The 520,720-nt window shown below is 42.7% G+C and overlaps 33 protein-coding genes and 1 non-coding gene across 61 annotated transcripts; 17 read left to right on the forward strand and 17 right to left on the reverse strand.

Annotated features, from left to right (window-relative positions):
* Positions 1–4,391: 4,391 nt before the first annotated feature.
* Positions 4,392–6,454, reverse strand: r3hdml (R3H domain containing-like). The gene is made up of 5 exons (XM_030054800.1): positions 6,194–6,454; positions 5,439–5,557; positions 5,210–5,312; positions 4,705–4,820; positions 4,392–4,533 (listed from the first exon to the last, which is right to left on the reverse strand). The coding sequence occupies exons 1-5, from the start codon at positions 6,452–6,454 to the stop codon at positions 4,392–4,394; spliced, it is 741 nt and encodes a 246-aa protein (XP_029910660.1).
* Positions 6,455–19,619: 13,165 nt separating this feature from the next.
* Positions 19,620–22,767, forward strand: fitm2 (fat storage inducing transmembrane protein 2). Its single transcript, XM_030056119.1, has 2 exons — positions 19,620–19,833; positions 20,169–22,767. The coding sequence occupies exons 1-2, from the start codon at positions 19,661–19,663 to the stop codon at positions 20,776–20,778; spliced, it is 783 nt and encodes a 260-aa protein (XP_029911979.1). The 5' UTR covers positions 19,620–19,660; the 3' UTR covers positions 20,779–22,767.
* A 9-nt stretch (positions 22,768–22,776) lies between these two features.
* gdap1l1 (ganglioside induced differentiation associated protein 1-like 1) lies at positions 22,777–38,886 on the reverse strand. Its single transcript, XM_030056118.1, has 6 exons — positions 38,612–38,886; positions 34,789–34,981; positions 30,534–30,707; positions 27,921–28,015; positions 25,863–25,977; positions 22,777–25,719 (listed from the first exon to the last, which is right to left on the reverse strand). The coding sequence occupies exons 1-6, from the start codon at positions 38,789–38,791 to the stop codon at positions 25,376–25,378; spliced, it is 1,101 nt and encodes a 366-aa protein (XP_029911978.1). The 5' UTR covers positions 38,792–38,886; the 3' UTR covers positions 22,777–25,375.
* A 2,052-nt stretch (positions 38,887–40,938) lies between these two features.
* Positions 40,939–56,076, forward strand: jph2 (junctophilin 2). Its single transcript, XM_030055948.1, has 6 exons — positions 40,939–41,339; positions 42,630–43,443; positions 51,848–51,966; positions 53,822–54,756; positions 55,469–55,569; positions 55,767–56,076. Exons 1-5 carry the CDS (start codon positions 40,961–40,963, stop codon positions 55,547–55,549), a joined length of 2,328 nt encoding a protein of 775 aa, XP_029911808.1. The 5' UTR covers positions 40,939–40,960; the 3' UTR covers positions 55,550–55,569; positions 55,767–56,076.
* A 2,777-nt stretch (positions 56,077–58,853) lies between these two features.
* LOC115362314 (tubulin alpha-1B chain) lies at positions 58,854–65,956 on the reverse strand. 4 transcript variants are annotated; one of them, XM_030056188.1, is made up of 6 exons: positions 65,824–65,940; positions 64,947–64,949; positions 64,630–64,852; positions 64,390–64,538; positions 63,355–64,281; positions 58,854–58,999 (listed from the first exon to the last, which is right to left on the reverse strand). In XM_030056188.1, the coding sequence occupies exons 1-6, from the start codon at positions 65,824–65,826 to the stop codon at positions 58,949–58,951; spliced, it is 1,356 nt and encodes a 451-aa protein (XP_029912048.1). In that variant the 5' UTR covers positions 65,827–65,940; the 3' UTR covers positions 58,854–58,948. The 4 variants fall into 4 exon arrangements, with proteins under 4 accessions (XP_029912048.1, XP_029912049.1, XP_029912046.1 ...); XM_030056186.1 differs by lacking the exon at positions 58,854–58,999 and having other exon boundaries at positions 63,092–64,281; positions 65,824–65,939; XM_030056189.1 differs by lacking the exons at positions 63,355–64,281; positions 64,390–64,538; positions 64,630–64,852; positions 64,947–64,949; positions 65,824–65,940 and adding exons at positions 60,035–60,183; positions 60,275–60,497; positions 61,503–61,633 and having other exon boundaries at positions 58,854–59,926.
* Positions 65,957–68,343: 2,387 nt separating this feature from the next.
* On the reverse strand, positions 68,344–71,028 carry LOC115361934 (tubulin alpha-1A chain-like). Its single transcript, XM_030055653.1, is given in 5 exon segments — positions 68,344–69,031; positions 69,034–69,460; positions 69,569–69,717; positions 69,809–70,031; positions 70,912–71,028. Coding segments are annotated over 5 exon segments (1,353 nt in total). The 5' UTR covers positions 70,915–71,028; the 3' UTR covers positions 68,344–68,480.
* A 3,535-nt stretch (positions 71,029–74,563) lies between these two features.
* On the forward strand, positions 74,564–77,643 carry LOC115361935 (tubulin alpha-1B chain-like). Its single transcript, XM_030055654.1, has 4 exons — positions 74,564–74,699; positions 76,004–76,226; positions 76,318–76,466; positions 76,575–77,643. Exons 1-4 carry the CDS (start codon positions 74,697–74,699, stop codon positions 77,553–77,555), a joined length of 1,356 nt encoding a protein of 451 aa, XP_029911514.1. The 5' UTR covers positions 74,564–74,696; the 3' UTR covers positions 77,556–77,643.
* Positions 77,644–77,906: 263 nt separating this feature from the next.
* Positions 77,907–84,372, reverse strand: pmelb (premelanosome protein b). Of its 3 annotated transcripts, none has more exons than XM_030055652.1 (12): positions 84,274–84,372; positions 82,391–82,486; positions 81,979–82,125; positions 81,647–81,775; positions 80,763–80,924; positions 80,311–80,637; positions 79,869–80,060; positions 79,345–79,482; positions 79,119–79,221; positions 78,740–78,945; positions 78,519–78,609; positions 77,907–78,381 (listed from the first exon to the last, which is right to left on the reverse strand). In XM_030055652.1, the coding sequence occupies exons 1-12, from the start codon at positions 84,329–84,331 to the stop codon at positions 78,222–78,224; spliced, it is 1,809 nt and encodes a 602-aa protein (XP_029911512.1). In that variant the 5' UTR covers positions 84,332–84,372; the 3' UTR covers positions 77,907–78,221. The 3 variants fall into 3 exon arrangements, with proteins under 3 accessions (XP_029911512.1, XP_029911511.1, XP_029911510.1); XM_030055651.1 differs by having other exon boundaries at positions 79,869–80,150; XM_030055650.1 differs by having other exon boundaries at positions 79,869–80,153.
* A 12,405-nt stretch (positions 84,373–96,777) lies between these two features.
* sarnp (SAP domain containing ribonucleoprotein) lies at positions 96,778–100,654 on the forward strand. Of its 4 annotated transcripts, none has more exons than XM_030056834.1 (12): positions 96,814–96,879; positions 97,221–97,241; positions 97,442–97,541; positions 98,345–98,394; positions 98,511–98,569; positions 98,726–98,777; positions 99,134–99,207; positions 99,316–99,350; positions 99,563–99,588; positions 99,702–99,773; positions 99,949–100,035; positions 100,478–100,654. In XM_030056834.1, exons 1-12 carry the CDS (start codon positions 96,847–96,849, stop codon positions 100,517–100,519), a joined length of 651 nt encoding a protein of 216 aa, XP_029912694.1. In that variant the 5' UTR covers positions 96,814–96,846; the 3' UTR covers positions 100,520–100,654. The 4 variants fall into 4 exon arrangements, with proteins under 4 accessions (XP_029912696.1, XP_029912697.1, XP_029912694.1 ...); XM_030056835.1 differs by having other exon boundaries at positions 96,815–96,879; positions 99,705–99,773; XM_030056836.1 differs by lacking the exon at positions 97,221–97,241 and having other exon boundaries at positions 96,778–96,879.
* Positions 100,655–101,651: 997 nt separating this feature from the next.
* Positions 101,652–104,935, forward strand: LOC115361817 (cyclin-T1-like). The gene is made up of 6 exons (XM_030055470.1): positions 101,652–101,844; positions 102,601–102,682; positions 103,171–103,299; positions 103,824–103,884; positions 104,685–104,747; positions 104,886–104,935. The coding sequence occupies exons 1-6, from the start codon at positions 101,672–101,674 to the stop codon at positions 104,933–104,935; spliced, it is 558 nt and encodes a 185-aa protein (XP_029911330.1). The 5' UTR covers positions 101,652–101,671.
* A 128-nt stretch (positions 104,936–105,063) lies between these two features.
* On the forward strand, positions 105,064–109,647 carry LOC115361816 (cyclin-T1-like). Its single transcript, XM_030055469.1, has 3 exons — positions 105,064–105,300; positions 105,479–105,549; positions 105,662–109,647. The coding sequence occupies exon 3, from the start codon at positions 105,725–105,727 to the stop codon at positions 106,988–106,990; it is 1,266 nt and encodes a 421-aa protein (XP_029911329.1). The 5' UTR covers positions 105,064–105,300; positions 105,479–105,549; positions 105,662–105,724; the 3' UTR covers positions 106,991–109,647.
* Positions 109,648–109,797: 150 nt separating this feature from the next.
* kansl2 (KAT8 regulatory NSL complex subunit 2) lies at positions 109,798–116,560 on the forward strand. Of its 4 annotated transcripts, none has more exons than XM_030056292.1 (10): positions 109,798–109,916; positions 110,890–111,147; positions 111,333–111,505; positions 111,995–112,109; positions 112,495–112,658; positions 112,835–112,998; positions 113,523–113,619; positions 114,579–114,832; positions 115,615–115,821; positions 116,105–116,560. In XM_030056292.1, the coding sequence occupies exons 1-10, from the start codon at positions 109,849–109,851 to the stop codon at positions 116,192–116,194; spliced, it is 1,590 nt and encodes a 529-aa protein (XP_029912152.1). In that variant the 5' UTR covers positions 109,798–109,848; the 3' UTR covers positions 116,195–116,560. The 4 variants fall into 4 exon arrangements, with proteins under 4 accessions (XP_029912152.1, XP_029912153.1, XP_029912154.1 ...); XM_030056293.1 differs by lacking the exon at positions 109,798–109,916 and adding an exon at positions 109,960–110,298; XM_030056294.1 differs by lacking the exon at positions 109,798–109,916 and adding an exon at positions 110,365–110,612.
* LOC115362832 (small nucleolar RNA SNORA2/SNORA34 family) lies at positions 113,884–114,017 on the forward strand. The gene has a single exon (XR_003928561.1). It is a non-coding gene; the product is annotated as a small nucleolar RNA SNORA2/SNORA34 family (small nucleolar RNA).
* A 242-nt stretch (positions 116,561–116,802) lies between the features above and the next one.
* On the forward strand, positions 116,803–140,693 carry nckap5l (NCK-associated protein 5-like). 2 transcript variants are annotated; one of them, XM_030055137.1, is made up of 13 exons: positions 116,803–116,955; positions 128,242–128,324; positions 132,619–132,759; positions 133,094–133,162; positions 133,329–133,367; positions 133,479–133,598; positions 133,897–133,989; positions 134,300–137,250; positions 137,345–137,474; positions 137,741–137,813; positions 137,935–138,213; positions 138,770–138,921; positions 139,357–140,693. In XM_030055137.1, exons 3-13 carry the CDS (start codon positions 132,619–132,621, stop codon positions 139,615–139,617), a joined length of 4,308 nt encoding a protein of 1,435 aa, XP_029910997.1. In that variant the 5' UTR covers positions 116,803–116,955; positions 128,242–128,324; the 3' UTR covers positions 139,618–140,693. The 2 variants fall into 2 exon arrangements, with proteins under 2 accessions (XP_029910997.1, XP_029910998.1); XM_030055138.1 differs by lacking the exon at positions 116,803–116,955 and adding an exon at positions 117,452–117,472.
* Positions 140,694–140,800: 107 nt separating this feature from the next.
* tegt (testis enhanced gene transcript (BAX inhibitor 1)) lies at positions 140,801–148,480 on the reverse strand. Of its 2 annotated transcripts, none has more exons than XM_030055139.1 (10): positions 148,128–148,475; positions 147,205–147,314; positions 146,985–147,093; positions 145,865–145,985; positions 145,366–145,414; positions 142,856–142,953; positions 142,575–142,654; positions 142,363–142,463; positions 141,941–142,016; positions 140,801–141,791 (listed from the first exon to the last, which is right to left on the reverse strand). In XM_030055139.1, exons 2-10 carry the CDS (start codon positions 147,258–147,260, stop codon positions 141,768–141,770), a joined length of 714 nt encoding a protein of 237 aa, XP_029910999.1. In that variant the 5' UTR covers positions 147,261–147,314; positions 148,128–148,475; the 3' UTR covers positions 140,801–141,767. The 2 variants fall into 2 exon arrangements, with proteins under 2 accessions (XP_029910999.1, XP_029911000.1); XM_030055140.1 differs by having other exon boundaries at positions 141,768–141,791; positions 148,142–148,480.
* A 1,237-nt stretch (positions 148,481–149,717) lies between these two features.
* On the reverse strand, positions 149,718–159,121 carry ctdsp2 (CTD (carboxy-terminal domain, RNA polymerase II, polypeptide A) small phosphatase 2). Its single transcript, XM_030055629.1, has 7 exons — positions 158,448–159,121; positions 155,431–155,594; positions 153,935–154,036; positions 153,347–153,403; positions 152,546–152,638; positions 151,978–152,163; positions 149,718–151,503 (listed from the first exon to the last, which is right to left on the reverse strand). The coding sequence occupies exons 1-7, from the start codon at positions 158,506–158,508 to the stop codon at positions 151,378–151,380; spliced, it is 789 nt and encodes a 262-aa protein (XP_029911489.1). The 5' UTR covers positions 158,509–159,121; the 3' UTR covers positions 149,718–151,377.
* Positions 159,122–161,694: 2,573 nt separating this feature from the next.
* On the reverse strand, positions 161,695–174,684 carry LOC115362584 (natural resistance-associated macrophage protein 2-like). 2 transcript variants are annotated; one of them, XM_030056556.1, is made up of 16 exons: positions 174,262–174,684; positions 173,643–173,732; positions 173,089–173,240; positions 172,756–172,878; positions 171,139–171,258; positions 169,033–169,139; positions 168,830–168,900; positions 168,633–168,700; positions 167,596–167,751; positions 167,304–167,462; positions 167,079–167,165; positions 165,403–165,522; positions 164,955–165,104; positions 164,487–164,560; positions 164,228–164,381; positions 161,695–163,656 (listed from the first exon to the last, which is right to left on the reverse strand). In XM_030056556.1, the coding sequence occupies exons 1-16, from the start codon at positions 174,281–174,283 to the stop codon at positions 163,549–163,551; spliced, it is 1,761 nt and encodes a 586-aa protein (XP_029912416.1). In that variant the 5' UTR covers positions 174,284–174,684; the 3' UTR covers positions 161,695–163,548. The 2 variants fall into 2 exon arrangements, with proteins under 2 accessions (XP_029912416.1, XP_029912417.1); XM_030056557.1 differs by lacking the exons at positions 161,695–163,656; positions 164,487–164,560 and having other exon boundaries at positions 164,252–164,381.
* Positions 174,685–176,700: 2,016 nt separating this feature from the next.
* marchf9 (membrane-associated ring finger (C3HC4) 9) lies at positions 176,701–187,488 on the reverse strand. The gene is given in 5 exon segments (XM_030055797.1): positions 176,701–177,727; positions 178,574–178,766; positions 179,614–179,769; positions 185,854–185,889; positions 185,891–187,488. Coding segments are annotated over 5 exon segments (1,014 nt in total). The 5' UTR covers positions 186,188–187,488; the 3' UTR covers positions 176,701–177,395.
* Positions 187,489–191,596: 4,108 nt separating this feature from the next.
* Positions 191,597–198,809, reverse strand: tspan31 (tetraspanin 31). The gene is made up of 6 exons (XM_030055687.1): positions 198,636–198,809; positions 196,923–197,090; positions 196,602–196,682; positions 195,834–195,974; positions 195,364–195,474; positions 191,597–194,683 (listed from the first exon to the last, which is right to left on the reverse strand). Exons 1-6 carry the CDS (start codon positions 198,696–198,698, stop codon positions 194,609–194,611), a joined length of 639 nt encoding a protein of 212 aa, XP_029911547.1. The 5' UTR covers positions 198,699–198,809; the 3' UTR covers positions 191,597–194,608.
* A 1,777-nt stretch (positions 198,810–200,586) lies between these two features.
* On the forward strand, positions 200,587–225,379 carry agap2 (ArfGAP with GTPase domain, ankyrin repeat and PH domain 2). 2 transcript variants are annotated; one of them, XM_030056300.1, is made up of 19 exons: positions 204,633–206,742; positions 209,491–209,549; positions 210,017–210,104; positions 210,528–210,613; positions 210,848–210,983; positions 211,724–211,858; positions 212,044–212,165; positions 215,619–215,777; positions 215,930–216,004; positions 216,441–216,545; positions 218,212–218,404; positions 219,796–219,921; positions 220,042–220,176; positions 220,955–221,014; positions 221,309–221,460; positions 221,565–221,655; positions 221,755–221,977; positions 222,578–222,869; positions 223,990–225,379. In XM_030056300.1, exons 1-19 carry the CDS (start codon positions 205,578–205,580, stop codon positions 224,194–224,196), a joined length of 3,609 nt encoding a protein of 1,202 aa, XP_029912160.1. In that variant the 5' UTR covers positions 204,633–205,577; the 3' UTR covers positions 224,197–225,379. The 2 variants fall into 2 exon arrangements, with proteins under 2 accessions (XP_029912161.1, XP_029912160.1); XM_030056301.1 differs by lacking the exons at positions 204,633–206,742; positions 220,955–221,014 and adding an exon at positions 200,587–200,919.
* A 167-nt stretch (positions 225,380–225,546) lies between these two features.
* On the forward strand, positions 225,547–231,956 carry zbtb39 (zinc finger and BTB domain containing 39). 2 transcript variants are annotated; one of them, XM_030056492.1, is made up of 4 exons: positions 225,547–225,649; positions 227,078–228,377; positions 228,638–228,997; positions 229,956–231,956. In XM_030056492.1, the coding sequence occupies exons 2-4, from the start codon at positions 227,118–227,120 to the stop codon at positions 230,937–230,939; spliced, it is 2,604 nt and encodes an 867-aa protein (XP_029912352.1). In that variant the 5' UTR covers positions 225,547–225,649; positions 227,078–227,117; the 3' UTR covers positions 230,940–231,956. The 2 variants fall into 2 exon arrangements, with proteins under 2 accessions (XP_029912352.1, XP_029912353.1); XM_030056493.1 differs by lacking the exon at positions 225,547–225,649 and adding an exon at positions 225,662–225,930.
* Positions 231,957–232,961: 1,005 nt separating this feature from the next.
* Positions 232,962–235,376, reverse strand: ackr5 (atypical chemokine receptor 5). Its single transcript, XM_030054867.1, has 2 exons — positions 235,251–235,376; positions 232,962–234,763 (listed from the first exon to the last, which is right to left on the reverse strand). Exon 2 carries the CDS (start codon positions 234,758–234,760, stop codon positions 233,657–233,659), a length of 1,104 nt encoding a protein of 367 aa, XP_029910727.1. The 5' UTR covers positions 234,761–234,763; positions 235,251–235,376; the 3' UTR covers positions 232,962–233,656.
* Positions 235,377–237,896: 2,520 nt separating this feature from the next.
* On the reverse strand, positions 237,897–247,159 carry pip4k2ca (phosphatidylinositol-5-phosphate 4-kinase, type II, gamma a). Its single transcript, XM_030056256.1, has 10 exons — positions 246,722–247,159; positions 246,307–246,404; positions 245,872–245,968; positions 245,396–245,545; positions 242,733–242,879; positions 242,159–242,197; positions 241,927–242,040; positions 240,580–240,847; positions 239,545–239,648; positions 237,897–239,347 (listed from the first exon to the last, which is right to left on the reverse strand). The coding sequence occupies exons 1-10, from the start codon at positions 246,878–246,880 to the stop codon at positions 239,267–239,269; spliced, it is 1,257 nt and encodes a 418-aa protein (XP_029912116.1). The 5' UTR covers positions 246,881–247,159; the 3' UTR covers positions 237,897–239,266.
* Positions 247,160–249,352: 2,193 nt separating this feature from the next.
* Positions 249,353–257,395, reverse strand: igfbp6b (insulin-like growth factor binding protein 6b). Of its 3 annotated transcripts, none has more exons than XM_030056260.1 (6): positions 257,307–257,395; positions 256,044–256,234; positions 253,208–253,718; positions 252,242–252,276; positions 251,329–251,448; positions 249,353–250,931 (listed from the first exon to the last, which is right to left on the reverse strand). In XM_030056260.1, exons 3-6 carry the CDS (start codon positions 253,542–253,544, stop codon positions 250,818–250,820), a joined length of 606 nt encoding a protein of 201 aa, XP_029912120.1. In that variant the 5' UTR covers positions 253,545–253,718; positions 256,044–256,234; positions 257,307–257,395; the 3' UTR covers positions 249,353–250,817. The 3 variants fall into 3 exon arrangements, with proteins under 3 accessions (XP_029912120.1, XP_029912119.1, XP_029912121.1); XM_030056259.1 differs by lacking the exon at positions 257,307–257,395 and adding an exon at positions 256,650–256,864 and having other exon boundaries at positions 256,044–256,217; XM_030056261.1 differs by lacking the exon at positions 256,044–256,234 and having other exon boundaries at positions 257,307–257,377.
* spryd3 (SPRY domain containing 3) lies at positions 256,940–320,757 on the forward strand. 3 transcript variants are annotated; one of them, XR_003928490.1, is made up of 12 exons: positions 256,940–257,050; positions 260,597–260,718; positions 262,083–262,158; positions 264,907–265,031; positions 265,803–265,935; positions 266,132–266,320; positions 284,064–284,213; positions 292,728–292,785; positions 298,463–298,582; positions 299,496–299,635; positions 303,207–304,962; positions 320,731–320,757. XR_003928490.1 is itself a non-coding variant. In XM_030056258.1 (11 exons), exons 2-11 carry the CDS (start codon positions 260,597–260,599, stop codon positions 310,131–310,133), a joined length of 1,155 nt encoding a protein of 384 aa, XP_029912118.1. In that variant the 5' UTR covers positions 256,940–257,050; the 3' UTR covers positions 310,134–310,207. The 3 variants fall into 3 exon arrangements, 2 of the variants coding, with proteins under 2 accessions (XP_029912118.1, XP_029912117.1); XM_030056258.1 differs by lacking the exons at positions 303,207–304,962; positions 320,731–320,757 and adding an exon at positions 310,092–310,207; XM_030056257.1 differs by lacking the exon at positions 320,731–320,757 and having other exon boundaries at positions 303,207–306,041.
* Positions 306,447–327,128, reverse strand: lima1a (LIM domain and actin binding 1a). Of its 2 annotated transcripts, none has more exons than XM_030056254.1 (12): positions 326,868–327,128; positions 324,271–324,527; positions 322,318–322,494; positions 320,872–320,917; positions 317,858–318,313; positions 312,207–312,261; positions 310,241–310,335; positions 309,607–309,672; positions 309,306–309,357; positions 308,868–308,932; positions 308,597–308,730; positions 306,447–308,397 (listed from the first exon to the last, which is right to left on the reverse strand). In XM_030056254.1, exons 3-12 carry the CDS (start codon positions 322,440–322,442, stop codon positions 307,284–307,286), a joined length of 2,208 nt encoding a protein of 735 aa, XP_029912114.1. In that variant the 5' UTR covers positions 322,443–322,494; positions 324,271–324,527; positions 326,868–327,128; the 3' UTR covers positions 306,447–307,283. The 2 variants fall into 2 exon arrangements, with proteins under 2 accessions (XP_029912114.1, XP_029912115.1); XM_030056255.1 differs by having other exon boundaries at positions 324,271–324,541.
* A 7,885-nt stretch (positions 327,129–335,013) lies between these two features.
* Positions 335,014–360,144, forward strand: LOC115362227 (monocarboxylate transporter 1-like). The gene is made up of 5 exons (XM_030056078.1): positions 335,014–335,139; positions 347,073–347,404; positions 354,683–354,826; positions 355,071–355,889; positions 356,693–360,144. The coding sequence occupies exons 2-5, from the start codon at positions 347,188–347,190 to the stop codon at positions 356,980–356,982; spliced, it is 1,470 nt and encodes a 489-aa protein (XP_029911938.1). The 5' UTR covers positions 335,014–335,139; positions 347,073–347,187; the 3' UTR covers positions 356,983–360,144.
* Positions 360,145–360,533: 389 nt separating this feature from the next.
* LOC115361432 (vasopressin V2 receptor-like) lies at positions 360,534–371,520 on the reverse strand (the record flags this gene model as incomplete). Its single annotated transcript, XM_030054801.1, has 9 exons — positions 371,511–371,520; positions 370,095–370,154; positions 367,255–367,529; positions 366,316–366,561; positions 365,990–366,136; positions 364,778–365,083; positions 364,564–364,592; positions 363,777–363,937; positions 360,534–360,712 (listed from the first exon to the last, which is right to left on the reverse strand). Coding segments are annotated over exons 1-9 (1,413 nt in total), but the record flags the coding sequence as incomplete, so codon positions are not given.
* Positions 371,521–372,663: 1,143 nt separating this feature from the next.
* On the reverse strand, positions 372,664–380,650 carry LOC115362383 (isocitrate dehydrogenase [NAD] subunit gamma, mitochondrial-like). The gene is made up of 12 exons (XM_030056286.1): positions 380,502–380,650; positions 379,218–379,265; positions 378,859–378,864; positions 378,512–378,609; positions 378,301–378,416; positions 378,088–378,148; positions 377,799–377,931; positions 377,534–377,667; positions 377,290–377,392; positions 375,124–375,270; positions 374,338–374,493; positions 372,664–373,392 (listed from the first exon to the last, which is right to left on the reverse strand). The coding sequence occupies exons 1-12, from the start codon at positions 380,583–380,585 to the stop codon at positions 373,291–373,293; spliced, it is 1,188 nt and encodes a 395-aa protein (XP_029912146.1). The 5' UTR covers positions 380,586–380,650; the 3' UTR covers positions 372,664–373,290.
* A 1,199-nt stretch (positions 380,651–381,849) lies between these two features.
* fam120c (family with sequence similarity 120 member C) lies at positions 381,850–408,713 on the forward strand. Of its 2 annotated transcripts, none has more exons than XM_030054847.1 (17): positions 381,850–383,409; positions 385,300–385,546; positions 385,761–385,843; positions 389,687–389,815; positions 390,280–390,382; positions 390,533–390,606; positions 391,070–391,263; positions 394,209–394,371; positions 394,554–394,637; positions 395,025–395,196; positions 397,003–397,252; positions 399,067–399,181; positions 400,428–400,637; positions 401,237–401,477; positions 401,656–401,791; positions 402,248–402,311; positions 402,532–408,713. In XM_030054847.1, the coding sequence occupies exons 1-17, from the start codon at positions 382,894–382,896 to the stop codon at positions 402,787–402,789; spliced, it is 3,039 nt and encodes a 1,012-aa protein (XP_029910707.1). In that variant the 5' UTR covers positions 381,850–382,893; the 3' UTR covers positions 402,790–408,713. The 2 variants fall into 2 exon arrangements, with proteins under 2 accessions (XP_029910707.1, XP_029910706.1); XM_030054846.1 differs by having other exon boundaries at positions 382,894–383,409; positions 390,989–391,263.
* A 5,211-nt stretch (positions 408,714–413,924) lies between these two features.
* hsd17b10 (hydroxysteroid (17-beta) dehydrogenase 10) lies at positions 413,925–418,806 on the forward strand. The gene is made up of 6 exons (XM_030056798.1): positions 413,925–414,080; positions 414,697–414,861; positions 415,555–415,719; positions 415,883–416,011; positions 416,743–416,851; positions 418,201–418,806. The coding sequence occupies exons 1-6, from the start codon at positions 414,057–414,059 to the stop codon at positions 418,389–418,391; spliced, it is 783 nt and encodes a 260-aa protein (XP_029912658.1). The 5' UTR covers positions 413,925–414,056; the 3' UTR covers positions 418,392–418,806.
* Positions 418,807–428,125: 9,319 nt separating this feature from the next.
* Positions 428,126–472,060, forward strand: LOC115362627 (neural cell adhesion molecule L1.1-like). 3 transcript variants are annotated; one of them, XM_030056621.1, is made up of 29 exons: positions 428,126–428,158; positions 443,986–444,389; positions 446,150–446,164; positions 447,822–447,924; positions 448,750–448,919; positions 450,553–450,675; positions 451,263–451,433; positions 451,665–451,779; positions 456,378–456,562; positions 457,478–457,609; positions 459,032–459,175; positions 460,087–460,198; positions 462,615–462,775; positions 463,606–463,765; positions 463,928–464,055; positions 464,181–464,282; positions 464,941–465,147; positions 465,274–465,344; positions 465,430–465,655; positions 466,643–466,749; positions 467,022–467,295; positions 468,198–468,320; positions 468,612–468,782; positions 469,016–469,168; positions 469,276–469,419; positions 469,941–470,072; positions 470,202–470,274; positions 470,577–470,588; positions 471,229–472,060. In XM_030056621.1, exons 2-29 carry the CDS (start codon positions 444,248–444,250, stop codon positions 471,485–471,487), a joined length of 3,915 nt encoding a protein of 1,304 aa, XP_029912481.1. In that variant the 5' UTR covers positions 428,126–428,158; positions 443,986–444,247; the 3' UTR covers positions 471,488–472,060. The 3 variants fall into 3 exon arrangements, with proteins under 3 accessions (XP_029912481.1, XP_029912482.1, XP_029912483.1); XM_030056622.1 differs by lacking the exon at positions 470,577–470,588; XM_030056623.1 differs by lacking the exon at positions 446,150–446,164.
* Positions 472,061–475,548: 3,488 nt separating this feature from the next.
* LOC115362253 (6-phosphofructo-2-kinase/fructose-2,6-bisphosphatase-like) lies at positions 475,549–513,291 on the forward strand. 3 transcript variants are annotated; one of them, XM_030056107.1, is made up of 14 exons: positions 475,549–475,652; positions 478,428–478,553; positions 478,863–478,959; positions 479,581–479,647; positions 479,882–479,956; positions 505,555–505,611; positions 506,173–506,294; positions 507,221–507,428; positions 507,623–507,769; positions 507,993–508,097; positions 509,641–509,770; positions 510,083–510,145; positions 510,346–510,410; positions 511,374–513,291. In XM_030056107.1, the coding sequence occupies exons 1-14, from the start codon at positions 475,571–475,573 to the stop codon at positions 511,431–511,433; spliced, it is 1,404 nt and encodes a 467-aa protein (XP_029911967.1). In that variant the 5' UTR covers positions 475,549–475,570; the 3' UTR covers positions 511,434–513,291. The 3 variants fall into 3 exon arrangements, with proteins under 3 accessions (XP_029911967.1, XP_029911969.1, XP_029911968.1); XM_030056109.1 differs by lacking the exons at positions 475,549–475,652; positions 478,428–478,553; positions 478,863–478,959; positions 479,581–479,647; positions 479,882–479,956 and adding exons at positions 499,734–500,131; positions 503,934–504,059; positions 504,364–504,460; positions 505,075–505,141; positions 505,384–505,458; XM_030056108.1 differs by lacking the exons at positions 475,549–475,652; positions 478,428–478,553; positions 478,863–478,959; positions 479,581–479,647; positions 479,882–479,956 and adding exons at positions 502,688–502,947; positions 503,934–504,059; positions 504,364–504,460; positions 505,075–505,141; positions 505,384–505,458.
* On the reverse strand, positions 513,276–518,720 carry ndnl2 (necdin-like 2). 2 transcript variants are annotated; one of them, XM_030056114.1, is made up of 11 exons: positions 518,605–518,720; positions 518,228–518,291; positions 517,045–517,161; positions 516,852–516,915; positions 516,662–516,741; positions 516,403–516,497; positions 515,908–515,984; positions 515,730–515,772; positions 515,572–515,634; positions 514,425–514,539; positions 513,276–514,146 (listed from the first exon to the last, which is right to left on the reverse strand). In XM_030056114.1, exons 2-11 carry the CDS (start codon positions 518,276–518,278, stop codon positions 514,051–514,053), a joined length of 801 nt encoding a protein of 266 aa, XP_029911974.1. In that variant the 5' UTR covers positions 518,279–518,291; positions 518,605–518,720; the 3' UTR covers positions 513,276–514,050. The 2 variants fall into 2 exon arrangements, with proteins under 2 accessions (XP_029911974.1, XP_029911975.1); XM_030056115.1 differs by having other exon boundaries at positions 518,626–518,714.
* Between the last annotated feature and the right edge of the window lie 2,000 nt (positions 518,721–520,720).

Consider the following 520,720-nt stretch of genomic DNA (forward strand, 5'->3'; position numbering starts at 1 on the left):
TATGGTCTGTGTTTTGAAGCCAAGCCTCCCGGTGCCCCAATGTCAAGTCATTCAGATTCCTAGGCAAACAGATAGATTCGCTGAGGGGCTGGTGAATGGCTGTTGTTGTGTTTACATTCACCAACTGATTCTGCAAACAGCCGAGCTTGGGAGTTGGTCCAGGTTGTGACCGTTTAGCAATTAATCCCATGTGTCTGACATGAAGAAATGTGAATAGTATCAGCCACAGGTTTCCTTGTAAAGGCTGTTGTTTTGCTGTCTAAGCACAGTAGTTGTGTGTGTCTAGTGGAGTAATTACAGTTAAAAGGCATCAAGTTTGTGGCATTACTAGCTGGATAATTAGAAGTGCCCCTGACACACTTATAATTTCTCAATTCATCACTTTCAGTTATCTTCTGCAGGTGGATTCTTGTAATTATCTGCCACTGCTTCATGTCTGTATTACATCACATTACATTGTTTACTAAATAATACAAGTCATCTTCAGAGTCACACTGTGTGCAGCACAATCACTTCATTATTGTTAAACCGGATGCTTTTTGGAAACATTGCTGTATGTCAGCACATTTTCAGAGAAGGAGCAACCTGAGCAGTGATTTGCATTTCTGTTTGTTTGCACAAAGAAACATAGTATAACCGGATCTAGGCCAAAAAGAAGCTTAGAAAAGGCAGCTGCCAAAGAAATGCATTTGTAACATAAATGTCCTCATTTTGGACGATTTGTCAAGCATATAGTGGCTAAGCAAATCCTGTCAGAAAATGTCGCTATTGTGCCTAATTAATAACAGTGTGGCTCAGAAATCCAACTAGAGGTGATATAATCTTTCTGGATTCATAAATTAATGTTTATAGTGAGGTAATTAACATAACTAGTATTTGTGACCATGTTGCAAATGGTTTTGGATATCAAACAGCAAAAACAACCAAACCGGCCCATGAAAATACACAGAATAATCAAATAACATAAGTGCAACATCTTGTATTAGTGAGTGGGGGATTATTATTATTATCAGTAGTATATTGTTTTTGTTGTTGTTGTTGTTGTTATGAACAGCATTCTCATGAGTGGTTGGATTGATTCCAGTCAAAGAAATGGGTCAGGAGGTAGAGGATAGACCTACATGCAGATGGAAAGTGTCAGAAACATCTAATGTGTTGAAGTTTGAGCCAGGATTCAGAAGAGATGGTTATTTGAATGGGGTCCTCCATCTAGGGGTCTTCAAAACCTCCTTGCATAGTCAAAAAGACTGACAGAGTAGCACCACATTTTCAGGGACACATCATCTTATTAGCTGTATTAGGCCTTTAATTCATTTTTCTCACTTGCAAGAGCTTTGTAAAAACGGATTTGCATCTCCACATCCCACTGTGACATGCAAATCATTCAATGAATGATCAGTGGCATAAAAACAAGACTCACACATCCACTGTATGTGTGTACTCTGATGTATGAAGCGGTACAGTGTGCCAGGTGCCTCAAAGAGACCAAAGAACCAAAACTGGAAGTGTTTGTCATCTGTTACAGGACAATGAGTGTATATAGATGAAGAATGGAAATGAGTATTTCTATGATTTTTACAGGGTTCACAGACTAAGAGCTAACAAAACAAAACAAAACAAAACACAAAGCCCAGGTAACAAGAATGAAAACAGTCTTTATCCAGTACAGTCTTTATACAGTCTTTATACTTTGCTGTCTCAGAGGACTCAGTTGTAGCTGTTATGGTGCCAGAATCAGTGCCAAATTTCTCAAATCATCCTCTGAGTCCCTTCAGTCTCAATGTACTGCATCATATCTGCCATCTCAGACCCACTGTATCATCATCTCCATCAGGCCCAGCTTTCAGGGTCTTTTTAACAACCTCTATATCTCTGACACACCTCCTGGATTGCAGCCGTGTGGAAAGCCAAGACAGAAATGGCGATGATATTTCCTCCTTGTGATCCAGCAGCACTCTGAAGCCGGTGGCTATGTAAACCACCGTAAAGAAAGCAAGCAGCTGCCACGCTCAATCTTTTTCACCGAAACCACTGAGGCAAAGTGATAAAAACAGAAGTGTGTACTCACCAAATGGAAGTTCCATACTTGAACTGACTTGTGTGTTTACATTGACCATGTCTTCCTCCTTGTCTCCTTTTTCAAAGCATGTGTTTTAGATCCTTGTTTTTCACCCCGGTTGTCTCAAACCATAAGGTGTAAAATATGGAAGTTTGGCGCAGCGTGCTTTAGTGTGAGAAGGGTGTTGTTGGTGCAAGGTAAGGCCGGCGTTGCCGCTGTTATCTTATTGATTTTCCTAATCTGGGCAAATGTGGGTGGAGAGGTTAAACAGTAACCAGGCTCGTATGGACACCAATCTATATAGCAGCTGTAACTATAGCAACAAGATGATAGAAACTCAAATAGACATAAAGTTATTATGTGTTTTACCCTGTTTCCCATCACCAAAAAAAGCTTTCAGAATGTGGATTATGAGTGAATAAGAAAGAAAGAAGTTTATACAAAAAGAGAGAGAATGGCAGAAGGTAGGGACCATAAAAGAGAAAGAGGAGTGGAGAATGTACTGAGGGTGGCAGCTAAGAGGCTGTGTATGTGTGGATGTGTATATATTTGTGTGCACGTATGATGTAATGGGATTTGTTTTGGTAGAGAAAAAAGTTATTTTCTGCTTTGCTGTCTAATATAATAGAAACATTTGTCTGGAAACACCCACGGATGGCAGGGCACCCTCTGAATTTGATTTAAAAGGAGGTGTTATTTCCATAGTTTAGTTGGCTAGAAACCCTACACTGAGCTATTTCCATCAGCCCCCCCATCCATATTATGGCTAGCGAGGGCAATTTTGTCCCATTGCTGCCTGAAAAACGTAAGCCACAGACAAACAGACTTGTCAAATATTCCTCCCTGTATTCTGCAGAGGTACATTTTTCATTTTTGTATTGCAATAAAAAATATGACGTGTTAGGACAAGCCAGAAAGGATTTTGTCTAAAGGCTCATTTTCTGATTTATCACACACTGTGCTGAGAGTTTGGCATTTTTATGTGATTTAGGTCCTATTGGGAAGCTGTTCAAGCATAAAATGGGGATCACAATAAACATTAATTACCTGTTAATTATAAATTTATATGTATAAAGTGGTGAAAACATGGAGTGTGAAGAGCTGTACAAAAACAGGGTGTAAGCAGGATTTTTTAGGCCTTACAGAAAGTGCTGATCCAGGTTGTTCTTCACAAAAGCTTGTAGGAAACTTTCACTTTTTGTTTGCCGGGAAAAGGGTTTTCCATCTCAGATATGTAATGTGCTCAGTGAGAGGGACAGTGATATCCTTAGTGTCTCTATCTGTCCGTGAACTGGTTGAGAGGCACGGCTGATCTCCTCATATTTATGACCATAAAAGCTGCATTAGACTCCTGTTTTATGGCAGAGAAAAAGTCTCAGCGAGCACATGGAGAGATGTAATGAGGTGAAATACAAGCCAAAATATTTCCTGCAGCAGTAAGTGAATAAACACAAGTAGTGCACAGCGCAGCAGGGCTGTCTGTGGAGAGATACAGGGTCATCAGTTATTTATAACTTAACCAATGTTCAATCCAGTTTCCAGATATCTGTGAATTAAATACATTTATGGTTTATTCAAGGAGTGTATTGACGGTTTTTCTAGTCAAAACATTCAACAGGAAAACAATGTACTCAACAGGATACTACAAGTGAATCAATGACACATCCAAGGATACAGTAAATATCATCTGTACAATTAAGAAAAAACAATCGAAAGTGCTTAGTTTTTGAGAATACTTCACAATAATCACTCAAACCAATAAACAGTGCAAAAAATGTCTGCAGATGTGTTTGCACAAGTATAAAAATAGTCATTTTCTTTAACCAGATAATCTGATGACAAGAGAGACTGTTTTAATAAAATGTGTCCTCAGGGTTACATAATAGTCTCTCAATTTACAAGTACAAGTTACAAGTTCTTTACAAGTAATTTTGTCTCATATTAAATGTTAAGATCTTGTTTTTTGTTAAAATTGGGGGGAAAAAACCTGCCAGTGGGATGAGATAATCCCACTGGTTTTCCAAAGGTTTTCCATCGGTGACCTTTCCATGGTAGTGGCAGGCTAATCTGCCTGATTCTTTCAACATATTTTTTTTGCATTTGAAAAAAAAAAAAAAAAACACTGATTATCAGACTAATCAGACCAAATGGCTTGTCACTATGGAGCTTTTTGCAGTTAACAGCAAATTTAGCTGATTAGCTGAAAGATCAACATTAATGCCACTAGTTTATTTTGATTGTGTGTTAAAAAATCATTAATAAAGACTTAGACTGTGAATGGGAATTTGCTCTGTCCTCCAGTAAAATATGACACAATGTGATTAGAGATGCTCTATTGTTTGTAGTATCTTTTATGTCTGTTGGATTTGGATTCCCCTGAACACTGGTTTCTCCAGCAGCTGCCGCCGTAGCTCGATGGACAGGCGGAGCAGGGCTTCCCCACCTTATAGGGAGCCTCCCCCACCCAGTTCCCTCTGAAACAATAATAAACAACATCCTGTTACTTATAAGATTTTTGCATGCATTTTTATTTCTGTACATTGTGTGTAAAATTATTAAATGCAGCTCTGGATAAGCTGGGACTATATCAGGACTGATTTCATGTGTGTCTTGTTATGAGAAAAAGTTTACATTATACATCTTACTTTATAGAATAGTTGCAGACTAGAAGTGTTGCCTCCCTCCAGGTGCTACCAAACACATACATGTTTGAACATTTCTTTATGGCACATCCCACTCTGCTGGTGCTGGCCCACACCATCTGCAACACACCACCAAACACAGAGAGGCTGATTTTTCCACATTGAGATCCTGTACATGAATGCAACATTCAGCATAAAATGCCTCTGTACTTTATTCCAAGAGAAATCACAATAGTTTGTCATTATATTTGGTCAGTGAGAAATTTAAAACATTCAAGGCATTGCATTTGTCCACACCGACTCCCCATCATCATTTGGGAAAGCAACAGACCATGAAGTATACGATCAACCCAGCATGATGGCCAACCAAAACCACAACTCCAGCCATGTTCAGTCTGGAAAGGACGTTTTTTCCTGGGTCTGTGGGGTCATGTGGGGTAAATGAAAGTACCGAATGAGCAAATCCCACCATACAGTTTCTTCAGTCCTAAATAGGAGAGCAGCATACCTGTGTGTAGTGAGAGCACACAGATCCACTGCATCTGTTTGGGTAGGAGAAGTGATGCCTCTCGTCGTACCATGACCTCACCAGATCAACGATAGACTGGTACCTAACATATCAAATACGAATCATTCATTCATGCATCTGCAGTTGCACGGGACATTTCTCTGTCCAGCTCCATCTTGTTTACATCTCATTTCATATTGCATGCTCTCATAACAGAGCTCGACAGTACCTTCCAGAATTGACTGACAGGTTTTGGCCCATATATCTCATGGCTTGTGTTGGACCATGATTCCATATGCAGCGTGAAGCCCAAGAGTCCGCTGACTTGGCTAATCCCTCATCCCAGACCTGCAGCAGAGACGGAGAGAGAGAGAGAGAGAGAGAGAGAGAGAGAGAGAGAGAGAGAGAGAGAAGGTGTTCAGTAACTCACTGAGACCAGAGGACAACACAGAGGACAATACATGCCAGTAAATTAGACTACAGCAGCTCCACACTCTCTCAGGCAGTGGTTAGCTGCTTTTCAAGATTTTAGTGCCTATAAGTAAGAAAATAAGCATTGTTTTGCATCAGGCTCACATTTGCGCTATTCACAAAAGAAGAATAAAGTAAGATCATCAATCAAAAGCTTGGTTGGATGCAGGATTAACTGTAAACATTTGAGAGATGAGATATATGAGCAGTAGCCTAACAGCATATGTTTTTGGTTTTCCACATGTTTGTTTGCTCAGTTTTTGATTGTCATTACATTTTTGTGATTTCACTCCATCTATTGTATTTGTCATGTTGGTTTATTTATTCATTTATTGATTTATTTTCGGGTGAGATGTCTTTGTAAGCACTTTTTAAAACATAAATCTCATCCACACTCTGTCAGTGTATTCTTTTGTGTCAACACATTAAAACAAGAACAAAAGCCTGCATTAAAAGCTGTGTCCCTGGTCTGATTCAGTGCACAGTGGTCCTCGCTGACAGCCGGATCCTCACCATGTATTCCATGTTGGCAGCCGGGGGGAAAACCTGAGAGCGAACTCGGTTGTGGTAATCCAGCAAGGCGTTCATGTCCCTGGACGAAATGGCTCGCTTGCGCCTGCTGCGAGGCACATAGACGCTGCCGGTCAGATTCCTGAAGCCTGACTCTGTGTCAGATCCAGCCCTGGTGATGCTGAGCAGCTCCGTGGGGCTCGACAGGACAGGCACCGTCCACAGGGTGGCAGCCAACAGGAGCTGAACACAAGCAGCACCCATGTGTGCTCTGTGGAGGAGGCTGGAGCAGCACCAGCACCCTGCAAACCTCTGAGGAGGAACGAGGTTTAGAGTGCACTCAGAATAAATAAAAAAAAGTCTCACATTTTACCCAAAAGGCTGTGGACTGGAAACAATGAAATGTATTCTGTGTTTTGACTTGTGAATGGACAATGTCAAATCCAGGATAATGCGCTCATTAGTTTGGTATAATTCAAAAAATGGAAACAATGTATTTTGAAATGCATGACTGCCTGGACTCATTACATTTCACCTGCAAATTTTCAACAACACAGTCAAAATGACACTGGTGTGGTAACATGATTATGAAAAAAAAAAATCATGAAAATTATATTGGTTCACTTTTGTTTTCAGAGCAATCTCTTTTCCACATTTGTCCTGTTAACTGGCCTGATGACAAAAAGCAAACAGCAAACAGAAAAGTGACAGTAATACAATGAAAAAAATAATAATAAAATGGGATCTTTCATTTAAGTATTCATACCACAGCACGCCTGACCACAAGTATGCTCAAGTATATTCAAACATCACAGTCAAAAAAAAGAAAAGAAAAAGAACTAAAACAAATATTTAAAGTAATATTGACAGAGGTAGTGCTGCTAAACTGAAATGATGTGAAGGAAAGGACAACAGAGATGAATCTGTCCAGTCACCCTTTGAACAAAACATCAAATAATCTGTTGAATTGCTTCATAAACAAAAGATCAACATGATCCCCACTGTCTTCAAAAAACAAAGTTCATCAAATAAAATGAGGAGAAAGTACAGCCAAGCTCCTAAAAGCTGAGCCTCATACCTTCATGAGTGGATCCTTCCAGAGCAGCAGAGCAGTAAGAGGCAGCCAAGGAGCTGAGAAGCTGTGGAGATCCTCACTTAAACACAAGCCTTTGCAAACAAGCCCGTTTGACATATGTGGCAGGGAATTTTAACTGGGTCAAGTCTCTGTGAGGGTATCTGACGCACAAAACCCTCCTGTATGACTCTTCCTCCCATTGGGATGTTCACCCAGGGCTCAGGAAACTGTTTGATAGGTGATTTAGTTTTCTCTGCATGAGCTTAATGTAAACTTGGAGTCCTTCTCCTCTCTCTCTGTGTGCTGCCGTGAAAATCATAAACACAGGAAATTGCCTTTCAGGACAGAAATCACAGTGATAAAACATTTTACTGGCTGCCTCTGTGTTAATAAATTGAAAATCATCTCTGATTTGTTTTATGAGAGAAAAGGATTGATTCTGTCATTAAGATGAGCTGTAAAATATTGAATTCAAAGAGCTATTATTTGGACTCACAACAGTCTTGCCACATCAAACGACATGACAGACAGTATTTGAGTCATTTTGTTTTATTGGAAAGCTTGAGGTTGTCTTGTAAGAGGGTGTTAGTACTAGAATGCATGTTTTGGCTCCTCCCTGACCTCCCTGAGTTGTTTCAATAAAACACAATAAAATGTTTAAATAAGCATGCCTCAGGGAAGGTCTGAGCAGCACGCTGAAGAATGCATATTAAACAAAAAAGAGGGGGAAAGGTCCAGTTTTGAAGTGGCTGCACTGTTAGCATTCATCTCCAGCTGTTGTTGGTTCCAGGAAGGGCCCCAGATCCTCTGCCATGTGTAATATACTATACCAAGAGACTGAGGACACTGCCAAGGTACACTGCACCAACTGGCTCCACAGCTCGTGGGGTCAAAGGGATCACCGAGACCACGACTGCACACAAGAACAGTTATATAATGAAAGTAAAGCTACAGGACCAGCTGGAAAACTCGGAGTCAACCCCTGGCTGTGCAGCTTGGAGAACCCAAGTGTTGGGATGCATGCACGTTTGTCCCAGAGCAGCGGAGGCATGTTAATGTGCTGCCACTGAGAAATTATTATTTACCTCTCAGTGTCATGCACCTTGCACATTCATTAATGCACATGCCACTGCCAATTTTAACTTTTTATTTTCATTGCCCACCGTTATCTTGACAATTCTCTGTGAAAGGAGCAAAGTGCTGGAACTCATTATCCGATCACTTGAAATTTTCTGTAAACTTTAATCTCTTATTTTCACAAAAGCCTTTCCGTGGACAGTTATTGCAAATTAGCCTCCCCTACAAATACTGTGATACTTGAATTGGACAGCTGTTTTCAGTTTGTCTTATCTACACTGTATCGATCCCTATCAAATAAACCATACATAAATAAATAAATCAACTTTGCTGTTACAGAAGGAATGCCACAGACTCATTAGTATGTTTCCATACCAGATTATAAAGCTTGAGTCAAGAGGGGGGAAAATAAAGAACAAAAAAAAAATAATAATAAAGTATACATACAATAATATAGAATACAAACTCATGATTTATTAATAGGGATTTGCTGTTGGTAGAAGTAGGCCATAATGTGCGGTGTAGGCAGTATAGGAGCAGCAGGTAAAACACTATGGTCATCAAAATATATTTTTAAAAATCAGATAAAAAAATTAACACCCTAAGTAGCATCGTAGCTCTTAGCAGCACAGAAACACAGGTGTTAACTCTCATCTGCAAAGCTTGTATCCTCTGGATTACAAACCCTGCAAAAAAGGTTTGGCCCCATAAACCAGATCAAGGTGATGTTTGAGATACTTGAGGTTACTGTCTGAAGAACTCACCACAACTCAGCTGTCACACATTATTGGTGTGGGCTTGGTTTCAATGTGCAAAACTATGCCTTTAAGTTGCACAATATGGGAACATACTGTAATAATTATATAGCCTTGGATACAAGAGATAATAGCATTTATTGTCCCGAGGGAATTCAAATCGCACAGCCAATCCAGAGACTAGTGCATATTGTACACAACAGCAGACAGTTCATATTTAATGTACATGAGTATTAACCCACAGTCAGCTTCATGCTGTTTCTCCTCCATCAGAGCGAGCTAGTCTTTAGTTTAAGGTAAGCTCAGGTAAGCTCTCTGAAGCTGACTCTTCAAAGCCCTGCAGCATAGTTCAACATGCTTGGTTGAGTGTTGTCAGACTTCGTGACTGGGTGTGTAAAATGCACAGAGGGCTTCATCAAAGAGCAGATGTGGGTCTTTGGCGTACAAAAGGTCAACAGTGCGCCAAGTTCACTTTAAACGCCGGGGTCGCATCTTGTTGTTGGCCTTTGAGCTTGACCAGTTTACTTTTCCACTGGTCTGTACTAGTTTCCATGTCCACAGCCATAAATATAAACCACCTCTTGAATCCTCTTTGTTCATTTTGTTCATAACCTTTTATTATAAAGCGACCGCCATCTATTATTTTACACTGCTGAGAGGGAGGGCAAACTTGTTGGGAAGTGGAAAACAAACACTTGGTTCGCAAATTAATTTGGGTAAATAGCCTGTATCGGCAGCCAGGGCCCTTAGTTTATTCTGCTGAGATGCCACTGTGATAAAACTGCTCCAAAAATTCACTTTATGGATTTTCCCCAGCCTGATAAAATCAAACTTTTATCTCAAGAGTTACATCACTGGAATGGTTTGGTGCTGGTTTGATGGATGAGTATGAAGGAAGCCTGCTCTGCTCACAACGAAGCCTTTTAAGCCCCAGCATTTAAATTTAGCCCCGGGCACATCCATGTCAGTTCTGTCACATAGTTAATAATTCTATCATCGCACATCAAAGTGGGGAGAAATGCTGAGCAGCAATATAAAACAGATCCATCACAGCTGAAAGTGTGTGGACAGACTGACAGTCAATGGAGCAAGAGCAGTATGTTTGAATGAGGACAACTGGTCAGTGTTAAGAACAAGCACCTCGTCACGACTCATAAAACCTTTACTCTCCTGTTTTTCTCCATTTTGTCAAACTGCTTATGCTGATGCTTTTAAAATCTGAACGAATAGACGGTCAAGAGGTGCACAGCGGTGCAGCCTCCCCGTCAAAAATAATAATAAATCCCAGAACCGTAACATCTATCTCTGTGTGAAACACGTCATTTTGCATAAATCCCAGGGTCCCACCTCTGGCGCTGTCATGTATCAAGCCACTCCTCATGTCAGCGTGGTCCAACCTTTGTTTTGGCAGCCTCAAAACAAATTTACTCAGTGATGTAGTCCCTTCCTGGTGCCGTGAAGAGGGAGCAGCAATGTGCCTGAATTTACTGGACGCAAAGAAGTGAAAAGTGCACTCTGGCATAAACTTTCAACCAAGCATTCATCCACTCAGAGCACGGTATGTCTGCTTTAGCTTGTGGGCCATCTGGTCTCATGAGCTTCTGGTTTTGAGTGAAAGCCAGTACAAGTTGTCATCACAAGTCGCCATCATGACATGCATGTCTGATCAAGTTCTTTGTTATGCAACCTGTCCAGGGCGATTCCCTGCCTCCCACCCTGTGCATGCTGGGAACGGCGCCAGTCCTCTGTGAGCCTGCTTAGAAATAATCATTTATGAAAAATGAATGAATTAATGAATTCACCAATGTAGCTCTTTCCTCCAAACACACACCACCAGAAACGCTGCCATCATTTCAGTTACCGTTCTCTGTAGCAGCTGGAAACACTACAATCTATAGAGCAGAACAGTGCACCAGATTATTTTTCTTTGGTTAGGCAGGCAATCAGTCTGAATCACATGGTGTAATTCCAAGCAGAAATGGTGGTGATTTATGTTGGAGGTCTGCAGGGGTATGATTTATCCATCGAGTAAATTGGAGCAGAAAAACACTCTTCAGGAAAGTCTGAAATGATTCAAACCTGGGAGAAGATGAACCTCAGACCAGACAGAGCAGACGATTTTCCCAGAGACCGTCCCACACCCTCTTTTGCATGACATCATCTGTCTGGTTTGAGGCGCTGGCCTGCTGGGTCCATGCATACAAAAGGGCACTGTGACCTTGTGGTGTCTGAAAGGTAAGGAGGAGAGACGAACACACGAACGGGACCCCTGCACACTCGGTGCCCCCCCCATATTTACCCGAGTGGGAACATAAAATAAACCTTGTACCAACTGTATTTGAAGTCCCCAAGCCACAGCTTTTCAGTTGTCAGACAGGTCTTTCAGCCCAGGTTGACTAACGGCTACGCAGCTGGTGCCTCACAGAGGAAAAACTGTGGGCCCTTCCAATATAATCCAATACAAACCTCCACTCCTTTTACACCAGCACTCTCAAGTGAATTATAGCTCCTTGAATCAAGTGTTAATGACTTTGCAAGTGCTCAGTTTTTAGCAAACTCTATAAGCTGATGTGACTAAAAGAAACTGTGTTTCTCAGGAATCAGGAGATTGGTCCAATTTTAATGAAAAAGCAGGTAAAAATAGTTTTCAGTCTCATAAATCTATTACTAAGAAGGTGAATTAATTTAGTAATTTGTGCCCCCTATTCATTCCCCTCAAATCATCCCTCAGGAAGTATGATCTTTTATAATAGGGAATTACGCAATCAGCAGTGACATATGAGTGATATAGGCATGACACCTCATGTGAATCTGATCTTCTGCCCAGTTAATCATTAAAGGAAAAGGGGAAACAACACAATAAGCATTTCTCTGTACAGTGTAATAACAGCGTGCAGGTGGACAGTAAAACCGCACGGTCAAGAAGCAGTATCTCCCGAGAGCTGTGATGGTTCCAGGGCAAAGTCAGCAGAGTTTGTTTTAATAATTCACATCTACATTTTCCACCCTGGGAAAGCCTAGACCTCTTGATCAAGCAGCCAGCGTGTCTGCAGGAAAGCCTCTAATGTTTCATCCTCTCCCTCATATTTGCTTGAGATTTTCATACTGCAGAAACCCAAAGACAGCCCCTCCAATAGATTTGTTTGCATTAGCATGTTCATACTATCCTGACTGGTCCTACTGAGTGCCTCTATGCTATATTTTCTGCAGCCATACATTTGCTGGATGTGAAGCTATCCTAGTGTTTTAACATGTAATGCATTAAATGTCTTTATTTTATATAAATACTACTGGGGTGTTTTTTCAACCTTTAGCTGAAAGTTCAAAAAAAATTTTTTTAGTCAATTCCTTGAGTAAGATTTCCAAACCGTAATTTGTAACTATACAATTTGAATGTATTTTGCCTCCTGCCAGAGTGAGTAGTCTGGCATCAGTGCTTCAGATGGCAATTTCAAAAACAATCAGCCAAACACCAGATGAGGTTGGAAAATTGGATTTCTAGGAGAGGCTTGCTTGCCAAGTCAGAGTGCATCAAGTGCAAACCTTAAGCTCTGCATGAGAAAAGTTCAATTCAGATGCAAAGGGGAGATTTCTCTGTTGTGCACATTATCCTCAGTGTTGCAAAGAAGTAGGAATAAACATGTAAGATAATTAATCAGCAGCCGGACTCAGTGCTGTCATTGCTATTATTCTCATCACCACCAACTTTGTCATCATCACCAGCATACAGTATTTTCAACATTTTGTTTCTGGCAGTGAGTGAGCTCAAATGAAACCTGACACCTCAGCCCCCTTTCTTAAATCCAAATGCCGCACTACAAGGCTCCGTCTGAGCACACATGACCCGGAGCAAGGAAGGAAGGAATCTCAGGTCACAAAAGAGGAAGGCAAACCCAATGGTGTGTGTGTGTGTGTGTGTGGGGGCTCCTTTATACATCAGCCCATTCACGCAACAATTCACACCCAACTACAAACCAGAAATCAGACACACCAATGTTCACCTTTCATATATGGGATCACACACACGAGGAACCACCTTGGCTCTCAGAGGGAGGCCAAGCACGACTGGCACAACACAGGAACTGAGCCGACAGCCTTTGAAGTGGATCTCCTCCATGAGAAAGAGTATCTTAGCCAAGACAAAGAGCTTTTCCGCTGAGACAAAGAGCTTTTTCGCTGAAAGAAAGAGCTTCTAAACTGAGAGAAATAGCATTTCCACCGACAGACACGGTGGATATGCTACTGAGAGGTTGAGACTATCCACATATAGAGAGAGCCTGTCCGCTTAGAAAAGCATGCTTTCAGTCGCACGATAGAAGATCTTTGCAGAGAGAAAGAGGCTATCAACCTATAGAAAGAGGCTGTCCAACACCAGATGAGGTTGGGAAGAGGCTGTACACTTAAAAAAACAGGCTTTAAGTCACAAGATAGAAAATCTCTGCCAAGAGAAAGAGGCTCTTCACCTAGACAAAAAGGCTTTCAAACACCAGAAGAGGTTGGAAAGAGGCTGTACACTTAGAAAAACGGGATTTAAGTTGCAAGATAGAAAATGTCCGCCAAGAGAAAGAGGCTCTCCACCTAGAGAAAGAGGAAGTCAAACACCAGACGAGGTTGGAAAGACGCTGTACGCTCAGAAAAACACACTTTGAGTCACAAGATAGAAAATCTCCACCCAGAAAAACAGGCGTTCTGGTGCAAGAGAGGTTCTCCACCTAGAGAAACAGACTGTCAAACACCAGATGATGTTGGAAAGAGGCTGTATGCTTAGATAAACAGGCTGTACGTCGCAAGATGGAGAATCTTCACCAGGAGAAAGAGGATTTCCTCAAACAGAAAGAGGCTCTTTTCAAGGGAGTGATGCTGAGATAAACAGGCTACTGAGAGAAAGAGGCTCTTGTCCATGAGAAAATATCCTGTACACCTTCATACCTGCGCTCAAACACATACACACCCCACATGTTGCAGTATATGTGTAAAACATGTAAACACTCTCCAAGGAACCCCAAGTGCTGCAATATTCATTTCACCTAATCCAGAGGTGAATACCCTCCACACACACATAAGTTAGTCCTCCACCCAATAACCCAACACCCATCCACAGCACTCCCCGGTCTTATATCAATAAATCTCTCAATATCTCATTAATAATTACTGTGTCTAACTTTCTGTAGAGAATTGTGAGGTTTTATAGAGTACACTCTCAGAAAAAAAAAGTCAAAATGGAAAAAAAAATCACAATATAGCTGTGATGTTATTAATAATATTAGTTATTAATAATAACTGCTGGTTGTTGCCTATTTCCAGCAGTAGGGAAATGGTGGCATGCCTCATTGAAACAGTTTAATTTAGTTTAGTTTTGTTTTGTTTTGTTTTGTTTTGTTTTGTTTTGTTTTGTTCAGCAAGCGCCTACAAGACACCAGCAAATGTGTGACCATGACAGACTGACTGAACTACAACAGGCACATATTTATGTCATGCATTCGGGTCTTCAAGGGACTCAACAGAAAGAAAGATTATTGATCTTAGAAGGAAGACAGGGAGTAAACAGTGAATCAATGTTTTGCGTGCAGACGTTTTAAGGTAACGTCAGGGCAGCACGAACTACGTTATTCAATAAATTAACCACAGTTCAATTTAAACGTTTTTTTTCCCCTATAAAGGAGGATTCAATAGAAATTCAGCCTGGTGGGGAGGAATGTGGGAAAGGATGGTGAGGTCTGTCAAGTTGTGTTGAAAGAAAACTCAACCCCAGACCACTCACTTATTTGGAATTGCATGTAAATCTAGTTCCTGTTACACCAGCTCATTTTCGTACAGTAGAGAGACTGATCGTGTTCACTCCATGGACAACAAGAAACGCGAATATCCTCATGGGAAATGCAAATAAACAGACTCCTTAATCGGTTATGGAGGCGATGGGGAGATACGTAATTGTTGCGATCTGCTCACGTTTCTGTCTCCAAAACATCCCTGATCTGGTTCCTCTGTACTCAGCCAAACAAACATTGTGTGTGTGTGTGTGTGTGTGTGTGTGTGTGTGTGTGTGTGTGTGTGTGTGTGTGTGTGTGTGCGTGTGTGCGTGCGTGCGTGCGTGCGTGCGTGCGTGTGTGTGCGACAGAATCATGGGGTGGGGGGCGGGGGTGTTTTTAACATGTAAAGCACTTTGTGCTACATTTCATGTATGAAAAGTGCTCTATAAATAAAGTTTTGATTTTGATTGATTGGTTGATGACCATGTTCTCCCAAGGCAGCCCTGGAGAATGGGTCGACAACATGAAATCTTCACGGGACGAGACGAGAAGGTTCGCTCCTTTTCCGTTCAGTTGGCGAGCGAGATCTTAGTGAGAAGACCTATGCAACTATTATATAATCTCTAAGTGAGCTGAATATGAGTAAGCCTTATGAACAGGTCATATTCATCGGGTCTGAGTTTGTTGTTACTCATCTCTGTTGAGTGCCATCAGGTGATTCCAGCACTACGGACAGCGCCTGCACGCCGCGCCGCGCCCTCTTGGTGTGTTTGTGGATGGGATGCAAGGTTACCAGAGCGTCCGGAAGGAACATCTGAGGACTGGTGATCCACGGTCAGACGCACGTCTAACATGTATTAGTGCTGTCCCAATTCTTCAGACATAAATGTAAATTATTGTAAATAAATTATTTTTGAAAAGCAAGAGACGAGCCTCTTCAATTGTGAGAAATCCACATTAATTTTAACATACTAAAATATAAATCAGATGCCAACGTCTTGAAACTACCAGGTCGCGTTGCGCACAGCAGAAAGCACCATATCCAAAAACACACATTTTAACATGCCCAGAAGCGCATTGCTCACATTTAAACACGCGCACGGTATTTTAACAGGGCCACTACTGCCACTATAATTGCCCTCTCTCGGCTCGCTGCCAGTGTCACACTCGATCGATCAAACCCTCTCCTCCGCTCCGCTGACATCAAATCAACAGCAGCACAAAACTCATGTCGCCAAATCACCCTTGTGCGCCACTGCATGTGGTTCCATGGGTTCTGCTCACTCTCTGGTGGTTTCTGTGATTTTTCAGGCCAATTTGTGAGGTACACAGTTCATCGTAGTGGACCATCTCCACAATTTCATCATCTATGTGCCGCTATATGTTCTTTGAGCTCATTTGCGCATTCAAGCGCGCCGAGGGCACTTGCTCAGGAGCTCTGCAGGCTCCTGGCCACTGCCTCGCAGGGCATCATCTCGCCAACAGGGGGTGCTGTATCACCTGCAGTACCCTTTGAATCAACTGGCCTTTGTCACTGATGGAAGTTAATTAAATTGATTAAACTGATAAAACGAAATACATAAACAACCGGCGTTATCAATTGTTATCGTTATCAATTACATATTTTTCAAATCTATTCTAAATAAAATATATGATTATTTTTTATAAGCCTATATATGTATAAAGCTAATGTTTGTGTATGATGGCTTTATGGCAATAGATTTAAAAAGAGATCCAGAGATTATTTGGACTTGTCACCTCTGATCTGTTCTAATATGTACCAGAAAGCTAACACTTCAGGTGTTCAGATGTGCGTTTTTCCTCTTTTCTTCATCTCTGATCCATATCCTGGTGTCAGGTGCAGTCAGGAGACCAGTAACAGTCTCAGGGTTTCAGGCTCTGCAGGCGTATGTTGACTGAAATGAGGATCAAGTGCAGCTGGATCACCAGTACAGTCCATCTCTGGGGTGGGCGTTATGTTCTCCTCCAGGCTGGCCTCCTCGGTCAAACCTCCATCATGGCTGGGGGAGCTCACAGCTTCATCCACATCTGGCTTACATTGCAACTCTCTATTTCATGTGAGATTGTCCTTTTAAGGGTCAGCACCTCAAGCATTTCTGCATGGTTTTGGGGCTCAAACATGGCTAAAATTTCCCCCACTGTGGTGTCCACTCTGTGGCTCTGCAGTTTTATTGCAAACTAGTTCCTCCCCCAAAGCATCCAGCATGTATTTCTCCCTGACCTTGTTCAGGATAGAGAGAGCCTTAGAGTCCCTGGTGGAGCAGTTCAAGGCGACCTGAAGCCCCATGGTTGTCAGAGAGGAGAGCTGATCCAGAGGGGCCTTGGTGACTTCCACAGACAGTGATAGAGGGGTGGCTCAGTGGATGGAGCCAGAAATCCTGCACCATTTTGGGCATGACCACCAGCACCACCTCCTGGGCTGAGGAGGTTGGAGCTGCTGCTTCTCCACCAGCCTCCTGATGGCTTCCTCAGCCAGCCACACCATCTGAGGCTCTCTGCAGAATCCAGCCATCAGAGTTAGTTGAAATGCACTTCAGTGCATAGCCCAATCCGTATCAGATAAATGTGACTCACTGTAAACAAAGGCTTTCGGCCTCTGGCATATTGAGCTCCATTAGGGCTTCAAACTCGATATCCCTCATTTTCATGCTGATAGTCACCTGACAAGAAATGAAATGGATCGCTCAGATTTCATATATTTAGAGCTTAAATCTAGTGTCATGCAATCATTTACTCAGGCCAAGTACATACACAAGCAGTGTTTTGAAGCTATGGAGATGGGTACTATTGCTAAGGATGAGATTGGAATATGAGGGTGGGGGGTGGGCAGTTTATAAATCACATTATGATTATGAGGAACAGGAATCCAATGAAAAATACTCTAAAAATAATAAGTAACCTTGCTAATTGTCATTGCCTAAACATGCTGCCCTTATATCAAGGCCAATATTCTTCTCTCTAACACATTAAAATTGAACTGGGCAGATGTGTTTTTGTGCACACCTACTTTTAAATGAATAAATTCAAGCTGTCATGGATTCATGGATTGAAGCTCACAGAGAGGTGCCTGTGGTATAAGAAGAAAGTTATAAGAAGAAAGCATGGGAAAGGTAAAGAACCACTGAACTATAAAACCTGTGTTGTAACTTGATGGTTATCATGAGGTCAAAAGAAGAAGTTTCTAAGTTATTAACAGCTGTCTGTCAGTCTGACACATAAAATGGTTCCTCTGTTCTCCACCTTGACCAGGCACAGAGTCAGTGTCTGTCTCTCTGACTTGCCAATTCTCTCTCACTCATTATCTGTCTCTTTGAAAAAATATTTCAGACAATGGCGCTGCTGAAAAACCTTATCCTCAGACACCAGTAATTTTGGTAATCTTTATACAAGGCATAAAGCTATAATCCATCATACCACCTATAATAAGGTAGTCATTAAATTACAAATCTGATTTAGTATCAGAACAACCTAATTACAAAGATAATGGTCCAGTGTAAGGGCATGTGACTGTGTGATTATGCATGCAAACATCCTCGCTCATCTTGACATAATCATCATCATCATTCATCATCACTGAATTTTCATATTAAGCAGCATTTTGGCTGTTTTTTTTTTTTTTTGTTTGTTTTTTTTGTTTTTTTTTTGTAGTCTACGTTGAATGATGGACACCTGTTTGACAACAATACCATCCATCACTCTTCTAGAAATGCAGCCTCAGTCACGTTGTCTGTAGATCTGCACCAGGCCTACTTACTGTATGTGCACATTTTGTTCTGTTCATGCTGAGAATAGCCTTCCCCCTGGGGAGAGCAGGAGCTTCTTCTGACATTTGCATGGTAATATTTTTTTACCTGGTTGTACTTGCTTGGTTACCTGTCATTATATTGAAAATGGATGGAAATTACACATGCACAAAGCAGAAACAGCAGGGAAAACACAATTCACAGAAGGGCAGAAGAACTGAAATTAATCTGTCCCACCATATGAAGGGAATTCAAACCAAATATCAAATGCATCAGTGTGACACCATGAAGCCTTTCCGGTAAATTCATGATTAATGCTTGTATTAATAAAAAACAATACCATTGTCTGTTCTCATGTTCTACAATTGTCTTCATTTTCCTATACATATGTAACCCAGCGAGACGATGGCTGGGTTACATATGTATATAGATAGATAGATAGATGCATACATACATACACAGGTTCCAAAGGTTTTTTTTTTTTTTTTTTTTTTTTTTAACACTTTTTTTCTTAATTCTTCAGAAGTGTTAAGAAAAAAGAAAAACTTTTGGAATACTCTATAAGAGTAATATAAATACTCAAATATACTAAAATATATCTATAGCATATCTGTAGATCTTTCTTATTTAAGCCTTTGCACAGACTGCATGTACAATGAAATATATCTGCAAAATATCTATAGAATAGATTAAAAATAGAGTTATAAATAGAGTTATACTCCCAATTATAATTTTAAGTATAGTTTCCATGTGGCAGTCCCCTGGTGCCCTGTACTGGGTGGCAGAGGCTGTCGGACTTGGTTCAGCCTCATGGAAAACATTTATGAAAAACATTTATGAAAAACACTATGGCATGAACTATCACTAACCATTTAATCATTTTACATTGAAAATCACACCATTATCGTTTCTGATCTATTCTATTCTATTCTATTCTATTCTATTCTATTCATTGGCGGCGCAAACACCGGCGAAAGCGCTGATTGGCGGAGCCGCGGTGACGTCAGCGCCGCTCCGCCGCCCCTGCAGCGGCCGGCCGCACTGTCAACATGGCTGCAGTGGATGTCATTGTGGGCAAGTTTGTGGCGTTTTGGAAGCTGCCCGATGTCCGACTGAAATTCCCTCTCCTGTTTCTGGTGATTTCAGTCGCGGGCTCAGTCCTCAAACAGCTGGACGTCGTCCCGCAGACATACTTCAGCAGCAGCAAAAATGTCCTAAACGTGTAAGTGAAGTGTGCTGGTGAGTTAGGCTAAGGTTAGTCTTGCTAGCGCTAGTTTAGGATAGCGTCAGTATGGCGAGCTAACCTGGCTCTAACTTCATGGCACCTGTGATTCTCTGAAACGACTTTAAGGATTTCCTGACTGGGCTTTAATGTATTTAGTAAGGTTTTTCGTTTTAAGTTAAATGGGTCAAAGGTAAGCCAGTAATCTAGCATTACTTTGTTAAACAAGCTGCTTGTTGTCAGCTTCGTTCATAACGTTACTTATAGACATTGGATACTCTCTAAATAAATAAAAGTAGCTGTTTGTATATCTGTAACCCTTGTTCCTCCCTCAGGTATTTTGTCAAGTTGTCCTGGGGCTGGACCCTGTTGCTGTTGACTCCCTTCCTCCTCCTGTCCAACTCCTCCTTCAGCAGGAGTGTGTCCTTCCTCTGCCGCCGGCTGCTCTCCCTGCTGGTGGCCACAGCCGTGTGGTACGTGTGCACCGAGACCTTCTTGTACATAGAAGATGTCACAGGTACGTGTGTTGACAGAGACGCCCTGGAGGCGGTCAGCGAGCAGTACACATCCAAGGCCAGCTGCAGGAGGGCCGGCTTCGACTGGCACGGCTTCGACATCTCGGGACACTCCTTCATCCTGGCCTACTCTGCTCTCTTCATCATGGAGGAGACGGCTCCCATGGCCTTCCTGCAGACAGCCAGTCTGTCCACGCTGCCCAGAATCGTGCTCAGTTGGCTGTACGTGGCTCTGAACGTGATCGTGATCATTTGGATATGGATGTTCGCCTGCACTTCAGTTTACTTCCATGACCTGTTTGACAAGCTGCTGGGGACCTTGTGTGGGCTGCTGGGCTGGTATCTGACATATCGGGTTTGGTATCTAAACCCATTGTCTCCTGGACTCCCTCCCCAGCAGCAGCCAAAAGAGCAGAAACAGCGTGCCTAAGTTGAAAACCTACTCACACAACATTATTTCCATCCTCAAAACAGCAACAAAACAATAAGTAGTGATGCTGCTATAAAAGGTGTCATAATCTTTAAAAAAAAAAATCAACACATCATCACGCTTAAGTTATATATTTCCATTTCTATGTCGACCACGCTATTTAAAGTTTTTCCTTCCTTACTGAAAGGTCATTTTGTACAGCGGGATTGGCTTGCAGTCCCTCCATGGTGGTTGGCAGCTGCTGTTCCCAAAATGACTCTGTGTAATCTGAGATAAAAGCAAAGCAATGCACTGCCGCTCAGCTTCAACCTCTCACCTTCGGCCAACCAGCTTCTCATGCTGCGGTGTCGTCTGCTCAATTGTTTTCTGCCTTACAATGTTTGATTTATGAAGTCCTGTAAATGGTGGGAGATTAAGTCATCCCTGTCTTTAGATGTCTGAATGGGAACACCTGAGAATGTTTACACTTTCCGGTTGTATGGCACTGATGGCGTGTGTTGTGTTAACCTGTTTTGCCAGACCAGTGTAGTTCAATATTTTATCGGAAAGATATTTTCACAACAAAGTCTGGTGTTGTAGCTGCACCAGAGCGACATTTAACGCAGGTTTTGCAGTCCTGTATCCAGGACTTTAAGGATCAGTTCATTTCCACTTGTACCTCATTTTGATTCTGATCCATATTCCACTGAATCTGTGTGGAGTTAAAGGAGCAGTTCGCCCAAAACCAAAAATAAAATATTTTCCTGTTTAGTGTGAGTGCAGTCTGTCCATCCAGGCAGTTTCCAGAGGTTTCCAGTCTGTTCCCTGGGGATGGGTGTTCTTCTTCTGTGGAGCTCAAACTGCCAAAAATGTGAAAAGCACACCAGCAACAGCTCTTTCCAAAAACTATGACACAGATACCTGGCATCATTCAAAACCCTCAGGGGCCAAGAGTTTCTCTGGGAACTGTTTTCCTACCAAAGGATATCAGAAAACTGTATCTATCTGCCCTTCATTTGTCCTCCATGGAAGAGCTGCAACAATTAGTCAAATAATCAATTAGCTGTAATTCACTGATTTTCAGAACTGGTTAATCAAATCGAGTCATTTTCAAGCAGAAAATGTCCAAATTCACTGATTCCAACTTCTCCGATGTGAATATTTTCAGGTTTCTTTAGTCCCCTATGACAGTAAACTAAATAGCTTTCTTTGGCTTGTGGACTGTTGATGGGAACAAAACAAAACATTTAAGAACGTTTGTGGGAATTTGTGATCAACATTTTTCACTATTTTCTGACATTTTATGGACCAAACAACTAATCGATTAATCAATAATGAAATTAATCATTAGTTGCAACTCCTCTCTCCGGGGCCAGATAGATAAAGTAAATTTTTGTTCATTTGAGCTCCACAAAACAAAATGCATCCCGTCCCAGTGCTTCTGTGTGAGGGGAGACCCGGAATCCTGCCTCCATCCAAACCCTACAGAAACTTTCTGGATGGATAGATCGCACTCACAGTAAATGAAATATGTTCAGATGGATAGATTGTATTTTGGGCAAACAGTTTCTTTCTGTTTCTTTTAAGCTAACATAGTTTATATCTTCTTATATCATAGTTTTTATCAGGAATTCAACACTACCTGTCACGTGTGTTCACAGGACAATGAGCCTGGTAAAAACTTGCAGATATTAAAAGTTATTTTAATGTGCCATAGATTATTACTCTGATAGTGGGCCGGCTCTACACGGTCGTGCATTGGACTATGTCTTGTTTTCTCTTTGATGCAAGAGAATAATCCAGTTAAAATTATTTTGATCAGAAATGGTTGATTTTTTTTCTTAGACTGTTAAAACTTGAACTAAGAGAATACACGATGAAAAGAATATTAGTAGCAATGTTGGGATATGAGCTTACTGAAACCTTTTAAGCTTTTGTTTGCTGACATTGATTCATGTGTATTTTCGTTTATAAGTGTGTCTTGGCAAAATAAAAACTGTAAGATCTCAATGTTCCATTTTCATCATTTATTTGTCATTGATGGCAACTGAATAAATTAAGGCTTATGAACAAACATCATAAAAAGCACCATAAATAAATGCATATATATAAATATAAAAAATAAAAAGTAAAAAATAAAAAAATACTATTGTGAAATATAATGGCCACAAATAACAACTAGGATTCCTCCGCTTGAATTCTTAGTGTGATCCAATGACTTTGAGATCCGCTCCTCGGGTATGATGTCTACGTCAGAAGAAGCAGTGGATTCGTTGTAGCGAGGGCGCTTGCAACAGACAAAAATGTACAAGCTTTCACAATGATAGGCTGGTCATGAAGTGAGATTCTGTCATTCGTCCCTTGACATTTGTCCTCGTCATCGTCTGCTGTTTGTCAGTTTACAAAATAAGTGAGAGTTTCACAATCTGAAAGTCAACAGAAGGAAAAGGACTGAGAAAAATGTCGACACACACTTCGGCTAATCGTAATCCTAAATCCTAACAGGAAATAGTACTGTACACTTACGTTTTCGCTTGCTTACTTCCAATCTTGAGAAATTAAGATATTTAAAGTCTTCTTATTTGTCGCCATATGCGCTCACAGCACTGCTGCTCTCATGCAAGAATAGTTTTGGAATCAAATTATTTCCCATATTGTGTCTTTTGCAGGCATATTGTGTCGTAGTGAAGAATTATTCCCAGCTGTCAGACCTATATGGCTCTACTGCACTTTCAATATTCACAAAACTGGATTATCTACACCTTCTAAACGTCTAGAGGAGATTTCACAGATTTATCAGATATTACACAGCTAAGAGACGCTGCTGCTAATGGAGCATTGGTCATTGTCTTTGGTTGAACCTTCTCTGCCTCACCAGCAGCCGCTGACTAAACTGCCTGCCTGTGTTTGGTCACAGAATGTAAATGCTTGGGCTGTGCATGTGCAGACAGAAAGAAACACCATACTGTACGTCCTTCAAGCTGAACGGCTTGAGTCAGATCCCCATAAGAGGTTTAGTTTCTTTACAGTGTGCAGTAATAATTATGTCTGTACAGCCAGTCGTAAAACCGGGGACAAATGAAGCTTACGGCTCCAACCAATACATCACATCATGAATTAAAACCTGCCTCTGGAGCTGAATTAACAAAGTTGAACTCTGGTAGTGCGACCGAGAAAAGCAGAATGGCTCCAGAGGAGGATAAATAGAGTGTGGAGCAAGAAAAAGTACAGTACACTACATCAACAAACAACAAGAGTGAGCTAGTCAACTGGCAAGCTTAGCCGGGGGGGGAGAGGCCTTTTTTTTCCTCCTCGTCATGCTCCTTCTAGCCTTCCGACGAGTCAGCTTTTTCTGCCATCATTTCACTTTGAAGCTCATTAAAAAAAAAAAAAAAAAAAACAGAGTGCAGTAAGGTAAATCATACAACATGTAATTATAAATATCTTCTGTAAAAACAATCTTGCATCTGTCAGGAGTTCGGTGACAAACAGCAGTCCACAGTCCAGTGATTTCCTTGTTCGGTATTGCTGAGGGATGAGCTACTCTACCCCCGACCATCTCCAACAGACCATACAGTGCAGGTGCTTCAAAGGTTACATGTAGAAACGTCAGCATTTACAGGTTGGTGGTTTAATGTTCAGTAGTGAACTCGATTTCGTCATAAATTCTGCCTCTGGGTCACACAAAATCCTCAGTGTCCGTTGGTCAAAACGCTTACGCAATAAGAAAAAACAAAACAAACAAAAAAAAAAAAACATGCAATGAAATACATCGTGGACCTATTACACCACTATTGTGCCATAGATGCAGAATTTAGAGTATTACTACCAGTTCTGGCCAAGTGTAACGTTTCAAACACCTCAAATATCATCTGAAAATCCTGGTCAGCGACGGATAGAGTGACAATGAATCCACAGAGCACTGTGCGCTGTGCTATGTAATTAATTTACAGTGCTCTAAATGAACTGTCACCGTGAGAGTGCATGTGTGTGCGTGTGTTACTGTGTGTTTGGGTGCACAGATAGTGGATGTTTGCCCCCGTCCTACATCTCATCTGGCAGTTTCTGGCAGCACGGCAATTATCATAAAGTATTTTTGTCATGTAAAATCTCCCGGGGGTTTTACTGGGCAAACCCCAGGCCAATGAAAGGAGTGAAGAGCAATAGGTGAATGCCAATAGTATGAATAATGGCTATAATTCAACTGTATAGTGACATGCTGAGGTCAGTTAACCCCTGTTGGTGTTACTGTGCACGGTGCAACCTCATAACATTTTGTCGGGGTCTTTTACATTATGTGTGAAGACCTTTAGGTTGGCGTTTTCAATATAACTGGACCTGATGCATGCCTTCAACAAAAGCTAAATGAGGCCTTACAGGCCGTCGACGTGACGCCTGCAAGCTGCCAGAAATCAAACTAAATGAAGGCATTGATTACCAGAAAATGTGCTGTCAAAAATTCCTTTGTATGGAATGTTCTTAATATTTTTTGTTCACCCAGGTAAGTAATAGTGTTCTCTATATAGATTCATATGTTTTCCTGCAGTCATAAAACATTACAGAAAAGTTGAAACATCACACAAATACACAGACATTGAACACAACAAGAGGGCATTCACTACATGTATTTCTTTTTTAAAAACCAATAGGCAAAGTACCCCATCCCTCCGAGGGAGCCCATGAGAAAAGAAGCCCCGAAGAAGGACGGCGGCTTCTTTTTTACCATCCGGAACGCGTTGGGTAGAACTGCTGACAGGAGGGTCGTGTGGATGTCGCCCAACACCTTGCGGAAAGCGTAGCGTTTTTGCACACGCACAAAAAAGGACTGCAGGTTGGGCCGGCTGCCGTCCTCCCAGTATTTCTTAGAAAGTCCCAAGAACTTGAGCCTGTGCAACAAGGCTCCGAGGCAGATATCAGCTAGTGTAAATTCAGGTCCACATAACCACAACTCACATTTCTGACCTGGCGAGAGAAAAAGACAAACAGCACACCGTAACATGGCTGTGCGAAATGCTTTAAACAGGTTGCCAGGGTGGCACCACAATGATTGTGAAAAGAAAAAGAAAACAAAAGTAAAAGCAAAGCATAAGACCTCGTGCGCATACCTTGATACTCCAGTTTCCTCTTCTCCAGTTCGGCCTCCACTTGATCTAGAACCATGGCTAACTCTCCCAGAATTTTCTTCAGGTAGTTCACATTATCATGGTCCAAGATTTTTGCCTGCCGACAAAATAAAAAACACTGGATCTCGAGGACGAAAACCAACATTCACGTGTAGTTTATTTTTACATATCACTTTCATAACATTCTACCATAAAATTACGTTGTTAAAGTCAAAGTACATTTGCGTCAAGCGTCTGGCCAACCAAAACTGCTGCGAGGAAACAGTGACGTTGGTTCACTCACTGTAGAAAAGGCAGCTGATGTGCCGCTTCACTGATATGTCAGTCAATACAAAACACTCATGTCCTCCAGCCACGTGAAGCACTTACATAATCCATATTATATTGGAATAAAACATGGTTTAAAAAATGTCTGAGTTGCAGAGTAGTATCATAATATGCAGCGAGGTGCAGCCAAGCGGAGAAAAAAAAAATGCAGTGCACAGGGGGGTTCATGGATTCCTATGAGTAGAGAGTAGAGAGATCATTATATTTTACAGGGCTATATCACATAAAAATATTTTCTCTTTACTTTTTATTCCACTTATACGTTTGTTTGTCTATTGATGTTGCCCTCTACTTGTTTATCCACTGATGTTGCCCTTGTGCTTTAGTATTTATGCTGGCCCACTATTTGTGTGTTTTTGATGTAGGCTTTCTGATCTCCTATATGAACTATTTCCTTGGGCATATTGATTTAACTAACATATGGATTGTATGGTGTGCATCATTATAAAACACTGATAGTCTCATTTATTTAATTTTGTTGTTGTCCTATATTAGAGCACTTTATTTATCTATCCGTATAGGTTCTCTCGATATATATGTTAACGGCATTGTCTTCCGTGTAGATGAATGTTTTTCAATATTAGCTCACCCTTTACTATAACATCTTATAAGTAATCCTGTCGCCTTAAGCAGCTAGGGGTGCATCTGACTGAATGACTGGGTATAGAGGCAGTGCACCGTCTCATTACACAGTGTGATACCTGTCACCACCTGACGACAATTGAAGGTTATATATATATATATATATATATATATATATATATATATATATGGAGGCTTAACAGACTTGTGTTACTGTTGCCTGATGAAGAAAACAGCATCTCTGCTATTAAATTATTAAGTAATCTGTTTTGAGTGTGCAGATTTCACTTTTTCTTCACATGGATTCCCATCTGAATTCCACATTTTGAAATCATTACTGAGCCAGAACTGTGTATGTAATTGTATTTTTTCCGCCTGTCCACGTCGTGTTTCCATGTTCCAACACTTTTGCTGTGTCCGCTGTTAACTAACTGTAAATTGGCAACCCATTAATCGCTCTCTAACAAACCTAAAGGCAGATTGGTGGCACCTCTAGCCAATTAGCTTTACCCCAGAAGTGCCCTTTTTGTCTAGTGATTACCTATAGCCATAGCAACACAGTGTTTTCATTATAAAGCAGCCGCATAATTACAAGGTGTTGTTAGGCTGCTCTTATTCATTCCAAGCACTATCTGTTCGATATCCTGTTACACATCTTTTAATTCTTGCGAAGTAAAGCTCATTTAGTGGTATAACAATATGCATTAGCACAGTTCGATTTTTACCCCAGTGAATATGAGCCGTATTAGGACAAAGGTACAGTGCAGTCATTTATGCACAGTGTAGCAGACTACTTTCCTTTTTCAGCTTTTCACAGGTGCTACGTGGGGGAGATGCTGCAGCCTTTTGAGGATGGGATTTCCCTTTAGCAACAGAAACTTTAGCGGTTTGAAAAATGATCGAGTCTGATGCAGAGTCAATGTTTAGAGAAAAGTTTGACTCATGCAATATATTCAGCTTCAGGCAGGAAATAAGCCAATTGAGCGTTCAGAACAATTACTGCTTTGTTACATGCCGCCGCTCCAGCAAAGTGTTGTATCTCACATAATTAGAATATCATATGAATCATAATCTAAATTAATCATCATGTGTAAAGCTGTGTTGTTGTTTTTTTTCAGTTTCCCTCCTCACCATGAGCTTCTTCTGCTTGGAGAGGTATGGTTCTGTCAGCTGGGGCTCCTCGTGGTCCAACTTCATCAGCTCCGACGCAGCGTTGGCCAGGTGTCCTGAAGACACACACACGCACACACGCACACACACACACACACTTAACTTCAATGTCTTAATCTAGTGTTAACTGGAGAAACGCTGCCATGACTCTAATGAGTAAGGACAAGTTAAAGTACTATTTGCTCTAGACATGAGACACTTAATGGCTTTCCAAGTATAGTGTCCCTGTCACATTTTTCACAGGGCAGGCACCCAAGGGACCAGTGTGTATAATCCACCAGGGAGAGGTAGACAACTGATTATTCAGAGTTTATTCTTATCTATACTCCCTACACACCCCCTGCAGGGCGAGAGGGTAGACACTCATTTTATCAGCTATAGCAGCCAAAGTTACAGTATCAAGCCAATATCCTTAAAGGACTTTTTAAAAAAAAAAGTCTCTTATACTGTTATACATCATCAGTTTCTGAGGTTCAATACTAGTAATTTTATGGTTAAGTGTTCTCATTTACTTTTTTGGGTGAAACCATTTTCCCTCAGTGTAGCAGCAACAAGTTTTTGCTGGCAAGAATAAGTGTGTTACTCAATGTAACATGTCTTATGGCTGCGTTGTATTCAGTTTTTTTTTTTTTTTTTTTTAGACTACAGACACTGGCATCTCTGCCTCTGTGTGGCTGTTGAATGCTGGTGCATAATGGTGAGCCTTTAAGGAAACCTTTGCTCCTTCATTCTAAGAGACTGACTGTAAAACTTGGCGTTTTTCCTTGACGTTTTAAATAGAAGATTATTTTTTTTCTGCCAACAAATTCCACTGTAGCTGCACAGAAAAATATATCTTGACATGACATGAAGTTGTTACCTTTAGCCAGATACTCACAGGAATAAGAAAGATACCAAACCACAAAATGAACCTAGAGATGCAAGGTACAACCGCAGTAAATGTTCCTTTGACTATGTTCTGATGTTTCGGAGTAGATTTTCAACAACAGCAATAAGATGGTCGGAACCATAAGTTCAATTTGATCAAAAGTCAGAGCAGAGGGTTCTTACAAATACTCTAAAAAATGATTTTACATTTAAAAAAAAGCATGAGTGAATCTCTCCCATTAAATAAGCCATCAGGGTGATTTAATAGATATTACTCAGGGTGACCATGGGTTCTCTGGGTCATTAAGTTTGCTGCAGAATTTTGGCTCGTCAAGCCTTTGCTTTGATTTACAGGGCAGGCCCATTTCCTGATAGACAGAGCAATGCAGCTCAGACTGAGAGGCTCAATATCTGCCACCGGGCCATGGGACAGTTAGGCCAGTGCTGTATATGTTAATCAGGTTGTGTACATATAAATAGGGATTTTTTGCCGTTGATATAGGAAATACTGTAAGATGAATTCATGTAGTCATTATGCCTGTCTGACCTCTGCCCAAGGTCACAGCAGGAAGTTACAGCCCTATTTGTGACAAGCCACACCCCCTTTCAGCAATGCTGTTGGCGTTGCTGAAAGACGACACCCATTTTGGGTCAGTAATCATGGGCAGGTGGTCACATGTGATATGATTTCTAAACTACAATTAGGAATTTAGAAACTGTGGCTCTGCTCCACCCATTGCCACACTCCCTTGGTGCTGATTGGCCTGAAGATGTAGTCAATACTTTGCTGTCCCGGAACCAGCTTGATGCATTTTGGCCCAGGAACCAGCTTGATGCATTTCGAAACCACAGTCTTGTTTCTGCTAAGCCCCGCCCACTGCCACACTCGCTTGAATCCTATTGGCCCAAGAAGTTGATCAGTTCCTCACTTGTCTAGGTGCAGACCTAGACAAATCAGTCCAGCACTCTTTTAGTCATCATGCTAACAGATGGACCGGGGTGATCACATAAACCCCTGCAAGAGCTTTCACTTCCTTGGCGGAGGTAATTACCTGGACTATATATTCACAATATTAAACAGACATGCACTGCACACCAATTTTGAAATGTCCAGACTACACTGTCACACCAAATAAATGTTTGCATTGTTAGACCCCACCAGAACAGCGTGGGAATCTTTCACACTGCTCTACTCCATGAAACTCTTGAGGATGTGCTGGGATCTCACACTTATAGTGTTATAATGCACATGTCATACCAAAAACTTATGTTAAGAGGCACAGATATCTCTATATACAGTATTTGCACAGCTACTTGCACTCTCAGCTACTTGGAGATTTAGGTAATTTTTGACAGTTTTGTTCTGAGCAGCCAGAGAAATAATGCATGTGATTTAACTATTTTATAGGTTTTATTAGGTGCAACAGATCAGACAGGGCAAACTCCTATGGCTACAGCAAGATTTTATACCATTTAAAGACAGAGATGTTCTAATTGTTTAGAGAAATACTGCGCTTGGTAAAAATAATCTCACATATATTTGGTATCCCTAAACAGAACTCCACAGAGACCAATATCAACTTGAATAATGAGGCAAATTGTAATTTCAAAGTCACAGAACATCCACACTGCATGTTGTCTTGATGCAATTCATGTAGAATTATGAATAATCATCCCCACACAAAACAGTGAACTGGCTTCACTTACTACGTATTTCTGCGGTGGCGTACTTTGGGATCATGGAGTCAGTGGTGAGCTCTGGATGCAGGATACAGCCGTGCGTGTAAGCATCCATGGGCAGGCCGTCCAGTAGCTGGCGGTACTGCTGCACACGCTCGTGGAGAGGCGAGCCCGCATCGGGAATCAGCTGGGCCACCGTTTCTGAAGACAAGACACCCGCACAAAAGCCGATGAGAAAGCCATTAATAGCATTTTCTGAAGACAAATGCAGACAAAAATAATTTGGATTAAAGAACGTGTAAACAAAGAAGAAATGTTTAAAAGAAAATGTAGACCCTTGTAGCACACTGGTATTCTTAGTATATTCCTGTAAGGGCTTCATAACCTGAGGTTTCTAAGCAACCCTCTCTAAGCTTGATCTTACACAACCCCAAAAATAACATAACGCTCCCTGCTTAAGCCAGCACATACTGTAGGCTCACAACATGGTAACTTGGTAACAGATCACATACACACACACACACACACACCGCCCCGCCTCTCTGTAACACACCAGTGATCACATATCACACAGCCTGACATCTCAAGAAAACACTGAGGCAAGGAAACTCCCAAACCAACAAGCTACTGACAGTTTGTATCAAGTGGTGAAGAGGTGAAGGATAAATAAACCTCTATCATCTAAAGAGAGGAAATTTCCTGTATTAAAAAAGACATGAACAAGCACACAGTCTACACAGTGATATAAGACAATCATTTCATAATATGAATGAGTTAGTTAGGCCGATTGCACTAAACCCCTCTGGACTCCTCTGTTCTCCTCTGTGGCCCGAGTTGAGAAGTGTTATTACTGAGGGAACAAACAAGCTTGTTGCCCTAATTCTCGTCGTGTGTTGCAGCTCAACAAGCTGGCTAGGTTAAAACATGCTGCATGGCTTACAGCAACTCTAAAAGGGAAGGGCAATGCTTGCTGTGATGACCTGCTGCTGAGCTTCACTATTTAGAAGAGACAGGATAGAGGCGAACACAACAAAGAGGGCTTTTATCTTCATACTGAGCCCAGTGGGCAGGGTCACAGCCAGCCAAGAACAGGGGCAACATCGCTGACAGCACCGCAATAGTCAGTTGGCTGCTTGAGGATGCTCAATCAATGGGCGATGTTGAGGTTTGTGGAGGGTGGAGCCGCGCCTGGCGGAGCTCCAGGGAGCTGACTAATCAGTCCCAGGACCAGCAGGCCGACCTGGGCATGCCAGGCCAGGCACCAGTCCACTAGGTGGTCTGCTGCGGCACTGAGGTGGAGGTATTGGATCACAACCTCAGCACCTTAGAGATCAGTCCATCCGGTTCTCTGCAGAGAACAAAGCAACACTGTGGTGAATGTGGCACAAACAAGAGTGATGGAGCCACTGTTTGATTTGTCTCTCCCGGCTGTAGCATATCCAGGTGCAACCATTAAACTCTAATTGAGGAAGAATTAACAAATTACATGAAGCAAAAGTTGTCTGGCTTTCCATCAGAGTTGATAGCTTTCAGACACTCCTCCACTACATCTCCAGAGCAGCGTGAGGTGGTGGGTGGGTGAGCCTGACCTGGGACCGGCCTCCTCTGCACTGTTTGCTGAGACATCTGCACTTTCCAGGCCAGCTGCAGCCACACTGCCAGGATTCATTAGGGATTTAAGCACAGAGAGAAAGCATGTCTGCAAGTCTTATCCCCCAGATTGACTTCTGGTTAAAAGCATGTCATGGCTTGAGGTCTTGTTTTAAAAGCAGCATATGGTGGATTCATGGATCATGTAACAATAAACAGAGAAAGCATGCCTACCTATTGAATCAGTGTTTGTAGAGTAGTGTTGTGTACTAAGGTCTGGATCTGAATGCAGCTCCATGCTACTTTGTTCCACAACAAAATAAAGCAATTGCCTGTATACGGTGCAATTTCAGCTACAATGAATGGATTTGAGTGAGAAATAGTCTATTTTCAGCATTGTATCTTTTAACTACCGAGCAACCAGTGGACCATTTCTTCTGCTACTACAACAGCGACTGGAGAAAGCATCGAGCATTTCTGTTTCAGACGAGTGAGCACTAACTAATCTACAAGGAGGAAGTTCCCCCTCTATTGGCCTATTCTCAGTATCCCTCGGGCCTTTCCTGGATCCAGGCTCCCAGGACATTACATAACGGCTTAATGTCTCCGCTAATGATTCCATAGGACACACCACCCACAGATACAGTACAATACATAGAGCTCACAAGATCAGGATTCAGTCACGCCAGCAAGACACAGTGCAGCACACAGGCATCTTAGCATGTTTGCTTATTTTTAGTTCTGCAAAAGCACAGCAAGACATTTCTGGCCGCTCACCCAGAATCCAAATCGCTTTACTGGCTCACAATGCACATTTTCTCAAGTATTTGTGCATATGTTGTTCCATCTGTACACCTGATAAAGGGAATGGCCGGTGGCTCATGGGCTACACATCCGCTTCTAATCTTTAAATCTGTCAAATAAGGCCTGAAGCACGCTCACACATCTGCATCCAAACTATAAACCAGTCAACAAAGATGTTATAGCATTCCTTATTTATGCATTTATTTATTTATTTTGCATGATCATCAATATCTTCTGATAATGAGGGGTTTGGAAACAAAGCAAAGCCGCACAGTCAAACTCCTTTACTTAGGTTTGCTCAGATGTTTGTTTTCTTTTTTTTTTTCTTTTCTTTTTGTGTTAAAAATATCTCGATCTCTGAAACTGTAAGATCTACAGCAAACAAACATTGTAGCTTGGCTGAAAATCTACCCCATGACTCAAGCTACAAAAATTATACCATTTTGCTCAATGGTGGTGCAATAATAATCTTATTGTGCCAGAATTTTAATTGCTGTGAATATTTGAGGTTTAAACTACTGAGCTGCCACCCCAAACCTGATGGCATTTGGCCAATAGGGGGTGCTGTAGTAACCCATTAACATCAAATAGCCATCCACAGCCATTCTATGCCTGGCTCAGTGTGCAAATGCAGGCTCCTTTCCAGTTTGAAAACATACTGAATGTCACACTGATTAGCCATATAAGCTCACGCTGACGTGTGCTTTGTGACTCATGAGAACAACTGAGGTGTTTGGAGCCTCATTCACTTCCACTGTACTGATAACTTGATCTTGATCATTACATACAGAGCAATCACCAAGCTGACAATAATGCCCGAGCTTGGTTCATGTCATTTTATTGTCTCAAACTGCAGGAAGATTTTTTAAGAGGCTGCGCTGGCTTAGTGGATTACTCAGCTCTCACAGGGTCACAGGTCAAACCTCATCATATCCCATTATCCAAAAGCTTCAGACATGACATCCTCTTTTGACCAGTGGCCTCCTCTGACATCATTAGTAGACTATCTTCATCGAGGTCCCACCTAAAGCAACACAGTCACTCTTAAGATACTATAGATGTCAACTGGTGTTCAGACCGAGGTTATTAACATTAACAAAACTAGGTGTGGAAAAAACACGGTAAGATTTTTTGTTGAGTTTCTATTATGCAATAGTTTTTCTGACTTTTTGGAAGCTCACCCCTGACAAATCACCCATTACAAAAACACTAAAACTAGCACTGACACTAATAAAAACTATGCATTTCCAAATAAAAACTACAAAATAAAACCTGCTTTAAAAACTCATTAAAACTAATTGAAAAAAGGAAATTGAAAACAAATGGTCAAAATGAAATAAAAATAAAAACTAATGAAAAATGCAAAATTACAATCACCTGAGTTCAGACAGCCAGAGAGGAGCAGCGTGTCTTCAGTGGGATAGTTACATGTCTCTGCACCACAAAGTTGATTTAAATCTCACCCTCTCCCATTTTTAAACTACATTAGAGTTCCTATGCTGATCAATGGCCTCATCTGACTTTATTATAATTCTGCAGTATTTTCATGTTTTGGTAGATAATGTCCGCTTATCCTTCGTTAATTGGCTCATGCCATGAATACACACAAGCTTGTCTTGGTGACACTGGTGCACATTTACATGAACATCTTACAGAGTTTCACAGCACAGCGCACACTGAAGCACGCTTTACAAGGACAACAGATGGCCTCCAGTAGTTTAGACAACCAAGTGTTTGTGCATTTCATTCCTGTGCACATGAAGAACGCAGCAGGATTCGCTCTCGAGCTGTCTAGTCCACCTATCCTTTTACTCCCACCTTGGCAGCCAGCAGATACACTGACGAGAAAAGACAGAGGAGTCAGAGGAGAATAGTGTTGTTACTGTACCTCCCACAAAGTTTTTCTCTAGGTATTCTATGATCTGGTTGTAGTCGCTGACGATTGTGTCTCCGTGGATGAAGACGGGCACCTCCTCCCCCAGGTTCAACCGCATGAACCAGGGCTCCTTGTGCTCCTGCAGCGGCAAGCTCACGTCCCTCTCCTCGCAGATTAGGCCCTTCTCGTTAATGACTAGGCGTACCTGGAATGAAATTATAAACAAGGAGACGCTTAGCCTAATTTCTGAGGGGGTGGATTACACTGCATGTTGAAACTGTCAAGCAAAACCCTCCCGGCTAGAGCTTTTCACAGTAGCAATGACAGCCTCCTCTAGCTGAAGATCAGATAAGATGAGACAGAAGAAGCCGTGTAATGGGCATTGTAGCATCCTCCTATTTGTTCCAGGGAATGAAGCCTTGAAAGTCAAACTCGTAAAAAGAGAGAGAGAAAAAGGTTTATGTATGTCACGTGTGCACCTACACCATTATTTTAATATTATGGATGTTTGAGAAGATGTAAGAAATGTAAAGAAAAAAATGAAGAGGTGAGCAGTGGGACATTTTATCCTGTAGCAGTAAAAACATCATGCACAGTAGAACTGAGACCTGTGAGGAGATGATCAGGGTTTACTTGAAGTAAAATAGGACCATAAAACAACAAAATCCACAAAGAGCTATTACAGTGTTACCAAAGCAGAGAAAGATGATTAATAGAGTCATGTTGAACAGTACAAACAAGAGGATGAGACAGGTTTAGATAAACTAAAGCCTTTACTCTATTAAAGATAAGTGCAATTGTGTTTGCACTGCAGAGCATACAGACGGAGCAGAATTATTTGTGTGGTTTAACAACATAATGAGATATTTTACAGCGTGTTAAAGTTTGGGAAAACTGAGCAGGACACTCTGGATCCATTACGAGTGGTGTAAAAGACAAGCCAAAGTCTATGGAGACCTATTAGCGGGAATAAGATTAATGAAAGAAGATGACATTCAGGGTGAAAAGTTCTGTGGCCACCGGGGAGAAAAGGGAAAAACGGGAGTTTTGCTTCACATGGCCAGACATGGTGTAATGAAATAAAACAAATGTGAAGGCACAGATTTAGCAGCTCCATAATTACAGCATGACCACTTTTTTAGACAGTGGAGAGAGATTTAAAGCTCTGCAGAAATGTGTTTTTAAAAAGTACACTTGCAATATCAAAGAAGGGAAAAGCTTTTGAAATCTGCATTAAAGTGGGGCTGTTATAAATTAAGCCAGTGCCTCCATATAAGAAATTTCTCGTTCCAGTCTGCACTGCACACTGGGCTTGCCTCAGTCATGCCCTTAACAATACTGTCAGTATAACAAGCATTTGTTACATAATGATTTCAGTCACTACTTAGTAAAAATAAAAATGCCATGTAGCTCAGCTGCTTTAGATGACATTTTCTCAGGAGGAAGCGCAAATCAATTCTGCTTATCTAGCACTTACTGGAAGTGTATATTGTTACTGTTTGTCATCAATAAGTGATTATAAAAGATTTCACAAAATACACAGTGGAGCTGTATTGTTTGTTCCTGATCTCAGGTAGGTAGCTAGTAATGTGTCTTGTATTTTATCAAATTTGATATGACTGGCTCGATAATTATTGGGAAGCTGGTGTGCTGTAATCTGTTTAAAAATAGCAGAAAGTTTCAAGCTGTACAGGAACAAGAGTTGAAGGTGTAAATCTCCAACCTGCAGCCCTTCAGAGTGTGACTACTGTATCGATTGGTGAGGTTGGCCTCTAACTGTGCTGTATTTCTGGGGCATCAACCTCCATCTGTCTCTATCTGTGTCTTATCTGTTGTGTTCACATTGCATCATTCATGTCTGTCATGCCCGTCAGATGGATGTTCACCCTGCTCCACAACATGGCATGGGTTGGTTATGAAGTGTTACAATAATAGCAAGCGCAAAATTCAACAGTACAGCTTTGCTCTTTCCTCGGGAAGCGGCTGAAGCGTACACAGACTTGTAAATAATTCCCTAAATAGCTGACGATGACAGTCTCCCCTCACAAAGATAAATGTCATCATTCTGTTGGGAGAAAATAATATCGCTTACATCAATATTACACTTGCTGAAGGTCTCACGGATGATTTAAGTATTAGTATGATAGAAGTATTTATTTTAGTATTCTTTTTTTAATGAAAAGGAGTGTGTTCTGCTGGTCACAAAACATAAAAACATAAAACAACAACCCTGGAATGTTGTAGGGACATATTTTTTCTTTCTTTCTTTCTTTTTTTTTTTTTTTTTTTACAAATAATGTTAAAAGCCTTTGTATCATATTAAGGTACACACATTTAGCAAAATTCTGCGGAGTGCATGAACTCTTAATCTTATGAAAGCCGTGCCCACAATGCCATTCAGAGCGTGCATCAACTTGCATAACAACAACGTCCTAGAGCATTTTGGGAAATAAATGTAGTAATAGCTGTACAGATGAAGCTGTACTTCATGCATATCTTTCAAATCTACAGATGGATACCCAATTTTCTCCTCATTCACAGAACAGTGTCATATAATAGTAAAATCAAATCTGGGACAAGAGTGATAATGATGATAGTGAGCCTTGTGTTTACCCCTCTGCTGAGTGACAACAGGCCCTATCAGCCACTCACTTGGAGTGGCTCTGAGCCAGCAGCTAGCTGTGCGGCTGTCAGACAGGCCAAAGCCCAACCTTCCTCACATGGGAAGAGGAGACGGAGCACCAAGTCAAGGTTGGTGCTCTGCGAAGGAAAGGAGTTTAACACCATCTCTCTATTTAGAAACACAGGTTTATATCCATGATATTTAAAGCACAGGGCTGCAGCCAGTTTGATTACATGCTGAGCAATATGCAAGAAATCTGTTTCATAACAGTGTTGCATAGATTGAGCCACTTTGCGGTTGCACAAGAATATTTCACCAATTCTGTGCTTTTGTGTGAAATAAAAGAACGAAGCTCAGATAGAATGAAATTCCCAAGTGCAAACTATGCTACGTCAAGAGAGTATAGCCCATGTGTTCACACAAGATAAAGATGGAGGTCAATCAGCACGAGAGCAGCTGAAGAGGCACTAAGTATCATCTCACATGAGGTTCAGGTTTTTTTTTTTTGCTCACTAGGTGTTAGTGAAGTGAAGCCTTGCTGTTTATGCATACACCTAAAAAAGGTGTTTCTGCTTCATGCTGCACATTAGAAGGTGGATTCATCCCAGGTCTAGGAGTTTTAGTCAGCCAGTAGTCAACGTTTTACTAATCTTCCACCCAAGCCCATTTAAAGGGGAGGGTATGCTGTCTGCCAAGGTAATCATAGGTAATTTTTAAAAGATGAAAAACCCCATAAAGAATGGGGGAAAACAGGCTATAGCTCAGCAAGGAAAGGAGGAAGCTGCCCTTTGGTTTGTTTTGCACAGAGATACCTCATTTCAATCAATTATTTAGGTTGTCATGTGTCAGACCACATAAGGTGTAACCTCATTCAGCAGCTATAAAGGGACAAAACAGGCCCACCACGTCAATAAAAGGTAACGGCTTATGAGATATGCAAGGTGATCTATCCATTGGTTCATGGGAGACAATGGCATATTGATCACCAATTCAGCTACATATCGAGGAAATGTGCCCCATGCTGCAGCGGTTTTCCAAATGTCTCAACTGGGAGACCTGCCCAGCTGCAGGATCATATTCATATTCAGGGGGGCAGTGTCATAACCGTGCACAAAACATGCTTTGATCATAACAAACACAGGGAGCTCCATGCTGTAGCATGACATGCAGGAGACGTGGTACACCTCCATTTTCAGCCTATGTGTTTTTTACCTTTTGGGAGCTGAAAGACTGCGTCCAGTGGTACAAAACGAGCCTGTCTTTTGAGAAAGGTTTGGGCTCTGCCGTCGGTTCTTCGCTTTCCTCCCCGTCTGTGATTTTGCCGTCTTCATCCATGGCTGAGATGGGCCACCAGCTACAGTTGGTGGGGGTAACATTGTTGGAAGACGCCATGACAGAGCGTTTTGTGCGTGTGAGAGGACCAGGGAGGGAGAGAGAGATGGAGAGAGGGAGGGACTGAGAGAGAGAGAGAGAGAGAGAGAGAGAGAGAGAGAGAGAGAGAGAGAGAGAGAGAGAGAGAGAGAGAGAATTTCAGCACCACGAACTGAGCATCATCGATTCACCGCGGCAGCAGCATCAGTTTCGGACAGCTCCAGTGCTGATCGGCGCCACTCAGGCTGCAAAAAATAAAAGAGAAAGGGAAAAGGAAGAAAAGGAAAGCCCTGACAGTTTCAATCCATATGCAAATAGCCAGTTACTCGAGCATGCTGGGGCACTTACAATTAAATCAATGTGTAACCGTATTACATCACATGATAAGCTACGCACAATCATGCGCCGTGGATGGAAACCCCGACATGCGAGCAGGGAGGCTGCGCTTCAGTGGAAGGTCAAGCTGCTCCGTGTAAGGACAGCCGGCTCTGCTGACTGCCATAGATTTGGGGAGGCATCCGGATTACATAGAGCCACAGCAGGCCAATGTGTGGCACTAATCAGTAAGGTTAAAAAATAAATAAATAAATAAAAATCATTTGTTTAAGTGGTAAAAACATAAGGTATATATCCCCTAGCTAATGTACTGTTCCAATAATATTCCTATTGTGTTGCGGATTTAAGATTCATACTGGGAATAAATTTAAAAAAAAAAAAAAAAAAAAAAAAAAAACAGCAATGAGTTATAGTAGGATTTGGTCACTATAATTTACACAAACACACATTTTTTGTAAGCCCAGCCTAAGGCAGTATCCTGTCTGCTATTTGCAAAAGAGTGAGAGCAATTTTTTTTTTTTTTTTTTTGGTCCCTTAGGGCTGTATTGCAATTGCTGATATTAACCAGCAGAGGGCGCAACATGAGAATGAAGTGCAGTGCAATATTTACGGTCTCACATCTACATCCACCGACGAAGAAATAAATATTCATTTCGACTGTTTGTAAACCAAATATGAAAAAAAAAAAAAAGTGAAATAAAAACAGCATTATGAGCAGGTAAATTGGCTGGGACGGGGGCTTTTTTTAATTTATAACTGATTCTGTAAATAATCATGATAAACCTACAGCCTAAAGATCTAACATACAAATATTATAGAAAAAGTATAAGTAAAAGTAAAAGTACGCTTAAAAGTATTGTAAGAATATCATGGTATTACAACAGGAGATCAAAAAAAAATACCATGAAGCTTGATAAATTCACTATAAACTCACCAAGCTCCCTAACAGGAATATTATAGTAATATTATCACAGGGAAATAAAAAATATATATACCACAACATCACCATAAAGACACTAAGTATCACAGACACTGCAAGGCCATGTCGGACTATAAAGGGATATTGCAGTGATTTGTCTTTGCAGTCCTCATGCCATTGTTTATGCGTATAGCCTATTTGGAGAATAATTGTGTCCAACTTTATTTAACATGGTGCAGGATAAAAGGATAAACCTATAGGCAGCAGTCCCAAATGGCATGCACACTGAGTCCCGAAGTGGCAAGAGTCTGGCATGGCTCCTTGCAGGCAGCAGAGTAAGGATTGGGTTGTATTTTTGGAAGGGTGTGTTTGCGGATTGGTCGCCTTGTTAGGTCTGCTGAAATACTTCCACCAGCAGCGGCTGTCAGGAGATAGCTGGGTGGCAGGGACAGGGGGAGAGGGGCTTTTCTCTGTGGCCACCTTGGAAGCCATGTAAGATCCCTGGCTTGTCAAGACAAAATACAGAATAACCCATCCAGTTCAATGACGGGTAATTGGTTCCATTTTTATTTTATTTTTTTTAATTAAAATCTGACCTAACTTACAAATCAAGACATCTATAGAAAGTCCATGACTCTAATCGAGGATCTCAACACAGACACTGGAGTAATCTAAAGAAAAGACAAGGGTGGGAAAAAAGGATATTCAAGTTTCTGCAAAGTGAAGTGCGCCCCGGAGCTACATGGAAACGCTCAGAAATCCCCACAGCAACTCGAAAAGAAGAAATCCACACAAGTGCAGTGCCAAGGATATCTCAAATAATCTTTGATGTCAGGTAAAGGTGAGCTCAGACTGACAGAGGTTTTATCTTTAGCGAGGTAATTTTAAAAAATTGATTTACTTTCGGATCGGTGCGCTATTGGCTGCAGGAAGGTATGAGTGGAGGTCGCTTTGAGTTTGACGACGGCGGAGCTTATTGTGGAGGCTGGGAGGGGGGCAAAGCCCACGGCCATGGCATCTGCACCGGACCCAAAGGCCAGGGCGAGTTCTCCGGCTCCTGGAATTACGGCTTTGAGGTGGTGGGAGTGTACACCTGGCCCAGTGGAAACACCTACGAGGGATACTGGTCGCAGGGGAAGCGTCATGGTCTGGGAGTTGAAACCAAGGGACATTGGATTTACAAGGGGGAATGGACTCATGGCTTCAAAGGGAGGTACGGCACCCGTCTCAGTGTTGGCAGTGGAGCAAAGTATGAAGGAACGTGGAATAATGGACTTCAGGATGGATATGGCACAGAAACATATGCTGATGGAGGTGAGGTGTCAAATTGAAACTCTTCTTTTGATCACCTTTGATTAGGGAAAAAAAAAACATGATGTTAAAATGAAAATATTACTTTTCATCATGTGAATGTGTAGCTGCAGATGGTATTTCATCCGAATGGTTGTGGTTCACTCAAGCATGCAACACTGAAACCATTGAACCCAAGTGTTACCATATGGTCCACTGCACCATGCCCATTGCAGCCAGGGGACCAAGTGACAGATCAGTGTGGCAAATGGAGACAAGCCCTTGGATACTGTCATCATCATCATCATGTATTATATTATACTATTGGAGGTCCATTGATTTTAAGGTCTATGATGCCAGTGTAACTAGAGGAAAATGTCAGTCTGCTGCTGTCAATCAAATGTCCTATTTGAAATGTAACCCCCTGAGGCTGTTTTAAGCAAAACTATGCTCCAATTGTACCATGATTAAGGATCTGTTATTTACAGACCTGCTAGGTGATTTAAAAAAAAGGCAGACCAAAGCAAAAAAAAATCCATGCCATATTCATTTAGGTGCAACATTATGAGATATTTTTTTCATGCCAGGGTTCAAAGGATCCTATAAAATCATAACATTTTTAGGGAAGTTGGTCATTATGAAATTTTCTCTTGAAGCTTGTTCAGCAGTGTCTGCATATTTCAGCACAATGGAGATGATTCCCCTCCTTAACAGCTGACTCATCAGCTCTGGGCCCAGTCAGTCGAAGTTGTATTGAGGAGGAGGGTGGTGGTGGTGGGGCTGTGACCGTACCAGATGTCAGGATGTAATAATAGCCCACCAGCCTCCTGCCCTCCTGGCCTCACGGGCTCAGGCCCGTCACTGGAATCCAGACACATGTCTGTTTTAGCATGAGAATGGACCCCAAAATAAGTTAGCGGTGAAGCTATAAATGAATGGGTTTGATATTCAAGCTTTTCCAATAGTATTGAGATTTATGAAAGTCCAACAGAGATAACCAAAGTAATACTACTTATCCATGAGAGGCTTTCTGGCTCGAACTAAAATGCTTTTATCTGTGGTATAGAGAGAAAAGAAAAGAACAGAAAAGAATAGAAAAGGGGGCATCCTGATGGCTCACTGTGTGGAGCATGTACTACGTAATACTAAGGCAAAGTTGCAGCGGCCTGGGTTTGAATCTGGCCCATACACTTTACTGCATGTCATCCTTTGTCTCCACCATGACTGTCAAATCAAAAAAAGAAAGAAAGAAAGAATAAGTTAATGTACTGTCCCTTTTTCACTTGTCCATCTTGAAATCCTATGTGTCCTCAGGCACTTTCCAGGGCCAGTTTACCGGTGGGATGCGGCACGGCTATGGGGTTCGTCAGAGTGTGCCCTATGGCATGGCAGCAGTGGTCCGCTCCCCTCTTCGTACCTCCTTGACCTCCCTTCGCAGTGAACATAGCAACGGCACCATCCTGCAGCAGGACATCCCCATTATCACCACCACCAACGCCTCGGGTGAGGAGACACCTGTTACCACACCCACCCATTTAGGACCATCCCGTGGGGGCTTTGCCCTCACCCTCCAGGTGGACCCGGAGGCCATCAAACCCAAGAAGAAGGGCCTGTTCCGCAGGGGCTCCCTGCTGGGTAAGTTGAAAAAATCGGACTCACGCACCTCACTGTCCAGCCAGAAGAGCAAGATCAGCTTCTTGAGGACCGAATCTGCTCTCAGCTCCAACGCCAGCGACGCCAACTCCACCATCAGTGGAGACGAGAGCCTGGCTGGAGTCGATGATTTCCCCCCTGTGGAAGCCGACATCGACGCCACCACCACAGAGGTCTACATGGGCGAGTGGAAGAACGACAAGCGATCAGGATATGGAATAAGTGAACGGTCCAGCGGGCTGAAGTACGAGGGTGAGTGGCTAGACAACCAGCGACACGGGTACGGCTGCACTACCTTCGCTGAGGGAGGGAAGGAGGAGGGCAAGTACATGAACAACATGCTGGTGAAGGCCATGAAGAAGAGGGTGATCCAGCTGAAGGGAACTAAGATCAAGCAGAAGGTGGAGCGAGCAGTGGAGGGAGCCCAAAGGGCCGCAGCCATCGCCAAGCAGAAGGCCGAGATCGCCGCCTCCAGGTACAACACACTAGTGCAGGGTTGACTGGAACTATGTCTGTCTAGAATCCAAAAAAACATATTTCCCCACTTGTCTCTAGTGCAATCTATCTATCCAGATAGTTTCTGTCTTATTTGGTGAGGTTTCCAGTCTGTTGTGATCCATCCTGTCTCCCAGCATCCCAGTACAATGGAACTGAATAGGTATTGTTTTGTGGCACTAAAACCATCAGAAATTTACAATTGAAAAACTCAACAACCAAACCAAAAACAAAACAAAGTGTATTTATCCACCTCAATGAGTATGAAATCAGGGCAGACATATATTTTTAAGTGTGTTTTGGAAAAACTGAACAAGGAAGACTGCAGCAGACTCGAAACCCCGCCAAATCACACAGAGACTATGTGAATGGTTAGATTGCATTGATTGATAATAGCTCTGTAATTAATACATCAGTAGAGTTTAATTCAGAAATAAAGTACTACCACTCAGTTGCCTCTTTAAACTTCAACTGCTAAATCCCAGTAGGCTATTTATAATAAAGAAGAAATTGTCTCAAGATCAGTTGTTTCCTTTTCAAAGTTTTCTCAAAGCTCAGTTTCTACAGGGCCTCTGCACATGCTGCTCTGAACCACAAGGCCAGTGTATGAAAATAAATGAAGGCGATTGTTCAGAGGGTGACCACTCAGTTACATTAAGAAGATAATAGTAATAAAAAGAAATGGTTCAGTCAGTCACAATAGCCTGATTCCCTCCACTGACTCCCACTGCTGGTCGCCATATTTTCCATATTAAAGAATACAGCCAAAGAAAGTCATTAGCTCTACACAGTACTCTCACAGTTAAGAAATAATTGGACTAGTGGCTGAAGTAGCTGGCCAGTGTTTCTGTGTTAAAACACAGTATTTTAATGATGCTCAGGATGTCCCCACTTCTGAAACCTTTCTGGTTCATTACCAACGTGGCTTAAATCACACCACCACAAAACCTCTCAGTGACTATTATATTCTAGTGTTGTAGCTCAACAGTGAATTAATTTTCTCTCCTCAGACTCCACTCGCACTTCAAAAAGTTCTTGGATTTAAACTAAGTCTCAGACACTGATGACTGTGACTCTACATTTTGCATGCTATGACTTTGTAATGACGGTGGAGTGCTAAAAGCCTTTTTCAGCCTTTTCCTTTTGAATTAAATTAAATTTCCTTGAGCAAAATGAAGCAACTAGTTGAATGTTGTCAGCACAACGAACAGACTAACTTGGACTAACTTTTAAAAGTGCATGAGGCCTCTTTGCCCTCAGGTGGTCAGCTGTAGCAGTGTCAGATAACTTCTTGAATTTCTGGAAGTTTAAAGGACTGCACCAGCCAGAAGTCATGTAAAGTGACATCAGTAATCCACAGGAAGCTAAATTTCCTTTTCTTAGTGGTTTAAGGGGTTGGAAGTGGAGAGAAAAAGCTTTTGGCAGCAGGTTCCTCTCTGGCCAGAGTGCTCACTCACTGCTGTTGAGGAGCAAGTTTTGAATGCTGCTCTTAAAGTTTCCATCCAGTAAGATTTTCCATCAGGTGCTGCGCTTGACACCTGGAATTAATCTCTGCAGTCAGGCTGAATTTATGGTGGCATAGTTAGTGGGCACTGGATGCTTCTCTCTGCTGTAGCCGCAGTTTATGACTTAGGTTTACAAAACAGTTGTATTTTTATATAAAAATCTCGCCTAGTTCAAGTTTAAAGGACTCAGGCTCTAGCTCTGAAGACTTGGGAACCAATTTTGGCCTAGTGTTACATTATTTAGGACATCACTGGAGGTGAATGTTACAGTAATTTATTCACAATTTTTCAATAATTAAAACTTTCTTCATTTGGTGGTGCTTTCAGTCCCTACTGTTACAACATTCCGAAATGTTGGACCATCTTAGGAAAAGCACAGCCAGCCGTGTCAAGCTGAAATTACACTCAAGTTCAAAGGAGCAAGCAATGCAATGTTATCAGTTTACAGTTTACCCCTTGGCCTGATGACACAGAAAAAAGAGTCTTGTTGGCTTTCTCAGTGTCCTTACAGTACCGCTCCACTTGATATGGACCAAGAAAATGTTCAACAGAGATCTGGCCCTGTAGAGTGTGTCAGCTCAGGGAAATGTTTAAATTGCTGAGTGAAGACATTTAGACTTAACTCACAGAAAAAAAAACATGATATAAGCATGAAATTTGATGGCCGAGTCTACACTGTTCTCATTGTCACCCCTCATAAATTACATGCTTCTTTTTGTTCATTTCGAGTCTTCACTTAAACTAAGCCTTGGAAATTTTGCAAAGTGTCAAATTTCTCAGTTAGTGTAGAGATAAAAAAAAAAAAAAAAGCTTTTCTGTGAGTGAGTGTAGTGCCAGTCTCCTCTTCATCAGTGAAGTCGTTATCTTGAAATTCTAAGATTCATTCTACATTTATAATTTGCATTGATGGTTTCACATCCTATAAAGCAAATCTACCCTACTTATGACTGATTTTTGGAAACTTAAATAAACACTTTCACAAGTCTAACTTTGGAAAATACCTGTTGGCACTGCATATTGCCTACATAGCTTTTTTTGCCCCAGTATGCCAAGCAGAACCTCATCATTAAAGGTTATGAAGAAGTCAGTGAGCCATGGCATTTGTGTAGAATATGCATATTAAAGATTGATTTTTATCCACAGGGAAATCAAATAAATGCCATTTTTTTTTCTTTATAGCCGTGCATTAGTTAGTGCTCAGAGGTAAAGACTGTGTTAATGCAGTAACAAATACCTTTGGCTGCCACAGAGAATTCAACACAACTGGAGGATATTAGTACCAAATTAATAGGTTTATCTAACTTAACATACCGAGGGCAACGCAGGCTTCTGTATTTGATTTGTAACATGCCACAGTTCAGTTTTAATGTGAATAGGAGCAGAGTAAGACCATGATAGATCATGATTAATCACTGCCTTTAGAGACTGAGGTGAGAATTGTTTGATCGCACGACCGTCACCTGTGGCAAGTCTCTTCACACCAACTGAGCAATTTGTTGGAACAAATGTTTTTCTGAAGTAAGTTTGTATTATGTGCACAAGTCAGCCTCAGGTTGGTTTATAACCTTACAAGGCGGTAGTGCTTTGTCCAGAGTCATGCTCGGCACCTGAAGTAAGCCCAGTGTTTACAGCACTGAGGCTTGCACTGATGGACTGCAGACCCCTTCCCAGGCCAGATGGAAATCTAAATATTTTAACGCAAGGATAAGCAGTATTGTGAGAGTTATGGACCAGTCTTTCTTCTGTGATTGCTTTTAGCTCACCTACTTCATATCCTGGCCTTCTGCCTTCCATGAATAGGCATGAGGTAAATCCAGACGGCTGAGCGGAGCTGAGAATGGAAGCACCCTGGTGTTTATGTCAAGACAACTTTCAGCAGCACCTTGGAGACCTTTACCTCATCTAAAACAAATGTGTCTCTGTTTTAATGCATGGAACATCTGCACCAAATTCTTTAATGTATAAATCTCCCAACTGCTGTACACCTAGCTAAATAACGTGTGTTTATGAAACTTCTGCTCCTTTCTTATGTAAGAGGAGGGATGACAGCCAGGATTTTGCACTTTTTCCTGACACAAACCAAAGAGATATGACAGTTCTGTTCTTGACAGTGGTTTGCTCTCCCTTAATGATCATTTACAGATGAAGTCAGGGGTTATAAATACACAGGCAACCTGTACACTGGGGTGCCAGATCCAGTCTCCCCAAGTCAGGTTAGCTAAGAGTTCCCTGGCATCCAGTCAGTCTGCCAACGTTGTTCTGTTGCGTGGGCTGTCAGTCGGGCTTCTGGAGGACCTGGGTGGCCGGGACAGGGTGCAAATGACGCACAGACAGGGGCCCTGTAGTCACAGAGGAGCCCTGACTAAATATGGGCAGGCACACTCTTGCTGTATCACAATCACTAGGGAATGCAACAGCTGATTATCCCCCCCTCGCCTCCCGACGCTGCCTTTCCTGCCTAGTCACAGGCAGACACTCAGACTGTTTTCTTATGCTGAATTACAATGGCTCAACCCCTTTTTTTGTACTTTTTTTTTTTTTTTTTTTTTTTTTTTGCATAACCAAGGCCATTACTCACTGTTACACTGGTACAGCAAATCAAATCCTTGTTGAATCAGGACATAATTACACCTCAAAGGTCTGCTTGCCATTTTGCCTCAGAGAACTTTTTCTTTGAAGCAAGACCACCAAGCGCTGCAGGCTTTAACACCATCGCAAGTTAGGGTTCACAGACACCAGTCAGTCTTGCGTCAGTAGGGGTGTCAGATTGTTCCGTGGATATAAATATGACACAGCTCATAAGCATGTACTTGGGTATAAGGGGTTAGCGTATATATGTACCACACCTACCTTTAGTTGTGTGGCTAGGCTTACATGCTGTACTGCTGATATTTGCATTTTGTGTTCAGTCCCAGGTAATTGCATAATTTGTAAACAATTTCCAGTTCAGTTTTTACTTCAAGTGATGGCTGTGTGTAAGATCAGTTTATTAATGTCTTCCTCTCCTGATGAGAAACAGTCAGAGTTGGGAAAAAACTCAAAAGTGATGAAGGAAATTGATGAGATACGCTTTTATCTCTGACTATTTCTTATGTGACCTCTTAGCAATGTTGCAATTAGGGGATGCAATTAGCACATAGTATAAGTGTATTTTAGCAAAGTGATTTAATTATGCTGTGAAATATTGAGTCATCTTTTTATAGAAACTCAGTCACTCTAGTGCTCTCTCTCACTCTCTCTCTCTCTCTCTCTCTCTCTCTAACACACACACACACACAGACATGCACACACTTGCTATAGTTGAATAAGACCCTCCACAGAGATCCAGTGCCACATGCCAGAATGACAGAATATCTCTTGCCATCAGAAGGCTCCAGGACAACTGCAGCGTGACAAAAAACAGATGCTTGCAACAACAACCAGACGGTCAGAGGTGCACCGTATTGGAGGAAGAATCGTCTTTTACATGCAAATAGCATACATGCTGCAGTGAGATCCATGCTGTACATTCTGCTATGGTTACTTGCCTCTGACATCTCATAGCTACAGGTGTCGAAGACAGTTCTTTGACAACTGAGTCTCTTCCTACAGCTGACGTTTCATCACCCCTCAGAATACAACAGCGAGCGTCTCCTTAGGGGAGCCCTAAAAGCATATAGGGTATTTAGGTCACAGTTTCAAGTATCACACTCAGTTGCAGAGGTTTAAAGAGAGACGCTGGAGGGTAAACACAGACTGCGGTGTAGATGTACAGCTAAACCTCTGGAGAAGAATGGGAGCACAGGAGAGGTCCCCCATCTAATCTAATCTGCTCCTTCATTTGTTACATCTCAATGGCAGCGTTCATCACCACCAAGATGTGATTTCCACTTATTATCTGCTAAGGTAGCCTAAGTCTACTTTATGCAGATAACATTCCCGGATAATTAGTAGTTAAATCTTCTGCTGTTACACCAAAATCATTCCTTTAAATGAAAGCATGTGAGATGCAGGCGTCTACGTCAGTCTACAAGATGTGGTGGTTTTCACGTTGCTCAAGTTTGGGGTTTGTTTACAGCGTCTGTTGTTTTGCATGCTGCATATTTATAGTGTGTTCATGCAGAGCTGTGCTGGTGGAGCTGTATCCAACCATGAGGCTCTGATATTGTGTTTCTGTACCGACCGATACACTCAGCGGGCTGTGAGTGTTGCTGTAGCAGCTAGTCAGTTTGCAGGAACAAGCCATCTGGCAGCTACTTTTCTTCTCCTCGCTGATAAGGCGAAGTGTTTGATTCTGCTATTGTCATCCCAGCACATTCTAAACAGCATTCAGATGGGGCTGTACAATAAATATATATATATATATTTTTTTTTTTTTTTTTTTTTTTGCTGGTGTAGCAACAGAGGAGGCTATTGTGGTAGAAGTAAGCTTTGGGGTGGCAGGTATAGCCACTATGGAGGAATAAGCCATCTGTCGCCGTCCTTTCTCCTCCACCCACCAACTGGCTACATACCCAGCAGCACTGACTGGCTGCCATCTTATTAACTACTCAGCACACCATTAGGTTTTGGGTCCATCATGAACCTTTCTTCACTAATTTACACAAAATGAATGTGTTTTTGCCCATCTGTGTGTTGTAATTGATGCAATATAGTTAAATTGAACTAGTGAGAACCCTTGTTTGTGTGATCAATCTGTGTGTGTATAAACTAGCAGCTCAGGGGAAAAAAAGGTCTTTATTGCTGCATTATCCTCAGTGTAGGTTTTCCACATAACTCCATCCATCTGTTTTCAATTCCTGTGTATAAATATTCAGGGTCCTGGGCTGGGGGGTGAGGTTGTTGGGGGGGTGGGAGCCTATCCCAGCATGCACTGTGCGGAGGGCATGGAAATAGCCTGGGCACGTCCGCTCCACAAAATGACCACATTATGAAACACTGCAAATATGTCTAATAAATACACAAATCAAGTGGCATTTCTGTAATAACATACAGTGTGTGCTTCTTAAAGGAATACTCTAGCGTTTTGGACAAAATACCCTTTTTCAGACTTACCCAGACTGAGACAAGATGTTTGAATTTTTTTTTTTTTTTTTTTTTTTGAAGTAGAAGCACATAATCTATCAGTGAGTTGGGCCAATGATGAGAGCCACGTAGACTCAGTCATCACTTTATGCACTTAATCCTCACCTAAAGGGTTCTCGCTTAAATCAGCCATCCACAGTTTTTCCATAGTGCACCTTTAAGACCCACGTGAAACGTAAATTATTCTGTGTTCACGCAGTCATAAAGTCAGTCATCACTCAATAAGTGGTTGACTGGTTACTCATTTCCAAAATGATGTGTAAACTGATCCATCATGTTTAGCCATCCTTTAGTGGTCCTCTTTTAAGTGTGTGTGTGTGCATATGTGTGTGTGTAGGGGTCGTATTTATGGGTTATGGTTTAGTGGATGTAAACTGCACGGCTGCCAGTGGCCTTGCAGTTGTAAATAACAGCTGCTGATTAGAACGGACTCTGTTATTCTAGTCTACATTTTTATCAACCTTTTCAATCTAGTTACCCGCATGTGAGCGTGGGAGAGCCGGGGCAGGAGCCCCTGGAAGAGGAGGTGTTGACTGTGTGTGGACAGGTGGAGCTCCTCTATATCAAGCAGGGAACCTCAAGTGTCTCTAATTGTTCCAGGGGGAAGTGTCTACCCCACCGAGTCTTCAAGTGCACAGGGGGCTATTTTCAGCCAGTGTAGCATTACAGTATGTCAAGTATTCACAGAGTAATCACAATCAGTAATACTCCCAGTTAACGTGCAACAGATATATGTGGCATTGAACATTCAGCTTTTAGCCACAGGGTTTTTGTAAACACCTGAGGCAGGATGCAAACGGCCTTAAAAAAATATATATATATAGAACAAAGTTTGTGTTCTTGCACTGCATCTGAATCTGCCAGTCTGAAACTATTTATCCACACACTCTGAGACAGTGAGGCACAAAAGTGCACAAAAAGTGTTGAATACTGACAGCAAGTGTATGCCTTACTGCTGTGCTGTTTTGGTTACAACTCTTTCTCTCTTTGTCTGCCTCTCACTCTGTTTCTCCCCGCCCTCTCACACACACAGGCACATGATTACGAGGCACACTGCAACTCCCCAGCAATAACTCATTGTCTTGGTGGGGGGTGTTAAAAGCATAATTTATTTCTGTCCCAGTCTGGCCAACAGGAGAAAAGGACACCCTCCCTCTATAGCTAATAATAATAATAACTAATGAGCCATATGACTAGCTACGCACCCCTGGCCTTCATTTGAACATGATTGAATATTGTAAACAAGCACCTCAATGTGGAATTTTAGTCAGTCTTAAACTGGTTGTTGCTTTTTAAACCATCTTAAGTCTTCTTTGCTTTGTTTTATCAGCAGTCTTATGCCAGTTTGGTTGTGTGGGTGTAGTCTATAGTAAGAGGTGGGGACTTTCTCATTACTTTTTATAGTCTAGAAGTGCCAAAGTGTCTTTCTAAATAAAGAGGAGTGGAGTTCAGATGCAAGTGACAATCACTCATCTGTAAAAGTGTGACACTGTAATCATCCAGATCCAGTTCATTCCTAAAGGTTCACAGCACTGGCCTTTGGAAAAATTATATTTTCCTTTACAACTTGTATTTTTTTTTTTTTTTTTTTTTGGCTGGTTAACTCACACAGTCTGCTTTAATACATACTGCTAACTTCAATATCACAATACACCAAAACAATACACAAGGCTTGAAGGAACTGCCCACATATCAATGTGAATTCATCTAGATTATGTTTCTGTCTGTCTGCTAGCACATTAGGATGCAAAGATTGCACAAGAGTAAACAAGGCTGATAATAATGTGTATATGGTGCTGTTTCTGTCCCCTGCAGGACATCTCATTCAAAGGCCAAGGGAGAGGCAGCAGAGCAGGCCTCTCAGGCATCCAACAGTGAGTCCAGCATTGCAAGATTGGTGGCCAAAGAACTTTCTCCTTCCTTCTACCAGCCAGGTCAGTCACCTTTCCCCATCAAAACATGTAGGAATACACAAAACGCCCTTGCCAGAAATGTGCATAGTCATGGTAACACTCGAGTCATGTCATTAAGAAACACCAGAATGAATGACATGACATCTCAGAGCATTCAAACCCACCTGAGGCCACCACTTTAACTGAAGGTTTCTGTACACTTTGGTTGCTTGTGGTGATAGTTTTCTCCATTTTTTCACCCTCAACATAATATGTGCTCAGAGAGTGATACTTTGGGTTTTTGTATCTGTGGAATCCAAGAGCTATTATCACAAAATGCCTGATAATATGAAAACCATTCTTTAAAAAAAATCAAAATGGCTTTATCTTTCCTAGATGTCAGATATTTCTTTGCTGGTGATTTAAGACTTTAGTAAATGAGGTTCCAGCAACAAGTTGTCTTTATCTCCTTAATGCTAATGGTGTCAAAATTTTTCTAGTCAGAAGTTACACTATCTTTTCCATGAGACATAAATGCAACATTAAACCCTACAAATGTAGCATGCACTAAGAGGCAAATTGCTCTCACATCTAAATTTGATTTAGATGTGAAGTTATTAATGCACTTTATTATTAGATCAAAAACAAACACAAATCTCTCACCACGTATCTAGCTTTATGCTGTACTGAGTGACCCTGTATGGAGTATCTATGGCTTTAGCAAGTAGATCCCTGGCTGAGGCTCACCACAAGTGTAGTCACCTTCGAATGTCTATAAAAGGAACATCTTATTGGGTCGAAGGGATCGTATCAGTTTCCTTGTGAGTCTTAGGACACAGACAGTAACACGTTCACACACAAAAGCAGCGGAGCCTTGTATGAGGCTCTTGCGTTTTTCTTCCCTGCCTTCCCCGTCAGCAAAGGGCCTAGAAGAATTAAACTCATGCTGATAAAAAAGTAGCCAGCGCTGAGTAGCTGCCTGAGATGTCTGCGGCCAATGCTCCAAATGGACACAGGCACAGCCAGGCTGAGCTCTGCTATGCATTCTTCCATGAAAGATCTCTCACCAAGGAGATAACAGCAAAGACACAGAGCGTCAGAGTGCACCCTCTGGGTTATTTTCAGAGGGGAAAAACAGCACGCCACTGTTAAGCTATCAGATTTAATGCTCTGAAATTTTACTTTTGCTCCAAGGTGACTTTAATGCAAACTTTTACACTGTTGTTGCTGTGTTTATCTTATACACACAGCTATGTGATAGAGATTGGGATAAAAACCATTTGGACTAAAAATGATTTGTCGCTGACGCTGGGTATCATAGGCAAATGCTGCTAACATTACCCTTGGATGTAATTTTTGCATTTTTTCACTTCGATTATTTGTACTGTCCTAAGTACAAGCGCAGTATTCCAAGCTACCAAAATATGCCTTTAAGATGTAGTACATCTCTTTACCTTAGAAAAGGGCAAATGCATCCATTTAGTACATAAAGTCACAACTGACTCAAAAAAAGAAGAGAAAAACAAAGCAATTATCATGGTTGAATTCATCATTATCAGTGTAGTAAACATTTTGTGGTCATCAGCTATATCACTATTATTTCTCCTCCTTGTTACAATTAGTGGGCTATTGTGTTTCAAATCAACACCATCTCACATCCACTAGAATCTGTACTTCCTAAAAATGTAAATTTGCTTCATTAATATTCATCTACTGTTTATATGATCTCATATTTCATCAGAGAGCAAAAGTGATGATTATGGTTCTGGAGATTGTAATCTTGAAACAGTTATTGCCATAATTAAGGAGCTTTATATTGGAAAAACTCTGGTGTACTGTATCACACTGAGCCATTGCACAGTGCACACCATATTTATTTTTATCTCCTGTGACACAGGCCCCGAGTATCTGAAGAAGAGAGCCTTACAGGAGGTGGTGGAGGGCAGTGAGAACACAGACACTGTCATGCATGAGCCGCTGCTCGCCGAAGAGGAGCCCCTGCCCACGCCACCTGAGAGCCCACTGATGAATGAACTGGACAGTCTCATGCCTGGCTCGACCCCGGCCCGCACCCCGTCCCCCAGCCCGGGCATCACCAACAAGGAGGACCCCAACTTCCTCAGTCCAAGAAGCTGGAACGGAGACAAATCAAGTAGAGGTGTTGGCAGTAGAGGTGGTAGTAAACCCAACAGCAGGCCCAATAGTCGCCCCACATCCCCGTCAACTGCCGTTGCTGCTCCTGCCCCGGCAGCCCCTGAGGGCGGCCCCGCCCCCAGCAGCCGTGGCCCCTCTCGCACCCCCAGCCGACAGAGCAACAAGGCCGAGCAGGGCTCTGACATGGAGATCAAGCCCCTGCAGAAGTTTGACTCCGAGGCAAAAGCTTCAGACGCCGCTCCTGCTGCTTCTGCCTCTGTAAGGAATAGCCTCATCTCCCCGGATGAAGAAGAAGCACCGCGCCCCGCCTCCAAAGTGGCCTCCAAAGCCGTCGCCCCTGAGCCTAAAAAAGCTGAGCTCAAACCTGAGCGAGCACCATCCGTCCACGAACGAGCGCCATCCGTCTCTGAGAGCAAAGCTGAATCCAGAGAGGCGAGCAGGCCTGCCAGCAGAGTTGAGACAAAGCCATCACCAAAACGGGAGCCCAGCCCTGCTCCATCTCCAAAACCAGCACCTAGACTTGAACCTAAGCCGGTGGCCAAACCGGCGGAAGCAAAAGCCATTGTTGCCAAGCCAGTTCCCAAACCAGCCCTGAAGGTGGATCCCAAAGCTGAAGCCAGACTGAAGAGCATGACGAGCTCAATTAATGAGGTGACTGCAGAGTCCTTGGAGTTGGAGGTGAGATGATAAATTTTCAAACTGTCTCAAAATTGGTTAATTTGTTTCATCAGAAATTCCTCGGGTCTTGAGTGAAAAACATAAGTTGACATGACAAGTATGGAATTAGTCTGGACATCACCCAAAGTCATACCGCTCTAAGCTACAAGATCTCATCTACGGCCCTTTAATTTCATTTCTGTCTCCTTTGATCGAGTGCAGGTTAATTGCTGCATTTCTAAGGTGTCATATGGGATTTCGAGCAATGCGCGCTTTGAAATAAGCTCAGTAAAGACACGTTTCTCATTCTGATCAGTTCAAATTTATTGTTACAGGTGTTGTGCAGAGTGAAGAAAATAATGCAGTATAATCTTTTGGCAAGCTGTTTGAAGCTTAACAGGTGCCTAGGGAAGCGCAGTGTGTTTATTGTCAGCTGTTATTGTTACAAGGCACTCAGTGTTACATTGCTATCTGGAGCATGGTCTCTGTATTTGGGGAAGAGAGAACTGTAACTATCAATCAGTTCTATCATTAATTAAGTTTACAGCACATAAACAACTCTCTATTTTGAGGGTTTTATCCACTCAAAATTTTAAGAATCTTGTTTAGAGAGAATTAAGTATGGTGATTTTGATGCAGTACTGTTCAATAGATGTGAAAACCAATATGCACTTATTATGTTCATTTTGACTGAATTTACTGCTCATACTGTGAATATTCCTTTTTGCTCAAGGGGCCAAACACCATCATGATCTGCATGGTCATCCTTCTGAACATCGGTTTGGCCATTCTCTTCGTACACATTTTGTCATGAGACACCGCCAACCAACTCAGGTAATAAATAGCATTTTATTGCAGAAAGTGATACAGTGAAAATCCACAAGCATTATATGACCTTTGAGATATGCCCAGCCCTGCGTCTCATGCAATGAATGCATACTGATGCTTGCTGCAGAAACCATATAATGCACTGTATGTGGATGGATTTTTCAGTGTTTTCCTATCTAGTTTGCTCTGTTGGTTGCTTCCAGGTCACCAGCAGCGTTGGAGAGAGATGGCCTGCCTTTTCAGCATGGACCAGATCAAAGAGACTGCTGAGAAAAACAAAAGCCTTATAAGGATGCTCACAGCTCTTCCAAAGGTTTTTGTTGATGTGACTGCATGAGGCTCTGATGAAGCCCCTCACTTTTCAGAGTTTTGAGAAATATCTGGCATGCAGCTGAAGGACATTGAACGACTGAAGTGATCCAGTGCATCTGAATAAGATGACGTAGAAGGACTCGGGGCGCTGTGTTTGTATGTGAAAGGGGGAGCTGGATGGTACAGTATGTCTCAGTGCTTATACTGGAGAAGCAGGGTAGCACGCACTCAAGAAGTCTTGGATAACAGATGATTCATCTGAGTCACAGTGTGTCAGTGTGTGTCAACATTTTGCAGAAGGCTTTTAACTAAATCCTTTACTGGCACACAACACAGAATGATAGATTAAAGAAACTCAGTGGATAACTATGTATTGTAACAACATGCGCCATAGTGAACGATAGCTGCAGTTTGTCACTAATTATGTAATTGCTGGCTGGAGGAATGTGGACAATATATACAGACTGATTATTCTCTCCTATTTGCCTTGAGCTTGATAGTTTAGACACGACAGCACCAGCAGACATGCGTGAATGTTTGAAAAGCAACTTTTTCTATCTCATTGCTTTATTTATCTGCAGCGTCCAATGCCTAGGAAAAAGGGTTCAATATGCAAAAGTCTGTTTTCTCAATGTGTAACATGTCTTTCTGTGTTTATCATTATCATGAACCACTCAAGTAGATATTGCTGAATGTTAAAGGATATTGAAACTGTAGCAAACTGGTTGCTGCTGTAAAGCCAAGTCAATTATTATTTTTATCTTGATGCTCCTCACACTCCTTAGAAAGATGCCAACACATTATATTTCAGCTACTGTGCCTCCAACATCTGCATTTCAGACTGTGGCGTGCTGCGCTGTGCAGTTAATATTTCATTGAGATTTTTAATGAGTGCTTTATCAACTTCATTTGGAAAACACACCATGACATTATGTTACATTGGTTTTGGAAATGATGAACAAAATAGAAGAGGACAATAGAAAGATAATAATGAGTGTGATGGAATGCTACTGAATCCCTGTTGTTCTTCTGTGTATGTAAAGTATGTTTTTTTTTTTTTTTTTTTTTTTTTTTTGGTGTTTGTCATGCGATGCTGTTGGGCACCCAGTGGTTAAGGGTTTAACAAACGTATGTGTTTTGCTGTAGGATAAGCACGCAGAAAATGGGTGATCTAGCATAGACGATAGGAGTGAGCTGGGAATCTGTGAGCAAGTAAAACTATTTATTTAAAGCATTCACTGTATGTTGCAGTGGGTACACTAAATGTATGGATTTATATAGTAGCTGTAGAAAGTGGGGTTGGGATGCATTAACCTGTGAGCTATTGTGGCTTTCGTGGTTTCATGTACGTGTCAGAGTAGAAAACACATTTCACGTTGTTGCATTGCGTCGTATTCAGGGCCTATTGTGCTTTAAAGCCAAATATGTGTTTCTCAAATTTTGTACACATGAGGGCACTTTGTGTGTGCGCGTGTATGTATGTGTCTGTATTTTTGTACCTTTTTGAAGTGCACATCTTTTCAGGACTTTGTAAACAAAACATGCAATCCCAAATATTAATTTATTTGTTTCCCTATGGCATCAATGAGATTACCTCAAGATTGTGAGATGGAGAAAATGTAAAATGATTAACTCCATGTCTTACATTAAGTAGAGCACTCTGCAGATGTGCTGTGATTGTTGAATATTTTATTTCTCCATTGCTGTTACCCACAAATGGTCCTAATGAGTGATTTTCAAAGCAAAAAAAAATATTTCAGGTATTTTAGGTAAAATTGCTTTTCCAGTGGCTGAGGTTGCAAATGAAAAAAGCACAAATCAAACCACCGGCTGTGCATCATGTTAATGCAAAAAATCCACCAGTTCTTGATTTAAAAGCTATGCTTTAGTCACGACTCCCTGTTTTTACATTTGGAATAGATTTGTGCCAGATATTGTCTCTTATGTCTACTAATACAAAATGTATGAACTATAATGAATGCCAAGAATGGGTGGATGAACTTTCTGGTAAGTGCAATGACAGTAATCATATAGCATAGTGAAGTATAGTGGCCATTTTGTTTTGTCTGTGTTCTTAGTGCATTTAATGAAATATCATTGCTGAATTTCAACAGATGCATTTGTTTAGCCAAACCTGGTCAACATTATAAAACTGAAAATAAACTATTTTACAGCACTTGTGAATGTGTCATATGGTGAGCTCAGACGAGAAGGGAAAACTATTCTCGTGCTAATCTACATCAAGAAGTTGTATTCATATTCAGATTCTGCAGTTTTCCATAAAGTTCCAGTTTTGGCTTAGAATTCCTGGTGAGATTATTCTGGAGATTTAAAATACAATATTATCAAGTATCCAGCAGAAATTTGGTAGTGACTGAGGGAGCAAAGTATTTTTAAACACCACCTGTCTGCCTGTCTGAGACACCCCCTCCCATGGCCCTTCAGTGAATACCACGCCTTATTTTAGACCAGCACTGTGGACTAGGTCCTTCTGCTGTTCAGATGTGTAGGAGAGGGGGAAAAAACTCAAAAATTAAACAGTGGACAAAAGTAAACCAAGTTGTAAATCTGTTTCAGTTGTGAGAAGGAAGCTACCTGCCATTAGACACTTTGGACACTGCATTTGTTGTGAATGAACCAGCTTGCAGGTTAAATAGGTTGTACAACACTGCCCCCTAGCAACAAAAAACGATACTGTAGAATCAAGTTCTGCTGCATAGCCATGCCAAAAACGAGATCTTGCCAGTGTGGAGTCAATTTTATTTGCTCTGGACTCTTGTTAATTTGATAGTTGTGCCAAAAGATTTTAGGAGGGCAAGGTGTGGCACCAACACTTGCAATGTAAAAGTCAATCATGTACAAGCCACTGCCAGAGAAAGTTAATACTTTAACTAGTAGATGACCCATTACACAGGAATGACACAAGCCAGACATGGAGTGTAGTGTATTAAGATTGTTAAAAATTAGAACAAAGCATGTGCAGTAAGTTGACAAATTTCTCATTTATTCAAATGAAAATGAAACACAGAAAGGAACATTAGATTGTAGACTTTAGAAAATAAATCAGGGATATCTAATACTCCTCTCCTTCATCTTCCTCTGCCTCATTGGAATCAGCACCAACCTCCTCATAATCTTTCTCCAGGGCTGCCATGTCCTCTCTGGCCTCAGAGAACTCACCCTCCTCCATACCCTCACCAACATACCAGTGCACAAAGGCACGCTTAGCATACATCAGATCAAACTTGTGGTCAAGCCGAGCCCAGGCCTCAGCAATAGCAGTGGTGTTGCTCAGCATGCACACAGCCCTCTGGACCTTGGCCAGATCTCCACCAGGGACTACAGTGGGGGGCTGGTAGTTGATGCCAACCTTGAAACCAGTGGGGCACCAGTCCACAAACTGGATGGTGCGCTTGGTTTTGATGGTGGCAATGGCAGCGTTCACATCTTTGGGCACCACATCACCACGGTACAAAAGGCAGCAAGCCATGTATTTGCCGTGGCGAGGGTCGCATTTCACCATCTGATTGGCTGGCTCGAAGCAGGCGTTGGTGATCTCAGCCACTGAGAGTTGCTCATGGTAAGCCTTCTCAGCAGAGATAACAGGGGCATAGGTGGCCAGGGGGAAGTGGATACGGGGGTATGGCACCAAGTTGGTCTGGAACTCTGTCAGATCAACATTGAGGGCGCCATCAAAACGAAGGGAGGCGGTGATGGAGGAAACGATCTGGCTGATGAGCCTGTTGAGGTTTGTGTAGGTGGGACGCTCAATATCGAGGTTTCTACGGCAGATATCATAGATGGCCTCGTTGTCCACCATGAAAGCACAGTCAGAATGCTCCAGGGTGGTGTGGGTGGTCAAGATGGAGTTGTAGGGCTCCACCACAGCGGTGGACACCTGGGGAGCTGGGTAGATGGAGAACTCCAGCTTGGACTTCTTGCCGTAGTCCACAGACAGACGCTCCATCAGCAGGGAGGTGAAACCGGAGCCGGTGCCACCTCCGAAGCTGTGGAAGACCAGGAAGCCCTGAAGACCAGTGCACTGGTCAGCCTGAGGGGAAGAGGAACACACAAAATGTTCAGCTGGAAGAAACAGCAGCATCATTTACATTAAGAATCTGAAGCTCTACTGGAATCAGCTCCTCCTCAAGTCACCCACCAGTTTGCGGATCCTGTCCAGCACCAGATCGATGATCTCTTTGCCAATGGTGTAGTGCCCACGGGCGTAGTTGTTGGCTGCATCCTCCTTGCCAGTGATCAGCTGCTCAGGGTGGAACAGCTGGCGGTACGTCCCAGTGCGAACCTCATCTGAGGAGACAGGCCACATTCAAGTCATTTCAGGGTTTTACAAACTGAAATCAAGTGACAATGATTGGATCTATATATTCTGAGAGTTTACCGATGACAGTGGGCTCCAGGTCCACAAAAACGGCCCTGGGGACGTGCTTTCCAGCTCCAGTCTCATTGAAGAAGGTGTTGAAAGAATCGTCTCCTCCTCCAATTGTCTTGTCACTGGGCATCTGTCCGTCTGGCTGGATCCCATGTTCCAGACAGTAAAGCTCCCAGCAGGCATTGCCAATCTGGACACCAGCCTGGCCCACGTGAACTGAGATGCACTCACGCTAGAAAAAGATACAAAGTCACTTTTAAGAAAAACTCCACGTACAAAGTTTGAATAACTAAACAGAATGACTTCTCAGCCAGCTGAAACGGACGGACACTATCTAGCAGAGCTTAGGTGTCATTAAGAACCACAAATCACATAGCAGAGAGATAAAGCAACGCCTTAAGGACTCCTGAGGAGATGGTGGCTGAACAGAGAGGATAAAGGCTCTCTTGTAAAGCCATCAGGACATCATGACCAAGTCACCTGACAAGCTTCAAACTCAATTCACCCCACTAGACAGAGAGCCATTTATTCCCACGGGAAAAAAAATAAGACGATAACGGCCTGGCTGATTTCTCACTTACACATCTATTACCTATGGGAGAGTGGAATATGTAGCACCAAGAATAAATTCATATTAAGATCAGAGAGAATAGAAGGCAAAAAATTTAACACAACTACTGGCCTGTACAAATGCAGCTGTACTGCAGAGTTTAGAGGCAAAATGATGAGACAGTACAGCTACATGAGAACAAAGACAGAACACAAAGCCTCAAAAGAGTGTGGTCAGTAGATTTGGTTTGAATAGAGTCCTGTGGGCTTCACATGCCTTTCATGAGGCCTACAGCCACTTCAAACAGGCGGCAAAAGCAGAGGAATGTGGCAGGCACACTGACCTTCGCCAACTGGGTCAATGTGCAGGCAAGAAAAACTGGAACCAGGCAGCCTCAACTTGGCCTACTTGACTCTGATAAGCTCAAGTTTGGCATTTTAGAATAATAATCACAGAAATGTCACTTAATTAGATATGGAGTATTATAGTCTTCCCAATAACACGTGAAACCAGTACAAATCAATGAAAACTTCTTTTCTTGGAGAAAAAAAATGATAAGTGAGCAGTTTATGCTGATTCATTAATTAGTAACTAGGGCTGCCACGAGTTTCCATTCAGAACAGTCAAGCCTGAACCTGAAGCTCATCAGAAATTCATAACCAAAGCTGTTCCTGTTTTCATACTCACCATTTTTCTTCAAGGTTTAAAGCAGAGTCGAGATGAAAAGAAAAAGAGGAAGGTGCTGAGTCAACTCTTACAGGTAGGCCTTTATGAGTCCTGTGTAAGAAGTTATTACCCTGAATTCGGCTGGGTGGGGCTTTTTATACTCTCCGACCCGGAAAAAATGGGTCGCTGAATCAGATTGGATGAGCGTCACACCGGCTCGTTTCCTATTGGATAAACCAAAACAGTGAGGTTCCGCATGGGCACGGCACGAGGGACCGGTCTTTTCAGCAAAGTTGGGGGAAATAGCTGGAGGGTGGCAGGGGTTGACATTTGGCCAAAGATTGGTTTATGAGGTGAATAGCTCCCACGGGAATCCGGATTAGTTGCTGTTTTGTACTGCTTGTTTTCACATTCCTGTATTGGCAATATCTGGAGGGACTAGATTTACTGATTTGAGGCATTTCTTCTGTATTCATTTAAACCAGCTGCTGCTTATATATGCTGATTACGCTGTTGTCACATGTAACTTTTGGTTTAAGCATGAGTGTCTTGCATACACACTCTTTTCAGTGCAATATAAATCCTGTTTGACTTACAGTTTGAACCGCTGGTGGCCTGTATGTAGAGACATGTGGTCTGACACGCTAGTTGTGAGAGCACATGACCACAAAATTACCTCGCCCCCCTCCATCCTCCCCTGTCCGTCTCCATGTCTGCCACCAGGGGCCCGTCTACAGGAGGAGTGTGATTCCAGTTTCAGTCGCTAGATGGCAGCACGATGAGAATGTGCAGGGAAGACTCTTTCAGTCATAGGTGTGTCTCTCTCTTTCCACCTACACAGCAGTCAGCCATATCACTCTGAACCAAGTCAGATGCATCACTAAACATTTTCACAGAGGGTGCTATCATTATTATTTTTTAATCAGATCACAGACCAAATGGCATTCCCAGGTCTGATGTATATGTATTTTGACATCCTTGGAATGCACAGATTTGGGAGCCACTGGATTAGGCAGAACAGGAGCGGGTATTATCCACTGGCAGAACATTCTGTAAGGAATTCTAATCACTATGTTTTATGAATAAATACTGAATTAGTTTAAGAGTCATCCTGCCTTCAGCAAAAGCAAAACCTTTAAACAAAAGACAAGGCTTTTGGTCAAAATTCAAACCTCTAAATACAGACTAGCACAGTGGTTTATTTATAAAAATATTTTCTGGATTTATCTGTGATTTTACTGATAGTTTGGAAGAAAAAACAAGTTAAGATTATATGTATGTGAGTTATACCTGGAGAAATGATATTTATTTGTGCTTGTAAATATTCTATAAGCAAGATCTATGTGTGGGATTGTGTATAGTCTTTCATATTGCCATCAGCTATTTGTCTGTCTATAGTAGTAACAGCTGGCGTCTGAATGAGTATTGTGGTATCATAAATATGTCACAGGGGAGGGGTAGGCTATAGCAACGGATGAAAGAGGGAAAACAAGCAAAGATGGAAAATACAGAGGAACAAAATAGACTTCAAATGGAAAAGGCAAGCTCCAACAGGTGTGTCAGATGATAGGTTCTCACAGGGTCTCAGTGAAGTACACGATAAACAGCAACATTTTGTTGTTCAGAAATTTATTAGTAGACCAGAAATAATAAATAGTTTCTTTGCTTTCACTCATCAGCTAAAGACATAATTTATACTGCAAAGCAAATGATATATTAAGACATTACATTGTCAAATAAGATTGCATTGCTTTTAAAAATTGTGCTTTTGTAAGATTATTTAGGTATGTATGAGTGCAAAGATTTCACATCAAATTACTTAGTACTCCTCTCCTTCCTCCTCTCCCTCACCCTCAATGGAGTCGACTCCAACCTCCTCATAATCTTTCTCCAGGGCTGCCATGTCCTCTCTGGCCTCAGAGAACTCACCCTCCTCCATACCCTCACCAACATACCAGTGCACAAAGGCACGCTTAGCGTACATCAGATCAAACTTGTGGTCAAGCCGAGCCCAGGCCTCAGCAATAGCAGTGGTGTTGCTCAGCATGCACACAGCCCTCTGGACCTTGGCCAGGTCTCCACCAGGGACTACAGTGGGGGGCTGGTAGTTGATGCCAACCTTGAAACCAGTGGGGCACCAGTCCACAAACTGGATGGAGCGCTTGGTTTTGATGGTGGCAATGGCAGCGTTCACATCTTTAGGCACCACGTCGCCACGGTACAAAAGGCAGCAAGCCATGTATTTGCCGTGGCGAGGGTCACATTTCACCATCTGATTGGCCGGCTCGAAGCAGGCGTTGGTGATCTCAGCCACTGAGAGCTGCTCATGGTAAGCCTTCTCAGCAGAGATAACAGGGGCATAGGTGGCCAGGGGGAAGTGGATACGGGGGTATGGCACCAAGTTGGTCTGGAACTCTGTCAGATCAACATTGAGGGCGCCATCAAAACGAAGGGAGGCGGTGATGGAGGAAACGATCTGGCTGATGAGCCTGTTGAGGTTTGTGTAGGTGGGACGCTCGATATCGAGGTTTCTACGGCAGATATCATAGATGGCCTCGTTGTCCACCATGAAAGCACAGTCAGAGTGCTCCAGGGTGGTGTGGGTGGTCAAGATGGAGTTGTAGGGCTCCACCACAGCGGTGGACACCTGGGGAGCTGGGTAGATGGAGAACTCCAGCTTGGACTTCTTGCCGTAGTCCACAGACAGACGCTCCATCAGCAGGGAGGTGAAACCGGAGCCGGTGCCACCTCCGAAGCTGTGGAAGACCAGGAAGCCCTGAAGACCAGTGCACTGGTCAGCCTGAGAGGAAGAGGGACACACAAAATGTTCAGCTGAAAGAAACAGCAACATCATTTACACTGACAATCTGAAGCTCAACTGGAATCAGCTCCTCCTCAAGTCACCCACCAGTTTGCGGATCCTGTCCAGCACCAGATCGATGATCTCTTTGCCAATGGTGTAGTGCCCACGGGCGTAGTTGTTGGCTGCATCCTCCTTGCCAGTGATCAGCTGCTCAGGGTGGAACAGCTGGCGGTACGTCCCAGTGCGAACCTCATCTGAGGAGACAGGCAACATTCAAGTCATTTCAGGGTTTTACAAACTGAAATCAAGTGACAATGATTGGATCTATATATTCTGAGAGTTTACCGATGACAGTGGGCTCCAGGTCCACAAAAACGGCCCTGGGGACGTGCTTTCCAGCTCCAGTCTCACTGAAGAAGGTGTTGAAAGAGTCGTCTCCTCCTCCAATGGCTTTATCACTGGGCATCTGTCCGTCCGGCTGGATCCCATGTTCCAGACAGTAAAGCTCCCAGCAGGCATTGCCAATCTGGACACCAGCCTGGCCCACGTGGATGGAGATACACTCACGCTAGGGGGCAGAGAAGGAGAAGATTTAGGATTAAAGATTTGGTTAAATCTTAAATCTTGTACTTCTGCCCACTGAAACAATATGAGTTCTGTACCCCCTGAAAGAGAAACAAAGTTTCCACAGTCATCATTCTTGAATTTTTGCATTCATGATTAAAATGCAGGACCTAAAAACATGAATTCAACATGACCCAACCTCTAACAAACCTTTTCATGCCAAGGGCACAGAAACTAAAAACACTTTATTCGATAATCTTTGATTAACAAAACTATGAGGAACCACAGATCCTACAAATTATTTGGTATTTGTGAAACCAATGCTGTTTGTGAAAAGCTTTCTACTATTAGGTAGGCTGGTTTGCATTATAACAAGCCTATAATCTGTTTTGTAGCAATCTTCCCATACATTTTCTGCTGATCTCTGCTGTGACATAAGACTATGCATACTGCGCACATAGGCTGCTTACTGGGCTAGAGGATTATCTAGGTCACACATGTTGTAGGAGACTGTCTCTAAAATATAAGACTCCAGCTTCCATTATTCTCAACTGGCACTATGTGCCCTTGAATTTTTACATTCTTTTCCGATATAAATAGAAAACAGGCTGACAAACTGGCAACATATTTAGTAGCAGCCAGTGGTAAACAAACGGTGTCTAATCTGATTTGAAGAGCTATGTGGGAGGAGGATTAAGTCTTTCAGTGGAGGTACATGCCATTGATTAAATATACGAAAATCAAATGAATTTCCATTCACTTAAAAATAGGTAGACTGAAAATCAGTTATGCGGAGCCATTTATAAATAAGATACAATTTATAACGAGGCTGTAATGTTATAACAGGTGAAAATGGATTTAAAAAAATGTCAAAAGAACGTCACTCCCTTTTCCTAAACTCTTAATACAAATTACATTTTCAAGGTAACAAATCTGGGGAAGCGTTCATGAATTGAGTAAATAAATTGTGCTTACCATGCTTGCTTGTCGGGATTATTCAATGTAATGAGACAAGACGCAGGAGTGTCTGCTGCTGAGGTGCGCGGTGACTGGAGCTGACCTGCTGACGCACCGCGCTCTGCCTGCTGAGGAGGGCAAGGTGAAGTGCGCAAAACTCCCCATCTGTCGCAATAAGCCGCCTCCTAACTTCATTAAGGACCCCCGGGGAAACTGTGTCCCCCCCAAATCCCCTGCTGAAAAGATTTGATATGATGCGGTGCAGAGTTAAATACATAATGCAGGTAAGAGCAATGGGGTATGAGAACTGTTTCCTTTTATGGTGACAGTTTTGAGTCCTAATTTCTAGATAGTGACATAACACTGAAATAAAACTGTATGTAGCGCATTTTAATAGGAATCCTATGGGACCACCACGAGTTGGGAGGATCATAATGTTGTGAAACACTGCCCTCCTCGGTTGAATTTTTGATGTGCTTTTGAAGCCGGCTATGAATGCCATGTTGTTGGCTGTCTTCTTAACCACAGCTGAACCACCTCTCAGTGAATTTGATCTGAAAAGCCTCTGGAGAAAGACTTCTAGCCTCCTGTTAACATGAGTAGCCTATATTATGTCAGTGCAGTGGTTTTCAAAGTGGAGTCCGGGGACTCCCAGGGGTCCTTAAGAGGCCTCTGTGTGGCCCTCAGCAAAATCAGTAATAGTTTGATAACACCATAATTTAATTCACTAAAAACTGATACAACATACAAAAACGTGAGAGATTGTTGTAAAATCAAGTTTTAATCTCACTGCTTTGAATCTATGTGTCAGTGTTATGGCATCTATACATTTTAATACTTACCACAAGCCAAATTATCAAGGTTCAGTGGGGCAAAACCATTTCAAAAGGGGGTCCATGGCTTAATGAAAGTCAATTAGGGGGTCCAGAACCTTAAAAGTTTGAAACCCCCATGGCTTAGTGAAGTGTTTAATTGATCAACAGGTAGGTCTAGTTCAAGCTGCTCCTGGTGTTTTTTGCTGAGCTGGATGACAAAATAATATCATTGGGTTAATCTGCAAAGTTATGGTGAGGACCAGTGAAAAAGGCAAGGAGCAGAAGCATCTTTAAAAATTCAGTGCCAGACAAAGTAATTGGTGGTCTGAGCTGGGGGTTTTTCTGTTGCTGGCCGCAGCCAGGCAGAGATGGTCTGATGTTGGTGGCTCTATGGGAAAACTGATGCTCGTAGACCAGCTAATATCAAAGTGCCCAAAATATGATGAAGCTGGCCTCCTGCTAAACCAGCATATTTATTTATTTAGTAATTTATTCATTAATTTCAGTCAGAGCATGGCCTGCATTAGGTTGGCTGGTCCAGGCTATTTTTTAAGCAGTGGAGGTTATGTAATGTTATGAAGATTAGCTGTAAAAACAAAAACAAAAAGTCATTGCTATTGATATTTTTCTGGATATTTTGATAGGGTCTCTTCTTTGCCATTCAAGTTTGCCAGTGCTCTGGAGAAAAATAATACAGAAAAACATGTTTCTTTGAATGTTCAGATTTGAGCTAGACTGACCCACCTGAGCCCAGCTGCCCTGTTATTTCATTTGGGAAACAGTTCACCCATTTCCACAAGCTGAAACCACACACTTTTATCATGTAAATTCATAGAACACTATATTGTAGATTGGGGCAAAGTGATGGATGTAGGTTACATAAAAACTTTCTATAATGATACTCATTTTTTATACCTGTCGCTCTTCTCTTTACAGTGATGACCAGCTCATAGTAATGCCATTTTAAAATCTCACCTTTCATTTTAGATGACAAGATTCGATTTTTTTTTTCTTTGATGCCCAATGTTTCTATGATGAGATCACAGCCCTAATGTTAGTAAAGCCTGATCAGTCCATAAACCATGACTCTAGCCTGTACACACAAACCAGACAGATCCTGAGGATACGCTCACCTTTTAGTGCTGTACTAAAAAAAAAAAAAAAAAATTAAGAGCACTGACCACCATTCTTGTTTAAAGAAATTAAAATGGGGCATGAGGCGTGTGTGCCCATTTTAGTTTTGAGTTTCTGGTTCAGCTGCAGCCGTTGTTTACACTCTGAGCTGACAGCCATCCAGAGCAACTTACACTGCACATTTATTTTCTCAAGCGTACTTTGAGAGAACATTGCTGAAAGGCACACTGGCTGTTTGATGGATGAAACCTATCATCTGGGAAGTGTTTTGCCATTAGGTCACCATGCTGCCTCCTCTTTATGTAATTCTGTTCTTGACAAACACAAATGATGCAAGACTGGTCATACTTGCTTGTTTTGCAAGGAATGTAGTCTGAATAGAAACCTTACTGTGCACTGTGCATTGTAATGTGCTTTCTGTATAGCCAGTTCTCTCACACATATATGTGCAAAACTGTAATTAGGTCTAGATAAAACTGCTATTGTTCTTGTAGTTCATAGGTCAGAATTTTGTCTCATCAGAATTACATTTTATTCTTTACCACTTAGTAAAAATTATTTTTACTACTGAAAGACAAAGACGAAACCATTTTGTCACACAGGAACTTTATTCAGTACATATCCAGACTGACATTTGGTGGACTGACATTTGTCTTGTTGGAATGCATAAAGAATAACACTGGAATCAATTCTGTTTCCTGTTCAAATAGCGCCTTAATTTTCCTTTTAATACTCCTCTCCTTCCTCCTCTCCCTCACCCTCAATGGAGTCGACTCCGACCTCCTCATAATCTTTCTCCAGGGCTGCCATGTCCTCTCTGGCCTCAGAGAACTCACCCTCCTCCATACCCTCACCAACATACCAGTGCACAAAGGCACGCTTAGCGTACATCAGATCAAACTTGTGGTCAAGCCGAGCCCAGGCCTCAGCAATAGCAGTGGTGTTGCTCAGCATGCACACAGCCCTCTGGACCTTGGCCAGATCTCCACCAGGGACTACAGTGGGGGGCTGGTAGTTGATGCCAACCTTGAAACCAGTGGGGCACCAGTCCACAAACTGGATGGTGCGCTTGGTTTTGATGGTGGCAATGGCAGCGTTAACATCTTTGGGCACCACATCACCACGGTACAAAAGGCAGCAAGCCATGTATTTGCCGTGGCGAGGGTCGCATTTCACCATCTGATTGGCCGGCTCGAAGCAGGCGTTGGTGATCTCAGCCACTGAGAGCTGCTCATGGTAAGCCTTCTCAGCAGAGATAACAGGGGCATAGGTGGCCAGGGGAAGTGGATACGGGGGTATGGCACCAAGTTGGTCTGGAACTCTGTCAGATCAACATTGAGGGCGCCATCGAAACGAAGGGAGGCAGTGATGGAGGAAACGATCTGACCGATAAGCCTGTTGAGGTTTGTGTAGGTGGGACGCTCAATATCGAGGTTTCTACGGCAGATATCATAGATGGCCTCGTTGTCCACCATGAAAGCACAGTCAGAGTGCTCCAGGGTGGTGTGGGTGGTCAGGATGGAGTTGTAGGGCTCCACCACAGCGGTGGACACCTGGGGAGCTGGGTAGATGGAGAACTCCAGCTTGGACTTCTTGCCGTAGTCCACAGACAGACGCTCCATCAGCAGGGAGGTGAAACCGGAGCCGGTGCCACCTCCGAAGCTGTGGAAGACCAGGAAGCCCTGAAGACCAGTGCACTGGTCAGCCTGAGGGGAAGAGGGACACACAAAATGTTCAGCTGAAAGAAACAGCAACATCATTTACACTGACAATCTGAAGCTCAACTGGAATCAGCTCCTCCTCAAGTCACCCACCAGTTTGCGGATCCTGTCCAGCACCAGATCGATGATCTCTTTGCCAATGGTGTAGTGCCCACGGGCGTAGTTGTTGGCTGCATCCTCCTTGCCAGTGATCAGCTGCTCAGGGTGGAACAGCTGGCGGTACGTCCCAGTGCGAACCTCATCTGAGGAGACAGGTCACATTCAAGTCATTTCAGGGTTTTACAAACTGAAATCAAGTGACAATGATTGGATCTATATATTCTGAGAGTTTACCGATGACAGTGGGCTCCAGGTCCACAAAAACGGCCCTGGGGACGTGCTTTCCAGCTCCAGTCTCACTGAAGAAGGTGTTGAAAGAGTCGTCTCCTCCTCCAATTGTCTTGTCACTGGGCATCTGTCCGTCTGGCTGGATCCCATGTTCCAGACAGTAAAGCTCCCAGCAGGCATTGCCAATCTGGACACCAGCCTGACCCACGTGGATGGAGATGCACTCACGCTGGAAATGAGAAAATATTTTTTAAAAACTGAAAAATAATTATTTTATAAGGTTAGACCTCTAATTTCATTATGATGAACATTCAGTATCTTATGTTATAGATTTATATACAGCATATCATAGTATATAATTGTATAATCAGTTTATATCTTATTCAAAGTATGGTGGATGAGGTAAAAAGGAAGTTGCACCACATTGCAACAAATTATCAGTCAGATCACAGAGTAAAATAACAGTCTGACAGCAGAGGATATTGCTCCCCCTCTTCACTGCGGACCTGGGCTACTTTAGAGCGACTCAGTAGTGTCCATTACCAGTATGAATTTTTAATGGCTTGCTGGTAGCCATGCTGACAGAGCATTTCATCCATTTTGCCCACGGATAGGGTTTCTTTGGGTGTGGGCCATTTTATGAAGAGTGCAGCCTCTGCGCATCCTCCGGCTTCATTGAATTACAGCCTGATGCTGTCACAAGCAGCGAGGACCGGGCTTAGTCAGACCGGGAGAGAATAGAAAAAATACCGCAGAGTCGGAGGTTGGACGCAAGCCTACATTATTCATTCTGTCCACATTGCAATCCGTTCAAAACCTCTTTTGTTCAGAGCCGGCCCGCCACGTACCCATCCAAAGCGCGCCAGAGCCTCTCCCCGTACCACACTTAAACAATACCCCGACTCAGGATACATTTTTCTTTACATAATAAAGGCACTGCGATATAAAATAACGGTTTCAGATTACGTTTCATTTCATTTTTCAACTTTTTCGGTAAGTTTACACCTCCCTCATTAATCACATATCCAGTATCAAACTACATCCTTGCTGTAAAATTGAAAGTAAACGAACAGTCTGGCTATTTTATGAGTATTAGAATAAGATCTTACCATTTTGTTATGTTTTAGTAGCGCTTGACGGTTGCAGATGCTCCTCGAAAGGGCGTCTTACAATTCGACAGTTATGGGGTCGATGTAAGAGGAAATGTAGCACATGGGGATGGACCGCTCTTTTTATGCAAGCGCAGCCCCGGCCGCTGCGCCCGCTCCCCTCTTATTGGTCAAGTCCCAGTCAATCTGCCTCTTCAAAGCTGCCTGCTGCTTTCTATTGGATAAACGGAGCCATCATGCGTGAAGCCCACTTCCCAGACCCCACCCGACATCTTCCCGGTTATTGTGCAGCAAATATGGCGCCTCTTATTGTGTGAAAATGGTGCGTAATTTTGAGCATGCTGTAACCAGACAGGCTCAGTCTGGCACTGGCCGAAAAGTTTGTATGCACTTTCACAGCCAAACCTCTGAAACTAAATAGAATGTTGTATTATAAGACAAAATAGGCCAACCACGATATTAAATATATTAGAATAGAATAGAATAGAATAGAATATTTTAATTTAGACATCAGTCAGTAATAGCTGCTTTGTGTTCAGCTTATAAATCTCATGTGTAATGCATGTGATTGATGTATGAACACCTGCCACAATAGTAATCAATTAGTTGATTAGCCCTTAAAATGTAACATTTGTCTAAATATCAGACACAGGGGAAACCTTTCCATACTGTATTAGGAAAAGATTACAAATCATCCTTGCAAGATGAGGAGAAACTGGTCTCTGTCTCCTAATGTCTTATTTTGGACTTATGGTAATATAAAAATATATGTATAATACCTATAATAAGGGGCTACAACATGAGCTGATCTGATTCCAGGTTTAGAGTTAAATATGTTATACAAAAGCTGGTTATAAGCCAGTCATAGTGGTACTATTTGTGATATTAGTGATGCTCTTTTGCTCAGGCAGGAACTAGGTGTGGCAGCCCCCCCCCCCCCCCCCCCCCCCCCCCCCCCCATTCCCTCTCCCTCCCATTTATCTCTTAACACAACTGCCCACTTTCCTATCATTGTCATATCTATTATATTTATATCTTAAGCAATATGCATGCTGCTGAACATTAGAAATATATTCATATTTTTTCTGGCTGATTCTTCTATTGTATTGTGTAGATAATGGGAGTCAAACTGCCCAGTCATAGATGAGGGAGATATAGGCCAGAGAGCCAACAGACACCCAACCCCCAACCCTCCTCCCAAGATCCAACCGTTGCTAGGAAATGAATAACGGAGTTGCCTGGATACAGCCTAGTATCCACATAAACCGCCTTTATCTGGTAGTCACATGACCCAGCTTAAATAGCAGCACTAATGGGCAGCACTGCAGCTGCCCCAGTGGGGGGATGTGAGATGCCCCTGCCCGCTTTACTGTCAAAATCTTTCTGCCTACTTGTCCTGTGTCCAAGGAGACAAGTGGCCTACTTGCTCATCTACAAGCACAAGTGACCTTCTCTTTTCAGACTGATGACAAAAAACAATTGTGATGGGCAGGGCTGATGGGAGTGCTGTCTCTGTGAGACACGGTGCATGACAGTTAATGTGAGTCAGCTCTTTTATTCCCGCATTCCTCAATGTGGTTGGTTGTACACTCCACACGTTATCTTTTCACTTTAATCCCTACCTTCATGCTTTATTTGGACAGCAATAGCCTGACAATCACGTTGCTGGCCATGCACACCAGCTCTGTTGATGTATGTCTTAAACATTCAGCTGTAAGGACCATAAATGTGTCCTTCAGTAGGTCTTACAGAGTAGTCCTGCAAACGAACTGACATTTTTAAGCCCCTTGGTTGCTAACAACAAAAGAAACTCTATGATAACAGACTGTTTTACTGTTTTCCCTGGGGGTAGAAATAATACCTCTTTGTACTCAGCGCTGCTTTAGTTTTTATTGAGGGGACTAAAGAAACATACATTTGTTGACCCAGATTTGGTGATGAAACTTGAGAAGAGTTGATGTCATATAGTCATGATTGCTCTGCTTTTGTGAATATCAGTTTCCAGCATATTTGCAGCTACAAGTGCATTAAGGCTCACAACAAAAGAAAAAGCAAAAATTAGATTGTTGTCATGTCCTGCCTTGTGATTATTGCGTCAAAAGCATGGCTTTTTCAATTTGCAATCAAAACTACGACATAAAAATCATCCTGTGACATTTTGAGAGTATGCTTTGTACATTGCTGGGTATCATATTCCCTGAGCAGGATGTAGTGCGGTCTCTTTCATTGCATGGAGGACCACTCCCATCTCAAGCGTTCCCATCCTCCCTCTCTCCTCTTGGTGAGCAGCAGCTGCTCAGACCCTCCCTGTCTCACAGCTGCTGGGAGGGGCGGCCAGGCGGGTGGGTGCTGGGGGCCAGAGAATGTTCTCTCAAGAAAACTCGGCATGGAGCCATGACTGCTTCCTGTCCCACTCTTTCATCCCCTGCAGTTCATATTGAGTACCTCACTCACAAATGGCCGGTTGTAAATCATATTTCTTCCGTTCCCTGTTGAATAAATTATGATAACTCAAAGGAAACAGAACGTGTTTGGTTTAGGCTGCAGTGAGGATCTTATCCAGGCCAACATTAGACTCAAAGGCACCAATCATGACACTTGCGTCAGAAAGCCTCCTCAAATGGCTCTCGGTTCCTCCGGGATTGAGGACAGCTTAAGAAAGAGCAGGCTATTCAAACATCTCATGTTGTGACCCCAGAGACCAAGCAGTGAAAACAGGATCTTGTTTGCTGACCTACAGTTGTGTCACACCGACTGCATATCACTCTGCAGTCGCCGCTGTGCGAAACAGTTTCATCAGGCACTTTCAGTTCCTCAGATAAGACACAAACAGGCAAACAGAGGAAGAACACCCAGCATAACGAAACAGCAAGGAAGGCACACAGAGGGAGATGGACAGCCCACGTGATCAGCCCACTGAATGACATCATTGCAGAGAATCTAGGACAAAGAGGGAGGAGAGCTGGAGAGAGCTGGCATGCCGGGCGGACACCATGGCAAGCCCTCAGCAACATGGATGCCTGGCTGATATCAGCCACACTGAGATGGAAGCATCTTGTGCAGCGGAAGCATTCAGCCATTTTGCATCACTTATCGTATATCCAGTGCAGTGTGTACATGCACAAACAAATCACGGCTCCTCACAGCCTATGCAGCGGGCTTACACTGGTATATTTACCACTTCCCAAATATGGTCATTTCCTATTGATTTTGAGTCTGCCTGCCTAAATAATAGATGTTTGTAATCTTTGTTTGCTTATTCCTTTGCATGCATAATATATTAGCTTTGTTTGAAATATTCCTTTATCGAAAGGGCATGACACCAGGTGGATCTATAATGTATGCCATATTTTGATCAAAAAATAAAATCTAAATATGAAAAATGATATTGAAAGTAGTCAGCAAAATAAAAAATCTAATTAGATGATATTTTCTCAAACATGAGTAAAATTCTTATCCTGTGATCTATAACAGGAGTACAGTCAGTCAATATAATCTTTTGATAATGCATGTTGCAGGTTTGTAATGATCATTTTGTTCAGGTATGATTGCATGAAATATATTTGGGGGGCATTACCAAATGGTGGAAGTCATTTTTTTTCCTGCACAGGAGCGAATCCCCTGCCCTGCATGTATAAATCTGGTAGCGCCGCCCTCCCATTCAGCAGTTGTTGCATCGACCCCGTTGGGTAGAACACGCAACGCAATACACACACAGATTTTAAAAAGGATCTTTCTTCGCATTTTCTTGTCTCTCCCTTGCTATCTGAACCTCTTAAGAAAACATGGTAAGTCACATAGTCTTTTTTCAGCCATTTGTGTCTGAAAGGATTAGGGTGATGTTTTCTGAGGAGGAATGTAAGGAGTGCAGCACCGGCCGGCGTCTCGCTCGTTGTAAGGCTCCGTTGTCCTCCACGTCGATTCGTCTCCAATTCACCATCCAGCCATTTGGATGCGGTGTAGATTTTCCTTTTAGGAATTTATCACTGACTAAAAAAAAAAAAAAGGAAAAAAAAAAAAAAAAAAAAAGAATGAAACTGAGCAACCTGATTTTGCTGTTCCAACACATCGGGGCTGCAGTGGCACGATTTGATTTGCATTGTGTTGAGATTAGAACAATGCACTGACTCCCGCTGTATTCAGGCTACAGGAGCCTGTAATCTGAGACAAGACAATAAAGCGGCGCTCCTCAAGGAATAGTAATTGCTTTATTGGACACATTTTTGATATTGATAATCTTAAAATGTGAATATGGGAAAATCGGACGTCTTGCACATGCCTTACCCTCTGTTTTAAGGCAGGGAGGGGCAGAGTGGGTGGGGATAGAAGAAGACAACAGATTGCAACTGTCCATTATTTTAATTCATAGAGCAATACAGATTTTTCTATTTAACAACTGGTTTCCCTTGGGGTGCAAAATCACATCTTGCTCCGCTTTAAATGTGGTTATTGAGATGCCCAGGACAAATAAAGGTTTAAAAATAATTAAATAACCACGCTGGCACTTAATTGATTTTCACCTCCGCTGCTAATTTAATTTAGTCTACACGCAGCCTGCCCCACTATCATTTTTTTCTCTTAAGGATAATAAGGCAGGAGAGCAGACTTTCCCCCAGCATCCGCTGTGATAGCGCATCCTTAAGGAATCCGAGCAAGTGCGTGAATGTTCTAGAACGATAATGTGGACGCGCTCGTGCACGTGCACATGAATATGCATGCATTGTCTACCCTAGAGAAAGAGAGAGAGAGAGGACATAATAAAAGACAAGGGGACAAAAAGATTGGGAGAAAGACGACAGCAGCCCCCGCGATGCAGCCCCCTGCATTCGCAGCGCTGCTGTCAGGCATTTGTGTCCCCTGTAGATTGCAGTGCAGGGTGGTGCCTCTGGTGTGCAGTACCAGCCAGTCTCAGACAGGGGGAGCAACAGAATAATCCAATTTTCCAGTAATGCATGATGCTTTACAAATGTGCTACTTATCAATCCTTATGCTATTTTAAATGTAAAAGCCATCTGTGACCCAGCTGAACAAATGTGTGTAACTAAAACTATACCAGTGCCAATAAACTTTGCTTTTCTTTTTCCTTCTGTAGCGTGAGTGCATCTCCATCCACGTTGGCCAGGCTGGTGTCCAGATTGGCAATGCCTGCTGGGAGCTTTACTGTCTGGAACATGGGATCCAGCCGGACGGACAGATGCCCAGTGACAAGACTCTTGGAGGAGGAGACGACTCTTTCAACACCTTCTTCAGTGAGACTGGAGCTGGAAAGCACGTCCCCAGGGCCGTTTTTGTGGACCTGGAGCCCACTGTCATCGGTAAACTCTCAGAATATATAGATCCAATCATTTTCACTTGATTTCAGTTTGTAAAACCCTGAAATGACTTGAATGTGGCCTGTCTCCTCAGATGAGGTTCGCACTGGGACGTACCGCCAGCTGTTCCACCCTGAGCAGCTGATCACTGGCAAGGAGGATGCAGCCAACAACTACGCCCGTGGGCACTACACCATTGGCAAAGAGATCATCGATCTGGTGCTGGACAGGATCCGCAAACTGGTGGGTGACTTGAGGAGGAGCTGATTCCAGTTGAGCTTCAGATTGTCAGTGTAAATGATGTTGCTGTTTCTTTCAGCTGAACATTTTGTGTGTCCCTCTTCCCCTCAGGCTGACCAGTGCACTGGTCTTCAGGGCTTCCTGGTCTTCCACAGCTTCGGAGGTGGCACCGGCTCCGGTTTCACTTCCCTGCTGATGGAGCGTCTGTCTGTGGACTACGGCAAGAAGTCCAAGCTGGAGTTCTCCATCTACCCAGCTCCCCAGGTGTCCACCGCTGTGGTGGAGCCCTACAACTCCATCCTGACCACCCACACCACCCTGGAGCACTCTGACTGTGCTTTCATGGTGGACAATGAGGCCATCTATGATATCTGCCGTAGAAACCTCGATATTGAGCGTCCCACCTACACAAACCTCAACAGGCTCATCAGCCAGATCGTTTCCTCCATCACCGCCTCCCTTCGTTTTGATGGCGCCCTCAATGTTGATCTGACAGAGTTCCAGACCAACTTGGTGCCATACCCCCGTATCCACTTCCCCCTGGCCACCTATGCCCCTGTTATCTCTGCTGAGAAGGCTTACCATGAGCAGCTCTCTGTGGCTGAGATCACCAACGCCTGCTTCGAGCCGGCCAATCAGATGGTGAAATGCGACCCTCGCCACGGCAAATACATGGCTTGCTGCCTTCTGTTCCGTGGTGATGTAGTGCCCAAAGATGTGAACGCTGCCATTGCCACCATCAAAACCAAGCGCACCATCCAGTTTGTGGACTGGTGTCCCACTGGTTTCAAGGTTGGCATCAACTACCAGCCCCCCACTGTAGTCCCTGGTGGAGACCTGGCCAAGGTCCAGAGGGCTGTGTGCATGCTGAGCAACACCACTGCTATTGCTGAGGCCTGGGCTCGGCTTGACCACAAGTTTGATCTGATGTACGCTAAGCGTGCCTTTGTGCACTGGTATGTTGGTGAGGGTATGGAGGAGGGTGAGTTCTCTGAGGCCAGAGAGGACATGGCAGCCCTGGAGAAAGATTATGAGGAGGTCGGAGTCGACTCCATTGAGGGTGAGGGAGAGGAGGAAGGAGAGGAGTATTAGAAAGACATGGCAAGTCGTCATTAAAAGAGTACAATGCTGCATGCTCTTCTGATAATTCATACCTAATAAAGATCGATCTTAATTGGCATTTTGTGTACTTGTGTGTTTCTTGGATTATTGACTAAAGTGGTTGAATAGGGGTTTCACAGTTCTTGGGTGGGTCTACTCATGTTAAAAGAACTTTGTTTTTCAGAGGCCTGTCAATACATGGCTGCAAAATCCTAAATCAACAGATTAGTCTGGGGGAAGGAGGGAGTCTGTTGAAATTAGATAATTTATGAAAAAGCTCATGAACACCATCACTGTTGCTGTTCTTAAATTATAAATGAATAAATGTAAGACAACATCATGTAACAGTTTTGAACAAGGTTTATTGGAAAAAGAAACATTTAAATTCAGTTCGGTCCAAGTTAAAACATACACTGTTACCACCCAACTTGCTTCAGGTGGGTACCAAAAGAATCATGTTTGTCTAAAATATTATTAAGCAAATTATCACTTGATTTAAAGTTTAGGAAAAGCAAAATCTTACACATTCATGAATTTTTGCAGTAGAAAACATGTATAAAAATGTATAAAAAGACAGTCCAGGTTACTATGATGTGCAAATCAGATGTTGCCTGGTTGTGTATGTAGTAGACGGTGCTGGCTTGGTGTTCTGCTCAGTCACACCAGCCTGTCCTGCAGCAGCGGGCAGTTGTCCACCGCTCCACGTCGGTTCAAAGGGTTCCAGGACATCACCACTCTGGAGCAGGTGTGAGCCTGGCTGACCTGGGGGCCTGCAGGCACAACATCCTCCTTCAGGGGATGGTAGGACTTGAAGCGCCTATAGAGAGAAGAAAGACATCCAGATGAGTTCTTTCATTTATATTTGGTTCACAGTGCATAAATGAGTTACCAAATGTGTCATGCTTGATTACTTTCTATATGACTTAAATAACCATAAGACAAGTTAGTTCTTACTTGTAAGAATATGCTACTGTTCCTACTGCTAGAGCAACTACCAGGACTCCCAGCACCATAGCTATGGTGCCAGATGAGGATAGACCAGAGCCTGAAACAAGAATAAGCCCAACAATAAGGCCATCGATAAGCACAACACAGAAGGAATTAAAAATATAAACAAATTTGCAGAAAAAAAAAACAATGTGCAAAATTATTGTATGGCAGGTTGTGTTGCATACCCATGCTGACATTGACTTTAGCACTGGTGGCAGCTAAGCTGACATCATTAGCCATGGACACATTGATGCAGTAAACACCGGAGTCATTGAAAAAGTGACGCAACATGAGCTGACACTCCTTAGATGGCTCCACCATGTTGCACACTGTGTGAATTGGCTTCAAGCACTCTGCATCCAGGATCACACTGCACACCTCTTTTGGAAAGCTGGTGAAAGAATACATCCAGTTCATTACTGCACTTCTGTTATACATTACCTGAAAATAGCGAATGGCCATTTTTGCAGTGTTAGTGTTAGTGACCTATATATTGTCACATGGTTTGTATGAGGTTGGGTATCATTTGAGAGGGTTCCAGTGTGTACAGTATAGTGCACTCACCTTCCCTGGCAGGTTACAGTGAGATCCAACACATTTTTCTCAGCTTCGGGTGTTGTCATCACAGCATTTTCCATTTGCACTATCTCAACTTTCTCAATACCCTCTGCATACAAAGACATGGATGAAGGATTGTAAGTGATAATAATTTCAATACTATTAGATATCCATCAGACATTTTTCTCTAATATCCATTCACATAGTATAAGCCTAATTAAAAGCAACTCACCAACTACTTCAATGCCAGTGCAGAATGAGCCATAACGGTATATCACGCAATCATCATCTGAGGGTTTATCATCAGCATCTCTCTTAGCAAATACAACCACTGTGGCTTGGCCTGTCAGTGTCACTGTCCCCTTGGCACCTTGTGAGGAAAAACATTACTAAGATATGACATTTATACTATAAAGTATTTGAATTTGCTGCTATCAGTCAACCTATGTGCAGCTCACAATGAAACCACAATAGAACACAAAGCACAATAGAGCAATTCATTTTGGAATGTCCACATGCCCCATATGTGTCCCTGCTTCCTTAAAAGATTTACATCTCATTTACATTTTGGGCATTCACTGAGTGCTCCGATAAGCGGTTTACTTCAACAGGAAACATGGCTGTTGATGAACACACTGTCCTTTGTCTTTTGTCAGGACTGGATCTGTGACCTTGTGGTAACAGGACGTACCCTGCTGCTGAAAAATATCAAGAACTAACTAGCCTTAACATCACACTTTGTTCTTCTCAGTTTACCTGCAGCAAGCCCAGTCACTGCGTCATCCTTTGTCCTCTGGGTCACAGCCGTAGGTATCATGGAGGTTGCTGTGGCTGAGTCAGCTGCCTTGTCAGGGTTGATGGGGGAGGGAGTCTTGTCCACAGCAGCAGTTTCCTGGGCTGGTTGTGCAGTTGAGGCAGTGGAGGCTTCTTCTTCAGTGTTGTCCTCTTCTGTGTCAGATGGGCCAATGTTCACATTTAGACCAGTTGCCTTGGTGGACACCAGCAATGGCACAGCAGACACCAGTGCAGGTGCCTTCACTGCTGACAGGCAGATGTAGTTTATATATGTGAGCCAGTAAAAACATGTCAAACTGTTTATGAGACTTATTTCACTGATGCTAAGCTCATCATAGCAACTGAGAGCAGTCCCTTCATTAGTTTTTTAGGTTGTCACACATCATCAATAGTTGTTCTTTACCTGTAGTGCCTGATCCAGCAGGTGGGGGATGAGTAGGGATACCAACTGGGGGGTCACAGGCCTTATCAGGGATGACTGCCTGAATGACCACCTGGGGCTTGTAGGAACCCGAGTTAATGTAGGTGTGGGTGACAGTCAGCTCTCTGGATATGAGCGCTCCACTTTCATCACCAAAGTCCCAGTTGAAGGTGATGTCTGCGTTGCTGAGATACTCACTGGGGTCGTGGAGGGTGATGGTGAAGGCGATTGCCCGGTTCTGGATGAAGCGCATGTCCCCTGCCACAATGTCATTCACTTGGTCCAAAGAGACAGCGAAGGGAATTTGATCTATGGAGTATAACACCGATGGACAATAAATCTACAGGAAACCACTCATTCATGCCAAAAGAGTTGGAACTGGAGCTTGCAGTACAACAGTTAAAACATTATTAAAAGAGCTGTATAAATCTGACCAGTGATGGAGAACTGAGTGGAAGCATATCCCAGAGGAATGAACTTCTCCTTGCTGCGGTAGTGGTAGATGACAATGTCCATGGTGTAGGAGCCCAGGGGGACATCATCTGTCCCGATGGTCAGGGAGGAGGAGGGGCCATCTGATACCTGCCAGTACTGACCTGCCAAAGAGCACACAGTGCAGAGGTTCATGGCCCTATTTGGTGTACTTTGAAATTCACTTTGATTCCCAATCTTTTTTCCTCTGGTCTGCCCTAAGTTGCCAAACAAAACTGTAGTGACTTTAAATAAAACGAACAATAGGCCACTGAGAGGCGAACGGGTGAACTTGTTCTGACACATGTTCTGGGGCTAAAAATAAACCAATGTCCACAACCACAGAGACGGTCAAGAAACTGTTTGCCTCTCGTCTCACACACCTGACTGTCATCATCCCAAGCTTAACTATATGCACTTCCTTAATTAATTCTCCCCCCTTGCGTTCAATGTAATAACTGCATGTACACACATATAGTCAGTGTTTCAGATGGATAAAGAAAGATAAAATAAGACAAAAACAAAAAAAAGACAAACAAAAAACTACATTATGGCTCCAACAAAAACCTTTATCACTGTTTCAGTAGATGGAAGAAATACTGTTTCCACTTTGCCAAGAGTAAAATTTTGAGGGATACACTTAATTTTCATGTCTAGCCAAGGGCAAGTCAAGTTAATGAGAGGGTCAGATCATATGACCATAATTTAAGGTTCTTATACAAAATCCACCCTGGGTCAAATTTCAAAGCATGTCATGTGAGCAAGAAACTCCCTGAACCTGAACCATAGAAATCAACATCCTTAAGAGGCTGTATAGGTTGTTACATGAAAGGAAAGCTCCACCTACCCCATGTCTTCCAGACAAACACATAACTAGGCTTTTTGTCCTTCTTGAAGGGAGTCCCGTCGGGGAAAACGCCTTCCCATTCTGTGCTCTGTGTTGGGTATACTGGCTCAGATTCACGGTATTTAGTTCCTGTAACACAAACAAGAGCGATGTGACTGCTGTGACTGGAAATTAATAGATGAAAACAGAAATTACATTAAGACCCAAATTGCAAAGAGAACACTTAAATTTCTCACAACTACTATATTCATTCATATTCATATTCATATTCATTCAACTACTATATTCATTCATACTATATGATGAGGTAAGAAGTGTGTGTGATGTGTTACCATTGCCTATGCAGTCCTCAGCCCAAACAACCTCTCCATTTGGTTGCACCTTCTGGTTGTGTGGAAACTCCAGGTCAATGGTGAAGGTAACCTTGGCTCCAGTTAGAGTTGGTGCATCATTCCCAACATTAAAAGACACCCTTCCACCTGCAAGGCAGCAGACATGAAAGAATTCATCACATGCAAAAACAACAGAATTAAATCAATGGAATGGTTTGGGATTAAATCAAACCTGTCCATAATGCAAAATAAATTGTTAAAGCTACCTAGACATCAGTGAGAGAATTGGCCATTTTACACAGATCTGGCAAGATTACTTTTTAAAGATGCAACAGTGTTGAAGTATATTGAGTTTGCAGGCAGCTGAAAGTGAATTTGTATGATTATGAAAACAATATTGAAACATGCATACCCTTCCAGGAGTCTTTGTACCGTGGGTCTCCATCTTTCCAGACAGGGTACATCTTAGTATTCCATGATGGATATCGAGTGAAGCGGTTTTTGGCCTCTGAAATATCACAAGAAATATACATTTGAAAACAGAACTTGAATAATTTAATACTGTACATATATTGCTCCTCGTGCAAGAAAAGGTGCAGCACATATCTCTTATTCAACCACACATTGGCTGTCCCTCTGCACTCTTCAAAGAATTTCTTTTACAATTTTTGTTTGTCTTATAGTCACCCTGCATTGCATTTTTGTACATTGAAATCACGATTACTCTATTATAGATTTATTAAAGAACATTTCACCACTACACGCTACTTCTGATGTGATACGAGTTAACAGTGTGAAGCGAAGGTGACGACTAGCGACCAAAGGAGGGTGTTGGTGCTGTAGGTGCTGTTTGATTATCAACATAATTCTGTGATCCCCCAATCCCTCTCATGTGACAGTCAGATGAAAGTGTGAGAGCGTGTGTGCATGTGTATGCGCATGCATGTCTTTTTTCTTTTTTTTTTATAACAGATTAAGAACGTCGCAGGGATGAATTTGGATTAAACATAAATAGGGCAGTTATTAAAACTAACCCACTGCCCCAAAATTAATTATAAAACTCCCAAAGCAAGAGCTAAATCAGACTTTTGATTGTGTTTAATTGTGAAATCCGCTTAGATTATTATGGGATAATTACAGCCATTTCCCTCTCCACTCTCTCTCTAAATGGCTTGGCTTCAGTGTTTTCTTGGCTGAACTTGATGCCAACTGTTGAGTGGTGTAAATAAGTTATAAAATCGTAATGAATGTAATTGATTGTTATAGGGATGAGAGGAAGAATGAACTGTTCCTCTGATTAGACAGCTTTACTTGAAACAACATTAGTTCATTTCATAAACTAAATTTTTGGAGTTATTAACTGAAACTGATCATATCTTTAAATTATCTTTCTGTGAATGAGTGCCTTTTGTTTATATTTTTATTTTTTCTACACATTCCCCATAACATGGACTTAGGATAACAAGATAATCATACTTATCACTTTGCCTTATAAAGGTCAAATTCTTTGCATGCCATTTGCATTCAAGCTTGACTGGGTATAGATGTCATGGGAATGACTTGAAACTACACAAACAGATCTTGAACTAGCTACTGATTATGTACACCAAGTCTGGTGTTGTGATGAGAAGGCACTGAGTCTCAGAGCACCTTTTGACCTCTGAAAGGCCCAAGCAGGGCTGTAGTCCTGCTAAAACCAAACTGAAACACTAAGCACTTTTTTTTCTTCAAACTGACTGACAGAGCTCCAGATAAAATAAATAAGCATATGCATAATCTGCACTAATTGTTATGTATATTGAAGCTGCTTGAGGTTTTTCTTTCCTTTTTATTTCTTTGTGTGCACTGGTCTAAAATGGAACTTATGATGGTGTGAGAAACTTCCAAAAAAGTGTGTGATTTGCTCTGATTTGACATTAATATGTACATTAAGACTGCAGTCCATACATAGAATCTGTGTCTCTGTTTCTGGCATGATTTTAGTCCACTTATATTCTTGATAGCAAGTTCATAGCAAGTCTCAGTTACAGTTTTGGAATCTCAGATAAATGCTTGAAAGAAATCATGTGGTTAAAACCTCATGCTTTGTCATTCTAGGAAACAAAGATCACTCTGAACTGCAGAATACCTGAAGGTGTCTGAACTTGAACTATGCCAGAAACCTTAGCCACTTCGGTACCAAGTCACAGAACCATCTGGCATATCATGATTTAATGTCTGTATTTTCATTACTGCATGCATGTCCTAAAAATATTTGCTGATACTCAGATTAATTAAAGTAATATTTGCACTTACTTGCCACAGCGTATGAAGCCACTGACAGCAGCACCAACAGTACCAGAGCCGTCCGCATTGTCAGCACACCTTGTCTATGAAATATCCCTTTTCTGAGCAGCTGGCCAGAGCAAATTGGCTTTATAGTCCATCATGTCTGACCTCACACAGAGTAGAAGAAGAAACCCCTCCTCCTCTAGGAGGCTCTGTGGACCCTCCTCCCATAAGATTTAGGGGTACCTGAAGTGTACTGATTATACTGTGTTTACAGTACAAGTATGTGTCAGGGATTATATAGGTCACATACAGTAAAGCAAGCCTGGCATAATCACATACATTTTTCATGCATTTCTACATGGAAAAAGATTGCATCACAAAATTGCTAGAATGCACAATTTAATCAAGATCATTTTAAGATAAACAATTTGGATTCATTTTTTCCATCATCAGCTGAGAATGGGTTGTATCTGGAACAACAGAGTGGATATTTTGTGTGCTATGTGTAACCAGCCTAGTAACATGTTGACATGGCCATATTGCAAATTAAAAAAGAATGAGACTTTTCTATGATTTTGTTACAATATCCCCAAACTTGACAGAATGACTCAAATGAAGTGGTAAAGGATCAATAAAAAATACATTGGAATATTGAGATCATACATTTTATGGTATTATCTTTTTATCTGGACAGAAGATTGTGCATGTTACCAGTTGCACGTGAAAGCATACCCCGTACACTTCCGAGTATGAATAGCCATCTAAATCTCTTAAAATCACCTGACACATTTTGGAATGCCTTTCCAATAAGTCCTAATTATTTGGGGATTTACAGTGAAATTCGTGTTGCTACTTTCAACTGATGATTATCTGTCATGAATTAAGGTCATGGAAATGTCTAAGAAAAGGTGCAGGTAAAATGGGTCAAAACTTTTGTGCTGCTACATTCACAATATGGGATACATTGTACTACGTGAAATATAAATGTGTCTAAGTGAGGACTGGTCATAAGAACAATAGGCCACACAATACAGCTAAAAGAGACTGCGCTTACAGAAAAAATGGAAGGAATGCAATGTTAATGAGGATTACTGAAGCACTTGTGACTCCCTAAACTCATCCAGCTTTGTCCTACAACCCAGAGAACTATAAAGTCACTTTGTTGAAAGTTTTTTTTGTCTTAGTATCATATGCCAAACTGTGACACTGTTTAAAGTTCTGCACAATGTCAGCATTCATTGCAAATCCTATTGAAGTGTGCCTTATCTTTTTCTATTAATGCTGACCATGAACCCTGTAACTCCCTGAATGTCCCATAGTCCTATAATGTAAAAATTAAAATACAATCAAGAATGTTGCAAAAACATTTTTTGTTTAAAATACATTGCAGCAGACAGTGTAATACAACTTAAACCTGGCTCTGGCTTCAAGTCAAGACGCTGGAGGCTGAGGTTTACTCAGGAGATGCCAACTAACTCTGAGCTGCATCAGCTGCTGTGGGTCCCTGCTGCTCAGATGCAGTGGGTGAAGTGAGGGATCTTCACTTTGTGGCTGGCTGGTTGTCATCTGTACTAAAGAGATACTCATTTACTGACGGAGGTGTTGCTGGATCCACTGTGTATTCTGTTTCCTCACCCAAGCCACTGCCTCTTGCCTCTGTGGTCAAATTTGAGAGAGTTTTCTGGGCCTGAACAGGAAATTCAGATGCTTCACTTACAGAGGCTTCAGCTGATCCCACTGAGAGGCATTTGGGAAGACTGTGAGGTGTGCTGCTAACAGACAACAGACATTTTGTGGAACTTTCCTCCTGGGCAGCTGGGTCACGATTTCCTTTGTAAACCTCAGAAAGCATGTTGAACTCCTGTAAGGAGCTTGTAGGAATTTCTGGTGTTGTTCCAACACCCTCATATTGCAGGACCTCAAACACTGTCTCCACAAGGTCTGTGGTGATGCACTCCAACTTTGATGATGACATCAAGGTCCTAAGTTGCCCATACAGAGTAGGTTTCCCTGTTCTCATATTCAAGGCATTGAGAGAGTTAAAGCCAGACTGAACTTTACTAGCAGTAGTGATGACCTGAATGCTACTTTGAATCACTGAAGTTTCCATACTTGCTATGATGTTGCAAACAGCATCAATAGCCAGATGCTTGGCCCTAGGTGAAACCATTAGCTCTTGAGAAACTCCTTTTATTTTATCTATCACTCCTGTTTTGACTTCTTCTAGAATGGTCACCATCTGTTTTTTGACAACATCCTCCATTGGGCCCAGTGAGACCTTGACTGCAGTATCTGACAGGGAAACATCACTGGCTGTATCAGTCAGAGATTCAGATGTCTGTGTCCACTGATGACACGACTGCTCATCACAACTGACTGTGAGCTGGCTGAGTTTGGCTTCTACAGACTTCAGCATCTCCACAGTCATATCTCTCTCTAACTGCTCAGAATCCTGAGGGCTCGCCATCCTGTGATTGATGCTCTTCCTCAGACATTCTCCGATCTGGTCTTTGAAGTGATCAGTGCCAATGTGATCCAAAACTCCATTCACAACAGTGTCAACCACACTGGAGAAAGCAGTGCTTTCAGCTGTATTATCAACTGTCAGCAGAGGAGAATCTCTCCCCGAGTCTAAAGTAGAGAACAGTGTAATATGTTTTTCATCATCAACTGAACTTCCACCTGAATCAGTTTGTGGCATTAGTTGGAGAGAGACCTCACTGAATGTCCTTTCAGTGGTCTCATTTTCCGTAATCTGCCCCTTGTTTTCACTCGGTAGTGGTGTAACCAATCCACAGCTCCTGGATACAGTTTGTTTCTCTAAGGAATTAGGTACTTCCACTGTTTTGGTAGATCTTATTTGATCATCTTGATATTCCTCTGATGTATCAGGTGGCATCACATCCAAATTAAAAAATGAATTGGACGTACACTTGTCAACCTTGCTTGTCATTACATCAAATAGACAAAGTGAAGTGGATCTGGACTTGTCAGCCTTAGTCAACGAATCAGCCTCCATAGTGTCAAACAGACAAAGTGAAGGAGATTTTAAGGCCTTGGTCATTAAATTGTCTTCAGTGACATCCAGCACACATGGTAAAGTGAATGTAGACACTGTTGGGGAAATGGATGTAGATTTCTCTTCAAACAGAAATGGTGAAGTGGATGTAAACATCTCATCCAACACTGTGGGTGAAATGGATGTAGACTTCTCATCCAACGTTGATGGTGAAATGGATGTAGACTTCTCATCTAATAGACATGGTGAAATGGATGTAGATCTCTCATCCAACACTGATGGTGAAATGGATGTAGACTTCTCATCCAGCACTGATGGTGAAATGGATGTAGACTTCTCATCCAACACTGTGGGTGAAATGGATGTAGATCTCTCATCCAGCACTGATGGTGAAGTGGATGGAGATTTCTCATCCAGCACTGTTGGGAAAATGGATGTAGACTTCTCATCCAACACTGATGGTGAAGTGGATCTATACTTCTCATCCAACACTGTGGGTGAAATGGACGTAGATTTCTCATCCAACACTGATGGTGAAATGGACGTAGACTTCTCATCCAGCACTGATGGTGAAATGGATGTAGACTTCTCATTCAACACTGTGGGTGAAATGGATGTAGATTTCTCATTCAACACTGATGGTGAAATGGACGTAGACTTCTCCTTGGCATCAAACAGACATGGTGAAGTGGATGTAAACTTCTCATCCAACACTGATGGTGAAATGGATGTAGACTTCTCCTTGGCATCAAACATACATGGTGAAGTGGATGTAAACTTCTCATCCAACACTGATGGTGAAAGAGATGTAGACTTCTCATCCAACACTGTTGGGGAAATGGATGTAGACTTCTCATCCAACACTGATGGTGAAAGGGATGTAGATTTTTCATCCAACACTGTGGGTGAAGTGGATGTAGAATTTTCATCCAACACTGTGGGTGAAATGGATGTAGATTTCTCATTCAACACTGTGGGTGAAGTGGATGTAGAGTTTTCATCCAACACTGTGGGTGAAGTGGATGTAAACTTCTCATCCAACACTGATGGTGAAATGGATGTAGACTTCTCCTTGGCATAAAACATACATGGTGAAATGGATGAAGACTTCTCACCCAACACTGTTGGGGAAATGGATGTAGACTTCTCATCCAACACTGTTGGGGAAATGGATGTAGACTTCTCATCTAACACTGATGGTGAAATGGATGTAGATTTTTCATTCAACACTGTGGGTGAAGTGGATGTAGAGTTTTCATCCAACACTGTGGGTGAAATGGATGTAGACTTCTCATTCAACACTGTGGGTGAAATGGATGTAGACTTCTCATTCAACACTGTGGGTGAAATGGATGTAGACCTCTCATTCAACACTGTGGGTGAAATGGATGTAGATCTCTCCTCCAGCACTGATGGTGAAATGGATGTAGACTTCTCATCCAGCACTGATGGTGAAATGGATGTAGACTTCTCATTCAACACTGTGGGTGAAATGGATGTAGATTTCTCATTCAACACTGATGGTGAAATGGATGTAGACTTCTCATTCAACACTGTGGGTGAAATGGATGTAGACCTCTCATTCAACACTGTGGGTGAAATGGATGTAGATCTCTCCTCCAGCACTGATGGTGAAATGGATGTAGACTTCTCATCCAGCACTGATGGTGAAATGGATGTAGACTTCTCATTCAACACTGTGGGTGAAATGGATGTAGATTTCTCATTCAACACTGTGGGTGAAGTGGATGTAGAGTTTTCATCCAACACTGTGGGTGAAATGGATGTAGACCTTTCATTCAACACTGTGGGTGAAATGGATGTAGACTTCTCATCCAACACTGTGGGTGAAATGGATGTAGACCTCTCATCCAACACTGTGGGTGAAATGGATGTAGATCTCTCATCCAACACTGCGGGTGAAATGGATGTAGATTTCTCATCAAACAGACGTGGTGAAATTGATGTAGACTTCTCCTTGGCATCAAACAGACATGGTGATGTGGATGTAGATTTCTCATCCAACGCTGATGGTGAAATGGATGTAGATTTCTCATCAAACAGACATGGTGAAATTGATGTAGACTTCTCCTTGGCATCAAACAGACATGGTGATGTGGATGTAGATTTCTCATCCAACACTGATGGTGAAATGGATGTAGATTTCTCATCAAACAGACATGGTGAAATTGATGTAGACTTCTCCTTGGCATCAAACAGACGTGGTGAAGTGGATGTAAATTTCTCATCCAACACTGATGGTGAAATGGATGTAGATTTCTCATCCGAAAGAGATGGTAAAATGGAAGTAGATCTCTCATCCAACACTATGGGTGAAATGGATGTAGATTTCTCATTCAACACTGTGGGTGAAATACATGTAGACCTCTCATTCAACACTGTGGGTGAAATGGATGTAGATTTCTCATTCAACACTGTGGGTGAAATGGATGTAGATTTCTCATGAAACAGACGTGGTGAAATTGATGTAGACTTCTCCTTGGCATAAAACAGACATGGTGAAGTGGATGTAGATTTCTCACCCAACACTGATGGTGAAATGGATGTAGATTTCTCATCCGAAAGAGATGGTAAAATGGATGTAGATCTCTCATCCAACACTGTGGGTGAAATGGATGTAGATTTCTCATCCAACACTGTGGGTGAAATGGATGTAGACTTGTCATCAAACAGACGTGGTGAAATTGATGTAGACTTCTCCTTGGCATCAAACAGACATGGTGAAGTGGATGTAGATTTCTCATCCAACACTGATGGTGAAATGGATGTAGATTTCTCATCCGAAAGAGATGGTAAAATGGATGTAGATCTCTCATCCAACACTGTGGGTGAAATGGATGTAGATTTCTCATCCAACGCGGATGGTGAAATGGATGTAGACTTCTCATCCAATAGATAGGGTGAAATGGATGTAGACTTGTCATCCAACACTGCGGGTGAAATGGATGTAGATTTCTCATCAAACAGACGTGGTGAAATTGATGTGGACTTCTCCTTGGCATCAAACAGACATGGTGAAGTGGATGTAGATTTCAGATCCAACACTGATGGTGAAATGGATGTAGATTTCTCATCAAACAGAGATGGTGAAATGGATGTAGATCTCTCATCCAACACTGTGGGTGAAATAGATGTAAACATTTCATCCAACACTGATGGTGAAATGGATGTAAATTTCTCATCCAACATTGATGGTGAAATGGATGTAGACTTTTCATCGAATAGACATGGTGAAATGGATGTAAACTTCTCATCCAACACTGTGGGTGAAATGGATGTAGACTTCTCATCCAACACTGTTGGTGAAATGGATGTAGATTTTTCTTCTAATGCTGTGGGTGAAATGGATGTAGACTTTTCATCCAACACTGTGGGTGAAATGGATGTAGATTTCTCATCCAACGCTGATGGTGAAATGGATGTAGACTTGTCATCCAACACTGTGGGCGAAATGGATGTAGACTTCTCATCCAACACTGTGGGTGAAATGGATGTAGACTTCTCATTAAACACTGTGGGTGAAATGGATGTAGACTTCTCATCCAACAATGTGGGTGAAATGGATGTAGACTTCTCATTCAACACTGTGGGTGAAATGGATGTAGACTTCACATCCTTGCCATCAAAGAGACATGGTGAAATGGATGTAGATTTCTCATCCAACACTGTGGGTGAAATGGATATAGACTTCTCCTCCTTGACATCCCACAGACATGGTGAAGTGGCTGTAGACCTTTTGGCCATAGTCAACAAATTGGCCCCCACAGCATCAAACAAACAAGGAGAAGTAAACTTGTCATCTGTGGCGTCAAAGACATGAGGTGAAGTGCATGTAGACTTTATAGTCTTACTCATCAAATTGTCTTTGATGGCAGCAAACAGATGTGGAGAAGTGGATGTAGACTTTACAACCCTGGTCGCCAAACTGTGCTTCATGACATCAAACACATCACACATATGAGCGCTTTGATTGATTAAAGGTGACACCCCTTGTCTGTACATGGATTCCTCTGGTTCACTCATGATTAGGTGATTTTCTGAAACACCTGAAGCCTCAAGTGAGTCCACTGCATCACTAGTCAAGAGTTTAAACAGTGATAATTCAGATGGTTGTGGGGAAAATATATTCAGATTCAGGTCTGGTGGTAGGGCAAGTGTATCTGGGATTGATGCTTGTGGAGAGAACTGGTCATCAGCTCCATCTGGACTTAAAATATCCCTCATGTCTTTGGTTACCTCTTGTTTGTATGAGAAGTCGTCATATGCTGTGTTGATGAGTTCAGGTGCAATATCATCCAATCTCGAGTAAGGCTCTTGGATCAGTGTGTGTGCTATCTCATTTGTTTCATACATTTCAATGCCACTGTCACATGTTGGGTGTTCAGGATCCAATTGACTGAGGCACTCCTTCATTAACATGGACACTTCTTTGCCTCTTCTGTAACTGCTCCTGGCCATATCCAGCCCTGTTTGGCTCCCCCTCTGGAGAGGCAGCTTTGACCAGCAGGCTTGTTCTGTCTGTTCAAACACTTGCTCCTTTTCTATTTCATTGTCTACAGTTTTTGTGATTCTCTGCAAAAAAGATAAGACACAGTATCATGTATGTACTTTTACAAAAAATAAAAATAAAATTAAAATAAAAAAAAACTCCTAACTGTAGGTTTTACAATACAGCTAGTCAATACAGTTTTACTTTCTATGTCAATTTCATGTGCTAATAACCACAGAATTGGTTTTGCTACAGAAACTTAAACTTTTACTTTGTACTTCTCATATGACACACATTTTATATAAAGCAATTTTACCTGTGTTTTGATATCCTCCACCGCAGTTCTTTTGTCACTGCTGCTCCTCTTTGGAAAGTGTGGCAGAGGTTTCAGTCTTCTTGGAGGCAAACGCCTTGTCGGGGATGGATCTGGCACAAATACCACATGTACCAGGCTGACTTAATATCTGACACCGTTCATTCAAGAGCAGATGTGCAGTAACCTGATTCAGACTGAAAACAATGTGAAGTAACCTCACCTTGCAGTGTGACATGGCTTCCATAGGACAGTGGAGCCACTTGATCACAGGAATGAGCTTTGATTGAAACAAAAGCCAGAAAGAACTGATGACTGACTTGTGACCTTTCAAAACATAACACTGATAAGAGAATACAAACAGTTCAACATAATTCAATCTAAACGCAGGTTAAGTCTCTTACACGGATCCGTGGATCTCTCATACTGCAGGTTTTTCGGTGTCTTGTCGGCCTTCCACTGGATGGCAAGTTTTTGCTCCATCATGGCCTTTTTCTGTTCAAGAATGCAAAGCAGAGATTCAACCAAAGTTGCTCTTTTAACAGAAGCTTGATAGATAGATAGATAGATGGATAAATAGACAGACAGATATAAACTACACTGCAAAAAGTCAAAATCTTACCAAGATTATTTGTCTTATTTCAAGTAAAAATTTCTTATTTCTAGTCAAAATATCTCATTACACTTTAAATAAGACATGATCAGCTCAGAAATTACTAGTCAATTTTCACTTGTTTCAACTTGTTTCAAGTAGATTTTCACTTGAAACAAGTGAAAATTGTCTAAAGACAAGTTATTTCTGAGCTGATCATGTCTTATTTTAAGTGTAATGAGATATTTTGACAAGACATAAGACATTTTTACTTGAAATAAGGCAAATAATCTTGGTAAGATTTTGACTTTTTGCAGTGTACTGTGTGCTGTCAAGCTTGGTAAGTGAAGAAGATGAATTTCACCTTGTTATCACGCTTTTGCTTGGCTTCCTTCAGGTATCTGGCCTTGTTGACATCTGCCTTCATTTCCTTTTCAATGATCATCAGCTGGGATCGTGCCTTTGACATCCAGCTGTTTTTATACTATGGACAAATCAGAACATGGTGCCTTTCATAATGTATGTATGTATGTATGTCACTGATTCTTGGGAATTTGGATAAAACAGGTTTTAATTTTGAGAAAAAAAAGTGAGTTAAATTACAAAATCTGAAGGTATATCATTATAGGCCAAGGTCTTGGCTGTTCAGCAATGTACCGGTGCAACCTCCTCATTTTGCATTTTTTTCATAAAATAGGTGTTTTTCCAGTTATTAGGCTACTTTGTTTTTGTCAACACCGTCACTGTAATGCTTTTTTTAATTTGAAAAACATATTTTTGTATTAAAAGAGACTAATACTTTAATAATTCAACAGCACCAAAGATACATATTGTAAGCATATTCATTTAAAACAAATATAACTGCCTCTGACGGTGGTGACACTAATCTGACGGTGGTGACAGTTGCCTCATTAAAACATACATTTCCAAAATTTATACCACTCAAGTCAATGGCTTCTTGCTTAACAACCTTATTTAACTATTTGGTACAAAAAATAACAATCCTGAGCGCTGTTATAAGCATTTTTCAGACTTCAGTCATCACCGTCAGACAGAAAACCTGACGGTGGTGACGTTTGACGGTGGTGACAAAAACCTACTCTTTCACATAATAAGGATAATAATACATCAGACCTCTTCTTAAAAAGTATACATTTATTCCATAATCTAATCTAATATTTTTTATACAAAAGTGACGGTGTTGACATGTTATGGTTGTGACAGTAGCAGTGTCCATTTTTCTTAGTGGGACATGATTTATCCAAATTCCCAAGAATCAGTGATGTATGAGAGCAACATTATGACTTATTTTAATCAGAATAGTTGTGTGTACTACACAGTGTCTGGACCGCCTCCTACCAGTTGCTTATACAGAATGGTCTCTCTCTTTGTGCAGCATCCAGCCTCCAGTGCCTTTTTTATTCGGATGCCCCTAGGATTTCCAACATTAATGTTTTTATTAAGATTTGCAAAGACTTTAAATGCATTTAAGACCTTAAACAAGGATCATTATATAACTTTTTAATGAAAAGAAACACCTTTGGATATTACTACTACTACAGCAGTTTTTTTTTTGTTTTGTTTTGTTTTGTTTTGTTTTTTGGTTACCAGGGGGCGTTGCTCAGCTGCAGAAGGCTTTGGTTTTGAGTATCCATCCTCAGTAAATACTCCCTCATCTCACCAAGTGTGACATACGGTGGAATATAGCCATTCTCTTGCAGTTTCAAAAGCATCTGCATCTTTTCCCTCTAAAAATGAAATAATGAACAGCTTGATTGTACGTGCGTACGGATACATGGCGTATTAATCATTTGCTGCTGGTAATAAAAGGGGTTAATATACCATCTTTTTTGAGTAGGTCTTGTCAAGATCCCCTTTAACAGTCTCCAAATATTGGCTGTATTCCCTGTATTCTGTTAAAGACCACACAACCTTTGGGGGAAATGCAGGCAGGCATATTTTCACATTAATATTTGTTTTTTTCTACTATCAGACTTTATACTTTCCACGTAGTATGGGCACTCATAGTCACCCACTCTGTCATCTTCAGTGATGAAGTTCTCCCTAATCAGCCTTTCATGCATCCTCCTCTGATGGTAGTACCTATTGAGGCAGGGATCATGCAGGCTGTTGTAGCTCCGGATCATAGTGCGGCAATTTGGGTCGCTGAGGCTGAAATCGGCTGAGGCCACGTACAGCTGGGACAATGCAGATTGGTTACTGACAGTTAGAGCTCAGTGGGTGGCACTGTGCATATCTCCACCACAGAGTGAACACATTATGTCCCCAGTGTCGATTTTTAAGGAGGTAAGAAAAACAGCTTTATTTTCACATCGTCTATCATGAATTTTCAGTTTATCCAGCTCGTTTTGAAAGGATTTTTAAAAGGTCAAGGGGTTTTACAGCTTTCTCAACCCCATACAGAAACATCTAATCCTTCAATTAGAGTTAATGCGCAAAATTCACTAAAGCTGGCGTTGTAAAGTTCTCAGACAACAACGGTAACATGCTGTACTACACAGTCTGAAGCAAACACAGTGTCTTGCCTAATTTTTTAATTGCAGTAGTGATGACAGAATTCAAATTGGGGTTTTCGTCCTAGTTTCGGTGCAGGCTGTGGCTCTAAAATATGTTAGGTTGCACTGATGAGGATTAATCGATTAATTGAATTTGTTCCAATCAGAGTGTAGAGAAAAAAGATTTAAAATGAGTAAATCCTGATTCTGGTGCACAATTAAAAACTAAACCTGGTTTAGTAAATCCAAATTTTGTGATTTGAACCAAAATTAAATCCAGTTATCAAAGGTGTTCGTGCTTGCTCACTTGCCTGCTAGCTAGCTAAAAAGTAGAACAAATTGAATTTTCCACTCATGTTTTTGCTGCTCACTGTCATGTCCTGTGACTACACTGTGTGTATCCCTTTATCCATCTAACATTACTGACTACCTTTTGGCCCAGTCGCGGCCTGGTCAGCACGTCAGGGCCGCCCGGGTTCATGTCAGGGAGCCTGGGCCATGCTGTTGGTGTGTTTTCCTCAGGTGGTGGTCTGGGCCCAGGCTGCCCATGTGGAGCATCAAACCACTCAGGCTGTACACACTGGGAGGCCCTCCTCCTCTTCTTCTTCCTCTTTGCCTTCTGCAAGAACACAACAGCAAACTGACCCCAAACCGCTATGCTAACCCCGTGTAGCCACTGGCGGGTTTTAGGACAACCTTGAGTTTGAGCTTCCTAAAAGCAACCAAAACTATCGTGATTTACAGAGCTGTGTGTGAGACAGCGACATGAAGAGGAAAGCAGCACCTTTTTCCGTGTAGACACACCCTCGTCCATCGCTCAGGACTGCAAAATGATGCGCGGCGAGTCAGGTTTGGGAGCTGGTTGCTAGGCAACAGCAACCCGGAGCAGCCGGCCGTCTGTCTTCTCCCTTCATGAGAGACAAAGGAGAACTACTGAGCATTACTACACATATAACAATGATGATACCACTACTAATAGAAATAATAATTTCATAACTACGAAAATGTTAAATCGGTAGTTGGAAAGTTGTCTCTAATCGTATCATTTAATTGTAGAACTGTGTTTTGTTCATTAGCCCGTCTTTTTCTTTCAACATCCTTCTGTTTTTCTCTGTAATGTGTTGTACATCTTTTATTTTCCTCTTTTTACCATCTTTTGATTTTACCTTTTTTTTTTTTTTTTAATCTTTTTTGTATCACTTTTGTTTGGCCTCTCTGTGCAGCTTTCTGTTGTTATTTTGCTTTCTGATTATTCTGCTTTGCTGTCTGTCAAAGCACATTGTAAACTCTGTTTTTAAAGATGCTATATAAATAAATCTTATTATGAAATTATTTAAAAAAAAAAAGATATGTGATATGATATGTTTTTACTACTCATATGCGTTTATGAATTGTGTGTAACTCATTGGAAACAATATTGCAGTAGGCGGTAAATGGCAATGATGGTGTTAATATTAAGATAATATTAACAGCACGTTTGAAATTGTCCCACGATTATGAGTCATAATCCATGTTTTGCAGTGGATTACGGCAGTTTGCCCGTCAGACCAGTGGGCGGCGCTGTGGGGAGGAGAGCTACAGCGCGAGCTTACAGAAGTAGAGGAGCTCCATCTTGATTGGAGGAAGTAATTCCAACAACAAAGAAAGATGGCTGAAGTAATAGAGCTCCAGAAGCTGAAGGTTGGTAATAATATACGTGTTTATTTAAATACTGGTATTGGGTCAGGTTAAAGGTGAAGAATGTGTTGTATTTTTTGCCACTCGCTGTATGAGACTGGTAGAAGTGGGCAGTGCAGCCGGCGAGCGATGGATTTACGAGGCTAACTTGTCAGACCGGCGTGTGTTCACGTTGTTCATTTAGCTAGCGCTGCTGAGCTAGCTAAAGACTGGTGGCCGAGTTGAACTGTGGACGGAGAGTTACTGAGAAACTGTGAAGGAGTTACGTTTGTGGTCTTAGCAGACACAGTGATACATTTAATAAACATGGTCTGTTTTGCTCCTTTGGTTACACACGGATAAAGCATTCCGCAAAATCTCGCCCGGTGAGTTGGTCCAGCAGCTCCTTTAGACTGCGTTATCTGTCTCCTAGAATGCTTAGCTGCATTATAAGATAACATAGTGCATAGTGTCAGTGACAGCGGGGGTGGGAACTCACTAGAAGATGGTTAAATGCTTGTAGTTGTTTTAAATGTGTTGTGCCCCCGTCCTGCTCAGGAGCCTAACCACCTCTCTCCTGTTGTAGCTCGCTGAGTTGAGGCAGGAATGCGAGGCCAGAGGTCTGGAGACCAAAGGAAACAAGGGCGAGCTCATCGCCCGGCTGCAGGCTTACCTGGATGAGCATGGTGAGGCTGAATTCCTCCACAAAGCAGCTAAAATGACCCCTTCCCCCCAATTATATCTGCATCACCATGCACCAGAAATCCAGGTGTATATGCACCAGGGCTGGGACCATATGCATATCACCTGATTTGATACTATCATGATACATAGGTGCGGATTCCACATGTATTGTGAGTCCACAAGTGTTGCCTAGACTGTTTAGGCCCCAGTCTGCACAAATACACCATTTTACAATAAGTCAAAATAATACATTTGTACTGCATGCAAAAAATTGCATTATTTGTGCTCCAAACTGCATGGGATTATCATAAGATGTGCATGTCTGCCAAGAGCAGACCTGTGGGTGCCCAGAGAACCCATTTATTAGGATATCTTGAGGTCAGAAGTCAAGTAACCCCTTTGAAAATGACAAATGAAAGTTTTGTCTCACCAAAAGTTAGCCAAACTTTGGAGCAATATTTAAAAAATAAATAAGTAAATAAACTAAATCGATGATAGCCAGTTTAGTTAGAAGTATGTTTGTCAAAAACATAGTGAATTTGTTTAATGTCAGTTTTAAATGATATAGATGCTGCAAGCGGTTGTGACTGCACAGCTCTGCATTTCAAAGAAAGGAAAATCTAATACTGGATGGAGATACTTTTTAAAATAAGAAGTCCAGATTGGAGAAGCATCTTAACCGTGGCTGTAAGGTGGGGCCGGTGTGTCCTGGTCTTTCCCAGGCTTATTGCACTCCATCCTGATGAAAGCCATAATTGTTCTGTCCTTGTCTTTCTCACTTTCTCTTTCATGATCAAAATGACAGAGGAAGATCCGGATGTGAACATAGATGATGTTTTGGCAGAGGATGCAGAGGTAACATGAATTAAGATTAATCTGAACAAGTCTAAAACTGATGAGATGAAGTTTTCACTGCATGTGTGCCCTCAGTTTTGCAGAATACTGGTTAATATTTCAGTTTTTGACTGTAGGAAGTTGAGGGGGCCCCCATGAAGACCATCAAGGATCCTCCATCTGCTGAGTGTGAGCCGTGAGTTTCTGATCATTTCCTCTACCCAAATGTCTCATTTCTTTTTTTTTTTTTTTTTTTTTTTTATAAAATAAAAAATTACCTTTTTTAAACAAAGCTTGTATTAGTTACCTCGCTAAAAAGTCTCGTTTTTGTCTGTGGTGTTTTGTGTCCCAGAGCTGCTGCAAAGAAAGTGGTGAAGATATCCCCTCCATCATCTGCCAGCGAAGTATGTCTAATTTATTTGCTTGCAGTAGCAGTAACCTTTAATTACCAAGTAGAAGTGAAAACCAGTGTAATGTTATAGGAAGTGTGCGCTCTTCTCCCCACAAAGACATTTAAAACTAATGAGTGAAACTACTCTGGTAAGATCAGCCTCATGTCTAAGCATGTGGAGGGATGTAAACCCCTCATAAATTAGGCGAGACAAGTTTCAGGAATGTTCATTGATCTCCACAAACATATGACACCCAAGAGCACATACTTGAAATATAAGAAATCTACCTTTGAATGGTTTATCAGTGGAACCATGGAACTCTACGCCTATGTTTCTGCACCTACTGATTTATAAACTTCTGTCATCAGAAACTACAGAAGAGAGCTGAGCGTTTCAATTTGCCTGCATCAGCTGAAAGCAAGAAGGCCATGCGCGCTGCAAGGTCAGATTCTCACCAATACGTGGAAGCACAGTCCCTGTCTCAGTGTTTAGTGCTCAAATCTGAATGTGCATATCTGTGTTGAAACAAATATGCTTTCCCCCTCTCCAGGTTTGGCTTACCCACTGCTTCAAGTCCCTCTCCAGGTGAATCAATTGTGTCTTTACCTAACTTATTTCAATCTATGCCCTTTATTTCTTAGCCATTTTATTTGCACCCAATATTTCAAGATATTTAGATAGTTAAGTGTGTTTAGATAGTAAGTGTGGATTGAGTGTGATGTTGAACTGACATGTTGATCGTAATGATTTTTCTTTTCCCTATGCCTGTTGCTCACCCATCTTTACCTCCCTCACAGGCCTTGTTGCAAACAGCAAAGCTTCAGTAAGTGTTACATCATTTCTATCTCTGTTATTTAGCTGCTTCTTTTTCTTATTCCACTCATTTTGTAAATAGTCAGTGTACTGAGGTGTTGTCTCTCTGTGTCAAAACAAACGAAGGTGGATATCGACCAGTTGAAGAAGCGAGCTGAAAGATTCGGCATGAACGTTTCATCCATTTCGCTAAAGGTGAGAAAAATAAGTCACTCAAATGTGATTGATCCCTCAAGATATTGTTCTTATTATTGTTATTATTCTTGTACATGCTTAAAATATCTTGGGTGGACATTTGGACATGGACGTTTGTTTTTTTTTTTTTTTTTGGCTACTGAATTCACTTCATTAGGACTGCTGTGTTTTCCAGGTCGAAGAGGATGAAAAGCTGAAGAAAAGGAAGGAGAGGTTTGGAATCCTAACAAGTTCCGCTTCAGCCGGTTCAGGCGATATCGAGGTAGGTTTTTTTTGTTTTTTTTTCCCAGATTGTGATATTTTTCAATGTTGTTCTGCAGTCTGATTAATTCAGAATATTAGTTGGGTATATTTTATTAACAGACAAGTGGTTCTTAAACCTGTTGTCACGTTCCACCTGTCCTGCAAGTTTTTGTTGCTGCACCACTCCTGCACTTCTGATCTGGTTAAGAGCTTCTGATTGGTTGAAGCAAATGTGCCTGAACAGGGTGTGTATTAGAGTGTGTGCAAGAGCAGAGCTGGAACAAAAACCTGCTGGATGGGTGGCCGTTGATTGGGTTGAGAACCACCAGAGACAATGCATGGGTTTAGTGAATATATAGCACAAGACTGACACAATGTATTATCTATGTTTAACAATGTGCATGGTCATTTACAAGTAAAATAAATAAATGTATTTTCTCTTTTTATATTTTTGTCTACAGGCAAAGAAAATGAAGCGAGCTGAACGATTTGGAAAAGTGTAAATAATTAATGTTGGTTTTAATGCTAAGGTTTTTTTTTTTTTTCTAAAACATTTTCATTACTGTACACTGCTTCATTTCTCTGTCCATTTTGTAACATTTTGTGATTTAAAATAAATCGTTTTCAATTTTTTGATATCTGCTTGCCTGGCTTGGTGTTTTAATAACGACTGATCTGTATACTATTATAATGTACCCACTTGGAGCAAATCACTGCACGTGAACAGAATCAGAGATGACAAGATTGATCCATTTTATTTGTAACCTGAGAGAGTAACAAGTCTACTGATAAGTCCCTTATATATCGAAGGTTATATGCTTTCTCTTCATGTTTTCAAGTTGCTCAAACTATTGGTCAAACATGTAAAATAGAAAAGGGTCATTCGATAGTGACTAAAGGGTAGCACAAAAAGGATTTGGGTTTGGCTTGAGAGCAGGAACTCGCTACATGTGCAACTTGAGATTTTATAAAGGCTGTTGGAACATCATGAGGGCAGTACTGCCTGACAAAACATGACACCACCTGCTACAAAGGTCAGATTCATAATTGGTGTTGGTGCATAATTTGCATTCCTGGTGAAGAGGGTCTGAGTCTAATGTGGATTTCTGGTGTGTTTTTTCCTTAATTAAATTCAACTCAAATTCATGATGTATACATGTTATATATATTTTTCATGAGAGAAGTTGTTGCAAATATACAAATAAACAACATGTAGGGAAAAGGAAGTAAGAAAGAAACAAAAAATAATAAAATTTAAAAAAAAAAAGTCTTCAGGGTTTGCTAAGCAATTGGGGTCAACTTTAAATGTCTAAGTAATTACTAGTTTTTGGCCACTGATTTCTGAGTTTTAAATTTTCAGTAGTGGTCAAATATGTTTTACAACTGGAATCATTAAAATGTAAAAGAATGGTAATTTTTAAGCCATATCACTTCATGGATACAATATTTATCCAAAATAATACTGAAATTAGATTCATCTGCTGAAAAATTGGGCTTGTTAACATGTCACATGTCAGTGTGATGTGATTAGTATGGAATCCCTGGTGGTCGGGTGCCCCCTGCTGGTCACCATGGGAACGACAGCAACTTTTTCCTCTCGGATGACGCAAGTTCCTGTGACGCACAGAAATTTTAAACTATCGTCCTTCTCAGTAATGGCGGCTTCGTTTCCTTCTCTCCCTGCAAGCAACAATAACAAATGGTATTTCACACGACAGCAGATCGAGAACAGCCCATCTCGGCGCGCTGGACTTGATCCTGACAAGGAATTGTCTTACCGACAACAGGCAGCGAACCTGCTGCAGGACATGGGACAGCGACTCAATGTGTATCTTTTGTCGAGGGACGACTTGCGTCTCACCTAGCTAACACTAGCCTGCTAGCCCAGTGAAGTTCAGCCTGTCGTGAAGCCGGTTCAGCGGCATGCATAGCTGACTGTCTGGCAGTGCGGTTTCGTTTGATTGCAGTTAAATCGAGGGGATAATGCCTCCCTGTTGAAGCACAGGTTAGGTGACTTGGCTGCCTACATGACGGCTCTCTTCCGCGGTGCTTCACGTTAGCCTGCTAGCGGTGAGCGGCCCGGTTACGGCAGACAGGAGGCACGAAGGCCTCTGTGCTAGGCGGGCCTTCAGGACGTTAGCATTAGCTTTCGGTTTCACTGGAGAACAAAAGCTAGACATGGGATCAAATTCTTATGTTTACAGACACAATATGCTGTCAGTCTTTTGGCGAATGTGTGCCACATGATTTGCTCTCGGACGTCTAACTTAACATGTAATGTGATTTTAATGGCCGTTGCTTCCGGCTAACCTCCACTTTGGTAACTTAGCGATACACTACAACTTTGGTGCTGTGCCTCTGCTGTGGTAGCTACAGCCGCTGATTGCTGTGCTATTCAAGACTGCAATTTATCTTTGTATTTTTGGACGATATAACTTAATGTTTTAGCTAATTACAGTTGTGCCGCTTTAACTATTTTATACAACATCTGCCCACCACACTACATTACTTACAGTCACTGTAGATGTTTTGAATTGCCCTCTCTATGTTTTGTGTGTTGTTGTCCTTAACCATTGTTTACTAGATCCCAGCTTACTATAAATACTGCCATTGTCTACATGCACCGATTCTACATGGTCCAGTCATTCACCAGATTTCACAGAAATGTAAGTACTGTTTATTATATGCGCCTTTTGCCTGTTGTTTATACTTGGTACAACTAAACAACCGACTGTGTTTGTGTGCATGGTTACAGTAAGCCTGGGCTGGGCAAAATTTGTATTCACACGTGTTATGTGGTTAGATTTTGCCAGGAATTTGGATATTGTGATGTAGCATGTGCAAGTGTTGTGCTTTCCTGGTTTGAAAGGCTGCATTACAGTGGAGGGATGCAATGTGTCAAACTTAATAGACTGTTTTAGCTGTTCAGCGATTATTTGCCTCAATCTGCCCTGATTGTGTAAATATGTCACGGAAGCACCAACAGCTTTCCCTACAGTATGGTCAGAATATCACCATCAGGGTATTGGGTCAGAGATGTGATATTCGATTGTGACCATATCGCCCAGCTGTAGTTTACAGCTAAGCTACTTAGTAAGTATTCATATTAGTATTCATAATGTTGATCTGCTTTTTTTCCCTCAACCATTCCCAGGTTATTGCTCCTGCCACACTCTTCCTGGCTGCAAAGGTTGAGGAGCAGCCCCGAAAGCTGGAGCATGTTATCAAGGTGACCCATGCATGCTTGAATCCTCAGGACCCTTCTCCAGATGTACGCAGTGATGTAAGTATTCATCCCTCCCGTGTGTAGTCAGTGTCCATAGCATTTTCATCCTTTACCTACACAGGAATGTTTTATCTGATATGACAGTCTGGCAGTAAATCTTCCTTTGCAGCAGCACTTCCAATTTGGGCTCCCAAAAGTGTCGGTTTCATTTTAAGCTACTGACTTTGCTGTAACTCAAATGAGCGACTCTCTTCACCATTTTCTTCTCCAAGAATGAATGATTTGCTATAGCACTATCCACTTTTGCTGCTTCTATCTGTATCTTGATATAAAGCTCTCAGCTATTTGGATTTTCCTGTTTTTCACTCTTGTCTTTAATGCTGGGTATAAACCAGTGTTGTATGTTGTATTGAGATGTCTTACTGTGAGCTAGGGGAGAGAGAGAATGAGCCTAGCTCAGGCTGTCGCTACCTCAGGCTGTTTGAAGGTGCAGAGTGATACAGGGGGTGAGAGAGAGAAAAAGAGCGAACAAGAGAGAAAATGCCTCCCAGTGAGTAACCTGCCTGTCCTCTCAACCTCAGGCTTACCTGCAACAAGCCCAAGACCTGGTCATTCTTGAGAGCATAATACTCCAGACCCTGGGTAAGTTGGGATGGAAGAACTGGCTCCCTTGATTCCCTCCAAAACAGTGATGTGATTAAGAAGACAGCATTAAACCCTTTTACTCTTGTCCACAGAAAGTCATTTGCAGTCACCAGCACTGGATAATCACACTCATGTTTTCATATGAGCAGTACATATCCACTCTGTTATATATTACTTTTCGTTTCCCCTGTTTTGTCTCTTTCATGTTCTCAACTTTATAGTGCTGCCATTTCTTTTCACATTTCCCTCTTTATTTTCCAGACATTTTTAAGCTGTTTGTTTGAGAAACTATTTTTCACGCAGTGTGTGATTATTTATTGCATTATTGTGAATTTTGTTTGTTGTTACATTTAATGTAATGTGTTTCTAATCATTCCCTATGCTTTGAGGCTGGGAATTAGACATTTGTAAAAAAAATTAACATTTGGGCTTAATAAAATTGTGCTTTCAGTTTTGAACAGGATTGACTGTCAACAATGGAAGGGTCAACAAAAGGCTCAAAAGTTTGAATGACAAACCGCTTGATGCTATTCACATTTCACATTCTTATCCAGGATGTTATTGGGAGACCTCATGCAAAGTGATATTCTATATCATTTTATTTTTGTCACACACAGGTTGGTTCAATTTGTGCACAAAAGTAACTTTCTGGTTTTCAGGGTCATTTGTTCATGTTGACTGCAGTCACCTGTGGTGGAAATCAAATTCTATGAAATAAGTGTAGAGTGGGTTAGCTCATTTAGTGCGCGTTGTTGATTTTTAAAACCATTTCTTTTTTGTGTCCGCTTTAATTGCAGCTTTTGAAATCACCATTGACCACCCACACACTCATGTTGTCAAGTGCACTCAGCTTGTTAGAGGTAAGCATCAGCATGCACCATTGACTTTAAGTCCTGCTTGTGAAACCCTTACCCATTTGAATATTTTAGCATGACTGTAGGTTTGCATATTAACGTTCTAGATTTTGAACAAATATCTTTGTTCGATTTCTGTTCCAGCAAGTAAGGATCTTGCCCAAACATCCTACTTTATGGCCACCAACAGGTAGAGTCTCTGTTCTGTGTAAAAACAAGCTACTTGTGTTTGATTGACAAAAAGTGCAGTTAATATTTCTGTATTTCAAATTGTGTTGTTTGTTACTAGAACAGTGTACATGTACAGTATTCTGAAACTGAATACATCTTTCTGCTCTCTCTTCTATTTTCTCTCTGTATGTTTGTGGTTACCTGCGCCCTGACGTGCCACGTAGTCTGCACTTGACCACGTTCTGCTTGCAGTACAGTCCGCCCATTGTTGCCTGTGTGTGCATCCATCTGGCGTGCAAATGGTCAAACTGGGAGATCCCTGTATCCACAGACAGCAAGCACTGGTGGGAGTATGTGGACTCCACAGTCACTCTCGAGCTACTGGATGGTATGTGCTTTAAATGACCATCCAATACAATCCATGCCAGCTACAAGCAGGGAAAGAATGTTTCACAGAGACCTGCAGGTCATATTTTTAAAAAATGAAGCTGATAAGTGCTGTACTGAGAGTTCACACATCGTATAAATATTTACAGTTGCTTTCAAAAGTTAATATCTTCCTACAGAGCTCACACATGAGTTCCTGCAGATCCTGGAGAAAACACCTAGCCGGTTAAAACGGATCCGCAACTGGAAGGTAAAACATTTTTCCCATTTTCTCCTGTATGCTCCACAAAGCACCGCATAGACCTCATTCAGTGCATGGAAGCTTGCTGACTCACCGTTATTCCCTGGCTCCTGCTTTTCAGGCTGCTGGTCAGACGGCAAAAGGCAAGACCAAAGTCCAGGAGGAGGGCGACCAGACAGACACCATGATGAGCATGATCTCCATGGCCTCATCAGAAAGCACTCTGGCAGGTTTGATGAGCCTCTCGGCCCCCCCTTCCTCTTCGTCTTCCTCATCTGTGGGTGACAAGGACAGGGGTGCATCTGGCAGCACCCAGCACTGGCATGCGGGTGGGAAAGGTCATGGTGGCTCTGAGCAGCAGCCGCAGCAGCAGCCCAACCACGAGGTACACGCTCCAGCTAAGGTATCGCTGAGCGAGTACCGTGCTAAGAATGCTGATGTCCTTGCCGCCCAGAAGAGGAAACTGGAGAACATGGAGGCCAGCGTAAAGAGGGACTATGCCAATGCTGCCCAGGCTCTGATTGGTCAACAGCAGAGGAAAGAGAAACAGCAGCATCATCACCAGCAGTCTGGCTCTCACTCACACTCCAGCTCCTCATCCTCATCCGACATGACCAACCCGTCGCCTATCATTCTCAAAATCCCCCTGGAGAAGGAGAGGCACGACCGCAGCTCTCTGAAGATGAGGTTTCCTCTGCCAGGGGGAGGAGGGAGTGGGCACAGTGGCAGCAGCAGCAGAGGTCAGGATCAGGACATTAAAGTGAGAATACGGATGCCTGATAAGCAAAGGGGAAGTTCAGGAGAGGAGGGCAAGAGCAGGGACAAGCACAGGGAACGTTCTAACCACCACCATCACCACCACCACCATCACTCCTCCTCCTCTAGCGGTGCTTCACTTTCCTCTTCACATAAACATTCATCCAGCTCCAGCGGAGCGTTGGGCAGCAGCAAAAAAGTCCCGGGCGAGTCCTCTCGAATGAGCTCTTCGTCCTCTTCTTCCTCCTCAGCCTCCCGAAAGAGGACACACACACAAGATCCCACAGTGGGCTCTCACCCTCCCTCGAAAGTAAGCAAGTCTTCTAGGAATGCCTACCAGCTGCCGTCCTTGTCTTCTTCCTCTGGGCATTCTCTGGGGCATGCTCCTGATATTCTTCCTGCTCTGGGCCTTCCCCACCACCAAGGGAGCTACTCGCACTCCAAAGGGGACAAGACAGACACTAACGGACACAATGCGACAGGTGGAGGCCAGTCAAATGAGTACCAGGACACTTTTGACATGCTAAACTCACTGCTAAGTGCCCAGGGGGTCCAGCCGTCCCAGCCACCCATGTTTGACTACAGATCCCAATATGGGGACTACCGGTATGGTGGTGGCACCAGGGGAAGCAACCCCAGGCCCCCGCCCCTGCCGTCGGAACCACCTCCCCCGTTGCCGCCGTTACCCAAATGAGTTCCTCATCAGGAGATGCGTTATGTACATTGTATTTGCCATCACAAGCATCACAGTTGTTACATACAGCATTGCATAATGATTTTAGGACTCCCTTTTCAGTGTTTGTGATCATGTGTTGTGGGTTTCAGCTTGACAGCAGAGAAATGTACTTCTGACATAATTTGAATTTTCTTTTAAACTTCTTTTTACAGATTTGTTTGTGGGGCAATAATGAGAGGCTTGAAAAGCTCGCAAAATAGGGTAAAAAATATTTACAAGAAAAATTGTAAATAATATTTTTGATGTTATCAGTTTTGTATTGTCAGCTCATGAAATGTGATGACGGGACCTGGCATTTTTGCCGTCACTGTTTAGGAAGAAGTCAGACGTTGAAATCATGAGGAAACCGAAAGTTATTTGCATCACATATCACTTGTTAAGTCTTGCTAGCGATTGTCTTTTTATAATGTTTTTATAGTGTATTATTTATTAATTGAATGCTTTTGAGGAGCACAGTCCCCTTTTTAAGAAAAAAAAAGGTCTCCCCTCTATGCTGTGTCCTTTTCAGGCAGAGGGATATTTTTCCTCAATACTGTATAGGCTAGTTTGAGAATGCATGTCTCCAAAGCCATGTTTGAGATATTGTTTTTGTTTTTTAAACTACCGTAACCTCAGAAAAATAGGTGACGACCCCCTCCCTCCCCAACCTTTTGTCAATACTTTTTTTTAATTATCTGCATTGTTTCGTAAACTGTTGTACAAATATTGTAAAATGTTTAAAACAAAATATTTTTACATTTTGTTATAAAAATTACAAAAAAATGGTGTAAATTAAGGACGCTTGTACTTTTGTTTTATAGATTTTGAGCATTGCAGTCATTGTTTTAAATGGTTGTAAAATATTGTCAATACTCAAATAATTACACTAATGGACAAAGTTCATACCAAGGATTTATGTTTCATAAAACATATCTAGAGGGTATTGCTGCAATGAAGAAACAGCCAGCATAAAATTCCCTCTACGGTGAAAGTTTGAGGTGCTTTTCCTGGATGGAGTTTGTCCTATAAATTTACACTATGACTACGACATCCTGATAGGCGACTTCAGCCCAGGATTCACCTCTTTCAGTCTCCGACGGTGGTCACAACAGTTACGGGAGAATAAAACTGGCAGCCTGGATAAGTGCACAAAATCATTAAGTTTGACGTTTGGCATTGACATCGCTGGCTGTGAGTTGGGTTGCCCACACCCATACTGTAATTTAAAGGAAAAAAAAAAAGCACACCATCCCACAGCCAGAGGGAAATCTTTATGCTGGTGTTATCTTTTCATTGGCCATACCCAACACATGGTATTCTAAAAAAGTATTCACCATACATTTTCTCAAAGAATAATAAGAAGTCAGTGTGTCTTTGGTTGTTCTGAACCAGTCATACTGTGTGATTTTTTTTTTCTTTGATGTCTGTTCCTATGGTAGTCTTTCATTTATGCATTATTACATTGCATTATGCATTTCATGTTATTATTCCCTCTTTAGGGAAGATTTTAAGATCTGTTCCACCTATGTACACCTGTTTCTTCATGCCGGTTTGATTTAATCATGTTAAAACTGTCTTATTTCTCCATACTGATTGCGCCTGCAAACTAACCTGATGGATTTCCAGCTAAATTTTTTTCCCCAGTGAATTAATCCATCCATAAGCCAGTATCCATCAAAAATGTTTGCTTGTGCCCTTTAGTTGTGGAAACCACACGTGGTAAACAGTTTATCAGTGTACCTCCACTGCAGGGTAATGGACATGAAAAGTAAAATACTGCCTAACTCACTTGAAAAATGTTTGAAAAGTATTTGAGCTAAATTGTGGAAGAGGTTAAATCGGGTATTGTATGTACATTTGATTCATGTAAAGCTTTATATGGATTTGATTGTATGATATTACTGCTCTTTATCTGCTATGGATTGTGATTTTTTTTAACCCCTCCCCCTCAGTTTTTAAAATCCAAAATTCATTGCTTTAGGGGCAGTTCACAGTAATGCATTACATCAAATCAGCAAAACCATGTAATATATTTTTGATGTTCCCTTGATACAGTATATAAAATATTCGTTCAGATTACAGCTCTTCTTTCCTCTGGCAGCAGAGTTTCAGAGATATGAGCTGATCTATCAAGTCTTAGTTATCACTGAGAAACATAAAAGTGCACTGAATATTTATCCCTGTAAGATTGTCTAAAAAGCAACTGACTCAAAGTGTTACATTTATGATTCTTTAACTAGAAGAATAGCTGAACACTGTCATGATTGAAAATGGTTTCTATATTTGGTTTGGACAAATCTTCCATTTTAAGAATTGCTTCACTATAAATATGCTGTGAGATTAAGGAAGTTCTAAAGCTTTTCATGTCTGGAAATGTATTGAAGTAAACATAGGGGTGAGGAAAATGGAAGACACTCATGCAACCTAACAATGCAAAATCACATAGCTACAGCTCTTATCAGCATCCAAGTTTCATATATTTATCACATCTTGATGTTTAGTGTTGTTAGTGACACTCAGGTCTGGAATTGAATCATTTTGAAATCTTGTTTCAGTTAAGGTTTTTTGTGAACACTGTTCTTTTTGATATAATGTGGTCGCTTTAATCCCATGTCAATAAATATTTTAAGAAAGTGCCCATTTCTTCACACTGGTTTCTTCCATAAGCTGTGCTGGAGAAGTAAATGACATGGGAAACAAATAGAGCTATACAAAGGCTTGCCGCTACGCTGATTGACAACCAGATTGGGCACTGAGGTGTCTCGAACCCTGGCGTTTCAGCCAATCACAGCAAGTGGGCGGGCTCAGGCTATCTCTGCAGTGGCAGTGCTTGGGGAATGCGGGAGAAACGACGCATTGCCAGAGTGCTTCAGGAGGCAGGCTTGGTTGGGCGGCAGGGAAGAAGGTAAGCAGTAATTAGCGGGAAATCATGAGTTCTGTTCGTCTTCTGAGACTGACACATTTCGGCACCATCGAGAAAAGCGGCAGCGTATCGTCCCCAGTCAATAAACAACTCTTCGTAGCTGGAATTTATGAAGTTTTGCTGTTAGCTACTGTTAGCAACTGCTAAGCAAAGATGGCGACCACACAACCAACCGAGTAAACTGCCATGACGCAGTACGAAGAGGCGGGTTCAGCGCAGTGTGGCGCCCGATAGGATTTAGCCTGAGCTGCAAGATACAAACCAACTACCAATAAATCAATACAAGTAGCGTTTGGTGGTTTAATCTAGATGAAACAACTATGTTTACAATTATCTGTGGCTGTGCGCACATCAGCTTCAGTCGGTAAGGAGTCTGAGTGCTGAATAAATAATGAGAAAATACTGCGTTACCTGACCAGTAACGTTAACGTTATGTCACCCACCGTCTGTTACGGTCTGCCTCTGTTGATCTTAACGTGCGGTGATCGGTGGTTTATGCTTCACTTCTATACGTTACACGTCTTTGCTTAGCTTAACTTAGCTTAGCTTTTATCCTGCCTATATGAAACAGGGACGCATCTGACCTTTGGAGCCACACAACTTGAACTGTTGTGTGTTTACTGGGTTAACTAAGCCACGTGGCTTTCTGAAAGGGGGGCAGGTTTCTGTCATTATAAGGTAATTATCTGCAGTTTTTTGCCCTTGACATATGACATATTTTACATGTAAACTATACTCACCATATCTTAAGTCTATGGATTTACCTAGCCCTTGGGTGCTGAAAATTACTCTGAAATACCCTTTCCTACTACCCTTGGTTGTAAGACCAACACTTCTAGTCTTTCTGCTTAAAGTGGGGAAACAGGCAGGAATAACATGAATCCTGGACAGCTGTTTGTTCCATCACTTGAGTGTTTAACTCTACCTTTGCTACCTTCACACCTTTACTTTCCAGATTTGCAATGAACAGAATACGGATCCATGTTCTGCCGTCAAGTCGGGGCAGAGTGACCCAAACAGCTCGTCCCCAGGAGCCTCAGGCCTGCGCCTTCACCCAGCGACCATGCTCTCAGCCTCGCTTGGATGGCCTGGAGTTCTGCATCAAACACATCCTGGAGGACAAGAATGCCCCCTACAAGCAGTGCAGCTATGTATCCACAAAGAACGGCAAGCGCTGCCCCAATGCGGCACCAAAAGTGGAGAAAAAAGATGGGTGCGTGGAATGTCAGAATTTCATCTCCGTTTGTAATGCGTAGAAACAGGTACATTTTGAGATCTTAAATAATGTTTTGTTTTAGTAAATATGTAATTGACAAGCACACAGAGGGTAGGTAGCACACACTCTGGAAAGCTGTTCTGACATGTCTCTGTCTTCTGTCTAATGACTTTGATTACCAGAGTGACGTTCTGTGCAGAGCATGCTCGAAGAAATGCCATGGCACTAAGAGCTCAGATGAGAAAGGCAGCCTCTGGTCCATCACCAGAGGGACTTCTGTCTCAGCTAAGCGGATACAGTCGTGCAGAAACGCATGGCCTTGAGGGAGGCCGCTCTGAAGCTAGCCGCATTCTAGGTAAGTAGTCTTGTTCAGCCTGTGAAATAAATTGTGGAAAGACACATCAGTTAGGATACTTTCTTGCACAAGGAAGCAGTGTAAATATTTTGTCCCAATCTTTGTGTGTGTTTACTTGGAGTTTGTCTGTAGCCATGTTCTCTTCTTGGTGCAAGAGAGGACATGTGTGGGTGCCCCAGTGGCTCACCCACTGGAGCACATACCACTTATCAAGGCTGAGTTCCTTACTACAGTGACTGGGGTTCGAACCCAGGCCAGGTTCAAAACCTGCTGCATGTCTTTCCCTTCCCCTCCCCTGCCTTTCCTGTGTCTCTCCACTGTCACTATCAAATAAAGCGGAAATGCCAAAAAAAAATCTTAAAAAAAAAAAAAGAGAGAGAGAAGGGGTATATGTATTTTGTGGCATGGCAGTTTCATGGGCTGCTGTCCTCTTTGTGATTTATATATGATGAATATGCTTTAAATGTGATACTGCATTTTCTTGGGCAGATGAGGACAGTTGGAGTGAGGAGGAACAGGGTCCCCTGGTGTTAGACCAGACATGGAGAGGAGACCCTGACAGTGAAGCTGACAGCATCGACAGTGATCATGAGGACCCCCTAAAGTATGTTCTCTTACTTGACCTGCACATATTTATTTTAGATAATGAAATGTTTCAAAGAAAACTTGGGTCAGCTTTATTCTTGTATTAGTGGATCTGGGTTGTAGTGCCTCCTGTTCCTCCAGCTGAACTTCAGTCTTTATGGCATAACTAAGACATCTGTTATTGCCCCAGGGCATTTGCTAAATTTTAGATGTACCAGATTTCATTATCTCAGATTTCATAGATGCACTTTTTGAATACAGATTCAAAGCTGTATTTATTGCATGAAGCAAGCTCTGTATTGGGTTCAATGCAAGCTTCTGCAGTTGGACTACTTGGAGCCCAACTAAAAAGTTGGTTTGAACTGTTACACGATCAGTTTTGCTAATAGTTTATGGTATTTCAGACATGCAGGAGTGTATACAGCAGAAGAGGTGGCGCTGATCACTCGAGAGAAACTGATTAGGCTCCAGTCTCTGTACATTGACCAGTTCAAGCGCCTGCAGCACCTTCTCAAGGAGAAGAAGCGTCGATACCTGCATAACCGCAAGGTGGAGCACGAGACTCTAGGTAAGGACACACATTATTAGTTACTATATGTTTACATATTCTGCAGTGTGTACTTAGCTGATAGCAGCTTCCCTTTTGGGATTCTGTCCCACTCCCTTTTCCAAAGCCATGGCCCCCGATAACTCTACCCTAACCCTAATCCTAATGGCCTCTGTCTGTTGGTTTGTTAATGACAGGGAGCAGTCTGCTGACAGGGCCTGAGGGACTGTCCTTGAAGGAGAGGGAGAACCTGAAGAAGCTGAAGGCTCTGCGCCGTTACCGTCGTCGGTACGGTGTGGAAGCCCTGCTGCACAAGCAGCTCAGGGAGAGGAGGCAGGCCGTCACAGAAGGAGCTCCTCAGGTGTGTACCAGTGTGATGAGTCACTGAAATACTCAGTCCCTTAATGTTTCACTGGTCAGCTTTTCCAAACTGTGGTGTCTGCAGTAGAGTCTCTCTGTATACTGAGTATAAAATAGATAATGAGCAAATTATTCTCTATCATGAGTGCAGTGTAAACACCAGGATGTTTTTCAAATTTGCCATGGTGAAATTAATAAATCGCTCAACATGTCATATTAGACACATTATTATGTGGACCTAAGTTTGCTATGATTTTAGAACATTGATCTTGTCATCAAGTAGGAAAGGATTTGACCTAATTTTCCTGTTTTTTTCCTCTGATCATTTTCTGGTATATTAAGAAGTGCAGTCTTGAGAGTCCTCACATGTGTAGTAAATTGTAGTTCTTTAGGATGATCAAAGTGATAAATCAATATCCTTTTTGAAGCTTCAGTCAGGGTTATTTCATGGTTAACTGTGATGAAATTTCTTGGCTTCATCTAGTATTTTGACCTCACTTAACACATTTTTTTCCTTTGTTGTAGCCATACACAAGAACAATATATGAGAAATGCATCTCCTTTGTGGAGGGCATCCGGTGCACAAATCCCTGCCTGCCAATGACGCGACACTGCATCACACGTATCCTCATTGATGTGTTGAACATGAGTTTGGTTGAATAAGCCTACAAGATTATGGTCCATTTTCTTCCAAGAAATCACAAATGTGTTTTTTTTTATCAGGAATGAACAACCAATAGAGGATGTTTTCTTTTTGTGCTGCAAATTGAATCATCTATGGTTGTAACCGTCTTTCACAGTTCAATTTCAAGCTATACTTGACACTAGGGTTATTAAGACTTCATTTGAACTCTCCTTCACCTCTCTGCCTTGAACCATATTCAACTTGGCCCTGATCAAGATTGGCAGCTTGCAGTAGCTGTTGGTTTCAAACAGAGCCGACATGAAGTTCTTCCTGTGGTCTGTTGGTTTCCCAGAGAGTTACAACAGGGATAATCAATTCAGTTGGAAGGAACAAAATCTTTTCCTGTCTTCATTCAAACCCCAAATCATTTAGCACACACAGCCCCAGTCTCATGCTTTCCATACACTTTCTTAAAAGTTTTTACACTGTCCTCTCTCTACTTACAAAACGGCTGGTATTACAAGTATTTTTTGTATTACTGTAACTGCCAAGTTAGTTGGAAACTGATTAAACAGCGTTCAGAAAACAGTGTTACATTGTGAACGAGCCATACAAACCCTGCTAAATCGTTGTGCTCAAACAAGAAGCACAAATTCATTGTATAAAACCACTCAGCCTTACCATTTATACAGTCAAGCTCTTTGCAACCAAACAATAAGAAGCCTTATGTTGAGCAGTAATTACAGTAAGCTTATTTGGATGGCAATAATTGTAGTACTTGTAATAATAGTGGTTTTTGTGCAACTAGTAAATGTTTTCTTTGAACCACAATATCTCCTGCTGAGCATTCTATTATGCTTTTAGATGGAATTTCTTTTGCTAATTGCTTATTTTTCAGTGTTGCTGCTTTCTGCATCACCACATCTTGTCATCATCCTTGACAATAAGCCACACAGACATCTACCAAGACAGTAATCAGGTTCTTTTCAAGATGTGTCCGGGCCTGAAAGACGTCCCATGTGACCGCACCGTGCATATGGGCCAGTCTGAAGAGCCTCGCTGCCCTCTGCACCTTACTCTGCCTCCTCCCATGTACCAGCCTGAGCAGGAACCCCCGGCCCAGGAGCAGCTCACTCCTGCAGCCAAAGAAATGTACCTGAGCGCAGCTGAGCTTCAGCCCACAGAGAACCTGCCACTGGAGTTTAGTGATGTATGTTGGAGTGTTTTTAGCCCCCTGTCTCGCCACTGTATTGGCATGTCATTTCACTGTGATATACATAAACCCTCAAATACTGCTTAAAGGTTTAGAAATCTTCATTCAACTCTTGAAGTTTGATCTTCAGACTAAATTTTAGCACTGTAGCGAAAATTTTGTTGTCTTGTGTTTATACATTCAAGTCCTATAGTTACCCTGACTTCATGTCACATGACACAAATGATGAACAATATGGGTATAGCAACTCATTCGTGGATTATAATTTTTGCTTATTCAGCTGCATCATTCCACTAAAATAAAAAATAGAATGAATCATTCTCACTTTAGCTGAAACTGTCATCGACTTTGGACTTTTTTTTTTTTTTTAGTCAGTCCATTTTTAAAATATTTAAGAAGCTCAGCTTTTTTTTTTTTTTTTTTTTTTTTTTTTACATCTCAGAAGAAAATAGCAGGCTTTACAGCATTGTTCGATTTCATTAGTGTATATAAAATTTTGGCTCAAAGTACTTGTGGTTTACAAACTCAAATCAGATTACGTCATTTAAAAACGATTTTTAAATTAAATCGCCAATTACTGAATTAAAATGAATGTTTTATTTAAGCCCCTAGCGGACATGCATACCTCATGGATTGACATACTAGCCTCACTCACTTCTACATGTACAACTGTGATTAAATATGAAAAAAAAAAAAAAAAAAACCTTTGCCATTCCCATTAGAAGTGAAGTGGAGTTGTTTGTCTTACCATCCTGATGTAGATTTTCCTTGTGCTGTAGGATTTGGATGTGGAGGGGGACGGTATGCAGGGTCCCCCATCCCCTCTACAGTTTGACACGGCCCTGGCCCTGGAGGACCAGACCATCAGAGCCATCGCTGAAGCTCCCATGGACATTCTGACCGGAGAGGACCCCGACCAGGTTGACCTGGACGCCTCGGCACAGGAGCTGTCAGAAAGAGATGTGGACGCCATCATGGATGACCAGGTAAACTCCCCAACTGTCTTCCACATCTAGGATCTTTATGTTGGCCAAAGCAGGATGTACAGTTTGCCCTCCAGCACAAGTCAGAGAAACAAGTTGTCATAGGAAACAATTACTTGAGTGTGTTTACACATTCTTATAAGATGGGTGATGTGTTTGGGAACAGGCAGTACCAAATGTGAAGCATTCCTTTGGCTGACAGTGGTAGGTTGAGACAAAGTGATGATGGGTGTCAACCTGTAGTAAAATAGCTACTATGTGTAAACTCCCTGTTTTTCCTGTCTAGGTCGTGTCAGAGGTGGTAGGAGGGGAGGAGGACGCCACTGAGAATTCACTTCAAGACGTCGACACAGCTGCAGTTCAAGCTCCTAGATGAGGCTTAAACTTGCGCTCCCTTTTTCTAAAGAACAAGAGGTTTAATTTCCACATGGACCGATGTTGGCCCTACAGTCAAGCTTGATCTACAGTGTAGATCACCTTCAGAGGGATGTCCATTTCCAATCCAAGCCTTTCAGACCACTGCCAGTAGACTGTTAGAGCATCCATGCATTGGTTGTTGTTCTGTTTATCGTCTGGAATATATTTATGTCTTGCCTTACAATTTATGGTTTCTCAGTCTTACATCGTTTTGTCCACAGATATGCTCAGTAAATTGTCTGTCAATAAACAATGGTGCACTCCTCATCTCTTTTGTGTGAATGTTCACAAGCCATCCATGAATAAACTTATTTTTTGAAACATTTGTTCACCTCCTTTTTTTTTTCTTTGTAATGATATCCTGCTGACGAGATTTATGGTGCAAGCAGAATTATTTTCAGCGTGCAGAGAATATTTAGCATTCACAAAACCACATATACTGGCAAGTTTTTCTAAGTATATGGTGAAGTTATGTTTGGCAGCATGGGACACAGCCTCCCTGAAAAAAAAATTTGGGGCGGGTAAAGCAATTTCATGCAATGACATCACTTTTCCTCAACCCAAACACCAAGCGCTGAGGGAGAGAAAGAAAGCGGCTGCTGCAGAGGAGAGGACACCGCTACAAAATGAATTCAACTTATTAACAAAAAACTAGCGTAATTTCATTTTTAGGCGTCATGGCTCACAAAGGTCGTCCTCGACAATTTCCAACCAAATGAGGTGAGTTTTAATACAGGGGAAAAATGCCATTTCATGTCCTGTAACGCTAGCCTGGTCGGTGCTGTAGATGGGAGAGATTTGCTGGAATACCGACAGTGAACCTAGCATGCTTTTCCTTTTTCACACCAGCTGAATTGGAAAGGTCCACCTATGCTAATGCTGCTTCACATGCGTACGGTTTTAGCGTGTTATGAACATTAAAATGCCTTCATGTTTCCCATTTTCTTGCCTGGTTGTGAGTCAAGGGCGTAACAGTATTGCTCATGTTGGAGGGGACCAAATTTCGGTGGGTTAGGAGGGCCTGCCTTGTCCCCAAGAAGAAGAAGAAAAATCACATTTTCCTCAGCACACGTCCTCCACTTGAATGCAGTGTATATATGGGTTGCTGAAGTGTGTTAAACGCTAGCTAAAATTGTTGTGCCGCAGTCCAGCCTCGTCTTTAAAGGCTCAAATCCGAAAAGGGAACATGGAAAAGGAACTGTCAACTCTGCCGTGCAGGTCTGTGACTGTGCTAACGGTACGTTTTCAGGTTTCACTTCACATAGATGCAGACTGTCAGCTTTTTCCTTTTGTTTTTCTATCTTTTTTTTTTTTATTGGAAATAATGTGCCTCAGAGTGCAGTCTCCAGCAATACCAGGCAGGAGCTGGAGGCAAAGTTAAAGTGATATTCCACCATTTTAAGTCAAAAATTAGGATTGCATTAGTGTGTTGCTGAGTAAGCTTTGGATGTGTCTGCAGCGGGGATGTAATGGAGGGTGAACACATGGAAAACCTGTTTCTCCACCTTTTATTTGCAGAATAGTTTTCTCACAGTTGTTGCCAAACATAGACTAAATCTTTAACACAACATCATTTCCATCAGTGATACAAGTTAGCCTATTTGAAGAGCATTAGGCCATCAAATTAGCCTGGAAGGTTTCTGAAAATCTACTTTTGTTAATATTGGTGGTTGTTTACCCTGCATGATCCCTGCCTGGAGGTCATAGTTTGCCCTCATTTATCACTACGTCACTAGCTGCAGCAATGTTGTCTGCAGTTTTACCATTTCCCTCACATTTATTGTGCTCGGTAACAAGACTAAGAAACTGTCATGATGACCAGAGGCGCAAACTCTGTGAGCTCCATGTTCACAATGCGATTCTTTAACACGTATCCAGAGGGGAAGTGAGCAGCATGAAGTGAGAGCAAAACAAAATGAAGGTGGTCATTGTGAATATACCGGGAGGATGTGGTGAGTGGTGTGATTTCAGTAAATGGGCAGAATTCATTATTTTATTTGCAGCCTGAAATTGATCAGAATACCACTGATGATACATTGTCAGTGTCACTGACCATCGACGGGAAAAAAAATGAAACAGGACAAAATATGCACCTGTACAGTTGTATAGTTATTGGATATCAAGCAGATACCAAAATATGGGATCAGTATTAGTCCATTTCTCCAATACAACAATTCATTGTCAAGAAATATTTGTAGCACAAGAATTTTCCTGAAAGTGAGGATATATGGTGCTCGTTTCACACAAAGGAAGGCAGATGTGTCTAATGGAGGAAAATGGTTTCCAGCATGAAGTATTTTGTCTAATAATTCCAAGCCAATGTTTAAGTGTCGTCTGCATTATTCAGTATAAGTAGTGGAATGGATTGGCACTCCTATAGGACTCTGGATCAGTATGGGCAGTGAAAATGTGTTATTGAAACAGCCTGAAACAATACAGCTTTTCAGCGAACGTGTTGACCTCTAGATTTTCTGAATGACAGTCTGATCATGAGGAGTGGGTTGTTACTTTTTCACATAAAGAGGGATTTTATTTGCAATAAAACATGTTTACCACTAACCTCGGCAATTTGTAAACCTATACTCACAGATTGAGAGGAAGTTTCTCAGCGGACGTTTCCTAGCTGTTACAGAGTCTTTTTGCAGCGTGCATGCCTGATGATTTGTGCCTGTTGGGTTTAGGCCAGGCAAAACCTCATTGATTGTCTCATCATTTCTGTACAAAGACCAAGTTTTAGGCTGGTAAAAATAAAGAGGGATTTTATCCTTCCTCCGGAATTACAGGTTTTCATAAATAAATTTGGGCTAAAATATTTAAGTTTAACTGGAGATCTCATGAAATGTTTTATGAATATTTGTCAGCTGTATTTTCGTTATGTTGCTTAGAAGAAAAATGACGTAGCCCTCATACCCTTCCAAATTGTCTGTTGATGTAATGCTGCTGTTTCCCATTTTTGGAAATTCCACATAAAAAGATTCCCTCAGAGATTATATGGCACAGAGGCCTATCTAAACTGTGACTTGATTAGTAAACTGCACCATTAGGCAAACAAGAGGGTTAGAGGACCAAGAAAGGATAGTGATCTAAATATATATCTGAACCAACAGGGAACTGAACTCCACAGCAGTGTCATTTGTATTATTACCATAACAGAAGTCATTTGTTTACAGGTGAATTCTGTTTATTCAAACCTCCAAATGTCCAAACTGGGCAGTCTACCAAGAGAGCAGAAAAAATGCAGCAATATAGAATTATAGCCTGCTCTGTTGTTTGTATGGAATTTTTGGAATTTTTCAGATGATGTGTGTAGCTGAAAACATTTGAACATGAGATCTGCAGGCACAGAGCAGTCCAGAATGTATAGCATGTGTGTTTCACGTTTGAGTAAAGCCTGGTTATGAACATCAGGGTGTATTGGTGCCATGAACATATATGAATAACCTCATTGCTGCCGAGGAGATTGGATAAATGTGGTTCTGCTTTTTCTACTCTGCAGATTACATCTATGGTGTGTGTCAGTGTGCAAGCGCTGTGTGCATGTCTCCAGCTTGATTGAAGTTTTGTGAAAGCGCTGTCCCAGTGCAACTTTGAGATTGCATATCCAAGCTGTGCCGCATTACATCATGAAAAGCAGAGCCAGTGACTTATTCAAGTGTAATGGGCAGTATAAGTGCTCGCTCACCCTGTTCGCCTTTAATTGCTCACAGATGTTCTGTGTGCTTTTGTGTCCCACATCTTGTTGCAGCAGGCTCATATAGACGCCACATACGGTCTAAAGACTTTATTATAAGAGGGGAAACACAGCAGGGAGTAAGTGTTTACAATCCAGCTGTTGGTTCTGTTAACAAAATCAGTTTGGGTTTTTAAGCGCTCCCACTGGAGACGGCACCAAGTCCCCACAACACATAGCTGTATCTGTTGAGACAATAACACAGGCTGCTTGAGATAATGTTGTGGGCAAATTGTGGGTTATATGGAGCAAAAGACCTTCGGCATAACTGCCGACAGACGTTCAAGGTCAGTCTCCTTGTGAAATTATCACTTTATTAGGTCATAGTTGACTGCTTTTACAAGGAGGAAAGAGCAACTGGACAATAATTCAGTCAGTTTGATGTGTCGTAGGGGTGCGCAGACAGGTCAGAGCCTCCTGCAGCCGAGGCCTATCTCTCTGGTATCCACCCTGTGGCTTGGCCTTCCCTCTGCATAAATGGCCACGCTTTGAAGATAGGCTTGGCTGGGGCTGGGACCCCTCCTTATCAGTTATCAGTTCAGCCCTTCATCGCCCTGCTTTTCTGATGCATGCAGGTACTGTAGTTACCATGGTTATACAGCAAAGGCACTTCTGGAGCTCACATTAGCATCTAGAAATATTCATCAATTACCCCAAGGAGTTGGTGCAATCCGACAGAACTCACAGCAGGAGGCAAGGCTGGCTGAGATCTCCCCAAGACATCATCATGTTCATTGCTGTTTTCATACACACACACACACACGCACACACAATGCAGATATTTAGATGAAAGGAATTATCGCCGCCTGCATTGTTTCCCCTCACAGCCTTTTGTTTTCTTCCTTTTGAACCGAAGCCACCTCACCTCAAAGCAGTTGGCGCTTATTTGTATGCATGTCAACTGGAATCCTAGCTAAAGAAGTTACTAAGAACAACTTAAACCCTTGGCCCTGTGTGTGTGTGTGTGTGTGTGTGTGTGTGTTTCTCTTTACACAAACTGTCTTGGAGCCTGCTGTGTAAGAATATGGCCTCTGAAATATGTATGATTGAATATGCTTCAGGAATTCTAATAGTGTGTGAGCACAGAGCTACCACCAAATGCAGAGGACTCAGGGAGGACTCTGTAGGGTGGATTCAAAATCCACCCTACAGAGGAATCCGTGGTCACACAAACATTGAAGTTGGCAAAACACTGCTTTAGCTGCAGCTGTAACAAATATTCAATTCATCAGTCTGGCCAGAGAAAATATGGCTTGGAATGTAGCTTTAATCAATTCAAGCAAGCCAGGTCACTACCTCATCCTGTTTGGCCAAAAAGGGAGTAAATGGCCATAATTTTGTTCTCTTATACGCAAGCACAATCTATCGTGAACTCAAATTTTCATTGCAGTGCAATCTGTAATAACCTGGGTAAAGAATAACACCCACAGAGCTTTGTCTATATATAGGCTGTCTTGTATCCTCTGCATTGAACAGTGTTCCTTTGTGCACCCTGCAGTTTATTTTCATTTGTCTTAAAATAAGTTGTTATTGAGGTGCTGTTTGCACCCCCACCATCCATCCCCCAATCCATAAACCCACTCCCACAAGGTGCTCAAGTGAGCTCTGGATCTGCCAGTGCTTGAATGTTTTGAAATTCTCACAAGCTTCCTGTTTCAGACCCTCACCATGAACACAGTCTGTATGCCTTCAGTATACAGTGAGCTACTCTTTTCCCATGGAAACTGCCGCTGACCATTTACTATTGTTGTAATAGAGAGAGAGGATCATCTGGAGTGCTCTGCATCGCCTCTAATAAGGATTTCCATATATACCCTTCTTTTCAATGGACTCTCCATATCTTTTATTCTGTACCATAAATAGGTCTTCCTCTTGGCCCAACCTTGGGAAAAGGATGTGGATGATGAGGAGGAGAGCATGCTTGGCTCAGCTGAGATAGTGCTATATGGGCTTCTGGTCGAGTCTGAGCCACTGCGCCTGGTGGCCAGATGTGGAGAGACTGCCCATTGCCAAACCGCTCACGCGCCTCTTCACCCTCCTCTGTTCTGGTGTCATTGTTCTCTACATGCCTGGTCTTGCCTTTCCTTTAGACCGCGACCATACTGCTATAGCAACTCTACGGACTAGCCTGTGACCTAGATTAACTTGTCTGGCCATCGTGTGTCTTGTTCAACACAATCACATTTTTTCCAGGCATGTCAGGGTTCAGCAGTTTGATGTTAATATGACTCACTGAGGATCAGGTAGTAAAGACATTTGCTGACACACATGGAAATCTTGTGTGGAACTGGACAAAATTCAATTGTTCCTCTAGCAGTCTGGTTGCACAGCTCGTAGTCTGGTTGGCAAGGGGACACCACCTCTCCCCAGAGCATTTACAGTGGTATGAAACCTGTCTTTATAGGGGCCATGACAAATGGTTTTCATTACTGGGCTTTTATGATTACAGAAATGAACTGAAGGGCATACTTTGAATCTTTTCGCTTGTTAGGGATTTATTAAGATCACCGTGGCTACAGAATGAGATTGTGATTAAAAAAAGTTTCCTCCAAAGTTTAGTACATGTGAAGGTAATTTCTTTTGGCTGTGCATAGATTGTACAAATAGCTAAGATCAGCAGCCCAGACTACTGCTGATGATGGCTCACTAGCTACGACTCCTGACTTCATAATGAGGTTCAACCAAGCCAAGACTACATGCAAATTAACACAAGAGGCCTCCTCTGACACCACTGGGTTTTTTACAGCCCCAGCTGTAGACCCTGCCCATCTCCCAGCCGAGGAGTGAGTGTCACATTTCTTGTAGGTGGATTAGCCCTCCACCTCACATGGAGCTGTGCACATTACTGCCCATTAAACTGTCTGCCCCTCAATGGGGGTTTGTACCCCATGAGCCTGATTTACAACTCTAATTCTGAGTTCCCCTGACAGCTCCCTTCACACTGGCTGCCCGCTGCCCTGAAATGAGAGCGGTCAAGACAGACCATCTGCCAATGGACCATTGCATTTCCTTATCTTTGCACATTTTTAAGTTACAATACTCTTCTTTGTTGAGGAGGGTGAATGATTTTTTTGTGGCATCTTATGTAATCAGGGCACCTTGAGCTGGTCCCCCCTCCATACACCTTGTGTATGGAAACTGCTTGTTTGAAAACTCAAAGACAAGTGTCTGTGTGATGACACCGGCTTGCTTTACATGTTGTTTGCATTGAATTCCAAGTCAGTCAAATTTCCTCATCCTGTGCTCACTTCCTGTAACCTTGTTTGAGTAGTTCTTCTCAACAAGTTTGTAAGCATGTTTTCTTGTACCATGACCCCTGTATTAACACTCCTTGACTTTCTTATGTGTAGCTCTCATCTGTGTTAACATCGCCACTGAGTACTTGAATAGTTTGTGAAGATCCTCACTTGGGTAAAGTGGATCTCAGAGGGGGTGACAATAGGCCTTTTATGTTGAGAGTTATTCTCCTTCCCCTGTGTTAGCTCCAGGGGACCATGTGACTGCCTCTCATTCAGGTCATGTCAGCCTGCTCAGCCTTTGACCCTCTTAAAGGGGCATCTAGTCCCTCAATTTCCCATTCATGGTATACAGATGTCTGTGTGCATTAATGTCTGGCATAGCAGAGTTATGCCAATCCCCCACAGTCCTTCATTCACTTTGTCAGTTGATATGTGTAGTCCTCCATCATGTATATTGTACCAGTATCTGAGTCACTGACATGTCTCTGCACCGGCATGACAAACTCCTCTGGGTGTGTTGTGCTTGTGATTAAAAAAAAAAAAATACTTTCATTCATAGGCAGAAGCAGTGATGGTCAGCCCTGTAGTTGTCCTGCTGGTTCTCCTTTTTGACCACTAGGTGGACTCAGATTAGAGGCTGGTGGAGGGACTTAGTGCCGCTGCCATATGTGTTAGTAATAAGAGGATAAAATCCTCACTGAACACAAGGTCTTTTGATCCTGGTGATTTTTGATGTGAAGCCCAGTGTCAGTGCGTTGTTTCTAGGTTGTGTTTGCTTCTTGATGCCCTGTTTATCTTGCCTGGCGGGCAGTTTCCTTATATTGTTATCTCAGGCAACATTTTTTTGTCTATGTTGTATGAGATTTTCCATATTGAATTTGTTGGCTTTCTGTTTGTTTGACATTTATCTTGAAGTAATGTCCTGGCTTTGCTCAGTTCAGAGTTTTTGGTATACATATAAAATGATAATTGAAAATCTGGGTATCTGGGGCAAGTCCTTATTCGCCAAACTGGCGACACTGTCCTGGTCAAATGTATTTTACGATGGCCTGAAACAACTGACATTCATGAGAGCACCCCGGGGCACTTGATTTTGACCAGATGAGGTCTGGTCTGGTCCGAAGTCGATTCAGGTCAGGTCTCTTGTCTACTCAATTAGGGTCAAATGAGGAATAGAATAGCCCAACTTTCAAATGTCAGCCAAAGTATATGTATATATATGTTGTTTACATTTTTGCTGTTGAATAATTGCAGAGGCAGCAGCAGGGATGTGTTTACCCAGCATTTCTACTTGATTGTGTTAGCTTCCCACAATGCAGTCATGAAACCCGTGTTTTCCTCCCCTTGTTGGTGCTGCCTTGCCGTCCATCAGTCATTTTGTCATCAGACTGGGTAAGTGTGTCTGGTATGTCTGGAGGTATGGGGGATGATGTGGCTTCATTAAACCACAGATGAGTCACGCAGGGTGAAAACCTGGAGAGCCAAGCTTTTACAATAGCTTTACACTGCTGACCAGCATACTACAGGCAAGACACAGACACGTATGAGACGTAGAAAGCCAAATGTAGTCCCACTGCCAGTTAATGCCACAGCACTCATTTGCTAAGATGAGCATGAGAGATACAACATAACCCTTTAGCATAAATTTGAAAGTATTCTAATATTAGATGTTAGATGACTTAGTATATGCATATGTATACACACACACACACACACACACACACACGCGCACATAAATATATATAAATTACTATTATTCTCCTCAGCATAGTCACGCGGGACTGAGTCCAACACTTATTACCAATGTGATTGAGAAAGAAAATCCTCTTAGTACAGAGCCTGTGTTCTTTCTAGGGCACTGAATGGCTCTGTGTGGAACTCTATCAGTCTGTCGCGGCTGCTGGATATCCTCTCTCTGTGCGTTTCTTTGTCCGCTACATGCTAGGGTCTCTTTTGAAATATAACCCCCCTCCTCTCCTCTTTATGGCCCGAGCCAGCAGCTGTAGGGTTAATGTTTAGCAGCAGCAGCATAGGCAGAGGGGAAGGAGTTGTAGGAGGAGGGGAGAGGGAGAGGGAGAGCACAGGAGAGGTGGGGGCTGGTCCACAGCTGTTGTAGTAGGCAGGGTCTACTGGGGTAGGAAGCCTGCCTCACTCGCCCTGGAACAATGGGAGACATGGCAGCCTCTGCCGACAGCACAGACATACACACAATGCACATGCCCAAGGACAGGCCTTTTCTAGCTGTAGCGTAGAGGAAACCGGCTTCCTTGACACAGAGGGTGACGGCAGTCTTCACGGGGGGCGGGAATATCCCCCGCTCAGTCGGAAAACCCAAATGTAAGGTTGTGGCCTCCTTGTGTTGTTTTTTTATTTTTTATTTTTGGAGGGGGGTGCTTTACATTTCAATCTGTGAGGAGATCTCGGATGCGCTGACTGGATGACAGAGAAGACAGCAGCAGCAAGGTGAGCTGACCCAAAATTTGTAGATGTGAGGGGAATAAAAACTGTAAATATTGATGCGGTCGTTAGCTGACACTGTATTTTCTGTGCCTCTCGCTCTCTCTGCTTGTCGCACAGTGTTTCTGTGTGAAGCGGATGTAGTCTGAACAATGATTTTGTATGTGAAGTAAGTGATGTGACACAGGAAGAACACATGATATGGTAGTTTTATAGAGTTGACCAGCAGATGGACATGAATGGACGTGAGTTGACGCCTCAGGGCAGGACTGCTGTGCTCTGTGTGTGTGTGTGTGTTTGTGTGTGTTTAGGTTAGTGTGAGGATCCTGGCATCCGTGGGCTAGCCTACATTTTGGGACAACAGCGAACCATGCACACACTGTGTTGTTTCATCTTTACTGAAACAACACGGGAGCATGCAGAGATTGTTTTGGTGACAGATAACAATGTGTCATAAATCTGCCAATCGGATATGGTGGTGAGAGATGCACCACACAAAGCCTAAATGTTGCCTGTCGTTGAATATGTGAAAAAAGAAAAAAAACACAGTTTCTGCTGTATTAAAGATGGTGGGCCTGTAGTGCAGTTGTTTTTGGGGATGGCTGTGTGCAGAGGTTGCCTGGCAGAGATTTAGAAGGATCTTAGCAAGGGCCACCGTTCTGTTTGATTACTCTCAGACATACATGGCGCTGATCCAACCTTTCAGGCCTTTTGGGAAGGGAGCTCCCCTCCTACAGCCCCTCCCCCACCCCATCTTCACTGCCTCCCCCTCTCATCCCAAATATTGCTTGTGTACGATTTGTCTCGGTTCATATTGCCAAACATCAGACGGGAAGGAGCAGCGAGGGACCCCGCCAGCCTGATTCTGTCTACGCTCTTTGCCCGTACCCCTCCTGTTTAATATTTATCTGAAATTTCATCTAGCCTATATTATTGATGCAGACAATGGTGTGCTAATGGTGTGTGTAAAAAAGCCACTTTGGCCTACATTTTTGGGGAAGGATTCAGCCTTCTCAATTCTTGTTTAATTCCTCCGTCTGAGGATTTAGTTTTTTTGTCACATTGTTTACATCTCCCGCCTACACACTTTGCCTACACAGCGAGAACTTCAATCTGTGCCTTTCCAGATTGGCAGATGGAAAGGGTGGTGTTTGACATATCCTGAGACGGCCTTGCCTATGCCAAATCCCCAAGTGTGTGACTGACATGATTTAAGAAGCTTTTGTGCATTTCTCCTCTCTGCTTCGGCTCAGTCGCCTTTGAAATTTTTTCAGCCTTGCCCTCATTCCATGAATATCGTCTGCTCATCCTCATCTGCAGCATCTCCCCAAACCTCAGCACCTCTAAAAACCCGAGCGTCATTCACAGGGCTTTCACTCAGCATCACCTCTCTTCTCTTTAGTGTCCTGCCACCAGAAAGTAAATCCACCTTGGGAAAATAAATGTACCAAAAAAGTCATGTCAATCTTTGTGTATTTTGCGATGTTTTTTTCCCCCCCTCCTGTTTTTTGTGCATGTCTCTGTGATGTGCTGTTGTGTCTGCACATAACAGGGATCACAGATCACAGGCATCACAGGACCAGGTGGACCAAGGAGGACAGAGCCAGACCATATTTAGATTGCCCGCTCTGGCTTTATTAAAACCCAGATTGAGAAGGCAGATGCTCAACACCTCTAATCCCATTTCAGTTTGACAAGATCTAAAAGGATCAGGCCCTATTTCCCAATAGACTGCTCTGGAAATGAAGAGTTAATGTCGTAGCTCGGTGCCTAAAGATATCCAGAGTGATGAGATACTACACTGGCACACTCGACTGAAGCCGTGCTGCGGCAGACAGCCCTGCCTCATCTAGGATATAAATGAAAGCTTTGTTGAAACCGAACATAATTAACACTTAATGGGGAATCCCACATTAGACTGGAAACTAGGATTTAAAAAAAAAAAAATCATTGTATTGTGCACAGTGACTACAGTCTATGTGTCCTGTGTTATCAGAAGGACATAAAAGGGGAGTTCTTAAACGCTGTGTCTGCTGAATTATTCATCTATCTTTCTTTCATTACACTTTACAATGACTCAGAGATGAAAGGAAAGATGAGAGGGGGAGAGATTGAGGAAGAGAGAGGGAGGGAGAGAGGGAGAGAGTGAGATAGAGAGCAGTGGGGGCTTGTGGTCTTGGCATGGCTGGCGTCTGCTATGCGCTGGTATCTCCCCTGGGCAATGGAGATTCTTCCTCTCCTCCTGGTTTCCTGTTCAGTCGGAGAGCGAGGGAAGGCCGCGGCATCAGCCTGCCACAGCCCAGCACAGAGGTGACATTGGTCTAAGGCCCCCCGCCGCAACCCGCTCCCAAGCCCCTGTCATCAAATGACAACTTCTCAAGGACTTATTAGGAGCCACAGACGAGCAGTTCTGTCATGGAGGATTCAGGAAGAGACACAAATAGGATTGGCAGAGATGTCAAGAGGGTTCTCGTCCCAAACTCCGGTGGAGGAGCGTGGAGGGAGTGAGCAAAAGAATGAGAGAAAAGAGCTTTTGCAGGTTAAAAAAAAATATACGCTTTTGTTTTCTCTCTCCCACAGCTCCTTGGTTTTGTTGGGAGACAGAGGCACCTGACAGGAGATTGACTCCTCTTCAAGGATATTAAAGGGAGCTGATATCACAGGTGAGTGTGTGTGCGTGTGTGTATATGTCGCATACAAATAGAATAATGGTTTGCCACTTCTATATTTAGTCAAAAAGCAAATTAACTTTTCTGTGCAGTATTTGGAATGAGTCCATGAGCCTTTTCATGTATGAATTCACCATTTCGTGTGCCGGTAGTGTTTTTGTAGGCCTCTGTTGAACATCTGCTTGCTGAATTTAGCTGAAGTGGAAATGATCTTTGCCTTGGCTCCAGAAGCTCCTGTCCCATTTCATTCTCTTTGTGTTTCTGTCTATTTGTCATCAGGGTCATTGGCTTATAGTTTTTGTTTACTGCAGATAAAAAAGTGCATTCTATTACAGTGGTATCCACCCATGAAAACTGACCTCGCTACCTATTGCTGCTGGGCACTTCTTTAAAAAAGATGCCATGGCTATTTGTTTACAATAGACGACACATCAGTTTGCTTCTGGTATAGAGTTACACATTTTTTGTTCCCCAGCAGATGCATACAAATGTCCCTGGAGCATACATTTTTTTTTATATGCAGGTATCCATTTTACAGCCATTTTAGGAAGAACAAAAACACTACATGCTCGCTTGGCTCTGAGGCTAACACATGATCCTGCTTGTTTTGTTCAACGATTGGAGCTTTAATCTGCGAGCGCTGCGCCTCGCTGCACTTTGTTTACACTTGCAGTGTCTGATTTAGTGGCTGTGTTTTGGGAAGGGTTGGTTTTCAAAAACAAGACAAAGCCATATGATGACTTTGGCCCTCTCATCTGTCAGTTTGTTGCCTACCTCCTTTTCCCTTTTTAATTATCAATTACTAGCATCCACACTTGTGTAATTTGTCCTAGCTCTTCATTTTGACAAAGAAAACTTTATTCCTCCTACAATGCATATTTCATTTTTACTCCTAAGCTTTTGCTGCTTTAGACCAATGCAGATGTAAATATCATGTTTTGTGTATGTGTATTGATTTAAGCATGCAGTTTTCTGTTCCATTGATTGATTTGATTGCATGTTCAATAGGCAGGTTTGATTTGACCAGGTCACCAGCAGTCCCCAGTAGTGGCTAATTATGTTTTGACAGTGGAATCATGGTTTTGCCAGATGTAAAGAATTATTCTACGCCCAGTTAAGTGGTAATACAGACACAGCGGTGAAAAAATTATATTTCATCTTAAATGTGATTAAGCCTGATTTGTCTGTGAAGTCCCTGTTTCTGCAGAGTCGACAGCTTAAGCTTGTTGCTGGCCATGCATAAAGGTTACACTCGTTATCACACTCTCCCTTCCCTTATGGTTTTATTTCATAAGGCCATTTTTAATGAAATTTATTTCCTGTACTTGTCCTACTGATTTTGTTCCTTTATGTTGTTTCTTATCCAATTAATTTGTGCTTTTGCTCGTCATCTGGTATTTTGTTTTGTTTTGAGGTGAGATGTTTTTTTCAAAACCCCTTTAGGCGTGCTACCTCACCTGTATAGACTTGTAATGGTTTTCTCCATTAAGAACACAGTGTTTTAATATTGTGTATTATCAGAGGATTATATCAAATTAACTTTATTAAAAATGGGTATATTGTATGCTTAATGGCTTTGATAATCTGGACAGTAAGATGTAACTAAATGCACAGCCTCTGTCCTCCTTATCACACTTCGAGTGTGAGAGTGAGATTCATACATTACAGGCTCTGAGCCTATCAGAATGCACACACTGAAACAGGATATATCTTAAATTCTCCACAGGACATATTTTAATGATGAATTGCTTTCAGTGACAAATACAGATGTCCTTCGAATATTGCATCGTTCCAGACTCGGGTGATAAAAAAGCTAGGCAGGCAGCAAGGCCACACGGCAGCAGAGTCTGCAGAGCAGCAGCAACATTAGCTTGCTTTGCATTCCCCTCGGGGCTTCTCTCTATCGGGCGCTGACAGTACCAACGGCTGTAAGTCTGCCAGCCGAGCTCTGTGGAAGGAGCTCCCTGGCACTGCAATCCCACTGGGACACACTGAGCCTCTCCTTCGCTCTGTCAATGGGCCTCTGTGTGGAGAGTTTCAGGCTGGTCACGGGCTCCTAAACCACCACCATGACAATACTGCAGTTCACAAAGCAGCCAGCAGTGCTCCCTCTCCTCCCTCTCTCTCTCTCTCTTCCTTCTCTCTCCTCCCCTCTCTTTCTTTCCAGAGGATGTGAAGTCAGCCATTAACAGAGGCTGAATCACTTGGCGTTCTTTGATCTTTGGATTGTTCCTTTGATTGGGCATCGATACGGCTTACATCGAGCTGTCGTTTCAGACGTGAAGGGCCTGTTGGGTTCTAGTTAAATGGGGACACAAGTAGTTCCAGTGGTGCTTCTTTCTAGTGGTGTTTGCAGCAGAGCCAGCAATGTTAACTCAGCACATGAAAAGAAGCCACAGTGGCAGCAGCGCATTTTCATGTTATATTTAGCATCACTTTTGTTGTCTTTTGGTACACGCTGTAATTTCCATGTGAATGTTCATAAACACACAGAGATGTGTGCATGTTATTTCCCCCTCCTGCCTGGAGCTTTAATGTGCATTAGTGAAGAGAAAAGATGGTATTTATAACCACTCAATAACGTTCCTGTGTCCAAGGTTAAACGGATGGCTAATACCTGCTTCCGTTCTTAGATGGACTGCATTGATCAGCCTTCCATTATATGTGCAGTTTTGGCTGTGTTCAGTCAATTGCAGCTCAATAAGAAGCCTACGATCTGGATGGTGCTGCTCAGGTTTGTTTGTGGGGGTCACAATCCACAAGCCAATGCTGTTCAATAATCTTCCTGTAAACGCTTCCCAAATAGCCACAGTTACATAAGGCCTGGGAGATCTGTACCAGTTGGATTGTTGATTTCTTAGGAAACCGTTGCAAGCTATTGGACGCTTCCCAGTGGTGTTTTTTACTGAGTTTGTGTGGGTTTGTGCTGTTTGTGTGTATCTCTGTATTTATGTGTCCATGTACACACTGTGTTTGTGTTTGTGTGTAGCACTCGTCCAAGTCTGGTCCAGCACTATTTGAAACTGTGCCAATTGCTGACTGGGCCGGCCTCCAGCCAGAGAATTAGGCTTGTCTTATCCCTTCTAATGACTCTTTAAGATGTGAATGTAGGATCTAGGTCTACATTGCCACACCTGCTTCTCCTTCCGGCCCTTCCCATCTTCGCTCTCACACACTCAGCAAGGACACACACACACAGAAACGCACGCACACACCTGGAAGCTTGCCTGCTAGACTGGTCCTCGGCCATATACCCTGCAGTGTATCATGCTCATGGACTTAGGCAGCCAGCGTGCTCTGCGTGGTGCTGGAGTTCAATCCATGAATTTGTTAAAACTGCAGACCAAGAGAGGAAGATGGATACACGGGCTTATCTTCCTGTACAATTCGAGGATCTGTAGCAATGCAGGAAGGATGGCTTATCGGCGTGTTGCGTTCGCTCGGTAATCCTCCCTATAGGTAGTGTGGAATCAACAATCAGATCTACAGCATAGATAACACACAGTCTCAGCAGTGTAGTTATGGTAACTGTGTTGTTCATTCTTGTGCTGTGTGTCACAAATCCTGCAAGGGGACTAAATCAAAAATAGTGTTGAAATCAAGTGTTGTGGCTGTCATGTAAACAGAGGATAAACAGAGTGTAATGGTGGTAACAATGTTAACGTCATCCCTGCAGATGCGAATAATGGCTGATGTAAACCAGACCTGGGCTAAATGGTATCATTACTTAGCGTTAGTTTTGGCCCGTTTGGAGCACCAGATGGGTTGGGTTCACTGCATCAGGACAGTTCTTTGTCAGCGAAGGAAAAGTCAACTAAATAGACTTCAAAATGCTTTTCTGGTATCGTCTGAACTTTCTGGCATTCACTGCATCTTTCAATATGTGCCCACACATGTGGTACTTTGAGAAAGTTTGAGCAAATACAGAAATTATTTACAGTTACTGCTTGACTCAGATCTTATGTTTACAAGTGTAATGATGATTAACATGTTAGCCTCTCTTTTGCAAATGCGAACATCTGGTTTTAGTTGAATGTGATGGTATCTACAGTGTTAAATTCTCTCAGACAATGCAGGAAAATGTTGAATTTTGTCACAGTGACAAGAGGACAAATGGCTTCCAAATTTATGTTACCGGCCAAACATAGCTTTTAGGAAAGAATAGATGTTTGGATGGAGGCTGGTTACCTGCCAAAGTGGCTGATGTTTCCCACCATGTTTGCAGATGAGAACATTGACTTTAAAGAGTGTGATGGCGGTGTTTACAAGGCCAACTTCTCTCCCGCAGATGAGAACAATGTCTGATGAGACAGAACAGAGAATGTGTGATGAGGACTTTGGTTCGGATGAGGAGGGGGAGGAGGCAGATGTGGAGTCCTACCTGGAGGACAACAGTAGTGAGCTCATGGACAGATTGAGAGAGCTGGAGGTGAGTGAATGAGAAACACTCTACATCACAAACTAAATTTGAATTAACATGCTAATGAACAATCCAACTAATTGAGTGTGTCTCAGTGGCTGAGACACAGTTGTGCTATTATGAGCTGAAGTCTGGCTCATGGCATTTCCCCCACCCCCTCTTCTCTTTCCATCTTCTCTTTCACTTCCACATTAAACACTTTAGGGAAGCCCATAAATAAAAACAAGAAAACAATCTTTAAGTAGTTAACTGAAAATGTTAAGTCCAATATTTTCAGCTGCTGTATTTCACTCTTCAAGTTTTTTTTTTAATTAAGTTGTGTTGTTTTACTTTGTCCTCACAGGCAGAGAACTCAGCTCTGATGTTGGCAAATGAGAGTCAGAGAGAGGCTTATGAAAGATGCCTGGATGAGGTGAATTCTTACTCCAACTTTGTCCTGAAAGATAGTTTAAATGTTGCATGCAATGTATGGTGCACAAAATAAGAATAATTTCATGAGGAATTAATGCCGTAATTTATGTTCATTGTAAAGTCTGGATATATCAACAGAATATAAATATTTTCTTCACTATTATTAGGTGGCCAACCATGTAGTCCAAGCTCTGCTAAACCAAAAGGTAACATACCATAAAACTAAATTTCTTGGTCTGTTTTTCCTTTCATTTACATAGTACAGATAGTGATTGAGGTCCACCCATTATATACCTGCTTTGCATATCTTTAAACAGGATCTCAGAGAGGAATGCATTAAGCTGAAGATGTTAGTGTTTGACCTGGAGAGACAGAACCGGGCACTCTGTGAGCTTTTTCAGCAGAAACTGCCCAATAACCCCACTGCTCACTACCAGGTAAATGAACAACAAACCATCCTGTATAATCACTCAGAAAATACTGTGTTGCATTCATTTGACATCTTTTGTACCCTTTATAACTGTGGTTCTCGAGACCAGAGAGCCACCGATTTCCACTTAACTTGGGCCTCATACTTTCACACTTGTGTGCTTGTAATGGATCTCACTGACTTTGCCTGTGCTCTATATTGTTCCAACAGGCATCAGGACAATGTAGCTCTTAGTTATATGTGTATACAATAGCCCATAGTGTATACAGTGTCATCATAATTGCCTCATGAATCTCTCGTTACAGGTTCAGCCAGGACCCCTCCCAGACTACAATGCACAGCTGCACAATGACTCTGCCAAGCAGGTGGAGCCTGCACAGACTGAAGCACAAGCCAAGGTGATTATTGCAAAGCCCACGCAGCAAAACTTTACTAGATATCAAGTGAAGAGTGAAGCAGAGGGAGTAACTCACATAAATGACAGACCAGGGACCCCACCTATGTGTGACGTAATAGCTGGTGATGCTCTGACATTTACTCCATTTTCCACTATTGTGCTTGAAAGACCTCAATAGCTAATCTCCCTTGCACTCGTTTCCTTTACGTATGCATGCAAAGGTCTTGGGTTTTGATGAATTACGTTGTTTGGCTCACTCTGAAGTGTCAGCAGTGAATAGTGTGTTGATAGAGATCTCCTTCTATCCAAAGGGAAATGGCTACCGCACACAACATGCCTCCCCAGGCCCTCGCGGCTCGGCTGCCTCCATGGAGGCTCTGTCTCCCTTCTTCAAGAAGAAAGCACATATCCTGGAGGTCCTTCGCAAGATGGAGGAGACAGACCCTCTCAAATTCCACCCTTCCACCACTAGCCTGTCTTTCTGCGACTATAGCCAGGTGCTCATGTCCACAGAGACTGTTCTGGCCACTGCGGACCCCCTCCCACTACAATGCAAAGCCCACCACACACACTGCCGCTGCTCCTGTTCCGACAGTGACACACACCAGCATGTCAATGGTGAAGGGGCAGTGAAGTGTGAGGGAGGTAACACCTGCTGTTTACACTGCAAGAGGAGCCCAGACGGTCCTCCCAAGCCATGCAACCATGTCTGTAGTCCTCCAAAAGCCAACTCAACCACCCAGAGCCATGTTGTTCCCACAGCTGCTATGAGCGAATGTCACAGTAAGAGCACAACGGTGGAGTCTGTTCCCCCGTCAAAACAAAGCATCAAGAATGACAACCACCAGCAAACAGCAGGTGCTGCCCCCCACTCATCAATCACAGAAACAGCCAATCAGAGCTCAGAGGTGCTCGGAGCGGAGCAGGAGGAGGCTGCTGCAGAGAGCTGTCCAAAAGCTAGTGCCTCTGAAGAGCTCACTGGTTTCTATCCAGCCTCCCACCTGCCCATTCTTATGAAGGACAGCACTCTTGCCCACTGTGACATGGAAACTAGAGAAGCCATTCACAATGGGTTGATGCTCTCGTCCCTCAACAGCTCCGTGTCCGCCGACCCCTCGGCTGTCCCAGAGAAAGACGACACAGACCAAGAGGCTTCCTGTGTGAGAGCCAATGCCTCCCTCAGCCCCAGCCCCTCCTGCCTCAGCGATGTCAAAGCTGCTGCCATCAATTCCCCGTCCAAATTGCTTAAGTTCCTGAAGATCCCCTCCATAGGAGAGAAATCTCAGGCTTCAACCAGTCCCGTCCGTTTGAGTCCCCAGCTCACCCGTAACTCTAGGATCCCCTGTCGCACCAACAACTACGAGGTGTACCATTCTCCTGTCCCCACACGCAGAGCTACCACTACAGAAAGATGCAGGCAGCCCCCTCCACCACCCTCCAGGTCTGAGTCCTACCCAGCCACACATTCAGCTCCAACGTCCCCACCCCAGCCTGAGGATGTGTGCTCCCCCCCAGCTAAGGAAATAAGCTACAGCAGCCTCTCAGCACCTAAAGCCACTGCTGGCCCTAAGCTGGGCCCTGCCACTTCCTCCTCCTCCTCACCCAAAGTATCCCAGAGGGTTCCTCATTATGAAAACGTCTCTGATATGTCTACCAACTCCAGAGAAGAAGAAGAACCACCCCAGGGCCTTGAAAAAAGAACCACACTTCCTTCCCATACAAAGGTGAGTGGTGGTGAAAGGAAGCTAGTTAAGTCACTTCCAGAGAGCGTCCTCAACCCCCCTCCTCAACGCAAGCAATCCTCGTCCTCCACTTCAGAATCCACATCAGATGAGGAAGAAGATACAGAGAGCCCAGTGTGGGTTAACCACCACAGCCTGCCCAACTCGTCTGCCCTCAGCAAAGTTCAGGGCAGAGCTAACTACGCACGAACCAAACAGGAGACAGATGCAAGGGAGACTGCCATGCAGAGTTCTGAGGTCGCCCAGGCTGCCCCTCCTCCTTTAGCTAAGAGGAGCGATCCCTCATCCATCCCCAAGAGGCCGGGGACCGGGCCAGGGAGGTCCCCAGCTGATTCCAGTCACCATGCCTTCAAAGACAGGCTGGCTGCTCTGGGCAAGCTGAGGAGCTCTGAGGATCTACAAGTGAGTCTAAGGCCAGTCGACGCGGCAAATACAAACACACAGTGCAACGAGAGCAATATCACCTATAGCGATGAAAGGAGTAAGACAGCAGAGAGGTCCACTGAGCACCATAAAGAGGAGCAAAGACATTCAAAATACACCGACTCTTTGGATGGCAAACCTAAAAGTAGCAGCGGTGGTTTGAAGTACCCCGGGTCATCTCAGTTGTATGAACCAGGGTTGAAATCTCTGCCCTCTGGTCCTGCAGTGGTCAAACCAGAACTGTGTGTGACCAAAACAGAGAGCCCCAAAAGTAAAATAGGTCTGCCTTCCCCCAACGCAGATGCTCCCCAGGTGCTACGCAACAACATGAAATGTCCTGGCTCCCTGAATCTGGCCTACAGCGCTAAACCTGGCCTTGGCCCGCACAGCAGCAACAGCCCCAACAGGGTGCCCCCTAAATCGCCTTCCAAACCTTGCCAGCCCCCCTCCATCCACAAAGGGGGTAAACCTGATGCCCCTCGCTACTCCTCTAAATCAGAGGAAAGGTCAAAGATCAGTGGGAAAGGGAAAAAGAACCCGATGTATGGAGACAGTCTCCCTCCTCCTCCTCCAAGACCTCCAACATCGGACAGCCAAGAGGATAAAGTGCCGCACGTGGTCCCCGTCCCGCAGTCGGCCATCGAGCAGAAGGTGATGAAGGGCATCGAGGAGAATGTGCTGAAGCTTCAGGAGCAGGACAGAGGAGGGCAGGGCGCCGAGGTCAAGCAGAAAGCCTCCAATGGCATTGCAAGCTGGTTCGGCCTGAAGAAAAGCAAGCTCCCAGCACTAAGCCGCAAGACAGACGCAACCAAAGCCAAGGACGAGAAGAGGGAGTGGAAGATTAACATTCCGTCAGTGGGGAAAGACTCTGTGAAGATGGCCACCAGATGTAAGGAAGGGGTGGAGGGTCTGAACATCTCGACTCTGATGGAGAAGGCAGAGGGACTGAGGAGAGCCCTGGAGGAGGAGAGGGCATACGTAGAGAGGTCAGGCAGGGGTCACTCCTGTGAGGTGGTGATGGACCAGGCTCAGGGCCAGCTGGCCGTCATGTACAGAGGAGCACGCTCTGACAACTTCATGCAGCAGCTACTAAACAGGTGAGGGCAGGATTCTTAGCCTGGCTGAAGATACAAATTACAACTTTAGGTATGGCTTAAAGCTCTTAACTCAGTGTTTGTGTTTTAACTGCAGAGTGGATGGAAAAGACATGATCAGTGTGCCCCAGCGCCGGCTCTCCTTTGACTGTAAGACCTCCAGGCCGGTGTTCAGTCAGCAGAGTGATGTCATCAGTCACACCACCAGCCGAGACGATATGGAAAAGGTATTTTGGTCACACAGCTTTTCAACATTTCTTTGTTTTCTCTATCTCTGTAGATTTTACATGCATTATAACAGTGAAAATTATTTGACAAAAAAGTAGGAATGCAGTGAAACAAGTTATAAACAGATTCTACACGCTAACTTTCTAAGAAGCCAAAATTATCATCCTACTCTTTAGCAAACTATATTTTGTTGAATTTCCTGAGGTTTTAAGGAACTGAATTTCAGTTTATTCAGTGTGCAATCTGCGGGGTTTTTTTAATGCAGGGATCAGACAGAATCAGCAACGTCACATCAGACGAGAACCTGGCAGATTCAGTTCACTCTCAGCACTTCGCAGGTAAGACGAATCTGCTGAGAACTTTTCTTTTGAGAGGAAACAAGTTAGCATATGTTCTGAGGTGGCTTGTCAGCATCGTCACCCTGTGGAGTTACAGGTTCTCCTTGCCTCTTCTCTCCAGGATCTGGTGCTTCCACCTACACCCTGGACAGTGGCATTGGTACTTTTCCCCTGCCCGACTGCAGCAGTGGTGCAACGGGAAGGAGCCTTTCCAAGACAAGGGCTGGGGCAGATCACCATGCCTCTGGCTCCCCAGGGAAGGCTGGGCGACGGGCCCGCACCCTGGACAGGGAGATCACTTCACAAGAGGAGTGCTATGCACCGCACAGACAGCTGATTCCCACCATTCAGTACGGCTCCATGCTGGAGGGAAGGAGCACAACCGGTGTAATCCGTGAAGGTGACAATAATCAGTTTGAACCACACCTAGTCATACAAACACCGTCAATTAAAAGTTTATTACTGTACCACAGACATCGCCTTCAAACTCTACACTGCACTCAGTGATAAAGAGAGCATAAATTCCAGTGCTACCTAACAGGGAAATATGGATAACATAGGGCTTATGATATCCTAATTTTCAATGCAAAGACCCAAGGATAACACGATTGTGAATATATCCTTCATTATAGACATGCCATAGCCCAAATTAATATATGCATGGCATAGAAAAGGGGCACAGATAGAGTTGCTTATTGCCTTTGAGGGAGAATGTGAGGGAACGTTATCGTTTGAACCGTTTAATTACCCTTTTCACCTTGAAATGTGAATTAAGACGAGTGTTCATGGTTGAGTGTCTGATAAAAAGAAATTGTTGTTGGAGGCCATTAAGCAGTGTTTGTTTTTCTGATAATCCAAAGTGTAACCGATGACAGTTTGATGTTTGGGGAAAACTCCCAACCTGTTTGTGGTGCAAGAAAGCTTGTCTTGAATCAATCCATTTTTAATATCTGCAGACAAAGAGGCCCATGGGGCGAACATGTTCTCCCCCCGCTCCAAAACATGGACCTTCCCCAACCTGAAGACCCCAGCAGGACCCGCAGAGGTGTACCTGGCAGTGGAGGAGGAGGAGGAGGAGGCAGTGTCCTACGGCTCACCCTTCAGAGGGGTACAGTGAATGTGGTTAATAGTTGATTTTCATTGACATCCAAACTTTTCTGCTTTGCATGATTGTCTTCCAGTATAGCCACATTGATCTCAGTTAGTACTATGCTGTTTGACCATATACTATTTGTAGCTTTTCAGACAATGCCAAGCAGCAGTATGCAAAAAGGAATTATGTAGGCCATCACCACACTGGAAACACTTTGAAGTCAGTAGAAAAGCATTTAAAGTAGGGATACATTTTTAAATCTGCACTCACATCTTGCATAATGTAAAAACACAGCAGCACACTCCCTTCAAAAATGAATTATTAATCCCCTTAATATTAAAGATTCACAATTGGATGATTTCTCTAACCTCTTTTTTTCTTTAAACTGAAATGTGTTACATAAAACGCCACGTGACCTAAAACGTTTTCCGTCCCTCTGCGCCCCTCCAGAGTGTGAAGGCCGGTGGTCCCTCTTCCAGCCGCGTGGTTGACCCAGGCAGCCTGCCCGTCCCTGCTCAGTCGGGGATGAGCCGCAGAGGGAAGACTCGCACTCCCAGCGTCCCAGAGATGAGTCGGGAGGCCGGGCTTGAGCTGCTCAGGGAGCGGCCAGAGGAAGCTCTCTCCCCTAGCCGCCCTCAGGTCCTAGAGACCCCTGAGTCGCTCAGCGATTCTCTGTATGACAGTCTGTCGTCCTGCGGCAGCCAAGGATGATACGGCCGGGGAAGGGGGAGGACCGGATGGACTGGAGAGGCGAATGCTCACTAGTCTGGAGACTCGGAGACACACATTAAGCCCTAGCAATGTTTGTAACATGTCTCCTGATTGCTGGCTGTGCTGTGATGCTGCTGACCCCGCCACCTTTGAGGAACATAGAAAAGAAACTGTGCTTTGTTGATGCCTGCCGGACACTCTGCTGATGATGCCGTCTCATCATCTGTGACTCTGTTGCAACTGGAAAGATGGATTGATGGACTTCTCCTCAGGATTTCTAATCAACATGAAACCAAAAGCCACCCAAATAATATAGGTCGTTCACCTTCACTTTTTCACAATGAAATCGACTGTGGACACTTATTCATGTATACAGGACTACAAAAAAAGCATGGGCAAGCTAATGATTATCACACAAATTGTCACTCCTGATATGAGTACTTTTTTCAGCTGAATTTTGCCTCATTCCTATCTTGTTTTGCACCCTGGTAGAGGGTTCTTTATTATGTACTTCATGGAAGCGCTGTAGCGCTGACCAGTCAAATAACCGACATACTGTACCAATACATCCATTCTGTTCTTGACATCAGTTCACAACATAATGTACTGAAAAATGGTATTTCCTCATTGAGCTCCTAAAAAAAAAAAAAAGAATGTTCATGTCTGATTCAATTGCTAAACTCATGTATCACAATTTTAATGTAAAAAATTTTATTGATCATGTTGAGATTATTTCTCTTTTGCAACCAAGGGAGGTTGTCAGAATATGTCTGTGTTTTAAAATCATAATACGTTTAAAGGTAATATATACCAGCAATAATATCATAGAAAAGAGAAATGGCTACACTATTCAATGAATAAGTATTTCTATTATTTATTTATTTTAAGTGAAATGTACATCATTTGCAGTCATCTTTTTTTGTAATCTTTCTGTGAAAATTGCAGTCTCCTTGCTTAGTAGGTTATGTTCATATCTCGTATGTCAACATCTCTGTTGCCGTCTGTTCTCTAGCTAATAGAGGTCATATGTACCTACTGCCATTTTTTCAACTTTCTAATTAAAATGTTTTGATTTACTTCATGTGTTCATTTATTATAAAAGCATAGCATATGCCATTTACTCAGACACCAAATATCCGCATGCTATTTCTGCATTTGCTGCGAGGACAGCAGACAAGATCAGTTTGGTTGATCACGTTCAACGAATTTATTTGAGCAAATGTATCAAATTATTAGATTTTCAGTCATACATCAATAAAATAAGTTCTTCACAGTATACACTTTCAAAAAAATTTAAGGTTAACATCACATGATTTGGCAAACTAATTTCTAGAATACCAATATTTTAGACCGTTTTCTGAATTTACAATGGGAGCAATCTGAATGCTTGCTTGTCTTGGCTATCCAGGCTGAAAATGTGGACAGATGGCAATAACTCTTCCTCCGACACCAGCCAAAGCCCAATATCCTGACCACCGAGTGGCTTTTAAGTCCGTCTGAATGAGTTAGCGAAGCTCATCACATGGGTCTCATTAGCATTCGTGGTTTGGCTTCACCATTCCTGCCCCCGAAACGTTGGTCAACAACATAATTATATAGGAATAAATAATTACAAGGGGAATCTCTCAAAGGGGATGTGTTGCCAGTATCATGGGACCCCATATCTTGTGACACTGCACTTAAGAGATTTGAGGAGAACTGTATAAATAGGCAAATCAATGGATCAGGTTACATAACTTCAAATTAAAACAACAATCAGTCTCAGAAGCTCACAAGACCTGCTAAAGGAGCCTATTATGTAATTATTTTATGGCACTAAATAACAATAATATGAAAACCCTGGTAAATGCTGCTCAGCTTCTGGGGGCCTTTATAGGACAACGCTCCCCTCTATTGGCCAAGCACGATCACTGCAGCATTAGTCTATTTTCCATTCACAGCCAAAATAGGACTAGCATTAGTTTACCATAAACTTACATTCAACCCTTATTGTAAGTTAAAAATCAAAGAAACTTCAATAATATAAGACCACATAGGAGTTAATTCAAGAAATGAAGACAGAAAGTGAAAATACCAACAGCGCTGCAAATTGTGCCTTGCCTCACAGATTGTTTTTAATTTTCAGACAACTTATTAAAATGTTCTTCCTCTTACTTCTTTTCTTTCTTCTTGTCCTGAAAGCAGATCATATGATGATTAGTTTCTCAGTGTAAGAAAATCTGTTATTCCTCTTTGAGAAAAAAAAATCAAAATCAGTCTAAAATCTGTCATTAAAGTAAAATAAACAGCATACAAGATATGGATTATGGAATAAACATGGTACCTTCTCATTCATGGCAAGGATGACCATCAGTTTCCTGAAGATGGTGACAAAATCAAGGAAGAGGTCCACGCAATGCCTTGAATAAATGAAACACACAAACACATGAGGATTTTATTTCTAGTCACCTGAGGATCATTCAATAACCCAAAAATATAGAGCTTTTAGGCTATAACACTGACCCATCTGTTAATCAAGAATAATCTATGCAGCATGTCTTACAATGATCACAATTTGTTTAACTAAGTTATTTTTGTAAAACACTGTACAGTTGGTGCTCCACATGGATGGCAGGTGTCACTTTGTAATGAAACACTTGATATCTCTTCTCCACTGTTTTGCATATTTGGTAAAAAAGAGGGCGTGAGCAGACAGATAAAGGTTCACGTGGAGTGCGCCTGGCCTCTCATGATCCAAATCCTCACCAGATATAGTCCTTGTCTCCGTTCTCTGCTTTCTCAATGATGAGCTGGGTGTCAAACAGGACGAACCCGCACATGATGATCAGCCCAAGGTACATGTGTGCCTGATCAAAAGAAAAGACAAAAAAAGGTTATTTATAAGACAACATGTTCAACAGTCCCAGAACTGATAAATGCCAGTGAGGGAGGAAGCAGGTGGAGCTTGGCACAGCTACCTTGAACAGCATCACAGATCCAAAGAACATGTTCATCACAGACATCAGGAACAGGATGGACAGACCAGACATCAGAGTGCCTGAGGACAAAAAATATTAACAACAAAATACCACAGTGAGACCTCTGTGTAACACAACACCAGTGTGAGTGACATAAATGAGTTAAATAAATCTAAATCTTTTGTGTTTGTGCTGTTATTTTATGAAATGCTTCAGAAAACAACACAGCAGAATAGACTGATGTGCTTCAGTATGTGCAGACACACGTTAAATGCCTGTACCTCCCAGGAAGAGGTAGCTCCTGCGTTTGGCATAGAGAGCGCTGAGTGTGAAGCAGATGAAAATCATGGAGGTTCCCAAGAAAGCTGTGACAATGATGCTGTGGAAAACAAAAAAGACAAGAGGCCAAAAGTCAGGACTGACAGTAATCATACACAGAGGCCTAATTACATGTGCACTGACCTAATGTTGGACGACTGGCAGCTCTCCGAGAGTTCGCTCCTAATTCACAGTTTTACTGTTACAGCCGCCCCTTCCTTCATTCCTATTGAATTCTGTGCCAAATGTACATCACAAGCTAGACGATGAGACAAGTAAACCTACTGGGTTGTGAGAAAAAATAATAAACTAATGTAACATGGGTAAAAATAGACACCGATGCAAGTCACACAGCGAAAAAATTAATTAATAAATAAAATACTTCCACAACTAGGCCTAAAGTAAAATGTCACTGGTAACCAGCAAAACTGTAGGCTTTTTTCATTTCTCTATTGTGTGCCTCCTTGTCTTCTCGTCTCCTCTCTCTTCTGTCCTTCTGCCTTGACCTGGAAATCGATCTTAGCGTGCCATTTTTCAAGATGTCTCAATTCCTAAAACGCATGTGGAGAAGCTCTGAGTGAGGAGAGGGGAGGCTTGCTGGAGGAGCTCTGAGTGAGGAGGCACAGATGTATCTTCTGCAGAAAGCTTAGCATTTTTTCTTCCATGAGTGAATGACGCAGGCTGTAAATTCTCCACCTACTTTTTCTGGCATTCAGAATTATAGAGGGGTCATTTATTACATGTTAGTGCAGGCATTATTTTTTTTTAATTTATATATTTATTTAGATGATTCTGGGGCTGACTATTTGCTTTTTTTTCTCTACTGTTGTTTTTTTATTGTTTGTTTTTTGCAAAGATCAAGGTGTTATTGTTCCAAGAATTTTACAGGCTTACACATCAAAGCCATACCCATCCAGAACCAGCTCTGGTCCAGCCAAACAACCCCTGCTTTAATCCCGACACAGCACTGTCCGGGCCTGTCAGTTTTCCAAAAGAAAAAATCTCCTGCTGATTCTGCCGATCACAGCTGACCTGTCAGAGCTGATGGACCGAGTGCAAACTGACCCGCAAGTATTGAGGAGCCGATTAGCGGATCAAAACAGAGACTGTCTACCTGATGCTTCTTTCAACCACCTGTGGGTTTAGGTTTTTTTTTTTTTTTTTTTTACCTTGTCTGTAATTTCTGACACACATCAGAGCCACGACAGTGGAAGAGTCCCCGCCCACCTGCACATTCAACCATTCAAGTTCAACTTCAGGTTCAAGTTCATTTGATCCAACCCGACTCTCTCAAGCCTGCTGCGGTAATTTAATAATATGAGCCTGAACTGACGTGATCGGGCCGAGCCTGACAGGTTGAGAATTACAAATTCCAGTGTTCAGACATTTGCATTTTCCCACAAAATGACTCTAAATGAGTTTCAACTTGCCAGTGTATTTTGAGCACAAAATGGAAAAAAAAAAAAAAAAAAAAGAAACAGACAGCAAAGAATTGGAGCCTGACGTTCTTAATTCACTCAGTTAATCCTCAGAGTGAGCCTGTCTCATTTTGTTCAAGCCTCAACTCCTTTCTCCTTGAATTTCTACCTCGCCTCAGTGAGGAGAGGACTCGAGGATATACCACTGAGAAACGAGAAAGACCTTATGCAAGTGAATTCACATTTTATAGCCCACACGTGTGTGTGTGTGTGTGTGTGTGTGTGTGTGTGTGTGTGTGTGTGAGAGGACAAGCATGGGTTTTGCCAGTGGTGCCTCAGGGGTGTGATGATAATGGGGAAAGACAGGTTTTGAGAGAAAGAGTCTGTACATTTGGTTGAGGGTGCTGACAGAAGAAATGACAAGGGGGGACAACAACAAAAAAAAGGGGGAGAATGTCAGGATTAGTCTTTGTGGGAGCACTGGTGTCATGGACTCTCTAAAATCGATAGAGTTCATTCTCTGGGAAGCATATGTCCACTCAGCAAACTGCATGGCAATATCTCCACTACACTCAAAGATATGTTGAAGCGAGTCAAATGTTTGGCCTGAGAGTGGCGTCAACTGGGAAGTTGACAGGCTTCATCCTCTGAGGAGCATCAGTGAGTTGGAATTTCTTGACAGTCCATCCAACAGATACCAAGATGTCTTGGAGTAAAGCACAGATCAGACAGAGGGACGGACAGACAGTCCAACACAGCTGCTGTGTGTTGCTTCAGATAATAACTGCTCCTGTGCATCATCACCCCGGTCCCCACCCCCACCCCCTTTTCTCCACCCCCCATAGATTTGATTCATACTGAGGTTGTTTATCTTACTCCAACTGTAGCTCCTTCACACACACACACACACACACACACACACACAGAAATTTCATAACAGACTGCCCCACCCCTGTGCAAATACCTAAAATATTTTACTTGTCCTATTGCATACATACACAATGCTTGTCTGTGTCAACCCTGTCATGTTTCCTAACTGAGTGACTTTCCCATACCTTGGATTGATGGCAATGACAAAGTCCATCGCGGGGCCGAGGCCAACACCTGGAGAGAGGAGGGGAATACTCTTTAGACTCTTATGTAATCTAATTTTAACAATTACTGGCTACTTTGACATGCTAACCAACAGTGCTTTTTTTAACCTTATTAGGAGCTGACACATGTAAGTGGCTTATTTGTTCAGTAATAAGCCAAATAAATTCTGATACAGACTGAAAAATCTTGAATATCATAGCTGGGATATACCAATATACCAATGGATAATGAGGCAAGTAAACATCTTATAATCTTTGCTGTTAGTTTGTATTCAATCCCAGCTTGGTCTCCACAGCAAAACTCTAAATATTAATGTGCACATGGATATCTGGGATCAGGAAGATGAAGATGCATTTGAAAATCTAATTCTAAGTAAGACGTTAAACAGGATATAAGGGCTTATCCAGAATCCTGTGAGCATGACAGCAGTCGATGGTTTGATCTGTTACATCAGGATACCTGTGAAGAAGGCAAATCCAGCGAGGATAGCCAGTCTCTTCTTCTCTGTGTCAGAGTTGTGTGGAGTCATGGCCAACCAGAACATCATCCCCAGGGAACCCAGCAAAGAGAGCACGCCTCCCTGACAAGGGTACAGCAGAGTTAGGGCTAACATCTTCAGCCCATTTTTGTGCAAAATATTCCAATCAAGATTATCTATCCAAATTTGTGAGGAAAAAATTAATTCCACTTTTTTTGCACAAGAAATTAAGATAACGATCACGTCCCAACTTTTCATCCATTCACTCTGTCTAAAATGGAGCAGTATCAATTCTCTGTAGCAGGTGGGTCTCTGAATCAACATGTTACTGTGATTCTTACTCACATATACATGATGATCTAATTTTGTTTTCTTTCTTTTTTATCCCTTTAATTCTTATTCAGCATTTTTAGTGATTACAAAATCTTCTGCAGATATTTGTGTCGCAGCAGATCAGAGGAGATTTTGTCATGGTTCTTGAATTGATCATATTACAGTGAGGAGTAGCAAAAAAAAACAAAGGCAAAGTTTGTACAGTTTTGTAATAGTGTGACGTCACCTGTGTCGAGAACAAAATATTTTTAAAGAACAATTCCACTTTTGCTGCGTACTTCTGCATTCTTACGCTGATATGAGATTTTTATCATCAGTTTCTTTTATCTGTGAAGCACACCTGCTAAAAACACCTTCTGCTATAGACATGCATGTAAATGAGGATATGAATGTGGGCAAACAACCTGCACAGCATGTGCTAAATGGCTGAAAACTGGTCACAGCACACACTGCAAATAACCAAGGAATGTAAAAACTAGAGTTTGAAAAGAAATATCTTTAAAACATTCTGCAGAATTATACTATTGCAACTTCCTGAGTGAAATACTAAAATACCCAATCGACTGTTCACCCTTTGGTAAAGCGAACCTGAACTGCAAGGAGTTAAATTCTGATTGCAAAAAACATGAGTGTCAGAGAGTCTGATCCTATCAAAGAGGCATTCTGCATTACAGTAGCCATCTTTGTAGTCTGCTGAAGCACCGCAAATATGTTGTTGTAAATAATAAACATAGGCAAGTTAAGATTCTCTCATGCTGATCATGTTACCTGGAAGAGCCGAGTGACAACATGGACGTATGCGCCAGCTGCGGCCACAAACATACACACTGCCAAGCTGGAGTAAACATTCTTCAAGTGCACCTGGGTGGAATGGGGGCTGGGAAAAAAAAAATTACAATAAATACCTCTGCGGAAATGGAAACTCTTTTCAATTGGATAAAGAACACGGTCAACATTTAGCACATTATAAGAAGGCTTGCTCACGTACATCTGGGAGAACTTGAAGAGAGCATCAAAATTGATGTTGCGGTCAAACACGTTCATGTTGGAGCCCAGGACTGATCTGTGCAGAGCTCTTCTGGGATATTAAGGTTATTCCTATGAAAAAGATACCAAGAACATGACAGGATTACTATCAGCTGACAAACAAAACTATTATGAAATGGGACTAAGTGACATATCATTATATTGTTTTCTAGATGTGAGCTTAATTTTCACTACTGTCCCACTTAAAATGTCTAAAAAGTGTGAACTCATAGTTATATCGTATATCGCAATCAGGATATTTGGTATAAATATCAAGCTGTGAAATGTTGTCCATATCGTGCAGCCCTTTAAAGCCAGTCTACGCACACTCAGCTCACACTTGTTAACGGAGCAGCAATCATTAATTATGACACTAGGCAACAGTGAATCTCCACTAATGGATAACACAGGCAGGTCACAGATCAGAACAGGCAGGGGTACAAGTGCGTAGTTGTTGCTGGATGAGCGTTTGTAATGTTATACAACAGGCTAAAATATCGTTGAGTGCCTAAACCCTGAACACCATCATGGCTAACTGCTACCAAGCTAACAGGCTTGCTTAATCTACTATATCGAATATAACCATAACGAAATCATAGCTAATACATTTTGACTCAGTACTTGTCTAGAGATAGGTATATGTAATCAATCAAATGCTTTGACAATTGACAGAGACTGGCGACAAACTGTAACTGACGCATGAGATCGCCTGATAGCTAATGCTAAGTTAGCTAAGGTGGCTAACTCGCTAGCTAGACGGCGTTTTGCTAATCTGTCAACACAGTCCGTTGTTTCTTTCACTCGTCGACGGACCCAACTGGCTCACAGCTACCACGAAATGCAGCACAGGGAGGTTATACTACACAAGTTGCTAACATAACTTACGCAGCGGCACTCGCCTCCCCTCTCCACTCAGGTTGCGTTTTGACCCGCTTTCTTCTTCCTGCTTTACACTTAGTTTTGCTGTACTGTTGTTTTTTCTAACGCCGTACGTGTCAGTCAGCGCCTAGTATTGTGGTGACGTCACCAGGGCAACGCCCATCCCAGTGTAACGATCCCGTCCAATCGAGAGGCTAATGCTAGGTGCTGTGATACTGCTGGACGGCCTAACCGTGGAAGTTGTCTAGCTCTGGTTATTTTTAGCCAGTTTTATTATTATTCGTTGCAAGCAGGGATCTTTGAGAGAACATGAAAATAAACAGGAGTAGAATGCACTTCCTGTTGTGTTACAGTAGCACTCTCTCCGGTACACCTAAAATGGCCGCCGCGGATATGTCGATGTTACGTTTATCTGATGTGTTTTGTTTCATGAAGGTGTGCGGAGGGATACATTCCTGGGGCGTTGAATGGAATCACGTTTTTTTCAGGCGTTAGACCGCCGGACAGAACAATGCCGTGGTTCGCTCGCTAATTAGTGGCTTCGTGTTTCAAAATTATGGCTGCGATGCGGGAAAAACTCGCGCCGTGATATATGTCTGTAATAAAAAATGGAAATGATTGCGGGGTGATGTAAATTGATCCGCTGGAGTGCAAATGAGCGCGTTAAAATGTCAGGCAGAATGATGTTGCGTTCAGGTGCAGGTGGAGCGTGTTGGCCTCAGTGTGTTTAAAGATAGTTTAACAGCTCAGCGGGTAACGTTAACTTAATTTAACTGTCGGCTAAATCATGACTGCACGGAAAAATACACTTTATGTCATGGCAATATTTTCAACAGTAACGGAGGGAAATGTTTCTGTCACGTAATGTTGCACAGGAAATTTTTACTCAATTTTGTATGCTGTTTATCTATATTTTGAAACATAATTTTAATATTCCTCTGTTTATGTCGTTTTCAGACCTAAACTGTCTGTTTAGCTAGCCTACATTAATTCCACCTATTAGGCTTACAGCTACATTGAAATTCATCATTTCGCACGTCATGTTAGGTATTCACTTACATATTATTTAAAATCGATAAACTGTGTATTACTCACACTATGACAGCATGGTGAGCAAACCCCTACATGTAAACAGAGGGCTACCTCTTTTTTGCCCGCTGGTAATGAATTACCAGCGCTGCCTCCAAACTGTGCCGAGTTCATTTCACTGTTTAAGAGTTTTGATTTATTTTACTGCAGCAAAAAGTTACTGCCTACTGAGTGGAAAGTGAGGAGAACAAACGTTTTCCCCACCACAAATATTTATGGTCTCTATCAGCCTGGAGTATGAAACCTAGAGAGCTGATTTAATATCATAGTAAAAAGGCAGCGATTAGCTACAAATTTGACCGGTGGCTGTTAAATATTTCACTATTATTATGAACCAAGACAACATTATGGAGCTACAGCACAAAGTACCTTTTCTATACCTCCAGGTTGTGTGATGAGACATTTTCAGTAGTCTTCTCTAAGGGAAAAGACACAATGACAGTAAAATATAATCAATTTTTATTTTAGCACCTTGATATTTAGGATTTTGGTCTGATTGGATAGACATTTTTTTATTTATTCTGAGAGACAAAAGCAGACAAAATCATCACTGTCTTTAACAAACACTTTTGGTCATTCATAACTGGTACATTTTCATAGTTTAGTGGTCTCAACATGCAGGCAATCATTGCATCAAACATTAACATCGTAGTAATAATCTTGATATTACTCAAGAGCCAACCTAGCCCACCAAATCTCTGTCCTTATAAAATTCTGATGAAAACACAGATGATTTTATGGTGTGTTTTTTCATGACTGAATGCATCTTGGATTTAGGTCTATTTGTTTCTGTAATTTTAAAAAAAATTGTCTGAACTTTGACAGCATTCTTAACAGCTGGTATCATCATTTAACATAAATTACTGGAAGGCACAACAAAACTAGATGGTTAGTTCAACACCAGACCAGCAACAAGGTAGGCAAATAGATTACAATCCAAAATGTTCAGCAGTAAGAGGTACTGGACAATACAGGTATTGGCCAATAAATACAGACAAAACACTCAAAACAGTACAAAATATTCATCAAAACCGATGACATTTTCAAGTGTTGCACTGCATGTACCACAGCCACATGGCATTACACTTGATGTTGACAGTGTTTTCTCACGCTCAGCATGACACATCAGAGTGTGTAGGCCTCGGCTACAAAACTCTGTGCAGACAGAGCACTGCTCTCTGTCCGAAAAAATTTCAAGGCACAGTTGTCACCTCTAGCACTGTCAATATAAAACAAGTGCAAGTTTTGTCATTTAGTGATGAAAGAGAAACATAAGGACAAATGAGTTATTAGACTTAACCTGGACTGAAAAAAAAAAAGTGGCATTCACGGCCATCCTATGTGCCACGCAGGTTTTCCAGTGTGTCTGCTTTCAAATGACCAGAAGAATTTAATCCCGTTTGCTTCACCCCAGGCCAATGTGGTCAAATCCCAATCCCACCAGTACTGCATGTTGCATGTTTTATAGAAAAGATTATCTTTACAGTACAGTACAAAGAAGTAAGATACACTTTGTTTTGCTGCTCGTTTACATTTAAATAAGGCTGATGCTTAGATCTGTTGAATGCAATTACTGGCTAAATAAGAGGTATTGTCCATGTCATTACGGAACTGGGTTGCATAGAAGAACCATGTTTACCGTTTAAAAATAGATTTCAATAAAAAAGAAACTAGAAAAATGAAAGACAAAAAATTTATAAAAACCTGTTGGAATTTTTTTTTTTTTTTTAAAATGAGCTGATGTTTTTTGTTGTTCCTTAAAGGCACAATAATACAACAATGTCCCAAAGTCAAGTCAGGGTAGGCAGGCTTCTGCTTTGGCAAAAGAACCATTTTAATATTCACTGGAGTGATTGTTTCTGGACTGCTTTGGTTGTTGCTTCCCACTCTTTCTGATAGTGTTTTCAATCAGTGGTTTCAATACCAGTCAGCACTGAGGGTCAGATGAAAAGCCTCAGACTGCAGTCAAACCAAAGACACTATGTTAAGTTTTCCAGACACAGAATTTCCATAACCCTATACTAATACAATTTTCTGAGCAGAATATTTGCGTGGTCTGGAAAATCAACCAGAGTATCTATCCTGTACTTGTGGGACTGTTGCAGATCAGGAGGTGTCCGGCTGTAGCTTCAAAAGGAGTTGAGCAGGTTCCTCCTGAATTTCTGAGCTAAGGTCCTCGTAGCTGGTCCAGCCGAGTGTAAACATTGTCAGCTTGACTAAGGTCCTCAAACACAGGCAGAAGGTTGAGCAGCTCAGCATCGTCCACGTCATCAAACCACGACACCACAGGAACCTGACGACAACAAACACTCACTTAGAGATGGACTGTTCCCCCTCTGAAACTGGGATTCAACAAAACCCACGCTGCATCTGGTTTTAGACACCTTCACACACAGAGGCGACTGCAACCACAACAGAGCAGAATCTAAATTTAACAACCTTAGAAATCTGGATGAAATGGAGTATGTTTCAAAAACACATTGCATCCATTTTGGGACTAAAAAATTTATTAACTGCTCTGAAATGTACTTATTAATTCCAACTCTCTCTAAAATATCAGGGACCAGGCTGTAAAACTTATTAATTTATGAACAAACTACCTCTAAAAAGCATCCGGATGTTTCAATTTTTTGTTATCAATCATTTTGTCACCTTTTCCCAAATAGCTGCTCCTTTATTTTGTAATCAAATCATCCAAATCACCAGTCATTTTCCGGCCTGATTAAGGAGATGTTTGGCAGTGAACATAAAAAAGAATGAAACTCACAGCATTTTCAGGATGAAAGATATAAGAGGCAGGAGAGTTATCCAGGATGAGGGTTTTGTGGAGGTCTCTGCCCAGCCTGCTCAAGTCTTTGACATAGCAGCCCTGGTGGAAGACGCAAGATTCCCGGAATAACCGAGCCCTGAACACACCACACTGGTCCAGCAGGTCCGTCACGGGGTCTGCATACTGACAGAGGCCAGGGGAGAGGCAGGGAGCAAATGGGGCAAAAAGCAGGAGGAAGGGAAGGGAAAGAGGAGTGATGTGTAAGGTCAGGGCTACGCAAGCATGTTCTAGATATGATGTATGCAAAAAGGATAAGATGGAAATTGCCCGATACATCCAAAATCTCATCGGATGAGCACAGAAACAAACTAAGGCTTTAATTAAACGTTACAGGGAGACTACTGTGGTGACTAACAGCATGTTAAGCGGCTTCTATCTCAGCAAGGGGGGCGTCTAATAGTAAAGAGGAATAAAGAAGAACATCTCAGACATAAAATCAAACAATAAATCAAAGATATCTGATGTAAAGAAAATCCAAAAAAAAAAAAATTCACAGTCTCAGTACCTTGGCAAGACTAGCCGTGAACAGAACACATTCAAACAACTCTCCCATTCTCTGCAGGAACTCGTCCACATATGGCCTCTTCAGTACATACACCTGCAATGGAATAGGTGCAGTTACAGCAATCAAGCAAAACATCAATAAACCGTTCAACCCTGAATACTATAATTAACACACATTTCAAACATCTTATCTACACATTTGCACAATGAACCTCTTACAGCGTCTGTCCATCCGCCACTCAGTTGCAAGCAGCCAGTTCCTGAAACAAGTAATCAAGAATAGGCCGTGCCGGTGTTAACCAGCCTATCCTGGATTACTTGAACCAGGCAGAGGCCCACAAAGAGGAATCCTTACCAGCACAGGGGGTCCCGGGAATCACATTACTGGGTTAAGTACATTTCCACATGTCGAACACTGAGGAGCTCTATGCCAAAGTTCAACCAGATGGTCCAGTGCACTCTGCTAGTTAGGTATTTATTGTCTACATCTTCTCTGCATTGGTAGATGCATTACATAATTCATTAATGTGATATAATAATTAGATGAACTGGGCTGAAATGACTCATTTTCTTGCCGATGCACCGACTTCCATTTGCTTTCCCTGATCAAGTCAACATCTGGCCAGTAGAGGGCTCCTAGCACCCATAATAGCAAACCTGGCCGATCAGTTACAAGACCCATCCCTTTTCAGCTCAGCAACCGCTGCAAACACATCAACATACATACACAAACACAACCCCCTCCCTTCTACAGCAAACGCACAAACACACACACACACACACACACACACACGTTCTTTACCTGGTGTGTGGTCCCCTCTATCTCCACAGGCACGATGAAGTCTGCATTACTAATAGGCTGGAGAGAGAACACAGAGGGAGATGGTTGGCATGCTCATTCACATGAGCCGCGCTGTGTACATTTACATGGTATTACATAACAAGTGAACAGTGAACACTTAGAACCAGACTCCACTCTGCTGCCATAAATCAAAGTGCGTAGCTGACATAAACAGAATACAATTCAACTTGATGTTCCCCAAACATATTTTGACGTTTTTAGTGAACTACAAAAAAACTCTTAAAACAGATTGGCACACAATTGGAGCAGAACCAGGCTAATGCACCACTGCCACGGGCTGCTTTTACATACACACTAAAAATAAACAGAATATAATTCACTTGATGCTGCCCGAACATGTTTGTCATTTTTAGTGAATCAGAAGAAGGTCTCATGCTGACTGAAAATAGCATCAGTGCATTCAAATTGAGTTGGAGGAACATTTAACACGTCAAGTTGAAGACAAACACCCACACTGACATAAGGATAAAAATAACAGGAGACAAAAAAAGGCCTGGTTGGTGATTAGACACTTTAAGGATTTGGTACCTTGAATGAGCTGTGCACCAGGGTCTCATCCAGGTCTATGACCACACATATCTTCCCTTGGTCCTGGGCCTTCACCTCTGGCAACAGGCTGGGCTCAGATTGCTGAGGAGACGCAGGAAGACTCTTTCAGAACAGAATTGTCCCCCACACAACTGCATTTCAATCATATGTAGGGTTTTAAATCTCAATGGTCCAGTGACACATGTGGACATAACAGCGTGACAACATCCTTAACATCTTCTTTTACCTCTAGGCAACAAAACAATACTGAGTTTTAGAAAGGCTTGGCACTGGATCACAGCTACTGTGTGATGAACATTGATGAGGGAATAAACTTAAGACTGTCTATAAAGGCAATATAATCTTATACACTACACACCCTTGGAATTAACATATTTATGTTCAGCATTTTAGTTGCAGACTTCTCAAAAGCATCTGCACTTACATTAAATCCCACACTCAGTTACCTGCAGAGAGAGTATATTAACTTTACATAATCTAATTTCCAGCTATCCAATTTTTATGAGCTTATTCTGAGCTCTCTGTTAGCATAATCAAACTGAAATTAGGCATAATTATTATATTGTGTTGCATAAACAGCTCATCCATTAAGGAAGGCGCATTATGTTTGAGAACAAAAACAAACATAGGCAACAACAATCCTCTTTCACACCAACAGAAGAGGGGACAGAATACAACATAGCCCCATAGGCACCAATGTTTAATTCAGTTTCATTTCAGTGGGAGCTAGCCAGACAATAACCAGGGCGTACAGATGCTGCTTCCTGTTTGCTCCTGTTGCTGGAGGACACTCCTCAATGTGAACAAACATGGCATCTCATTAAAATGCCCCTTACACGGCGCTGGAGCCCAAACCAAGCTGACAGGCTCAACAGCATGGCTTGCCGCTGGTAACACCTCTCAAAGCTTTATTTTCTATCTACCTCAGCAATTACTGGGCGCACGACACACCATTCACTGTAGTCTCTCTCTCTCTCTCTCTCTCTCTCTCTCTCTCTCTCTCTCTCTCAGTCTCTCTCTCTCTCTCCCTCTATCTCTCTTTCTCTCTCTCTCTCCTTTAAGGATTGATAGTCACTCTGTTGTTCTTATCTTCCCTGGGGGATCAAATGTGAACATCAAAGTGATTCCATATCCGCAGACAGTTGTGGTTAGTGTTTAAGATGTTCACAACAGGTGCACTAGTGGTTTTATTATGCAGTTATAAAAAAAAAAAAACTGCTGCAAGACAATAAACACATTCTCACAATGACATGTTTAGTTTATTCTTACAGATGGACAAGCTATCCAAACACTATCTTTTTTTACAGCAAGTAATGTGTGTGGGTAGGATGAGGAAGTGAAAGAAAGAAAGAAAGAAAGAAAGAAAGAAAGAAAGAAAGAAAGAAAGAAAGAAAGAAAGAAAAGACTGAACCGAAGTGAGCGTTTCAAATTGTTTTCAGGGGTGCAAATTATTGCTGGAATAAGAATAGTGTTACCTTGACAACCTCCCCATTTTCCTGTGACTCCAGCAAGGCATGCTGGGAAGGTGGTGGTGGTGGTGGTGGTGGTTTGGGGCCATCCTGAGCTTGGAGGCAACAGAAGAGTGCTTTGAAGATGTTACAACTCCGAGGCTGTTTCAGGGAGGACCGGCTCACCTGGCCTGTTAAGTGTGGAGAAAGAGAGACTTTCATGAGAAAACTAACTAAAAACTGCATGTATTCGACATAGGAATGCTAAGTGGGGCCTCTAATTGCCTCCCGAGAACCCAGTTCACCTACACGCAATTTAACTCCTTCCTTTTCTACATGAAACAAAACATGATGAAATACAGAACAGTGAACAGATGAAAGGCATATTCCCTCAAAAATCAATCACAAATATCAATTCTTTGAAGAAAATGGGGCATAGTTGGGTATCAGTTGCTTGCAGCACATATGTAGAATGAACTTCCCCTCTCCTAAAGGCATTATCCATCCGTCTACAGGGATGGCACAGTCTGCACATGAAATCTGTTTTTAATGAGCCTGCCTCTGCTGCTGCTGTTGCTGCTGCTGCTGGAAACGGCTGGTACATGTTATATAATCACAGAGGGCGGGAAAACCCACACTTTTCAGCAGTACCTTCAACAGAAAACACAGACAGAAAACATTCCAACCATTTTAAACTCCAGGACCTTTCAGGGTGAAGCTAGCCAGAGCAGCCAGTCAGTCAGCCAGCCAGCCAGGCAGGCAGGCAGGCAGGCAGTGCAGTGAGACAGGCAGGCAGTCACACCTCAGTGCTCTGTGCAGGTCTTTGATCAGTCACTGTTAAGATGGGTGTCCCAGCCCTATACAAATCTTATGCCACGGTGAAAGAAAAAAGGGGAAAAACAGTCTTGACTGGGCTCAGCTCTGCAAGTCACCTCTAGCAGGGATTACATGTGAGGACTTGCAAATAGAGGCAGAATTCAAACTGATTGATATGCTGTCATCATAGATCGTAAACTGAACTAGGCCCTGCAAGAAAGAGGAACTGTTGATAAACAAGTCAGTCAAACATATGCTTATAGCTTTCCGCATTGATTTTCTATCTGCTCTGTCCACGCTGACCCCAGCCTCACTGATCTAAAGCCAGAATGCAGCCACAATGCTCATGTTACACAACTCCTTGTATAGGAGACAAAGGACACTGGACCTTGATGTGGTCACTCAGCAAATAAATGCAAAGAATAGTCTTTCTGAGAGCACCACCATTTCTAATAATAAGTGACTGTATCAAAAGGTTCAAAATCTTGTATTCAGCGCAGTCCTCATGATTTGTACCCCATGGATGTGCCTTCTTATTGCTAGTCAGTGTACTGTAGTCTATTGATTTCCCACAAGAAAACAGTGCTGAGCATGTATGACACAGCTTATATCTAGGCCTCTTGGAAAAAACAGGATAGTAATACTAATAGCACAGGAATCTGGTGCTGATTTTAAAAGCAAAAGCCTGGGAAATCTAAAATGCACACAAAATCAAGCATTACAATAAAATAAAATAAAATAAAAAGGAAAAAAAGAGGCAATACAAAAAAATGCATTAGGATTTCTCCAGTCCAAAAAAAAAAAAAAAACGACTTCAGGGAAATCAAGCAGCATAACAGTACCTGCAATCATACAATATGCACATTAACAAGCACTGGAGTGAGGCATAATCAATGAGCAAAGCCTTTTCAAGCCAGAGGAAAAGCGTGCAAACAACGAAATCTTTGAAACGGCGCTACAATGGGCGTGTGCAGAGAGGGGTGTGTTTGTGCATTCCACTGTCAATACCGCGGCACCTGGTATTTCTAACACGGCACTTCATCTCTCCCTCTTTAATCCACAGCCACTCCAGGCCTCTCTCCGCTTATGCATCTATTATGTTTCGTCGTTTTTATTTATTTATTAAAATAGAGAACCAGTCCTGCTTTGCCGATCTAAAATACAAACAAACATGGGCACAGTGCAGTAGCCTTCCCTTGCCACTGACGCGCTCTGATCTGTGCTGCCCCCCCTTCCTCCCCTCCCCTCCCCTCGCCTCGCCAGCCCCCCTCCCACCTCCCACCTCCCCTCCCCTCCTCCAAAAGCCTGTGAACAAAACAGCATAGTTTACACTGTACTGTAGGGCTGCCTGTGGTGACAGACGTGCTCATACTGTACCTAGTAGTGTATGGGATGGTGCCACAACAAGCTGGAACCTGATAGACACAAATAAACGGCAGCTTCCATTTGGAGAGGTGGTCATGATCACCATCAAATCACTGGGAACTCAGTGATAATCACATCGCCACATGTTAAGAAGCGACAGAGATTTGCATAACAAGAAGACCCAATTCAGGAAAAAAAAAAAAAAAAAAAAAAAAAACAGGATCAACAATGGCCAAGCTGTGGATGGCAAAACGAGTGCGTAATGGCAGACTAGGAACTTATTTGAGCCTGTACCCAATTCGATAAGAATAATAATTTATCCATGGCAAAACTGGAGTGAGCAAGGCTGTAAACCGTCTGTACATGCAATAAGCCGTGTGTTATATCTTTTAGTCGTTCAAAAAAGGCAATCAATATATTTATTTCAACAGCTGCATAGATCTATGCAGGTGATCAGTACACCGAGGAAAAGAGGAAAAAAAAAAACTCCACAGCTTCTCAGCCAAGGATAAATTCGGAAATGAGCATATAATCAATTTTGATCAATATGTATCGATGTGTATTATCTGATTTTTTTTTTTTTTTTTTTACAGTGATCAGACATGAATATTACAGATCTGATGGTTGAGTGTTAAAAAAAAAAAAAAAAAAAAAAAAAAAAAAAAAAAGGCAATGCGCTTCAGATCGCGCTCAACCCAACGTCCGCAGCGCTCAACTGTCAAATGGGCGCACCAGGCTTTTTTAATCATTGAATACATTCACTTCATTATTTGAGGAAATAAAGAATCAAATAGTTCAACGTTAAAGGAGGCGTGTATTCGAGATATATTGGAAGCAAAGACCAAAAAACAAGCTCGTCTCACCTGTTTTCGGTGACACTTGAACGTCTTCTTTCTGCACTTGGGTGATAATAGAACTTTCCATCTGACAATCACAGAGCCCTCAAAATCCTCAAATCCTTTCCCCGAGCAAGGATGGGCAGCCTTCATTAGGTTTTATTGACAAGTTAACTAAATTATTCGCCGAGGTAACTTGTCATCCGTAGGCGCGCCTTTACAATCCTGGATGCGAGTAGGATTTATCTTGTTCCAGTGTTTCTTTATTCCCCTCGCTTCTTGTCTCGGTCCGCCTGGGGAGGGGGCAAGGCACTTGGAAATGTTTTAGAAGGCTATTTGCGATTCTGTCAGCTCTGTCGTCTCGGGTTTACCATTACTATTACTGGTAATATCGCTGAGCAGCCCCCCTCTCCTGTCGCTGCGAAGTCCTCACTTTTGCACCAACAACATGGAGAATCCAGGCGAGAGAAGGAAAACAACCGAGGAAATGGGGCAAGGGAGGGCGGTTTCAAGTCACCCCTTACTACAGATAAACAACCTCGCCGAAAAGGCCTCGGAGAGTGACGAAAAACACCGCGGATAGCTCGGTCGAAGAGGTTTCGCTTCGTCAAAATGGATTCCCGGGCATATTTAGCTGTAAAATATTAGTTTTGTTGTTATCCGAGGCTTTGTTTTTCTCCGGTTGGGACTCCGCGGGCGCCTTGAAACGGTCCGCGGTCCGGATTGGTCGCCTGGGAAAGTGGGCGTGGCAAAGGCATTCCTCTCTGTCCTGCACGCTCCGCACTGAACACATTCCAGCGCTGCCGCCGCTCTCTTGTGAGATCACATTGTTTTTAATATGTAGATATTTACTTTAACATACATGTTACGAGGTAAAAGTGGCGTAAATTATCAAAATCAACACATACATATGATTTAACCCGTCCGCGTGTTTGTTTTTTATTATGATGTCTATTTGTTTATTTATCTTTTCAATTCTACATGCCGATCAAATGTGTTGTGTGTGTACTACTTGTGTTTTGCGACAGCTATTTGATTGCGGTGAAATAAATAAATTAAATTAATAAAATTCTATATTTTTGCCACACGGTAAACGGGCGGAGTTTTTTTTTTTTTTTTTTTTTTTTACTTCAAAAAATATAGGGTATGGATTACTTATTACTCAACGCAAAAGTACTGTAGCCTAGTTACTTTGATCACCAGGTCGTTACACTCCTCGTTACATTCCTCCTCCGTTACACTCAGCTAATTCAGGGTTGCACCCTGTCACTTAACCTCCTGAAATCGCAGTATGGAGGCTTGGATGGCGCTGGAGGAGCCAAAAAGCGTTTTTACGGTCTGTATCCAATCCATTCTCCTGTCATCTCTTGGCACTTGTCATAAGAGTAGTAAGGATATTTCCACTAAGATCAAGTAAACACTCTGCCGTTTCCCATCTAAAATAGCTGCAGGTGAAAGGGCGACGACTAATAATTCTGGGATATATTTTTAGACAAGTGTGATTGAAGACCTGAAGTCTAATTTTTCATTTTTTTCTGTTTGAGTAAAAAACAAATACAAATTGAAACACAGTCGCTGCACTATGCATTACAGAGAAACAAACGTTTTATTTAGCCTATTTATTCTTATCATCCGCTCATCTAAAGCCACCCCCTACCATACACACATACACACACACGCACGCACCCTCCTCCCTCCTGGCCTCACCCTCTCCCTCAGAAAGATTTTAAACTTTTTATGATTAGTTAGAATTGCCTGCATAATTACACGACTCTCAAACTGTCAGTGCTGTAGGTGTGGAGGTGAATGAAATCATAATAAAATTAAACTCTAACTCATTGTGCCTAAATCTCCCTAGGGGACCTCTGCTGGTCCCCTGAGCCCCCTTTGGGAACCACTTTATTATGGCAATGGCCAAGTACGCTAAACTTTGCAATAATAATACATACTCTGATACAATTACATTACCAAAGACAGTTGGAGGCTGTGAGCTTATTTAAGGAAACAGACAGTAATGGCAATATTTAGTCAGACCAATTAAGACTAAAACCAGTAATTATCTGGCTTTAAATCTACTGATTAAACACAATTGCTGTTAGTTTTTTTTGTTTTTTTTTTTAAAACTAGGCCTATGTATTTTCCAATTCTCTCTAGATTGTGTACATTGATTCTGTTTGAGTAACTGGAATTTAAAGAGATTTGTTTAATGCTTTTCAAACAAATAAAATCACCTTTGACATCATGCACGGTGATGCAGTTAACCAGGGGGCAACCTAGATATTTATAGCATGGGCAATCTGAGGTTCTGCATCTTTTGTTTTCTTTTTGCAATTTTGGAAAAGGCTGAGTTGATCATAAAGATCAGTGGAGTGCACGGAGTGAGCAACAATGGCTGTTAAGTAATAGCAGACATAAGACTTTTTTTTTTTTTCAGCACACCTACACACAGAGCACACACATTCAGAAAACTCCACACACTCATATACCAAAAAGAAACAATTCAAAACCTGTCAATGAGCAGAGAGCTGAGATAGTCCAATCATTCCAAACACATATGGGCCCATTACACCACAAGCCCCAGCCAGTGCCCACAGTGACCACAATGCAAGACATAAACAAGAACGGCCCGGCTGTTTGCATTCCTGGTGTAGGACATTTTAAGGCAACACTGACAGATCCGTGTAAAAATATATACAAAATAAGTATGAACCGCACAGCTGGAAAATGTCTTAAAGCTGATGCCACTGATCACAAAATCAACTTGAAATTCACTTTTTTTGCCTGTTTCCTGGTACGTCTTGCTCTCCTCTCCTGGTAATGTTGCATGTGCATTCCTCGGAGTAAAAACAGAGATAGATGGATAGATAGAGCAACAGGGTCAACTGCTTTTGAGGCCCTAGGCTGAGAATAAGGGTATAGCAGGAGTACCCACTGTCTAATGGTGGAAAAAATGTCCAAACACACGTGACTTCAAACATCAGTTACTGGTTAAAGCTATATCCACCCTTCATCAGGCACAGGAATCAAGAGTTAAAGCCATTTCTGTGCATGTATAAGTATGTAATAACTACACAGTGCGAAAGGAGAAGTGAATCACAAGAGCATTTCAAACATGAGAGCTGCCATTCATCACTGCTGAACCAGTGAGAGCGAAAGGAAAAGCCAAGGAAGCAGGACGTAATTGAAATGAATGTGATCATTTTAAAATAATCCTGGAACACAGTGCTTGTTAATACCATTACAATTATTTTATTGTGTTTGTTTTGTGTGTGTGTTTTTTTACAGTTCAGTTACACATTTAATGGTTTTCATGATTGCAGTCGTTTATTTTAAGCCACAGCTTGTTTTCCCCACATCATTAGCCGTATGGGGCATGTTTCTCTCTTACAGAAATCAACACACATCATAAGAATCTCGATTACAGTAAATTAATAAATCTATCAGGAATATGTATTGGAAAAATAAGTCAGCAACTAAGTATGTCATCAATTACAACTTGTTATATCACATTATACGTTACATATATATATAAAAAATGCATATATATCTTTTTCTTCTCTCTCACAAATGCACAAATGTTAGTGTTCATTAAAATACAATCATAACCATAGCTCAAACAATCAGAACTTAACTGTAAATCTACTGAAGGCACAAAGGCCAACTAAACTTCCCAAAGGGGAGATTATATATCTTAATTCCATTGAATTAACTACTAAAAAAAATGTAACACAAAATGATTCATTTCAATATTTCGGGGACTAGTGTGCATGATAAAAATAAAATAAAAAAAAATAAAAATCTGTGCTGATGTTGACATCTGAATACCCAAAACAAACTCCCATTTTTCCTCACACACACACACACACACACACACACACACACACACACACACACACAGAAACACACACAAACAACATCCATCAGGCGTTGTGGTTCTATTTCTAAATTTCACACCTGCGAACACACAGCGTGTACTTACAGCCCCATGCACTCTGCCATGCATTAGCTACATCCAATCATGCAGATGACAAACTAGCTGTTGAAATTTGCCCGCAGCATCTGAGCCTCATGTAGGGCTGGGACTGTAGGGTCTATAATCATGTGATTTGCTGGAAGAGCCCCCCCCCCACTCCTCCTCCTCCTCCCCACCCCTCCCACCTCCCGGGCCTGCCCCTGAGTGGCCTCTGCTAGGCTATGTTTCCAGGAAAGGGGCCTACTGGACAGGCTGTGAGGCCTAGGCAGGGAGACATTGGCTCATTGAGAAAAACAAAAACAGAGAGGGGAGGTGGGAAGACTCTCCCCTCTTACATAACTCTGCCTTCATGACAGGGAAAAAAAAAAAAAGAAAGAAAAAAGTTCCCCGCCACAATGCAAAGAAAAACCTGTCCGTCCGCCTCTCCTCGGCTTGCAAAGGCTGAAGACTGGAATTCAAGCAACCCTGAGACCAGCGGTGCCTGCCTGCAGTTACACAATAGTTGCAACTCCACAGGCATACCAGCACCACAGGCATGTCAGACGCCAGCCAAATCCAAATGTACACACTGAAATTTCACCAATATTATGGTCAACCCTATCACAGCAAGTGTTTTCAACTCGGTTTGCCTGCTACAATGTATCTATTACAAAGCACATTCCTGTGCAACCTTAACAGCACGTAAAACATGATGTAACACATCATGTCATCTTATGTGTGTGGCATTCACTGCACTGTGCAGCTCTGGTGGTGAGACAATCTATTTGAACAGTCCTGGCTAATTTCTCTTCTGGCCTACACTGCCTCCCTGTGGCAGAGAGAGGTACAGTATGGAGGTAGATCGTCATGTTTGGAGTTAGACAACATATGCAACCTGTAAACATGTCAATTTTGCAAAACTGACCTGCTCTTTTCTGTGTGATCTGTATTGGCTTTGGAGCTACACATAAAGACGGTGGGCTGAGCTTCCTGATGGCCAACGGAGACAAATTGTCTGAAATAACATAGGAGATTTAATCCAAAACATCAAGTATCAATAAATTAGCAAACAAAATATGTGGTTATACTGGCACACTGCACATCACTGCAGCTTCAGTCCACTGAAAACAATGGCCACTCAAACACAGTGAAAGAAGCATGAGGAGCTTTGCACGGTCAGGAGTCAAACTCAGGCTGCTGCTCGATCAGGATGGTTGTGTCATTCCTGCTCCTGGTGGACGGGTCCAGACAGGACACTCCCAGAGCTATTAGACATAACCATGCCTGTAGGAGAGAGAGAGAGAGGGAGAGACAGAGAGAGAGAGAGAGAGAGAATTAGTGAGAGAGATTAAAAATTAATCAGTTGATTGCTATAACAGATCAAGGTCACACGTTCAATATAAGATATATCATTATAACACTGAATTATGCTGTTGCATAATAATACCATATCTGCAGTTGAGAAAATATCCTTCTTTGGTATTTTTACAGAAACAAGGGCCAAAGAGTTCACTGAGCAGAAGTCAAAACCAGACATGGTTGACTTGAAAATTCTACAAAACCACTGAGAGACAGAGTTTGGATGGTTAACTAATGAGCAGTTGAAGATTAAATTCCTCTAACCTCTGGCAAAACATTGTATTTCTTTCCATCCAGTTATGGTTACAGTGCAGGTTGCCAATTTACTTTGCAACAGCACAAAGGTCAACTCCAAGTACAGTTTAGCACAGTAAAATGTGTGCTAGTATGTCCCTCTAAGTGTTACCTCTTGGCACTAATTCACCATATATCATGTGTGTGTTTCTGCCACTCTAAAACGTCCTGGCATGATTTAAAAGATGAAACTGTTGCTTACCAAATAACCCACAAATGTCAGGTATGCTATGCAGAGGAAGGCTGCCAGTACATACAGCCACACACTGTTGAGTGTGGTGACGTAGATGATGACGAAGTACATGTTGATGGAACATACCATCAAGATCACCAGGCCTCCACCTATCTTAAACACTCTGTGGAAACAACAAGGGCATCACAATGAGTGCGTCCAAAGGAGACATGGAGACACCAGTGGAGTGTCAGGTGTGTTTTGTGCCTTATGATCACAATAAACTTACAGTCCATTGACAAACTCATTCATAAGGGACGGCAAACTGGTGAAAGTGAGGATGGGAATGAGGGCGAATGGCAACTGTGTGAGGAAAGAGAAGAACAATGATGAAAATGTGATGTATTATAATGTATTATAATGTAATTACACCACTGTGGTGTAGTTATACCATAGTTATATCACTCTGTAGGAGATCAGCATATATTAATTTATACCAAAACAAATGTTAAATGGTTTTGTATCATACTTTACTATTTTAATATGGATTGTTTTTTCTCCTTTCGTGCTCCTACTGTCCATATCAGTAGTGTTTATATCCGCTTTTTGTAAAGCATGGTGTATGAAAGTATTTAAAATATGCTTATCTCCAACAGTGCTATAAGAGAAAAGTGTGTTCAAAAGTGAGACAAGAAGAGGAAATGGTGGTGCATGCTTGGATGGCGCTGACAGTGATCCAGTATTGGTGGCCTCTGACCTGCAAACTCTGCAGGACATTGAGGAAGTCGTTCATGCCCGTCAGGTGCTGCACGTCCTGGAAGATGGCCACCAGCAGGGTGGGGGTGATGGCGATGGAACGGGTCAGCAACACGCGGGCGAAACGCGACCAGCGCAAGTTCAAGAAACCCTGAGGGCAAGGAGGATAGCGTCTCTGTGACATTTGCGAGGAAATTGCATCCGGTTGCTGCTTTTCACTGGAGCAAAATTATTATCACACTTCAGTAAATAGAGCCACATTTCACGCAAGAGCTCCAGATGTAAAAGTAGGAAGAGGAGCGGTAAAATTTCAATAAATCTAACTGATCTCAGTGAAAACATTTCACAGTGAAGGCAAATAACCAGGGGATTGGAGGAGTTGACATTTCTACTGTCTGTAGGGTGTGTGTGTGCGTGTGTGTGTCAGCGTGTGTGTGTCTTTCACTGACCTCCATGACAAACTGGCCAGAGTAAGTCCCAGTCATGGTGGAGCTCTGTCCAGCTGCGAGGATCCCCACAGCCCAGATGTAGAGAGCCGCCGGGCCAAAGAAGCAGCCCAGCACCACTCCCTGCAGCAGACACGCAAACAGAGAGGACAGTCATCCAAAACAACTGCAGCAGTGTTAACCACACCAGAAAATAATGCAGTCCTATGGTGCGTCAACAGAATAAAAAAAAAAAAAAAACTCCCTATGAACACCAGCTTTATAGGGTGTTGGAGCCCTAACATTACTGCTCAGATGATTGATACTTTCTTTCCATTATTCTCTGCTAAAAGTGTCTGGATCTCCAAAACTGTATGACCTACAGTGATCAAACTTTGCAGCTTGGCTGGAAATCTAACCTACTACTCAGGCTACAAAAATTATACCAATTGGCCCAATGGTGGTGCTATAATAATGTATTTACATTTTGGTCCATAACTCCTCAACTGTAAATGGTAGTGACAAAATTCTTTTTTTCCTAGGTTTCCTGGGTCCAGACACATCCATCCATGTAAGCCTCACCCACTGAGCACCTGGAACAGCTTTGTGCTTTTTGCATTTTGTCCAAAATACATTTTTGCGTCCTCTACAACATTTTTTTCCAAATTGACACCAAATTTGTCTCACTTACAATAGTAATCTTCCTGATTCTGGCTATGACATTTCCTGTTGATATTTCATACGATTTCCCCACAATTGGTTTGCAAAGCTGAGGTGAAATGCGAGTTTTCACAAAAACAGCTGTAACCCATCAACTGTTTGATGCAAAACTGTAATATATTTCCCTGTGTATGGTCTTAACGGATGTCTACAAGTGCTCCCTTGTCCAACAGTAGGTGGTGTTATAACAGTGTAAAGTTCATATCTTATAATCAGCAGCAAGAATTTATGTGAAACATGTCATGTCCAAATCATTGTATAAAATTTGGCAAAAAGGGGGTGTGGTTTACAAGCTTACACACACATTTTTATCAAAATTGCAGTCAAAATTACACTACAGGTCCTTGAAAGATGATTTTTTTTTCAGCACATCCACTGATATGTGACAACAGTTTGCCTCACTGCAACCTATGGTCAATTCAGAAGTCTGTCACTCTATATTTTGTAAAATATGCAAAATCAATTAATCTCTGTATCTCCACAAGTCTTAAATGCCACCAAAACTGACTCAGAGATTCTTCTTAGGCCCTTGATATATTCAAATGGTGTTCAGATATGTTACCTATAGACAGTGGTCTATATACAACATGATTTATAATGTTTGCTTGTCCTTTTATCCAAAAAATGAGATAAAACGTCTGATTCCTCTCCTGTAACTCACTGTCAGCTGACTTATGCAGATGGTGTTGGATCCCTACAGCTATATTGCATGTTTTCTGTCTCCTCTTAATGGATATCTCATTAGCTTGCCGGTCTTCCCCATTTCACATATCTTGTGGCAGTTTTGGAGAAACAAATGCATAACCACTGAAACTGAACCACCATTTAGTGAAGTGGATTTCAATGAATTGCCTCCATGTTAGAGCTCCACACTGTTTACATGTGGTGATGACAGACGGCTCTTCCTGAAAATGATAAACTTGTCTTCAATTTTCACAATCATACAGCATGGTGCGTGTCACGTTTTACTGTCTGCTTACCCCTTTGTAGATGTCCACCTGCAGAGTTTCATTATCCAGTGGGAACAGATTTGAATGAGGACTGCCTGTTTCATTGCAGACATTGTACTGGAATTATAGTAAAAAAACACACACACAATCAGGAGGAGGACGGTATATAAAACTCAGGTGGCACAGCAGCTAAGGAAAACTATACATTTTTCAAATTCCAAATGTTGAAATTCCTCGAGATGCGAAGGTACTCACCACCTCGATGTTCGTGCGTCCATAGAAAGCCTCTGCGAAAACCGCCACCACAAACACATTGATGATGAAGGAGACAAACAGCGCTACGGTGGACTCAATGAAGAAGTATTTGTTGGCCTCTTTCACTTCCCTCTTGCTCGACCGATCCACTTCTCGAGACTGCAGAGACATTTCGGACGCTCAGTGATTAGCAAATTGGCTCATGCACACCATCATGAACTGCATACAGACACCACATTTCACTCAGCCGCTTAAATTGTGAATTCCACATCCACCTGGCTGTTTGTCCCACCTTGACGAGGGCAGAGTGCAGGTAAATGTTGTGAGGCATGATGACAGCTCCCACGATGCCCACCGCCTGCTCCAGCTGAACCGGGCCGCAGCCCTCGCAGTAAGGCACGAACATCCCCTTCAGCAGCTGGCCTTGGTCTGGCCTCACTGTCACATACTGCCAGAGGGGAAGGGAGAATGATCAACCAGCATTTTGACACTGGATACACACAGGTACACAAGCATGTGTAAAAAGGCTATATATTTTAGAGGTGGAATGATATGTTTTTTTTTGTTTTGTTTTTTTTGAGGTTGATACTGAGATGTGATATTGTCCCACCCATAATGACCGATACCAATACAAATTTGTGTAAGAATCAAAATACAAATACAGGTGCCCAACAGGTTGTGCTTCTCTGACAGGCCTGTCTTATGGTAATTAGGTGTTTTGTAAACAAAAGATCATGTTAGTTTTGCTCTTTTGTTACTTTGACAGTTGTATTCAATAAGCCATCCACTCTGTTTCATGGCCGATTCTGATACCTTGGCTTTGGGTATCGGCTGATAGCAAGTACCGATCCAATACCATAGTTATTAAGTTCTTACTAAAAGAGCAAAACTATACAAAAATGCATTCAATTTAAACATATTCCTAAGCAATTTATACAAACAGCATCAATATCCGATTCATTAACTACATCTGGATTGGCACCGATACTGATACCAATATGTATCAGGGCATTCATAGTATTAATGTCATACTCATTTAAAAAAAAAAAAAAAAAAAAAGTCTCAAAAATGTAAAATTCCACAATCGGCCAACTATTGACAGTAAAAATACTTTTGAGACCGATGCTTGGGTTGTTCTTTAAGGTTAATATCGGCCAGTACTGAGAGTCAGCCGATATATCATCCAACCCCAACATATTCACATAGATAACCTGTTCATCCATACTTTCACACACACACACACACTGACAGAGAAACAAATTCATAGGGATGCAAGAGATGACAAAGACACCCAATTCAACTCAATTTTCCATGTCTATAACTTAGTACCTCGTATCCAAAGGTAATGGCCATGATAGTAATGAGCAAGCCAAAAAAGGCCTCCAGCTTCCTCAGACCTGAACGGGGAGGAAAGAGCAATGTTTTATTTATAATCCATCGTGAGGAATTTCAATGCGCTTTGAAAACAATGTTCATAAATCAGTGAGAGCATGCAGAGGTGCAGCAGATCACCAGCCACAACGTACCGTACTTGTCCAGGAACAGGAAGACAAACGTGTCAACGATGGTGATGAGGACACCGCCCCACAAGGGAATCCTGCGAGTGAACCCAAACAAACAGGCACAACGGAAATAATTAAGGAAGTAATAAACCATTTCAAAGCGCTCATCGCACTGTGATCCCATCTTAACGGCCATAAAATCCAACTTGTTCCCGTGTCTTGGCTACCTTCCAGAGGAGAGGAGGTTGAAAGCGATGGCACAGCCGATGACCTCCTGCATGTCAGAGCCAATGATGGCCAGCTCCACCATCAGCCACAGCAAAATACGAGGCACCTGGACAGGCACACGTTTAATGTAATGTGATATCACAGACAGCGGTGCAGTCAGATTATTTTTTCTAACGCAATCTAGGTTAACTGCAGACTGGCTGTGAATGAAAAGAACACAGTTACACATGGTCGATCATGGTTTTAATCCCATAAGCATTTGCAGACCAAAAAATATATTCCTACATTTACACCTGACCAAAGACTTTATTCATTAAAAAAAAAAAAACATGGACAGCCTGCAGTTCATGAAAACACCTCTTTTTTCTTTTATCCTTTTCACCAAAGCAACTAAAGATGTTATTGTCCTGTTGTTATTATTTGACCTATTGATATATTATTGCTGTCTAGGGAACAGAATGCAATATTATTTCGCTGGGTTTTAAGCCCTCGTTACACTTTTTTGTTTAAACATTGTGGGAAAGCAACGTGAGCTGATGCACTTTTCAACTGGCGAAATGGCGTTATGGGTTTAGATAACTTGCAGACCGTTTTATGCAGGAGTAAAGTGCTTTTGGTGAAGGCTCATTCATATGCAAAATAGGTTACAAATTGGCGGAGTGCAACCAATCACCACAAAGTATCTCTTGCATGCGGCCGGTCAGTGGTGTGGTGCCAACTTTTTAGCGGGACACCCGGGAGTATAATTGACAAAAAAAGACCTGCAAGATTCTATTCGGCCGAAGGCAACATCATTACATTTCAGCAGTTAAACGTGTTACTGCCATGCCGTGGGAAAGTTCAGGCTGTATTTGTGAACCTTCCCTGCGGCAACCCTCCCCGCTGTCCATCCCCACAGAGAGTGAAATAGAAATGATGGAAAAGGTAACTGTATCCAGCATGATTTTCTGGGGATACAGATCCACTTTCTAGGTCTGAACTTACAGCACTGCCATTACATAAAGCTCATCTCAGACGTGACACTTCAGACAGGCACTGAATGACGCAGTTCCCAGCTTTGCGTCACTATGACTAATTAGAGTGATGGTTCTTTGATTTACGGTTTGAGGGCAGAGCGTTTGATGGGCATAAACACTGACTGGACCGGCCAACGCAGCCCCAGAAGAACACAAGATCTAAGCGGGATCCTCCTTAAAGGCTGCAACAGCCACTTTCAGCAAAAGAAATGTCAACAATCTCAGAGGAGCTAAAGGATACAAACTCAAGCCATTGTTCCAATTAAGTAGGTCACTCCGTGTTTTTTTTTTTAACACCTACTTCAGCCGCTCAAAATGTGTCCAACAGAGGCGCAATTGGCCTGTTTGTGCTGGAGGAAAGGGAACAGTGGGAGCAGTCACATGATTCTCAGACATGTGGTACTCAGTTGCTTTCCTTTTTCAAGAATTGGGGAAGCAGATACTATTTTTACATCAACTGGACTTCCAAATATGCCTATAAATAATTCATGAAGTCTCTGTAGATTTATTTTTTCTTAAAGATTATTTTTTGGGCACTTCTGCTTTATTTGACAGTCACAGTAGAGAGACACTGGAAAGGCAGGGGAGAGAGAGGGGGGACGACATGCAGCAAATGGCCTAAGGTCAGATTCAAACCCAGGACGCTGAGATTAGGACTCAGACTTAACATGTGGTATGCGCTCTTATCTGGTGAGCTGCTAGGGTGCCCCTGTCTCTGCAGATTTAACTATAAATGGAATTAGATTCTATCACTTTTCCCACCTTTTTAAATAAATATCACTGTCTCATAGCTCTTACTTTTATTTTTGTAGTCTGATTATATAATCCAGTGATTACAGTTACAGTAACTACAGCGCTCAACGCTGGTTATGCAATGAAGGAGTCGCAGTTCAGCTAAAAGCATCTCAGTAAGATCACTTCTCCACTCTGCAGAAATGATCCCACAATAGTAACCCAATGCATTTTGGGAACATGTGCCGCAGTGTTTAAAGAACACACAGAATTGGGGCTTCATGCAAAAGCTCCTACAGTGAGTCCACAGTGCTGATGGAGATTAATGACGTGCTGTAGAGAGAGAAGCGGGCTCACAGTGTGGTACTGGCGATTGCAGACTTCAGCCAGGTGCATCCCAGTGACCACGCCCAGCCGGGCTGCCAGCCTCTGCAGCAGCAGACCGATGATGGTGGCTCCCAGCAGCACCCACAGGAGCTGACAGGAGGAGAACCAGGAGGAGAACAGAGGGCTCGTCTGTTAATCAGCCCTACAGATCAGCTTTCCTTTCCCTGTTTGTAACATAGTTCAGCAGTTCTGTGTTGAAAATCTGAAAATGGTGACGATTACTATTACTGATAAACCACTAATACATTACTATTATTTATTACTGATACTACTTCTACACCACTATTAAATCCATCATGACCTCTAAGGTTGAGGTTATGTTTTTTTTCCACTTGTGAATTTGTTTGTCTGTCCCAAGACTACCTTAAAAATTGATGCTCGGTTTCCATGAATTTTGTATGGACAGAATGGCCTTGGGCCAAAGAGCAATTGATTAGATTTTGGTGGTGATCCAGATCTGGGATATCTGACTTCCATTTTAAAATTATGAAACTGATGGATATAGAGACTTGACTCCAAAGCCTACAGGTATGTGTGCAGGGTCAAGTCGAAAATCAATTTCACTTAAAATTTAAGTGACAGGAACGATGCAGAGGATGTTGGAGAGTTTCTCAGCGCTGGTGGAGGTTTGCACTCACAGAGTGTTTTCTACTTATCAGAGTTGTTGAAGTTGGTAGTTATAGTAGCAGCAGTAATAGTAATAGCAGCAGTGGTAAGTAATAGTAGTAATGGTGCTAAAGGTAGTAATAACAATAGTAACTGTAGCAGTAGTAATAGTAGAAGTAGTAGTAACACTAATGGTATTGATAATTATGGTGATAATAGTAGTAGTAGCAGTAGTAGCACTTAACAGTAGTAGTGGTAAATAATAGTAGTAACAATTGTAGTAGTCCTTACTATACTAGTAATTGTTATAGAAATAGCTAATAGTAATGTTTGATATGGATAGGCATGGGTTACATGATTAATCTATTCATAACAACTGGAATCTGAGCAATATATCTGCAACACAATAATATCTGCATATATTGGCTAAACACCCACATATTGGTATTTTGCGTATGTAGGCCAATATGCAAAAAAACAAAACAAAACAAAACAAAACAGAAAACAAAAGCAGACAGCACATATTGCAGTAAAAATCATTTGAGACAATTTAAAAACAGTATCATTATCAAACAGTTTGTCCAACAGACTCTATTGTTCACTTTGTGCAGCAGTGAGTTGGCAGAGCAGCGAGACACACAGCTGAGCAGATGGAAGTGCCGATTGTGTTCGAAAGTTAAGAAGTTTACTGTTCAACAGAACAATCTCACGCCTCCAGTACATATCTTTATCACACCTACTTGATTACCAAATTTGATTACTCTGTGCTACAAATCTGTGTTTTTATCAAATCCAAAAAATTCTGCATTAGTCAGCCTCTATTAACAATGCAGCTTTGTCCACAAACAGACTCCTCAACAAACTCATGTACTGTACAAACACAAGAACTTTTTCTCCAACTTTGCCACACAGAAATCATGAAATTTTGCGAAGCATAAAATTGACAGCTATTGACATCAGAAGTCGTAGTATTTCAAATACCTTAAAGCCAGCTTTGGCCCCAGACTGCAGGTCAGACTCGATGTTGCCCGGGTCCAGGTAGGCGATGCTCATGAGAAAGCCTGGCCCGGTGAAGGCCCACAGCTTACGGAAACTAAACCCCATCTAGTGGACAGAGGCAAAGGACTTAGAGCATTCCTGAAATGAAGCTTGATTCACTGTATGATGAGGATGACACTGCCAAATCCTCTCAATTAGACAAAAACAAATATTGGTGTATCCTGTTTTATTAGCTCCATCAAAACAGGTTAGCTGTATTTATTATGAACAATGCCCAGGGGAGGTGGGGGAGGGGGTTGTCCAAGTATCAGGTACCTTGCTGTCGTCCTCTGGCACAGGGACCCTCTGGTCAAAATAAGTACTCGACACAGTTTCACCGTGGGCCTGCAGGAACACAGAGGGGGAGGAGGCAACTTGGTGTGTGTGTGTGGTCTGGATTACTTCTTTCTCTCTCGCCATGTCATCCCCTGAAATACGACACAGGCACGCTGAGCGCAGGAGAAACACAAAAACCTGAACTCTGGCAAAGAAAGGCACGCAGTTTTATATCCCACACAATCCCAGCTTGAGTTTTTACGGCACACAACCTCACAGCACGCATAAAACGTCACCGGAGATTATGCAGTTCCTGACGCTCTGCTGACAGGTATAATTTTGAACTGTCATCATTATATTTATACAACACTTTGTTGTTTTGATTTGATGACTCTGCACATGCACTTGTCTGTTCCCATGCAAACCTCATAGAGAGTGAGTTATGACTGGTAGCTCCTATGGGCTACGACATTGACAGGTTAAAGAGAGACATATAATTCGTGAAACCTTGTAGAGCCATAACAAAAATGTGTCAACAAAATAAATAAACATACCCTCTCCTTCAGTTTGTCCCGGCTCATGATCCGTGGGAATGCTGGGAGGGAGAGAGGAGATGTGGATGCTCTCAGGAGGGGGGCTTCTGTCTGGAAACACAGAGGTAATTATATAGTGGGATTACAGTAAATTGCATGATGGCAGTGCACACAAATAAATCCATAAGAAAAAGTGCATAAATAAGCATTAGGTTATAATTGTAGTCTTGGAGCCATGCAAAAGGACTGTAGTGATGCCATAATGAATTTGTACAAAGATCCTATTCAACTAGTACTGTAAAATGAGTCCCTTATTGAAAACATACAGGAGATAAGGAATGCAGTCAAGCCTGATAACCACACCGTGAACTATAGCACACCATAAATCCCTGCTGAAATGAAACTTCAGATATTTGAGAGCCTAAAGAGTTAATACTCCAAAAGTCCTTTGCAATAAGATAAATAAGAAGAGGACAAAAACAAAAACAGATTTAAAAATGTCATGCAAATGCTTTACATTTCCAGTCAGACTGAATCAAAAGGATAACTTTCATTATTGTGAGCCATCATGAGGAATGTATTTACTCAGTGTCATGTCTTTGCTGGCCTCAGTGACCCCTGCTGACAGAAAAACTCTCACCTGAGCTCAGGAAGGAGAACATTTTCTCGGGGTAGATCTCTCGTCAGGTCCTCTGTCCTCCTCAAGCTCTGTCAAACTTCTCCGCACCTGGCGACAGGCGGCGGGACTCTACATGCGGTATTCCGCTCAACAATAAAATAAAATAAATAATTAAATAAATAGTGAATTTTCTTCACTTCCTTCCCTGTTGCGTCGCGGGACAGTTTATTCATAGGCCTCGTCGGCAGGCCGGACATCCCTCTGCGGAGGTGTGGACTCTCCGCGCAGGTGAGGCGGGGGGACAAAGTCAACAATGTTTGACAAAGAGAGCTTGCCCTGTTTCTCCTGTTTGGACCACGTGACCTGGTTAGACTCTGGCACTGACTGAAGTCTGTCCGGAGGAATGAAGCCAGCCGCACTCACTAACCAACACAAACACAGCCATACAAACCGAGCCGGCGTCCGTGTTCACTCCGCCCCGCTGCTGCTCACACTCTGCCCGGACCCGGCGAGGACGTTTCATTTAATTTAGTTTAACCGAAGCAGAATAAAGATTGTACTTCCGGTTAATTACTTTCAAAATATAAGTCTGACGGGACCAACGTGAGCTGTTTCCAGTAAAAACACTTTTCAAAGCGACACCGCCACTGAAGGCACATGCTGCTGGTTTTCAGTAATGCAAAGTGAAAATGAAGAAGGACATATATTTGGATTTCTATCTAGCTATCTAGCTATCTATTTAGAGAGTTAGAGATAGATGCGGATGGATATAGATACAGCCCTGATGTAGATATAGACATACAGATGTAGATTATATAGATATATCACCTCTCTCGAGATTGGAGATAGATTGAAAATAGATAGATCTATAGGTACATCACTATAGTTGCATCTACCTATATCTGCAGTATCTCTCTCTCTAGAGATAGATAGATAGATAGATAGATAGATAGATAGATAGATAGATAGATAGATAGATAGATAGATAGATAGATAGAAAATCTATAGATCCTATTTCTATGTATTGAGAGTTATGTACTGTAGATTGTATAGAAGCTGTATCTAGATAATCCAGTCTATCTATAATCTAAATCTATCTCTCCAGATAGAGAGATAGATAGATGATTATGTATCTATATGTACATCTATCTATATGTATCTATCCATGTAGATAGATAGATAGATAGATAGATAGATAGATAGATAGATAGTATTTGGACGCCCTCCAGCAGCAGAGAAGGGTGTAGTCCTAAACTAGTCCAGATCAGTCAGTGACACCAGCAGGCAGCAGCCACAGGGTGGCGACAAATGTCGTCTGAATTCAGACCCAAGAGCAGCTTTTGCACAGTCACACTGGCATGACATTACTGCCAGGCTTTGAAATCTGCCCAAACCACCAACCAAATGCTGGGCCCTTAATTATCGATTCCTCTGCCCGCATTGACAGGTATTCATCCTGAGCTCAAGCTTTCTGCTCCAAGCCTGGTGGGGGAAAAAAATCATCATAATGTTACTATAATAGCTCCGTGGGGATTTTTGTGTGTCTGTGATATTCAGTAATTTGTGTGGCCTTACCGTACTCAATAGTATTATTTATCATCTATGTAATCACTACAGTATTCCTGCAATAACCGTTAAACATTCCCATAATATTCCTACAGAGAGTTATTATGTGTCGATGAAGCTCAACAGTGAGTTTAAAGAAACCTTGCTGTACTTAACGGTATTATTTATGTCTTATGTCATCACCATGGTATTGCTGTAATATTCCTGCAATATTCCTGGAGTGAGTTATAATGTGCCTGTAGTGCTCAATCTATCGTGACCTTATTGTAGGCCTAATTGATGGTATTTTTAAACTGATTTGTTTTTTTTCTATGGGCATTTCAACTATGCAATATTTATATAGTATTCTTCTAGAAGGTATTGTAGGATTATGATTCCTGCATTGCAAATTGTCTGCCACAATACATTTCTTGCCCCAAAAAACAGAAGGATATGAGGATAAAAGGTTGTGTCAATGTCTCCTCACAACACAAAGGCTAATTGTGTTACCCCAAAAACAATGCAACACCCGTCCAGGTCATGTTTGCTATCACTACAGGCTGCAAGTGGGCTAAAGAAGAGACAGGGTTGAGACTTAATAGTAAGAGATCATTTGATCCCCATTTTTAATCCAATAGTTTACTTGTTATCAAATCTGAATCAGCATACAGCAGCAACAATCTGTATTTTAGCTGAAATAGCTGTAACACACTGCCATTTGTCATGTTGACAAAAAGTTGGTGCAATGAAATCAGATGTTTTTAAGTGTTTATTTTGGCAAGCACCATTCGAAATAGAGCAAATTTGTCATGTGCTTATGTTATGTGATGAAGGATAAAATTATATACCCATGCAAAATTCCCTGTGAAATGTACATACGTATCTTTATTGCAGAAAGATTAAGTGTCACTGAAATCTTCTTGATTTCTTCTTTTCTTTTTTTTTTTTTTACTTTCTAACTTGTAATGACTTATTGTTTTGTAGTCACGTCTGTGTTTCATGTTTGTATGTGGTGTGTTGTTTTTCAGTTTTCGGTCTATTGATCAGCATCAGTTACCTTGTAGAAACTTTAAGATCATTATACATAGCTGATTGGAAATGCTTGGCATGTATGGAGTTACATGATTTCCTCTAAAATCATACATCCGTACAAAATCAAAGTGAGTAAAAAAAACAACAAAAAGAATAGATACAAATCAAAACGAGAGGATCAAACAAAACAAACCAAAAAATGTCTCTGTGCATCCTGATATTGAACTGGAAAAAACTTGTCATCACCTTGGATTAGGTTATAAAGCCTGTTTACACTCCCCGATCCCCACCCTCACATTTCACGTTTGATGTCTTTAATACTTTTTCATCATTATCGTCGTCAGTTTCTTTAATTATTGAAAAGGAGCATCTGGCTTCCTCTGTGATACGAAACAAGAGGAGAAATCCTCATGTGTGCGCTGTCTGTTGATGCTCCGGGCATCTCTCAGCTCGTCCTCACAGGGCTCCTCTTGCCTACATGAGTCTTTAGTACTTGATATTAGGTCCTTAAGTCCCTCCACTCATTTACATTGGGACACACAGGCTCGGTATATCCCCTCGCACATGCCTAGTTGCACTCATACGGTGGTGACCCTCATCACCACCTCCCGGTTGGCCGCGGCGCTGATCCGAGGGTCGTTGGGCCGCAGCTGACTCAGGATGTGCAAGATGGTGTATCCACAGTGGTGGTTCAGAATAGTTCTTAGCCTCCTGCTCTGTCGCCCTCCGCTGCTGCTGCCCAGGCCGTGGGGGTTACTGCGAGAGCCGCGGCCCCCCGTCTTGCTGCTGGAGCTGAGCGGGTCCCCCAAGTCCTTTGATTTCTCATAGTTCAGTACTTTCCACTGCTGATTGACAGCTTGCCATCGTTTGAAGATTCGGTACACTGATGAGCCTTCATGAATGATAAGGCCTGGGCAGAGAGGAGGGATGGGAGAGAGAAAGGGCGTGGGTGCAGGGTGAAGGACAGTGCGTGCAAAAGCAATGAATTCCAACTGCCTTACATCAAATATTATGCTAAACGGGCTCGCGAGCAAGTACATGCTGTATATCACAACGAGTATCACACGGAGGAACTTTCCACGGCGCTTGTAGATTAGAATAGACAGTTGGCAATAACCACAGTGCAGATATCTGATGCCATCTGTTCTCAGTGTTGTCTTACACAGGCAATTCACCGTTCCACAAGAACAGTCTACCAGGTTTCACTGTACGCACTTTGAAGCTGCTTTTGGATTGGATTGCCCCTGGAAAACAGAATCTCTTGTACTCTGCAACATATTCAGGGTTTCTGTTTGTTTTTGTTTTTTTTTTTCCTGTGGGTGTGGAGGGGGGGCGGCAGGCATCATCATTTCCTGCTTGTGTCCCCTATACCCATTTTGTTTTTTATGCAATTTTATGTGTCCTCACCAGCCCTCCCAAATGTGGACTGAATCCATGTTTGCAGGGTGAAGCCATTTCTTTTCAATTTAGTTTTAGCTCTGATTATGATTGTTTTCCATTGTTTCAGAGTACATCCTGTTTTCACTGCTATTCTCATCCTCGCACAATGCAATCCTTCTGTGCTCTGCGGCAGCCTGAGAACATCTTTTCATGTAATGTTCTCATAGAATTGTGTGTCATCCATAACACCTGTACAGCCTGTGCTTGTGCTTTTTTACATCACTGTGTTATTATGCGCCATTTACTGACTCACGCAGCTGTTTTAGATTTGTTTTGTGTGCTTTTGCGTCTCCTCCTCCTCCCCCCCGTCACTTACCTATGCAGACGATATCCATGAAACCGTACATGCCGTAGCAGATTTGGAAGAGCAGGTCCTGGCGTTGCCACTTGGCAGAGGGGCTGAGGGAGGACCAGATGAGCCAGGAGATGCTGGCGATGAGGAACAGGGAACCCAGAATGATGGCAGCAATCTGCACCTTCTCTATCACTGTCAGAGAAATGGCCTGCCACTGGTGGGAGAAAAACATCCATATCACATACGACCGGAGACAGAGAGATCTACAAGTATGGGTACATGAGGTATACACATGCAGGTTTACACATTAACAAACCCACATGCCACCCAATACACAAACAGCATCTTCTCAACAGCTTTTAGAGGCATTGGCTGCCTCTGAACAGGAGGGCAGAAGGATGGTGACGCAAAGGGGGAAAATGTGTCAGCACAATATGGCAAACAGTCCTCACACCACAGCGACTGCCCAAGATTTGTTCTATCAAAGACTGTTGAGTCCGACGCCCGAATGCAGCACCGCAGAGCGCTCATCCTGCCTCTCCTATGTGTTGCATAGGTTATAAATTGTCTGTGTCAGCAGAAACTTTTTTTTCCCCCCATGCGATAAGATCTCCCTGCCTGATTCATTCATGAATTTTAAAAATAACACCCAACAGTGCATAACGGCATACAAATTTACATGCATGTTGAGAGGTACTTTACATATTCACATATTGTCATCATTTTGTTTATCTGCTTGTTTATGCAATTTCCCTCCGAGTCACAAAGCTGGTGGGTTTGTTTTTTTAAGGAGATTGATGAGGACACTTTTTTCACACCACTTAACCAAACCAAACTGAGCTGAACCATGCTGTGCCGGCATGTTTGCTAATTTACTGTAGTTACCCATTAGCAATATGAGCCGGATTCATATGGACTGGCACAGCATCAGCGCTGCAGTGGCTGAATGGTACAAACCCTGCAAGAGCAACAATGGGGGAGGGAAGCCCCGTTCTCCCTTAATTGTTTTCCCTTTTTGCCTACTTTCTGGGTTGTGTGTTGCCATTTGCCCACTGTGTTACCTGCAGTGGGTTCTTGGTGCTGATAGCCAGGACCTGGTACTTGAAGTAGCAGAGCTCACAGCTCCAGGAGCCTCTCTCGCTGATCCAGCGGATGAGGCAGGGCTGATGGGTGCAACGCACGGAGCCGTCACAGCGACAGGGGCTCAACAGCTCACCCTACAGGACAGGCAAGGAAAACACAGTGAGGCGAATTAGAGGAAACTCAGTATAACATCTGTGTCTTGGCTGCAGCTGTAGTTTTTGTTTTGACTTTTTTTTAACATGTTGTTTTCACTATCCTAATTTATCCTCCCTCCTGGAGACAAATGGATCGTATTTAGACGGCAGCGGAACACACTGCAGTTAGAGATTGTGTCCCTGATGCTGCTTTAAATTCATGGCTAAGAAGATTGTGTTTGTCCTCCGAGGCAGGTTGGTGTGGCTTTTGGAGCTCGTCCAGTGTCTGTCTGGCCAGTGCCACACGAGGCACCTGAAACCTGCTGGCACATTCAGATGAATGAGGATGACCACATTCAGGTTGTCACCTCCATTCAACCTCACACATCCAGTTTATCGGAGGAGCTAAAAATGTGCTGGTGCTTTCGCAGCTAGCCACAGCAGATATCTCGTACAGTCTTCATTGGACTGGATGAAAAGAGAGGGCAGAAATCTATATTGCCAAGTTTGTACTTCAGAACGTAAAACAAGGAGAATATGTGTGAATCATCATTAAATCAATGAATGAGCACAGCTTGATGTCGAAGGCCTGTTGGCGAAGGGGTCTGTTAGCACTCGACAGCACCAGCAGGGTGCGGGGAGGATTCAAGGACAGGTAGCTGAAAGAGAGGTGAGCCGCTCAACCCCAAATCTTCACACAGACTCTAAGTGAATCACTCAATAGCAGCCGCATAACAAACAACACCTTATTTCCCAAAAAGAAAAAGAAAAAAAAAACAACAGCACCAAAGCGATGACATTTTAATGGTTGACTTCAGACACCTTACTGAAGGCGAGGTAGGTGCACAAGTTCACCTGAGGGGAGTTCAGTTCAAAGAATCATGTTTTTAAAGAGCAGAAATCATTTGTACACTGGACCAAAGCATAAAATGTAGACCACACGTCTGCATGAAAGAGCCCTTGTGTGGATTTTTTTCTTTGTAATGACTGCAAAAAAAAAAAAAAAAAAAAAAGATGTGGACATCAAAATAAAAAGCAGATATTTTGATAAGCATTTATTCATGTGCTTGGCTGTGTGGGCTATAAACAAACCTTGCATGCAAGTTTCCAAATTAACCAACATCAATGCTGAAATAATTGGATTTCTAAATCGTTCATTTACAAACAGTGACTCAGAAATATGCTCCGGTATCTGTTCAAATTGCCTGAGAGTGACCTGTGTAGCGCATGAAAGCCTCGCTACAGTGTTGTTGTGCCCAGAGAACTGCAGCTCTGACACAAATAATGCATAATATTTGTTCTGTTCTTCTGCACTTGGTGTTTCCCCCCCCCCATCTGTCTCATTTAACCTCACCGCTTATAATAAAAGACTTCAAGTGTCCAACCACACAGAGATGTGGTTTGGCAGATGAGCCGCTTGCCACTCATAAACTTTAAAATAACTCGCCTGCTGACATTATAAAGATGACACAGAGAAGGTCATAAATATATGAGGGACTAAATAAAAACAATATGAAAGCAAACATTTTCAAAATGTCACGCTGTGGTTGAGCAGTGTGTCTGTGTGTGTGTGTGTGTGTGTGTGTGTGTGTGTGTGTGTGTGTGTGTCCCTGTGTCCGTGTGTCCCTGCCTGCATGCAACACTGTCAGGCTGGGATGCAAATGTTAGTGTTTTGATCAACTGGAACTAGACTTTGAAAAGCGGTGATTATGATTTTCAACCATTATCTGTGACAGTGTTTATTTAGGAAACATATGTACGATGCAATTGAGCGCAAACTGGTGTGTATTACAAATCTCTTCCAAAGCCAAAGAGAAGAGAACCAAGACTCAGGAGCATTTTTCCAGAGCTCCTCCACTGGTGATGAATTGAAGGCTAACACTGCAAACACAGTGATGGTACCCAGTGGCTTTTGTCATGCATATGTCGCGGTTTTCTCGCTCATAAATTTCGTCACAACAAAGAAATGGACTGCATTTGTTTGTAACGGCTCCAAGAAACATTATATGAGCGCACAAATTTCTCTTCCCGTTCCCCGTCAGTTCACTGTCAGAATCTCTTCATTACGTCTTAGACCAAGAGCCTTGGTCCTCTCCAACCTTTAAAAGACAGTCACTCATATTCACAAATATATTGACATATATTGACTATAGTCGGATTGCAAAAAATTGGAAATTGTATTAACTGAGGAGCCAGTGACATTTTCAATGAATTAATCGATTAATCTACTTAAAAAAAATGAATATAATTTTACTATGAGTGCAAAGACCAAATGTGTTTTTTTCCCCACATATTTGGGATATAGGCATTTACAACATAGAGTAGACATATTAAAACAATATCTTGTTATCAAAGCTCCAATAACATTTTTAATCTGAGGGAGGGAGGCAGTTGTGGCAATTGCGCTTGTTCACTGTATCTTAGCTGATAATGAATCAATGCAACCATTGAGTTAACGCTGTGTTACTGGAAAGTAGAAAATACAAAGACTACCCCACATCCATAAATCAACCGCTGATTAAATGATTATTGTTAACATTAATCAGTCGATGCTTAATCCTGAACATCCCCGGACTATACAGCTCAAGTCTACAGGACTGACACACGAGTGTTGTTTTGGGAACCCACATGAAGGGACAGGATTTGTTTCTGATGTGCCGATGCTGATGTAGAGAGCTCTTGATTCAAGGACTAAAAATATAGTCACTGCTGGCTGAAAACACGACAGTGACTCCAAAATGTCAACTTTTCAGTTACTAAGGAAAGCAGCCTTGTTTTTAGCTCAGTGACAATGCATTTTTGACATGATTCCAGTGTAGGTTCTGAAAGGTTTCGCGAGGCCAAGAGGTTGCAGAATTTTATCATTCAGTAGAGGAGCATTAATCCTTGATACTGAAGAAAGAATCAACAATACAGTAATCTAATTCATGAATATATGCTTCAGAGAATGTTATATGTTACATATATAATCATACATTAACTAAACATACATACCGCCTCTGGATATGGTGATATATGACTGTCCTCCTATTGTCCTTACATGATATTATTGGAGAGGACACGCATATTTGAAATATATCTTAAACATACAGTATATGTCCATACATGAAAATATATCAGTTTCAAGCACATTTCATATATGGGCATTTAATATGGACATATATGCTATATATAGATATCTTCTATATGTACATGTGTATGTGTATGGGCATGAAAACAGACACATTGGGGCTATAAGGTTTTCACACAAGAACAGTTATATGTGACAGACAGAGAGAAGTATTTATGTATTTTTGTAAAGCATTAAACACTTTCTTTCCAAAGACATAACCCTGAGGGTAAACACAGTAAAAAGAAATTGAGTCAAATTGAATTGAATTGAATTGAATTGAACTGAACTGAAGCAAACTCAACTGAATTGCATCAAATTGAACTGAACTAAATTCAATCGACAGGAAAATGCAAGTAATTTTTTTTCTTTCTTTCTTTCTTTCTTTCTTTCTTTCTTTCTTTCTTTCTTTCTTTCTTTCTTTCTTTCTTTCTTTCTTTCTATCTTTATCTTTTTTTGTTTTGTTTTGTTTTGTTTTTTTGTTTGTGTGAAAGGCTTCTTTTCCACTTGCAGGTCACCCCCTTTAAGAGTCCATCTGTATATCCCAAAGCAACACTGGGGAAAACACAGGTCTAGACATAAAAGGTCACATTTGGACTAGCGGGATGTACTCATGCCCAAATGAAGCCCCTGTGGTAATATATGTGAGTGAACAATGAAGTCCACTGTAGAGTGACAGTAAGCTTAAAGACCACCCAGCTCCCAAATATTAAAGGCACCCTTCAATTTCCAAACAACTCTGGCCTAGTCGCTGCCGACACCCATCCTTGCCAGGGTTTGTCCGTCAAGGCCGTTTCCCAGAGCATGAAGGTGTTAATTTAGTGTGTCACGTCTGCGGGGAACAAATGGTAGCCCCGCTCGTCTGTAACCTTTAGACAAAATTACAGAGTGAATGCGCCCCCTTAGCTCCAGACTGTGTGTCCCTACGGAAATGGGCACTTGGGCGCTGCATGTGAAAAGGTCAGGGGTGATCACCCTCCCTGCACCCCCGTGTGGCCCTCCTCACTCCATTAATGCCAGTGTATCAGTGCGTGCACCAGTGTCTTTGTTCATGTGTGTGTACACATTTGCAAATCTTAACACTTAACAAACCCCGTCCCTCCAGCAGGCACTGGCACCGCTTTTGTGGCTCTAGACAGTGTTAAGTGGAATCAATGGCACAGCTATTGTACCATGGCACACACTGACAGCTTTGACAGGCAGCTAATAAGGATTCATATTCAATTCAGCCCACAGAGCAAGGTGATTATATCTGTAGGTAATTGGCCCGCTGACAGCGACATGATCCCGTCCCCTGTTGTGACCTGCTTGAATAATGAAATAACAATAAAATGGCAAATATGTGCCCCCCCCCACCATCCCCCACCCGAGGTGATATGGCACTTTCCCCTTTACACAGGCAAGAAATTGAGTTGAGCCCTGTTGGGGCAGTGCAAGAAAAAGAAGCTAATATCAGTGTCAGCCTGAGAAACCAATGTGGTAGAGCTGAAGTCTTAGGGTTTCCCCTCGATGCTTTGTTTGCTTGCTCTCTTTGTCTGTAGCTAAAAGAGGCAGCTAGGAGCCACGTTGCACGATGAGTCACCTTGCCGGAGAGCCCAAAGCACAAACATCTGCCTATTATTAAAGGAAAATGTTAGGGTGGGCAAGACAACGTCCCAGGTTTGATCCCTGTCTGTGACATCGAAAAGGCACCGCATCCAAAAAAGCACCCAGTGATTTATGCCCCATGTCCGTCCTGCGTGGCTCTCCACTTTAACTAAGCCCTCACAATAGAAACTCCAAGGCAGATGTCATAAATTAGCACATGGGCTGTAATAACACTATAAGCCTATCTTGGGGAAGTGACTAAGTAGTAATATCCATCTGTGCTCCTACAGGATTTACAGTGTTTCTAATTATCCCAGGCTTCAGGTCTACCTGCTGAGCCAGGCGGCGCAGGTTTCAGCACATCTGGTGAGACCAACATTTGGCCACAGACCAAAGAGCTGCACTGCTTATTGTATTGTTTTGGCTCTGGAAATTGCTGGAGTCTAAACATTTGAGTGAAAATGATTAGAAAACCTGATGATGGATTAATTTACTTGGCATTTATTATCACAGTCAGCACCATTGTTTAGCTGGCAACACAGATGATCAAATGGTCAATAACTGATCATCCCATTCTATGGAACAGGAGGATCGGGGACAGTTGATTTACATTTACAAAATGATTGTGACTCATGCATATTCAGTCCCTCTCACTCTATTTGTCATCCTGCAGACCTAATTGGCTAACTTTCTTTGTTGCTATGCTGGCCAGATTTCAGATGTGTGGGAACTGCTGCCTTTCTACCACTGATTATCTTAGTTATAAAAACAGTGTTACTTAGATAACCTATCAGTAAGCAATGATCTTTCTCAGAAAATTACAGAAAAATATCCACATGATTGTCAGAAGCCCAGGCCTCATCTGACATCTTTTTTTTTTTTTTTTTTTTTTTGGGGGGGGGGGGGGGGGGGGGGGGGGGTTAAAAGGAGGCAGGAAGGTGGGTGGGTAGGAGGGAGAGAGAGAGAGAGAGAGAGAGAGAGAGAGAGAGAGGAGAAGAATGTGGGACAGGATGGTTGTAGTAGCCCATATCTCACACAGAAAAAGAAGGGTTATTCAATTGTTATGTGGTGTGGGTAGTGGACCACGATGACTCAAAGAGCCCTTATGATTTGCTAAAACAAACACAAACACAAATGGCAGGTCAGCATAATGAAGCACCTATAATAGGCTTATTGTGAAAAAGAAGTTTGTTTCATGCTCGGTTAAACGGCTCCTTTCAGCGCCATAAAGGCTCCATGTAGCACCACTTGGTGCTGCAAAGAAAAGGCAACAAACAGGGTGTCCGCCTATGGCACAAGTATTAGGAACCATTCCGTGGTGCTACATGGAGCCCCCTCCCCCCTTTTTATTTTTTTATTTATTTATTTTCTTAGCAGAGAGTGTATACCTGCTCTGGGCCTTGGAAACAGATCCGACATTGGGGGGGTCCGCAGGCTGCTGGCGGTGCTGGCCAGAGACACGGCGTCCAGGCCCACTTGCAGCTTGGGCTCCTTGTCCTCAAAAGCCAGGCTCCGGGGCCGCGGGTCGCTGCCGTAGTACTCCTCCTCATCATCCCGGGAATGGCAGTCGACGAAGGGCGGCCAGCCGCAGCCGCCCATCCCCAGACCTCGCATGGTGGTGGACCGTCTATCTACGTCTGAGCCGGACTGTCTCGAATCGGATCGCATAAAAACCAGGACTTTCAGTTCATTAAAAAACATGCGTATCCGATACTTGAACATGTTTGGCTACATAAAGAATCAGTCAAAATGAAATAAATGCCGTAGGGGAAATGTTTGTTTTTGTCTTTCTCTTCTATTATTATTATTATTATTATTATTATTATTATTATTATTATTATTATTACAACAGGTCAGATGATTTTATTTTCATTGTAGCTGTCGAATACCATCACTGTTACTGTTAATTGGAGAGCCAAAGCTAAGAAATAAAGGAGCTCGTTTTGGTTGTTGCCCCACTGATGGCATGTGTGTCTAAGCCAATGCGGATGAAAGATTTTCCCTTTCGGCTGGCCGACACGCTCTTTCAATATTCATTACTCAAACAACTCAGCAAATACTGTCTTGTATCTTCCACCGCACCCCAGAAAACCGTATAACTTATTATACGGCTTGGTTTCGACAGTCCATTTTCTTCACTGTTGATCTGAACGACACATCATCAGTAGCTCTGGGCTTGCAGCAAAAAATAGCCTACATGTTTTGCTACCCAAAGCAGAAGACTGCGAGAGAGTGGACGAGTGGAGGAGAGAGCAACACAGAGCCAGGGAATATAAGATGGGATCTAAAATACAACGACATGCCATCCATACAGTCACATCTGGGACTCTTGTCAAGAATCATAATCCAAAAAAAGGGATGCGGAAGATGAAATGGAAGTTTGATTTAGACGTGATTTTATATCATGTATTTTTTTTTCTTATTGTCCCTCACTATAGCATCCCAAGCGTCAGATCATGGTCCCTTTTTCTATTTCATCTCCTTTCTGCAACGCTTCTGGTTGATCCACGAAGAATCCGTCCCATTCCTCCCGACAATCCACGTCGAGATCAAAAACACAATCCTTTTCATTTGCATTTTCAGGAGCCTAGCTGGAAATATGGCAACAAAAAAACACCCGAAAGCCCCGTGTTTCCCATCTTCACTCGATGTCCATCAGCATTTCATGGCAAGCCAAAGAATATGGTAGGCAACAGCGAATGTCAATGAGAGTCAGAATAATACAGGCACCCTGCGATTTTTCTAATTAGAGAGAGAGAGGGGGGAGACGCATGAAGATGTCTTCGCATCCGAGAGCAATTATACAGCAGTAATGGCATTGATTATTGGATCAGATAGATGGTGGTGATGATGATACTGCTGGCGCTGATTTTCCTCCTCGAAATGGTCGGCTTTGAGATTGAACCAACGCAGCACCTACTTCCGGAATGGAGAAAAAACATGACCTGCTCTCCTGTAAACAACTCGCTATTTTTCCTCTTGTCATCCATCCGTCTCCGATGGGTGATGTGCCTCTCCCTCTGGATCCCAGTAGTTGGGCAGGGAAGGAGCTTTGGCTGCCTTATTATTGACCAGGCGCCGCTGTCCAAGGTGCTGATCTGCCTCTGGTGACGTTTACGCAGCAGCCACATGCACTGGGTGCCCGGGAAATATAAACAAGGGCCTGGCTCCAACAGTAAAACTCTGTGGTGTGTGTGTGTGTGTGTCTATCCCTGTATGTGTGTGGAAATTGGTGGTTAGGAAGTGAGGGTGAGGATCAACTGGATAATAATAATGTGACATTTTATTGATCCTCATAATGAAATTCTCTTTTCTCCCTCTCCACAGAGGATCACAGACCAGTCATCCAGTCCCTTGCTTAAAATGACACTTCAACACGGTGGATGACTGCTAACTTGGAGGTTTTGATCCCAGATGCTCCAGTTCAAGCGCTATCAGAGCAATGCTTTACTGTTTCTCTGATCTCTACACCACGGTTAACACTTGATCCATCATTTTGGTCCAGGGTTTGGTTTGTTTTGGCTCAGAGCAGACAAACCCTATTCTCTCCACCTAATGATTTTACTATAGGTCCCAACATCTGCTCTACAAGATTCATCACATTGTGTTTTGATGCGGGACCGCTGCATAATAAACAGCAGAACGGGGTGGGGGCCAAGCTGTCTCTGCGCCGTTTATCAGGGTGGCGAGACAAGGTAATTAGAAAAGCATCAGAGGCCCAGATCCAGAGGTGACTTTAATCTGCAGTTTATAGAGACGTCGCCTCATTGGCTTCTCTCTGACCACCAGCCTCAAGCTCAGCATTCTCCACCATGGCAACACTTCCCACAGAATCCCCTGTCACATTGATCTCCATTGATTTTTCACACTCTGGCCCGTAACAGATATGGATTTTTTTAGACATAAAGCTTGATTTGAGATGCAGTGCCTGGGCTGAGCTATCATGCCATCATTCCCCTTGCAGATGAGATGTGCGCATGCAGGGCTGCGCTGCAATTTTACTGAGTGTTAAGAGGTGGAGGCCTCTAATCGTTCACCCTGTGCTGACCAGCTAATTCTGCTCCTGCAAAGCCCTGACACTAACAATGACACAAAACCACAAACACAGTCAATTAATTTGTTTTTCTTTCCAGTCAAATGAACATGATATTGCCACTGAGTTGCAATGGATTAGTAGTCTGTACACACCACAGAAGGAAGCTGTTCTGCATGTCTACGTAATGGATACATCTAATTTATGATTACAGGATGGTACATTGTGTGGGTGGGTTATTTTATGATGTGATTGTGTGTGTGGGGGGGTGGTGTGGTGGTGGTGGTAAATGCTAATGATTTAATCACTCTAAAGTGTCTCTTTCTGCTCTTGTGTCCATATCTAAGATATGGCACATGCACAACTCCCAGATTTATGTGCTGATGATTTGGTGTCCAATCATCAGTATTTCATGCACTGTGAAAAGAGCTTTACCTTGTCTTGCCCCCCTCTCTTCCCTGCCTTTTCCTCCATTTGCTCAAATTCCCCGCCATTCTCTGCTCTATTTCTCCTCACCTGCAGGTCAATTGCCCCTCTACTCCCTCCATCCAATATGTGAATCCACATAATAATATGGAGAAAAATCCCTGAGCGGTATGAAAACCTGAGTTAAAGTGATATTTTACTTTGCTTTTTTCACGATACACAATTCTGTAGAAGTTCAAGAGCAGTCAGACTGCAGTATTAGACGCCCTGTCGATCTGCTGTCTTCACTGCTGCAATTTTTCCCCCAGGTCTCAATATCAATAATTGCAATCAGGAAAAAAAAATACCTAACAAAAAGGACACAAGTTTGTAAATGCATGTGAAATGCTGTATAACTTTTAGACTAGCATTTCAAAACTCAGGTAAGAGAGTGATGCTATCTCTCCACAGCAGGTAATTTTTGGTGATCAATGATTCATGTAGCAGTATGTGAAGTTAAAAAAAAAAAAAAAAACCTTGCCAAAAGTAAAATACTAGTTCAAAAGACTTGAATGCTTTGAATTACTATACCACCTGTACTGTCATTCCATTTGTAAGAGAACTAACAACACGCATGCCTGCTCTGTTTCATTATTGATAGGCCATATTGACCTGTTTGTCTCCCCTCACTGATGAGAATGATTTCCCTTCCTGTTTGTCCTAGCAGCGCTGTGAGAAGAATCTAGATCCAGACACAGAGCCATTAGGAACGCATGAGTTTATCCTCCCCAGTCCTGCTTCACTCATGAGGGGAAAATCACACTATTGATGCAGAATTGAGAATTGATAATGACAGTTTTCTGCCATTGCTCTAGCACCACAAGAACAACAACAGTAAGGATAAGGGAGTGTATGCGCAGCTACAAAAGCACTTAGTAATAACAATGGTAACAGGGCTCCACCCACTTGCCCCTACTAATCTCAATGATGCTTTATCTATGCGTAATGCTAAACAGCCATGCATAGATTAGCTGTGCACATAGTACAAGCCCACATAAAAGTCATGCACCATAGCACTATGATATAATGGACCAAATGTTTTATGATCCTGCCTTCATGTACTTGCAGAGCCCATGCTATATCTGTAAGAGGACAGATGGCCATCCCTGTTGGTGTGATTCTCCACAGCTACTCCAAGTTAATACACCCGGCATATGGACATGCATCACAGGGTGGGGACTGGCATGGGGCCCTCAGGAGAACACGCTGACAGGATAGGGGATGCGATTTGTGGTAATTTTTTTCCAAATTGCCGGTCCCCAGCCACCGGAAAGTCTCAGGACCCAAAGCCCTTAGCAGGCACATTTCACTTACATAAATGTCCCTGCGTCTCAGGAGAATGAACCTGCAGGTGCGCCCTGCCAGGAAGTATCAAACGCCAGTGATTAGGTCATGCCATTCGTCGGGGGTGGGGGTGGGGGTGGGGGTGGGTGGGGGGGGACACTTGTGGTAGTGACAGTCTGCCATGAGCCATTAGGATAAGGGCACAGATGCAGTTGAGCTTGTCCTTCATTTAGGACAGGCTTGCTTGAAAGGTATCCGGATAATTTCCCTCCTTGTGTGTCATCCTTATTCCACTGTCAGAGCGTACTTGAGCTCTCCTTCTGCTTTCTGCCACCAACCTTCACTGCCCTCCCCTCTGCTGCTGGACCCTTCCCAGCTGAGGGGATTAATGGCCTTGTGAATGAATATCATAGAGAATCAAATCCTACTACTTGTGTAAATTAATTTTACAGCTGCCATGTTGATGCTATCCACCTTCAGCTAAATAGTTGGATCAGGTTAATGTGTGTAATAATAGTCATTACAGAAAGCCACCTCAGCATGGAAATTCCTTGCTTGTCTCAAAGTATTTAACCATGTCAGAGCGAGGCTGAAACTCAGATGAATGTGACTCAGACCAGTGATGTACAAAACACAAATGGCAGCTGTACAAGCTGACAAGACTCTGCAACACTGATACAGGCGTTATACTGCCACCATGTGGTGAAGCCGAGTACTTACGCTGTAAATATAAATCATATCAAAGGTTTTACTACAAGCACTGTCCTCCACCCTAGAACATTTTATATTTTGTAACTTTGTAGTCTTGCTTCAGACAGAGCCCAGGATTAATATTTATTCCCCCTGTGCTAACTAATGCATTTAAGAATGCACATTGGTTAATAGTAATGTACCAATAAAGGTATAAAAAGGACAGATTTTATATATTAGCGAGTCAAAATAAAACATTTTTCATTTCAAGATTTTTTTTATTTGGAAAATTAAGTCTCAAAAATTCAAGAGGGTACATTTGAATAACAAGTGCACACAAATTCAAAGTGAGGTGTACTATATGGCATAATAATGCTCAAAATCTGTCGAACTGCTTGTTTACACCAGCAATAACGCCACACCAGCAGCAAGAAATCCATATAAGCATAATTGACAAGTTCAAGTAACACATTACAGTTCATGTTAGTCCTTAAGTTAAATTAAAGCAATTAAAGAGGAACGGTTGGAGAAGCCATAAAAACATCTTAACAAGATGCAATAAGCGAGCAGTTATTTTTCAAATGGAAACTTAAAACTGTCTGATACCTATTGAAGCACCAAAATGAGCTAATATAACCAAATGAAAAAGATCATTTTTGCCTAATGTGCATTATCAGCACTTAAATAGATTCAGAAAATATATAACAAAGATTTACAAAGCATTTAACACTGTTGAACAGAAAGAAGTGATGGCAACAGAGAACATAACCGCTAACAAAATAACACAAAATTATTTTCACAATATTAAAAACAAGAAGAAAAAAGGATTGCAACTGATAAACTCCAAAACAAAGTGAGGAGCAAGTTTTGACAATTAACACTATAAAAAGGAAACAAATATTGGGTTTGCAATTAGCAGTTTCCACCGAACTACCCAATTACCAAAAGCACTTGCAAAGTTTTTGAATTTCTTGGTAATTTCTTCCAGTTTACATAGTTTGTCATGATACGTACCTGAACTGACTTTGCTACTATCAAACTCTATACTAACCAACATCACTGTGTGACACAAAGGAACATATTAAATACAGGATGGGTGGATTATTCTGGCCTTTTAAAACCGCAGGTATGCAGGCAACCCTCCTACTAGTAGGGGTAACTACAGGGCAAACCCACCTTGCACAATTCTGTCAACTATTTAAAAATTATGTACAACATGAAGGCTGCAGTCCATTGGCATTCTGATCTGTGACTGTTAAGGTTAGTTGGCTCAGTTACAGAAGTTCATAAATATTGGAACCTGACTGACTAACAACTATGTTACCTAAAATCTATAGCTAGTTTCTAAGCTTGTAAAATCACCGCATTTCTGGCATTAACTCATCAAAAAACATAAAAACAAAAAGAGTGCACTCAGTAGAGTGCAGATCTCCGCCAGGCGTTATCTCTCCTTCTCCAGTAGAATTTAAGCCAAGATTATATTTTCACATCCAGGAGTCTTTTGTCCCTAACCCAAATCCAAAGAGGTTTAATTTTTTCCCCAAGGATGGCGAAATCATGACTTAGCTGACTTAAATTAATTCTCTAAAGCCTTTCCCTTACCTTAGCCATAACTGATTTATGCCTAAACCTAACCTTAACCTTAACCAATAAGCTAAAATGACCACTCAAATGACTTCACCATCCTTGGGGGGGGGGAAATGTGGCCAGCGGCCCAGATCTTCTGACGGCCACTACACTACAAGGGAACCTACCACGCATGCACCAAGTACCACAGAAAAAGCAGCTTGTTTTTTTCTTCCATGTATGTTGCCATTTTGATTTTGCCAATTGATTCAGGGTGCGCATGTGTGGAATACATCAGACGCTGATCTACTGCATATGTGGAACAAATCCTCCAAGTGAACTCGAGAAAGTACTATAAACATGACCACTACAGGTCCATGGTGTCCGCAGCTGTCCGTGTATGCGGCCGCTGGCCAGTATATTCATGCCTATAAGGCCAAATTATACTTTCTGCGTCCGTGAGTGTTCATGTGATATGGACATCTAAAATTTATGAGTGGAGCAAGCCTGCCTACTGTGCGTGCTCCTCTCCCCTGGCTTGATGTCTCCAGATGGGGTTGTATTGTCTGTGTACTTGGCAGGGATGCATGTTGTGGTTGCTGAATTTGCTGCATCGGTACATCAGGAAGTTTTGTAAACCAACAGAAGCGTTCTTTGGGATGCGCCCAAAACACCCTTCTTGATTTTTGTGGCCTTTGGCAAACAACGATATGGCCACCAACTGGAATGGATTGTAGATTGGGACATGCGCATGTGTGAAATGCCAGACTAACGCAAAGCCTCAACTGCAGTAGTGAGTGGAACCATGTGTGCATCCGCACGACCGGTAAAAGTCCACAGCTGTCCGCGCCACTGAAAATATGCCCAAGCCATTACCAGGAGAAGGGAAAATACGGAGATACTGCCTGCATATCTCTCCTTCTTTGATGCTCGGAAAACCAGCTGAGGAGTAAGCACTCGACTGCAGTTAAAAATATTAGGGTGACAGTAGTATGCAAGACTAGCTGTGGACAGATACACGCACACGCGGACAGGAAAAACACCCTTTCTCGCCAACCAGAAGGTGAGAAGGAAAAACACCGAGACGACTGCGTATTTCCCCTTCTCCGCTGCTCGTTTTTCCAAAGGTTTTGAATAACCACAACTACGAAAGGTCTTTGATCATATAGTCGCAATTGTGGACAAAAAAATTTAGGCTGATAGGCCCAGTAGTATGTGAGATTAGCTGTGGACAGATACACACAGGGACAGACACATACGACCAAAAGCAATATAACCTCCAGGCTACCGCCTAGCAGAGAGAAAAAAACTAATAAAAAAAATAAACAAACAACCAAAAAAAAAAAAAAAAAAAAAAAAAAAAAACTATACATTTTAAAAACTACTTTACACCACATGTCCAATGCATACCTCCCACCCCCTCAAGCTCAGCCAACTCAGAGATCAAACACAGTGTGTCTCATTTCATTTGACATATATGGGTACACAGGTCTACACATCACTGCTAGCACTGACCAAAGGACCATATTTGTCTTAAGTGGTGACACTAGGTTAGAAACGGGGGGAAGTTTTAACAGGAAGGTGCACACAAGTTGGTTTTCGGATGCTGCACAGTCATTTGGTATGTGGAATGGAATCGACAAAGAGGCTGTTTGTCCGTGCAGCAGCAGGACACATGCAGAGGAGATGCCTATTTGTTACACACTGTTGGGAAATAGTGAGCCGTAATCAGGAATCTGGTACTCAAAATCAAGGCTGGGTCGCCATACCAACAAGCTGCACCTCTTGGTATTACAAGTCATCCTTTCATGCATAAGTATCCAGGTCTTCCGGCTTGGGCTCTGGCAAAATTCTGAACTTGTTGACAAGGGGTGTGGCACAAGGAAGGTTACTGTAGTTTAAAATGTGCTTCAGGTCCATGTAGGGGTGTGTGTGTTTCCCAGTGCTCATCAGGTGCCGCGTGCGCTCGTCCATTCTGTGTGATTGTGGTTTGTGTTGCTCTGTACTGTATGGCTGAGTGTCTGCCTCTAGGTGTGCATGGTTCTATTATGTACCAGTGTGTCTGAAACTGCATCAGCAGTGCTGCATTGTGGGTGTGGAACAAACTATAGGAAAGCACTTGGGTTTGCTCGGGGATCCTTCTGGTTCCTGTAGCGCACAGCCAGCCACACTCCGAGTATCTGTGAGCAAAAAGTTGTACAAATCAGATTGAGAAATTTTATGTGCCAACAGATTTGATATTACCAGAACACAAATTTGAACCCATTTGGATATCGTTCACTGCTTTTCCATCTACTCTTATATGCACATTTTACAGCACTGAAAAAAATTGCTTGCTGGAGATAGCTATTGTCAAATAAAATCTCAAAGATGCTATTAAAAGTTTACATGACCACTTGAGTCAGAAAAACTTATCTGATGAAAAGAAATGCAATAATTTATGATGTAAACACATCTGCAAAATAAAAACAGGGCATACGATTTAATCATAGGAGTAGCTACTCTTTGACCTCTGACCTCAAACACACAGAGCTGACTGTCATGGCAGATGGCGGTGACATTAGCAGGTACATGTGCACAAAAGAAGAATCAAGACATTCCTTTAACTCATTTAGGCAAAGTATGGGATGGCAAAACTAGACAGGAAACAGTATTCTGTCCATCTTTGCAAAACTAGGCACAGTAATGAAGCTAGGAGAGAAACTGGTCGCTGTAGCAACGGTCAGATAATGCTGATGATGTAGTAGGATACATCATCATTTGGCACCCACGGGAGGCTATGCTTTAGGACAAAATGATTGAGTGAATGATCAGTCGGTGTACGATTACACTGATGGAGGTTGGGAGGCGAGACACTCACCTCTGTGAAGCTAAAGAAGAGCCCGACCCCCCCAAGGATCTTCAGGGCCTCTGTGGCATGATGCAGCATCAGTTCCCCGCAGGTTACACACTTCCTGATCTTTTTGCATGACTGGAGTCAAAGACACATGAAAAAAAAGAACAAAACGGCTTTAGTCTTCAGTGGTATTCGAGTCAACGGTCTGTCAGCTAAGCCAGTATTAGCTACCAAAATCTATTCTGAGAACTACACAAAGTGGCCTACTTTTGACTTGCTCTGCTTAAATGAGAAGCTTATGACTTTTATTCAGCTGCACATCTTATGGACCTATAAATGCACTGTGAAATCACATTATTTTTCTACAACCCCAGTGAGCAGTTGGCATTTATTATTTACTGTCTAGTAGATATAATCTATATGAAACAGAAACAGAATACAGTTGGGAAAGTAGTATTTGTTTAAGGGACATAACAATTGATGACATAACTTACAGCAGGGCAGCTTAGCAAATCCTTATTAAACTGGGTCTGGCTGTCTGTGTTGTTGAGCAGCCCGCAGCAGTCCAGCTGAGTCTCCAGGTTTTCTTTGGTGTTGTTCTCCAACATTCCCCAAGTCGAGTTCAGCAGAGCCACCTCGTAAAACAAATACAGTGACGACAGGTGAGCCAGGAAGACAAATACAAACAATCAAAATATTTAAGCAAACCTCTTCTGATTTTATTATCTAACATATTATGAACCACATAATGTGGTGTATTAGAGCTGGGCGATATATACTGATATATGGATATTGTGATAGGAGTAGATATTGTCTGGGATTTTGGATATTGTAATATCATGATATGGCATAGGTCTTGTCTTTTCCTGGTTTAAAGGCTGCATTACAGTAAAAGGAGGCAATTTTCTCATTATAACTGAAGATTATAACTTATTAGACAGTTGCAGCTGCTGTATTATTTGCCTCTATAACTGCTTGGTCATCATATCCACATTACTGATTGTAAAAATATCATTGCGTAAATATCTTATGAAAGCACTTAACAGTCATCTCTACAATTGTGTTGCAATAATGGTAGAGTTACAGGGTCAAATATGCTATGATACTGGATTTTGCCTATATCACCCAGCCCTACAGTATATTATTCAATTACACAATATAAAATCATATTTCTAAATTCGAGCAACATAAAAGTAATTACAAAATGTTTAGGTTAACAGGAACACAGTGCAACAGAAACAGTCCAAACTGAGTTTGCTCACCTGCTGCCCACGGTTCATTGCCAAGCAGGAGCAGGAAACCCCAAATTGGAACAGGAAAACAATAAAAAGAATCACCATATACTGGAAATGTGAAGTCAAGGAAACAACAGAGAAAACTTCCCGGACGGAGGGGCGGGCTAGCAGCTCTTTGTGACACATTTACAACACATCCACACTTTAAAATCAGTTTGATCTGCCTGGTAACAATTTAGCATAAATAAGAAAAAAGCAAAACCAGTAAAGCAACTGATGCAATAATAAAGATCAACTGTGACACATCCCTTTGGCGTTCAGCCAACATCAGAGGAGGAAAAAGGATACAAAGAAGAGCATGACTTGGTGATGGTGGATGGCTCCGATGAGTCCCACTATGGCAATGAGCAGCAGGAAGACGCCTACTGCGATGACTCCTCCGATGATATGGATACTAGACACCAGGCCGAACCCCTTCCCCCATGCTGCTACCCCTATCAGCAGCAGGCCCACCAGCTGAAGGGAGCAGAGAGCACAAATTTAACATGAGCCTGTTAAGACAGCATTTATGTCCTGGGATAGAGTGTGTGGTAGGGGGGGTCTGATTAGCAAAAGGCCATCACTTGTTATATCCCCTTGGAATGATTTGGGTTAAAGTCTCAGCCAAATAAATGCTGTAGCAGAAGCATAGCAACAGTCACAGAAAGGGAAATAGGCTGACTAAATATACTTCAAGATGTAATGAACTGATATCTAAGCTGTTCTGTGAAGCTGGCGGAGAAGAACCAAAATAGTCCAATTCTGTGACATACTGAAAAATAACAGCTACTTCAAACGAACACTACATCCAGGACAACTGTGCACAATTTACAAAGGGATTTCTAATTGCTATGGCAATCTGGCAAGACAAAAACAAAGAAATGTGCACAGAATGACGTTCACAGCGCAACAGGGCTTGCAGTCAACAGTGAAAAAATGCCTCTTCAACAAGCACAGCACAGACAAGGATTTGTCAAAATTCCTGGGATTCGTGGCACTAACTTCATCAAGGGAACACAACGTGACATATTAAACACAGGATGGCTGGATTATTCCGGCCTTCAAAAACATACACACACAGGACCTACTAGAGGGTCGTCTACATGGCAAACCCACCTAACTATATGCTAAACTACACAATGCAACCAGGCAGATGCACTGAGGAATTTGTTCCAGGTACCCTCAACATTTAAACAAGTGTTTTGTGTCCTTTGGCGATGTTTGTCTTGTCTGTCAACACAGCTGTATGGGGTGTAGATCCTTCAAAAGATCTGAGTTTAACAGATGGATCAGCAAAATCTCTGAGCCTGACAGAGAACTACAGTCGCACCATCAAAACAGCCTCACAGGACTTTAAGGTGACTGATTTATTAATGCTCTGTTGCTGACACTCAACACCTGGCACAGGAGGAGTGAGCTAAGGTGCGAGCTGTTATTTGCCTACACGATGGTGATTATGAATGCCAGTTAAATTATGTTTGAGTCTTAATTAATTGAGCTCCAACGTGTTAGGTAGCGCTGCAAATTACCCCGGCGACATTAGCTGATTACAGCTTGTTTAGACAGGCACGGTTGACGTGGCAGTGATAACAGAGAGGCTGAAGATTACAAAACAGCTCCAAACTAATCAACATCCCATACAGTCAACCAGCAGCCAGGCTCACGGCAGCTCGCACATCATGGCGATAGCTTACCAACTAACTAACGTTAGCCAAAAGCTAACAGCAGCGGCAGCACACTTTCTGCGTTACTGCCTTGCTAGCTAGCACAGACAGATGACTAAAGGACTTTTTTGCTGTGTGACTAACAGGGGAAAATGCACCCAATACATACCACCAATCACCGGCGAGCTGAAAATGGAAGCGTGTGAAGTAAAAGGCAGAATTAAGAGTCATTTTCTCTCTGCTGTAGCCTCATTGTCCTGCGTTGTTAAGATCCGCTAGCTAGTCCATTCAGTAACGTTAGTTAGCCCAAATGCGGCTAGCTAAAACTTAGCATGATGATGGTCCATTTTGTACTCACCATGTAAACCACATTCAAAGAGCACAGCGCGTTTTTAGAGCAGGTGAATCCGCCGCAGACCATATTCGAACAACTCGTGCCGGCTAAAGCGATAAATAGGATTTTAAAAAAGGACGTCTGGTGTCTTGTTTTTCAGGGAGCGCTGCCTGGACAGAAATGTTTTTGGTCCGCGGAGAGGGCGTAGTGGATGACGTCAGCGCAGCACGGGACGTCAGCGAGCCGGCGCAGCGTCACGGTGTGTGTGTGTGTGTGTGTGAGGCGTATGACGGTCCTCTGCACTAACTCCCTTTTTACCAAACATAGAGTGACGGGAAACTAAAGGTATGCATGAGAAAACCAAGTTCACAAAGTCTGCATTAATGCCACAGATATGCACAGAGGAACACAGCAGCTATTCCAGCATGTTCCATGGCACTTACACTGAGGACACTTACACAAGGGTTACACAATAGGCTTGATATAAGAGAGAGAGAGAGAGAGAGAGAGAGAGAGAGAGAGGTTCTTATTGTACATACATACAGGACAAATATCTTCAGATGCATTCATTTAAAAAAAGGTTGCAGTATACCTGTGTTTATATACTGCAAGTCTACATTTTTACATTTTTTATAGTATTTCTATCTATAATTCTAACAGCAGGTCCTCTGTATAACATACACTTTTTGTTGTTTTCATTTCACACTTGCTTTGGCAATGTAAGCGTCTGTTTCCCATGCCAATAAAGCTCCTTTGAATGGATTTCAATAGAGAGAGAGAGAATGTGAGTAATGAGAGTAATTCTCTATAATTCATTCACCCATACGTTTATTGAGATCTCCCAGTTGCAGTCATCACTTAACAAATCTAGCACCAATAGGTCTACCATTAAGTTTAAATGTGCATCTATTTTTCCCCCCTGTTGGTCCTTATTTCAGGGGCAGTCTCTGCTCATTTGTCAAAATCGACGGTTTCTCTTCTTCTTCTTCTTCTTCTTCAAGGTTAGAGATGAGAAAGGCAAAGCTCTAATCCTTTACATCCTATGGCTGTAGCATGGAGCTGCTTAATTTACAGTGATTGGGAGAGTGACCTTATGGACTCATAAACACGGCCTTCTTCACACTGCTTAAGCCCCAGGCTATATCAAACAGGCACTCATTAACCCTGGGCTATGTGTTAGCATGGATTAACAAAGCAGAGTTGTACCCTGAAGCCCTGGGCTAACATCTGTTCCACAAACACAACCAATCAGTGTTTCGGAAAATTCTGGGGATATCCTTAAAAGGTCTGTGCCTAATGACTACCTGACATTTGCCAAAAGCAAAGAGAAGCACTTTCTATGTTACTTCTTGGCTACATGATTAACAGGTGTATATCCAGTACATCGTGAAACACTCGCCCAGGGCTAAGGTCCACTTTAAAATGTGTGAGTGTTAGCACTTTCTTAGCCCCGGGCTGAAGAAGCCTGCGTGAATGAAGAGCCATATTTTTTGTTTCTCTGAATTTTGCATTTGACTATCATAGTACTGAGGCATCATGATCTAAAGAAAAGTATCTTAAATAAACAGCCACCAAGTACACTCTGAAAACTACTGCTTTCACCTATTGCATTTCAATGACAGATATTAGAGGGTGGGACAGGTTTCTGTCATGTTGCTGGTATCAGAGACAAGGATGGATGTTCACTCATATAGGCTAACCTGTCAGCATGAGAACACCTTTCAAAGGTTAAAAAACCTCAGTGGTATTCTTTGAATTGAAGCAAGCACTTCACCTGTCATTATGGAGGTATATAGGTTAGAATAGTTTCTTAATGTGTGTAAGTAAAGCATGCTGTGTGTTTTTATGAGCAGCCTGTGAAGCCATTTCAGTGGCGTGATCAGTGGAGCAGTCAGAGCTATACAGAATATGGTTTGAAATGAGGAAGTGAGTTCAGTTCAAAACCTACAGAGGAAACTGAGACACACGTTGCTCTGCGCTGAGTTCTGTGGTCTAGAGAGAGAGAGAGAGACGCCAAGCTACCGTTTTTTCTTGCGCCGCGTCTTTGTCGTGAGTTCGTGTTCATTTTGTGGAACAAAAAGCCAGGAGTTCAAATGGGCTGAAGCAAGCACTTTGCTTCAGTTTACTACAAATCCATATGTCAGGATGAACAGCAACAGTAAATCAGTGAACTCCATTGCAATAAAAGCGGAGGTTAAGAGGCATGAATCTGTCCAGAGTGCAATCAACAGGCTTTTCAAGCAGTTTGAAAGGGTTGGAGATCAACAACTGCGTTCCGGCCTCAAGGTTTACCTTCACAGCATTCAAGGTGAGCTTATCTTTCTTTGAGTGCATGGCAGTGGTGCTTAAATTTTGTTTGTTTTATACCAGACAGAAAATACACAGGACGAAAATCAGGATATATTGATCAGAAAATTGGGCTGCATGGCCTGGCTTGCAGGACACTCATGTAAAGTAATAAAAAGTTTGTTTGGGTTTTTTTTTTATAGCAAGTACAATTTTCACATTTCAGTCATTCATCCTTGTAAACGCGCAATGCTGTCTTTGTATTACAGTGAGTTTTACTCTTTGCTTGTTCCCATAATATCAGAGGTGTACTGAGGAAACATGATACGTGTTTCTCGATAATATCTTCCTTCCTGTCTCAGCGCGTGTCTCTTCGGGGAAGAGCCCTTCAGTCGATGATCATTTACACTTCATCTCATTCTGAGGGTAAAATTCACATCACAGTGTCTGGTTTGTAGCGGTATGTATTTATCAGTCAGCCTCAGGACACAGGCAACCAATGGCAGCATCCCTCAGCTGCCATCGCCATGGCAGCAGGATGAAACCTGCTGTGTGGCCTACTTCCTGTCTGCCAATCTGCAACTGCCCTCAAAGCCACTTCCTTTTAGACAAACAGGGCCTTTACATGCGAAGTTTGTCACTTTACATCATTTCCTCCAGTCTCTCCCACCCTTTTCCTTCTTACTACATAATGCCACAGTGTGTTACAGAGAAATCCTCTTCATTTTTTAGTTTTACTGTTTTGAGTAGTTGTTTAGATAGACGCTGCTGTGGAGATGCGGTCCATACGAGGGCAAAGATGGGATGGAATACAAACCTCAGAGATTAATTGGCTTACCTCTTGATTTCAACAATTTATTCATTAGCCTGTCACACTCATTACACCATCTGACTGTGAGTTGAAGGTCATTTAAACCCCTAATGACTTATAGGGACTCTGTGATGCCAGCTCCAAAAAGCTTTGAGGTCTTTTCAGGATCTGCCAGATCTTGACATGTTCTGAGAGGCATTCCCTGTGCTTAAAACCATTCAATTGAATTTGTGCATAATTAGGTTTGAGTGTCAATGCTCCACTGAGGATCAAAGCCGCTGTTCCCTCCATGGGGCCTGGATCTGTGAGCGTGGAGTTCACTGGCGTTAGAAAGAGAGCCACCTCTCTGTTGGACTTAATAAGCGAGTGGGATGTGGTCGACTGACTGTGTGCCAAGGAAAAGGTGGAGAAAAAAAGAGAGGGAGAAAAGGGTGAGATGCTCCAGGGAGCAAAATGAAGACATTTAAATGTGAATCTGACTCATAGCGGCCGGCAGTGCTCACTGCAGCATGGCAGGAGCGAGAGAGAGAGAGAGATTGAGAAGGGAAGATAGATTCAAGAGGGGTGAGGGAGGATGGCTCACAGTGAAGGAGAAATGAAAAATCACCCAGCATGACCACTGCCCTTGGCCACTGTCCATCTGACAGCATCCGCCCATGGGTGTCAGAGTGGGTTTATGTCTATGTGAGCCTCTCTGTCTATTGTCCTGTCCAAAAAGATAGACAGGAAACAGAGAGAGAGAGAGGTGAGAGAGCGAGAGGAGGGGGGGCACTCTAAAAAATCTCTGCCTTAAGGCATCCTGATTTCTCCTTTTGCATATGTGGGTGTCTATATCATAATGATTTGATTCACCATGCAGTACAGCCAGCTGCACCAACTTCATATGCACGGAGCCGTGCGTGCCCCCCACACATGATCATCTCCTCACACTTGTTAAGAAATTGGATTTTGCACACACATAATTTTAGCCATCATGTTGATCCTCTGACATGATTTTCCCTGATGATTTTTTAAAACATTTTTTTTTAATCTTAAATGCAGCCCATTCATTCTGAGGCACTACAGAGGGCTTTATCAGTGACTCTTCTTCTGTGTTTGAGGCAGCGATTGCGGTCGCTCTAAGGTTGTGCGTTTCCCCTTGAGCCAAAGGCGGCTGTCAGAGGTCTTTTGTATTCAGAGTGAGTAGTTATTGCCCTCTCACTGACTGTGGAAGGGAGGGGGGAAGCGGGGTGAGCAGGTGGACAGTCAGATCGTGTATTATGGGATGTTAGTGGGAGGTTGAGAGAGGTGCACTGTGGGGAAAGGCACCCACTGATATCACATCAAGGAGTTTCTTAATCAGAGAGTAATTAACATGAAATTACACCCGGTAATAATCCAAGTGATGAATGTGTAATCTTGTTTGCTGCCGTGTTTTTGTTGTAGCGCGTGGTGTAATTGCAGTGTTTCCTTTTGTACTTTTTGCACAAAAAAAATATTGTTATTAGAATTTTATTGCTTGCATATTTCATGTAATTCATAGCACAAATAGGTTATAAGCATGGGCATGTATGCTGTACTGAGTATGTGCATCCTACGTATGTGCAAAAAATGAAAACATTTTTACATATATTGCACGATCTAATGATGCAATGGGGAAATTAGTTTGCATATTTGGAAGGAATTTTCTGTATTGACACAAAATTAGAGGTGATAGAGATGTATAAATCTTTATTTTTTTCACTGTGTAGTCCAACTATTGATGTCCAATATGTCCTCCTCCCCTCACCCTATTGCTTGGTTCGTGCTGTGATCCCAGAGCTTACCCACTTCTGCTAATGAACACATGCTGTAGTAGGCAATAGCCTACAGATCAATACATTTACAGGAAATCTCTTTCTCCCCCTCACATGTGCTGCACACACATGCACACACACATCATTTCGATACAGAGATCCAGGCAGCGATACAGAGTGTACTGAAGGAGGAGGAGGAAGGAAGGACATGGAGGAGATGATTGTGCCACCAGAGCCAGGAAGATTGTAACACCTTAGCAACAAACAAGCCAAGCCTCCTACTGAGGAGGAGCCACAATGAAACACACACGCACACAGGCACTGACACACACACACACACTTGCTCACACAAGCACAGAGTGTTGAAGACAGATGGATGATGTTGATAATACGATTCTGGCAGCTGTATAAATGAGACAGGGAATAGACACTTAGAAAAGAAAAACCCTGCCCTCTTCTCTTCCTCTCCTCCACAAACATGCACATCCATCTATTTTACTGTCACTCTTGACCAGCCCTGCTCACCTCTCACTTTTTCTTTTCCCCTCTTTCGGCCACTGATGTGTTCGCCTGCGGTCTCCCCTCATTTAGCAGGTCTAGTTTGTGTATGCTGCTGCTTTACCACCAGCCTTAACCCACCAGCGCTCTGCTGCCTCCCCCTCCTCTCCAGCACACAGGGAGAAAAATGGAGGGGAGGGGATCGGGATGGGAGGAATAAGCAATAAAGAGCAGGGACCCTGCACAGTATGCCTTCTGAGAGAGGCAGCAGGAGAGAGAGAGAGAGAGGGAGAGGGAGAGAAAAAATAGAGGGAGAGGAACAGAAGAGAAGCAGGGTCCTCCTGCATCGTATGGATTGCCTTTTGCAACAAGGAGGGGCATGCAGAGGGAGGGACACTGGAGATTCCTATCAGTATGTTTGTGAGAGAAAAAGAGAGAGACAGAGTGAGAGAGAGGGAGAGATGAACTGTGCATGTGTGTGTGTGTGAGAGAGAGAGAGTGCGCGTGCGATCTGCTGTGGACTCGTTGAACCTGTGCGACGGTGTCTCTATCGGAAGGCTTCAGAGCCAGGGAGCTGTTGAGCAGTGACTCGCCTCAGCGCCTCCTCTGTGCCGGCGCACTGTTGTCATGCTCAACGCCTGATGTGCTCAGAGGACACAGCCAGCCGGGGAGACAGCGCGAGGGGTGTGATGGCCGGACGCACCCTGACTCGGTCATGCATCTCCAGATATCCGCCGGGGCTTCTGCTGGCTTTTCCTCCTGATCCCCTTCAGCCCTCATCAATGTCCTCCCTGTGTGTCTCCGCGAGACTGCCTGCCTCCCTGCCACCGCGCTCTCTGAATGGATGCTGCTGTCAAAACACATGTGTGGCTTGGAATGAGATCCCATGATCTGGACTGGACTGCACACAGCTTTGGGTGCACTGTACCATGCAGCTTTAGGTTGATGCTAAGGATTTTTCAAAGACTTTTCTTCCTTCACTTTGCAGCTGCTGGTTATTACATTCTTGGTGACGTATGACGCGGGGCAATTGTTTTTCTGACTGAATCATGATTTTTGCTCGGGCACAATATGAATGAGGAGGTTGAGCTGAACAGCATAGAAGATGGGGGAGCTGCACATAAAAATAAGGTCAAGTAAATAATTACCAGCAGGGATGAGGCAACAGACACTATAATGAAGATTTATTTGCCTCAATAGCTGCATACATATGCATTGGATAGATATAAAATGGATGTTTTCTAGGAACAAAAGAGCTGCTTGAAGGTGTGTTGAAGGTTGTGAGGAAGAGAGGCGTTTTTTTTTTCTTCTTAATTCCAGAGAAATGGAAAGCACAGTGAGTGAAGCAGTCCGTGACTGAAATTAAAATCTGAAACAGAGGTATAGGGAGTGGGGGGATGGATGAAACCAGTAGCATCTCTGCTGCCGTATCTTCTGAGGGAAAACTTAATCTCCCTCCCTGTAAGTTTTTAGTCTGTGTCTTGCTGTCAAGTCCTTTGGAGGAGTCACATCTCAACGCCCTGGTGAACTGTCAGTTGTCCATGTCGCTCTGTTTGGCTTCATTCATCTCCTGTGTGTCCACTGAAGCCTGACCACATGAGCGGAGGCGGCACCCTGCAGCAACGCACCACCTACCTCATCTCCCTCACCCTGGTCAAGGTAGAGGCTGTGGAGGAGAATGGAGGGGAGGCCAAAAAGAGCGCCCAGGGGAAAGGGGCCCCTGCTGGGCCGGGGACCGAGTCAAGGGAAAGGGGTGGCGAAGAGGCCGGGGCAAGAGCAGAGGCTGAGGGTGGAGCTCTGCCAAGGGCCGAGAACGGAGCTGGAGTTGTTCAGGGACAACCCCAAAGTGCTGATGATGCTGCTATTTCGAAGGGGGGCAAAGTTACTGAACTCAAAGAGGAAGAAAGAAAAGCCCTCAGCCCATTGAAAGACAAGGTACCCTCCATTGTTGATGTTCCAACTAAAGCAAGTGAAAAGCCACCAAGCAATCTCTCGATCCCCTTACCTGCCGAGAGAGCGGCAACTCAGAAACCGAAGTCTGCGGAAACAGACACAAGAGTAGAGAAGACACTTTCCACCTCAGAAGCCAAGCAATGCAGATCTCCATCACTGAGCAGCGCATCACCAACAGAGCCAGTCGAGCCCTGCCGCACCCCGACCAGGAGCAGCCTCGCTATCCGTCCAGTCGGACAGCGGCCCATGAGTCTGCTGAAGTCCCACAGCAGTGTGGCCACCCGTGGCCGGGACTCCAGGGAGGGAAGGGAGCGCAGCCCCACCTCGGCCCAGAGTCTGGACCGGAAGGACTGCCGGATGCCGACGCGTTCGCCGGGCCCCTGCAGGGCCTCGTGGGCCGAGGCCAGCCGGGCCGAAGGATGGAGGGACGAGGCCGAGCTCGCCCAAGCCAGAATGCCACTGGAGATTGGAGGAGGGGTGGCCGTCATGGTGCGAGACATCCCAAGGAAGGAAAGGCTGAAGACAGGTTCGGCCTCTTTGCCCGCTCCTGCTAGCCAGGTCCCCAAACCACCACGGAAGGGTAAAAGCCGCACCCTGGATAACAGCGACCTGAACAGCCTTTCTGAAGACCTGGGGCTGGCCAGGGAGGCCCAGGCACAGCACGGCCAGGGCCAGCGAGGCTCCGCCAAGGATCGGAAGATGCTCAAGTTCATCAGCGGGATTTTCACCAAGAGCAGTTCTGGGGCTGCGGGGTCGGCGTCCACGGCACCTCCTGTCTATATACAGAGAGATTCCAGTGAGGAGGAAGGTAGGAGGTCACACACTGGCAAGAACAAGCAGGAACACACACACACACAACCTCACTGTCACCTCTTCAACTCTGTTTCTCCCTTCATGTTGGCTTACGCTCATGACAGCATTACGTGTGGCACAGACACCCTTTTGTTCATTTCCATGCCAAACACTTATCAGTCATAACCACTTCAACCGTGCAGAGGCATCCATTTAAACTGAGGCGGGGTTGGGTGAGGCGGGGTGGGGTGATCTTTTCAAAGAAACCCACACAGAAAACATTAACAGGCTATAATAGTGTCACTTGCCGAGGAAGATTTTCCTGAAGCGATGTGTGACTGTAAGTTGACGACAGATGAAGTTCTTTGATCTGGGAACTGACAATGGAATCATCTTGGACAGTCTTAATCTAATTCCCCTCAGAACGCGGCCCGATTTCACACCGCTGGAGGCATAATCTCCACACTCCACACACATGCAAACGTATGCACGTGCACACACACACACACACACACACACACACACACACACACACACACTTATAGACACACACTTACAGACACGCACTCAGCATGCACAGCATGAGTTTAAATCTCATAATGAAGCTAATGGGGAGAGGAGCTGGTTGGACGAGCTGGTGGCATGATCACAGACGGATTGCACTGCTCTTGATTTATTTTTTTCCCTGGCTTTATTTCCATGAAACTGAAATGGTTGGAATGGGAAAGACATGAGGCAATATGTTTTCACCCACGTCAAAAGGAAGTGTGGTCCCACAGCCAATAAAGAACATTTCTAATCCCATCTTTGATATTCCACCCACTGCATGTTCTGACACTATATGGGGCTTGTTTTTGGTTTTCCCTCCCTCTCTCTCTCTCTCTCTCTCTCTCTCTCTCTCTCTCTGTCTGTCTCTCTCTCTCTCTCTCTCTCTGGCATTCACATCAAATTTCATCATGTCAAAAAGCATTCATGTGGCATTTTAAGATTTAGGATCTACACTGGTTGGCTGTGAGTTGCCGTTGCTGCTTTTTGTCTACACTGTGTGTGTGTGTTGGCGACTGTATCACACAACAGTGTTTTTCTTTCACAAACATGTTTGCTCAAAGAGCGAGTGTAAGCCTGGAGTGAGACTGTGTGCTTGTATTCATTCATTCATTGTGTATTCATGCTGTTAGGCATGCACTGTGGATCCACTCATGTAGTGAGTCTAGCCCTGCCGACTACACACACACACACACACACACACACACTCGCGCACACGCACACCCCCACACACACATACACACACATACTCACGCGCTCTCTGGGCAGGAGGAAGTGTTGCCATGGCAACCGGCAGGACTGCTGCTTCTGCCGCTGCTTCTACAGAGAGGCAGAGCCTGATGAAACAGAGGGGTGGAGGAGGAGAAGTGGAGTGTGTATATGCGTGTGTGTGTTTGTGAGCGTGTGTGTGTGTGTGTGTGCATGGCTGTGCTTTTGCATACATTAACACAAAGAGGGAGGATTCTGAAAACATTCCAAAAAGAATTAAGTTAGGAAATTGGCTCCTTGAACGTGAGTTACAGGCGATGTGGGGGTTGCGGTGGATGGCATGTGATTGGTTTGGAGACAGCGTGGATAATCGGCTTTCCATAGAATCTGTGTCTCGAAGCAGAAGAAGGATCACGCTGTCTGATCACCTTGGCAAGAACTCTCGCCTTATGTGATCCACCCATAAAGAGACCTTTGACTCATGATCAGATAGAGAAAGTCTCTGTGTGTGTGTTTGTGTGTTAGGAGTTGCCTTTTTTTCCCCAGGAAGCTGTCTACAGTGGCAGTTTGTGCCCAAGTGCCTTTGCCTTTCATCTAAAGCACATCATCGCCGGCTGCATCTGTGAGTTATCGGCCTGGACAGTCCGTAGCCGCGATTTAGAACTGGGCTCGAGTTTAATCATCATCCATCTTTGAAAGACAGATCACACGCTCACATCGCGCGTAGTGGGCACTATATCAGTCTGACTTTCTCTGCAGTCTGCCAAGAACACATTTTCCTTGTCCCCCTCTGTTGCCTTTCACTCCCGTTTTCATTCTCTGCACCCCCTCATGCTGTATTTTCTGTGAATCAATTTCTCTTCCTCTCAGTCTCTCCCAAGCCCCCACCCCACTTCTCTCGCCTCCCCCTGAAGCTGCAGCTGGGTGTCTGGGTGTGATCGTCACAACACATTGGGGGCATGCCACCTATAGTGCCCACCAGGGACGCTGGCACAGCTGCATGTGAACCCTACCCCTCTTGGCCATTGTATATGTGTGTGTGTGTTTGTGCGCATGCTCATGTGATCTATCCCATACGGGGGAGATAATATTGGCGACTGCACAGCCAGGTAGCCTGTCCACTGCTTCCCAGTTTGGCCTCAGTTCATTTTAGTTCAAAGAGGAAAAGCCATTCAAATCCGCGGAGGCGCAGCGGCCTTTGAATGGCAGCTTGTAAAGGCCATTGTAACCCATCACATAACTGCCCATCATTTACTCCACATGGGGTGCAAAGTGGATAACCAGTGATGTCGCTGCACCTTGTCGAAACCCTGCCGTGACTGAAAGGTTACATTCATTAAGACGACCTGCGAGCCCACACTTGTGTTTATAGCCACCAGTCACCCAGCAGCTGTGTGATTTATTGCTCTCCTACTGGCCATTATGACGATTGCCTGTTTTACTGTACATGATCAAAATGATGAATCTCTCTGCCCCACTGACTGTCTGTCTCTTTTCCATCTCTCTCCAGTAAATATCGCCAACAGCCAGGAGTGGACCCTCAGTCGATCTATCTCAGAGCTGCGACTGGTAAGGCGGGATGCACCTGTATTAGAAACAAAGCATAACATCAATTTGTAAATGTGTCATTTCATACCAGCTGTCAAAAGAAAAGACCTCCGCCAGCTTTGCACAATTCTCCAACTTGCTGTTACACCCAACAACTTCATTCCTATGATTTGAATTTTTAGTCAAACTGATTCTTTAACTCTGCAAACTCCTCTTTAGTGTGTGAAATGAAGTCTCTCTCTCTTAGTTTCACAATAATGATATAAGTGGGGGGGGAAGTCCCAAATCACCACCAAAATCTACTGACAGACAGAAACTGACAGGTCCACAAACACAACTTCCTTGGCGGGGGTGATGAAAGTTAATTTGCAGAATGCGTCAGTCAGGAGGTTAAGTGTGAAATAGGTTCCCGTGGCCATGCCTGCACAACGGGCCCGTGTGAGCTCATCTTCATGTCGCTGTATTTCCCTCTTTGCTTCCTTTCTCAGGGTATTCTGGGAAGTCTTAAAAGTGGCAAGTCAGCGCTGGTGAACAAATACATTACAGGCAGTTATGTGGCGCTGGAGAAGCCTGATGGTAAGAAACATAAAAAAAAGTCTGCGCAGCTGTGTCTTGATCGCAACTCCTTCATCAAACAGGGAGAAAAAAAATGGCTGAGTTGAAAAAAAAAAGAAAAGAAAAAAGGGCTGCAGCTTTTGCTTACAAATCACAAATATTATAAGAGCTAATTTTAGTTTGTGTGTTTGCTGAGTCCTTATGTTTTTTTTTTTTCTGTTCATGTCTCTTTGTAATTTCAAATATATGAAAATTTCAACTTTGTCTTGAATTTTCGCTTTCTAGCTGGTTTAAGTGCCTTGCATGTTGAAGAGATTGCCGTGTTAGTTTTGCCCAGCCTGGCCTGTGAGACGGCTTCATTCTCTCTAAAAAGCAACTCTGTCATGCTGCCACCGGCTGTGTGCTGCTGAATGACTTGTCTGTCATTGTCATTGTCCTTGTCAGGCGGCAGGTATAAAAAGGAAGTGCTGGTGGATGGACAGAGTCATTTATTACTGATCCGGGAGGAAGCTGGACCACCTGATGCACAGGTGGGGCTCTGTGTGTTTGTGTGTGTGTGTGTGTGTGTGTGTGTGTGAGAGAGAGAGAGAGAGAGAGAGACAGAGAGAGAGAGCAGTGAGAGCGGTGAGCATACATTAATTCTAATACCTGCAGACTTCATCATCTATCATGCCCACGTCAGGCCAGCTAACGCTCCCCCTCCTCCTCCTCCTCCTCCTCCTCCTCCTCCTCCTCCTCCGCTTGTCCTTTCTTCCCCCCTGCAGTTCAGCAGCTGGGTGGATGCAGTGATCATGGTCTTCAGTCTGGAGAATGAGGCCAGCTTCCAGGAGCTCTACCAGCTCTACAGCCAGCTCAGTGCACACCGCTCCGACATCCCAGTCATCGTGGTCGGCACCCAAGGTCAGCACAGGAGTCACGTGAATCACAGCCAAGTAGATTTACATGTTACAGGACTTTGTAGGCTTCCCCCTGGCCCTGAACCACTTTTCAGCAGACTAACAGCCACAGGGCCACATCCACTCACCAAATATAATCCAGTAATATCATTGTAAATGAAATCATGCAAAGTGACCCCTGGACTAAATGTTTTATCAAAGAAAAAAAAGGTATTTATGTAGTATTTTTTCCTCAGGGAATCAGTCATGTATCATTTATTTACTAATTAAAGAGGCACTATGCAAACCCAAAAACATTGAATAAGCACATAATTTGATGGCTGAATCAGCATGGTTCTCATTATGGTAAATTTTGATAAGCATCATTGATGAAGGCGTGAGCCTGAAATGTTGGGCACCTGTTTGCAAATAAAAGAAAAATAAAAAGACCAGAAATGGCAAGTCTGTATGCAGTCCTCTACCATATGGTTTGTAAAATTTTGTGTTTATTACATATTTTTTGTCAGTTGAGTCTGAGCGGCTTCATTTAAATCAGCCCTCAGCGATATTTCATTGTGCACCTTTAACTAGATTAACAGCTAAACCAACTAAAACTGACTGGGAATGAACAGCGTTGCTTGTTGTTTAATTTTCCTGATAGATGATTGTAAACTGAGTATATTCAAAAATAAGTAGCCCAGGCTGTATTTGCATTGTACCTGGTGTTTTATAGACTTTGTTGCTACTTGTTCCCTTTTACTTCAGACAAAATCAGTAGCACAAACCCTCGTGTGATTGAGGATCAGAGAGCCAGGCAGCTGTGCCTCGACGTGCGCCACTCGCTGTTCTACGAGACCTGCGCCACCTATGGGTTCAATGTTGACCGGGTGTTTTCTGAGGGTGAGTCGAGTTTAAGTTTTCATCGCTGAGCCCAAGATGCTGTTTACCCTTACGAAAGGTGTTTGGAGGAATTGCCTGATTCACCAGGGTGAAAAACCTGCATTAATTCTTTGCTGACACACACGGTTCAGCGGTTGGTTCAGTGAAACAATGTGATGATTGCTGTCTTTTCCTTTTCCTCTCAGCTGCCCAGAAGATTGTGGCTCAGAAGAAGCAGGCAGCCCTGCTGGCCTCCTGCAAGTCTCTCCCTAACTCCCCCAGTCACTCTGGAGGCTCTACACCTGGGTCAGCCACTTTCCCCGGCCAGGTAACACACCTAAATCACGTTGATCGGAAATTCTCCACTGCCGTTTAAATGAGTCCTGTGAACCTGTGGGACATGAGACTCACTCGGCACAATCAGGGGCTGTAATACGGTTTCAGATTAAAGGAAAGCAAAAGCATTAAAACTGCAGTCATTAAGCAACACATGCAACAATAACGGTACAATCATGCTAAACAAACCTCTGCACCCTTTTTTTCTTAGTTTTTCTGTGTTGGTCAGTGCCAGGGCTGGCTCATAAAACCATGTGGCCCTGGGGCACAAACCTGCCCACCCCCTCTATTATGTTCCCGCTGATTTAATGATGAATATGTACACAAACAAAACTACACAGACTCTGTATATTCGTCAGTAACTCAAAAAAAAAAAAAAATTACCTGGAAGAAATGGAAATGAGACCTTTTCTTTCTGTTCTCTCTTCCTACAATGTATGGGAAAAATGAACAACTAACAATTTGTGATGGAGCAGACCTTTAGCAACTCTTTTTTGGCTACAATCTTTAAATTCCTCCCAACTGACTACTATATTGTCTCCACATATCCATGCAAATATTTCCACTCCTTAGTATAAGATAAAGTATGACTAGTTAGGGCAGTTGTTAGCCCAGCTTTATCCAAGTAATTAAAATGTCCATGTCTGTGATGAGACAATATTTTCCTTTGCTTTTCCCAGTTGGTGTCTAGCTCTATTATATAGTAGCAGTAGACCTACATATGGTCCACATACTAATAGGATGACCCAATTTTAAAAAGAATGGTGATGAAACACACTGTGTCTGGGGATCCCATGCCATCACAAAGAACATTTGTCTGGGTCTGTATTTTTTTATTTTTTTATTTTTTTTTAAATAAGTCTACTTTGTAGTTAAGATTGATACATAACCACAAAATGGCAGGCAATAAACGACTGGGGCCTCTGGTGATCAGGATTCCTCCGGCTGTGTCCCATGTGCTCGGACAGTAATCCTGCCCAGGTCAGCACGATGTGTTTCCATTTTAGCCCCGACAGTACCTGGAGTCAATAGGATGATTTAAGTGATATTTGACTAATTTCAGAGAAGATTCAAGGTCATTCAGTATATCTGTTTTGTGTCCACAAATTTTATTTCCTCTAGTTTGTGATTTTTTTTTTTTTTTGTAATTTTTAAAAAATCTATTTTATAAGGCCATGTGATAAGGTCAAGATAAGATAAGATAAGGTCAAAATTACAACAAGGCTAGCTCGCCAACAACCATAGTGGGAAACAAAACCTTTTGGGACTAAATACATCAAACATGACTTTATGTTTGAATTTTTTTCGCTGTGGTCCACTGAGGTTTTGTCAGATCAAATTTCTTGCCATTCATAGAAAACTATATCGTGCTGACATTTTGAAACATCACAACTCAGCTAATTCCTGTTATATCTAGAATCCTGATTTACCCGACTCGATTGTATGACTTGGTGTACTGTTGTAAGGCATTCATGTGCACTTCCTGCTGGGAAACTGGAATTATACAATAAATCCTGCCCCACATGAATGGGGCCACCTAAGGTGCTCCTCCTGAAGCCTCATCAGTTAAATAGGAATAAAATGTGGGGTTGGAGTTTTGTGATTGGTTTATACATCTGATGCAGCTGAGCACATCGTCAGTGATGTAACCTGGGGTCACCAGTCTTTCATCATGGTGGTTCTTAGTGCTTCTTTCTCGATAACAGTTAAAAATGATAAAAAAAAAAAAAAAATACCCTTGACCTCAACCTTATCCATCCAAAAGCTATCAGAAATGAGCCAAGTATCACCTAAATCGGCCTATTTGTTCAAGAAATATGTAATTCTAAGTTTTCGGCCAGTTAGCAACTAATTATGCATGCTCATTATAAGTTAATTAGGTCAAGGTATAGGTGCTTGCCCTATATCAGGACTGGGAGAGGACTCCTTAATGGTCGTCTGGGCCAAAACTTCTGCCTTCTGCCAAAAGCACAGACAAAAGTGCATACTCCTACAGCCCAGACTTTTAGGGCCAGGGGAAAATAGTACATAGATTGTGATCTGCTCGCTCTGATGGTCTTCAGCTCAAAATGATAGCAATATTTCACTCTGGTTGGACAATTTCACTTTTTGTTTCATCGCATCAGAGGTTCAGGAGCATCTTTCCCTCCAACATTATTGTCCCTAGGATCTGGTCTTATAAGGCTATTTATGTTTTCAGGCTTTTTTCTGTGTATATTGCATTGATAAATTGAAACAGGCAAAATTACCCCTTTATGAGGCAGTTAAAAGGAAATAGTATTACCTCAAGGACACTTTGTTATTTGTCCTTATTTATGTATATGTTAACAGTACATTTTTAGGATACATTTTGAGGGTGAAATTAAGAATATTTTGTAGGGTTACGGGTCCTGCAAATGGATAGTTTTGGTGATCAAGTACTCATCGGAGGATGATGTGTCTGCAGTGTGAAGTTAAAGCGATACAATGCAGGGTTGGCACAGTCGCTTGCTGGCCTTGAAGCAGTACTTCCTCTTTGCTTTCAATCAGCTTTCAAAACATTTCCCATGAACCTCCTTCCTCTGTTGAATCTGTGACGTAAGCCGCCTACCAAAAGCACAAGAAACCACAAAATGTCAACACAAGTCTTTACCAGTGACAGCAGCACTTACAGTATGTTGACGAGCTAATTAAATTAAAAATCTATCTGCATGCTTCATTATGAATATTCACATTACTAATAGGGAAAGCGGATTTGTCTATGTAAAATAATAAGCATTTTACCTGTTCAACAAAAAATGAACCATCTGACTCTTTGGTGCTTCATTACTTGTCTCCATAAATTGAATGCAGTCCCAGTTGTAGCTCCTTCTTTGCTGTGACATCTATCACTTTCCTTTTCTGCTTGCAGACTTTCTGAAAAGTGAATTCTTGCAGGATTGGTAGACAGTAAATTCATGTTCTTGCTATCGGCTAAGAAACACACCATGGAGCAGTCTAGTCTCGTGATGCATGTCTGGTCTTGTGAGAAAACTGAAAGATGGCTGGGTGGACCAAAACGTTTGAGGCTCTAGCAGCAAAAGGACTCGGTGTAGTGAAGCGCCAGCGGGTGCAATTTGTTCCGTGCAAGCTCATGAACTTAATAAGCTCATAGAAAAAAAATGCCACTTTAAAGTCATCCAGCAAAGTGAAATTTCATCTGCGGTACAGTCCATCACTTTCTCTGCATCCGTCTCATCTTCATAAGTATCACATTACCCTTACACATACCAATCAACGACTGAGAAATACAAACTGTCGATCATCACTTCCACTTTCTGCACATTTGTTTGACCTATTTTTTCCATGTCATCTCATAATATCAATTTCATCCCATTGTCTCTCTCCATCTCTCCTCCCCTCACACTCCTACTCCCATCTCTCTCTCCTGACCTCCCGACCTTCCTCCCTCCCCTCTCTCTCTCAGGCCAGTAATGGTCAGAGTGCCGACTACTCCTACTCTCTTCCCTCCACCCCTGTGGTTGGCCACAGAGAGCTGCGGGTTGTACCGGGGGGAGAGGGGGGAGGTAGTGTCAACTCACGTTCCCTGAAGAACATCCCTCATAGAAGGCCCTCCCTCTTCAAGGTCAGTTGTTGCCAACTGTCTCGGTATCACACCTTCTCATCTCCTGTCATCTCACGCTGTCTGCTTTGTTCCCGGTTCACCTCCCGCTCTGACTCTCTCGGCTGAAATTTTCCGCTCTCTTAAACACAGTCTTGTCACTGGGTTTCTTTCAGAACCGCGAGTCAGAAAAAAAGACGGCTGATCCTAAAGGCGACCTGGGCAGTGGACGGGCCATTCCTATCAAACAGGTTTGTTTGACATCACAGTGCCAGAGCAAAAGCCACAATAAAAAAAAAAAAACCCAACAGATTCTGCAGTGAAGCAGGGATTTATTTATCAGCTTCAGTATTCTTGCTGCTCAATATGTGCCAATTCCCTCTTCAGCAACAAGGGGGGACCAAACAAAGTAAAAATACAGTTGTCTATTTATTTCATCTTACATAAGCGGCACAAAAAAAAAAAAAATCTGTTTCATCTTTTCAACCTTTCTCAAGGGTGTTTCTAATAATAATGCACAAGTGCTTTCAGCTATTGTTGTTGGCTTTGTCGGACCACATTTTCTGTTATCCTGCTTCACTTTGAATAGACTGTCTCTGTGGTGCTGGCTCTAAATCAGGCGGTTTGGTGCAGATGCAGAGCGTTGTTTATGGTGAGTGCAGTGACCTTGGTCCTTGTTTTTGACAGAGCATCCTGTGGAAGAGAAGTGGGAGCTCTCTGAATAAGGAGTGGAAGAAGAAATACGTCACCCTGTCCAACAATGGCACCCTGTCTTACCACTCCAGCTCCAGCGTAAGAGAACACCACAAGGCAGATCAATACAATGGTGAAGCACAGTGAAAAAAACATCAGCTAATGGCTGGGAGAGTTTTCACTGCAGAGAGAATGACAGCAGCTTTCTGGTGTTTAGCTACAGCGGTCTGGGACGGCATGGAATTTCACCTTCAGCTAAAGCGGGGATCAGATCGGGTCATTTTTAGGGGCTCAAAATAATGTCAGAGTTGCTTTGAAACTTTTGCTTAAGGATGGTGTCAGGATTGTTCAGCTCAGGCCGTATTAAAATTTTGATGGCCATCAACACAATCCAATGTAGCACTAGTTTTCAGTCTCAAAAATGATTATAAATTTGTCCTTTTTTTTTTTTTTTTTTTTTCTTGCAAATGGTACTTTCTAACAAGTTTTATTTTTTACATTTTTATTGAAGCATTTAGTTATTTCCATAAGTACATATCAAGCCAAAACAAGAAATATAGAAAAGAATGGAAAAAAACAAAATGGGAAATGGACCCCAAACCACCTTCCACCCATCACACATATAAGAAAGTAGTAAAAGTAAAATATGTAGCTGTGTGCATGTAAGTAATTTCAATATGCATACATGTACGTACATATATCTGCATGTAACTGTATCAATCCAGTGAGGCATGAGGTCTTAATGTATGTTAAAAGGATGAGTGCTACAAACTGTGAGCACATGACAAATGACAAATTTCATAGTAATTCTCTGCTTAAGAAGATGTAGAGATGCAACTAATGCCAGAAAAAATCCCCATATTTTTTCCTTGTTTTTTTCCTCACATTGTACAAGATCTTTTCGGGTGTATTATAAGATGGCAAGTCATTCATCTCTGTGATGGAGGGGATTCGAATCTCCAGTTTTGCAAATACATAACAAGTTTTATTTAGCATTTATCATAACACGTCTGGTATGCATCTGAACTGTTCTACTGCAGCTGATGCTGTGTTCACCTGAAATCAGACCGTAGGATTTCTGTCCTGCAAATGTCCGACCTGCACCAACATGGCATTCATGGTGTCAGTGCGGGACAAATGAATGCTCACAAGAAGAAGAAAATCTGAATTTTCCTCCATTGGGAATACCAGAAAAAAAAAGAGCATTCACTTTTGCTGAGTTGAAACTGTGAACATCATCATGAAATTTCTGTGACATGTGACAACTTACAATATTTCCCCCACAAAGACTGCATTTGCCATCATCAGCATAGCGAGCAGTAGAGACTGAAGTGTAAAATGCTGATGATGAAGACAATTAGTGCGCAGATGAGCCATGTCACCTCTGAAAGTACTAACACATTTTGAGTTAAACCATAGCCAGTGTGGAGAAAAAGTATGGTATGTTGCTGTTCAACATAAACATCATCTATGGCCTATGGACATGGTCTACTTTTAAAGGGCCGTCACTCTCAGTGAATTTGGGGCCAGTACTCTGAGTTAACCCCTTCATGACGGCTTCTTTACAACACCAGTCACTAAAGTAGACAGTGACAATTTGGGCAGTGGCATTTTACATTGTCATGTTACATTGTCAACTAACATCCTGGAACAGAGCTAAAACTTTTTCATCTCACGTGGCCTACAGCAAAGGTTCTTGTCTTTCCTCTGGGTCCAAAATGTCCTGGAGGAAAGTTTCTGATGAGTGGTGTTTTGTTGGTTGCAGGACTACATGCAGAATGTCCACGGGAAGGAGATCGACCTGCTGCGTGTGACAGTGAAGGTTCCTGGGAAACATCCTCCAAGAGCTGTAGCTCCTGCCGGGCCCTCCACCGGCCCCTCCCCCGTCCCCAGCGGCCCAGTGGCGGGAGTCAACGGGCTGAGCAAGGAGCTGGCAGCCCCTGACAGCTCCAGCACAGGTACTGCGTGTGCTGTGTTTGTGTGAACAGGACATGTGAACTTCAAAGACACTTTATTTGACCCAAAGCTGTGGGTCTGGTAGTGCCATGGATGCCAGTTTTCATCTTGTGTTTTTCAGCGTTGTGCACAGATGACTAAGTCACAGAGTAGTCACCTGTGCTCAAAACTCAAAGATTTTTGTTGCTGTTTTGTGTTGTTCCAGGGAGCAATTAGTGTGTGACACCGACTGCTAGGAAGCAGGCGAGAGCTGAATGTAATGTGCTCGGTGATTTAATAATGAACCACACAAGGAGGCAAATTCAAGTGCTTTAACCGTTCGTTCTGTATAGTTTAGGAAGAACAAAACAGAATGAAATGGACCCAAAAGGCAAAAGGAGTTAAGAGTCTGCACTCACAAAAAAAACAAAACAAAACAAAACAGCTGTTTGTATTTAATAAGTCATTCAGGGGAAGGAGAAGAGACAACATTTCAGTGCTAAGCATTCATCAATTTTCAGTTTTCAATTTCGGCACAAAGGCTCATAGTTAAACAGAGGAAGCATTACAGAGGAAGCTAATTACAGGCAGGTGTTACCCGATTCATCACAGAGGACAGAGGACAGAGGACAAACACTTCCAGAAAATCCTGTTGAAATATATACACAGTGATGTACAGTATATACAGATATACAGTAGAAAAACTTTCAGTTTGCTTCACAAACTCATCTATGAGCAATTAGCACATCCATAAATGTACATGATCAGAAGCTATTATGTGTTACCTTCAAAGTTCAAAGCTTTCAGTAACATTCATGAAATAAATGAAAAGCTTCAAACCTTTGTGCACAACTCATAAATAAATTCATAGAAATTGATGCATGTTACCACAAAATTAGACCAATGAACCTAAACCAGATCCTTCAGTCATGCCATAATGAGCATAATGTGAAAAAAGTTTTTGACAGTTTTTTCTATACCAATACATGCAGATCAGCAACATTGTGGCCCGTCTCTATGATGTGTCAGGCCGGAAGAGAAGGAATGCACTGTTGTTTATTATTATTGCAAAGCTTATTCAACCTAGTTTCTAATTTGCAAGTTGTCTGGAAATGTTGCTTTTTTTTTCAAGGACATAAGTTCTAGAAAAATAAGAACACAAAACAGTAAAATTATTTAAAAAAAAACAAACAAAACAAAACAGTAAAGTACAATTTTTCCAATATGGTAAAACGTAACATTATATTATGGAATGATATTGTGTTGTATTACGTGATGTAATATTTGCATAAACAAATATCTGCCTCATTTAAACCGTGATTGCTGCCCTCACCTTATCTACATCATGTGAGCTGCTCAAAACAAGAAACATTTTTATATCAGCGCCCCCTCTGTCTCTGCTGTGCTCCCTCAGGTCCTCAGTTGTGTCCAGCCAACCTGTCAGTAGCCGACGACAGGTCCGGTGGTCTGTCCCCTCAAGGCGGGGAGAGAGGACTTCAGCGCTGTCCCTCCTCACTGTCCACCAAGGCACAAAGCGTCGGTATGTACTGTGGGAAATAAAACGTTTCAATCAGAGCAACCAGTCAGGAAAAATACTTTGACTGCGAGACTGTGCATAATGTTGCCTCAGCTCAGTCTTGATCTCACACCTGTGCATTAGATGCCCTTGAGGGAACGGCCAATCCCTTTGCGGGAAAAGACCCGGGCCAATCATCTCCCATGAGCGACAGGAAGAAGAACAGGAGGAAGAAGAGCATGAATCAGAAAGGAGATGCGGCTGTGGGTCAAGCTGAAGGTAAATGAAAACAGACTGCCACTTGTGTAATAATATATTTGATTGTATGGGGTATATTACAGGGTCTACCCAGGTACTATAACCAGTAAAAGCTAAATAAATAATTACAATATATGTGACATCTGTTATAATTGTGTTGGGTGTAAAGCTAAAATATCTGCCTTTTGATGTGTGATCCCAAATCCTTATGGAAAATTAGAATAGGATTAGATCGACTTAACGTCACCTTTGTGGTCCTTTGTGTATTTTATATTGACTGCTGCTGGTGAAATGCTAACTGTTTAGGAAAGGAGACTACAGCAGCCATTCACCTGTCGCTGGCAACAACTGGATAACAATAACTATATATTGTTAATAACAATATAATAACTATTTAATATGATAATTATGAGATAAAAAGTGATGCAACACGACAACTTCCACCTACAGTCTCTACAAATAGATCAGATAGAGAAAGTTTGCAGGGCTGTTGTTTTTAGGGCTTTTTGAAGAAAGTGAGTGAGTGATTTTTGCAGTCACTCCTTTTGACTCTCATCTGGGAAATGATATTATAAATAACTTTAAAAAAAAAATCAAGTGACAGTGTTTGACTGCATATCGCCAGAGTTTTCTTTACACCTCTGTCCTCTACTTCTGTCTTTTTCCTTTGTGATAATTATGCTTAGAGAAGTAACTTGTTTTCTGCTGAAAATTTCTTAATGGTCTATTCTCAACTCTTGCGTTTGTCTTCTCTCTGTTTCTCTTCTTCCTTTTCCTGTGCTCGTCTCTCGCTCCGCAGCCAAACGCAAAATGTGGAAATTAAAGAGCTTTGGTAGCTTGAGAAACATTAATAAGACAGGTAACCAGCGGTGATGGGCGCTGAATAGTTTGTGTGTCTTTTTTGTGTCGTTCTGTGTGTCTTAAATATCTTTCAGTGTGTGTGTCTGGCACAGCTGCATCATAAATATAAGTCGTTTATTTTCTTTTTCCCCCCATACTAATTATCCCAAGATTTTTCTTTTTCCCATTCCCAGCAAGCTGTTTTGTGTTTTTGCATGTGATTCATAATCCTCATTATAATAATCTAGATTAATTTGTTTGTTTACTCATAGCATTCTCACTTGTGTTTGTGTTGCTTGCCTTGTCCCTGCAGAGGAGGAGAATGCATACTTTATTATAGTGTCGTTTACTGGGCAGACGTGGCACTTTGAGGCCCAGAGCCTGGAGGAGAGGGACGCCTGGGTGGCGGCCATAGAGAGCCAGATCCTGGCGAGCCTGCAGTCCTGCGAGAGCGGCAGAAACAAGGTGAGGAAATGCACACACTATTCACAACAGTGGATGATCCAGAATTATATGGCTATATCCGGATGATTTACATCTTAATATGTATGTGTGGTGAACATCTCCAGGCACGGAGGAGCAGCCAGAGTGAGGCAGTAGCCTTGCAGGCCATCCGTAACGCCAAGGGCAACAGTCTGTGTGTGGACTGCGAAGCACCAAGTGAGTTCCTCAGCTTCACTTCACCCTCTTTCCTCTGCATCTGTCCCCGTGGTGACAGAAGTGATCTGCAGTTGTTATAATCAGTCTGCCCTCTCCCAGATCCCACGTGGGCCAGCCTGAACCTGGGTGCGCTCATCTGCATCGAGTGCTCAGGGATCCACCGGAACCTGGGGACCCACCTGTCTCGGGTGCGCTCGCTGGACCTGGACGACTGGCCGGGGGAGCTCACACAAGTCCTGGCTGCCATCGGAAACCACATGGCCAACAGCATCTGGGAGAGCTGCACGCAGGGCCGAACTAAACCCACGCCCAACGCAACACGGTGGGTACAAGTGGCGAGTTCAGACAATAATTGCAGATGGCGTTTTAGGTGAAGCATTTCCCTCCTCTTCATACTTCTTCTTTGATGTGTTTTCTTTGCCAAAGTTGGATGGACGTTATGTTTTCATCTGTCTGTATATTAACGAGACGTCTCAGAGGGTTCTGAGCAGATTATGATCAAATTTAACCGACAGTTAACCCTTAGTCCACGGATCAGTTGATTAGATTTTGGTGGTGATCAGGATTTGGGATATTAGGTCATTTTTATGTTTTAGTCATGATTACTATGCTGCGTTGATGTAGTAATAGGAAAAATCAAACCCAGAAGACAAACGGTAAACAAACATAAACTGTTACAGGGCTTTGTAAAGGTTTGCGCTCTAACAAGTGCCCTCTGCTTTAAATCTAAATCACATAGGAACATGTAGCATAATGACACTGGATTTGCATTCATGTTGATTGCGAAACATCTGGCAGCAAGACATCCATCCATGCAGAAGTGCCATGGCACATGCTTGGGTCATTTACACTTTGATGTTTTGATGTGTGTGTGTGTGTATACATATGCATGACCAGGTCTTCTGTGTGCTGTTTTTCCCAGTGAGGAGAGAGAGACGTGGATCCGTGCCAAGTATGAGCAGCGGGTGTTTGTGGCGCCTCTTGTGTCAGTCTCGGGTCTCCAGCACACGGAGGACGGCGGCTCCAACAGCATGTCGGGGTGGCTGCTGTCTGCGGTGACTGAGCGAGATCTGCCCAGGCTGCTGCTGCTCCTGGCCCACAGCACCAAGGAGCAGATCAACGCCCATCCGGCCGGGTCGCCCTCGCTGCCTCGCACGGCCCTGCACGCTGCCTGTCAGCTGGGAGATGTAGTCATGACCCAGCTGCTCGTCTGGGTGGGTCCCTCTTTTCTGTTCTGCTCACAGTTCACCCCCTGAATTAACACATTTCACAATATGGCAGGAGCTGGGATTCAAACCCACGCAGTCACAGCAGGTGGTTTTGCAGGAAAGGATGCTCACCTGCCCCATCACCTGGCTGCTCTGTAATCCACTCATATTTCCACTCAGATTTAGCAACATAGTATATTGCATTGTATAGTGTTGAGTTGCAGTGATGCATAGCAACCATAGTTAACTAAAGCTAAACTAAAAACTAAAACTGGGTGTGAAAAAACATTTTAGTTAACTGAAATAAAAATAAAGACTAAACTTTAGAAAAAAATATAAACTAACTGAAACGATATTGTGTACTCACAAATTAACTAAAATTAATGTGTGTGTGTGTGTGTGTGTGTGTGTGTGTGTGTGTGTGTGTGTGTGTGTGTGTGTGTGTGTATTTGTGTGAGTGTGTGTGTGCACAGAAAATGTCTTTAGTCAGTTCGGTCAAATTTATCAACACAGCTAGCATGAGGAGGCGTTGGTGCTGGTGTTTATTGAGACTGGGACGTCGACATGAGTGGGAGTCAAGTCTCCTCACTAAGGCACCCAGACAAAAACAAAGTAAAACTAATACTGAAACTAATAAAAAATTAAAGCAAAACATTTTTAAACAATGAAAACTAAACTGAAACAAGAACACTCACTCTGAAAACAAATTGAAACAAAACTGAACTGAAAACAAACAAACAAACAAAAAAACAAAGTTAAAATAAAAACTAATGAAACATGCAAAACCATAATAAGCCTGATAGCAACCAATATCAAACATATTAGACTGTTGTTTGTGGAGCTAAAAATAAATGCAAATGGGGGACTCCTGATTCCGCCATGCCTGAGTAAGACACTCTTTCTATGTCCTACATTTGGTAAACCCTTTTCAATAAAACATACTTGACCAAAAAAAAAAAAAAATTATAAATAAATGCAAATGATGCTGTGTAGGTTGACGTCACACTGTCTCATCCTGGGAGCACCATGTTTGTGGTTAGTTTTGCAGTGAGCATGCTGAGGTGTTGTCATTAGAAACAACAGCAGAGTGATCTGACAGTTTTGAATCTCTGCCCCCCCTCCACAGTACGGAAGTGACGTGAAGGCAAAGGACAACCAGGGTCAGACGGCCCTGATGATGGCCAGGAAAACAGGGAGCAAAGGGTGTGTTGATATCCTCCTCCAGCACGGCTGCCCCAACGAGACGTCCCCCACCACTGCCACCCCTGTCCTGTCCCGCCGGTCCAGCACCGCCAGCCTGGGCCGCACCAACTCCAGGAAACGGGTGTCGTAGCTCGGCCTGAGGATGCTCCCGGTGCAGCATGCAGACGCGCGCCACACACGCACACACACACACACACACGCACACGCACACACACACACAACCTTACATGGATACAGGCAGAGCGGACACTTTGGGCAGGGCTAGAGGACTTGCTATATAATAACTAAGGAGAAACCCTTCTTCTTGTTTCTGAAGACTGAACAACATATCAAACAACTGAAAAAGCAATATCCACTCAATTCGCCGACGATAGATAACATTGCTGAAATGTGTGTTGCTGTTGACCTCATTTCCCAATGACTCAAGTAGAACTTTGTAGCCGTCTTTAGTAAATTTTAGAGCAGACACTGTTACTGCTTCAGTTTCACTTCCTCTGACAGAAGTGCAATAATCCAGCCATCATGATGGGCGGACGACGAGTTGTTTGAGACTGAAAGTGGATAGAGCAAAATGTGTCGGCTGGCTGTCGTGAGAGAATACGGTTGAGGAGGCGATGCTTTCTCCAAATTTGTTGTGACTGGACCAAAACAGCTATTTTTCTTTGGCTTTACAAATAAAGTATAAACATACAGTATGTCATGTTGTTAGTTATGTGTGCCTGTTGCAACAGTACAATGGTCGATTCGGCCGATATAAATTGTTTTCCAGTGATGAACCAATTGAAATAATTATGGCATTCTACTTAGACTAGAAAACTGAATGGTTTTGAAATATGAAATATGTCAGTGTTACTCTCACAGGTTAAAGATATGATGTTTTACTATGCTGTAAATGTACCTACTACATACTGTACTTAATGTTGAACTCTGTAACAAACATACAACTTAAAAAGTCGGAAAGAATAAGACCCAATTTTGTAAATGGTTTCTTACTAGTAGTTTTGAAAATATATGATTGTCAAGTTTGTTTATTCATTGTCTTTTATAATTTCTTATTCTCATGTCATAACAGCATAAAACAGTATTCGGATGCTTTTACATGTACGAACATGGCTATTTGTTGAACGTTTTATTTGGGACAGCCAAGTTTATGACATTAGATAATGCAGGAACATAATCACGAATATCATTGTTTTATAGGTCTATGCCATGAATTTCCATTGCGCTATGATGAGTTTACATAGCAAAACGGGGCATCATTATTACTTTTGACACTGTGGGTCATGTGATTCCGTCATGAGCTAAAAGAAATGGTGAGCTAAATAAAATAAACTTTTTTTTATTAGCATTATTATCATCATTTGTGCTTGGCTTTGTCTTTTGCCGGTATTTTCCAACTTCTCTGTTTACTTACATGACATCTTATATGCTATTCGCTGCAATGAGACATCTCAGACTCTGGGGGGCGCACTTTACTACGCTTTTGTTGACATACGTCACCAATGTGCGACGGCAACCGGAATCCGTTTGAAAAAGGAATAAAAAGAGAAGAGTATTTACAACATACGCACTTCCTTCTATGGGTAAGCGACGTTTCCAACATATCGCAAACGAGCTACATGATCAGAAAGTTGATTTCAGTATCGAAATAAGTGTGCTCAATCGGTGTCATTTATTTAGCTGCCAGAGTTGCCATGATGTGGTTGTAATAAGCGTCTAAGCTAGCCGAGCCAGCGTCTCTCTTTGCTCCTTGTTTGGCTGCTGAGGGATGGAGAGGAGGCTGGGATCCACCTGTGGGGACTTTCTCCTCTCATTTGTAGTCTGGCGTACGTCCCCATGATGTAAATTCAGAGGATAACTCATAGTAAGTGGCGCCAAATTGGTGGTTTTCTGGGAATAGCAGATTTTTGTTTACCTTGGTTGTGATTTTTGTTTATATTGATGAGCTGGAGGTCATAGTTTACCCGCATCTTTGTTGAGCCCTACGTCACCATCAGCCTCTCTGTTCAAGGTAGACATTTGACCGAGTGATACTCCGTAGGTTTTCTAAGGAAGCACAATAAATCATTTTCATATTAAAATGACAAGTAGGGTCTTTATTGTTGTTTTTAAAGGTGTAAAAATATAATATGACAGCTGGCCAGTGTAGCTTGCCCTGCGAAATGGCAGGGCTGCCTGTAATTACAGGGATCTTCCTGTTTGTGAGCTGCACCAGTCACCTGCTCTGACTCATGTGCACGATCCATATTCAGGTGTACTCAGACCTGTCGAAAACACCTTTCTCCCAGCGTTACACATCATAAAATGCATCAGAGAACAGGGAGGAACAAGAATATAATGTGTGTGTATGTGCGTGTCTTGAACACTGGATGCCAGTTAACAGGAGAACTAAATGACAGACGGCAGTAAGCGTTTGAAACATAGTGGCTGGTGAGGTGTGAATGGAGGCAGACTAAGATGGATAAAGGGGTGTGAGGTGTGGACTTAAATAGTTTTGCATTATTTGATTCTGTCGCTGCAGTCTTAACACTGAGTGCTGCCTCAAGCTGTTTCCCCTGAAAGCAGGAAATGAAAGGCAGGCTTAGGGGGAGTAGGTAAATCAGTTATATATTATGCCTCAAGGCTATGTAATGTTTAGTCAGAAGCTGGACTTGATCATGAATGCGTGGATTTGCAGGAAGCCAGTGAAAACACTCTAAATCTGGGGAAATGTGATCATATTTTCTCCTTTGCATCAATGTTCTGGCTGTGTTATAAATAAGATATTCCTGATGTAACTGCTGGAGTGAATTGCAATTGACAATCAGAATCAGAATCACTTTATTTCGCTCTGTACAACATGTACACAAGGAATTTGACCTGGTTAACAGGTGCTGACGCAGGCAAGACATCCTGTGTGACTGCACATTAAACATAAACACAAAACAAGTATTCATCACTCCACCAGGGGAAGTAGCACCGGCCTCATTATGTAAGAGACAAAAGTTGTGTTGTCTTGTCTGTTCTCCCAGTTGGACTGTAGCCAGCGCACCAGGAGCTGCAGCAGCAGGGATGAGGATCCGGCTGCAGGGTCCCGGCCACGCTGCCAGCCTCCTCTCCGAGCTCAACCTCTGCCGCCAATCCCGCAGGTACTGTGATGTGTTCCTGCAGGTGGGCAACCGCACATTTGCAGCACACCGTGCTGTGCTGGCCTGTGCCGGGACATATTTCCGTAACCTCTTCACCCGGGCTCCAGCCTCTTCCACCGCTGCCTTGTCTCTGGAGTTTATCTCCCCAGCCAACTTTGAGAAGGTGCTGACTTTCATCTACACAGGGGAGATCTTGACTGATCTGATAGATGTAGGGGTGCTGTATGAGCTGGCTGAGAGGCTGGGTGTTAGTGAACTGGTGAGGGCCTGCCATGCTACCTTCCCTGACCTGCAGGCCTCTGTGACCGCAAACTGTAAAGCAAACAGTCCCAGGGACCTGGGCCTGGAGTCCAGCATCGTTGCTGCCGCTGCAGCGGCGACTGTCACCGCAGTTTCTGTGTCTGCGTCATCTGTGTGTTCCTCCGCAGCCTCTTGCTCTTCTCTGTCTTCGTCAGCCGGTCCCTCTGCCGCCCCAACTCCTGCTGCCGCCGCTTCACCTCTTTTTCAGGGTAGGACGCCCAGGGGCAGCCATGAGGCCCACACCGAACCGCTGTCTCTGGACGTCAAGGCAGAGGACGTCCAGTCTCACATGGGCTATGGGCAGATGGCAGCAGATAATCAGCTGTCGGGAGGACTTGGTCTTTTAACCAGCAGTCAGAGTGACAGCGAGCTGCCTCCAGGCCCCGTGCTGCAGCTGAAGACGGAGCAGGGTGTAGGGGAACAAGAGGCAGGAGGCAGGGGCAGCTGTGAGGATGGGGATGGACCAATGGTTTGCGGGAACACAGCTCTACCCCAGAGCAGTGCCCCAGTCCAGACTGACAGTTGCTCCTTCCCCGACTCTTCAGCTCAACTGGGAATGGAGACGTGTGTCCCCACCTCGTCCTCAGGAGACCCTGTAGGCAGCCTGCAGGTGGGCGCAGTGGAGGGCGGAGTGGTGGACGTGAGCCAGGACAGCAGGCTGATGTTTGGGGAGGCAGAGGAAGGAGAGAACGAGGAGGAGAGGGATCCTCTGCAGGGGAACGGTGCCATGGAGGGAACGGAGGAGGAGCAGTGGAGGCAGCTAGCGGGGGAGATCATCGAGCTGAGCGATGATGAGAACTACATGGAGGAGGAGGAGGAAGAGGATGACGAAGATGACCTTGTATGTGTGGAAAACGGAGCTGGAGGGAACTCCAGCAGCCAGGTAATTTTTTAAAGATTATTTTTTAATAAGCTTTCTTTTACACTAATGACTGGCCTTTTGAGCACCTATGAGTTTTTAACCTCTTCACTTTGCTTTTGTGTCTTCACACTTTTTCTATGTAGTGCTTTCTTTCATGCTTTCTACTCATTCTCAACGTGTACATTTAGCTGACCCGTTCTTCTGTTTTTCAGCACTGAAGCTCTTCAAATAAAAGCCATTGCCACAGCACAGACATGACAGTGTTTTCTGCACTCTTGCAGGTGTCAGGGAACATGGTGTCATGTAAATCCTGTGCAGTGCCTCTTCCAGCAGATGCCGATGCTCTCAGACGACATGCTGAGACCCATCTGACAGAGCTCGGGGTGTGCAGGGTGTGTGGGGCCTCATTCCCGGACCGCGCTGCCGGCACCACACACGCCCTCTCCCACGTCGGGGTCCAGCTCTTCTCCTGCGACATGTGCCACTTACAGTTCTGTAGCCAAAACAAACTGCTGCGTCACCGCCGCCAGGCAGCCTCCAGCTATACGATACCACAGGGGGCACTTGCTGGTGGCACCCAGAGCCTGGGCTCTGAGCTGCAGTGTGCTGTGTGCACCAAAACCCTTACCAAGGACTTCCAGGTTGGTAAATTGACATGGTTGGAAATTTGCTTTGGGAGTTTTTGTCAACATGAAATAGCTTTTTTAACTGTTTCAGGCTGATTTGATAGATTAACCTGGCAGGAAATGCAGGATAATGTGTTGCACTGAGGCTGCTACAAAATGTTCAACTATACATTTATGCACATAGGTTAAAGTCACTATGAAACAGCATTTTTAGAGCCTCTTGCTTCCTTAATTAGATGTACTTCTTGTCGAACATGCTGTTGAGGTGGGGCTTAAAGCAAAGAGAGATTTTTCAACAGTGTGAACCAGGGAGGGTGCAGTTAGGGTGAGCTTGGATGGAATGAGTGTTTGTTCACCAGAACTGAACATACTGTTTTCCATGATGTGGAAGTGCTGTGATTTTACTGTAAAATAATAATAACAACAACAACAACAACAACAACAACAACAACAACAATAATAATAGTAATAATAATAATCTAAGTTTAGTAAATGCTTTGGCATTTATTGTTAAATAGGTGAATCCTCTGGCATGGAAAATGAGTTGGGAAGTTGAAATTGTCATTTTTATTTAATTGTGACTTTAATACATTTACAGGTTTCCTCTTATTTACCTTGGCATGCATTAAGTTCATTACCACAAGTCCAGGATAATTCCTATTTGTGACATTCAGATGATTCTTTACCCTCAGAACCAGGTGAAACTGGATTCTGTGTGGCCTGGCTCTCCTTTAACAGCCATATCAACATGAACAAAATTTATGTCCTAGTGTAAATCTCACCAAGTGTCAGGCATATGTTCAGGCGTTTGCTGTTTGTATGACTAACACTAGATTTCTCTCGGCCAAAAAATCATCTGATTTTTCACATGGGGAAAAAAATGAAAATATGGACTTATTCTTTAACCAACTGCTTTACCCGCTGCTCGTTGGAGATTCTCACATTTGCTTTTGTGTCTCTTGCTGCCTCCCAGACTGTCAGAGACCACCTGCTGAGCCATGTGTGTCCCCAGAGCCTGAGTTGTGGTGTGTGTCACCTCCCCCAGCTCTCCCTGTGTTCCCTGCTGTGGCACGCCCTCACCCACCTCTCTTTGCCCGTTTACACCTGCCCACACTGTGCCCACAGCTTCCTAGAGCGCCCCCTGCTGGACAGACATATGACTGCACACGCCGAGGAGGCAGCAGCGAAAGAAAGAGAGCGCTCCGCGCTGCGGGCACTCAGAGTCGGGACAGATGGAGTCGGAGGAGGGATCGGGGGGGTGGAGGAGCTGCACTGCTTCCTGTGCCCACAGACGTTCCGCTCCACCTCTGCCTTTCAGTACCACCTCAGCCTGCACACCACTGAGTCCCTGGGGAGCGGCGGCAGTGCCGGGGGCCAGGGATGGCTGGGCAAACGCAAAGCTGACCAGTCTCTGGAGTGCCCCCCTTCCTCCTGCTCTTCTTCCTCTCCACGGGAAGTCGGCAGCCTCGTTAAAATGAGCAACCTAGGTTTGGGCCTGGGAATGGGCTTCAACCTGTCAGATAAGTTTTTACAAGGACCAATATCCAACTTCCCCCCTGGGGTCATGACCAATGGGTGTGCTGGGATGGACGGGGCAGCAGCTGCAGCGGCGGGTGTTCGCGGGAAATGGTACCGGTGTCGCTATTGTGGGAAGCGCTTCGCCCACTCAGGGGAGTTCACCTACCACCTCCGTATCCACACTGGGGAGAAGCCTTACCAGTGCAAGGTGTGTTTACGCTTCTTCCGGGGCCGCTCCACCATGATCTGCCACCTGAAGACACACGCGGGTGCGCTGATGTACCGCTGCACCGTCTGCGGCCTCTACTTCTCCACACTGAAGCTGGTGTCGTCACACATGGAGCTCCACAAGGACCATCTGCCCCCGGATTTCAACATCGAGCAGACCTTCATGTACAACGACCACTCGAAAGAGCCGCTGCCCACCATGGATGCCTGATCTCTTCTGCTGTCTGCCTGGTCTTTGTTTATCTGGTGTCTGTCGCTCCCTGTCTCTTTTTGTCTGACTCCTCCTCAATGTCTGGTTGCTGTGGACCATATATATAATAGACCTAGACTTTTAGAATGTAACAAACATTTCTGTTTTACACGTAGGGTACTGTTGTTCAGTGAACCTCGTTTGAGGTGTAGTCTCTTTGAACAAAGCTAAAGAGAAGCCACATGGTGGCACTGTCTGTTATGTTTTGTGTCTGTGAAAGAGGGAAAGTTGGTGGACTGTCGACTGTCATGCAGTGCTCTGCCTGCAGTATCTATCCAGAACAAGTCTGTAACTTGATAACTAGCATTTCAGGTTAGGTTTTTATCGATCATTACGCTGTAATGAAAGTAGCACCTCATTGTAGCACAGAAAATAATTATTTTATTATATTTGCAGTCACTGTGGAGTGTCATATTGCATATTTTCACAAACTCCAACATTTTCTATATCTCTTCAAATGTTACTACATTTTCCACACCAGGCTTTAATTCTACAACGTAACTAGCCACGTAATGAAGCCTTATCAGTAAATAGAAATTTCGGAATTATTTAGTCTTCCTTAAAGCATTTTTGTTGTATTTTTTACTTTTCATAGCAACATAAAAACATGCTTTTTGAAGATACAGTGAGTTTTGTTGTATCAGCAATGGAGTGGCATCTTTATAAATGCTTTTAGAATATCCTATTTAGTTACACCCTATGATCACTTGATATATCCCACATGCAGTCTTTTTATAAGATGTGAAGTATGAGTATTGTGCTGTAGAAACATGGTACTGAAGTGCCCATCTACAAATTCACATCTGTGATATAGTTGTGTCTTACCTCATATCTATATCTGATGACAATGTAACTATTTATTCTATTTATGCCTTTTTCAATTTCATTTTCAGTGTTTCTAATGTAAGACCTATGACCGTTGGATTTTTTTAAAAAACATTGTTTCTAGTTATTGAAAAGGATTAAATAAATGCCTACAAAAAATATCTTTTTACAGTGTTTTGTCCCTCAAAACCCATTCATCATCAAAATTTCAATGATGAATCTGCAGAAATGCGTTGTATTATGAAGCTGTTGCTTCCAGAGGCTTGTGGCCTTTGCCCTCTCAAACCCCTGGTCTCTTCCTGCTATTGTGCCATCTGTGGCCTGAAACCTAACCCCCTTTTCCCCTTTTCTCCTGGCTTCTTATCACCAAGTCAACAGTGTTAAATGCGGGACATTCCCACTGGTGGCTGGAATGGAAGTAAATGTAATAACCAAAGTCTAACAGCAAGAACCGAGAGCCAATGCAGCTACAGCAAGAAAAAATCAGGTTTCCCTCACATCATGGAAAACCTGGAAATATATTGACTAGATTGCCAGTCATGGAAAACACCTGGAAAATTTGAAAACTTAAAATTCCTCAAAATATTATATTATTAGTGAGCTCCGGAAAATTATAATGTTCAGCTGAGACTGCAAATTCCAGTGTTGTCCTCAGCTCATACTGAACATTTTTAGCCACTGATGCCATGTGTCAGCACTCATGCAGACCAAGCTGTCGTGTTATGGTGTGTTGCTGTGTCACATTTGTGAGGAAGACCACTGATTCATTCATTTTCCAAGCCGTCCATCACAGTAGGGAAGACCAAACAGGTCAAAAACACATAAAACCAACATTTTGATCTACGTGGTGTTTGTGTGGTTGTTGATTTAAAAAAAAAACAAACAAAAAAAACATAATGCACAAACAACATGTAATTTAAGGCTAATTTCACACAGTTTTGAGCTATTTGGCCAATTAGTTCATTTTGAACTATTCTAATCAGACCTGTGAGCTGCAGCTAACATGTACAATAAATGTCAGTGAATATATCCTTGGAACCTGGAAAAAAAAAAAAAAAAGATTCCCTTCAAATAGTGAGAACCAGGCATTTGCATTTGCACATTGCACATTTCTACTCCCTTTTTATATCTATAAATGTTAACACTTGACTCAAGTTGTCCAGATGCAAACAGGGTTGGAGGAAGTTTTATTGCATGTTACAGGAAACCATGTTACAGCACATGTAAACTACAGCAGCATTCGGATAAATAAGCATTTAATAATGTGAGCTACAGTTGATCTGTTCAGTGGTTGTTGGTTATGTGACAAAAGACAATGTTCAAAATCAATTCATTTACATTTCCAGATTTGCACATTGTTTATACGAAGCGGATATAAGGTCCTATCTTGCATTGGACAGACAGAGAGATTTGTTTGCATGCATTCCTGCTTTGTCGCTGGTATTCCTTCCGCCATGAGACCCTAAATGTTTCCATGAGTTCCTGTGGGAGTTTAACAGCTTTGAGGGGGGGAAAAAAATCTTCAAACATTTCCTGTCTTCCTCTGTTTACAACTGTGATATGCCGAATGAAAAAAACAGGAAGTGGATGATGAGAGGAAGGTGTTGGTGAGCCCATCTCTGTTACATGGCAAATGCCACAGAGTCATGGGCAGAAGCAAGGACCAGAGCGAGGTGATAACATCGTACAATCTATGCCTCTGGATTATTCTGAGGCATCAAGAAAAGCTTCAGATTGCCGTTCTATCAACTCTTCCTTCATTTCCATTGTCCCTCATCGCTTACAAAATGTGTCACGCCTGTGTTTGCATACATCTGACAGAAGCCTAACTTATACTTATGCTGGCTGCTTTCTTATGATCCAACATCTGAGTGGCTGGTGCTAACGTCACTCAGCCTGCGCTGCTTCCCCAGCTCTGCCCCGCCTCCGTTGGCAGCGTTGGGCTCGGTCCCTGCTCCTCCCTGGGCCCTGGTCTCTGCAGGGATCTCTCTGGGTATGTAGTTCACCACAGTGTTGAGCAGGTTGTTACGGAAGCTCTTGCTCAGGAAGTTATAGAGAATGGGGTTGGCGATGCAGTGGAAAAGAGAGAAGCATTGCACCAAACTGAATGAGAAGTAGAGGACTTCCACCGTGTTGCAGCTGAAGACAAAGGGATCCAGGTCGTCGATCATCATCAGGAACATCACCAGGTGATAGGGCAGCCAGCACATCAGAAACACCAGCGAGTACACGTGCACCAGCCACACGTCCCGCCGGCCCTGCACATCTGGCGCCGTGCGGACCGCACGGGCAATCAGCACATTGCAGGTGATGATGACTGAGGCGGGCACCAGGAACTGGAAGAGCAGGCAGAGGAACGCCACGGACACAAACCACTCTGTGAAGCTGTACTCAGGCATCATGTAACAGCCCGGCTCGTCCCACTCCAGAAGGTCCACGTGAACGTTCTCTAACAGAGCCAGGAAAAAGGAGAGGAGCCACAGGCCTCCGCAGAGGAGCCAGCGCCGCCGGCCCGCCACAGGAAAGCAGCCCGGAGAGGAGGGCCTGGTCAGGGACAGGTAGCGCTCCAGGGTCATGAAGGCCAGGAAGAAGGAGCTACTGTAGAAGTTGACCACGTAGATAAGGTTTGTGACCTTGCAGAGAAAACGGCCCCACAGCCAAACCCTCTCTATGGTCACCTCCATCATGAAGAAGGGCAGGATCAGAATGACCATCAGGTCCGACAGGCTCACATTAATGATGCAGAATAAGACCCCGCTGGCTGAGTGGCGTCGACGCCAGTTGACCCAGACGACCAGCACGTTCTCCAGCAGACCCACCACGAAGATGAAAAGGTAGAGGAGGAAGAGGGCCATGCGGCGGTAATCTGTGTTGAACTGGATGGTGCACTCGTAGATGAACCACGGCGTGCCATTGTAGAAATCTAATGAGTGGTTGCCGTGCTCTTCTATTGTCATGTTCTGGGGCGAAAAGCAGACGGGAAATGTTTCAGATGTGGATTGAGAGGTTAGATTTACTTGGACGTTAATCTGATTAAGTTTTTCAGACGTTGCATAACCAAAGCACAGGAGGAGGAGGGTGGCAGACATGCTGGGCTGAAATGAAATGTTTCTCAAACATTGTGAGTGGTTTATACCAGAGTCACAGCATGCAATTAGAACGCCATTTCACAGCCTGGAACATGCAAAGAACAGAATATAAATGTCCCACTTGGACGTGCTGTGAGTGCAAGCTTGAAATTTATTCTTGAATAAAGTCATAATTGCTCTACTTGGTCACCATAATTTACAGCAACGCTCTTTGCCATCTCCACCCATCAGCTTAAGGGCCATTAGTAATATGAATCACTTCTGCTTTACAAAATGAAAACTGCTCACAGAATACCATTTGGCAAGATGTAATCATTTGAAACAAATACCAATATTACCAATATTATTATTTTCGTACCTTAATGTTGTGGTCCGTCAAGTGGAAATGATGGCTGATGAAGAGGCAGGGTCCCTCCTGAGGTCTTATTGTCTCCTGGAGCAAGTGGAAAGCTTTCTATCTGTAGCCTGCAGACTCAAGACGATCCTACCAGCTCTGCTGTTTAGAGCTATCTGAGCCATCAGGCAGCCTGGACAGGGAAGAAACTCCCCTCCCTTTTCTCATTAACACACACACAAGCATCAGCGTGCACACACACACACATACAAACACATGCTCCAACAGGACATCCTCACTGAGTAGTGGGGAATGATGCAGGGGAGCAGGAAAGCCCACACAGCTAAACGGGTCTAGGTTTAAAGGACAGACACCCGGGTCTCTCATCACTGTGAGTGAATTACAGCTCTGACGAAAATGTATGCAAACAGCATTGTTTCCCTTGTTTTCCATTTCAGTACTCCTGGGGTGGGGGGGCTTTGTTTAAATGTCAATACTCAAAAAACCACCAAATCTTTCCAACCTTTTCACAATGACTTCAAACCAGATGTTGCAAAGTGAAAATCTGTTTCCCTTCCACTGGTCTTTGCACCTGGAATCCACACTCTATAACACATTCATCCTACCTGTTTAGACAGGTAACTTGCATACATCAGCAAGTGTGTATAAGTGCCATGCAGGCCAGATCATTTGCATCCTCTGAGTGGTGGTGAGTTTCAACAATGAATTACCATTCAGGATCCTGTCAAAGCACTGCATAAATAAAGGCTTGTTGGCACAGCGCAGAAACAGTGAAAACAGCCACTACATTGTAGAGAACAATGCCAGGAAGCCCCTGTGCTGTGTGGCATGGTAATTGACAGGCAGCGCAAAGTGGAGGTAGGAAGTCTGGGGCATGTCAGCCCCACTAAGGAAGGGGCTCTCTTACCCCACAGATACACATCCTCAATCTTACATTTCAACACTATGAGCTGCAGTTTGGCTCACTTTATGCAGTGCAGGTGGTGATAGGACAGACACAGCTTTAATGAACATAAACAATCTGCCTGTTTTTCACTTCAATTTTTGGTTAAAAACAAAATATCTCAAACACATTATCCTGAAATGAGCTGTCCAGCTCACTCAGATCAGGCCCTGCCTTCCTCAGTATAGGGCTTCTACAAACAATCACAATTTGTTTATTTATTCATGCCTTTATCATGATTTATTTATCTGAAATCTCATTTAACTGCTAGTGAAAGCAGTTAATTGACCAATTAATTTTGACATCAATATTTACAACATCACATCACTGATATGGTATTTTAAATATACCATAGCTACAGATATAGTTTTTGTCGATTTTCTGTTCATTTCTAACCAAAATAATAATAATAATAATAATAATAATAATAATAATAATAATAATAATAATAATGATAATAATAAACTTTCAGTACTTCTCTGGTTATTTTCTTAATTTTTTGGTGCTGATTTTTTAGCAATGTTCTGGTATTTCTTCTTTGCTAATTTGCTCAGCACTGTTCACTTGAAACAACGGGGAACACGGGATAAAAGTTAGGGTTAACGTTAGCTAGGTTGGGTCAGTGCAACATTTCGGTGGAGTGTGAGCTCCTAGCACTCGTCATTCAGGTGTGCATAAGAACAATTTGTGATTCAGAAAATTTGCATAAATAAGGAAAAGTAAAAAAAAAAAAAAAAAAAAAAGATGAGAATGTTCATCTTTTGGGCCTACAATGACCTTTTCACAGTACAGTGCTAGGCTCCCCCGGACATTATGGCCTGCAAATGCTGAGGAACATCACTGGTGCTGACAAGAGGAGTCCAATCTCCTGCTATCACCTCTTCTACTTTTGTGAAATCAGGAACCACTTTCTGATGACTTGGCCCAACTCGTCCTCACTGGAGTGACGTTAAGATCATGACCTGGGGCAGCATGACAGAGAGAGAGCGTGCAAGAACATTTGTGTTGGCTGTGATTTACACTGAGTGCAGATTAACGGGTTCTGCCCTGTGCTCTGGACGCCGTGTTCCTACTCCCTCTCTGGATGGTCAGCACTTTATAGCTTATGGACCCCCACTCCTCCCTCTTTCTCTTTCCTTGTCCATCCTGCTTGATTCCCATTGTCTGAGGGCAACACAGGGCAGTGTCAAGTCTCTCTTTTCTGATAGCGACGAGAAGGAGACAGTCAGCAGAATTACAACTTCTCGGAAGGGTGAGACAAAAACCAGGCCCTGACCCACGTGCTCTTATCTGGAACTGGAGTGAAGCCCGAGTAACTATCAGCCATAACTCAGCCTCTACCATTTAGCTACCACATACCACAGCCCACAAAATATCTGATAGCTACCACATAACTAACCCTGCCGACTGCCATTTAGCTATAAGCAAGCAGAGACATCCACAATTCGGTGAAGTATCTGGTATTGACCAAGCAGCAGGATTTTCATCCATCAATGAATGAGTCATTTCAAAGGAAGTCAGTAAATGTAAAAAATAACCATTTGTTCCATACATTACCAAGAAGTGCATGGTTTTTCTTTTGAAATCTATTACTTCCTAATAAGTTCTTCCTTTTTACACAGTTGTTTTCTCTTTTGAAATCTCACTCACACGCACGCACACACTCACCCACATCTTCAAAGGAAAAAAAAGACATGACAAATGCGTCTCAGAAAATCTTTGTAAAATATATTTTGGTCCAAAAGCTGATTTGCAAAAATACAAGATGTGCAATCATAAAGTTCATGAGGCATCATACAGAGTACAGCTATTCTGCCCGATCCAGTGTATTGGAAAGATCTATCATAACCCATCGTTTTTTGTTAAGGCTAACTGTATAAAGCTACTGAAATGTAGTGTTATTTTCTAAAATTTATAACAACCAGGTTATCACTATAGAGTTTTCTCAAATGGCATTACAATAAACAATGGACAGCTGATCTATGCTCTACTTCTATTGCTATATTTTTTTCAATATCTTAATCCATAACAATGATTCATATAGCACACGTTAGTCACCCTGATGCACAAAACACTACAAGCATTCCAAATGTTCAAGAGGAGTCAGTCCTGAATAACAACGGCTGGGCCCATATTCAGGAGGTGCTTTGATGGGAGCTTACAAATAAAATTCCCCCAATAACACATCACTTACTTCATCAAAAAAACACAACTGATAAAATGAGGATCACTGTCCTGTCACTTCATTAATGCAGGCTGAGCTCTCTGGTCCCACTTGGGTCAATGGAATGCTCTCGGGCCGGCCACCACACTTTCCTTTTTTAGGTGGTGGCAGCTCACATATACAGCGCTGGCTACAATGTTCACAGGCCCAGATTTGATACTCAGATTTTTGACCTTCATTTAAATTCCACACCATTTCATCTGACCGTAACTTTACTTACAATACCTTGGTGGAAACACTCTGCTCAAACACTTAATTGCTGTTTAACTGAATTGGTCTGTCACAACAATACAATTTAATTGTATTCAAAAGTGCAAACTGCACTAAAGTAAAGCTTTGATCCCACACATTTGGCACTCTAAACACTCAAATGGCCCGTTTCACATATATAAATGAGCTTATTTCTCAAGGCTATTGCTTAGACTAACAGGATTTTGCAGTGCCCATCTTGTTTAAAGATTATTCTGGGATGTAGTTTAGTTCATACATGTGGAACAAGAGAGTAGTGACTAAAAGAAGCCAAAAACTAATTATATTTGACCTAACGCTGATCACAGACACAACATGGATCAGCAACCATCTCTTTCCAAGTACCCTTTTGTTCCAAAGTTAGTCAGTTAGAGTGCTTACTATCTACAAGAAATACATCTTAAGTCTTAAAAATAAATATATGCATCAGTAGTAGTTCATAGTATTGCAACGATGGAAGTAGTCGTTTCAGAATAAAGATCTGCATGTGCATACGTTTTGTGGTCAGTTAACTTTCATAGAACAAGAGCAGAAAAGGAAGAAAGCCTCTTGAAATTTCAGTTGGATGATGTACCGACTCATAGAAGGGGTCTTAACTTAGTGTTACGCAAAAATATTTGAGATGAAATCACGAAATCGTTTGGCATACTGCTCGGGATGGACTGTGGAGATTTCAGCACCAGCCTGGAGAGACACAGACAAAGAGGAAATGGAGACAAAGAGCAGCAGATTAAAAAAAAAAAAGGAGACTGTGCACCATACATTTCATGAAATGACATGGGAGAAAACATCAAAGGCTTGCCCTCCATGCAGGTACTACTGAATGTTTCAAGCATTTGACGGCAATGCCTTTTCTTCCTCCTGCCTTTCCTGTTACTCACCCCGTGTTTGACAGTTTTTGCTGCATGAGCGGCTTTCTTCTTTGTGTCATACTGAGTGAGTACGTCAATCAGGCCCATGAAGTAGACCTCCCTCTGAGGGGCTCCTGAGATGAAAGTTGGAGAATAATTCCAGTCATTTTATTAGGCTTATATGACAGCAGCACTAACTAACTTCATACAACAATCAAACCAAACGTTCCTGCTCATTAAATGAATACCAGAAGTAGTACAACTGCTAACATCCTCTTCCAAACAAGCAGCGTGATCATACTGGAGTTGGAATGAGGACACAAGGATATGCATAACAAATCTGGATTTAGTATCAACATGGCTTTTAAGAGAAACCAGTGCTGTCTTCACCCCTTTTGATAATGTCTACAAAGCGGGAAACTACACTGTTAAAAAAAGGTTGTATTTGCAATTTCTCTTCTGTGGTGTGTGTATACAGTATACTGTGTTATCTGCACAATATTTTCACAGCACGGCATTTTGTTTGGAAGCTGCACCACGTCTGAAACAAACACAATTTAAACCCAAGATAAAATACTGGGCACCAAGTATGGACCAATCCCATCAGCCTAGAGCTCTGAACCACCACTCACTTTAAGACCTTTTTCACAGCAGCCATTTAGACATGAAATAGCAGGTTAACAAAGGTGTTACTAGTGATGTTACACTTCTGGCTCACTGGAGACACTTCTCTACACATAAATGGACCAGAACCCTAATTAATATCATTAGAAACACCTGTGTTTAACCTGCTATTTCATGTCAAAATGGCTGCTGTGAAAAAGGTCTGTTGACGTCTCCTGTGTGGGAGTGCCACGGCTTGAAGAGAAATACGAGGAATGTGGGACAGGGACAGCGCACTGTGGCAACACATTACCTTGAGGACAACACCAATTGTTGCTACTCTATTTCCTAAAATAATAATTAGCTTAATATTTGCTTATGTTACCTTTTCATACCTATGTTTCCTTAACATCATATTTGAGTCTAAATGACATTTTTGCATGACTGGAGGCAAATATGCACCTGGGATGCTTGCAACTGCATACACGTCCACATAGGGGTCGAACTCTCCGGGACCCAGGGGTTTGCAGGAGGACATGTAACCAGCGATGCCCTCGGGAGACGTGCCATAGGAGCCCACTGTAGCAGCCGGTGCCAGGCCGTTCTCTGCCTCTGCGTCTTCCTCATTGGGAGGCTCGTCGCCCTGCTCCTCCTCCTCCCGTTCAGCTCGGCCCACGTCGTGGATACCAAGCAGCAGGCTGTAGTCCATGATCTTCAGCTTCACCAGGAACTGAGGACAAACAGGAGACACCGTGGCTATGAGACATGTACAGGGTGCATACATTTATTTATTTATTTTAAATTGGTGGTTTTCATTTACTTCATTTCCATGATCAAAAGAAAAGTTAATGAGGACAACAACACAATCATTATGAAGTTACAATTCAACCATTTAATGATAAATAATTCAATGATAAATCATCCAAAGGAAGTATTTAGTTTCGTTTTTTAAGTTTTTCTGCTTTTTTAAATTCTATTTATTATTCATTTTTATGTTGTGATAGACTGCATATATTTTAAATACTGCCTGGGTCTCTCTAGAACAAATGAGTAACAGACATACAACTACGGTTTTTTTGTTTGTTTGTTTTTTTAAATTCCAGTCCAAACTGAAACACAATTTGCAAATGGACTCACCAAAAATGTGGACTGTATTTATTCGCACAGGTAAAATAAATTAATATAAACTGTCCTCACCAGGTTGAGATAAATTTATGCATGAGCACACACACAACAGATCAATCATTTAACTGATCAGTCAGTCTTTAACAGAGCTGATGCTGTTTTAGTCAGATTGCTACAACTTTCCATAAACCCTTACCAAATTATATTTTTCCATAACTTCTTCAGTGGCTGGAAATTGTATTTTCAAATATACCAAGTTTTTCCATAACCATATGAACCCTGCTTTTAAAACTAAGTTAATCCAGAATACAAGCACATGGGAAGAGGGAGACAGATAATTAACAAAAAAACAAACAAAGAAACAAACAAACCCAAAAGCTGTTAAAAACAAGTTGAAGATGGAAACTGCTGACTAAGCGGTGAGGATTCGTTATCTGGATGTGCAGTGATTAATATGTCCTGTGTGTGCTAGTGTTTCAACTTATTTGTTTCAGTGACATTTTATGGGGGAATGATGCAACGCTCAACACAAAACATATTTGAGCTTTCACCTGATGACAACATGGCAACATGTGAGTGCTGCATTACAGACATTGAGGATGTTGATGCTGCCACCGTGTGGTGGAGGCTTGTAACAGCAGAGGGATGTTAACGTTCAGACAATCACTCAAAGATGTCGCCTACCTCCACATCTTTGTTGAGCTTCTCCATGAATTTCTCCTTCTGCTCCTCGCTCACATACACCTTCTGCATGTTGTTCCTGAAGTCCATGTCCTTGAAGGTAGGAAGCTCTTTCCCCTGCAGAGTAAAAAAAAAAAAATCTTTAGGAACTGGTTTGGGTTTAGGAGTAGAAAGCCAATCAAATACTGATGCGATCAAATGCCCTAAAATGGATATTAGCTGGCAAGACTTTTACCCTTTCTTTGTCACTTGCTTCACGGGACACCAGAGAGCCCTGCAAGAACAAACACTCATAGTAACTCATAGTTAGCACAGAGTATTAACTGAACCCCCTGACATCTTTGAAGGTGTTATGACACTGATGCCTGCTGGGATGTCAGGATGACATTCAGACATGCAGTTAACAATAATAATTTTATTTTTATGACACTTTTCTAAAACCAAGTTAGAAAGTGCCTTACAATATAAAATTAGAAAACAATAGACCTTCTTCAAAGTAGCCATTTTGACATGAACTGTGGGGTAAAGGCAAAGGCTCTGCTGCACTTAAATGAAACAGAACCTTCATTAATATCATTAGTAACACCTGTGTTTACCTGCTATTTAATGTCAAAATACCTGTGGTGCAAAAGGCCTCAACCACAAGCAACAACTAAATCAAACACACAATCAGGAATATGTAATGTAATGTATGTATGTAATGTACATGGAAAAATACGCAAAATGCATTTAGATAAGGTTGTGAATGTAAAAAAGAATAAGAGGAAGAACAGGATTTAAGCAGCTTTCAACACGCAGTTCCTCCTCACCTTCAGGTCGTACTTCCTGTGCACCACCAGTCTGTGGCTGAACATGTTCCTCATGACGATCAGGTAGGTCTCCTCGCTCTCCACACTCACCCGGTACATCCCGAGGAACTGTGGCAGCAGGGTGCTGCCGTGACACTTCACTATGTGCTGCAGGGACAAATCAACATCCAATATTCACACAGTTCAGGGCAGCTGATTGTTTTGAGACAAAGCCTACAAATGCAAATAAAATAAGATATTAAAGAGAAAGTCCTATTTGCCCATGTAAACCAATGCATTAACTTTTTCAAACTTGCACTGGACCACATTTAAATGCCTCTTTGTCCTTTGTTTGAAGAATACTTAAAAACCAAGAACCAATTACTGTGTCTATCCAGGTTAGGCAGTGAGGCCTGCTCAACACTCACTGTAGCAGTCTATTAAAATAGACTCTCACTTCAGGCTGACCTCATTCAGTGTGCCCTGAAACACACTGGACAGGATGTTTAAAGACATAATGCTTTGTATAAAAGGAGCTTTGTTTTGTACTAGGGCTGGGTAATATGCACAAAATCAAATATCACTACATGTTTGACCTAATAACTTGACACTGATATTGTGACGATACTGTAGGGATGACTACTGCTGCTTTCATAAGATATTTACACACAAGATTTTTGATAAACAACCATTAATAATGTGGATTTGATGACCAAGCAGGTAGAGGCAAGTAAGAGAACACAAGAACAATCTAGTAAGTCCAGAAAATTACATCTCTTTACTGTGATGGAAATAAGGAAAAGACAATACTTATGCCATATCATGATATCATGATATTCAAAATCCAAGATGATATCTAGTCTCATATCACAATATCAATATATCTCTTGACCCATACTGTATACATTTACTTTTAATTTAAACTCCTTCTCCATTTGTATTTTGTTGACAATGACATGGTCAGTTTGAAAACAATGGCAGTCTGAAAAAAAGATGGGAAACAAACAAGGTAGTAAATGATGCCCTCAAGCTATTAGCCCTAAAGGCTGTCACACAATCATGACAATGTGAATAAATGGAGCACAAAATATAAGTAATACAAGAAATTGCAGACAATTTCAGTTTTCCAAACAAAATGCAAACTGTAAAGGATCTCTAGAGGAACTGTGCAGTGTCAACCCGAGAGCTCTGATAACAAAGTTCTCATTCAGTGCCAGGTCAGTCAACAAACGCTCTCAAACAGAGCTGCCCTTTTTCTCATCTCCCTCGCACTTTTATGTAGGCTACAGAACCGCAGGCTGCACATTCCAGCCGGAGCTCAAGGCAGCCATATGCCTGACAGAAGTGAGGACAACTTCTCGGGGTCTCCACGCAGCTCGGCTATGTTAAGTACAGCGAAAATTTCCAGGCACTGCAGCATGAGAGGGCCAACGCCTGACCCACTGGGTTAATTGAGATGAAATTTTAAATTTAGATTGTAGGAATAAATAAATTGGATGAATTGAATGACTATTTCAGCTCACTCTCACCACACATGGAAACTTAAAGCCACCAAGAAAGAATGAAAACAACACTCCTATTCACATGAGCCTAGATGTGCTGATATGAAAATTTGAATACCTTTGTCAAACCACCAGTGACATTAACAGAATAGCTGCTCTGTCACCTGCACTGTGGCTGTGCTATAACAGAGGAAAGAGAAGATGTGATAACCTAGACCAAGGACAGTGTAATTTCCCATTATCATCTAAACACACTCTGAGCCTTGTTAATGTGATATGGTTTTGATCCCTGGGGGGAAATGCTCTTTTTGCTCAGGCTCCTCTACAGGAAGGTCAGAGGCTCAAGGTCGGCTTACAGAGCAGCTCTCCTACAGCTGGTAGTGACTCAAGGTCTTGCTCAAGGACACTTCAACAGGACAGATGCTTGCTCTCCTCTGATGGAATAGCCGCTTTCCTACTGACTATGCCCCCCCGCTGCCCCCAGCTAGAAACTGAATCTAAAAATACTCTTATTTGGGTCGGTTCCCCTCACCTGGCTCAAAGAAAGGTTTATCCCCTTGGGAAGTGTTCATATTAAAATTTCAACAACAAAGGCTTGCACGTGCTTTTGCTACCAAAGTCCAAGCAAAGGTTACAGGGAAAAGAACAACTGCTCATTTTAGATGCCCAGAATAACAGCCCAAGTTCCACCACTGACCTTATGCACCCGCCCATTCTCCCTGTTGTCTATATATTTCCAGTTGCTTGACTTCAAAGATACTAGTTACTGAGGATAAACCCAAACCAAAATTAACAATACATAAATGGAGAAAACTGAGTACCTTGCTCATTGTCCTTGCAATAAAACTAACTATAAAAAGAGAAAAGCACAAGTGGTTTGCCTTTTTTCATTCAGAACTGACGGACACGAGAAGCTCACAGACCCCTTGCAAGATGGTGGTAAACATGTTGCCTCGATTTATGCACTTTATGCATTTCTGTTATTTTATGTCACTCAATAAAATTTTTGTAACGCTTTCTCAAGTTTGTTTTCAAATGAATTGCTGCTTCAAATAAAGCTTCAAATAGCTGATTAATCATACAAACATATTCCACATATTCGCACTGAGTCAGTGCGATCCTATTGCACCATTTAAATCCTGCTTATGTATGAATTTTAAATGTTAACTGTCCAGGTCCTACCTGGTGATACTCAGACAGGATGCTGTGCATGTCTGCCACATCCTCGCTGGAGATCTGCTTGATGACCAGCGTGCGGTCATACGAGTTGAGGAGCAGACCTTCCCCCTGGGCTTCTGAGCTCCTCACCGGGGGGCTGCGGGTCAGCGACACCTGTAGAGCAGGAGACACACAGGATAAGGCTGAGTCATTAACTTTTATATTCTCATTGACTTCAACATGTCAAATCCAAAAGCATTCGCAATTCAACTGTCCCTTTGTAATCACTAATAAATTAATTGCACGTTCAATTAACATTTGAATTAAATCAACTATATATGAATTAAACACGAGAAGGTTGAGTTGAGCTTTACAAGATGCAGGTCTTTGCCTTTACAACACAGGGTAAGCAGACACAGTTGCAGAAGAGAGGAAGAGCTCAACATTAAACATAATGATGTCTGCATGCTGAACTGTATATTAGCACATCGCATACACACCTGGTAGTCCAGATCCTCAATACCAAACCGCTCCCTTAGATTTCTGAAGACCTGAGGACAGTATTCTTTGAACTTAAAATGTCCTGGAAGATTTTCTCTGCAAAAGAAGGAGATGGAGGAGAGCAGGATGGGATATGAAAAAGCGTTGGCAGATAGTTACATCTGTTATGAATAAGCTTACATACCTCTGTCTCTCACATATACACTTCAAGACCCTGAACATCTGTGAGGCTCTACAATCTAACACAAATCTTGCAGATTTGTTCTCCCTTTTTACCATTAGGAAAATAGACATGAGAAGGAATGTAGATTAATCTAGCTTTCCCAAGTGTCTAAAGCCACTAAGGTAATAGCTGTTCCATTTTACACTGCTTTTGGGTTATTCAGTCTTACATCAATGCCAGTTCAACCAAAAAGCTTATTTTTTAGCCTTACTTGTTGAAAAGGTGGTTGTTGACTTTGATCTTGGTGTTGGCTTTGAAGTCGTCAGGCAGCAGCATGACAGGGACAGGCACCTGGTTGAGATCATTGATCTGCCAAAACCATGTTACAAGGCAGAGAATTAATCACAAATCCCCCACTTTGCACAGTCAGCTGTTTGTATTTATAAATGTATTTATGAAGTCATTTCTTTTGACACCGCATGCACGCTTCTTCCGCGTTCTTGTGCAACACATTTAGTCAAATGAAACGTCGGTGATAGGCTGAAGAGTGCAGTTTAACAGGTTACCGTGCCGTATCTCTCTGGAGGAGACACCTGGTAAGCAGGCTGTGTGTCTTGCTAACTTTGCTAGCTTGTCTTATCGTTAGCATTAACGGTCAGGTTAGCTCGCCGCATCCAGTGACTCACCGAGTGATTCACGCCCCACATAAACACACTCTGGACAGGGTCGCTGGCACGAAACACTTTCACCTTCTGCTGCACAAAATGTTTCTTCTTGGTTTTGGTCTTGGGAGCCAGTATTACCATTGGGCTGGAGGTGGCCCCCGAGTTACCGAGGGAAGCCATGGCAAGTCGGGCTTTCGGTCGCGGCGCTGGACGTCCCTGATGGCTTCCGTCACCGAGCTGAACTAGCTGTCCACTTCCCCGAGTCTGTCCTTCTCACAGAAACGACAACCAAGAGGTCGCCGGTCGTGCTCCGAGTGTGTTATGTTTGCCCTACTTTTCTAAGGCACATTTTAACGTGAGTACGCTTGATAAATCACTAGTTAATCTAAGCCTTGCCCGACTACACACCGACGAACGTCCCGTCCGAGCTGAAAGTCCTCCTCTGCCCTCTCCAGCCCACCTGCCTTATTGGTTACCGTCAACAACGTGGTGAGTTTATGATTGACAGGAGGCAGGGCCAAACACGGCAGAGACTGCTGCGTCAGGTGACCTCAAGTGGGCGGGTGCTTTTTGCCGTTATGTTGCGTTCAAGTTCCTGCCGGAGGTCAAAACTCCCAGCTTTTATAAGAGACGAAATTGTACACTCCAATGTTTATGAACTATTGGAGATTTATGTTTTTGTGATTGGAAACAGTGTAAAAGAAATTGTTTTAACGATAAGAAGCAAAGATTCCGTTAAGAGAGTATGCCGCCGGGTTGAGCTGACATCACAGCGTCACTGCAACCTCAACAAATCTTGTCCGACTTCTCTACCATGTCATTGCATTATTCCTAATGGGAACACTGGATTGTCACTTTTCCGAAAAATTTGAACGCAGCATGGCATTAGTTCCCATCGTTCAACATGTAACAGTTCCTAAAAATGTTAAAATGTTTCTCTTTTCTAAAATTGCAATGAATGGCAACAACGTCTCAGCCAATATATTATGTCACTTAAAAAGCATGATAACTTTGCTGTTGGTTATGTTTTAAAACCCATTGTTATTTTGAGCAAGTTATATATGCACTAAAATACATTTTAAAAAGTCATACCTACTGTTACAGTTTCCCAAAAGCATTATCCATATCTAATGAGGATTATTGGAAACAAGAAAAATGACATAACGTTAACACATTATGATAATGTGTTTTTAATGAAAGATTGTCTTGATTACAGCTCAACTGTGCATTTTCCTAAACATTTGTTTGATTTATTCACTTTTTATGACATTTTTTCATGTTAATGAAGCTTTGCAATGATGCAGTGATTATATGACTCATTCTGTATTGTTATGTCGACAGTGACTGCAATGTTGCACATATGCGTGGTTCAGGGAAAAAAATCCTGTTGCAGTGTATTCATAACTAAAACAAAGCCTTCTTGCAAAATGCTCTACTAGGAGCACCTCTTACGAAGTCAAAATGGGTGCAAGATCTTCTCTGCTACATGTGCAGTTTCCAGAAACCCAGTGCCGTCTGTGTCAGAAGAGTATTCATGAATATGATTTCCCTATGCAAAATCACTGTACTGTTGTCTTGTCAGTTAATTTAGAACAGCTTCAATATCTGGACCGTTTCTAAACTTTGATCCAGGAAATCTGAATCACTCCAGTCTATCTGTATCCATAACCTTGATTTAATGAACATTTCATTTTGCAAAGAAAGATTGTCTGCCTTTCCCTGCATCATGATTGTAATTGCACAGCCTTAATTGGGTAATTGCATGTTGGGAGATGTATTGTGCTGGGGAGGCCGTATCACACAGAACAGAATCTCCAAGAATAGCAAATGCAACCACCCTAGATAGAGAAGTAGGACATGTGTGGTGGTGTGATTCTACAAAGGATCATGCTTCCTCCTTCATTTTCTGCAAGACCTTCATTTCAAATTTCTTATGCATGAGCAAATTAGATATTCTATGCTGTTACCTTGGAAACAGGCATGTATTGGGTTCCTGTGTGGAGAGACTGGAGAAAATGATCCTTTATGCCCCTAGTAATGGCAGAAAAGCAGCATGACACTAATGTGCCTATTAATTTTTGTCTCTCTGCTGGCAACCGGTTGATGTTACTGCAGAAGGGATTCTTCTAGACACAGAAAATGGATATGAGCATCAAGTATCCAACCGAGACTATACTAATCAGTGCTACACAGTACCTGTTCATCTGCTAGGAGGCCAATAGGGGATGATGCAGGATAGGATACATACTTTATTTTGCTAAAGAGCAACACAGCACCCACGGTTAGAGAATGACTGTGCGGGAATGTTTTTTTTAGTTGTAGCTATAGGGCTTGAGACACACTCCTATGTAAAAAGGAAAAACAAACAAACAAAAAAAAACATCATCAGTGCTCATTTTCCAAAGCAAATTGTATCTCCACAAGTAATTTTGGCATCTCATTTCATCATCTTTATTGGCACGGTCACCATCATCATCATTCTCATCCTCCACCTCCTTCTATGCCATCAACAGGTGCAGCATCATTATCATCTAATGGTGGTGCATCATCATAATTCATCATTATCCTAATTCTAATTACAGTCATCTCAAAATGTGAACATTTGGTGCACAAGGAAATGACAGAGAGAAATTTCCTCCCGTGAGAAGAGAATACTCAACGCCTGCTGTTATATTAATATATGTGTTTTTATTATTCTCCACTTTTATTATCATTATGTTTTATTTTAATATTTGCAAATCTTACAGGTCCTTTGTGCATGGACCTATCATCACGGCACACACATTGGCACAACAAGATTGGTCAGAAATAGATAAATTCTAATCACACTTTTTTAGCACACAATTTTTATGACTTTTGCAAGGACTTGGGAAAGACGGACTCTAACAATAACAAATTGAATCATTTTTTCCCCCGTTGAAATCAGAATTTGAGTATGATGTGCCAAAATAAAACATAATAGTAACATGGACATTCTGAATCCTCAAATAAACAAAGCATAAATAAGAAGGAAATAAAAACATGAGTTGTAACCGTAAGATGTACAGCAGTTGAATAGCACTGATGAATGTGATGAGTTTTGCCATAAACGTGCCTTTAAAGCACAACACTTCCCCTAACATGAAATAAAATAATCTCTGTCTTTAAATAAGAAACTGCTGACAATATAAAAATACATGGCATTGTACTGTAGTTCATTAAATAAACCAACAATTCATATATAAAATATTATATTGACGTGTATAAAAATATGCCTTACAACTTCTTGAAAAGGGTAACAGCCATAAGCTTTTTGTCTGCCACTTCAGAATACACACAGTCAACCACAAAATTCCAACATATGTACAAACAATCAACTAATAAGCAGTCAGAATGCCATTTTGACAAATAAAATGAACTGATGCACCCAAGATTGTATTCATATGACAATTTTTTTTCTGACTTGATATATGTATAGGATACTGTAAAGACGTAGAATTCAAGCAGTACTTTATGGAAATACATACTCCAAAATAAATTAATAGAAAAGAAATATTCTATCAATTCAGTATAGTGATATCAGTGTATCTTTGGAGAGAGGGAGAGAGGACGGTGAGGGAGACACATTTTTCAAACATTTGTGTCGTATCACCAGCGTAACAGTATTTCAGCCCACTGAGATCAGAACAAACACAGGCAGTGTCAGCTATCCTAAAATAAAAAGTAAATTAAAATCTACCACAAAGCCAGGACAAGAGCCAGGGAATATAGAGATCATTCGGAGCAATACCGCTTGGATCACCGAGGCAGTTCACAGAGCGTTAATGTGAGCATACAGCATGTCACCGGACGATGCAGAGGACGTTGCTGCAACTGTTGAACATTCAGGCAGATATTTTTGTTGCTACTGTACTGTGTGTGAGTGTGTGTGTGTGTTGGTTCTAATAAGGACATTAACATGAATTGTGGTGTAATTTCCATAGGAAGTGGTTAATCCCTGCTACCTCCTGTCCAGGCAGTGTCTAGCACAAGCTAAAGCCACCCCCTCCCCCTGTGCTCCTGCTCCTCCACCTCCTCCTCCTCTTCCTCCGCCTCCTCCTCTTCCTCTGGGCTCAGAGCAACGGGACAGAGTCATCCCTCACTCCCCGTCGCATGGTAAAGTACCGTCTTCGCTGGCGTGTGAGGGCACGGCGGTGCCAAGCTCGTCCACACACCAACAATGGCCACGCTGCATCCCCTTGGAGGAGCGACACTGGGTAAGATTAAAGGACAGAGAGAGATTTAGAAGGAGAGGAAGAGAGAGGGAATGAGTGAGTGGGAGAGTGAGGAAGGCAGAGAGCGAGAGAGAGAGAGAGAGAAAGTGATATGTCATCATAGCGCAGTACTGATTCTCTGAGCCCACAGCTGAGAGGCTCACAGAGAGAGAGAGGTGTCAGGTATTCTCAGCCCTCTGGTCACAAATCTCTGGATGCACTGAATGGAAAGCTGCAGTGGAATGCAGCTCTCACACTCTCTGACAGAAACACACATTTTCACCTTGCGTCCCTTCTTACCAGACGACAAAGTTCTTTTATTGTATTTATGATCTATATGCGTTCACTGACGAGAGGCCTTCCATTTCCTTCAGGTGGCCGTAACAAGCGTCCTACCTGCTTTTTCCTGTAGAATCCACGAGTGTCACAGTTGGGTATATAGATGTCACGGTCAGACTGGAAGATTGTCAGCTCAAGACCCCTCAGGACACTATTGAGCAGCTTACGGCATGGCGCCTGCAAACGACAACTCAGAGTGTGACTTCAAACAACACCAGAGGCAAAGACAGAAGACCCATCTTAATCAGTTGCAGCAGCAAGCTGCTATCCCCCCCCCCGCCTCAGGTGATCATGTTGGCAGAAATCCTCTTAGATCACAACACGTGTTGATGTAAATCACAAAGGATTACTGACAGTGATGCAGCATCAGAGCCAGCAGCAGAGAATATATATACATCAGATGTCACATATTATAATGACATTATATAACCATATTGTTACACAAGGCTTTGGCTTTTCAGGTCACTGAGTGGTTTGAAGCGACTGACTGTGCTTTTTTGTGTCATATCTTGAAATTAAACTCGATGATCACTTAGCCACATCACAGTGATTATTGCTGTTCTTCTAATCACATACATTAGTGAAGCTGGAGCAGCTCAAATGCCGCAGATCACCAGGCTCACAAAGTGAAAAATCTGAGGTGGCTGTGGCCGACTTGAAACTTTCCTGATTCACATCATGCTCAATTAGTTCTGCCGCATAGCAGCACACACATCATGCACCATAATGCATGGCTTCAGAGGAGTATATGTTCATGCCGCTGCAACACCCCAGACAACAGAGGAGCTACAGTAATAACTCTCTATAATGCGGCTGCATACATACAGCCCTTTCCATCACAGGGGATCTGCATGTATATGGTTTCATTATATAAGATGCTCTCTACATCTGCTGAAAATTTGCATCTTTTTGGGTAAGTATCCATTAGATCCATTCATTAAAGAGTGCAATATAAAGGGGATAAACTTACTTTTTCTATTTCACCACTGTGCGAGGGATGGGGACCTGAGAGGAAATGACACATTGACAAGAGAATGTTACATTAAAGCATTATATCCATTATCATCAGACCATATGCAATATCACATGCAGATGCTACATATGTCATTTTACAGTTAGTTATGTCCCTTTTCACAAGACATTACTGAGTGATCATCCATTGCAGCTCTAATTGAGATTGGTCATTCAATGAGAGACCTAATTTCCATCAGTATATTTCCTGTTCAGATAGGGAATCGCAGTATCTCAGTTTGAACAGTAGATGGAGACCATTGCAATAAAAAGCAGCTTGATCAGCATGTAGGTGACACCGTGACAGTTTCACATTCATTCTAAATTCTCCCAAGAAATGCTCACTTATAGGATCTATCACAGCCACGCACCCTGTTGTGAAATGGATGAATACACAACACTGTACGCACCATATGAATGCGAGTACAGTACATACACCTTTACTTATACACTGCCACAAAGACCCATGAAGGCTGCGTGAACACATTTCAGAAATAATCCAACTGTGTTACGTTATATGACTTTATTTCTCATTTAAAAAATCATAGCCCTTTACAAGAGACCCTGAAATGACATTTTTATCACAATGACACCAGAGGCACTGCAGCGCAGTATTGGATGCTAGAGGTTTGCAAATTCATCTCTGGTGCACAAAATGCATCCAGTCTTGAATGTCACACACTAAATGTACAGTAGCCATTCTTTTTGTTTGTTGCTGCTTGAAACACCATCATATACTGTTGTCACGGCTGTAGAGGAGGGAGTGTGTACATACTAGCAGCTATCCACGGTTCACTGTACATGTCAAGCCTACCTGTAGTGTCTATGCGTGTGTCTGTGTGCGCCTGTGCGTGCATGCATGTGTGTGCGTACGTGCGTACATGCACGTGTGTGTGTGTGTCTGTGTGTGTGTGTATCTCCTTACCTGTGGGGTGGGGCCTCTCAGTGGGACTAGTCCTGCTGTGCTTGGCGCAAATGCCCCTTCCCTGCAACAGAGCCTGGAGGGGGCTGTGCTCCCTTGGTGGAGGAACACAGCGGAGCCCCTTGGCACAGCTCAGTGTATACACACCACAGGGCTCTCCCTGGGCCAACACTGACGTGCTGCCGGCAACATTATGGTCCCTGGGGGGCCGACCTGCCCCCAGTGGATCCCTGCAGGAGGGACAGACCTTGAAGGGGCCCAAGCGGTTTGCCCCAGTCCACGATCCGCAGTGGGCAATCAGCAACAAAACAACGGTTGTTAAGTTAGAAAGGAGAGGCATTTTCTGTCCAGGTCTCAGGTTCTCCACACTCTCTCTGTCAGTTAAATGTGGCTGATGCTATTTCTGGATGTATATTTCTCTCTCTCTCACTCTCTCTCTCTCCCTTCCTCTCCCCTCTTCTCAGTCTTCTTCCCGTTTCTATAGCTTTCCTTGGTGCTTTGCCGGTTGAGTCCCCTGCAGTGCCAGAGGAGACAAATGGAGATCGAGAGAGACACAGCAAAGCACCAGCTTTTAAAGATCTGAAAGGCGGTGATAGAGAGTGAGTGAGTGAGTGAGTGAGTGAGTGAGTGAGAGAGAGAGAGAGAGAGAGAGAGAGAGAGAGAGAGAGAGAGAGAGAGAGAGGGAGAGAGGGAGAGAGAGAGAGAGAGAGAGAGGGAGAGAGAGAGAGCACACAGTTATGACACCTTCAGGGGCTGGGACTCAGAGAGAGAGAGAGGGAGAGAGGGAGGTGGCTGGGAGGGAGAGAGCAAGTGGGGGGTGGATTATGTTCCTTTTAGAAATTATCAAAATCTCCCCACCCCTTCCTGTCATATACCAACACATACATCTAGCCCTCCTTCCACTTATGTTCACCATTACACATGCATAAAGAGTAAGCATGTACAGCTATTTACACTTTCTCTCCGTTGTGCACATATGTCAGACCTTTCTGGAATATTTGCCATGGTAACAATTACGAATGTATATGTGCCTCCATCAGCGTTGCATGCTATGCCATTTGCTACAACAAGTGCACAGCCCTGTGATTTCTCTGGCTTTAATTCCAAACGAGGTTGTGTAATCTGAATTAACTTTTAGATGAATTTATTGTCTTGGAAAAAGATGTGATCCCGGAGCTGGGCTAAAATGAGATCCACGCCTGACATACTCAAACATTTTGTCAAAATACAAGACTGCTTCATCCATTTGCAATTAGAAACCACAAATCGCTGAACTTGAAAGCATCTATCAAGGCATACACAGTGATTGTAGTAATAATCCGAATGTGTCTCAGAAGTTGGATTATTTTACCACAACAACAGTATATCAAATGCAACACATTCATGTGAGATATCAGCAGTTAATCTACCACGTGTTCTGAAACTTTTTGGAGAAAACTATAACCCATGGGAGCTTTACAGGGCCTTTTTTCACATCAAACAAGCACTGAATGTGTCATTTATTGTATTGCCTCCACAAACAGGCTAATCCAGCCTTAGCTAAACTAGCCAACATATGCACAGAGACTGAGATTGGACTGGGACAAGCTGTGTTGCAACATTAAAAAAAAAAAAACAAAAAAAAAAACATCTAACACATTGGCAGCCACACAAAAGGTTGCCACTGTCTTGATTTCATTGCAGTAGCCAGCTATCAACTATAAATCAAACAGAGAATATATGGGCCATTTTGCAATTTGAAATATGAGGGTAGTGGAGGCTATTGCTGGCTAGTTGTTTGAATTGGAAGAGGGATCAACTGGATAATTAGGAGGACTCGCTTTCGCTGGAATGTACGTCAGACCGCCAGAGCCAAACTGCTAATAATGCAATCCATCTCTCCATTCAACCGGTTAGGATTTTCTACACGGGTGCCATCTTCAAAAGATCACTGAGCCCTTCACCCTTCTACACAAACTCGCAGCCGGCAGCCCGCCATCCTGCCTGCTCGACACAGAATAAGTCAGTTTAATCTCACCTCTGTTCAGATGAAGGCAGCAGCTATGACTGAATAAGATGAATAATGTCAGGTATGGTGCCTAATATCTGCAGCAGATTGCATAAACCTACATGTTGGAGTACTCCAAAGTTTGTAGTCTTACATCTAGCACAGTAAGTTTTGCTACTAGTAAAATTTTTAGTGACTCCACTTGTACTTGAAACAATTTTCTCCAAGTATTTTTACTCGTGACTTCAGTAAAATCTGATTGAAGTAGCAGCCATTCTACTTGACGGAAACATGTCAGCTCCTGTTGTGCTTCTACCATTAAACAACAATATGCTACAACCCATGCAGCACGGTGTGATTTCACTTTTCACATCATAGTAAATGTTCAGATTGATTCACACCATGCACATAGTTGTAAAAAAGAGGAATTAAATGTGAGGTGACTGGTCTACTCATGAGGACCATCAGTAGAGGTCAGCGAAGGGTAAACTGCAGAGGAATTCCACCCTTATCTCCAGCCCCTCTGTCTCCTATGTTATCTGCTGTTGCCTTGCTGCCTCGGGTGCTTTGAGGACACAGCAAAATGTACATTTGCTTTTGTCCTGATATGATACGAACATTATGACACCAAAGACAAATGAGAGTTTCAACAAGCATAAAACAGATTTGGATGTTGATGTTGCAATGCTGACCTGCTGACTGGGCACCTTGCCACCTTTATGATAACTTTCCCGGGCCATTAACCGTGTACAAACACAGACACAAAATAATGAGCACTCGTGCGCAATGTACATGTGCTTGTGTGTGTGTGTGTGTGTGTGGGTTTGTATAGTTTGTGCAGCACTGGGTTACCTGTTAGCACTGAACAGATGTGATGCTGGAGCGCACACATGCACCGCGAGGCCAAAATGTGTCCAGCCATCAGCAGCCTGGTGTTCTGATTAAGGGTGATTAATCTTGGCAAGGAGAGGAGAAGTCACCTGCCGTCTTGTGTTCCCATCAGCCTGCGAGCCACAGCAGCCTAGTCTGTTTCCACACATGTCCTGTCAGGAGAATGTTCCAAGAAACACGCCAGACCAACGGGGGCTCTCTTTTTCCACACGCTCCCCTGGATTATTCATTTTTCCTTCTCCAGTCCACACCATTTCTTCCTCCACCCCACCTCCCCGTCCCCTCCTCTCTGCCTCCCCCAGCTCAGGTCTATCCCATCTGGCTCAGACTCTATCTATGCTGTCCTCGCCTCTTTTTTTTACAGAGTCCACACAAGCCCCATGCTGAGAGCGCTGCTGGGCTTGTTGGGTAGTATTCCCTCCACCTCTGTTTAGCTGACCACCTGCCTTCTCTCCTGCACAAATTTTGGGAGCAGCTCAAGAGTCTCATAGTCAAATTATGGTCCAATATTATAAAACACAGCTGTCGGCTAATGGGAAACCAATATAGCCCAACTATGATACTCACCAGACAGTGTTTCTTGAACTCTAAATTGGTCCCCAGGGTGGCTGGTGGGCTTGTACAGTGTTCACCATGACCAGACCCCCAGTTCATATTACATTTGTAGGGTCAACAGAAGACACGAGATGTTTTAATGTGAGTAAAGTTGGACTGAAAGACGGATCACACACACACACACACACACACACACACACACACACACACACACACACACACACACACACACACACACACACACACACACACACACGCTACTTCTCAAGGCTACGTTTGATTGGCTACTTAAGTCACCGGGGGTCTGATGTCACTAGGAAGCGCCGAACTCTAGTTTCCAAAGTTTTGTGAGGAGCTATGGACAGCTGATGAACAAAAGTTAATTACTGTCCTATCAACCGGCTATATAACAGGTAAGCGTTCAAATGATGGATTATGATAGCTATAGTCAGTCAGTCTTTTGCTCTCCGTTGTCAGTAGCAACCTCGAGTCTCGCTGTAGCTAACCACTGAGCCCCAGCTGTGGCCAGACAGGCTATTTAGCCGCTAACGCTGCTAACCTGTGTGTAGCTACTCGACTAAATGAGCCTGTTCACACCAACCAGGTAACTCGTGAGCAGATAAATTCAGTGTGGAGACATTATCTATCTTCAAGTGGTTTAGCATTTACCTCGTCGACGGGCGGCGGTTGGCTATGTAGCAAGTCATGCTAGCTAAACTTAGCTAGCATAATTGGCTTTGCCACTAGCACAGGGGGGCTGCTGCCAGTTGCTAGCCAACGTTAGCTCGCGCTCCCTTGACTTTGATCAATGTAAACACCGGCACGCCCACCTCGCCCTGTGGCGGAGGAGCACTTTCGCTTTCTCTACACCAGCCTGTACGCCCCCGCGACGAGTAACATCAAATTAGAGACAGATCGACATGCATTTATAAATAGAGAAAAATCATACGCAATTTCATTGCCATGCGATGACGCGTTTCAGGTTAACACTAAATCTAACGTGAGCCCAAACTCGATGCAGACGGTGATTACAGCCAAATGTGTGGAATATTTATAAATTATGAAAGCTATATGGAAGAGATTAGATTAAATGGCGACGTTGGGTCCTTTCAGCAGCAAATACTTAGAATAGAATAGAATAGAATAGTTGTCTAGTAGACTAAATGATTTAAAAGTAGGATAGAAGGCATTGATTAGAGTATGATGGGTGTCTGCATGAATACAGAATATTACTGTAGGATTACTGGAGGTAATTTGACATAGATGAGGGGTTGTAGCATGGCTGCCTGTCACTGGAGGTGAGTAGAAAATGATGTTGTCCATGCATATTTGGCAGTGGTTTTGTTTACCAAAACAACAGTCAAAACTGAGGGGAGAAACAGAAGTCCTGACAAAATTAACAAAAAACAAACAAAATGAAAACAACTGCAGTACACAGCCTCACAGCAAGCTTCTATCAGCAACAACAAACAAACAAAAAAACTTTATATACACCTTCTGCGCCCACCCTGATTGGACTACACCATTACTTAGGGAATAGGTAAGCAAGAGAGGGCATTGGAAATGTTTAAATACCAACATTATTTTAATGGGAGCAATCTTAACTCTTCTCCTTTTGATGAATTTAGGCTCCCCCGCCCTTAATTAGTCAACAGTGTCTGGTCACACAAAGAGAAACTACTGGGCCTTTCCCCTCACTTTGGCAAAGTCTGCCCCTGACCACAATTACACTAGTAGGAACAAGGGAAAATCTAAATTAGCAAACATCACGAATGTTAAGACACACTGCACACACAAGCACATAGACTTGGTTAAGGAAAACCTGTTTCATTTCTTATCGCTTAAATGAGCAAGAAACCAACTAATTAATGGCTCCACCCTGTACCCAGATTAGCGCAGGTGGCCCAATGACAGTGATTGCTTTCAGAAATGTGGGGATTCTGGGGGTATGAAGAGATGTGGAGGGAACTCTTTCACAATTACAATATGAAAATGTATCAAGGGTATTAAATTCATAGTGTGAAATAGTGAAGGAAAATACAAATGTATGTGGAAAACATGGCCTAACACATGAAACCATGAGAAAAGGTAGAATATATAGAATATTGTGCAGATATGCATGTTGTATTCATATTAACTGAAACTGGTGTTACAAACATGCATTGCAGAAGACTGCTTGTCTTATCAATGTAATGAATTCATAGATGTAGATAATATACAGTGGAGTCCAAAAATCTTGGTCCATTTCCAAAGACTGTTTGTGGTCATTACTTTTCACTTGGTTGCATTATTTTATACATTACAACATAGGCCTAATCATATTTTTGTGTTTTATCTTGGAGAAATCTGTATTTGAAGATATATCGTAATGATATTATGAATTGCCTTTATGCATTATTATCACTGCTTCTCATGCTTTGTTATTGAACTATTGCTATTGAACAATAATTTCCAGTTGTTAGTAACGGTGTCAAAAAAGCCATATTGTTACTCTGAGTGTTGAAAAACACGCTGGAAGCAATTTCATAAAGCAAGTCATTTTAATCCAAAGCAAGAGCAGGAAGGCCTAAAATGACCACACCATCTAACGACCAGTTAACATCTTTATGAGACAGAGCAGCGTCTGCAGCCAAGATACAAAGCCAACTGGACAAGAACCTCCTCCTACTCCAGTTAGTAAAAACACAGTCAAAAGACAACTGGCAAACAGCAGCCTAAATAGAAGAGTAGCACTTTCCAAACCACTTTTTTGATGACAAAATAAGTTCAAACATGTGGGCCAAACAGGACCAAAATGTCACTGAGGACTGGAGGAAAGTCTTGGTTACAGAGGAATCAGAGTTTGAACTTTACATTTGCAGTTGGACAGTGTAACGTGAGGAGATGGCTGCATGAGAGGCTGATGCAACAGTACATAAAACATACAGTCAAACATGTTGGAAGTGTTAGGTGTGCGGATGTTTCACCTGTTTCATGACAGAGCAATGGCTGCTGACTTCCACAGCTTTCCCCCTACAGATATCAAGCCTTAATGAACATCTTTGGGAACATTTGCAAAGGGAAAACCTGGCAAAATATGCTGCAAGTCACGCTTTGGGGATGATCTAAAAGTGCTAGAATAATATAGATAGATAATCTCTTTATTGTCCACAGATGTAGAAATTTGCCTTCAGCTTCTCAAGTTGGTGAAAAACACATCATAGTGAATCACAAAAATTTCTAAATAATAAAAACACAACATGCAGAATACAAACAACAATAACAGAAACAGTTCCAGTGTGAATGGTGTTTACGAGTTCAGCAGAGTTATTGCATGGACTGTCAAATTCTGCAAAAACTTGTAGAATTGATGCCAGACAGAGTGCCAGCTGGGATTAAGCCTAAGGCAAATAGTGGGCAAACTAAATATTGCGAAATGTTGACTTTCAATGAATACTAACAAACTTATTTGATTTATATTAGTGAGAAAATATGCGGCTTGATTGAAAAATATTATTTGACAAAAAATGTTTTGGTTCTTTGAGAAATGGTTTACTTGGTTCTTGGGGAGTTCTTGGTAGTGGACCCAGACTTTTGGGCCCCAATGCGTGTCAATTTAGGACATTTCATGGGTGGAGGTACCATGTGTACAGAATGACCAAAGTGCAGGTATGTTGTTGTCTTGTTTCAGTATCCCTGACATGCTCACAACAGGAATGGAGGTAGTGTATATGTGCCAACTCTTGTGTAGGGAATGTATAGAGATATGAACACATTTGAAACTGAGTAGGTTAATGTATAGAAAACTCGGGAGCACAGGGTTATTAAAAGTATTAAACTAGGATATTTCATACATTCAGTGCTTCAGCTTCCTCAAGGTTAGCCAGGGCTTTGTCTGTTTGAGCAGAAAGCATTGCTCAGTCTGCTGAACGATCGTGTAAAAAGTGTCTGTCTCTGCGCTGTACGTTTTCTTCATTTAGATGGATGACATTAACCTACACCACAGGTACCTGAATTGGAGGCGTCGAATCCGGGAGATGGGGGAAGCACGCCCAGCGCAGGAGCGATGCATGAGGTTGCTGAAGGATGGAGACATTCTCAGGTGAGCCTGATCTTAAACATGGCAGTGTGGCGACAACTGAAGTCACTGCATCATTCTTTTAACGTTTTCTCCATCACAGGTTTATTGTATTTGCCAGATTGATTGAACAAGAGTAGCACATATCAGTAACACTTCTTGTGTATATTGGTTCCTAAGCCTGGGCTTCAAAGAGACCTTCAAAATGATAGATGTACCCACATTCATAATGTAGGCTATTCTTGATTTTTTTTTTTTTGGCTTGCAGTTTAGCTATTCCCTGCTATATATCTGGAGGGAATACTGTTTTATGGGCCATGTGTTTCTTTGCATTCATGACAAGAAAAGGTCACTGAGGTTAATGCTGCAGAGAATATCCTGAAGGGTTAGCAGTGGTATCAGCATGCTGCCTCAGCACTAATCAGGTGGTCTTTGCCTGATGAGGATAATGTACTGGTTTGTAGCTCTTGTCTGCACTCTGTTTCCTCTGTGCTTTTCCAAAACTCCCCAACTTTTGTATTTGGGGGCCAGCGTGCCTTGCCATTGACAGGGAGCAGACTCGTGACATTGAGGTAGAAGAACGCAGACAGGCGGCTAGAGGGGAAGGATATGTGCGTGCATTTGTGCTGCCATCCCCCCACTAATAAACCCAAACAGCCTCGCAACTGTCCTCAGACCCACTGATTGAAACAATTAAAATTTCAAGGATTGTCAATGGAGGCTTGTTTCTCAGTCAGCAAAAGATGAAAAGCACCCAAAAATCTAGTCTACCCGTACTGGAAAATAAGCTCCTCTGTAATTAAGTTTTTTTCTTACTGTTGAAAACCTCAGAGGCCTATCCTATGCATTTTTGTTGTATAGTGATTACACTCTTGCTGGAGATGCTGGTACTTCATTTAGCTGCTACCGAAGCTACCGTTACTCAATACTGCCCTAAGCTTTCAGCACACCTACAGTGCTGATAAAATGTCTCAAAAACTCCAATGACCCCCTGAACTCACAAGAAAATCCACAGTTTTTCTTATTTTTCCTTAACTTTCAGTTTCATAACAACAAATATGCCTCCAGTAGCTTCACAGAACTGTGGGACAGCATAAGTATAGAAAGAGTAATGGCAACATTACTTACTTGGTCCGTCACTGTTTGACTCCAAAGTTTATCTAAATCTGTTTAATTTTCTTATGGTTCTTTACAGTGGCCACATATTTTCACCACTGCTAAGCATGCATTCATATTTTTAATTATCTTGACTTGATTTTGATAAAAAGATGGTGTTTTTTTTTTTTTTTTTCTTTTCTCTAAGCTTCAGGATGTGTTTCTGATTGTGAACACAGCAGTCAGGCTCATTAGAGGTCGCCTATTCTTAACCTGTGATTTCTTCATTTTAGTTACCAAGGGAACTCTGACGAAGTGGGTTGCTATGTGGCTCCCCATCCTTTATCAAAGGGAAATTGCTACTTTGAGGTAAGGTGCATTTGATAGTGATGCTTATTTTGATGTCACTCTAAGTCAGTAATCTGACCTGATGAGTTTCTCTTTCAGTCTTGACAACAAGCCTTCCACATTTTTTTTGTGCCTCATTAGTGTACTTTATGACTTGAAAATATTGTGTCTGCCCTAATAGTGTTCATTTCCCCTTTTCTGTTTACCATACCATACCCTCCCAAAAGAATAAACTGTATTTTGAAAATAAAAGGACTGTTGGACCTTGGACTATCAGTCATTTTGAAATGTTGAAGGGGGGGATTACGCTCAGTATGATAGGCTACCCACATACCATCATCTCTGGTTATGCCCAAGATTGCTTTTCCATCCATCCAGCAATTGTATCCCCTGGAATCCCATTGCTGACAATTTTCTAAACTTCATATTACATTCCGAGAGCCCCCCGCAGTCCTAGTTCACCAGCGCAAAACCACTACCTCAAAAATGTCCTCGCTGGCTGGGAATGAGGGATATGGTGTGGGTTAGGTGGTATCTCAGAGCACAAAGATTAATCTAGCACACAGTGTTTTTCGGCAGACAGACAGACTGGCAGCAGCAGAAAGAGTATTGGACATTTATTTAGCCGGGGCCGATGCATCCCCATGTATCAGGCCTGTCCAGGAGTCCTCTGCAGTCAGTGGAGTTTGAAGAAAAAAAAAAAAGCTTCTTGGTGATTTAGCGCAGGAAAGCCTGCGAGAGTCCAGTCATAAATTAGGGGCTGAGCGGAGGGTTGCGGTGGGTTATTTATGAGGCAGGGGTAGAGCGGCTTGTTTGTGGATAGTGTGAGTCGAGGCAGGCCCAGTTGCATGTGGTCAAGTGGTGGCAAGTGAGGCGGGCTTGATGGACTTCCTCTCCCGGGTTTTCTAGGCTTTGGGAAGAAACATTAGGCCTATACATTATCCAGTGCATCTGACCTCATCCTGCTGCGCCGTTTGGAGAGCAGGACAGATTCATGCAGCATGCCAAACGTTTGAATAAATGATATACTTCATCCATTATCCCATATTTGTTGTGCATCTTGATTAACATAATATGGCCATTTTTTAAATTTAGAGATGCTATGTAGGCCAAAAGTTCTCTTCAGTATCATGCATTGCAGCTGTGAGGCGTCCCTGATTTGTGCCAGATGCGACACTTCTTTTAAATTTGATGTCAAAACTCTGTTCTGACCCCCGGTGATTTGTATCTCTTTCCCTCTCTCTCTCTCTCTCCTCTCTCTCTCTCTTTCTTCGTTGGCCTCGCTCTGCATCCTCCCTCCATAGTGAGAAAATCTGAGTGACAAAAATTTATATTTAACTGAGGATCCCATTGGAAACTCAGTTCTGAAATTTACAAGAAAGGAGTTTAGGATGATGGTTAGTTATAATTTTACACAACATTTTTCCCCCCTCTGTGACGCACACGCTGTCAGTTTCGCAGATATCTCGAAAATTTGGGTGCTTTTATTATTCCGATAAAGGTCAAGCTCTTGTCAGAGTATGCGTCAGCGCTATCCTCGTGTTCCCTCATTACGCTTTCACAAGGAATCCATTTCACCTCCGTCAGTGCTGCTGCACTTCCTTCACAGGCGCTTTTCGTCATCTGTCTCCCTCGAGCCCAGCTGAACATCTGTAGCATTCCACTTGTTCCAGCAGATTTATTTGAAAAATCCGTTCATTAGTCGGCATTCCGTAACGGCTCATCAGCGGGCGCATTCTTGCTCTGTCCTAATCTAACTCATCACATATGGGTTTTTTTGTGAGTTTTATTTGGACGTTTATACAGGCATTTATGTCGAGCAGTATTTTACTGTCACTGACCGCGTCAAGTGCTGAAGGCGTATCCTGCCAAAGCGAAGGAGTTAGTTCTTTAACAGAGCAGGGCACAGAGCATTGTCCTCAAAAGAGTGCCAAGCTGGAGCCGTGAAGTAGGCCAGGGTTTTTACTCGGGGAAACCCAAGAAGTTTGGTTTCAGATGTGCTGATAGCCGTCATGCGGGAGCAGCCTTTTGGGTGTCTGCACTCAAAGGAGAGATGGAGAATGAGGGAGGCAGGTAAGGTGAGAAGGGAAAGAGATAGAAAGAAAGCAAAGGACAGATACAGAGGGAGAACATTTGAAGAGGAGTGAGGGATGAGTTGGAGGGGTCACCGACAAGGGAAGGCAACAAACACAGACACACTCTTAATCCACACCGGATGGGGCTCTGCTCCTGTATTTGCCTCCATCACCTTTCACCTAATTCGACTTGGCGGCGTGCGTCATTTTGTCCTGATTGGGCCTGGCTGGGTTGGCTGGGTGGGTGTCTGAGGGAGGGGGGTTATTGTGGAGGTTTTCCTCTGGACAGCTGTGCACCCACGGAGGGAGTCAGACTCTGGGCATCTAGGAGAGAGACCCACACCAGTCAGACAGACTTCAGGCAAGGAAAGGCAGAGATTTACAAGCGACCTTCCCTCCCTGACTAGAGTTTTCCATTGAAAGTGTGACTCAGTGAAGTTTCTCACAGTAAAATCTATGACTCGTGTTTTGATTTGGGTTCTCCGTTACCTTGGCTTTTTTGAACTGATAAATACTCTGTTTTCAAGTAATTTTTCATTTTGCCCACACAAGTGAGAAAAAGTTTTAATAGCCTATTTGAAGTATGGTAGTAGGCTAAACTAGCTGTAAGTGATACCACAGTAGTTACAGTGTTTTCTCTGTGTGTGTGTGTGTGTGTGTGTGTGTGTGTGTGTGTGTGTGTGTGTGTTTATAGGTGACAATAGTGGACACAGGGGTGAGGGGGACCATTGCTGTGGGACTGGTCCCTAAATTCTACAGGCTGGACCACCAGCCTGGCTGGTTACCGTTCTCTGTAGCTTACCACGCTGACAACGGAAAGTAAGTCACGGTAAAACTGTCTGCGGAGTGTGGACTACTGCAGGCTCCTCACTATCATGTGAAATAATCTTTTCTCCTTAGCTGTTTTTTTAAAATATTTTTTAGCTTCTCTTAGTCTTTTTTCTTACATGACAACTTCATGGTTGCTGGAAGAAGATGGCCTGATTGTCTAACTATTGGTTAAAATGTTTGTGATCTATGAATTGAGGCTTATTTTATTGTTGCTGCCATAAGGCAGCAGATGTATTTTTTCTTTTCCTTACACTTTCATCCGCGATCACGTTGACATGAAATTATTAATTCTCCAATGACCATGTAGAACAAAAAGGTTTTATTCTCCTGAGCATGGTACAGAGTTTTATTGTGTTTATCATGTCAGCTTTCTTATCTGCTCTCCTTTTCAAGCACATGCAAACATGGAAGAAGCCGTTCAGAAATCAGAATAAGTTTTACATGGCCCAATAATTAGGTTTTTCCAACAGAAATCTTGCATCCTTTACACTTATTATGGAAATCAGCTTTCTTGTTTACATGGCTTTTGAGAAAACGGATAACTGCCCATATGTGGTAAGCAGCCAGATTACCTAAGTACATATAAATGCAGTTCTTTCAGCTTTTAAGTTTATGAAAGATATGGTAATCACTCATTTTTGTTCCCATAACATCATTGGATTATAAACAGATAGTGATTATTGTGAATGCATACTAGCTGAAACTAGCTTAGAGCTAGTGTTTTTGTTTTAAAATTTCTGTCTTCTCCTGTCCATCTAGGTTATACAATGGCAACCCTGTTGGGCAGCAGTTTGGACCTAAATGTGCTCGAGGTGACCGCATAGGCTGTGGAATACACTCAGAAAATATTGAAGGCTTTACAACAGTCTTTTTCACCAAAAATGGCAAAGAGGTAGATTTCTGTCTTTAACACATTTAGCAATGATATTTTTTCAAACAAAATATGGCTTTGAAAGTTAACTCACATAGTCAAGAAAAGTCTGTGTATTTGTTGTTGTTTATTTGCACTGTGTGTATGTGTGTGTACGCTGTATGTGTTTGTGTATTCTCATCCCTTGTCTGTCTCCATGTCTCTGTCTTCTGTCCAGGTGGGTTCAGTGGAGGTGCCCATGGCGGCGGAGGGCCTGTTCCCAGCTGTAGGGATGCACTCCCTGGGGGAGGAAGTGAGGGTGGACCTGCAGGCTGAGTGGTTCCTGGAGGAGGACGACAGTATGATGATGGTGGACAGCCACGAAGATGACTGGGGACGGCTCTACGATGTCAGGGTCAGCGGCACGGTAAGACCTAGAAAACAAATGCCCTGAATCTTTTTTTCCCCTCATGGCTCGTTCAGAGTTTCCTTTGCATGAACCTCTGTCACAAACTATGTCCACACCACAAAGCAGCCACATCACAGTGCTACTGTTATATTACTAATGCGAGTGCTAGCCGTAGTGCCAAAGATATTAAACAACTAGATAGATCATATTAGTGTGAGATTGCTGCTATGCCATGCTACTTACAATGGACGGAGTTTCGGTAAGTGGTTTCTTTGGCTGTTTGTGTTGTGAAGACACGGTTAGGCAGTTCACCTAAGTGAAAACATGAATTGGACCACATGTTTGGTATCTTTTTCTTGCATGTGGCTTTTGAAATGAGTGCCTTTTCTATAGTTAGTGCTTCTGTGTGGTTGCCAGTCGCCTGGTGTTTGTTTTGCACACTTATGGGATTCTTCAGCTGTCTATTCTTGGGCAAATCCCACTTTGTTGACAACATTACTACCTAAATCTCTCTAAAGCCAAGGAAAGCCCAAGACACAATTACTTAGTTGAATTATTTAGCATCTGTCACTTTATGATCTTGCCGTGACTGGATTTGAGTCTCCTCTGGGGTGTTTTTGGAGATTGCTTCATGACATCAGCATAGGGATTTTCCTTTAAGTTCTGTCGACATCAAGTTCAGTCACAAAATAAACAAGAGACTCACAGCGAACAGGTTGGGTCTGTTTCTCTCGTATTTTTTTTTGTGAGATCAGAGTCATGGATTAGTTTGGCAAATCTGGCTATTAAAGATCCGGCACACTAGCACAGAACCAAACCAGCTTTTTTGTCTACAGGATCAGTCCCGAATATCTGTAGCTGTCTTCACTGTGTTAGTAAGAAAAAGGGCTGCAACAGTCATTTTTATAATCGATGAATTAAATTATTACAATGTGATTACACTAATTAATGGTTAACTTTGTGTTAATTACAATCCTGTGGTTTGAGAGGGCTGTAAAATCTTTTCATAGTACAATGTAATGCAAGGGCAAAATTAACTTTGTAAAGGTATTTGACTGGTTTGCCTTTCAAAAACCGGTCAAAAATAATAAACACAGTGTTAGACTGACTGATCACACTTTAATATGTTTAATTTCTATCCATTTACAGTTGCAAATTTTTATTTTTACAGTAGTAAAACACACTGTTTTAATATAGTTCACTACATACACTACATAGACGTTACTTTACACTCCTGTTTTTGCACCACTGTAATACAATTATCAATATTGCTTGTTGCGGAAAAAAAACAGTCTCCAAATGAACTATGCTTGCACTGAACTCTGATTGGTCCACTGAGCCACTTTACTTTTTATCTGAGTTTAGTCAACATGGAAGTAATAAAAACTTGACACTCCCATCTAACATTTTGGCAGTCTTCATGCGGAACCACTATTGCAGCACTATAAAAAAATGCTCACACAGTTGTTGTGTGCAAACTACTGCATCACCTGAACGCAAAACTATATTTTAGCCTCAAACCTAAATATCTCTTGCTGTGCATTCAGACTGTAATGTTTCTTTTCATGTCATAATAAAAATATTGCATGTAGTTATCTCTCACTATGAGCAAGACTACTAATATCATGATAGCATAAAGTTAATGTAACACTTACACTTACTGTGCTAATGCCCTGGAGCTTCCTCTGCACAAGACTCCAACAGTTCAACATGCATGTTGTACTGTTGTGAGAGAAAGCTTTGTCTTGCACAGTGTGCAAGTTACAACACTATCAGATTTTTTTTTCCCCACACATTGCTGGGCCTTGATGGCTTTTTGAACTTCTTACCTGCAGACTCACCTTCACAAAGTGTGTGCATTGGCTTCAGTAGTTTGCATGACAAATCCACAGTGGAAATGCTGTGTGAGGGGTTGGTAGCCAGTTCAGTGGTCTGTCCACTGACCATGGCCACTAATACGGACTACCGGGTACCACCACTAGGTGCACTGAAGGAAGATGGTAAATGTCAGAATGTCATAATCCTTTGTCTATTAAATATACTTTATTATCAGTTATGCCTATATTGTTATTGTTGCGCTGTATATTGCATTTTGTTTTAATAAATGTATGTATCTATCAATGGGCCTGACCAGTTGCTCAGTACAAGGACCAGAGGACAGACCACTGAACAACTGGTCCAGACAGCAACAGCTATAAGAAACAAGACAAACGTGTGTTTTATATGCCAGAACACAATGCTGTCACGATGCTGTGCTCAGGGGTTGGTGGTAACACATTACAAGTAATGCAATGAGTAATTGAGTACAATTTTTGAGGAACGAGTAGTCTTCATGTTATTTTCTGTGGGCTGTACTCAAGTATTTTTTTTTACACTGGTAATTTACTCTTTTCCTCATTTGACCAAATAGTTTGCGTTACAGTTTCTCCCTTCATGATGGTTTTAAAGAAAGCTGATGATTTTCATACAATAAGCTGACAGCCACACATTGCTTTGCAGTCAGCACTGCACAGCAAGCGTGTAAAGAAGAAGTCAGCTAGCGAGCAGCAATGGTAGGTCAAATGACAGAAATTAAAGGCTGCAGGGGAGCAACCCGTGGCTGCAAGTAGATCTACTTTTTAAATGATTTGAAAAAAGGGAATCTGTTAGATTATGAAGTGCTGCCTGTATCTGCCCAAAACCACTGAAAGTTCAGTGTTTATAAACGGTAAATTTTTCATTGCAAAAATTAGCTAAAGGTAAAACCTAACGATAGTGTTGTTCAAAATCAAACCGTTACAACGACAGGTCAAAATGATTTTTGGGAAATGTATTTTATCTTGTGTATAACTACCTTGATTTCATGATGCTCTGTTTTAAAGAAGAAAAAATGTATAAATTGCAGTAGCCATAAATTCTGACTGATGGCGTGAACATAGACCAAACTAAAATTGTACCTGGTACCCACTACCCAAAAGTATTTTTTTTTCTGAATACTCTTTCTGAATACTCTTTTACTCTTACTTGTTGTTTTTGTACAGCGATATCTTTAGTCATACTAAAGTAATTTTTAGATGAGTATCTGTACTCCTACTTAAGTACTGAGCCGCCATTCTGTGCTCTACCCGCCCCGGGCTCTGCTCTTAGTCGTAACAAGTCGAGAGAGAGGGAGAAACCAGTAGCATTGCTTGACTAACAGTAAGGCTGTGGGAAGCTACTCACAGTAGATGTTGCTGACTTAAACAACAAATGTAAAAACCATTCATTATTTTCATGGATGTGGTTAGTCCACCGCAACATTATTCCCCGTGTTGTAAAAAGTATCCAAAAGTCATACTCGAGTAAAAGTAAAGATATCTTGCTAAAATATTACTTTGGTAAAAATGAAGACTTGAGTAAAAGTCTTGAGTACCAGATGCTTTAAGTATCAAAAGTACCAATAAAAGTACCTTTTGTCTATCAAAAATTTTGTGGGTGATTATTGGTGCTTTCACAAAATGTTTACACAAGAGATTTTTGATAAACAATCATTAGTCATGTGAATATGATGACCAAACAGGTAGAGGCAAATACCAGAGTTAGAGCAGTCTAATAAGTTTAGAAAATTGCATCCCTTTACTGTTATGAAGCCGTTAAAACCAGGAAATGACAACACATATGCCATATCACCATGATATGATATCCAAAATCCCAAATGTCACAGTAACAATACAGTATTGATTTCATCCAGCCCCACTACCTGTTTCTCTCTCTCTTTCTCTTTCTCTCAACTAATTTCCCCATAAAAAAATATTCCAAGCTTTACTTGGCACTGCAACCTCCATTATGCTGCAAATCAGGATAGACTTCCAAATTGAATACGCAAAAATGCATAATTATTTTTCTCAGGTTATCTCGTAAAATGTAAAAAGTGTAGAAATCTGATCAAGATGGTCTGCATCCCTTCATCACACTTTGCTTTATGCATCTTTTAACAAATAAGCATATCAAATGCCACCATCAAAAGCCACTTAATTAATATTTTGTTAACAAATGCTTATTAATAATTGTCTTTCCTTCCCTCCCTTTATTCTTTCTTTCCTTGTCCCTACATTTCAAGTCTCTAATGTTTGGCCCAAAATGGGCAATTGGTATTACAGCATGGCACCGAAACAATTAAATACAATAAGAACAGCAACAATCCTCTCTTTCACCACAGTGCACACTGAACACCAATCAAAAAGCAACAATTGCTGTTTTTCAGTTCATTTGGACCGTGTAGCGCTCCTGTGCCAGGCTTGTGAGACCAGAGCGGCGGTGTGAGCGGGTGTCCCTCCTGTCCTCGTCCCCTGTTTCAATCAGTTCCAGTCTCTACATTTCTTTCCCTTCATTGCTGCTGGGAGGGATGGCTGCTGCCTGCACCTCACTATCCCGGCTCAGTTATTGCTTTTGAGAGTTACTCAGCAGCACTGTTGTGTAAAATCCGAGACGCTGGCAGGACCCTTCAGCCGCCCAAACAACAGCTTGTTTACCAAATGCATCAATGTGCCTCTTGTTTACAACATTTTAGTTTGGAGCGAGTATATACATATCAGAGTAAAAGTACACATTTTATTCTGAAAATCTAGTGTAGTAAAAGTGAAAGTTATCAGAAATTTTAAGTACAAAAACACTCTAGTTTTGAAAGTTATAAATCTTTACAACCATCACACTTGACTACTACTGATCAACCACACTCATATACCCCTGCTGCTGCGTAATGTTCACATGAGCAAGTAAATGATTACACATCATACCTTTTTTAAAGTGCGATGCAGTGGTAAATACTGACTGACATGTTGCCTTAGTGGTAGCAAAATTTATCCTTTTTCCCAGACACAGATTAAGCAGTGATTCAGTCAGTTAGTATCATCATTTGAAAGGAATTCGATGAATGTCTTTTTCAACAAAGCTGAATGAGTGCAGCGATCACATCACAGGTGTCGTGGTGCCGGATTCCCACTGTTCTGCAGGACAGTGAACTGTAACCCCTTTGTTCTGTGTTACGGTGTGAAGAGACTTTTCTCACTGGCACAGGAGAGATAGAGGTAGGGCTGTGTGTGGGTCCCGTACGTGGTTTTGTGATAGACCTGTGGCACACAAATACCCAACACATGCACTCACACACACACACACACACACACACACACACACACACACACACACACACACACACACACACACACACACACACACACACACACACACACACACAAGCCCATGTTTCTGAAGGCAGACAGAGGTCATAGAAAGAGGGTATTGTGGGTGAGGAGGATGATTCAACCGGTATGCACACTCTGTATCTCCCTCTTTCTCTCTCACTCTTTCTCTCTCTCTCTCTCTCTCTCTCTCTCTCTCTCTCTCTCTCTCTTTCTCTGTTTTTCTGGACCGAGGGCTGGCAATGGCACAGACGCGTTGGTGGAGCCAAGTGCCTGGCAGTCCACCAGGTTGTAAAAATTCAATAAGGGGAGTAACGGGACTCTAAGGAATCTTTTACTCCTTCTCATGTGGTTGGAGGTTTTCACAGCTGGGGTGCCCGGCTGCGTGGCCCGTTCAGCAGTGGAGCAGCAGCGATTTCTTTTCTTGTTTTGTAGTCTCTTTTTCTCTCTTCATCTCTATCTTTCTGTCTTCCTTTCTGTGTCATGAGTAAGCTACCATCAGCCCTCAGCTGCATGGTGCGGTTGCCGGTGTAAGGGCTTAAGCGGGTGATGATGCTTAGCCCGATAACGCTGTCGAGTTTTGACAAGTACAAGGGTTTAGTATGGGCTGTGAAGACAGGGGACTTTATGGAACGAAGTGGTAACAGTAGCTGCTCCCAACAATGGCTAGAATAAGGAGAGTGCATGTGTGGTTTGGAAAGGAAAGGAAACAAAAAGAGAGAGTAGGAGAGTAAAACATTAAGCAAGGGGAAAAAGTAAAGAGAGGAAAGAGATGAAGAGGAAAGGAAACAAAGGGAAAGGAGGAAAGGAGAGGAGGTGAAGAGGTTTGTTTTGAAGGTTACAAAACTTGGAGTATTAGGATTAGTATGATGTAGGATTGCGCTTTAATGACAGAAGATTATGTGAGCCGATCTTGCGGCTCCCATAATCTTTATTGGTTTTGACTTCTAATTCGCTTCATTGTGTGGTTTAAAACCAATACTGAAATTGTTCCACTTTGCCCAAGTGTCTTATTTTAGATCTTCTCTTCTCTTCTCTTCTCTTCTCTTCTCTTCTCTTCTCTTCTCTTCTCTTCTCTTCTCTTCTCTTCTCTTCTCTTCTCTTCTCTTCTCTTCTCTTCTCTTCTCTTCTCTTCTCTATAGGGTTTTAGCTCATGTCCATAGATTTGATGTATAGTTTAAACGTTATGGAAATATTTTTCTTCTTTCACATATGTGTAGCTATGCAACAGAGATTTCCAGTGTTGGTTTCCAATGACTTACGGCTCTATCGCTTGGTTACCATAGCTGTATTGCACCTCTCGGGCTCCATGCAATTTGTTTTCCCCTGCCAGTACCTCGCTAACGTTTGGTCAAAACATAGGAATAGTTTTTATGTGTTGCTATTTGATAAGTGTGGATAATGACTGTTCCGGATGATAGCTGTCTTTACTGATGGTTAAGAGGGGGGAAAAAATAGGGAGAGGGAAAAGATTGCCGCAAGATAAATTACTTTTCTGACTGGTATGCTTTTATGAGGCGGAATTGAGAAGTGCAAAGCCGCAGAATGCACGGAGTACAATGGTGATGGCAGTGACTTGTCTGCAGCTGAGTCTTTGCCTTTGTGAACTGTTTACATTGCAGTCGGCAGGATGGCCGCTCCTGTTTAGATAAGTGGGTATCAGATCCCAGCTTTCTGCCAACTGTCATCATGCCTACCTAGCCAAATATTCCCCCTCTCGCACTAATCTGTCCAAGCCCACGTTTCTCTGTTTTATAATTCTCTTTATCTCTCTCTCTGTTTTCCTCTGTTCCCACTCCATCATCAATAAATATTGCCTTTGCACCGCTCATCTAAGTTATCCTTGAAAGAGGCTCTGATAAAGTTGTTATAAAAGAAAAAGTTTGAGGGGTTTATTTCTTTCACTCTGGCCTCCCTCACCTTTTCATTAAAAGGTCTCTATTTTCTGTGCTTTTTTTCCATTCAACTTTTTATCACTCATCTGAAGGCCATTTGTTCAGGGTAATGAATACTGTTCCCCCATGCACATATTTGAGTGGAAAACTGAAGTAAATGGAGTGAATTTTAATTCAATGGCTGTGCCCTTGGTGGCTCTGTTTTGCTCATAAAGAGTTTCGCTGGCAGTTCGATATGCAGTGAAAGCAAGTGCGTCATTATGCAAAATGTAAACAAAAACTGGTGACGCTCGCCAAAGCAGCAGACATCCTTAACTTTTTTATTTATTTATCTCCCACATAGCCATATCACATGAAAAGACACAAAACCTCTCTCTTCAGTGTGATGACAACAACACAATGATGTATCTCAGTTGCCTCTATCCCTGTCAATAAAATATGCCTATTTTAAGTAAGAAAAACAAATAATATTTGATACGACATTAACACAGAGAAACTCAGCACGTCATGTCCCCAGTGATGACAGGTGTCTTCAAAATGTGTTAGAAAATATGTGGTAGACTTGTTGACTGTGGAGCACCGAGCAGCTGCTTGGAGTTTGAGCTGCTCTGATAAATCAAGCCTCTCTCACACTGTTTAGAAAGATTTGATTAATCTGTTTGCTTTAGGCAAGGCTTTCTTTTAACACCAATAAATCTAATGTGCTTTCACAGGTGATCGGACTTGTTAGACTGCATAAGATTTCACAGCATGATTACTTCATGGTACATATATACATTAGCTGAGACTCATTCTCTTTGCCTTTGTCATGACTGTCAGTGGCAGGTGTCTTAGGAAAACACGACATGTTTGATAATCCATAGCAATGACATCAGATTAATAAGAAGTGTAACTGAAACTCATTGAGTGATCTCTGGGTTTGAGGGGTTTTTTCATGGTGTTTGCTACCATTCTCCCGTTCTTTTCTGTTTTCCTTGCGAGAAGGCATTTGGCTGGCCCTCCACTGCGTACGTGCGGCTCAGTGCGAACACGAGCCGCCAATCCTTTCCCTCCTGTTGCCACAGCAGTTGCTGTGCCCACCAACTTAATCCCCTCAGCTGCGGATGAGCGGGCGAGCAAGTAAGTGGACAGCACCTGAGTCTGCAGTTATCAGTTTTCCCAAGCGTACTCCCGCTCCCTCGCTGCCTATATCTCATGCCTCCTCCCTCCCCGCGCTCTCTCCAGTGCTCCGTTCCAAGCAGAGATACAAGCTCCTCAGGATGTATCCACCCTCCTCACCCACGTGACTTTGTGAGCAACAAAATGATTTTAAAATGCATTTTGCTTGGGTGTTCTTTTATTTTATTTATTTATTTTTTTTACACAAAGTAACCCTGAGGGTTGCTTTCACTCACACCATTTTGTATCATATATACCGTGTTGCACATGGGGAGTTTTCATTATTTTTGGTGATTTCATCTGATCAGCTGTCATCTGAAAAACACAACTGTGACATTTAAGTGAGATCACATTGTCTGGAATTAATTTAGGTAACTTATTTTCCAGGGCTTCTAATACATCCACTGTCTAATAAGCCATTTTGGAGACAGTCATTTATTATTATTGTTGAGACAATGGCTTGTTATTAGCTGGTAATGTTGGTGACCCTGCCCTCCTCCTTGGTATTAACATTGGGTGCGCTCCAAAACTCGACCAGTACAAGGCAGGTTTGTGCCAAATGGGTGTGATTTCCACTCCATTTGAATCCTGCACACAAACTGGCATGACCTGGCATGACCTGACCTGACGGCAAAAGAAGTGCACACCAAACATAAGGAAAAACACCATGTGCTAAAGGATAGCCAACAAAGGAGACTGGAATTTTTTGGTCATCCACACTGCTAAATCATGGTGAAACTGTCATCAGATTACCATTACAATGCTTGTGGGAGCACAAAGATGATTTTTAAGCTTAGCTTTGTTGAATAGTTACCAATGATTAATTTATTGTTTGTTGTCACAACTACAGTTACACAACTTGTTTAACAACCAGATATATATCATTATCAAGATATAAAATGAGACTTATCATGATTGATTTTGTCCTTATCACACAACCCTATCCCAGATTGTAACATCTATGCTGAAATAGGAAAAACGTGTTCTCTGCAATTCCACCTTTTTGTTCCAAATAGGCTTTGCTACACATTTCAGTGTGCAGAGACCTTTTACTCTTTTCACCCCCTTCAAGCTCATGTGAGGTGAGGCTAGCATGAACAACACCAGTCACTGTCAAGGATCATGGTGGTTCCACTCCACATCGTACCATTTCCAAATGCCAGAGCCAGCTGCAGCACCAACGCCCCTCTAAGGTTGCCTGCCTGCTTCCTTCCTTCCTTTCTCCGGGAACAATAGTCATGAATCCCACCATGACACTGCTGTTTCATCAGATGGATGAAAGTTAACAACTTTCCCATCAAGCTGTTTTGTTTGCCACCAGCCAGGGCCAGCAATGGCACCATCACTCTTGCCTCCAGCTGTAGGAACTGAACAGCGTGAGAAAAGAGGAAGCCGGGACTGACTTGATCCAAGGAAGGTCGACAGACTGACTGGAGGGTGACTGGCTGGCAGGGTCAGATTGGACGTGCTTATAGACAAGACGCCTGCGTAAAATCTCTGCTGTGTCTACATCATTTGACAGCCACTCCTACATGGTAATGAGTGATATCTCATTTTATTTATGGAATCAAGTTGATTGAGTTGTTGTGATAGCTTGTTAAACAACTGCGTGACTTGGGGAAGTGGATTAAACAACAGGAAGGCTCCTGCAGATTGTATTTTGCTTGACATACAATGGCCTAGTTGTCTGATGTCCTCGCCAGAAGATATGACTCTGCTCTCCTACTTCATCTACATGTTTCAGTTTCACATTTCCTCTTTCTGCGAGACCTCCCCTGCATGTCACTGCACAAAAAATATGGCTCTGCTCTCCTGCTATATCTGCCCACTTTCAATTTCTGCTTCTCTTGCTTGGTTTCACATTTCTCTCTTTGGGAGGTTCCCCATAACTCCTGATTCTTCTTGCAGAGGCAATAACGCTCTGTCAGATGACAGATTTGTGTGCGCGGGCCCCCCCAGGCCTACAGTATCATGCAGCTCATTTGTTTTCAGCTATCATCACATAAAACTGATTGTGAGTTGCGCCTCCCTGGAGGTAAGCAGAGATTAGCAATGTTTGGGGGAGGGCAGGACGGGGACGGAGCTTCTGCTGCAAGCAATTATGCTCTTAATATCGCATTGTGGGGAGGAGAGCAGGGGAATTATATCTAGGTCACTCATGGCCCCAGCTGGGGGATTTTAGAGAGGAGAAAAGTTTATTTTATTTTCTGTCTTTCATTGGCTCATCACAGTGCTGATTATTCACTATCTTTAAAATGGTCTCTGTTATGTCAGAGTGTGTAATAATGTGTAATACTCTCACCTTTATGTAACAGCTGCTTTTCCATCTGAAGAAAAGTTGTCAGCAGTGTTTACTTCTCATGTGTCTCTGTGAAACAGATAAGTTGGAGGCAGGACAGAGGGTTTCCAGAGGGTTGAATTTGTTGAAAGGAACATCTGAGGCTTTAATAGTACTTTTTCCGACAGGCAAAATTCAGCACTTTTATCTACTTGTAACCTATTTCTGATAACATTTCTCAAACTTACCCCTCCAAAATGCTATGGGATATTTTCCCCAAATTGGCTAGCAACTATCCAACACTTTTATGTTACACAGATGTCTGGGCTGGATGCTCTCTGCAAGATTTTGGTGACATTATTACTTTTTTGTAACATGCATTTGGGATATAATGATTAAAATCCTGCATCACTGCATCATTTTGGAGAACCCAGATCTTACAACTAAGGTGGAAGCTGTTTGCAGTTATTTCAAGGTGTAGGCTCTTGACAATGGTATTGACTTGGACGTTCCTGGAAACTTGGATTTTTGTAAAAACCTAACACCTTCTTCATGCCGCTGAATAGTGCACTTGTTTCAGCAGGCACTAACATACTGCACTTTGGCACCATGAAGCCCACTAAGCTGTGATTTCTTTATTGATATACCTACATACATTGCCACCTTTTCATGGCATTCCCTCTCCAGTACCATTGAGGTCTTACCCAAGAATAAATTTAGGGCTTTTTCCAGCAAGTGACAACCTCTCCGTAAAACTCGAACTTTTTACGACTTTGTAACCCATCCAAAGAAATCAGTGGTGGTGGCAGTATGTGCTGGCATTGGAGCCACGATTTAAGTTGGGCAACATCCTCCCAGCAGTGGTAATGGTGATAATAAAACAGAGTGTATTAAAAGGTGATGAAAAGCTCCACATGGCCAGTGAGTGATGAGGTGTCAGTGGAGGGCAACAATGTGGGCTCCTGGCTCTTCCAGGTTTCAAAGGAAAGCTTGGGAGGAAGATTGACTGATTAAAGCTGCAAAGTGACTGCTTACGTCCATTGTTTGTCGGGCATTGTTTTGTGAAATAACTCTTGGGTGTTGCAGCGTATTCAGAAGTTACCGCCAGTGTGTAATGTTGCATGTGATTACAGTCAAAACAAGAAAAAAAAAAAGGTAGTCCTTCGTGTTCCCGCAGCATTTTAAACACAGTGCTGCTTGGGGTGGGGAAGTTGCCTCCAGCCATGCTGCACGCATCCAGGCTAATATCAGCTTGTCTCCTAACTGTAAATATTCGCTCACCTAACTTCACCCCACTTACTAGTTGTGTGAGTGCCGTGGTAATGACAGGTTGTGTTTTGGTTTTGCACATTGGTGAGGTGTTTAGTGCGTCTTTGAACTCTTGGAACTAGCCCAGTTCAAACAAGATGAGTCCCCCAACAAGAGCTTGTCATATCATATGCTGCGTTACATGCCTACACCAGGCAGATGTTGCAGCTTTGCCGTGAGTGATTGATTTGTTTGGGTGTAGTTCTTGACAATCGCGTAAACATCAGCTCGCACAAAAGAGTGACAGTTTGTGAATATATGGTGTTTGAGGTGTAGCTTAACATCCTGGAGTTTGAGCTCTAAACATGTTTTGCATATCTACAAACGTATAATGAATAGGTTGTCGCGGTTTTGTTCAAGGTAATTTATGGCTTAGAAGAAAGAGCCAGTGTAGTGTTGTTTGATGTAATGTAAACAAAGTCATGAAGTGGTTTAGGTAGGGTAATTTTAACACCGTTCAGCACTAGCGGATGCATTCAGCACAAACATCACCTATTTGTACAAAAGCAGCAGTGTCACAGTGTCTGTAACCAGCTGTGGCATTATGACATGGATTTTGTTTCACTCCATCAAGATATTCAATTTGGTTGCCTGCTGTGTAAAAGAGTGACTGATGGACAAGTCAGTTTTAGCTACTGGAGGGCATCCAACTCAACGGAGAGATGAATTATAGCAGAGCATCAGAGCCTCTGTCCCAAGGCCAAGGCCAGCTAATGCCTTTTTCCAAATTATACTGCTGCCTTTGGCCAAGATCATTGTGATTGTTTTTATTTCCAGATATAATTTATCAGCAGATAAATATACCGGTTAAAAGTAGAAATGTGAAGAAAGAGAAGAAATGTGCAGGAGATAGGGCTGCACGATAATGGAAAAACTGACATTGTGATATCTTTTTTTCCTGCGATAAATTGTGAAATGAAAAAATACAGGAGATTTCCCCAAATACATGCAGTGTGTGCAGTATTCATGTTCAGATATACAGTCAGTAATCATCATTTTCATCATTTGGGTTGTCCTCAAACAGCACAACCTCCCACCACTCCTACTTCTGCCACACTTGGTTCAGCCCTGTGCCACCCCTCCAGAAATCATCTTGGACTCCTGCAATTTTCGTTTCACTTATGTGACTCTTACACTGAAATGTAAAAGTGGAGAGACAGCAGGTGGAGAGGTATTTGGGGGAAAAACATTTGTTTCTTAATAAACTTTACAAATACAAGTAGGCGTCGCAGCTGTGTTATTTTCATGTAATCTACCATTTCTGACGATGAATGCCTAATCTGCATGGTGGAAGATAAACACGTATTGTGCTCTCCAAACACCGGTAGTCCTCCCTGTGTGACTGAGGATGGTAAACCTGTCAAACTCAAACAACAAACACATTTATCTGTATGCCTACAAGATGTAAGTACAGATAGATACTATGATACTGGATACTGCAAAGTTTGTGTGTGTGCTAACTGTTTCATAAATTAGGGCACGGACTAGTCCCATGACAGTTAGTTTACCTTTTAACCAGCACTGAGACTAGGTGCTACTGATCGTGGGAATACACTCAGTCAAAAGCTGCCTTGTGTCACTGAATTCCTGCCTCTAGCATCCAGCTGATATTATCTGTGACAGTCATTCTTGATCGCTTTATCAATCAGCCAAAATAGGAAGCGCTCATGGTCGGGTTGTGGTGGATGACTAGTGGGGCTTTAGATTATTTGATAAACTGATTAAGTTCACCCCTTCACCAGAGCACATAGCGAATTGATCGCTGTGCATGCAGAACCTGCATGTCACTGGCAAAAAAAACACCTTGTATCTAAGAACGCTCAAATTGGACTAAATTTTATAATATCAGATGATTTTTTTTGTGGATTAGTCATGGAAAATGAGAACCTTGCGAGTTTTCCTTTTGTATCAAACAGCAAAAAAGACCTGTGATTATTGCACATGCACACATCGCGATGTCTATAATGAAATGATATATCGTGCAGCCCTAGCAGGAGATGTGCAAAGAAAAACAAATAACAATAACTTAAGAAACCCTTTTACAAAGACCTGCTCTGGACACCACAGACAAGACGAAGAGGAAGAATACAAGGCCATGAAAAAAAAGAAAAATACAATAACAAAAAGTAGATGCATAAATGCAATAAATACAAGAATGAGTCACTGAATTGGAAGGACTCCATTGTGCTCTCTACAGTAGCACTATTCCAGTAACTATTATGGGATGTCTAACCAGGTCAGGGCTTGGTTGAGAAGTGTGAGCCACATAAAAGAAGAGCCTCCTTCATTTCTGTTTCACCTTTCCTTAAGTTCGCCCATTAGGTGTGACAGGAAACTGGAAGGACCACTCTCTGGGCGTTACATCTGTTTCCCAGGCAGCAGCTCAACAAAACACGGCCTTGCACACCACCACCACCACTCTCACCACTCAGAATGACAGGAGAGAGAGAGAGACAGAGAGAGGTGTCTGTCTGTCAGCAGTCTCAGTGAAGCATGCTCTGCTCAAGGCTACGTCTCTCTTTCTCTGTCTTCCTGTCTCTCTCCCCCTCCATTACTCAGCACGCAGCACGGAGGCAAAAAGGTGTGACTGAATGCTCATCACACTCAGCTGCCTCCTCCTCCTCTTTCAAAAGAGCAGCAACTGTCCAGGCATGAAAGTTGCAGAGGTTGAGGAGACAAGAGACGACACAAGAAAGCACATAACAAACAAGGCGGAGGCTAATGAGTTGAAATACAAAAGTTTAAGTTCCAGTTGATTTACCACTGTACAGATTGAAAAATGAGGAGATTTGTCTTGTGTCAAAGTCCTAACCTTTATCCATTACAGTGAATAACCTGATAAATTAAGGACAAAAACCCAACTGTGGGCTGGAACGCACATGTGAAAAGTATGTTAATCAGCAATTAAACTGATGGATGTGTCAAAAGATTATTTGTTTTCACTGCAGGAGATATTTATTTTTGCCTAAAATAAGTGGAGAAGTAGCATTATCCACACTCCATTCACAAGGGGTACAGACAAGCACAAACACAAACACAGCCGAATATGTGTATAAGTGACAGTTTTGGTTCTTACCCATATAGTGGTATTTGCTACTAAATGTGAGTGTAATAGATCCTCAGAGTTTGACCCGGCGCTCCTTCCATGTCCCGAGAATGAGTGCTGCATCTGGACTGTTTTCCAAAATGAATGATACTGATCTTATCCGGCAAACAACACGATTTCAAGCTGCAACCCCAAGCTGAAAAAATGTTTTGAAGGATGCACAACACATGGTTGTTTGGGATTTGTTGACGCTCTTTTCAGCCCCCTTATTTCCAAACTGGCTGAACTACTTTCTTTCCCTAGAACTCCCACTGTATCACTACGCAACCATGCTACATCCCATATTCGTTCATCGAACTGGTACAAACTTGTGTTGTTGAGCATCCTTAAAAACATTTGTTCAGCTTCAGTTTTTCTTCTGGGCCAGATCAGTATCATTCATCATGGAGAAGAGGATCTATTGAGGATCTATTGCACAGAACCCAAACTATCACTGTAACAGAAACTCTACACCTTTTTGTAGGTGAATTCTCAATTCACTATATCCACATTATATTTTAAGTTCTATTTAGGTTGTTTTGAAAAACTTAAAGTGCTAAATTGAAAGTGCTAAATCACAACACTGTACTGAAAATATACCTAACTATATCTCCAAATTTGAAGTTTCTACTGAAATGTGGGTTCTGAAAGCCATTCCACTGCTGCTATATTTTCTACTGTCCTTAAACAAACCACCAGGTCGTTGTCGTTATATTTAGCCCCTATGTGCAGACTTAACTTGAGAATGCTTCGTCAAGGACAGACTGTATATATTCCTACTTCTGTAAGTTTTTTATGGCCTACCCGGCTCTTTTCCTTTCCTCTATTCCTATCCTCTCCTCTCATGTCACCGCACAGCCCGAGCCACATCAACTTAGAGACAAACAACACCGTATAGCTCTGCATGCTTGCGGTTACGTACCATATAAGAAATTTCCACTGCATAAAGCAGATAGTGGTTTTGATCAAGAGAATACGGAAATTGTAGGGTTCAGGATCACTTTTGTGGTGTGCTTGATATATGTGTGGTTGTATGTGTATGTGTGTCTGTGTGTGTGTGTGTGTGTGTGTGTGTGTGTGTGTGTGTGTGTGTGTCGCTTGCCATACCGGCTTTGTTTAGGTGATAACTTTTTAATTTTTCAGAGAGGAAAACACATTCCAGACGTTATTGTTAATCTGAACCACACATAAATAGATCTGTTGATGTGTTTGTTACTCAACAATTATTTGAAATTTATTGGATCTTTAAAATTTGCAGTATATTCATTAACAAAGAATTTGACCTGGATGTGCTGCTTAAAACTTAGAACCTCAGACTCATCACAACTCATAACATTATTAAATTTTCACACACTTGAAATGTAACTAAAACTTGTGCAGCTACTAAACAGGTCTAAAAGTCGTAGTGAATCTAATAGATCAGTATAGAAATAAAGCCAGTTGTTGTGTAACAGTCCATCAGTTGGGGCTATCACACAGCAGTTGCAGATTGTACTTTTTTAATAATGTAAATTGCTCATTTAAAAGTTGGAAAAAAATATCTAAAAAATGTGCATGGCAATGATTCAACAGAACTTACTGTAAGAGCATAAAAAATGGCTTGAACCACAGCCAGAGGTTGTAAGATGCAGAACTGCGGTGCTTGCCAAACACAAGATCTGAACCTATTTATAACACAAGTCCCATTTGTTGGTTGTAGTTTCCTTGGTGTGGGCAGGGTTTGACAGCATTTATCTACCACCTCTTGTGTGTTTGATCTCCTCAAATTAACCTAAGCTGGTATTTAACGTAATTTGGTTTAATATATTGCTACACAAGTACTGTTTTCAGCAGCCGGTATGACTGCAATGAAACTTTGAGGCGGCCTCGGCTGCATTTCCATTTTGATGAATCACCAAGCAACAGGCAGCAACAAAAAGGGAAAATGAAAATGGTAATAACCTAATGGACACCCGTGCTTTTTCTTTTGACGTAGATGTTGAATAGCTGCTCCCATCAGGTGTGCCCTTCATGTGCCTAGCTGGTGGAACATAGCACACCCAGGTGGTGTTGCGCACAGAAACTTACACATGCAAACACTCACGTGCACACAGGCTTAATGCACAAGTCATTTTGTCCACCCCCACCTTGTCTGTCATCTTAGCCTTTCAAAACTGGGGGCGTATTCTCCGTTACACACATGTTCTCACACACACGCACACACACGCACACACACACACACTCTCACATGGCACGGAAACACTGCTGAGCCCAGAGGCTTTGCGGTTGCCTAGCTGCCCACCTACTCACCCGAACCCGCCCATCCTCACCTGTTTGGATGCCTAAGACCAACCTAGACCTTAAAATGATGCCATCATCCTTATGTGTGCAATCAAGTGGCTGTTTGTACTTGTAGGATAGTCACCATGGGCGGTTCAGAGCAGTTTCGACTGGGGTTTGGAAGTGCCAGTATATCATTGCGCCCACTTGCTAAGGACACACTTCCATGTGGGTGGTTAAGTCCCTTATCTGTGTAATTACATCTGACCTAGGGTTGAATCCTACCAGAGCTTTATCTGCTGTTTCCTTGTTTCTGTCTCCATCTTCTACTTCCTCACTGTAGTAGAACAAAAATACTAAAAACTCAGTGAACTAGTCACTCAACTTTGATAAAACCTGGTTGTTGCATTCCAAGTTAACTCTAAAACAAATAAATAATCGGATAATATCTTAGGGTGTAATGTGAGTTTGCATCTCACTCATCTTTTTTGTGTTTAATTTGGCTTCTGTTTTACAGTGTTTCTTCTTAAACATTTTAGCCAGTGCCATCAGCTTATTTCATTTTTTAACCCCCTCATCTGTCTCTTTCTTCCTCCCTCCTCCCCTCCCTTTCCGTCCTCAGCTCCTGGAGTATGTTGGCAAGGGGAAGAGCATCATGGACGTGGGTTTGGCCCAGGCCCGCCAGCCTCTCACTACCCGCTGCCACTACTATGAAGTGGAGATTGTTGATGCCGGGGAGAAGTGCTACATTGCCCTGGGCCTGGCAAGGAGGGTGAGCTAATCCTCCACTTATCCTTACTGTCATATTATAGACATTCTTTTTACGTAACATACACACAGGCGCAGAGAGACTAAATTCACAGCTCATAGCATGCATTTTCAGTACGGGGTTTTATATTATTTTTTGAGATGGAGAAAGGCCAGTAATAGTAGTAGCAGAAGTGCTCGCTGTAAAAGTAGCAGTACAGTCATAAGCTTTACTTTTCATTCCCATTATCCAGCGGCTGAGCCATGCTCTTTGAATCTAATGGCCTACTTTGGGAAGATGAAACACCACCAAGAGGAAAAAACAATTAGAGAAATTTTAACACCTCTCATTTGAGCCCTCATCTCTTTTTCCAAAGAATGCACATGCGGTTCCCATTTCGACATTAGCTCTGCATCTCTGCAAGCTACTATTACTGTAATAACCTGCTATGAGAGTGAAACAGAGACAAACTATAGCTGTTTGGGGACAGAGCTTTTTAAGTAGTTTCTGAAGAAAAAAATATAGATGTAATGAAAGCTGTTGTCAAGGATCCTGCCACTGCTTACACCGAATAACAAAAAGTTGTTTTCAAACCTCGTTAACACATTTTACAGCACCAAAGGACAAGTCTAAACACTTTGACAGATACTTGATGATAGATTAATTCTCAAGTAGCCTCTTTGCATGTTTTTACCCAGTTATATTCTATGGTCTAACTCAGGAAGTATTTTTTCAGACTCTATAGGGTAATGATTTTTTTTTTTCTCTAAGCACACTGTAGGTTTAGCCTTGAAAGCATATGAATGTGAAAGAAATATTAGTGACTGCCGAAGCCAAGGCCTGTGGAGAGCAGCCAGCACTATCTCTCCCAGGGTCAAAGCTCTGCCCCTTTTTAATAACAAAAATAAAATATGAAACTTGTACAGTGCCTCTCAAGGACTCCGAGGTTTTCTGCAGAACAGGGACAGAGAGATGCACAGCTTGATTAATGATACATTACACAAAGAGAGCTATAGATGCATATGGGGAGGAGGGGGTGAGAGGGAAAAAGCACTTGCACACCACATTTTTGCCCTTCTCATAGATTTCCATCCATGGTACTTCAGAACATAGTGAAATGTCTTTTTTGTATTTTTGTTAGCCTCTAATGATTGGTATATTAACTATTACATATTGGTCTCTCTCAGTAGACTGTAAAATGGCAAGAATCATTCAATGTGTTATTAGATGACAGGTAATGGTGTATTTGCGAAGGCCAGTCAAGGAAAGACGTTACACATATACAGTGACCCAAACCTCCATGCTGAAGACGATATTGTCCAACAGTGTAAATCATTTGCTCGTAAATCACATTATGTGCTCAGCAGCCACCAGTTTGATGTGGACTTTTATTCTGTAAACACACAGACAAAACCACTAGAATATCCTGATGGTGCTGAGCAAGGCTGCACGTGCGCACACACGCGCGCACACACACACACACACACACACACACACACACACACACACAGACAGCTCCCAGACAGTGAGGAAGAAGCTGAGTGGTGATAACTGGAGTCCTGTTACCTCCCCCTCAGCCAGAATTCTCCTCTCTTTTCGCTCCCCTCCTCCTCTCCCTGCATCTGGGTTTCATTATAAAGACATTAAGCTAAAGGCCAGGAGAGGTGATAAAGCAGCAAATTGAAGGCCTTGGGTAATGACTGTTTACTCCACAGCAGTCGCAGCTTTGCATGTTGCTCCTTTTCGCATAGCATCCTGTGGTCAGAAACTAGGCCTAAAGACAAACACAAATCAACTCATTAATGCCCTGCAGTTCCCTGCAGTGTGCACAAGTCTCTCTGCCTCTGTTCGTCTATTTCTGTTTGTCCTTGGTTGCTGACTGAAGGCTCAACTGTGTGCTCAATTTTCTTCACTATAACCCCCCCTCACCTACCCCCACCCTCCATCCCTCCATCCCTCCCCCGGGCTCTCTGTGTCTTTCCCCTCTGCCTGTCTCTCTCTCTGCATTAAATAGTAACTACTGGGTGCAGCCACCCAGGTGTACACTGCACCCAGAGTTGAGTCACACTCAGCTGCTGTGTGTTATTCACCACTGGTAGTAACATCCTTACTGGCCAATCATGTCTTAACCAACATGACACAATTTACGTTGGATGTTGGGATCTTCAAGATATATATATATATATATATATATATATATATATATATATATATATATATATATATTTTTTTTTTTTTTTTTCTTTTATAGTCAGAGTTCTAGTGTTTTCAATGTTCACAACACATTCTGACATTACTACAATATTCATATGGGTAACTTGAAAAAAAGACGAATTAGCAAAAGTACACTTTTCGATTTGTTTTATTAAAAAAAAAAAACTATTTGATTCATCAATACAATGCTGTACCTGTAATGACACTTCTAATGCACTAATCTGATCCCAGCAAACACCTATGTAAAGTAGCTCATGATCTGGTGCAGCAACCAAGAGTAGCACCAACCACTAGATACCTGCTTGTATATTTTGGTCTAAGATTATACATTTTGGTGTAAGATAATCAGCTTGGTCAGCCACTGTAGATGGAAACTGAATATTTACTGTTTAGCAATTTTCTCAAAATCAATATGGCAGGTATGCCCCCCCATCCTCCCCTGACCCACACACACACACACACAGACACAAGCGCCTGCAGCCAATTTCCTGTCCTGAAGGGAGGTCAGAGGAATTTGTGCTATGTAGTTTGTATGCTTCTTTATGTAAGGTAAATGAGTTTCTTTGTTTCCATAATGTTAGATTTTGTTATGACCCCACTGCAGTTCTTAGACCCGCCGTGACCTCTTGCCTGCTTTCTCTTTCCTCTGAAGATAAGAGTCTTGATGAACGTACAGCATGCATACGCATGGTAGCAGGGCTGTTTTGCATCCGGTATACACAGTGGTTGCTAGGGTGTGGGACAAAGAGAGATCTAGGCCTAGTTATGGGGTGAAAAAGTGGAGGGGGTAGAGAGGGTGGGTAGCAGGGCTCTAGAGGTGGGGTAGCAAGGGAGATGTGGAGGCCTAGAGGTAGAGAGGAGAAATCAAGGCAAGTGATCTGGTATACCAAAACATAGGGAAAAAAGCAGGAAAACCCCTCATCGCCCAATATAAATAAATGTGAGTTGTAAAGATATCCAGCACAAATCTTTAAAAAAGCCCCAAAAGATCACACCCCACAGAAACAGCAGTACGATGGGGAGGTGGAGGGGCAGATGGCAGAGCAGGCTTTCATATGGAAAAATGAAGTAATAAAAAAGTTTAGATGGATAAGTTAAGCAGCTGATATGTGGGTCAGCTGCTGTCACAGTGTCTGAATGAACAGCGACGGGTTAGAAGTTTATTGTTTCACCTTCAGTGTTGACCTTCTCTCTATCTGATGGTTGGCTCTCTCTCCCCCGTTCATATTGATAGACTCAGACATACAGACTCTCACACAGGCACATAAAAAACACCCACTGGAGACTGGAATGGCAGCATTTCCTCTGTCCTGGTATGCCCCGGGACCGGGTCCTGGGAACGGCTCTCTTCCTCTTCCTCCCATGATGCAGCAGGCCTACTAACCATTCTGACGGCTGCTCCTGTGAACATGTTTGTTCTACCAAAGTCCTTTTAGGACAGAACAAAGGGGCCGTCTCTGTGCCAAGGCCTCTGATTTGTCAGCTGCAGAACACACATACCTGTCTACACACACACACACACACACACATGCATACACATACATACAATGCAAACAGTAATTTAGGAGGCATTCTGTGGTATAACATAAGATGATATAGTGAAACTTTAATGATCCCCATGGGGAAAGTAATGGGATACGGCAAAGACAAATAGAACTAAGAACATAGTGAATTTAGGGTTACGTCAACATGCCACAGAAATGCGTGAATGTAATTATGAAAAGGTATCAATTATAGCAATTAGGAGGGTGTACAGAATAGTTTAGTAGTAGAAGGGCTTACTGAGGCAAAGAAGAGAAAAATATGTTTTGGAAAGAATTAAGTGATGATGTTTGAAAAGCAGGCAATATGGTGAATGATGTGCTCGTCACTACCAAGTTTATCCCCTCCCTTGATTTAAAAAAAAAAAAAAAAAAAAAGCTCATAATTTAGCTGTAACTGGTGTCAAGAAAGCTCTTATGTGTCCACTTATGAGAGAATAGGTTTAAACATATGCATAAACAGATAGGCAGCTTTTCCGTTCACTCCCATCATCAACGGCCAATCTGTGACGGTTTGCCATTCCGTGTTGGCAGCTCGTGGTTTAACCTGATGACAAGAGGTTAAACAAACAGACCTGCATTAGTTGCTAACAGTCCCTACCCAACCCGTATTAGTGAGGCTGCGTGGGCACGTACACACACACACACACACACACACACACACACACTCGCTCACCAAACTTTCCCTCGCTTGTTCGCCTTGCACATACCCGCACACACACCCATACACTCATACTATGTGGTAATCCACGGTTTTAGTGTTATTTTTAGACAGCAGCGATATGCCAGGCAGATAGCTGCAGTAGGTGATGGGTATCTGCTCCTACAGATTTCTCCTCTGTGCCCGCACCGTTCTGCCCTCACTCCTTCGGGCTTGTTGTTGACTCTGCCACAGTGTGGAAATGCAGGCTACTCCGATGACACCGATGTAGCAGCTGGGGATCTGATATGTAGGCCTTTCCTCCGTTAGGCTGTGGACACAACGCCAATGTTTGTTGTTCTTGGAAGCCGTGTGCATTTCACTGATGGCTTCTGCAGGCCGGGGGTGGGAGGGGTTGGGGGGCAGTGACCGTGGTTAGAAAGTTTATGTGTTAAGTGGACGAGCGGGTTAACATGGTGCACAGACTCTGTGTTAAAGTGTGCTCCACAATATGTTGCGGAGCGCACAGATGAGTGTGGGTGTCATTCAGAGCTGCAGCACTGCTTGCAAAAAACATTTATAGAAAATGCTCTCTCTGTGCATCACAGTTAATATCACAATAAAATCAGTGCATTTTCTGTTAGTGTTAGACTGGTCTGGACTGACTGCTATTCAAGAGCAGCATTGCTTTTTGTACCAATACTAATTGTAAGGCATGTAAAGAATTCAAAAATGAATGGCAAACTTGTTCAATATATATGCCAAAAGCCATATATATTGAACACCATCTGATTTTTTTTTTTTTTTTTTAATTTTATGAAAAGCAAATGTAGACAGAAAATAATAGCTTACTGTCTTGCTCATTGAAATGTAGGCTAATTTACAGTCCTCACAGGTATCAAACAAATATTTTTTCTAACCAATATTGGTACTGGAAAAACTCCAAGAACAACAACGCTATCGTAAAGTTCGTATCTCAGTGTTTACAGTAGGGATTTGAATGCTGCTCGGCTTTTTCTCGCTTGCACTCCATATTTGGTTGACGGATAGAGTGCGCTGTGTAGACGTGTTGAATTAGAGATGACGGACATAACAATTACCAAGAAGACAGCTATAAAAACAAAGGCATTAAACATTGTGATCCATATATCAGACACAAGTCTGCGGTTTACATGGAAGCACAACCATTCCAGCCTGATTTGTTTATCCATTCTTTTTTTTTGGAACGCTATCATGAGCACATGGTTGACTTAACATTGTACATTACATGCCACCAGTATGATATTTCTTCTCTTTTAGACAATAAACCTAAATTACTATTATATACTCAGGGTTTTTTTTTTTTCATACTTTCATTGCAAGAAATTCACGATTCACTACAACCGCAAAAAGTCAAAAAGTCCAATATATTTTCATGTCTTTGCAATTGTTATTTCTTTATATTTTATACACACAGCAACAGACAGACGAAAAAAAAAAGAAATAAGGGCATAACTACATATTGATCCATATATACACAAACCTACATGTATACACATTAATGCACACAAATATTTTTATGTACATATATACATTCATGCGTGCATACAGGTATGCTTACATATACATACGAATTAAATAAAAGAGGTCATAATTGTGCTAATTAAAGAGAACTGAAGCAAACAGATGAGAAAAGGAAATAGATGTGCGTGTCATCTCCTCTTTGTGCTCTGACTGTATCTATATGTTTATGTTTATATATGCACCTGCTATGACTGAATGACAAAATTATTTGAACACAGTAAAGACAAAGAAAATGTGCGAGCGGTTTGCCTCTGTCTCTCCACATTCTCTCCAGTCATCCAGTTTCACGAATGTGTTAATTTTAGAATGTACAGTTGGAGTAATAATTAAATCTTGTGTATAATTCCCATATGTTTATCCAATTTTATATGTTGCGTCACTGCATTGTGTGTCACTAAATCTCTGATCAAATCACTGTCTGGGAACTATCAATCAGGAAGCAAAACCCCAAACTTTCCTCTGCTCATGCTGGAGATGCGGCCTGCATGCCAGTCAGCCGGAGGAATCCTCTGGCTTGTGGTTGAGACGAGGGGGGAAAGAGGAGCAGACTTGGCAAATCGTGGGGTTTGGGGGCTTGGAGCGGTAGCTGCATTCCTCGCTGTCTCTCTGTCTTCCTCTGCTGGTGTCTCGCTCGCTCCCTTTCCCCCATCCATCTCCATTTCCTGTTCCTCGAGCCCCAGTGGGGTTGTCAGACAGGATCGCGGCTGTTTCCCCAATGTCCTGGCTTCAGATGCTGCCTGTCCCGACCTCACCATCTGTCTCCTGTGTCCCGCTCTATCACTCACTGCGTTTTTCCACACAGGTGCTAATGGTAATAATTCCATTGGCCTTGTTTCCTTTTCAGCAAAGTTTTGTCTCTCTAATCTCAAAGTCACTCATCACCGTCTGTTCTTTTGTTTGGCTAAAGACCCGTATTTTTCTTCACCGCGACTCGCTGTAGCACTCTTCTTTTCCATGTGAAGGCTTGCCCATTACCTTTTCTTACGTTATCGCCCTTGTTTTATTTTGGGCGTCTTTGATGGACTCTGAATAGTCGACCGAGTTGACAAAAGATGATAAAGACACATTGAACACTCTGGGGGGGTTATGTCAGCGTGTGGTCGAGGAGATCGAGCGACAGCAATGGGAAGATGCAGCCTGTAGAGTGAGATGAAAGAGGAACGTAGTGTCATTGCCCTTCTCCTTCTCCTCTTCTCTGGTCATGTGTGTCTGCACTAATGGAGGTGCAGCCTAGACGACAGATACACATCTCTGGTAATTACCTATGAGTCACACTGATCTTATCCAAATGTTGGCCCACTAGTTATTTCTGTTGGCATGGTTGAACCTGGAGAGAGATAGACAGATAGATAGACACGTCCTGGGAGAAGCAGCAAGGCCGCAGACACTGACAGATATCCAAGGAGAGACGGGGAAACCAGAAGGAATCCTCTGGCTCTGACACACAGCCTCCTCCTCTCAAACTGTATTGGTCAAAATGCATTACCCATACAAAATTGCTCTTCTGGCTATTCCCACATAATGATTTACTGGATTGGCAATATTTGCTTTAAAATTGTTAAAATGTTAAGATTTATGCTGCATACTAACAATCAGTCTCCATTTGTCCACTTGTTTTATTTTTCCAGCTGTACAAGGCTTTATTAAAAATCCATTCACACATAACCATTGCTGTCAGCACTCACATTTTTCCCCCCATTAACATTTTATTAATTTTCCCCAAAAATACAGCGAAGAGAACAAAGAAAACAAAGACAGGACAAACGAAACAAATCATTGTAAGCCCTTTTACCCACAGTGTAACAAACACACGCAAGATTGTACAAGTAGTGCGCTTGTTTTCTTATTTGTTTCTTTTATCACCCATTCATTCACTGATTAAATGAAGCTGACCTACTCGTTATTGATTTCCATGTCACAACCGGTTGACCTTTACCGTCACTGATTTGCCCCGAGGGCCGCTGCATCATTCCTGAGGGATTTGTACTGTTCCCTTGTTTTAACCTAATTTGATTTCTCAAATAAAGCCACACCAGGTGCCGCAGAGGCCTGAGAATCTGTAGGCTTTCATTCCAATCAAAGACTCATTTCTCTGCAGCATCGTGTTCTTGTCTTTGTCCATCTTACTGTTTGTCCTGGCACCTTCTGAACACTCAGCCGTCCTGGTGTGGGATCAGTTTTGTGTTTAGTTTTTCCTTGTCTGCTGTACAGCGTCTAGGCCTCGGGGTGCCAGGTAGGATTGGTAGACCCGCTGTGTCCCAGTTGTCCTATGCCGTGTTTGTTTCTGTTTTCCCCTGTCTTTGTTTCGTCTGACTTGTTGACCAGTTAATTTTAGGGAGGCTCCATTTGTTTGTGAGGAAGAGCTACATAAATGAATTTGAACTTGACCACAACAGGTTATGCCACTGATCAGCTCCTGCTCTCTGGTTGAACGTGTGTTAATCGCATGGTGCGGTTGTGATTAGAATGAAAACCTGCAGACTCTCGATGCTCCGTGGCACGTGGTTGACTTCACGGATATAAATGAAATATGTTATGGAGCTGTATTTGTGGCCTGAGTACCTCATTATCTGCTTGCAGGACTACCCCAAAAACAGGCATCCGGGTTGGAGCCGAGGATCAGTGGCCTACCATGCAGGTGAGCACCTCCCAGCTTAATATTTCCATCTGTTCACAAAAGCACACTTAATCATGTGAAGGCTTTTGGCATCTGTCTTTGTCTCTTTGTCTCATTCTCTCTAATATCCCCCCCAGCCTCCTTTGCTGTATTTGTCTGCTCCCCTCTTGGTATTTCCTCCCTTGTCTGTTTCTTTCTTTGAGCATGTGGAATTCCTCCTGTAGTTTACTCATGTCGGAATGAAATAAACGAATCCGACATACTTCCTGCATAATGTCTATCTGCTGCTTTTAGACTCCAACATCTTAGGGCACCATCTCAGCTGGATGTTGAGGTGCCCAGTGCAGACAGATATTGAGGAGGATCGCAAGGCTGATAAAACGGACAACGACGGCATTGGAGCAGGGAGCGGGATCATAACTTTATCTCTCTCTGTGGGATTTCGGTCATCTAAACTTCTCTCAAACTGACGTGCCAAAAAACCAAATACAAAGAAAAAAGGCACAAAGAGTTTAGTCAAAGTTATCTTCCTATGCTTCCACACACGTTCAGTCTTGGTTGTTTGTGACAACAGGCCTGTGAACATTATCTCTACAGGCATCTGCACAAAACCCCCACAGCTGCCATTCCAGGCTTCAGCACCCTGCCGCTATCAGTGCTAAGAGATTAGCTATCAAATGCTGCTGCCCTGATACGCAGATAGCACGAGCTAGGTAGGTGGTTGTTATGACATTGTACAAGCTACAGTAGGTAGCCGGCTCTTTATCTGACAATCTGCTGTGCTCCTGTCACCGTTAGGATCTTGCTAGTCCTTATCGGACTGAAGCAGTTAGGAGCTAGCTGGCTGTTATCAGCTGTATTTTGGTCTGAAGCATCCCGTTGTTAATCTCCCTTACGGGGAATTTCAGCTGTTCATACCTTGAATGTTTCACACGCCACAAATTTCACATTCTGTGTGTAGGACTTTTGTTATTCTATTAGGAAATGTGTAGGCTTTTAGTTTTTGAGGAAAATCTATATGCTCTCTTCCAGTTGACCTCCTAATCAGCTACCAAAATGTATTGTTTTACACCCTGTGCGCATTCCACTCATGTTTCAAGGCAATGTTTATACTCTTAAATCCCCATATCCCAGTACAGATTCCATTTATACTTAGGATACATTAATACTAATAGCAGTTGATGCTGTGCGTCCTACTGGGGTCTGTGGATGATGCCTCAGTGCTGAGTGACAGACGAGGCTAGTCATTCAGAAAGGCTCACCATGCCAGTCCCAGAGGTCTAACGCTGTGGTCTGCCTGGTTTGGCTGCTGTTTGCTGGACACCACAGAAATGTGCACGCCCCAGCACAGCTCCCATTAATCTTATTTGTTAGAGACTAAAATGATATATGTGGTTTTCCACGCTGCGCGTATGAGGTTTGCCTTCCCATGCTTGGGTTGAGGTGCAGGCTCCAGTCCAGCTACTTAAAATCAACAGCCAGGGCCTCTTCTTCAAGACTCTCTGCGCTACTCCACACATCCTAGATTTTCACAGAATGGCTCAGGAACTTCAAGAATTGCACACAGGCATTCTTTGGCAGGTTGACAAAAACCTAATGTATATACACAGTATTATATACAGTAGGTCATATAACCACAGCCAGAATTGTTTTACGAAAGAATGGCTTCAGCTTTGTTACCTTAGCTCTATTGCTTAGTGCAAGCCAAGAATGCTGTGAAAATGTGTTTCTATGCAGTTTGTACCTCTGTCATCAATTTTTATGGTTGGTTTTTGTGTTTGACCTCAGTATCCAGAAGGGCAAATGCCTGCCAGGATATCCCTGGCAGTCTTTATGGAGGTAACAGCTATTGAAAGCTCAATGGCATAGTTTTGTCCCAGCTCATGCTGTCCCTGAGGGATTTTTTTTGTTTAGTTATTAATGGCTTTAAAGAAAACAATGACTGCAGATATTTATTGGCTTTATATCACATGGCCAGGAGAGCAAATACATTACCTTCCAGTGTATCATTGCTACTTTTCTAGTTTATAGTTCACATGTACAGCTTGATTATTAGGCACTTTTTGTGTTACCCAAATTTATGGGGGTCCGTATTGGGCACACGAACAGCGTTGACCTTGATCATGTGTGGTGTGTATTATTGGCTTTTAAGGTTGTTATTTTACTGCAAACATATTCCAGTTATATACACAAATGTCTGCCAAGCATACCCCTGCTCCTCTTATATAGCTTGTATAGTTTTAGAGTTCCTTGGCCTGCTTTTGTGCTACCCCATGCTCATATTGTACCTGAGGGCCACTGAGTGTTTGTACTGGGAACAAGCCCAGTGTGGACCTCTGTCCTGTGTGCTGGGGTGGATTGGTTCTGCAGGTCAATGGGCTGTGGGGCCCTGTGGGCTCCTGTGGGCCCTATCAGAAGCAACCAGCCATCCAGGCAGTGAGTGCTCCACAGCAAGCCTCATTAACCCTACCACCCTCCTGACACAGGGCCCTTTCTGATCCCCCATCAATGAGTCACACGTGCTATGACTCAACACCCGCAGCTGAGGGCTGCTCCTAAAGCCACCACCACAATCCAGCCCGCACTACCAAGCCGGACCTGGGATACTAGGGCTCAGTCTAACCTCTGTTCAATGACATGGTCTGTCCTGTTCCCAGAAGACGTCCTGTAAAAACAGTGCTTCAGTAGACTTGGGTTGTGTAGGTGTATGTGGTTAATATTACCTTCTTGGCTGATGGGCCAAAATGAATGTGAATAGTTGTTGTTAATAACTTTGTGATGCCAACATGCATAAAGAGACTAATAGAAACAGTAGGCAGTCAGCTGCAGCCTGCAGTGCACATACCCAGACTGTGTATCTATAGACAAACGGCATACTTCACTGTGTATGAATATCTCCACACAGCCTAGTGAAGATATTGCTCAGTCTAACGCCGTCATTTGTGACCCGCTGAGCATAACTCACATTCTGTCAAGTCCATCTCTAGCCAAGGCACCATGCTGTACATGTGGTGTGTTTGCATTGCTGCAAAACCAAATGTGTGTAACTAAAGCAGCATGATTTAGTTTTCAACCTGCCTGGTGAGGCTTGGCTTTACTTTTATACTTCATAAACTAACAACCAAGACGATGTTTTATGTTGCGTCAGTGACACCATACAGCCTACCTGGGATGTGGTCTGCTCTAACCAGCAACTAGAGAAGACATTATCCTAACCACTACAATAATATAAGTGCTGTTGAGGCTGCCTTTACTGCATCATGGCCCTGCTACACCAATGCACCAACTTATGTACTTTCTTTTTCAGCAGGTTTAAGCAGAGAGTATAGAAACTTTGATTATTTATCAGTAACACAACTCTTTGTGATTAACATGTGGCAGCTGCATATGGAATTTATAGTAAACTCTGAGGAACATGTGCACTGTGTGGAATCATGGAATAATATGTTTTTATTTTTTTCATTTTTCATGTTTTAGGAGTCTGTGAAGTCAATGTTCCCTGGGCAGGGAAGCCCTGTCTTTTCCAGGCAAACTCTCATGTTACAAAAGCCTGTGCTGTTTTCCCATTCCCAGTGTGTCTCACTCCTCCGCCAGGTTCTCTTAGCTGCTCAGGAGCCAGAGAGGCTGCCCTCTCCCCCCCTGGGCCCAGATCCAAACCCTGGGCCTAGCTCCAATTTTAGCCCTCATGCTGCTCCTAGGATCAACCTTAGACCTAGTGCAAGTCACACAGGCCGGCGTCAGCGTCATGTCAAGCCCTCAGCCCTGCCAACAAACACTTAGTCAATGACCTCAACTTTAGTACCAACATCACCACAACTATTCTCCCGCATACTCTCATCCTAGTCCAAGAGCCAAACCTTGGTCATCACCTCCGCGCTGATTTCCAACTCTTTAGTCCCCAACACAAATTCCAACACTTCCCTCTGCAACCTGGCTCCAACCGCAGCCTCAGTCCTCTAACTACATTGACCTTTTCAGAATACACCTAAGAAAAGCAACAAAGTTCTTAGACGCCACAAATCATTTCTTGGTGAGAAACAACAAACGTTGTCAGCTGCCGGCCAGGATGAAGATCTCCCCGGCTGTTTTAGGACATCGTTTAACAAGGGACAGTTATTTGAACTTTTACAGTACATTAAAGACACAACATTATTGTTGAACAGAAGAAACAAATGACACTAAATATAATATAATCTGATGGAAAATATTGTGATTGTAATTGTGTTTTGAAGTAGTAGTTTGTGTGCGTGAGAGAGCAACACGTTATGCTTAAAGGGGCTCTATGTAGAATCGCAGAGGGTCAGTTGAAGTGGGGACCATTTAGACTCAACTACCAACAAAACAATGGTATACATATTTTTTTAAAGTTTTTTTTTTTTTTTGGCATTTCTGCTTTATTTGACAGTCACAGTAGAGAGAGACAGGAAAAGTATGGGAGAGACAGGGGACGACATGCAGCAAATGGCCTGGGGTTGGATTTAAAACCAGGATGCTACGATCAGAACTCAGCCTTATCATGTGGTTTGCGCTCTTATCCAGTGAGCTACCGGGGCGCCCTTCAGTGCATTATTTGATGGTTGATTTGATCGTTGAATCATGTCTCCATGGTTGAAGCAGAGAATGATGGATTATGTGCTTATGCCACATTTTTTGTCCTCACTTCAGTCGAATCTTGGCAATTTTGCATCGTGTAAGTACGATGGTTCATCTATGCATGCATGGTTCATCCCTTCGTCTTAAGCATGTATTTGAAATGGTTTTGTGGCCCCATGCATCTAGTCATTACATCTTCAGAATACGAATGGAAACTGGTGATGTTTGGTGCAGAGAGCAGGGTTATTGCCCCTGTTGCTCGTTGCTCTGGTGAACACCCTCCCAGCCCTGGCTGCTGACCCGCTGCCAGCTCTTGCCTACCTTTCCTGTCCCAGTCCTCAAGCAGCTCCAGCTCTAGGCCCGAACCTGGTCTTCCACACCCCGGCTCACCTCCAACACCAGCCCCTGTCAGCCTCCAAAGCCCTGCTCTGCTATTTTTAGCTGCGCTGCGCCTGTGCCGGCGTGGCTCCACTGTTTGCCTAGTGTGTGGTGTTGTGACAGGGGCCCGCATGGGAGCCGTAATGATACAGTGTCTCCGTCTCCCTCCCGGTGCTCAGATAGAGATTGTTTAAACAGTATCCTGAGCCGGGGACGGGTCCCATGACAACTCCATAAATATTTACCAGCAGCAGCCACGCCGCTGCGCTCGAGGAGAGCTTGACTGCAGGCTACCTCTGCAGTGTTTTTCTTCTGCTTTTTTTTTTTTTTTTTTTTTTTCATTGTTGTGTTACAACTGTATTATGTGTTGTTTTGCTGATTCCCTTTGGATGTTGTTGGTGTTTTTTTTATTCATTTATTCTTCTTTTATAGAATGGTGAAGAGAGGTGTTTTACTAACCTATTCTGACTTTTGGTTTAGCATTATGTTTATGGAAATGTCAGACTCTGTGTTAGCCCTAAATGTTTGTAACTGTTTATTGTCGTTAACAAATTTCATTGCACTGTTGTCCCCATCTAGTGTGTCAGGTTGAGTAAGGGAGCTGTTGAAGGTGTATAACAATTACCTCAGAGGTTAATGGACAAAAATCCAAACTATCCACGTGTAAGTAAGGAATGAGCTAATAATTGGACGAGTGAAAGTCTTTCTCTCTCTCTCTCTCTGACAGATGACGGGAAGATCTTTCATGGCAGTGGGGTTGGAGATGCTTTTGGCCCACGCTGCTTCAAAGGTGACATCATGGGCTGTGGTATCATGTTCCCACGAGACTACATCCTGGATGGTGAAGGTGAGGGCAGAGGGTTCAGGCGCAACAATTACACTGTCACTCATTAAAGTCTTAACGTTGGCACTACTTGCGTGTCCGTGGGAGGTTTCGCTCTTAAACCTACTTATTGTGGTTTAGCATCAGACAGTTGCGGCAACATTTGGTCTTAGCGGAGTGTATTGTCTTGCGTGTGGGAAAGAAATTGGATGCGAACCAGGGTCTCCCACATGGAAAACAGAACAGACAGGCAAAGGGGAATTCCCATTTCCCCCTTGTCATGAGAGACAAATTTGGTCTTTCCTGGTGTAGTCCCACTGTGCTTTAAGGTCCTTTGTACATCCATTACCAAACCTGTAATAATTAATAAATATCACAGCATGGAAAAGCATATGTACAAGTAAGTAAAATTCCTGCACTGCAGCTAGTGTTGCTCAGGTAAAATGAGGAAAAATGCATGTGGTCACCTAAAAAGCACAATAATGGTGGTTAGTTTATATTGTATTTATTTTTATTTTATTTTTTTAATCCATAGACGTTGCTAGCCCAGGCTTAATGCCCATAGTGAGTCTGACATCACCCATTGGCTTCTGAGTGGCATGGAGATTTTGTTTATGGTTGCTGCCATGTTGTCATTTTTTTGTTGCCAAAGTGAGGCAAAAAGTGGAGCCAAAATGGAGAGGGGTGAAGTGTATAATTCTTAGATTTGGCCCGTAGCTTGCTCATTTGGATCCTCAAGCCAAATATTAAAAAAAAAAAAAAAAAGTACACTTGGCTAAACTGGTGAACAGAATCCTTGGAAGGTTTGTTAGTAAAGCCAAATGGCCTAGTGTACTATCAGAAAGTAGAACTGCTCCCTGCCCTGCTTGCACACACACACACACACACACACAGATACACTTGTGCCCAAACATTCTTTGCTCTGTGCTGTCCTCAGCCGACGTGGACGACTGGGATCGGCTGGAGGTCCGTCCGAGGCAGGCAGGCATCCAGAACGTTCTGTACCTGAACGATGAAGAGGAGGAGGAGGAGGAAGGGGACGAGATGGAGCGTGGACAGGAGGGCAGGAAGGTCACGGTGAGGAACGCTCATAAAAAACCTTTCAACACTGGCACTACACACACACGTACACACACACACTGCACTTAACTGTATAGATACATGCTTTACAGAATAAACAGCAAGTGAAGATAGAGTGGACTCAAATGAGTGGTACCCCTTAAGAATATTTAAAATGACACCAAACACAGTAATTCCTATACTTTTTTAAATTTACTATTCATCAGTTGATTTGTTTTAAAGTGATCTCAATCTTCAGAAACTGAATGGATGCCTTTCACCATTTCCTTGCTCAGTATTTTATAAATATGATGTCACACATGTAAAATCCCCTTGTCATCCAGCAGCACTGCGCAAACAAATGAGTTATCAACTCAAAGGAGACAGACACACACCTTGAAAGGAATACAAAAGTAAAATAATATAATATAATGAATACAAAAAACAATTGAGAATACAGTTGAGGTGAAGTGATTAGAAAGGTGTGAAGGTCCTCTGTTGACAGTTTTGTTGTTGCTGTGTCACCAAACCCCTACAGAACCCACAAAGCGCACAGAGATCAGGCCAACTTAGGCTGTAGCTCTAGGATCACAACCGGATGAACTTCGGAAAAACCATCTTAGCCGATGTAGGTCTGATGTAGGCATTCCGTCAGACTTTTATTACGCAGGCCCAACAAATATGATCTAGTCAATTCATCAGTTTGATGTCAGACGTAAGGATGACCTGTGTGTGTTGTCTGGGAACACTCCAAATGCTGATGCAAATGCAGTTCATGATTTTAATTCATGGTTCTCAGGTGGAACTCCAAAACAATTAAGATGCACGAAACTAATTTGCATCTCAACATCTTCAATGTTCCAAATCCACTTCTGGCTCTTTGGAAGGCACCTGAACTTTGCCAGGCGTCATTGCAACGACAATTGAAATCATGTGTTGTGGTCAAATGAAACCAAATTACAACCTGTTTTTTTTTTGTTGTTTTTTTTTGGCCATGCACACCTTCAGTTTGAATTGTGACAAAAGACAACTGCAAAGCACCTGAGACCCAGGTAAAATATCGTGCTGGACCGCCGATTCTTTGCTGCTCGTGGTCCAGGAGCTCATGTTATGATCGATAGTATAATGAATTCCACTGAGCACCAGGATATTTTTGGCCAAACTCTGGTTGCATCTGCCAGGAGGTTGACACTCAGCTGTAGATGGACCTTTCACCAAGACAGTGTCCCCAAATATACATCAGGATCAAAACACGAGAATGGTTGCAACTTGCAAGAACCCATAGTCAGTTTTTAAAAAAACAAAAAAAAAAAAAGCCATGTCAATCTCAACACTTGAACCCTGTTGAAAACCTGTGCTCTCAGTTGAAGAGGGCAGACCACAAGCACAAGCACAACCTTAAGAACATAAAGTATCTTGATTTTTGGAAAATTTCTGCATGGAGGAGCAGTCCAAGATCTTTGTGTTGTCCCTCGACAGACATTACAGGAAGAGGCTCAGCGCTGTTAACCTCTCCAGGGGAGGCTTGACCGAATATAAATTGTAGGACTGCTAAAAACATTTTTTTTGGATGATTTTTTGGCATTTCTGCTTTATTAGATAGTGACAGTAGAGAAAGACAGGAGCGGCAGGGGAGATGGAGGGGACAACATGCAGCGATGGGCCTGGACTCAGATTCCAACCCAGGACGCTGCGGTCAGGACTCAGCCTTGACAGGTGGTACATGCTCTACCAGGCGAGCTAACAAGATGCCCACAGAACATTTTGAAATCTGAAAACTCTCAAAATAAAAACACCAGTCATAGTCTGTATGGTGCAGAAAAAAAATTTAAATATCATGATATCTTTGACCGAATCCCCTGCTGTGACGGTGCTGTAGGCATGACTCGGTGCTTTCATAAGATATTTTCAGACAAGAGATTTTTGATGAACAATCATCACTAATGTGGATATGATGATTAAGCAGGTAGAGGAAAATAACAGCACAGCTGGTGCAGTGTGAGCTCAGAAAATTGCATCATTTTACTCGAATGCAGCTTTTAAACCAGGAAAAGACGACACTTATGCCAAATAACAATTTTATGATATCAAAAATCTAAGACGATGCTTAGTCTCATATCAGGATATTGATGAATATTGATAAATCACCCCGAACGAAGACAGCCGCTCCTCATTTTTGAGTCCAAAACATGACTCACTCTGTGTGTTGTTCATTTTTTATAGCCGTATTTGCTCATTTTCATAAAAGGCGAAAATACAAGCACAATTCACCCATACAAAACGCCGACGTTTAATGTTCAGCGTGTGCAGGCCGTCTGCTTTCTAAACAGCAAAGTCGCAGGATCGGCGGTCCTGCTCTTACAATATATCAACCCTTTTTTCTGTCAACACAGGGAAATGGATGGGAGTGTACTTGAGAGCGGAGATGGGGAGTTGAGTTGCACATTATTCACATGTGACCTGCATGCTCCACGACTTGCATCACTGCAGTTGCATTGTTTCAAAACATGCTGCAACACAGATCCTGCGGGACCTGTACCCGTGACCTTTGTATTGCAAGTCAAACGCCATTGAGTCTCACTGCGCCTCCAGCCGTCCAACCTCTGCGAGCCCTATACCCACTTATGCTTGTTTGTTGTGTTTATGGCGGTGGTTGTGGCGTCTTCTACCATGAGCCACAGGTCTTTCTCGCGTCGCAGGTAGCCCACAAAGTTGTGTAAGCGAGGGCCGGGGTCAGTGAGCGAGTGCATGCAGCGCTGAAACCTAAGTGGGTGAGAATAGAATTGGCCAAGTTGTAATGTAGGGATTTGTCAATATTTATTCAGCAGGACATATTACCCACAAAGCCTTGCTCCTTGACATTACAGAGGTCTCTCTGGGCACAGCTGCACGTGTGTGTGTGTGTGTGTATTTGAGGGGTGGGGGGAGCTGTGTGTGTGTGTGTGTGCGTGCGTGCATGTATGTCATCGAGACTGTACAATGGAGAACCACAGCACACAGCTGCCAATATTGTTGAAACTAATAAAGGCTGTTGCAATTTCACTCCCCCTTCATCTGAGGCCTGTAATTGAATAGCTGCTAAGCCTCTCTTTTTAGAGTGGGTGGTACAGTAAATGTTTGATATGTGACTCAGCCTGATTTATTGGAGACACACTCTACAGTACTTCACTTGTTGTTTTAGCATATAAGTATTTGCTCTAAGACCTGGAGAGAAGTCCTTGGCGTTAGCATTGAAAAGCTTGTTGACGTTCCTCTCGGCGTAGTGTACACCTACTCTCAGAACAGCTGGATAACGTTTGATCACGCGGCGATTCAGTAAGGACATGTACTGTAAACATCAAGTCTTTTTTCACTAAGACGACAGACATTACACTATCACCTATTTGTTTAACCATATTTCCTAACTGCACATAATTTCTGTTCATAGCTGGCCCACTGACGCTCTCACATGGAGTTTGTATCACTACCCGTCATGATGAAAGCTCTTCTCTCTCTCAGCTAATTGTCACAGTCAGTGGATTAGCACCAGAGAGAGAGGCGGTCGGTTGTGTGTACATCAACTCACTGTTGCCCCCCTATGGCCCTGCAGGTGTTCTTCACCAGGAATGGGAAGCTGATGGGCCGCAGGGAGGTGGTGGTTCCACCCGGGGGTCTCTACCCCACCGTGGGCATGCTGAGCAGCGGAGAGAAGGTCAAGGTGGATTTGCATCCCCTCAGTGGATGAGCCGCCAGCGTGGACTTGGACAACGGACGCGCGATGCCCTGCACCCGGCTCGCTGCCTGCCACGTAGACCCGACCCACAGTAGCATCTTGCTAACGGCCCTGCTCACCAGAACAAGCTCAGTCGAACCAGGCAGCCCCCCCCCTCCCTCCCCTCCCTCCCCAGCCCTCACTGCACCCGTGCATGTCGCTGTCGTCTTCCTCAACACTGCCCCGGCTTTCATTTATAAGACTTGTAAATGTCACCGTCATCGCGGCAAACACGAGCGGATCGTCCTCCTGGTTGCACGAGCACCGCAAGAGCAAGAGTCCCGCATGGGCTGTGTGGGGATGGGCGCACGTTTTCGCCCACCGTACCCGGCAACCAGCAGCTCTCGGGAGGCACGCAGTCGGATTATTCTATGCAATCTTTAGTGCTATCATGCATCATCCAACTCATCCAACCTCCTTTGTTCCCAGCCCCTGTGCAGCATACAGTGCGTATCTGAAACACTGAGCCCTTAAATCCCTCTCATGAGGTCTGGCACACTTAGTTTATTTCATTTGTCACGGCCCCAAGCAAAGCAAAGCAGGGCCAACAGTTGTGCCGAGTCAGAGAGCTTGTTGGCAGTTTATGTTGCAGGGACTAGAGACGCCCCCCCCACTCCCTCTCTCTCTCACTCTCTCTCTCCCTCTCTCTCTCACTCACTCCCCCTCTCTCTCTCCCTCCCTTGCTTCCTCTCTCTCTCTCTCTGGGAGAGGGTGCCCTCCTGTGAGCGATCAGTGACTGGAGGTGAACAATGGGTCTATTTCAAATATTTCAGAAATACATCCATTCCTCTCCCCTTTTTTGTTTTTTAAGTAATCCTTAAACTTTAATAGGTAACAGCAAGTTTACATAAACTGATTTATTGATTCTTAAGGATGGATAGATAGATCGATAGATTTCTAAGCATTCATACGGTTTTGTTGTTTTCCATATCTGATATGTCTTAGTGGAGCCAAATTAGTAGTGTGTACAAATGAAAATATGGCAAATGTACACCACATTTGACAGTATATTTTCTACTTGGGTTAGAACAAATAGGACCATATCTTCTACTCATAGAGATCAGGGAATGTATTTTCTTTGTACTATTTAACTGCGAACATGAAGAAGTGGCATGTAAAGAGGCTGGAGAGATATTCAAGTCTTTCTCAGTGCAGGGAGATTAATTCAGTACAGGGTGTAGTGACTTACCCAAAGCACTGTGCACGTTTGCCCTCATTGTGAAAGATTAATTTACATCTTTATTTTCCTCTGTGTTTTTTTTTTTTTTTTTTTTTAACCTGGTGAAAGTTGGAATGATGTGCCATTTTGAGGTTCATTCAAGAAATCCCAAAATCTAACAAAATGAAGATAGCCACTCTTTTTTTTTTTTTTTTTTTTAAATCAACATCAGTGAGAGGATTTGCCCTCTCACTGATGCCACGGTTGTGATGTTGAATTAACTGCTGGACATTTTGTTGAAGATTAAGATAGAAGACAATGACGTTTGCTTGCCGATGTCTGCCGCATGTGAATAAGACACAAAATACTGTCGCATGTGTCACCCACAAGCACTTTAGTGGTGTGTGTCTGTGTGTGTGTGTGTGTGTGTGTGTGGTCTGTCTGCACAGCGTAAGAGCAGCAGCACCGGAGCTATAGAGAGCAATCTGTATAAGGAGGCGAGTCGGTGTGTTCACAAAAAGGAAGTAGTTTGATTGTCACATTGTTTTGCAAAGGGGAACTGGTTTTCCACGCCAAATGATTCTGATTTGGCAGCTACTGGGTTATATAATCTGTTTTTACTTTATTTCTCTTCACTGTCTTGTTAAAGGGAATGTTATTATCTATATTATACTGTAAGTATCAGCTAAGTTGGTAAACAAAGCTTGTTTACTCTGTGTGCCTCTGTGGGCCATCGAAGCATCAGCATCTCTGTAACCTATACTATGTACATTCCTCTGAACCTTCATAAAAGGTGCGTACAGCAGGTTTCTGTGGTGTTTAGGCCAACGGCAACATTCATACACTAGGATACTGTAGACTCCTCGGCAGACAATAATGCTAGAATCGTAACGTGACATAGTATTACTACACAGGGTTACTAATAGATCACACATCTGCTGGAGATTGTATAATCCTTCTAGTCCTTGTTGTGCGTTCATTTTCGAGCCTCTGACTGAGACGGAGACCTCGGCAGGTCTACGGGACGTGCACAAATTTAAGAGACTAATGAAGATGTATTGTTTTCCTGCAGGGCTGGACTGAGACTTTAATACAGGTTTTCAAAGCCTGAACATATCTAAGATGTCACTCTACAAAAAAAACTGTTAGGACAGGTAGACATTGTTTTGTTGTGTTGTGTTTTTTTTTTTTTTTTTTTTTTTACCTAATTAGGCATCCATGTGACCATTTCAGCCATATTTGTAAGTTCAGGGTATTACAGGGAAGCCACTTACAAAAAACGTTTACTTGCAATTTACATCCACTCACAGAAAAAGTGTGGTGCAACCAAATTAGAGCTAAATCTGGTCCAAATTTTTGTAGCTTGTCCAATCTTACTCACACCAAGGACTGTTCCAGTAATTTCTTGCCTTGTCGACTTGCACTATAATGGCCTCGGTCAGTACATGTATGATGATCAATAAAGATTTCTGTAACACATATGTATAATGATCAATAAAGATTGCCATAATGCAGCCAAGTTGTCTGTGTTCTATTTTTTATGTCAATTTAAAAAGATATTGAAATTCAAAAGTGATTTCATTCTCTACAAACATTTAGCAAATGACGGGCTCAAGTAAACATTTACCTCAAAAACAGACAAGCTTCACTTTCACACCAGCTGTTTCTTCACCCGAGTAACTGGTATATTTTTGCATCTTATTTTCGGGTATATTTTTGAAAGTGCATCTTATTTTGATGTGATACTTCCTTCCTCTGTGGCAACAGGCGGTGGAAATCTAAAAACCAAGCCGGACATGAACACGCTGCCGTGTCTGCTACAAACTTAGAGACATGGGTCAAGGCCTTTTGTGTATAACAACTCTTTATTTATATGAACAGTAGCAATACAATGCAGGATATTTGGTCCCCTGATAAAACAAACAGTACAACATTATTTAGGTACAGTACACATCACCCGGTCATAAATCTTCAGAATGGAAAACAAAGTAACATAAAGGAAAGATAATGTGGTGCGAGTTGTCCCAATTTTAAAAGGTCATTAATGTGCATGTGACATTTTAAGTTTCACCAGTACATACAAAAAAAAGTGTATCTTCAAAGAAAGGCTATCACAAAGTAAACCCAAACAAAACTCGCAGAAACTGAGACAACAGATCAAACCACTGGACTTCCTTTCCCCAAACAGCAAAGCTCATTTCTTCTCTTTGCTTTCCTGTTGCTCTTGACTCCTTTATAAGTCAATTTTGTGCAACTGTGCACCTTTTGCAAAGCTGCAAGGTTTTCTACATCTTGCTGATAAAAATGAGGCCATCTTTACTTATTCAACTAACTGACAATATAGGAGGCGCCTATGAAAAAAGATCATAGGAGTCAGAGAAAAATAAAATAGATTCAAAAGGTTATAAAATTTTTAAAATGTCCAGAAAAATAAATGGAACAGGAACTGTGTGCATTTCAAAACTATTAATGTCAGCGTGTCAAAGGTGCTGACAGTCTCATAAAATCTATCTAATGGGTTTAACCTAATTTGTAACAATGGCTTTAAATGTCACAAAGGTTTTTAACAGTTCAAAGAGGCACAAATAAAGAGCTCAGAGTGCGCGCCAGACACTGCAGAAACTGCTCTGAGGATGACGGGACAAGGAGAAACCAAATCTAACATCCAAATCTACGAGAGCGGGAATGGCAAGCAGTCCAGAGGGTTTTCATGGCTGTCATCTTCTTGGCCAAGAGCTGACAAAAGTCTGTGCAGTTTATACATCCTCCTCCTCCTCTTCATCCTCATAGTACCTGTTTCGTTTGATTATTTCCTCCACGCTCAGCTCCTCCTGCTCTGGCTGCTGCTCCTCCTCCCTGTCGTCGGCCTCCTCGCTGTCCCAGAATCCAACGTCCTGGGACGATCGGCTGGCCTCTGCCTCACCCTCGGGGGACAAGATGGCCGTGGGCTCAGTGGGTGTCTCCTGCTGCTTCTCCTCCTCCTCCTCCTCCACTAAACCATCCTCTCCCTCCATCTCCTCGTCCTCAAGCTGCTCCCCCTCTGCTTCCCGGGTTTTGTTGTGCTCTTCCTCTTGAGTGAGCCCAGCATCTGGCATGTCTCCGTTCTTCATCTCCACCTCCTCTTCCTCCCCCGAGCTGCTGTGCACATCCACACAGCTGTCCTCTGTGGGCGTGTGGCTGTCTGACGACTGGCCCCCGGGCTGCAGCTCCATGCTTGTGGGCTCGGGGCTGCCTTGTCCCTCATCCGCCGCCTGCGAATCAGAGGGAGGGGGCGGGCTCTGCTGTCTGGCCTCAGGAGTCTGCAGGGCCAGTGTGAAGGGCCGGCTGCGTTCCTTCAGAGAGGAGCTTCGGCACAGGCTGGACAGCTCGCTGGCCTCTGGGCTGTGATCTGCAGATGAGGAGTCGTCGTCTTTCTCAGGGGGCCACTTGGCTCGGACGGGCCTGTTGACAGAGCCCCCCTCTGCGGTCGTTACAGGCAGCATGACTTCAGGTTGGCTGTTTGTGTCCTCTGGCTCGGTCCGCGGTGGCCATGAGATCTTCAGTTTGCGGGTCTCGGTGGGTCTTTCGGCCCTCTCCGGTGACCCCTGGCCCAGAGTCTCCATGGTAGCTGTCAAGACGTTGACTTTAGCCAGCGGGGACTCCTCCACACTGGGACTCTCCAGGTCTGAGGCCGAGGGGGGGGTCTGGATCTTTGGCTTGTCCTGACTCTTGGACTGTGGCGAGGTCTCGCTACCGTCGGCTTTGCTCTCCCAGAGCTCCTTGTGGGGCCGGAGGCCAAAGCCCTCATCATAGTTTCCCTTGGCCTTGAACAGCTGGCAGAAGTGGGGCTTGCAGTAGACATTGTTGTGCAGGGAGGCGTAATTTCCCAAACTAACCAGCAGAGGGAGACAAAAGAACCAGTCAGCAAACACACAAGAGTGTCACACAAGAAAATCCAGCTTACAGCAGTGGATGAGACAGATGAAAATTGTTTCATAATTCAGCAAGTCCACTGCTTTTGACCTTTTTAAAGCTATTATTGGTGTGTGTGTGTGTGTGTGTGTGTGTGTGTGTGTGTTGCCCCCCTCACCTGAGCTTGGTGTTGCAGTGTGTGCAGCGGAAGCAGGTGTTGTGGTAAACCTGCTGGTTGGCCACCAGCCTCTCCAGAGGATAAACAGTCTTCAGACAGGACACACAAGTCTCCCTTGCTGGCAGACGGAAGCTCTGCACACACAGACACACACACACACACACTGAATTCAACTGCACACATAGAAGCATAGATGTCATGTGTTTGTGTGCTGTGTGTGAGTAAATCAGTGTTTTTAAAAGTGATTGAGTGAGGACCTGTGAGGACTCACCCTGGTGGCTTTGGGCTGAGAGGCGTCTCTCGGACTGGGGGAGGCTGTTGTGCCGCTGCTGGATCCTGTTTAGGAAGAAAAGACTGAAGTGAGAACAGGCTGTGACACATGCTGAACACTAGGGGGAGACATTTTACTCTTTCACAGTGATGCTCACGCAACAGATTGAGTAGAATAGTTTGCAATTCAGCAATGAGTTTTATTATTATGTAGCCAAACTGAAGTAGTGATTAATGTTATTTTAAAAAAAGATGCCTATTAATTAGAGAGTAAAATAAAAAATATGCTCCATAAAATGTTTTGTATTTAACCCAAATCCTTAGTTAAACTAAATAATAACACTCCTCTGTGGAGCTGCTACAGGAAGTGAACAGCTAAATCAACAGCAAAATTCATATGACCAGAGTTCAAGGAAGTAAATAAAGAGAGTGAAACTACCGTTGCTCTCTGAGGTTGAAGCTTTCCTGCTGTTGGGTTCAGACTCTGGACCCTGGACAGAAAGGGGATATGAAAGGAGAAGTTGTAGTGAGTCATACAACCAGCACAATAATTTATTCATTTTCTTTGAAGCCAAAGTGATGAAACATCCAACAAATGAATAATGACAAATGAATCATGACATGCAGGATCCAGAAGTCATTCATAACTATCTGACCAATAAAGCAGAACTGAAATTAGTGGCGTTTCACTTTACAGGCCACACATGCAGTGTTGTCTGTTTAAAAACCGTAATGCTCACCACGTCCAGAGGGCATGGAGGAACGTTCTCCTTCTGCTTCCCACAGTAGCTGTCCAGCTGATCGCTCTGTGAGAGACAACACAGCATAAGATGAAGGCCGTCAGATTAACTGGAGTGGCGTTTACTACTATAATAACATACACACATACATAACATTACCCTTGAAATTAAAATGTGTCTTCACTGTACAAATTAATTAAGTGACATTCCTTTTTCATTTGCCAAAACACAGAGTGATGCACGTGTCAGCTCTTCTCACAAAAAATATTCTAAAACTTACAGTAAGAACTTGTCTCATTTGTTTCCCCATTGAGTGTCCTGACAATTATGTGTTTACAGTTTCCTATGTGGATTAGACACGCGTTGCATTTACACGTTGCTACAGAAAAGATAAAATGTGTCTCTGTCCATCTCCAGAGTTGGTTTAGGTGATTGGATCTTACAACTGGATTTGATCCTTTTTCTTTTGCTCTGTCTTTTAACAGCGTGATCAACAAGGATGCATGCTAATCCTGAGTGGAAATTGAGAGTCTTAGTTATGCCACAAAAATCCCCCTTCAGTATCCTGGAATATGAAGTGCAGTGAATAAAGGAAGTAATGGTTTAGTCATTGCTGGATCGCTGGTTAACTCACGCTGACTGACGTGGGGAGGACGTCCTGTTTGGAGATGGCAGCTTGGTAGAGGGCCATCCTGTCCCGGAGAGGAGTGGACTCAGCAAGACTTCCATCTGACACAACAGACACACACGATGTTGAGATGCTGATGACTAGTAAATATAAAATGAGTATAATGGTGAACATAAAACATTAAAACTAAATCTTTACACCTCGGCAGTAAACTTTCCTGCACCATAAGAGCTACTCTACTAGTCTGCTATCGTGTCAGTCAGTCATGTCAGCAGCTGAATATATACTAAGAAACTGCAGTATTTTATTTTCCAAAAAGGTGGAACTCTTATTAATCACAGTTAAGACCCTGGCTGGTATGGATTACTCAGACTTGGGCGATCACAATGTGTTGAGGAGTTGTTTTTACTTACAAAAACAAAATGTGCAGTGGAAACGTACACAACCTGCACTCTACTTTTTTTTTTCCTTTTGAGGAGTCCGCTAATTATTAGGACCTTCTGGTGAACTTCATGGGGTTTTTTTTTCTTGCCGGTAAATCTGAACTATTAGCAGCCAAGTGTTAATGTTCTGTATTATTTTTGTTGAGCCAAACCGGTTCAGGCGCGGTGCACAGTGTGCTTTTTAGTCAGGTCAGCTGCGGAGGGAACATGAGGTCAGGAGTCTGTTGCAGTTCGGGGGAAACAGAGTTCGTCTCTTCCTGTGCTCTCTGAGTCAGTCTGCTGATCACAGTACTTCTGTCTGGGCTCGAGTCGTCACTTCAAGAGCATTTAACTTCCCCCGCACAGAACTAGGAAGGATGTAATCCATGCAGAGGAAGGCAAAACAGCGCTCAACATTTTGGAGTACATTGTTTGGAGCTGATTCAGTCTGGACTCAGTTATTGGGAACAGCAGCAGAACAATGCTCGATGTGCCTCTGAGCCGCCTGGAACAAAGATTTGGTAAATTTGTGACCATAAGAGCCACACTGATGGTTTTATTAGACTGTTTTTTGGCTTTTTTTTTAAGCTGTTAATTTGAAAAATATAAACATATGCAACATATACATAATACTGAAATAAGAATGAGGTTCATTTTTTCCTGTCTGTGAGGACATACAAAATGTAGTTTTTAGTAAAATGTCCCCCATTTTTTGCTGGCTGGATGATTATGACAAAACTTAGTTGCGCTTATTTGCCAAATTTTGGAGAGAAAGCAGAATATTTTTTTTAAGAGTGAGCAGTACAATATTTTGTAATGAAATGAAATGAAGTGAAATGTTTGACCACTGCAACTGCACTTCTGGTGTCTTGTAAGCCAATGAGGGTCGGGCACTTATTGTGCATGACATGAAAATCAAGTCAAGTCAAGTCAAATACTTGGTACAATAATACTGGTGCCAAATGACGACCACTAAGATTGAAAAATCAAGAATGAAGGCAGGAAAGGAGAGAGCGAAAGTAGTTGGGTATTTATGCACATATCATTACCAATATGTGTTAAAGGTATGTTTTATTAATATGATATTAAATAATAACGCTTTAGAATCGTGCGCTATAACAGTAGTATACAAAAAAAATACATTTAAAAAACACTTTTTTGCATTGTAAATAGTCTGACTAATATGGCACCATTGCTGTTGTTTTAATCAAAATGAGATATCAGCATTTGAGTGTTGTCCCCCACAGATAAAATGGGGGTGAGGATGAATTATTTTACAGTTTCAGGGCTGTCAGTCAGTCTCTAACACCTGAAATGAGCCTCCTGTCATCCTGCATTAAAATGATTTCTTTAGTCTTGGTTTCAAAGTTTCATGATGTCATGATTTAGGAATACGGAGGACAAACCTGTAATTCTTTATTTTACTATTTGTCAAATGTATCTATTCTGTCCACACCAGCACCTTTAAGCATCCTGCTAGAATCCAAATTGATGCATGACGTCTTCTGCTTCTTATCTGTGTGTGTGTGTGTGTGTGTGTGTGTGTGTACCTCCTAGTAGCTGGTCCATGGCAGTATTACCGCTGTTCGTTTGCTCTCTGGACACCTGTAAAAACACGCATACACCAACACACACGCACACACACACACACACACAGCCAGTCAGAGCTGTCGAACACAAAAACATATATTCAGACCAATCAGAAATCAAAGCACAAATTAAAATATCAGCAGTGATGCAGTTGACGTATCCTGTCGAGCCAAAACATGAACACACACAAAACAATGTTCACAGACACACACACACACACACACACACACACACACACACACACACACAGAGCCATATGATGCTCACATGTTTCAGCCAGTAGCGCAAACAGGCAGGAGGCAGTGATGCCCATCAGGAAGATCAAAGAGCGGACGGATGAGGGGAATGCAATGAGAAACAAGGGAACAAGGGAAGAGCGAGAGAGGGAATGAAAGCGAGAGAATCAGAGAGGGAAAGAGCGGGGTGTGTCTGCCCGGTCCACTTTAATCCCCTTATGAGCTCAGAGACGGAGCCTGAGACAGACACCCCGTCTGTCCACAGCAGCCGGCCAGGAGACAAACACACACACACACACACACACTGAACTGTTCACCCCTCTGTTGCCATGGGGCTATGCTGTACTTTACACCTGACACTTAAAAGTTTAAAATGGAGAGGCTCTGTTATTGTTTCAACCTGCAATTCTTATGACACCGAACTTTGGCTGAAAAGGTTTGAGAAGCACAGCGCTAATCTGAAAACAAGAGATTTAAGGGTGCTGTCCTAACGATAAAACCTAAGTGATCTGGTGAAGTGTCTGCTCTCTGGCAGCCGCGGCAAGCCACTCCCACACACACACACACACACACACTCAGTCCTGCCAGTGGCTCTACTGCGTCCCGACAACGTGACAGCACACACTTGCACTCCCCCAGTCACTTAAGGCATAGCGATCTAACAATAGGTCACACAGACGATGACGATTTGTACTTGGTCCACACAGCCTTCAGCCTGGCTCACCTTGATCTGCACCTGTTTGACACTGACACATCCTGAGCACTTCATTTTGTTTTTGCTGTGCACTTCAGATTTGGTGGCAAGGGTTGTATCACTCGTGTGTGTGTGTGTCCTTGACTCCAACACCTGATCAGGCTAACCAGGCCTCGCCCTGCGTTGGCCTGTCCAGTCCCGACAGGCACAGAGTTTCTACAGGCTCTAGCATATAAGAATTTCCCAGTTTGGGATCAATAAAGTAAATGTATCTATCTATCTATCTATCTATCTATCTATCTATCTAGCAGCCCAAGGCCTTTTAAACGTCAGTAAGGATGGAAATGAGGAGAATTTAAGTTTCACAATGGGGTTTGTTACTAATAACCTTTTGTCAGGTATCACTTAGAAAAAACTTAATTATTTCTCAACACATTTTTAACACTATACTTACTACTAATGTAAGTACAATGTATCCTAATGTGAATTCTACTCGACTCTAAGTGTGTATTTAAAGATATAAGTAACAAGGTTAACTTCATCACCTTTAATGTACTTTGGTTTAGAAATTGTGGACATAAAGTTATAAATTCAAACATCCCTCAACCAAACTTTAATCGTTTGAGAGGGAACACAAGTTAATGGAAATATATCATTGTTTGTTTGTTTGTTTGTTTTTCAAGATCCCGACACATACCACTCCTTTTGGTCCTCAGCCCCAACTTTAAGGAATACAGGACAGGACTATACTGTTGTGTCCATGCTCTTACTAAGCTTCTCCCTCTCAACATCAAGGAAGCTACACCTCATTTATTTATTTTATTTTTTTAGCCATGAAACATACAAAAACAGCCAGCTCTCTGAAGCAGCTTCTGTCACAGGTCTACTGTAGAGGCTGCATGTTCAAACAGGTGAGCAGGATGAGTCAGAGTGAGCAGTAACATCCGAGGTGAAGTCATTTAAGACGCTGAGTCTTTAACAGACCATGCTGCGGTCGGGACAGAGGTGAACGTGCACACATACAGACATCAATAATCACACCTGTGCAGGAACACATGCATAAAAAATTCATACATGCATGCACACTCACACAGTGGGGAGCGGCGAGGGAACATGTGGCCACTAAAACCTGGCATCATTACTGATAGGAGGCAAATCACCATCACACCCAGGACCATCATCATTATAATGGATCGATCCCCAAGGGTGGATTATCTTCCAAAGACTGAACGTGAAGGGCTGGGAGGGGGTTAGGCGCACTTTATCTGTGTGTAAGGGGTGTGTTGGTGAGTGTGTGCGTGCATGTGGGGGGGTTCAGTCGTACGTAAACAAGCAGCAGAGCCATATGAGGCCAGGCCTGGTCTCAGGAGGTGGGATCAACAGACTAGACAAAGAATCTGTCACTAATCCTCATACTATTAAAGCTCCCATCCAGACTGACAGACTGACTTACAGTCCCCCTCACTGCCCACCCATGACCCCACCCTGTCTCTGAGCCCACCTCACTCACACCGCACCCAGTGACAATGCATTAGGCCTGACAAAAACAAAGACAGCAGGGGGAGGCAGCCTCTGACCCCCATGTGCACCTCCAGGGTAGGTCAATAGCATTAAAGAAAGTCTAAGAGCCTAACAGCCTTTTAAACCCCGCAATATAACCAGCCCAATCTACACAATAACGCTGTTTCAAAGAGAGCGGACACAGTTGAATGGAGCCACTGAGAAAGTTAGCTCAAGAGGCCGCCTTTAGGAAGACATTTTCATTACAGGTACTTTGCTGCAACATAAAAGTCAGTCAGTGAGCAGCCGCGGCATCAAAAGGCCTCATTCTGCCTCAGGGAAAACATCCTAATCTGGCAGAGAAGTAAACAAAAACAGAAAAGGCAAAAAGGAGAGTGCCTCGGGGCAGCAGCAGTAAAACAGGTCTCAGTCCGTCAAAGAGGGGACTGTTCAGAGGCGCAACAAAGAGACCAACAGCATCATATGGATGTCCAACTCAAACAACTCAGAAACATAGCTACCTCTTGTGTAGACTGAGAACCACAAGGGGTGAGGAGTCAACGCAGAGATCTCATCGAAGTCAGAGACTTTGTCAAGTCAAATTATTCCAACACACACTGACTTGGTCCTGGCTACAGCAGTGAGGGTCCAGAGCAGAGAGACGGAGGCACACGCAGAGAGGTGGGGAGCTCAATGTGGCTTTTAAAAAGCAGGAGGAGATATGGGGCAGGGCCTCTAGAGATGGGTTAGGGAGGAGGAGGAGGTGTAGCGTGTGTGTGTGTGTGTGTGTGTGTGTGTGTGTGTGTGTTGGGTAGCTGGGGAGGGTGGCAGGGAGCAGGTGTTCAAGGGGGGCTTGGTTTTAAGGGGGTGTGGCCGGATGAAGGTGGCGATGATGACATGGCTGCAGCTGACGAGTTTGTGTGAGTGGTGTTAGGGATCCATGTAGGGGGGCAGGAAGGAGGAGATGTCTTTTTTTTCGTCCCTTTTCTTTTCTCTCTTCTAAGTGTGTCACGGTTCCTCAGCCTCAGCACAGAGCGGCAGGCGTACAGGGTGGAGCTGTTTGAGGAGGGGAGGGCAGAGGGGGAGCAGCTGGTGAAGGGGGTGAACGTGGGAGGGAGAGAGGGGAGAGGAGGATGGGTGGGGCTGGTCTGGGACAGGAGTGGGTGTGTGGGTGGGTGAGTGGATTTAGGATAGAGAGAGGAGGGGCCTGGCAAGCAGGGTAGGGGTCAATTAATTTCAGAGCGCATCTGCCTCATGACTGAATGAGTCTGCCTCCCCCCCAGGAGTGGAGAGGAGGTGGAGGAGTGGGGTGTGGGGGTGGGGGGTTGATGATGTGTAGGACAGGGAGGGAAGGAGGGGTGAGAGCAGGGAGAGAGAGAGAGGAGGGAGAGGAAGGCACGACCGACGAGGACGAAGGGGACAAGGAGGATGATTGATGAGGGGAGGGGGGAGGAGAAAAGAGGGGTCTATCTTTTTGATGGCCTTGGGGGATACGGTTGTCTGAGGAGGCTCTGAGTGTGGATCAGCTGGCTGCAGTCATGAGCCTTTCAGCTCTCAGCCTTACATCATCTGCCCTCTGGAGGGGAGTTCAACAAAGAGACGCACAGGAACACGAGTTTGGCCATACAGTGGAGGCCATTGTATTAAGTATCTTGTATTAGTGCTCATGGATTTTCCCCAATTTATTCCCCTTATTCCTCTTGTGGTAGAGTAACAGCAGCACACAATGAAACAGGCTCAAATTACACCACTTCCCTGTAGTGTTCTTTGATTTTACTTTCATTTTACTTTCAAAAGCTGAAATAGGAAGTCAGCGATGAGTTTAAAGGGCTGAGGATTTTTTTTTTTTTTTTTAAACAAAGCAGCATTAAGTACATGTCCATGTTTTCTGAATAGAGCTTTTTCTCTGCCAAGAACCACTCCTTTGTTGGTCTTGGATCCCCTGAAATCTCAACAAAAAAATCATGCTAGGTTTAAAGGGTCAGCAGCTGTCCGGTAAATGTTAAAGCCTAAGCCTGCTCTCCTGGTAGCTTTGAAAGAAAAAAAGTTTCTTCTCATTAGATAAAAGATTCATCTTGATGAATTAGCAGGAATTTCTCTCAGTGAGAGGAGTGGCTCCTAGTCTGGGGGAATTGGCTCTGGCTGATACTTGAAAGGGTGTAGCTGAGCTGTTGTCTGCTTACTAAAGCTGCTCAGATGAAGCTGCTCACAACCTGCATTCACAGCATCCAGTCAAAGGGATTCTCCAAACAAACACACTGAATTAAATTAACACAAAAGTAGTAAGCCATCTTTGTTGCCTTTGCATTTCCTTGCTTTTGCACTACAGCCTAGAGAATATGAGATAGAGTATAATGCCTGTGCAAACTGCGTGGGGACAAAACAGTATCAAATACCACCGAGGTCTGAAAAAAATGTGATGAGGCAAGATAAAGGCCAAGCAGTGAGGAATGTAGGTCGTACCATTACTAGATGGTGTTGTGAAAGAGCTTGTTTCAAAAGGCCAAACCAAGCATCGCTACGCTTCTTAAAGCTGTATAATGACTTCCTATGTTCTGTCCTGTTCATTAGTAAATGGACGCTGTGTGCTGAGAAAACACAGAACGGCTGTTCACGTCACACCCCAAGTATGACCACTTCATTTTTTACATACCTTGAAGAAATATGTGAAATACTGATTTCTGGTTTGTCCATTTCTATGTCTCACCAATATCAACAAAGTGTTGTTACTGATACATGGCTGAGAGGATGTATCAGTCTGAATGTGTGTAACGGAAGTATCAAGTCAGCTGAGTGTGTTGGTGCGTGCTTGCATGTGCATGTGTTGAGATTAATGATAGTGAAGACAAAAAGCAACATGTGACCAGAAGCATGACAGCGTGAGGGGGGGGGTCTGACCTCCTGAAGAACAAGCAGAACTAAAACTCATCATGTAGCCTTTTCTGTTTCAAGTGTAAATACTGAGCACTAGAGCCTTCAGTCTGTTCACTCACACCTCATTAACTTTAATCTGACTTTGTCGTTAGACATAGTCATGTTTTATGTATGCATAACAGTTTCTAATGAGTTCTCAGTAAAACGTTTGATCCTGCTCATCACGAGACTTTCCACTCATGTACAATAAGTTATACTGAAACTTCACCCAGGCCTGCCGGTCACCATGACTGAAATGTGGACTTGCCTTGTCGGACAGGTTTTCTCCCTTCTCGAACATCATCTTGAGGCTGTTGAGGGGGATGTTGGGCTTCTCGGAAGCAGGCACTTCAGCCGCTGCTCCCTCTTGCTTCCTCTCCATGTCTGCTGGTTCCTTTGAGCTGAAGGAAGACTGGGACGACCCGGGCTGAGAATGCACTTCTATCTCCGTCTCAGTCTGGCTTTGGTCCCTGATCTGGACGTCCTGGTTCTGAGAGTGGGCGGTGGCTGTCGGTGTGTCAACGTGGGTCTCGATCTGTGAGGCAGGTCTGGGTTTAGGACCCGTAGGGGGGCTGATGTGGCTCTGAGGTACAGCAGGGATGCAGGATGAGGCCTGAAGCGGAGCTCTGTGGCAGGGTGGCTGCTGCTGCTGCTGCTGTTCCCAGCGTTTCTTTAAAACACTTAGATTCCCACTGCGCAGTGTGGCGGGCAAGGGCTCCACAACCTAGACACACAACAAAAAATGACCTCACTTATTATCTAGACCAAAGGTGTTTCTTGTGCCTGAGATCCAAACAAACGTAGTGTCCCTCTGGGTCCAAGGCTCATTAAAGCAGACTGCACACTCATTATGTTGAGGACCGACAATACCATGACCAGAGAGCCACTTTGTGCCATTATCAGTAAAGTAAGAACTGACTTAAGGGTGAAAAATCATGAGGACATAATGACCAAGTAAACCTGCACTGAACTATAATTGCACATAATAATCAGCAGTTGTTTGAGCCTCCATGCAGAACCAGATGGACAGGATTTACACATCAGGACAGCTGAGATAATTCCAGATTGGATACAGGTAATGATGCCAAGTTGTCAGTCAAAGAAAAGCAGACCACATTGTCTTTCCTATCTCAAACTTCTGGCACAAATTGTATCCGCTTGGCAATGGCAACTAATTAGGATAAAAAAAAAAAACATAATATAATTAAAATTTGACCTAGGACTGCTGTCTACAATGACAGTCTGACATGCAGGTGTGTTGGCGAAGTGACATGCAGTTTGGTTTTTCAAGCAGAGGAATGAGAGGGCAGATTAAAGCTCTTACAGCACACACTGTTACACTCAGCCACAGAAATAGCCCTGCACAAGACCTAAAAAATGACGACTGACTATTTCAAAGCATTTGGCAGAGAAAGCACACTGAGGGATTCCAGCCACTTGTTGAATCAGTTCTTGGTTTCAATGAATTTCGTCAGTGTTGAATTCCTGCCACTTGATCTTCCATCAACTGCTCACTGAAGCTTAAAAAACACTGCCAAACTAAATATAACATTCTCAGCACCAACTTAAATTAAAGGTTAACATTCATGCAAGTAACCTCACAACACTTGCAAAAGTAGGAAGTGGCTGAAAGACAGACAACAAAGCAGGCAGAAATGCAAATAGCTGCACAAGAAACAAAGACTCAACATGCCTTTCTACAAACCTGGCTGTCTTAAATAAAGAACAAAAAGCTAACTCTCTTTGCTAAGAAATCTAAACAAAAGAACTTCTGTTTGCCAAAGAAAATGTGTAAAAACCTGAGCAAGGCGGAAGACCTGGCCGTCCAGTCGGCGAAGTGAAGTATGTGTGTGTGAGTGAGTGTTTGTGTGTGTATGTGTGTGTGTGTGTGTGTGTGTCTCTCTGCTGGCCGGCTGGAAATGCTACAAGCTGTCCCAGATGTGAGCCTTGAGAAGCGATCAGAGCAGCATGAAGGAACTAGCCCACCCCCTACACCGACACACAGAGGAGAGGAAGGAGGGAAGGAGGCAAGGAGGGAGGGAGGGGGAGAAAATCAGAAACAGAGAAAGTCAGTGAGCGAAAGGGGGAAAGTAAGTGCAGGAAGTGAGACAAAGGTTAAAATAAATAAATAAATAAATGAATAGAACCGGAAACTTAACCAGTAAAGAAAGCTACCTAATTGTCAAACCACAGTCAAATACCTGACCAACAACTATCAAGCCTAAATAATATTCCTCTGGTTGGGAATATGGACCTGCCCCCATCTAGGATATTACTTGAAGAGGTAACAGTTGTTCAGATCAACAGCCCCACCTCTGGCTACCCCTCTCTCTCCTAAACTTACTTTCTTTTTCACCTTGGCTGATGATTGCTTGTAAAAATCGAAAATCCATTCATTAATTCACTGCAGCGACAAGAAAAAACTTTATCCCCTCATGTATAATAGCTAACATTCAAATCTATATCTTTGCATGGTCAAAAACTTCTCTATAAAAGGCTTCATGTAAATACAGCAAAGGATTCAAAAAAGTAGGGAAATGTTAAAATCTCACTGGATGGCTATGTTTGAATTGTAGAGGTCCTAAAAGAAAAAAATATATTACAGAATCCTACATGTGTACACTTAATATGCCAAATAGTAGAATATTATTTGGTGATGTATACATGTAAAAGTTATTACTAAATCTATAGAAGCAGTAGAGTTAGAGAAGCATTTTTAAGCAATTGTGCAACTCAATGCAATATCAGGTAAATGTCTCTAATATTATGTGCATTCAGTGTATTCTGTCCAGAGACATAACACCCAGAGTGACACGCCTACCTGACATTGTACAGAAGCTCTGTGATCCCTGCTGTGCTCTGTCCAGATAGAGAAAGTCAGCACTAACTAAACCACCCTCTCTAATGAGACGGGACGGAGGCGTCTTGTTACCACTGACACGGGACAAGAGATGCCAGTATCGCTCACCTACTTTTACGAGTGCCCTCGCAGCGCTGCCAGTGCATGTCGATCTACTGCTCTATGCTCAACAGCAGGTGCGTTATCTTCAGATTAAAGTCTCTAAATGAGGATTAAAGCTTCTGTGGTCTTCGAGTGCAACATGTGGACGAACAGATATGGCAGAGAAGCTAGCAGCTCAGTGTGTGTGTGTGTGTGTGTGTGTGTGTGTGTGTGTGTGTGTGTGTGTGTGTGTGTGAAAGAGAGAGACAGAGGGAGTAAGGGAAAAAGAGGCACCAGTATGTGCAACCAAAAGAGTATTTCATATTTGATCTGGTACCTACCGACTTCTTCCTCTCTGCATTGCCCTCCTCTGCTGCCATCTGGTATCTGGAGGGGGAAGATAAATTGGGAGAAAGAGCAAATGGAAAATGACATTAATCGTTGTGTGTGACCATTACAGTGACAAAGAAGTATCCGGCCTTGTCCTGCTTTACTATACGCCCACAAAAGACCATAAAATCTCCCTGCATTCTTCCTAAAACCTTAAGTGATTCAAAAAGATGAAATCTAGTGAAAATCTTAAACCCACATTACTTTTGTAGAGGAGGTTAAGGAAGTGGACAGAAAATAGGAGAGATCCTTGATAAAATTTTTGTCCACCGCTGCTTCTAAACCAAACGCCAACCAGATGATCTTAATTAAACTTTGAATCAAGAAAGATCTCTCTCTCAAACTACATTTTCCTGCGACACTGGCCATGTATTGAGATTTTATGTTGTCAAATCAAAGGTTAGACCAATATTATCACTTTGGCCATTTATCTGGTCAATACTGGTTGATATTGGCAAGTCATTATTGACCTTTTCTGGCATGAGGGAGTTTCCTTGTGATCACAGCTTCACAGAAAACAGTCTGAAAAACCTAAATCAAAATGTGATTTTCTCTGCACATTTTTGATTATTTGTTTAATTATACATTGCCAACTCACTGGAAAGGAATTCATCCATCAGAATTGCTATGAAGAGTCCCACTATGGTATTACAGCTGTTTCTACCCTGACAAGAGTAAGATTCTCAACAAAAATGATAAATACTTGTACATTTGGAGTGCAAAAAGTAAAATTTGAAGATACTATCTTCAACTTAAACACATATGGTCACACCCTTAAAATCCAACTTGTTTAGTCCTACGTGCTTTTAATTACTTTCCTGAGTCATCTTCTCTGTACTTCAGACACTAATAAAAGTATTGGTGGATAGCTCATTTCTCTTATGGCAAAAAAAAAAAACAAAACATCTATTCCCAACCCACAAAGGCAGAACAGCACTAGCTCCTAGTGGTGAGATGAAGTAAATGCACAGAGGAAACCTCCTGGCATGGAACCATCTTTCCACTTCAGAAAATTAGCAACTTGACACTGTGTGTTAGCAGGTAAGGGGAAGCCCACAGTGGTGAGACGCTGATCTAAGAAATTCATATCAAGAAAAAGCCAGTGTGTGCACCAGAGCCGGCACATTAGCAGAACAGGAGTAACTGGTTGGGACTGATGTTACGGATGAACACAGTTCTACAGAAAAGAGGAAACTGAAAACAGCTTAGTGTCAAGACACTGTTGTGAAGGAGACTGATGGCTGCATTTCAGATCATAAAAAAAGAGGTTACTGGGTGAGATGACAGATAATAAGCAGACAGTGACTAAGCTGTTGACCGGCTACTGGTAAATTATTAAACTGATGGTCAGAGCCAGAGAGAGAGAGAGAAGGTGGGAAAGGGATATTGGTCCTTACTTGGAGAAGCGCTCTGCGATGGCATTGTTTTTGCCCCTGGTAGAGACAATGGACAGCTCCTTGGCGGTGACCCTCAGCGACTGGGATGCCCACTGCCTGCGGCTGAATGGAGCGACGGAGGCCATCTTTGTTTTTTTGTCTGAGAAGTCAATCTGTCTGTCTGTCAGCTTGGCAACTCTGAGAGGGAAGGAGGGAGGAAGGAGGGAGGAAGGGAGGGAGGGAGGGAGTTGGTGGGGGCAAAAATGAGGAACTATTTAGCCATATGACAACAAACAAAGGCAAACGATGGGAACAAAGCGATTCTAATTACCACTCACTGCCTTTTTGCTTCTCTAAAGTCCAGGTACCCTTTTTGTGTAATTACAATTATTACTGAAAGTACTATCAGATTGTTTCTTCCAGAAGTTTCCTGCACTAACTACAGGATGTACTTTCCTATTCAAATAGGAAAATAACAAGAAAAGAGACATTTCATTTCCTCAAAAATTGGTACTGGGACTTGCTGTTTTTTACATTGACAAAATCCACTTTGTTTGCATCTGTTTATAATTTTTTTGTCTATAAAAGTGTTATTTTGGGAGCTGTTTTGCTGTGTAGTGGAAGTGAATGGAGAGGCACAAATCCAGTATTGTTGACTGGCAGCCCAGGGGAGCACAAAGCAACTAATGAGGATGTTTCACCACAATGTGGGCTCATAACACCCAGATAACTATCCAAACCAACACTTTACCAAAGTTCAGTTTAATTGTAGCATCATCACAGACTGTAAGACAAACACAGTGAGCAGAGTGACCGCCCCACTAAGACTTATCTTATATTTACCTGTAACCTTCTGCACTGTGCATGTATCATCCATGTCATAAAGTCAAATATAGCCTTTGTATCAGTAGCTGCCAGTGAGGCACAGGTCAAAACTTCACCAAAAAAATCTATATTATTTTAAACTGAGGCCAATACGTGACAATACTGCGTGTCACCAGTGCAGCGTGGAGCTCAGACTGGTCCTGGTGTTTGAGTCAGCCAGTCAATAGAGTGAGTAAGACAGCCAATTCACCATCTGTTCCCTCTGTGACACTGCTCTTACTGGCCCCTCAGGGCGACTACCAGCGGACATGACAACCGATATGCCTACATCACACAAAAATACACACTTTCACAACACACACACACACACACACACACATATACGTGTCTCTACCTGCCTTCCTCTTCCTCCAGTACGTAACTTCACAGCCTAGAGAGTCAGGGCAAGCAGGCACATGCAGCAGCACCGTCAGCATGCGGTAACTGTCATCTGTGAGTTAAACACGCTCCAGCTGAATTAAACAATGAGCTAGAAGAACAAGCTAGTGACAGCAGAGCCTCCGGGGTCTCTGCTCACGGACCAGTCATTCAGCAGGTGGGCTATTGTGGGATGTTGCCTAATTAGGGCTAGTGAAAGAGTCGAATCAAGACATGCCTCTCCTCTGACGTTTCAAAGCCAAACCCCCAACAAACACTATCAACCCATCTTAAAATCATCACTGAGCATAGGATTCCCATTGTGTCCTACCAGGTCAAACACAAAGGAAGCAGGACAGCATATTGTCCTAACTTCTGTGAAGGCCTTCTCTAGCGACAGACACAAAGTAAAAACAAAGCAGTATGTAAAACTGATGTAGCCTATGCAAATCTGAGTTTTTTTAAGGCTTGTGTCAACTACACAACCATGACCAGTGACACACTGTAATACCACAAAATAGCCGACAAACTAGCCCAAGACGAAAAGGAGATAAAGTTGCCTGGATGATTGTCTTCAAACTTAAAAGGAAATGTCAAATTGCCTGTAACAAAGTGAAAAATTTCAACAATTCAACCTGTGATTTTCCCTCATTATCAGATCAAAAAAAAAGCCACATTCTTTAACTTACACAGAAGATTTCCCAATCCCCTTTCAAAAAACACATCTCCTACCTGTGGATTTCTCTGTTATCCCAGTTGTTTCACTCCTTGGTGCTTGTCTCTGCCTCAGATGTTCAGCTGTTGATCTCCAACTCCTCAGTAGCTTAACAACTTGTTGCCTCTGACTGTGCCTTTTTTAGTAGACAGGGAAGTGGGAGGAGTCCAACCACTCCCCTTGAACACCCCTCAGCCAATCACGGCACGGCCTTCACCTCCACCTGGCAGGTATGAGTTCTTTCCGGCCAATTGGCAGCGTTGTCTGTCTCCGCCTGAAAGAGAGCACCTTGAAGGTATGCAAGATGAGCAGCCTGCGGCCTGAGGAGAGCTCAATAACATGGCAGACAGGCAAGACGGGGGAGGGGGGGGAATCCTGCGGCGGATTCCTGGAAGCTGACTGAACTGCAGGCTCATAGCTGCCCACTTTCTCACAAGGTCAAGGCTTCAGAGGATGTGACTCACTCATTCACAATACTGACTGACTCCACTAAAGGAAGCAGGGGAGGGCTGGGAGAAGGAGGAGGAGATGCTGCCCACAGACACAAGATTTTTATTGCAAAACACACAGATGATGATAACCCTTTTTGATCCCTGTGTGTGATGTCAACCATCCTCTTGCCAGCTTTGTGGTGGGGCTCTTTGGCATGAATCACCACCCCACTTAGCCTCCTCTCTTTAATTATGATTAGCCTACATTTAGCCCAATTCATTAAAATAATGACAAGACCTCGGCTAAGCTGTCTCATTACACTACAAGAAAATCAACAAATTACCAAGTCATTTACTTTCATATACAGTGTTAAAATGATTTTTTGTTTTTTCTTCTTGTTTCAACATGATTATACTTGTTTCCATAAAAAAAAAAAAAAGTCCCTTAAACAAGCAAAACTGCACTGGAATCAAGTGGGAGTATCTCCTCCCACTGGCACATTTTTCACTTCAGAATTTAAAACGGAATGTGAGACTACATTAATTATGAAGATGGAGATTTTTTTGTAGTGTACCCTTGTGTTTAGGAGAAGCCAAGTTTTCCCACCCTTGGGTTAAGTAAAATCCAGGGCCGAGAAAAATTTATGCTCAAAATGAAAGGTAATAATGTTCAATCATCATTTTGACATGAAGCTCTATCACCAGTGGCTTGTGACTACAGCAAAAGCTAATGGGAAACAGCACTGCTATTCACCAGCTGAGGAGCACATTTATTCTTCTATTGTCCTGCACAAACCACAGTGTTTGAGGTCTGCGATGGCACAGTGGTAAGATAATTAGACTGATTCAGGCTCTGTGGTGGTGCTAAGACTTTCAGCTCCATCAGTGTCACATCCCTTTGCTCACCCAGTCTAATCCCAAACACATGATGGCTGTGATTCTTCTGGTGTACCAGAGCGCCTGGCCTCACCTCGCCTCAGTGTTCCCAAGGCTCGCCCTGCCAGGCTCTATAACGTCTGCCTAACACTTAAAAAGCACCTGGGACTCCTGAGAATTTCCAAGTGAAGGTGAAAGTTTCTTTCATTTTGTATTCCTTGGAATGGCGTTGGCACACACTAAAAATCCCCCTTTTTTCCGTTTTGTTTCATCAGGACAGAAGCCAAGGGAGGAACGGCATTTAAACTGCTTTTGTTTTCTTTTTCCTTTTTTTTTTTTAAGTGGATATCCACCCTCTCTTGATTCAGCTCTGTCCTCATTGTAGGACAGACCTGAGAGTGTGTGCCTGTACACAATCTATCAAGTCCATTACCTCCATTAGCCTATGACCCAGCTACGAGCCATTCAGCTTGTCCTTGGCTCTACAATGACCTGCACAGATAAATACACACATACACACACACACACACACACATGCCTTAATGCAAGCTGTGGCACGCTCACGCAGGCTCCATCTAAAATCTGAAATCAGCAGCACAGATCAATGCCTGTGTTGTGACTCATGCTGTCATTTTGAAAGAGAAAGGATGAAACCTGGCTCATATTCATAAGCACTCCGTCATCCTGGTGGGAAAATGTTGGATAGGTATATAGGATCAAAAAGTAGTTACTAAGCTGATGAGTCAACAACAAATACATAAAACTATAAGTGAGTTTCATGGGAAAAACAACAGTTTATCTAACAGAAGCACAAACAGCCTAAAGTTTAGACAAAAATAAACATGGCACAGAAATAGATACAAGCAAGCAGTCAGATGCTTACCAGAGTTGATCTTGGTAGAAAAGGACTTTTGTGATATCCAGACAGTACAACAACCACAGCCAAATAAGTGCCGGCATGAATGCAGCCCACAAAAACACAGATAGCTCTACAGTGGGTCTACTTTTCAAGATGACTAGCTTGCCACATAAAGCAAGTCTTGACTCAACAGCTACAGTAAACATGCTGTGTCAATGGGTTTTCAGTGGCAGAACAATCACTGTAATGCAGTGGATGTCTGAGCTGAGAGCAGGTTGACAGGGCAGACAGTAAATGACACAAGGTGCGCGGGCAGGTGAGCCCTGACTCATCCTCCTGCCTCGGCAAGCCGGCAGACTCTGATAATGTCTCGCTGGCACACGATAAACTGTGAGTGACTTCATACCTGTCTGAGCTGCTTTCTCGTCTCATAGGTGCTCATACTCACACGAGTTCATCTGAGGTTTCTTCAAAGCTTAGCGACAAAGATGAAGCACACCTGTCAATACACTCCAGTCGAGGCGGTGATTTTAAAAGCAGGTGTTTGGCAAAATCTTTCATTTGACGTCATTTAATCGACAATAGTGAGTTAATTCTCGCAGTTAAATGTTCTTGTTCTCTTAATAAAAATTAAAGTCTTTACAAGTGGCCAATTAAAGATGTTGCACAATTACCGACAGACTGAGAGGGTTAGGGTCTCTTTTGTCGAGCGCATTGATATCTAAATTAACTGCTATGCGGTCACAGGTGCGAGTTTATTGGATACTGGGTTATGCGGCGGCGCTTCAGCCAATCAGCATTCATGACTGAGAGTTTAATTAATTAAACGCCTGTTGACAGACGAGCTATTACACTGAGCGGATGATAAAAGGCAGTTTATCCCATTCAGGGCATGCACGGCTTTTATCCAGCAGGTGGCGACATGGCAGTGTAAAGAAAATTATAAGAACGTTTGCATGCAATGTTATTAAAATTCCACTAGATGGCGGTCAATAATTACTGTATTACTGACGGATGAACTGAGGAGCATCAAAAAAGATATCCCGCCAGCTGTAGGCCTGTTTGAATAAAAACATGTAAAGTTGATTGATTTTCAACTTTGTTTTTCAGACTGGAGGCTTCATCTATCTATCTATCTATCTATCTATCTATCTATCTATCTATCTATCTATCTATCTATCTATTTGTCTGTCTGTCTGTTTGTCTGTCTGTCTGTCTGTCTGTCTGTCTGTCTATCTATGTATCTATCTATCTATTTATCTATCAACTTCACGAATGGGTATTTTGACATTAGCAGTTCAGACTATCTGGCCTGTATTCTGCATCACTCTAAATACCTGGCAAGCCCACCTACATTGTGCAGCCTTACATAAGAGTGTGTCCCACTCCACTCTTTGCGACTATATTTAGTCTGTTTGCTCTCTTAACATTTCCACAGGGGCAGATATGAGACCCCGGGAAAATTGGATTGGATACAGTTAAAGTTATTATCTCCAGGAGCAATAGAAACCATTTTTAGTAATTAAAATGTGTGCTTAATCAATCTGTACTTTAAAAAAAAAAAAAAAAAGTTAGATAAAATGAGATAAAGCAGCAGTGCTACAGATGGATGGAAGAAAAGAAACAGATGGAGAGAAAGAGAGACAGTCTTGTCTCAAAATAAAGCCCAGTGCAATGTTTAGGACTAAAACTCTTTATAGGCACTGGTGTCCACAAAGGCTTGAAACCACCCTGTCATCACAGCGCCAGAGGAGCCAAAGAGCTATGGCTTCAAAACAACTAAATTAGCAATGCATTCCTCTTGTCCCCACATGTTCCATATGTTTCCATGTGTTGTTTTCCTGCATTTTGTATCCGTCCACCAATGTACAGGGTAGACAAATGAACAAGACATGTAGCCCAAAGCTTTGTTTTAATTGTTAGATAAGTTCATCCATAATAAATACATTAATAACCAACTGATTGAATGACTGTATAACAAATCATTCCCCTCTTAAATAAAATAAATAGTCCATGTACATTCAATCACCAAACAATAGCAGGAAGAAAAGTGAATCTTTGGGCATAACACTGTATTTTCTTCAGTTAAGTTGATATGAGGTTATATGATATAATTTGTTTCAGAATTTGTCTTTTATTCAGACAGATACATAAAGGCATTTTGCAGGAGAGGCATACGTGGGCAGGAAACGGGAAAAGAATGGAAAGGAATGTGCGGGTAAGAGGAGAACATGAAGAGATGGAGAAAAGCAAACAGTCTGATCTCTCTTGGCCAGTCAACAGCTGTGGGCCTCGACTCAGTTGACACATGACATGAATAAAATGACGTTCATCTGGAATGGTGATGGATGAATTGAGAGACTCAGAGTGCAAAACTGGGTGATGGATGAATTGAGAGACTCAGATGCTTGTTTGGCAATAAAGTATTTGATATTGAGCTTGAGTTGGTGAAATGGTTTCCATTAAAGGTCACGGTCAGATGCCCACCCTGTTAAAGCACATGGCACAGTGTCTGCCACATGTCTGCCACACTTCTCATATCTCATCATGATGAGTGCAAAACTGAGTTCGGTGATAGTGTAGCGTCAGCTGATGAAAGGCTGGGAATGTAGGGAGGCAATTTGGCAGGCAAAAATTAATGTGAGGAGTCGCATGCCAGGTAAAGTGTGGTGGTCTTCCCAGTACAGAACAACAAATGAGAGAAAAACAAATAAAACTTAATCCAAGCAAGATGAACTAGCTCCTCAGAGGACCTTTACGAAACCCCAGAATGATTCATCAGTATAGTGGTACACAAAATCAATCTCATGTGTTTTGGACTACATCACAGCATGGATTGGGTCATCGCTCTGGTTAATGATAATAATGATGATAATAACACATTTAGCATATACATACTGATATATATTTTGATCAAACAAGTTTTTGACTGCTGTGGACTTTTTCTTGGCAGCCATACTGCTTTACAAACCCTATCACCCACACAGATTTTACCACCCCTTGCTAGCCATTTTGCCCTCTCTACCCTGCACACTGAAAAAGGCCCCTAAAAGTCCAAATTGAAGCCATATGCAGTTTCCGCCCACGTGTTCCACCAATCACAGCAGAGGTGGAGCAGTAATTTTCTACCCCCAAACTAGGCCCTCAATGTATAGATGACTCTGGTTTCTCAACCAGTCTTCAGCCATAGGAGAACATATATGTTTGCATGGGAGTCAGTTGCATGTCATCATGTGGACACAACCTTGTTACATGATGTCAACGTCCTGCACTGCGACTGCACTGCAACTGCACTGCACCGCTACACACAGAAACCCACAAAGTGGCACACAAATGCCCTAATTTCCCCTCATATGTAGGCCATGTTATTTTACCATACCTGAGGTATAAATGTACAGATAGTGAGAAATCAAAACTTACAAAAGCCAGGGACTATGTTTCAGGATTTCATTATGAGTTTCTTGCTTTGACTTAAAAGAGCAACTAAACCCCAAACCCAGATCTGTGTGGTGAAGCCTGACGCCTAGTGATGAAAAGGTGGCAGGTGATGTCACTTTCTGTTGCTCTCTGTGGTTGGTAACATCACTTCTCACCAAAGACCACTAACCCCAACCCTAACCCTACTTTACACCTTTAGAGGTCAGGTTTCTCACATATTTGGCTTTGGAGTTTAGTTAGTCTTCAAAAGTATTCCCAGAGGTAAACCTTTTTCACAGGTATGTGTAATTAAGATGCATCTTTTTTAGGTATTTTGTGATTATTCCACATTATTTGACAGATGAGTCTAGGGCAGGCATTCTCAAAGTGGCCCGCGATGTGTTAAGGTGACATGATGAAATGCAGGTATTTTACTTGGTCCATTAGTTTTACCTACACCACACAGGGTTTTGCTTGTAACGATGGTAATGGTTTTTCTTCTCCAGAAAACACAACACACATTTCTCACATGATTCACAATTGGCATGACTTTTAGACTAGAATAGGCTTTTAAAGAAAAGATATGTTTTGGAAATATTTTGCATTCCATTTTTTCTTGGGAAGCCCTCAATCAGGTGTTGAGTACTTATATTGGCCCTCAGTCATCAAAACTTGAAGATCCCCCAGTGTAAAGAGTCCTTGTTGTCAGCCCAGTGATGAGAACCATATTGATTGAAGTGAGGCACAAACTTTGTCTCTGCCTCAGCTCAGCACCCACAAAAGAAAGTGTGTATTCCTACATAGACACAACCACCAATCTACATGCTGAACCCCACATATTTTCTCAGCTGAGTGTAAACAGTACTCATTCCTCAGCAGTTTTGCATAGAGCATCTTTAACAGCTGCTAAACATGATAAAATGGAAAGTTATCTCAAATAAAAACACAGATTCTAATGTTAATATTCAGAAAAGAGCTCATTTGGAGAGGAATGGTATATTCTTGTCTTTAAGATGTTTTGAGGTAGGGATAAATTATGGACTTCTGCTATGAGTGTTATAAAAATGTGCTGCCTATCTTATACTAAGTAAGAAAGAACAGAGTGCCAGTATACAATGTTCGAACATAGCATTCTCATCTATATTCTTGTTGTCCATGGTCACTCTCACCATAGAATGTAGCATTTTGCACCGTGGCATCTTGCACTGCACCCAACTTATTTCACTTCCTAGATGAGTCTCCATGGCAACAATGACGTGTATGGCTGGCAACAATGTATGACTGGACAACAATCATGCACATAAAGACTCACATGCTCAACTTTTTCTTCAGATAACTCTGTGCTATTGTACTGACTTGTCTCCTTGCTGCAAGAGAAATAAACGCAACTGCTTTGACTTTGGTGACTCCGTGTTCATTTAAAATTCTCCCAACAATGAGACAGAAGAAGGAAGACCTGGCTGGTGGTGGATGTGAAAAAGGCCATGCAGGGAGGCCATTTTGTTGGGGTGAAGGGGGATTTTGCACGCACATGTGTTAAACAAGCCTCAGATGTGTTCTGCAGTGCAGGAATTCCATACATGCGTGGCAGTAAACGCCCACACACCACTATACGGTACCAGACTCAGCCCCTCATTCTGACATTGTGCAGAGATGGAGCGCTGCGAGAGCTGCTGCATCCTGCTGATTTCACCTCAAGTATACACAGTAACACACCCTCCGCCACCTTATATGTGGCAGTAGGTTGGAAAAGGAAAGAGAAAGCGAGATAAAATGAGCAGACAGCAACAGGTGTGTCAAGCAGCTGTGATAAAGTCTAGACTATTTTCCAAGGCTTGAACATTTTTTATCTGATGGGGATATAATGGATGGGGGATGGAGGTAGATGAAAAATGTTGGGACAGGACAGCTGGAGCTGGATGGCAACAAGGCCCCAAATGTGCCCAAAAGTTAGTGGGACAAAGGTGAGGAGGGCCGTTCAGAACAGAGTGAGGACGATAGGGATTATCTGTAGAACAAAGGTGACACACGCCAGAGAGTTCAGCAGCACACTGGGTGAGATCAACAGATCAATACTGGGATCTGAACCAGTTTCCTGAGATGTCCTGTGCTGACTGACCTTTAAAAAAAAAAAAAAAAGACGTCACTGAAAGTTCTTTCTGTCGCCTCGTGTACGTCATGACTTTGTGGATCTGTAAATAGACGCTGGATTCAATTTGTATAAACAGAAATCGTAAACTAATTTCAAACAAAACCCCTGGTTTTATATTGATAGATGTGTACTTGTTATTTCAAGGGTGAGTGATGCAGCGAAAGCAAAGCTGAACCATAACACTGCTGCATTCTGTCAAACATTTGTCATTATTTCCTGGCACTTCATCTGCGCCATTCATGCTCTCCTAGTAATACAATAAAGCAAAGCCACCAGTGTAAAAAAAAATTGATATTAAATATTAAATATTTGGGTTTTTTTTTTTGTGAATTTTGGATTTCACTGCAGAGAAGCATCTTGGAGGTAAGTGTGTATGTGTGTGTGTGTGTGTGTGTGTGTGTGTGTGTGTGTGCGTGTTTCAGATGGAGAACCGGAGATCCGGTTGCAGATAAATTTAAGTGTTTGTCTATAGATTATGAGTGTGGACCTGGCAAACACACACACTCACACACACACAAACACACATTGAGTGAAAGAGAGAGACAATAGACTGACCAACACAAATAAAGACAGACAGAAAAAGGAAAGAGACACATAAGGTGAGAGAGGGATCTTATCTGTATGTTTCAGCCTTTACAATAGGTGTGTGTGTGTGTGTGTGTGTGTGTGTGTGTGCGACATGGTGGACTCTGCACATCGCCAGTGCTTTTTATGATCTCAAAGTTTGTCTGGCAGCCATAAAAAAACCAACGATGGATAAAGTCTTTCTCAGGGTGCTAAAATGACCAAACTCCCCTTGTGTGAGGAAAGAAGCCTATGAAAATAGAACCGGATCACCTCAAACACGCAAACACTCACAGCACGCCGTCCCGACACCAAACATGTCCCACTGGCTCTTTCCTCCCCAGAACCTCTCTCCCTCATGGTCCTTTTCCCCCCTAAAAACCAAATCTGTTTCTAATCCTTGGTGCTTCCCCTCGTCCCCATCCCCCCCTTCACCCCCGCTTTGTCTTTTAAAACCCTCTCTGTCTCTGTTTTTCTCATCCCCCCCCAACCCCCTCGTCTTAGTTTTCCTTCTCGGCGGCAGGCTGTGTCTGGGTGAGCTCTGGGGTGAAGCAACAGAACGGGAGTGTGTTTCCTCATCGCCCTTGAACTGTTTGTTGTCTCAGGAGGCCCTGTGAATGGGCAGAGGCACCCATTCACCCCGTCCAGCCTCGGCCTTTCCTGACTATTGCAGGGTATGGGGCCAGATAAATGTTGAGGGAAAACCAGCCGCCTGTTGGGACTAAATCCAACAAAGCAGACAGGAGATCCTCACAGTTAAAGCATCTGCTCCCCCTCAAGGATCAGAGCCTTGTAGTTTGGTCTGGAGTGTTGTTAATGTGCAGGACATAAGGAAGACACAACAGCTCTCTCTCTCTCTCTCAGCCCTCACACATCCTGCCTCATCTCTTTTTCCCCGTTCTTCCTACCTCCTCATTAGGAAAATCCAAATGAATATTCCAATTAGTGACTGTCACGTCCTTGTGCCAAAGCATCCTCACACGCTCTCGGCTGGAAACGCTTGACAGAAGACAGAAGCGGTTACTAATTGTTACAATAATTAAACCAGAGCACATTACACAGATTAGGCCAGTCAGGACACTTGGATGACTTCCCATAGCGAAAGGTTCAGCCTTCCTTTGAGTGTTGCAGCTCTTGTTGGTTGATGGGATGTCCTGATGTGGCAGATCTGATTATTGAACTACAGGGTAAAAAACAAAGGATTTCCTCTTTTTTAAGGACACAGTGAAAGTGGACTGGAGGCCATGCTGGACTGACACTGATAGCGTTCAATGAAAGTGTACTCAGTGTAATCAGAGATGAGAAAGATCAGTTTGATGGAACTTATTTGATGTCCAAATTCATACTCTTCTGATACAACCAATCAAAACTCATCTTTTCTCAGGCAAATCAGTTTTAGTTTCACACTCATTAAAGAGAAACAGATCTCTGGCTGTTACAATGAAATAATTGATGACCTTGTGCTCGCCACGATGGCAATAATAGAGATTATGGGAATAAGTAGGAAAAGAGCACATATGATACAGGTTTCTTTTACCAGAATACACAGAAGCATGTTCTTTTAACCCATCTGATGATCTACTGTTTCTTTGACTAAAACACCCAGATTTGGCCCTTAAGCTACATCTTCTCAGTTTGTACAATGGTGATCTGATTTGAGAGGATCAGGAGGGAAAGGGCAGGATTTCAACACACTATCAGACAGGTAATCTATCTATCTATCTTTCTATACTTTCTATACACCCAATGATATATGTTAGGCAAAGTACATGCCAAATGTCAGTATATTGCTGGAGGATGGTCAGGACAACATACATACATTTCTGATGGGCACGGCTGGTTGATATTAACACGTTACAACAGCTGTTTTTTTTTTTTTTTTAAATAGCTGTGGCTTCCGTATCCCACCAGGGTGGTCCACGCCTGAACCATGGCCCACCCCTTGAACTTGATCATGAACTCGGGCGCTTCTCGGCGAGGAACAAAATAGGATATACTAAGTAAGATTAATTTCCTGTTTCACTTGCTCTGCTGAGTTTAGAGCAGCTGACTGCGCAATGATCATCTAATTAAATTTTAACGCACTATCAATAGTCAATATAGGGTAGTGGCACTGAGCAGCCACGTTACTGAGCCCTCTCCAAGAGCTCGACAAGTGGAGGATTATTATAATTTATTAGGCTATCTTATAGATTGTTGAAGCTTTATGGCTCATCCGTGTGCTTGTTTTTAAAATACAATTATGTGTAATAAGTCACTCGACCGCGTGCTGACGGCATGATTCTCCGCTTCCCAGACATTTCTGCTCTAATATCACTCGCTGTACTGCACGGCCTTGGCGGGTATGTTGCCTAATCGTATCATGCGTGTACATGTGTGATTTATTGCGGATTCCTTCGCTGTGCTCGGAGTGGGAAGGCGCTCGTACGCATGCGCGCTCGCCGCAGTGTCATCCCAGAAGTTGTCCAGTCTGGTACCCTGGACTGAATTGGAGGCGCGGTGCCATTGTCAAGCGCAAGGACAAGCAGACAGCACTCACACACGGCAGCCGAGCCTCGTCCCGGACACAAGCCACTTTGAGACAGCGGTGAGTAATGATGGAGGCTGTGAGGGGGGGAAACCGTACGGCGTGCTGTGTCGAGACAAAGAGGCTACTGTAGCGGAGAGAGAGCAAAACGACACGACTGTTTCCCCCTCACACATCTTAACTTGTGCCCTGCCTCTGACCAGCTAACTGTTTACTGGTAAATTAGCTAGCTCCATGCCGCGACTAGCTGTGCTATCCGCCTCACTAGCCAACCCATTAACAGTGGCGTAGCCTCACTCAGCTTCGTTTCCGTGGCGTTTCTCACGACAAGACACGTGTTATTACAATGAATCGCATTTGAGCACAGTTTTGGGCATAGTTTCATTCATTACGGTGTGTGTGATGCCGGCGCTGTGTTATCTGCGTGTGATATTGCGCTTTAAATAAATGATGCTGCCCCCTCCGCATCTGACCAGCCGGCCGGTGCTGTCCTGTTTGAGGATCTGTTTTGTTTTGGGTCCGTCAAATGTAGCGGCACTAACCCCCCCAAAACGAAGGTGTGGTGGTGTGGGAGCAGAGTGGTCCTCCAGCTTATTCAGTATTACATTATGTGAGCTCATGTTGTCCGTACAACTCTGAATGAGTTTCACATGCGTGATGGCGTCACCGCCGGGCAGCGGTGAATGGACGGATCACAGGACAGCCACACGCACTGTCCGGTCCCAGCTCCTTTGTCCCAAGGAAACCACTGCTGCTGTTTGTTGTCTGTTGATAAGAGCAGCAGCGGGGAGTGCTCTCTCATTGGCTTTTCATCACTTTTACAGCCTGTTTAGGGTGGCCCCTCTTTTTTAAATGGACTGTTCTGTTGTAGTGCCTTTGAGCAAGGGGGTGTAGCAGCCCCAGGGGTGCATTCCTGTTGCTGTTGCTGACCTCTGATCTCTCTGTGGGGTGCAAGTGAAAATAGAAAATTCAAATATCACATTATTCCTCTGTAGTAACAAGATGGTTGACTTATCTAGTTGTTCAGCTCTCCACCTCCCATAATCAAAGTTTATTTGGGTTTCAAAACTAAGTTGCACATGTATTGCCTTGAGACTTTTTAGTAATCCCATATTTCTCAATGCCTGCTATAACTCAAACATCAACCACACATTTGATTTTTTTCTCCTAGATGTTACTCATCAAAGTTTGTGCTCTTTTGTCCTGCGGTTTTCATTGTGTTGAAATCCCAGTAACTGCAAGGGCATGTCCTGGCTCTTAGGCCTGCCTCACTCAGCAGGTGGTAACTTTAGCACTGCATTATGTAATCTTCACTGTTATGTGTCAGGTTTATTGGTATTACTTTGGCGCTGATAAAAAATTAAGTGCATATATGTCATGAAAAGTATTTTTAAATACTGCTAAGCACAAGTGCTTGCCAGAGTTGCTTAACCTACTCATTTTTGACTGCTTGTTGGCAAGCACTCAGAGTTTGAATACAGCAGGAGGACTGGTGGAAACTGGCTCACACTACAGTGCACAATTTTCGGTTTTGGTGTCTCTTTCGTGTCATTCTTTTGAATTCATGATCAGAGACCAAATGTAAGACAGTCAGCTGGATACTAGCTCAACTTTGAAAGTGGATCAGTGGCTGAGAGGACACTTTAAATGGGTTGAAGATATTTGAGAAAATGTAAGAGAGGTGGAGCTGAGAGCATAACTGATATAACTGATCTTCGTTGCGCCTGAGGTTGAGAGAAAGAATGAGCAGAGACATGTCAGTGGTATATGTCAGTGTGTGTGTGTGTATGTGCTCTATATGTGTGTGTGTGTGTGTGTGTGTGTGTGTGTGTGTGTGTGTGTGTGTGTGTGTGTGGAAGGAAGCGTGATAATGATTAAGAGGCAAAGCCACAAGTAGAACCAGATGTAGGGAGAGCTTCAAACCTGAAGCCAAAAATCCCAGAGTCACATTCATTCAAACATGCTGACTTTTGGAATTGCATGTTTACCAGCCACATTTCACTGTGTTAGTTGCTAAATGGGTTGTGATAGTAGAAAAGAGCCTTTGGCCAATGGTTTGTACCTCACCATGGTCACAGTTGGCTGTGGGCAATTAATCAAACTATGCAGGAATGCAGTTATGTGGTTTCCAGACCACAGGACAGCTCTGATGTTGGTAGGGGTGCCAGAATAAAGGTGACCCTTGCCTGCAGTCACATTTCTGTTGTACGTGTTTACAAGTTTACTTTTATGGGTACAGTACCCTCCCACAACACTCTAAGGAGCATTTTTTTTTTCAAAAGATGTTTGCTACTCAGGTTTCTCAAATGTCACAGGGCAAGGTTACACATTTCGGCTGTGTAGTTAAGGGTCTTTGAATGGTTATATTGTTGTTTTGCTATTTATGTATGTACATGCCAAGCGCAGGTGCATGTTTCAGCGGGTGAGGAAGATATATGAGAGTACGTCCTTGTGTCTGTGCTGGCTCACTTTTGAGTGTGTGGGTGAGATATTGGGGCAAAGAGAAGGGAAATGTTAGCATTAGCTCGAGCCTGAGGAAGTTAAGTGGTCATTAGTACTAAGCTGGCAGGTATTAGACAGGCTTTCGGCTCTGTAATTCTTTATAATCACACTGACTAGGAAACTGATGGTTTTTGAAGAATTTCATTTGAGCAGAAGTTGAGCGAGTGCACAGCAGACAGACATATATCTATTCTTTCTTTGCTCTGTCTCGTTCATTTCCTGTTGTGCATTGGAGCCTTACAGTGTGATTTAATTGAGTCATGTTGATGTTATTAACTTATATTCTGGCCTGTATGGAAACTTTAAATCAGGAAACATGGCCAACAGTGAGAATCTAAAATACAGTGCCATGTTTGTCTGCCTCTAGCTAGCTAGGCCTATTTGGTGCCACCCCCCACCCTCCCAATGTAAAGAAGGAGGGGAGTCTTGCTAAATAGTCTGTTTCCCTTACTTCCAAGTTTTCTATAACTAGGTTCAATATCTGGGATTTCATGTTTACTAACTGAGAGAATTTTGCAAAGTCTCTCCGGCCAAACTGTCAGCAGTAAAGCACCAAGACAACAGTTTTGCTAGAATTTAAACTCGGCTGGGTCAGTTTGTTACCTCTGAAACACTGTCTGTTTTAGACAAAGTCTTTGGCACATTTGTTTTGGTAATTTTTTAGGCTGCTGACTATGACTAAGGCTTTTATTTGTTATTTGATAGGGACTGCAGGTAGCTCCTGAGTGCTGTGGTGAAGGGAAAGCTTGTTGCTGCAGAGCTGAATGGCCTCATTGATAACTCCTTGAGGAGTTGCCCTGCTTTACTGGCATGCACACATACACACACAAACACACACACAAGCAATACAAGGATGCCTCTAAGCTCCAGCACAGAGCGCAGAGTCGGCAACATGAATCCACTCCCACTGGCCAGGCCTGCTTCCCATTATGAGTGGGCCAGTACTCAGCAGATCACGTTCCTCCTCAAACTCTTTTCCACTCCAGCAGCCAGTCCCAGTGATGTGGGCTCTGCTGGTGTGATGTACCTCTGGGCCGAAAGGCCTCAGAGCTGCTGTGAAGTTGCTTTGGGAAAACCTCCAATGCAGCGTTCCACAGCAGTTGTGTCAAGGAGTGCATGAGCTTCTAAAAAAAAAGAATTGAGTACAGAAATAAAATGGAGTAGCTTCGAAAAAAATGGGGCACAGGCGCACTACATTGGAAAATAAAATTTCCCACCTCTAAGTTGAATGCCAAGCTGCACAAGTGCTCCCTTTTTTTACTGTAATTTCCTAGGTAGCACAAGTTTATTTTAGGGAGTCATTGCTACTAAATTGGATGCACTGTAACTGCCCCCCCCCTTTACCCAGGAGTGAACTTGAGAGGGTCTGGCCTGTCCATGCCAGCGTCACTCATTGGTGTTTGAATGGTCCGCCTGTTTGCAGGTTCACAGGCTGAGGCCAAGAAGTCTGTCACAGAAAGCTCATCAACACAAACAGACTAAAACCTAGTCACAGAACATCCTGCGTTACTTGAATGTGAAAGGAAATCTTTAAAAGTTTCAGATGAGTTCCTGTTAGGCAACGGTGATCCAAAGTGATTTGTTTATATGAGGTTAGTTAATTTGGAGTAGAGCAAATTAATTCTGCTAGTGGATTATCTGATTGTAGTGGTAAGTAAGAGCCTCAATTTAAACTGTCCTCTAACATTTCCTTTTCCATTTATTTTCCCTCTCACCCCCTTGCATCTCTAAAAATGACTGAATATATAGGCTATTTGAACAAGATGATCTTTAACTTTTCTTTTTTCTTTTTTTTTCAGCTTAAATTCAAGGTTTTGAGATGTTTTTATTTTTTAGTACAGAGGGCAGTGGCTGTAGGTCACAGTTTCATGTGAATAAGTGTGTTTTTGGACACCTTTTGATCCTTGTGCAGCTCAGCTCAGCTTCCAAGCATGCCTTTGAGAAATATTAACGATCTCACAAATTCTTAACTATCACTTTCTTGAAAACAGTCAGTTAAATAAATTACTCTCTTAGAATCAGATCAAAGACTTGACCTAGCATTGATCTTTTCACTCCTACTTTGGTCCCTGTATTTGGATCAAATCCAGACTGCTTGATTTATGGCAGAGTGCCAGTTTTGACTTCCTGATTGCAGCGCAGTGCACCTGGCACACAGTCAGGTACACTGCCCACATCAACCGTATGTGTCTATATACGCATGCACACAAGCAGCATCATATAAAACAGTCAAATTAGCTTCTTTATGTGTGCGCTTGTTGCCTTTGCACTTTCATCATTAGACCTGCTGTAAAGTTGTAGACACGTGGCCTGTAAACTGTGATGAACAGAGTGATATAGATGTGGCCTCCAACCTCCTGTGTAATATGTTTTCTATCTTTGTATGCTAGGATATACAACTAAAATACCTCTGTAAAAACAAAACAAAATAAAACATAACAAACACTGATGAAGCTTTGCAAATTAACTTTATTAATATTTTGCTTTGGGTGCATCTGTCAGTTCTCTTGTACACAATTTCTTGTACTTCATGTATACATACATCTCCCAGCTTCTAAGTAGGTTATGTCAGTGTCATAAATATGTGTATCAAGGAAGAAACTCAGGCACACCATGTAGAAAAATCACTGTCAAAAATGTGCAACATTTAGTGTTACATATGGTATCATCAAAACAAACAATGATCACTTCTTTTATTCCAAATTAATGTAATCAGGGGTCCGTTTCAAGAAGCAGGTTCAACAAACTCCGAGTCTTACCCCGAACTCTGAGGCTACGTTTACACGTAGTCGTGTATTTTGAGAAACGAATATTTCCCTCCCTCCGTTTTCCAAAATAACATCGTGCACATGGTATCGTTTTCAAAAAAATTTACGTTTACATCAACCCGCATAAATACGCCGTCGGGCGCCATCATAACTACCCCAAGCCTATGGGCGGTGGTGTAGAAAGAAGGAGAAAGCCATGCAAGCCAATCAGAAGCCCAACCAGACAGCAGTCTGCCCAGGTCGGACCCAAAACCGGCGATGCTGACGGTGCCGCGGATTGGCTCTTTGTGTTGGAGGGAGGAGACTGACCTCTGAGCCCTCATTCATCTCTGCTCCTCTATATATATAAAAAAAGCAGCTGTATTGCAAATGCAAACATATGGAAAGTGTCTGCACCAACAGAGATGCGACTGCTACTGTGAATGCATCCATGATCACCACCATCATAGACATAATATACGTATATCATGTCTATGATCGCCATAGCCAAATGTAAACATTGCGCGCACTTTTGGCGCATAATGTGACATCGGCTGCCTGAAACTCTATTTCCAGAGCCCGTCTAGTATTTCTCCGTTTTTCTCAGTTTACATGCAAACGCGAAACAGGAGTTTTCCTAAATCTCCACTTTGGCCGGAGTTTTTAGAAAGAATCGTTTTCAGAGGCGAATTCGCGTTTGCGTGTAAACGAAGGGCACAAATGAAGGGTAATGTCTCCGTTTTTAAAAAAATACCCGTGTACGTGTAAACGTAGCCTGAGTTGATCTACGCTGAGATAGTAGTTTTCGGTTCCAGAACAGCTGATCTGCGTTAGTTTGATCAACTCGGACTAGTTTCACCTGGAGTTAAGCGCGTGCATCACAGCTGTAAAAAGATAGCGTGAATGGAGCCCCGATTTGACGATTAACCATGGCAACGGAAAAAAAAAAAAAACATGGCAACGGGGAAGCGTCAGTTGAACTGGAAATCTTAATGCATTCTTGCAGCGAGTTTGAACATGTTTTTATTTATTTATTTATTTTTAATTGTGTTTTTTTTTTTAAAGTGCAACATCGCTGCAGCGGCAAAGGAGACGGAGACGGCGTGAGAGAATATTGCTGCTCCTGTCAATGCGTAAGTTTAAATGTAGTCCGTTGCAATCACAATAATATTACAGGGGGAAACTGCTTGAATGGTAGCCTATTAATTTATTTCATTTAGGTGCAATCCCGCGGGGGAGAACCGCACTTGGCAGCAGCTTAAGATGAAATATAAAAACAATGTTCTTGTAACCATCTCCCGACGAATATTTAATTCTCTGCGCAGTAACACTGCACCTTCATCCACGGGATCGTTGTCGAAAGGACATGCCATGTTCGTGAAAAAAATCGCCACCTAACTACTAATGGACTTCTAATAAAGGCCTACTGACTGTTTTTTTTTTTTTTTTTTTTTTTTTTTTTTTTTTAATAACAGACGGCAGAACTAATATGCCACGCCAAAACTCGCCTGCTGATTGAATGAATGAGGACGTTAAATACCGTGTGTGGCTGAAAGAGGGCGGACACAGAGAGAAACTCGAGGTTTCATGAGAAAAACCTGGTCCCGACCAGGTTAGTTTCATGGAGTCTGTTATTGCGGTAACTGACCGAGAGCTTAAGTTACCTCCCTCTGTGAAACAGGCTACAGTTACCCCTCTTTCTCTGCTTTGAGTTACCTTCCTTTGTGAAACGGAAAACTCAGTTTCCCTCATTTCAGGGTTAACAGACTTAGAGTTTTCACTAAACCTGCTTTGAGAAACGGACTCCAGGACATTTTTCTGGTTTGTGTTTTCTGTCAGTCCTGAGGGAGAACTGGCTGCAGTGTTACTCCTGTAGTCATCACATTCCTGAGTACAGGAGGGCCCGGCTGCAGCTGAGGTCAGGACCCAACGCTGAGCTTGCTGCTGGCTTGGCCAGCACTGATGTATAGGTTACCACTCTTGAAGCTTGTTTATCAGTTATCACTGTGTTTACAACAAGTGGGGCCATGATGCTGAGTAGAGCTCCTACCAGTAATATATACGAGTAGTTGGTTTTTAAGTTTTATTTACGGCTCAAGTTGTTAATTTGTTGTGGCACTGTTGAAACAGTGCAAGTGTTTCAATGCAGAGAGACGGATGGATGTGTTTGCACAAGCATGTGAGGGTATGCATGATTGTGTGTTAGTGAGGTCACTTGAAGAGGCAAATAACTCTGCGAGCAACATGAGAGGGGCAGCCTGATGTTGACAGCCTTAGTCTTTGGCCCCTGTATGACCCATCAGTCCTAGTAATAGCCTATGTCCTCTTGAAAATTATATGGGGCCCAGTGTTTGAGCCAGGGTAACATTTAGACTTTAACTAGCTCTCACCAAAATTTCTCAGGTGATCAGTTGCTTGCCCGGTGGATGGAGGGAGAGTGAGCAGATATTGACAACCTTAACTTTGTGCTGAATGTGTCCGATGACCAAGGACCTCTGTGTTATGCTCAATTGAAAGCAATGTCTAGTGACTGGAAGAACAGATGCACACAGATAAACACGCACACTGATAGTTCTCCCATGGTGGGAGATGGTAGAGTTTGAAAATTGCCCATTTCACAATAAAAGCAGGGATGCAGCGACTTATTGATGGAATATTGATATTGGCCAAAGCACAGATTGTGAAATTCTGATATATATATTGATTCAATATTTTTTATACCTGAATTGACTGAAGTTGTTTAGATGATCATCAGAAATTATTATTTTGAAAAAGTACTGTTTCAAAAGCCTTTCTAGTCCACTATACAACTAACTACTCCCAGTTATTGGTAATCAAAAAGGCCAATACTAGCTGATACTGATAGTCCACTGACTATTGGATATCATCCAAATCGTCGTTTTAAACATCTGTATTGGCCCAGGAATTCATAATTGGTGTATCCTTATCTGAAAATTTCCCATGCCACAATAAAAGCCATTTTATCATCATTTAGGGTGCACATAGCTGTAAGTACGACACACACACACACACACACACACACACACACACACACACACACACACACACACCTCCACAGTATGTCATGCAGACTTGTGGTTGCTAAAGCTGTTATATGTTATGTTATAGCAACTGACAAAGCCAGGGGACACAGAGGAAATGATACTGCATGGTCGCTGTTGAACATGTTCACTTCTGGGTGTGCTGACTGTTTGGTTTCTGACGTCATTCATTTGACTGCTGATCCCAAGTGATACGGACGTCAGCATTTGTTTACTGAAGTCACAGGCCTGTGACCCATTTTAACAGGTACACAAAATAAATGGGAGAAATGTCTGTCAGTAGGTGGCAGCCATCTCTGCAATAAAATGAATTCACCAACTGATTAAGTTAATTTTGTCTTCTATTCAGACAAATGAAGAGAATGAGCTGTTCATACCTGCTTGACAGTTTCGACTGTGGCTCCAGTCTTCCTCAGAAGTGTCAGCAATACATCAGATGACGCTTCTGAGGAAGACTGGAGCCACAGTCGAAACTGTCAAGCAAGTATGAACAGCTCATTCTCTTCATTTGTCTGAATAGAAGAAAACCCTTGTATATCACAATAGAAGACAAAATGAACTTAAAGGGAGGCTGGCTAAATTGTAGGCCTAGTATTACAAAAACAGTAATGTGTTAATGTGTTAATGATTCCCACACAAGAGCCTACAAAATGTGGGCCTCTGGAAATGGCTTGGAAAACTATTATGCTAATGTGCTGTACCTTTGATGCCTGGATGAATTCATAACTTTCAAAAGAGTGATAAAAGGCTGCAGTGCTTTAATAATTGGGTTTTATGGAGTAATCACAGAAACAGCACTTGTTAGCTCTCACTAGAACATATGCTGACAAAGAATGTAAAATATAAGCTCTATGAAATAAAAGAAAAACCTAAAAATGTCAAGAGGTGGTGGCTGATGTTTCAATATTGGAATAATTTACTGGACTATTTTTTAGTTTTGCTATTTATTTCTGGCACTCGAATTGTACAGACCCAGAGATTAGGTTTTGTTCCTCTCCAAGTTTACACAAAATGCTATCATGTCTTGCCTTAAAATCGAACCAGTTACCAAGTAATTACTTGTTAACTGGAATTACCAAGTTGCATTACTTCTGTAGGACCAGATCTACAGGAAGTGGCAAAGCAAATTGAATCTTTCATTCCTTATCGTCTGTAGTTTTTATTGTGAAATTCAAATATTTTTCTGTTTATCTGTGGTAGAGTTCATCGGTGTGTGTGTTGTGTGTGCAGAATAGTCGATGTTTAACTATACATTATATCATAAGGGCAGATTTTTTTACATGCATATAAAACCACAGTGTCATTGTGGCTGGGACAGCTCTGCTTCCAGGAACTGGGACACGTGTAGATTGCACAAACTTGTTTTGGTGTGCGTAGTAATATGTACTCCACCTGCTCAGCTTGTATGCCAAAACGTGCTACATTAAATTAGAGTGGCCTCACATGTTGTGGCTCTGCAGAGCACAGAGGAACAGGTTGGCTTCACTTCAAGACTGTCACAGTCCTTAAATGAAGCTAAATAGAAGAGCAGTGATTTACGAAATCAGGTTCTTGCAAGACAGTAAGATTTCCAAGGTTCCCGGCCGCTGTCCAAAAAACTTGTATCCTCACACATCTGACACTTCAGCACAGAAAATCTGTTTGACAGGATTTCCATCACTTGGGATGGCTGTAGTTTTATGTGAGAGGGGGACAAAGTCAGGCCCAGGCCCATGGGCCTAACAGATCAGTCTATGGTTAAATTATACATGTGCTCTTTCATGATTATGAAAAAAGACAAAGTAGTAAATATAGATAAGAATTGAGAGCCATTTCATTGCAAGTACATGTAAATTTCAGTTTGCTGACAAAGTCTCCAAGACACCCTGCCACCACAGAACTGAGTTAACCAGTTACTATAACAGGCCGACAGTCTAATGATTGGCGGGACATGGTTGTTTACAGCGTGATCTAGGCTAAATGCCATGTAGGGGACCTAGAGGCCTGGCTGTTCATTAGCTACTTCATGGTTTGACAGGGCAAGCTGGGCTCTTACTCATTATTTGTCACCTAATTTGTCTCAGGACAGCATTTCTTGTTGTCTGTAGCCAACACCTTGTTGTCTATAGACGTATTTGCGAGGTGCACTACACGTCATATCAAATAGGTATGGCATCAAGTGGAGTGAACTTTTTGGGTTGACCCCATTTGGCCCAGTTAAGGCTTGATTTCTGTTTTCCAGAGCTCAGTGCCACACAGAAGAGCTTCTGATTACAGACACTTGGTCCTACTACATTATCTGTAGCTACACTGTCCCCAGCACAGCATTATGCAGCTTTATTGTCATGCATGGTGTCACTCTGCATGTTTAACAGTGTAGTACTTGTGGGTCAGTAAATTGCCTGTGTGCTTTGTGACTTTGTAATCTAGAGACCATCTAAGGAAAAATTGCCCAAACAGTAGCAGAGTTTATGTCAGGACAGACCATAAATAGCTCAGTTATATCTGGCCTACATGGAGTAGTCCTGTCTGCTGGTAAAGGAGGACATTTACACGGAGGAATTCATTGAAGGAGGCAACAGTCCAGGGAGTTTCAGTTTTTTTTTTGGCGGATGGCTCATACTGAAATTAGAAATATCCTCAACCCCCCCTTACCCACGTCCAATTAAATCATGGGAAAGGTATATTGTACATAACAGTGTATAAATAAATTTCATTTCTTGGAAAAGATGAGGCCCAGTCCCAAATTTGAAGGTCAGTAAAATTTGAAATCAAATTCTACAATTATTCAGATATCTTGATTTTTTATTAAATTAAAATTTAGAACAAAGATAAAAAAGGTCTCTGGCTGGATGGAGGAATAGAGAATAATGTGCTGTCAGTCTTAACTCCTCAGGCTCAGTCAGGTGAAAAGCTGGCAGTAAGTAAGTATGAATCTAATTTCTACTAAATTTACATATTGCATCTCAGATATGTCTCAAGATTAAAATAATTACCTCAGAGTGACGAGGAGGCACCTGTGTGTTCGTCCTGGACTCCTGATGTTACTCATCATTAAATGTGTACCTGGCCACATGACCTATTCAAAGGGAAATTATATGTTTTTATATATTTCTGAAAGAAAAAAAAACTGACAGATTTATCAAGCTGGTGTTGTGAGAAGGTCAATGCAAAGTGTGTATAACCTAGTTAGGCTGCTTTCCCAGTGGCCTCAGTGCAGCACATAAAAAATTCAGGCAGCACTTTTTTTTTTTTTTGCTAATAAGACACATCAGATGTGATTTGACAATTTTTAGATTAACAATGACCTCATTATCACATGCCAGGGGGTGTGGTAAGCCTGGCCTGTTCTAACCTGTGGGAAGGAACACCTTTAGTGCAATGCATCAGGCTTCTCAAAGTTTAACTTTGCATATCCAGATTGAAGGTCTAATCTCCTTAGCATAAAGGCCTCCTGTTGGCAAAGTTATTGTGTTTGCTGCTGGTATGTTGGCAGTGCAGATGCATTTAGAGCACAGATGCTCTTGCCTCTCTTTCTGCCAACACTTAGCACTTAAATGAAAAACATTAATCACGAACATAACATTGTTATCTAACATCCTCGCTCCTTCTTTTCTAACCTTTTCCTGTCTTTCTCACATGTTTTTTTGGGGGGGTCTTGCACCATTGTTTCTCACACACACTCTGCTCTTCTCCTCTACAGGTCCCAGTTTGAATCCTGATTCCAGCTCAACTCAGCTGTCTCTTATCCTCTGAGGATAGCCCCCAGCAGTTCAACACCATCCTCTTCCTTCTCCTCCCTCTCCGCCTGAGCAGACATGCCTCCAGCATTGGGTGGGCCAGCGGGTTACACCCCTCCTGAGGGTGGCTGGGGCTGGGCAGTGGTGGTGGGGGCCTTCATCTCCATCGGCTTCTCCTACGCCTTCCCCAAGTCCATCACCGTCTTCTTTAAGGAGATCGAGATCATCTTTGACGCCACCCCCAGCCAGGTGTCCTGGATCTCCTCCATCATGCTTGCTGTCATGTATGCAGGAGGTGAGTCTTGATGATTCATGGAGAACAATAATTTGATTGCACATGTCAACATCTTGACTACTTTCAGATCCAAGAAGTGAAATGAAATATTTTACCTGTTTGTCAGTGCTGATAAACCAGTCGTAGATGTATAGATACGGAATTTCAGGGCCAAGAATAACCAGTAATTTATGTTTGCTGTGACAGATACAAATATGATAACTGATAACATTACTGTTGCATTTGCAAAAATGTGACCAGGCTGACCAGTTTATTTTCCTAATTTCAATGCAATTTTTTGTAGACAAATTGTAGTTAACACAAGAAATGCCGGTTTTAGTGATTTTTTATTTTTTTTATTTTCATCAAATAGCTCCCTTTTTCCTCTCTTTAAGTGCCAACAGGCAGCAATACAATTAATATAAATTAAAGTGAAAACCTTCTATGACTACAGAGCCCCCACATTAAACATAATATCACTACACCATCACCGACATGTATTGCTTGTTTTGACAGGCTGTTATTACAAATTGTTATTTTTGAATACAACAACTGCTAATGACAGCCAGTCCATGAAATAAAAAAAAAAGAAAGAAGGAGTTGTGAATGGTCTGAAGCCGAGGGTCTGAAGGGTCAAGTAAACAAGCAAATGAAATCTGATCACATGCACTCCCTGGAGACGATTTTAAGACACATGATAATAACAGTGTGAACAGAGCCTTAAAGAGAGATTGGGAAGATAGAATAGGTGCTTAGGGTGGGTCCTGTGTTTGTCAGTGGACCACAAAGGGATTGCTGGAGAGGTTGTGTTTATGTTTATGGTTGTGTGGCCGACAATATCTTGAGGCCATTTTTGTCTACTCGTGTGAAGGATTTAACCAGGCTTTGGCCATGAGTCAGTTTTTTTTTTTTTTTGTATGAGGCTCTATGGCTTTATCTTTCACCCTCCACTGAAGCTAAACAAAAACAAAGTTGAGCCTCTTTTCCCTCCATTCTCTCTCTGCATGCTTAAACTACTATCACTCCTACCTCCCTATCAGTCAGTGCAGTTTTAGCTGCAACCAGCAGCTCTGTAGGTCCTTTCTATAGGTCTTGGGCAGCCGCAGTTTTGCCCTAGGAGACTGTGTGCGTGCGCGCGTGCGTGTGTGTGTGTGTGTGTGTTTGTGAATGCATGCACAAGTGCATGCACATATGTGGTTGCAGCTGCTGTGAATTTGCACTTTTTTCAACTTTACTAAGACCTACTGCCAAAGGAAAAGGAGAAGAGAAATTGAGAAATAGTGAAAGCAAGATGCAATGAATCCTCAGGAGTAATTGTAACCAAGATGTGAAACATATAAGCTGTAATCCACGTGTCAAACCATGAGCCATGGAGGGCCAAGATTGCAGGTTTTCATTCCAATGAAAACTCCACCAGGTGATTTCATCTCACCTTGTGTCAGAGAGGAGGAACTAATCAGTGAAATCGCCTGGTGGAGTTTCTGGTTGGAATTAAAATCTGCAGAGTCTTGACCCTCTATGGCACCAGTCTGACACCCCTGCTGTAATCCCACATCCCTCTAATGGAAGACATGCAGTAAGAGAAAGTACACTGAAATAATAATATTATAATTTTAAAGCAGAGTTGCTCTGACAGACTGGCAATCTGTGCATCGTGTCTGCCTGTTTCCCAAGTGCATGCCAGGAGGGCTAGGCTGCTGCTGTCCTGTAACCCTGAAGGAAGATGTGGGTATGGAAACTGAATGAATGAATGAATGACTAAAACCAAAGTTTATGAAGTTCTATACCAAAAGGCATAAAAGCCTCGTTATTAAAACATATAAAGGACAACATAAAATAGGCATTGTCAGCAAACTAAAGTATGTAGAAAAATAACGACAACCAAAATAACATTAAAATGCGGGCAAAGTCAAAACCATAATAGTTCAGACTGTTTCTGCAGTGATTGTACTCGCTGGTTGCGTAAAATAAGGGTTGCACAGGCCCAAAAATCCAATGAAGACCAGATGGAAGTGGAGTTCAATCTCACGAATGACAGGAAAAAAAACTTCACCAGAATAAAAACAATTGAGTAAGGACCCTTTGCATCAAAATAGAAACAAAACATCCCATAAAAACATGTCTGTGGAAGTGATTTAGCTCAAGCAGGATGTTCCACAGTTTGTGAGAAAACACAATGGCCTTAATTGTTGAATCTAAACTGCAGGACAGTCAGGCGGAGGGCCTGACCAAGGATTTGTACACAGGGGGAACTTAGAGGAGGTCTGTGATGCAGCAAGAAGCTAGGACTAACTGTTAATGAGTAAAAAAAGCTGCCAGGATTCCTCCACATACTCAAACGATTATGTTTACACTGGCACTACAGCAGGCCCCCTCTTGCATGCTTATAAGGCGGGATGTAAGAACGAGAGATGTTGACCCAGTTTCAGGCAAGGTTGCTCCCGTCTAAAACGCAGCAAGCTCCTCATTCCCTTTCATGATTTGGAGAGCGACGCACAATGCACGAGCACGCAAGGAAGGGAGCGAGAAAGGTGGGCTGTTAGTGAGAAAAAAAGCTGATGATGATTCTGTCTACTTACGCAAGCTCTCCTACACGGACTGAGCTGAACAGCCTCACTCTTGTTCCCCCCTCTTTCTCACACACACAGAGAAACAATTCTCTCCACTCACTCTTTTCTCCATAAATATGTTAGAGTGAGCAAACCTTGTCCATAATTTGATTTAGGATGACTCTCAACCACATCTGTTTGTGGTCTCCTTCTCCCCCTGGTTTTGCTTTGACTGTCATCTCCTCCTTTTTTGCATATCTGTGGTACAAAGTGGAATTTCTGTCTGGTGAGAATTCAGTAAAGTGTTTGAAGAACCTAGCCAACTCTACAGGTATTATGCCGCCTTTTTCTGTTTTTCTTTTCTGTCTTCCTCATTCCACCAGTTCAAAACTCCACGTTGCTGTGTCTAAAGACAATATTTTTTCCTCATGAGACTTAGTCTCTCCCTTAGTCATTCAACCTTTTCAGAGTAGTGTTCAGATTTTACTTTTGGCAGTCTTATTAAACGGTTTGAGACAGTTTGGAAAGAGAACAGCTGTGGTAGGAGTAGAAGAGGAGGAGGAGGCGCTGATGTAACAGGAGACAGACAGGGGGTCAATGTTTTGTTTTTTATTTTTCTTTTGTTCTTTCTTTTTTCTTTCTTTCTTTCTTTCTTTCTTTCTTTCTTTCATTCTCTTTCTTTTTTCTTTCTTTCTTCCTTTTTCCCCTGGGTCTTGAATGCTCCTGGTGTTGAATGGGTATAAACTGCATAGTAGCCATGACCTCAGTGAAACTTCCTTGTGCTCTAAGTCAGGCTGTCTGGTTGGTACAAGACTCCTCTGTGGGCTGCCTGTTGATGATGTCAGCATGCAGGCTCATATTCTGGGTGAGGTTTTGTAGACGTGGGCTGCCAACACTTGGATTAAATGAACATATACTCACTGGATCGACATGAGGTGCCGCACGTACACACACAGAAATACAAATAAATCCAGCAAACGTGCGTATTCATCAAGCTCTGATGATGTCCGGGCGAGCTGACTAACAGTGTAAATCTGCTAAAAACGGAAAAGGATATTCTGGACACATTGATTTTAGTGACAAAGAAAGAGACATTAAAGATATCTGTCAACAGACTTAAAAAGGGAAGTGATTAATTCAGGGAACTGGCTGACTCAGCTGAGCATCTGAAATGTGCTGGATGGACAGAGGATTGTTCAAAAGGAAAGGGGAACTGTGAAAATCATGGGAGCGATGGGTTTTTCAGTTTTTCAGTGACTTAGTGTTTACCTCTGATTAGTAGGAGAATTAAAATGGACCATCAAAGATTCATTCTTTTTTTTCCAATAATCACTCTAAATTATGCTAAACTAAATATGTATCACAGGGAATGTGATGATGTGGGCTTTGCCTCAACAAAATGGTTTGAAAACAGCTATGTTGGCCAGCGACTCTTAAAGGGATACCGTGACATTCGTAATTTCAGACTGTCTGTCTACCTCCCGGACACAAAAACTTGCTACATTTGTCCCTCAGCCACCATGAATACATGGGAGCATTCCTTTTGGAAATCAGCGGGTTACAAGGAGCTGTAAGGCACAGCAGCTGTTTTTGAAAACCTTTGCAGGGTTTTTTCAGTTGGTTTGTTTCATCCAAATGAAGTGTTATTGATTAGTCAGTAGTTTTGCACAGATGTGAACCAACTCAGACCCTCTTGAAACAGACAAGAAACAAGATGGGGCTGACAGTTTTCTAGATATCATAATGTCACTGTAAATCCACCCTTGGGTGCAGCAACCAGACAGAGGGTGAACTCAATATGTGATTGGTAGATATCCCATCTGCCCTTTGAGCTTTGCTCTTTCCTTCCGTATAGTAGATACCTGTGCAGACAGTGGAGAGTTAGGTGTCCAAGGTCATGGTTGTGTATGTTGTCATGTAAGGAAGTTAGGCATTGAGCCAACTCTTGTTTGTCCCTCTGTGCAGTGCAGGTCACTCTAAGTGGCAGTGCTGATCAAGGAAGTCTCATTTATAATAGTCACCAAAGGCATGGTCACCGGAGAAAGACCCAGATTTTTCCACTTCACAGGCCAAGTGATTTTCAGATTTTTCGTTATCATAAGCCGCAGATGTGCATTCCAACTTTTAGGCATGGCTAAACTTGGATGGTGTGAAGAATTTCTGGCTATGGCCAACAGAGAGACAGATTAGCATGTTTGTGTGTGTGTCCGTGTGTGTGTACACAAGCCTGTGTTAATGCGGCGATGCAGTAATACGGCACAGCTGCATGTTGCAGTATCATGTCGACATGATCAGGCATGAAGTTACCAGGAGAATGACAGTTACTCAACTTACATTTCTGCTTACTGGGAAAAACTCTCTGCCATGAAATCCTGACTGACAGAGTTAGCTGCTCACACTGTTGAAAACAGAAAAATCAAGTGTAGCACCTAAGCACAGCAGGTTTCTAGGCAACAGGTACACTACTGTTGTAAGTAATTAAGTAAAGCTTTACTTTTATAGCACTTGTAAAACACACAATTACAAAGTGTTTAACACATGCAATTAGATCAGAACCAAACCATATAAAACAATACATAGAAAGGATGTACATACATGAATACATACATATTCAAACATGCGCATACACACATGCATACATACACATTCATATACACACATACTAAAGAGGCAGGATAAGAGGCAGAGATTTGATGATCGATGTGGTCGAGAAGCAGTAGATAAAATACAGAGAATAGTTAATATAAGCTGTTGAGTGGTCATTTCAACTCAAAGTGACTTAAATTAATGACTGTGCATACTTTTTTATGCATGGGTCGTCCCAGTTGAAGGGACTTATGTAATCTGCATCACTGCTCGCGCCAGTCTAGTCATCTGTTGGAACGAGAGGCCTATCATCCCTCTTTTATTTTTTCTGGTTGGAACTGACTGTCGCTCTCAACTTCAAATGACTAATAGGTCAGTGCTTGTTTGAATTGGAAATGTAAGTGTGTGATGGATGGTACAGTGCAACAGGGAAAGAAAAGCCTGGGGTTTTTGGATTCACACGTAAAATCAAATTTAGTGAGTTCAGCACTAAAAGCAGCAAAAGTGCAATGCGTCACTGTGCTAAAATAAGTCAAACGTCAGAGAGGCTTGTCACAGCTGGAGTTGCTCTCCAAATCCATTCAAACCTCTTGCTACTCAGCTGTTTTGTTGCTTGGTGCTGGTGGCAGTATTTAGCACAGCTGAGGACTAACCCTAACCCCCCCCCCCCCCCCCCCGCCTTCTCCCCCCCCACCCCACCCCTGCTTTTCTTTCGTTCACAGAGAGAGAGAGAAAGAGAGAGAAGGATGGTGGGACAGAGGGGGAGAACAAATTGTTTATATAATATCTCTGAGAACAGTTGTCACTGCCCCCTTTGTTTTTTTGCCAGGCTACAACAAAGACTGTCACAGCTGATTTGTGTGTGCGTGTGAGTGTTTGTCGAGTGGATGCAGACTCATTCCTGGCCTTGTGTAGTTCACTCTTGTTATTTCTTGGCACAGCCGAAAGGAATACCGTAGCCTGGAGGTTCGGTGTTGTGTATCCATGGTGTGTTTGAGCCACGGTACATGTGACAGCGGAGCCACCTGGTTCCTCTCTGCCCAGCGTGTGCCACTTTTGGACTCTCGTTTGGCTGCAACACGTCAGCCCACCACCCCACTCATGGCAGCCCACCAAGACAGGCTTTGTGCCACACAGTAGGACCCCCAGCTACGAGCAGAACACATAAGCTCGGTGTCTGCGTGGTATTTTAGTTAGTGAGGGAGTGCATGTGTGTGTGTATGTGTGTGTGCCCTTTGCCAGTGTGGTTGGTTGCCAGATTTCAAGGGCAGACCACCAAGGTCTATGTGAAGGAGTTCAGAGCCCAGGCAGGCTGTGAGGAAATGGATCCTGGTTGGCAGGCAGCACAGTGAAGAATAGCAATGAGAGCAGGGTCGACTGGTATGGGGATGATTACACACAGCTCATAAATCTCCATAGATCATTGATATTCTGTATTTCCTTCCCTTCCTTTCTTGGATTACTCACGCTCTCTTGTGGGTAAATCCACCATGAAACAGTTGGATGCACAAACGTACACATTTCACATGCTCTCCACTCGTAATCTTCAACTATTTGGCCAGAGGAGAAGAACATGTTTTTCACTCTTCCCCACTCTCTCTCTCTCTCTTTCTGTTTCTTTCATTCACTCGCTGTGCTTGCATGCTAAAGTTCAAATGCAGTTATAGGTTTTCCAGGCCCATACTCTGTTTAGTTATATTCAGTAGAGCCAGTGTCAGGCTGGACCCATGTGAAGGCCCATTCATAGGAGGCTTGTGGAGTGCCTTGACACTCTCTTCTCTTCTCTTCTCTTCTCTTCTCTTCTCTTCTCTTCTCTTCTCTTCTCTTCTCCCCTCACATGTTTATGTCGCATGTTTATCTGTTTCCAATGAAGTTTCAGTCTGCTCCGTATTATATTGTCACACATCACAGAGTTTGGCCTCCTCTCCTACTCACCATGTAACATCCATGCAACCAGCACTGTTACACAACCATTCATTGTCTTGGTGTTTTATCCCTGGCAGCATAGCACCACCTGCTGGGAAACAGTTGGAATGGGTGGATGCTGTTGCCTCATTTTACTAGCAGTGTTGCTGTCACCCACCGTCACCCCCCTGTTGAATCCCAGGTAAACAAGATTCAACACACTACTTATCATGTTTGTTATACTGTTTGTCCCATCCAGGTCCCATCAGCAGCATCCTCGTCAATAAGTTTGGGAGTCGGCCAATCATCTTGGTAGGAGGTTGTCTGTCCGGGTCGGGGCTGATCGCTGCCTCCTTCTGCAACACGGTGGTGCAGCTCTACTTCTTCATAGGAGTGGTGGGAGGTCAGTGGAATACTTTTCTCCAGCTTGAATGCACCTCACATAACAGTGTATTACTTATAGTTGAACATAATACAGCACTTAACTAGTCTCATGTTTGATTGCTTTACAAATTCAGATTTATTTTGAAAGATTTATTAAATGCCAGTTGCAGTTTAAACAAGTTTTTTGTTTGTCTTCATGGCATGCCCCTATATCTATTTCTCCACTTCTCCTCATGCATCCCCTCTTCTCTGTCTCCCTCCAGGTTTGGGACTGGCCTTCAACCTGAACCCAGCCCTCACTATGATCGGTAAATACTTCTACAAGCGCCGACCCATCGCCAATGGCATCGCCATGGCAGGCAGCCCTGTCTTCCTGTCCACCTTGGCTCCTCTCAACTCCTGGCTGTTTGACCAGTTTGGGTGGAGAGGCAGCTTCCTGATCTTGGGGGGGCTCCTGCTAAACTGCTGCGTGGCTGGCTCTCTCATGCGCCCCATCGGACCCAAACCCCAGCCGGCCAAACCCAACCCAGAGCTGATTGACGGCAAGGCGGCGGACGGCGTGGGACAGCTGCAGCCCAAGAAGACGGTGCTGCAGACGATAAACTCCTTCATCGACCTGACGCTGTTCAAACACCGCGGCTTCCTGCTGTACCTGATGGGCAACGTTGTCATGTTCTTTGGCCTCTTTGCGCCGCTCGTCTTCCTCTCCAACTACGCCAAGAGCAAGGGCATCAGCAAGGACAAGGCGGCCTTCCTGCTGTCGGTGCTGGCCTTCGTCGACATGTTCGCCCGGCCCTCCATGGGCCTGCTGGCCAACACCAAGTGGGTCCGGCCCAGGGTGCAGTACTTCTTCGCCGCCGCTGTCCTCTACAACGGAGTGTGCCACGTGCTGGCGCCGCTGTCAGAGGACTACACCGGGTTTGTGATCTACGCCATCTTCTTCGGGTTTGCGTTCGGCTGGCTTAGCGCGGTGCTTTTCGAGACGCTGATGGATCTGGTGGGAGCGCAGAGGTTCTCCTCAGCCGTGGGCCTGGTCACAATTGTGGAGTGTGCACCAGTGCTTCTGGGCCCTCCGCTAACAGGTAGGAGTGTGTCTGATAACCAATCGGGTATCTTCAACCTAGGCTTTATCACCGCCATGACTGACTGTGTTCAAAATTTCATCACTTACTTCTCTGTGGAGCTTTACACCCACCTGGCCTGTACAAAGCCACAAAATGAAGACAACATGTCCTGTCAACACAATAACACTGCAGTTGTATGTCTATAAATAGCTGCAGTTGAACAATCAGTGTGTCTGCTGACACTCTGATGCAATCCATGACATCCATGATATTGGAGCCCACAAAAATTCCTATATATTTTATTGAACATGAGGTATTACATTATTGGTGAATTCACCTTAAATCCGATGGGACTTGAGCGCAGCTTTAGAATGCTTTGACTTTAACTTCTTGCCAGCTGACTCAGATTTGTTAAAATATCACTTAACACTTAAGTATAAACATGTTTCAGACTGTATGAAATGGGATGGGAACATTGGATAAAGGCTTTTTCAATTTGAATGAATGAGCAAATTTGCATTGTCCCTGTGGGTGTGTATTTAAAAGCAGTGCTCCCTGCAGCTGAGCAGTGTGTAAAACTGTACATGATGAATTTTTTTTTTTACAATTAATTACGGTGGTGACAGAAACCAGGAGAATAAAGCCCAGACTGAAAACAAGTGATGAGTGAAACTGACAATTTATGACTTTTTCCTCACTTTCGCTCTCTCCATTTATCTCACTTTTTTGACAGTCAATGGAAGAAATGGTAGTCCAGATAAAAAAAAAAATCGGACTGTTAAATGTTAAATCTCAAGCCTGTCTCTCTCGTCTGCCTTCAGGTAGTTTCTATAACTACTACCAGCATTACAACTACACCTACATCTCCTCTGGGATCATCCTCATGGTGGCGAGCGTGTTCCTCTTCGTGGGAATGGGCATCAACTACCGCCTGCTGGATCGAGAGAGGAAAGCAGAGGAGAAGAGAGAGAGGGAGGAGCCCAAGGAGGAGCGCACGGCCATGCTGGCGCCGCCCTCGCCCTCAAAGTCAGACGAGGACGCGGAGGGGAACAGCGTACCGGCAGCCGTCATTTTGGACGACGTCGCAAAGATGGACGAGGACACTGTGTAGAGGGTGAAGTCGGACTCTCGAGGAAACCACACACACACGCAATATCACACACTTCCGAGAAACACACACACACGCCGTTGCACAGTCCAACCACACATCAACTTTAGAGATATTATCCTTGGTACACTTGTACACACACACACACCCCGAAGCCGTTCAAACAAACATATTTACTTTATCAAAAAAAAAGTAAATATGAAAAAAAAAAAAGTGGGACCTGCTTCTGTGGCTTATATGTTAGCTAACAGTGACACGGTGACATTTAGCTGACTATAACGCTCATCAGGCTGTGTTTCACCCTATAGAAACCTCTGGTAATGAAATAGGATGTGCCTTTGGTCTACAAAAAGTCCTCCAGAAGCACAAACACACAAGGGACAGACTGACTGTAAGAAAATGTAGTAAATCAACGAGGACTTAACTCTCAGGGCCTTGAGCTGCCATAATGGTTCAGAACCTTGCCAACATACACATGCACACACACACACACACACACACACACATAAATCCGTATATTTTCCTACAGGCTGAGGTTCACATTTTGTTGCGGTACTTAGAAATACTGCACTTTCATTCAAACACACACTGCACACACACTTCCATCGCTTCTCTCCTCAAGGGCTGGACAGAAATTAATACAAACAGACACTTTTTCATTGGAGGAATATATCTCTGTGTGCCATGTTCACATTGTAGCTCTGGTGTCGGGTGTGGAGTGAAGGTACACAACGGTGAAATCCAAAATCTTGGGGGAAACACAGTCCCGGAGTTCACTACCACACTGCAAGAAGTACTGTCTATTCCACTTGTAGTAATTGTGTTAGCGTGTAGCCGAAGAGGCAAAATAATGAATCAATAACCAACAACGTTTAAAAGAGGTAACAATGAGAAATAATGTAGGAAGGTTTTTGGCGGGACAAGGCTCAGTGGTCTGATACTGCGCGACTGCGAGGTTTCAACTCCAGTTCGTCTGCAGTGGAGAGAAAGGGCGTTTCCAGTGGTGTGTTTGTACATAAACTGTGTCTACACTGTGTGTGTAAGTCTATATTATGATAAGGACGAGACACATTTTAGCAGTAACGCTCACACAATGAAGCTCCTGCGCCTCACAGACCGACTGCTGAGCGGCCAGCGGGACGTCCGTGCTCACAGTATTAAATTACACCACATGCTGCTTTGTGGGAAATAACAGGCTGTGTTTTTATTAGCTAGCCTACAGGATTGAGTGTGTGTGCATGTGTGTGTGTGCTTTGCCCTGCCCTGCTGTGGTGCCAAAGTAGGAAAAATCTCACTTTGAATAGTCACACACAATTCTGATTTTTAACCCCACTGATTTGAAGAGTTGTGGCAGTTTTTTTTTTTTTTTTTTTAAACGATCATGAATAATACACACAATAGTTTTACAGTTGTATAAGCAAAATGTTTTTTGTGATTTTTAAAAAGAAATCTATTTTAGCTCACTGTAAAAATGACAATCTGACTCCGAGTAATCTTTTTAATGTTTTTTGATGTGTTTGAGTGAGAGCAAGCGTGGTGGTTGAGAGAAAATGTATGTCTAAACCATAGCCTAGTTTCATTTCATTTTTGTGATTGTGTTTGTGTTTGTGTTGTTTTCAGCTGTCTACCTGTTTGTCTGAGACCTGTACATAATGTGTCATACGACATGCGCAATGTTTTTAGTCCGAATTAGACTACAGATTTAGATAGAGCCAACATCAACTGAAGCACTTAAAGGGAGGCCGATTCCTGCCTTGTTTTCCCACCAGCCGCCAGCAGAGGGCAACAAATATCAGTTCCTCTATGGGAAATTGAATGGAGCTTTTAACTTTTCACTATTACTTTTCACCATACTTTAGGTTTTTTAAATGATCATGTCTCATTGCCTATGCTTTTTGTCTCTCCAATTTTGTAGTAGATCACATAAAAAATTACATTATGAGCTTCAGAAGCTGATCATGTCAAGTGGCAACTGTTCTGCCACAGATCTCTTGTCTCTCTTAAACAGATCTCTTGAGCCTTGCTTTTTGAAGTGATTCAAAATTTCCTTTTCACATGCAAAATAAATCAGCACTTAGCGTCCACCTCTCTCACATGATGTTGAGTCCTGTATGATGTGGACTCCTTCTTGCAATAGCTGCCTAAACACTATGAAACAGAGTCATTGCTCATTTCAGGCATCATGGACATCTAACACACATGCAGGTTAAGCAACAAAGCCGTGGACAGGCAAACTCCATTTTCATCGTCACTTTAAGTGTGATGTGTATTAATTTAGAAAGGGTGTACATTTACACTGTATGATACCGCGTTTTCTCTTTTGTTTTTTTTTTTTTGTTGTTTGGTAATTATGCCATGACCAAATGTAATTAATACATTTCAGACAAATTAATCAGTATGTAATTTGTTTTCTAAAACAAGTCATTTGATTTTACGTTTTTTTGTGTCTGTATCAGCCAGACTCCGGCACCAGAGAGAAGTTTGGTTTTTTTAAGATACTAGTGGTACCAGTGGGAGTTGTCTTGTGCCCTGTTCCTCCCTCTTTGTACCAGAGGTATACGCGTCTCCAGTGCACCTGGTTTTTGAAGCATAGTGTCTCCTGTGAGGGCTGCTCAGGACAAAGGACAGACACACACTTAAGAGGAAAGGGGAGAGAAATGGGCTGCAGGTGAGGCTGCCGGCTAGGATGTCGTGCCAAAATTAATGGGCCTTGAAGATATGATTTACAAGTTGACAACACCCCTCCTCCCCCCTCCTCTTGCAGTACTTGATTGATCTCTCGTGACAGCAAACTCATGCAGCTACGGGCATATTACGTTCTGTCAGCCAATTGAAATGTGTCCCCCTTCTCCACAAAAACATGATGAATCATCATGTTTTTCTGAGAAAGGGTGACACCGTGAAGAACTGAAGCAAAAACCATTTCGTTGAAACACTTGAATTTTGGCGTCTGGCAGCACGCGGGTTTCTGAACCGGTGTTTTGCTGCAGCACCTTTCTTTGTGTGTCGTTTCAAAAAGAGCAAATCAAACAATGTAGTATCGAGATTCAGGAACATAACATGAACTTTACTAGCTGTTGTTCAACTGATGTTTTTACGTTTGTATGTGTGAGCTCTTGTTCATATGACTGGTGAGAGAATGAATAAACCATTTTTAAAACAAAAGACCTTGTATTGATTCTGTTATATAAAAAAAAGATGGGAGGAAAAAGGGAGATGGATTTCTGATCCAGTAACCAGATGCAGAAAGATCAAGCATTTACACTAGTTACAAGAATAATCAAACTTTTAAAAATAAAGATTATCACAGTGATCTGCATCTAAACTACCAGTTGTACCTACTGAAAATGATTTATTTCTCATGTGCATCATCAGTAGTTTTCTACACAGAGTACAGTAGAGACAGTTCAGAGAACAAAATGAAGACAGTTCATGTGTCCGTGCTGCTCATGTTGGCTGCGTGTGCACAGCTCACGGATTTCTGAGCGCACTTGCATGTGTGATTGCGATTGTGTGTCTGTGTCTGTGTGTGTGTGTGTGTGTTCAGTTTAGTAGTTGGAGGTGTGTGTGGTTGTGGAGTCGTTTGGTATGGAGCCTCGGCGCTGTGTGTGTGCGCGACAGAGCAGCAGCAGGCGGAGCTCCGGAGAGACGCTGCTGGAGAAGGCAGAGTAGATCCAGGGGTTGGTGCACGAGTTCAAACTGGCCAGCAGCATCAGCAGGGTGAACACAGCATCTGGACACACACACACACATAGAGGAGGAGGCTGTAAGTGATAAGGGTGGCACTCCTGAGTATGGCATTTCATTCCCAGGTGTCCCAGCATCAGCAGAGGGCTGTTAGTCCAGTCATTTTATGAAAAAATCTAGGACAAATTGCAAGAGAAGCAAACTCAACTGATTTTCTGTTCTCAGTATGAGTGAGGGAAAAAAGTCCCAAGGAATCCCATTGGTGGAAAGTTTTGAAAATCACCTATATATGACCATGTAATACCAAAAAACACCCTTTTTAACACACAGGGGAAAGGGGTTCAAAATTTTACTTTCAGAAATCACTATAAGAATTAATTCACTGTTATATAGTAACCTTTTAATTAAAATTAAAAGCTTACTATATAATTCAAGGTCACTATATATATAGTATAGTAAATATCTGTTATGGCATTTATTCCTTATATTCCTTATTAGCGCATATCAAATCAGAGAATGTGTGATATGCATGTGTAAACAGAATAATTCAAAGAACTTGTAATTGACTTTTTTTCTTGTCTTTGTGTGTGTAATCAACTTTTTTATAGGGAATTTTTATAGGGATATCTGAAAGTAAAATGTTGAACCCCATTCACCTGTGTGTTAAAAAGGGTGTTTTTTGGTAATATGTGGTCATAAATAGGTGATTTTCTAAACTTTCCACCAATGGGATTCCTTGGGACTTTTTTTTCCCCTCACTCAGGACAAATTGAGGATACAAAATCAGTTGAGTTTGCTTCTCTTGCAATTTGTCCTAGCTTGACCTCAATTTTGGCCTAAAATTACTGGACTATGTGGCTCTGTTGGGAAGCTCCCACAGTTTCAGAAGAGATTACAAGGATACAAGGAAGTTTATTGGTCATTATACAACAGGTTGGATAATGAAATTAAAATTACACACTTATGTTTGCAGTTCAGAGGGAATAAAATGAAAGCCACACTTTGCTCAATGGTGGAAACATACAGTTTTATAAAAACCTTTATAAGAGCTTACTGTTGATCAGTAAAAGTAATCAGTGGGGAAAAAAACACAATCCTTTGCTTGATGATTTTTATACCGCCATACTGACTCTGAATTGAAACTTATTTTAAACATATTTTGTTCAAGGCGGGAAAATGTTCCTGCGTGGAATGCAACAGCTCATCATATGACCTATTCAAACAAATATTTACTTCTGGGTCTCTGGTGTAGCATCGTGGGAATCAAAACTATCATCACAGGAACCAAAGACTGACAGAAAAAACAGATTTCATGCTGCAGTTATACATGTTAAAACAGAAATCTGGCTGATTGCTATAGCTGAAGGTTTTGTTTGTTTTTGTGTTGTATATTGTTGTTTCTGGCTTTTAAAAAAGTATGCATATTCGTGTGTGTATATGTAAGTGTATGGGCGTATTTGTAAAAATATGCATGTGCACTATGTACGTATGTTTATGTATAAATGTGTATGAATAGTGGGTGCATGTGTTTATATAGATACATGTATGGCAATGTAAATTCTGCTTTGATTTTTTACAGTTTTTACATGAGCACTGCTGTATGCCAACTACTGCTGTGCTCATAATAACTGCTATTGGAGGTATGAGGAAATAATTCAAGATACTAAATAAATATTGTCAAATTGTCAATAATTACAGAATGCATATCAAAAAGGGCATCCAAGTCTCGGGAATCGTATCGCTTGTCCCTGCCAGTTCCCGTCTCTGGTAAATTCCCACCGCTGTTTCTCAGATCATGTTAGTTTTTATGGTCTAAATCCAAACTTCACAGTGGAAATTAAAAAGTTAAGGCTGTTTACTGTTACTAAATTTATCCTTCAGTTTAGCAGTTTGTACAAAAGCAGAGGGATGAAGAAGAGGGAGGCTTGTTAGCGGAGATTAAAGCAGGAGTGGGTGGTAGCTCTAACATCTGAGAGACTGTATGGGACGCACAATGCAGAATATTTGCCAAAATTCCTCAGGGAAACGTGAATCAGGAAGCAACATTCTGTGATGTGAGGAAAAACAACAAACACGGGTGGATCTTGAGCAGGAATGATCTTTTGAGGAAGTTTGTTTTAAACAAGACTAGGTCAGAACCGAGTGTATGGCTGGACTGTCACTACATTTAAAAAGCATTTGTGTTGACCCTGGTTCCATGAACAGTGGCTGTACTGGATAGTAGTTCTTAAACGTATTATTATTTATACAGTTAAATAGTGCTGATTTATATTTATATATGAAATTAGCCACTTTTCCACCACATCATACAGCTCAACTCAACTTAACCCTATTCTCCTTTTTGGGTTCTCGATCAAGCAAGAGTTGTGGACAGTAGCTGGTACTTTTTTCTGGAAAAACTTCCATCGAGGTTCAGCCGACACTAAAAGGTGAAAACACTGCAGACCACTGATTGGTCAGAGAGATTTTTTTTCAGTGAATCTCTTGGTTACACTAATACTGTTCATGTGTAGCAGCCATAGATAGATTGATAGATTTGGAATGAGCTGCAGTCAATGAGTGGAACTGCCGTAAACGCCCCCCTAAGGACAAAATAGAAAATTGTTTGCGGCCACTTCATTTTGAAACAGCAACAGCCAATGAGGAAACTCCAACAAACTCAAACAAATTGTTCTGAGCTGCTAGGAGGTTCGGTTCCATTGGACCCTCCATTGAAGTAAATGGAAGATATGTGAAATTTTCAAGCAAAAATTTTTTTGTCAATACTTAGGGACCTATTTAGTATCACATTTCAGGCCATTCCGATTCGACTGAGACCCCCACATTTTCCCCACTGGATGCTATCCTGTTCACTACTACTGGAAAAGGCATAACTATAATTAGTGAGTGAGTTTAAAGTCAGTAAACAGGCAGCAGTTTACCGAAACAAAACAAAGTGAAGGGGCAGCTACTATCTTGAAGAAATCACAGACTATTCCTGTAAATGTGAATTCAAAGGGTCAGTGTAGTCCTCAAAACCGGTGTCTGTGCCATGGTTACGCCCTTGGCTTGAAAAGATTTGTATGTGTGTGTGTGTGTGTGTGTGTGTGTGTGTGTCAATGGCATCCTACCGTTCTGAGGGTGGTCGGGGTCCCAGGCGGCCCACAGCTGCACACTGAAGAAAGGAGCCCAGCAGAGTGAATAGACCATCACTATGACCAGCGTCATCCTCACTGTCTTGGACATGGCCGCTGACACCTCTCCGCCCCGGGCTGGGGGGGCTTTGGCCGGAGCGGTTTTGCCCAGAGTTGAGGAGCAGAGAGCAGAAGGCGTCAAAGGCCCGGGGAGCACATCAGGCTGCACCTCTCCTGAGAGGGACACACACATAACAGGAGGTGTCCTAACTTTTGTCTTGACTGCTGTGAAGGTGTAACTCAACACGTTCTTAAAGGTCCACTATGGAAGGAAGGAACATGTAATTAGAAATTTTTCACCGAGTCTGGCTGACAATGAGAGCCATGCAGCAAACATCAAACATCAAAATCTGTACATCCTCCACATTTTAGGTCACTTGAGGTCCTCATCATTCCAACGATAGGGGCATAAAATCATCAAATTTTGTGCTTTTTCCATGTTTCCTTGTCAGTTGTGTCTGAACAGTCTTTGCTTCATCAACCTTTGGCAATTTTGTTCTGCACGCTCTTCATGGTAAATTCAAATTGTAGGCCTGAAAATAGTACATTGCAGGCTGTAATCTCATCTAACGGTTATGCACTGACAAGTGTATGTGTGGGTTTTCTGTGTATGTGTGTGCGTGTGCATACAGGGAGTCTTGGGAATCCAAATTGTGTTGAACGCATCTAATCCATCTTAAATATAGAAATAGGTGATAGGTTTCTGTCCTTTGTCCAGTAGATGAGGGGCAGGCCTACAGTCAATACTCCTCCCTTAAAATGTTTTGTTTTCATAGGAGCAATAACAATAATCTCTGACTTTTCTTTGAAGTTTGTTATTACCTTTTAGACTGTATGTCCCTCTATGTTAGTGGCTGGCTGCTGGAATGTATGACTGGGTTGTTTGGTGCATAGAAAGCACCCCCACCATTTAAAGCAGACTGGAGCCCACAGTCTACTTGGTGGAACTCACCGGGGTGGACGGTGGTGTAGGCGTGAACATCACAATGTGAAGCCATGCTGCCGGAGCCCAGGGGGCCCATCGCCATGTGGTGACAGGTGGGTCCTGGGTCAAAGCCGCTGTGACTCACATGGTTGTTGAAGATGGGAGGTGGAGGATACAGGGAGAGGCTGGACCTCCCTCTGCCTCCTCCTCCTCCTCCTGCTCTCTGGCTGTCCCGTCTGGAGGCGGGGAGGGAGGCAGGGGAGAGGCGGCGCTCTGACTTCAGGTACAGGTTGTTGTGGATCTCCTTGAAGATTCTCACCTGAGGGGAAAGTTAGCAGAGCAGTGATGCAGTGGGGAAAAAAAAGCAGGGAAAATTCTAACTTTTATGACTCCAGCTGATCCTCATATGACTTACATCAGTTGGATATGATGTAATATGATAATATGATGAGTTTATATCACAAATATACATGTCAGGCTGTCATTTAAAATGTACTGGCTACACAGAGCAATGAAAAATGTTCTCCCATTTTTTCAGTATTTATTTTATACCATCCCATTTTATCTTCCATAAATTAACAATTTATTCATTAATTTATCTGGTAACACTTTACAATAAAAGTACAACAATTAACGTTAGTTAATGCCGTAATGGTTAATTAACTGTTAGTTAATGATTATTATGGCATTTACTAATGTTAATAATATCTACAATAACCCTTAAATAACATATAAATTAATACCTTAGCATGAACAGCATTAGTACATGATTCTTAGACACATTAGTTAACGGTTAGTTAACTGTTACTTAATGTTTATTACGGCATTAACTAATGTTAATTGTTGTACTCTTATTGTAAAGTATTACCATTTATTTTAACATGGACAATACACATTAACAAACATTTCTATAATTTCCAAACCCATACTGTCCTGATCATATTCTATTCTATTCTATTCTATTCTAGTGTGCTGGTTAAATCTATTCTTGTCAACTCCATTCTATTCTATTCTATAGTGTAGTGCTCACTACCTGGCAGACATGTAGAGCTGAACCGAGATCAACTGGGCTACTTGTAGATTCTTGAAGACGTTTCACTTCTCATCCAAGAAGTGACGGATGAGAAGTGAAACGTCTTCAAGAATCTACAAATAGTCCAGTGGCTCTCGGTTCAACCCTGCGTGGATAACCACGGCCTGGATGACTGAGAACCTACACAGATACCTGGCAGACAGTGATGATGAGGACAGGGAGGATGAAGACAGCCAGGGTCATCCAGGTCACATAGGCCTTGAGGCCCCAGGACTCAGCAAAGTTGCCCCAACAATCATACACCCCGGGGGCCACTTCCGAACGAGAGAAGATGAACACCTGCTGGGGGCAAAGAGGTGTGTGTGTGTGTGAAGGGAAACGTGTACATCAGCCTCTGTCTCTCAGCATCTGCACAGTTTTGTATTATTAATCCCCAAGGCAACACACACTACATTAAACTTTAACACCCATCAAACCCTCAGCCAATCAAATCGCCCCACAGACGGAGGCCCTGTCACCTGTGGCAGGCTGAGCAGCAGCGACAGGCCCCAGGCCAGCAGTGTGAACGTGTTCCAGCGCTGCGTGGCCCCGCTGCTGTGCGCCTGCAGGGGGCAGCAGATGGCGTAGTGCCTGTCCAGTGTCATGGCCACGATCATGTAGGAGGAGGCAAACATCCCGAGGACCTGGAGATATTTCACCAGGCGACACAGGAAGTCGGGGCCAGGAAACCGGCCCTTGGCATCCCACACCAGCTGGGGCAACACCTGAAAGAGGAAGAGGGGAAGGAAGTGTCAGACTGAGTCACAGCAGCAGAGAACAGGCGAAAGATAAGAATGAGACACAGGGAGAGCTGAAATTAATGAATCAAGCAAAATGATTGCAACAGCTGAAGGTATTGAAAACTACTGAAATATAAAGACAAAGGTGCAAGTCTTAATCCAGGGATTTACAAGCTGAAGCGGATTTGTTGAAGTCTCCAGGAAGAACAAAGAGAAGAGATGAAGGAGAACTGGCTTCAGATTCATGTTTGGGGCCACAGTTATAGCGAGGTGCAGGGAGTGATGAAGTGGCAAATGAGGGCAAACTACGACTTCCAGGAACTGATCAGAAACACACCTCAATTCTATTTTAAGAAAAGCATCAATTTGTCTTGTTTTCCTAAATCACCATTTTTTGATATAACAAATCGGTGAGACACTCCCGGGAGAACTTTATTATTTTAAATTCTGGTGGAGATCGACATGTTTACAAGGATATCAAATATATCCTGCTGAATATCAGGGAACGTGTATCAAATGATGCACATCTAGATATTTTCTGTTTGATATAATGCTGCAGCCATAAAACAATGCTGTCTTGGGTTTCAGTATTGTAAAGTATGGGCTTAAATTGGTGTGTGTGTGTGTGTGTGTGTGTGTGTGTGTGTGTGTGTGTGTGCGTGTGTGTTTCTGTGTTACCTGGAACAGTGCCACCACCAGGTCTGCCAGACAGAGGTTGAGCATGAACTGGTGGAGTGGGTTGTTGTGTCGTCGCCGCCTCAGCAACACCACTAAAACCAGCCCGTTGCCGAGCAACGCCATCACCAAGATGACCGCCAGCACCACCACCTCGGCCACAGCCAGCAGGGCGTCACGCTCTTGTTCTGTGACGTTGGTAACCGCCGGGGTCACAGAGACCACAGACCTATCACTGGACGGATATGAGTCTGTTACCATGGAGACTGACATGATGCCTGAAAGGAGATAAGGAGGAGGAGAGGAGAGGAGTTACAGAACTACTTTTCAGGAATAAGACAGCCTCACCCTAGTTTACCATTCAGTCTTGATGAAAAACATGAGGTTTTGGTGGTTTAAGACAGCCACAAAATCAGATGCACTGGAGGCCTTCGGCAGTCACCAACCAGAAAAAAAAAAAAAAAAAAAATCACCAATCTCAGCACTGGAAATTAGGCTTCATCAATATCCAGTTGTATCAAATAACACAATAATGATGCTAAAATTCAATATTTTCCACAATTTCCATTCTTAAATGTCTGGCAGGATATCAACTTTGTTATTTGGGTAATCTTAGCCCCCCCAGTGTTTCTGAACTACTAAACCAATTAGTCAGAGACAAAGATCATACTGATATTTGTCTCTGACTAATTGGTTCATATTGCTTTATTTAACTTCTTGAGTTTGGCTCAATTCTTAAACTAAATTAAATTTAAAAAAATAAATTAAAATAACGTAATTAAATCAATTTAATTTAAACTGGTTCAATTCTCATATTAAATATAGAATAATGTTGTACCAAAAATAAAAGAAAAGAACATGATTTTTCAAAAATATTGTGTTGATCCATCGCCTCTACTCCTGTCAAAATATTGTGATATGAAATCTTGTTGTAGATGAAGACACGCCTATTGGAAACATTATGCCAAACTGTGCTCTGTGAGGTTTTCTGAGGGCAAGAATGACAGAGGACCCACAGCAGGGAGGCATTATCCTTTAACTGAATACTGGGAAGAGCAAACATGAGCTCAGGCTTTCTGAATTCATCAGGCATGTCACTCATGTGTCATATCACATAAAATAAGAGCTAACAAACACATAAATTCATTGAATATTCTATTTTATTCAATTTTCTGAAATGGAAACAAATCATTCTACATCAGTGGTAATATTTTTGTATTCACAAAAGAGTTATTTTATGTGACTGCATCTACTAAACCTCCGAAGAACCATGTTTATGTGTGTATGTGTGTGTGTGTGTGTGTGTGTGTGTGTGTGTGTGTGTGTGTGTGTGTGTGTGTGTTGGGTGGGTGGGAGTTTGGGGTGGGGGTGGGGGGTGGGGTTACTAACCGCCTGTTAGCCTGTAATGCTGATCACCAGAAATTGGTCAAACAGCCGTGACCTTATTAGGACCTTCCTATTAATGCTTGGTTTAGCAGTGGGTAAACAGTCCCACACAAGAGGCCCCCTCTGCATGCCTCCGTGGCTGTGTGTGTGTTTGTGTGTGTGTGTGTGTGTGTGTGTGTGTGTGTGTGTGTGTGTGTGTGTGTGTGTGGAGCTGGAAAAGTGTTTGGCCGACTACAAACAAGCTGCAGATCTCATTGTTTTGCAGTTAATGTGCTCACAGAAGCTTGAGGGAGAGCACACACTATTAACTTCAGCTATGTGTGTGTTTGTGTGGGTGAGAAAGGACGGCTAAAGCAGAGGTGGCACAAACTTGACCCTTGAACCGACCATTAACTATAGCATGACCATGAAACAGAGTGTCTGCACACGAACAAAGACACTTCCAGAGGGGACACTTTGTGGCACAAATGGCCTGTAGCAGCAGCAGCAGACTAGAAATGACTGATGAATATGTTTCATAATAAAAAAAAAAAATGGGAATCACTGATTGGCAAGCACTAATCACAATAACTAACACCAGTATCCCTTAAATACAACAGATAAGGTACAATAAACAAAACTATTATGATTGTCAACACCAATAGACAGAATTATGACTGTAAAACCTCTATTAGCTGCCTATAATTGGTAACATTTTGAAAGTAATCTATTTTTATGCTGAGAAAGCATTTTTCTTTTCATAACAGATATATAAATAGAACAAAGCCCTTCATATACAAACTTTCAGAGGCACGGTGAAGATATAAATATTTCAGAGAGTCCGCAGACAGAAACTTATTACTTTCTTAGCCATAGCTGTCCAGCCAGGGGCTACACTCAGACCTGCTTTACCTTACTGAGCTCTTTCCCACACACACACACACACACACACACACACACACACACACACACACACACACACACACACACACACTCACTAAGTAGCAGACAGGATGGTTCATCCCAGGTAGCTGCAATCTCATTACTCAGAGGCTTGAAAACTCCCTCAGCCCCACCACTTAGATGCACTCATGATGTCTTTTGACACTCTTTTTGAAGTCAAGTGTTGTGAGACCTTGTTTGCTGACATTGCTCAGCTATGTTAATCCAATTACAAGACTGGACACCTCCTGGTTGCTTATAATTTCGCTTTTCACCCACTAATTAGTCATAATAAAGCTCCAGATTTGAGCAGAACGGCACCGTGTGACATACGAGATCAAATCCATCATTGCTAAACTTCTCGGTTACAGATCATTCCTGTGTGTAATGCTCCTTTACAGCTTAATTCACACTCCCAGGCTCCTCTCTAACATCACCGGTCACACAGGGCAAGTCATTTCTCACGCTTCAGCCTAACTTTCTGAAGAGAGGCAGAGAGATCAGAAGCAAAGTATGGGCAAATGAAGCCAACTTACTCACCTCGTCCTCGTCCTCAGCGTCCCATGAAGCATCTGTAGGAGCCAGGACAACATGATCTGCTGTTGTACACACTAGCCGCGTCCATGCTGTGTGTGAGCAAGTATGTGTGTGTGTGTGTGTATGTGTGTGTTCTCCCTCTCGCTTATTACGTTCAGGGTGACCTCTGCCAGCTCATGCTGCTGACTCCTGTCTCACCATCTCCTCCCTTCTTTCCTCTCTGTCTCTCACTCTCTCGTTTCTCTCTCATCCCTCCCTCCTCTCACCTCTCTTGATCGATTGGGGAGAGAAGGAGGCAGAAAAAAGAGGGAGAGAAAGAGGGCTACTCATGTGAGACACTGGAGTGTTGATCAAAGGACGTGATGCTGAGACTGAGTCGGTGAATTAATGCAATTTCCTGCTGATTGTTTAGATATCCGCCATATTGCTGTTGGCTCCTCTTTGATCCTCAGCCACATTCAGCATGGCCAGGCTGCATACACACACACACACACACACACACACACACACACACACAGTGCCAACAGCCATTAGCATCCCAGAATGATCAAAGACCCTGCACACACACAAACACACACAACATGCAAACACAAACACAATAATTACATTAACATAGTATGTGGACGTGTGATTTCGCATTTTGCAAGGTGATTGTGTGTGTGTGTGTGTGTGTGTGTGCGTGTGTGTGTGTGGGTGTGTGGGTGTGGGGGGTTAGAGACGGAAAGAGGGGGGGATGTTATGACAGATGAGAGTAAGACCGAGCAATAGACGTGTTGGAGTGAAATGAAAAAAGAGATCTCGCAACACCCCATGCCTTTATTTCTCACCACTCCACAGTAAGTTTTCTCTCTCGCTCACTTTGGCATTCCACCTCTTTCTCTCTCTCTCTCTCTCTCTCTCTCACACACACACACACACACACACACACAGAGAAACACACACGCCCACAGTGCAGTAATCTGTTTGCTTCCCCTCAATCGCTCCCTCATTAGGAGTAACTTCTAATTATCGAGGGGCCCACTGAGTGACCTTAAGCACACACACGGAAACATGAACATACAGACACACACACACACACATACACACACACATGCAAACACACACACACATACACACGCTGCAGGGTGTCACGAAACACATACTTGTGTTGCCAAAACACAACTGAGGCTCATACCTCTTTTTCCTTTCTCAAATCAGAGCAGTTCTTCTAAGATTTCATTAACATTAGTTTGTTTTGTGAAGCACTTTGTCACTGTGTTCTGAGCCATGCTACACAAACATACAACATTATATATATATATTATTTTATTAACTATGCCACATTAGCCCGTTCCTTCTTCAGGCTGTTTTTTCCCTTGTTTTGATACTATTATGAAGGACATTTCTGATATCTGTTTTGGAATATCTGATCTGACCAGTATGCATTACTATACTTTAAACTATGCACATTCCTTTAAAGATGCATTATGCCAATGGTCTTGTTACGGCATTTCTGCTGTTTTGGACAGTAAGCAGTGCTGAGTGCATCTTACCTTGTAGCTCACGTTTAGCTCTGTACTGTGACGGAAGGACATTACTGATATTAGTGGACTGAAAGTGCCTGCATGTGGTATTTTTTGATATTCACTATCTTTAAGTATGACTCTTGCATGCAAAAAAGACAACAATAAAAACAAATAAACAAACAAACATTTATATATTCAGTGTTTCCCTACAAATCAAATCCTTTACTATTAAATTATTATTTACTGCAAGTATTACTACTTACCAGTACTACCAGTACTATCAATGCAATGGTTACTACCATACTAGTACTGCTACTACCAGTGCTACTATGACTAATACAACTACAACTATTAATACTATTACAAGTCCTATTGCTATTACTACTAGCACTGTTACTAATAGCAATACTACACTATTATCTATATTACTGCTACTGTTACTACACTGCAATACTACCCTGATCACTACAATCACTACTATGATTTCTGCTTCTATTATTGGTACCAATACTATTTTAGTACTACTATTACCACCACCACCACTGTTGTAACCTCTGATACAACTACTGTAGCTATTTCTGGAACAAGTCCTAACACTACTACTATTACAACCGGAGTACTATTAATACTAAATACCACTGCCACAACTTTCACTATCACTGCTACAGCCAGCATGACGACTACTGCTACTATTACCACTAGGACAGCTAGTGGTACAACTTGTCATACAATAAGCATCTGATTAAACAAACTGCATAATATCCATCATGTTGACTGGCTGAAATCCAATATGTGCAAACTTGCATAAATAAAGGGCTATCCCCACTCACTAGCACACACTGTTAAGTCAGTGCTACCCCTTCACTGTGCTGTTCACTACTAATTCAGCAAATTATGAAAGAATTACTCAGCTGGACACTGTCCATCAAAGATAGTGGTTTGCTCATGTGCTGGACAAGGTGGCCTCCTGATGGTCTAGCTCAGCTACTACAGCACGTACATGAATGTGTGTGTATGTGCGTGTGTGTGTGTGTGTGTCCTAGAAACAAAGGAATGAGTTACATATGGGAAAACGTTTTTTATTGGAGGTAAAGGTTAAGAGTCCTGAACGCTACGTTAAGCTTGGTCCAGTACATTCAACAGTCGTACAGCTGTGACTGTCAAAGATCATTTACATTTCAATACATTCAGGGTGGACGAATACATGTGTTTTGAGGTTATAATAAATTAATAAAGATGAAACAAACTAATAAATATCAAAAGGACTGACTGAAAGACAAGCGGGTGCAATATGCCGGCAGACGCATCCTGCCTTGAGGATTGACAATTTAAGACAGACACACACTCAAGGGCACACAGCCAAGGAACAGATGCAAAAACACTCCCTCAAACAGCAACTTTAAAAACTTGGGAAACTCAGGAACATAATCTATATAAGGTGCATCTCAATATGATCATTTCTCATGTCTATGCTTAACTGGTCGCAGCAATTTTAGGACTATCAAACCCTATGAAGAATTTAAAAACTGTTGCATAGATATTTGTTTATACATGATTACTATCAAATCACGTGTTTTTTTAAATGGTATGAAATTGCATAGGAAAGCTGTTAAAGAGAGGTAGAATAATTTCACATGCTTGTCTCTGCTGTGTGCCTGTGTGTGCCTGTGAGTGTGTGTGTGTGTGTGATCTAGATGCTCAGAGTCATGGGCCCAGTGCTCTGGATGGCTTTCATGATGGACTGGACCACTTCAGAGGTGGAGCCTTGGCCTCCCAGGTCAGCCGTGTGCAGCTGGAGCACAGAAGAGAGGAAACATGGAGAAGAAAACATGAGGATTCAAAGGCGGTCTGAGCAGAGCATCATGTATTCCATATGGGATATATCACCATCAACTGGGCTGTCAGATCATTGGACCTATGTTCTCTATTTATGCATAACTCTATATATTTCATTTTTCTGCTCCTGTCTTCTTTCAGCGTATGATTTAGTGGTCTAATGGATGTGTTGCACTTTGTGGATGGGGTCAAGTTAGGAATTCTCAAACTGGACTAAAAGGAAGCTCCAGATCACTGAGATTGAGGTTTGTCAATATTTTGTCATGTTTGCTTTTGGATTTGGAATCAAAACTAATATATCAAATATTTGGCACCTTTTTCCTACATCAGAAGTTAAGAAGTTACTGTTATTGGTACTGTCATTTTAGGGTGCATGTTAGTGTGCAGTTTTGTTTTTTTTTTTTTTTTGGTTTGAACCATACCATAACAACCAGAGAAGTTCACTTTTGTTGAATTTCTGTATTTAGTTTGTTTATTTTGACAGCCTCCAATTAACCAAATGAACCATGACTTGTGAACAAAAGTCACATGGACTCATAAGTACCTCATTTATTGAACAGAGCTTTTGGACCATCTCCCTCTGCTAGGTGAGAGAGTCTGGCAGTGAAGCGGGTGTCAAAATAAATCTGTCCAATATGCCCTAGGTTATAGTCACAAAACTCTGGTATGGGGTCGTTTTCTGCTTTCGTTGGTTTGGTCTAGTCAGTGTCACTCCTAACACACTGCACCATGGTGCCACATGACTTTGAATGGCATTTTTCTTACTGGGCCAAATGCATAAAAATAAAGGAGCAAACGCTCTGTGTCAAACATGGTTGGCTTTTACACAGCCGTAGGTGGGAAACTGATCGACCAGCAGACAATTACAAAAAACCAACACAAAACAGAAGCAGGGGCGTACCCGCGCCTCTGTGACGGTGGAGATGATGGCTCTGCGGATCATGCTGGCGTAGGCGTGGAGCTTCAGGTGGTCCAGCAGCAGACAGGAGGCCAGCAGCATGGCCGTGGGATTTGCGATGTTGCGGTTGGCAATGCTCTTCCCTGTGTTCCTGGTGCCCTGCACACGGTGACACACAGAAAATGTATAAATCAAATGGAGATCAAATGAAAATGAAAAAAAAAAAAAAAAAAAAAAACTTATAGACATCTGGTGGTTTTTACATCTGATTTTTTTACAGTCTCACTACAGGTCTGGTTTGCTGTAACACCACCTTCAAAAGATGTTATTTGGCAAAATCTGATACTAGAGGCTTCAGTGGTTGGACACTGCACACGTGTAAAGGGTTTTTTGATCCTTGATGTATTTATGTCGTACATTTAATGCCCTGGTTTTCTGGAATGTATCAGTTTATTCTTGTTCAATACGTTTCCTCACCATCTATCTCATCTGAGCCTTTCTTGTGTATGAATAACTTCCTATGCCCCTCCTTCACAGTTCCTACACATTTTGTCTCTTCCATGACATATAGCACAATTTCCATGATCAACGCTATCAGCAGCCAAGCTTGACATGCAACACTTGGTTTGTTGTAAAAGAGGTTATTTCCCAGTTCTTTTTTGCTGTAGGATTCCTGTGCTTCTCTCTTTCTCTCTCAAGTGTCTCCTCTCCCTCGTCTCACACACTCCCTCATCCCTCACTCCCTTTCATTTCCTTATAATCATGAGCACACAGCGTGAAGCCCCTCACCGTCTCAAACAACGCGTAGTCCTCTCCGTAGTTGGCTCCGGGTACCAGGCCCGGCCCTCCAACCAAGCCAGCACACACGTTGCTTACCACGTTCCCGTACAGGTTGGGCATGACCATCACATCGAACTGCTGGGGCCTGGAAACCAGCTGACACACACAGACACACACACACACACACACACACACACACACACACACACACACACACACACACACACAAACAGCTTGCAGTTTGTTCGAAGTTTCTTCAGCTATGGATCGGGGAAAACATGGGTTGTGGGCCTGGCTCCTACTAAATAGAACCAGCAGTACCAGTATGTTACCATAATACATACATGATACACGCCCAATACACAGTCTTCTAATGTCTCCACCAGACTCTAATTTGGGTTTTAGAATTAAAAAGATGTATAAAGTACAGGCCAAAAGTTTGGACACACCTTCTCATTCAATGCGTTTTCTTTATTTTCATGACTATTTACATTGTAGATTCTCACTGAAGGCATCAAAACTATGAATGAACACATGTGGAGTTATGTACTTAACAAAAAAAGGTGAAATAACTGAAAACATGTTTTATATTCTAGTTTCCTCAAAATAGCCACCCTTTGCTCTGATTACTGCTTTGCGCACTCTTGGCATTCTCTCGATGAGCTTCAAGAGGTCGTCACCTGAAATGGTTTTCACTTCACAGGTGTGCCTTATCAGGGTTAATTAGTGGAATTTCTTGCTTTATCAATGGGGTCGGGACCATCAGTTGTGTTGTGCAGAAGTCAGGTTACTACACAGCTGACAGCCCTATTGGACAACTGTTAAAATTCATATTATAGCAAGAACCAATCAGCTAACTAAAGAAAAACGAGTGGCCATCATTACTTTAAGAAATGAAGGTCAGTCAGTCCGGAAAATTGCAAAAACTTTAAATGTGTCCCCAAGTGGAGTCGCAAAAACCATCAAGCGCTACAACGAAACTGGCACACATGAGGACCGACCCAGGAAAGGAAGACCAATAGTCACCTCTGCTTCTGAGGACAAGTTCATCTGAGTCACCAGCCTCAGAAATCGCAAGTTAACAGCAGCTCAGATCAGAGACCAGATAAATGCCACACAGAGTTCTAGCAGCAGACCCATCTCTAGAACAACTGTTAAGAGGAGACTGCGCGAATCAGGCCTTCATGGTCAAATAGCTGCTAGGAAACCACTGCTAAAGAGAGGCAACAAGCAGAAGAGATTTGTTTGGGCCAAGAAACACAAGGAATGGACATTAGACCAGTGGAAATCTGTGCTTTGGTCTGATGAGTCCAAATTTGAGATCTTTGGTTCCAACCGCCGTGTCTTTGTGAGACGCAGAAAAGGTGAACGGATGGATTCCACATGCCTGGTTCCCACTGTGAAGCATGGAGGAGGAGGTGTGATGGTGTGGGGGTGTTTTGCTGGTGACACTGTTGGGGATTTATTCAAAATTGAAGGCACACTGAACCAGCATGGCTACCACAGCATCCTGCAGCGACATGCCATCCCATCCGGTTTGCGTTTAGTTGGACGATCATTTATTTTTCAACAGGACAATGACCCCAAACACACCTCCAGGCTTTGTAAGGGCTATTTGACCAAGAAGGAGAGTGATGGAGTGCTGCGGCAGATGACCTGGCCTCCACAGTCACCGGACCTGAACCCAATCCAGATGGTTTGGGGTGAGCTGGACCGCAGAGTGAAGGCAAAGGGGCCAACAAGTGCTAAACACCTCTGGGAACTCCTTCAAGACTGTTGGAAAACCATTTCAGGTGACTACCTCTTGAAGCTCATCGAGAGAATGCCAAGAGTGTGCAAAGCAGTAATCAGAGCAAAGGGTGGCTATTTTGAAGAAACTAGAATATAAAACATGTTTTCATTTATTTCACCTTTTTTTGTTAAGTACATAACTCCACATGTGTTCATTCATAGTTTTGATGCCTTCAGTGAGAATCTACAATGTAAATAGTTATGAAAATAAAGAAAACGCATTGAATGAGAAGGTGTGTCCAAACTTTTGGCCTGTACTGTATATTCCTGATTTAATATAGTATCTTTAAAGAGAAATGCGAGAAAAGTGATGATGCTGATGATTTAACACCACATACTGACAAGATCTGTGATAATATGTCAAAGTGGCTGCACCGTAGCTACCTGCATGGTGGTGTTATCCACAATCATGCTATCAAAGGCGATTTCAGGGTAACCACTGGCAACCTCCTTACAGCACTCCAGGAAGAGTCCGTCAGCCAGCTTCCTGTTCCCCACAAACACACACACACACACACACACACACACACACACACACACATACAATAATTTGTTACTGGGTGTTTTGCAGAGAAGCACAAACACACACAAACACAGAGTCAGGGACTTTGAGTTGACAGAAACTGACATGATGTTAGCTTTGTGTACAGCGGTGACTCGGCGGCGTCCTCTCTCCCGAGCCGTTCTGAAAGCGTAGTCAGCGATGCGCAAAGATTTGGGCCTGGTGATGATCTTAAGACATTCAACGACTCCCGGTACATTCTGCAGAGAGAGAGAGAGAGAAAGAAAGAAAAGGGGAAGGGAGGGGAGTATAGGTTTCTTTATCATTCAGGCAGGGCTGTCCCACTGCAAAAGTGATTATGAACCAGATACCCCTTCCCAAACTTGCACACCTCGTGCTCCAGGCTGCTGTATTCTCCCTCAGTGTTCTCCCTGATAATCAAGATGTCGATGTTTTTGTGGCGTGTCCTCACCCCCGGGAGAGACTGGCAGTGCATCACGTTGGCATACAGGTCCAGAGTGGTGCTGGGGATAGAGAGAAAGACAGAGAGATGGACAGAGACAGAGAGAGAGAGAATAAGATGAGGGGAAGAAGGGTGTATTTTTGAAAGAGGGCTGGATGAGAAGCAGGACTGAGTATAAAAGAAGTCAAATGTCAGAAGTGACAGGTGACAGACTCACCGCAGCAGGTTGTTCCTTGACTTATAGGAGGGTGGCAAGTTGTGATTGGTCTCAATGTTACCTGGAGGAAACAAGCAGAAAATCCTTTCATTAACCCCCCTGCAATGAATATCATTTACCCAGTGATTGCAGAGCTACAGGTTGACATCCTTGCAGACAATTGTAGCATACGTTATTTCTGACTGATTACATCACATACAGGTGAACACTTACCTTTGAGGGCGACTCCGTTGCGTCTGATAGCCATAATGGCGTTGTTGATATCATCTTCTGAGGCCAAACTGGAGTCCACATTGGCCACCTCGAAATCCACTGGGACACAACAGAACCTGGGAATAGAGTGAACGGGGGTGTGAGACTGTGTCTGTTCAAACACTGTGTATGTGAATGTGTGAGAGAGCGCGCAGGGTGTGTGTATTCTCACCGGAATAGCTCTCGCACGTGGTTGGCGAGCTCAGGCCCGATGCCGTCTCCAGGAATCAGAGTGACAGTGTGCCGGCCTCCATACCGTGCAGGTGGAGGCTGCAATGCACACACACACACACACACACATGCACACACACACACACACACACGCACACAAAGCTATCATCCTCCTAATATTCATCTCTTACAAACTACTGCAAGTAGTCTAAGCTCTAGGAGAGGAAACTGAACTAACATTTCTGCTGGCTATTCAGCGACTAAATCCTAATACTTATGCTACACCACTGTGAATTTGCATACAAATAAAATGTGTATCTCCATGAGTCTGCAAGCAACCATACTCACGATGCTCTGGGTGTGGGTGGACGGAGGAAGGTGGGACACAGAATGCAGGAGAGAAAACAGGGAGGGTTAATGGGAGAACGAGGAGGGGACAACACACAGAGACCAGCAGGCTCCTGACGGCACTGATGAAAAGAAACAGATACAGATATACAGATATACAGCAAAGACATCATATGTTTACTCTCCATTTTCTGGCAAGCTAGGGAATGGTAAGTTTGGTAGGTTTGTCAGGATAGGAGGGTCACAAGATAAACCTATAGTGTGGCTGCGCTGACTGAGCTCTTGAGCTGACAGTCATATTATAACTACATTAGAATAAACAGCATCTTTTGTCTGCATTTGTGTCCTGGATAACTCACCGTGTAGGTGGACTTGTGCCTCTGATTACATGAGGCTGCACCATGTACCTGTTGATGTAGAGAAAGAGAAATTATAGATTCAGTTGAGCTCAATAAGTTATAAATCAGCAGGTGAATAAAAAAATTAATATGTTACTTTTATATTCCTAAAGTTGCATTGTTATAATCAGTAATGTGTTTTTAGTGTTTTCATCTAACATTCCCATATGAATTATATTGTACTTACCCCTACTGTTACCTTCAAATTTACAAGCATTTTTCAATCATCCAGGGTTAATTTGACCCCAGTCATTTAAACCTCCAGAAATTATCATGATAAAATTGGTTACCCAAGTTTATGTGTGTGGTACTTCATGTGTCTTCTTGATGACCTAAATAGCCCTATAAATAAAACATAGCCTCACAGTTCTTGTGGGAATCATGTTTTTCCCTCCCAAATGTCAAAAGACCTCGACTGGTTCTCACACTGCTACAGGTGTGGGTATGTTAGGTGAGGGCCCTGAGGCGGATTATTACAAATGGTGTGCTGTAGTTCCTCAATATCATCCAAAACAACTAAAGCAAATGTGCGTAAAATGTTCATATTTCTTATAGGGTATGTTTTATACAGCGAAAACAGCCTGGGGTCAAATTGACCCAAGAGAAACACAGATGTGTGCTAAAATTTAATTACAAAAAGTCATAAAATAAGAAGCAAAGATCAATGTTAATCGTGTATTTAGATATGTAAAACACAGAATGGGATCATATTGACCCCACAGGTAATAGGATGATTAAAAGTTTGTATTTTTTAAATGTCCTGTATTAGTACATTATAGTTTCTCTTGGTAAAACAAAATGACCTGCAGTAGTGTCATGACTCTTTCAGGTGATATTCGAGTAGGATCCCTCTAAACTTCAGTGCTGTTACAGTCCAGAAGTTGGTAACTATGGCAACCATTAGACCGTGTAGGGTTAGCCTCTGAATAATTAAATGTCTCTGCGGGGAAGGCTTACACTAAAGGCCTACATTTGCAGCCTTATTCTCGCTTGACTCGGGAGCAAGTGCCTGCCGTTCAAGTTAATTTGCTGTGTGGAGAATGAAGTTGACAGCAAACCGACCTTGAGTTGTGGTGCTGAAAGGACAGCGGCATAAAAGCAGCAGCCCGCTAGCTCAGTTAGCCAACTAATCAGCTTAACAGTTAGCCAGACTCACTCAGTCGCGGAATAAATCAGCCAAGATAAAACAAAACACAAAACAAAGCCTGTACACCGCTGTGATAATAAACCTGGAGCCTGTCCTACCCTGGCAGCGGCAGAGAGAGCCAGCCGGTCGCTCCACACGGCCTTCAGCGCTCTGGACAGAGAGCAGATGGAGCGGGCCGTCATCTTCCTCACTCACTCACTCACTCACTCACTCACTCACCCCGGACGGATGGATGGATGGACAGCGCGGGGCCGCGCCGCGCGCTCACGCCTCTACTCAGTTATTAACTCTGCCTGTTGGACAACCCCACCGCCCCACGTTTCCATTAGCATGGGAAACAGACTTTGACGTTGCCAAACCAAGTGTGAAAGTGTTAGAATTATACATACAAACACTAATGTATACAGATAAGTTTTGAAAAATAAATAAACAAATAAATAAAAGGAAAAAAAAATCAGACTTGCAAGTATAATAATAATAATATTAATAAATGCATATAAATACAAATAAGTGGGAACTGTGCAAACACTGTGACCTTTTTTAATTAGTGTATTTAAAGGTATGTATTTTGTATGTGCAGTAAGTGTGTCTGTGCACGGAGATCAGTGCAAATGGTCAGTGCAGGAGTGTCTCTCTCTCTCTCTCGCTCTCTCTCTCTCACTCACACACACACACACACACACACACACACACACACACACACAAATGATCCTTTTTTGATGTATTTTTAAGACATCCTCTCTGATCAGCTCCAACACGGAAAGTGAGAAGTTGCAGTCCGTGAGACTACTTCCACTTCACCATGGCAACTCAAAAAGTACAAAGAGGGAGCTTGGTAGGCCGGGTGGCCTAGTTTATTTTTATTTTTTTCCCCCCTGGCACCTTCTCCTCGGAGAGAGTTGTGCGGGAATTAACCACAAGGGGACGACATACACACAGTGAACGCAGCATGGGCTGAACAAAACTGCTCTACCTGTTACACCAGAGAAAAACTGTCTCGCACAACTTGGCCATTCATTTATTACGTTTTCCTTTTTTTCAAAAGTTTGCATTCAGAAAATATCCAAGGAAAGCAGTTCGCTAACCAAACATTATGAGACAAAGATTGCACCAGGGAGAGCAACAGCATCGTATCAGACCTAAAGTCGTGGTTTTAAAAGTGTGCAGGAGGAGAGTTTCTCCTCTGTTTTTGGGCAGACGAGAGACAAAATAACGGCGTTTTGTACCACACACCACTTTTGGACCAAAGCGACTTCCCAGCTTTTTTTTCCTCAACCAAACAGTCTGTCGCATACTCCTGGTAGTTGGAGTTTTTTGTCTTTCCCAACACAGTATTGCCTGAAAAGACACGATGTAGTTATTGAACTACATTTCCCAGCATGCCCCCGGGCCGCACCTCCTTCCTCCACTCCCTCCGCCTTCCCTCCCACTCCACTGGGCCGCGAGGAAGTCGCAAGATGGCTGATGTCGCTTGGAAGTATGTTCCCCTCCGCAACATGAAGCCGTGAGTGTGGAAGAAAGCGAGGGAGGCACCATCGGGCTTTTATTTTTATTTTCTTTTAGTTGTTTTTCTTTTATTTCGTCAAACATCCATCTCATTCCGCGTCGTGTCCGGCCCGGACTTGTCTTCGAGAGTTGACGCGTCAAATCACGCCGGGGACCCTGCCAGCAGCTAACACCAGCTAGCCGCACAGTTAGCAAATACTACAGCTAGCTAGTTTGTTTTTTATATTATTATTTTTTTCAGTTGATATTCCGACACCTCTGAGCTACCAATTTACCACTACACGTGTGCTGAAATTTGGCTGAGACAGTGCAATATCAGTATCTAATATTTCATCTTGTCAGATAAAAAAAAAAAAATAACGATCTTGCTAGCTGTTCTATTTAACATCATGTCCGCGAAGTGGCCAGCCAATCTGTAGGTTGCTAACTAATGCGCAGTATTGCATCTCAATTGCACCCGTCAGTAGGATTATTATTTTGTACACATCGCTCAGTAACATCCACCAGCTAGCTGCTGTCATCGTTTTCAGTTGCCAACTACTTTACTTGTTTTATTTTGGTCAAGCCAGTTACCTTAACGCCAAATTATGGGGGCAGGCGATTTGGTAAACTTTTTCTAGCTGTAGCTAGCTGCACTGGCCTTGCTCATTGGCACCTCACCAAAAATCCACAGGGATGGACAGTAATTTGAACACTCACGACCAAATTTGAAAGATTGACATTAGATTTCCTGGAATAAGTAGCTGTCACACACACTTGTAAGGCGGCGCATGCTCGACCAATTTGCCTGTTTTGGGTGACAGTTAAGTTGTTTTTGCAAGGATAACTAGACTCCTACAGTCAAGTCACTACATCAGAGACCAGTTAGCTTGCCGACAGTGCACAGCTAGCTACAGTCTCGCCCCACATAACATTACAAACACGGCGTACAGGACGTATCCAGAGCCCGCTCCCGGCCAGACACACAGGCTCAACAACACCGTCATGGGAGTTCAGGGTTTTCAAGAGTACCTAGAGAAGCGGTGTCCTGGGGCCGCAGTCCCGGTGGACCTCCTGAAGCTTGCCCGTACTGCGGGCCGCCAGCCCCCTCACCATCATCACCCACACCACCACCCACATCACCCCGGGCCCATGCCTCCCCCGCCCCCGCCTGCCAGGATCCTCATCGACGCTGACTCCGGCCTGCAGCGCCTCTACGGCGGCTACCAGACTGACTGGGTTTGCGGGGGCGAGTGGAACGCCATGTTGGGCTACCTGGCGGCTCTTTCCCAAGCCTGTCTGTACCAGGGCGGCCTGGAGCTGGTCGTGGTTTTCAATGGCACCCTGGGGAAGGAGCGCTGGCCCGAGTGGGCGCGGCGAGCTCAGGGCCAGCGTCAGACGGCGCAGCTCATAGTCAACCACGTCGGCAGCAAGGCCACCCCGCCTCCCCGGGCATGGTTCCTGCCCCCGGCCTGCCTCAGCCACTGCGTCCGCCTCGCCATGTTCCGCTTCCGAGTGCGGGTGAGCAACACGATCGTAGTTATAAAGTTATTAAATTGTGGTCATTTGGCTCTACATTCATTCAACATTTATCTGACTGATAGCATGTATTCGTAGCTGACATCAACTAGTGTTTTTTTCCTTGTTACGAGTTTATAACTAAGTGCAACTAGTTGCTTGGTCAGGCGAATTTTGCTTTATGTTGCTACAGGCCCAAGTTCTCATATAGGCATTTTTGCTGTGTCTAGCCAGCAGAGCACAGACTCCTGATTTAGCTGTGCACTGGTCTGATGTTAGCTGATGCATGTAGCTGCGTGCGTTTTGCTCTGCTGTGCATCTCAATCCGCTCCCCTGGTTTTTATTTGGGATGGGCTGCTGGGAGGAGAGATGGTGGCAGGGCTCTAGTGCATTTTTTATGGAAGAGCGCTACTGCCTAATCGAGGCTGTGCATCCTTGTGAACGACAGGCTAGAAACATGTGTATTGTACACCATGGCCTAACCTATATATTACATAACATGAACTCAATGAACCTTTACACATTGTTGAACAACTGCTGAGTAGTGGAACTATTAATAGATCGCCAGTGCATGGCTGCTGTGCATTTGTAATGACTTATTTTGTCCTGTCCACAAAGTCAGGTGGTTGCTGAGTGAAATTAATCAGAATGAATTTAATTTTGTCCGCAATTTGTGTATTTGATCCACTGATTGAGCCTTATTCCCATGGATATCAAATACAACCATGGAGAGTGGAGGACTGAAAGATTTTTTTTTTAATAACCAATCAAAGCTAATGTTTTGCTATATGGAAAGGGCTAGACTAGCGTGAAATTGATTCCTTTGAAAAGGAAAAGATGATTATTAACTTTATGCTTAAGGCCACTGATATTACGCGCTAAACCACTGAATGCCTTTACACAGCCTTTCTTCAACCATATCTACCTGTGTCTTTTTTCCTGTAGATATCCACATGTTCACATGCTATTATGAAAAAGCTCCTCGTTGTATGTCCAAAGAACATACCTTTTTAAATTATTTTATGTCATTGATCCTTTATTTGGCCAGGAATGTCTGAGATAAAAGATCACCTCTTCCAGGGAGTCATGGTCAAGGCAACAGCACAATTCGTTTCACATAAAAAGAAAAGACAGTTTCATCTAATGTTGTATGAAGATAAAAGTCCCACCCAGGTCCCACTATCTGGCACCCTTGTGCTCCTTGTATTCCAGTAGCCACAATACTAACTAGAGTAATGTGGCTCTTCTTACTTGTGGTCCAAGAAACAGTTTTGTCATATTCCTGCAGTGTACCCAATTTCCCCTATGAGATCAATAAGGTATTTCTGCTTCTGGTTCTGATTCTGATCACAGTCTTGGGTAGCTTGTTCAGTTTTACACAGACTGATAATTGATCATTTAAAAATGTCAGGAGCCACATAATGAGCCTGTCTTCTTTGGCCCATATTGCATTCACTTGAAGGATAGAAGAACTTTGATCTCAAGATCATTAAATAGATTTTTAATGAAGTAACTGAATGTAATTAATTAGTAATTAATTTTGACATTGATTAACACTGACATTGATTAACATGATTAACATGGTATTCGGGCAGAATCCTGGGGCTCTACTTAGCTCACTCCACAACACCACCATGAAAATCACTCTACCAGTTTGGAACCACTGACGAGTGTCACATCATTCAAAGTAATGTTTGTTTATAACTGTTCTACCAGCCATATCATGACACCTCACTAGAAAGCAACAAGTGTCTGCTCCTTTTTTTGTTTCTTCAGGCTGGCATGAGAGAGAGGCTTGTCTGAGTCTAGGAACTGACTAAACAGTATCAATAAGAGGGTTTTATGGAACAGCAGGTTACAGTAACACTCAATTTCTCCTCTCTCCATCTGCAGGTTGTTCAGACTTTGGAGGACCACCACCAGGAGGTGCTGTCTCTCTATAGGGACTTTGGCTTCGCTGGCCTGATCGCTCAGGACTCCGAGTTTGCCCTCTGCAACGTACCTGCCTACTTCTCCTCGCACGCGCTCAAACTGAGCTGGAACGGCAAGAACCTGACCACACACCAGTACCTGCTGTCTGAGGCTGCCAGGCAGCTCGGGCTCAAGACACAGCACCTGCCCTGCTTCGCTGCTCTGCTGGGTACGAAACAGCACACTCCGCAGATGCTTAAATTTGCGCACACACACACACACACACACGCACACACACAGTCAAGGGTGCGTCCCAAGTTCCTCTTTGTCACTCTTTCACTCAAACACACGCCCCTACTCTTGAGGTGTATTTTTGTCACTCGCCTTTGTCCGTTGCCGTTCTCTGTTGACACAACAAACACGTTGCACGTTTTGTATTGCAGGGAACCATATTCTGCCTGATGAGGACCTGGCTGCCTTCCACTGGAGTCTGCTGGGACCAGAACACCCACTAGCTTCACTCAAGGTAAACCTCCCAGCCCCAGTTGCCAGCAGGAACTATAGCTTTGGTCATGTTTTTTTTCTTTAATTGTGTCCTATAAAAGAAGTTAGTTTAAAGACCCAGTTACAGAATTCATGTAAAATGTGGGAACTGCAGAGATAATAGATGGTTGAAAGCAAAATTAGAGAGTGACAATTTGTTTCTCAGAATTCACCAAGCATCAGCGTATGGAGGTTTTTGTCCCTGAATCTTTCCAGGGTCCCTCTGGTATTGTAGTATTAATAGTTTCACTGCACTGGTCTGTATCCATAAAATGTTAGGGATTTGCACAAATCCACTCTCCCATGGCTGACTATTCAGTGAGCAGTCTCAACAAATGTTTGTACATTTGGTAGGTGCCAAAATTTACAAAGACCATAGCAGACGATGACTAAAAAGAACCACTCTGTGCTCTTTATTGTGGTCATTGGTTACATCGTTGGTGGCAGTCATTTCAGCGATGAAGGCAACAGAGATCAGCCTCTTTCACACTTCTGAGGAACTTGTACACCTCACCATGCTAGTTTGGGTCACTCCATCTTCCTTGCTTGTATCAGTGGGTCCTTGAAATATCCACAGAAAATCACCATAGTAAATGATAAAACTAATTAATAAATGTAGGGCTTCTATGCAGTTATTCGCCATCTTGTCACCTCTTAGATTAATACAGCACAGGGTTAGCACAATATACAAAACATGTTACTGAATAAGCTTTACTGAAAAAAAAAAAAAAAAACTATGGCCCTGTACAGTTTTGATTGGTCTAAAATTCGGTTCCTGCTAATTAAAAAAAAGTCGTAAATTCCTTAAATCTGTCTTTTTGAAACCTACTCAGATGCATAAACGATGTTATTGAGGAGCCGTGGTACTAACACCTAACAAGCCTTATTTATTGAAGTTTTCCCACTTTGGGCATTTGTATGGTTTCAACAGTAACATAATGGCCGCCTAAAACAGTGACTGAAGGGATGAGAACCAAATAATATGAATTTAATGACGCTCGAACCTCTCCAGTAGCTCGTCTACTGCTCAGCCATTTGAACCAAATATAGCTCCACTCTGTTTTGTCTTATTTTAGTGACATATCTCAGTATGAAAAGTTTAGCCAAAATTAACAGTCAGTGATCCTGATGAATGAGTATTTTAATATTTTGTTTTAATGGCCTGTCCCTATAAGATGTACTTGCATATTACAGTATATTTTTTCTGAGCTGGCCTCCCAGCATACAAACTACAGAGGGATGAGGGATCTTTTAGACTGGACTCATAATTTAGTCAGTAATGAGAATTTTGGGAATATGTGAGGAAGACCATTAACCAATAATATTTATAGCCCAGTGTGTTGGTTAGTCCCTAATGTCCCCTTATCCTCTTGTCTCCTTGTCCTTTATTATGGCAACCCTGGTTCGTTTTTTCTTCTCTTTTTTCAGAGGTAGATACCTCCTACCCTGCTTTTGTAACTGTGGTCTAATTCTGTGGGTCTCAATGTGCAGTCCAGGGGTCCCGGAGCGGTCCCAGGGGGTTCCCAATAAAACACTCTGTGATCTGGTCAGAATCAGACTTGGCCGATATTTTGTAGTTCGGCAAGGATCTGCCATATTAGATTTTTTCCCCCAAATCAGGCAAAAATTGTTTGTGCAGTCAATCAAGCTTGCTGTGGTGAGCTCGTATTGGAGTGGTACTGCAATGTTGCTGAAGCCCACAATGACTTGCATGCAGTATTTTAGTGGTGTGTTAGGGTTAACCGTTGTGCTGCTGCTCTAATAACACTGTCCAATATGTCAGTTTTAGTGTGGTCCAATTCTGTGTAGTGCATGACCAACATAGTGATTGTTATATCATTTTGTAGACATTATTGATTTGTGTAGGCTTCTGACCTGTTGGTTTGCTGTGTGGAATTCTGATAGAAGTATATTTGTGGCTATAGAGTCTCATGGGCTTGTAAATAATAGGGGTGAGCTGACTGGTCTGGAAAAAATATTATCCAGTATGCATATCATGATTGGTTTATGAACACTTGTTTAATATTGTGGTACCAAACAGTGGTGACTTCTGTGTTATTATAGTGAATTGATCTGATGAAGATGTTTCATCATGTTTTGTACTGATGATAATGAAGTAGCGTAGCAAACGTTTTACTGTTACTGATAAGTGTACATGCAGATAGCTAGTTATTGATATTTAAGTAGCAGTGTGTTGTGAATGTTTGACTAAATCTGTGTGCCATGACCTGGTTTTGTATCTTTGCTTGTGATAAGGCGAGTGCTGCAAATGTGACTGCTTCCGATCTCTCATCTCTCTTTCCACTGCGCTGCTCCTCATCATTGTGGAACGCAAATGTTCTTATTTTTGAGAATGTGTTTGTCCCAAGTCCTCAGAACATCTGCATTTGACCACACAACTCAAGCCAAACATTTTTTTTTGTTTTATTCGTTTGTTTGTTTGTATTTTTTTATCCATCATTTCCAGCTGAAGCTGTTTTCTGCTTGAAAACTGTCGCTTCCAAGTGTAAACAGCAGACGGGATGTTTTCACTCATTTCCAGCAGTGCAAAAGCATTCAGATGATACAGTCCTTCCTAAATCAATTTATACAGTTTTCACAGATGTGTACTCTAATCACTGCATGCAGGCCAGAGCCTATCAGCTTCTTTCCACTTTGTGAAATATGACAGCAATGCATGACACTCTCCTTCATGATCCTTAAATTACATTACATGCATGCAGTGTGGGTGTAGCATCTCTCTCAGTGCCGTTTTAGTTTCAGTTGTATTTCCCTTCTAGTAGAGATCGCAATGAGAGGACGTATAAGGGGGCAGTTTTCTTCATAAAATAGATTTCACTCACCATGTTGTTATCTCTCCGCCATCACTTCAGACAACAGTTACACGACTGTATCAAATCATATCTAAGAATGTCTTATCCAGTGGCGGTCTGTGACCTGAAAGCATTTGGGATCCAGTGGTATAACTTATCGAGCATGCAGTAGAGTTAGGGAATCAACATCACTTACAGCTGAAACACACCATGCGTTGTTTGATTGTCCTGCAGTTGTTGGAGTGAAGCTTTTTTAAAAAAATTTGCTCAGCTTTTATGTTGTACCTATCAGTTTTGGAGCAATGTCTAATGGATTTATCGACCATTTTGGTCACTAATGTACTAAGAACGCACTTACCAAAAATGTTAATACAGGGAACGGCTCACAGAGCAGTACCAACTACATTATGTTAATGGTATGGATTAGGGCCTGACCCATTATTGGCTGGGCCAATAATATCTTCCAATTTCTGGGTTCTGAAGTCCAATTGGAATCGCCTGATAACCACAAATCAAATCTTTTATAAACATGTAATTCCATGCCCAGTCCAAGTGTGGCGGTAATGCCACGAGCTGAGAGCAGTGTCACATAGGAGATGAGTAATGTTAGTCATTTTTCTTACGAATGTAGGCTTGGGCAATTGGATGAATATCTCGGCTACTGGCTAAGCCCACATGCATTTTTTCCCACAAACACACACCAATCATATCTACTATCTTCTATCCTCCAGTAACGGCAGAACTCTTACTGACACATGATGAGTGGTGACTTTATGTTCCCAAGCTGTGTAACTAAGCTACCTACTGCAAATGCTGTGCTGGAGTCTGTTTGCTGTAGTTGGTTTACACGCTTATAAGCCACAGCAGTTGGTTGATTAAAAACACCATAAGATATAATGATTAAAAAACACACCCCAGAATCTTAGAGTGGTGCAGTCCCAGTGCTGCTCACTCCACGCCCAGCCCAGTAAATTGTAACTAATAACAAGCCGTTTCTATGGTGGCTATTCCAGGTGCGAGCCCACCAGTTGGTGCTCCCACCCTGTGAGGTGGTGATCAAGGCCGTCTCCGAGTATGTCTCCTCCATCAAAGACCTGGGAAACCTCGACGCCATCGCCAGAGATGTCTTCAAACAGTCACAGGTAGCACACCTGTACACAAGCTTAGTTTCCATCTAAATGTCAAGCAAACCGAACATAAAATGTCAAAATGTTTAAAAAATGTAAGCATACATTTGTTGTTTCAGTAAGTTGTGTGGAATCAAATATAAAGTTGTCAGAAAGCATAACCATGAGAAAAGTGCACTACAACTTTATTTATATAACAAATGTGTTTACATCATCTCATCAATAAAGACCTTTTTATGCATCAAGTGGGCAGACATGAAACTTATGGGAAGTTTGCTATTTCCATACCGCCTGTCTCATTTGCTACATCTTTGTCTTAATAAAGATACATGAATTGAAACTGAGCTACTGATACAGAAAACACACACTAACTCATAAAACAGGTGAATGCGTCCCCTAAATGACTGTTATCAAATTGTCACACATGCAATCCAAGCATTTTTGTACATAGTGCACATATTTGTGTGTTTCCCCTGCAGTCTCGTATGGAGGACAAAGTGGAGCGTTTTAAAAAAGCTGTGGAGTATTTCTCAGCTGCCTCCAAACCACGCCCGCTCAACATGGGGCCCTCCCCTTTCTTTTGTGAGTAGCAAACCCTTTCACTCCACTAGGAAACAGAACCAAAGGGATCATCTAGTTCACATGTCATGTTTTGATTACTGTTTTACTAAATAGTTACCACCACATGCTTTTCTTTGATTTGCATGCTGGTTTGTGTCTTTTCATGCTCAGCACCTGGGTTTGGACCCACTCCATTCGGGGGACCACCTGGCCACATGGGACCGATGCAGCCTGGAAAGAATCAGGTAGATTCCTTGGCTTGCTAATCCTTCACTTTCTGCCTTTGATGTGTATGTAATTGTGCATTGCTCTGCATGAATCTACATGTAGCAGATTGGATTAAGTTTTTACTCTTTGAATCCCTTTGTGGCCTGTGCTCATTTATGGGAAAAAGGGCTTAGGGAGGAGGGTGCAGTCTGTTCCATCCAGAATTCTCTGACCAACCTTGACTAGATGCTTCTAGTAAAGCTGAAACAAAGTAGGACAGCATTAGTTCCTGTCCCTGAGACACCTTTTCCCCTTTCCTTCCCCCTCCTCTCCCACCCCTCCTCCTCTTTGGTTCCTTTTACACTCCTGTGCTTTCCTTCTCTGGTCCCCTTGCACCCCCCCACCCCTCTATCCAATCAGTTCCCTCCTCCCCAGGTTCCAGGGGTAAAGCCACAGTATCAAAATGCTCCATATGGACCTGGCTCCACCCTTCTGTTCCAGAACCCACCACCACCAATGCAAGACTGCAACGATTCGCTGACAGGCAAGATGGGCTTCTCTGATTGGTCAGCTCCGTATGATTCCACTCAGGGGGGAAGTCGATTACCCAATCACCACACTGGCACACAGTCGGGTCCCTCTCCCTCTCCTTCCTCATCCTCTGATGGAGATGAACCCAATGACAGCAACGCAAAGTAAGAACACAGACAAACAAGCTTTGGTTACACTTTTTTGTTTTTTGTTTTTTTAAAGCTGGCAGCACCTTTTTTATGCTGAAGTCAATGTGGACATAAAAGTCGGTGATTTTAGAAAGAGCGCTGCCCTGGTTTCTTTTGACAGAACAGAGAGCTTTCTCGGGTTTAGAAACGTTCGTCTTTTTATAGGAGACCACTTGCTCTGTCCATTTTTTTAGTTTGGCTAGTTTAGTTACAAGGAAGAAAGAGTGTAGTTTCACAATTACTGTGTTTACATACACCTTAATGATCAGAGTAGTCAGCCTCATGCTGTAGTTATTGTTTTCTCAAATGCCATGTAAACTAGAACCTTGATTTTCATAATCTGGGTAAGGGATTAAGAGAAAGGCAGGGTGAACTCTAGCTGGCACAAGGCAGCTAGAGAGAAACCCGATTATTATGCCATGTAAACCCATATACTGATTTCTGAATGGGTTTTTCCATGTGTGGATGTATGAGGGGAGACAGTGGATAAGAAAACTGACAGGATAACCACATTAAATTCACAATGAGCTTATGCAAACCATATTTCAAACAAATCCATGCAGCCGATTACGAGATACAAACTTTTTGCATTTGTGGCACCACCTAGAGGTGAAGCACGATGCCTTTTAATGCAAACCTCAGTGAAAACTCCAGAACATGTTTCTCAAATTTCAGGTTGTTACAGCATTTACTGTCCAAACATGTTTAGCAGAAAAAAATAAAAAGAAAGCAATTAGAAGAAGAAGAACAATGAGAAGAATAGAAACAAAAAACAATATGGAGGAAAAAGCACCAATAGAAAGTTGGTAGTAATTGTTAAGGTCAGTTTATAGTCTGGCTATTTGTGGTCATCTGATAGACATCACTGCAATGTTGCCAACATTCCTTCATTGCTCCACTTTGATTTTGGCCCCTGTTGTGCACACTTAGTCTAAACATAGGTGCAATTACAGAGTGTATCGCTGAGGTCCACTCATTTGCTCGGCTTGTAATCTGCCCATTGAATGTCATATAGGCAGGAATACAACGTATTTCTATCTATTAAATGCTCAAGACTCGTTTCTGACCACCACAGTGACAATGACAGCATCACTTGGAGTATACACCAAATGTTGTTGTGACCGACCACAAAATGTGATTATCACCCACGGCAGCCACCACAAATCGCCAGACTATAAGCTGACCTTTACTGTGATGATTAAAGGAATACACTGATTTAGTGGGGGGTGGTGGCTTTAACGTAACAGTTAATGGAACTGTTAGGCAATGAGAACATAGTCACCAAAGTCATTCATGTGTCCTTGGTAGATTATTTTCAGTAGTGCTCCACACTCAGCATACATTGTGTTGAATGATAGATGGTAACCAGCGTCATCCAAAGGGAGAGGACTGAGCTGAGATTTGTAAAAAATTGTTAATTTGTTTATTATGACCTGTGCAGGGATTCCCTCAGAAAAAATGTTAGGCCCACTTGTTGTGTGTGTGTGTGTGTGTGTGTGTGTGTGTGTGTGTGTGTGTGTGTGTGTGTGTGTGTGTCCCAGACTGGATAAATTATAAATGAATGTTTTTAATAAATGTAGCAGGACCTAGCTTAGCCAATGTGCCACTTATTTCAGTGTGGAGGTCTGAGAGGGGTTTTGGGAGTGTAGATGTTTTTCGCTGATCCAGCAAGCACTGTGTTAACATACTGTGTCCAGGTGTGGCCACTGGCCAGGAATTTTTTCTGGAAGCTGTAACTCAAGAGTTTCCTTGTTCCGCTTTCTCCTTTCTGTGTGGTTGGCATCTTGGCATGTATTGTATTATTGTATTTTCTCCTTTTCTTTCCTATCACCTCATATAGAACAGATAGGAGACTTGTAACACGGTATGAATAGCAGTGTGATTCTCAGTTACTACTGACTAACTAGGCTACTAATTTTTTTCCTAATTGGTGTTTGTAACACCTGATGATCGTTTACAAAACCACTGTAAAAGTGGGACACCAGGAAAGGCACCCACTGCACCTTTTCCCCTCTCACAGTCATGGGACGAAATTGCGCCCTGACCTGGATGTAAGCGGTTTTGCCATCCTTCCAAGTTGTTGTTTGAATTAGGCACAATCAAGAACTACATTTGCTATTGAGAAATATTTTAAAATTAGAAAATTTTCAGATGTGTTGCATTCAGGGACTTTTGGACAGTATTGTTTGGGAAATGCGCCAATTCTCCAGCTCCTCTAGCTCAGCGCCTTAGTGCAGCACCTCTTGTTCCTGCATCCATGCTTAAAATTTATCTCAGGATCCTTTGGCCCAGCTGGGGGCCAAACTAGGCCTAGCAGCCTGACGGGCTTTTAATACGCTGGGGGAAACCTAGCTGTAGATTCCGAAATTTAGAAATGAAATCATTACTTCAATATAGCTGATGTTGTCAGGGTTATGTTTGGAAATATTACAGAGGAGTAATCACCCATACTGGCAGTGTTAAGTGATTTTTACACATTCTCGGTTGCCCACCATTTCACCCCTAAAGAAACAAAACCACTTATAAAGTATTGCTACTTACCTATTACCATTTGACATCGTGTTCAGTGTGAGCATAGATAACCAGTGCAAACTGTTTTAGGGACATGTATGATTTTGGTGTCTGCGTTCTCATCTCTTAAGGGGTACACTAACCCGTCAATCACCAAGGTATTTTTTACTGGCAATGACAGGTAATGTAATCACTGTTGAGATAGAGAATTTTGTGTCCATTTTTGTTTTGGGTTTTAATTAGCATAAAAATGAGCTGAGGAAGTGCTTTTGTACAGGAAATGTGAAATAGTGAACACAAACATGTGACCTATCCTAAACTTAATTTTGGGAACTCATCCATCAAATAAGTCTCAAAGATGATTTACCTGTCCTGTCCCGTCCTGCCCCTCCTCACTCTCTGTCTCTCAGCCATTTGACGGACAAGCCCTCCCGGTGGGAGGATCCTGCTGGAAGGGGGGGCTCGGCCTCTGGAGACGGTTCCCATGGCAATGGGAGCGGGTCAAACATTCCGTCACTGCTGTCTATGGCGACGCGGAGTCACATGGACATAACAACGCCCCCTCTGCCTCAGGTTTGTGTGTGAGTGAGTGCAAGGTAGAGAGAGAGAATGTGTGTATGCTTCATGTAGTGCATATTTTGAAACCAAATAACCAGAATACAGTTTGTATGCATTGTGTGTTAATTTGGGAAATATACATTTTGTATACCCTATTTACTAAAACTAGCCTTCCTTTTGGTGTTCATGGTTTTCAGGTCAGTGCTGAGGTTCTGCGAGTGGCCGAACACAGACACCGCAGAGGACTGATGTACCCCCAGATTTACCACATATTGACCAAGGTACACCACTGCGTTTCACGGTTTGGTATGAGGGAGAGTTAAGTTAGGATATAATCAGCTGTAAGAGACTCACTCTGTCATAGCGCATTCAGTGCTTCGACCTGACTCAATCCATGTTCTTCTTTTTTGTCTCTGCGTTCACCTTCAGAATTAATTTTGAATTGTTCAGGAAGCGTGGCTGCCAGATTGATAGTGAATTGTGCCCTCGGGCCGTTTCTGTAAAAAGAGAATGCCTCTCCATGTCGACTTGCTTGTTTAAATGAGGGTTATAATGAATGAATATAGGTAATACATCAGCTTCTTCAAAGCCATGCTCTTATTACACTATGTTCCTCTTTTTCATTTTCTACCCCTGCCTCCTTCTCTCCACACCCTCCACCCCCCCAGGGAGAGATGAAGATGCCAGTGTGTATAGAGGATGAGTGTAACTCTGAGCTGCCTCCCGCCTCGCTGCTGTTCCGTGCTGCCAGACAGTATGCCTACGGCGTCCTCTTCAGCCTGGCCGAAACACACCGCCGCCTGGAGAGGCTCGCCCTGCGCAAGAGGGGACCCCTGGAGGGTAGGGACGAGGGGAGGATGGGAGTCAGAGCGATAAAGAGAATATTTGCTTTGTTTATATATTGCCTGCACATAGACATTGTTGCATCTGTTGTGTCTGAGGGTCACCAAGCTGAGGCACTGAAGAGAAAGTTTCTAGAGTTGTGGTAACCAATTTACAACTTCACAACCATTTTGTTTACACAACCACCCTCAGTTATCATGAGGGAGTCACTGGCCATGACATTCTGCTTGGGGTTCTACCCAAGTAAAATGTCTTGACAGGACTCACCTCTTGTGAAATAATAGCTGTTGATAGAGATGGGAAGATATGAAAATTCAATTTTAATGTTTTCAGTATTATCATGGTATTGTTAAAATGTGATGAAAAAGTTAGTTAAACACACTGCAATCATTTCAACATGTTATGTATTGAAAATTGAAATTATCAACACTATGAACTGATTTGCATGAAAGTATTAACCCAACTAATGCCTTTGATTAACATGAAACACACAACACAAGCATATCAAATGCTTGGTCTTGGACACATGATGGATAAGACAAGCAGACAGACCTGACTGTTTGATGCTGACTTTGCTTCTTACTATACAGTATGCGATGCAAAAAAAAACCCTTTCTTCTGACCTTTTCAAAACTTAAAACTCTCTTTTAAAAATGTGCTGATCAAAAACAATTATTGTGATAATTATTTTAAATGGTGTATCTTACCATTAGATATTTTATCAGAGTCTCCAGGAAGACTGCTAACCATTCCATCCCTAATTGTCTTTGTTTGGATATGTTTTCTCTCTGTCCTCTTTGCTGCTGTTTCTCTGTTCCTTTCAGTAAAAGGAAATGGAACCAGAGTGGTTATACATTGTGGTGAGTCAGCAGATTGGTTAAGGAGAGCCACACAGGAGTCAGAAGGCTGTCGCTTTGATTTCCTGTACCAACAGTTCCCTGCAGTGTGGGAACTAACCCCTCATGTAAACACATGTCCAAAGCCCACAGCAGCTCATGCTTGAATGAGGCACTGAACTGTAACCTGCTCCCCTGCTGTAACAGGGTGTTTACAGATCCTTAAAAAGTCTTGAAAAAAAAAACAACTTTTCAAATATCAGTCTTGAAAAGTCATTAAATAGTCCCCAATTTGTTTTTGTGAAATCTTGATTTCAACATAAAACATTTTCATTTATCCGTGAGTTTCTGTGTACTTTGTCTTGGAGATTAACCCGACTCACTTGATGCTTATCTGTCATACTTACCAGCAGAGAGAAATCCTATAAAATCCTTTTATCTTTGAAGTTCTGTAGGGGGGAAAAAACTATTGGTTAGATTAATTATAACACCACCAAGGATACTTACATTTCTTATGAAATCTTATAAGAACATTCCATAGATATTCATTTCATTAATAATGAACATATTCTTACCTAAAAGTTACCTCTGCATGCAATCACAAATTTACCTTTACACTCACTTGAAATGCTGATTTGTATAAAAAAAAGATTATTTGTCCAAAAAAAAGTCTCAAATTAAAAAAAAAAAAAAAAAAAAAAAAAAAAATCTATCTTATAAATGTCTTAAAAAGCACTAAATTTAACTCTCTGAAACCTGTGTAAGCTGTTATGGATAAATATGTCCACAGCATGCCTAAAATGCAACATGGTGGCAATATTGTTTGAACGATCTCAAAGGACTGCACTTTACAGGCATGATCTAAAAACCTCAGATACTACCAGCGCTGCATCTCTTACTGTAAAGTAAGCCACACACACACACATCTGCATGTAATGAGCCGTCTCCTCCTGCCTCTGTGTCACAGTTCCTCCAGTTATCGTCAAAGAGTGGAGTAGTGGAAAGGCCAAGTCAGCCCTGACCCCGGAGCTGGTTCCAGCCCTGTGTTTCCGGGAGTGGACCTGCCCCAACCTGCGGCGGCTGTGGTTGGGCCGGGCCAGCGAGGACCGCTCCAGGAGAACCAGGGCCTTCTTGGCCTGCCTGCGCTCCGACTGCCCCGCCCTGCTCAACCCAGCACAGGTCCCACAACATCTGCTGCTCATGTGCTGTGTGCTCAGGTACGAGGACGGTCTTCCCCACTATTGGTCGTACTGACTTTTTATAATGCTGCTGTGAATAATATTTTTTTCTTGGTGTAAAATCTTCTTGTGGCCAGGTCTGTATCATGCATAACAACAGAATGACTATGAAATATTGCCTGCAGTCTGCTTGGCGCCCTGATGGTCACATGTGTGCAGCTTAATAGTGTACTGTTCACAATGTCCACAGTACGATGGAAACTATCCTTGGTCAAGCATCAGTGCAAATCAAATATGGAAATATAGTTACAGATAATAGTATGCTTAAGTGCATCATTATCTTTAGTAATCTTGGCAGGAAGCAGGAAAAGAGAGACCTGAGGTATTCCCACTGTTTCCCTGGACACCCTCAACAGCACCCGTTGCCAGGATTTAAATGCATGTTAAGGCTGATAAATACTTAAGTGTTGAACTGTTGCCATAGCTATGGTACATTTGTCTGCGATTTATAGTTTTGCATTGGTGCCTGTCTGCTGATTGCTGAGACTGTAGACCGCAGTGCCAAGGTATTGCTAAAACAATGTTAACAAAGCATAACAAAGCACAGATAAGAGTCGACTCTCGGATAACATTGGTGGTGCCCAAACTGATGTTTTGAGAGATTTCTTTCCTATATGTTGTCTTCACTATGAATGTAAATCAACACGAAAATGGTGAAAGGAATACAGAGTGGCCAGGTGGCGGTCCAGTCACAGTTCTTGTGGTCTTGTGTTGACTTATGTGCAGTTACAGGTTTGGACAGGTGCATATAAGCTATGGCAGCAGCCTCTCTGGGCTCCGCAGGAGTTACAGACAGTGACGGCGTAGCTGTGGTGGCATTTGATGCATAAATATTAAGAATGGCCTTTTACCTTGAGTTATTCTGGGGGAATGTTGGTTATGTGGTCTGACTGCAAATCGCTCAAAAGGCTGCATAGCTCATCTGTTGGACTTGGCTTATCTAATGCCTGGCATAAACTGTCCCTGACCAAAGATGACCGTCGTGAAATAAACATGGCAATATCTTTGGTCTTGGCTCCAAAATGGTGGTCCTACGTCGCACTGGTAGTGAGGTTCGCCGAATGCAGCATGAAATGACGCACTGATCAACGCAATGCTGCCGCTAAACACAATGATGGAAGTGAAACGAGCAAGAAGAAGTGTTTAGGACTTGAACAAAGAAGAAACTCTTGTTGAGTGTTTTTCACAACACAACAGACACCAGACAGACACCAAGAGAACTAGACATTTACATGACTCCGCTGATGATGTATTTGACTCCACAACTTTGTTTACAGTTGTCTTGCCTCATGGGTGATTTGATAACTGCAATACATTTTTGTACGTATGGCCGGCAACTGTACATATTAAGAAATAAGGTAGCTTGTCCCAGCCTTGTCCCATTTTCTTCTTCTGTTCAGTTTTATGGCGGACGGCATCCATGTGTTGTATTACTGCCATCTACTGGACTGTCTTTTGCCCAGTCTTTGCTGGCACTGCCATCACGTGTGTGAAAAGGCGCAAGAGGGAAATATTCCTGAATGTTGATGCATGTGTGAATACTGAACATCACCAGCAGTGCCTGAAAGGTTATCCCAATGATTTACGGGGAAATTTGTGTGAAAGAGGCTTACGTGAAGGCCAATGATATTTCCACCTAAACCTACTAGTCTTGTATTTTGTGACTCTCTCGTTAAGTCTTAGTAGATTCACATCCTCATCAATTAGTTGAGTTGGAGCAAACTTCTCAGTTGTTGTCGTCATGGCTTTGTGCTCCTGCTCTGTAGTCAGGTGTGTTTTTGCTTCCCTCCCAGGTATATGATGCAGTGGCCTGGTGGTAGGATCCTTCAGAGACATGAGCTAGATGCCTTCCTGGCCCAGGCTGTTTCCAACCAGCTCTATGAACCAGACCAACTGCAGGAGCTCAAGGTAAGAGGCCTCATTGCCTCTTGATGGGATTGATCAGGGATTGACCTTTTTTGCAGTTTTGTTTTCCTTTGGAACAATTCAGGTCCATCAGTTCCTCTGTCTCTTGTTTTTTCTGAGTGGATTCTGAGTGGTTTTGGACCAAACGTGAGGTAATGATGTGTTTACCACAGTGCCACCAAGAGGCCAAAAAGTCCACCATCTTTGCACATAACATACAAAAAAGACACAGCTACTGGATACATTATGTCTTTAAAGCCTTTCCATATCCTTTTATGTAATAATAAATAAGTTAATAAGTAAGTAAAATATTAGTCTCGGTAAAATAATGATTTATTGTAGGACAGTAGACTTAAAACTTAATTTGACAAAATTAGTATGCTATAGCCCGTGAAATCAATTTCGGATCACAAGATAAATTATTTTAGACAGGTGTTAATCCAGAGAAAAAGTTTAAAACAGGTTAGAATGGTTGTTATAGGATATACTTGCCGTGGTCCATTCAAAATACAGTACGTTATATTAGGTTACTCATGTAGAGTCACATAATGGATCTCTCATTTTAGATTTGTCGTGTGTCATATTCTGCTATATTTTGTGCCATTTATTTAGGGCCTCATAGCTCACAACCTCGAGAAGGGCAGGACATTTTATGGAAAATCTACCAAAACTTAACAGTACAGATGTTTTGTCGATCTAATTTTCCACATCAGAAAGTCAGATAAATACATTCCTTCAGGGCAGTGTGTGTGCTCCTTTAAGTAAATCAAGCTGTTACCAGTCAAACATGAAATTTGATAACTTTGGTGACCCCCTTAGATAACTCGTCACTTATTCCTCAAAGAACAAATATGTATACAGAGGAGATCACAGGAACCTCTCAAAATGAAGGATGAACCTAAGGGTTTTTTTTCATGGTACAGGATGTTCACCACGAGGCAAATTCAGGCCATTCTATCAGTGAGTCACCACTTTCTCGAGTCATATTGAGTGATGCACGCTCGCTTTGGGCTGCAGTCATAATAAGGTTTGCAGCAGTGGTGCTTAATATGTCTTTGACAAAAAAATAGTGAAGTGGCCAATACTGTTGACCTCTATGGCCATGGAGAATGCTATATTTGTGGACAAAAATATAAATAACTACTGCTTCAGTCTCACTCTGAAAGTTTTAGTCTATCTACTGCTCATCTCTGTCTCCTGTCTTCGATATCGAGGTGTTGTCATCTTTAATATGTGTGTTGGCTGACAGGTGGAGAAGGTGGATGCCCGCGGCGTACAGCTGGCTTCCCTCTTTATGGCCGGCGTTGACACGGCGCTGTTTGTCAATGATGTGTGCGGCCAGCCGTTGCCATGGGAACACTGCTGCCCCTGGGGCTTCTTTGACGGCAAACTGTTCCAGAGTAAACTGGCCCGGGCCGCCCGTGACAGGGCTGCCCTGTTGGACATGTGCGAGGGTCAGGTAGGAACCTGTGTGTGTGTGTGTGTGTGTGTGTGTGTGTGTGTGTAATCATCTGACCACACGGCATGGCTGCCAGCCTGGACATGTGATGGGCAAAAATGAACGGACTGTGTGTGGGATCTTTAACTGCACTTGCAAGTACAGAAAATGGTTTGACAGGGCTATAAGCCAATGAAATGCTCATCTGTAGTGCCATCTGTGTGTGTGTGTGTGTGTGTGTGTGTGTGTGTGTGTGTGTGTGTGTGTGTGTCTAAGACTGCTTGTGCTTTTGTAAGTGTCCTGTCTGAAAGATTTCCACCTCAAGCTGTGTGTTTCTTTTTTTTTTAACCCCTTATTTAACTAAGAACACACTTGGTCTTCAGTAGTGTGTGTGTGTGTGTGTGTGTTTGTGTGTGTGTGTGTATGTGTGTGTGTCTGTTATATGACTGTTGGAGACTAGGATGACAATGCCTTGCTCAAGGGAAGAAAGTTGCAGAGGAGGGAGTGTTATCTAATCACTGTCCCCAGCTTGTGTGTGGTTTTCACACCAGTGACTCTCCTGCATCTTAAACCTAAGTCTGCCACCATCTGAGTGTGTAACCTGTCTGTCCGTCCCGCAGGAGGAGCTGGTGTCCCGGGTGGAGAAGATGCGGCAGGCGATCCTCGAGGGCATCAACCTGTCACGCCCACCACCTCCTCCTCCTCCTCTCCCGCCTCCAGCCTTCCTGCCTCCCACCATGGTGCCCCCTTTCTACCCGATGCCACCCCTCTACCCACCTCGACCCATGGGCAACATGCCCCCTCATCATCACCCGCATCATCCTCATCACCCCGGCCAGCACAGGCCCAGAGCCTTCCCAGGTACGCAGATGCTTTCTTCCACTTCCCATTTTATCCGCCATTCACACAGACACGGTTTTGAGCGCGCATGTCACTTTCTGATGCACACACAGACATACATCCAGATGTTCTAGTTTTCATCAAGTCTCTTCACTTTGCTGTCATCAGTCTGGACAGTCACCTGTTCTCTCCCCTGCAGGTATTCAGTCCATTCCCCCTCAGGGAGGGAAACTGGAGATAGCCGGCATGGTTGTTGGCCAGTGGGCTGGGAACAAACCGGTCCGTGGGAGAGGGGGGTTCAACATGCAGGTGGTGTCAGTGGGAGCAGGGAAAGGGTAAGTAAGACAACGATCCGTCAGTCAATAAAGCTGTTGCCACTATACTTTAGAGTAACATTTTAGTTACCATGGAGCTGAGACCTGTTTTAGAAGTGTTTTCTTTATGCTTATATGATCTGGAGATGATGCACATCAGCCACAAGAAATCTGCCTTGCAAAACACCACCTCATCAAGATTGAAAAAATGTACTTTTATGTCTTATTTAGCATTCCCTCTAAGAGATTCAACCTAAAATCGTGCCTCAAAACAGCAAACATAGTTGCTGATGGTCAGTGCATTAATATTTACAACCGTGTCATGATCTTGGAGAACTAGCAGTTTATTTGCCAGTGAAAATCCTCTTGCAAATGTTAGTTACTGCCAGACGTTATAAGCTTAGAAAAAATGTAAGGAGGCAGATGACAGATGTTTATCGTGCTCTACATCCGTCTCATTATGTCTCTCCATCACAGGAGGGGTAAAGAGATTCCAGCAAAAATAAGGGGAGGGAAAAAGGCACCCACCAACAGAACACAGGTATGACCCGGACAGCGGCCCGGTCTTAAACGAGGCTGTGTATTTTGGCAATGTTTGTTTTCTTAGCAGAGCAGTTTTTTAAGAAAGCGAAGTCACCACAAATGATCAGAGCTGAGAATTCCCTTTTCTCCTGTCACATCCCGAACTCCCCTCCTCTCTCTTACCCTGGTGTCCCATTAAATGTCCCACCCTCTATCCCTCTCTCACCGTCCCCCTCCAGACGTCATCATCCCCCCCAGCCAGCAGTCCCCCAAAGTCCTCAGAAGAGGCGGGCTCTACCCCAGAGGTCGCGACTCAGCAGGTGAATGGCAGCTCAGCAGCCTCCGCCATTGGTCAGCCCTTGGACCTGGCCCCCTTGGCCCAGCCAATCCCGTGTGCCTTAGCCAGCAGAGACAACCAATCAGAGGGGGTGGAAGTGGAGGCCCCCTGTTGCCTTGACGACTGCCCGTCAGACGGAGCGCTACAGAAGGAGGAGTGATAGCATCCTCTCAGGATGCACTGCTCTGAGAGAGTGATCTGTGTTCGACTGCCTTTCCCTGTTTTTGTAGCCCTGCCTGCTAGCTGCACGCCTCATCACATGGACCAGGATGTGAAGGGGGGAGGGTCCTACCATGAGCCTCTCCCCCTCCTCTGCTGCTCCGTGTGATAGGCCAGAACAGTTAGCCGTTAACTCCCTTTTTAGTTTTCTCATGTGGTTTTACATTCTTTTATGAAGAGAGGTTTTCTCCATGAGTCTGAAAGCGCCCCCCACCCCCTGAAATAAAAAAAATCCCAAATGCCTCCCTCCCTCACTCAGAGTCAAAAGAGCTTGAAGCTCCCTGCCCCCCCATCCCCACCCCCAGTATAGTCCACATCTTAAATCAACCCCCTCTTAAGTATGGGTCTGCACGGTTTAAGTTTCTTATTTTATGTTTTTAATGGTCCCACACTTTGAATCTCTGCACACAGATGTTCTAAGCTAGCGGTTATGGTGACAGATTGGATGTGGTTTCCATGGTTACAGCATCTAGGCTTGTTCGCCATGGTTGGTTGCTCGGTGTTAATGTGTTTTGTTGCTATAGCCATCTCATGTGAGAAGTGTCTTACATGAGTTTAGAGCAGTGTTCAGAGTTTGACTCTGATGTGTGGCGAAGGAAGATTCAGGTGCTCTGAAATGACAAAAGTGCTATATTTCTGCGCAGTTTCCCTGTCCCTCCATACTGTGCAGGTTCGCCACACTGCTAAACACACAGACCGTTAGCATACTTCATGGCAACAAACCCCTATATAAATTGGTTGGCTATCTATCTCTGGAGCACTTCTGCACCACCATGGTATTAGCGCGTTAACTTGCCCTGACCAATGTAGCATAGCCTAGTGCTTAGCTGTGCTAAGAGACCCCATGAATTTATGCACCTTAAGCCCTAAAGTATGCAAGGTCTTACCCCGCCCCTCCCCACCCCCCAAGAAAAGTGCATTATTATAACTCCCCGACTTCCCTGCCCCTTCTCCAAAAGCTTTGATTGTATAAGCCAACAGAGAGCACTTATTGTTGTATTTAAATGTATTGAATTAGAACAAACCCCTATACAGTTGAATTGACAGTCTGTGAGGGGTGTCCCCTGCGCCTGACTAAATCATTATGACCTGTAGAACTACATTTTAAGGTAGAGATCTATTTGAGAGACGTCAGAATGTGAACAGAGTGGTTTCAGACAAAGAAAGCACTTTGTTTTAAAAATGAAAACCCACACTGGACAGTCCTCTACCAGGTGAAAAAGAAATGAAAAACTCTAAGGCACCTTCTTGAGTTAGGCCAAAAAAAAAAAAAGAGTAATGCTGCCCAGTCAAAAGACGGAAGTGAATGGTGAGGGTTTGGGTCCCTGCTGGAAGGCAGGGTCCCCTTCAGATTTGCCTCACACATTCATACAAGAACTTTGCAATCTGTCTGGAATGACTCGCAATTCTCCACCTTGTGAAGGATTACCGGGAATCATTTCAGATTTGAATCAAGTAATTCCCAAAGTGTATTTAACAAGGCCAGCCGACGGAGCTGGCCAGAGATAAGAAAGGGGTGTGGTGGCGAAGCCTCAAAGATCCCCCTCTGGTGGTGATTGAGTAACCGATGTCACGGTGATAGCCCAACGCCAAGAGCTCCTGCCCAGCAGAGCTCTGGTGTGTCACTTTAGACCAGCAGAAAGCACTTCCCTCCCTTTAGTGCCTCCGCCAGCGAATGGAGAGGCTTCAGGGGTAGGAACACATGTCACATGACAGGGGAGAGGGAGGCCTCATGGCGGCCTTAAGTGTTCCGCCTCCAATCTGACACTTGCAAGATTCTGAAATATTTTTTTTATTAGAGCGCTTATGTTTGTAGAGGATGAGATGTGTCGCCCAAAAGTAGGTTTCATCTGGCAAAGAAATACAAGTATTTACTTCTTATCAATCGTTGGTAGCACAACTGCAAATTTATGAGCAGCCGACGGATAGATACTGCCTGAGAGATGCTGGCCATAAACATTGTCTTTTCTAGAAATTTAATATCTGAGAGAGGTTGAAATGAGCTCATGACTTAAAAAAAAAGAAAGGCAAGTCAACAAGAAGCACCTTATTTTCTTACTATGTTGATGACTTATGCTCTATATTGTGTGCCACAAAATCGACATGAAAAAAAGCTCTTATGAAATGCCGTTTTGAAGGAAAAAACCCTGACTATATGTAAGTGTTAATGTAGTCGCGTCAGACATCCCCTCCGTTACGAACTTCAACCATTACAGTGAAACGCTGTCAGTTGACCCAGCGATGAGCGTAGGCCTACGCTCATCCCAGGGCTGGGCCTCGCCGCTGTCTCTTAAACCAACACCAAACGAAATCAAAGGTATGAAATAATTAGCTGTTATTGGTAGGGATTAAGCATACGATACAGAATGCTATAGGTGTTTTTAGGTTAAGAGTAGGTAACAGCGTCGGACTCTACACAGGACTGTAATACACAGACACCAAGACTAGGCTAGAGAATATAGCACCACTGGCCGAAATACTAAGTCTAGAATTACTAGGAGTCATATACTTAACTGCTTTCAACTTTTGACATTAGTACAAGTATGTGTATCGCAACAGTACATTGTTAGAAGATGGCTTTTTCTGCGGCGAGCCAGAGTGTGATCTGGCTTATGATGCCCTCTCTTGATTGGCTCGCCAGATAACAGAATTCTAAACACACACATAATACACACACACACGCACGCACACATGACATATTACACAGAACGCACACAGATCCGCATACAAAAACGACAAGACACGTATTCAGTTGCATTTGTTACCAACAGCATTCTCTCTGCTTTTGTGCTGAAGTGATTTTGTGCAGTTTCAGTTCCCAGTGGAGTGGTTGTCGGTTCATCAGAGATCATTTGGTAACACGTTCTACTGACTATATAAAAAAAAAAAAAATATCCCACATTCAAGTTTTTTGCATGGACAGATAAAGAATACATTTTTAGAGGTGTCAGGTAGACACAGAATCATAATCATCTATACACAGAACAGTACATACACAAACACACGGATACATAGATGTTATACCCTGAGTTTCACACTAGCTAGTATGGAGAAAAAAAAGTCAACACAATACATGATGTAGTGTCCCTTCTTTTGTCCTTGTCTGTTTTAGTTTATTAGATATTTGATCAGTGATTTTTATGCTTGTTATCCTAACCCCCTGCTCTATGTCACTCTTTCTTCCCTCTCTCACCTCCTCTCCTCTTTACCTCACTGTTCTTTTACCTCTTTCTCTGCCCTCTTTAGCCCCTCTCCCTCATAGAAACATGCATTCAACCACACACACACACATACACACACATACTCAGACTTGGTAGTCTAATCCATGCTCACTGATTCAGTCACGTTTTACACACGGACACACTCAAGTACACTCAGATTTCCACACAGATAACCCTCCTGTCAACCCCCAGTATTTCAGTTTCACTCTTATCATCCCCTCTCTTTTTCCTCTCCCTTAGCCCTAGGACCGTTTCTATTGGCCGTTTTCTCTCTCTCTCTCTCTGGGCTGCCCCGCCCCTTAATCTACCCAACTAACAGTAAAGGTTATATTAACGTTGATAATCAGTTTCTGTATGTATCTAGCCAGAGTCTGGAAAAAAATGGAAAAAAAATCAAAACTGTTTTATTCAATTGTGCAAATGTGTTTTCTTACTATTTTTAATGTTATTACGTCTTCTAATCTAATCCTTCTACCATTGCTTCAGTTAGTACTGAAATACGCTTAGCCAACCTAGAGATTTGAACTGTAATGATTGCGATTTTCCTTACCTGTATTTTATATGGCATCTTTAGACCACTTCACCGTTTTATTATGTACGTACGTAAATATTGCCCGTTGCGAATTGAAAATCGTCGTCTGCACTATGTTGGATTCTCATGTTATCCCTGATAACAATTTCATGGTCGACTCATTATCAATCGAAGCTGAACTCTGCGCCCTTGCACAAAGCAGCTAAACATCTCATCTGAACACCTGAGAACCAAAGTACACATAGCATCCCCCTCTACCCCTGTAACGCCCCGTTTTAGTCCCCTGACACTGATGGTCTGCCCCCAAGTAACAAGTTTTCTGATGAGTATGATTATATATATATTGACATTGCAGCACGTGTGATTTATCTGACAAGTTCTGTGAGGTTACAGTACATGTATTTTTACACTGTGGTTGTTGTGGAGACGCAGACAGACAAGGAAGCAAAGGAAGTGTGCGTGTGTGTTCGTGGACCGTGAGTGAACGAGCGAGTAGGCGAGAGGTGTGTGTGTGTGTGGCCAGGTGGGGTCACACAGTCACAAGGTGTTGGCGGTCAGTTGTGAAACGTGCCCGAGGTGGCGTTTTGGTTGAAGGCTTTGCGTAGGCGTCGTGGAAGAATTCACCGCTCCTCTTGCTTTGGCACGCTCTCTTCTTTGTAGGATCCCTCTAATGACTGACTGACTCCAGGCTGTGTGAAGCACAGCGCACGCTGACATCAGATCTACAACTAACACACAGGAAGGAATGACACCTGGCAAACATGCTTGCAATCATGCCGGGGTTTTGGCCACCCCTTTCTTTTGTATTCCTCTTCGTGTGTCTGTTGTCTTCTCTCCTTACACTTGCCTTTACAAGACTCAGAGAGACAGTGCACCATGTTGCTCTGCTAAGTCTGTTTACTATGTGGGCGTGTAGGCTGTTGATAGTGAGAACAGAGTGGCTGAATTTTCCCTGAGACACAAATCTGAGATTGGTTTACCTTCTACCAGTCCTCACACAAAAGGTGGATTGCAAGCAAGAAATACTGAGCCTTTAAGCAATGCATTGTCATCCATTAGGAACAGTGAAAAAGATGTACTGCCAAGGTTTTGCCAACAAACTGTAATCCTGTTTTGTGCAAGTGCACTATCTTACTAGCTTTCCTTTGTCAAACATAGGAATTTTTTTTTCCTGCTACATCTACCTCCAAGCAGAGGCGAAGGTATATCAGATTTTAGCTCAGAGTGTCACAGGGAAAATTCACCCTCTTGATGACAGCAATGAAATCATTCGTGTCCAGCGGATAAGAATGCACTGCCTCTCTGTCTGCCTGAAGGAGAGCATCTCTGAAAGAGCTCAACAATGTTGAGAGAACCAAAATGTCCCAGGATAGATATGTATTATGTTGTATTTTTAGAAGACATTAAAAATATTAATGTTTGTCATACAGAATGTGGAATGGAAATCGTCAGATGTGTGTTGTGACTGTCCTGATCTATCTGCAGCGTTCTCACAGCGTTGGTTGTGTCCAATTTGAATAAGCTCCCTACTCTGTCTGTCTCTCTCTACACTGCCACCCCCTCCCCCCTCTCAACAGCCCCCCAAGCTCCAGTATAACCACCCCCCCCCACCCCACCCCACACCCCCTTGCCTGGCTGTCCCCCACCACGGGGCTCAAGTTGATCATTGTGAGCCATTTGTTGTCATGTTGGTCCATCACGCCTTCAACAACATGTGTACTGATGCATGTACTTCAATACCCAGGGCCACCCAAAACTTCCTGTGCAGCGAAAAGGGTTAATTTTTTTTTTTTTTTTTTATCCATGTTATTATTATAGAATTATTATCATCATCATTATTGCTGTTATGATTATGGTTGGTATAATTTGTCATCATTGTTAGCATTATGGAAGCACCAGACTGTTTGTGGAAAGACAAGAGGAAGGAAGCTTTTCTTTTTTTTTTCTTTTTTTTTTTCTTTTTTTTAAATTCGTCTGGCTGTTGGTGGTCTGATCTCACAGAGGGAGGGGAGGAATAGTTCAGAAAGAGACAAAGATGGCAGTCATGTTTGTACCGGTTGGGAAATGACTTACAGTGCTGAAATAAAATTTATTCTTTTAGTAAAAAAAGGATTTCTCTGGTGTCTCTGGTCTCTTGTTTTTAGATTTTTTTTTTTTTATTATTATTCTTGTCTTTGAATGAAGCCATCAGACTGATCAGTATCCATCAGTGAGTGATAGATAACCAGTAATGGAAGTGGTAAATGTAAAGATGGTAAATATGACCCATATGTAGTGATTGTCATATGGCAAACCATAACCATTAGAAACGGAATTGAGAGCAGCACTACTCCCTGACTGGCAGGCAGGACCTGAGGATGGCTGCTTCGGTCCGCTGTCCATCTCATTACTGTGATCCAAGGCAACATCTCAAAACGTACCGGGAGGATTGGCATGAAATATTATGAGTGCATTCAAGCTCTCTAGTGAATGGACTGTCAGTTTTGGTGACCTTGCTACCGTCATACCTCCCAAAGGAAGATTCCCCTTGATAGTACTATGGCCTTTCCTCTAGTGCCATTGAGGCGAAACATTTCACTTGTACACATGTCTGTAAATTTAATGGGCAGATTGCCAAGTAATTTGCTGAGTGTGATCATGCATCCAATGAATGAACCTTAAAAATGTTGGCCACCATCACCTTTCCTCTAGCGCCACCCTAAGGCCAAAATATCAAATTTGAGATCTCAAAATCTCAAAATTTTGAAGATTGGCATGACACTTGGCAAGCACAGCCATGCTCCCCAGAGAATGAACCCTGTCAATCAATATCTCTGCTCTAGTCTAGAAACACCCTCAGGCCAAAATGTCAAACTTGGACAGAAGATATCCTTACCAGATCTAATGAGCAGATTGCTGTATGTGGTGAGCACATTCATACTCCCCAAAGGAAAATTCCTCTTAATTTTGATGACCATTTGAACTTTCCTGTGCCAACACCCTTAGGTTAAAATGTCAAATTTGAAAAAAAAAAAAAAAAAAAAAAAAACTAAAAGCTAAAACTTGGTGTGAAAAACATTTTAGTTAACTGAAATAAAGACTAGACTTTAAAAAAAAAAAGATGAAAACTAACTGAAACAATATTTATGCACTTACAAAACTAACTAAAAATAAAAATAAACAGAAAATGATTTCGTTAGTTTAGTTTGTCAGTTTGGTCAAATTTATCAGCACAAGCATGAGGAGGCGTTAGTTCTGATATTTATTGAGACTGGGACGACTACATGACCGGGAGTCAGCTGCCTTCACTATATGTTGTCTTTGTATTGTACGTATTCTGAACTTAAATCTTACCCCTGACAAACACCCCAATATCATTAAAAACAACACAAAACATACTAATAGTGACATTAATGTTTTTTGTTTTTGTTTTTTTAATAATAATAAAAATTAAACTGAAACAAGGAAACCCACTCTGGAAACTAACCGGCACTAAATTGAACTGAAAACAAAATGAAAAACGAAATAAAAATGTATTAAAACAACAACAACAACAACAACAACAACAGCAACAAAACTAATGATGAATACAGTTATTTTAACACTGGTTCCCACTCTGTGTTCTGGTAGTGGAGCGGCTCTGTGGCTGGGCTGCACGCTAAGTCTCGTTCTGGGCGCGCTCCACACACCCCAAAATCTCGAGATATTTGCGCATCAGCGGCGACCACATAACCCGCTCCACCAGGAAAGATGGCGAGGATGATACGAGGAGCCACCTGGGCTGCTGGGGAGCTTGAGGTAAACCACGCCGCCTCCCTCCGGCACCGCGGAGACGAGGTTTGACGAAGCGCGCCTCGTCCTCGGTGGTTTCGCGAGCCGCGGCTGTGTGCGCGGGCCGGCCGGGACTCCGGTCCGAGCGCAGCCGCGGACCGAGAGGTCGAGAACCGCCAATTCCAGCTAGCTGTCAGCTAACCCTGCTGGCTAGCTGGCTAGCTGACCTGCTATGCAGCCTGCTCCTGCAGAGCCTCCTCGCTAAGTCGACTGCTAAATAGACGAGGAGCAGCAGGTTTACGCCTTCTTATATCCACCAGAGTGATGTTTCTCTAACGCCGGGAAGGGCTTAATTTTCTGTACCACGCAGCTAGGTAGCTTACAATGCTGAATTGCTGCACAAGTTAGCGTGTTAGCTAGCTAGACCAGGGTTAAAATGTAGGCTAGCAGCAGCAAATATATCCTGATGATTGATGCTCTGTTGCTTGGTTTGATGCTTGAAGGTGGTGTGGTCAGCTTTTTTATTCCGCACTCTTAATGCTACATGTTTTCTTTCCCTAGGTGCTCTGTGGGCAGAGACTTATCCTCAAGGACAGGAGGCGTATGAGAAGACTGATGGGCATAATTTTGTGAGGATTACTCACCTCTTCTTCTCTTGCCCTTGCCTCTGTGCCCCTGCATCCTTATCTGTCCGTGTCTTTCTTTTTATGCCTCCTCATGCCATCCATTCTCCTGTCTTATTCTCCTCCATCCCTATTAGGCTGTCTATGTATTTAAGTCCTGCATTTGGTCACATTGTAGTGTCTCCTCAGCTGACCTCCAGGCCCTGCTCATGGGTCCACAGACGTGGATGCCCTTGGCTTTATTAGGGGGGTTACACTGGGATGCTGAGTAGGACTGAGGACCAAGTAAGACAAGAGATGCTTTGGTTAAAAATGAGAAACATTCCATTTTTTTTCTAGGGGTGGGGGGAAAATGAGAATGATGATACAGCATAGTATTGCGATATTTTGTGTGGCAGTATTGTATCAATACATACATACCAAGAATCGGTGCAACATTTATGACATTTGCTCAGTCTGTTTGCTTGATAATCCCATTTTGCTGCAGTAAAAATGACTGAGGTGAGATGAACTCTCTTCATCAGGTTTTCCCTCAGGGACATAATTTGCAGTTGAGAACGGCAGTAAATCGCAATACATGTTATCGCAATAGTCAGCATATTGCAAAATCAAATCAAATCGCAATACTATGGTATCGTGATACTATCGTGCCAGACACAAGGTGTTTCATTTCAAAATGTAAGATTTCTGATGCTGACCGCCGAGAAGGGGGCTGTGGGATGAGGTAGTAGTTTGTATAGTTTTAGGATCATACCAGATCTGGGAGATAACTATACAGCCTACTGTCTTTCTCACGGCAACCAAACCGTCACCATGGCCACGGCCTCCTGTGATCAGCCGCCGTCACGTCCAGTGCTCAGAAGAACATTACATCCTTGGTATCCTTGCAGTCCTTGGTATGTAGCTGTTGACAAACATGTGCTCTCAGCATTAAGACACGGAGCAGTATGTGTTCCCTCCTGTGCTATATCCTGATGATAATGATTTTTAATTTGAATAACCCAACCTAAATCTTAGGTTATAGTTTGCAACATCTCATAGCTATTTTACTAGCCCAACCTCAGATTCAGAAACACTTTATTGGTCCCCAAGGGGAAATTGGGTCAGTTGCAGTTGCTCCAAAAAAAAAAAGAAAGAAAGAAAGAAAGAAATAGGAAAATATGTGGAAGGTATAGCTATATACACGGGAGATTCCACTGTTGAATTGTCAAGTCCTACAGGTATAAATGATTGCACAGTTAAACGGTTAAATGATGAGTAAATAGCGTACAGTTATGCAGCTTGTTAACTCAGGACTTAAATCCTGGATAGGTACTCAACAAACAGGACAGAAAAAGAAATAGATGTATGTTTCCTTTGAGTTTGTGTCTATGCTGTGGTGAGGTAGTAAGTTGTGTTGTTGTGGGGTGTGGGATATTGCAGCCCCTGTTCTGGAGATACAACTATACAACTTACTGCCTTCCACATCATAGCAGGCAGAACGCCCTGTGTCTCTGCATCGAGGCTGCAAACATCCAGTCCTCCAGCTGACAGAGCATCTTTACTCAAGATTTTGCTAAATTAGGTTGTATTTCCTGTAGAAAAGGTGCTTTTCAGGATTACAATGTGTGAAATGTGTTTTTTAAATTAAGTTTGAATATTGATTGTTTGCTCTGGATGCTAGATATTGTTTAAAGCATACCGAAGGTGAAATAATTAAAGTTCTGTCTGATCTATATGACTTTCTAATACATTTCCAGATAAAGAATGTTTTTCAAGGAACTGTAAGTTGTCTGTGTCTTCTTGGCCTTTTATCATGTTGGAACATCTTTCTGTGACACAAAAGAAGATAAAAACAGAAATGTACTTGAAGCCTGGTTGGCTGAGAGTGTCGTGTGCCTGAGTGGCATTTGGTTGACATGCCCACTGCATGAGAGCTTCCTGGGTTTGCATTCGGCTCTACATGAAAGATTAAAGTCTAGAAAGGCTTGGATTACTGTTGAAGAGCCCGAGGCAGATGTGCAGGTGTGTGGTTTTTCCGCAGCTTCTCTTTGGGGTGTGTTTTCTAAATTCTGCAGTGGGGCTGGTGCAGCTCTGCAGGGCACAAGGGTCATGACGTTAAACATGGTGTTGAGATAAATTAATCAAGGGGTTAGACGTAATTTGGCTGAGTGAGGCTGCCTTGTGCTCTCCTGCTCTGTCGACATGACAAACGAGCAGCAGCATCGACAGCACGACTCGAGCAGACTCAGGATGCATCAAGTGGTCGCCTGAGCTGACCTTCGGGAGCCAGACGGCCGCTGTGATTGGACAGCATCCCTCATGTTTATTCTGCCTCTCAGACAGCGGCACGGCGGGGCGTTCCCCACAGAGCTCGCTCATTGGTTGAAATAATGCCAAGTGGGCGGGGATTACATGCTCTTCCGCTCTCGACCCGCATGACATGTGTGACCTGAGAAGGGGAAAAGTAAGAGCTCTCACTCTGCCTCTGTTTCTGCTACTGTAAACGTCACCGCTGCAGATCAGGGGTGTACTCAGTCATTTTGTGGGATTAGATTTGAAGACTTGTATATAAATCCTTGTGCGCCTTACCCATTTTGCTGTCTTCTTTCCAGTTTCTGGACTAAATAGCAAAGATAGTTGCTAGCTAGATAAATCCCAAATTGCCCTCATAGCAGAATAAACTATTTAGAAAAAAAATGTTACACACCTAAGGCTCACATTAAGCTCGAAATATAAAGATATTATCAGCAAGACTTATCAATATAAGACTACCGCTGCTCTCTTTAAGTTCCTGAAGTTTATATGAACCAAATTTCACTTCATAAACACTGGTGATATTCAGAGCTATAATTAACGCTGGTGTAAAAGGTAGTTTTGTAAGAAAAGGTTTAGTTTCAGCTGATCAGCCCTCGCTTTGGCAGTGTAAAAATAAAAGCTATGTTTACTCTTAAATCATAAGTCATCCCCGCGTCAGAAGAGAGGTTGAGCGAGGGTTAACGCCCACTTTCGCACCCGGAACTGGGACCCAAACGGTCAAAGTGATTCCTCTTCTCCATACACGATCTTTGTGGTGACGCAACGGCTGCCTGTGTGCGTGAACATGGCGAACATTCGGAGTGTCAAGGTGAGGAAAGAAAAAGAAAACATGTGAGAGCATCAAACTGCATGACTTTAAACGTTTCCTCGAAGGTGTTACGGTGCGCAGGAGTTTAAGTGAGCTCGTGTTGTGATGACGCGTGAGGTTTTGCCGCGCGGCGCCGTGCAGAAGCTGCATTGTGTAATGTTACCCCTGTGGTGAACCAATGGATTCATGCAGCGTCCTCAGTAGATGGTGGTGACCAACCTGCCCTGTTGACATTGGAGTCTCAGTATATCAACTCTCTAACAGCTGGCTTGAAGACTGCAAACTGTGTTTACATTTTTTAACAGTGACCCAATATCCACATTTATTTGACCTAATTAAGTACACTTACCCTCATTTAGTATGAACGTCTTCTTTCAGGAGTTTCCCTCAACATTGTAATCATAGCTGTCTCCTTTTATCCATCTTTCTCAGTGACCCATGTTTTTTTCCTTTATATGTTCAGTTTACCCATTCTCCTCAGTCTATATTGTTCACCTCTGTGTGTGTGTGCGTGTGTGTGTGTGTGTGTGTGTGTGTGTGTGTGTGTGTGTGTGTGTGTGTGTGTGTGTGTGTGTGTGTGATGGGTCTGTCCTGCATGTGTGCATGGTATCTACAGGGCATGGTGGGCCTGGTGACAGGCGGTGCGTCTGGTTTGGGCCGGGCCACTGTGGAGCGTCTGGTGCAGAATGGAGCGTCTGCTGTGATCCTGGACCTCCCCTCCTCTGAGGGAGCGGCTCTGGCCAGCAGCCTGGGTGACCGCTGTGCCTTTGCACCCGCAGATGTGAGTCCACAGAAACTCTGAGGAAATCTGACACGCCTCTTTCTATTTGAGAAGCCAAAAATTAAGACCTGTGGTTTCTCAGGTAGGCGGGTCAGACCCACCGTTCACATCGTGTTCTCAGAGTTTGCAGTTTTGTCATTGCAGAATCAGTGCAAATGTCAAGTATGGTGGAAGCAAACCTATTATAGTTAAAGCAAAACTGAACTTTGGAGTGTGGGCTTTTTTGTTAATTGGGTCTTATGTGTGTAAATGGTGGTGAAATACCCTCGAGTTGCTCCTTGTTTCTCTTGGCTGCTAATCCACAACTCTGTACCTCTGTCTTTCCGTTCTCTTCCACAGAGCAGCAAAACAGCTTCCGATATACACTTTTCATACATACTGTAAATGAACATGAACAGCAAAGTCCCAAGCAAGTCCCACTGCTCTTGTTTTTCTTAAGTAATTACAGTTGTTATGAAAGTACTGTTAGGTTGTTTCTTCCTGGCACGAGGTTACTACGTGGAAGTTTCCTGCAGACACTACCGGCCATAATGAACTCACTCCTGTACCTCATTTTGCCTCGGCCTCCAAATTCTTCTTCTGCCCCTTTATTACACGGTGCTGTGCAGATTACAGTCTGTCATCCAGGATGCATGTTAACACCTGATGTAAAGGGGCATTTCATCTCAGTTTTGATTCCTGTCGGTTGTCCAGGTGACATCAGAGGCAGATGTGCGGTCAGCGGTTTCTCTGGCCAGAGAGAAGTTTGGGAAGCTGGACCTGGCTGTGAACTGCGCCGGCATCGCTGTGGCTGTCAAGACCTACAACTTTAAGAAGGACCTCCCTCACAGCCTGGAGGACTTCCAGCGTGTTATCACTGTAAGACAGAGGGACAGATCATAGAAGGAGCAGACATATCAAAATATCAGACATGTCTGTCACGCTCGTGGACGTGTGCCTTGACCAGGGGATCATCAGTATATTGTGTGTGTGTGTGTGTGTGTGTGTGTGTGTGTGTGTGTGTGTGTTGTGTCTTCCCCAGGTGAACATTGCAGGAACCTTTAATGTGATCCGCCTGGCTGTGGGTGAGATGGGGAAGAACGAGCCGGATGCAGACGGACACAGAGGCTGCATCATCAACACTGCCAGCGTGGCGGCCTTCGATGGACAGGTACACACACTGCTCTGCGTCACAGAGCAAACTGAAAATACTGGAGCAAGTTAGTGTCTGCATCAGCCTCATAACAGAGACGAGTGAATTAAAAACACTAGTTTAATCACAAAAGCTTAATTGTCATGAATGGATGTTTCAGTGAATTGTACCTGCTAACACAGACACTCACGCTGTCATCAGTGGGTCTTTTTTTCTAAAACCAAATCTGAAAAACAGCATCCCATTTACACCACATAAAAATAAGATACAATCGGCAAAATTGGGAGTGTGTTCCCCCTTCAACTGTAACTTTATAACTTAGAATTGTTTCTTTGTTTTTTTCCTCAAAATTGCGATTGTGTCTGAGAATGCACAGACACTTTTTCCTCACAATTGTGACTTCTCTCAAAATGTCTGTCTTTTTCTCCTCTTTCTCACACACACACACACACACACACACACACACTCACACTCTAACATAGTGTTACTTTGATGGAGAAGATGCTGCCATTAGTATCTCAGCTCTGAATTTTGAGTCAGAAACCAAAGCTGTTTTAATGCAGTCCACATGTAAAAAAATCTGAATTCTGAGAGTTGTGATTATGAGGGAAAAAGACTGAAACAGTTAAAAACAGTTATTGCTTATTTTTTAGGTGACAGGAATGGGCTTCAGTAGAAATACTTTTATTTCCACAACCAAAAACTTCAAAGGCTCAGTGTTTCTGTTTTTCACCTCCTTATTGCTCCAGGTGGGCCAAGCTGCTTATTCAGCCTCCAAAGGCGGCATCGTTGGAATGACCCTCCCCATCGCCAGAGATCTGGCACCCATGGGCATCAGAGTCGTCACCATAGCACCTGGTGGGTGTACAACATTTTCACATTGTGAACATGAATTATGAGTCTGCTCCACAGACAATGGAGAGGATTATCATTAATATATTTTGAATGTTTCGCTTTTGATAGAATATGTTGCTGTCTTGAGTACAGTAGACTTGTGTCAGATATTTTGGCTCCTTTTGACCCCACAATTTATCAACCCCGTCCTCTTCCAGCTTTCATGAGTCACCGGCCTCTTATTTCACATCTCTGCTGTCTGTAAAAATGGAAAGTCATGCCTCCTCAGCAAAAATCAGCCAAAATTAACTTATTGGCTTACCTGCCAAGGTGGCTGGTAGATGAAAAAAATTACTGTCCAGACAGTTTTTTTTACCAGTCAAAAATAATAAATTGCTTTTTACTATTACGATTTGATATTATTATTTTTTAGCATGTCATCTTGGTCTCATATACGATTTTTAATCAGCATTATAGCAGAGTGCAGAAATTATAGTAGTAACACTGATTATATGCAGAAATGCTAATTACAGTGTTTCAGCACAAAGATGTAACACATTTGAATAAATACATTTAATGGTATTTGCCTTTAAGTCTAAGAAGAATACTCCAATGTTTTGGGCAAAAAAGTCTTTCAGATTTACCCAGACTGACACAAGATGTGCGATACGATTGTCCCTTCTGTACGTCCTGTGGTTTGGTTCATGTTTAACATTTCATGGTAGCTTAGCATAAAGACTTAAAGTCTATGGGAGTCATTAGCCTAGCTCTGTCAAAGTGAAAAAATAAACCTTACACCATCTCTGAAGCTGTCTTATTTGCACAGAGTATCATGTGTATAATACACATCTTGGAATTTCTTTTTAAAATTCAAGAGCCATTTTAAGATGTTAGGTGGTGGAACTGTAGCCTCTGAACGCACACATCCTTTTGTCTGTCACAGTGATCCGCACAACACTGAGGGAAGCCTGTAGGTAGATCCTGTACAAAGTGCACCCACTCACTTGTAAACAAAACTCAGGTGACCACCTAGGTAGCTCTCCTCTGGACAGAAAATGATCCAGAAGCTTCTCTGTTTGAGCCGGAGTACAAAGATGAAGAGCTGCTGCTTTTGGATGCTGATCACGTTGTCTCTCTGAACATACTGAATCCTTTGAGTGAGTGAGTGAGTGTGCTTTGTCTTCCTTAAACAAGCAGCTCTCTCCAGCACGTGTTGGAAATTTAGTTTTTCTCTACCAGGCTGAGTGCCACACAATCTCCATAATTTACTCACCAAAAACTACATTTACCCACATTTGGCGACAGGCGTGAGTTATTTTTGGACCCTTCTCTTTAACTTTGTGCTCCTCCTCTGTCTGTTCGCTCTTGTCCAGGTCTGTTTTCCACTCCTCTGCTGGCCGGGCTTCCAGAGAAGGTGCGCTCCTTCCTCGCTCGCCAGGTGCCCTTCCCGTCGCGTCTGGGAGACCCTGCCGAGTTCGCCCACATGGTGACATCACTGGCCGAGAACCCCATGATCAACGGAGAGGTCATCAGACTGGACGGAGCCATCCGCATGCAGCCCTGAGACACATGAAGTGTGTGTGTGTGTGTATATACGTGTGTGACCCAATGAAAACCCAGGTCGATATGGACTGCAGGTGATTATCATCTGCTCCTCTAATCAACACAAAACGATGAAAACTGTGTGTGAGAGCGTGTGCATGACTGCCTTCATAATTAAGGCATTCAAAGCTGCATACAGCAGCCACAATTTCAGTGTGGGTCATGATCACCACTATCACAAGTGTTTGTGTGAGTGTGTGTGTGTGTGTGTGTGTGTGTGTGTGTGTGTGTGTGTGTGGGTGAGAGAGAGAGCATACGAAAGACTGTTTGTTTGAAAGTGCATTATTCAAAGCATTGAAATATTTTATGCACTCCACATTGGTTGTTTTGTAAACAAATCCAGATGATAATAAACCTCTGATGTGTTTGAATATCCACTCGGCTCATTTTATTCTTGGGTTGTGTTGTGTCGTGTGTTGAGGTCAGTTAAACCCAGAAAGATCTCTGCTGTTGCTGAATAATCAAATGAGGACTTGCCGTCTTTAGATAGATACAAATGCTGCAGTTAGGACCAAGCTTTCATGATTGACACAGACAGATATGCAAAGTCCAGACAAGATAATGGACTGCACATGGTACAATATGTATTTTTAAAACATTTTTATTTTTTGGTATTTCTACTTAGTTGGACCGTGGCAGGTACGTGGTACACGCTCTGTCAGGTGAGCTACTGGGACTGCCTTTTTGGTACAATAGTAATGTCTGAAAGATATGGAACATCCCATTCAATGTGGGGTTTTCCTCTTGGCACACCCTGAAATCTGAGTTTGGTGCGCATGTTTTTCGCTGTGTTGATGACACAGACTAGCATCATGACTGGTATCTACCACAAAGCAAACTCCAACCCAGCACCAAACCAAAGAGATAAAATGACCCTACACTTACACTACACCTGTTAATTCTCAAGTGCACATGCAAATGTGCATTTGTTTACCAGTAGGAAACAGATTTTCTTCAGTTGTTTTTTTTTCCTTTTCAGTTTATAATAATATTAATGACATTTAGTTGATGATAATAACCCTGATGTTGACACAGTCTGTAACAGATGTGAGTTGACGTCCATCCTCTGCTGCTCTTCTCAGCTATGAGCTCCAGCAGTCAGTTGCCTTTGGTTCGGCCAACAGAGGAGAAGAGGCCTGCTCTACTCCACCTCCTCCAGTTACCTGTCCCAGGTAAATGGAGACAATGCACATTCAGGAAGCTAAGTGCTGGATATGAACCTCCAAGAATTTATAAAATCTTAGACTGTTCAATTGAAAGAGATACATAACATCCTGCATCCTGCATACTTGTTGCATAATTTATACACATGTAGCCATTGTAAGCACTTTTCACTGACAGCTTAGAGTAAAGATTGCAGTTTATTTTACTAACTACAGAAATAGAGAAGTAACATGCAGGGCTAAGGGTACCACTGCAGTGGCTGCTATTCTATTATTGTAAACAACTGATCCAGCTGACATTAATGTTAGTTTATGATTGGAGTCATTTTGATGTTCGACACATTGTGTCTGTTTTTTTTAAATTTCAAAGTTATTTCAGCTATTTCAAAAGAAAAAGCAGGTCCAGCTCCCAACACTGGAGACTCAAGTTGTTCATTTGTTCTGATCTATGAGGTTTTAAACTAAAATATCTGACATGTTTGTCTGTCAAATTATCTATGTGTTTCTGTCTGATTCTCTTTCTATTCATATTAGCCTTTCTTTCTGTCTGTCTGTTCAATTGCATTCAGATTAAATTTGCTAATGAACACTGGCTCTTGTCAGAAGCCTCATGAGCACAGGAAAGTCACTGGGATCCAGTGTCAATTCAGCTCCCTGGATGATCTTCAGCAGGACAGTGTTTTTAGGGCATTTCACTCAAATAAAAAGCATCTCAATGAACTTCATTAATTGCATTGCCATGAGAAAGAAAGGTGATTTGAGATATTCTTGACCCTTTTGGTTTGTTCTGTTTGTCTAATTGCCACATTGTAGATAGTTTAATGAACTGCTGTGCAGATGTTATTCTGTTTTATTGACACTCAGTAGGCTTTTACAGTGTGTACATTGAAGTGCTGTGCAGGGAGGGTCCTGAAGGGGGCGACATCAACATATAGCGACACTGAGGCTGTTAGGATGGGTCAGGACCAATGCAGACGTGTGTGCATGTCTCTGTGTGTGCTTTGCAAAGTAAGGTCATTTTGTCTGCTCCTTCCTTCTTCAAGTGGTTACTTTAGGACTGAGAATTTGACCCTGCCTTTCGTTCTCATGAGTGTTGCTCCCTATTATGCAGAGTACATCACCACAGTAACACACCAAGCACCTCCTATGTTAAAGGAAACGTGGCATCTGGAGGAGCCTGTGACCTCCGTGAGAAAACCAACTGCTTACTGGAATAATGTATTAACTGAGAGACAGAGACTCTGCAGAGGAAATGGCCCACCTTTAAGAGCTTCTGGAGCGAGCCTTATAAAACTAAGAACTGTGCTGCACACTGCATGTTTCACACCAGGTTGTATGCATATCAGTATACTTCTAGTGTCGAGGACGTCAGCAAACATACAGTTGGCCACATTACACACGAGGAAGTTCTTGATGTGTTTGGAGTGTTTCCAGGCTATTTGCCCGCTCCGGCTGTAAAAGAGGGCTTCTACCAAGTAACAGGTAGCTTACATTATTTGACTGTAGTTATCAATAATGAATTACATTTACTGTTGCATATTAAGTGCACTGAAATTCTCTCATAGGATTCCTGAAAGTGAACGGTGCAATGGATTGCGGCTGTATTCCCATAACTGCAGCCCTGGGGAACACGAGGCCCACATTGTGAATAGAAAACCTTTCCACAGCCTCAATGTGCAGGTATTGATAAGGCTCTGTTTCTATTGATTAACTGGAAAACTTATGTGTGCATTACATGCAGGGACACATGCAGCAAGCACAGCATACAAAACAGTCATACTTTAAAGTGCTTCAAGTGATAGTTTGGATTCCCTGATTCTCCCTGAGTGTTTTGCTCCAAAATGAATGATGTAGACACACAACAGAACACATCATGATTTTGTGTGGTGACATAAAGCTGAAAGTGTTTTGAAGGATGCACAACAACACCTTTGCCGCTGTATCACCCCACAGGTTGAATATAGTGCTGAGAAGCACCATCACTGTTGGTGACGTAGTGGCAGTGCCTCGGCAGAAAATAGTTCCACCATTTTGGAAGCCAGGGGAGTGGCTTCTTGTTCTCTGATCTCTCCCCATCTCCCAGCTGCTTTCTGTGCACCAACTAATGCTAACAACACGGCGATCTGTCAGCCACTTCCTGCTGTCATCAAAAATGCCTTTATTAGCAAGGCAGTCAGTTTAAGTCAGTTTTCTCCTCCAGTCAGCTAGTAGCCATGCTAAAGTGGATCAACAGACTATGCTGACACAGAAGTATCCATACATGTTTGAAAAAAAAAAAAAAAAATCAAGCAAATCAACGTTATGTGACTGTAAAGCAAACTCTGTTGTTCCAAAGACTATTTCCAAGTTAGGACAAGAACACATCAACCTTATGTTATCCTTTTTTTTTTTTTTTTTTTTTTTAATTATTGTATGATCTACCACTGCCTCAAACTGATTGACTTGAATGATTCATCACAGATGAGTTTTGGTTTGTGAGCAGGCAGTTGTGACGTGCAGCATGGCTCGTTTCTCTTGATGTCATTTCTGCATTGTGAAGAAACCTCAGGGTAATTGTCTGCCTTTTATGGCATGAGTGCACACTCGTTTACGACCAGGTGGGGTTCATCATATTTACAAAGGTCACTTAGTAACATTTTCTGAGATCTGAGACACACATTTACTGAATCTGACAAGGATGATTCTTACAAGCACACCTCACAAAAAAAGCACTGTAAATTCCACCTAAAAATGAATGTTAATGCATGACACTGTCTCTGTTTACAGAATCTGAACTTCCCATCCCGTGCATGACTTTAGAGTGTAATGACCACTGTGTGTGTGACATTCACCTCTGATGGTCAGGGGGTTAAGCTGAGTGAGAGACGGGAATCCAGAGTTCAAAAAACGCAGAGCTGTTTTATTGTTCTCATTTCTTTGACTTTCCTTCCCATGTATCTTTGTGCTCTGCAGGGAGAGAACACAATTATTAACTTCAACTCAAATCTGAACAGAAATGGTCGTTTTAAACAAATCTCAAACAGATTCACTCACACGTACGCAACATGGCTCAGGTCAAAAAGAAAGAACGATGGGAAGTAGGCAGCATGTATCACCTCTCAGGTTCCTTGCCAGGCAGGTGTGTTTGTGTTCCCCTCCCAGCCTCAGATCTGGTCATGTGACTCCTAGACGAGGACTTCTTGACAGTGTGAGTGCTCAGCGCTGGGATCCTTCAATTCCATGCAGAAAGTTACCTGAGATGTTGGTGGTGCACCCCTTCTCTGAAAACTTTCCTGATTGTTTGGAGGGCTGTCAGAAAACATTTGGAAAGGGCGTGGCTCTGCAGCGCTGCTTCCCTGGTCAATGGAACCGACTCTGAGTAAAGTGAATATGCACACAATAAATATGCTTTGTCGCTACATTCAAACAAAAAAAGGCTTACATACCGTCCTGATAAAGGTGAAGGGTAAGTGTAAGGAAATGAATGGAATCACAGGGCGGTTGTCATTAGGACAGAGGTACAAGGATGTGTGTGTGTGTGTGTGTGTGTGTGTGTGTGCATGAGGAGCAGCAGAATTCATAAGTGTAATGGGGTCTAATTGCCTTACTGGATGTACTGATGTGTAATTGAATCAAAACTATTAACCCTTATGCATCTTCTCAACGCTTCTCCCTCTCTCTTTTCTCATCAGTCCTACTTTCTCTCTCTCTCTGTCTCTCTCTCTCTCTCTCGCTCTCTCTCTGTGCTCTTTCATCTTCTCCCATACCTACTTCCCTTATCTCTGGCATACATTATATGGCTGTCACACTCAACCTGTTAGGTTGATCTGCAAGAGTGTGTGTGTGTGCGCATGTGTCTGCGTGCGTGCGTGCGTGCGTGCGTGTGTGTGTGTGCGTGTGTGTGTGTGTGTGTGCTGTGTGTTTCACCCTTGTGCTGCCTTTCCCCAGTATTTTGTATTCCAGTGAGGCTGAGTCACTCTTACGGTAAACTGTATTAATGAGGACTGGGGGTAGGAGGTGTGTGTGTGTGTGTGTGTGTGTGTGTTCCAGGGGCTTGATGACATGTCCCAGACAATGCCAGACATGAGACAAGGACATGAGAGAGAGCAGGGAGAAAAGATGCTCATCTGCTGTATTGATCACTGCATCTTAAGCCCCCCACCCCACACACACACGCGCACACACACACACACACACACACACACACACACGTGCAGGTTAAGTGAATTAAGCTCTTATAGAGAAAAGGCAAGGAGTGGATGGAGGGATGTAGGGAAGGTATGGAAGAGAGAAAGCAAGGGACAAAGCCAGCGTGGAGGAGGTGGAGGAGATAATGGAATGGCTGTCTGCTTGAGACAGGAAACTCAATTTGCAGAGCAGAGCAGATCAAAAGATGAATGAACGACAGAGGGATACAGGGAGAAATGGAAAATGAGTGGTTTCGCCTGCAGGCCATTCTCTCTGGTATTTCAGAAATTCACCAGACACTTTCACCGCAGAAACAATGGCTGCTCGTGAATATTAGAAAAACCGAACAGCTTCAGAGCACATTTACTGGCTGATGGTTTGTATTTTGATGTGGGAGAAGGAGGAAATTGGACAGAGAGGGGGGTAATACTAATGGAACACACACACACACACACACACACACACACACACACACACACACACACACACACACACACACACATACTGTTACAGTGCCCTGCTTTTATATCTGCTATTGCCAAGGAAAGAACCCTTACACACACATACACACTTACCCTGTCCATCTGTCCTCTGTGTCACACACACACACTTGTTCTCTCTCTCCCTCTCTCTCCCTCTCTCTCTCTCTCACACACACACACACACACACACACACACACACACACACACTCACACACAGTAAGAGCGGGGGTGTTTTGGCTCCCTGCTCTGTTTGGCAGATAACAAATGCCACATGGTTGTCTCTGGCCTTTGCAGTCTGGTTACGCAAAACGACAGAAATTCTGTGTAAATGACGGAGAAGAAGAGGAGGAGGAGCATTACAGGAAACCAAGGATTGAACCAAATATTCAGATAAACTGATATTGGATGAAAGAAGTGGGCTGTCCAAGCATGTACTCACTGTACTCACAGTCTGTCAGTACAGACTGCCGTAAAAACAGGATGTTTTTTTGGTTTTGAATTACATTTAGATGAAACTCTCTTAGAAATAGGAGGAGATAGGGTACAAGTTAGGACAGAAACTCAGTGAAATATGTGGAAGTATATGAAGCAAAAAAAAATGGCCCAGGATCGGGAGGACTGGAGAGCTTTTGTTCGTGGCCTATGCCCCAAGTTGGGCAGTAGGAGTAAGTAAGTAAGTATATGAAGCAGGATGCAGGATGCACTAAATATCAGCAGCAGCATCAGCGGTGGCTCGACTTACTGCTGTTATTGATGCGGCTGCAGATTTCTTTATCTGCAGACCAAGCATGACCACTTTACTTTTCACTGCTGCTAGCAGAGAATGATACTGATTTTTTATGTAGACCTATCTCCAATTTTACCATTTCATTTGCTTTATGTTGCCAAAATAAAGTCAATAAGTAGACAAATGTATGGGATTTGTTGTCTTACTCTAGCTAACTAGTCAAGCATTAAGTCAGGTTAGCTTTCCAAGGCCAATGTAAATCTGAACATACTTTTCATGGTTTTGAATTTCAATTCACATTAAGCCACATTTTCCACCCTGTGGAAAAATGAAAATGGAGAGGTAAATTTGAAATCGGCAGCCTGGCATTTTAAGATGGAGTGTGACAGATTTGTTAAATGATGTAGGCTGGTAGTCCATATCGATCATGCACAACATGTGTGCAGGCCATGGCTGTACAAATGAGCCTGCACATATCAGAGTGGATAGTGAGATTTTTGTCAAATAGTCTGAAATGCAAGTGAAAACACCTGCTTTGACTGTTCTTCTTCACACTGTTGACTAGATGTTGTCAGCCGTAATCACTTGTAATGGGTTAGGAGGTCTCTAGAGGGACCATCGTTTCAACCCTCAAAACTGGGAGCCTGACAGTGAGCTCACTGCATGTTCATGCACGTGCACATGTATGGGCTTATACACGCACCATAGACGTCTTCATCCCGACGGTGGACAAGTACTTTGCACCTTTCAGCACCATGGACAGCTCCTCAGCAAACAAAAAATTGTTGCGTCTCCCAAAGTCCACCAAAACAGAAAATAGTTTCCTACAGTGACAGAAACCTCTAATTGACTTCATTCTCTACAGCCTTTTGCTAATGTTAACCATAACTAACTTATACCTAACCCTAACCTTAACCAATAAGTCAAAATGACCACCCAAAATGTAAAAAGTTCCATCGGTTGTACTTTGAAACACAGATTAGCCTCCTGGTTCTCCTGGTTGGTTGGTGTACCACCATATGATGCGCTGAGTCGTAAGGGCCTCAGTGATTGGTTATCATTGATTGGACATAATTATTCAATCTAGATTATTTGTGCGAAAAACAGAAGGAGAGACATTTTAATGGTCATATTCAGAAAAACAAAACAACAACAAAACAAAACAAACAAACAACAACAACAACAACAACAACAAAACAGGTTACAAATTCATTTTGTATTTTATTTGAGAGTTTCTCAACATCTTCCCCAGTAGTTTAAGTAACATTTATCTAGATTTATGATTTATGATGGTGTCACGATGCTACAAGATAATCATCACTTTAGGTCTAGGCCTATACTGATACTGCTGCAGATAATCTAGAGCAGTATCAGTCACGCAACTTCCTAGTGATAGTGCTGCTGATTGCTTTATCTGCAAACCAAGCGTGACTACTTCACACTAAATGTTCAGTGGATAAACTGCATACCCTGTATACACAACTTGTGCTGGGTGTGTAAACTCTAAATGCAGCTAAATACTACCTGTTGTGATTTCAAGTTATGCACCACCATATGTGTGGTGTAATATACAAAATGCTATGCAGAAGCCTTTGAAACACAAAACTGAAACATTAAAAAGATTGACATATTACAAATATAACAACTTTTGTTAAATTAGATGGCAATACATTTGAGGTGTTGATTAGGTTTAAAGTGAACATTCACTTAAGAGCCCCATTCATGTTTTTTTAATATACATATTTTTACTTATTTTTTCTTATTCATTGATTTTGATTTATGCTAATTGATGATAACATGAGCGTGTTACCCATTTAAGATTAATTGGAATTCATCAACAAACGCACATGGACACGATGGTATGATTTTTCTTCAAATATTTTTTATGTGTCTTATAAGTTTAGGAATGTTTCATGGATGAGACATCTTGTGTTTGCTGAGTCACACAGCCAACACAAGATGTCTCAAAGCCAGTGCAAAGTCAACTTCATATTTCATGTATCCAACACAAATAAGGATCCTAACTGACTTTGCATTGGCATTGTTTCCATGGTGCCTAAAAATACTTTTAACCCATTCGGTGACACCCCCACATAATGGCTCGTTAAGAAAGTCATAGTCATTTCATGCATTTCTGTGAGACCAGCCTAAATCGACTGGCACCCAGTCCAGAGTATTCCCCATCCTTATACCCAGTGCATGCTGGGATAGGCTCCAGCCCCTTGCAGCGCAGGTATGGAGGATGGAGGAGCAGAATGGGATGTTGTGAATATACTAACTCAGTGGGCTAAATCCTCTCAACCCTGTTTATCCTCAAAATTGCTACGACCCTAAACTTTCACTTTTTTTTGTAAGAAATTGAATTTACAATGAAAATGAAGAAACTCATATCACACTCATTGTAAGCTGCACTAAACAAAACCATAAAAAGTATAGTATTGTCAGTGAGTAAGAGTTAATAGGAAGATCATAGAACAGAGAAGTATTTTTTTTTATTCTGAAATTATTTCAAATTTGGCAGAAAATATGTGGTTCAATAAATAAATGGCTCACCAAAAGACAGAACAATACACTTGTGCTTGTTTGTGTCACTTTATTTCAATAACACCTCAATAAAAAAAAATGCTTTTTTTTTCTTTTGTTTTAAAATACCCCGTATCATTTCACCCACCAGTTAAATGACTCTTTACGCTGATATACATCCCACCAGCTGGCCATCACATGAGACAAGAAAATCAGAACAGAGAGGGGAGGGAGTTAAAAAAGAGAGAGAGAGGGAGAAAGAGAGGGGGGCAGAAGGGGGGGGGGGCATGGAGGTAAAAAAGATGGGAGGGGCAGAGGGTATCAGGGGAATACAGAAAGAGAGAGAGGGCGAGAGAGGCTGCAATGAAAGGGGCTGATGTCATCCCTGAGAAACAGCCAATGAGAGAGCAGCAGGGAGGGTAGGAGCGAGGGAGGAGAGACAGAGCTCAGAAGGGTGTGTTTTATGAACCACTGCAGCATCAGTACAAAAAAAAAATAGAGAAAACGCACGACTCAGTGGATAGACAGGAGAAAAGACAGAGAGGGGGAACGGAGAGAAGAGCCCGAGCAGGAGAAAGAAAAGAAGGAGACAGAAAAAGGATAAAGAAAAGAGAAGAGAGAGAGAGGGAGAGAGAGAGACTGAGAGAGAGAGTGTCACCTGCAGAGGTAAGAGAGACATGAAGACAATAGCATCCCACCATGCCGCTTGTATGTGTGTTTCTCTGCATGTCTGAGCCTGTGTGTGTGTGTGGCTACATCTGTATCGGTGTGTGTTCTGTGAGAAAGTGTGTGTGTGTAGGTGTGTATCAGCGGGCGCTGCACTAGATGTGGGCCAGGGGTGTAACAGTGTCTTACATAATATGACGGCAGGTATTAACAACTGTGGTGGGTGATTTGGGAGTGTTCTCAGGTGTGTCATGCATGCATGCGTGTGTGTGTGTGTGCGTGTGTGTGTGTGCATAGTGTGCATAGTTCCTCTTTTGCCTGCTTTCACTGTCTGCACCTTTGATGTCAAAATAAAGACACAAGGTTAAAATGGCCATTGAAAATTGTCCATATGTCGACTGCCAAGGCAAATAATGCTTTAGGGAGTGTCGGGTCGGCTTGATTCAGCTCTTTAATATGTGGCGTATCATCTGTTGCAGTCTGTTTTTATTAATATTGGATGAAACGCTGCACTATGCAACATTATAGCGCTGAATTATTGATAATCGCTTTGATATTGTGTTCACATCATGCTAAAATTGCCAGACAGACTTAGACGTCTCAGTTGCAGTTCCGCTTTCCCCGTTTTGGTTTTTGCGTCTTATGGCACTAAAGTGAACTGAGTTAGATGAGACTGTTTCCTGTTAGTGCTGGATACTGAAGGTGAGGAGGGGGCTGAGTTCTCCTGTGACTGAGCGACAGAGGCAGGGTGAGTGAGCCGAGCACCACGGGGCAGCTCATCATCACTAGTCGACTGTTAGGATTTCATGTTTGAAGGTAAGGGAGGTATGTGTCTGAGGAACGGTCTCTCTCGTGTCTTCTCCCAGCTTTCTGTTTGTCTGTTTACTGTGGAATTCCTCCTTTCACTCTTAGCAACAACAGCACAACACTGGGGTGTGCACACACACACAGAGAGAGAGAGAGAGAGAGAGAAATACCTCTCTCTTTCTACCGTTTGCACTGTTGTTCTTCTCACTCTAATGGCTTTGGCAGCGGATCGCCTCAAATTAGGCCACAACCTGAGAGAGGAGAGGAGACGATTGAAGAGAGGAGAGGAGAGGAGAGGAGAGGAGAGGAGAGGAGAGGAGAGGAGAGGCAGGAGCACTAAAGGAAGCGGGAAACTTGAGAAGCAGGGGAGAGAATTGAGGAAACATTAGTGAGTGAAAGACAGGATTAAAGCCTGGTGAGATTTACCAGGGGGAGGAGAAGGAGTCGAGATTTTGCTCAGGAGAGGGAGATACAAAAGAGCAGGGATGGGATGGGAGATGGAATGAAAGGTTGGCGGGGGAAAAGAGAGAGATGAAAAGACAGTCTGGACTGGGAATACGATGAGAGAGGTGGAGGAGGAGGAGGAGAGAAAGTTAGGATTGACTGGAGTAGGATGATTCTGCCCAGTCGATCTTTCTTCTCGCTCCCCTCCTCTCTCACTGGGGGCACTAATCAAGTTTAATGGAGCCATCTAATGGGACAGTCTCGCAGTTCACTTTTGTATCACAGCCTACAAGCTTGAAAGATTAGCAGACCAAGCCTTTTTCTTGCTGGAGTGCACATTGGTACTAGGCCAGGAAACTGGTTTGCAGATATAGTATATAGGTTTGTTTTCTGAGCTTTAATAACATTTCAGACATCATGCAGGTGCAGTCCATTTCCTCTATGAGAGATATGATGGATGTTTTTATACAGTTAATTTGATTTGTTCAATTTTAGTCATCCATGGTTTGAATTCCACCCTGCCAGAAATGGAAATCGGGGGGAAACACAGTAGTTGCAATTTGTTTTTGTTTTTTGTTTTTTTTTTGTTTTTTTTTTGGCACTATCAACCCACCCACCCATCACTGACACCATGAATTAACATCAGCATGGTTGGCTGATTCCTTTGCAGAGTCTACTCTAAAGAGTTTGGACTATTTTAACACCAACAAATTCAAATAAAATATGGAAAATATTTGTATGGATGGGTATGTGTAGGAGGTAGTTCAGTGAAAAAAAAAAAAAAAAAAAAAAAAAATATATATATATATATATATATATATATATGTATATATATATATGTGTGTGTGTGTGTGTGTGTGTGTGTGTCAGAAAGATGATGTTTAGGGGAGCATCCGCGGAGGATTCCAGATGTCCTTTTGACAGTGTTCTTAAAACATTTGCAAGGTGCTTACTGACCTTGTAGTGACTGGCATGACAACATGCAGAGGATAGTTCAGCGTCTCACTGAGCAGCCAGACTGTCTGACCGCCCTGCAGCTTGGATCTAGATTTGTTTGATAGTGCGCACGGAGACAATTGCACTTGTCCTCGCGGGTCTACAGGCCAATAAACATCCCAGGAGAGAGCTTGAGGAACAGTTTGGAGCCAGACCAAGAGGTCTGAGTGGGAGAACACCGGGTCAGAGAAAGGTCTGCCTGGCAAAATGAGATTAGTCCGACTTCTGTTGCGTTCCTCTCTCTCTCTCTGCCTCTATATGTCCCTCTTTGTTTTCCTCCTTGTGTATTTCTCGTCATACTTCCTTTCATCCATCTTCATCCATCTTCATCCATCTCTCTCACGCCCACACACACTCTCCTCTGATCTGTCTTTCCTCTCATTTGGCCCTTTTCTTCACTTTCTTGTCCTTTCTTTTCCTCTGTTTTTCCGTTCCCCTGTGACAGAATGGGGTCTTTGTGTTGAGAAATGGGAGGAATGCCCTTCTTTCTCGTCTTCTCCCCTTGGTCTTATGCTTATTTCCCTCCCAGCTCTTCCACCCTTCTCTCCTCCTTCTTCCCTTTTCCTTTCCTTCTCTGTTTATGTGTGTGGGTTTGTGTGTGTGTGTGTGTGTGTGTGTGTATGTTGGGGTGGGAGGTGTATCCATTAGGTGGGATTATAGGAACTGTAGGAGGGTTTTAACAGCCCCTCTGTGTTTGGGCTCTAATCTCTTCAGAAACAGCTAATCTAATGTCAACGGCTTAAACGTGCACCGCACACACATGTGCGAACATATTAGACACAAGATGCGATTGTGTGCTCTTTCTGTTGTTTTGGCCTGACTGCTTGAGCCATCACAAGAGTCCATTCATAACACGACAGCAAACACAGAGGACACTTTATCAGCCAAATATCTGACCAACAGTATCATCAAGCTGACGAATACCACATAGTGTGTGTCTGACTCACGTTACTGTATGTCTACCATAACAAACTCCATGTGACCAGCGTTAACAGGAACTGACTGATATATGACAGAAATATGACTGACACCAGGCGTGCATTCAGCCTCTGGTCAAAGATTAACAAGCTGATGTCAAAGGAAATCTTTCAGACTGCACAGTGATTTGGGCAAGAATTACTTGGAATCCATATCTGTGGAAAATGGCCCATTCATTGCTAATGCACCCTCCTTTATCTACAATAAATTTCTGATCGATATATGACATAACAGGCTCTTTCGTCCCTTGAAAGACACAACAGACAACACGTACACAGCTGAAATGCCTCTTTGACAAACATCCAACCAAAAAATGATCAGACCCATGACAAATACAATCATCATCTACGCCTGAGAGAATTATATGAGCTGTCACTGATGAATGACAGCTCTTGGTTGGCTAAAAGTGGTGGGATTTCAGCATCTATACTCTATATTTGACTTGACTGACAAATCCGGAAAGTCGCCTTTCCCACTCTGTAATCCTCTCACGGTGGAACGCAGTCATGCAAAGTGCACAAATGAAAGCTGTCGTGGTGCTGCGGATGTCCCTTTGATTTTTCTGGGGCAAAAAACTAAAGCAACATGAAGAAAAAAAATCAATAAAAAAAAAGAACAATAAATCAACTGAAAAATTCTTTGAAAAAAAAAAAAAAAAACATGTCGGTGTATAATGCACACAGAGGTGCTAGACCCAGAATTAATCAAGATATGAAATTAGAGGGCATTTTATAAATCTTGATGAAAACTTTTTTGTAAACCCAAATTGTTCACAGATGTGTCTCGCCACATCTCATTTCCCCTCCTTTTTCTCTCGTTCTCTTCCTCTCTTCATACCTTTGTGCCATAACATCTCTTAAGGCCAACCAGCTGCCTCGATGTATTTATGGGATATTGACGAGTGTGTTTGCATGTGTGTGTGTGTGTGTTTGCATGTGTGTGTGTGTGTGTGTGTGTGTGTGTCTGTGTGTGAGAGAGAGAGAGGGAGAGAGGGGATAAGGTTTGCTGTGCTTTAAAAAGCTGCCGCATGAGAGAAACAGAAATGCAGATCTTGCCCAAATACCAGATGCCTGTTTTTAACAAACTGCAGCCAGCAGCAGACCAGGCTGTCAAACTGGGGAGGAGAAGCAGGTGGGAATTGAGACAATGGCGAGAGAAAGTGTATGCATGAATATGTGTGTGTGAGAGAGAGAGAAAGAGAGAAAGAGAGAGAGAAAGACAGACCGACAGAGAGAGAGGGAGAGGGACAGAGAGAGACAGAGAGAGAGAGAGAGAGAGAGAGAGAGAGAGAGGTGAACTGAGGAGATGCAGGGAGTGGCACTGGAGAGAAAGCGAGGGAGAGGTGTGGAGGGACGGAGTGGGGGATGGGAGAAGGGAAGGAGGGGCGGTGTGGGGGATGGGGGAGAGAAATATTGCTGTATGCTGCCGGAGTCAGGGGGTTTCCATGGTGACGGAGGGAAAGACAGGAGGGAATGGGAAAGAGAGGCTACACCTCACACTCACACACACACGCACACGCACAATGCAAATTGACATTTTCACCGACTGATTAAATAATACGATAAGCATCAAATCTCCTTTTAATTTAAACCTTCCTTCCTGTTGTTGTTTCAGGGGGGCAGAGTGAGTGAGAGAGAGAGAGAGAGAGAGAGAGAGAGAGAGGGAAGGAAGGATGCTGTAGGAGCAGAGGAGACTGAGAGAGAGAGAGAGATAAATGAAGAGGCTCTCTGAGTCGAGTGAAAGCCAAGAAAGGCAATCTCCCACCTGGGAGCAGTGTAACTTCAAGACAGAGTTGTGGCTTTGGCTAAAGGGGTGAGAGAGAAGGGATTGTAGACATCTACATCTATCTGAGATGTAGAGGGGCAGGACTGGACCACATCCAGACACACACCGACACACACACACAGAGACAGAAATTCATTCTCCCCAGTATTACCTTCACCATCCCTCCTCATGCTGGCAACAACTGGTGGAAAAACCGCCTGGCAGGTGTTTCAAGACGCCTCGCTGTCTGAAACAATCACTTCTGGCCTGCTCTAAATCATACTCACCTATTTCTAGCCAAGCTTCTTGAGCTGGAGAGCAGCCTCTGGGTCTGACCTCACACCCTGGCGTCTCCGAGCTCAAGAGGACGCGGTATCATGTGAGAGGTAAAATCAAAGTGCCGGCTAACTTCTTCTACCTGCCAGGAGGGATTAGATGTGATGTAAGCGACTGGTGAATGAGTGTGTGTGTGTGTGTGTGTGTGTATGTTCGCTCAGTAGTTGGCAGCAGCCCTCTGGGTATGTATGGAGCATCTGTGTCGGAGCGACACAAGACGAAAGGGTTCAGAGTCTGAGGCGTGTTAAAGGCTCAGGCAAGCTAGACGAGCCTCTGGGCGCTGGTGGGATGGTGTGTGTGTGTGTGTGTGTGTGTGTGTATGGGTGGGTGGATGTGGGTGCATAGGGATGCATGAGTGTGTGCAGATATGTGCGTGGGTGGCTGCAGGAATGGGTGAGTGTGTGGGCGGGTGCATGAGTGTGTGGGTACCCAGTAGGCATCTCTGCCAGAATAAAAGTACCCATGTCAGTAACACTTCACTGTAACATCTACATTTTTTTCACCTTTCTCCTCTTTCTCTCTGCCTGGTAGTAGTGTGATATGATGTAGGCCTAGTCTTTTAAAGCATTTTTTAAAACTCTTTATCCTTTCTGTTTGAATGTGCGTATGTATTTTTTATGTTGTTGTCTTTGAAATTCCCCATGAGGGATAAATAAAGAGGTACTGAATTGAACTGTAGGAGAATTTTCTACCATGGCTGGTTATTGCTGGAGGCCTCACAGCAGTCAATTTTTTTTCCATCTGAGAAAGATCACAGAAATAAATATGTAAATATATATATATAGATAGATAAAACGTATTTTATTATTATTTATTATTTAATTATTTTAATCCACTGCCTAGATCTAAAAACAGTGATTCACTCTTTCCAGCTGCCAGGCTCTTTGCTGAGAAGAAACCCTGTTATTCTGACGTAAGCCCTCCTGCACTGGCTTCCTATGAAATTCACAAGTAATTTGTAAGATTGGACTTAAAACATACAGCTGGTCAATCTGTAGCTTCTTTTAAGTCCCAGCTGTTTATACAAACTTGGTTTCTCCTATATATTGTTTTATTATTATTTATTTTGTTCTTATTTTTTAAGTATTATTTTGTTGTTATTCTGTTATTAGCCTTTTCCTTGCTGCTTTTTGAATTTCACTACTTGGCTTTATTTATTTACTTATTTATTTATTTATTGATATCATTTTTTCGTTAGGATTTTTTTTTTTTAGGTCACTTTTCATGATATGTCGAAGCACACCATAGTTCAACATTATTCCAAGTCATTAGATCACAACTACTTTAATTTTACCCTTGGAAAAAGAGAAATTTCAGGTGAATACAGTAGTAAGTCACAATATTTTAGTTGGCAGATTTTTTATTTTATTTTATTTTATTTTTTGTTTATTAAATCATTTTGTTCAAAAAGGAACATAGAATCACAGCTTGCGAAGCTGTCGTCCAGATAAAAACAAGCAGCTAACCTGTCAGTTACATTTTAAACAGCCTCTAGCAGGCCTGTAAACAACAACACTGTGGTGGTAAACAACAACACTGTGGTGGTGGATGGCGGCGCTGTGCTGAAATATGTCAAGTATGGCAGGAGCCACAGACCCTCCATGGGTGAGTGTTGAGGTGACGGGTCTGTCGGCCCGGCTCCACACCCAGGCCACGGCAGGGCTACTGTTCGGGTCGCTAACGGCAGCTAGGCAACCGTTTGCTAGTATTAGCCAGCTAACTTTGACTAACATTTCCTAAACGTAACCCTAACCTTTTCCTAACCTTAACCAGTACACCAAACCGTTCCCTAATCTTAAGAATAAACTCGTCATAACTTTGACCAACTATTTTTAGTGGGCTAACAGTGGGCTAGCGGGCTAACGTTTGTTGGCGAGTGTTAGCTTGCCGGCTAGCTCGCTACCAGCTAGCTCGCTCCGTAAACGGTCCTGTTTTTCGTGTCAGAGCAGGGTTTAGGTGGTGGCCCCATTCATTAAAACAGTGGCTCGTGTATTTTTTGCTAATGCTAATATGACTTAAAGAAAATACTGTTCTTTCCAATTTTCTGGAAAAATTCTACATAGCATATTGACATTTAGCTTTTTTGATAGCATGTTAACCAAACTATCTTCATACAACAGTCAGTGCAACCAGCCTGCTGGTTTAACTTCACCCCTGGTGGATGGATAGTTTGTAGTGCTAGGTCTAATTAATGTTATCATAATTTATCATTTACTGACAATAAAGTTGTATCGTATCGTAATCATCAGTTTATCATAGAAACCCTTTTTATTTGGCCATGGATATTTCAGTTTAAAAAATAATATTTTGATTTAAATGTTTTTTTCCCCCCTCCATTCCCTTCATCACATCTTGGGGGCTGAGACGTGGCCCTGATTCAGCCTGCAGGCTGTATGTCTGAGGTCTCAGTATTAGAGGGTTGGAACAAACCACCTATGTGGCTACATGGATTGGAGGGCTCTCATAAAACAACAGAAAACATTTTTTTTTTTTTTTTTTAAATTTTCTTTTTTAAGGATACAGCAGAAGAGGAAAGGAAACAGGGAAGTGAGGAAACAAAACCATCTCCAGGTCTGCTTGCAGATCTTGCTGGTCAGCAGTGTTTTAATGGTGTTGGTTAACTGGGCCCATCTCCACACATGACACATGATCGTGTTGCCGATTGATTTACATCGCAGTGCAGCACAAACACTGTGCAGGATCCTCTCTCTATTAGCTGCCAGGCCATCATGCTGCCTTCACCAGTAATAAACTGCACACGTTTTAATCCAGATTGTATTAATGAAATTGATTTAATTGAATTTAATCTAATGAAATTCTATGTATTAAGAGGATTATATCATTCCCATCCAAAATTCCTCTTTCTTTCTAAATCTCCCTCTCTTATAAGAATTGCCTTAGATTGATATTAAGTGCTTCATGCAGATTGATTGAATTTTTTATTTAGGACATCACTGTGAGACCCGTGTTTAGTTTTTGTTTAGTCTCCTCTGTTCCTGCTATGTCCCTTGTGTTGATTTTAGCTGAAGGCAGTGATGGATTTACAGCCGTGGCTCTTGCGTATATTGCCCGCAGCGCTGTGTTACAGTATGGCCTGTCTCAGCTGGTGCCACTCGCCCCTCAGCTAACTCTAATAGACCCCACCCGGGCCTGGAAGCCACCCAGCGCGGCCTCTATTGTTTACCCAGCCACATACCGTCACTAATGACTGATTTATGCAGTCTTATGCAGTCGCTTAGTTTGTCATGTGTGGAGAGGCAAAGCAGAAACAAACACGTGATAATAGGTTTGTGTTTGCAGCGATGTGTGTGTGCATGCACGAGCAGGGTAAGGTTGAAGGGGGGTAATCCAGAGGTGACTAAACACTGTCACGCCAATAGAGCTGATTTGAATGTGAATGGAGTTGTGTTGTGCTATGGGACCAGAGGGTGAAGTGGGCCCTATTTGAATATTGTGCTCGTTAAGAATGGAGTGTCAAAGACTTACAGAAATGGCAGACTGGTGTAATTCAATAGCTTGCCAGAGAGACACACAAATATATTAACCGATATAAAAAAAGACAGGCAGGCATAGACATGCATATTTAAATAGATAATTTGTAAATTCTTTTTTTATTTTTTGAGTCTAGCACTGCAACATCTTCTTCCTTGGAGTTCTTCTCGTTAAAGTTTAGTTTCTTTAGGTCGCGCTCTTTTCTTCTGTCTGCTCACACATGGTGGCTACCACCAAACATCCCTGCCCCAAACAGAGGCAGGGATGTTTGGCTTAATGTCAGTTCAATTTGATTCACGATTCAGTAGTTGATCATTCAATTCATAAATGATTTTTCTTTTTTGGAATAACTTGATTTGATTTGGGTTTGTAAAATGTGTTTCAAGTCAGTGATTCAATTCAGCTCTTTTAAGGCTTGTTTATGGTCCCTTTGAAAATAAAGCGATGTAACTGTCACTGCCCATATACGTACCACGCGTCCTTTACGTCGCTGTGGATGTTAAGCAATAAATCCACTAGAGGGCGGCTCAGAGTCAAACGTTTCGGACAACTACAAACATGATGACGGTGCAGGAGGCCGTAATAATGTATCTGCTACAAAGAGGCAAAAGCGGAGGCAGTATTGTAGATGGTGGTGAAGCTATTAAATACATCTTGACAGGAGGATGGAGAATTCTTTTCTATAATATTATCAGTTTCTTTGTCGTGTCTCGCTCATAGTTTCACTTTAACTTTTGGCCTCACTGCCCCCATGATCTGTGGTGGTACTGCTCTGTTTTGTCTGTATCCGTAAGCTCTCTGAAAAATGTTAACAAACACAGACAATGTAGAATACGGAAAGAAGGCTCTGTCCGTATCCATATACAGATTTAACGTTGAACATATATGAGCCTTGAGCCAAACCTTAATATCCATTAAATAAACATATGCAATAATGTGGGGCTATCATATTTCTACAAAACAAAAATCATGCTAAAGAATTTCTCAGAGATTATTCATGAAAAAACAGTTTTTCAGCACCTTAGGGCTTTTTAAGAATCATAAATGAATCAGTTCAAAGCACTTCATGTTGGTGCAGTAATTCCAAATTATTTAGCGGCCACTTGGCTGGTAGCCCCAAATTATTTACCTGTCAAACCCAAAATTTACCTGCATTTGGTGTTAATGTTTGACCCTGCAGAGAGCTCACTCACTAGACGAAAGTTTTGCATTTGTGTTTTAGAAGATTTTCTGTGTTCAGACCTGACACCGCAATTTAATTTTGGGCATATGAGGTAAATCTACCGCGACTCAGCCGGGGTGGATGAGACACAACCCCACTTTTTGGTTTAGGCTGATAAGACGGGAGTATTTTTACATAAGAATCTTGCCTGGAGCAGCTTCAAAGGCAGACATATCAGTGCAGACTGTAAGGGAAGGAAAGATGACAAAAAAGCGGTGATCTCCTAAAAACTAGGAACAAAAAGAGACCAAACAAAGAGAGAGAGTGTCAAACGGAGAGAGAGAAGAGGACGGGAGGCTCGAGGCCTGTCAGTGGATGTGCTTTGTTCCAGGGTCAGAAACCCCCTCGTGCTTATTGAGTTATTCATCCCCTCTCTTCCACAGGGACTCACAGTCTAGTTAGACATGGACACAAAGGCAACCCAACACAGGCACGTGGCATGAGTGAGCGTCTGAGGGTGAGTGCGTGTGTGTGTCTGTCTGTCTGTCTGTGTGTGTGTGTGTGTGTGTCCTTCAAGCTGAGGTCACACACTAAAAATAAGGGAGCTGGATGACGGCATCAGGAACATGACTTCATCAGGTTGTCACCCTGTCATAAAACAGAAAAAAACTGTCCAGTCACTTACCAGAAAGAAAGATGCTCAGATCGACTGCGGGGAAAGTGGACATGGTGTAATCACATCTTCAATTTGGACCGTGACACATCCAGCAGCAGAGAGCATTTATGCACACACACACACACACACACACACACACACATATGCACACACAGACAAAGAAAAAAGACAGAAAAATGGACAATGGACAGGAAAACAAGATATGATATGTAATAGAAGTAAAATGAAATGAAATGAAATGAATGAAGTAAAATGAGTAAAATGAAAAATATAATTAAATAAATCGGTTTCTCCCCCCAGATGAATTTCAAAAATCTCTTTCGAAATTCAACATTCTATCTCCAATATGTTTAGGATGTAGTATGTAATGATGGAATTTGGTAATAAAGCACTTTACCTATCCAGTTCTCTTCAGGAAAAAACAAAAACAAAATTCGTCATCTTATTATGAAGTAAACATTTTAGTGCTAAAATTTACCATGAATCAAACATAGAAACAAAGAAGTGATCTCTTTCCAGGTTTACAAGTCACTAAACCAAATAAATACAAGCTAACAGATTAGGCTTGCATTTCTGAAAAAGCTCATACTTACCTACTTCATATATCACATAACACACACACACACACACACACACACACACACTCACACACACACTTACACACAAACACCACCAGTCTCCTCCCCTCGACACACAAAGACATATCTAACTCAGTGGTGCTTTATTAAAATGACAGCTTTATTACATATTCATGAAGTCGGATGTGGAGGACATCATGACTGAGATCTACAGACTGACGCACACACATGCGACGTGCGCACACACACACACACACACACACACACACACACACACACACACACACACACACACACAGTCACTCACAGACACACACTCATACACACACACACACACACACACACACACAGATGAAATCAGTTATAGGCTGCTTACCCCACCTTTTTGCGCCACACTGTAGCACAGTCAGCACTCTAGTTTTTTTTTTTTTTTTTTTTTTTTTTTTTTTGCGTGTGTGTGTGTGTGTGTGTGCACATGTGCATACATGTACAGAGTAGTAAATGCAAGGTATGTCATGAATAATAAATTTAGGTGAATTTAGGTCACATGGCCAACTGGGAGGGACAGACTGCAAATAGCTTTGTCTTTCCTCCTTCGTGTGTGTGTGTGCATGTGTGTTCATGCTGGTGTTTGATGTGTGTGTGTGCACTGAGGGGGAAGTATCCTCTCTCTCTGTCCCTTCCCCTCCTTTTGCCTCGACTTTGCTTAATCTCTCCATCCACACTTCCCGTTCTTCCCCTCAGATCGGAATCTATCAATGAATTAATTTCTCGCTCTGTCAGGCACCATCCGTCCACTTTGAGCCCCCCACCCCCCGTCCTGCCTCAGGCCTCCCAATAGACTGTCCCACCTGCCCCCACCCCCCTTCCCTGAGGCCTCCCAGCGGACTGTTCCACCTGCCCGCCCTCTAAAGCCCCTCAGGTTCGATGGGACGGCCTAAGAGCCTGAATATGGCGGGGAGTGCCAAAGACAGGAAATTGGTACAGCATGTTCAATGTTAACTGGTACAGAACGAAACAAGATGGCTGCCCCTGGGGTTTCAACTCGTTATGACATTTACATTAAAAAAAAAAAATTTAATGCCACAAATGCAACATAAATACAAAAATGTAACAATATGCAAGTAAGTAAATAGGGAAAACAGTAAAATAAAACATTAAACAAGCAAAAAGTAAATAGTGAATACTGGCTACATGCATGCGTCCAAATGTATTTTTAAAGGCACAGTTCACCCAAAATACAAACACATCTTTTGAGTTCTGTTCTTTAAAGTGTAGTAAGTCCAGATAATTTAAAATTTGGAGGATTTTATATGAAGTCAAAGCAAAAAGGAAACTATATCCGTAGTGATGAATGCGCACAACTCTTCGACTTTCGGTGATAATAGGGTTTGAAAAATTATCCCACTCATCGCTCATCTCTACATCGTAAATGGACCTTTATGGTTTGTCTGTCTGATTTAATTTAGGAGGTCATAATGTATCAAATTCCCAGACCGGGAAGTGGGCGAAGTGAACAAAGCTGCTGCTCACACTGTGCATTGAATTTCATCGTAGTCAACACAATGGGCTACATATGAGAATTTCCTATCAGCGGAGGTCAAGTGTCTCTAAGCCGCTAATAAAAACAGTCACACACACACACCCACACACTTCAGGCCTAAAAAAAGAGCTGTTCCACCATAATGTGCCTTCAAATTAAGACTTTATTCATTAATGAGTATAGACCCTCCCCCCGCTTCTTAACTCAACGCCGCAGTAGGAGGTCTATGAATATTTAAATTACAGGAAGTCCAGATGAATACCACTCCGTTGCCTTTACAACCGTACATCACCTCTCCTGTCTGAACAATGATGAAGAAGCACAAACTGGAGCCAGAGGCAAATATGACTAAACACACGTCTGCCTCCTTCTCCTGTCAGCAGGGAAATAAATCCAAACTGGCCTCTGCGCGTTTTTCTCATTTAGCCTTTATTCTCTTTATGTCTCTTTCAGTGTCTCTCTGCCCTCGTTACATCTGGGGGACCCCCACCGCAGGTCGTTATCTTTCTCCCACCCACACACACACATACACACACACACACACACACACACACACACACACACGCATGCACACACAAACACGTCTTATGTCCTGCTGTTCTGTTTGGCTCATTTATTTTGTAAATAAGCCTGGCAGGTAACAGCAGCCTCAAGCGCCAGGGGCAGGTGTGTGTGTGTGTGTGTGTGTGTGTGTGTGTGTGTGTGTGTGTGTGTGTGTGTGTGTATGTGTAGGTGTAAGTGTAGGTGTGTTTAAGGGAGCATGAAGTGGGGCAGATGTGCGTGTGAGTCAGGGGTCATAATTCACAACAATAGCAGACTAGATGGGTGGAGATTTGACAACAATAGAGACTGAAATGGGGGTCGTGTGTGTGTGTTTCCTCTCTGTGTACCCTGTGCCTGTGTGTGTGTGAGAGAGCGAGAGAGAGAGAGAGAGAGAGAGAGAGAGAGAGAGAGATGCGCTGGGGACAGGTTGCGTAATTATTAGATGTAGGAGGGGGTCTACATTAGCCAGCTGTCACTCCTCACCCCCGACCCAGTGTGTGTGTATGTGTTTTTTAAGATACCCCCCCACACACACACTCACACACACACACACACACACACAAACACACAAATGGGGCTTGGCAGAAGAGTCAGGGCGGTTACACTCAGAGATTGATAAGTTATGACAAGTCCCGTAACCTCCTCTGCTCTTGTTGTCTGCTCTTGTTTCAAGGACTCCAGGTTATCAGCAGGGTGCCGGTGTGGTCCGGCTGCTTTGAACAGACCACATCGTCACGTCTGGCAGGAATTTGGCATCTCGCATTTCCACGTGCACTCATATACATGTTCCAAAACTGACATTTGACTAGGTAACCGAGAGTAAAAGAGGAGTGTCGAAACACAGAGAAACAGGCCATTTGCATGCACTCAAATGGGGTTTTAAAGGAACAGTTCACCCAAAATGCAAAAAAAGAAAAAATATTTTCCCAATCACCCCAACTGCAATCTATCTACCCAGATAGTTTCTGTCAGATTTGGCATCTAGCCCCCACTGCAGTACAGTGGGGCTGTGTGGGCGTTTCTCTGTGGAGCCCAAATTATCAAAAATTTACATGTGAAAAACTCAACAGTCTAATCCAGAACTCTCAGGGGCAAAGAGCTTTTCTGGGAACAGTTTCCTGCTGAAGAACACCTGCAAACTGTATCTGGCTGCCTCTAATTTGTAGTTCTTAAGGGCAAATAGATACAGTTTGAAGGTGTTCTTCTACAGGAAAATAGGAATTTGTTACTGATGAGTTTTTCACAAGCAAATTTTTGAAGGCTTGCACGCCACAAGTGCCTCCACAAAACCTCACCAAGACAGACACAGAACTATCTAACTATCTAAATGGATAAGCTGTAATAATAAGTGGAAAATATCTTTTATATATATATATATATATATATATATATATATATATATATATTGGGTGAACTGCTCCTTTAATGTTGCAAGGTGTACATGCCAAATAAATGAAGCCCCTTTGAATATTTCGAGTGGAGGGAGTCTCCTCGGATCGACTGCGTTTTGTTTGATGAAAATGTTCCCATAGATGGAGCCAGAGCCAGGTTTCAAGGGCTACAGAGGCTTATTTTTAGACTTGACCATGAGCTGTTTTGGAAATACTGTACAGAGTGGGTTTTAAAAGGGTTTTATGAGCCCAAGGATCAGCCCGCAAAGGAGCATGTAATCCCTCTCCTCAAGTCCAAACATGAGACTGGCCAGAGCCGGAGCTTGGAGGTTTGGGTCTGGCCTGGTAGTGATATGCTGCAGGAACAAAGACACAAAGTCTGATCCATCTCTGCCTGCTTTCAGCCCGACACTCGCGCTGTCATGGGGTCAGTGTTCAGTCACCAGGCAAGGACAAAAGGGGAAGACGCTTATTCAGTCAATAGGCGATATGGCAGACGCGTGCGCACACACACACACACACACACACATTCTCCCTTTGTAATGTCATTAGTAGAGAAGTTGTTTCCTGCTGCTTTGATCTGATCTTCTGTCTTTATCAGGATGACCTAATCCCTTCATCTGTCTCAGACACACACACACACACACACACACACACACACACACACACACACACACACACACACACACAAACATGGATACACACACACACACACAGACATGCACGGATGCACACACACACACAGACATGCACGGATGCACACACACACACACACACACACACAGACACACACGACACATTGGATTTTATTGTGAATCTTTTATTTATAATTCCTTCCAGGCCAATTCAATGTCATCTCCTTCCGAGAGTAGATTAATATTTGTCTTGTTCCGTGATGATTGATTGTTTGGTAAAATTAATGATCTCTTTGCTTTCTTTTCTTCTTTCTTCTTGTCCTGCTCTGTCTTAACCCCCACCCCCCCGACCCTCCAACCCTCCAACCCTTCTTTGTTCTCGGGGTCAATCCCTGTCCCTCCTCCTCCTCCTCTCTCTCTCCCTCTCGCATTTTATCTTTGCCCATCTCTCCCCTCCTCTTCTTTCTCTGTCTTCTCCACAGAGGGAGCGAGAGGCCCGAAAAGCGACTGAGCTTGGAAAAGCACAGCCTGAGTCGGAGGCTCACACACTCACTCTTGAAGGAGGATAAACACACACACTCACTCACTCACAAGTCTGTTGTTCCTTACTCCAGAGGGTCAGAGAGGTCCCTGGAGTGTGTGTGTGTGTCTGCCTGTGTGTATAAGTGGAAAGGGTGTGTGTGTGTTTGTGTGTGTTGATGAGTGTGTGGGTGTCTCACGTCAATTTTGATGGGACACTGAGAGATGTGTGTGTTACAGTTTCGGTGGGCGGGCTATAGGGGGCCATGCTCCCCTGCCCTCCTCCTCCTCCTCCTCCTCATACCCCTCTCCTTCCTCTCCTCTACTCCTCCATTTGCTCAGGGAGCCATCCACATCCCCAAGAACTGTGAGTACCTCCCGTATGAACCTTATTTTATATTACAGAACCCAGGCCTTTTAAGTCAAAATGAAATCAAAATAGCTTTTTTGACTTGAAAGGTAATTTTCCACATGAGAATACTCACCTATTTAATATTTAACAATAAATTTAAAATTTTGATTTTCTTCCGTATTTTTATGTCAAATTCCCATCACTACTTCTCCTGGAAAACAGTGCATCTTCAATGTTGATGTCACAAGGCATGAATAAAAATTTCAGTCAATAGAAACAATGCATTTTTGAACAATCACCCCCCTCCCTTCAAATAAAACCAGAGATGGGTGCAACACGGCTCATTCATGGGCCACTTCCATCATCTTTTTTGGAAAAAATAAGGACACCAGAGTGCCAAAACCTCATTTGGTTTAATGCAATAGCTAATGCATAAAATAATTATGCATTTGCTAATGATTTTGTAATCATATAATTATGTCATGACTTTACTTGGCAGGGCACTTCCCTGTAACTCATCAGGTAGAAGTTTAGTGCTTGGTTTCAGAGCGCTAGCAACTCAGACACTTGCCCTTTAATTGAAGTTAATACATCAATTCATGGTATTAATCAACACTATAGTTCATAAGGAATTAGTACATGATTACATCGATGAATTATAGTTAGATCAGGTAGGAACAGCATTGATTCTTGATCATTTAGTCATTAGTATATGCCTTAATCCACCATGATTGTTACATTAATTAAAGCAGAGAGGTCAGAGATACAGCTTGGGGGCCAAATCCGGCCTGTGAGCACATCCCATCCAGCCCCCAAGATGCTTTGGAGGGAAAGGGGATGAAAATAATCGTATTTTTTAGAAAATAAATAAATAAATAAATATTTGCATCCAATTATGATAAAATATGTGTAATAAGCAAAATAAGAGGTTTCTATGATAAACTGATAAATTGATGATTTAGGATACATTAATTTGAGCTAGCACTACAAACGGAAGTAGAATTGGCTGAAGGGAAAGGAGAAACCACCAGGGTAGTTGCTGCACTGACCGTTGAACTGAGAAACACACACTTAAATACACTTTCACATAACCACACAATCAGGTTAGAACTGGCTTCGACACCCAGAGGTTAAGTTCAAAGGTCAGATGGTCCCAGAGGAGAGAAAGAGGGGATGAGAGGAGGACAGGACAGAGGGAGGAGGGGAAAGGAGGGGAAGAGGGATCAGATTCAGCTTGACCTTGAGTGAATGACCTCCTCATCTGGGTGTGGCAGAGAGAGAGAGAGAGAATAACGAGAGATAAGTGGAAAGAAGGAGGAAAGGAGAGACTGGTGGTTTGGTGGAAAGGAGTGAGGTGGGTGGAGAAAGAGAGGAATTAGAGAAAGAGCAACAGATAATGAGAGATTAATGGAGACAGAGGAAGAGGATGGATAGAAATGATAGAGAGAGAGCGAGGTAAGGGTGGAAAGAGAGAGAGAGACAGAGATGTAAATTGATCTGAGACGCCAGCATGTCTGAGTCAGAACTGGCAGGGAAGGAGAATCCTCCAGACATCTTAGTCTTTATAATGTCAGCATCTTTCTTATAATCAAATAAACAAATGAATTGTGCTCCCCCACTGGAAAAAAACAACAGCAAATGAAATGTTTGCTTGTTTGCAGGTTAAAATGTGTGTGTGTGTATGAGAAAGAGAGAGTTCAAGCAGGTTTACAGCAAATTTAAATGTCTAAAAGCTTCTTATCCTCTCCTTTCCTTGCTTTCTTGTGGACCACCAGACAAAGTGCATAACAGTAAGTGACTTTCCTTGTAGCAACGATAAAGAACCATGCGTCACTGTGTGCCAGTTTGTGTATGTGCACAAAATTGTGTGTGTGACTGCTTACGTCATAGTGACACGTTATCTAGGTGATGGACGCCTTCAATCCAATCTGTCTTGTTGTTATTGCCATACATCTTCTGTCTAAGAGTGAAGACCTGGGGGCAAATAGCTTTCACCAACACTCTATGTGGTTTATTTGAGTCTGCCTGTGCCAGATGGGTGAGCTTTGTCACAAAAGGAAGCACTTAATGGCCTTCAAGCTCAGCGAATCACAGTAATGCATTTGAAATTCAATTGACCTCACTGTAACTGATACTCTACCTGACAACATATGGCTTGTGCTGATATATGGTAAACCCCACCCACCAGGCATGCCCGGCTAGTTAAATCAAACTTTCCAAAATGTCAGCTTCTGAAGAACTAACAAAAGCAGCCTTGTTTCAGTTGGTCTACCATGCATTTGTGAGGGTTTTTTTTTCCCAGATGGGGATTTGAAATGGTTTTGTAAACCCAGTTAAGTTGAGTTGAATTTGAAATGTGTAATCCTGCAGCTTGAAGTGACAAAGTCTATTCCACATGGCAAAAGCAAAATTCTAACAATACTTTGCACTGCTGTTTGATCTAGGTGTGGCTAAATGTAATGCATATAGCAGTGAAATAAACAGTACTTCACTGCATATTTATTACATTTTCAACAAGCTTGCTTGTTTACATTCTTTCATTTCCCTCAGCCTGGCAATTTGAGCAGGTTGTAGTAATGGTTCATTACATGTTGTTAACCTGACTATAATCATTAAATATGTCAATTAAATTAAATATTTGATGTGTGCTATTTAGCTCATCTGACAAACTGGAAGTAATTGCAACAGGTCCAATTAATCCATACATAAATGTCCACACAGTAATGGCTGGATACATCAATAGACTTTTTTTTTTTTTTGCAGCTGCACAGGATAACGCAGATATATGACTGGAGACAGATTAAGTCTTCACAGCAGAAGAAAAGAAAATACTACCAGAGACAGTTTTATAATAGGAGACTGGGCACTCAGGTGCCATCTTTGAAACACCCAGGCAGTAGGATCATGACCAACAAGATCAGAGCCCTGACTCTTTGAATGATGAGTTGTCTGTATGTAACGTTCTGGAGTATGTATCATCATTTGCTTTTTTCTTTTCATATTTAGGGACAGTCAAATTATAAACGATATGGAGTTATATTGTAGCAAAAACAAGGACATGATGCTTTGCGGCCCTTGTCATTGCCGCTGTTGCCATTGTTTTAAAAACACATGAATTATATTTTTACCTGCATCAGTTCTGCAGTGTGGAGCTGGCCAACAGTCTCACCTCAGTTTTTCTGTGCTCTCCCCCCAACCTGTACAATCTGTTGTAAATATCAGTGTGATTAGTTGATAGTGTCTTACACTGATGAGCCCCTATCTTTAGCATTTCAAACTATTCTGTTGTAAACAAAAGGATTTCACTGTCTCCTATAATGAAGCTGTCTCTGATACTGCTGAAAGCTTGTGTTTTGCAGCACCTGTGTGGCCAAAAGACAGTAATTTGCTGTTCACTCTAGGGCTGTTGCTGCTCCAGCATTAGCGTGTGTGTGTGTGTGTGTTCAGTCTCACAGCCTCCAGTGTTGACGGAGATGCCAGCATCATACACAGCCTTTTCTCGAGACGACATCAATCTGACCTGTGAGGCCACCGGCAACCCAACACCCATGTACGTACTATGTTGTTGCTTTGTTGTTGTTGTGTTTGTGTGTCTGTGTGTGTGTGTGTGTGTGTGCAGTACTGTATGTGATAGAGAATGGAGTAAACAGACAGATGTGAATGTGTGTGTCTGGATGTGTGGTCACTTCCTTTGTCTGGTATTTCTGTTGGCATGGCGATAAATGTTCCTCCAATAAAATCACCAATATAACATAATCATCATTTCTCATTTCTGTCCCCCGTCTCTCTCTCTCTCTCTCTCTCTCTCTCTCTCTCTCTCTCTCTCTCTCTCTCTCTCTCTCTCTCTCTCTCTCTATCTGTCTCCCTGTCTCTCTTCTCTCTCTCTCTCTCTCTCACTGCTCTTCCCTCTTCCCTGGAAGATCAATTTGTTGCTTGGGTTGCCATTATTTTCTGATTGCTTCCTTTTTCAGTTTCAAGTTTTGGTCTCCAGATCTGTTTAGTAACATGGGATCAGTTTTTTTCTTTATTTTCATGACTGCTAAGGTAATTGTTCTTCTGTTTAATGTGCAGCTATGCAGAAGTTTACTCAGAATTTGAATTTATTTTGTGTCTTTTGTGTTTTTGTGTCTTTTTAAGTGGTGCACAGCGCACTTTACATTGGCTCTCACTGTCCATTTTGTTCTTGAATTGATGTTGACACATCGAGATGATCTCTCACTCTCTCTCTCTTTCTGAAATTCCAATAAGCTTCATTGGCATGACAAGGAGAATTTGTGTTGCCAAAGCATTTGCAGGAATATGATAAACAAATAAACAACAACAAACTGAATACATCATAATTGCAATTTCTCTCTCTCCCTCTCTCTCCCTGCAGGTTCCGCTGGGTGAAGGATGGGAATGAGTTTGGTTCAGAGCGCACGGGGTCTGGCTCGTTACGGGCAGAGGAGGACGAGCCTCTCAGCACTTACCAAGGCACATACCGCTGCTATGCCTCCAACAACCTTGGAACCGCCATGACACACGCTGTACAACTCATCATCGAGCGTGAGTCCCACACACAATGTTCCACACACATACAAATGTACACACACAGTATGTACACACGCAGGATGCTGTATATTGAGCCACTTTTGCACATGCTGATTCATCTGTGTAACATGATTGTGATGATGATGCCCATGAGGGAGGCACTTTGTACAGTGAGATAACCAGCACTCACTCTCCCTCCCTCTTTTGCTGTCTCAGTGTCACACACACACACACGCACACAAACACACGCACACACACACACACACACACACACACATACACACACACACACACACACACACACACACATACACACACACATACACACTTACACTTCAGTGACTCAGTGAGGTTGGCTGGGGCCACCTTTCCTGCTCTCTCATCTCTTGTTACCTTGGTAACCATTGCCTGGAGACAGAGCTGTGATGTCACTCAGTCCTCCAGCATTGCCAAGCACAGAATGGTGATGGGAAATCATCGGCTTACCTGACTCCATCTCGTCTTCAATAAACCACCTCACTGAAAGAGAGGGATGGCTCTATGTAAACTATACGCAGCACATCACATTTCTTTGCAATTTCCTTAAAGCTATTGAATGAAAGAAGTGACATGCTGATAGCTGAAGTGGCAATCCCTTAGATTCTGTATTTTTTTTATTTTGCCTCAATCTTTACAGTAATTCTAAGTTGCAGTGGTTGTCACTGCTCATGCTGACCACCCAGCTCTTCTGCGTTTTAGGCAGGGTCTCAGGATGGCCTTTGGGGCTACCAGCCGAGGCAAAACTATATTCCAAGGCAACATAATGTTAAAGCACATTCATGCTACCCACAGGATGAATCCTGTCAACTTTGGTGTCGTCAGGACCTTTCCTCTAGCACCACTGTTGGGCCAAAATGTGCAAAAACTTATTCTTATCCTACCTGCATTCCCCCAACATGCCCCAAGCCAGCTACAGCAACAGTTGCCTGTTGAAAATACAGCCCCTCTCTTTGTATGCACCAGAGGATATTTCCCAGGAAAGAGCTAAATGATATCGGGCATTCAGAGCAACTAACATAAAACCTTTCATTTACTGGCCATAGGTTGAATCATTATTGTTTCAATCAGCAATAAAGATGTTTGTTTATGTTCAAATATGGCAGTCATTGTTTTAAGCTGCAGTGATCCTTTGGACTTTATGCCACTCCCCTGATGATCACAAAAAATCCTGGCAATGTCTGTAAAATTTTAGACTTGCCCTCTTGCTGTTGTTATTGTCAGTACCAGAATTAAAAGATCCACCATCTTCCAGTAACATCACTTCCTTCTTTCATTAGCACTAAAGCAACAGTGAAGCATGGCAATAAATATTGTATGCGGTATAGGAAACCCTTCACTGTGGCACACAAACAGAATGGATATAGAAAAATGCAGAGCAAGCTCTTGAGAAGTTAGTACTCATTCACTGCAGCATCTAACTGCATCAGCCACTGCCTTCCTTATCAAGACTGTTGCTTCTTTTCTTCCAGAGGCTGTGGACAATTTATATTCACTTGGCTGACCATGATATGTAGATATGTTTAAGCAATGCTGAGCTAAGTTAGTGATTTAAATTTGTGTGTGTGTGTGTGTGTGTGTGTGTGTGTGTGTGTGTGTGTGTGTGTTTCAGCTCAACCGATTCTCCCAAAACAGAGAAGAATACATAAGAAAGCTGAGGAGGGAGAAAGCATGATTCTACCCTGCAACCCTCCTAAAAGCTCGATCCGCCCCAACATTCACTGGATGGACAGCGGTGAGTCAGTCTTTTGTTTGCACCTCTGTGTGTCAGCTCTCACCCAGTCTTCATTTCAAACGCACAAGCGGCTACACCCTACCTCTCTGGCACCAAAAATCACTCAATCTGAGTGTCTTCGTCCCTGAGAGCCCAGTTGGAGAGTTTTGCAACACTTCGCTGCATTGCAGACCATTTCCACTCAAGCTAATGAATGCAGCAGTGAGAGCCGATGTTTTGCTCTCGTTAAAATTCTCAGTTTTCTTTCCCTTTGTATTTCCCCTCCTCTCTCTCTCCTTTTCTGTTCAGCTGCCTTGCCCCGATGAAATAAAGCCTTTTAACTTGCCTGTCAGTTTTGTTTCATGTTCATTTCTTCTAGCTCAGCACTGCAGTGCACTGAACAGGGTTTCCCTACCACTCTTTAAAGAAATGAAGAGAAAATGTTGTTTGACAGCTGTATGTTAAAGAAATTCCGATGTGTCTTTGAATCAGACATGCATATCAAAGAAGTAAGACTGTATTCCTTTTTTCTGTGTCCTACCTAAATGTTTCCCTTTTTTCCCTTTCTTCCTTTCCCTTCTCCTCTCCACATCCTCTTCCTGTATTAGAGATGTTCCACATCACAAGGAATGACAGAGTTGTAAAGGGTCTCGATGGGAACCTGTACTTTGCTAACATTCTCAAGAGTGACAGCAGAGACGACTACACCTGCCACGCCCAGTATCCAGACGCCAGGACCATTCTGCCTAACGAGCCGGTTACCCTCACAGTCATATCCAGTGAGTACACACACACACACACACAGAGCCAGTGAATACATCTTGATATACCCTCAGAAACACACATATGATTAATGTTATACATGAATTAAGCCCTGTTCAGTAACATATCCAAAGGTCAAAGATGACATCTGTGTCTGCTATGACATTTAGTAAGTCATGAATTAGATTAGAGTTTAGAGTTTGTTTACTTATTTCTTCCCCAATCTTCCCTGTCCTTTCTCTCTCCAGGTAATGATGTAGTCAGCAATAGAAAACCCCACCTTTTCCATCCCTCTGGTCTTCATTCCTCTGTGCTGACTGTCAGGGGCAACAGCCTGACCCTTGAGTGTATCCCCAGAGGCCTGTAAGGATCTGTGTGTGTGCGTGTGTGTGTCTGTGTGTGTCTGTGTGTGCATGTTTGCATGCCTGTTTGTCTGCACCATACATAGTTCACAGTCTGTTTGCCTGACTGTTGCCTGTCCACCTCTGCAAAGCCCCAGCAGTCAGCTATCTCAGTGATTTTATTTATTTTCAACTGAAACAATGTGGGTGACACATGAAGAAGTCAAAATGACATGAAAGTCTTCAGTGGGCCATGTTTTGCTTGGCCCATCTACATCGCCACAAAATGTTGCAAATGTTTCTTGGCCCTAATGGTGATGACTCAGATCATGTTTCATCATAATGCCGGTCTGCTGTTTCGTTATCGGTGTGTTTACAGTGTGTGTTCATGCAGCCTTTAAAATCTGTGAGGCGTGACTTGATGCTGTGTCCAGTGATCCGTACGGTTGTCATCTACAGGAAACAGACTATCAGCGCCATCCATCCACTTGCAGGCAGCTTTTACAAACTGTGAGAGAGGCTGGTTTCTTTAGTCTTGCATTTCATAGGGCTTTTTAGTAGTTTTTTTATAGGTGTTTTTTATATTTTAAAGTGTTTTTTATTTTTACTTATTTTTGAGGGAGGCAGTAGTCTTTTTTGCAACTTTTTCAGCAATTTAAGGTAATTTTTTGATAATTTTTTATTGATATTGTTTTCACTAATTATTATATATTATGGACATTTATCATGTAATTCTTTATGAAATTTTTGCAAATTGTCTGTTTTTTGATATTTTTTGTCATTTTTAAAAGCTTTTTTTTTTTTTTTTTTCAAAAATTTTGTGGCAACATTTATTTTTTTTAAATTTCTCTTTCTTTTTTTAAGTTCAAGTGAATTTGTTCAGGTTTCAAATGGTTAATGCTGAGTTTGTGCAGAAGAGGAGTCATTCAAATTATTCAACTCATGAATGACCACATCAACATCAAATGTGGGTAAAAAGACGAGAATCACTTGGATGCTTGAGGAATTGTGAGTTGTGAGTTTATTCAGTGACAGCAGTGACTTCCTGTTTATTCCCACTCTTTCCAACAGATTAAGTATCATGATAATACACTGAGTGCTGCTTTACAATGCAAAATGAAATAAACTTAAACACTGAAAAAGAACAAATGGGGAGCACTAAACTGGAATGTAAAGTACAAACACACAACTGCTGGGGATGAGGCAATGACTGTGTCAGAGAGTGTCAGAGAGTATGTAGAAAGTGAATAAAAACCTTTTATTATAGCATGGCTAGACCAACACCTTTCAGCCCTTGAAGAGCCTTCTTCAGGGTCATAACATAAACACAGGTTGCTTATAGTCATGAGCCAGAGGTTTTTGTTTTTTTTTTTGTGAAGGTTTGGGGTAAAACATTTAAAAAGTAAGACATAAAAAAATTGTTTAATGACAGACTTAATTTTGGTGGTTACATTCAATAACATGTTTAAATTTTGACACAACTCCTCAACTCCCACAATGATAAGTTGTCCACTGTCAAAAATGCGGCATTTGAAAAAAAGGTGCTTGGGTTTTTATCTTTAAAAAACCAAGCACCTGATTGGACAATCGTTTTACCCTTTCAAAAACAGCAACTTTGCATTTCTCTCTATATGTATTTTCAAGCTTTAGAAATAGCTCTGCTCAATGATAAATAGACACGAATTTGGAGTTGCAGTATGTGAAGAATGATTTTTTTTTGGACTCTATGTGAATATACCTAACACTTAAATAGTAAAAAAAAAAAAAAAAAAAAAAAAAAAAAACTCCTTTTGGGGGCTTTAAGAGTAGCACAGAAAAGTGTGTGATCATGGGCAGCAGCAGCACTATAATTAATGGTTTGATTCCCAAACATGTTACTATGAAATGCTTTGGAAAAGAAGATTGTGTAGGTTGTTGCAGCAGTTCTCTTACACAGAGAAGAGCAGGAAACCAGTGAAAGTGTTGTGGTTGCTATCGTTATCATAGAGTTGAAACTTTGCAGGAAGACGCATGTAAACTTTATCACCCTTCTCCAGCTGGAGAGTGACTGCATTGGAGAAATACTCATATGCATTTTGGTTATAAACCGTGTTGTATATCACTGACCTGCCATTATGGTACAAACTTACACCATTGTCTACATGACCATGGTAATCAAAAGCTGTGAATCTGAAGTAGTACATTCCTTTCACTGGTGCTGTGAAGATACCTGTTGCTGAGTTGTAAGCTTGGCCAGAGTTGGACAGGACCTTCGTGTAGATCAGTGTGGTGTCACTATCAAATGGTCCTACTTGCCCTGAGTCTGTCAGAGCAGCAGAGAAGGCCACCTTAAGCCGCTGTGCGCTCTCTCTCTGCAGCTCCTTCAGCTGGCTTTCAGTGTCAGTCATCCGAGCCCCAATGGCTGACAGCTGTGCAGTTTGCTGTGAATTTTCTCTCTGGAGATCATCCACTGTTTTCTCACTGACTGCCAGTGTGCCTACGATGGCTGCCAGCACTTCTGCGTTGTCTTTCTGCAGCTGCTCTAGTTCGTTCCTGTAGAGCTGCAGGTTGACCTTCATGGAGCTCAACTCATTCTCAGTGGCTGTCATTCTGGAAGCCAGGGCGGTGTTTTCTCTCTCCATGTCCTCCAGTTTGTTCTGGGTGGACTCCAGCTCTGCTCTCTGCTGCTCCATCTTCTCCCTCATGTTTCTCAGTTCCACCCTCTGCTCCACCACCATGTCTCTTAGCTCCTTCAGCTCTGCCCACAAATCAGGGACTGAGGCTTTCTCGCTGTCGGTCTGCTTGTGTGTTGTCTCTGTGGCTTCGGTTTCTGCCTTCTCGTCGTCCATGTGGCTTTCTGTCTGTGTGTTTCTGAAGAAGTCATTCTCTCCAGCCCCTCCGCTCTCTCCCTGAGCCCATGAAGCACAAAGGCAGAGCAGCAGCACCGGTAGAATTACCACAGTCTTCATTCTGCTTAACAACCACCTGTCTATTGGGCTCAGTCCATTTATTTATATGCATGTGTCTGGGAGGTAGAGCATGAGAACTGAGCATGTGCCAGTGGCAGAAAAATCATCAATGTTCTGGTTCAAAATGGAACTTGCTGCCGGAGGCTTTTTTGGTGTCCCTGAACTGCAATCTTGTGGGACTTTCACAGGTGGCTTTTGCTTTAACTGATCTCAACACCTAATCGGGTCTGAGTTTTCACGGGAAAAGTGTGAACAATGACACTTTTTAGGTGTTGGTTGTTCTATTTACATAAAAAACATAATTGTATTAGCATAGTTTTTTTTTGTTGTTTTTTTTTTGGAGAAACTCTATCTTTATAGATGTATTTGCATGAGTTTCAAAGCATGTAAGGTAGGCACTGAAGGGCGCAAGGGAGTAATTTTGTCTAGAGCGCCAACACAGGTAAAGCCGGCACTGGTTATAGCAGCCCATCAAGCAGGAACCCTGCAGTATAGGCACACTAGTATGGCAAGCCAGAAGATTCAGAATGTTTAGTTGTCATTTGTGCTTACAGGTGTTAAGGGGAAATGTGAAAAACTTTCCATACTACTGGACATATAATTTTTTGGGCAACATCTAAGGACAATGTGAATAAGATTTTCCAAAAGCTGAAAATGCTGTCTATATAGTGAGCAAAAAATCATGATGTTGTGATATATAGTTGCTGAAACAAACAACTGTATTTGAAAAAAAAAAAATCATCAGTGTTTTTCAGGCTTATTTCAGTCTTATTAGTGGTTTCAAGGCCAAAATGGTAAACTTTCACTGATATCCTGATTTTTTAATATAGGCTTCCAGGTTTCACCAACGATGTGGCACTGTTAGTGCCAATGTTAGTTTGCAATGACGGGTTCACCACAGAAAAACAAAAACAAAACAGAGAATGGATGGATTAAACAGTTAAGTCGGATCAATTTTGCCGGGCTTTCAACAGCGTTGTTTTTATTCTTTTTTTTTTTTTTTTTTATCTACCAACATCTTTGGTCATAGGTTTCAACTCCTTGGGTTTTAAACAAGCCAGTTGGCAGGTGATGTGATTTTTTTTAAGGAGATCACTATCAAAGTGACGATGTCTCCCAACATAAAATCATAACCATAAAGTAAATCTTGACGATAAACAACCTTCGCTATTTGAGTGTTATGCCTGTGTCACCATTATTCCTAATCTCATAGCTTTAGTCAGATCTCACAGGTCTGATGCTGTGTATGTAGGTAGAATAGAGGGTCTGCTCAGTTTTTGCATACACTGGCCTTATTTTAAATTCAATCAACTTATCTCTCTTTTGCTTTATTCCTTTTTTCTCTTCGCTCTAATTGTCCTACCTCCCCAGGGAGACAGAGAGAGAGCGCTCCGTTTCCATGGCGATAAATGGAGTCTCATCATAATTTAGCCACAGCAGTGAGATAGGATATTACATCATTAGCAAGATCATCCTCATTGATCTATGTTTGTAGTCATGACTCTTCACCTCTCTTCATTTCTTTCACTCTAATTTCCTCCATATCTTTCTCGCTCTCTCTATCGATCCATCTACTTCAATTCTCTAACTGTCCCGTTCCTTCTGTGTCCGTTTCTCCTTTTCTCTGCCCTGCCACGATTCTCGTCTCACCCTTTCCTCTCTCTTTCTCCAGACCCACTCCGACTGTGGAATGGAGGAAGAAGGATGGCAACATCAAAGACACAGGTGCGCAGCTGAAGAACTTTAACCGCTGGCTTCACTTCAGAAGCATCAGCCAGGAGGACGACGGGGAGTATGAGTGTAAAGCCAGCAACAGCCAGGGCTCCGCCGTGCACTCCTTTACCGTCACAGTGGAAGGTACTGCACACACAAACAGTACTCAACTGATCTGACCGCATGAGCCCTGAGGCATCAGTGTAGTTATCATAGAAATGAGGGAGTGGCAGCCTCTGGCAGCCTCTGCGTTGCTTTTTATATCGTGTGCCATTCGGCAGGCAAATCTGCCGGATTGCTTTATAGCACAAAACAGGAAGAGCATTCTGCTGGTCCAGCACAAACAGAGCTAAAGTTTTCAGAGTTTCTCACACAACAATGTTGGAATGAATGAAAGTAAGAGAGCCCTTGACCCAAGGAAGTGAGGATCCTCTTTCTGACAGGAAGCAGTGTGGTCTTAATTTTGAGAACTAACACTACAGGTATGACAAAGAGGCTACTAGTTGTCTTGATTGTGGTCTCTTTTGTTTACAGTCATTATCAAGGTATTGCACTTAATTTGTCAGTGGCATACAATGTTTATGTTTAAAAATGCTTCATGTTCAAATGTGATCTGTTGCCAACCCCATTCGTTCTCTCTTCTTTCTTTCTTTTTTCTTTCTTTCTTTCTTTCTTTCTTTTTTTCTTTCTTTCTTTCTTTCTTTCTTTCTTTCTTTCTGAGTTTACATCCTGCCACCGCCCTTCCCTCTCCTTGTTTCTTGCTGCCTCATTTCATCTGTTTGTCTTTGTCCTTTAGAAACACACATTACTTGGATATCTGTTATTCAGTGATTGTTGTAATTGTTTTGAGCTTTCTCTTTAATGGTTTTCTTGCATGTTTTTTGCTTTGATTCCATTCCTGTGGTTGGTGTTATCTGTTTTGGGTTTGTTCTTTGTTTTTCTCCTCCTTTGCAAAGTGCAAAGCAATTGTACAAGCAATTGTAATAATAGTAGATGACAGTTGTTTTGTGTGTGTGTGTGTGTGTGTGTGTGTGTGTGTGTGTGTGTGTGTGTGTGTAGCAAAGCCGTATTGGGTAAAGGAGCCGCAGAGCCTGCTGTACGCCCCCGGAGAGACGGTTCGTCTTGACTGCCAGGCGGAGGGCATCCCAACCCCAACCATCACCTGGAGCATCAATGGTCTGCACCTCACAGGTACTGCATATTATTATAGCAGCTAAGTAACTACACTACTTTCTTATCTACTACAGAACTAGTGTTATTAAATCCAAAATCAATGTGAAAGTTTTTCTGTGTTTAATGTGTTGTAAAAGTGTGTGGACTGACAGAAGTTACATCATTGTTGTCAAATCTTCAGAAGCCAAAACAGAAATACACATATACGTGATGCCCAGCATACTGGCTTCAAGGCAAGGAAGAGATTTAAAAACTTTTACTCTCAAACTAAAGTTCTTGACAAAGTTTTCAAACTACTTAAACTACTCTCTACAGTATTTCCTAAGTATTTATTTGACCTTGCCACTGCTCAGTGCAATTTCTAGAGATTCAAGATTCAAGATTCAAGATTTTTATTCGTCACATGCATGATGTACGGGTACAGCAGCAGTGAAATGCAATTGCAACAACTCAGCACTGTGCAAGTAAAAAATAGAAATAGAAAATAAAAAGTATATAAAATAGAAAGTATATATAACACTCCTATATACAATATACAACCTATGTACAATATACAACAATATACAATAAGTCCAAATAAGTACAAAGTAAGAAAGGGAATAGAAGAAGAGTGAATGAATGGGAACGTGAAAGGCACTGAACCCCATCCACAACTAAGCTGCAAAACCCTGAAGAACAACCCGCTCCGACGGAGGGTCAGAGTTAGCGTGAAACCATGAGACCAAGTGACAGACGGAACCGGACGCCTAGTACTGGGATTCAGGAACTGTCAGAGAACTTTTCTTTTGGTGCACTTAAAGTTTGACAGAGTCATTATAACCTTCATGGAGCTTAACAGCTGCCAATGGGTTTCAGGGAAGAGGAGAGTCCATTTCCTGGCTCTTGCACGCAGTCCACTCACTGTCCACTTTTGCAGAGAGTCTTTTAAGCTTAGATGAATTTACCAGGATCTTATTCTTGAGATGGATTAGCTTCATCTCTCCTGAGTGCCTCTTAGAGAGGAAGAGTAAACAAAAGAGGGAACAGAGAAACAGAGAGGGAGACAGTCCGATTCTTTGTTTTCTCTCCTAATGAAAATCATTTTTAGCACTTAAACCTACCACCCTACCTGTGACTAAAGTGGGGGCAAAGACAGAAGAAAAGTTAAAAATTAACCCTCAAGAACACAGCTGCTTGAAGTTACAGGGGAAACACTGAAGAGGGAGGAGTAGAAAAGGTCAGGGCCTGTAACAGCTGCTGCTTTATCTGTTGACGGAGAACATCCTGGCTAAGCATTTCCAATGAAAGGTTGCCAGGCTCCGTCTCTGTTTGACAAACGGACTATACTGGCATATTGGTCTCAGGAACAGGTTTCACTTTTAAACTTTCCTTTTACGTTTTCACCCAATTTGTCTCCCTCCTGTCTCCGTGCACTCCCTCCTCCCCCCGTCTTCCCTGCAGAAGTGGATAAGGACCCTCGTCGCACTGTCTCAGGTGGTGTGTTGATACTGAGGGATGTTGAATTTGCTGACACTGCTGTGTACCAGTGTGAGGCCTTCAACAAACATGGCAGCATCCTCACCAACACTTACATCTATGTCATCGGTATGTAGCCATTTGGTAGTGATCAAATTCCTGTGAACGCAGCCTTAACCAACTTAGCAGCGGATCTGTGTGGATGTGTGCAAAGCAATGTCTGAAATGCTAAATAAAACTTGTGTGAAAGCACCGTTTGCAACCGTTTGGGGGTTTGAACAGTTTCAATTTGATTTGTCTGTGCTGTGCATTTCCTGTTTTCAGGAAGGACATTTATAATGGTCTTTGAGGCTGAAAATGAGCGCGCTGGTGGATTGTATTAAAGCCACAGCAAAGTACAAAGTTTCTCTTTAGAAAAGCTCGTGCTGAGGTTGTGCTTTGTACATTTACAATTTAATACTGCCTGAGTTTAAAAATGCCCCAAAACTATCCGTTAAGCAATGAGAACCAAAATTATCTTGAGTGGTAGCAGGCAAAGAGAGGAAATGAAAGTTTCAGCTGCTGTAAACTGAAATGGGATAAATCTTTGTAGCATCCCCCTGAAGGAGGTATTGATATGAACAGTTAGCAAGTGCATGTCTGATTAACATTTATGAACATTTTTTAAATGGTGAAGTTCACAGTTTTGGAGAGCATGGTGAACAATGCTCTGCAAAATTTGTGAGTTCAAGATTAAAGAGATCTTTACATGGTCCATATTGTTAGAAAGCATTTGGTAACTATTTATACACCATCGATAAATGCTAAATGTTGAGGGTGGGGGATGTCAAATTAGGGTTAGACAAAAATGGCTGCATCAGCTACATTAGGTTAATTTTTTTATATACAAGCAACTGCGGTCATGTGTGATTTTGTTGTCTATTTTCTAATGACTTAACATCATTTTTGCCCTCTCACACTCCTGTCTGTCTGTCTGTCTGTCTATCTATCTGTCTATCTATCTATCTATCTATCTATCTACCTATCTGTCTGTCTATCAGAGCTCCCTCCACAGATCCTGTCCTCTGATGGGGTGGTGTATCAGGTCATTGAGGGTAGAAACGCCAGCCTAGACTGTGAAACCTTCGGCTCCCCACGACCACACGTCACATGGTGAGACACATGCACACACACACACACACACACACACACACACACACACACCAGGCTGTGTCTGAAAGCACATACTGCTGCCTGCTATTTGCAAAACAGAATGCCGTGTGCAGTCTTGATACATAATTCAGCAGCTACATCTGATGCTACGTTCGAGGGAGATTGCTGGGAATTCCACCAGATTTTGGGGGTGGAAGCTGGCAGATGTTCGGCTCTCTGTTTTTGCCTTGCTGTATCCGCTGTATCGACTCCAGCTCCCATACACATATCATGGAAAATTTCCATTCGATTTCTGGGTGAAGCTGCATGTGTGAAAAGGGGCTTATGATGCTGTGTTCACAAAGACCCCCACACTGTATGAATTCTGAGGCACCGTCCAGCCTGTCTGAAATCCCTACTTTCAAAGAAAACAAAAATATCCACGAAATGTCTTGTCTATGTTATGTTTGTATGACCACAGTTCAGTTATCCTGTTCTTTGGACTGTTATGCACATTACAGTAATGCCAAGGCCTTTACTCACAATGAAACAGCGCCCTCCATTGGTTGCATGAGCAGATAACATTCTGTTGGTTTCTTGGGATGTCCCTCAACCACACCCAGGCCTGATCGACATTACTGTCCAGACACCACATGGCTGTATGGCTTCGGTTAGCTTCAGTTAGCTTCAATTAGCTGACTCAGGCACTGACTGCAAAAATGCGTGTATCTGTTTTTGTTTTTTAAATCACACCATTTTAGCCAAATATCGTCAGTCAATATCTGTAAAACAGAGAGAATCCAAACTGTAAAAAGCATAACACTTTGCCAAGGTCAAGTTAAGCACATTTAATACTGTTAATTTTACTCTCTTTGTCACTTAAATGGTGACTTTTAATAGAAACTTCATTTTGGGAGCAAAAATCCTCAATTACATGTTATGGCAAGTCACTGTATGAGTGTGGGTGTTCGGTTGTGGGTTGGGTTGGCTAGTGTGTGTTATATTTGATAGTAGTGAGCTGTGAGTGGGATGATGTTGGAGTAGTTGGAATAAGTAGAAATTCAGTGCAGGTTATTTCTTATCTTCACTGTCCATTCTTATTAATAAAATTCTTACATTCTTATTAATATTGATCCAAAATAGAGTTTTGGGTGCAATATGTGAAACATGTTAATTTTTCATTCATCATCTTTCCTGTCCCTTGACCATTAATTCCCTGTTCTCTTATTCTGCCCATTGAAACTGCGACCTTTTTCACAGTATGCATTTTGACATGAAATAGCAGGTAAACGTAGGAGTTACTGATGACATTAATGAAGATTAGATCCAACAGGGCCAGGGTCCTGCTGTTGTTCATGATGGCTTACTGGAACAACTCTGGAACAGAACCTCAATTAATGTCATTAGTAAGACCTGTGTTTACGTGCTGGCTCATGTCAAAACAAAGAGGACTGGGATTTTGTGTAAGAGATCCGACTCGGGTCAAAATGAATGAGAGGTGAGGTAAGGTAAAGTTACCTAGCCATACTATAGACATAACTCTTTTACTTAATTTAACCTCAATGAACCAGAATGCAATCATATATATATGGTGCATTGTTATTATGACAAAAAAAATGTCATAATAAAAAAAATCCATCCATATATGACACAGAAGACAGTTTTGCACCAAAACATTTGCCAACTTGGCCACTCAAACATCAAGGCCTGGACAGTGCCTAGACAACATTAAAATTGCTTTTTAAAAAGATCCAAAGAATGACAGTATGAGTAATACACACCACGATCTTGCTGACATAAGACATTATGCATGTTAGCATGTTAGCTGAACATGAGTGCTGTAGTGTTGATTTACTCTTTAAAAAGGTCTCAAAAAGTCTTAAATTTAAACTCTTTCTGAAACCTTTTGATAACCTGACTATGCCCAAAAAGTGGATATATTGTCAGTAGTAATCAATGGACGCTTTGGGAAAATAACATTGTTTGCTGTTTCATACAAAAGTGGATCTGCTGAGTCAAAAAGCCTCATTTGTTTGGCCTAACCTTAACTGCTGACTCTGGGAAACTGGAGCAGTTAGAGAGATGTGTGAACTCATCCAGATTCAGCAGTTGAATCTCAAAGAGGATTCTCCATATCGTTTTGTAAACCCTAAAGTAAAATTACCGAGAGGCGATGTGGAAGGTAAATCTTCTAGTCTTTATATAATGTGGCCACATTCACTATTACTGAAAAGCATTTTGCTGCTCTCTGCCCTCTCTCTGGAACTCCATTAATCGATCCGTCTTCTATCTATCATCTATTCACTGATTAGCCAGGGAGCATGCTTTGATTGGTGAAACCTGATGGCTTTACTGCTGTTGCTTTGGTGTATGGTATTAATTTATGTATTGCTTAATGTTTTTATATGGCAACTTTTTATGTGTGTGTTGTCTTCAGGGAGGGTGATGGGATGCTTCCCCTGCTGTCGGACTCTCGCGTCTCCCTGCTGACCAATGGGACGATAGAGCTGTCCAACGTCGGTCATGATGACAGCGGGACATATACCTGTTCTATCAGACATACCAATATCTCCATTATGGCTCACCTGGAGGTCCTCAGTGAGTCACACACACATTCAGCATACACACTTCCACTGTATGGGTGGGATGGATCACACTGGCTGCAAAACTGCTATGCCACTGCAAGGAATTTCATTACTGTTGGTTGCAGTGTGGATGTTTAGTGACCTAAAGTGGACTAAATGAGGCTTTCCTCACAGTGCCTGCAATAAAAGCAGTTGTTTTCAAACCAAGAACTACATCCTTTGGTGTGTGGACTGCATAGAGGCCATTAAATAATGCAGGCATGAGTTTGACCCATATGGGTACTGGAAGGCAGATAACAATGCTGGTATTTTTAAGCTTCTAATGGGGAATATTATGTAAAAAGACAGAAGAGAAAAAAGTTCAAGACCGAGGTAGGGCGATCTTTCAAATTGGATATTAATTTTTTCGAGAAACTTAACTTTTCCTCTTATTTCTTATTTATTTTTTTTATTCACAGCAATACTGTTCATACATCTCTATTTTTCATCACCAATGAGCAACCAGTCTTGCCATTTTTGTGTTACTAGACAAAAGTTTGTTATATTCAAGATTTTTAAATTTGACCTTCCATAAACCTGGACAAGCAAATTTTTGGTTCCCCCAATTTTTTGACCCTTGTCTGGGTGGAAAAGCCTCAGTGATGGAAAAGTCATCACTTAGACATTGCCTGAAACTAAAACTAACTTTAGCTGTGGTCAGGGAAGAAAGGACAATTCTTGCCCAAAATATTAGCAAACCTACTGCACATATAGGTGTAGCCCTATTTTGCGGTTGTTCCTTCTTGATTAAGTCCTCTCACCTCCACACTGTGGCCTCTCCTGTCTCCTTCTGTTCCCCATCAGACCGAACGGTGATACTGAACGGCCCCCAGCATGTGCGGACACTCAACGGAACCAGCGCTTTGCTGGACTGTCACTTCTACAAAGACCCTCGGCTGCTCGACCCCCAGATTGTTTGGAAGAGAGACGGTGCCAAAATCCTTGAATCATCACCAGATGACAAGTAATTAAATCCACTAACGGGGCTCTGCCTTTGATATTTTTGACAGGGCACTACTGGGAAACATTCATAATATCAAATGGTAATCTGTCAAGCTAATCTATCTGTCCCACTTCAGTAAGTTGCTGCTCAAACATGACCCTTAGGTTTTTCTTCTGTTTCTAGGTACATTATCTTTGAGAACGCCACCCTGAAATTGACATATGTCCAATTAGAAGATACTGGGAATTATTCCTGTGAGGTGATCACTTCCAAGGATCATGTAGCAGCCACCGGCTCCATCACGGTTGTCGGTATGTTGCTGGTGTGTTTATGTGTGTGATACTCATGGCTGTGCAGGAGAAATGTATGAATGTGTGTGTGTGATACCATGTGTGTTTATGCTCTGTCATTAACCATTTGCTGTTCTGACCCCCAGCACGGCCGGACCCTCCCCACTCTCTGACTCTGTCTGATGTTCAGGACCGCAGCCTCACCCTCAGCTGGAAGCCGGGACGCTCACACAACAGCCACATCACTGGTACTGATTGCACCCACAATTCAAATCATTCAGTGCATCAGTTATGAATATTGTACTGTTTCAGCAGCACTGATCTGGCCCTCCTAAGATAACCACGGGCCCAGGCCCTGCATGTCACCCCCTCTCTCTGCCCTGTGCTCCCTGTCTCTCTGCACTGTGCCTGTCAAATAAAGCAGAGGAAAAAAAGAAAAAGAGAGAGAATGAATTCTCTGACTTTGGCTTGAATTGATAGCAAATGCTTTGAATGAAATTACTCATGACTTTTAAAATTTTGTGATGATCTATTTGTTTTGTCAGGAGTTTTTTATGTATCATAAATAAAGTGATTCTTTTGTCAGATTTTTTTCACATTTCAAAAGGAAGAAGATATTCTTATACTATTTCATGTGCTGCAGAATCAAATTGTTGACTCAGCTTGTAATTTACAAACTTGAATCCAACTGTATTTAGCTGCACCCTCTTCTCCATGTGATTAAAAGTCCTTTAGCTTCTTCATCTACATCTCCCCTCAACAACAAGTTTGACCTTGTTGCTTTCCATTCTTATAAGCGCAAAGTCAAGCAAAATATCCTGATATTTATTTGGAAGCATGTAAAGAGAATGAATTTCATCTGTTTTGCAGTTTGTAGTTTCATCCCCCTCTGTCTCCCTCTGTCAGAGTTCATTGTGGAGGCGAGGGAGGAGCAGCACACCCCGGAGAGGAAGTGGAGGTGGGAGGAGTGGAAGTGGGTTTCTGGAGACATCAATCACCTCGAGTTGATGCTCCAGCCCTACTCCACCTACCGCTTCCGGGTCATCGGGGTCAACGAAGCGGGCCGCAGTGAGCCCAGCCAGCACTCGGAGGCCCACACCACGCCACCTGCTGGTGAGTGTGCTGCTAAACGCCGACACTGACAAGTTAACCACAGCATTTCACTTTTAGTTTTATTTGATCTAATTCTTATTTTGTCACCTTTTACGATGAGCTGTCATTGTGTCTCTTTCTCTCTAGTTCCTGACGGTAACCCCACCGGTGTGCATAGTGATTCCACAGATCCGGGGTTTCTGGTCATCTCCTGGGATGTGAGTGCTTCTCTCTGCATGTTATCTTCTACACAGTAACTAAGTTATATACAAATGCATGTAATGTTCCTGTGTGTCTGCGTAGGAGATGGACAGGCTCACGCATAACGCTCCAGGCTTTGAGTACAAGGTGTCATGGCGGCAGGCAGAGGGAAGTAATCAGTTCTGGTCCCACGGCACCACTAAGGGTCCACCTTTTGTGGTGAACGGGACAGGAACCTACACACCATTTGAGATCAAGGTCCAAGCTGTCAACTCACTGGGAGAAGGTCCTGCCCCTGTCCCTGAGATTGGACACTCTGGAGAGGACAGTATGTCTCACATATCTATTTTTCCTCTGACACTTTTAGCTTAGTTATTCATTCATTCATTCAAACTGTATTGATCCTATTAGGGAAATTTGGTTTGGTAAAAAATATGCAATAGGAGCAACATAAAACCATAAACAACATGTTATTTCAGAGTTGATAATTATCATCTTCTAGGCCACATGAATGTTGTCACCAAATTTTATGGCAATGCTAAAGTGTCTTTTAGAGATTGGTGTACAAAAGTAAAAAATTTGCCTGAGGGTGGCGCTAGAAGGAAGGTCACGGAGTCACCAAAACTGTCGAATGACAGACTGACACAGTGATGTACAGGCCCCCGTTCTCCCGCGGGGCAAAAATCAGTCAGCTGTTTATAATGATGTCAGTTCCTAAATGTAGTGAAGCTGAGCTCTCTGCTATGAATTAGTAGCGTGATATTACCTTGCTCATCTTCACATTCTCACTTCTTGTGTGGAGCCAGCCCTCTCTTACTACTCTGACATCATTCATGGTGAAAGATGTGCTTCAGAGACGGTGAAGAACAAAAGCTCGGCAAGACAGTGGATTTCTTTCTTGGCCTGCTCAGGTCTCAATCAGAATCAAAGAATCTGACCTACGGGGCAGCTGCCTATTGGCACAAAAAGCATAAAGAAAAGAAAGACAAAGGACCACCTCTTAACAGAGATACCAACCGTTCAGACAGTCTAATTACAGGATAGGATGTAATCCTCTTGCATGTAAAGATGTTAAGAAAGCACCAATAGTCATCCCTACAGCGATTGTGATACAGTATTTGTTTTTGTCCAAATTCAGATGCGTATTTTGTGGGATGCAAAGTGGGCCACATAGAAAACAGAGATAACAGAGACAATATTTTTTTTAAGGCCAACACAGACGCATCTCTGCATGCTTGCACAAATGAGAGCAGTATGTTCCTTGGTTTAATTATGATAGTGCACAAGGTTTATATCCCATGTGTCTCTCTGTCAGCCCCTCTGGAGGCACCTGGTGATGTGACGGTAAAGGTGATCAACAGCACAGCCAGCGTGAGGTGGGAAACACCCCAGGGAGTCCGAGGACTGCTGCTAGGATACAGGGTAACAATAACAAGAGTAACCCAATATCATGAAAATCTTCTGCACTACCACAACAAATACCCTCCTGTTTAGCAACCCTACATCTTGCAGGGATATCTACATGATTTGAAATGTTGATTGAACTAAAAGTGTAACACAGACTGAACAATTTCACACTTTATTACCATCTGTCTCTCACCCAAACATAGCACAGGGGATAGCTATGTGTGTTGGTAAATGTCTCCCCACCTCAGTTGGTCTCTGTTCTGCCTCTCTGTGTTACTGTGGTTCAGCTCTACATCAAGCGGCTGGGGTCCCAGAGCGGCCGGGGCCGCAGAGCCCTCGGTCACATGCACCACAGAGCGGAGAGGGAGAGAGATGGAGGAGTGGAGCATGGGATGGGGAAGGAGCAGGAGAACAGGGTGGTGGAGGTTGGCAGCATGAAGAACTCGGAGGAAGTCACAGGGCTGCGACTCTACTCGCGCTACGAGCTGTCCGTCACCGCTTTCAACAGCAAAGGGGAGGGTCCTCATTCCCCGCCATACCACTTCAGCACACCAGAGGGAGGTGAGAGCTTTCTAATCATCACACTGTTACACAGTGATTGGCTGGCATAAGTTTAAATAAAGAAGTTCTGTTCTAATATCCAAATTGCAGAAATATGGTGTTTAATATGGGAGCCCACTTGTGACTCTCAGTAATCAATTGATCAACAGACAAATCAGTTGACAAATCAATAATCCATTAATGAATCAAGCAAGAAATAGGCAAATTGATGGATAGATTAATAACAATACATGCATACATTAATCAACAATTTGATAGTCAAAGAGACAAATAAAACAGACAAATAAAATGGCAAATGAAAAATGAATTAAACAGCTGATGAATTAAAATTAAAGCACAACTGATTTTTTAAATAATTTTTTAGCTAAATGACTGATTATAATATTTCTAATTTGTCAATTTCTTTTCCTATTGCTAATATTATATTTTATAGTTTCCAGTCCATTGTATCCATTTACAGAACCATTTTTACATTTCTTGAATAATTATTATTATTATTTGATTTTTGATTTGTCAGTCAAATTACCCATTTATCAACTGATTACTGAGTGTCACAAACAGATGACAAAGAATCTCTGTGCCTCTTAATTTGTAAAATAAATTTTCTCCTTTGTACCCTGAATTGAACACTCTTTGTTTTGCACTTGAATGAGTTTAATTGATGTGCACACTCTTAGGTCCCCTTCTAAAGTAAAACAACAACCAACAAAAATATTTTGTTACACAGAGTATTTTGTTATTATTTCCCATGCAGGAGCTCAGAAGGGACACTTGAAGGCAGCAAAACTCGTCAGAACACAACTGCTGCTCAATATCTGAATGTATTCATCGGATGTACTAATGGTGTATGCATGGTGTGTGTGTGTGTGTGTGTGTGTGTGTGTGTGTGTGTGTGTGTGTAGCCCCCGGCCCTCCTGCGTCCCTGAGGTTGGACAGCCCATCGGAGACATCAATAACTCTCTACTGGACTCCACCGATCCACACCAACGGAGTTCTGCTGGGATACTTTGTGCAGTTCAAGCAGGGTGTGTATGAAACTGGGAGAGGACCTGTGAGAAGGCAGGCAGTCTCAGGGCAGTTTAAGAGAGGATAAAGGTTGAGAGCATCCTCCTAACAATTGCAAACTGTTAAATGTATTTTAATTCTAAATTATTTATTTTGAAGGCATTTAGGATTGGATGTGTTACATTCCCTGAACCCAGCCTGTGGATGGATGAAAAAAAGGGTTACCACAGAAGTGTCATGGAGGGATGCTGAGACATGGAATCACGTCAAATGATTAGAAAAAGACCTTTTTAAATTGTGTGCATTCACAGATATGGAGGGCAGCACGGTAGAGGTGGAGGAGATAATGGATCCCAGCTTGACTCACCATGTGTGGGATGGCCTGGATCCTCACAGCAGCTACATCTTCACAGTGACGGCCCGCACCGCTGCCGGGGAGGGACCTCCCATCACACGCAAGGGTACCACCCTGCTAGACGGAGGTGCTCTTTCATTTGCTTGAATTGCAAATATTTTGAATTTATTCTCCTCTTTTTTCAAATTGAATGCATACCATAGTTCCCCAGTGTTTGCAAGGGTTAAAACATGAAAAAGGTTTCCACATACTGTACTGTTATGTTATTTCTATGCATTGCTTTCCAACTTCACACTCTATCCATTCATCTGTCTTTCCCATCTTTCTTCAATACCTTTGCCTGTCACTCTCTCCTACCAGTTCCTCCAACCAACATCTCCTGTCAAGAAGGAGAAACATATTTCAACTTGAGCTGGGTCCCAGGAGAACGACACAGGAACCATGGCTTCCAGTTCCGCTACCTGAAGATGAACGGTGAGGGGACGATGGAGGGGCGAGACGGAGGGGAGAAAGGTACATAAACGTGTTTGCTTGGAGACAGACAGTGGCCACAAGCTCGCCTGAGACAAATGTCGCTAAATGTTGACATCTGCTTCTCTATCTGGCTGCTGTAATCACAGATAACTGGGTGGAGTCGGAGATGGTGAACTCTACTCAGGGTTTCTACTCGCTGGCAGGCCTCCAACCAGGAACTAAGTACTGGCTTACCATCATGCACAGGAACTACACTCACTGGAAGGAACAGGTCAAGACCAAAGGACCAGGTATTTACACAAACAAACAAAGACTTTTTTTATTCTACGTTTTAAGTAGGGTTAAGGTCTTAAGCTTAATTATGTGATTCCTAATGTAAAAGTGCTATGTGAAGCATGTGTTTAAACACATGCTTCACACACACACACACACACATATATATGTGTGAGTGTGTGTGTGTGTATATTACATACATACATACATACATACATACATATATATATATGTGTGTGTGTGTGTGTGTGTGTGTGTGTGCGCGTGTGTGTATATTATTTGCATTTTAATCACAAATCTATCTTACTTGCAGTGTGGATACGTTTGCTCTCAAATCTATTTTGTAAATGCCTATTTTGATTGCATATCTGCTCTGTTTGCAAAAAGCACTCCATGTCTCACGCCAAAGGCCGCTTGACCCATTACTTTCTTTCATAAACAAGGATGTGGTTGCGCACAAACTCCTAATCACAATCCCTGATTGTTGTGAATATAAACTGATCAATATTGTTGATGATGGCCTTTCTCCTTATCTCAGAGCTGTCAGAGGTGGCCGGTGGGTTTGCCACCCAAGGCTGGTTCATCGGACTCATCAGCGCCATCGTGCTGCTGATGCTCATACTGCTCATCCTCTGCTTCATCAAGCGCAGCAAAGGAGGCAAATATGCAGGTAACACAGCTGCAACACACACTCAGACACACACCTAAGAGTACATACATAGTCACAGAGCGTCTGCAGTCCTCTGTGAATTAATCCGTGTGGTGTCCAGAGCCTGATGTCAGTTTTGTCCGGCTGCAGTGAAGGACAAGGAAGACGGTCAGGTGGACTCTGAAGCCCGACCGATGAAAGATGAGACCTTTGGCGAGTACAGGTGAGTCTCTCTCAACACCTGCGATTTTGTTCAGTGTCACAAAAAAACTGTGATTCCATCGACTGGTATCTTTCCTGTAGTGTTCTCCATTCCTTATGTTTCCATTAGTCATGCTTCCAGATGTAGCCTGTTTTATTTTGGAATAAAACCTCTAACTTACTAAACCTCCTCTTCCCTCAAAAGTGTTTTTCACGTTTTTTACATGTAACATTAACCTTAATAGTTCCAGCTCTCTTGGAGGCTCTTTGTCTTTTTTCTTCTGTTTCTCACTTTATTCTTTTTCCTTCATGCCTTGCCTGCAGATCCCTGGAGAGGTGAGTGCTTTAGCTGCCGGCTAGTTTCTTGTGTTGCTGGCAAGTAGTTTTGCTTCATGTCATTACCCTCAGAAGTTAGATGTAACAAAGACTGCCTCATTTATTTTAGTTTCACATATAACAGAACAGTAAAAAATATTTTATTTAACATTTATTTATTTATTTATTTTTAAAATAATTACAAAAAACATCTGTGAGTTTGGTTTGTAGTTATCATATCCATATCCAACTCCATGCTCTTTCTGGCAGCTGAGTGTGGGTATGAGAGACAGTGAAGACAAACCACAATATTTGTCAACACTGTACTGAGATGCTTCTTTGTAATCATTTGATTTTGATATGACATCACAAATGTAGGGAAACTGCTACACTATGACCCCTTTTTTTTCTAAGTAACAAATCTATTTCTCTTAATGTTCAGTGTCCAAGTTTTAGTTCTCTGAAGGCAGCTTTGCTGTAGTTCAGCTTCCTCCTATGTGAAGTAACTGATAGCTTGTAAAACTATACTTGCCCAACACTGGCTCTTGGACAGATGAATGCATTTTATTTATTACATTTTGACAAGCGTCTCCGTTACCGTTAACATGCAGATGTTGCTCTTTAATTCTGAAGATTCTCTCTGTCTCTGCCTGCCTTCCAGTGATGGAGACGAGAAGCGCTCGATTAGCCAGCCGTCTCTGTGTGTGGGCAGTAAGCTGGGGAGCGATGACTCCCTGGCCGAGTACGGCAACAGTGTGGACATCCAGTTCAACGAGGACGGCTCCTTCATTGGCCAGTACAGCGGCCGGGAGCCCGTTCACCATGGCAACGAGAGCTCCGGTCCCGCCTCCCCCGTCAACCCAGTCCCACCTCCTCCCATCGCTCCATCCATGTCAACCTTCCTGGACCGGCCCAGCTAGACACACACACACACACACACACACACACACACAAACATACATATGCACACACACACAAACACACACACATGCGTCTGACTGCCTGCAACAAGACACAAAGGGACAGACCACTCATAAGACCTGACTCCACTGCCCGTGATACCAAAACAGTTTGAGAACACACATACACACACACACACACACACACACACACACACACACACACACACACTGATGGTTCAGTACATTCCACAGGTTTATGAAGTAAAGTTGTTTACAGGAAGTCTCGCCTTTTCTACTCCGAGTTTATTCACTCTCACACACACACAGACACACACAGACACACACACAGACACACACATATACATCAAACAGTAAAGCTGATACTCCTTCACCCTTCTATAAAAGAGAGAGAGACAGAGGAGGGAGAGGACAGGAGAGGAAGATGATGGGTGATGTGATGAAGGGTAAAGTGGGAGTTGTTTCATCTTGTCTGTGACCAAATTTTTCTCCCCTGCATTATTTCAGCTCAAACACTCACTTTATTTTCATTCTGTTACAGCATTTTAAAGCCTTATTCATTTTTATATGCTTTGTAACCTCTTATTTTGAAATATTTTTTTAAAGACACATTTTTATTATTTTATGTAATTATTAAGAGTCGCCACTATGTCTTTGTTTCTGCTGTTGTGTGGTATTTATTTGTGTTTATGTGCATGTGTCTGGGAATGATTTGGCTATTTATTAATGTGTGTGTGTGTGTGGATGTAAACCTCCCAAACCTAAGATGCATGTCCCCTGAAGGCATTTACAAATATAGCATATGAGTTTAAAGTGTGACTGTTATTCTGAGTGTATGTGTGTGAGTGAGAGAGTGCGTGTGTGTGTGTTCGTTCATGCGCTCCGTCCCTGCCTCATGACTTGCAGCGATGTGAGACTTGTTGCCTTAAGAGAGTCCAGTAGAGTGTCCTCTCCTCCCTCTTTCTGTCCATCCCACCTGTCAATCATCAGTCTCCCCTGCCATCATCCTCCTTTTTGCTCAGCAGATGAACCACAGGACCAGGGTGTGTTTTCAGACAGAAAGTCACTCCTATGCAGACACACACACACACACAGACACATACACACACATGCACTCACACTATCTCTGTAGCAAAACCTTACCGGCCCCTCGGTGACAGGAAGGATGGAGAGGAGGACAGAAAAGAGGAGGAGGAGAAGAAGAGGAAGAAGAGACCGTCTGTAGAAAGAAAGAAGAGAATCAGACGTATTGTTCTCTGAATGTAAATAGAACCTTGAGATTGTCTTTTTTTTACTTTCCATTGCTTCTTTTTAAGATGATCAAATCGTAATCTCTTTGTTTTTTTTAACTCCATTGCTCAGTTTGATTTTGTACCAATGCACCTCCTGTTTTGACCTGCTGTAGCCTTTTGTACCGTACCGCCTTCTCCCGTTAGGTTTTCCTCTCGTGTTGCTTAGTAGCCCAGACACTTTTAGACAAGACTAGAATCATAGCGAGAAGAACAAGCACCCTTGAGTTTCTTAATAGCGCTAGAGATGCAGCAGATATTATTGATTATTTAACAAGTCATGTCATAAATGTTAACATTTATATGACCTGCCAAGGCAGTGCTGTTCTACCAGAAGTGGGCAAGATGCACCTGAATGCATCACAATGTCTTTTGCAGCCCTGGATGGATCGATATTGGAAATCCACTGAAAAACTTAGAGGGTATTTTGTTACCTTGTGAGGACAGATGGTCTTGCTTTGGTTCACTGGCGCTGCTAATATTGGCTCCACGGTGCCAGACAAACTCAATCTGACATAGAGGGAGTATTTGAAGCAGGACTTTTTAACAAAGAAGGATTTCCTATATTTTTTGACCCAGGACTGATGTTTATATGTGGGTGGAACAGAGAGGGACTGGAGAGAGGAGCCTGACAGGTTACCTCCACTCATATCAGACAACCATAACGTTTCTGGTATCTGATCCAACCTAATTCACCTTCATGTAGATCTCCACCATCACATTCAGATCACACAACACCAGGACGTCCAGTTAGACATTTGATGACTAAAGTTGCAGCAGTTTCATCCGTGCCAATGAAAAGTGAAGGTGAATATTGAATCGTATCCTTATAAAGACTGATGTTCCCAAACTGCCTCGGAGAGAGAGAGCTCTTATCAAGAGAAGTGAAGCGTCCTTACATTTTCAGCTCTGTTTGGAGGAGATGCTCTGCTCTTGAAGTGAATCTTGGGATTTCTCATTCATTCTCCCACCATGCAATGCCTCTGCCTCTGCAGTGCTTCCGACCAGTTGACTTGATCTGATCTCTTCGTTTTGGAGTTGTATTCTGGACAAAACATGGGAAATGCAGGATTGCGTGCTGAAAAAGCCGCAGACTCTCCTGCACATGCAGATCAGCGTTAACGTTTCACACTGTCACCTCGACGTGTTGCCTTGTTGAACGCGGCCCAGGCCCTGGCCCAGCTCCTCTCTGTGCCGCCCTGTCTCTCTGCTCTTATACTGATGCTGTCTGCCTGTACGGCCACGCATCCGCCTGTCTGTCTGTCCGTCTGTCCTTGTCGCAGCCTTCTTTTATACATATAAACATGCTGGGGGTAAAAAAAAAAAAAATCATAAAAAAAATATTAATAAAAAAGGTAAAACTTCTTTAGGTATAAATAATGATAATGATAACATCAACAATAACAACAGTGCTATTATCAGTTGTGATCAGTGTTGTCATCCGTTGTGATGATGTGATCAGTAACACAATGACCTATCAATATCACAGGATCTAGCAGGGACATGAGATTACACTGAAGGGAGGGGGTCTTTGGTGTGTGTGTGTTGGGGGTGGGGGTGGAGGGAAATGAGGAATGGGGGGGCAACACACACATACACAGATATTTACAGGGTGGGGGGGTGACAGGGTGTATTGCGATATTGAGGTGTGCTGACATTGTACCTGCTTGTTGCATCATGCGCTGTACTGTATAAAAACTAACCCCTCCCACACAGTCAACTAATAAATAAACATGGACTACGCATATGCTCAACAAGCCTGGGCTTCCTCATGTTTTTGGGGGTGTCTGTGCCTGTGGAGTGTGGTAGAATCTGAGAGGATGTGTGTGTGACAGAGAAAGAAGGAGACAGAGTGTGTGTGCCTGTGGTGTGTGGGAGATTCTGATCTGAGATGTGTGTGTGTGTGTGTGTGTGTGTGTGTGTGTGTGTGTGAGAAAGAAAGTAGGAGACTGTGTGTGTGTGTGTGTGTGTGTGTGTGTGTGTGTGTGTGCATTCATGTGTGTGAGTGGTGGAATGCACACACACACACACACACTATGTGTCTTGTAATATGCCTATAGGGCTTTATAATGTGCCTGTGTTACTCAATAGTTTATTTGGATCTCATCATAACTTATTGTATTTTTACCTTCAAGGCTATATAATATTTACTACTGTAACATTCCTGATTACTGGAAATTTAATTGTGTCTGAACATCACGCTTTCATCCCTCATGATGTCACAATTTTTACTAATTTGTTCACTGGCAGATCCTATTATTTTTAGTACTCTCTCTCTCTCTCTCTCTCTCTCTCTCACACACACACACACACACACACACACACACACACACAGAGAGAGAGAGAGAGAGAGAGAGAGAGAGAGAGAGAGTTGTCCTCCCACTCAAAGTCAACGCGCGCATCACCAGCGCTCCGGCACGGTGACCCTCCCAGCTCTCCAGTGAGAGGCGTGGCGGAGGATGACAACAGTTATTGTGTGCAGGAAATGTTTACTGTGACGCCGGGAAGAGAGCGGAGGAGAAGCTCGGCAGTGACTGAGGGGTTAAAGTTGTCCTGGCTCCCCTGCCGCAGTCGGTGTGGCCGACCGAGAGGCTGCTGGACGGAATACTAAAGCAGAGCGAGCCGAGGAGGACGAGGAGGAGGAGGAGGCAGGAGACACTGACATTATTTTTGCAGGCTGCATATTGCATGTAACGACCGACACAGCGTCCATCACGACGCTCCAAGGCAACGGAGCGAGCGTGCACACATACTGTGTATGCACGCACTCCGGCGCACATCACCGCCAAGAAGGATGAACGGAGTGGCGATTACGCAAAACGTGGCCGAGATGCAGGGGGGCGCTGGGAGGACAGTCCGGCCCCAGCGTCCGCACGGTGAGTGCATGGCGCACGCACGCACACGCACGCACGCACGCACGCACACACACACACACACACACACACACACACACACACAGACAAATGCACACAGACACAGCCTTTCTTTGTAGTTTCACACCTTGGTCTGACAGGTTGATACTTGTCCTAGATCATGTGCTCATCACAGGAGGCGGGAGTTGGTTTTTAACGCTGAGCAGTGTTTTTTATTAGCAATGTTTTGGCTGTTTATGTAAGTGTGTGTTTCTTCGGGTTCAAAGCAGGACGTGGGCAGGACACAGAGTCCCTCAGTGCAAGGGACCTGAAGGCCATTCACCCCAAAGCTCAAGGCTCTGTGTGCATGCGTGTGTGTGTGTGTGTGCGTGCGTGCGTGCGTGCGTGTGTGTGTGTGTGTGAGAGAGAGAGTGTGCCTGTGTGTGGTTTAAGCACGTGCTCACATCGGTTTTTGCATGTGCTCACATAATTATATGTAACTTAATTTGACACACTCTGACTCATGCTGTTTAACTATGTGACCTTGAAGTAACAATCCACAGCATTTTGTATGCCCAAATGTAATTTCCCCCCCCTCTGTTCTATAATGTTGACAGTTGATATTACACAACAGTGACTCAAGAAACAGCCAATTCACAAGAATCCTCAGTTTGCTGCTTTAAGCATTCATTGTCTGGCAGCTCTTTCCTCAGAAATGATCCTCTGGTTCACAGAAAGTGACGTGTTTTATATTCCCAACAGCAGCAAAAGCAGATTGTTCGCATTAAAAGAAGAAGAACTGGGTAATTTGCTTGAGTATCAATAGTCACCATGGCTGAATAAAAGTAAAAAAAAAAAAGATTAAAAAAAAAAAAAATAGCAATGGCTGCTTAGTAGCAATAACATCACCAAAAGATAGAAATAAAACAAGCATTTCACACACATGACACTCATATAAGGGTTTGTTTGTTTGTTTGTTTTATTTAGATCCTCAATTAGCTTTTGCAAGCAGCAGCTATTCTTCCTGGGGTCTATAATTCTTCATAATGACAATACAACATCAATACACAGATAGACATGAGAGATGTGCACACATGTGCGTACATGACACAACATACCTGACACAACATACACTACATTATATAACGACAGCACACAGACATTACATAATAATCATATATCATGTAAAACAAAATCACAAGACAAATACAAACAAAACATAAGACAGACACTGCAATTATAACCAACCGAAAAAAACAGAATATATTTTAACACAAATAAACAATAAATGAGGACTCACACATCAACAATGTCCAGCTGCTCACCCATGCTGACTCGCGCCCACCCCTACAGCAGGGGCCCTGGCAGCAGCAGCCTTAATATCTGGGCCCTCCCGTGAATCAAGCTCAGGCCACCAAGCATGAGCAGCCAGGCAGTGCACAGACAAAACATCTACCGTTCATCTAACTCTGATATCATAAGGAGCATCAATGACCAAAATTCATATTTAGAAAATAGATTTTTAGTTTTTTTCAAGCTGCTAAGATTTAATTGAGTCAGAGAATAGGGAAGCAAATTCCACTGTTGCATTGCTCTATATGTCACTGTACGTTGAGTCAAGGTCTTGGATTTTGGTAGGGTAAAACGACCTTCAACAGCATGTCGAGCTGAATAACTGTGTGCCTCAGACCTAAGAGACAATTTTTCATGAATAGTGACAGGAGATTTTGAAGTAATGACATTCTTGATAAAAATTATTAATAAGTACAATAATCTATTTTTCACATCTAACCAACGTAATGATTCATACATTTTGGATACATTGGTTCTCCATCCACAGGATAGAGCAACTCGTGCTGCTTTATTCTGGACCAGCTGCAATTTCATAATATTACTCTTTGATGTATTGGACCATATTATAGGGCAATAGTCCAAGTTAGATAGGACCAAAGCTTCGATCACTTGTTTAACAAGTTGGTGGGTTAGATATTTTGCGCATCTTTTAACCAGTGCTAAGGCATTTCCCATTTTGGTCACCACCTTTTGTATATGTTTGTTCCATGATAACTTGTTGTCAATGATGACTCCCAGCAATTTAACTTCCTCTACTTGATTAATCACTGTATTATTTAAAATGAGATTAAGCTTTGGCTTAGACCGCAATGAGTGATCTGTACCAACAACTATACAATTAGTTTTAGTCACATTTAAAATGAGCTTATTATTTTTTATCCAGTCTACCACCATAGTCATCTCTTTGGTTAGATTAACATTTAATTCTTCAATTATTGCTGCAGCCAGATAAACTGTTGAGTCATCAGCATACATTGAGATACAAGCTTTCTCTAGTACTAATGGAAGGTCATTTGTGAAAATGGAGTATAGGAGTGGCCCCAAGCAACTGCCCTGAGGCACACCATGCTTCACATCTATAATGTTTGAACAGCTTCCATTAAAGTAAACTAGTTGTTTCCTCTCACTTAAATAGCTGTTTATCCAGGATAAAGCAGACTGAGTGAAACCATAATAATGCATTTTTTCCAATAATAAGTCATGGTTAAGAATATCAAAAGCTGCAGAAAAATCTAATAATACCGTGCCTACAATATTTTTGATTTTCCAATTCCTGTAACCAGTCATTGACCACCTGTGTTAGGGCAGTAGCCGTAGAATAAGGGTCATATGCATGAGTCCGCTGTGGGTCAGGGGACATAAAAATTATATTTTGCCCCCCACACCACTTTAATAGTAATTCTAATTTGAATACTACTCTCTTTCTCTGTCTTATGTGTGTTTCAGCTTCGGTGCCACAGTTCACCAACTCCCCCACCATGATAGTGATGGTGGGACTCCCAGCCAGAGGCAAAACCTACATCTCTAAGAAGCTCACCAGGTACCTGAACTGGATCGGAGTTCCCACCAAAGGTAATATAAAAAATTACAGAAGCGCACATAAACTCATATTTTACTTGGATTCCCCCCAAAAAGCTCTGATAACTAACAAACCAGTACTCTGTATTATGTTTAGACTCAATACTAAAATGATTCACTGTACAGTCATATCTGATCTTGACAAAGTACACATTCTGGATGTGTCTCGGTGCATTTATGGCAGAAACCAGTAGGCTCATGTATGAAGTGAAATTTTTTTTATCATTATTAATCAAAAAGATATATTTAGCAAACATGCTGCCACCATTATCTGTTTCTAATATCCCTGTATCCCGGTAACAGTGTTCAACATCGGGCAGTACAGGAGAGATGCTACACGTGCCTACAACAGCTACGAGTTTTTCAGACCCGACAACGACGAGGCCATGAAGATCCGCAAGTATGAAACAAACTCTGTCTTGTTGGAACAACTGATGACGTTATATGTTGTTGATGAATTGTAAACCAAACCAGAACAACTGTGTGTGTCTTAAAGGGATGGGTGAGATTTATTAACACAAAGTGGTATGACTCGCCACTAATGATATCGATAAATGGACATTATTTACAGAGTTGGTCTCCAGGAGACGTGGCTAACTGTCTGAGCGAGCAGCCAGCTAGATGATGAGGAACTATTTTGCTAATTGAAGAATGCTACGTACTGGAGCTTGTTCACGTATCACTCCGCCTATCAGCTCTGCTAGCAGACGAAATTTCACAAGGGAAAAGTTGTGTCGTAATACAATGGTGTTATTCAGTAAACAACATCGTTCCAAGGTACAGCATCTATAATGATTAGAATAGATTATTGTTGTGTCATTTTGGTGTGGTTGTTTTTCTGTGGGTTAAAATGTCAAGGCCCAGACACACCAATTCACAAGCCACCGACAGGGTCCGATGTTCATGCGTCCATCCCACTAAGTAGCCAGTTAATCATACCACCTTCTACTAATTAATCCAACCTATCTCTTTCATGTAACCAGAATGTGTGTTGTCTGTTTTTTGCTCTTCCTGACCTCAGGGCCTGTGCCATCGCTGCCCTAAAAGATGTGTGTGACTACTTTACCAGAAAACCCGGTCAGGTGGCGGTGAGTGAAAAATAATACCACGTTGTTGATTACTCAGTGATCTCCTTATTTCCATGTTTATGTCTTTGGACTTGGGACCTGAGGAGGTTAGTCTTGCTTTGTCACAAGACTCAGATATGCACATAATACATTTGGACCTACAGGAAGTCAGCCTGTAGCCCTCTGTTGTGTTCTGACACATAATTAAGAAAAGTCAGTTTATTATTTGACCTCATTTTCTGTGGCTGCTTTAAGGTGTTTGATGCCACCAACACCACCCCGGAGCGCAGGGAGGTCATCCACAGCTTCGCCAAGGCAAACGGATACAAGGTCAGTGTTTGTGTTTTTCTTTTCTCCTTAAAAGTGGAAACCTGAGACTGAAAATTAGCTCATCTTCTCACTTTTTTTCTCCTGCTCCCTTTCTAGGTATTTTTTGTGGAGTCCATATGTGACGATCCTGAAATCATTGCTGAGAATATTAAAGTAAGTGTGTGGTGGGTGTGGGTGTGTGTGTGAGAGATTGCTTTTGTGCAAGAGTGTGTTCTTCTAGGGTCACCACAGGAAGGATACTTCAGACCAAGAGCAGTGTTGAGCCAAGACCCAGTGTGCTTTGTATTACTGGTGCAACAGATTGAACTAATCAGAAGGCAGCAGTGCAGTGCTGGTCCAACTGTGTTACAGCACAGTTCACTTAGTGCCAAATCACATGTTTGGTGAGACCAAAATTTTTCTATAGCCTTGGGGCTAACATATTTTCTGCTCTGTTTTTCACTCTCGCTTCATTTCTTCTCTCTGACTCTCTTTCAGTTCCCTTCACATAATACAAATTCAATGACCACATCAACATCAAACGTGGGTAAAAAGACAAGAATCACTTGGATGCTTGGGGAATTGTGAGTTGTGAGTTTATTCAGTGACAGCAGTGACTTCCTGTTTATTCCCACTCTTTCCAACAGATTAAGTATCATGATAATACACTGAGTGCTGCTTTACAATGCAAAATGAAATAAACTTAAACACTGAAAAAGAACAAATGGGGAGCACTAAACTGGAATGTAAAGTACAAACACACAACTGCTGGGAATGAGGCAATGACTAGAGAGATACACAACATCATGTGTCAGAGAGTATGGAGAAAGTGAATAAAAACCTTTTATTATAGCATGGCTAGACCAACACCTTTCAGCCCTTAAAGAGCCTTCTTCAGGGTCATAACATAAACACAGGTTGCTTATAGTCATGAGGCCAGAGGTTTTTTTGTGGAGGTTTGAGGTAAAACATTTAAAAAGTAAGATGTAAAAAAAAAATTGTTTAGTGACAGACTTAATTTTGGTGGTTACATTCAATAACATGTTTAAATTTTGACACAACTCCTCAACACCCACGATGATAAGTTGTCCACTGTCAAAAATGCGCCATTTGAAAAAAAAGGGAAAAAATAAAAACAATAGGGTTTTGCTTATCTTTAAAAACCCAAGCACCTGATTGGACAATCGTTTTACCCTTTCAAAAACAGCAACTTTGCATTTCTCTGTATTTTCAAGGTTTAGAAATAGACACGAATTTGGAGTTGCAGTATGTGAAGAATGATTTTTTTTTTTACTCTATGTGAATATACCTAAAACTTAAATAGTAAAAAAAAAACCTCCTTTTGGGGGCTTTAAGAGTAGCACAGAAAAGTGTGTGATCATGGGCAGCAGCAGCACTATAATTAATGGTTTGATTTCCAAACATGTTACTATGAAATGCTTTGGAAAAGAAGATTGTGTAGGTTGTTGCAGCAGTTCTCTTACATAGAGAAGAGCAGGAAACCAGTGAAAGTGTTGTGGTTGTTACTGTCATCATAGAGTTGAAACTGTGCAACAAGACCCATGTAAACTGTATCACCCTCCTCCAGCTGGAGAGTGACTGCATTGGAGAAATACTCATGTGGACTTTGGTTATAAACCGCGTTGACTATCACTGGCCTGCCATTATGGTACAAACTTACACCACTGTATACAGAATGTTGGAAATCAAAAGCTGTGAATCTGAAGTAGTACATTCCTTTCACTGGTGCCGTGAAGATACCTGTTGCTGAGTTGTAAGCTTGGCCAAAGTTGGACAGGACCTTCGTGTAGATCAGTGTCGTGTAACCATCAAATGGTCCGACTTGCCCTGAGTCTGTCAGAGCAGCAGAGAAGGCCACCTTAAGCCGCTGTGCGCTCTCTCTCTGCAGCTCCTCCAGCTGGCTTTCAGTGTCAGTCATCCGAGCCCCAATGGCTGAAAGCTGTGCAGTTTGCTGTGAATTTTCTCTCTGGAGATCATCCACTGTTTTCTCACTGACTGCCAGTGTGCCTACGATGGCTGCCAGCACTTCTGCGTTGTCTTTCTGCAGCTGCTCTAGTTCGTTCCTGTAGAGCTGCAGGTTGACCTTCATGGAGCTCAACTCATTCTCAGTGGCTGTCATTCTGGAAGCCAGGGCGGTGTTTTCTCTCTCCATGTCCTCCAGTTTGTTCTGGGTGGACTCCAGCTCTGCTCTCTGCTGCTCCATCTTCTCCCTCATGTTTCTCAGTTCCACCCTCTGCTCCACCACCATGTCTCTCAGCTCCTTCAGCTCTGCCCACAAATCAGGGACTGAGGCTTTCTCGCTGTCGGTCTGCTTGTGTGTTGTCTCTGTGGCTTCGGTTTCTGCCTTCTCGTCATCCATGTGGCTTTCTGTCTGTGTGTTTCTGAAGAAGTCATTCTCTCCAGCCCCTCCGCTCTCTCCCTGAGCCCATGAAGCACAAAGGCAGAGCAGCAGCACCGGTAGAACTACCACAGTCTTCATTCTGCTTAACAACCACCGGTCTATTGGGCTCAGTCCATTTATTTATATGCATGTGTCTGGGAGGTAGAGCATGAGAACTGAGCATGTGCCAGTGGCAGAAAAATCATCAATGTTCTGGTTCAAAATGGAACTTGCTGCCGAAGGCTTTTTTGGTGTCCCTGAACTGCAATCTTGTGGGACTTTCGCAGGTGGCTTTTGCTTTAACTGATCTCAACACCTAATCGGGTCTGAGTTTTCAAGGGAAAAGTGTGAACAATGACACTTTTTAGGTGTTGGTTGTTCTATTTACATAAAAAACATAATTGTATTAGCATCATTTTTTGGGGTTTTTTTTTTGGAGAAACTCTATCTTTATAGATGTATTTGCATGAGTTTCAAAGCATGTAAGGTGGTGGCCAACACAGGTAAAGCCGGCACTGGTTATAGCAGCCCATCAAGCAGGAACCCTGCAGTATAGGCACACTAGTATGGCAAGCCAGAAGATTCAGAATGTTTAGTTGTCATTTGTGCTTACAGGTGTTAAGGGGAAATGTGAAAAACTTTCCATACCACTGGACATATAATTTTTTGGGCAACATCTAAGGACAATGTGAATAAGATTTTCCAAAAGCTGAAAATGCTGTCTATATAGTGAGCAAAAAATCATGATGTTGTGATGAATAGTTGCTGAAACAAACAACTGTATTTGAAAAAAAAAAATCATCAGTGTTTGTCAGACTTATTTCAGTCTTATTAGTGGTTTCAAGACCAAAATGGTAAACTTTCACTGATATCCTGATTTTTTAATATAGGCTTCCAGGTTTCACCAACAGTGTGGCACTGTTATTGCCAATGTTAGTTTGCAATGACGGGTTCACCACAGAAAAACAAAAACAAAACAGAGAATGGATGGATTAAACAGTTAAGTCAGATCAATTTTGCCGGGCTTTCAACAGCGTTGTTTTTATTCTTTTTTTTTTTTTATCTACCAACATCTTTGGTCATAGGTTTCAACTCCTTGGGTTTTAAACAAGCCAGTTGGCAGGTGATGTGATTTTTTTTAAGGAGGTCACTATCAAAGTGACGATGTCTCCCAACATAAAATCATAACCATAAAGTAAATCTTGACGATAAACAACCTTCGCTATTTGAGTGTTATGCCTGTGTCACCATTATTCCTAATCTCATAGCTTTAGTCAGATCTCACAGGTCTGATGCTGTGTATGTAGGTAGAATAGAGGGTCTGCTCAGTTTTTGCATACACTGGCCTTATTTTAAATTCAATCAACTTATCTCTCTTTTGCTCTATTCCTTTTTTCTCTTCGCTCTAATTGTCCTACCTCCCCAGGGAGACAGAGAGAGAGCGCTCCGTTTCCATGGTGATAAATGGAGTCTCATCATAATTTAGCCACAGCAGTGAGATAGGATATCACATCATTAGCAAGATCATCCTGATTGATCTATGTTTGTAGTCATGACTCTTCACCTCTCTTCATTTCTTTCACTCTAATTTCCTCCATATCTTTCTCGCTCTCTCTATCGATCCATCTACTTCAATTCTCTAACTGTCCCGTTCCTTCTGTGTCCGTTTCTCCTTTTCTCTGCCCTGCCACGATTCTCGTCTCACCCTTTCCTCTCTCTTTCTCCAGACCCACTCCGACTGTGGAATGGAGGAAGAAGGATGGCAACATCAAAGACACAGGTGCGCAGCTGAAGAACTTTAACCGCTGGCTTCACTTCAGAAGCATCAGCCAGGAGGACGACGGGGAGTATGAGTGTAAAGCCAGCAACAGCCAGGGCTCCGCCGTGCACTCCTTTACCGTCACAGTGGAAGGTACTGCACACACAAACAGTACTCAACTGATCTGACCGCATGAGCCCTGAGGCATCAGTGTAGTTATCATAGAAATGAGGGAGTGGCAGCCTCTGGCAGCCTCTGCGTTGCTTTTTATATCGTGTGCCATTCGGCAGGCAAATCTGCCGGATTGCTTTATAGCACAAAACAGGAAGAGCATTCTGCTGGTCCAGCACAAACAGAGCTAAAGTTTTCAGAGTTTCTCACACAACGATGTTGGAATGAATGAAAGTAAGAGAGCCCTTGACCCAAGGAAGTGAGGATCCTCTTAGGTCTTAATTTTGAGAACTAACACTACAGGCATGACAAAGAGGCTACTAGTTGTCTTGATTGTGGTCTCTTTTGTTTACAGTAAATATCAAGGTATTGCACTTAATTTGTCAGTGGCATACAATGTTTATGTTTAAAAATGCTTCATGTTCAAATGTGATCTGTTGCCAACCCCATTCGTTCTCTCTTTTTTCTTTCTTTCTTTCTTTCTTTCTTTCTTTCTTTCTTTCTTTCTTTCTGAGTTTACTTCCTGCCACCGCCCTTCCCTCTCCTTGTTTCTTGCTGCCTCATTTCATCTGTTTGTCTTTGTCCTTTAGAAACACACATTACTTGGATATCTGTTATTCAGTGATTGTTGTAATTGTTTTGAGCTTTCTCTTTAATGGTTTTCTTGCATGTTTTTTGCTTTGATTCCATTCCTGTGGTTGGTGTTATCTGTTTTGGATTTGTACTTTGTTTTTCTCCTCCTTTGCAAAGTGCTTTCTGCCACTACAAGCAATTGTAATAATAGTAGATGACAGTTGTTTTGTGTGTGTGTGTGTGTTTGTGTGTGTGTGTGTGTGTAGCAAAGCCGTATTGGGTAAAGGAGCCGCAGAGCCTGCTGTACGCCCCCGGGGAGACGGTTCGTCTGGATTGCCAGGCGGAGGGCATCCCAACCCCAACCATCACCTGGAGCATCAATGGTTTGCACCTCACAGGTACTGCATATTATTATAGCAGCTAAGTAACTACACTACTTTCATATCTACTACAGAACTAGTGTTATTAAATCCAAAATCAATGTGAAAGTTTTTCTGTGTTTAATGTGTTGTAAAAGTGTGTGGACTGACAGAAGTTACATCATTGTTGTCAAATCTTCAGAAGCCAAAACAGAAATACACATATACGTGATGCCCAGCATACTGGCTTCAAGGAAAGGAAGAGATTTAAAAACTTTTACTCTCAAACTGAAGTTCTTGACAAAGTTTTCAAACTACTTAAACTACTCTCTACAGTATTTCCTAAATATTTATTTGACCTTGCCACTGCCCAGTGCAATTTCTAGAGATTCAAGATTCAAGATTTTTATTCGTCACATGCATGATGTACGGGTACAGCAGCAGTGAAATGCAATTGCAGCAACTCAGCACTGTGCAAGTAAAAAATAGATACGAATAAAATAGATAAAAAAAATTAAATAAAAATAAAATAGAAAGTATATATAACACTCCTATATACAATATACAACCTATGTACAATATACAACAATATACAATAAGTCCAAATAAGTACAAAGTAAGAAAGGGAATAGAAGAAGAGTGAATGAATGGGAACGTGAAAGGCACTGAACCCCATCCACAACTAAGCTGCAAAACCCTGAAGAACAACCCGCTCCAACGGAGGGTCAGAGTTAGCGTGAAACCATGAGACCAAGTGACAGACGGAACCCGACGGTACTGGGATTCAGGAACTGTCAGAAAACTTTTCTTTTGGTGCACTTAAAGTTTGACAGAGTCATTATAACCTTCATGGAGCTTAACAGCTGCCAATGGGTTTCAGGGAAGAGGAGAGTCCATTTCCTGGCTCTTGCAGGCAGTCCACTCACTGTCCACTTTTGCAGAGAGTCTTTTAAGCTTAGATGAATTTACCAGGATCTTATTCTTGAGATGGATTAGCTTAATCTCTCCTGAGTGCCTCTTAGAGAGGAAGAGTAAACAAAAGAGGGAACAGAGAAACAGAGAGGGAGACAGTCCGATTCTTTGTTTTCTCTCCTAATGAAAATCATTTTTAGCACTTAAACCTACCACCCTACCTGTGACTAAAGGGGGGGCAAAGACAGAAGAAAAGTTAAAAATTAACAATCAAGAACACAGCTGCTTGAAGTTACAGGGGAAACACTGAAGAGGGAGGAGTAGAAAAGGTCAGGGCCTGTAACAGCTGCTGCTTTATCTGTTGACGGAGAACATCCTGGCTAAGCATTTCCAATGAAAGGTTGCCAGGCTCCGTCTCTGTTTGACAAACGGACTATACTGGCATATTGGTCTCAGGAACAGGTTTCACTTTTAAACTTTCCTTTTACGTTTTCACCCCATTTGTCTCCCTCCTGTCTCCGTGCACTCCCTCCTCCCCCCGTCTTCCCTGCAGAAGTGGATAAGGACCCTCGTCGCGCTGTCTCAGGTGGTGTGTTGATACTGAGGGATGTTGAATTTGCTGACACTGCTGTGTACCAGTGTGAGGCCTTCAACAAACATGGCAGCATCCTCACCAACACTTACATCTATGTCATCGGTATGTAGCCATTTGGTAGTGATCAAATTCCTGTGAACGCAGCCTTAACCAACTTAGCAGCGGATCTGTGTGGATGTGTGCAAAGCAATGTCTGAAATGCTAAATAAAACTTGTGTGAAAGCACCGTTTGCGACCGTTTGGGGGTTTGAACAGTTTCAATTTGATTTGTCTGGGCTGTGCATTTCCTGTTTTCAGGAAGGACATTTATAATGGTCTTTGAGGCTGAAAATGAGCGCGCTGGTGGATTGTATTAAAGCCACAGCAAAGTACAAAGTTTCTCTTTAGAAAAGCTTGTGCTGAGGTTGTGCTTTGTATATTTACAATTTAATACTGCCTGAGTTTAAAAAAGCCCCAAAACTATCTGTTAAGCAATTAGAACCAAAATTATCTTGACTGGTAGCAGGCAAAGAGAGGAAATGAAAGTTTCAGCTGCTGTAAACCGAAATGGGATAAATCTTTGTAGCATCCCCCTGAAGGAGGTATTGATACATAGTGTATGAGCAGTTAGCAAGTGCATGTCTGATTAACATTTATGAACATTTTTTAAATGGTGAAGTTCACAGTTTTGGAGAGCATGGTGAACAATGCTCTGCAAAAATTGTGAGTTCAAGATTAAAGAGATCTTTACATGGTCCATATTGTTAGAAAGCATTTGTTAACTATTTATACACCATCGATAAATGCTAAATGTTGAGGGTGGGGGATGTCAAGGTAGGGTTAGACAAAAATGGCTGCATCAGCTACATTAGGTTTTTTTTTTATATACAAGCAACTGCGGTCATGTGTGATTTTGTTATCTATTTTCTAATAACTTAACATCATTTTTGCCCTCTCACACTCTTGTCTGTCTGTCTGTCTGTCTGTCTGTCTGTCTGTCTATCTATCTATCTATCTATCTATCTACCTATCTGTCTGTCTATTAGAGCTCCCTCCACAGATCCTGTCCTCTGATGGGGTGGTGTATCAGGTCATTGAGGGTAGAAACGCCAGCCTAGACTGTGAAACCTTCAGCTCCCCACGACCACACGTCACATGGTGAGACACATGCACACACACACACACACACACACACACACACACACACACCAGGCTGTGTCTGAAAGCACATACTGCTGCCTGCTATTTGCAAAACAGAATGCCGTGTGCAGTCTTGATACATAATTCAGCAGCTACATCTGATGCTACGTTCGAGGGAGATTGCTGGGAATTCCACCAGATTTTGGGGGTGGAAGCTGGCAGATGTTCGGCTCTCTGTTTTTGCCTTGCTGTATCCGCTGTATCGACTCCAGCTCCCATACACATATCATGGAAAATTTCCATTAGATTTCTGGGTGAAGCTGCATGTGTGACAAGGGCCTTATGATGCTGTGTTCACAAAGACCCCCACACTGTATGAATACTGAGGCACCGTCCAGCCTGTCTGAAATCCCTACTTTCAAAGAAAACAAAAACACCCACGAAATGTCTTGTCTATGTTATGTTTGTATGACCACAGTTCAGTTATCCTGTTCTTTGGACTGTTATGCACATTACAGTAATGTCAAGGCCTTTACTCACAATGAAACAGCGCCCTCCATTGGTTGCATGAGCAGATAACATTCTGTTGGTTTCTTGGGATGTCCCTCAACCACACCCAGGCCTGATCGACATTACTGTCCAGACACCACATGGCTGTATGGCTTCGGTTAGCTTCAGTTAGCTTCAATTAGCTGACTCAGGCACTGACTGCAAAAATGCGTGTATCTGTTTTTGTTTTTTAAATCACACCATTTTAGCCAAATATCGTCAGTCAATATCTGTAAAACAGAGAGAATCCAAACTGTAAAAAGCATAACACTTTGCCAAGGTCAAGTTAAGCACATTTAATACTGTTAATTTTACTCTCTTTGTCACTTAAATGGTGACTTTTAATAGAAACTTCATTTTGGGAGCAAAAATCCTCAATTACATGTTATGGCAAGTCACTGTATGAGTGTGGGTGTTCGGTTGTGGGTTGGGTTGGCTAGTGTGTGTTATATTTGATAGTAGTGAGCTGTGAGTGGGATGATGTTGGAGTAGTTGGAATAAGTAGAAATTCAGTGCAGGTTATTTCTTATCTTCACTGTCCATTCTTATTAATACAATTCTTACATTCTTATTAATATTGATCCAAAATAGAGTTTTGAGTGCAATATGTAAAACATGTTAATTTTTCATTCATCATCTTTCCTGTCCCTTGACCATTTATTCCCTGTTCTCTTATTCTGCCCATTGAAACTGAGACCTTTTTCACAGCATGCATTTTGACATGAAATAGCAGGTAAACGTAGGAGTTACTGATGACATTAATGAAGATTAGATCCAACAGGGCCAGGGTCCTGCTGTTGTTCATGCTGGCTTACTGGAACAACTCTGGAATAGAACCTCAATTAATGTCATTAGTAAGACCTGTGTTTACGTGCTGGCTCATGTCAAAACAAAGAGGACTGGGATTTTGTGTAAGAGATCCGACTCGGGTCAAAATGAATGAGAGGTGAGGTAAGGTAAAGTTAGCGAGCCATACTATAGACATAACTCTTTTACTTAATTTAACCTCAATGAACCAGAATGCAATCATATATATATGGTGCATTGTTATTATGACAAAAAAATCCATCCATATATGACACAGAAGACAGTTTTGCACCAAAACATTTGCCAACTTGGCCACTCAAACATCAAGGCCTGGACAGTGCCTAGACAACATTAAAATTGCTTTTTAAAAAGATCCAAAGAATGACAGTATGAGTAATACACACCACGATCTTGCTGACATAAGACATTATGCATGTTAGCATGTTAGCTGAACATGAGTGCTGTAGTGTTGATTTACTCTTTAAAAAGGTCTCAAAAAGTCTTAAACTTAAACTCTTTCTGAAACCTTTAGATAACCTGACTATGCCCAAAAAGTGGATATACTGTCAGTAGTAATCAATGGACGCTTTGGGAAAATAACATTGTTTGCTGTTTCATACAAAAGTGGATCTGCTGAGTCAAAAAGCCTCATTTGTTTGGCCTAACCTTAACTGCTGACTCTGGGAAACTGGAGCAGTTAGAGAGATGTGTGAACTCATCCAGATTCAGCAGTTGAATCTCAAAGAGGATTCTCCATATCGTTTTGTAAACCCTAAAGTAAAATTACCGAGAGGCGATGTGGAAGGTAAATCTTCTAGTCTTTATATAATGTGGCCACATTCACTATTACTGAAAAGCATCTTGCTGCACAAACCACAATATTTGTCAACACTGTACTGAGATGCTTCTTTGTAATCGTTTGATTTTGATATGACATCACAAATGTAGGGAAACTGCTACACTATGACCCCTTTTTTTTTCTAAGTAACAAATCTATTTCTCTTAATGTTCAGTGTCCAAGTTTTAGTTCTCTGAAGGCAGCTTTGCTGTAGTTCAGCTTCCTCCTATGTGAAGTGACTGATAGCTTGTAAAACTATACTTGCCCAACACTGGCTCTTGGACAGATGAATGCATTTTATTTATTACATTTTGACGAGCGTCTCCGTTACCGTTAACAACGCTGATGTTGCTCTTTAATTCTGACGATTCTCTCTGTCTCTGCCTGCCTTCCAGTGATGGAGACGAGAAGCGCTCGATTAGCCAGCCGTCTCTGTGTGTGGGCAGTAAGCTGGGGAGCGATGACTCCCTGGCCGAGTACGGCAACAGTGTGGACATCCAGTTCAATGAGGACGGCTCCTTCATTGGCCAGTACAGCGGCCGGGGGCCCGTTCCCCACGGCAACGAGAGCTCCGGTTTACAGGAAGTCTCGCCTTTTCTACTCCGAGTTTATTCACTCTCACACACACACACAGACACACACACAGACACACAGGTATACATCAAACAGTAAAACTGATACTCCTTCACCCTTCTATAAAAGAGAGAGAGACAGAGGAGGGAGAGGACAGGAGAGGAAGATGATGGGTGATGTGATGAAGGGTAAAGTGGGAGTTGTTTCATCTTGTCTGTGACCAAATTTTTCTCCCCTGCATTATTTCAGCTCAAACACTCACTTTATTTTCATTCTGTTACAGCATTTTAAAGCCTTATTCATTTTTATATGCTTTGTAACCTCTTAATTTGTAATATTTTTTTAAAGACACATTTTTTTTATTTTATGTAATAATTATCAAGAGTCGCCACTATGTCTTTGTTTCTGCTGTTGTGTGGTATTTATTTGTGTTTATGTGCATGTGTCTGGGAATGATTTGGCTATTTATTAATGTGTGTGTGTGTGTGTGGATGTAAACCTCCCAAACCTAAGATGCATGTCCCCTGAAGGCATTTACAAATATAGCATATGAGTTTAAAGTGTGACTGTTATTCTGAGTGTATGTGTGTGAGTGAGAGAGTGCGTGTGTGTGTGTTCGTTCATGCGCTCCGTCCCTGCCTCATGACTTGCAGCGATGTGAGACTTGTTGCCTTAAGAGAGTCCAGTAGAGTCTCCTCTCCTCCCTCTTTCTGTCCATCCCACCTGTCAATCATCCGTCTCTCCTGCCATCATCCTCCTTTTTGCTCAGCAGATGAACCACAGGACCAGGGTGTGTTTTCAGACAGAAAGTCACTCCTATGCAGACACACACACACACACACGGACACATACACACACATGCACTCACACTATCTCTGTAGCAAAACCTTACCGGCCCCTCGGTGACAGAGGGAGGATGGAGAGGAGGACAGAAAAGAGGAGGAGGAGAAGAAGAGGAAGAAGAGACCGTCTGTAGAAAGAAAGAAGAGAATCAGACCTATCGTTCTCTGAATGTAAATAGAACCTTGAGATTGTCTTTTTTTTACTTTCCATTGCTTCTTTTTAAGATGATCAAATCCTAATCTCTTTGGGGTTTTTTTAACTCCATTGCTCAGTTTGATTTTGTACCAATGCACCTCCTGTTTTGACCTGCTGTAGCCTTTTGTACCGTACCGCCTTCTCCTGTTAGGTTTTCCTCCCGTGTTGCTTAGTAGCCCAGACACTTTTAGACAAGACTAGAATCATAGCGAGAAGAACAAGCACCCTTGAGTTTCTTAATAGCGCTAGAGATGCAGCAGATATTATTGATTATTTAACAAGTCATGTCATAAATGTTAACATTTATATGACCTGCCAAGACAGTGCTGTCCCAGCAAACAGGCCTGCAATGGCCCTTTACAGGCCCACGTAGGGCAGCCGTAAGGGCCCCCAGTGGGCTGCCCGCGCAGGCCCCCTGAGAATTTGCTCATTGGCAAAATGTTGGCCTGTCAGTGCTGGTCCCGCATGGGCAACCCTCATTAACCCCTAAGGAAGCCTGCACTGGCCCTGTATGAGCCCACTTAGGGCTGGCTACAGGGCGCACAGCAGGCAGCCTTTACCTAGCCTTCAGGAAGCCCTCACTGCCCTCACTAGGCCCACACTGATTTTGCAGTTAAATTAATCTACAACAATAAATCAGTTCCACACATAAATGTATCTCAGCTACTAGTGTAGTTTCCTTTGGGAGTTCCATACATCTAAAATGGATGCGGTCATTGATATATATGCATTGTCAAAAATGTACAATAGTCAAAAGGATTCAAATCAATTCATTTATTAAATACAAACACATTACACTGAATGAAAAATGTTCTCCTCTGCACATTACAGCCTTATTCATTTAAGACATCATCAAGTTCAAGTTCAAGTTCAAGTTTGATTTGTCACATGCCTGATGTACAAGTACAGTAGCAGTGAAATGCAATGGTGACAACTCCAGCACTGTGCAAGTAAAATGGATAAAAAAGAAATAAAAATAGAAAGAATATATATACACTCCTATATACAATATACAATATACAATTACAATTATGAACATAAGTGTGCATTAGTAATAAATAGAAGTAAGAAAGGAAATAGAAAATGAATGGATGGATGGGAACGTGAAGGCACTGACCCACATCCATTTGAGCTGCCAATACAATGAAGAGAAACTCACTCCGACGGAGGTTCAGGGTCAGCATGACACCATGAACCAAGTGGCAGAACCTGATGCCCGGTACTGGGATTCAGGAACTGTCCGACTTGATCCAGCCCTTCCCCTCCAGTCTTTGCGTGTTGCTATCTATCAGTAGTGTAGTGTAACAGTTGCAGTTGCAGTCCGTTCGGGAGTGGGGGTGAGAGTGTCAGACAGCAGGGGGTAGTAAGGTGAATATGTGGAGACTTACATACTGTTGGTGACGCCCTAACTCTTCCTACTAAACATGGTCAACGGAACATCAGAGGAACTGCAGTCAAAATTCAAATATGAATGATTCAAATTCAGTTACTAGTGGCACATTTTTCAGCCCATACTTCAAACAAAAAAAAAGCAAAAACTCTGACCTCTGATGCTGAAAATATATTCTTGTGTGCTGCTAACATGTCCATACTTCTATTGAGGTGATGTGTTGATTGGCAAAGCTCACTCTTCCCAAGGTCTCTTGGGTAGTCAGCCGACGATGGTAGCGCTCCATTCGTCCACCCACTGTCTCTTGAATTCCGTAGCCACACCTTAATCTCATCCTCAACTTCAAAATCCTGAGGACTTGGCTGGAGGGAGCATTTTCTTACAGGCTCTGAAACATAAAAGTAAAGGGGCCTATATAAAATACTGTGTGTAGTAAGCAGTATCTATATGCAGGGTTTCCTCTAGGATTTTTGAAACTGTGGGGGAGGGCTTCAGCATCGTTCCCTCTATGTGATTTTCCCCAGACATACGTCCATATTCCACACAAAACAGCATTTCATTCAAATTATGTCAAATTCGGTGATTTTCCGCGTTAAAAAATAGATTGCCTTTTATTTGGCAAATTTCGTGATCACGGAAATTATAGGCCCTACAATGTTAACATTAACGATAACCTTAGGGTCGTTTTCACAGGCTTGACCAAAAAATTGGATTAAATTTAATCTTGCCCAGGTACCTTTCTCTTGCCCTTTTCTCTCCCTCTGCGAGCGCACAGCAGTAATAATCAAACAGGCGGGTGATGACTAAAGTTAATTGCAGTGTAATGTAACATTTCATGATATTTAAATTATCATTTCAAACTGATTATGCAGGGCCGCCCCTCCCTACACGCAGAGCACGCAGCTGCGTAGGGCCTCACGATCCGTGAGGGGCCTCATTTTGCCCGCGGGCATGGCGCGCGCGTCGCCCGCGGTACACGCGCGTCACCCGCGGTACACGCGCGATGCGGGCGATGCGCGTTGCACGCGCGCGATGCCCGTGAGACTAGAGAACCAAGTCAGCCCAAGCCAGGAGGAGAGCAAAAAGAGACCTGTAATCTGACACCCCACTGCACTCATCACTACAATGATTGACAGAAAACTGCATCTGACCAATCAGCGGTCAGATACACGGACACTGCTGCAGGTGAGGAGAGAGATGGCTTCTGAGAGGAATTTTGAATCTGGAGCTACTAAAAGGGAAAAAAAAACAAAACCAGAGGAAGCTCCTGCTTCACTTGAAGGTGGGTATGTTGGTGAAATAAATGTAAAAATTTGTGGCCCCACATAAACACCTCAGCTACTCCTCATAATGGGATAGAAGAGAGACTACTGTAAGTCTCTGTCATTTGTCTGTATATGCATTCACCTCTGTGGAAAAGGAGTGGTAAATTGACCAGTTGGTGGTCGTATATTAGCTTAAGTTTATAGCCAATAATCATTCATCAATAAAGAAGATCAATTCAAAGCTATTTGAATTGAATTTATTTAATTTGTAACACACATGCTTGTTTAGTTCACTGACCTGTTTTCAGATATTTGCCAGGTTGAAGTTACTTTTTTTTTTTTTTTTCTTTTGTTAAAATTATTTTTTTAATTGCTGACTATTTGAGACTCATGTATTTATTTATTCTAGTTTGAAGTTATTTTTTTAGTTGACTCATACAGTACTGCTTATTCCACTTACGGTACTTTGTTCTTACTAACAGAGCTTGTCAAGTTTAATGGAATGTCATTATGCCGTCATTTTATTCCTATTATACATCTGGGATTGTGTGGTTGGTGAGGTGGCACACCAAAAATCCGGTAATTTTTGAGTGTGTGTGTGTGTGTGTGTTTGTGTGTGTGTTTATTGGGGGTGGGGGGTGGGGGCCTCCAAATAAAATGCCGCTTAGGGCCCCAATTTGGCCAGGGGCAGCCCTGTGATTATGATAAGTATATTTGCGCAAATAAAGGCTACATAGCCTATATATGTGTATATATATCCATTTAAAATTGTTTTAACATCTGGAAGAAAAAAAAATCATCATTCCGAAGGTGTGGCGACTTTTATTTTGCCGTGGCGGTGCGCCACGATGAATTACATGCAGCGGAAACCCTGTGAGAAACAGGATGATAAGGACCACTAGCCCAGGGGTGTCCAATCCTGTGCCATGGAGGGCCGAGAGGCTGCAGGTTTTCATTCCAACCAAGACCTCCACCAGAGGCCTGTACCATAAAGCTGGATTAACATAGCCGGGCTTTCTCTTACTTATCTGGCTTCACTTAACCAGACATCCGCACTCCAGATTTTCGGTACCATAAAGCCGGCTATCAACTCGCTAATTCAACCCAGGCTTTTCCAATCTAGATCTGTGTGCGCTCACATAAAAAGGGCGGTGTTTGCTGCATGTGACCAATCACAGACAAGGAAAAATCCACCCAGCCGCATACCTTACAACGGCGGAGCAGACATCAATAATCCAGGCAAAAAGCAACACAGTTGCAGTAGCCAAAAGACGCAAGGAATGCTGGCAAAAATCGCCGACTGTGTCAATGCGTAAATTAGTGCGATTATAATATTACTTCCCCACCATGACGGCACGAGTCGATCTGACTACAGTAACATTTGTGTGTTCAGTAAATGAATGTGTCTCCCACTCAGCCACACACTCCTGCAGAGGAACTGGCCCTCTCTCATAGTGAGGGGCGACCCTTGATGGAGGTCTGCCCTCAGTTTGAGTTTCGTCAGAATCGTCACTTTGATTCAACTGGTTTTGATATTTCATTTTATAAACCATCAGACGCCTCGTGTTTATTCTGCTGGTTAAAATATTATTTCACTGTCACTTAAAGACTGTGAAACATTTGACACCAACTCTCATGTGGACTTTTCAGGGCAGACCCCCTAAATACTAAATATGAGCAAACTAATGGAAACCTAAAGGAGACCAGAGGCTGGCGTGTATTTTATCAGACTTTTATTTAACCCTCTGAATTAAATTCTCCTCATTTATTTTCAAAAACATTTTTTTTATAAAAAAAAAATATTACATCAGTCTACAAGATCAATTATTGGTTGGGCTGTGCGGAGTCATAAGTTTAAAAAATACAAGAAGAATTGTAAAATGTATTAATTTGAATTTTATAAAAGAAGAAGAAAGGGAAAATGGGCAGGCCATTTTCCAAGAGAGCTGATTGGTCAGTAGGTGGGGCTTTTCTACCTGCTGAGCTCTTATCCTGAACTTAACCTGCTCCGGAGCAGGTTAGGTGTTCAGCATATGTTACCACGGCAACGTAGCCCAATAAAAAGTAAGCCACCTTTATGGTACAGAAAAGCCAGGGTTAAGCCTGAAGTTAGCTCGCTAAGCCGAAATCCAGCTTTATGGTACAGGCCTCAGGTCAGTCACCTAGCTAGTTCGAAAAAATGGCGAATGGTCGGAATCAACTAAAACTATATTCAAATACAATCAAATCAAACAATCAAAAAGGCATGGAAGGGCACAAGGGAGTAATTTTGTCTAGAGCGCCAACACAGGTAAAGCCGGCACTGCGGTGAGGCATGTTGTGAAGAGGCTCAAGTGCGTAGTGATATATGGCACCTCTTCAGCAAAAAATAGTTCCAAGCATGTAGCGCTCTGTCGCAGTCATTGAACTTTACATTTGTAGCGTAAATAAATAAATAAATAAATAAATAATAAAATAATAAACCATTTAATTTTGTTCCTAATATGCAGGGTCATATATTTCTTTTAAAGCTTTGAGTCTTTTTGATTTTAATTCAGTTTTTTATTTATTTTTCTCTTTTTCTTTCTTTTATGACTATGAGCCAATGGTTGGAAGCCAGACATATTTTTACCAGCAACTGTAAAATGGTAAACTGTTAATTTTGAACCCTGCTAAACCTTTTAAAACATCAATTATCTATTAAGAATTATAGGCTTTTCTTGTTAAAAACAAAGAGTAATATTTGTTCATGAGTTTTTAAGTGATCATGTGCAGACACAATCCAATTTAAATAATGGATTTTTTATGCTTTCTGTGCAGAGGCTATAAATGCTGTGTCTCTCTGAATTTCAAATTACATAGAAAAAAAAAAAAGCCGCCAAAGCGTGGGAAATGACTTTGGGCTGCCTGCACAAAACCAGCATGAGCCCAACGGTACAAAAGTTGCTCTGGACCCAAATGGGCTGGCCCACACTGGGCCAACATGGGCTTTCTGTGGGCAATCCACTATTATAGGCTGCTTACGGAGAGCCCGTGGTGAGCTCAGAGCTTTGGGCCTTGCCTGGGCAAGCCAGCACTGGGCCGGTGTAGGTTTGGTCTGGGCTGGCCCTAGCCCACAGTGGCCACAAAAAGCCTGCATGGGCCCCACTGGGGCATGTTTGCAGGGGTTCTACCAGAAGTGGGCAAGATGCACCTGAATGCATCACAATGTCTTTTGCAGCCCTGGATGGATCGATATTGGAAATCCACTGAAAAACTTAGAGGGTATTTTGTTACCTTGTGTGGACAGATGGTCTTGCTTTGGTCCACTGGCGCTGCTAATATTGGCTCCACGGTGCCAGACAAACTCAATCTGACATAGAGGGAGTATTTGAAGCAGGACTTTTTAACAAAGAAGGATTTCCTATATTTTTTGACCCAGGACTGATGTTTATATGTGGGTGGAGCAGAGAGGGACTGGAGAGAGGAGCCTGACAGGTTACCTCCACTCATATCAGACAACCATAACGTTTTCGGTATCTGATCCAACCTAATTCACCTTTATGTAGATCTCCACCATCACATTCAGATCACACAACATCAGGACGTCCAGTTAGACATTTGATGACTAAAGTTGCAGCAGTTTCATCCGTGCCAATGAAAAGTGAAGGTGAATATTGAATCGTATCCTTATAAAGACTGATGTTCCCAAACTGCCTCGGAGAGAGAGAGCTCTTATCTAGAAAAGTGAAGCGTCCTTACATTTGCAGCTCTGTTTGGAGGAGATCTCCAAATCAGTCTCCCACCATGCAATGCCTCTGCCTCTGCAGTGCTTCCGACCAGTTGACTTGATCTGATCTCTTCGTTTTGGAGTTGTATTCTGGACCAAACATGGGAAATGCAGGATTGCGTGCTGAAAAAGCCGCAGACTCTCCTGCACATGCAGATCAGCGTTAACGTTTCACACTGTCACCTCGACGTGTTGCCTTGTTGAACGCGGCCCAGGCCCTGGCCCAGCTCCTCTCTGTGCCGCCCTGTCTCTCTGCTCTTATACTGATGCTGTCTGCCTGTACGGCCACGCATCCGCCTGTCTGTCTGTCCGTCTGTCCTTGTCGCAGCCTTCTTTTATACATATAAACATGCTGGGGTAAAAAAAAAAAAAAAAAAATCATAAAAAATATTAATAAAAAAGGTAAAAATTCTTTAGGTATAAATAATGATAATGATAATGATAACATCAACAATAACAACAGTGCTATTATCAGTTGTGATCAGTGTTGTCATCCGTTGTGATGATGTGATCAGTAACACAATGACCTATCAATATCACAGGATCTAGCAGGGACATGAGATTACACTGAAGGGAGGGGGTCTTTGGTGTGTGTGTGTTGGGGGTGGGGGTGGAGGGAAATGAGGAATGGGGGGGGGGGGCAACACACACATACACAGATATTTACAGGGGTGGGGGGGGTGACAGGGTGTATTGCGATATTGAGGTGTGCTGACATTGTACCTGCTTGTTGCATCATGCGCTGTACTGTATAAAAACTAACCCCTCCCACACAGTCAACTAATAAATAAACATGGACTACGCATATGCTCAACAAGCCTGGGCTTCCTCATGTTTTTGGGGGTGTGTGTGTCTGTGGAGTGTGGGAGAATCTGAGAGGATGTGTGTGTGACAGAGAAAGAAGGAGACAGAGTGTGTGTGCCTGTGGTGTGTGGGAGATTCTGATCTGAGATGTGTGTGTGTGAGAAAGAAAGTAGGAGACTGCGTGTGTGTGTGTGTGTGTGTGTGTGTGTGTGTGTGTGCATGCTTAAGGGCAGGGAGGGGAATGTATTTTTGTGTGTGTGTGTGTGTGTGTGTGTGTGTGTGTGTGTGTGTGTGTGTGTGTGTGTGTGCATTCATGTGTGTGAGTGGTGGAATGCAGTGGAACAAGTAACAGTTTCTATGACCCTCTCAGAGATACACACACACACACACACGCACACTATGTGTCTTGTAATATGCCTATAGGGCTTTATAATGTGCCTGTGTTACTCAATAGTTTATTTGGATCTCATCATAACTTATTGTATTTTTACCTTCAAGGCCATATAATATTTACTACTGTAACATTCCTGATTACTGGAAATTTAATTGTGTCTGAACATCACGCTTTCATCCCTCATGGTGTCACAATTTTTACTAATTTGTTCACTGGCAGATCCTATTATTTTTAGTACTCTCTCTCTCTCTCTCTCTCTCTCTCTGTCACACACACACACACACACACACACACACACACACACAGAGAGAGAGAGAGAGAGAGAGAGAGAGAGAGAGAGAGAGAGAGAGAGAGAGAGAGAGAGAGAGAGAGAGAGAGAGAGTTGTCCTCCCACTCAAAGTCAACGCGCGCATCACCAGCGCTCCGGCACGGTGACCCTCCCAGCTCTCCAGTGAGAGGCGTGGCGGAGGATGACAACAGTTATTGTGTGCAGGAAATGTTTACTGTGACGCCGGGAAGAGAGCGGAGGAGAAGCTCGGCAGTGACTGAGGGGTTAAAGTTGTCCTGGCTCCCCTGCCGCAGTCGGTGTGGCCGACCGAGAGGCTGCTGGACGGAATACTAAAGCAGAGCGAGCCGAGGAGGACGAGGAGGAGGAGGAGGCAGGAGACACTGACATTATTTTTGCAGGCTGCAAATTGCATGTAACGACCGACACAGCGTCCATCACGACGCTCCAAGGCAACGGAGCGAGCGTGCACACACACTGTGTACGCACGCACTCCGGCGCACATAAACACCGCCAAGAATAGGATCTGAAGGATGAACGGAGTGGCGATTACGCAAAACGTGGCCGAGATGCAGGGGGGCGCTGGGAGGACAGTCCGGCCCCAGCGTCCGCACGGTGAGTGCATGGCGCACACGCACGCACACGCACGCACACACACACACACACACACACACACACACACACACACACACACACACACACACACACACACACACACACACACAGACAAAAATACAGCCACATGGAGCAGCTGCCGTGTTAGTTTGTCAAACAAGCTACTCAGAGTTACATAACACACATCTCTCGCTCTCTCTTCTTTCACTCTCTCTCTCTCACACACACACACACACACACACCCCTCTCAGCTCTCTTCATGCGCTCCCGTGTGTGTTGGTCATTCCGATTTGTGAGCAGAGCGCGTGCTAACGTCACGGCCCCCACAGCCTTCAGCCAAAGTGATGACGACTCAGTCCCACTTCCTCAGGAATGTTTTCTTTCTCTGCTTTTCACTTACAAAACAGTGATGACGTCAGCACTGCACAGTCCCGCCAGCGTGTCAAATCTGTTTCAAATGAATTTTATTGAACCAATATGGTTTTTGGCTGATGTTTTTGCGGTACAACAGATGGCAGCAGCATGTAGCACCTCTCTCTCTCTCTCTCTCTCTCTCTCTCTCTCTCTCTCTCTCTCTCTCTCTCTCTCTCTCTCTCTCTCTCTCCTGGGTGTCGGGTGTCCTGTGGGTGGGGGGTGCGTGAGTGGACACTCGGGCCCACCATGGGCTGCAGGACACCGCATGGTGCAGCTGAAGGCCCATTGGTGGTGGCATGTGTGTATGAGGAAAGGGGGGGTGGGGGTCAGTGTTTCGTGGCCGCGTGGCTCCTACGGCTCCAAGGGGGGGAAAAAATCATGGAGCCGGTGAAGAAGGAGCCTCCGGTACGGCGGCGGCGCGTGCGGTGTGAGAGCACAGGTGAGAAAACAAAAACAAAAACCAATAAACACCGCGGTTTGAAGTATTATCGTCATGGATAAATACCGTCGCTCTCTCTCTCTCTCTCTCTCTCTCTCTCTCTCTCTCTCTCTCTCTCTCTCTCTCTCTCTCTCTCACACACACACACACACACACACACACACTACTACTGCTGCATGTCTCTTTCTCCCCCTCTCTCTTTCTCAGTTCAGTTCAAATGGCTGCAGTGGCATGAACAGTAAAAAAATAAATAATAATAATTAAAAACAAACAAACAAAAAACAGTGGCACTAACACTAATATCTCTTCCACCCCCAACTCTGCCTGTCATGTGCATGAGCAATCTCACACATTTTCTTTAGAAAGATTGTGAGGGTTGCTGCAGAGTTGAGCTGTTCAGCTGTGCATGTGTATGTGTGTGTGTGTGTGTGTGTGTGTGTGTGTGGCTCAGGTGTACTCTTAATGATTTTACCAGGCAGCGTGCCTCCTCAGATTTCTGTACACATTCCATTTCTTAGTAGCCAAACATCAAACCACCATGGAGTAAACACAAACCCACACTCAGTGTCCCAGTATTCACTCGAGCTTTAATGGGTTAAAGGGCTTTTATTAGTTGGCCTGAACCTTGAAGCTTGAAAACCATGCATGACCAAATACAATTTTTTCATGCAATACAGGTAAAATATTAGGGTAGTTGAAAGTTAGTGGCTTATTTGAGGTATAGAAACTCAGCCGCAGCAAGTGTTACTTTCAAGATAGAGGGGTCAACTTGGGCAACTTGGAAATACAAGTACAGATACAATGCAATACAAATGATGGTAAATGGTAAATGTGATGTTGTGGATGATATTTTAAAAATGAATATCAGCAAGGCCCAGAGTCCCATTTTCCACGGACCACACCAGCAACAAGAGGCATTTAGGTGATTTATTGATGAGATGATGATGGCTATTTGAGGCTTGAACTCGCTTGTGGTTTCTCCTGGATTGCTGACTGCATGTGGGGAAGCTTCAGTGAGGAATTCGCTGCAGCACCAGGGAACAACAGAGCTCCCCTTAGGAGCCTACGCAGGCAGGATAGAAGGAGAGAGAAAGAGAAGATGGAAACAAGGCGGGAGGGGTGCAGAATACGAGAGTAAAAGAGTAGGACAGGATTAGCTGGGTATTTATAGGAACGCTGGTAGAGGTGTGGTTCAGGTGTGGTCCTGCTCCCGAAACTCTGCTAGACAGCTTCAATACAGGATACATGCTGCCAAATTTCATTCTTCTATGACTATGAATGCCACTGTAGTAGGTGGATATTTGATTTTACAGCATTTTCCCAGCACCCTATTCCAAAAAAGAGCCAAACGCCCCAAGTTGGGGGTGCTCATCATCTACATGTCATGGTCTAAGGTTTAGGATAACAAGAATAGAGAAGAAAAGGTTAATAGAAAACCTCCTGGCTCACGGCCTGGATTTGAGCCTCTAGCTGATAATGTTGATGCTCCCAGGTTGCTCACCCAGAGCTGGCTTGTTGTGCCAGTCTTACTTCCTACATGTGAATCAGGGAGGGCATCTTGTTGTTTTTTATTGGCGGTTAACCTCATTCTGGGCGTTATCCCAACAGTTAACATGATTGACAGCTCACCAGTCCAGTTAGAAGTATGTCATGTCGTGCCATTAGCCAAGCAGGTATGTTGACTCGTGCACACATGACTGAGTCTCCTCCCTCTACTCACTGCCTCGGGAAGTTCAAAATCACACAGCGTTCACCTGGACGGGTTCTTTTTCTTTTGTTCTCCTGTTAAGTCTGTCTCACACACACACGCACACACTCATACACACAGACAAAACAGATAGACACATATACACACCTTTGGTTGTGGCAGTCATGTCCCAGAAACCAACAACACTGACTCAAAATCCTCTAGAGAAGATCTGGGTTCCATGGATGAACAGCAAGCTGAGTCGTCGGAGAGGCTGTGAGTACACACACACACACACACACACACACACACACGCAGACAGACAGATATACACACACACAGAGACAGGTACACACAGACAGAGCCTTTATTTGTAATTTCACACCTCGGTCTGACAGGTTGATACTTGTCCTAGATCATGTGCTCATCACAGGAGGCGGGAGTTGGTTTTTAACGCTGAGCAGTGTTTTTTATTAGCAATGTTTTGGCTGTTTATGTAAGTGTGTGTTTGTTCGGGTTCAAAGCAGGACGTGGGCAGGACACAGAGTCCTTCAGTGCAAGGGACCTGAAGGCCATTCACCCCAAAGCTCAAGGCTTTGTCTGCATGCGTGTGTGTATGTGTGGTGTGTGAGAGTGTGCCTGTGTGTGGTTTAAGCACGTGCTCACATCGGGTTTTGCATGTGCTCACATAATTATATGTAACTTAATTTGACACTCTCTGAGTCATGCTGTTTAACTATGTGACCTTGAAGTAACAATCCACAGCATTTTGTATGCCCAAATGTAATTTTTCCCCCCTCTATTCTATAATGCTGACAGTTGATATTACACAACAGTGACTCAAGAAACAGCCAATTCACAAGAATCCTCAGTTTGCTGCTTTAAGCATTCATTGTCTGGCAGCTCTTTCCTCAAAAACGATCCTCTGGTTCACAGAAAGTGACGTGTTTTATATTCCCAACAGCAGCAAAAGCAGTTTGTTCGCATTAAAAGAAGAAGAACTGGGTAATTTGCTTGAGTATCAGTAGTCACCATGGCTGAATAAAAGTTTTAATTAAGATTAAAATAAGATTAAAAAAAATAGCAATGGCTGCTTAGTAGCAATAACGTCACCAAAAGATAGAAATAAAACAAGCATTTCACCGCTGAAATGCTTCGCTGTGGGTCAGTGGACGTAAAAGTTATATTTTGCCCCCCACGCCACTTTAATAGTAATTCTAATTTGAATACTACTCTCTTTCTCTGTCTTATGTGTGTTTCAGCTTCGGTGCCACAGTTCACCAACTCCCCCACCATGATAGTGATGGTGGGACTCCCAGCCAGAGGCAAAACCTACATCTCTAAGAAGCTCACCAGGTACCTGAACTGGATCGGAGTTCCCACCAAAGGTAATATCAAAAGTTACAGACGCGCACAAGAACTCATATTTTACTTGGATTCCCCCCAAAAAGCTCTGATAACTAACAAAGCAGCACTAACCCTAACCCTCAATACTAAAATGATCCACTGTACAGTCATATCTGATCTTGACAAAGTACCCATTCTGGTTGTGTCTCGGTGCATTTATGGCAGAAACCTGTAGGCTCATGTATGAAGTGAAATTTTTTTTTATCATTATTAATCAAAGAGATATATTTAGCAAACATGCTGCCACCATTATCTGTTTCTAATATCCCTGTATCCCGGTAACAGTGTTCAACGTCGGGCAGTACAGGAGAGATGCTACACGTGCCTACAACAGCTACGAGTTTTTCAGACCCGACAACGACGAGGCCATGAAGATCCGCAAGTATGAAACAAACTCTGTCTTGTTGGAACAACTGATGGCGTTATATGTTGTTGTTGAATTGTAAACCAAACAAGAACAACTGTGTGTGTCTTAAAGGGATGGGTCAGATTTATTAACACAAAGTGGTATGACTCGCCACTAATGATATCGATAAATGGACATTATTGGACAGAGTTGGTCTCCAGGAGACGTGGCTAACTGTCTTAGCGAGCAGCCAGCTAGATGATGAGGAACTATTTTGCTAATTGAAGAATGCTACATACTGGAGCTTGTTCACGTTTCACTCCGCCTATCAGCTCTGCTAGCAGACGAAATTTCACAAGGGAAAAGTTGTGTCGTAATACAATGGTGTTATTCAGTAAACAACATCGTTCCAAGGTACAGCATCTATAATGATTAGAATAGATTATTGTTGTGTCATTTTGGTGTGGTTGTTTTTCTGTGGGTTAAAATGTCAAGGCCCAGACGCACCAATTCACAAGCCACCGACAGGGTCCGATGTTCATCCCACCAAGTAGCCTGTTAATCATACCACCTTCTACTAATTAATCCAACCTATCCCTTTCATATAACCAGACTGTGTGTTGTCTGTTTTTTGCTCTCCCTGACCTCAGGGCCTGTGCCATCGCTGCCCTAAAAGATGTGTGTGACTACTTTACCAGAGAACCCGGTCAGGTGGCGGTGAGTGGAAAATAATATCATGTTGTTGATTACTCAGTGATCTCCTTATTTCCATGTTTATGTCTTTGGGCCTGGGACCTGAGGTTAGTCTTGCTTTGTCACAAGACTCACATATGCCTGCTGCTGCACTTATTACATTTGGACCTACATGAAGTCAGCCTGTAGCCCTTTGTTGTGTTCTGACACATAATGTAAGAAAAGTCAGTTTATTATTTGACCTCATCTTCTGTGGCTGCTTTAAGGTGTTTGATGCCACCAACACCACCCCAGAGCGCAGGGATGTCATCCACAGCTTTGCCAAGGCAAACGGATACAAGGTCAGTGTTTGTGTTTTTCTTTTCTCCTTAAAAGTGGAAACCTGAGACTGAAAATTAGCTCATCTTCTCACTTTTTTTCTCCTGCTCCCTTTCTAGGTGTTTTTTGTCGAGTCCATATGTGACGATCCTGAAATCATTGCTGAGAATATTAAAGTAAGTGTGTGGTGGGTGTGGGTGTGTGTGTGAGAGATTGCTTTTGTGCAGGAGTGTGTTCTTCTAGGGTCACCACAGGAAGGATACTTCAGGCCAAGAGCAGTGTTGAGCCAAGACCCAATGTGCTTTGTATTACTGGTGCAACAGATTGAACTAATCAGAAGGCAGCAGTGCAGTGCTGGTCCAACTGTGTTACAGCACAGTTCACTTAGTGCCAAATCACATGTTTGGTGAGACCAACATTTTTCCATAGCCTTGGGGCTAACATATTTTCTGCTCTGTTTTTCACTCTCCCTTCATTTATTCTTTCTGACTCTTTTTCAGCAATTCAGTTCAGTTTTTATGCTTTAATGGCATCAAAGCAAAGAACAATATCACCAAAGCATCAACATGACATGAAAATATGTGCACAGAATCAATTCGCCTCAACATCCTCCAGTTGCCAAGTGTGTTCCCTGAGCCCCTCGTGAAGGCTTTTCTTAATTAGGGGTTGCTTACTGTGGCCAGACAGCCAGCTAATGTGTTTTCTCTCTCACTCTCTCTCTCTCTCTCTCTTACTAGCAAGTGAAGCTGAGCAGTCCTGACTATGTGGGCTGTGACAAAGACGAGGCAGTGGCTGACTTCCTGAAGAGGATTGAGTGTTATAAGATGACCTACGTCCCACTGGATGATGACAAGGACAGGTGACAGCGTCTGCAATGCCATAACTAATAATAGAGGCTCTGCAGATGCATCATAAATCTCCTAGTATCCATGTCTTGCACCGTCATGGAGCTTTACTGCAGAACTTTGAGCAAAGGATTTATAAAGATTTAACAACACGGGCAAGAAAACAGAGAGACTTTATCTGAAAAAGACAGTCAGTGTGTTTGTGTAGGTCCATTCAGTCTGAATGTAAGTGAAATCTGAGCTGACTTTTGGCATTATAATTTAGAAAAACAGCTGAAGGTGATGTCATCACCTGTAAGCACTTAGCACTTAGCTTTCATACTGGCACAGTCCAAAGTGGGATAACCCTGACTTGAACACAGGGCTTGTTGGCCCTGCTCAGGAGCAGTTTGTGGGATTATCCGCAAAAAGTCAGGTTAAGGTCTATAGTGTGAAGGAACCCAAGTGTGAACATGTGGAAAGGGCTATGGAGTGCAACAGGTGGTGATATTACATACTGCCAAAGGTCAGCCATAGAGGTTAAGCTTCACAGAGAGTTGGGTTTGGGGTTTAGTCACTCTTTAACCATGTTTATTGCATTCTGTTGAAACGGTCAAGTTGTGATTTTATAAATTCAGTCAGTTCTCCATTGTTGAGCTGTGGATGTCAAATATGGCCGCCAGAGAACCCGTTCCATCACATGAAAGGCCTCCCATTACATCTGATCCGTTCTTTACCCCAAGTTTCTGAATGAAACCTGTAACAAATAAAGAATTGCATTCCAAAGTGAGACACAAAACATTTTAAAAGGGATATCTGTTGTTCAAAAACGATAAATCAGAGTCCTGTGTGTTTCAGAGATACTGAATGATGATTAAACATGGGAATTAGACCTCTGTCTGTATGTAATATGTATATTTCCACCTACCTCCCCTCTCACACTTTTGCTTTCCCCATGCAGGAACTTGTCCTACATCAAGATCTTCAACGTGGGCAGCAGATACCTGGTGAACCGGGTCCAGGATCACATCCAGAGCAGGATCGTCTACTACCTCATGAACATCCACGTCACGCCACGCTCCATCTACCTGTGCCGTCACGGAGAGAGTGAACTCAACCTGGTGGGTCGCATCGGAGGAGATTCGGGCCTGTCGCCTCGCGGGAGCAAGGTTAGGAGTCAGGGACTGTGTGATTGTGTGTTTCTGCTGTTCTATATGTCGTTACATCCTGTTGTAAAGGTTGCACTGTCAATCCAGACTGCACCACACAGTGTAGCACACACTGTAGATCATCTGATCCTATTCTTTCTAATCTTTCTGTTGTGTTAGGTGCAACAACACTGTCCTCACTGTCTGTCTGTCAGTTTGCCAGTGCTCTGGGTGCGTACATGCGTAGCCAGCAAATCAGCGACCTGAAGGTGTGGACCAGCCACATGAAGAGGACCATCCAGACCGCAGAGGCTCTGGGAGTCCCGTACGAACAGTGGAAGGCCCTCAATGAGATCGATGCTGTGAGTGCTGTTTATATACCTGTGCATCAGACATATAGATGCTGAATACATGGTTAGATCAATCATATTGTAGACATTTTGTGTGCATTTTGCTCCATGTTGGCCATCTTCTGCCCGTTGCCTATATGTCTGCGTTCTCATATTCCACATGCACTCTTGCCTCATGAACTGTTGTGAGTTCTGTTGTGTGTCTTTTGGAGCCTCACAGTCTGTCCTCTCTCAGGGTGTTTGTGAAGAGATGACATATGAAGAGATCCAAGAGAATTACCCAGAGGAGTTTGCACTGAGGGACCAAGACAAGTACCGCTACCGTTACCCCAAAGGAGAGGTGAGGAAGGGGATTGTTTAGGCTGCTCTGGTAGAAACAGTATTTTTTTTTTCAGCCAAAAACATTCAATCCCACAGTGGTGCTTAATTTACATTGTAACACCATGGATCTGCAAACAAACTGCTGTCTCTGACCTTTAGAGGGAAGTCACTGTCATTATAATCTCAGCATTTGGGGCTGAGTGATAAGGTTGAAATCAATCAATCAATATCACAACAGTTTAAATAAGGCTATATACTGCTATGAGTTATGAATGCCAAATCACATGTTACATAATCAAATTAATGTCACCCCATTGAAACAAATGCTATTTTAAGTCAAACAAAACTCTAAAATTTTCATGTAATATCTCTTAAAATGTTTCATGTCTACTTTTGTCAGTTTTTCCATAAAAAACAGTAAAAAAAAAAATCATTGCTGTATGATCAGTAAATTATTCTGCTGAAAGACAGTCTACATCAGACAGTGTGATGTGCAGGGCAACATGCTCAAATGTTCAAAAACTGAAAAGCCACTTCAGTGAAAAACAGTGACCCCCGGCTCATTCTCTCCTTTAAGGGAAGCTGAACAGTCGTGTGTTTGCTCTCAGACAGTATGCAAAGAATCCTGAAAAGAATAAACACAAAAAAGCTGCTGAACCAGACAGCATCCCCCACACACACTCACACACACACACACACACACCATTTAGCCCTGGGCTCAGGTGGTTGTTCCCAATCATCCATGAAAATGAAATGAAACGCCTCGATGGTTATTGCCGCTGCACCTGCCTCAATAATCACACGGCAGTCTGAGAGGCGAGGCATGATGCACATCAAGCGCGACTTCCACGACGAACTGGACCCTCGTCTTTTGCATCTACTAAGGACACAGTTTCCTGGACATCTCCTGTTTGGAAACAAGGACATGAATGCAAGAAGGCTGTACTCTAACCTCAGCACACCGGGGCAAAAGGTCATTTGACATCAGAGTTACTAACCAGTGGGCCTATCAGAACTGAACACCATTATCACATTTGCTGATGACACCCCACTGGTGGGCCCAACCACGGACTCATAAAGCGTTTATCGCTCAGCACTGACGAGACCATGGACGGGAACACAATGTTCCTTCCTACATTACCAAATCGTGGGCCTGGCACAAACCTCCTCGGTGGTTATGAAGACACAGCAGCTCCTTCGCCACTTGAGAGATCTTTAAAGAAGTTGACCTATCTGCCAAGACCCACATCAGCTTTTACAGATGCACAAAAGAGAACCTATTCTCTTGATGCATCATATGACAATGATATAATTTAATATTTGAGAATGGCAAAGCCTCTGACTGCTCTACTTTGTGGCAGCTGGTGAAAATGGTCCTCTTTATCACCTCCACCCATACAAGCACAATAAGCAGTGTCAGAAAAAGGGTCACAGTATCTTCAGCAAGTTCACCAATCACAACCATGTACATGTTTTGCGTGCATTTTGTGTGCATTTACAGTATGTGTGTACACAGTATAACATGGCTCTCTGTGTGCGATGACCTCATGTCTGTGTTGCAGTCCTACGAGGACCTTGTCCAGCGCCTGGAGCCCGTCATCATGGAGCTGGAGAGGCAGGAGAACGTCCTGGTCATCTGTCACCAGGCCGTCATGAGGTGTCTGCTGGCCTACTTCCTGGACAACAGTGCTAGTGAGAAGAATATATTTTTTACAGTCAAAACACCCAGGTCTCCTCCTCTTCCACCACACTGTTTGACATGACTGAGGCCAATATCTCAGATGCCTTATCCCTGTTCTGTCACAAAAGTTGATATGAAAGAGACTTGGGAGGAAATGTTGCAAAAATATTTTGGAAAGTCTTTTGATTGCACAATTTTAAGAGGAGGGTAATTACTATTTTGAAATGTTTGTTTGTTAATCTCCGGAAACTATTCTTCTCAAATGGAAATGCACTGTTTACAGCTAAATAGTGATTGTTTGTCTGTGTCTGCCTGTGTGTCAGATGAGCTGCCCTACCTGAGGTGTCCTCTCCACACGGTTCTCAAACTCACCCCAGTCGCCTACGGTCAGTCTCTCTGTTTCCCCTTTTCTGATAATAATAGTCTCCTTTCCTGTTGCTTCCCAGTGTTTCTTTCTACACTCTCTCTTTCTTCTTCCTCTGTCCTCCTCACATTGTTATGCTTCAGCTTTTCAGTGGCACTGTGTAACATTGTCTGTGTCACACACCTACCTCATCACCGTCTTTGTTCTCTCCTTCTCTCTCAGGTTGTAAAATAGAGTCTGTCTTCCTCAACATTGAAGCTGTCAACACGCACAGGGACAAACCAATTGTGAGTAGCCTTAAAAATCCTGAGTGCAGGGATGAGGACTTTAGTTTGAAATCCATGATCATATGCTATATGCATGGAAGTATTTATTGGGCTTATTGTTGGTTACTAATTATAACCTACAGAAAACAATCCACAAATGCGCGACTTGTTGCACAAATATTTCACCATTCACAGATGTGTATTTGTTAATTACCCACAAAAATATTGAGTGGTTTGCAAACATGTATAACTTTCTGGGAATACATGTATTTTAATTTCACAGAAAAATCTGTTTTACAAATGTACAGTTTCAGAGCAAAAAAAAAAATGCATGTAAAATGAGATTTACATATTTATGGACATGAAATCGGCACATGAATTTTTTTCTTTGCACAATTGCTCGAGGTCAGTCTGTGACATTTGAGACTTCCTTCTCTTTAGCTGCAGGCTTCCTGCAAACACAGGAGGAAAAACACAGGAAGTCATCAAGGTTTCACTTCCACAATTGCCTTAATCTGTGTTTTACATTATTTTTTTCCATGAAGTCAAAAAACATATATTACATATATTATACATATACTCAGAGTAAGTTATACACAAATAAAAAAAAAATGCACAGTTGTGAATAGTGAAATATTTGTGCAAGAAGCTACACATTTTTGGATTGTCCAGTAAATACTTCCAGATATCTGTATAAAATAAGGAACCTTTATATTGCATATTTCTAGGAAGCATAAGGTAACTTTCTCAGTTAAATATCTTCTTCTTTTTTTTTTTTTTTTTTTGCTTGTTTGTGTTTTGTTTTGAATGTAGTGTAGGCCGCTCTCTGGGTGAAATGCACTTGAGGGTTAGAGATGTTAGTTCACAACTTACAAAGTGAAATGTCTCCTGGCTGTATTCTTGTCAAGGTCGACTTTCTCCAACAATCACTGTCATTTGGTAAAACAGCTAAGAAAAGCTCGTCATGTCCTGTGTGTCTCTCAGAACGTGGATGTGGACAGAGACACGGAGGAGGCCTTGGAGACCGTCCCAGAGCACATCTAGAGCAGCACAGGGAGGCGGCTTCCTCTCCACCTGCCCTCATGGAAAGTGGCCTATTTTTTTTCTTTTTTAATCCAATAATCATAGTGATCACTGTTGTTGTTGTGGTCGTGAAATGGAAACCTTTGTGATAAATGAAAACCACATTTCTCAGATGGCAGTCTATTTCTATTACAATGCACTTTATGAGGCAGGGCTCCGGCCAAATGTCTGTGATATGAAGTTGAGTTTTATTTTCTGTGAACAAACGAGCCACTGGCCACATAACCAATATCACTGTTTGGATACTCCTGGTGCTCTTTTTCTCTTCTTTCTTTCTTTCTTTTTAATCTCTCCCCTGTCCCTGTTTTCTGTTTCTTCTCACTTCTTCCACAATGCAGCGGCCAATGTAACATTTTTGAAAACGGCCAAAGCAACCAGCCCGTGCTCATGTTATCTTGGATCATTTCATTTCCCATCAGATACGTTGTCATTCACAGCGGTGCATTGCAGGCGTATCCAAACCCTGGTGGGAAGGTTTCTGATTGGACGAGTACTCGTATCTGTCACAGCGGTACAACCAATGACATGGTGCTGTGAACCAATCAGAACCAAACCTAAGAGAGAAGGAGCTCTGTTTGAGCTCTGCAAACTACACTACCCACAATCCTTTGGGCTAAAATCACGAGGGACAAGTCGGCACTAACTGCCCAACGCCATCACGTGCCTCACTTATTACTACAGATGTAATAACACTATGCACACACACAAAAGGAAGATATTGGCCATTTATGTGTATTTTAGCGACATGCTCTTACCTCATTTGGGCTGTTTTAATAAGAAACTAAAGGGAACCTGTTGTCATACTAACAGTTGAACTTGTGGTGCAATGTGTCAACATTTTTTGAAACATAATATCTCTTCGTATTTCAAAGTTCACTGGCTAATTGTGAAACCTTGCTGGATATTATTGACTTGGTGTGTAATTTTGTGGAGATTTGTCCAGTGTCGCTGTTCCCGCATCAGTTTCACCTTCCCTGCCCTCAAGTCTGCATCTCAAGGATGACACATTAAAGGGATAGTCTGAGATCTTTTAATGTCAGTTTGCTGAATCTTGCACTTGTTAGATTGTGAGAGGATCATTTCACTGAAAAAGGGCCAGGTCGCTGAAACCAGTTTGTACCTTAGAATGAAGGAGAGCACCCTGCACCCACAGTACTTGGGTTCAAGGTCCGCTGTCAGCTTGCATCTGCCCTGCTGGAAGACGCTGCAGTCCCAAGGGCTTAAAGCAAGAAAAAAGTGATTCTGAAAAGTTGTTGAGAAGGAAATATGTACATGGTTTTCAAGTATTTCATGAATGTGAAACAGCTCTGCCTGGGCCCTTTAAACCCCGATGCCTCTTGATGCTGAGCAGCTGCTCTTTAGTTGAGTCTGAGAAGACACTATCAATGAAGTATAATATGCACCACTTTAATACAAAATACAAACACAGATGGAGAGCCATTTTTGTAAATACACAAATGTACATTTTTTTTCCTGCTGTCACAAGTTCAGTTAGCAAACTGACATTAAAAGTAAGAAACGATCCCCTTAACGTCTCGTGGTCAGGTAAACTTGTGTTTCTGCACGTCATCAAACTGTCTCCTTCAGCCATAACTGCTGTTGTAACTCTGCTGCTGTTTGTCTATGTGACTGTGCCCGTGTCTTCAGCTGTGCAGTGTGTGTAGCAAACTAGGATGTCAAAGTGTTCTTATTCAGGACTGTGTAACAAAGCAAGGAATGTCTGAAAGTTGTGATGAATTAAGAGACAGTGGCAATAATTCAAGGTAATAATTCTGTATAAAAGATTTTATTTTGTGAACTTGAAAAAAAAAAAAAAAAACTTTGTCACCTTAAGGTCCAGGCAATAAAAGTAAAACTGATCACTGACTGTGTGTTTGAGTGTGAAATACACAATATTAAAGGTGTGGCACAGAAAGACCAATGAATAATTTCTGAAAAGCAATCATAAATGTCCACAAAGTGTTGTGACACTTTGCGAACATTTTTTATTTGGATTATAAAAAACAAAAACCAGATCTTAGTCAAACAACTTCTTAGTGTTTGCTCTGATGTACTCTCTGGGAGCCTGATGGGTGAAGTTTTACATATAGGAAAATGATCTCAAATGATCTGAAAGGGAGTTGAGTATATTTTCTGTGACGGACTGAACGTATCTGACAACATATTGTTAGAGAACTCCACCTGCTTGGTACACTGAGGGGGGTAAAACAAACACCAACAGTTACCAGCATATTCTGAATCACCTACGGGCAACACATAAAAAAATAAATCCTATACAACACTATATTGATGATGGCTTTGGAAGTGACAGATCTGTTTAGCAATGTTACACAGCAAATCTGGAAAACTTGACTCTTCACTTACCACCAAAAGTAAAAAAAAAAAAAAAAAATATTGGTCGAGTCAAACTGGGAGGTGAAATCCCTCTGGCTTCACCACTGAGACAAAAACTCACTTACAAAGAGGAAAAAAAAGTGGGAGTTGGATGGAGATTCATGGCTTCTCTCCTTCAGCATCAACACCCAAAATAAATAAAATTGAGAAAAACAAAAATGTATAGATGTGTGTTTTCAGGGGGTTATCTCTGACTGCTGGTGCTGGGCTGGGAGGAGGAGGAGGGGGTGGTGGCCTCTTTGTACTGCTGGCTCCAGCTCTGGGGGTCCCGGTCATGGAGCTGAGAAAGAAAATAACACACACAGCTCTGTCAAGAAAAGCGAGTCACCACTACCTACAAACACTCGCTGAGTCCAGGCCGATGTTTTCCACTGGCACGCTGGACAAAAGTCTGAAGAGTGTTTATTCTGTGACACCAAAACATTCACACCAATGAAGGTCTTTTAGGTGTCACCCCACAGGACGTCCCGCTCCGCCAAAAGAAGAACAGAAGAATACTGTGTGTTCACACACACCACGTCTTTGGATGTGCGCGTGCAAACACACAAACACACTCACCTCACCCATGAACTCGAGGATTTTGATTTTTGACACCTCCAGTTCGGCACGTTGGCCCCAGCGGAACTCATGCTCAAGCGGCTCTGTGTGGGGGATTCGCACATACTCCAGGTACCTGGACACACACACACACACAAGGTATAAAAATATGACGTGTGTCCTATAAGGAGCATTAAACATCAACAAAGAAAAGCTCATCTCAAAAAAGGCCAGTGTTACATTAGGTACAACACATCATCCAAATAATACAGACAGATGAAGTACGAGAATACAAATTCACCTCCGCACCCCTTCAGTGTGTCCAGCATTTTAAAGGTTATACTGGCAAATGTAGCACTGCACAGATGTAATACAGCTACTTAGATGATTAAATACAGTGCCACTCTCAGGAAGCTTACACCTACAGACTCGAAAAACATTGTGTTCTGTCTGTATGAGATGTTTTATGATTGTGAGTCAAAACCACACCATTAAAAAACACTGTAAAATGTGAAAAACGCCCTTTGTAAAAAAAAAAAAAAAAAAAAAAAAAAAAAAAGTGTTTCACATATTTTGAACAGAGATATGAAGCCTCTGCAGGACAGTGAGGATATGAGTTAGCAAATGAGTAACGGTAATGTTTGGAGTCAGTGTTGATCCCACCACTCTGCTGTCGTGGTCTGGGTCTCTTCCACTGTCCAGCTGCTCTGTGGTGTGGTATAAACCAGAGTCTATGGTCTGACAGACACTGGCTCTGAACACACCAGTACACTACTCTCATTACACTGATCCAGGCAGGGATTGAACCTGTGACCTTCTGATTACAGGCCTGCTGCACTGGACCGCTGAGCCACAGGGCTGAAAGCTGTGACAACACACTGAGACAGGACAGACATTCACACTTTCACACTTGGAGGAGCGGAAGGGAAAAGCAGGATGTTGCAGAGGGGTGTGCAACAAGTGAAGGCTTTCTCTGTTTAACTGAGTCCACAACACGACTCAATACAAAAGTTATGCATTGACACATGAAGGCAAAAGTGTCACAAAGTGTGTCGTTTGGTGCCTCAGAATAATTTTGCCAAGATTGTTGCAAAGCAGATGGAAGAACTGGGGCAGGAATAAAGAAAAGGAGGCTACATCTGACCAGTTAGACGAGTTAGGGTCTCACCTCTGACGCACAAACTCATCTGTGACCAACCGCTTAACATCACCAAACTCCTCATGCTTCTCCCTGCAGACCACAAGAAGCTGATTATAATCACAACCCAACATGAACAAAAACAACCTTCAGAGTTCACACACAGAGACGGTGAAGCCATGTCTTACCCGGGGTCGACACGCAGTTTCTTGAGTGTGTTCCAGACGAGGGCTGAAGCACAAAAACACAAGCAGACGTGAGGCTCGTTATCAGGACAATAGAGGAAAGAGTGGACGGATTTATTCATGATGAACATGGACACCGACACCACATGAACGGGACACTGAAGAGTGTGCGTCCACTCACTTTCTTTGACGGCACCTCCCTTCATAAAAATGACACTCAGGATCACAAAGAGAAGGCCCATCTTCGGATTGCTGGGGCTTTTACACGCGAGGAAAAGAAAAAGATAAATTCACATAACGTGACATAACATACAAGATTATACTGAACTTTTATCTTTTGATGCATTTCATGAGAAAGCAAGATGCTGAATACAGATATTCAAAAGGATACCTTGTATCAAGTATTCACCATGTGCTGCCTTCAGTCCCTGGCAATCAAAGCTTTACACGCAAGCCTTCATGGTAAACTCATTCCAAAAATATCAACCGCATTTGATGCCATGAAAAAAATGGGTCTGTAACTTTACATTTTTACAACACTAAAACGCTATCAAAGGTTCTGTTAATAAGTTAAAAACTTTTTTCCTCAGGGATTGCAGGCAGCACTTGTTGAGTAGCTGGTATAGATATAATCCATTTTGGGTGGAATATCCCTTTAAGTCAAACTGATACTCACCTCCTCACTGGGGCTCCCTCAAGCGTCTCCAGTTTATTGATCAGTATGTACACATGATTTTTAAAGTCGATTTCAACCAGTTTAAGACCAAATACCTGCCCAAGGTGGAAAAGGACAAAAGAAAAAAAGGAAAGACACACTGTGTTAGGTATAAAGTCTCAAAGAGACAAAATTATGACGGGAAGTTAAATTTGACAGGATTTTTTAAAATTTGTTTTTACAAATTCAGAGGCTGTTGGGGATCCTCACACACACACACCTGCTCAAAGGTACGTGCGGTTCTCTTCATGATCTCAGGGTAGATGTTTCTGTACTCCTTCACCACATGTTTCACCAGGTCTAGAGGACACACAGAGACGAGGAGTGACGTTAGATTAGGACACAAACAACACGAGCAATACTTACTATTTACTTTAACATCATTTTGTGAGTGTCTGTGTGTGTCAGACCTGCTCGGCGTACAGGAATCTTTTTCTGGTCCTTCATCAGAAAGTACTGCACCACCTCTGCCGTCTACAGGAGAGAAAGAACGTGTGATAACTCAGATAAAAGACAAGGGCCGGTGTTTCTTTCTTTCTTTCTTTGTTTCTTTCTTTCTTTTTTTTTTTTTTTTTAAAACAAGAATAGCTTTTTATCTGTTACCTTTTGGTCGACTTGTGCAGGTGTGAGCTTCTCCAGTCCTTTCTGGACCTGTGATGTACTTGGCTGAGTGAACGGGATGTCATCATCCTCTTCTTCACCCATCAAGGTTTCAGAGCGCTGAAACACACACACACACACACACACACACACACACACACACACACACACACACACTCAGAAACGTCCTTATTGTAGCCACTATCAGAACATATAACATATGACACGAGTTTTCCCTCCATGTGCTGCAGCCCAGATGAGCCACATGTACCCCTAGTTCACCTTGAAATAAGAAAAAGGACGTACAGTGTAGAGCTGGACAATACAACATTATCATATTGTTATCTAGAAACTAAAATATTTTGGGTTGGCTGGCAACTCCTTCATCAAATAACATGACAACCATGTCTCCCAGTATTTTTTCAGACTTTAACTCTGTATTTATTCACAATCCTGGAGACTATCTCAAGGTTATGCCATCATGCTGCCATAAATTTACTATTGCATCCATATCTGGCCTGGCAGCTCCGTGTGAGGGGGAGGAGGCTGTCTCCTCTAGTGGGCGGTCATGAGTGTGGAGTGAGAGGCAGTGTGTGCAGCTGTACAGAGCACAATGATGAATTACAGCAGTGGTTCCCAACCCAGTCCTCAAGTACCCCCTGTCCTGGAGGTTTTTGTTTCAGCTCTACTCTTTCACACCTGATCCAATTAAGGCCCTTGCACCTTCATGCACGCCCTCTTCAGGTAGATCTGTTTCAGCCAATCAGTATGAAGCCCTTACATGGATCAGGTGTGAAAGAGTAGAGCTGAAACAAAAACCATCAGGACAGGGGGTACTTGAGGACTGGGTTGGGAACCACTGAATTACAGAAACACAATGATGGCTGTACACAGGTGATCACAGCAAAGTTTTTCAAGATGTAACTCAGTGGACACCCAAGTAAATACGTTTGGTAAAATGCTGTTCCCAGAGTGCCCTGCGGCAGGATCTGTGTTGTTTAGCTGCATCGCTGCACGTGTGTGGGCAGAGCAGTGGCTCCTCTGTGTTCCGTATTGGGACAATGTTCTGTTCATTTAAGTTTTAGCGACAATGAAACGTTTTGGGAGCCACACATCGGAGGTACTGCAGCATCCCAAAGCACATGAGTTATTTTCCTGATGGGAAACCTGTGGTGTGTGTTCTTACCCGGGGTGCGGACGCCGCTTTGCCCTGGGACAGCCGCTTTCTCTGCGTCATGGCAACACGCTGCCTGTGCGACACACACAAAACACACAGATCACCTCTCTTCCACTAAAAACAACCTCTCTTCCACTCCAGCCACTTCCTTCTGGTTTTTTAACAAGTGGTGTGGACTGAAGAAGACTGAAACAGGCCTCCATGACAGATAAGGAAGTGACACAGGTAACAGTAAAGGAGCTAGCTAGCGAAACTGACGTCAAGCGTTAGCGGTCACAACACAAGGCCTGGGCAGACTAAAGAGCCGTGTAAGATCTCAGCAGACTACACAACAAACCCACACTTTGAGGGTGAAGCGACCGCCCTCCCTGAAAGAGCCCACTCACTTTGTTTAAATGCAAACTCACTCGACGCCGATGCCCAAACTGTCACATTCCCGCTAGTGGTTTGTGTGAGGCGCGCGTTGATGACGTTCCATGCGTGGCCATTTGCTTGTGCGTCAGTGCGTCTTCTTCTTAAATTAAATATTTCACGTGTAGCACAAAATGAACGGACAGAAACAGTATGAGAGGTATGTATGACAAGTGAAACTACTGTAGAAGTTACACACAAAGAGAATATAAAATAGAAACGACAAGGTCCGGGAGTGATCACACACTAAATGCATTGAAAAGTAAACGGTATCAGTGGTGATTTTAAAATGATAAACCTGTATTTGTGGCTCCTGTGTCATTGGTTATTGCTGTGGGAGGTTTTGCTGTGAGCTCACTGGCACATATCTGCCTGCCCCTGCTCCAGGTTACAGGTGTTTATCAGGATTACTGTCTCCACTAGGCAGCAGCCTGGAGGGGATCATGTGTTTAGTCATGTGTATCTGTCTGCAGATGATCTCACATACTTCTGGGCCAATCAGCCCAACTGTGGGCCAACTGTGCACAGTTGTAACTGTATGATCAAGGACTTCTTGTGGTTGTGGTGATTCAAAACCCTTGAAAACCTGTTTTATAACAGGTTTATATATTTTTTATGTTTTGCAACTGAGTGCTGGGGGCATGTGGGTGGTGAGCAGGAACTCAGTGTACAGTCTGGATGCATGAGAGTGGTGGCATGAAGGGAGACAGAGTGCAGAGTGTGTCATCACACCACCGCAAGTGACAAGTTAACCAACAAAGGCATTTCAGCAGCTGGCTGACATTACTGAATGTTTTCAAATGACCACAATGTCATAATGTTTGTTTGAATGAATACAAGCCACCGTTGTTTTATTTTGGCAAGGAAATCTGTACAGGAGCAATCCCAAAAGACCAGCGATGTAAATTGTCAGTTTCAAAGTGAAAATGTCAACAAAAGAATCTACCAACTAACGTGCCCCAGCACATGTTCATTTTTGAATTTCTGGCAAGAAGACATGATTGTAACTGCATTTGAATCCGTGGTAACAAGACATCATTGGTTGTCCCTAGGAAAGAAAAACAAGATTGCAAACTGAAGCAGTTGTTGATCACTTGCAGCCCCCATCACTCCGTCAAGACGACTGAGGTCAACTGCAGTATAAAACATGTTTTTCAAGGGTTTTGACCATGACAGGTCCTTCAGCATAGACATTACTGTACACAAAAAATATAAAGCTGATAGGCCTTGTAAAATGCGAGATTGGCTGCGGACACACACACACACACACACACACACACACACACACACAGCAGAGATAATGAAATAACAGTTCTCAGGATGTTTCCATTGGCCAACCAGAATTAAAAAGATCCTGAGAGAGTTTTCATCAGTTCAATACAGCTTTTTAGGGTGTGTTATAATTATAATGTCTGAATATTCAGTATACTCAGAGTTTACTGTGGTGGCAAAATGTCAGTGAACTTTCTCTAAATAAGAGGTTGGGTAAACTAAGTCATGGTGGGCCTTTCCAAGAAAACAAACAAATAAACAAATTATTTAAAACCTCAAACTCTCAGTGAGTGTTGAAGTCAGTGTGGAATCCGTTCCTCTATCGCCATCTAGTGATCAAAGCCCCGCTCGACTCCAAAAAAGCACTGTGAACACAAACTTCAATCTAAACATGTCAAGGCAACACATTTTAACACAGGCAGTCAGTTTCCTAATGAGAGGAATGAAGCCTGCCAAAAAGACACGTGTCTCAAACAGGGAGTGGGGAGTTTCAGCACCACGGACAGCGGTGTTTCCATAAACTTGAGAGAGAGTGAGAGAGAGAGAGAGAGAGAGAGAGAGAGAGAGAGAGAGAGAGAGAGAGAGAGAGAGAGAGATGAAAAATTTTCCTCTGGGACCTTGAAATGAAAGGATGTTTTGGATTTGTGTTGAGCAACAATAAATCGTTTTGATGTTATAACTGAACCCTGACAAATAGATTCTATGTAATGGCGTTAAAAGAGCATGTTAAAATAATCACTCATCATTTTTTTGTGTGTCATAACAACTTCCAATGAATCAAATTATAGGCCTATCGAAATTAAGACATTTGAGGGTCAC

The sequence above is a fragment of the Myripristis murdjan genome, chromosome 7, assembly GCF_902150065.1.
Source record: "Myripristis murdjan chromosome 7, fMyrMur1.1, whole genome shotgun sequence".
NCBI classification, from domain to species: Eukaryota; Metazoa; Chordata; class Actinopteri; order Holocentriformes; family Holocentridae; genus Myripristis; species Myripristis murdjan.

Bases quoted from the DNA above. Each gene is read 5' to 3' on its own strand.
- r3hdml (XM_030054800.1), bottom strand. From the start codon at position 6,454: ATGGGTGCTGCTTGTGTTCAGCTCCTGTTGGCTGCCACCCTGTGGACG. The intron at 5,558-6,193 runs GTGAGGATCCGG...TCTCTGCTGCAG, and splicing joins CTGCCAACATGGAATACATG to GTCTGGGATGAGGGATTAGC. The intron at 5,313-5,438 runs GTACTGTCGAGC...TTGATATGTTAG, and splicing joins CTGTCAGTCAATTCTGGAAG to GTACCAGTCTATCGTTGATC.
- fitm2 (XM_030056119.1), top strand. From the start codon at position 19,661: ATGGCTGCAGTGGATGTCATTGTGGGCAAGTTTGTGGCGTTTTGGAAG. The intron at 19,834-20,168 runs GTAAGTGAAGTG...TTCCTCCCTCAG, and splicing joins AGCAAAAATGTCCTAAACGT to GTATTTTGTCAAGTTGTCCT.
- gdap1l1 (XM_030056118.1), bottom strand. From the start codon at position 38,791: ATGGCGTCTTCCAACAATGTTACCCCCACCAACTGTAGCTGGTGGCCC. The intron at 30,708-34,788 runs GTACAGTAACAA...TCTTGTCTTCAG, and splicing joins AGAGAAAAACTTTGTGGGAG to AAACGGTGGCCCAGCTGATT. The intron at 25,978-27,920 runs GTGAGGAGGGAA...TTTTGTCGGCAG, and splicing joins CCAAGCAGAAGAAGCTCATG to GCAAAAATCTTGGACCATGA.
- jph2 (XM_030055948.1), top strand. From the start codon at position 40,961: ATGAGTGGAGGTCGCTTTGAGTTTGACGACGGCGGAGCTTATTGTGGA. The intron at 43,444-51,847 runs GTACAACACACT...TGTCCCCTGCAG, and splicing joins GCCGAGATCGCCGCCTCCAG to GACATCTCATTCAAAGGCCA. The intron at 54,757-55,468 runs GTGAGATGATAA...TTTTTGCTCAAG, and splicing joins CAGAGTCCTTGGAGTTGGAG to GGGCCAAACACCATCATGAT.
- LOC115362314 (XM_030056186.1), bottom strand. The intron at 64,539-64,629 runs GTAAACTCTCAG...CTGTCTCCTCAG, and splicing joins CCTGGAGCCCACTGTCATCG to ATGAGGTTCGCACTGGGACG. The intron at 64,282-64,389 runs GTGGGTGACTTG...TCTTCCTCTCAG, and splicing joins TGGACAGGATCCGCAAACTG to GCTGACCAGTGCACTGGTCT.
- LOC115361935 (XM_030055654.1), top strand. The intron at 76,227-76,317 runs GTAAACTCTCAG...CTGTCTCCTCAG, and splicing joins CCTGGAGCCCACTGTCATCG to ATGAGGTTCGCACTGGGACG. The intron at 76,467-76,574 runs GTGGGTGACTTG...TCTTCCCCTCAG, and splicing joins TGGACAGGATCCGCAAACTG to GCTGACCAGTGCACTGGTCT.
- pmelb (XM_030055650.1), bottom strand. From the start codon at position 84,331: ATGCGGACGGCTCTGGTACTGTTGGTGCTGCTGTCAGTGGCTTCATAC. The intron at 80,638-80,762 runs GTCAGATTTATA...TATACTCCATAG, and splicing joins CACTCAGTTCTCCATCACTG to ATCAAATTCCCTTCGCTGTC. The intron at 78,382-78,518 runs GTAAGAACTAAC...TTCTCTCTATAG, and splicing joins ACAGTAGCATATTCTTACAA to GCGCTTCAAGTCCTACCATC.
- sarnp (XM_030056834.1), top strand. From the start codon at position 96,847: ATGGCTGAAGTAATAGAGCTCCAGAAGCTGAAG. The intron at 99,774-99,948 runs GTGAGAAAAATA...TGTGTTTTCCAG, and splicing joins TTTCATCCATTTCGCTAAAG to GTCGAAGAGGATGAAAAGCT. The intron at 100,036-100,477 runs GTAGGTTTTTTT...TTTTGTCTACAG, and splicing joins CCGGTTCAGGCGATATCGAG to GCAAAGAAAATGAAGCGAGC.
- LOC115361817 (XM_030055470.1), top strand. From the start codon at position 101,672: ATGGCGGCTTCGTTTCCTTCTCTCCCTGCAAGCAACAATAACAAATGG. The intron at 103,300-103,823 runs GTAAGTATTCAT...TCTCAACCTCAG, and splicing joins CTCCAGATGTACGCAGTGAT to GCTTACCTGCAACAAGCCCA. The intron at 104,748-104,885 runs GTAAGCATCAGC...TTTCTGTTCCAG, and splicing joins GTGCACTCAGCTTGTTAGAG to CAAGTAAGGATCTTGCCCAA.
- LOC115361816 (XM_030055469.1), top strand. From the start codon at position 105,725: ATGATGAGCATGATCTCCATGGCCTCATCAGAAAGCACTCTGGCAGGT.
- kansl2 (XM_030056292.1), top strand. From the start codon at position 109,849: ATGCGGGAGAAACGACGCATTGCCAGAGTGCTTCAGGAGGCAGGCTTG. The intron at 109,917-110,889 runs GTAAGCAGTAAT...TTTACTTTCCAG, and splicing joins GTTGGGCGGCAGGGAAGAAG to ATTTGCAATGAACAGAATAC. The intron at 111,506-111,994 runs GTAAGTAGTCTT...TTTCTTGGGCAG, and splicing joins TGAAGCTAGCCGCATTCTAG to ATGAGGACAGTTGGAGTGAG.
- nckap5l (XM_030055137.1), top strand. From the start codon at position 132,619: ATGAGAACAATGTCTGATGAGACAGAACAGAGAATGTGTGATGAGGAC. The intron at 132,760-133,093 runs GTGAGTGAATGA...TTGTCCTCACAG, and splicing joins ACAGATTGAGAGAGCTGGAG to GCAGAGAACTCAGCTCTGAT. The intron at 137,475-137,740 runs GTATTTTGGTCA...TTTTTAATGCAG, and splicing joins GCCGAGACGATATGGAAAAG to GGATCAGACAGAATCAGCAA.
- tegt (XM_030055139.1), bottom strand. From the start codon at position 147,260: ATGAACGTGTTTGACCGCAACATCAATTTTGATGCTCTCTTCAAGTTC. The intron at 147,094-147,204 runs GTACGTGAGCAA...TTTTTTTCCCAG, and splicing joins CTCTTCAAGTTCTCCCAGAT to CCCCCATTCCACCCAGGTGC. The intron at 145,986-146,984 runs GTAACATGATCA...TACCCTTGTCAG, and splicing joins TTGTCACTCGGCTCTTCCAG to GGAGGCGTGCTCTCTTTGCT.
- ctdsp2 (XM_030055629.1), bottom strand. From the start codon at position 158,508: ATGGAAAGTTCTATTATCACCCAAGTGCAGAAAGAAGACGTTCAAGTG. The intron at 152,639-153,346 runs GTAAAGAACGTG...ATTCCATTGCAG, and splicing joins TAGAGGGGACCACACACCAG to GTGTATGTACTGAAGAGGCC. The intron at 152,164-152,545 runs GTACTGAGACTG...GGCCTCTGTCAG, and splicing joins TCACGGCTAGTCTTGCCAAG to TATGCAGACCCCGTGACGGA.
- LOC115362584 (XM_030056556.1), bottom strand. From the start codon at position 174,283: ATGTTCTCCTTCCTGAGCTCAG. The intron at 169,140-171,138 runs GTGAGCCCGCTT...GTGCCTGTCCAG, and splicing joins GCAATCGCCAGTACCACACT to GTGCCTCGTATTTTGCTGTG. The intron at 164,561-164,954 runs GTCAGAGGCCAC...TTCCTCACACAG, and splicing joins ATGTCCTGCAGAGTTTGCAG to TTGCCATTCGCCCTCATTCC.
- tspan31 (XM_030055687.1), bottom strand. From the start codon at position 198,698: ATGGTCTGCGGCGGATTCACCTGCTCTAAAAACGCGCTGTGCTCTTTG. The intron at 196,683-196,922 runs GTATCCTTTTTC...TCACATTTCCAG, and splicing joins ACCAAGTCATGCTCTTCTTT to TATATGGTGATTCTTTTTAT. The intron at 195,475-195,833 runs GTAAGTTATGTC...CTTTGACTCCAG, and splicing joins ATTTGCTAAGCTGCCCTGCT to TCATGCAAAAAGATCAGGAA.
- agap2 (XM_030056300.1), top strand. From the start codon at position 205,578: ATGAGCGGAGGCGGCACCCTGCAGCAACGCACCACCTACCTCATCTCC. The intron at 219,922-220,041 runs GTATGTACTGTG...CCTGTGCATTAG, and splicing joins CACCAAGGCACAAAGCGTCG to ATGCCCTTGAGGGAACGGCC. The intron at 220,177-220,954 runs GTAAATGAAAAC...CTCGCTCCGCAG, and splicing joins GGCTGTGGGTCAAGCTGAAG to CCAAACGCAAAATGTGGAAA.
- zbtb39 (XM_030056492.1), top strand. From the start codon at position 227,118: ATGAGGATCCGGCTGCAGGGTCCCGGCCACGCTGCCAGCCTCCTCTCC. The intron at 228,378-228,637 runs GTAATTTTTTAA...GCACTCTTGCAG, and splicing joins GAGGGAACTCCAGCAGCCAG to GTGTCAGGGAACATGGTGTC. The intron at 228,998-229,955 runs GTTGGTAAATTG...GCTGCCTCCCAG, and splicing joins CCCTTACCAAGGACTTCCAG to ACTGTCAGAGACCACCTGCT.
- ackr5 (XM_030054867.1), bottom strand. From the start codon at position 234,760: ATGACAATAGAAGAGCACGGCAACCACTCATTAGATTTCTACAATGGC.
- pip4k2ca (XM_030056256.1), bottom strand. From the start codon at position 246,880: ATGGCTTCCCTCGGTAACTCGGGGGCCACCTCCAGCCCAATGGTAATA. The intron at 245,969-246,306 runs GTAAGGCTAAAA...CTTCTTTTGCAG, and splicing joins AACAACCACCTTTTCAACAA to AGAAAATCTTCCAGGACATT. The intron at 245,546-245,871 runs GTGTGTATGCGA...CCTGCTCTACAG, and splicing joins TTGAGGATCTGGACTACCAG to GTGTCGCTGACCCGCAGCCC.
- igfbp6b (XM_030056260.1), bottom strand. From the start codon at position 253,544: ATGCCTCTCCTTTCTAACTTAACAACCGTTGTTTTGTTGCTGATTGCC. The intron at 252,277-253,207 runs GTAAGGAGATAC...ATTTCCTCTCAG, and splicing joins TGAGAGGCCCCACCCCACAG to GTCCCCATCCCTCGCACAGT. The intron at 250,932-251,328 runs GTAGGACGCTTG...AATCTTACCCAG, and splicing joins GATTCTACAGGAAAAAGCAG to TGTCGCTCCTCCAAGGGGAT.
- spryd3 (XM_030056257.1), top strand. From the start codon at position 260,597: ATGGATGACATTAACCTACACCACAGGTACCTGAATTGGAGGCGTCGA. The intron at 266,321-284,063 runs GTAAGACCTAGA...TTCCGTCCTCAG, and splicing joins ATGTCAGGGTCAGCGGCACG to CTCCTGGAGTATGTTGGCAA. The intron at 299,636-303,206 runs GTGAGGAACGCT...ATGGCCCTGCAG, and splicing joins AGGAGGGCAGGAAGGTCACG to GTGTTCTTCACCAGGAATGG.
- lima1a (XM_030056254.1), bottom strand. From the start codon at position 322,442: ATGGCCTCCGTCGCTCCATTCAGCCGCAGGCAGTGGGCATCCCAGTCG. The intron at 312,262-317,857 runs GCAAGTCCACAT...GTGTTTTTACAG, and splicing joins GAGAAAACCTGTCCGACAAG to GTGTCCAGAGAGCAAACGAA. The intron at 309,358-309,606 runs GTGAGCATTACG...CTTTCTGTCCAG, and splicing joins CTCCATGCCCTCTGGACGTG to GGTCCAGAGTCTGAACCCAA.
- LOC115362227 (XM_030056078.1), top strand. From the start codon at position 347,188: ATGCCTCCAGCATTGGGTGGGCCAGCGGGTTACACCCCTCCTGAGGGT. The intron at 354,827-355,070 runs GTCAGTGGAATA...GTCTCCCTCCAG, and splicing joins CTTCATAGGAGTGGTGGGAG to GTTTGGGACTGGCCTTCAAC. The intron at 355,890-356,692 runs GTAGGAGTGTGT...GTCTGCCTTCAG, and splicing joins TCTGGGCCCTCCGCTAACAG to GTAGTTTCTATAACTACTAC.
- LOC115362383 (XM_030056286.1), bottom strand. From the start codon at position 380,585: ATGACGGCCCGCTCCATCTGCTCTCTGTCCAGAGCGCTGAAGGCCGTG. The intron at 379,266-380,501 runs GTAGGACAGGCT...CTACATCAACAG, and splicing joins CTCTCTCTGCCGCTGCCAGG to GTACATGGTGCAGCCTCATG. The intron at 377,932-378,087 runs GTGAGTCTGTCA...CTCTATCCCCAG, and splicing joins TCAAGGAACAACCTGCTGCG to CACCACTCTGGACCTGTATG.
- fam120c (XM_030054846.1), top strand. From the start codon at position 382,894: ATGGGAGTTCAGGGTTTTCAAGAGTACCTAGAGAAGCGGTGTCCTGGG. The intron at 400,638-401,236 runs GTAGGAACCTGT...TCCGTCCCGCAG, and splicing joins TGGACATGTGCGAGGGTCAG to GAGGAGCTGGTGTCCCGGGT. The intron at 401,792-402,247 runs GTAAGTAAGACA...TCTCCATCACAG, and splicing joins TCAGTGGGAGCAGGGAAAGG to GAGGGGTAAAGAGATTCCAG.
- hsd17b10 (XM_030056798.1), top strand. From the start codon at position 414,057: ATGGCGAACATTCGGAGTGTCAAG. The intron at 415,720-415,882 runs GTAAGACAGAGG...TGTCTTCCCCAG, and splicing joins ACTTCCAGCGTGTTATCACT to GTGAACATTGCAGGAACCTT. The intron at 416,012-416,742 runs GTACACACACTG...TTATTGCTCCAG, and splicing joins TGGCGGCCTTCGATGGACAG to GTGGGCCAAGCTGCTTATTC.
- LOC115362627 (XM_030056621.1), top strand. From the start codon at position 444,248: ATGTGTGTGTTACAGTTTCGGTGGGCGGGCTATAGGGGGCCATGCTCC. The intron at 459,176-460,086 runs GTATGTAGCCAT...TCTGTCTATCAG, and splicing joins CACTTACATCTATGTCATCG to AGCTCCCTCCACAGATCCTG. The intron at 464,056-464,180 runs GTATGTTGCTGG...TCTGACCCCCAG, and splicing joins CGGCTCCATCACGGTTGTCG to CACGGCCGGACCCTCCCCAC.
- LOC115362253 (XM_030056108.1), top strand. From the start codon at position 502,857: ATGTCCCAGAAACCAACAACACTGACTCAAAATCCTCTAGAGAAGATC. The intron at 507,429-507,622 runs GTTAGGAGTCAG...TCTGTCTGTCAG, and splicing joins TGTCGCCTCGCGGGAGCAAG to TTTGCCAGTGCTCTGGGTGC. The intron at 510,146-510,345 runs GTCAGTCTCTCT...CTTCTCTCTCAG, and splicing joins ACTCACCCCAGTCGCCTACG to GTTGTAAAATAGAGTCTGTC.
- ndnl2 (XM_030056114.1), bottom strand. From the start codon at position 518,278: ATGACGCAGAGAAAGCGGCTGTCCCAGGGCAAAGCGGCGTCCGCACCC. The intron at 517,162-518,227 runs GTAAGAACACAC...TGTGTGTTTCAG, and splicing joins AAGCGGCGTCCGCACCCCGG to CGCTCTGAAACCTTGATGGG. The intron at 516,498-516,661 runs GTGTGTGTGTGT...CACCTTGGGCAG, and splicing joins CCGCACGTACCTTTGAGCAG to GTATTTGGTCTTAAACTGGT.